Source organism: Pleurodeles waltl, chromosome 3_1 (assembly GCF_031143425.1).
Source record: "Pleurodeles waltl isolate 20211129_DDA chromosome 3_1, aPleWal1.hap1.20221129, whole genome shotgun sequence".
Taxonomy (NCBI): Eukaryota; Metazoa; Chordata; class Amphibia; order Caudata; family Salamandridae; genus Pleurodeles; species Pleurodeles waltl.
This window is the reverse complement of record NC_090440.1, coordinates 389,644,770-390,221,485: the sequence shown is the minus strand read 5'-3', so window position 1 is coordinate 390,221,485 and position 576,716 is coordinate 389,644,770.

Below are 576,716 nucleotides of genomic sequence, written 5' to 3'. Positions count from 1 at the left end.
AGAGTTTGGTTATTGTTTCTGTGTGTACAATAGCGTGCGTGTTATGGGTGCCCTTGTCCCCCAGTGCAGGCATTCCCTTGAGGGAGGTGTTGTGAGGGTAGTTATTGGGGGGGGGGGGGGGTTAGTGCAGTGGTCATGTTTAGGTGATGGGTGCCCATGATTTGTGTTGGCATGCAGGAGTTGGTGTTGGGATGGGTGGGTTGTGCTGGTGAGACATTGTCAGGGAGGATGTGTGCTGGGGGGTTGGGGGTGAGGGTGGGGGTGTGGGTTGGCATGCTGGTGGGGTGGGGGGGATATAGTAGTTGAGATTGGACTTACCAGAGTCCATTCCTCCGGCTACTCCTGCGAGGCCCTGAGGATGCAGGATGTTCAAGACGTCTTGCTCCCACGATGTGAATTCGGGAGGGGTGGGTGGGGGTCCGCAGCCAGTCTTCTGGACCGCGATGTTGTGCCTGGAGACCATCGATCGGACCTTCCCCCGTAGGTCGTTCCATCTTTTGCGTATGTCCTCCCTATTCCTGGGATGCTGTCCCACCGCGTTGACCCTGTCCACGATCCGCTGCCATAGCTCCGCCTTCCTAGCTATACTGGTGTGCTGCACCTGCGAGCCGAAGAGCTGGGGTTCCACTCTTAGGATTTCCTCCACCATGACCCGGAGTTCTTGGTCCGAAAAGCGTGGGTGCCTTTGGGGTGCCATGGGGTGGTGTGGGTGAGGTGTGGGGTGGTGTATGTGATGATGAGTATGTTGGTGAGTGGTGCTTTGTGCTACTATGTGGTGTGTGTGATGGTGTAGTGTGCCTCAGTGTGTCTTGCTTTGGATTGTCTGCTGTGTCTCTCTCTCCTTCTCTCAGTAATTATGGTCGCAGGGGTTTGTGGGTGATGTGGGTGTGTGTTTTATAGTTGGTTGATTGTGTGGGAGTGGTGTGTGTATGTGTATCAGGTGTGTGTATTTCAAATTGTCCAATGTGGCTGTGTTTTGGTGATGTGTGTGTATTCTGACCGCCGCGGTGTGTACCGCCAATGGAATACCGCGTTTGAATGACCGCCGTGTGGATTCGTGGGTCAGAATGGCATGGGCGTATTTCTGTTGGCGTGACGGTGGAGGTTTGGTCATCTCCAGTTTATCGCTGCCCGCTGCTGTGGCGGGCTGCAGTGGGGGACGGAATTTTGGAGGTTTGGCCGTTGTGGGTCAGAATGACCGTGGCGGTTAACCGCGGCGGTGTTATGGCGGTCTTCTGACCGGCGGTAAGGGCCTTTTACCGCCGAGGTCAGAATGACCCCCTTATATTCTCATAACACTAGGAGCAAATCAGCATTACTCAAGAATGCCCATCACCAGTCCTTTGACCCCTGCCTGGTATCAAAAATGGCTGTCAACATTGCTTTGACACCTGTATGGCCTCATATGTTTATACTAAATTATTTTTCCTGATTGAACATTTTACTTTCATGGAAGACACTAATAGATCTATCTGTTAACAAACTTGTCACGATTTAGGTTCCATTATCAGACGAACTATATGTATGCACCAGGTTAGGAAGAAGATTGTTCATCTTTATGACTCAAGGAACAATTCAACACCATTCCAATATGGCCGCCATATGTTTGTACAATGCCAGCCTGGTCCTATTTTCATGCTGATGAGTGCTGTATATTTATTGCTACCATCCATCCGGTAATAATATTTCCAGACACATGGATGACGGGTAGGTCAAAGGGACCGCTACCCCAACTAAATACAGTGAGTACCTCTCCAAATTGAGGGATATACCTGTAGACCGAATGCTTCCAAGGTTAGGCGCGGGGTTTACCCGGCTTTAGAAATGGTAGGAGCTGTCACTTTATGTTTGTATGTGGTAGAATAGACAAAACAATTAGGTGGAAGTTGATTATCTTAAGTGCATATCCGACGAGATGTATGTGATACAACATATGACCCACCAACTCTTTGCAAAGTTTTTACCTTGGGCATACCATAGCACAATGTAGTCAGGAGGGGAGCTTACACTACCCCGCATTTCCTTGAGAAGATGACAGATAGGTAAAAATGACCGCAATCTAAAAAAAGCAGTGAATATCCCTCTGTTAGAAATAGGGTCTTTGGTTGGCAATCAGGTTACCCCCTGTCCAAGCAAGGACCCTCACTCTAGTCAGGGTAAGTCACACACAATCCAAATTATCCTGTGCCCACCCTCTGGTAGCTTGGCACTGAGCAGTCAGGCTTAACTTAGAAGGCAATGTGTAAAGTATTTGTGCAATAAATCATACAATAACACAATATAGCACCACAAAAATACACCACACAGTGTTAAGAAAAATATATAATATTTATCTGGATATTTGCAGGTCAAAAGAGATCCAAGATGCAATAAGAAAATATAAAGGTAACACTGAAAAGTGATATAAAGTGTCTTAAGTCTTCTAAAAGCAAGCAAAGACTCTTTCAAGCACAAAGTACCTGGTTTGGGTGAAAAATCTTCGCAAAGGGCCGCAGAGGAGGAGAAGCAGGTAAACAAAGGAGTCGGCATCGATTTCTCGTGCCGCACACGGTCGATGCGTTGTTTAGTTTCCACGCCGGGACAGCTGGGTGTCGCTTTCCGGCGCTCGGTTGTGGATCCTCTTCGGGTTGTGGGGTTTTCAGACGCCCGGGGTCTGTGCGTGGAATCCTGGGCTTGTTGACAAGCTCTGTGACGTTCCGGTGGGCGGCACGGGGAAATTTCTCCCTCATGGCGGGCACTGCATCGATTTCCCTTCTGGAAGTCAGGCAGCGGCGTCCCAGGTCAGCTGTACATTGATCTGGTGGGCTGTGCGTCGAAGTTCCGGTCGCACCGCAGGCGCCGCATCGATCTTTTCCTTGCGAAGTCGAGCAGTGCTGTCCCGGTTCAGAGTGCAGTGAATTTCTCACCGCGGAACAGGCTGTGCGTCATTTTTGGCAAGCTGTGCGTCCAATTTTCGCCGCATAAGGAGTCCAGTTGCAAGAGAGAAGTCTTTTTGGTCCTGAGACTTCAGGGAACAGGAGGCAAGCTCTATCCAAGCCCTTGGAGAGCACTTCTTCACCTCAGTCAGGGAACAGCAGAGCAGCAGGGCAACAGCACGGCAGCAGTCCTTCACAGAAAGCAGTCAGGTGAGTCCTTTGGGCAGCCAGGCAGTTCTTCTTGGCAGGATGCAGGTTCGGGTTACATGTTTCTTCTCCAGGAAGTGTCTAAGGTGGTAGGGCAGAGGCCCTGGTTTCATACCCAAATGTGCCTTTGAAGTGGGGGAGACTTCAAAGAGTGGCTTAGAAGTGCACCAGGTCCCTTTTCAGTTCAATCCTGTCTGCCAGGGTCCCAGTAGGGGGTGTGGCAGTCCTTTGTGTGAGAGCAGGCCCTCCCAGCCCAGGAAGACCCATTCAAAATGCAGATGTATGCAAGTGAGGCTGAGCATCCTGTGTTTGGGGTGTGTCTGAGTGAATGCACAAGGAGCTGTCAACTAAACCCAGCCAGACGTGTATTGTAAGGCACAGAAAGATTTAAGTGCAGAGAAATGCTCACTCTCTAAAAGTGGCATTTCTAAAATAGTAATATTAAATCCAACTTCACCAGTCAGCAGGACTTTGTATTACCATTCTGGCCTTACTAAATATGACATTCCTATTCCTTTCAGATCAGCAGCTACCACTTCAATAATGTATGAGGGCAGCCCCAATGTTAGCCTATGAAGGGAGCAGGCCTCACAGTAGTGTAAAAACTAATTTAGGAGTTTTACACTACCAGGACATGTAAACTACACAGGTACATGTCCTGCCTTTTACCCACACAGCACCCTGCTCTAGGGGTTACATAGGGCACACCTTACTGGTGACTTACATGTAGAAAAAGGGGAGTTGTAAGCTTGGCAAGTACTATTAAATGCCAAGTCGAAGTGGCAGTGAAACTGCACACACAGGCCTTGCAATGGCAGGCCTGGGGCAAGGTTTGGGGCTACTTAAGTGGGTGGCACAACAAGTGCTGCAGGCCCACTAGTAGCATTTAATCTACAGGCCCTGGGCACATACAGTGCACATTACTAGGGGCTTATAAGTAAATTAAATAGTCCACTTGGGTATGATCCAATGTTACCATGTTTAAAGGGAGAGAGCATATGCACTTTAGCACTGATTAGCAGTGGTAAAGTGTGCAGAGTCTAAAAACCAGCACAAACAGTGTCCAAAAAGTAGAGGGAGGCAGGCAAAAAGGTTAGGGGTGACCACCCTAAGGCTGTCAGGTCTAACACCCTCCATATGAGGGGACCTACCTGTTGATTGACCACCCTCATCGCTGGGTGTGGGACTTGACCGGCTTTTCAGATGGTGGGAGGTATCTTTTTATGTTTGCACGTGGTACAATATATTTCCTCAACCAAAGCCCAACACAATGAGGAGGCATTTTTTTGAGTGCATATTAGATGAGTCAAATGTGTTGTAACGTGTGACTCATCAACTTTCTACATAAAAAAACATTCACTCCTAACCTACTAACTCCTTGCTAGGCTTGTTACCTTGGACAATGGCTATATTAAGATCAGACTGCAGCACATAACTTTGTGGGAGCTGACGATCATCACAACTATGACTTTAAATAATAACAACTTTTTGCTATTATGGGTTACTACAATCCCCTGTCATAGAATGATATGGGAACCACATTGTCCCGCTTATGCCCGATAAGAAGAATATGCAATGAACTCTGATTTGCCAGTGTTTATGAATGCAAACTATGGCTATATACAGACTAGAATAAAATGTGATAGTTGGTGGGAGCTGAAAATCCACAAACCTTTGACTGACTGCAAGCATATCCTAGTGGCCAGTTATAATTGTTTCTACCATTGAGATTTCTTTGACCAAAAGGGTGTTTTTAATAATTATGGATTATAAAAGTAATTTAATCCATTGTCTTAGCTAATATTACAAATTTCAGTTATTTTGTTGCGCTGGGTTGAGCAGCTTCCATGTAGTTCCAAGTGACCCGTTTACCTGTATCTAGGAGGGTAAGAAACTCCTTCACAAACTATGCTATATGCACACTGCCATGCTTTACCTCATCTCCTGGTTATCACATGAGTTACACAATGGAAGGTTGCTTTCACAACTCATACGTTCATGGGTGGATGTGAACTTTATACCCAGTGAATCAATGTATACTATATATTTGTTAACCATTTTCTTTTCTTACAGGTCATCACTTAGAGTGAGATAGTTTTCCCTTGACAAGAGATAAGTACATTTGGGGTTCATATTAGAGGAGTATTCACACCTTCTTGGTGAGGATGAGGTACACTTAGGTCCTGATGAATCGCTTTTTGATTCTTAGGGACACCTTTTAGCGAGAAACATGTTGACCACAATATTTGTAATGTAGACTATTAGTCACTTTCATCACCAGTAGTCTTCCTTCCAACTGTGTATGGAAAGGAGTGGTAACTTTTGCATTTGAGGGGCGTGCAGTCATTACAGCTGATATGCCCCCTTCTTTTGTTTTAATCTTGACATTGGTTCCTTCCAATACAATTATTAAAGATTTTCTTGCGTGGGACCTGTAGCCAATTTTAATTTCACACTACCCAGTCCTTTTTTTCACTTCACCCCCTTTTTGGCAAAAATAATCAAAAGATCTCCAGCAAAGACCCCCTTTGGCTTGTTACACACTGCAGTGCCGACCTGACGAGGAGCAATGCCCTATGATGAAGCATGTAAGCTATGGGTTAGTGAGGGCAATTGTTCTTAATCAACTCATATGTATTGAACTGTGCCTCTACACCTACCTGGTTGTGTCGAGTCATAATTTTTGGAACAGTGTACTTCTTGACTTTAGGGTGCTAACTACCACTTCTAACAAAAGCAAACTGATAACCCTCATAAAATCCTTTCCTAAAAACCAGTCATGCCCACATGAAAAACATTTTTAATAAAAAGATAAGCTGTAAAACTAAGCTAAAACAGGGGTGACCAACCGAAGTCCTAAATGGGTCCTCACAACAGCAGTTCAGCAGAGTGGCAGTCCTTGTAAGAGCACAGCAGTCCTTCTTCCTGGCAGGGCAGCCACAGGTCCAGAAGTGTACTGAAGTGGCAAGGTCTAAAGTACATTTCTTATACCCAGTGGTGCCTTTGAAGTGGGAGAGACTTCAGAGAAGTCTATGAAGTATGAAGAAGTCCTCCCTTGCTGCTCTGGCTCCAGACTCACCACAGGGGGATATGCATCCCTATGTGTGGGGACAGGGCACACCCTATTTAGATGTAAGTGTCCAAGTCACACCAAAGCTCCCATTATTTGTGGCTGTCTAAAGGTAATACACAAAGCCTCAGTCACCACTGACAAGTGATCAGAGACAGGTACACAGGGCTAAGAGCTGGAAAATGCAAACTTTCTAAAAGTGGCACTTTCAAAATTGTAACAATAAATCTGACTTTACCATTAAAGACGATTTATCATTATAATTCCATAGGTACTAAACATAACATGATAGTCCTCCCGCCTCCCAATCTGGAATTACAGTTTATTAATTGTAGTGAGTAATCCCCAGTGTTGCCCTATGAGACAGGTAGGCCTTGCAGTAGTGAAAAATGAATTTGGGAGTTTTACAGTACCAGGACATGTAAAACTAAAAGGTACATGCCCTGCCTTTTAAGTACATAGCACCCTACCCTGTCGGCTACCTAGGGCCCACTTTAGGGTTGAATTATATGTAATCAAAGGGAGTTTGGGACTGGCAAAGTTTTTTAAGTGCTAAGTCGACATTGCCGTGATAACACTGCATTCGGGCTACAGTGGCAGGCCTCGGACATGTTTAAAGGGCTACTAAAGTGGTTGGCACAAGCAGTGCTGCAGGACTACTAGTAGTATTTACAGTTACTGGGCACATGTACTGCACTTTACTAGGGAAATTAAATATGCCAATTAGGTACATACTACTCAAAGTGTGTTTAGATGAGAAAGCACAAAGCACTTTAGCACTGGTTGGCAGTGGTAAAGTGAACAGAGTCCTAAGGTCAACAAAATGAACTCAGCAAAATTGGAGGCAACCGAACATAAGGTGAGGGGGAAGATCACACGAAGGCTGATAAGTCTACCAAATGCCAATTTGTTCAGGTGTAGTATTGATTATTTGTATGAACTATAGAACTGTTACAAAATAGACAGCTTCATAATTTACATATACAGATGGCTTAATCTTACATATGTTCAAATCAACCAGCTAGAGCTTTAGGTAGATTGCAAAAAACAGTGAGGAAATGGGATGGTCTTCCCTATTTCCCCGAGTGATCCTAATATTATCTGTGATCTGGCCTGTAGTAACTGTTTATGCACTGGGAGAATTAATTAGTTCTTTATTTGCTCAGTATTTTTTTTCGTTATTTCACTTGTAGTTTCTGCTTTCATGTCAAACAAGTATCTGTAAATTATATTCTAATGGTCTGATAAAGATTGGATGGGTAGCAGCATGTTGACTCTCAAGAAATCTCAGTTTATTCAGCTTTTGTCCATTTCCTACGGAAATTGTGATGTATAAATTCAACTATAGACCTTAATATATACTTTTGCAATGCAATGCCATCTACATCAGTAGTGATCTATCAAACTTCCATCTAGGCGGTGGAATACACTAACCTGACTCTCTAATCTGACCTTTTTTTAAATTGTGATCTGAAATAAGTAGTGGGCTCAATTGCATTGCTACTCTAGTTAATACTTTCTTGACACAAATACTATGTCTATGGAGCAGTGGCAGCTGGCAACTTTTAAAAGTGGTAGGACATAATTCTTGGCTCAAAGTCCAGTGAGCTGCTTCTTGGAGGGTTCTCTCACACTTGCTTGCATTAAGTTTACTTTCTCACTCTAACTCACTCCGTCTCTTTCGATCTTACTAAGTGACACAGCCTCACCTCATTTTACTTTGAATTACTCAGTCTTTTTGTGACTCACTCAGTCTCACACACAGTAACACTCAGTTACACTCACTGTCATTCTCCCTCCCTCACTCACATTCATTCTCACACACACTTATCCGTACTGTCACTCATTCCCTCACACTCTTACTTACTCCTTCTCTGACTCTCTCTCACTTTAAATCACACACTTTATTCACACAGACATGTTTACAGTGCTTAGACTTCAACAGCTCTGATACATCTCTGTGATTAGTGATGTAGCCATCTTCATGCACCTGTGTCAGTAATCAGACAAAGTCACTAGCTGCCTTAGTTTGTTGCTGGACCCGAAGCGGGTCTACATTTCATTTTTATTATACCAAGATTATTCACTCTTGAAATAATAAAAATGGACTAGTGTGTAGTGTAGCTGTGGAGACTGTACAGGAGAGCCGCCACTGGTCCAGGGACACCTATGCATCTAATTCAATAAATATCCTGCCCGATAAAATGGGAGATCCCTGTGTTCGGAAATTGTTGGGACTGATAGTTATCCCCTCGAAATTTGGGCATAACATTTATTTTATTTTCGCAAGGTTATTCACTGTTATTTTTATTAAAAAATTACTTGACATCATCTGTACTGAGGTGCACAGGATCACACTGGCTGATAGAGCATAAGCTGATGATTAAGGGGGCTCATGTAGCTTTACAATAGGCTGCGCATGGCAGTCCAAAGGGTCAGCTCTAGGATGATCTGCTGCAATTGGTACAGCTTGTTAGTCAGTAACAAAGAGAGGAGGGAAGGGCACTGAAGCACTGCCACCCGCAACCAGCCATTGGAGACAGCTTACCAAAATGAAACTCTGCAAGAAAGAAACAGAAGTGCCTTGTAGGAGATTAGAGCAAGGAGATCAGACAGAAAGGACACTCTTTGTCTACACCCCACAGGTACTGAAAAAATCTGGTTGCTGTATAGGGAAAGCAGAGGATGCCTAATTGCCAATAGACCGTCCCCAGTAAAGAGTCCAGGACAGGAGCGAGAGTGATCCATCACTGTAGCCTGCCACGCAACAACAAATTACCATTAAATGAGCAACTACAGGTTCCATGATATATTGGTGAATACACAATACACAATATACTAGCGCTGACCCATTTTTAAGGATTGACGGAACTCCAATGGACCTGCCATCAACTGCTGAGCCTTGCCTGCATGCTAGTGAGCTTGAGGAGTTGCAATGAATATAGGATGGTGCAGTTTTCAATTATACATAAAGCTAATGTGATTACTACACCCAACTCACCGTCATTCTTTTTCATGTTTCTTGCTTAGTAGAATTTGTTTGCATCTTGGATACTGACACTGATTGCTTTACCAACATACTTGTCCTTTTCTATCTGGTGAATGTGGCCAGTGGCTGGTTTGCTTCCTTTTCGACTGTCATATGAATGATTTTGAGAGATAAAGGCCCTCATTAGACAATTATTAGTACCTCAATTAATGTCCCTTTATGTACATATTAGCATGCTTCTGCTCCACAGGAATTAATTCCTCAGTTTCTCGCATAGTGTAATCATCAATAACTATTCTTCATCCTTCATTTATCATGTGTCACTGACTTTTTTCTCTACTAATTTTGGAGTTTGCTGACCACCTTAAAATGAGATCTTGAACCTTTCATTTATCACTTATAAAGTGAGTTCTACCATTCATTATTGTTTTTAGCCTGCATGGCTCCTGGAAGTAAAATACCACCCCTAAATATTGGAGCAGTATTATCAATTTTTAGAGCCTTTATCTGTGCTGCAGTTAGATTACTGAAACCAGACTGTACCAAATCAGACTGTGCCAAAAACTGTACATTAAAATGCCAGGGGCGAGTGTGTTTGGAGTCAGAAAATATTTTCTGTCAAAGGATGAAGTTTTCTATATATATCAGTATCACTCTAGATTTTTCAGATGTGTGTTCTCCTGAATGGTAAGCGGTGTGCACGCTCTATTTGAGCATCAAAATCCTAGTCAGGGGAATCGGGAAATGTCTTATGGAAGAGTTCATCAATGAGTTTTCGTGCATCTTTTACCCACAATTTCTTTATTACCAATGATGCGTAAGTGATTCCATCATTGCTGATACTCTAAATCCTCAGTTTTATCTTTCAGGTCATGCAACATACTGTCTTGCTCAGAGACCAGCTCATGAATTTTTTAATTGGATTCTTCCTTGTCTGCCCATCACTGCTCTAACTGCATAACATGACTATAAAAACTGACTCCTATCTGTTTAGAGATAGTTTTAATGCAGTTTTGTGGCTTTGACTTCTCTTGTTTAATGTCAGCATAATGAGCCATTGCTTTCTTTCCATGCATTTGTATCAACTGATATATTTTAGTCAGGATAGGTTCTTACCTGTTTCTCCCAGTGATTCACAAACTACTGCCTGTGGAATGGGCCTGAGCATTTCATTTTTTATGTGTCTTTTATCTTTGCTGCCTTCTTCTGTAAAAACTGTGTAATTAAGTGTGCAATTGTCAACCACTATCTTTATTCCAACTATTGTCCATGTTGGTGGACACCAACTCTTCGTTATCCTATTGAAGGCTGCTCATGCTTACATGTTACTTTCTATTGGATACAGATTGTGATACCCCTTGGAATCTCTTTTTGGTTGTGTTATTGTCCTTATTCTGCTTTGTCATGCCCCCGAACCATGTTCAGAGTTTTTTATGTACCATCTTTCTAGCTCATTTAACTTATGAATTTTGGATCTTGCACCCATCCCTTCATCCCTCCTGTGTTTTTAATATGCTGACTCCTCTGTTTGTCATGGGGGGGGGGGGTCTTGGTGAGCACATAATAAATCACTTTGGGCCCCATTCACTAAAGAAGCTTCCATGGCCTTCATCATTTTATTGTTCATAATCACCAGATCCCTTTAACCATTAATGTTGCTTACTGCTGTAATTTCTACACATTGTTTTATGTTTCTGCTAGATGAGCACTGGTTGCTGAAGTACGGGGAAACCGTTTATTTGTTTCAGTAATCAATTGTCAAGTAATTCCCAAACCTTTTGCTGAGTCTGGCATTTTCAAGACAAGCTCTCAATGCTCATATGTACAGGGTGTTCTCTGCACGGTTCCTATTTCCAACGCAAGAGTGCTATTTCTAAACCCCTCATTGGTAACATCGATAGCTTCAGCAACATTGTTGCATTTCTTCTTATTATCCCTGGGTTCTGCAAAACGCTCTGCCTGTGCATCATTCAGTTTTCCAGCCGTGCTGCCTCTGCCTTATTTAGTCTGGGAGTTGGGTATGTCTGCCTGGAATGAACCAGTAGTAGCATCTTCCCTGTTAGTGGTATATCTCTGTGAAATGCCTCCTGGGCTGTCTCGGGCTTTTGGTAAGAGCCCCATGCCTGCAATGACTCATGGACATTTTTCATAGTTCCTGACTTCTGCTCAGATTTACGACCAGGGCATACAGAGCTTGAGAACAGCACCCAGATTTGTCAACTCACACGGTGCCACCGTGTGTCGACGATATTGGCTCCTCTCACTTGGTCACCCGGTGAGGAACTGATACCACATGATGGGCACGCATTTAGCTGGAAACCCCTGCAGAGAGCAGGTTTCCAGCTAATTTTTTGGAGGTTTAGTTCAGCTGATGTTAATTATCTGGTGTGAAACCTCCGCAGCACATCATCAACAGCCTTCAAAGCTCTGATTTTGGGTTTTGGCAGATCAGAGTGAGAAGGGGGGGCCTCGTTGGAGGGGTGGAGGCTTGTCATAGAATGGTGCTGTGAATTTAGGAGTTTATCGGGCTGTGGTCGGCACTAAGCACTGCCCCCTTAATGGCCACGCCTCCTCCCCATACAGCAGAAACAATTCACCAGCTGGAAGGTCTGAGCATCAGTCTGGCAAACCCCTGGTTTCCCTCTCTCAGCTTGCACTCAGTCCTGTGGCCTGATATCCTCATGTTCCGCTGGAGGTCTCCATGATAACATGATGAGGAAGCCCTCATTATGGAAAAAAGGGCTGAGTTTCCAAAGGAACTGGTCACAATCACGATCCACAGGCTGCTCATTTTCCAGTTACTTTTCAACTAGCTATTGAAAGAGAGGAATTTAAATGCATTATTTCTGTTTTGGTGTGGGCACTGATGGGAAGGAAGACGCACTCCCGCAACTAGCCGTTTTACACCTTGAAATATGTTAGTCAATGTGCACATTTCCATCTAGATTTTAGCTCCAGGATTTAATGTGAACTAAAACGCAAGGAGGACGTCATTGTACACAATAAAGAAGGAAACACACATGAAGAACAGTCGGCAGATAGGAATCACCCATGTCTAGGATGTAAATTCCATCATCTATGTCGTGAAACATGGTATCCTCTGTATAACAGCAAATCTGGACTTTTAACTGATAATTGTGTAGAACTTATTACTTATGGAACAGTTTTAATCAAGAAGGAACCTGCACACCCTTCATTAATTAGTCCTGAGGTTCTAAACCCAATTATTCACCACCAATTAAAGAAGTCATTAGAATTGTTGTTGGCTTTCTTTCTGCAATTTACCCGAGAAGTGCCTGAGTTTAGTGTGTTACACTAGGAGAAAGGTATGTGGTGGCTGACTTCCTAGTGATGGTAACTGGCAGGGGACAAGATGAGTAATCGGGTGGTTATAGACCTGCAGTTTTATTGACAAGGTGAGTGAGGGTATGTGTAAAAAGCAAGCTACCTACAGTGTGCTTGTTTAGGAAGGGAAGGTAGAAAAATAAATTGAGGCGGTGGAGTGACTTAAGCGATGTGATACTTGGACCTGTTAAAAAATAATTTAAAGATATGATCACATTTTTGGATAGGCCAGCTAGACAATTTCAATAATATGGCTCAACGCCAGTTTGAGTCTATTTGTAGCAATGTCAGTTTTGATTTTTAGGAAATAAGATTTAGCATTTTTTAGATTCAGTTGATTTGACAAAAGCTTAGGGAAGAAACTTACAGTAGTTTTGTTGCATTCTGTTCTGCATAGCAGCAGTAATCAAATTTGTTTTTATTAAACAATTTTTCGCAAGTGCATCAAATCAATTCACTATTGTTATAAAATTTCAACATCAACCTGTGTACAAAGTAACCTAGCTTTGTTGCCTAGTGCTAACTAGGTCAATTTTTTAATTTAGCGAAGTGCCGGACTGCCCATTTATTCAGTGTGGGCATAACTAGCATAGGGGGTCATTCTGACTGACCGCCGGGGGCCAGGGTCGGCGGGAACACCGCCGACAGACCGGCGGTGCCCCGCAGTGCATTCTGACCGCGGCGGTTCGGCCGCGGTCAGACAAGGAAAACCGGCAGTCTCCCACCGGTTTTCCACTGCCCCTGTGAATCCTCCATGGCGGCGGAGCGCTTCGCCGCCATGGGGATTCTGACACCCCCTACCGCCATCCTGTTCCTGGCGGGTCTCCCGCCAGGAACAGGATGGCGGTAGGGGGTGCCGCGGGGCCCCTGGGGGCCCCTGCAGTGCCCATGCCAATGGCATGGGCACTGCAGGGGCCCCCGTAAGAGGGCCCCACTTTGTATTTCAGTGTCTGCTTTGCAGACACTGAAATACGCGACGGGTGCCACTGCACCCGTCGCACCTTCCCACTACGCCGGCTCAATTCTGAGCCGGCGTCATCGTGGGAAGGTTGATTTGCCCTGGGCTGGCGGGCGGCCTTTTGGCGGTCGCCCGCCAGCCCAGGGCAAATCCCAAAATACCCTCAGCGGTCTTTCGACCGCGGAGTGGTATTTTGTTGGGGGAAGTCTGGCGGGCGGCCTCCGCCGCCCGCCAGACTTAGAATCACCCCCATAATTCTCTGCAGCATAATTACTCGTAATTACAGGTAAGTTACTTGTAATTATGAGAGATGTGTAATACAGCATCTAGCACTATTTTCTTAGTGCAAAGTACTCCCTTGCATCCAAAATGCACCGAGGATGCATCTTGCACTAAGAAAATAGCACTAAATGCCACCAGATACAAACAGCAGTTGCCTGTGTCCACTTACTCTCTCTTAATTTGTTTTTCCTGTGCTCCTGTGGTAGGATATTTGCTCATAATTACTCTTAATTACTCAAGCTGGTGTAATTGCGTAATTTTGGGAATTTGGCATCATTAGAGCAATGCAAAGTTACTTGGCTCCAATTTCTCCGATGTAATTACAATTTCACTGAGGCCTACTATTTCTCTCATTGGACATTATGCAGAAAAGGGATTGAGGCCATTGGAGAATGGTTTTTGAAGGCCCACATGCACCATTAGTGTCTTTGTCGCTCCCTGCAGCTGAGATTTATTGCAGTAGGCAAAGGAGGGAGAAAGAGAGAGAGCTAGAGAATGAGAGAGAATTAATGGATAGATTGTTGGATGGTCAAAAGAGAGAGAGAGAGACAGGGATTAAGGCTGTGTGCTGGTTTGACCCTCTTTGGATCCCAGTCCAGCCTATTATATAGCCACGTTAAGTTGTGCTTGGATTGTGTTGTACCAGTGTGTCAAAATAGACTTGTGAAAACTCAAACCTATTGGCTCTGTCAATGCTTCCTGAGCAGATGTCTCCTATTTGCTGTCAAACTAACTATAAGCAAGTAACGTGAAAGTCGCAGAGGTGGACTTAGTTTCTCTGCTTTTGTGAGTACAAATTCAGCATAAATTAGGTTTAGAACACCATTTGTGCCTGTGATTTGTGAAAAGACAAACTACTTTAAATTCTATTGCACACAAATAGCATTTCAAGTTTACCAGATTTTTATACATTTTTATTTGTTAATTTTACTTCAAAGAAAGAAAGGACTCAGGGCCCGATTTTGAGTCTGGCAGTCCTAGGATAACCAGACTTGGGGTGGTGGTCGGACCACCTCAGCTGTGGTGGTTCGACCGGCACATTATGAGGTTTGCTGGCAGACTCACCAACCTACCGCCATCCCCGGCAGGATCCTAGATTCTGATGGACTTGTGGTAGTGAACTCAGGGCTGCCCTGTTAATTACAATCTTGTTCTCTGCCAGCCATGAAAAGGCTGGCAGAGAACAAGTGCAGGGAGCCACAGGAGGGCCCCTGCACTGCCCATGCCTGTTGCATGGGCATTGTAGGGTCCCCCCACCCGGCACCCCTGAAATGTGCACCATCAGTACACATTTCAAGGGTGCTGGTGCCCCCTGCATGCAGCAGCATTGCAGTTGGCTATATTATGAGCCGGTGACAATGCTGCCGCACTTTTCCTATTGGGCTGACCAGTGGAAACACTGGTTTAGGCCGGTCAGACCAGTGGGAAAGTTGTAATGGGCCAGCAGAGAGGTCACCAGTACTGCAGCGACCTCCTCTTCAAGAGTTTGGTGGACGTCCGCCAAACTTGTAATCAGCCGCTTAGCTTGAAAAATAAAGTAGTGCTTCAAAGCATACCACTGAAAGTGCGAGTTATGCTCTACTCACATTCCTACCGAGAAACATTTTGCAACTCAAATTATGTAAAAAGGCAAGCACAGCCTGTTAGCTCCATTTTGTAAATGAAAGAAGAACTATCTAATTTTACGAAACGGTTTCTCCTGCATAAACCTAAACAGGCATGTGAACAAAGACCTTTTATGCTGCTATCTGAGAAATACATCTGAAAGGTTTCCAATGAATCATGTGCATACACAGGAAAAGCACAGATTTAATGTAAACGTTTATTGCTATAAATTTAAGGCCCAATGCCTTTTATATGTCATGTGCATTTTATTTCTCCGTATACTGTAGTCCCGAAGGATTCCGACCATGCCAAGATATACTTTTCCTACTCCTTGCGTTTCTTTAGGCAAATAGAATGTATTAGAGACAGAGAAAAGATGAAAACGGGGAAAGGCCAAAGGAAACACAGAGGTCCAACAAAGTAAGTAACACCAGTCTAAACAAGGATTTTTTTCCTGGCCTGTGCATGAAACAGGGATTATTTATAACTTGGCTCGACATCTGTCTTTGATTAGGGCTGCCTATACCGTGGACTGTGGTGAACTTGTAGTGTGCCAGAGAAGACTGTCATCCTGAAGTATTAAATTCCAGTGAAGCAAATTAATCTCCCTCTCTCGGGGAGAGCATTCTGCTTTCCACTAAACGAAGGACATTGCAGGAGGTATTCGCTGCCAGGAAAAATAAAACTGCAGGCCATTAAGGAATGCAAGAAAATCAGATTTACCCCTGAGGCCAAGGGTGCCAGTCAAGCCCTGCGTCCATAAGATCAAAGCCACGATAGTGGAAATACAGAGTTTCACAAGCCTGTCTTTCAAGCCTACTGAATGTTAAGTACAGGCCTCACTCAGTGTAATGCTCTCAGTGTATAACTAAACGTTAGATGTATGGCCTCTAATAAATAACGCAGCAAGGGAACATCAGGAGCTACCAGCCTCAAAAGAAACAAATGCTGATGTTTGAAGCTTTTCTGTTTTTGCGGGGGTCAGAGCTGTAGACGTGTTCACCCAGACTAATAGGACTTGTAATCTTGTGCAATAGTGTGCATGCGGAAGCCATTACTATATAAGTAACTGCTGCACTGAGTGTGTGTGTTTATGTGTCTTTGAGTGTCTGAAAGGGAGAGAGGTGAAGAAAGAGCTAAAAGGAGAGAAATGGAAGGAAAAAAACAATTTAAGCATTTAGAGACTGGAAGAAATTGAGTTATTGTGCAGGATGTGAGGCCTGTACAAGTAATAGGGCAACAGTTTCTCCTTACTAGGTACCAAGCACCCCATTTTAGCACTTGAGTCTCTCAGAGCAGTGAAGGGGAGCAGTCCAAGGTTTACGCAGGGGAGCAAAACAGGAACCACCTCCCCAAACTGCATCTTTGAATTGCTCTTGTAAATGTTTTTTTGTTTAACACAGCGGTTTAGACGGCAAGAGCAAGAGCTTTCTAAAATATAACTGACAATTTTATTGCCAGGTTTTTCTTTTGGTTACTATTTAGCATTTTTATCATGTCAGACAGGGAAGAGCCACTATACACAGAATAATATATACCCAAAATAATCAGTGGGCCTTCCCTCTTTTCCTCTAATACATATTTTTCCAGTAACAAGCCCCAGGCAAATACTTCTTGAGAAACTTGAAAAGGCCGAAAAGAAGCATGTACGTACTGAATTATATGCTCACAAGTTAACAGAGTATCTCAAAGCAGTTATCATTCCCTTAGGAATGCAAGTGCATAGCGTCCCAGGGATATTTAGAGAAGACTCAAAATGTAAAGGGGGTTTTAGCCATATTGCAAACCACTTGCTCTATACATTGGATGGTACTAAGCATTGCAACAGCACTTGAACATAGTAAAGTAGAACTAAAAGTGATAACAGAATTGGTGAAGGAATTACTAGGCAGTGATAATAGAGAAGAAGCAAAGCAAGCTTTAGAAAAGCTCAATAAGACCATTCAAGAGTTCAATGTGTTTCAACTAAAAAAAAGGTTGAATAAGTGCAGAAAGATATTTTAAAAATCGTTAGCAAAGAGAAAGCTTATCCCTGTTTAGTGGAGGAATATTATACCTAAACTCAGCTGCCCTCCAAATATTTGACCTGGGGTAGATATAAAGATCAGAGGCTAGTCACATTTTCTGAATCTTCAGCAGGCTCTGACAGCTGGAAGATCCAGGGGAGCATACAAGCAGTCATATTCCTACTCCTAATCCTTTTTTAGGAAATACTCCAGGGGGCCTGGGGAACAGAAGCACAGAGGGAGAACATGGAATCAGTTCTCAAGAGACAGACAGACCCGCGGATGTTATTACAAGTGGGGACTAGAGGGGACCAGAGGGCCATTAAGAAACTCTTCTTTTTTTACAATTAGAATTATTACCCTTTGACCGTTTGAACTCAGAAGCCTGACAACCTATTCCAATTTTTAATTTGTCACAGCATGAGCTAAACCAAGATTAACTCTGATTGTGGAGCAAAGGGCTGCCCTTTGTAATAACAGAACACACTGAATTTTTCAAATTGAACTCGGAGCTGTACCGTTTTTTTAGGAAGCTTCATTTGTGCTATTTGTTTCATGATAAAGAGCCCCAAAATAGGTTACAAATCTCACAACTATGATCACCATCCTCTTTCACACACCCTAATGCTTTGATGCCACCAGAAATATTAGCATTTGAGAAAGTGGTTTTGGAAGATGTCGGCAACCTTTGAAATGAGAGGTCCTTTGTACCATACAATACCACTAGGCCTGAGAGACAATCACTTCATACTTTGAAGTCCGATACCTCCATTATAATTAAACCAGCCAATAAGGGAGATGGTATTGTGATACAAGATAGGCACTGTTATGAAGCTGAAATCATGCACAATCTTAGTCATTTGAGACATTAAAGGAAACTGGCCTTGAACACCTTACCAGAAATTAAGCGCCTTATTTTTGATCATTCATCTCTGGGTCTAAAACAAGGATTTCTTTCTCAACAAGAATTTGAATTCCTCAACAAAAAATTCTCCAAGACACCTGTTCTGTATACTTTGCCTAAAATTCATAAAGACATAAGGAGCCCGCCGGGCTGTCCTGTTCTATCTGGTTGTGATTCTATTGTTGAACCCTTGGATGAATGCATCAATACCTTCATTAAGGACTTTGCTCCTCTCATGGACACCTATTCTATCCCCCCCTTCTCTGCACTCCCCAAAACAATACTATTTCGGACATTCTCATAATGTAGAGCACACTGTCTCTAGCGCGGGCAGCCATTCATCTCAGCTGCTCCTAAATAAAAGTTGCCCTCGGGCGAGGAGGAAGGTTGTGCTTGCTCACACTAGAACTTACTTAACCCCTTCGCTGACAGGCCTTTTCCCCTCCTGTGTCGAGCCTTTTTTTGGCTATTTGGGGCAGTTCGAGCTTAGGCCCTCATAACTTTTTGTTGACATAAGCTACATATGCTAAATTTGCGTCCTTTTTTTCCAACATCCTAGGGATTCTAGAGGTATCCAGACTTTGTTGGTTCCCCTGAAGAAGACCAAGAAATTAGCCAAAATACAATGACAATTTTTTTTTAAATGGGAAAAAAGGACTGCAGAAGGCGGCTCATGGTTTTTTCCATGAAAATGGCATCAACAAAGGGTTTGCAGTGGCAAGGTCACCATCTTCCCAGCTTTCAGGAACAGGCAGACTTGAATTAGAAAACCCAATTTTTCAATACAATGTTGACATTTTACTGGGACATACCCCATTTTTACTATTTTTTTGTGCTTTCAGCCTCCTTCCAGTTAGTGACCAAAATGGGTGAGAAACCAATGCTGGATCCCAGAAAGCTAAACATTTCTGAAAGGTAGACAAAATTCTGAATTCAGCAAAGGGTCATTTGTGGAGATCCTACAAGTGTTTCCTACAGAAAATAACAGCTGAAATAAAAAAATATTGAAATTGAGGTGAAAAAAACAGCCATTTTTCTCCACATTTTACTCTGTAACTTTTTTCTGCTAAGTCAAATTTTTTAAAGCAATATACCATTACATCAGCTGGACTCTTCTGGTTGCGGGGATATATAGAGCTTGTAGGTTCATCAAGGACCCTAGGTACCCAGAGCCAATAAATGAGCTGCACCTTGCAATGGGTTTTTATTCTATACCGGGTGTACAGCAATTCATTTGCTGAAATATAAAAAGTGAAAAATAGGTATCAAGAAAACCTTTGTATTTCCAAAATAGCCACAAGATAAGGTGTTGAGAAGCAGTGGTTATTTGCACATCTCTGAATTCCGGGGTGCCCATACTAGCATGTGAATTACAGGGCATTTCTCAAATAGACAACTTTTTTACACACTGTCTTACATTTGGAAGGAAATTGTTTTGAGAAAGACAAGGGGCAATAACACTTGTTTGGCTATTCTGTGTTCCCCCACTTCTCCCGATAAAAATGGTACCTCACTTGTGTGGATAGGCCTAGCACCTGCGACAGGAAATGCCCCAAAACACAACGTGGACACATCACATTTTCACAAAGAAAACAGAGATGTTTTTTGCAAAGTGCCTAGCTGTGGATTTTGGCCTCTAGTTCAGCTGGCACCTAGGGAAACCTAGGAAACCTACACAGTTATGAAAACTAGACACCTAGGGGAATCCAAGTTGGGGTGACTTGTGAGGCACTGACCAGGTTCTGTTACCCAGAATCATTTGCAAACCTCAAAATTTGGCCAAAAAAACACTTTTTCCTATCATTTCGGTGTCAGAAAGTTCTGGAATCATAGAAGAGCCACAGATTTCCTTCTACTCTGTGTTCCCCCATGTCTCCCGATAAAAATAGTACCTCACTTGTGGGGGTAGGCCTAGTGCCCGCGACAGGAAAAGCCCCAAAACACAATGTGGACACATCAAATTTTCACAAAGAAAACAGAGCTGTTTTTTGCAAAGCACCTGGCTGTGGATTTTGGCCTCTAGCTCAGCCGGCACCTAGGGAAACCTAGAAACTTGCACAGTTTTGAAAACTAGACACCTAGGGGAATCCAAGATGGGGTGACTTGTGGGGTTCTGACCAGGTTCTGTTACCCAGAATCCTTTGCAAACCTCAAAATGTGGCCAAAAAAAACTTTTTTCCTCTCATTTCGGTGACAGAAAGTTCTGGAATCTGAGAGGAGCCACAATTTTCCTTCCACCCAGCGTTCCCCCAAGTCTGCCGATAAAAATGGTGTCTCACTTGTGGGGGTAGGCCTAATGCCCGCGACAGGAAAAGCCCCAAAACACAACGTGGACACATCACATTTTTCCACAGAAAACAGAGGTGTTTTTTATAAAGTGTCTACCTGTGGATTTTGGCCTCTAGCTCAGCCGGCAACTGGGTAAACCTAGCAAACCTGTGCATTTTTTGAAAACTAGACACCTAGGGGAATCCAAAACGTGGGTACTTGTGGGGCTCTGACAAGGTTCTGTTACCCAGAATCCTTTGCAAACCTCAAAATTTGGCCACAAAAACACTTTTTCCTCTCATTTCGGTGACAGAAAGTCCTGGAATCTGAGAGGAGCCACAAATTTCCTTCCACGCAGCGTTCCCTAAGTCTGCCGATAAAAATGGTGCCTCACTTGTGGGGGTAGGCCTAGCGCCCGCGACTGGAAAAGCCCCAAAGCACAACATGGTGGTAGGAAATTTGTGCCGCAGCGGTGATCATACAAAGAAAAGTAAGGAAAATATGATTTGTTATGCAAATTTTGAGGTTTGCCGAGGAGTCTGGGTAAGAAAATGTTGGGGATCCAGGCAAGCCACACCTCCTTGGACTCCTTGGGGTGTCTATTTTTAAAACATGTCTGGGTTTGGTAGGTTTCCCTAGATGAAGGCCGCACCCGGGACCACAACCATAGGTGCCCCCCAACAACACAGGTAGTTTTGCAATAGATCATTTTGGTGTGTCCACATACTTATGTGATTTTCCAAACACTAAAATTGTGAAAGAAATGCACTTAGGTTATGTTAAAAGGACCCCTCACCCACCAACTAAGTTGGTGGCATGCTTCATCATCGGAGTCCCACCCGAGGCACCTAGCGTGTCACAGGTGTGCTGCGATGCCTGATTACAGAGGAGCAGGCTTTGTCATTTTTACCACACATACTGGTTGGATTTGGCACAAGGGTGAGTGATGGTTCAGTGGATCAAATTTTATTAACAAGAGATTTCACAAAAATGAAATGCACTGTTAATAACTGAATGGCCAAAAAACTGAACCAATGACTCACAGCTCGTGAGCTGTAAAGCCACAGCAAGACACCAACCACTTTACAGTCCATTCACACACCTTTCATACATGACATGCACAAGACCATTCACGCCGCCAGCCACGGGCCCAGCACATTACAACACTCGCATCGACAGACAGCGCCACTCAAGGGCCCATCACTTATATATGCCCACATGCCTGCTACAGCAATCACACCAGCTGATGGGAGTGTGTGGACTGGTGTTTGGCTGGCAGTGTGTTGCAGTAGCCAACGGCAAGTCAATATGTACACTATGTACACCCTCAGCCAAGCGCCACTCCACACACAATGGCATCCCATTTTTTTTAAAACAAAGAAACCACTAACTAATTAGAAATAATTACAAAACTACAAACACAAAAGCTCTAACTAAGTACATGACAGAAATGCCAAACATGAAACTGAACACATGAAAATACAAAACAGGCAGTTTACACTCATGGTTGTTCCCAGTAATTCTCCAGGGTGTGGTAATTCTTAAAACAGCCACCCACACACAGCCCAGGCTTTGAAGGACAATCTGGGCAGTACATTAGAGTCTCCCTCCGGATACCTCTTCTAAAACACACTCTACATTTCTGAGCTGGAAGGTCTTTTTTGGGTGTGGGAGGAATGTGCTGAGCAAAGTGGCGATCTTTCAATCTAGCCACATCTTCCACCACTGCTTCTCTAGGAACTCTGGTCTGTTCCACCACAATAAGGCTCTCTATCACTGACCCCTGAAATTTCACAAATGTCATCTTTGACTCTGGAGACCTATCCTTAAACACAATAAAAGCATTAAAAGTTGCTAAGTTGAAGAGGTGAATGGCTAACTTCTTATACCAAACGTAAGACTTACGAATAGCAGTATAAGGTTCCAACCTTTGATCAACTCTATCTACACCTCCCATGTGCTTATTATAATCTAAAATGCACACAGGTTTGCGCACTTCAGCAACCTGGCTCCAAACAGTCACAGGGGAAGTACTCTCATCATGGATGGTACTTAGCATGTAGACATCCCTCCTGTCTGAAAATTTCTAAGCTAGCAGCTCATCATTCCGCAAGGCACTGCACTGTCCTCTCTCAGGTTTTTTACAGACAAGCTCCCTTGGATAGCCTTTCCGGTTACAACAAATTGTGCTACAAGCAACAGTGTCCACTCTAAACAATTCCTTGAACAACTGCACTCCAGTGTAGAAGTTATCTACATACAAATGGTGACCTTTGTTGAACAGTCGTCTAACAAGTTCCCACACAATTTTCTCAGCAACTCCAAAAGTTGGAGGACAACCAGGGGGGTCAATACTGGAATCCCTACCAGTGTAGACATGGAAATTATACACATATCCTGTACTACTTTCAGACAGCATATACAATTTAATTCCATATCGTGCCCTCTTGCTAGGAATGTACTGCCTAAAAACCAAACGACCCTTGAAGAAGACCAAAGACTCATCCACAGCTATTTCTTTGCCTGGAACATAGATCTATGAAAACAGATCTACAAAATGATCAAGGACAGGCCTAATCTTAAAAAGACAGTCAGAATCAGGGTGATCTCATGCCAAGGCTAATGCATTGTCAATAAAATGCAGCATCCTAAGAAGAAGCAAATACCGATTACGACTCATGGTTACAGGAAATATAGCTGTTGCCATCAAGGGACTAGTAGATCAGTAATAAGCCAGTGACGGCTTCCTTATCAACCCCATCAAAAGAGTCAAACCCCAAAACCTTTTCATCTCCTCCAAATTTGTGGGAATCCACTGGGTAGCTCTAGAGTGTGGCCGAAGTCTAGCAGTGTTGTCCCTCAAATACTGCTCTGCATACAAATTAGTCTGCTCAACAATCTCTTCCAAAAACATATCACACACAAATAACTCAAAGAAATTGACAGGCACAAAGTTCTCTGTATTGACTCTACACCCCTGGAGACCAGTAAAGGCAGGCAACTCTGGCTGCTCCATGTTTGGGGCAACCCAGAGTTCAGGTCTTCTAACGGGAAACATTTCAGCCCCAGGTTGCTGCACTTATGGCACATCAGTGTCCTCCTCTAAAATAGGCCCTTCATCTGCACTGAGTGTGGCTTCCTCATCAGAAGATTCCTCTCCGACAAAAACTTCACTGCCAGAATCTCTCACTTCCTCCTCTGCCTCAGATGCAGAGTCAGTCTCATAATCATGATCGGACAATGACTCAAAAAGCATACCAACCAACCGCTGAGCGGTCATCCTGCAGCTAGCCATGATCTTTCCTACGAAAATTAACTGGACAAATGCACCACCAACAACCAGCACTGTGTAAGATAAGTAATAAAGTGTAGCTTTATTAGTAACAGTTATAAACTCAAAAACTATACAGCTCACTTGCCGGAAAAAGCTTGAATCACCAGCAACTACTCTGCACAGACAGAGCAATCACCAATGATATCCCACTAAAAAGAAAGAAAGAAAAGCAAAAATTAGAAATAAGACAACACAAATATCATTGTGCACAAATCTCAATTTCACACAAACCTGCACTTAGTACACCACCTACAAACATGTCATTCATGCATGGCAACAATACTCCTTTTGAGTAAATTGTTTTTACTTACCTAAAACATGCAACTATGCAAACCACAGGTCAACCACTGCCAAAACCGCAAGGAGCCACAGCAAAGAAAGCAAAAGCTTTGAACTAGAACAAAAAGGAGGAATTTTTTTTATCACAAATGCAAATACTTCGTCAGTTGACAAACATCCCACCATCAAGCATTTAGAAATTGGTGCTGAAGTGGATTCTGCCATAGGGGCAGATGGGCCTACTAAAGAATAGGCCTATCTGCCCCAAGGAGGGCAGAAAATACCTTTAGTAGTGTGTCCCCACGCGGAGCGACCCTTGCCCAAGGGGCCACCCCCCCAAAAAAAAAAACACAAACACACTATCCCTGGTGCCTAAGTGGCTTCTGACCCCTTGGGGGCAGATGGACCTACAAAAAATAGGAAGAAATGGCCACCAGTTCAATGCCCCCCTTGGGGGGGGGCGCCCCTTGCACAATGCCCCCCTTGGCAGCAGATCACCCTAAAAATAATAGGCCAATCTGTCCCCAAGGGGGGCAGAAATGGCCTTGCTACATGTGCACCCAATGGAGGGCGACCCTTGCCCAAGGGGCTGCCCCCCCTCCACTAAAACACACACACACACTCTCCCTGGTGTCTACGTGGCTTCTGCCCACCTTGGGGGCAGATGGGCCTAAAGAAAATAGGCCCATCTGACCCCAAGGGGGACAGAAATGGCCAACAGTTCAATGCCCCCCTTGGGGGGATGCCCTTTGCCCAAGGGGACGCCCCCCCCCCCCACATAAATAAACATTTTTTTAAAAATCCCTGGCGTTCCAGTGGTTTCTGCCCCCCTTGGGGGCAGATCAGCCTAAAAATATTAGGCCGATCTGGGGGCACACAAACATGCCCCCCAAATGGGAACGACCCTTGCCCAAGGGGCTGCTCCCCAACACAAAACACAGAAGAAATAAAGAAAAACAAATCCCTGGCGTCTAGTGGTTTCTGCCCCCCTTGGGGGCAGATCAGCCTAAAAATATTAGGCCGATCTGCCCCCAAGGGGGGCAGAAATGGCCACACAAACATGCCCCCCAAATGGGAGCGACCCTTACCCAAGGGGCCACTCCCAAACACAAAACACAGCATAAATAATGTAAAAAATACAATCCCTGGAGTCTAGTGGTTTCTGCCCCCCTTGTGGGCAGATCAGCCTAAAAATCTTAGGCCGATCTGCCCCCAAGGGGGGCAGAAATGTCCACACAAACATGCCCCCCAAATGGGAGCGACCCTTGCCCAAGGGGCTGCTCCCAAACACGAAACATTCCAGACATAAATAAAAAACAAAAATCCCTGGTGTCTAGTGGGCATTCCTGCTGCCCGATCGCAATGCGATTGGGCAACAGCAATGCTAAAAGAAACACCGGGGGAAAGGAAAACCCTTTCCTTTCCCCCGGTGCCTCTTTGTTCACAACCCCCCACCTGCCGTAGGAGAAACTCACCCGTTTCTCTGTTCGCAATCTGGAAGCAAATGGCTTCCAGTGCGACCAGCACTGTGTAATGATGTCAGCGCGCGATCGCACGCTGACGTCATTATGGGGAGGTGGGGGTGGAAGGGGAATGGCTTCCCCTTCCATCTCTGCCTTGTGGGGATGGGGGGTAACCCAACGGAGGGAACGTTAGCACTCCCTCCGGGCTCCGGGCCGAGGACGTAATGGTTACGTCCTCGGCACAGGAGCACTGTGCCGCAGGACGTAACCACTACGTTCGGAGCACAGAAGCGGGTAAGAGGAAGAGCTTTAAGCCCATTCCCCTTCATTCTCTCCAATCGGGAGCAATTATTTGAACAGCGTTCCTCACCGTGGGAACTGCCCAAGTCAGCTAAGGCTGCAAATTGCAACTAAAGGTAAATTCTGCTCCTTTGGCCTTCTCTTTGTGAATTTCAACATTTGGCTTATAATTAACTTTTGGTTATTGGAGGTTATTAGAGCATCATCTCAAACTGGACACTTTGACACATTAATGGGTGAGTTATGCCTCAGTCGGAGAATGGTTCTCCTACTGTATACATACTTTGAGTGTAGATACACATTTATTTTTTCTGACTGTAGCTACTTTCATTTTAGATAGTGTTACGTGAAGCCAATTTGCGGTCCCTTAATTAACCATATTGTAACAACAAATTCATGGTACATATTCAATGACAATCCCTTCCTTATTAGTTCCCAGGGTCGTTGCTTGTCCAGATGAGAACCTGGTACCCTCCATTAGGGTCAAAACATCGTTGATAGTCTAAGAGACATACCTCTCATGTTGTGATTTGAATTAAGAGAAGCTACTGTATTGATAAATGTATCTAAAAATTAATAATTCTATCTTTATGAGATACACCAGATACTAGAAAAATACTAACAATTCCTTGATTGTTTTTGATGTGGTGTCTTTTTCACTTGGCTTGCACTTTTTTAACCAATTTGCTTTGCATTGTGATAACAGAAGAAACATTTTATGCCATAATAATGTTTTCTAACAATAGTAAAAGTTTGTGTTGTTACACATGTTTGCGTACTGGTTTTAGTGGACCAATTGAGGATTCTTATGACAGACTACTTTCTGTCTCTATTCAAAAAAATTTTGGATGATTAAGTCAGTGGCAAGATATTTTTCTGACATAATAGAAACAATTGTTTCACAGTGAGTTTCATACGAATATGTGCTTCCTTATAATTGTACCCAGGTTTACATGAACATTCTGGGTTGCTCTTGTAATTGTTTTTTCTTAAATTAAACCCGTCCCAGAGGTTGGGATCCCCGGGCCTCCAGGTGTGCATTTCCCCACTCCCTATTTAAAAGTCCTTGCTTCGACCGCCAGAGCCCTGGCCCACTCCAGGCGCCCCACACAGTCCATCACTTGAGAAAGGTCAAAGGTTACTGACCTTAAAAAGACCATAACTCTGGCCCCATTGGACCAATTTCGAAATTTGTGGGCTCATTCCACACCTGATTGCATGCTCTGGACACCAGGAGCAGTTCCAGCAGGCCTCCTGGGCTCAAAAGCAGGATACTATGCAGGAAGCTGGTTCCACTGGCTTGCTGCATCAGCTGTCCTCCTCATCTTTGACTCTGAGCACAGAAGTCTAGGGCTTTCCCCCAACTTGTCCTTACGGGGCACAAGGGGGGCAGCCTCACTGGCCTTTGGAGAGACCCACTGGCCCTAGTGTCAACTGGGAAGGAATCCTTTGTCTTAATGGGCATCAATTGGTTTCTCCTCAGGTTGTCCATGGCTGTTGCAGTCACAGGGTCTAGCAGTAAATAGTACAACCAATAGCCTAAACAGCCCTTTATCTCCCTTGTAGAAGAGTTCTTAAAATGGGGGGAGGGTAATAGAAGCCAGCTACCCATGGCTAACCCTAGGGAGCCACATCACCTCTCCACCCCTGTCCCTACCCTTCTGCTCAGTATAGTTCGACAGTTCGAGATGTCACCATACAGAAGTCACTGGTCACATTTTCTCTTGGAGTCTCAGTTGCTGCCAAGGCCATTCCCATCAAACTTCAAAAAGGAGCACCCTGTATTGGCTCCAGTTGTATGTGCTTCCTCCTTTGTTCAGAAGGCTGGGGCCACGGGGATCAGTCATCCAAGTATTAGTACTTTGTTAAAGCCGTTAGAGGCAGGGGTTACTAGAGGGAGTAGTATCTTTCTTATCACTCTGGAATGAGTTTAGGCCAAATGACAGAACCACAAACTCGACTTAACACTTGGATAGAAAACTAAAACATTCAATTATGTTATTAATTATTGAAATGGGCAACTTTGCATTCAGAAACTAAAAATTCACAATGAAATCCCACAGCACTACAAAATTAATCATGCACTATAGCATTCCAGTTTTGAACATAATGGATTTGATGAACCTGTGGAGATTCTTTTAAGTTGATCAGCAAATTTTGGCCAGCACAAGAATAATGAAGATGACTTTCAGATTTACCCGACCACTGAAAGAGGAAAGATCTATCACTTCTCAAGCAGCATCATAATGAGTTAAACCAAAATCAATTCAAATCAAATCAGGGTTTCTAAAGTGCAACTACTCACCGGTAAGGGTCTCAAGGCACTAAGGGGGTAGTTGTCCTCTGAGCTTTAGTCGAAGAGCCAGGTTTTAAGGTCCTTCCTGAATTGGGGTAGTGATGGTGACTACCTGAGGTGCAGGGGCAGGGTGTTCAAGCTCTTTGCCGCAAAGTAGGCAAAGGATCTCTCACCAGCCAAGGTCCTCCGTATGTGGGATATGGTGGCTAGTGCTTGTTGAATGGAGCAGAGAAGTCTGGTGGAAGAGTAGAAGGTCATGTGGTGGTTGAGATAGGCAGGTCCTAGGTCATGGAGGGCCTTGTAAGCATGGATGAGGAGTTTGAAGTTAATTCTCTTCTCGATAGGGGGCCAGTGGACGTCTCTTGGGTGACTGGAGATATTTTTGCGGTGGGGAATGTCCAGGGTGAGTCTGGTGAAAGCATTTTGGATATGCTGTAATTTCTTGATGTTCTTCTGCATAGTACCAACATTGAGGGTGTTACCATATGCGTGTCTGCTGGTAATCAGGGTGTGGGTTATGATTTTATGGTAGTACTTTAGGATCCATTTGTAGATCTTCCAGAGAAGTCGGAGTATGTGAAAGCAGGAGGTTGTGACTGAGTTGACTTGGCGGGTCATGGCGAGCGATGAGTCCAGGATGACACCAAGGTTGCGTGCATGGTTTGTAGGGGGAGATGAGGGTGGATGGCCACCAAGAATCATCCTAGGATGAGGATCTAGAAGCGATGGCTTCTATTCCATTGTGGAAATTCCTCTTGGCAGTAGTGAGGTTTTCGACCAGTGAGATGATGAGCTGGGTGTCATCAGCGTATGAGATGATGTTCAGTCCGTGGTCCCTCACGATGGATACAAGAGGGCCCATGTAGACGTTGAACAGTGTGGGGCTCAGGGAGGAGCCATATGGAACTCCCCAGCTGATCTCCGTAGGTTCTGACAGGTAAGGTAGGAGTCGGATGCTCTGTGTTCGACCACTCAGAAACCAACAATAATGATGATGACAGTTACAATTCTATGGAGTACTCAAATACAAGGCCTCAATGGTGAATGCAAATTGGCTCTTGCCAACTGCCATGAGGTTTTAAACAAACATGATCTTGTGATTTTTATTTTGGTCACATAGCCCTTTTGAATGATCTCCAGTGTCAATGTCTCTGAACTATTTCCTGGCACTTTGTTATACAGAATCCAAGGTGAGCAACAACTAGAGATTCTAGCACAATGGTTTCACATCCAGAAACACTTGCCCTTAGTGAGAGATGTAGACTTGTACCTTTATGGTACTCTTGTGGTCCTAGATCTTTTCTTCTAGTTCTTTTTTCATGTTGTCTTCTTCAAGGTTGACTTGAGGAAATGGACTTAGAATAAAAAGAAGTGTACTTTTGTAAATGGACGACAGGCTAGTGTGTCATGTCTTCAAAGATTTGTTTAATGTTCTGCTCCAACTGTCAGCATCATAAACTGACCTACAGTTCCACAGATGTTTGTGAAAAATCCATTCCGATCTTGATTATAGAACTCTCACCTTGACAACAACAATGCTTTAGCTACTCAGTCAGCAGCCTGGGTTATTTCTATTTATTTATTTGTTTGTTTATCTGTTTATTCATGCATATATGCATTCATGTCCATGGAGTAGACCAAGTAGGTGTCAGACTAGTTTATTTACGGACAATTTCCTGTATAGTAAGATAATATATATATATATATATATATATATTTTCTAAATGTTAATACTTTTAAAGAGACAATATAGACATGTAAGGCAAAAAAGCAGTAACTTGGGATGAATAGAATACAGAGCTACAGAGCGTGAGTAGCTTCTAGGGGGACTAAATATTGACTTATCATAATACCTATCCTACATGTTACATTATCAAGGACTTTGCTTACTGTTGGAAGCAATGTAAAATGTCAGGTTTCTCAATTCTTTTCTTAAAAATAAAACACAACAGAATTGTCTTTATACCTAAAGGAATGGTGTTTGATACTGTAAGTGTTCTTCCAGAGAAGGATTTCATTAGAGCTTTTTGCATTTTGACTCCTGGCTTCTAAAGGATCAGTTTGCCACAGCTCCTATGCAGTAATTGACCTTTAAAGAATATTAATTCCTGGGCAAGATAGTAGATGTGCTCCCAAAAACAATACCTCAATTTGAGATGCAGGACAGATCTGAAATGCTTCTCATTTCTAAGCAGGGGCATTTCAGAAGAATCATCGAAGATCAGATGTGGTTAGACCTACTGAGCATACATACCCAGCCTGGCAGCTAATTCAATGGGTACATTGAATGGAGCATGATTCAATCCGGGAACTACTGAGAGAAGGGAATGTCAACAGCCCAGTTTTGACAACATGGGAGGATGAATTACTAGCTTAAGGTCAGTTTTATGAATAAAAATGTGTTTCTACAAAGGGATCTAATTTGATACTGGGCACTCCTTTCCCTTGCATTGATGTGTGCTTTTAGTTGATGGTGTTTCTCTAAGTAGACGTCTAGTGACAGGCAGACACCACGATTGATGGATTGCACTTTAACACCATGACTTAAGATGCACTTGAATCAAAAAATGGTAATTAAATGTGTAGAACAAGAGGAACTCTGTTTTAAGTGAATCAAGATTCCTATAATAGAGTGGCATCAAGGCTTGGATGTCTTTTGGGACTTTGGCCATGAATTTAAAGTCTTTGAGGAAAGAACATTTTCAGATAGCTCTTTGTGTCATCTAGGCAAAAGGGATACAAGATGTTTGACCTCTTAGCTCTGGAGACAGGATGCTCTCTATGAACATTGGCTAGGGTAGGAGAGAGGCTAGATCCTTGGCAAACTCCTTTCTAGATAAAAGGAAATTTTGATGAATTGAGTCATTTGTGTTTGTTTACTCTTGCAATGCAGGTGTGATGGGCATCAGTTAGGGACTACACTATGTAGCTCTATTATCACATGAAGGCTTTCTATATGAGAGGTTCAACTTGATAAAAGAAGCAGGTAAGACAAAGAGGAAATGGAGGCATATGTCACCTTTATCTGTCCTAGACTTTAGGCATTCTAAAGCTGTTCCTTGAGAAAGACGGGCATTAGTCAAGGTAATTTAGAAGGGAGTAGTAGAGGAGCTAATTTCATTTCAAATCATAGTACTTCACGGTTTACAGAAAATGAATTTTGTTTGGTGTTGGCATTTGCATTGAGCAATTTTATTTGGATAAATTCTTTGAAGGAGGATCAAACAAAGGACATTATTAAAATGGAGCAGTTCATGGGGATTGTGAGGGAGGAGGTGTACCGTCTTCAGCAGTTCAGTGAAGAAGTTGGAAAATGTGTACATAATTTTGGAGATCTTGGTGATCCTTTCAGGTTGGGGAAGTGCATTCTCTTTTACAATCTGAAAAAACTGTTTCAGTGATTCTTTAGTTTGTCTGTCTCCCATTATTGTAGATAGGTTTGGCTTTGAATATCAGTTTCTCATGTTTCTGGATGGATTGCAATGAGTGTCCTACTTCTGAGGCAGGGAATACTAACATTCTTTAGATAGCCTTCCCTCTGCTTTAGCCCCCTGGTCTGTCCTGGATTGGCAACTTTCAAGGAAGAGAGCTGACAGGGAATGAGGTACTGCTTTGATATGTTTTCTGTTATTGGATTATTGGTTCTAAGGCTCCCTTCTGTTGGTAGGTGAAGTTTAGAGTGGTGTCTTTGGTGTAGCTGGAGCTCTGCCTAGTTGGATGAGATTTGTATTAAGTAGGGCTGAGGATAAAAGAGATGTTATGGTTCCCACAGTTGAGGTTGACATCTCCTCTGAAAATGTTGTTTGAGTTGATAAAGGGTTCAATAAGGAGGTCAAGTAGTTGTTCCACAAATAGTTTGTAGTCATCCCAAGATGATATTTGATGTGAAGCTTGACAGAGTTAGGATCATCTGTTTTTATGTCAAGCAAGAAACACTGGAAGCAAGAAAATTGATATTTATGCTTTAGTATCTTACATTTTATATTAATTTTATGAATTACTGCTATTCTACCCATAGTTTTCCCTAGTCTATTGAGAGGAATGATAGAGTATTCCTGTGGTACAAGCTGATCATGCACAGGTTGTAATTATTCATTTAGGTAGGTTTCTACCGGAAATATCAAATCTAAATTGCTTTATATAATTGAACCTGCAATTTCCTTTAGGGGTATTTTCTTGGTGTTTGAGTCATACACATCCAGCAGATGTTTGATATCCATCTTGGACAAATTTGTCATTTTTCAGTTTGGTTGTGATTCCCTCTTATTACATACATAAGACTTAGGGCCTCATTTAGATCCTGGCTGAGGGGAATACTCCATCACAAACATGATGGATATCCTGTTCTCCATATTATGATCTTATAATAATGTATGGGGATTCTAATACAGAGGACAGGATATCATTTGTGATGGAGTAGACCATCCACCAAGTTCTAAGTCAGGCCCTTAGTCCTCTAGAGTGTTTTTCATACAGGTAACATTGATATCTATGTACATTAGGTCACTTTCTTGAAGAGAATATCTTTCCCATAGGTTACCTATGTGGAACTGTATTGGTTGTTTTCATAATCAGAGATAAGGTGACCTCTCTGTTGCAAAAGAGGCTGACTTTATCAATGTTTAGGACCCAAGTAAGAGGACAAGGAATCAGGTGAGTAATTGTGCTTCTTGTCATGTATTGTGTGAAGATTGAGTTATTTCACGGTTCATTGGCTCTTCTTTACGTAGTGGATAGGGTAGCTGGGCCTGATGGCAGACTGTCAGTGCAGGATGGAAGTTGGAGACTGGAAGGAAATCTCTTAAGTGATGTGCAAAGGTGGCGGGGAGAAATTCTGATTGCTTGAAAGATGAAATGTGACACAAGCAATGCCTGTTTCTGAATAATGTCAGCACTCTGCATGTGTAAGTCACTTTAGTTCATTAATAGTCATATATTGTTGAACAATATCTAACATACATGGTCAGCTGAAGAAGTAAGAAGTGGTCCAAAGCACAGTTCATGTTAAATCTTTTATTTATTCATTCTTCTAATAAAACTGAATTGATTGTAACCAGAGATAGCATCTGTCATGAAAGCATATTATCTCTTGGAAGTTCTACAGGGCTATAAAATATACATAAACAAATACCTTAGGTGGTCATTATGAACACGGCGGAAACAACCGCTGTGTTCATGTTGGCGGTCAAAACACTGACCGCCAGCGACCCTGGAACCCCGCCGGCCAGATAATTAACTTTTCTGTGGGCCGGCGGTCGGAAACATTGTTTCCGCCCGCCGGCTTAAAGAAAGGCTCGGCCGGGACATTGACGGCGGCTCCATGTGGAGTTGCACCCGTCGCGCAGATCACTGCCTGAAAATCGGGCAGTGACCTGTGCGACGGGGCTCTGCACCGGGGCCCCTGCACTGCCCATGCAAAGTGCATGGGCAGTGCAGAGGCCCCCAGGGGTGCCCCGGGGCACCCCCTCCGCCAGCGTTTTCCTGGCGGGATATCACACCAGGAAAAGGCTGTCGGGAAATGAAACATTATCCGCAGGGTAGTGCAGCATGGTGTTTCAACCCGCTGCCAGGCTGCGTGACGTCGGGAGCCTGGCGGTGGGTGACGGCTGCCGCTAGCAGCCATCACCATGTACATTATATGGCGGTTTGGCCCGCCATGCCGGCTGGCGGCTTCAGCCGCCACTGCCGGCATGGCGGGCCAAACCGCCATGATCATAATGAGGGCCTTAGTATGTCTATGCAGATAAAAATTATATTTACAGGTTAAAATAAATAGACATATCACCAGCATAAACCACATGCTGAGAGTACCTCAAAAGATTCATCTAGCACTATACATTGTTGGGCATAGGACTAAACTTCATCCAACTGTTGATAGAGGAGTTAAGAAATATTCCTAGGAGCACGATGCTTTCCCTACATCTAGACACAATATTTATGGATTCCAACTCAAACATAGGTACAAATTCAGGGGGGAAAGCAAACAGAAGTACAGTACCACAATCCGTTCTGGACAAGTGAAAATATTGATACAGTGTCCATTGGTATGAACCTAAGACATGCATTTTTACAGATTGTATTAAACAACAAATATAGTACATAATAATGGTACCTTATATATCCATTTAGTTGTTAAAGTCACTGAGATGTTGATTATATGTTCATTATTTTTCATACAAATTCAAATAAAGAACATTTGGGAGAATAGAAGCCTTACGGATTCATACCATTGTTGGTGGTCACCTATGGATAGGTATGAAGTTCCAAGTGTGTAAAAATGCTACCAAACCAATCCTAAAATTCTGTTAGTAATAAATATTATGATATCCATACATCACTAACGCTTCTATTCGAAATTAGAGATACAAATATGTAATATGTGCCCACTATCCTTGTTGAACTCATTGAGGACCTATCATGTATTGGCAGGCAAACATGCATCAAGTAGGCATTTGACCTGATGTGTTCAATATTATGCTTGTTGTTGTCTTTCCCCAGACGTCAATTGCGAATTATCTGTTTCTATTTCTTCCAAAAAGAGTGAGTGTGCGTGTAAACAGACATTGCGCTGCATTTACTGCATATTTTCTTACAATATATATTTTTAAAACAGAGTGGGCCTGTTGCATCATAAAAGTCTGTTTTTTTCTGTGGGCAGGATGGATCTAGCAACTGGGCTAGAGACCAAGGGGTTAATCTAAGCATGCCTGACAGCTTTATATCTGTGTTGAAGGCGGAGTATTCTAAAATCGAAATCCTTACCATGTCTCCCCCAACCCTTATAATTCACACTTAACATTGGATGTATGTTTTGGTGTAAATGAACATTTGTCAATAACGGCCTGTTTGCCTAACATAATTTCTGTTCCGATGCAGTTGTCATGCGCTAAATGGACCGTCCCCAGGCCGCTGCTTTCCGCTGATGTGACGTTTTTATAATTATCTACAGACACAGCATTTTGTTTTGCTTATTTTTCAGTAGCCACTAGTGACCAACACTAAAACATTTATTGAAGTAACTTACAAGTAATTTCTAGGCAATGTCTAAGCTCAATTTACAACCCAGTTATACAATTTGTCAGACAGGCAATTTTTGAAAGACACCTCTCTGATAATTCAGAGTGTCAAACAAATATTAGGATTTAGATAAATTTGGTGCACTTGAGTATCTAATGCTTGGAAATTGTGCTTCCTAGTTTTCTATCGACCTGATCTGAATTAATCAGGAAGTCTAGACGAGATAGATTTAGCACGTCGGCTCGATACTTATTTAGGTTTATTCACTGGAACAAAATAGTGACCAAAAAAAGCAATTAAACTGATGGACTAGGAAAACCTGGTAATGTAGAAGATATTATTGCCTCAAAATCACATAAAACCTGAATTCCTTGGAAAAGTATCTCGGTGTATTACAAGTTCCCACCCTGTGAACTTCATTAAGAAATCAGACCATAAATTTTAGCGGATGCTCAGGAAATAGGTTGCATAATCCAGGTTTGACAATTATCATAAACGAAAGGGTTAGTTAGCACTCATGCCTGACGGAAAATTGTGTTATTTGAAGGAAAATGTTGCACGCTGTGTTGCTGCTGCATTTGGTCACATAAAATGGTTTACTTTTAAGGTAAACCGTAATTTTATTATTTGACATCTGTCCTACGTAAAATACCTTGTGTAACTCTTTGAAACGTGTGTAATGTAGGAGGAATGCTAAGGCTTCTCATACAAAGGGCCGTTGTCTCTCCCTCAATAAAAATAATGAAAATAAAATTCAAACCGTAACAATTGTGTAATTAGGCCAACTAAAATTACTTCGGGCTGTTTAAGTACATTTTTAAGCAGCTAGCACAGTTACAGAGTATTGGAGTAAGCAGCTACCTAACCGTACCCACTAGTACTTGGTAATCCAAATTGCAGTGCTGAATATGTGGTGGTGGTTGCAAGCAATTTGCAGTGGACTCGTTTTTAAGGACCAATATGACTGAAATATAAATGTTATTTCTTTCCTGCTTGAAAACGTTTCAATACCAGGTACCATGTTTTGTCTTCAAGTTTCAAATCCCACAGGCTCTCATTACAAGTTGACCAGAGTGCTATTCCCTCTAGGGATACCTCAGGGAAGTACGAGTTTCCCATGGCCCCACAAATTCCAGACCTGGTATTTCCAGGCCCGAGAAGGCAGGCTTTGGTTCTTGTGGAGAGCTGGTGCGGCTATGGGCAGCTGCTCAGCCAGGACATGCCAAAAAACATTTAGAAGCATGAGGGAGCAGAAAAAGTCTCCCCTCACTGAAGCTAAAGCTCTCAGGCTCCTGCCACTCCTCAGTTCTCAGCAGAGAGGAAATGCCCAGCGGGTGGTAAATATGTGGGATTTTGGGCCTATTATTTCCTGTGGAAAAGTTAAAACACATGACATTGTATCCAATATTCCTGAGTCTCCTTATTATTCCCCATTTTTGGGGGTGTAGGAGGCTGGCCCTCTATGTTGTGTTCAAAGCTAGGCACACTGTGCAGGGGGTCCGAGCAATTCACACATTGGTTTACACAAGTAAAAACTAGACCACCTTATGCTCTACTTTTTATGGTAGCTTGATTGAGCAGTTAGGCTAATCTTGGAGAAGTGCATAGCATTTGTTGTACTCACAGTATCAAACGCTCGAAACACACTCAACTTCAGATTTTTATAAATTTTTTAAGATCAAGATCATCCAGATTAGGTAAGTACTTTTCAAGTAATGAATCTTTGAAGTTTTAATAAAGTTAGACTTTTTGTGCGTAATTACGCACCATAGGAATCAATAGAGAAATACTTTGAAAATTCAAAGTGAATCAGACAATGCGTTTACCAGTGTCTCCTTTTGCAGGTACGTTGAGGTCATTGATGGGTACCCTGGGCCAGCTGGATAAGTTCAGGTGATTCCATAGTTCCGGTGGGAGCTGCTGCAGAAAGTTGGTGGAGCTGGTGCCAGGCCACTGCAGATGACCACTTGGAAAAGCACTGAACAGGCTGATTTAAAGGTAAGGCCGGTGGGTCCTCTAGGGGTTTTGAGGTCACAACGGGTGGGTCACCCTTTGGGTACAGCTGGATCTTTGGTGGAAGGCATAGGGCAGCTGGGGTCAGAGCAAATTCGTGAGACAGGAGCTGTGCACAAAGGTGCCCTTGGAAGCGTGAGGTAGGTCACTTGGAGGGCCGCTTGCAGACCAGCACGGGCACTCTGGTGGGAGGTCCAGGTGGTTCCGGAAGTTCTTGACTGGAGGTTCCTCCTGGTCTTTTTTCAGTCCAGAATGGACAGTCCTTCTGGGTGTCTGATGTGAGGTGACCAGTACCAAGGGCTATTGCACGGTTTGGCCACTGGAGAGTGCAGTGCCACCAAACTTGGCACACTGGTAGGTTTTGTCCTCACGTTCCAATGCATGAAGTTTGGTCTGGCTGTAATGTCCAGTTCCTTGGAAAGCAGCCAGTCAGTGAAGTGGCCTTCACTGGGTCTTTGGTTCTTTGGTGTTCAAAATGATGCCTTAACTCTGAAGGGAAATCTTGAGGCAATTTTGAAGAGTGGGGGTCTTCGGGGGGTTTGTAGAGTCTGTCTGATGTCCAAGCAACCCCTCAGTGGTGATTGGTGAGTCCTGGGTGCAGCAGGCAGGGTTTGGCACGTTTTCTTGGTGCAGCAGGCCTCCAGTTCTCAAGCCTTGGGTCTTCTTTGTTGCTGGTCTTCTTTTGTGCTTTAAATTTGATTTTGTGGTCAAGGGATGCCCACTAAATACTGTATTTAGTGGGTATTTTAGGGGGTACCTGGTAGTGACCAATTGGTCATCTACCTTAAGGTGGCTATGCTCACTGAGTGACCACGTCCTGTGGGCAGAGGTCACTTCCCTAAACCTGATTGGCTATTTCCCTTCCATGCAAGATGGAGGAAAATGAAAAGGAGAGGTCACCTTGCATGCAACACCTTCAGGGTGGTGCAAGCCAGGACTGACCACTCCTCCGACCCTTGGTCTGTTTTCCCACTGGTCCTCCCACCAAAAGTGGGTGTTTGCAATGGGACTGATCATCTGCTGCTAGCAGCAGGCCTGGGGGTTGAGTTTCAAGGGCGGTAAGCCCTTTGAAGCTCACGAGCAGGGCAGTGCACATTTCTGAGGGAGGGGGTGTTAGCACTTCCTCCCAGGAAGGGCTTTGTTCCAAATCCCAGAGAGCAGGATCGCTCACCCCAGGGATTCAGAATCTTGTCTGGTGGTGGCATGCTGGTTGTGAGTGTCCAGAAACAATGCCAGGGTAGTTAGGGTTTACAGGGGCCACCTCTAAGGTGACCCCTGGGTACATTTGCTAATAAATCCAATACTGGTACCAGTTTGGATTTATCATTCTGAGTTGTTTGATACTAAACAACCCAGGGTTCAGGGTAGCCATCATGTAGCTGTGAAACTCGTACAGACCAGTGTACACCACATGTATTAAAATGGCTTCCCTGTTCACTCACTATATCCCAGGTTTGGCAAGAACACAGAAGGGGCATATTGCTCATGAGTCTGTGCCCACACATATCATATAGTGCACCCTACCGTAGGGCTGGGAGACCTGCCAGAGAGGTGACCTACCTATAATGCATGCAGTGTATAGTGGGCAGGGCACACAGTCTGTGTGCCATGTCTAGTTTGCCTTTTTAGGATTGCATTAGAACACTCAGCCTGCAGTGGCAGTGCTACTAGAGGATGGCAGAATCTGTGCTGCTGCCTTTAGGGGCCTAGCCTTGATTCCCCTTGACCTGGGTACCTTAGTACCATTGACTAGGGACTTACAGTGGCAGCTAAAGGTGTTGACAATTGTGCTAATGCATCACAGCAGTTTAAGGGAAAGAGCTCTGGCCCAGGGAACCTGGTTTGTAGGGACCCTGGGCACAAACAACTTTGAGGCTACATCACATACCAGGCAAAGGTGGAGGCTAACATGACAAAAGAGGCCTTTTCTCACAGGGAAACTTGCAGTCCTGTAATATAGGTGCAAATCATGGATTCACGCCCCGCGGGAAGCCTTGCAAATGTATCCGGGGACCTTAAAATGAAGCTGTTAGTATTCTAGGGGTTGTGGACTCATATCTGCTTTTGGTAGAGTGGAACCTAGAATCTAAGGCTACAGAGCAAGCATGCCCTTTCTACTCAAAAATAGAATATTGATGTGCAATGAAAGAAGGAAGTCTCAAAGGAGTATAAGGCAGATGAAACCTCATGTAGTTTGGAGACAGTTCACTAGGGAGGTGCTCTAGTCTGCCCAAATGTATGGCTTATCACATTAAGTCCAGAAAAAGTAGTGGTGAGCCAACATCAATATCCACTATAGAGCTATAATTCTGGATGGTTGTGATGTGTGTTGCCACACACTAAGTTGGTCCACAAATATAAGTGCTCTACTTTTGTGGGTTAACTGTACCAAAAACCCTAAGAACAAATGAAGAATGTTAAACACAACTGATGGAAGAATACATAACATATTTAGCAATACACAACATAATTAGTAACCGAGTACGGAGAACTCAATACGTTTCTAAAAATATCCTTTATTTCATTTTGCAACAGGATGAAAGATACAGCCAACACTTTTCCTCCAAAGAAGCAGAAAGGACTTCTTCTAAATGAAACACTTCAAAATCCATCAGTTCTAATGTCCTCAAACATACTGAATGGCATTTCACACATAAAAAATTCCCTGTCTCTTTTTCAGAAAGCTGGTACCCATATCTCATGAAAGGTTGGTACATCATCGCCTTTTCATAATAACATCCAACAACATGAGTCCCTGTATTAAAAGCAAAACCTGTGTGCTACTCCATCAATGCGGCAAGTCTCAAAACGCCAATGTTAATGGAGAAGCCTGCCAAACACTTTCTTGCTCTAGGTTTGCAGCCTTTGCAGTCAGGAAACAGGGCTGGAGGTACTGCTTGCCAGCGTGATCAATGCATGTTAAGATAGAACTCTAAATTTGCTTGCACTAGGTTCCTTTCTGAAAATGAAAGGCTGGCAGTTATTGCAATATTCTGGTGATGTTTGGACTAAAACTATACGTGCTGAGGAGATGCTGTGCTGTGTAATCCTGACATTGAACTACAGTTCAAAGCAGGCAACATATTTTCTCAAGCAACAGAGAGGTGGTGGACATCTTGGATAGTTGGATATAACTCTCCTCATGGTTCAAGTAACCCTTTGCAGGTCAATCATAATTTAATGTTGCTGCAGCTAGGACCTCACTGTCTGGATGCTGAGCTATCTCAGAGTGCTCCTCTGTGCATAAATACAAGACGGTGAATCCCTTCTCCCCTGGTACAGAGCCTACCTGTCCTCCCCATAGATGTGGCCAGGGAAATGAGCAGCACCTGATCTATTGTCACTATAAACCAGTTTTAGTGGCAGGTCACCTCCCATTGGCAAGCATGCCTGTCTATCTGAAGGAACAAAAGAAGGGGCCTGCTTAGGTATCATCTGACATCTGCCTGTGACAGGGGAGCCCCCTTTGAAGTACATTACGTTCCTTGATACAGCCAAGGAGGTCATCCGAGAAGAGGAAAAAAACACCTCTCTATACACAAGCCTTTGTCTTTTTGGAAGCAGTTTTCACACCTCATTCAGGGCTCGAGACTCAGAGAGCTGCAGCTGCAGAGGAGACTTTAGCTAGAGAACTGGTAACTTTCTAAAAGTAAATTTTTCTTAAAAATGTTTTACCCTGCAACTGTAGTGGATGAAGCAATTGGTACTGCAGTCTGTTAGTGACATTTAGCTTAGAGGACCTGGTTATGCCTTGGAAGATATACTAGGGACATATAGGTAAGTTAAATATGCCAATGTAGAGTACACCAATTCAAACATGCAGGAAGAGGGAGTACAGGTTCTCTACTACTGGTAGGGGTAAAGTGCACAGAGTTCTACAGTCAAGGAAAAGAGATAGGGCAAACATTTAGGGGTACACAGCCAACAATGGCAATTCCCTCCTAGCTCATGTTGGTTATGCCACACTCTATTATATTATTCCAGTTTTGCCATGTACTTTTATCACTTAAGCGAAGAATATTAAAATCATCATCTTCACAAGGTTTTTCCACTATTCTGAGCTTTTCCTCATGAAAGCAGTCCTTTACTGCACACCACCTGCCTCTTTCATGTTTAATTTCTGTGTATGAGTACAGCGGCTGTGCTAAGGTATCATGGCAACCTGAGTCATTGGTACTTCCACTCTCAGAAGGGGTAAACAGCTGAAGTTCATGGGAGATCTAAGAGGTCTGTAGGTTGTTGAATAAGAGACAACATTCTGAAATAAGCTAGGGCTCATTTCTGTAGATTGCTCTAGGATTCCAGAAAGAATCTTTGCTGAAATCAAACATAATGAATACAATTGGGGAAAAAAGAGAAATGAGTGACACGTTTTTCACCTGTAAATATTTGCATAGGAGGCAGTCTCATAATAATAATATACACTTACATTTGTCAGAGTCTTCAAGTCACATCGATTGTTAGACCTGACAGCGTAGGGTGGTCACCCTAACGTTTTTGCCTGCTTCCCTCCACTTTTTGAGACTGTTTTTGCTGGTTTTAGGACTCTGCACACTTTACCACTGCTAACCAGTGCTAAAGTGCATGTGCTCTCTCCCTTAAAAACATGGGCACTTTGGCTCACACCCAATTGGCATATTTAATTTGTATGTAAGTCCCTAATAAAGTGCACAGCATGTTCCCAGGGCCTGTAAATTAAATGCTACTGGTGGGCCTGCAGCATTGATTGTGCCACCCACAAAAGGAGCCCCTTAACCATGTCTCAGGCCTCCCATTGCAAGGCCTTTGTGTGCAGTTTCTCTGCCACGTCGACTTGGCATTTAAAAGTACTTGCTAAGCCTCCAACTCCCCTTTTTCTACATATAAGTCACCCCTAAGGTAGGCCTAGGTAACTCAGAGGGCAGGGTGCTGTGTGGGTAAAAGGCAAGACGTACATCTGTGTGTTTTTATGTCCTTGTAGTGGAAAACTCTTAAAACCCTCATAAACTGATAGAGTGGTAGATTCTGATTAGAAAGGGGTAAACAGCTCATATATAGTATGGCCAGAATGGTAATACAAAATCCTGCTGACTGGTGAGGTTGGATTTTATGTTATTATTTTATAAATGCTACTTTTAGAAAGTGAGCATTTCTCTGCATTTAAATCTTTCTGTGCCTTACAGCCTGTCTCCAATCCACGTCTGGGCTGTGCTGGTTGACAGCTCCCTTGTGCATTTCACCCAGATAACCACAAACACAGGAGGTTCAGTCACATCTGCACACGTCTGCATACTGAATATGCCTTCCTGGGCTGGAAGGGTCACTTCTTGGGACAGATACTCTGCACCAGAACCTGCAACCCACCAAGAGAATCTGCCTGGCTGCCCAAAAGACTCACCTAGACTGCTTTGCTGTAAAGGACTGCTGGCTTGCTGCCTTGCTGGCCTCTGCTGAGAAGTGCTCTCCAAGGGCTTGGATTGAGGTTACCTCCTGTTTCCTGAAGTCCCAGGGCCAAATAGACTTCATCTCCGCAACGAAACTCCTTGTGCAGTGAAAATCGATGCACAGCCTGCCAGAATCGATGCACAGCCTGGCCAACGGTGAAAAAATCACTGCATCGCTGAACTGGAATGACACAGCCCTACTCCCTGAGTGGAGATCGATGCAGTGGCAATATTGCGATCAGCACTTTGACGCACGGCCCACTGGATCAACGCATCCTCGAGCTGGAACAACGCAGCCCAACTTCCTGCAAGAGGAATCGATTAAACACCTGCAGTGCAGCAGAATTTCCGCTGCATCGCACGCCAGATGGACGCAACCGCTGTGACTTCGTCCCGCATGCCTAGGATTTTCACACATCATCCCTGGGTGTTAAAAGACCCCGCATCGCTAAGAGTGTTCAAGCATCCATGCTGGATTTCGATGCAAAGCCCTTGCCACATGGAAAATAATTTACGCATCGTCTGTCTGTGCCTGGAAAACCAATGCACACCTACCTTTTTCCATGCATCTCCTCCTCTGCAGTCTTCGTGTCTGTGATTTTGACGCAAACCAGGTACTTTGTGCTTGCAAGAGACAATTGTTGCTTTTAACAACTAAAGACTCTTCTTATCATTAAAAAAAGTGATATTTCAACTTGAGATTATCAAATCTTGATTGTTTTGACCTTAATATAATTTAATTAGATAAATATCCTATATTTTTCTAAACCTGTGTGGTGTCTTTTTGTAGTGTTCTCAATGTGTTATTGCATGATTCATTGCACAAATACTTTACGCATTGCCTTCTAAGGTAAGCATGACTGCTCAGTGCCAAGCTACCAGAGGATAATTTAGATTGTGTGTGACTTACCCTGACGAGGATTGTGGTACCTATTTGGACAAGGGTGTATACCTCTGCCAACTAAAGACCCCCTGTCTAACAGCGATGAATAGTGTTTGGCAATGGATATCCAGAGTGAACCACTGAGCTGTGCTATATAATGTTTTGTAACTATGTACTAACCATGAGCAATAAGAAACTGAAAGATCTAATGAAAGAAAATTGGGGGTGAATGAAAGCTATGTTTATCTGAAATGTTTCCAAGATTCAGTATTTAGGGATCGGTTCTTTTCTGGCAAATGACTTACATTAGGAGGGCAAATGTATAGCCATTCAGGGCCTGATTTATATTCTTCTGGATGGGATATCCGTCACTGCGTGACAGAGTAACCTGTTCACCAAAACCTACATCAGGCACTCAGTAATTAATAGCAAATGTTCTACCATCCTGCATTCCTATGCTTCTCCTGGTTAGAAGGATACGTAAAAGGTGTTGGTCGGCCTATCGCTCAGGACAGAAAGATCCTTTAAAAACAACAGTTGAAAGCTCAAGGACGAAGATTTTGGAATTAGGATGTAGATAGCAGTATTGAGAGACAATGCTAGCCTGGGGAAAGCTAACAAATCCAGATATCTTTGAAAACTAGTCACCAGTAAGGTTTAAGGTGGTGTGGATTTTGCAGTTGCTGCAGAGTTTTTTTTACCTCAAATGCCCTGCACATGTAAACATTGGCTAAAAAACAAATTCCCTTCTCCACTCAGCATTTTCATACTTCTGACAATGTAAACTGTACTTCACATGTGAGGATGGGCCTGTTGTAATGAGCATAAACAGGCCAAAGCACAGTCTGTATGAAGTCAATATACCGTCATTGTGGTAGTCACATAGTCAATGATTTGGCCTATTGCTGTCCCTATATACACACACACACACACATATATATATATATAAATACATACATATATTGATGGATGGCGGTGCAGGAGCAGCAGGTCAGAATATGACAGGTGCTGGAAGCAATTTGAAACAGACTTTGGCACATTATGAGTAATTACTCAGCAGGGGGTCTAACGGGTGGTGGGAGGTCTCCTCATTGGCCAATTACATCGAGGTGGGCAAAGTCCCTCGCAGGCTTCGTATTGTGATTACACCCACGTAACAGAATCCCCACCCTAAATTGTTGGAAGAATGGTCAACACTGATGGTGGCAACGTGTAAAAACATGCTGGGATTACTTTCAAAATATACTGGTGTGAGAAAACAGGGCTGATTGCAGAGGCCCCCTAACTTTTTGCCCCCCTTTTCCACTTTTTGCTGGTGTTTTCCGGACTCTCATGGTGCCCTGGGTACTGCTAACCAGTCCCAGGGCCTCTGCTCTGTGTAAAATGGATATGCAAATTAGGCGAATTTCAATTGGCTAAGTCAACCTACCTATAAGTCCCTAGTATATGGTAGGGCATGTAGGTTTAGGGGCCACAGCATAGGTAGTGCACCCATAGGCGCACTGCTGAGGTGCCCAGTGTCATTTTAAAGGCAGGCCTACCTTGCTGGCTGCTTTTAAATTAAAGTTATAGGCAAATTTGACTTTGGAATTAAAAGTAGTTCTAAAGTCTTAAACTACCTTATTTTTACATATAAGTCACCCCTAAGGTGTGCCCTATGTGCCCCTAGGGCTGGGTACCATGTAACTATAAGCAGGGACCTTATAAAAATAGTTTTAGAAGCCCTTTGTGAGGTAAAAACAGCCAAATTTGTTTTTCCCTCATTGTAGTAAATGGCCTTCATAGGCTAGAATGGGGAGACTTTATTTTAATTTTGAAAGTCCCCTTAAATGATGGATACCAAGAGTTTGGTATCAAATTAATTGTTATAATAAATCCCACAACTTCCAGTTGTTGGATTTAATATAACTTGTTCAGGTAAAGAGTTTTAAACTTTACCTGAAAAGTTGCCAATTTCAGCCCTGCATTGTTTTTGCTGCTGTGCCCTGATTGGCCAGCCTCTAGCAGCCTTGGTGAGGTGTGAAGTAGCCTGGCCTCACACAAAGGAATGTGCCTGTGGGAGGGAATCTCCCCTCAGCAGATGGTGAGGCAGGAAGGGGGAGGGCTTCCAAACTGGTCTTCAAAGGCAGAGAAGGACATTTGGAGCAACCAGCAACACCCCCACATCCTGCAACCCCAGACAACTAGGTGCCCTCTTGATTAGAGGGCAGGAGAGGGGTGTGTTTATGATTTTTAGCCACACCAGTGGGTGGGCTCAGCCAGATGTAACCTCCAAAAATCAGATTCAGCCATGATGGATTTTTGAAGAATGTTGCCTCCTGGGATTGATTTTTGCCACACTTCCCAGGAAGTGGTCATCGCAGGAGGAAGGACCGTGCACCTGATTGGAAAACCAGGACCCCCCTGCTTTTCACCCAGGAGCAAGGATAAAACTGGCAGACCTGCACCCACACCTCAGATCCCCATCAGATTCCAACGAGGAAGAACCAAAGGAGAAGAAGGACTGCCCTGCTGGACCCCTGGCCTGCACCTGGAACCTGCACTCAGAAGGACTGCACCAGCTGCACACTTGGGCTTGACCACAAGAAGGACTTTGCATGGCTTCAACTGATTCAAGGAGGGATTCCCTGTTTGCTACAGGTGAAACATTGCTAACCAGAGTCCCCTGCACCAACTCCTAAATAAATCAACCAGCTGGCCACTGCCCAGTGGCTAAAAAGAAGTTTGTGCCAGGTGCATTCTGGGAGTTGTAGTCCGCACCCCCCCCGGACCATCTCAGAACTTCTGGACCCTTGGGGTGAGCTGTGGACCTCAAGAAAACCTTAAAAGGACACCTGGGAGAAGCCCCAGAAGTTTGGAGAAGTTTGGAGAACTTTTGAAAAAAAGCTCCATAGAGGGACCAACCCGCCGAGGCAACTCTAGCCGGCTTGCCTCAACCTCAACCTGGCCTGATTTGCAGGTTCGTCCTGGTAAAGAAAATCTCAGAAAAAGAGACTAAGTTCGAAGGTAAAAAGTTGACCGGGACCTCCCAGCCAGCGTATCCGAGGAGGGCTCCAGGGACGTCGGATCAAGATCCAGGTTTACCCCGGTCGAAGGATTTTCACCTCGAAAAAACAACTAAGTCCGAAGGTAAAAATCCCCACCGAGGATTCGCGCGATGCGTATCCGGAGAAGGGCTCCAGGAGGTCGGATTGGACTGGCAGGTACGTCCCGCTGAAGAAAATTTTCGAAAAAGAGACTAAGGGGGACACTACAACCATGGCGGTCGGTGTTAAAGCGGCGGTAAGGCCGCCACAGGCCGGCGGTTAAAAAATTGCAATTACGACGGCGGTACAAACAAACAGCTTGGCGGTCACTGCCAACAGACAGACGGAGAACAATGTACCACCCACAGTATCACAACCTACCAATCCGCCACCTTTTCCAGGGTGGATTCACCGCGAACAAAAACACGCCGGAAACAGGACTTCAAAGGGAAAATGCTCACCTCTACACACCCCACGAGGAATCCGGACGCCATGGAACCCGAACTCCAGATTCTGCCAGCCCTCATCTTCTTGTTCCTCTACCAGGAGCACGAACGCGGGCGGCTCAGACAACAGTGAGTACTGCACCTACGACACAGGGGAGGGAAAAAACAGGGACACACACACGCAACACCCCCACCCCTACCCTCACCCACTACAACACACACACTAATACAGCATGATACATTACAGTTACACCCCCCGGGCCCCCTGCATGAATGCAAAGACAAAAGCAAATGAGTGTAACCATTGTAATCTATTAAAATCCAGGACGCAAACATATATATATATACACTATAAACACATATATACACCAAAAATAGTAGTCCAGGTAGTGCTCCATTGAAGTCTGAGGAACACTGGGCCCACATGGCATGGGCGAGGCCCACACTCAATCCCCGAACATGACGGAGAGAACACTGCAGGGGCATCAGATAGCAATAAAACAGGCACCTTAGGGGGGAAGTGAAAGGGGGGGCCACCTCAGCCGGTTGAGTGCACGATGCCAACTCCACGAGGGGGGCACATGCCCACTGTTCAATCCTGGGGACTGCAAAGCCTCAGTCTCTCAAGTCTCTACAGTGGGTGGGTTGCCCACTGTTCCATCATGGGGAGTGCAAAGCCACAGTCTCTCAAGTCTCTCCAGTGGGTGGGGTGCCCACTGCTTCATCCTGGGGAGTGCAAAGCCACAGTCTCTCAAGTCTCTACAGTGGGTGGGTTGCCCACTGCTTCATCCTGGGGACTGCAAAGCCACGGTCTCTCAGGTGGATGCCTTTCTCCACTGGTTCTGGAGGGGGCCTTGTGCCCAGAGTGCTTCTTCCTGCCAAGGACAGAGGTAGTGGATGTACCTCTCCACTGGTTCTGGAGGGTGCTTCTTCCTGCCAAGGACAGAGGTAGTGGATGTATCTCTCCACTGGTTCCGGAGGGGGCCTTGTGCCCAGAGTGCTTCATCCTGCTCGTGACGGACTCAGTAGCGTCAGTGCCCTTGGCGCTCATGGGCCAGCAGTGCTTGTTGCGGCAGTGTCCTGTTCAGCGGTGCTTGTGGCGGCAGTGTCCTTGGCAGCGGTGCTTGTGGCGGCAGTGTCCTTGGCAGCGGTGCTTGTTGCGGCGGTGTCCTTGGCAGCGGTGCTTGTGGTGGCGGGGTACTGTTCAGCGGTCTTGTGGCAGCAGTGTCCTGTTCAGCGGTGCTTGTGGCGGCGGTGTCTTGTTCAGCGGTGCTTGTGGCGGCGGGGTCCTTTGCAGTGACTCAGCTGCTGGCGGTCCTGTCTGGCCCAGCGGGGCTGGTGCTGGCGGACCTGTCTGGCCCAGCGGGGCTGGTGCTGGCGGTGGCCTCCTGGGCAGCAGAGCTGGTGCTGGCACTGGCCTCTTGGGCAGCGGGAATGATGGCGGTGGCCTCCTGGGCAGCGGGGATGATGGAGGTCTTCTCCGCTGTGCTGCTCTTCCCAGACTTGCTGACTTTCACGTGGCCCTTCCCCACCTTGGAAGGTGTTGCAGCTGACTCCACACTCCCACCTGTACCCCTGGTAGCTGCTTTGGTGGCTGGAGTCCTCCCCCTCTCCCGCCGGGCACTGGCCAACTTTTGATGCTTCACAGGTGGGGGACTGTCCGTGCTGTGGCTCCATACCACACTGGGTGCCCTGCTGCCTGGTGCACTCCAGATTCCGGTGACTACAGGCACCACTGGTCCCGGAGATGTTGTGGCTGAGGTGCCAAGTTGGGACCTGGGGAGTCGGGCCCGAGGTGATGGACGGGGTGGGGGAGGTGAGGGAAAGAGGTCAAGGTTGGACAGGAAAAGTTTCTTGGGAACACTGGGACGGGTAGCTGGAGGGGGTTTGGGAGTGGAGGAAGAGGTTGTGGTTGTAGGAGGTGTTCGTTTGGTGACTTTGGGTGAAGGTGCATGCGCTGGAGGCTGTCGTGAGGTGGATGGCTGTTGGGTGGGTGTGTGCCTGCGTTTCTGTATTTTGGGAGGTGGCGTCACGAACACACTGGGAAAGCAGACAGGGGACGTGTGAATGGTAGTGGGGGTGGTGACTGCACATGAGCGGGGTGTGGTGGTTTGGGTGCTGGTGATGGAAGTAGTGGCTATAGATGTAGTGCATACAGGTGTGAGTGTAGACGAGACTGGGAGGGAGGAGGGAGACGAGGAGGAGGGGGACACAGTGGAGGCAGTGGATGTTGGTGTGTCTGCATGTGTGTGATGCTTGCGTGAGTGCCTGTGGGATGTGTGATGCTTATGTTTGCCAGAGCTTCCCCTGTGTGTTGACGTGTGTGCATGCTGGTCTGAAGGTGTGCTTGGGATAGGCTGAGGTAGAGGGGATTGGGTCTGGGTGGAGGAAGTTGGAGAGGGGAGGCTAGCGACAGGGACAAAAGCTGCCATCAGTGCTGAGGCCAGAGTCTGAAAAGCTCGCTGAAGGGCCGCCTGACCAGAATGAATGCCCTCCAGGAATTCATTTGTTTGTTGCAACTGCCTTTCTACACCCTGAATGGCATTCAAAATGGTAGACTGCCCAACAGTGAGGGACCTGAGGAGGTCAATGGCCTCCTCACTGAGGGCACCAGAGGGGACTGGGGCAGGGCCTGAGGTGCCTGGGGCGAAGGTGATGCCCACCCTCCTGGGTGAGCGGGCACGGGTCAAAGGCTGAGGGGCTGATGGGAGGGCGGTGCTGGTGGGGGGGGGGCGGCTGTACCTGTAGCAGTGGGGGGCACAGTTGTGGCCACCACCACAAGGGAGCTCCCATCAGAGGACGAGTCCGTATCACTGGTCTCAGCTCCTGTCCCCGCCGTGGAGCTCCCCTCGCCCTCCGTCCCACTGGTGAACTCCAAGTCCGTTGTCTCACCCTGCAGGGCCATGTGGGATGCAGCTCCCTCCTGCTCCGGTGCCACTGCTCCTCCGCCTGATGATGCTAATGCACACAAGAACAGGGGGACCACAAAAAGGGGGGGACGACAGAACAAAGACATGTTGAGTTCATGCATTACCGCTACCTTTGGCGGACACAACAGACACTGAAGCCCCCTGCACTACGCCACGCACTTGGGCTCCACTGTTCAGTCCCTGGGACATGGCCTACAAGGCTATGGGCGACATCTGCACACATGGATGACAACGGAGCCTGACTAGGTGTACTTGGCACCATACACAGGTGGGGTGGGGTGCCACAGGGTCTGCCAGAACAAGGGGACCTAACTAGCACACTCGCCCTGGCCTAGGGAAACACACAGCCCACCTACCGCACCCAGACACGTCCACTGAGCGCAGAATCAGCAGAATGAGAGTGTACTCTCCCCCTTGTGGCTGCTGTGATGCTCTCAAGCGCCCATCCAACTCCGGGTACGCCACCACCAGGATCCTGAACATCAGGGGGGTCATGGTGCGACGGCATCCCTCCCACGTTGGGAGGCCATCCCCAGCTGGGCCTCCACCGTCTTCTTGCTCCAGCGGCGAATGTCCTCCCATCTCTTACGGCAGTGGGTGCTCCGTCTGTGGTAGGCCCCCAGGGTCCAGACGTCCTTGGCGATGGCACGCCAAATATCCTTTTTCTGGTGGGCGATGACCTACATGAATTGTACAGGGGGAAAAGAAAAGTTATTACCAACTGCACCGTCACAGTCATTGGCCCCCATCCCTACCCTTGCCATGTGGCACATGCACTCACTGTCGTTTCATGCACGCCTCAATCTCCCCCCCATCTTTCATCCACCCCACTCCACACAGGCATAGCCCATACAGCATGCTCCCAGTGTACTTACCTGTTTGTCTGGAGGACTGTAGAGTAGCGTGTACTGGTGGAGGACCCCATCCACGAGTTTCTCCAACTCCTCTGATGTGAAGGCAGGGGCCCTTTCCCTAGATGCACAAGCCATTCTATCTTCCAGACCGAGGTCACAGCAGCACTTGCAGTGTAGGTCCTCTCCTGTCGAGGATCAGGTATCGTGTGATTGAACAGATAGAAAATGGCGGTCACGTCCGCAGCGGTGCGTACCGTCACCACAGGCGTACATCGTCATTGGCTCCTGGGACCCATAGAGTCCAATGTTCACCAATGCAGAATTGCGCCGCTGTCTTCAACCACCTACCGCGACGGTGTACAACGCTAGTCACATCCCATTGTCCCACTTTACAGGTCAGGCAGCTGCCATTTCAGGGGCCCACATGGCTTAATTATTAATTGCGTCATACATACCTAGGCCTTGCCTGAACACTCATACAGGCCAAATTTCAGATTATGATTTGTGTTCTGTGTGAGCTGTGGGTACGTACCTCTGAGTTGGTTGACTCTGTGCTCGCTGTTGTCCTTCATAGGCACCGTCCGCTGGGACGTGTGAGGAGATGGCGGCATCCTCCGGTGTACAGACCGCTGGTGGACCTGTCGACAATGGAGGAAAGACATGTGATCATCACCTGCAGGCTTGATCGTGCCACAATCCTGGAACTATGTGCCCAGCTGGAGCCAGACCTGATGTCAGCTATCATCCATCCTACAGGAATCCCCCCTCAAGTGCAGGTGCTGTCAGTTCTCCATTTCATTGCAAGTGGGTCATTTCAAACAACAGTGGCCATAGCATCAGGGATGTCCCAGCCTATGTTTTCCAACGTGTTGTCCAGAGTGTTGTCTGCCCTGCTGAAACACATGTGGAGCTACATCATTTTCCCTCAGGTGGGGGATTTGCCTACAGTGAAAGGTGACTTCCATGCCCTGGGACATATCCCCAACATCATAGGTGCCATTGATGGGACACATGTGGCTTTGGTCCCCCCCGCAGGAGTGAACAGGTGTACAGAAAACGGAAGAGTTATCATTCCATGAATGTGCAGATGGTATGTTTGGCCGACCAGTACATCTCCAATGTTAATGCCAAATTCCCTGGCTCACTGTATGACGCTTACATCCTGCGGAATAGCAGTATCCCTTATGTGATGGGGCAACTCCAGAGGCACTGTGTGAGGCTATTAGGTGAGCACCTGGAAGCAAGTCAGTGGCAATGGTTGTCTGGGTCTGGGGATATCCCTACAGGTTAGTGTGTGTCTAACAGTTGTCCCTCCCCATTTGCAGGTGAATCTGCGTACCCCAACCTGTCATGGCTACTGACCCCAGTGAGGAATCCCAGGACAAGGGCTGAGGAACGCTACAATGAGGCCCATGGGCGAACTCGGCAGATTATAGAGCGGACCTTCGGCCTCCTGAAGGCCAGGTTCAGGTGCCTCCACATGACAGGTGGATCCCTATTCTACTAACCAAAGAAGGTGTGCCAGATCATTGTGGCCTGCTGCATGCTTCACAACTTAGCTTTGCGACGACAGGTGCTTTTTCTGCAGGAGGATGGTCCAGATGGTGGTGTTGTTGCATCTGTGGAGCCTGTGGACATTGAAGACAAGGAAGCAGAAGAAGACGACATCGACAACAGGAACTCAGTGATCATGCAATATTTTCAGTGAGACACAGGTAAGAATACAAACCTGCTTACTACATGTACTTTAACACTACTACCTCTCAACTGTCTGTCGTTTTCACCTAGTGTTGGTCACTGAGTTGTCACTTTCCCTTACGATTTCACAGATGTGGGTCCCACTGTGTCACATAAGCTTTGTTTCCTCATGGACTAGAGCTGTGTGACATATGTATGTTGACATTACATTTGAAAGAGCATTTTGACACTGTGGGGGTCATTCTAACCCTGGCGGTCGTCGACCGCCAGGGCTAAAATGACGGGGGCACCGCCAACAGGCTGGCGGTGCCCCGCAGGGCATTCTGACCGCGGCGGTTCGTCCGCGGTCAGAAGTGGAAAACCGGCGGTCTCCCGCCGGTTTTCCGCTGCCGAGCTGCGCCGCCATGGGGATTCAGACACCCCATACCGCCATCCTGTTCCTGGCGGTTCGCCCGCCAGGAACAGGATGGCGGTATGGGGTGTGGTGGGGCCCCTGGGGGCCCCTGCAGTGCCCATGCCAATGGCATGGGCAGTGCCAATGGCATGGGCACTGCAGGGGCCCCCGTAAGAGGGCCCCACAATGAATTTCACTGTCTGCATTGCAGACAGTGAAATTTACGACGGGTGCCACTGCACCCGTCGCACCTTCCCACTCCGCCGGCTCCATTCGGAGCCGGCGTCCTCGTGGGAAGGTTGTTTTACACTGGGCTGGCGGGCGGCCTTTTGGCGGTCGCCCGCCAGCCCAGTGTAAAACCCAGAATACCCGCAGCGGTCTAATGACCGCGGTGCGGTATTCTGGAGGGGGGAACTCTGGCGGGCGGCCTCCGCCGCCCGCCAGGGTGAGAATCACCCCCTGTAATTGCTAATACACTATTTCGAAATCACAGACTGACTCCAGATTGTTATGTGCTTCAATGGTGTTTATTTAAGTGCTCAATAGTGGAGGGGGTTGTAAAATGGTGAGGGGTGATGGTGGAGGAATGTCCATGGCAGAGTCCATTCTATTAGTCTCACAGGTGCATTGCCCAAATGGGCATAGGAAGTGGAGCTGGGGCAGTTTGATGATGGACAGGGTGATAAAGTGGGACAGTAGGATGACATTCAGGGTGGTCTCATTTCTTGGCGGGGGACTTGGCGTCATTCTCTGTCTATGTCCTGGATCTCAGGGACCGTTTGCGGGGTGGTTCACTCTCTGCAGGGGGTGGGGTGCTGGTGTGGTGGTCATGTGGCGGTGCCTCCTGTCCACTAGCGCAGACGTAGGTGGTGGGCAGTTCATCGTCCAGTCTAGTGTCAGGGGACCCTTGTTGTGCCACAGTGTCCCTCCTGGTGTTGAGGACTTCCCTCAGCACCCCTACGATGGTGCCCAGGGTGGAATTGATGGATCTGAGTTCCTTCCCTGAATCCCAAATACTGTTCCTTTTGCAGGCGCTGGGTCTCCTGAAACTTGACCAGTACCGTTACCATCGTCTCCTGGGAATGGTGGTAGGCTCCCATGATGTTGGAGAGGGCCTCGTGGAGAGTGGGTTCCCTGGGCCTGTCCTCCCCCTGTCGCACAGCAGCCCTCCCAGTTGCCCTGTGTTCCTGGGCCTCCGTCCCCTGGACCGTGTGCCCACTGCCACTGCCCCCAGGTCCCTGTTGTTGTTGGGGTGGTGGGTTAGCCTGGGTTCCCTGTAGTGGTGGACACACTGCTGATTGACTTGTCCTGGGGACAGAGGTATGGGCCCGCTGGGTGGGTGCTGTGCTGGTGTTTCCAGAGGGGGGAAGCTTAGTGGTGGTCTGTGACTGTGTGAGGGGAACCGACTGTCCAGAGGTCCCCGATGGGCCGGGCTGGTCATCTAGATCCAGTTGGACAGAGCTGCTGTCATCACTGTGGGCCTCTTCTGTTGGTGGTGTGGACATGTGTGGACCCTCCTGTCCGGTGACGTTGGGTAGGGGTCCTGCAGGGGTATAAAAGGATGTTTATTACATCTGTGTGTGCATGATGTGCAATGGGTGGGTGACCGTGTACCCCAGTGCTTGCATTCCTGTGTGGGTCCTTGTGTGATGGTGGTTTAGGGGGGTGTATGGGTATGTGCAGTGGCCATGCTTTGGTGATGGGTGTCCATGCTTTGTTGTTGCATGCAGGGCTTGGTGTTAGGATGTGTGGTTTGTGATGATGGGACATTTGTGATGAGTTGGAGTGATTGGGGTGAGGGTGGGGGTATGTGATAGCATACAAGTAGGGTGGGGGATGTAATAGTTAAGATGTGACTTACCAGAGTCCATTCCTCCATCTACTCCTGCGAGGCCCTCAGGATGCAGAATCGCCAAGACCTGCTCCTCCCATGTTGTTAGTTGTGGGGGAGGAGGTGGGGGTCCGCCGCTAGTCTGCTGAACCGCAAGGTGGTGTCTTGAGACAATGGAACGCACCTTCCCCCGTAGGTCGTTCCACCTCTTCCTGATGTCATCCCTATTTCTTGGGTGCTGTCCCACTGCATTGACCCTGTCCACTATTCTTCGCCATAGCTCCATCTTCCTAGCTATAGAGGTGTGCTGCACCTGTGATCCAAATAGCTGTGGCTCTACCCGGACGATTTCCTCCACCATGAACCTGAGCTCCTCCTCAGAGCACCTGGGGTGTCTTTGCCGTGCCATGGGGTGGTGTGGGTGATGTGTGGGGTGGTGTGTGTAGTGATAAGTGGGGTGATATTTAGTGGTGTGGTGTGTGAGGTGCGTGGAAGTTATGTGGGTGATGGAATTGTGTGCCTGTAGATGCTTGGTAGTTGTTTGTAGTGTCTCTCTCTGGCCTTCTCACTGTAATTTAGTCGCAGGGGTTTGTGGGTGATGTGGGTGTGTGTTTTATATTGTAATGGGTGTGTGGGAGTGGTGTGTGTATGTGAATCAGGTGTGTGTATTTCGATTTGTCCAATTTGGTAGTGTTTTGTAAATGTGTGTGTATTTTGAGCGCAGCGGTGTGTACCACCAATGAAATACTGCGGTTGAAAGACCGCCGCGTGGATTCGTGTGTCGTGATAGTGTGGGAGTATTTCTGTTGGCGTGATGGTGGAGGTTCTGTTTTCGCCAGTTTACACTGACCTTTGGTGTGGCTGACTTCTGTGGGTGTCTGACTTTTGGCGGATTCCGAGCAGTTGGTTATAATGACTGTGCGGAATTCCGCTGCTGCGGCGGTGTGTTGGCGGTCTTCTGCACGGCGGTAAGCTGCTTTTACCTCCAATGTTGTAATGAGGGCCTAAGTGTGAAGGTAAACTTTTAACCGAGGCCTCCCGCGGCCTGTAGCCGAGCAGGGCTCCATCGCGGTCGGCCTTAAACTTTGACTTTGCCCCGGTCGAGGTGCAACCAGATGACCTGATTGGTGCTTTCTGTTTCTAGGGGCTAAAAAAAGAATAATTCTTTAAAAATTCATATCTCCGGTTCACTTATCCGATTTTATTAGTTTTTGTGTCATTTTAAAGATAAAAATAAAATCTATTTTTATAAATTGGTTTTGGATTTTTAAACTGTTTCCTGTGTTTTATTTAATTACTGTTTTATGATATTTGAATGCTTTACACTCTGTCTCCTAAGTTAAGCCTTGACGCTCGTTGCCAAGCTACCAAGGGTTGAGCTAAGTTTAATTTACTGAGACCTAACTGTACCTTAGTGGAGGTTAGAGGCCTATTGCTAAGTGTAGGTACCTACCTGCCCTTACCAATAACCCATTTTCCAACATTTGTGGTGAGCAGAAGTGGGATCCTGTACTTGTGTTCAGTATCACATTACAGTTTTAAGTAAAACAAATTAAAAATCCTTTAAATTGTCCTAGTGCAAAAATTGTTTTTAATTATTAATTTGGATTAATTTCAATTATTTAATTTTTGTGATTTTTCTAAATTCTTGTTTACAATTTTTGCAAAAAGTTTTTGTTGACACAAAACTAGGGAACCATGGAGCTTGATCTGGCTATCCTACCCACACTGACAGTAGTCCTGCTGAGGGGGATGTGTACTGAAAGAGGGTTGCCTGTAACCACTGACCTCAGGAAGCATGTCCTGCTCCAATCCCTGACAGCATGGGCTGAGGCCCAAGAGGTAGACCCAGAGGAAGCTACAGAGGAGGGAGAAGTAGGGGAGTATGCTAGCTCTAACCACTCAGGGGAGGGAGGGCATCTGAGCCTAAGTGAGGATGAGGAAGACCGGTCCTCATTACATACAGTCACTAGGGGCAGGGCAGACCCAAAGCTAGTTGGGGGAAGGGGGTCCCTTCAGGAGGAGAGAACCTGTCCCTCAGAGAAAGAGAGCTGGAGGCCCAGCTAGCATTCATAGCTTTGGAGGCAGAGAAGCTGGCCCTAGAAAAGAAAAAGTGGGCAAAGATAGAGAAAAGAGATGGTGACAGTGACAGAGAAGATGAGGTGTCCATGGGTGGGGGGGTTTGCCCCAAATTACCCAAGGGGGTGGTTCCTGCTTATGTAGAGGGGGATGATACAGACAAGTGGTTGGAGGCCTTTGAGAGGGCACTCCAAATGAGAAGGGTTAGGCCTCAATACTGGGGTTCACTTTTGTGGGAGTTGGTCCCCAACTCAGGGAGGGATAGGCTTCTGACCTTAAGGGGGGAGGAGGCAGATTCATACCCTAGTATGAAGAGGTGCTTAACCAAGAAGTTTGGTCTGACCCCAGAGCAGTATAGAATGAAGTTCAGGGACACCTAGAAGGTCATTACCCAGTCTTGGGTTGACTTTGTAGACACCTCACTTAAGGCACTAGAGGGCTGGATTATTGGTAACTAAGTAAATACTTATGAGGGGATACACAATCTGATCATGAGAGAGCACATCTTGACCAATTGTACCCAATAAAGGTTACGCCAGCATGTAGTGAACTCTAAGCTGACCAAGCCTAGAGAGCTAGGGGAGGCAGCTGATGAGTGTTTTAGAACCAGGGTGGTTGTCAAGTCCCAGGGGGGAGACTCCAAGAAGTGGGGGTCAGGTCCCCAAAAACCTAAGGAGGGAGGTGGTAAGCCCACCACAGAGTCTCCCTCTGCACCCCAGAACCCTAAGAAGGAGGAGAGTAAATCCCACTCCCACTCTGATAAGCAGAGACAGGGAGACCCAGGGTTAAAAAAGCTATTGGACAGTAAGGCTTGTTTTGACTGTCAGCAGACAGGTCACTTCAGAGGAGATGCAGCCTGTCCAAAGAAGGTGGTTAGCAGTGAGCTGTCCAGTGTAGCCATGGAGGAGGACTCCTCAGATGATGAAGTCCTCCTAGCATTGAGCTGGGAGACAGGACCAGATGGTAAGCTGGTGATCCCTGAGGGTGGGAGTAGGCACTTTCACCCCATTCAGGTAAATGGGATCCCTACCACTGGCCTGAGAGACACCTGTGCCAGTCACACTATGGTGAGTCACCGGTTAGTGACCCCAGACATGTATGTCCCAGGAGAGACCAGGAAAGTCAGGATAGCCACAGGGGAGGTCACCTCCAAACCTGTAGCCATAGTTCCTCTAGATAGGGAGGGTATCCTTGACTGGTTTAGGGTGGTAGTCAGTGCTGACCTCCCACTAGATTGTATCCTGGGCAATGACCTCCCAGAGGTGAGTCTGGTCCCAGGTGGGGCGGTCGCCCAGGGTGCCCCCCCCCAACCCAAAGCCCTAGGGAGTCAGTCCATACAGCTAGGAGACAGGGGTCCCCAAGAAAAGGAAAGAAGAAAAGGAAGGGTGGGCCTCTCTCAAAGAGAGTTTCAGGGAGCCAAAGGCCTTCTGCCCCAGTAGGGGGGGAGCCCAGAGTTGGCACTAATGAGGCCTCACCTGACCCCAAGGAAGTCCTGAGTGGTCAGGCAGCTGTCCAGATGCAGGGTGTTGCCCCTACACTGGCAGAAGGGAGAGTGGAGGGAGGGTGTCTGCACAGGTGGTGGTAGCCCCCCCCACTCTAGACAGCAAGAGGGGTGCCAGGACCCCACAGTTGCCCCTAAAGCAGCTCAGCCACCTGTCAGTGGAGAGCTTAGGGTGTGATTCTGGGTACTGACAGCTGTCAGTAGCCTCTGCTGGGTGCTAGCCTTCCTGGCAGCACTGTACTTGGCCTGGGAGGCAGACCCCAGGGCCAATAGCAAAGTAGCCCCCCTGACCATGTTGGTCATGGTGGGGTTGCTCAAGTGTTGGGTGACATCTTTGGGTAAGCTAGGTGTTGCCCTAGCAAAGTTAGGAGTAGGGGAGGTGGGCACCTCACTACCCAAGTTGGCAGAGAGAGAGGAGGAAGATCCCCCTGAAGGGAAGTTTCAGTTTGAGATGGGTCCTTTCACTGTTGGGATGGATTCACTACCCAGAGGGAGTGACCATGACAGGAGGATGTGAGGCAGAGTAGGCCCTGCAAAGGGACAGCCAGTTTTCTTCACTGTCTTCCTCGCTTAACAAGCCAGGAAGTCTCTCCCAGGGTTGGGATGAGTCTCCTGGGTGTGTGGGCTGGGGGGGGGGATTGTGTGAGAAAACAGGGCTGATTGCAGAGGCCCCCTAACTTTTTGCCCGCATTTTCCACTTTTTGCTGGTACTTTCCTGACTCTGATGGTGCCCTGGGTACTGCTAACCAGTCCTAGGGTCTGTGCTCTGTGTAAAATGGATATGCAAATTAGGCTAATTATAATTGGTGAAGTCAACCTACCTATAAGTCCCTAGTACATGGTAGGTCATGTAGGTTTAGGGACCACAGCATATGTAGTGCACCCATGCACTGCTGAGGTGCCCAGTGTCATTTTAAAGGCAGGCCTGCCTTGCTGGCTGCTTTTAAATTAAAGTTATATGCAAATTCGACTTTGGAATTAAAAGTAGTTCCAAAGTCTTAAACTACCTTATTTTTACATATAAGTCACCCCTAAGGTGTGCCCTATGTGCCCCTAGGGCTGGGTACCATGTAACTATAAGCAGGGACCTTATAAAAATAGTTTTATAAGCCCTTTGTGAGGTAAAAACAGCCACATTCATTTTTCCCTCATTGTAGTAAATGGCCTTCATAGGCTAGAATGGGGAGACTTTATTTTAATTTTGAAAGTCCCCTTAAATGATGGATACTAAGAGTTTGGTATCAAATTAATTGTTATAATAAATCCCACAACTTCCACTTGTTGGATTTAATATAACTTGTTCAGGTAAAGAGTTTTAAACTTTACCTGAAAAGTTGCCAATTTCAGCCCTGCATTGTTTTGGCTGCTGTGCCCTGATTGGCCAGCCTCTAGCAGCCTGGCCAGGCTGCTTGATGAGGTGTGAAGTGGCCTGGCATCACACAAAGCAATGTGCCTGTGAGAGGGAATCTCCCCTCAGCAGATGGTGAGGCAGGAAGGGGGAGGGCTGGCAAACTGGTCTTCAAAGGCAGAGAAGGACATTTGGAGCAACCAGCAACACCCCCACATCCTGCAACCCCAGGCAACTAGCTGCCCCCTTGATTAGATTAAGAGTGGGCAGGAGAGGGAGGTGTTTATGATTTTTAGCCACACCAGTGGGTGGGCTCAGCCAGATGTAACCTCCAAAAATCAGATTCAGCCATGATGGATTTTTGAAGAATGTTGCCTCCTGGGATTGATTTTTGCCACACTTCCCAGGAAGTGGTCATCACAGTGGGAAGGACCCTACACCTGATTGGAGAACCAGGACCCCCTGCTTTTCACCCAGGAGAAAAGATAAAACTGGCAGACCTGCACCCACACCTCAGATCCCCATCAGATTTCAACAAGGAAGAACCAAAGGAGCAGAAGGACTGCCCTGCTGGACCCCTGGCCTGCACCTGGAACCTGCACTCAGAAGGACTGCACCAGCTTCACACTTGAGCTTGACCACAAGAAGGACTTTGCCTGGCTTCAACTGGTTCAAGGAGGGACTCCTTGTTTGCTACAGGTGATAAATTGCTAATCAGAGTCCCCTGCACCAACTCCTGAAGAAATCAACCAGCTGGCCACTGCCCAGTGGCCAAAAAGGAGTTTGCGCCAGGTGCATTCTGGGAGTTGTAGTCTTCACCCCCCAAGGACCATCTCAGAACTTCTGGACCCTTGTGGTGAGCTGTGGACCTCAAAAGAACCTTTAAAGGACATCTGGGAGAAGTTTGGAGAACTTTTGAAAAAAAGCTCCATAGAGGGTCCGACCCACGGCGGCAACTCTAGCCGGCTTACCTCAACTGCGACCCGGCCTGATTTGCTGGTTCGTACCGGGAAAGAAAATCTCCGAAAAAGAGACTAAGGGGGTCATTACAACCCTGGCGGACGGTATTAAAGTGGCGGTAAGACCGCCAACAGGCTGGCGGTCTTTTTTTAGTATTATGACCATGGCGGTTACTGCCACGGTCATCTGCCGCTTCCCCGTTCAGCCCGCCAGGGCGGAGATGACCGCTGGGCTGGAGACCTGGGTCTCCAGCCCGGCGGCCGTGACAATACCGCCACCGGTATTGTGACCCGGCTTACCGCCGTGGATTTCCAGCGGTAGGAACTGCCATGAAATCCGTGGCGGTAAGCACTATCAGTGCCAGGGAATTCCTTGCCTGGCACTGATAGGGGTCTCCCCCATTCCCCACCCCAACTCCCTCCCCTACCCCCCACCACCCCTGCCACCCCCCAAAGGTGGCAGGGCCCCCCTCCCCACCCCGACCCCGACATTACCTTACACTTACACACCCGACATGCACGCAGGCACCACCAACACACATACACGCACACACACCGACATACATGCCAACATCCACACACACAGTCAGACACGCACACCCACATTCAAACATACATGCACACATCCATACAGACATGCACACATTTCCAAAACACACAACACCCCTGCAAGCATACACACACTCACACCCCCCCTAAATACACAGAGGCACACCCCCATGCACCCACACAACACACAATACCCCCCACCCCGCTCCCCTAACGGACGATCGACTTACCTGTTCCGTCGATCCTCCGGGAGGGGACGGGAGCCATGGGGGCAGCACCGCCAACACCACACCGCCAACAGAACACCGCTGCGCAGAATCACAGGACGTGATTAGCTCGGAGGTGTTCTGTTGGAGCAACCTCCACTTCCCTGCCGCCCGCAAGTATGGCTGTTGGCGGCTCTCTGTCGAAAAAACGACGGAGGGCAGCCAACGGTCATAATACGCCGAGCGGCAAACCTTCTTAAAAGACCGCCGAGGTTGTAATGACCACCTAAGTCTATTAAAGGTAAAAAGTTGACCGGGACATCCCAGCCAGCGTATCCGAGGAGGGCTCCAGGTACGTCAGATCAAGATCCAGGTTTACCCCGGTCGAAGGATTTTCACCTTAAAAAAACAACCAAGTCCGAAGGTAAAAATCCCCACCGAGGATTCCCGCGCCGCGTATCCGGAGAAGGGTTGCAGGAGGTCGGATTGGACTGGCAGGTTCGTCCCTCTGAAGAAAATCTTCGAAAAAGAGACCAAGTGTGAAGGTAAAATTTTAACCGAGGCCTCCCGCGGCCTGTAGCCGAGCAGGGCTCCATCGCGGTCGGCCTTAAACTTTGACTTTGCCCCGGTCGAGGTGCAACCAGATGACCCGATTGGCGCTTTTTGTTTCTAGGCGCTAAAAAAAATATAATTCTTTAAAAATTCATATCTCCGGTTCCCCTTATCCGATTTTATTTGGTTTTGTGTCATTTTAAAGATAAAAATATCATCTATTTTTATAAATTGGTTTTGGATTTTTAAACTGTTTCCTGTGTTTTATTTAATTACTGTTTTGTGATATTTGAATGCTTTACACTCTGTCTCCTAAGTTAAACCTTGACGCTCGTTGCCAAGCTACTAAGGGTTGGGCTGGGTTTAATTTACTGAGACCTAACTGGACCTTAGTGGAGGGTAGTGGCCTATTGCTAAGTGTAGGTACCTACCTGCCCTCACCAATAACCCATTTTCCAGCAACTGGTCTTTAAGTGGAACAAACGTGAGGAAATATAAAGGATTACAGAGATCTTGGATAAGCATTCAGCACGAGAGGTAATAAACACATTTTTGGCTGGGATGGAACAGAGATTTGATAAGTATGAGGAGCAGATCAGACAGAAAAAGAGACGGAAGTTGTTGAGGGACAAGCTTGACTATGCTAATGGCCAACATGATGATGTAAATAGACAGTATAGACAAACGGGGGCTTTGAGACAGAAGGAATTGGTAACCTCTGAATCTGGGTAAGAGGCTTACTCAGATCTGGATGAACAACATGCAACGAACAGTAAAGACCTCACACCACTTACTTCGTTTGAAGAATATAGTTTTTTACAATTCAACAAGGGAGCGTGAAGAAAGCAACCGGACATAAGAGGAGACACCAACGAAGGCGAAAGAATACACAGAGAGGGGGGAGTAACTGCCAAAGGAACTGTACCGCATGGGCATGTTTCAAGGCAAACCAAATGCAAGTGATGCGTGCGAAAAACTTGACTATTGTTAATCTCTCTACCCATGTGCTTACCCCTGATGAAAAACCATTGCTGGAATTGGGACTGTCCTTTTGCCCCGCACCTAATTTGAAGTATAGCCAAATGCACAATGATTTGTTCCTATTTGTACGTAAATTGAAATTAATGAAGGTTTTTTTGCAGCAGGAGAACAAACATAGTTTGTGTGTGTCTATGCCTGAGAGGACTAACCGTGACCTCACTTTTGACAATCTATTCCCTGAATATCGAGGAGTGGCTGGCCTTGTGGAATTGGGGGAGGCTGTATCAGGTTGGGCCTCAGAGGAGGACCTTTTGGAGTACTTAAGACATGAGACAGATGGAACAATAACAAGTAAATTCAAACCTAAATCCAGGTTTATTTCAACACGATCACATGATAGTATAGACACTTTCCAAAAAATAATGTAAAGAGAAATAATGCAGATTTAGAAACCTAATCATACCAGAAATAGGTATGTGTGTAATCTCACTATGGGACAAAAAGAGGTGTTTGACACTCTAAATAGGGATCCCAGTTTTGTCATTAAACCTTCAGATGAGGGGGTGAATGTGGTGTTGTAGGACATAAACACATAAAGATGGGAGGCCAAGAGACAACTTATGGTGTTAGGAAGTTATGAAACAACTACTTTTGAAGAATACAAATTGGTGATAGTGAGATATCATGATTTTCTTCTTGATTGGAATGAAATGGGCCTGCTTAATGTGGAGTAATATCAGTTCCTATGCAATTAAAAACTAGTGGCACCATGTTTTTATATGCTGCCCAAGGTTCATAAGAATATGATAAATCCTCCTGGGCGACCAACTGTCTCAACAAATGGTATCTTGCTTGAACACCTATCCATGTATTTGGATTCTTTCCTACTCCCATACATGTTGAATCTTTCCTCCTATTGAAGGGATGGTACTGATTTTTTTAACAAGATATGGAGGATACCCTGATTATCTACTTACTGGTTAGTCACCATTGATGTGGTGTCCCTATATACTTGTATCAGGCATGAATTGGGGATCAGAGCGTGCAAGCATTTTTTCAGAGATAGACCGATATACCTTTATGACCACTCAATGATGCTGATTGATGTGCTTAGGTTTTGTATGGAACATAGGCGGTCATTACAACATTGGCGGTAAAAGCCGCTTACTGCCGTGCAGAAGACCGCCAACACACCGCCGCAGCCGTGGAATTCCGCCACAGCTATTATGACCCACATCTCGGAATCCGCCAAAAGTCAGACACCCACAGAAGTCCGCCACACCAAAGGTCAGTGATAAACTGGCAAAAACAAAACCAATACCATCACGCCAACAGAAATACGCCCACACTATCATGACACATGAATCCACGTGGCGGTCTTTCAACCGCAGTATTCGATTGGCGGTACACACCGCCGCGCTCAAAATACACGCACTTTTACAAAACACAGCCACATTGGACAATTCAAAATACACACACCTGATACACATACACACACCACTCCCACACACCCAATACAATATAAAACACACACCCACATCACCCACAAACCCCTATGACCAAAAATTCAGAAAGAAGGCCAGAGAAAGACAGCACCAGCAAGAACAACAGCATCCACAGGCACACAACACCATCACCCACACAACTTCCACGCACCTCACACAACACACCACTACATATCAGCACACTTATCACCACACACTCCACCCCACACATCACCTACACCACCCCATGGCACGGCAAAGACACCCCAGGTTCTCGGAGGAGGAGCTCAGGGTCATGGTGGAGGAAATCGTCTGGGTAGAGCCACAGCTATTCGGGTCACAGGTGCAGCACACCTCAATTGCAAGGAAGATGGAGCTATGGCGAAGAATAGTGGACAGGGTAACGCAGTAGGACAACACCCAAGAAATCGGGAGGACATCAGGAAGAGGTGGAACGATCTACAGGGGAAGGTGCGTTCCATGGTCTCAAGACACCACCTGCCGGTTCAGTGGACTGGCGGCGGTCCCCCACCTCCTCCTCCACAACTAACAACATGGGAGGAGCAGGTCTTGGCGATTCTGCATCCTGAGGGCCTTGCAGGAGTAGGTGGAGGAATGGACTCTGGTAAGACAAAGCTTTACTATTACATCCCCCACCTTACCTGCATGCTATCACATACCCCCACCCTCACCCCCAGCACCCCAACTCCTCACATATGTCCCAACATCACAAACCACACATCCCAACACCAAGCCCTGCATGCAAAAACAAAGCATGGAAACCCATCACCAAAGCATGCCCACTGCACATACCCATACACCCCCCTAAACCATCATCACACAAGCTCCCACACAGGAATGCTAGCACTGGGGCACACGGTCACCCACCCATTGCACACCATTACACACACAGATTTAATAAACATCCTTTTATACCCCTGCAGGACCCCTACCCAATGTCACCGGACAGGAGGGTCCACACATGTCCACACCACCAACAGAAGAGGCCCACAGTGATGACAGCACCTCTGTCCAACTGGATCTAGATGACCAGCCCGGACCATCGGGGACCTCGGGACAGTCGGTTCCCCTCACCCAGTCACAGGCCACCACCGACCTTCCCCCCTCTGGAAACACCAGCACAGCACCCACCCAGCGGGCCCATACCTCCATCCCCAGGACACGTCAATCAGCTGTGTGTCCACCACTACAGGGAGCCCAGGATAACCCACCACCCCAAAAACAACAGGGACCTGGGGGCAGTGGTAGTGGGCACACGGTCCAGGGGATGGAGGCCCAGGAACACTGGGGAACTGGGAGGGCTGCTGTGCGACAGGGGGCGGACAGGCCAAGGGAACACACTCTCCACGAGGCCCTCTCCTCCATCATGGGAGCATACCACCACTCCCAGGAGATGATGGCAGCAGTACTGGCCAAGTTTCAGGAGACCCAGCGCATGCAGGAGGAACAGTATATGGGCTTCAGGGAGGAACTCAGAACCATCAGCTCCACCCTGGGCACCATCGTAGGCGTGCTGAAGGAAGTACTCAACACCAGGAGGGACACTGTGGCACCACAAGAGGCCTCTGACACTAGCATGGACGATGAACTTCCCACCACCTCCACCGGCGCTAGTGGACAGGACGCCCCGCCACAGGACTACCACACCAGCACCCGACCACCTGCAGACGGAGAACCACGCCGCAAACGGTCCCTGAGATCCAGGACAAAGACAGAGCATGATGCCAAGACCCCGCCAAGAAATTAGACCACCCTGATTGTCATCCTACTGTCCCACTTTGTCACCCTGTCCATAATTAAACTGCCCCAGCTCCACTTCCTATGCCCATATGGGCAATGTACCTGTGAGACTAATAGACTGGACTCTGCCATGGACACTCCTCCGGCATCACCCCTCACCATTTCACTACCCCCTCCAATATTGAGCATTTAAATAAACACACCTAAAGCACAAAATGATCTGGAGTCTGTCTGTGATTTCAAAATAGTGTGTTAGCAATTACAGTGCTAAAATGTTTTTTAAATAGTAATGTCAACATACCTATGTCACACAGCTCTAGTCCATGAGGAATCTAAGCAGATGTCACACAGTGGGACCCACATCTGTGAAATCGTAAGGGAAAGTGACAACTCAGTGACCATACACTGGGTGAAAACGACAGACAGTTGAGAGGAAGAAGTGTTAAAGTACATGTAGTAGGCAGGTTTGTATTCCTACCTGTGTCTCACTGGAAATATTGCAGGATCACTGAGTCCCTGTTCAGCATGTCTTCTTCCTCTGATTCCTCCTCATCACTGTCCACAGGCTCCACAGCTGCAACAACACCGCCATCTGGACCATCCTCCTGCAGAAAAGGCACCTGGAATCGCAAAGCCAAGTTGTGAAGCATACAGCAGGCCACGATGATCTGGCACACCTTCTTTGGTGAGTAGAATAGGGATCCACCTGTCATATGGAAGCACCTGAACCTGGCCTTCAGGAGGCCGAAGGTCCGCCCGATCACCCTCCTAGTTCACCCACGGGCCTCATTGTAGCATTCCTCTGCCCTTCTCCTGGGATTCCTCACTGGGGTCAGTAGCCATCACAGGTTGGGGTAACCAGAGTCACCTGCAAATGACGAGGGGCAACTGATAGACACACACTAACCTGGAGGGATCACCCCAGACCCAGACAACCATTACCACTGACTAGCTTCCAGGTGCTCACCTAATAGCCACACACGGTGCCTCTGGAGTTGACCCATCACATAAGGGATGCTGCTATTCCGCAGGATGTAGGCGTCATGCACTGAGCCAGGGAACATGGCATTCACATGGGAGATGCACTGGTCTGCCAAACATACCATCTGTACATTCATAGAATGATAACTCTTCCGGTTTCTGTACACCTGTTCACTCCTGTGGGGGGGGGGGTACCAAAGCCACATGGGTCCCATCAATGGCACCTACGATGGTGGGGATGTGTCCCAGGGCATAGAAATCACCTTTCACTGTAGGCAAATACTCCACCTGAGATGTAGCTTCGCATGTGTTTCAGTAGGGCAGACAACACTCTGGACAATACGTTGGAAAACATAGGCTGGGACATCCCTGATGCCATGGCCACAGTTGTTTGAAATGACCCACTTGCAAGGAAATGGAGCACTGACAGCACCTGCACTTGAGGGGGGATTCCTGTGGGATGGCGGATTGCTGAAAGACATCAGGTCTGGCTCCAACTGGGTACACAGTTCCTGGATTGTGTGCGGTCAAGCCTGTAGGTGATTATCAAATGTCGCTCCTCCATTGTCGACAGGTCCACCAACGGTTGGTACACCGGAGGATGCTGCCATCTCTTCACATGTCCCAGCGGACGGTGCCTATGAAGGACAACAGCGAGCACAGTGTCAAACAACTCAGAGGTACGTACCCACAGTTTACCCAGAACACCAATCATACACAAAAGGTGGCCTGTATGTGTGTTGAGTCTAGGCCTAAGTATGTGTGACGCAGTTGAAAAGGAAGCCATGTGGGCCCCTGAAATGGCTGCTGCCTGACCTCTAAAGTGGGACAATAGGATGTGAGGTAACTGCGCTGGCGTTGTACACCGTCGCGGTAGTCGGTCCAAGACCGCGGCGCAATGCTGCATTGGTTAACATTGGACCCTATGGGTCCCAGGAGCCAATGACAATGTACCCCGGCGGTGACGGTACGCACCGCCGCGGACGTGACCACCATTTTCTATCTGTTCAATCACTCGATACCTGATCTTCGACAGGGTAGGACCTATACTGCAAGTGCTGCTGTGACCTCGGTCCGGAAGAGACAATGGCTCGTGTGTCTGGGGAAAGGGCCCCTGCCTTCACATCGGAGGAGTTGGAGAAGCTCGTGGATGGGGTCCTCCCACAGTACATGCTACTCTACTGGGCTCCAGACAAACAGGAAGGTACACTGGGAGCATGTTGTATGGGCTATGCCTGTGTGGGGAGGGCTGGATGTAAGAAGGAAGGGGGCAGAGTGCTGCTGGCATGAAAGACGGTGAATGCATGTGCCACATGGCAAGGGTAGGGATGGGGGCCAATCAGTTTGACGGTGCAGTTGGTAATGACTTCTCTTCTTCCCCTGTACATTTCATGTAGGTCAGCGCCCACCAGAAGAAAGATATTTGGCATGACATCACCAAGGACGTCCGGACCCTGGGGGTCTACCACTGACGGAGCACCCACTGCTGGAAAAGATGGGAGGACATTTGCCGCTGGAGCAAGAAGACGGCGGAGGCTCAGCTGGGGATGGCCTCCCAACGTGGGAGGGGTGCCCGTCGCACCAGGACCCCCCTGATGTTCAGGATCCTGGCGGTGGCCTACCCGGAGTTGGATGGGCGCTTGAGGGCATCACAGCAGACACAAGGGGGTGAGTACACTCTCATTCTGCCGACTTTGCGCGCAGTGGAAGTGTCTGGGTGGGGGAGGAGGGCTGTGGGTTTCCCTAGGCCAGGGCGAGTTCCATAGGCAAGGCCCCTCCATAAGGCAGGCCATGTGGCACCCCAGCCCACCTCTGTAGAGTGCCAAGTACAGCTAGTCATGTCCCTGTGTCATCTATGTGTGCAGATGTCCTCCATAGCCTTGTAGGCCATTTCCCAGGAATTGAACATTGGAGCCCAAGAGTGCGGCGTAGTGCAGGGGGCTTCTGTGTCTGTCGTGTCCGCCAATGGTAGCGGTAATCCATGCACTCAACATGTCTTTCTTCTGTCGTCCCCCCCTTTTTGTGGTCTCCCTATACTTGTGTGCATTAGCATCATCAGGCGGAGGAGCAGTGGCACCGGAGCACGAGGGAGCTGCATCCCACATGGCACTGGTGGGCGAGACTACGGACTCGGAACTCACCAGTGGGATGGAGGGCGAGGGGAGCTCCACGGCGGGGGCAGGAGCTGACACCAGCGACACGGACTCGTCCTAGGATGGGAGCTTCCTTGTGGTGGCGGCAACATCTGTGCCCCCGCATCTACAGGTCCATTGCGCGCTACTATTTCTTGACATTTACATGATGTTTTACGAATTGGCAAGACGCGCAACTCGTTTCATGAGGATTTTCCTTTGTTGTTCATTGCTCGCTACCATTTCTTGTCATTTACATGGTGGCTTAAGAATTTATGGTGTTTACTATATATATATATATATACATATATATATATGTATATATCTATATATGTATATATATATATATATATATATATATATATATATATATATATCTGCAATATGCGCAATTTGTGTTGAAACATTTTAAGAGTACACAGAAGGTCAGAGTTTCTAGATGCAATATTGTATGGTCCTAGTATACATTCTCAAAACAGGATTTATATGACTGGTTTGAAATTTAGTCAGAATGTTTTTTTCTGATTCTCCTGTAAAGGAAAGTACTTGAATAAGTAAGTTTTCATTTAATTCATCTTGATTCCCTTACAGGTATCCGGCCATCTTGAAACGTAGTCATTTTAAACTTAACTCTTAGATTGTTCATGTTTTCAGAGTGACTAGGCTTAGAATCATAGTCTAGTATTGATTTCAGGAGATATAATTTTTATATTGTGTGTTCTAACCTTTTTCTTACTACAGGTCTCCTTCCCAGCTGTTCCCTTCCTAATCCCCTCTTCCCCTCTTGAACTCTCTCAGTCTCTGTGATTTATCAATCAGAGTCTTGGAGTTGTTCAGTGGTGGACGTGTTGAGAACGTGCGCAGACCCCGAGGATCTGGTGACTCTGACAAAATAGTGAGCCCACGAATTATTATCCTCCTGGCTTGTGTATGTTCTCAGCATGGCCACGCTAGACGAGTTAGTCAAGGCTATCACCCAGCTCCAAGCAGACGTGGTATCATCCAAATAATTGACAACTGGCTTAGCAGAGAGTGTGAGTCAGTTGCAAGATAAGGTAGAGAAGAAGGAACAAAGTCCCACAGGTGAGTCTTGGCCAGGTACTTCTTCTCAGGCTTCTGGAAGTAATCCGATTTCCCTAAATGTTCCTTCTGCAATTCCTTTAGCTCCCCCAGAACGTTTCTCAGGTGACCCTTTGAAAGCGCAATCTTTCCTGGTTCAAGTGGAACTACACTTCACCTGCAGACCAAATACTTTCCCCGATGCCCAGTCTAAAGTAGCTTTCTTGTTATCATATCTGTCTGGGGATGCAGCTACTTGGGCAATTCCTCTTGTGCGTAAAAATAGTCCCTTGTTGTACAACTGGAGAAATTTTGTTCGTGAATTTGAGAGAGTTTTTGATCGTAGAACTGTAACACAGTCAGCAGATCGTGAAATATTAGATTTACGCCAAGGGAATCAAGACCTAGTGTTGGATTTAGCCAACTTTAACCGGCTGGTTGCCGAGACATCCTGGCCTGAAGAAAAACAAGCGGTCTTGTTTTACAAGGGACTCAAAGACGAACAAAAGGATATCTTAGCGCAAATCGACCCACAACCTACAGACTGTCAAGAATTAATAAATCTTGTCTTGAGACTTGATCATCGTTTAGCAGAACGTAAAGGAACGCGCAAAAAGATTGAAAAATATTCATGGCGCATTCATGATAACAGAGACTCAAGAACTCCGAAAGAAAGAACGCCAGAACCGATGGAAATTGGAACCATCAGAAGACCTTTGACCAAAGATGAAAAGGTCCTACGCAGAAAAAATGAACAATGACTTCATTGTGGGCGAAAAGGTCATTTTGCCAAAGATTGTCCAATCAAACCAAAGAACAAGCAAGGTCCAGTTCAGAAGGTCACAGCCAATGCACCAGTCGAGTTGGAAAACTAAAACACCCAAGATGCAGAGAAGGGTTGCTCTTGGGTGTCACCAAGGACCCTTCACAATCTAGACATCTTAAACTGGAAATAAGAGTTCAGGTCAAGAAAAAGATCTATTTAAAAAAAGCTCTAGTCGATTCTGGGGCTACTGGGAACTTTGTTGATGTCCAATTGGTTTGTGCATTGGGGATCCCATGTATTGAAAAGAAGACCCCAGAAATCATCCAGGCAGTCGATGGAAAACTCTTGACTGGAGGTCCGGTAGCTCTTCAGACTATCCCCTTGTCGATGATTTGTGAAGATAAGAATTAAAGAAAGAAATATAAAGAGAAAATCATCCTTGACGTGATCCATGCTCCCCAATATGGGATTATACTCGGCTTGCCAAGGTTAACTCATCACAATCCGGAGATCAATTGGGCAGAACGAAAAGTCATGTTCTCATCTGCGCTATGTAACAAACAATGTCTCCAAAAGACTCAAGTGCCAAAAGTTTGCAACTCTTACATAGCTACTGCTGCGGAGAAAGAAATTCAGCTTCCCAAACAGTATTCATCTTACAAAGATGTATTTGATGAGAAAGGAGCAGAGACTTTACCTCCTCATAGATCTTATGACTGTCAAATTGATCTAGCCCCAGGTGCGATACTTCCCAACTGTCATGTATATGCCCTGTCAGAACATGAAAATCAACATTTACGAAAATACCTAGATCAATTTTTGGAGAATGGTTTCATTCGCCCCTATAAGTCTCCTGCAGCTTCGCCTTTGTTTTTTGTTCCAAAAGCTAATGGAGAACTTCGAACTTGCATCGACTATAGGGGTTTGAACAAAGTCACCATCAAGAATAAATATCCTTTACCCCTAATTCCGGTCCTATTGGAACAAGTAAAGAGAGCAAAAATCTACACGAAGCTTGACCTTTGAGGTGCTTATCATTTGGTCAGAATGAGAGAGGGTGACGAATGGAAAACAGCGTTCAAGACAAGATATGGCCTTTTTGAATACACCGTCATGCCTTTTGGTCTGTGTAATGCTCCAGCAGCATTTCAATTTTTCTTGAATGACGTTCTTAGAGAGTACTTCGACATATTTGCCATAGTCTACATCGATGACATTTTAATCTACTCAGACAATGAAAACGAACATGTCCAACATGTCAAGAAACTTCTTGCAGCCCTTCGAAAACACCATTTATATTGCAAATTAACCAAGTGTGAGTTTCATGCTACCACAGTTGAGTTTTTAGGAGTTATTCTTACCCCTCAAGGTATGGTGATGGCAGAAAAGAAAGTAAAAGCCGTATCTGATTGGCCCACCCCAAAGTCTGTTCATGATGTGCAATGTTTCCTGGGGTTTGCAAATTTTTACCGGAGGTTCATAAATCATTTCTAACAGACAGTGGCTCCAATCACTAAGCTACTAAGAAAGAAAGAAAAGTTTGTATGGTCCCCAGAAGCTGATCAAGCTTTCTCAACTTTGAATGAAGCTTTCTCCACTGCCCCAGTCTTGACTCATCCTGATGCGAATCAACCTTTCATAGTGGAAGCTGATACTTCAGATGTAGCAATAGGAGCCGTCTGATCACAACGAAATAAAGACACTGGTCAACTTCATCCTGTAGCTTATATGTCTCAGAGGTTGAACGAAGCCGAACAGAACTATGTCATTGCTGAAAAAGAGCTTCTGGCGATTTGTGACGCCTTTAAAGAATGGAGACATCATTTGTTGGGTGCCAAATACTCTGTCACAGTATATACTGATCATCGTAATCTTCAATTCATGAGTTCTGCCAGACTTTAGACCCCTCGGCAATTACGCTGGATGCTTTTTTTTACTGAATTTGATTTTGTTGTAACCTTCCGGCCTGGTAAAGATAATCGCAAGGCTGACGCCTTGTCCCGTCAAGAGTCTACCACGTTGCCTGCATTTCAAGCCTCCAGAGCTATCATTGCTCCTGATAAAGTTCTATGTATCATAAAAACTGAAGATTTCTTTGAAGAAATTCGCAACTCTTTCACTGTTGTAAAATGGCAAACATGGGCCCAAGCAGATCCCAAAAGGTCAATCAAGAAAGGTTTACCCTTTCATGATGCTCGTTTGTTCGTACCCACTACCAAACTTCGCAAGATAGTGTTTCATTGGTTGCATGTTATACCTACGACAGGTCACCCAGGTACTCCTAAAACTCTTGAACTGATCCAACGCTTTTTTTGGTGGCCTACCCTAACAAAAGATATAAAAGCAATGGTAAACAACTGTGAAGTTTGTGCTCGCATTAAAACAAGTCACTCAAAACCAAAAGGGTTGTTACATCCACTTCCAACCCCAAGTCGTCCGTGGGAGCACATTTCTTTAGACTTTATTACCGGTCTGCCAGTGGTTCAACAGCATTCAGTAATTCTGGTGGTAGTAGATAGTCTCACGAAATATGGACATTTCATCGCCTATAAAAAATTGCCTACTTCTAGTGAATTGGCAACTATTTTACTGAATAGAGTGGTTCGTTATCATGGACTGCCAAAGGTTATCCTCTCCGATCGGGGTCACAATTTTCCTCCAATTTCTGGAAGACATGGTGTAAAACACTCCAATTGACATCTACGCTATCTACTAGTCACCATCCTCAAACAGATGGTCAAACGGAAAGACTAAGGTGGTCATTACAACCCTGGCGGACGGTGTTAAAGCTGCGGTAATACCGTAAACAGGCCGGCGGAACAAAAATGGGAATTATGAGCGTGGCGGAAACCGCCAACATAGACAGCCACTTTAACACTCCGACCGCCACGGTGGTACAGAAAAGCAGCGCGGCGGTCACCGCCAACAGACAGGCGGAAGACAATGTACCACCCATAGTATCACAACCCGCCAATCCGCCACCTTTTCCGGGGCGGAATCACCGTGGATAAAAACACGGCGGAAACAGTTTCTTGCAATGTGAAAACGCTCACCTGAACACATCCCACGAGGAAGGAGGACACCATGGATCCGGAATTACAAATCCTACCGGCCCTTGTATTCCTACTCATATACGAAGACCAACGCCGGCTCTGGCAAAGACAACGGTGAGTACTGCACCTACGACATAGGGGAGGGAGGAGGCAAAAGTCAGGGGGACACACACGCAACACCCCCACCCCCACCTTCACATAGTACAACACACACACCAATACATGTAGAAACATCACAGTAACAACCCACAACCCCCCCTGAAGAATGCAAAGACAAAACAAAATCAGTTCAAACATTGTAATGTATCAATATACATGTCTCAAATATATACAGATATATTATAAAATCATACAAAAGTACATACATTATGAGAAGTAGTGCAGATATGCACATATCAATGTCCGTGCACCACTAGTCCAAAAATGCATGGGCGAGGCCCACACAAAATACCTGTCCACAAGCAGAGAGAACACTGCCGGGGCATCAGAGAGAAATACAACAGGCACCTCAGGGGGAAGGGAAGGGGGGGCACCTCAGCCGGATGAGTGCAAAGCCAGATCCACGACGGGGCTCCATGCCCATTGATGTATCCTGGGGAGTGCAAAGCCACAGTCTCTCAAGTCTCTACAGTGGGTGGGTTGCCCACTGGACCATCCTGGGGAGTGCAAAGCCACAGTATCTCAAGTCTCTACAGTGGGTTGGTTGCCCACTGGACCATCCTGGGGAGTGCAAAGCCACAGTCTCTCAAGTCTCTACAGTGGGTGGGTTGCCCACTGGACCATCCTGGGGAGTGCAAAGCCACAGTCTCTCAAGTCTCTACAGTGGGTGGGTTGCCCACTGGACCATCCTGGTGAGTGCAAAGCCACAGTCTCTCAAGTCTCTACAGTGGGTGGGTTGCCCACTGGACCATCCTGGGGAGTGCAAAGCCACAGTCTCTCAAGTAGATAACAGCCTCCACTGGTTCTGGAGGGGGACAAGTGCCCACAGTGTTTCATCCTGTGAAGGACAGACAGAGTGGATGAATCTCTCCACTGGTTATGGAGGGGGAATGGTGCCCAGACTGGATTAGTCTCCCCGTGACAGTTCCTGTCCCGTCACTGTCCCAGCTGCACATGGGATAATGATACTTGATGTGCCGGTCTTTTCCTTCTTCAGCGGTGCATGCCCTGTTCAGCGGTGCTTGCCCTGTTCAGCGGTGCATGCCCTGTTCAGCGGTGCTTTGACATGGCGGTCTCTGGACTGACAGCAGTGCTTTGCCATGGCGGTCTCTGGACTGTTCAGCGGTGCTTTGCCATGGCGGTCTCTGGACTGTTTAGCAGTGCTTTGCCATGGCGGTTCTGGACTGTTCAGTGGTGCTTTGCCATGGCGGTCTCTGGAATGTTCAGCTGTGCTTTGCCATGGCGGTCCTGGACTGTTCAGCGGTTCTTTGCCATGGCAGTCTCTGGACTGTTCAGCGGTGCTTTGCCATGGCGGTCTCTGGACTGTTCAGCGGTGCTTTGCCATGGCGGTCTCTGGACTGACTCCGGCGGTGGCGGTGGTCTCCTGACCAGTGACGATAGTTGGGCCCTCCTGGGCACTGACTCTGGCGGTGGCGGTGGTCTCCTGACCAGTGACGATACTCGTGCCCTCCTGGGCAATGACTCTGGCAGTGGTCTCCTGACCAGTGACGATACTCGTGTCCTCCTGGGCAATGACTCTGGCGGTGGCGGTGGTCTCCTGACCAGTGACGATACTCGGGCCCTCCTGGGCACTGACTCCGGCGGTGGCGGTGGTCTCCTGACCAGTGACGATACTCGGTCCCTCCTGGGCACTGACTCCGGTGGTGGCGTGGTCTCCTGACCAGTGACGATACTTGGGCCCTCCTGGGCACTTACTCCGGCGGTGGCGGTGATCTCCTGACCAGTGACGACGGTGCTGGCGGTGGCGTCCCGGCCGCCGGGAAGGATGCCGCCCTTCTCCACTGTGATGCTCACACCAGGCTATGCAGACTTCTTCTGGCCCTTCCCCACCTTTGGAGGAGTCACAGCTGACTCTGCAATCCCCCTGGGACCCCTGTGAGTTGTTTTGCCTCCAGGAGTCTTCACACGGTCCCGTCGGCCACTTTCCAACTTCAGAGCCTTTACAGGGGGTGGACTGGCAGTACCTTGGCTCCGTGTCACACTGCCTGCCCTGGTGGCCGGTGCACTCCACACACCTTGAACACGCACCACTGGTACTGGAGGCTTTTTGGCTGAGGTGCTACAACGGGACTGATGAATTGGGGGGGGGCAAAAAGGTCAACTTTGCAGAGGGACAGTTTCTGACGAACACTGGGATGGGCAGCAGGAGGGGGTCTGGGAGTGGAGGAAGAGGAGGTGGTTGTAGGAGATGTCACTTTAGGTGTTTTGGGTGCAGGTGCAGGTACTGGAGGCTGTCGTGAGGTGGATGGATGTTGGGTGTGTGGGTGCCGGCGTTTGTGTACTGTGGGAGGGGGTGTCACAGACACACTGGGAGAGGACACAGGGGACGTGTAAATGAAGTGGAGGTGGTGAGTGCAGGTGAGCGGGGTGTGGTGCTGGGTGTTCTGGTGCGAGTCCTGGTGCCTGTAGATGTAGTGCATGCAGGTGAGAGTGTAGACGACACTGGGAGGGAGGAGGGAGACAATGAGGAGGGGGACACAGTGGAGGCAGTGGATGTTGCTGTGTGTGATGCTTGTGTGAGTGCCTGTGGGATGTGTGGTGTCTATGTTTGCCTGAGCTACTTTTGTGTGTTGAGGTGTGTGCATGCTGGTCTGATGGTGTGCTTGGAATGGGCTGGGGTACAGGAGATTGGGTCTGGGTGGAGGAGGTTGGAGGGGGGAGGCTATACACAGGGACAATGGCTGCCATCAGTGCTGAGGCCAGAGATTGCAGGGTTCGCTGAAGGACAGCCTGACCAGAATGAATGCCCTCCAGGAATGCATTACCATGTTGCAACTCCCTTTCTACACCCTGGATGGCATTCATAATGGTAGACTGCCCAACAGTGAGTGACCTGAGGAGGTCAATGGCCTCCTCACTGAGGGCAGCAGAGGTGACTGGGGCAGGCTGTTCCCTTCCTAATCACCTCTTCCCCTCTTGAACTGCCTCAGTCTCTGTGATTTATCAATCAGAGTCTTGGAGCTGTTCAGTGGTGGACGTGTTGGGAACGTGCACAGACCCTGAGGATCTGGTGACTCTGACAGGTCCCGAAGTAGCACCTCAGCCAAAACATCTCCGGCACCAGTGGTGCCTGTAGTCACTGGTATGTGGAGTGCACCGGCCACCAGGACAGCCAGTGTGGCAAGGAGCCACAGCACAGACAGTCCCCCACCTGTGAAGCATCAGAAGTTGGCCAGTGCCCGGCGGGAGAGGGGGAAGACTCCAGCCACCAAAGCGTGGAGTCAGCTGTGACACCTTCCAAGGTGGGGAAGGGCCACAAGAAACCCGGCAAGTCTGGGAAGAGCTGCACGGCGGAGAAGACCACCATCATCCCCGCTGCCCAGGAGGCCACCGCCGGCCCCAGCCCAGCTGCCCAGGAGGCCACCGCAAGCCCCAACCCAGCTGCCCAGGAGGCCACCGCCAGCCCCAGCCCAGCTGCCTAGGAGGCCACCGCCAGCACCAGCCCAGCTGCCCGGGAGGCCACCGCCAGACCCAGCCCAGCTGCCCAGGAGGCCACCGCCAGCACCAGTCCAGCTGCCCAGGAGGCCACCGCCACAAAAGCCCTGTTGGGCCATGAAGGACCGCCAACTCAAGCACTGCTAAACAGGGCACCGCCAACTCAAGCACCGCTGAACAGGGCACCGCCAACTCAAGCACCGCTAGCCCATGAGCGGCAGGGGCACTGACTCAACTGGGTCTGTCACGGGGTGAGTGATGCACTCTGGGCACCAGTCCCCCTCCAGAACCAGTGGAGAGATCCATCCACTACCTCTGTCCTTCACAGGATAAAGTACTCTGGGCACCAGTCCCCCTCCAGAACCAGTGGAGAGATCCATCCACTACCTCTTTCCTTCACAGGATAAAGCACTCTGGGCACCAGTCCCCCTCCAGAACCAGTGGAGAGATCCATCCACTACCTCTGTCCTTCACAGGATGAAGCACTCTGGGCACCATGCCCCCTCCAGAACCAGTGGAGGCTGTTATCCACTTGAGAGTCTGTGGCTTTGCACTCCCCAGGATTGAACAGTGGACAAGCCACCCACTGTAGAGACTTGAGAGACTGTGGCTTTGCACTCCCCAGGATTGAACAGTGGGCAAACCACCCACTGTAGAGACTTGAGAGACTGTGGCTTTGCACTCCCCAGGATTGAACAGTGGGCGAACCACCCACTGTAGAGACTTGAGAGACTGTGGCTTTGCACTCCCCAGGATTGAACAGTGGGCAAACCACCCACTGTAGAGACTTGAGAGAATGTGACTTTGCACTCCCCATGATTGAACAGTGGACATATGGCCCCCTCGTGGATTTGGCATTGTGCACTCAAGCGGCTGAGGTGCCCCCCTTTCCCTCCTCCTGAGGTGCCTGTTTTCTTGGTAACTGATGCCCCTGCAGTGTTCTCTCCGTCATGGTCGGGGATCTTGTGTGGGCCTCTCCCATACCGTGTGGTCCCAGTGTTCCACGGACTTTCTTTGTGCAGTACCTGGACTACTATGCCTGGTATTTATTTTGTACATGGTGTATATATATATATGTTTCTGCCTACTTGTTTTTAATATATTCCGATGGTTACACTAATTTTCTTTGGTCTTTACATTCTTCCAGAGGGGTTGGGGGGGTGTAACTGTGATGTATTGGTATGCATTAGTGTGTGTGTTGTAGTGGGTGGGGTGTGGGGGTGCTGCGTGTGTGTGTCCCTGATTTTTGCCTCCCCTGTGTCAGAGGTGCAGTACTCACCGTGGTCTTCGCCACTGGCGTTCGTGCTCCTGGTAGAGGAGCAGGAAGACTATCGCAGGTAGGATTTGGAGTTCCGGTTCCATGGAGTCCTCGTTCCTCGTGGAGTGTGTAGAGGTGAGCGTTTTCCCTTCAAAATTCCTGTTTCCGCCGTGTTTTCATCCGCGGTGAATCTGCCATGGAAAAGGTGGCGGATTGGCCTGTCATAATAGTGTGGGCGGTACATTGTCTCCCGCCTGTCTGTTGGCGGTGACCGCCGCACTGTTTGTTTATACCGCCGTGGCGGTCGGAGTGTTAAAGTGTCTGTCTTTGTTGGCAGTTTCCGCCACGGTCTTAATTGCAATTATTTTACCGCCGGCCTGTTGGCGGTCTTACCTCCACTTTAACACCATCCGCCAGGGTTGTAATGACCACCAAAATGTTTTCGTTTTTTGAAGACCGATGGTATAGACAACTGGTCAGGACTGTCATGGGCTGTTGCTTTGTGTGGAGTTAAGCCTGTCTTTTTTTGGGCTGGTGGGAGAAACAGCATGTATGACCTGAAGAAACTTAAGAGATAACAAATCATGTATATTCTGGTCTAGGTATATCGTTGATTTGTTTGTGATCTGGGATGGTTCTAAATCAGATTTGGATAGATTTCTGGATTGGATTACCAATAATAACCTGAATATGCAGTTACATACAAATCACATCAAACAGAAATGGATTTCTTAAATGTAAGAGTAAGGATTTAAAATGATTCAATTCGGACCAGCCTGCACAGGAATGAGTCCTTGGGCAACAGTATATTACATGCCCAGAGTCACCATCGTAAGAAACTGAAGCAGAACTTTCCATTTGGTGAACTAATTAGAACCAAACGGATATGCAGTACACCACAGGCATTTGGGGAGGAGAAATTCAGGACGGTGGAAAGATTTAAACTCAGGGGATATTCCCCTCATGTACTTGGGGCATCTAGTCAAAAAGTGGGGGACCTCCCAGAGAACAATTACTGGTGAAGACTCAAAAAAGGCAGGGTCAGAACAGAAGTGTGAAAATGTTCACCACATACAATACTGAGTCCCCTGCCATTCAATGGGCACTTAATAAACACTGGCATTTGATTAAAACTGATCTAATCATAGCAGATAAGGTTACACCTTATCCTTTGATGACATACCGTAAATCTAGGTCTCTGCTGCAAGATATTTGATGAGGAGTTACCTACACAAAAATAGACCTTCAGGATGGCTAAGTGAACAAAGAGAATTTTACAAATGTGGATGCTGTGAGGCACACAAGAGTAGTAAGAACAAGAAATGTTACTGTCTCACAATAGGAAAAATGGCTAATATGCAGAAGTTTATTACTTGCAATAGGGTTTACTGTGTGTATGTCCTGCAGTGTCCATGTGGTCTCCGATCTGTGTGCAGTAAATTTTCCCTGTGAAGAGGAGTGTGTTGGAGCATCTTACGGCAATTAGAAATGTTGATTTCACATGTTCCATTCCCAGGCATTGGAGTAGATTTCATAATCAAGATGCTGACAAGGTGTCTTTCTTTGGCATTGATAGAGTCACTGTGACCCCACAGGTTGGCAAGAGAGAGAGGAAGCTGAGGGCCCCCCAGTAAATCTCGATATGGTCTCAATGAGGATGAAGAGATGTTTGTACATATTGGGTGATTGACTGGTTCATACGAATATAGTATGCCTACTGTCAGCTCATTAACATAAAAACTGTCTGTTTAGTCTCTATGGATACTTGATGTTTTTTCCTTATATGTGATATGATAATGTTTGGTGGTTTTTAACCATATACTGTGCATTTTCTGTCCTTAATCTATGTAGTATTGTGATGGTACCTACTTCATAAGATGTGTATTGACTGTGCATTTCTTTTTTTGTTTTTCTTGTAATGATGTATTGTTTCATGAGTAAGGTGTCTTAGAGAAAAGAGTATAACTGACAAGTACATACTATCAGGGAGCAGTGCTTGTTCTCTTGTAGATTCCACTCAGTGGGATTCGTGAGTTCTTAGTAATGGAAGGCGGATTCTTCTAATGAGTCACATGACCAAAATGGTTTAAGGAAGTGTTTGACTGATGTATAAAACAGAAGATGTGGTGATATGATAGGTCACTGGACCTTAATCCTGTTTGATATTACTTTATATTTATATTTGTTTACATCATATGATCTATCTATAAGTTACTAATGCACCTTTAATTAGATATGTTGTTATTTTCTGCCTCTACAATTTGTATGTTTCTTTTTTGGTGATGAGTCTGTCTTCTGGCTCAGAGCAGGGTCTGTTCTTGTTGTTCATGTTAACGAAGAGCACTGATTCCATTTCCTATGTTCACTAATGACTAAGGGCCTGATTATGAGTTTGGCGGACGGTTTTACCCATCACGTTCCCATGGAAGAAGTTTGGTCTGGCTGTAATGTCCAGTTCCTTGGAAAGCAGCCAGTCAGTGAAGTGGCCTTCACTGGGTCTTTGTTTCTTTGGTGTTCAAAGTGATGCCTTAACTCTGAAGGGAAATCTTTAGGCAATTTTGAAGAGTGGGGGTCTTCTGGGGGTTGGTAGAGTCTGTCTGATGTCCAAGCAACCCCTCAGTGGTGATTGGTGAGTCCTGGGTGCAGCAGGCAGGGTTTGGCACGTTTTCTTGGTGTAGCAGGCCTCCAGTTCTCAAGCCTTGGGTCTTCTTTGTTGCTGGTCTTCTTTTGTGCTTTAAATTTGATTTCTTGGTCAAGGGATGCCCACTAAATACTGTATTTAGTGGGTATTTTAGGGGGTACCTGGTAGTGACCAATGGGTCATCTACCTTAAGGTGGCTATGCTCACTGAGTGACCACGTCCTGTGGGCAGAGGTCACTTCCCTAAACCTGATTGGCTATTTCCCTTCCATGCAAGATGGAGGAAAATGAAAAGGAGAGGTCACCTTGCATGCAACACCTTCAGGGTGGTGCAAGCCAGGACTGACCACTCCTCCTACCCTTGGTCTGTTTTCCCACTGTTCCCCCCACCAAAAGTGGGTGTTTGCAATGGGGCTGTCCATCTGCTGCTAGCAGATGGCCTGGGGGTTGAGTTTCAAGGGCAGTGCACATTTCTGAAGGAGGGGGTGTTAGCACTTCCTCCCAGGAAGGGCTTTGTTCCAAATCCCAGAGAACAGGATCGCTCATCCCAGGGATTCAGAATCTTGTCTGGTGGTGGCATGCTGGTTGTGAGTGGCCAGCAACAATGCCAGGGTAGTTAGGTTTTACAGGGCCACCTCTAAGGTGACCCCTGGGTACATGTGCTAATAAATCCAATACTGGTACCAGTTTGGATTTATCATTCTGAGTTGTTTGATACCAAACAACCCAGGGTTCAGGGTAGCCATCATGTAGCTGTGAAACTCATACAGACCAGTGTACACTGGATGTATTAAAATGGCTTCCCTGTTCACTCACTATGTCCCAGTTTTGGCAAGGACACAGAAGGGGCATATTGCTCATGAGTCTATGCCCCTTCTATCATATAGTGCACCCTCCCGTAGGGCTGGGAGGCCTGCCAGAGAGGTGACCTACCTATAGTACATGCAGTGTATAGTGGGCAGGGCACACAGTCTGTGTGCCATGTTGAGTTTGTCTTTTTAGGATTGCATTAGAACACTCAGCCTGCAGTGGCAGTGCTGGGTGCTTCTGGAATCATAGCCCTAGAGGATGGTACAATCTGTGCTGCTGCCCTTAGGGGCCTACCCTTGGTTCTCCTTGACCTGGGTACCTTAGTACCATTGACTAGGGACTTTCAGTGGCAGCTAAAGGTGTTGCCAATTGTGCCAATGCATCACAGCAGTTTAAGGGAAAGAGCTCAGGACCAGGGAACCTGGTTAGTAGGGACCCTGGGCACAAATACCTTTGAGGCTACATCACATACCAGGCAAAGGTGGAGGCTAACATGACAAAAGAGGCCTTTTTTCACGGGGGAAACTTGCAGTCCTGTAATATAGGTGCAAATGATGGATTCACGCCGCGTGGAGACAGTTCACTAGGGAGGTGCTCTAGTCTGCCCAAACGTATGGCTTATCATATTAAGTCCAGACAAAGTACTGGTGAGCCAACATCAATAACCACTATAGAGCTATAGTTCTGGATGGTTGTGATGTGTGTCCCCACACACTAAGTTGGTCCACAAAAATAAGTGCTCTACTTTTGTGGGTGAACTGTACCAAAAACCCAAAGAACAAATGAAGAATGTTAAACACAACTGATGGAAGAGTACATAACATATTTAACAATACGCAACATAATTAGTAACCGGGTCCGGAGCACTCAATGGGGGTGATTCTAACCCTGGCGGTCGGTGATAAAGCGGTGGCCAACCCGCCAACAGGCCGGCGGTCCAAAAAATGGAATTCTGACCCTGGCGGGAACCGCCAACACAGGCCGCCACATTAACACTCCGCCCGCCACGGCGGGACCGACAAACAGCGCAGCGGTCACCACCAACAGACAGGCGGCAGACAATGTACCGCCCACACTATCATGACCGGCCAATCCGCCACCTTTTCCGGGGCGGGAGCACCGCCGATAAAAACACGGCGGAAACAGACTACGAACGGGAAAACGCGCACCTCTACGCACTCCACGAGGAAGGAGGACAGCATGGAACCCGAATTAAACATCCTACCTGCTCTTGTCTACCACGAGTACGAACGCCAGCGCAGACGACAACGGTGAGTACTGCACCTACGACACAGGGGAGGGGGGAGGACGAAAGGTTACGTGCACACACATACGCGATACACCCACCCCCCCAAACCATGTACACACCAATGCAGAGCAACAAGTCACAGTGAAACCACCCAAACCCCGTAAAAAAAACAAGGACATAATTAAATTTTGACTCGAAATTTATGGGAAATAAAAACCACTGATAAGTTACGGTCAAATAGCAATAACAATTCAAAAATACCAATTCAATATCCAGTGCATACGATAAACCGAGGCAATAAGTCCTGCACATCTAACAAGATTCCAAGTGTCCGTGGGCCAAAGTGTAGCAACACAAGGGCAAAGCCCACACAGGAGACCTGAGTCCTTTGGAGAGAACACTGCAGGGGCATCTGATGAAAAAACCACAGGCACCTCAGGGGGAAGGGAAGGGGGGGGCACCACAGCCACATGATTCCACGACGCCAGATCCACGAAGGGGCCACCATGCCCACTGTGCCATCCTGGGGAGTGCAAAGCCACAGTCTCTCAAGTCTCTACAGTGGGTGGCTTGTCCACTCGGCCATCCTGGGGAGTGCAAAGCCACAGTCTCTCAAGTCTCTACAGTGGGTGGCTTGGCCACTCGGCCATCCTGGGGAGTGCAAAGCCACAGTCTCTCAAGTCTCTACAGTGGGTGGCTTGGCCACTGTGCCATCCTGGGGAGTGCAAAGCCACAGTCTCTCAAGTCTCGACAGTGGGTGGCTTGCCCACTCGGCCATCCTGGGGATTGCAAAGCCACAGTCCATCAGGTGGATAACAGTCTCCACCGGTCAAGGAGGAGGCATGGTGGGCACAGTGAACCGTGAACAGTAGCTCGAGACAGATCCGGCACTGTCATTGTGCCAGTGGTGCTTGAGACGGCGGGGCCCAGCGGAGCGGTGCTTGAGACGGCGGGGCCCACCGGAGCGGTGCTTGAGATGAAGGGCCCAGCGGAGCGGTGCTTGAGACGGCGGGGCCCAGCGGAGCGGTGCTTGAGACGGCGGGACCCAGCGGAGCGGTGCTTGAGACGCCGGGGCCCAGCGGAGCGGTGCTTGAGATGAAGGGCCCAGCGAAGCGGTGCTTGAGACGGCGGGGCCCAGCGGAGCGGTGCTTGAGACGGCGGGGCCCAGCGGAGCGGTGCTTGAGATGAAGGGCCCAGCGGAGCGGTGCTTGAGACGACGGGGCCCAGCGGAGCGGTGATTGAGACGCCGGGGCCCAGCGGAGCGGTGCTTGAGATGAAGGGCCCAGCGGAGCGGTGCTTGAGACGGCGGGGCCCAGCGGAGCGGTGCTTGAGATGAAGGGCCCAGCGGAGCGGTGCTTGAGACGGCGGGGCCCAGCGGAGCGGTGCTTGAGACGGTGGGGCCCAGCGGAGCGGTGCTTGAGACGGCAGGGCCCAGCGGAGCGATGCTTGAGATGAAGGGCCCAGCGGAGCGGTGCTTGAGACGGCGGGGCCCAGCGGAGCAGTGCTTGAGACGGCGGGGCCCAGCGGAGCGGTGCTTGAGATGAAGGGCCCAGCGGAGCGGTGCTTGAGACGACGGGGCCCAGCGGAGCGGTGCTTGAGACGGCGGGGCCCAGCGGAGCGGTGCTTGAGACGGCGGGGCCCAGCGGAGCAGTGCTTGAGACGACGGGGCCCAGTGGAGCGGTGCTTGAGACGGTGGGGCCCAGCGGAGCGGTGCTTGAGACGTCGGGGCCCAGCGGAGCGGTGCTTGAGATGGCGGGGCCCTGTTCAGCAGTGCTCTTCTGCACGGCGGGGCCCTGTTCAGCGGTGCTCTTCTGCGCGGCGGGGCCCTATTCAGCGGTGCTCTTCTGCACGGCGGGGCCCTGTTCAGCGGTGCTCGTCCAGTAGGTCAAGGGAGCCAGACCTGGCCTGGACTCCCTGCTCAGTCGCCCTCCGACCGTGCTGTTGCTGGACCCTTCGGTGACGGAGTCCTGGGCCCTTTGGTGTCCTTCCTAACACCCGGGATGGGGCTTGTGGGCCCCTCCTGCTCCGCGCTCCTGCTGGCTGACTTTTCCGCCCTGCTGCCCTTTCGCTCCTTAGATGGGGCTCTTGGGCCCTAGCCTCCCCTAGATGTTGTGGCTGGTGAAGTGGGCGAACTTTGCTCCTTGGGGGCAGCCGTGTCAGTCCTCTCACGGCGGCCCTTTAGCTTCCTGGCCTTCTTGCCTGGTGGGGGGCTGGCTGTCCCCTTGCTGCTGATTGAAGTGTCACTGCTGGCAAAGGGTGGGCTCCAGAACCCATGCACCACAGTGACACTCGAAGCTGGGCTGGTGGTGGCTGAGGTGCTCTTGGGACTCTTTGCAGATGGAGGGGGTGGGTCAGTGGAGGGAAAGAGGTCAAGATTAGCAAGGAAAACTTTCTTACGACCAAGGTAAAAGGTAGGAGAAGTGGTGATGGAAGTGGAGGAAGAGGATGGGTGTCTGCCTGCGTTTGTGTGTCTTGGAAGAGGGGGTGACAGACACAGTGGGAGAGGACACAGGGAACGTGTAAATGGTAGTGGGGGTGGTGACTGCACGTGTGCGGACTGGACTGGAGGGTGTGCTGGTGATGGAAGCACTGGCTGATGGTGGTGTGCATGCAGGTGTGAGTGTAGACGTCACAGGGAGGGTGGAGGGAGACGAGGAGGAGGGGGACACAGAGGTGGTAGTGACTGTTGGAATGTCTGCATCTGGGTGTTGCTTGCGTGAATGCTTGTGGGTTCTGTGGTGCTTGTGTCTGGATGAGCTGCCCTTGGGTGTTGAGGTGTGTGCAGGCTGGTCTGATGGTGTGGATGGGATAGGCTGAGGAACAGGAGACAGAGACAGGCTGGAGGCAGTCAGAAGAGGGAGGCAGGAAACAGGGACAATGGCTGCCGTCAGTGCTGAGGCCAGAGCATTGAACGATCGTTGATGGGCAGCCTGACCCGAATGAATGCCCTCCAGGTAGGCATTGCTCCGATGCACCTCCCTTTCTACCCCCTGGATGGCATTCAAAAGGGTAATCTGCCCAACAATGATGGTCCGCAGGAGGTCAATGACCTCCTCACTGAGGGCAGCAGGGGTAACAGGGGCAGGGGCTGAGGTGCCTGGGGCGAAGGAGACGCCCGCCTTCCTGGGCGAGCGGGCACGGAGCGTAGGCTGAGGGGCTGCTGGGAGGGCGGGGCTGGTGCGCTGGGTGGCGGCTGTACCTGTAGAGGCGGGGGCCCGGATGTTGCCGCCACCGCTAGGGAGCTCCCATCCGAGGACGTGTCGCTGTCGCTGGTGTCACCACTGGTCCCCGTTGTGGTGCTCCCCTCGCCCTCCGGATCACTGGTGCCCTCGGTGTCTGTTCCTGGTCCCACCGGGGCCTTGTGACTTGCAGCTCCCTCGTGCTCCGATGCCAATTCTCCTCCGCCTGATGATGCTAATGCACAGATGCACAAGAAGACGAAGAAGAAGGGTGGGGGGAGAAAAACGAAGACCAGGTTGAGTGCATGCAATGTCAACACCGTTGGCGGAGAGGACAGACACAGGAGCCTCATGCACTAAGCCGCGCATTTGGGGTACACTACTCAGTACTTCTGACTAGGACAACAGGTCTAGAGACGACAAAGGCGCACATGTGTGATGCTGGACCATCGATAGCTGTACTTGTCACCCTACAGAGGTGGGGGCCGGGAGCACAGGGCCATGCCTAAAGGAGAGGACTACACTACAGAAAGCGCCCTGGCCTAATGTCACCCCCAACCCTCCTCCCCCACCCAGACGCCTCCACTGCGCAGAGAGATAGCGGAATGTGCTGATACTCACCCCCTTGTGTCTGCTGTGATGTCCTCAAGCGCCCATCCAAATCAGGGTAGGCCACCGCCAGGATCCGGGACATCAGGGGGGTCAGGGTACGACTGGTACCCCTCCTAGGTTGGGAGGCCATCCCCAGCAGTGACTCGGCGGTCTTCCTGGTCCCGCGGCGGATGTCCTCCCACCTCTTGCGGCAGTGGGTGCCCCGTATGACGTGGACCCCCAGGGCCCGGACTTCCTTGGCGATGGCACGCCAAATGTCGACTTTCTGATGGGCGCTGACCTATTTGACATGTACAGGGTGGGAAGGAAAAATCATTATTTTGATGCATGTTAGATGCGATTGGCCCCCCTCCCCAACCTTGCCATATGGCACATGCTCTCATCTGTCGTGCGTTGCACTCCTCATTCGCCCCCCACCCCACCAACTTAGCATCCACCCCACTCCACACAGGCATAGCCCATTCAATGTGCACCCAGTGTACTTACCTGTTGGTCTGGAGGACCGTAGAGTAACGCATACTGGGGGAGGACCCCATCCACAAGTTTGTCCAACTCCTCACACGTGAAGGCAGGGGCCCTTTCCCCAGTCGCAGCAGCCATTGTCACTTCCAGACCGAGGTCACAGCAGCACTTGCAGTATAGGTCCTCTCCTGTGGATGATCAGGTCTCGAGTGATTAAGCAGATAGAAAATGGCGGTCACGCCCGCGGCGGTGTGTACCGCGGCGGTGCGTACCGCGACCGCCGGCGCACCACGTCATTGGCTCCTGAAACCCATAGGCCTCAATGTTAGCCAATGCGGCTTCGTATAGCGGTCTTCGACCGCCTACCGCCACGGTGTGCCACGCCAGCGCATTGACCTCACATCCCATTGTCCCACTTCACAGGTCAGGCAGCCGCCATTTCAAGGGCCCACATGGCATTATTTGTACTGTGTCACACAGGCCTAGGCCTTGCATTGCCACACATGCACGCCTTTCAATACATAGATAATCGTGTGCTATGCATGCAGTGGTGAACGTACCTGTGATTTGCTTGACTCTGTGCGCCATGTTGTCCTTCCTAGGCACCGTCCGCTGGGACTTGCGAGGAGAAGGATGAATCCTCGCGTGTACCGACCGCTGGTGGACCTGTCGACAATGGAAGAACGCCACATCATACTACGATACCGACTTGACCGAGCCACTATACATGAACTGTGTGCCCAGCTGGAGCCAGCCCTGATGTCCCCCATCCGCCAACCCACAGGAATTCCCCCTCTAGTGCAGGTTCTGTCAGTCCTCCATTTTTTGGCAAGTGGCTCATTCCAGACAACAGTGGCCATGTCATCTGGAATGTCTCAGCCTATGTTTTCAAAAATCTTGTCTAGAGTGTTGTCTGCCCTGACGAAACACATGCGGCGCTACATTGTATTCCCTGAGGAGGTTGATTTGGCCACTGTGAAGGGTGATTTTTATGCCCTTGGACATATCCCCAACATAATTGGTGCCATTGATGGGACCCATGTGGCTTTAGTACCCCCAAAAGACGATGAGCAGGTGTACAGAAACAGGAAAAGTTACCATTCGATGAACGTCCAGGTGGTCTGTTTGGCTGACGAGTACATCTCCCATGTGAATGCCATGTTCCCTGGGTCAGTGCATGACGCGTATGTGATGCGAAATAGCAGCATCCCTTATGTGATGGAACAGCTACAGAGACAACGTGTGTGGCTAATTGGTGACTCTGGTTACCCCAACCTGCCTTGGCTATTGTCCCCAGTGAGGAATCCCCGGACCAGGGCAGAGGAACGGTACAATGAGGCCCATGGGCGAACTAGGAGGATCATTGAAAGAACCTTTGGCCTCCTGAAGGCCAGGTTTAGGTGCCTGCATATGACAGGGGGATCCCTGATGTACTCACCAAAGAAGGTGTGCCAGATCATCGTGGCCTGCTGTATGCTTCACAATCTGGCATTGCGACGTCAGGTGCCCTTCCTGCAGGAGGATGGTCCAGATGGTGGTGTTGAAGCAGCTGTGGAGCCTGCGAAGAGTGAAGAGGAGGAAGACGAAGAGGACGACCCAGACAACAGGGACAGAGTTATCCAACAGTATTTTCAGTAGCACACAGGTAGGAATCACCCACGCCATTTAACATTTACTGAATGCCCCCTGCATCTTTACTTTGTGTATTTCCCCCCAGTTCTTTTAAACTGAAGTTTGCTTTTCCCTTCCCTTTTCAGTGCTGTATGACCCACTGCGTGACTTCTGCTTGGTTAGCCCATGGACTAATGCTTATTGACATCGGTATGTTGTCCACACATAAATAACAGAACATTATTGATAAGTAATGTGTTATACATTTGTAAATAATACAGGCTGACTCCAGAATGATTTCTGTGCAATGAGTGATTTATTTTTAGTGCTATATATTGGTACATGATATTAAAACGGTGATGGGTGAGGGTGGAGTTATGTCCATGGCAGAGTCCTGTTCTCGGTCGCACAGGTGCATTGTTCATATGGCTGTGGAAGGATGGAGCAAGGGCAGTTCAAGGTTGGACAGGGTGACACTGTGGGACAGTGGAATGACATCCGGGGGGATATTAGGCTGGCGGGGGTCTTGGCATCCTACTCTGTCTTCCTTTGAGATCTCAGGTTCCTCTTGCGGGGTGGTTGTTCTTCAGCAGGAGGTGGGGTTCTGGTGGCCCGTCGTTCTGTGGGGGCCTCCTGACCACTAGCGCCGGCGGAGGTGGTAGGCTGTTCCTGGCTAGTGACAGGGGCCCTTTGCGGTGCCACATGGTCCCGCAATGTGGATTCTATCCGGTTGAGGGCCTGGACCATGGTCCCCATAGCGGTATCGATGTCCCGGAGTTCATTGCTGAACCCCATGTACCGTTCCTCCTGCTGTGCCTGGATCTCGGTGAACCTGGCCAGTACCGTCGCCATCGTCTCCTGGGAGTGATGATATGCTCCCATGATGGTGGTGAGGGCCTCTTGGAGAGTCGGTTCCCTGGGCCTGTCCTCCCCCCCCTGTCGCACAGCAGCCCTCCCAGTTGCCCTGTTTCCCCGGGCCTCTGTCCCCTGGACGGTGTGCCCACTACCACTGCCCCCAGGTCCCTGTTGTTGTTGGGGTGTTGGGTCAGCCTGGGTGCCCTGTAGTGGCAGACACACCGCTGATTGACGCGTCCGCGAGACAGAGGCATGGGCCCGCTGGGTGGGAGCTGTGCTGGTGTTCCCAGAGGGGTTTGGGTCTGCTGTGGCCTGGGTCTGTGCGTGGGGAACCGACTGTCCAGAGGTCCCCGATGGTCCGGGCTGGTCATCAGGTTCTAGGTCGACAGAGCTGCTGTCCTCGCTGGGGGCCTGTTCTGGGGGTGGGATGGACAAATCTGGACCCTCCGTGGCGGTGTGTTGGCGTTCGGGCCCTGCAGGGGTAAAGGAGTATGGTTATTGTTTCTGTGTGTGCCATGGCGTGCATTTTGAGTGCCCTTGTCCCCCAGTGCTGGCATTCCCTTGTGGGAGGTGTTGTGAGGGTTGGGGGGGGGGATGGGTATGTGCAATGGTCATGCTTTGGTGGTGGCTGTCTATGGTTTGTGTTTGCATTCAGGGGTTGGTGTTGTTTAGGGTGGGTTGTGCTGGTGAGACATTGGCAGGGAGGTTATGTGCTGGGGGTGAGTTTAGGGGTGAGGGGGGGGTTGGCATGCTGGTGGTTGGGGGGGGTGAAGTAGTTGAGATTCGACTTACCAGAGTCCATTCCTCCGTGTACTCCAGCGAGGCCATCAGGATGCAGGATGTTTACCACCTCTTGCTCCCATGCTGTGAATTGGGGTGGAGTGGGTGGGGGTCCGCCGCCAGTCTTCTGCACAGCGATGTTGTGCCTGGAGATCATCGAGCGCACCTTCCCCCGTAGGTCGTTCCATCGCTTTCTGATATCTTCCCGATTTCTGGGATGCTGTCCCACAGCGTTGACCCTGTCTATGATCCTTTGCCATAGCTCAGCCTTCCTTGCTATGGTGGTGTGCTGCACCTGTGTGCCGAAGAGCTGGGGCTCAACCCTCATGATTTCCTCCACCATGACCCGGAGTTCTTGGTCCGAAAACCTTGGGTGTCTTTGGGGTGCCATGGGGTGGTGTGGATGAGGTGAGGGGTGGTGTTTGCGGTCATGTGCGTGGTGATGTGTGGTGATGTGTGCGTAGATGTGGTGTGGGTGATGAAGTTGGGTTCCTGTGTGTGTTGGGGTTTTCTATTGCTGTGCTCGCTCTCTCTATCTCTATCTCTCTCGCTCTCGCCTTCGCTCCGATTTCCAACTTGTGGGGGTTTGTGGGTGTGTGTTTTATAGTTGATTGGATGTGTGGGTGTGTTGTTTCTATGTGTCTCAGGTGTGCGTATTTCAAAATGTCCAATGTGGCAGTATTTTGGAGCTGGGTGTGTATTTTGAGCACGGCGGTGTGTACCGCCAATGGAATACCGCGGTTGAAAGACCGCTGCGTGGATTGGTGGGTCAGAATGGCATGGGCGTGTTTGTGTTGGCGTGACGGTGGAGGTTTGGTCATCTCCAGTTTTCCGCGCCCCGCTGATGTGGCGGCCTTCCTTGGATGTCGGATTTTTGGCGGTTTCACAGTTGGTGGTCAGAATGACCGTGGCGGTTTACCGCGGCCGCGGCGGTAGAATGGCGGACTTCTGACCGGCGGTAAGGGCCTTTTACCGCCGAGGTCAGAATGACCCCCAATATGTTTAAAAAAATATCTTTTATTTCATTTTGCAGCAGGATGAAGGATACAGCCAACACTTTTCCTCCAAAGAAGCAGAAAGGACTTCTTCTAAATGAAACACTTCAAAATCCATCAGTTCTCATGTCCTCAAACATACTGAATGGCATTTCACACATAAAAAATTCCTTGTCTCTTTTTTGGATAGCTGGTACCCATATCTCATGAAAGGTTGGTACATCATCACCTTTTCATAACACCCAACAACATGAGTCCCTGTATAAAAAGCAAAACCTGTGTGCTACTCCATCAAAGTGGCAAGTCTCAAAACGCCCATGTTGATGGAGAAGCCTGCCAAACACTTTCTTGCTCTAGGTTTGCAGCCTTTGCAGTAAGGAAACAGGGCTGGAGGTACTGCTTGCCAGTGTGCTCAATGCATATTAAGATAGAACTCTAAATTTGCTTGCGCTAGGTTCCTTTCTGAAAATGAAAGGCTGGCAGTTATTGCAATATTCTGGTGATGTTTGGACTAAAACTATACATGCTGAGGAGATGCTGTGTGGTGTAATCCTGACATTGAACTACAGTTCAAAGCAGGCAACATATTTTCTCAAGCAACAGAGAGGTGGTGGACATCTTGATAGTTGGATATAACTCTCCTCATGGTTCAAGTCATCCTTTGCTGGTCAATCATAATTTAATGTTGCTGCAGCTAGGACCTCACTTTCTGGATGCTGAGCTATCTCAGAGTGCTCCTCTCTGCCTAAATCCAAGATGGTGAATCCCTTGTCCCCTGGTACAGAGCCTACCTGTCCTCAGTATAGATGCGGCCAGGGAAATGAGCAGCACCTAATCTATTGTCACTTGAACCAGTTTTAGTGGCAGGTCCCCTCCCATTGGCAAGGATGCCTGTCTATCTGAAGGAACAAAAGAAGTGGCCTGCTTAGGTATCATCTGACATCTGCCTGTGACAGGGGAGCCCCCTTTGAAGTACATTACGTTCCTTGATACAGCCAAGGAGGTCATCCGAGAAGAGGAAAAAAACACCTTTCCATACACAAGCCTTTGTCTTTTTGGGAGCAGTTTTCTCACCTCATTCAGGGCTCGAGACTCAGAGAGCTGCAGCTGCAGAGGAGACTTTAGCTAGAGAACTGGCAACTTTCTAAAAATAAATTTTTCTTAAAAATGTTTTACACTGCAACTGTAGTGGATGAAGCAATTGGTACTGCAGTCTGTTAGTGACATTTAGCTTAGAGGACCTGGTTATGCCTTGGAATATTTACTAGGGACATATAGACAAGTTAAATATGCCAATGTGAAGTACACCAATTCAAACATGCTGGAAGAGGGAGCACAGGTTCTCTACTACTGGTAGGGGTAAAATGCACAGAGTTCTACAGTCAAGGAAAAGAGATATGGCAAACATTTAGGGGTACACAGCCAAAAATGGCAATTCCCTCCTAGCTCATGTTGGTTATGCTACACTCTATTATATTATTCCAGTTTTGCCATGTACTTTTATCACTTAAGCGAAGAATATTAAAATCATCATCTTCACAAGGTTTTTCCACTATTCTGAGCTTTTCCTCATGTAAAACAGTCCTTTACCACACACCACCTGCCTTTTTCATGTTTAATTTCTGTGTATGAGTGCAGTGGCTGTGCTAAGGCATCATGGCAACCAGAGTCATTGATACCTCCAGCTCTCAGAAGGGGTAAACAGCTGAAGCTCATGGGAGATCCAAGAGGTCTGTAGGTTGTTGAATAAGAGACAACATTCTGAAGCTAGGGCTCATTTCTGTAGATTGTTCTAGGATTCCAGAAAGAAGCTTTGCTGAAATCAAACATAATGAATACAATTGGGGAAAAAAGAGAAATGAGTGACACGTTTTTCACCTCTAACTATTTGCATGGGAGGCAGTCCCATAATAATAATATACACTTACATTTGTCAGAGTCTTCAAGTCACATCGATTGTTAGACCTGACAGTGTAGGGTGGTCACCTGCAATGTTTTTGCTGGCATCAGGATTCTGCACACTTCACCACTGCTAACCAGTGCTAAGGTACATATCCTCTCTCCCTTAAAAACATGGTCACTTTGGCTCATACCCAATTGGCATATTTAATTTGTTTGGAAGTCCCTAATAAAGTGCACAGCATGTTCCCAGGGCCTGTAAATTAAATGCTACTGGTGGGCCTGCAGCATTGATTGTGCCACTCATATAAGTAGCCCCTTAACCGTGTCTCAGGCCTCCCATTGCAAGGCCTTTGTGTGCAGTTTCACTGCCACGTCGACTTGGCATTTAAAAGTACTTGCCAAGCCTCCTACTCCCCTTTTTCTACATATAAGTCACCCCTAAGGTAGGCCTAGGTAAATCAGAGGGCAGGGTGCTGTGTGGGTAAAAGGCAAGACATATATCTGTGTGTTTTTATGTCCTCGTAGTGGAAAACTCTTACATTTGTTTTCCACTGCTGTGAGGCCTGCTCCGTTCATAGGATGACATTAAGGCCACCCTCATAAACTGATAGAGTGGTAGATTCTGATGAGAAAGGGGTAAACAGCTCATATATAGTATGGCCAGAATGGTAATACAAAATCCTGCTGACTGGTGAGGTTGGATTTTATATTACTATTTTCTAAATGCTACTTTTAGAAAGTGAGAATTTCTCTGCATTTAAATCTTTCTGTGCCTTACAGCCTGTATCCAATTCACGTCTGGGCTGTGCTGGTTGACAGCTCCCTTGTGCATTTCACCCAGACAACCACAAACACATGATTCTCAGTCACATCTGCACACGTATGCATACTAAATATGCCTTCCTGGGCTGGAAGGGTCACTTCTTGGGACAGATACTCTGCACCAGAACCTGCAACCCGCCAAGAGAAGCTGCCTGGCTGCCCAAAGGACTCACCTAGACTGCTTTGCTGTAAAGGACTGCTGCCTTGCTGCCTTGCTGGCCTCTGGCTCTGCTGAGAAGTGCTCTCCAAGGGCTTGGATTGAGTTTGCCTCTTGTTTCCTGAAGTCCCAGGGCCAAATAGACTTCATCTCTGCAAAGAAACTCCCTGTGCAGTGAAAATCGATGCGCAGCCTGCAAGAATCTACGCACAGCCTGTCCATCGGTGAAAAAATCACTGCATCGCTGAACTGGAATGACACAGCCCTACTCCGATCAGAACTTCAACGCACGGCCCACTGGATCAACGCATCATCGAGCTGGAACAACGAAGCCCGACTTCCGGCTAGAGGAATCGACAAAACGCCTGCGGTGCAGCAGAATTTCTGCTGCATCGCACACCGGACCGACGCAACCACTGTGACTTCGTCCTGCATGCCTAGGATTTTCACACATCATCCTTGGGTGTTAAAAGACCCCGCATCGCAAAGAGTGTTCAAGCCTCTATTCTGGATTTCAATGCAAAGCCCTTGCCACGTGGAAAAGAATCAACGCATCTTCTGTCTGTGCCCGGAGAACCAATGCACACCTACCTTTTTCCATGCATCTCCTCCTCTGCAGTCTTCGTTTCTGTGATTTTGACGCAAACCAGGTACTTTGTGCTTGCAAGAGGCAATTGTTGCTTTTAACAACTAAAGACTCTTCTTATCATTAAAAAAGTGATATTTCAACTTATGATTATCAAATCTTGATTGTTTTGACCTTAATTTAATTTTATTAGATAAATATCCTATATTTTTCTTAACCTGTGTGGTGTCTTTTTGTGGTGTTCTCACTGTGTTATTGCATGATTCATTGCACAAATACTTTACGCATTGCCTTCTAAGGTAAGCCTGACTGCTCAGTGCCAAGCTATCATAGGGTGGGCACAGGATAATTTAGATTGTGTGTGACTTACCCTGATGAGGATTGTGTTCCCTATTTGGACAAGGATGTATACCTCTGCCAACTAAAGACCCCCTTTCTAACAGCGATAAATAGTGTTTGGCAATGGATATCCAGAGAGAACCACTGAGCTGTGCTTTATAATGTTTTGTAACTATGTACTAACCATGAGCAATAAGAAACTGAAAGATCTAATGAAATAAAATTGGGGGTGAATGAAAGCTATGTTTATCTGAAATGTTTCCAAGATTCAGTATTTAGGGATCGGTTATTTTCTGGCAAATGACTTACATTAGGAGGACAAATGTAGAGCCATTCATGGCCTGATTTATATTCTTGTGGATGGGTTATCCGTCACTGCGTGACAGAGTAACCTGTTCACCAAAACCTACATCAGACACACAGTAATTAATAGAAAATGTTCTACCATCCTGAATTCCTCTGCTTCTCCTGGTTAGAAGGATACATAAAAGGTGTTGTTCGGCCTATCACTCAGGACAGAAAAGATTCTTTAAAAACAACAGTTGAAAGCTCAAGGAAGATTTTGGAATTAGGATGTAGATAATAGTATTGAGACACAATGCTGGCCTGCGGAAAGCTAACAAATCCAGATATCTTTGAAAACTAGTCACCAGTGAAATTTAAGGTGGTGTGGATTTTGCAGATGCTGCAGAGTTTTTTTTACCTCAAATGCCCTGCACATGTAAACATTGGCTAAAAAACAAATTCCCTTCTCCACTCAGCATTTTCATACTTCTGACAATAAAAACTGTACTTCACATGTGTTGATGGGCCTGTTGTAATGGGCATAAACAGGCCAAAGCACAGTCTGTATGAAGTCAATATACTGTCATTGTGGTAGTCACATAGTCAATGATTTGGCCTATTGCTGTCCCTATATATACACACACACACACACACACACATATATGTATAGGGGGTCTAACGGGTGGTGAGAGGTCTCCTCATTGGCCAATTAAATCGAGGTGGGCAAAGTCCCTCGCAGGCTTCGTATTGTGATTACACCCATGTAACAGAATCCCCACCCTAAATTTCTGGAAGAATGGTCAACACTGATGGTGGCAACGTGTAAAAACATGCTGGGATTACTTTCTAAATATACTGGTCTTTAAGTGGAACAAACATGAGGAAATATAAAGGATTAAAGAGATCTTGGATAAGCATTCAGCACAAGAGGAAATAAACACATTTTTGGCTGGGATGGAACAGAGATTTGATAAGTATGAGGAGGAGATCAGACAGAAAAAGAGACAGAAATTCTTGAGGGATAAGCTTGACTATGCTAATGGCCACATTCTGACCTTCTCTAGAAGGTATGATGATGTAAATAGGCAGTATAGACAAACGGGGGCTTTGAGACAGAAGGAATTGGTAAACTCTGAATCTGGGTAAGAGGCTTACTCGGATCTGGATGAACAACATGCAACGAACAGTAAAGATCTCACATCACATACTTCGTTTGAAGAATATTGTTTTTCACAATTCAACAAGGGAGTGTGAAGAAAGCAACCGGACATAAGATGAGACACCAACGAAGGCGAAAGAATACACAGAGAGGGGGGAGTAACTGCCAAAGGAACTGTACCGCATGGGAATGTTTCAAGGAGAACCAAATGCAAGTGATGCATGAGAAAAACTTGACTATTGTTAATCTCTCTACCCATGTGCTTACCCCTGATGAAAAATCATTGGTGGAATTGGTACTGTCCTTTTGCCCCGCACCTAATTTGAAGTATAGCCAAATGCACAGTGGTTGGTTCCTATTTGTATGTACATTGAAATTAATGAAGGCTTTTTTGCAGCAGGAGAACAAACATAGTTTGTGTGTGTCTTGTCCTGAGAGGACTAACTGTGACCTCACTTTTGACAATCTATGCCTCAGGAATATCGAGGAGCTGGCTAGCCTTGTGGAATTGGGGGAGGCTGTACCAGGTTGGGCCTCAGAGGAGGACCTTTTGGAGTACTTAAAACATGAGATAGATGGAACTTTAACAAGTAAATTCAAACCAGCATAGACACTTTCCAAATAATAATGTAAAGAGAACTAATGCAGATTTAGAAACCTAATCATACCAGAAATAGGTATGTGTGTAATCTCACTATGGGACAAAAAGAGGTGCTTGGCACTCTAAATAGGGATCCCAGTTTTGTCATTAAACCTTCAGATGAGGGGGTGAATGTGGTATTGTAGGACATAAACAAATAAAGATGTGAGGCCAACAGACAACTTATGGTGTCAGGCAGTTATGAAACAACTACCTTTGAAGAATACAAATTGGTGATAGTGAGATATCATGATTTACTTCTTGACTGGAATGACAGGGGCCTGCTTAATATGGAGTAATATCAATTCCTAGGCAATTAAAAACCAGTGGCACCATGTTTTTATATGCTGCCCAAGGTTCATAAGAATATGATAAATCCTCCTGGGCGACCAGTTGTCTCAACGAATGGTATTTTGCTTGAACACATATCCATGTATTTGGATTCTTTCCTACTCCCATACATGTTGAATCGTTCCTCCTATTGAAGGGATAGTACTGATTTTATTAACAAGATATGGAGGATACCCTGATTATCTACTTACTGGTTAGTCACCATTGATGTGGTGTCCCTATATACTTGTATCAGGCATGAATTGGGGATCAGAGCGTGCAAGCATTTTTTCAGAGATAGACTGATGTACATTTATGACCACTCAATGGTGCTGATTGACATGCTTAGGTTTTGTATGGAACATAATGTTTTCGTTTTTTGAAGACAGATGGTATAGACAACTGGTCAGGACTGTCATGGGCTTTGGCTTTGTGTAGAGTTAAGCCTGTCTATTTTTGGGCTGGTGGGAGAAACAGCATGAATGACCTGAAGAAAATTAAGAAATAACCAATCATGTATATTCTGGTCTAGGTATATCGTTGATTTGTTTGTGATCTGGGATGGTTCTAAGTGAGATTTGGATAGATTTCTGGATTAGATTTCCAATAATAACCTGAATATGCAGTTACATAAAAATCACATCAAACAGAAATGGATTTCTTAAATGTAAGAGTAAGGATTTAAAATGATTCAATTCAGACCAGCCTGCACAGGAAGGAGACCATGGGCAATAGTATATTACATGCCCAGAGTCACCATCGTAAGAAACTGAAGCAGAACATTCCATTTGGTGAACTAATTAGAACCAAACGGATATGCAGTACACCACAGGCATTTGGGGAGGAGAAATTTAGGATGGTGGAAAGATTTAAACTCAGGGGATATTCCCCTCATGTACTTGGGGCAGCTAGTCAAAAAGTGGGGGACCTCCCCAGAGAACAATTACTGGTGAAGACTCAAAAAAGGCAGGGTCAGAACAGAAGTGTGAAAATGATCACCACATACAATACTGAGTCCCCTGCCATTCAATGGGCACTTAATAAACACTGGCATTTGATTAAAACTGATCTAATCATAGCAGATAAGGTTACACCTTATCCTTTGATGACATACCGTAAATCTAGGTCTCTGCTGCAAGATATGTTGATGAGGAGTTACCTACACAAAAATAGACCCACAGGATGGCTAAGTGAACAAAGAGAATTTTACAAATGTGGATGTTGTGAGGCACACAAGAGTAATAAGAACAAGAAATGTTACTGTCTCACAATAGGAAAAATGGCTAATATGCAGAAGTTTATTACTTGCAATAGGGTTTACTGTGTGTATGTCCTGCAGTGTCCATGTGGCCTCCGATATGTGTACAGTAAATTTTCCCTGTGAAGAGGAGTGTATTGGAGCATCTTACGGCAATTAGAAATGTTGATTTCACATATTCCATTCCCAGGCATTGGAGAAGATTTCATAAGCAAGATGCTGACAAGGTTTCTTTCTTTGGCATTGATAGAGTCACTGTGACCCCACAGGTTGGCAAGAGAGAGAGGAAGCTGAGGGCCCCCCAGTAAATCTCGATATGGTCTCAATGAGGATGAAGAGATGTTTGTACATATTGGGTGATTGACTGGTTCATACGAATATAGTATGCCTACTGTCAGCTCATTAACATAAAAACTGTCTGTTTAGTCTCAATGGATACTTGATGTTTTTTCCTTATATGTGATATGATAATGTTTGGTGGTTTTTAACCATATACTGTGCATTTTTTTGTCCTTAATCTATGTAGTATTGTGATGGTACCTGCTTCGTAAGATGTGTATTGATTGTGCATTTCTTTTGTGTTTTTCTTGTAATGATGTATTGTTTCATGAGTAAGATGTCTTAGGGAAAAGAGTATGTAGGAAGTTGGCTCTGTCTGCAATAAGCTATTTTAAAACTAGACACAGTGCAAATTTCAACAGTTCCTGGGGGAGGTAGTTTTGCAGGTAAAGTAAAACACCTACAGGGTTCAAAGTTGGGTCCAAGTTAGCCCACCGTTGGGGGTTCAGGGCAACCCCAAAGTTAACACACCAGCAGCTCAGGGACGGTCAGGTGCAGAGGTCAAAGTGGTGCCCAAAATGCTTAGGCTTCAATGGAGATGGGGGTGCCCCGGTTCCAGTCTGCCAGCAGGTTGTTATCCGCGACTTCGGAGGGCAGACCAGGGGGGTTTTGTAGGGCACCGGGGGGGGGGGGACAAGTCAGCACAAAAACTACACCCTCAGCGGCACAGGGGCGGCCGGTGCACAGTGCAAACAGGCGTCGGGTTTGCAGTAGGTTTCAATGGGAGACCCAGGGGTCTCTTCAGCGATGCAGGCAGGCGAGGGGGGGGCTCCTCGGGGTAGCCACCATCTGGGCAAGGGAGAGGGCCACCTGGGGGTTGCTCCTACACTGGAGGAACCATGGTCTCCCTATCTAGGGTTGGAGATGGGAGTTCCTCCAACTCACTAGTGTCCCCCTCTGTGAAGGCATCATCAGAGGGGTTGTTTTTAGCAAACTCTGCCAAGAGCTCTTGGAGCTGTACTTTGGTAGGGTTTGAACCAGTCTTTATCTTTTTGATTTTACAGAGAGACCTTAACTCTGACATCCTAAGATGCAGGTAAGGGGTGAGGTTGAGTTCCATCTCATTCTCTTCTGTAGTAGACATTTTGCTTCTAAAAGTTGGAATACTTTTTAAGAAGCTAAAACTATCTCTAGAACCTAATTCAAACTTTTACAAAACTTTTAAACTCTAAAAGAAATGCTAACAGGGACTAACACAAGGCCTTAGCAGAATTTAGAAAAATAGCTCACATTTCAAAAATCAGTTTCTAATGCCAATTTTTGGAATTTAGTTGTGTGATCAGGTATTGGCTGAGTAGTCCAGCAAATGCAAAGTCTTTCTTGTACCCCACCGCTGATCCACCAATGTAGGAAGTTGGCTCTGTATGTACTATTTCAAAGTAAGAAATAGCATGCACAGAGTCCAAGGGTTCCCCTTAGAGGTAAGATAGTAGCAAAACGAGATAATTCTAATGCTCTATTTTGTGGTAGTGTGGTCGAGCAGTGGGCTTATCAGAGGGTAGTGTTAAGCATTTGTTGTACACACACAGGCAATAAATGAGGAACACACACTCAAAGACAATTCCAGGCCAATAGGTTTTTATATAGAAAAATATATTTTCTTAGTTTATTTTAAGAACCACAGGTTCAAGATTTACAATCAATACTTCAAATGAAAGGTACTTCACTCAGGTATCATAGGAACTTTGAATTAGCAAAATAGCATGTACAGTTTTGGCAAAAATGGCAATAAGCTATTTTAAAACTAGACACTGCAAATTTCAACAGTTCCTAGGGGAGGTAAGTATTGGTTAGTTTTGCAGGTAAGTAAAACACCTACAGGGTTCAAAGTTGGGTCCAAGGTAGCCCACCGTTGGGGGTTCAGGGCATCCTCAAAGTTAACACACCAGCAGCTCAGGGCCGGTCAGGTGCAGAGGTCAAAGTGGTGCCCAAAACGCATAGGCTTCAATGGAGAAGGGGGTGCCCCGGTTCCAGTCTGCCAGCAGGTAGGTACCCGTGACTTTGGAGGGCAGACCAGGGGGGATTTGTAGGGCACCGGGGGGGACACAAGTCAGCACAAAAAGTACACCCTTGCCGGCACAGGGGCGGCCGGGTGCAGAGTGCAAACAGGCGTCGGGTTTGCAATAGGTTTCAATGGGAGACCCAGGGGTCTCTTCAGCGATGCAGGAAGGCAAGGGGGGGGGGGGCTCCTCGGGGTAGCCACCACCTGGGCAAGGGAGAGGGCCCCCTGGGGGTTGCTCCAACACTGGAGGTCGGATCCTTCAGGTCCTGGGGGCTGCGTGTGCAGTGTCTTTACCAGGCGTCGGGTTCTTGGAAGCAGGCAGTTGCGGTCAGGGGGAGCCTCTGGATTCCCTCTGCGGGCGTCGCTGGGGGAGGTCAGGGGGGTCAACTCTGGCTACTCACAGGGTCGCATTCACCGGGGAGTCCTGCCTGTAGTGTTGTTTCTCCGCAGGTCAACCCGGAGGCGTCGGGTGCAGAGTGGAAATTCTCACGCTTCCGGCGGGAAACGTGCATTCCTTTAAAAGCTGTTTCTTTGATGCAGGTTGTAGTTTCTTTGGAACACGGTCGCTGTCCTCTGGAGTTCTTGGTCCTTTTAGATGCAGGGTAGTCCTCTGAGGCTTCAGAGGTTGCTGGACCCTGGGGAGCACGTTGCTGTTGCAGTTTCTCTTGAAGTGGGGAGACAGGCCGATAGGGCTGGGGCCAAAGCAGTTGGTGTCTCCGTCTTCTCTGCAGGGCTTCAGGTCAGCAGTACTTCTTCATCTTAGGTTGCAGTAATCTGTTTTCCTAGGTTCTGGGGCCCCCTAAATACTCAATTTAGGGGTGTGTTTAGGTCTGGGGGGTTAGTAGCCAATGGCTACTAGCCCTGAGTGTGGCTACACCCTCTTTGTGCCTCCTCCCTGAGGGGAGGGGGGCACATCCCTAATCCTATTGGGGGAATCCTCCATCTGCAAGATGGAGGATTTCTAAAAGTCGGAGTCACCTCAGCTCAGGACACCTTAGGGGTTGTCCTGACTGGCCAGTGACTCCTCCTTGTTTTTCTGATTATCTCCTCCGGCCTTGCCGCCAAAAGTGGGGCCGTGGCCGGAGGGGGCAGCCATCTCCACTAGCTGGGATGCCCTGTGGTGCTGTAACAAAAGGGGTGAGCCTTTGAGGCTCACCGCCAGGTGTTACAGTTCCTGCAGGGGGAGGTGAGAAGCACCTCCATCCAGTACAGGCTTTTTTACTAGCCACAAAGTGACAAAGGCACTCGCCCCATGTGGCCAGCAACATGTCTGGTGTGTGGCAGGCTGGCAAAACTAGTCAGCCCACTCTGGGAGTCGGGTATGTTTTCAGGGGGCATCTCTAAGATGCCCTCTGGGGTGTATTTCACAATAAAATGAACACTGGCATCAGTGTGCATTTATTGTGTCTTGAAGTTTGATACCAAACTTCCCAGTTTTCAGTGTAGCCATTATGGTGCTGTGGAGTTTGTGTATGAGAGACTCCCATACCATATACTCTTATGACTACCCTGCACTTACAATGTCTAATGTTTTGCTTAGACACTGTAGGGGCATAGTGCTCATGCACCTATGCCCTCACCTATGGTATAGTGCACCCTGCCTTAGGGCTGTAAGGCCTGCTAGAGGGGTGACTTATCTATGCCATGGGCAGTGTGAGGTTGACATGGCACCCTGAGGGAAGTGCCATGTCGACTTAGTCATTTTCTCCCCACCAGCACACACAAGCTGGTAAGCAGTGTGTCTGTGCTGAGTGAGGGGTCCCCAGGGTGGCATAAGACATGCTGCAGTCCTTAGAGACCTTCCCTGGCATCAGGGCCCTTGGTACCAGGGGTACCAGTTACAAGGGACTTACCTGGATGCCAGGGTGTGCCAATTGTGGAAACAAAGGTACAGTTTTAGGGAAAGAACACTGGTGCTGGTGCCTGGTTAGCAGGCCTCAGCACACTTTCAAATTATAACTTGGCATCAGCAAAGGCAAAAAGTCAGGGGGTAACCATGCCAAAGAGGCATTTCCTTACACAACACAAGTGGCAGGCTTGTGCCAAACGAAAGAGGATGAGACTAACCTTTCCCAAGAGAGTCTTCATTTTCTAAGTGGAAGAACCTGGAAAGGCCATCTGCATTGGCATGGGCAGTCCCAGGTCTGTGTTCCACTATAAAGTCCATTCCCTGTAGGGAGATGGACCACCTCAACAGTTTTTTATTTTCACCTTTCATTTGCATTAGCCATCTGAGAGGTCTGTGGTCAGTTTGAACTACAAAGTGAGTACCAAAGATGTATGGTCTCAGCTTCTTCAGGGACCAAACCACAGCAAAGGCCTCCCTCTCAATGGCACTCCAACGCTGCTGCCTGGGGAGAAACCTCCTAATAATAAAAGCAACAGGCTGGTCAAGGCCATCATCATTTGCTTGGGACAAAACTGCCCCTATCCCATGTTCAGAGGCATCAGTCTGTACAATGAACTGCTTGGAGTAATCTGGAGCTTTTAGAACTGGTGCTGTGCACATAGCTTGTTTCAGGGTGTCAAAAGCCTGTTGGCATTCTACAGTCCAGTTTACCTTCTTGGGCATTTTCTTGGAGGTAAGTTCTGTGAGGGGTGTCACTATTGATCCATATCCCTTCACAAACCTCCTGTAGTACCCAGTCAAGCCAAGGAATGCCCTGACTTGAGTCTGGGTTTTTGGAGCTACCCAGTCCAGAATAGTCTGGATCTTGGGTTGGAGTGGCTGAACTTTGTCTCCACCTACAAGGTGTCCCAAGTAACCCACAGTTCCCTGCCCTATCTGACATTTGGATGCCTTGATAGAGAGGCCTGCTGCTTGCAGGGCCCTCAAAACCTTCTTCAGGTGCACCAGGTGATCCTGCCAGCTGGAGCTAAAGAAAGCAATATCGTCAAGATAAGCTGCACTAAAGGACTCCAAGCCAGCAAGGACTTGATTCACCAACCTTTGGAAGGTGGCAGGGGCATTCTTTAAGCCAAAGGGCATAACAGTAAACTGATAATGCCCATCAGATGTGGAGAATGCTGTCTTTTCTTTTGCTCCTGGTGCCATTTTGATTTGCCAGTACCAAGCTGTCAAGTCAAAGGTACTTAAGTATCTGGCAGCACCTAGTTTGTTAATTAATTAATCTGGCCTTGGAATGGGATGGGCATCTGTCTTGGTGACAGAATTAAGTCCTCTGTAGTCCAGACAAAACCTCATCTCTCTCTTACCATCCTTGGTGTGAGGTTTGGGGACTAAGACCACTGGGCTAGCCCAGGAGCTGTCAGAGTGCTCAATGACTCCCAATTCCAGCATCTTGTGGACTTCTACTTTGATGCTTTCCTTCACTTGGTCAGACTGTCTGAAAATGTTGTTTTTGACAGGCATGCTGTCTCCTGTGTCCACATCCTGGGTACACAGGTGTGTCTGGCGAGGGGTTAGGGAAAAGAGCTCAGCAAACTGTTGTAAGACTTTCCTACAGTCAGATTGCTGTTGGCCATAGAGGGTGTCTAAATAGATCACTCCATCTACTGAGCCATCTTTAGGGTCTGTGGAGAGGAGATCAGGGAGAGGTTCGCTCTCAGCTTCCTGGTCCTCATCTGTTACCAACAGATTCACATCTGCCCTGTCATGAAAGAGTTTGAGGCGGTTCACATGGTTCCCCCTTTTGGGGTCATGCTAGTGCCTAGGTCTACCAGGTAGGTGACCTGACTCTTTCTTTCTAGCACTGGGTAAGGGCCACTCCATTTGTCCTGAAGTGCCCTGGGAGCCACAGGCTCCAGAACCCAGACTTTCTGCCCTGGCTGAAACTCAACCATAGCAGCCTTTTGGTCATACCACATCTTCTGGAGTTTTTGGCTGGCCTCAAGGTTTTTGCTTGCCTTTTCCATGTACTCTGCCATCCTGGAACGTAGGCATAATACATAGTCCACTATATCTTGTTTAGGCTCATGAAGAGGTCTCTCCCAGCCTTCTTTTACAAGAGCTAGTGGTCCACTGACAGGATGGCCAAACAGAAGTTCAAAGGGGGAAAACCCAATCCCTTCTGAGGCACCTCTCTGTAGGCGAAAAGCAGGCATGGCAAGAGGACATCCCATCTCCTTTTGAGCTTCTCAGGGAGCCCCATGATCATGCCTTTCAATGTCTTGTGAAATCTTTCTACAAGACCATTGGCTTGTGGATGGTATGGTGTGGGGAATTTGTAAGTCACCCCACACTCATTTCACATATGCTTCAGGTATGCTGACATGAAGCTGGTACCCCTGTCAGACACCACCTCCTTAGGAAATCCCACTCTGGTAAAGATGCCAACGAGTGCTTTGGCTACTGCAGGGGCAGTAGTGGACCTAAGGGGAATTGCTTTAGGGTATCTTGTAGCATGATCCACTACTACTAGTATGTATTGGTTCCGTGAGGCAGTGGGAGGTTCAAGTGGACCCACTATGTCCACACCCACTCTTTCAAAGGGGACCCCCACCACTGGAAGTGGAATGAGGGGGGCCTTTGGGTGTCCACCTGTCTTACCACTGGCTTGACAGGTGGCACAGGAGACACAAAACTCCTTTACTTTCTGGGACATGTTGGGCCAATAGAAATGGTTGACTATCCTCTCCCAAGTCTTGGTTTGTCCCAAATGTCCAGCAAGTGGAATATCATGAGCTAAGGTCAGAAAGAACTTCCTAAACTCCTGAGGCACTACCACTCTCTTAGTGGCACCAGGTTTGGGATCTCTTGCCTCAGTGTAGAGGAGTCCATCTTCCCAGTAGACTCTGTGTGGTCCAGTGATTTTTCCTTTGGTCTCTTCAGCAGCTTGCTGCCTAAGGCCTTCAAGAGAGGGACATGTGTCTTGCCCCTTACACAACTGTTCCCTTGTGGGTCCCCCTGGGCCTAAGAGTTCAACCTGATAAGGTTCTAACTCCAGAGGCTCAGTTCCCTTAGAGGGCAGAACTTCTTCCTGGGAAGAGAGGTTCCCTTTCTTGTGTTGTGTTGCAGCTGGTTCCCCAGTCTTCTTTCCTTTTCTCTTGGAGGTTTGGGCCATTTTTCCAGGCCCCAACACCACTTTTTCACCCTGAGCCTTGCACTGTGCCCTTGTCTTGACACAACCAGTTCAGGGATACCCAGCGTGGCTGCATGGGTTTTGAGTTCTACCTCAGCCCATGCTGAGGACTCCAGGTCATTTCCAAGCAAACAGTCTACAGGAATATTTGAGGAGACCACCACCTGTTTCAGGCCATTGACCCCTCCCCACTCTAAAGTTACCATAGCCATGGGATGTACTTTAGTCTGATTGTCAGCGTTGGTGACTGGATAAGTTTGTCCAGCCAGGTATTGACCAGGGGAAACCAGTTTCTCTGTCACCATGGTGACACTGGCACCTGTATCCCTCAGGCCTTCTACACTAACCCCATTAATTAAGAGTTGCTGCCTGTATTTTTCCATATTAGGGGGCCAGGCAGCCAGTGTGGCTAAGTCCACCCCACCCTCAGAGACTAATGTAGCTTCAGTGTGAACCCTGATTTGCTCTGGGCACACTGTTGATCCCACCTGGAGACTGGCTATTCCAGTGCTAACTGGAGTAGAGTTTGAAGTGGAACCTTTCTTGGGACAGGCCTTGTCTCCAGTTTGGTGTCCCTGCTGATTACAGTTACGACACCAGGCCTTCTTGGGATCAAAGTTTTTACCCTTGTACCCAAAATTGGATTGTGAAGAGGCTTTGGACCCTCCCTCCTGAGCAGGGTTTTGGGGCCCTGTAGAAGACTCTTTACTTTTTTCCCTTGGATGTCTCAACACTCTTCCCCTGGGGAGTCTTTGTGACCCCTTTCTTTTGGTCACCCCCTGTGGAAGTCTTGGTCATCCTAGTCTTAACCCAATGGTCCGCCTTCTTTCCCAATTCTTGGGGAGAAATTGGTCCTAGGTCTACCAGATGCTGATGCAGTTTATCATTGAAACAATTACTTAACAGGTGTTCTTTCACAAATATATTGTACAGCCCATTATAATCATTTACACCACTGCCATGAATCCAACCATCCAGTGTTTTGACTGAGAAGTCAGCAAAATCAACCCAGGTCTGGCTCGAGGATTTTTGAGCCCCCCTGAACCTAATCCTGTACTCCTCAGTTGAGAATCCAAAGCCCTCAATCAGGGTAGCCTTCAGTTCTATGGCAGAGGTCATAGGATTCTGCATCTTTTCCAGAGAGTGTGAGGTGTCTATCCCTACACTTTCCAGTGAATATTTCCCAAAGGAGAGCACCCCAGTGAGATTTGTTTACTTTTCTGGTTGCACAAGCCCTCTCAAAAGCTCTGAACCATTTGGTGATGTCATCACCATCTTCATATTTAGTTACAATCCCTTTAGGGATTTTTAGCATGTCAGGAGAATCTCTGACCCAATTTATGTTGCTGCCACCATTGATGGGAACTAAGCCCATCTCTTGTCTTTCCCTTTCTATGGCTAGGATCTGTCTTTCCAAAGCCAATCTTTTGGCCAACATGGCTAGCAGGAGGTCATCTTCATTGAGGCTTTCCTCAATGCTTTCAGAGTTGCTGGACTCTCCTGTGAGAGAAGCAGCATTTCTGACTATCACATTTGGAGTCAGGGTTGGAGGAACCCTGGTCTCCCTATCTAGGGTTGGAGGTGGGAGTTCCTCCAACTCACTAGTGTCCCCCTCTGTGAAGGCATCATCAGAGGGGTTGTTTTTAGCAAACTCTGCCGAGAGCTCCTGGAGCTGTACTTTGGTAGGGTTTGAACCAGTCTTTATCTTTTTGATTTTACAGAGACACCTTAACTCTGACATCCTAAGATGTAGGTAAGGGTTGAGTTTCATCACATTCTCTTCTGTAGTAGACATGTTGCTTCTAAAAGTTGGAATACTTTTTAAGAAGCTAAAACTATCTCTAGAACTTAATTCAAACGTTTACAAAACTTTTAAACTCTAAAAGAAATGCTAACAGGGACCAACACAAGGCCTTAGCAGGACTTTTAAAAATTTAGAAAAATAGCTAAAATTTCAAAAATCAGTTTCTAATGACAATTTTGGGAATTTAGTCGTGTGATCAGGTATTGGTTGAGTAGTTCAGCAAATGCAAAGTTTTGTACCCCACCGCTGATCCACCAATGCAGGAAGTTGGCTCTGTATGTACTATTTCAAAGTAAGAAATAGCATGCACAGAGTCCAAGGGTTCCCCTTAGAGGTAAGATAGTGACAAAAAGAGATAATTCTAATGCTCTATTTTGTGGTAGTGTGGTCGGCAGTAGGCTTATCAGAGTATAGTGTTAAGCATTTGTTGTACACACACAGGCAATAAATGAGGAACACATACTCAAAGACAATTCCATGCCAATAGGTTTTTATATAAAAAAATATATTTTCTTAGTTTATTTTAAGAACCACAGGTTTAAGATTTACAATCAATACTTCAAATGAAAGGTACTTCACTCAGGTATCATGGGAACTTTGAATTAGCAAAATAGCATGTACAGTTTTGGGTTTGAACCAGTCTTTATCTTTTTGATTTTACAGAGACACCTTAACTCTGACATCCTAAGATGTAGGTAAGGGGTGAGGTTGAGTTTCATCACATTCTCTTCTGTAGTAGACATGTTGCTTCTAAAAGTTGGAATACTTTTTAAGAAGCTAAAACTATCTCTAGAACTTAATTCAAACGTTTACAAAACTTTTAAACTCTAAAAGAAATGCTAACAGGGACCAACACAAGGCCTTAGCAGGACTTTTAAAAATTTAGAAAAATAGCTAAAATTTCAAAAATCAGTTTCTAATGACAATTTTGGGAATTTAGTCGTGTGATCAGGTATTGGTTGAGTAGTTCAGCAAATGCAAAGTTTTGTACCCCACCGCTGATCCACCAATGCAGGAAGTTGGCTCTGTATGTACTATTTCAAAGTAAGAAATAGCATGCACAGAGTCCAAGGGTTCCCCTTAGAGGTAAGATAGTGACAAAAAGAGATAATTCTAATGCTCTATTTTGTGGTAGTGTGGTCGAGCAGTAGGCTTATCAGAGTATAGTGTTAAGCATTTGTTGTACACACACAGGCAATAAATAAGGAACACATACTCAAAGACAATTCCATGCAATAGGTTTTTATATAAAAAAATATATTTTCTTAGTTTATTTTAAGAACCACAGGTTTAAGATTTACAATCAATACTTCAAATGAAAGGTACTTCACTCAGGTATCATGGGAACTTTGAATTAGCAAAATAGCATGTACAGTTTTGGCAAAAATGGCAATAAGCTATTTTAAAACTAGACACTGCAAATTTCAACAGTTCCTGGGGGAGGTAAGTATTGGTTAGTTTTGCAGGTAAGTAAAACACCTACAGAGTTCAAAGTTGGGTCCAAGGTAGCCCACCGTTGGGGGTTCAGGGCAACCCCAAAGTTACCACACCAGCAGCTCAGGGCCGGTCAGGTGCAGAGGTCAAAGTGGTGCCCAAAACGCATAGGCTTCAATGGAGAAGGGGGTGCCCGGGTTCCAGTCTGCCAGCAGGTAGGTACCCGCGACTTCGGAGGGCAGACCAGGGGGGTTTTGTAGGGCACCGAGGGGGACACAAGTCAGCACAAAAAGTACAAACTCAGCAGCACAGGGGCGGCCGGGTGCAGAGTGCAAACAGGCGTTGGGTTTGCAATAGGTTTCAATGGGAGACCCAGGGGTCGCTTCAGCGATGCAGGAAGGCAAGGGGGGGGGGGCTCCTCGGGGTAGCCACCACCTGGGCAAGGGAGAGGGCCACCTGCGGGTTGCTCCTACACTGGAGGTCGGATCCTTCAGGTCCTGGGGGCTGCGGGTGCAGTGTCTTTACCAGGCATCAGGTTCTTGGAAGCAGGCAGTCGCGGTCAGGGGAAGCCTCTGGATTCCCTCTGCAGACGTCGCTGGGGTGGGGCATCAGGGGGGTCAACTCTGGCTACTCACAGGGTCGCAGTCACCGGGGAGTCCTCCCTGTAGTGTTGTTTCTCCGCAGGTCGAGGCGGGGGCGTCGGGTGCAGAGTGGAAAGTCTTACGCTTCCAGAGGGAAACGTACAGTCCTTTAAAAGTTGTTTCTTTGTTGCAAGTTGTAGTTTCTTTGGAACAGGGCCACTGTCCTTGGGAGTTCTTGATCCTTTTAGATGCAGGGTAGTCCTCTGAGGCTTCAGAGGTCGCTGGACCCTGGGGAGCACGTCGCTGTTGCAGTTTCTGTTGAAGTGGGGAGACAGGCCGGTAGGGCTGGGGCCAAAGCAGTTGGTGTCTCGCTCTTCTCTGCAGGGCTTTAGGTCAGCAGTCCTTCTTCATCTTAGGTTGCAGGAATCTGTTTTCCCAGGTTCTGGGAGGCCCTAAATACTCAATTTAAGGGTGTGTTTAGGTCTGGGGGGTTAGTAGCCAATGGCTACTAGCCCTTAGGGTGGCTACACCCTCTTTGTGCCTCCTCCCTGAGGGGAGGGGAGCACATCCCTAATCCTATTGGGGGAATTCTCCATCTGCAAGATGGAGGATTTCTAAAAGTCAGAGTCCCGTCAGCTCAGGATACCTTAGGGGTTGTCGTGACTGGCCAGTGACTCCTCCTTGTTTTTCTCATTATCTCCTCCGGCCTTGCCACCAAAAGTGGGGCCGTGGCCGCAGGGGGCAGGCATCTCCACTAGCTGGAATGCCCTGTGGTGCTGTAACAAAAGGGGTGAGCCTTTGAGGCTCACCGCCAGGTGTTACAGTTCCTGCAGGGGGAGGTGAGAAGCACCTCCACCTAGTACAGGCTTTGTTACTAGCCACAGAGTGACAAAGGCACTCTCCCTATGTGGCCAGCAACATGTCTGGTGTGTGGCAGGCTGGCAAAACTAGTCAGCCCACACTGGGAGTCGGGTATGTTTTCAGGGGGCATCTCTAAGATGCCCTCTGGGGTGTATTTCACAATAAAATGTACACTGGCATCAGTGTGCATTTATTGTGCTGATAAGTTTGATACCAAACTTCCCAGTTTTCAGTGTAGCCATTATGGTGCTGTTGAGTTCATATATGACAGACTCCCAGACCATATACTCTTATGGCTACCCTGCACTTACAATGTCTAAGGTTTTGCTTAGACACTGTAGGGGCATAGTGCTCATGCAATTATGCCCTCACCTATGGTATAGTGCACCCTGCCTTAGGGCTGTAAGGCCTGCTAGAGGGGTGACTTATCTATGCCATGGGCAGTGTGAGGTTGGCATGGCACCCTGAGGGGAGTGCCATGTCGACTTAGTCATTTTCTCCCCACCAGCACACACAAGCTGGTAAGCAGTGTGTCTGTGCTGAGTGAGGGGTCCCCAGGGTGGCATAAGACATGCTGCAGCCCTTAGAGACCTTCCCTGGCATCAGGGCCCTTGGTACCAGGGGTACTAGTTACAAGGGACTTACCTGGATGCCAGGGTGTGCCAATTTTGGAAACAAACGTACAGTTTTAGGGAAAGAACACTGGTGCTGGGGCCTGGTTAGCAGGCCTCAGCACACTTTCAAATCATAACTTGGCATCAGCAAAGGCAAAAAGTCAGGGGGTAACCATGCCAAGGAGGCATTTCCTTACAGAGTATAACTGACAAGTACATATTATCAGGGAGCAGTGCTTGTTCTCTTGTAGATTCCACTCAGTGGGATTCGCGAGTTCTTAGTAATGAAAGGCGGATTCTTGTAATGGGTCAAATGACCAAAATGGTTTAAAGAAGTGTTTGACTGATGCATAAAACAGAGGATGTGTTGATATGATAGGTCACTGGACCTTAATCCTGTTTGATATTACTTTATATTTATATTTGTATACATCATATGATCTATCTATATGTTACTAATGCACCTTTAATTAGATATGTTGTTATTTTCTGCCTCTACAATTTGTATATGTCTTTTTTGGTGATGAGTCTGTCTTCTAGCTCAGAGCAGGGTCTATTTTTGTTGTTCATGTTAACAAAGAGCACTGATTCCATTTCCTATGTTCACTAATGACTAAGGGCCTGATAATGAGTTCGGTGGACGGTTTTACCCATCCGCCGAACTTCGGATGGGGAGGTTGCTGCCATTGTGGCTACGTCTGCGCCAGGCCCACTACAAGTTTCCTGCTAGGTCGGCTGGCAGAAACATGAGTTTCCTAGCGGGAGAAAGCCTACAGCATTGTCTCCAGCTCGGCAATGCTTTGGAGCTCAGGGTGTACCAGCACCCTCACAATGTTCACTGTCTGAAAAGCTGACAGTGAACATTGCGATTGTGCTGGCCAGGAGGGCCCCTGCACTGCCCATGCCAAGTGCATGGGCAATGCAGGGGCACTCCTGGGGCCCCCTGCACCCATTCTCCGCCAGCCTTTTCATGGCGGTGTTACCACCAGTAGTGCAGTGTTTTCTTCCAGTATCCCGGACGGGGAACGCTGGATTTTCTCATATATATATATATATATATATATATATATATATATATATATATATATATATATATATATAATTTTTCATTATATATGTAAAGTACTGGGATTCCCTTGTGTCTTTTGTTTTCTAATGTGTAGGGTTGGGTGGTTTTCCCGGGTAGCGGCCTTTCCTGGACCAAATATATACCATATGGAATCTTCCGCCAGCTAAAACAGAAGACACAGAAGAACAGGCAAATGTGAGTCAAGCTTTAGTAAGAATATGATTTGTGTGAGGAAGACAGAGGAAATTACCATGTTTTGGGGAACATTTACTGAAAATTACTGAAAATCTTGCAAACATTATGTCAATGAATTGTTCTGGATGATTATGACAAAGACATCAGACACTCAGCGATAGAAACCTTTGGAAGTATAAATGTTGAAAAAATATTGTAGTAGCTTTACATATTACCCAGGGAAATACCTGTGACCAAAAGTCAGATACCCTAGACAGGAACATCAGTTTCGGTTGCTTTGGAAATTTCCCCAGTGCACTCACTTTCTATTCTGTTGGTCCTGCAATCCCATTTACATGCCACTCATTCCTGAAATCCCTGCATTCAGGAAACTCACTGAATCACAGATGTGGGTCAAGCCTCAGCAGGGATAGGTTGTTGCATAAGGGAGACTGGAGAGAACTACTATGATCTGCGGAAAAACTGCAAAGAATCTGACAACTTTTATCTTCAATGACCTCATATATATTTGCTTTTACCAGAATCTGGACATTTTAAGCAGTATTTCCTTTGTTAGTGTTTCAGGATTTTTGCTTGTCAATTTTAAAAATGTCACAAAGTATTACGCAAATGAGTTAAAAATTTAAGAAACATTTCCCATTAAATCGTCAGGATGCAATGCAACCTTGTTGTAGTGGGTGCACCAATGTATATCCCTGAACATGCTGCAATAAAATATAGGGTCAGAGTTACAAGGCCCTAACGTCATTGGAGCGTCACTTTTAGTGACCCTCCGGTGGCGCTGTTCTCTGCACCATATTTACAAGGATGCGTTAAGCCACTTTTTATAGCTTAATGCCTCCTTGTAAATATTAGCCCCTCCAATGCAGTTTTCTGCTGCAGAGGGGCGTGTAATGGGTGTTGCTGTGAGCGTTTCACTTCAACACCCCTTGCTTTTGATGCTGCCCTAGATTGATGAGAAATCATATATCTGTGGCAGCACCAGAAAACTAACGCCACCCAAGGGGTTGCGTTCGCGTGGCACAATGAGGAGAAAAACTGTTATTACTCCTCGTTTTTGTCTTCCTGTATTTGCTGCAGAATGAAACACACATAGAAAGAGCAAAAGGCCATGAATCATTGTTTATGTGTGGGAAGGTGTCCCTTCCTGTACATAATTTGTCATTCAAAGTAGACAATTTGGTACTTCTTTGTGTGCTGCATTCTGCAGCACAAATAGGCGTGCCAAATCGCCATTGTAGATTGTTTATGTGCAGGAAGGGATGCCTTCCTGCACATAGACAATCAATCCCATCAATGCAGACCCCTTGCACTATGGCAAGGATGCCTGTGTTGGCTCTGACAGCTCAATTTAGCGCCGATGCAGGGGAAAACACAGGGTGCACTGTATTTTTGTAAATATAGCACATAGCTGTGTTTCAAAAGCGCCATGCTGCACCATTTCTTTGTAAATCGGTGCCATAATTTGTTTGGGTGTACAAATGACCACGGATGGAAGGGTTTTTAAACAACTTAAAACCAATTTTAGAATTGTATTAGTGGAACTTCGGTGAGGGAATAGCCTAGCAGTGAATAAGTTCTTACATAAAGAAACTCTTTTACGTTGCACTGTAATATTGCACAGTCATTAAAAAATTTTTTTTTATATTACAGTAGCTGTATTTTCTGATCACATAGCAATTTGCTCTACTCAACCTGAAACTGCACATTCTTTCGTGCTGCCTAATGATTATGGAGCCATATTTGTGTTCAGATAAATTTCTTAGAAGAAGCAGGTACTGATAGGGCCATAAATATTGGGTTGAAGGCTGATAAGATTTAGAAGAAGTATGTTTGCTCGGATGTAAGAATGTATGGTTTTCACATCAAAATATGGAGTATTACTGAAACTGTGTATTATTAAAAGATAAGGCACAATCAAGTCATGAGCTTGTCGTGGGGTGGCAGTCAACCATTTTAACAGGTGTACCACAGTCAAGCAATCTTTTGGGGAACATAATATAAAAATCATGTAGATTACTTCACAGGAGACAAAGGTCCTCATTACAACCCTGGCGGTCGGTGGTAAAGCGGCGGTAAAACCGTCAACAGGCTGGCGGTAAAAAAAATAGAATTATGACCGAGGCGGAAACTGCCAACATAGACAGCCATTTTAACACTCTGACCGCCATGGCGGTACAAACAAACACAGAGGGCATTCACCTCCAACAGACAGGCGGAAGAGAATGTATCACCCACACCATTATGAGAGGCCAATCCTCCACCTTTTCCGGGGCGGATTCAACGGGAACAAAAACACGGCGGAAACTGGACTTGGAAGGGAAAACACTTACCTCTACACACCCCACAAGGAACCAGGACACCATGGAGCCAGAACTCCAAATTCTACCTGCGATTGTCTTCCTGCTCCTCTACCAGGAGCACGACCAACGGCGGCGACGACCACAGTGAGTACTGCACCTACGACACAGGGAAGGGGGTAGGGAAAAGAGAGCGACACACACACGCAACAGGCAACACCCTCACACACAACACACACACCAATACATGCTGAAACATTACATTTACACCCCCAATACCCCCAGAAAGAACGCAAGGACAAATGGAAATGAGGTGAACGACTGTAATCAGGAAAAATCAATTAATCAAAAATATATATACACTATTAACAAATATGCACACCAAGAATTCAAGTCCATGTACTGCACCTACATAGTCCGTGGACCACTGGGCCCAAAATACATGGGCGAGGCCCACACTCAATACCCGATCCAAACGGAGAGAACACTGCAGGGGCATCAGATCGAAATAAAACAGGCACCTCAGAGGGAAGGGAAGGAGGGGCACCTCAGCTGGATGAGTGCATGACGCCAGACCCACTAGGGGGCTCCATGCCCATTGATGTTGTAGTGTGGTCAGTTTTACGTATCCTTTGCGCATTAGCTTCAGGCTCTAGGCCTCTGTGCATTTTGCCCTGGATGTATTTTATTTCTTTGCTCGCAGCTCAGAGACTCTGTGCACTTTGCTCTAAATGCTTTTATTCGGCTTCGTACTGTTATTTTTCAAATAGCCAGTTCTACGGTCTTGTTTTATTTTTTATATCACACTGTTTAGCCTACTTCAGCACTGGAGTTCTCAATAACACATTCATGTTCACTCTGTGCTTCAGTCAAGGATACAGTCTGGTACATTGCCAATAGACGTGGTAGGAGTTTAGTCTTTGGCATTCCTGCGTAGGGACATTTTGTGATCACGCTGACATGTTAGTTATAAAAACACTTCCTTGTCCCAATACACGCAAGAGGGAGATTCCGACCAGGGAACCACAACTAGACGCTGACTGCCTCGTTGCAGATGCTGAACCAGATCACAGGCCTTTGCTCAGGTATGAGGGCTGATGTCTCTCCAGGGATTCAGAAAGGCAAGTTAGAAGCTTAACATGCTGTGCTCGAAATAGAACTAGCTAAGGGAGAGTAGAAATTGTTAAACACCATGATAGCGTTGTTCTTATGTTTCACTCTCCTCGTGACTATTTCAATCCTACTGTGTTGTATGGTTCTGGTTATTGCGGCTCACGCCTTAATATCTAAAATGCAGTTGTTTTATTAAAACATTATATAAAACTTATACTGCCTTTGTCATTTGTATATGAGATAATACTTTAAATGAGAGAGTTTGGATCTGAGTGACCACGACTTCCCTGAGAAGTTCCAAAGATGTCATGCGCTCGGCTGCCTAATCATCTCTTCCCTTTTGGAGAAATGAGGCACTGCTAGTTAGCCGGAGCAAAACCGGATTTAGGGTGACAGAGGTCCTTCCAAGTGGGTCCAACTCGTTCCCCCACACCGTGAACGATCCTGCTGCCTAGAAATCCAGTAGTCTCATTTAGAATAATGAGAGCCCACGCGACAATGTATCCTGGGGAGTGCAAAGCCACAGTCTCTCCAAGTCTATAGAGTGGGTGGGTTGCCCACTGCTTTATCCTGGGGATTGCAAAGCCACAGTCTCTCAAGTCTCTCCAGTGGGTGGTTTGCCCACTGCTTTATCCTGGGGAGTGCAAAGCCACAGTCTCTCAAGTGGATAACAGTCTCCACTGGTTCTGGAGGGGGCTTTGTGCCCAGAGTGCTTCATCCTGCCAAGGACAGAGGTAGTGGACATCATTCTCCACTGGTTCTGGAGGGGGCTTTGTGCCCAGAGTGCTTCATCCTGCCAAGGACAGAGGTAGTGGATATCATTATCCACTGGTTCTGGAGGGGGCTTTGTGCCCAGAGTGCTTCATCCTGCCAAGGACTGAGGTAGTGGATCTGACACGCCACTGATGGTGGGGCAACATGGAAGCTGTCCAGGCCCCTGGAACTGACCACCAGCCTCGTACGACTGCCATGACAGCCATGTCTGCTGTGGTGCCACTGGCACAGGATGTGGTGTGGCTGCTGGCGGTGCTGGCGGTGCTGGCGGCGGCCTCAGTAGCGGTGGTGCTTGCGGTGCTCATTGGGTAGCGGTACTGGTGGGGGGCTCACTGGGCGTGCTGCTGGCGGCGGTGTCCTGGGCAGCGGTGCTGGTGGGGGGCTCACTGAGCGTGCTGCTGGCGGAGGTGTCCTGGGTGGCGGTGCTGGTGGGGGGCTCACTGAGCGTGCTGCAGGCGGCCGTCTCCTGGGCGGCGGTGCTGGTGGGGGGGCTCACTGAGCGTGCTGCCGGAATCGGTCTCCTGAGCGGCAGTGCTGGTGGGGGGCTCACTGAGCGTGCTGCTGGCGGCGGTCTCCTGAGCAGCGGTGCCCGTGGCGGCGGTGCATGTGGCGGTGCATGTGGTGGTGCCGGTGGCGGTCTTGTCCACCGTGCAGGTTGGCGGCGCCTTCCCTTTCTTTCTCTGGCCCTTCCCCACCTTGGATGGTGGCACAGCTGTCTTGCCACTCCCGACTGTTGTCCTGGCTGAGCCCTTGGTGGAAGGTGTTTTGGCCTTCTCCCTCCGGGTTGTGGGCAACTTCTTTTGTTTTGGAGGTGGGGGAATGTCCTTGGCCTGGCTCCTTGGGACACTGGTTGCCCTGCTGCTTGGTGCACTCCAGAAGCCGGTTACTACTGGCAGCACTGTGCCTGGTGATGTGGTGGCTGAGGTGCTGGGTTGGGACCTGGAAAGGCGGGCCCTAGGGGACGGAAGGGGTGGGGGAGGTCAAGGAAAGAGGTAAAGGTTTGACAGGAAAAGTTTTTTAGACACACTGGGACGGGTAGATGGAGGGGGTTTGGGAGTGGAGGAAGAGGTAGTGGTTGTAGGAGGTGTTCGTTTGCTGACTTTGGGTGAAGGTGCATTGGCTGGAGGCTGTCGTGAGGTGGATGGCTGTTGGGTGGGTGTGTGACTGCGTTTGTGTAGTTTGGGAGGAGGGCTCACAGACACACTGGGAGAGGACAGAGGGGATGTGTGAATGGTAGTGGGTGTGGTGAGTGCATGTGAGCGGTGTGTGGTGATGGGCGTGCTGGTGATGGACGTAGTGGCTGAAAATGTAGTGCATGCAAGTGTGAGTGGAGACGTGACAGGGAGGGAGGAGGGAGATGTATAGGAGGGGGACACATTGGAGGCAGTGGCTGTTGGTATGTCTGCATGGGTATGATGCTTGTGTGAGTGCCTGTGGGATGTGTGGTGCTTATGTTTGCCAGAGTTACCCTTGTGTGTTGAGGTATGTGCATGCTGGTCTGATGGTGTGCTTGGGATAGGCTGAGGTACTGGGGATTGGATCTGGGTGGAGGAAGTTGGAGAGGGGAGGCTGGACACAGGGACAATGGCTGCCATCAGTGCTGAGGCCAGAGTCTGAAAAGCTCGCTGTTGGGCTGCCTGACCAGAATGAATGCCCTCCAGGTATGCATTTGTCTGTTGCAACTGCCTCTCTACACCCTGGATGGCATTCAGAATGTTAGACTGCCCAACAGTGAGGGATCTGATGAGGTCAATGCGCCCTCACTGAGGGCAGCAGGGCTGACTGGGGCAGGGGCTGAGGTGCCTGGGGCGAAGGAGATGCCCACCCACCTGGGTGAGTGGCCACGAGGCACACGCTGAGGGGCTGCTGGGAGGGCGGTGCTGGTAGGAGGGTGGCGGCTGAAGAGCTCCCATCAGAGGATGAGTCCGTGTCGCTGGTCTCAGCTCCTGTCCCCGCCGTGGAGCTCCCCTCGCCCTCCGTCCCACTGGTGAATTCTGAGTCCATAGTCTCGCCCTCCAGGGTCATGTGGGATGCAGCTCCCTCCTGCTCCAGTGGCACAGCTTCTCCGCCTGATGATGCTAATGCACACAAGAACAGGGAGACCACAAAAAGGGGGGGAAAGAAAGTAAAAAGACATGTTCAGTGCATGCAATACCGCTACCGTTGGCAGACACTACAGACACAGCAGCCCTCTGCACCACGCCATGAACGTAGAGTTCCCTAATTACTCACAGGGACGTGGGGTACAAGGCCTATGCCTGATTGCTGCACACATGGAAGTCACAGGAGCCTGACTAGGGGTAGATGGCTCTTAACACTGGTGGGGTGGAGTGCTACATAGCCTGCCTTATGAAGGGATCTTGCTTACAAAACTCACCCTGGCCTAGGGGAACCCAGGAGCCCACCTCCCCCACCCAGACACCTCCAATGCGCGCTGAATCAGATGGATGTGACGGTACTCACCCCCTTGTGGCTGCTGTCATGCCCTCAAGCACCCATCCAACTCCGGATATGCCACCGCCAGGATCCTGAACATCAGGGGGTTCATGGTGCGACGGGCACCCCTCCCACGTTGGGAGGCCATCCCCAGCTGGGCCTCCTGCGTCTTCTTGCTCCAGCGGTGAATGTCCTCCCATCTTTTACGGCAGAGGGTGCTCCGTCTGTGGTGGACCCCCAGGGCCCGAACGTTCTTGGCGATGGCACGCCAAATATCCTTCTTCTGGTGGGCGCTGACCTGCGTGAATAGTACAGGGGAAAAGGAAAAACTAAAACCGTCTGGACCGGTGCAGTCATTGGCCCATGTTCCCACCCTTGCCCTGACGCACATACACTCACCTTCGTTCCATGCACGCCCCATTCCCCCCCCCATCGCCCATCCACACCACTCCAAACAGGCATTGCCCCTACAGCATGCTCACAGTGTACTCACCTGTTTGTCTGGAGGACCGTAGAGTAGCGTGTACTGGGGGAGGACCCCATCCACTAGTTTGTCTAACTCCTCCGATGTGAAGGCAGGGGCCCTTTCCCCAGGCACTTGAGCCATTGTCGCTTCCAGACTGAGGTCACAGCAGCACTTGCAGTGTAGGTCCTCTCCTGTCAAAGATCAGGTATCAAGTGAATGAACATAGAGAAAATGGCGGTCACATCTGCGGCGGTGCGTACCGTGAACACCGGCGTACATCGTCATTGGCTCCTGGGACCCATAGGGTCCAATGTTAACCAATGCAGGATTGCGCTGTGGTCTTCGACCGAGTACTGCGACGGTGTACAACGCCAGCACATTTACCTCATATCGCCTTGTCCCACATTACAGGTCAGGCAGCCGCCATTTCAGGGGGCCACATGGCATTAATTTTAAATGCGTCACGCATATCTAGGCCTTGCATACACACTAAGACAGGCACATAGCGGATTGACAAATGTGTGCAATAAAGTTGTTTATTTCGTACCTCAGTGTCGGCTGACCCTCTGATCGCTGTTCTCATCCATAGAGCACATCCGCTGGGGCAGGTGAGGAGATGGAGGCATCCTCCAGTGTACAGACCGCTGGTGGACCTGTCGACAATGGAAGAGCAACATGTAATAGTCACCTACAGACTTGATTGTGCCACAATCCGGGAACTGTGTGCCCAGTTGGAGCCAGACCTGATGTCAGCTATCCGCCATCCCACAGGAATCCCCCCTCTAGTGCAGGTCCTGTCAGTACTCCATTTCCTGGTAAGTGGGTCCTTTCAAACAACAGTGGCCATTGCATCAGGCATGTCCCAGCCAATGTTCTCTAACGTGTTGTCCAGAGTGTTGTCTGCCCTGCTGAAACACATGCACAGCTACATCGTGTTCCCTCAGGTGGAGGATTTGCCTACAGTGAAAGGTGACTTCTATGCCCTGGGACATATCCCCAACATCATAGGTGCCGTTGATGGGAAACATGTGGCCTTGGTACCCCACGCAGGAGTGAACAGGTGTACAGAAACCAGAAAAGTTACCATTTAATGAATATGCAGATGGTGTGTTTGCCCGACCAGTACATCTCCCATGTGAACGCCAAGTTTCCTGGCTCAGTGCATGAAGCTTACATTCTAAGGAACAGCAGAATCCCTTATGTGGTGGGGCAACTCCAGAGGCAACGTGTGTGGCTAATAGGTGAGGACAAGGACCCTATACAGTGTGAATAGTTGTCTGGGTCTGGGGTTGTCCCTAAGGGTTAGTGTGTGTCTAACAGTTGTCCCTCGACATTTGCAGGTGACTCTGGCTACCCCAACCTCTCATGGCTACTGACCCCAGTGAGGAATCCCAGGACAAGGGCAGAGGAACGCTGCAATGAGGCACATGGGCGAACTAGGAGGGTTATAGAGAGGACCTTCGGCCTCCTGAAGGCCAGGTTCCGGTGCCTCCATATGACGGGTGGTTCCCTATACTACTCACCATAGAAGGTGTGCCAGATCATCGTGGCCTGCTGTATGCTGCACAACTTGGCTTTGCGACAACAGGTGCCTTTTCTGCAGGAGGATGGTCCAAAAGGAGGTCTTGTGGCATCTGTGGAGCCTGTGGACAGTGAAGAAGAGGAGGCAGAAGAAGAGGACATAGACAACAGAAACACTGTTATCCATCAATACTTCCAGTGAGACACAGGTAAGAAGCCCTCACTGCCTCCTACATCTGATAAAATTGTTCGACCTCTCATCTGTCTGTCACTTTCACCCAGTGTATGGACCCTGATTTGTCACTTTCCCTTTTGATTTCACAGATGTGGGTCCTACTGTGTGAACTCTGCTATGTTACCTCATGGACTAGAGCTGTGTGACGTAGGTATGTTGACTATACAATAGACATTGCTATTTCCCTCAGATATTGCAAATACACAATTGTGAAAGCACAGACTGACTCCAGATTGTTTTGTGATTTAGGGTGTTTATTTAAGTGATAAACAGTAGAGGGGTTGTAAAATGGTCAGGGGTGATGGTGGAGGAATGCCCATGGCAGAGTCCAGTCTATTTGTCTCACAGGTGCATTGTCCAAAGGGGCATAGGAAGTGGAGCTAGGACAGTTTAAGGATGGATAGGGTGATAAAGTGGGACAGAAGGATGACAATCAGGGTGGTCTTATTTCTTGGCGGGGTCTTGGCATTGTTCTCTGTCTTTTGCCTGGATCTCAGGGACTGCTTGTGGGGCGGTTCTCCATGTGCAGGGGGTGGCGTGCTGGTGTCGTAGTCCTGTGGCGGTGCCTCTTGTCCACTAGCGCCGATGGAGGTGGTGGGCAGTTCATCGTCCAGGCTAGTGTCAGGGGCCCCTTGTTGTGCCACAGTGTCCATCCTGGTGTTCACAAGGTCCTTCAGCACCCCTACAATGGTGCCCAGGGTGGTATTAATGGATTTGAGTTCCTCCCTGAACCCCAAATACTGTTCCTCCTGCAGCCGCTGGGTCTCCTGAAACTTGGTCAGTACAGTTGCCATCGTCTTCTGGGAATGATGGTAGGCTCCCATGATGTTGGAGAGGGCCTCGTGGAGAGTGGGTTCCCTGGGCCTGTCCTCCCCCTGTTGCACAGCAGCCCTCCCAGTTCCCCGGTTTTCCTGGGCCTCTGTCCCCTGAACCGTGTGCCCACTACCACTGCCTCCAGGTCCCTGCTGTTCTTGGGGTGGTGGGTTTGCCTGGTTTCCCTGTAGTGGTGGACACACTGCTGCTTGACGTGTCCTGGGGACAGAGGTATGGGCCCGCTGGGTGGGTGCTGTGCTGGTGTTTGCTGAGGGGGGAGTTTCGGTGGTGGCCTGTGACTGTGTGAGGGGAACCGACTGTCGCGAGGTCCCATATGGGCCGGGCTAGATCCAGTTGGACAGAGCTGCTGTCATCACTGTGGGCCTCTTCTGTGGGGGGAGTGGACATATCTGGAACCTCCTGTCCGGTGACATTGGGTAGGGGTCCTACAGTGGTGTAAAGGCATGATTATTGCACCTGTGTGTGCCATGGTGTGCAATAGGTGGGTGTCCCTGTACCTCAGTGCTTCCATTCCTGTGTAGGACCTTGTATGATAATTGTTTAGGGGTCTGTGTGGGTATGTGTAGTGTACATGCATTGGTGATGGGTGTCCATGTTTTGTTGTTGCATGCAGGGCTTGGTGTTGGGATGTGTGGGTTGTGATAATGGGACATATGTGAGGAGTTGGAGTGATGGGGGTGAGGGCGAGGGTGGGGGTATGTGATAGCATGCAGGTAGGGTGGGGAATGAAGTAGTTAAAGATTTATCTTACCAGAGTCCTTTCCTCCAGCTACTCCTGCGAGGCCCTCAGGATGCAGTATAGCCAAGACCTGCTCCTCCCATGTTGTTAGTTGTGGGGAAGGAGGTGGGGGTCTGCCGGCAGTCGTTGAACCGCAATGTGGTGTCTTGAGACCAGGAAACGCACCTTCCCCAGTAGGTCGTTCCACCTCTTCCTGATGTCATCCTGTGTTCTTGGGTGCTGTCCCACTGCGTTGACCCTGTCCACGATTCTGCGTCATAGTTTCATTTTCCTAGCGATGGTGGTGTGATGCACCTGTGATCCGAACAGCTGTGGCTCTACCCGGATGATTTCCTCCACCATGACCCTGAGCTCCTCCTCAGAAAACCAGGGGTGTCTTTGTGGTGCCATAGGGTGGTGTGGGTGATGTGTGAGGTGGTGTGTGTTGTGATGTGTGGGGTGATGTTTAGGGGTGTGTGTTGTTTTGTGCGTGGATGTGTATGTGTGATGGTGTTGTTTGCCTCAGTATGCTGGTGTTGTCTTTGCTTTGCTATCTCTCTGGCATTCTTCACATTTTTGGGTAGTAAGGGTTTGTGGGTAATGTGGGTGTGTGTTTTATATTGGATTGGGTGTGTGGGAGTGGTGTGTGTATGTGTATCAGGTGTGTGTATTTCGATTTGCCCAATGTGGTAGTGTTTTGTAAATGTGTGTGTATTTTGAGCGCGGCGGTGTGTACCGCCAATGGAATACCGCGGTTGAAAGACCGCCGCGTGGATTTGCGGGTCGTGATAGTGTGGGCGCATTCCTGTTGGCGTGACGGTGGAGGTTTTGTTATTGCCAGTTTATCACTGACCTGTGGGTGTCTTGATTTTGGCGGTTTCTGACCTGTGGGTCGTAATAGCTGTGGCGGAATTCTGCATCCGCGGCGGTGTGTTGGCGGTCTTCTGCACGGCAATAAGCGACATTTACCACCAATGTTGTAATGACGGCCAAAGTTCTCATGCTCTGGAAAACATATATTTTCATGTAAAAATTATAACATAAACAGCAGGTTTTGAAATGGGCACTACACAGGGGACTTTCAACCTAAAGGGGCACACCACAAAACAGCAGCAAAAACAGAGCACAAGAAATGGAAATACGATTCTAGCATGACAGAAAAAACTTTTGCACCATAACTAGGGAATGTCACCTAACAGAAAAATGCAAAACTAAAATAATAAGAACAATACACAACCCAGACATCATTATAACAGAACGAAATACAGAAGAAAGCCACAATAAATCAAAGCACAGAAAAACAACCAAACACAAGAGAATAAAACAACTGAAGTACACAAACATGATACAAAGCTACAACACTGCCCCAACACAATTGCCTTGCACCATAAAACAAAGCACCACAACACAAAAACCACACAACGCTTCACAAGAAACAGACATTGCAACAACAGACACAATCCCACCACATCAAGCATTAAAATAAAATGCAGCACAGCAAAACATGCCAACATCTAACATAAAACCTTTGTGAAGATATTTTGTATTGTGTTGCTGTTTTGTGTTGATGTATTATTGCGTTATGCTCTTTGTTGCTTTATTGTGTTACTCTGTTGTGTTATAAGCTGATGCAGTGGTGTTGTGCAGTCATGATTGGATATTATGTATGATGTTGTATTCCTTTGCTGTCTTTGTTGATTGTGTTTTGTAGTTTTGCTGTAAAGCTGTTGTGTGATTGCATTATTGTAATGTTCTTGTGAATTGTTTGGTCGTTTTTTAGTTTGAGTTGGCCTCAATCTGCTTATGTATGTACAAACAGTCAGAGATCGTCTTTCATGATAAAGTGGTGAAAAGTATTTGTACTGAGGACAGTGCTGTCTAAAACCATGAACAGGTAATTGCAATACATTAAAAAATGTCTTGTGATCCCGTCCCTGTATGTTACTAAGTAAATTCCTACAGGCATATTTTATCAATCTTTTCTGAAGAACTCTATCAAGCTGTCACTGTAGCAAAAGTTTTTTTTGTTTATGACATTTAAAAAGGTACTGTTAATTATAGACTTTTAGACTTTGTAGTTCATTCCTTAAGGTATCACAAAGATCCATTATTTATGACAAAATATGTATTTCAAATAATTCCATTATCCATATCTTTAATTTTCTGAAAATTAATTCACATTTCTTTAAAAATGCAACACATACTAAAACTGAACTATTAAAAAACAATTTAATATTAACTAATCAGCACCAAACTTCAAACAGAATATTGTAAGACTACTCAAAATGATTGGTAGAGGTTAGGGCAACTTCAAGGGTGTAAGGGGGCTTGCTAAATTTTTAGGTTTTACACTGAAACGTACAGGCACTTGATTTGGGGAGGCTAATCGCTATAGCGTCAACAGTTTTCAGATGCAGGCTCCTTGTCCACTGTGGGATAATTCAGCTGTGTGGGGACATAGTGAGTAGTAGTGGGATGACAGTTGGGATGGCTGCTGACTAGTGGGGATGAGGGGCTCAGGCGTAGAGTGCGTACTGCGCCATTACATGTTATTAATAATAACTCTGAATGGGGTTAAACCCATGCAGCCATAGTCAAGACGTCTTTCAGTAGGAAGTGGCTGCACTACAGCTTGCGAGAGAGGTGGGACCAGTGCTGGACTATCTGATGTCTGTTCACTCCACACAGAGATGTAGAGCCATCTACAGTGTCCTGACTGAATATGTACCCTAGAGTGACTGGGTTGCGCTCAGGTTCCCCCTCCCCCAGGCTCATGATACCCAGATAGTTGGATTGGGGAGGTGGACAGGTGTTTCTCCCTTCTCTACCCCCTTCCTTTTTTTAATTGAACTGAGGGTGTAACTCCTAAATACAGCACAAAGCCTGGAAACTCCAAGGAGGGAGTGGAGGTCAACAGGTGGGAAGTGGCAACTAGTCCACATCAGCAGGGCTATAGGCTGTATGGATGAAACGTGAAAAGAAAAATTGAAGGACTGCCAGAGAGCCTGTGAAGACACAAGGGCATGTATATATGCTGACTGATACTGCAATGCGAAGGAGGAGCATGACATTCTCAATACTAAGCAGGGATGATCCACTGTGGTGGTGAGTGACTACAGATTTGATCACTTCACAAAACAATGAAAACAATCCCCCTTCACTCCCTGCTAAATCTCTGCTGTTGCCAGTCTCCTCTCCATGGCTAATCTTTACTACAGTCAAATGCATGTCACTTTTTAACACCATAGGCCAACTGCAGAAAAATCATAATGGTGTCACAACTGAGGCCACTGAGGGGGTGAATAGATCAGTAAACCCACATCACAAAGTGAATCAGAGGATTGAAAAGCTGGAGACAAACTTGATACCGTGTTAGGAACCATCAGTTCCACCAGAGATGCCCTAGAAAACAAGATAGACTTCCTGATAGTTGATTTGAGCTGCAGAGTGACGACCATAGAACGATAGCAGAGAGTACACAGAGTGGAAGTGGTCATACATGAGCTGTCTACCACTGCCAAAACATTCAACAGCTACCTACAGCAAAATCATGCCCTGTGCCAGCATTAGAAAGCAGGATGGGTGGAGGACCAGGAGGGCAGCGTCCCTTGGAACAATATCAAGTTGAATGGGCTACCCGACAAAATGGTGGTGTTGCTCATGCTATCCTATTTAAAGAATTGTCTACAAGAGGTTGCACACCTGAAGGTCTGTCCAAATTTCAAGTACTGTAAAGAACACGTAAGGTACCGGTGCACCCTTCCAGCACTGGAGCTCCCCTGAGACCCATAATTGTGAGACTTCTGACCTACAGTGATCTCAAATTTATTTAGCAGCGAACATCCTCCAATGTCCCATTTACAGTGGAAAATATAAGGGTCTTGATCTTTCCTGATTTTACCCCTGCCGTCAAAACACTGAAGGCCTCCTTTATAATGGCAAAAAATATAAATGAGAGACTGGAGTGCTGTATGCTCTATTGTTTCCGGCCAAGCTGAGTATTCAGGTTGATGGGAAATATTTATTTTATGCAGAGAAATAGGAATGATTGGACAAGTATGATATGGAGGTTAGCATACCCAATAAATTTGTTCCTAAAAAATCTCTGAAGCGCAAGAGCCAGATCTTCAGGCATGGGGGGGCACTGCTCAAGATAGCAAATATCAACCAGCAAAGAAAGAGTAGTGGCTGTGGCTGCTTTGATGACCAGTCCCCTAGACGAAATAGGGGGAGAGACCATAGACGAAAGGACACTGGGTGCAGTGTGGAGAGTGTGGCTGAAACTGGCTTCAGTGACATCGCACTGTAGAATGACCCTAAACACAGTTGATGAGCTGATATAATTTAATTTGCTGCTACCTGTTGTGAGCTATTGTGACAGATGGTCCCCCACATAGACTGATATCTTATCACTGTACAACTTTTTAGCTCCTGTAGAGTTGATGGGGGACCAATGGTATGTCAAGTTTTTTTCCACCCCTTAGCAAGCACTTAGGTATCCAGATAGAAGGTTTGGAATGTGGTGCAGTATGTGTTTCTGATTGTTTAACCATGTTTGTTTCTTTGGTTCTTTATAGAATGGAGCACAAGCACATGACTACGTAGTGACCTTGGCTGGGATGGGCAAGATGACATGATATGCAGATGAGGTTGTTTCAAGATGGTAGTACATCAAAGAGAGAGCCAAGTTAAACTACTTCCTGGGAAAGAATATGTGGCCTCAAGTCCAAGAACAAACGCTACAACAGTAGTACAACAAAGAGAAGGCCAAGATAAACTACTTACTTGGAATATGTGTGGCCTCAAATCCAAGGACAAATGCTATAATGTGCAAGCATATATACAAGAAGGGAAATAGATATATAGGCCCTTATTACAACCCTGGTGGTCGGTGGAGAAATGGGGGTAATATCGCCAACAGGACGGCAGGAAAACAAATGGCATTACAAGCATGGCGGTGACCACCATGCTAAACCGCCACTTCTCCACTCCGACCGCCAGGGTGGTAACGGCCGCTGGGCTGGAGACTTCGGTCTCCAGACCAGCGGCTGTCACTACACCGCCGGCGGTATCACGACCCCGCATACTGCCATGGATTTTGTGGGGTTCTGTACCGCCACGAAATCCATGGTGGTAGGCACTATCAGTGCCAGGGAATTCCTTCCCTGGCACTGATAGGGGTCTCCCCCACCCGAGTCCTCCCCCCACACCCCTGACTCCCCTACCACCCCCCAAAGGTGGCAGGACCACCCTCCCAACCCCAACATTGACACACACCACCCCCACACGCACACATACACTACAACCACAGATGCCCGCACACATACAGACATTCCAGCATACACACAGAAATACATGCACACATACTCACAGACATACACCACACATACACAGACATACAAACAGACAGACACGCACACATTTTCCACACACCCAACACCCCCGCATGCATACATGCACTCAAACACACCCTCTACACACTCACATGCACACCCCCATGCACGCACACAGCACACAACACCCCCTCCACCCCCTCCCCTAACGGACGATCACCTTACCTGGTCCGGTGATCCTCCGGGAGGGAACGGGATCCATGGGGGCTGCTCCGCCGCCAGCTCCCCATCACCAGAACACTGTCCACTGAATCATGGGTTCTGCTGATGTGGCGGTGGAGGTGGAGCAGCCTCCACTTCCCCGCTGACCGCCAGTATGGCTGCTAGCAGCTCTCAGTTTGTAACAGGATGGAGGGCTGCCAGCAGTCATAATACGCTGCACGGAAAACCGCCTGCACTGGCGGTCTTCAGCACAGTGGTACCTCGGCGGTCTTTAAAAAAGACTGCTGAGGTTGAAATGAGGGCCATCGTTTTTTTATGGGATACACATTAGACAGGCTGAAGGGCGAGCGCTCCAGAAAATATGATGAGAACATGTCTTCTACACAACATACTTGGCATTTCCATGTGGGATCCTATATCGATCAGGCAGTCCCTAATTTCCATCCTCAGTTAGAATGTGTAGACAAGAAGGTAATATTCATTATAGTCAGAGACAGACACCCCAAACAAAGTGCTGGCCCAGCAACTGACCAAAGTTGCTCACTACCCTTGAGTGTTTGGGGGATGACCCACTCTCTGGGTCCAATATGCAGAGTAGCTGGTGCATTCACAACCTTGATGGAAGTTAGTGGATGCTTGGAGGTATTGCGTGGAGGTATTGTAATATGAACAATCTCTGTGTTAGCCTAGATATTTTTCTGTGCAATGGGCCACTCAATCCAGTGTGAGCAATGTAAAGTACCTGGCAAAAGCTTACTATCACCATAACCCCATGTGTTTAGTATTTAGCTAGGATATGCGTCAAATGCTCCCAGTGCCTGCTCCACATTTCATAGATGAGGAAGGTAGCTCTAGCTAAGATGGTCCTCTTTCCTAGACTGTTATATTAATTCAATAGCTCTTCCCCTTCAGATATACATGCGGTTATTTGGGGAAGTGGATAGAATGCAAATATTCTGGCACTGTAATAGACAGTGACTTTGTCGCTACTGTGACGTCTGGGGGATGAAGGAAGTCTGGCGACCCCGGATTTTGAGCTATACAACTGCAGTGTGTGGCTAGTTGGAGGGCTGCTCATTAGGGTGGTGTGAACACTGGGGAGGTAGATACCCAAACTCAGCAGATACTGACTCAGTCATTTCTTGATCCTTGCAGGAAGAAGCAACTTAAAGGCAAGGACATATTGGTGAGAACCCTCCTACATGCCTGGACTAGATCATGTCAGAGAACCCACACAGCTACTGTATGCTCATGAAATCCCTATAAAGTATATGTCAGCACTACCACACAGTGGTAACTGGGGTGAACTGGGAGCCTGGGAGGCACATGGTCTTGTTACAGTGGGCCACCTATACACAAATGGGGGACGTGTGGAGTTCAGTCAACTCCAGGGCAACTGTGATATTCCAGGTAGCAGCTTTCTGCTACATGGTGCATTATTATCAATACTGCAAAAGTGGTGGAAATAGAGTACATGGGGACTTCCCCTTACATATGAGGTTGAATGACGTATATGTACTAGGATGGTAAGAGAAGAGTCATGACCCTTTTTATCGCTTGCTCTTAAAATTCTTGAGGTGAGTTCTGATGTAGTTGCCAAATAAATTATCTGAAGATTTGGACATTAATCATTGGATTCATACAATACTACTATTGGAATAAAGATCATATAACCCTCCAAGAGTATTAATCAAATATTCTCCATGGTGCAGGCTGATTTCCCCCACTGTGGATAAAAGGAAGTGACTTTCTACCATATTGTCTGGGATTGCCCCTAGCTCCATCACTGCTGGGAGAGAATAGTTCAATTCCTTCACTTGGACATAGATAGGGAAATCCCTGACACAATGCCTATTGGGGTTGGACCATAGGTGCAGGGCTGTGAAGGTGACAACCAAGTTTATGGACTTAGCTTTGGTTCAACCTAAAGGGCACATATCAATCAGCTGGAAAAATCCTGAGGGGCTAGACATCAAGAAGTGGGTAGCAGAGCTTAATTAATGGATAGGGTGTGAAGGTCAGTTGAAAGAACTGCAGATGAAAGCGGAATATTCCAATTCAGTTTCTTCCAAGCACAGGAACCAATCATAGCGGCCTGCACCACATTGGTACGTAATGGCTGTGTACTGCCTACACAGGTAGAAGATGACTGAACCCAATCACACCCAAGTATCCTGCATTATGTAACCTCACCTAGAAACACCTTAAGAGAATAATGAGTACAAATATGTCTTTGTGGTTCTAAATCACATGCCTCTGGACATCAGTGACTGTTGGTCAGTGTGATCTCTTAGCTCCCTATATTTAGTGGTTCATTATTGTTGTTAGTTTAAAAAAGAAATGGTGGCCAGTGCTCAGTATTGGAATTCATATTTGTATATTTAAATGAAGCAACTGACAATGGCGAATGAACTGAGACATGTTGGTTGACACATTATCGCTTTTTAATACGTTGTTATGATGCTACAACTATGTAGGATGGATTGGAGTGACTGTGGTCCTCATTACGACCCTGGCGGTGAGGGATAAAGTGGCAGTAATACCACCAACAGGCTGGCGGTAAGTACCACCAAATTATAACCATGGTGCTGATAACTTCCATAGACAGCGAATGTACCGCATGAACCACCACAGCAGAAACAACAGTCACCACGGCGGCAGCCGTAAACAGCCAGGTGGGAGACAAAGTACCGCCCACCATATGAAGAAACTGCAAACCGCCACTTTTTCCGGGGCGGTACCATCACCAACAAAATCCTGGCAGAAACAGAGCTCAGAAGTGAAAGGACTCACCATTGGAGAGACAGGAAAAAACCACGCCGCCATTGAACCCGAACCAGACACACACCACACACACAACCAGCTGCACACGTAAACCAATGGCACAAGACACACGGCATAATAAAACACAGACCATAATGTTGGAGTTACGACAATGTATTAGCATAGCAAAATCCACCACACGAACTAAATATATACAAATGTCCATAAGGGGCCAATGCCCAGTCCAAAGTCATGAGGGCACATAAGGCCACAGGGCACAGTCCAAGGCCCAACCTGTTTCCTGACACAATCGGAGATAACACTGCAGTGACACCATTTTGCAAGTGGAAAGGCACCTCAGGTGGATGGGGGGGCACCTCAGCCGAATACGGGAACATCCCCACTGGCTCTGGATGGGACAACATGCCCATTGCTTTGTCCTGGGGAGTGCAAGGCCAAAGTCTCTGGAGTGGATGACTTTTCCATTGGTTCTGGAGGGGGCAGCCTGCACAGCAGCCCCTGGGTGGTGGCCTACATGGCATCTGCCGGCGGTGACGGCTGCACTGTGGTGATGGCTGGAGGAGCCTCCTGGGCAACCCCTGCACTGTCCGATATCTGCACTATGGTGGTTGTTGGAGGAGCCTCCTAGTCAGCCCCTGCACTCACTGATGGCTGCATTGAGGTGGTGGTGGAGGAGCTTCCTGGCCAGCCTCTGCAATCCCTGATGGCTGCACTTCCACAGCTGGTGTTGGTGGCTTCCGCTGACGTAGAGTGCCTCGTCTCCTCCTGTCCATGGGTCGTGGATCCCTTACCATTTCTGGCAAGGTTAGATGGGCTCTTACCATCTCTGCCTGGTGGTGCAGGCTTCTTCCTCTTCTTCACAGCTGGTGCAGGCCTTTCCCCTTCTCCACAGCTGGTGCAGGACTCTTCACACTCTTCCCTGGTGATACAGGACTCTTCCCTTTCTTCCCTGGTGGTGCTGGCTACTTTCCCTTCTGTGTTGTAGGTCTGGTATCCTTACCACCACAAGTAGCTGGTGCTACCCGTGTCCCCTTGGATTGTTTGGCTGAGATGCGGGGCTGTGTCCTTGGTAGCCTGCCCATAAGTGCAGGACTGGGGGCAGGGGTAGGGAAGAGGTCAATTTGGGAAAGGAAAAGCTTTTTAGGGAGGAGTAATGGAAGTGGAGGATGAGGGAGTGGTTGTTGGAGGTATATGTCTGTTGGATTTGGGTGTATGGGCTGTATGCTGATGTGAGGTGGATGGTTGTTGGGTGTCTGAGTGCTTGCGTTTGTGTCCTTTAGGGGGGGGGGCAGACACAGTGGGAGAGGACACAGGGGACGCGTGCATGGTTGTTGTGGGGGTATCTGCCAGTGAGGTGTGTGTTCTGCTTGGTGTAGTGATGCTGATAGTGGATGTAGATGTAGTGCATGCAGGTGTGAGTGTGGATATGACTGGGAGGGAGGTGGAGGAGGAGGGGAGACAGTTTAGGCAATGGATGTTGTGTCTGCAACTGTATGGTGTTTGTGTGAGTGCCTGTGGGATGAAGTGTGGTGCTTGTGTTTGCCTGTGCCACTCTTGTGTGTTGCCTTGTGTGCATGCTCGTCTGTATGTGTGCCTGGGATGGGTTGGGGTTGAGGAGAATGGGACTGGGAAGTGAGAGTGGGAGAGGGGATGGTAGAAACAGGGAAAATGGCTGACATCAGAGAGGAAGCTAGAGCCTGAATTAATCTCTGTTGGGCCGCCAATCCACTGTGAATGCCCTCCACGAATGCATTGCATTGCTAAATCTGGGATGCCAGCCCCTGGATGGCATTCACAACGGTTCACTGCCCTACAGAGATGGATCTCAGGAGGTCAATAGCCTCCTCACTCAGGGCACACTGGGGCAGAGCCTGAGGTGCCTGGGGCGAAGGAGATGCCCACCCTCCTGGGTGATCGGGCACGGGCAACTCGCTGAGGGGCTACTGGGAGGGTGGTGCTGGTATGGGGGTGGCAGCTGTACCTACAGCTGGGGTGGTCACAGAGGTGTCCGCCACCACCAGGGAGCTCCCATTGGAGGAGGTATCAGAGTCTGTGTCGTCCCCTCCAGTCTCCGCAGTGGTGTTCCTCTCACCCTCCATCCCACTGGTTCCCTCAGCATCGGTGGACTCTGCCTCCAGGGTCATGTGAGATGCAGCTCCCTCTGTCACCGGTGCCCCTGCTCCTCCACCAGATTATGCTAATGCACACAAGAACAGGATGACAAAAGAAGAAAGGGGTGTAGAGAGACAAAGGATACACTGGGTTACTGACTGCACCAACACCACCATTGGCGTACACATCACCCTTACATACAGTGAACAGGCCTACACAATATGCATTGTAGTTCCAGTGATATGGCTGGTCACCAAGGCATGATGAGGAGCACACACTGCCAACTGCAGCACACCTGGGACCCACGCAGCCCTGCCTAGAAGTGACTACTAACAAACTAGGTTACCTGTATTTGCCATGCAAAAATTACCTTTCAGAGGACCCACGCTGCAATGTCTGGCCTGGCCTTAGTGGCACCCACTAACATCTACCACCCGGCTACCACCCCACCAGCCAAAATTTGTAATGATACCCACAGTACTCACTCCCTTGTGGCTGCTGTGATTCCCTCAAGCGCCCATCAAGCTCAGGGTAGGCCACTGCCAATATGCGGGCCTTCAGGGGCTCAGAGGTCCAACTGGCACCCCTTCTTTGTTGGGAGGACATCACCAGCTGGGCCTCTGCGGTCTTCAGTGCCCAGCATCTCAGGTCCTCCCACCGTTTCCGACAGTGGGTGTTCCGCCTGCCATAGACTCCCTGGATCCACACCTCCTTGGCGATGGCACACCATATTCCCTTCTTTTGGCTTTCACACACATGGCCCACCATACCCGTTTCCATCACCATTGGAACACACATTGCCCAGTGCACGACATGTACACCACCAACATATAATCCCCCCTCACACAATGCATTCACACACATCCCCATGCATCCATGTCACATGCATCGTGCCCACAGTGTACTCACCTGTTGGTCTGAAGGCCCATACAGCAGTCCATACTGGGTAGGGCCCCATCCACCAGTTGCTCCAACTCCTCCGAAGTGAATGCTGGGGCCCTTTCCCTGGTCACACAGGCCGTGGTAGGTTCGAGACACAGGTCACAGCAGCACATGCAGTGTAGGTCTTCTTATGTGGAAGGTCAGGAAGCAAGTGAGGAATGATTTAGAAAATAGGATGGTGTACACTGTCACCGCTGGCGTACATCCCCATTGGCCACTGTACTCCATAGGGCCCAATTTTAGCCAATGTGGAATTTCACGGCGGTTCACGTCCGCCTACCGCTGTGACAACCAACATCGGCGGAATTACCTCACTTCCACCTGTCCCTCCACACAGGACAGCCATTTCATTGGGGGTGAACAGGCCTATCGATAATTGCTGCGTCACATGATAAATAGGCACATACTTTGAAACTTATACTGTCCCAATACATATTTGCACAATGTGAACTGCTGTTGTGGTGTAGTTGTTCCAATTGTGACAGCCCACTCACTCTTGTGTCCCATAGATACCTACCGCTGTGGATGAATAGGAGATGGAGACATACCCAGGGTACAGACCCCTGGTGGAATTAGCTACACTGGAGGACAGGCACATTATACTCACCTATTGACTGGACAGGGCCACAATCACACAGCTGTGTGCCCAGTTGGAGCCTGAACTGATCTCAGCTATGTCATCCCACTGGGATCCCCCCTCTTGTGCAAGTTCTATCAGTGCTCAATTGCCTGGCAACTGGTTCTTTCCAAGTGACAGTGGGCTTGACCGCAGGAATGTCACAGCCAGTGTTCTCAATTGTGCTGGCAAGAGTCTTGTCTGCCCTAGTAATACACATGTGCAGATACATTGCTTTCCCCCAGGTGGAAGATTTTGCTTCTGTGAAGGTCGGATTCTATGCAGTGGGACATATCCCCAATATTATTGGTGCGATTGATGGAACACATATTGCGTTTGTCCCCCCCCGCCAGAATGAACATGTATACAGGAATCGTAAGAGTTTGCACTCCAAGAATGTGCTGATGGTGTGCCTGGTGGACCAGTACATCTCCCATATCAATGCTAAATATCCTGGGTCAGTGCATGATGCCTTTGTCCTGAGGAATAGCAGCATCCCAAATGAGAACCCAACTACAGAGGCACAGGGTGTGGCTTATAGGTGAGCCTTGGTCCCCACCCGGTGTATGTTAGTGTATGCCTCTGCTGTTAACCTAATAGGATAGTGTGTGGCTAAATGTTGTCCCTCAATACCTGCAGGTGACCCTGGCTACCCAAACCTATTGTGGCTGCTGACCCCTGTGAGTAATGTCAGGACAAGGGCTGAAGAATGTTATAATGAGGCACATGGGCGAATCAGAAGGGTCATTGAGAGGACCTTCGGCCTCCTGAAGGCCAGGTTCAGGTGCCTCCATCTGATAAGTGGATCCTGTTCTACTCACCCGAGAAGGTCTGCCAGATAGTAGTGGCATGCTGGCCCTCAGTACCTTTTCTGCAGGAGGAGATGACTAGAGATGCCCCTGTGGCAGCAGTGGACCTTGAGTAGAGTACAGTGAGGATGAGGAGGCAGAGGATGAGGATGTGGACAACAGAACATCAGTTATCCATAGGTACTTCCAATGACACACTGGTGAGACAGTGCAACTTCACATTTCTATGACTATTGTATTCTGTTTGGCAGTGGCATGCTGGCATTACCCACTTCTTACCTCTACTTACTGTCACTTATGGATTATCATTTTACAGATGTTGGTGATATGACAACAATATCCTGATGTGATCACTACAGCCAGCAACAGGTCATTCTTTCTATGCTCTCACTATGTACAGTTCATTTGCAATGGAGGTAGGTGTTTCAATCAATACAAATTTTCAATACATGAAATAATAGTAGTCATATTTTTTCTAAGGATGTTTATTGTATTGCTAAGAAATACAAGGGAAAGTGCAATGGAATGGAGTGATGATGGAGGAAAGTACAGGGTATTGTTCCAGGCTGTTTGTAGTAGAGGTGCAGTGTCCAAGGGACCACAGGAAGGGGAGCAATGGCAGTTCAAGGTGGACAAGGTGACTGAGTGGGACACAAGGAGGACAATCAGGAGAGTCTCATTTCCTGGCGGTGGTCTTGGCAAGTGTCTCTGGCTTCTGTCTGGTTCGCAGGGAACGTTTGCAAGGTGGTTCACCTTCTGCAGGTGGAGGGATGCTGGTGGCCTGTGGGTCCTGTGGTGGGGCCTCCGGGCCACTAGCGTCAGTGGAAGTGGAGGGCTGTTCAGTTGACTGCCTAGTGGTAAAGGCCCGCTGATGTGCTGTTGACTCCCTCATGATGTTGGCCATGTCTGCCAACACCCCATCTATGGAGATCAGGGTGTTGTTAATGGCCTGCAGGTCCTCCCTGATATTCTGATACAGTCCTTCCTGCAGCCGCCTGTTCTCCTGCACATTGTCTGGGATCTGGCCCATCGTATCATGGGAATATTGGTTGGCTCCCATGATCTCGGCGAGCGCCTCCTGGAGAGTTGGTTCCCTGGTCCTGTCCTCCCCCTAGCTTACAGCAGTCCTCCCAGTTTCCCTGTTGGCCTGTACACCTGTCTCCTGAACGGTGTGCCCACTGCCACTGACCCCAGGTCCCTGATTGTCTTGGGTATGAGGTATGGCCTGGGGTCCCTGTACAGATGGGCACACTGCTGATTGACATGTCCTGGGTACAGAGGTTTGGGTACGCTGGGGATCAGGGAGGACTTGAAGTCCATTAACACCACCCTGGTCACCATTGCAGGGGTGCTGGCAGACATGGCCAACACCATGAGGGAGACAGTGGCAAACCACTGGGCCCCTGACACCAGCCCGAACGATGAACAGCCTTCCACATCCGCCGGTGCTAGTGGACAAGAGGTCCTGTCGCAGGACCAACTGGCCACCAGCACCCCACCACCTGCAGAAGGAGAACCACCCTGCAAACGGTCCTGCAATACAGGCACAAGACAGAGAACATTGCCAAGACCCCCACCAGGAAATAAGACTCTCCTGATTGTCACCCTTCTGCCCCACTATGTCACCCTATCCACCTTGAACTGCCATTGCTCCACTTACTATGCCCCCTTGGACAATGCACCTGTGATACCAAGAGACTGGACTCTACCATGGACATTCCTCCACCATCACCCCACCCCTTCCATATACCCCTATACATATTAGCCCATAAATAATCACCCTTGAATCACAAAACAATCTGGAGTCAGTCTGTACTTTCACAAATTTATTATTACAACTTCTTCGACAAATATCAATGTTAATGTTCATTTGAACATACCAATGTATGACAGTTGTTGGGCAGCAGTAAACATAGCAGAAGGCAGAATGAGGTACCCTTATCTGTGAAATGTAAAGCCAAAGTGAACTGTCAGTGTCCATACAGAGAGGTTAAGAGGCTGACTTATACAATGTCCAACAGTAGTCAGAAAGGAGATGAGCAGTGCCAGTCTCTTACCTGTGTCTCACTGGAATCACTGCATGATGATGTGGTTTCAGTTGTCAATACCTTCTTCGTCTCTCTCCTCTTTCTCACTGTCCACAGGCTCCATAGCTGCCACAATACCATCATCAGGCCCATCCTCATGCAGAAAAGGCACCCGCATCGCAAAGTCAGGTTGTGCAACATGCAGCATTCCACGATTATCTGGCACACCTTCTTTGGTGAGTAGTATAGGGAGCCACCTGTTAGATGGAGGCACCGGATTCTGGCCTTCAGGAGGCAGAAAGTCCGCTCAATAATACACCTTGTTTACCCATGTGCCTCATTGTAGTGTTCCTCTGCCCTTGTCCTGGCATTCCTCACTGAGGTCGGTAGCCATGAGAGGCTGGGGTAACCAGAGTCACCTGCAAATGTCGAGGGATATCTGTTAGACACACACTAACCCTTAGGGACTAACCCATACCCAGACACCTATTCATACTGTGTGGGGACCTTGGGCTCACCTATTATCCACATCCGGTGCCTCTGGAGTTGCCCCATCACATAAGGGATGCCGCTATTCCTCAAAATGTAAGCGTCATGCACAGAGCCAGGATACTTGGCATTCACATGAGAGATGTACTTTTCTGCCAAACACACCGTCTGCACATTCATTGAATGGTATCTCTAATGATTTCTGTACACCTGTTCATTCCTGTGGGGGAACAAATGCCACATGTGTACCATCAATGGCACCAATTATGTTGGGGATATGTCCCAGGGCATAGAAGTCAGCTTTCACTATGGGCAAATCCTCCACCTGGAGGAAAACGATGTAGCTGCGCATGTGTTTCAGCAGGGCAGATAACTCTCTGGTCAACACATTAGAGAACATTGGCTGAGGCATCCCGGATGTCATGGGCACTGTTATTTGGAAGGAACCACTTGCCAGGAAATGGAGCACTGACAGGACCTGCACTGGAGGGGGGATACCTGTGGGTGGGTGGATAGCTGACATTAGGTCAGGCTCCAATTGGGCACACAGTTCGTGGATTGTGGCACAATCAATTCTGTAGGTGATAATGATATGTCTGTCTTCCATTGTCGACAGGTCCACCAGGGGTTTGTACACCGGAGGATGAGGCGTCTTATCATCTGCCCCAGTGGATATGCCCTATGGAGGAGAATGGTGAGCAGAGGGTCATGTACCACATAGGTTGCACAAGTGTTTTTGCAGTAATGTGAGTAAATCCATGTGTGGCATTGTCTGTCCGTATTTCTGCCCAAATGTGCTGTGACGCAGTTAGGTGCCATGCCATGTGCCACCCTGAAATGGCAGCTGCCTGACCTGTAAGGAGGGACAAGGGGAAATTAGGTGACTGCCCTGGCGTTGTGCAGCGTCACGGTAGGCGGTCTAAGACCGCTGCGCAATTCAGCATTGGTTATCATTGGGCCCTATGGGTTCCAGGAGCCAATGATGATGTACGCCGGCGGTGACTGTATGCAACGCCGCGAACGTGACTACCATTTTCTATCTGTTCACTCACTTGATACCTGACTTTCAGCAGGAGAGGACCTACACTGCAAGTGCTTCTGTGACCTGTGTCTGGAATCAACAATGGCTCGAGTGTCTGGGGAAAGGGCCCCTGCCTTCACTTCGGAGGAGTTTGGGAGACTAGTGGATGGGGTCCTCCCCCAGTACACGCTACTCTGCCGTCCTCCAGACAAACAGGTGAGTACACTGTGACCATGATGCGTCGGACATCAATGTATGGAGTGGTGTGGATGGAAGATACATGTGGGGTTGGGGGCTGAGGCCTGCATGAGAGGATGATGAGTGTATGTGTGTCAGGGCATGGGTGGGAAGTGGTGGACAATAAGTATGATGAACCGGACGGGGGAGTAATTTCCTTTCATCCTATTCCTTTTCTATAGGTCAGCGCCAACCAGAAGAAGGGTATTTGGCGTGCCATCGCCAAGGAAGTGCGGACCCTGGGGATCGATCATAGACGGAGCACCCACTGCCGCAAGAGATGGGGGGACCTGCACCGCTGGAGCAAGAAGACGGTGGAAACCTAGCTGGGGATGGCCTCCCAACGTGGAATGGGTGCCCGTTGCACCATGACCCCCCTGATGTTCTGGATCCTGGCGGTGGCATATCCGGAGTTGGATGGGCGTTTGAGGGCATCACAGCAGCCACAAGGTGGTGAGTACAGTCTCATTCAGCTGACTCTGCACGCTTTATGAGGTGCCTGGGTGGGGGATGTAGGCTGTGTGTTCCCCTAGGCCAGGGCGAACTTGGTAGGGTAGGTCCCTTGTTAGGCAGGGTCTGTGGCACTCCAACCCCAGTAGTGGTAGTGGCCATCTACAACTAGGCAGCCTCCTGTGGGTTCCAGGTGTGCAGAAAATGGGGTTAGGCATAGTCCCCCATGGGCAGGTGTTTTTACTACTAACTGCTAGCGCATGGCCTAGTGCATAGGGATGCTCCCTGTGTGTTGTGTCCGCCAACAGTAGTGGTGTTGCTGGCATTGACCATGTGTCTCCTCTGTCTTTCCCCCCATCTTGTTTTGTCACCCTGTCCTTGTGTGCATTAGCATCATCTGGTGGAGGAGCAGAAGCACCGGAGATGGAGGGAGCTGCATCCCACATGGCCCAGGAGGTTGAATCTACAGAGTATGAAGGCACCAGTGGGACGGAGGGAGAGGGGAGCTCCACGACAGGTACAGGAGGGGACACCAGTGACAGCGACTCCTCCTCTGATGGGAGCTCCCTTGCGGTGGCAGGCACCTCTGTGCCTACCGCTACAACAGGTACAGCCACCACCCCCCCTACCAGCACCGCCCTCCCAGCAGCCCCTCAGCATGTTTCCCATGCCCGCTCACCCAGGAGGGTGGGCACCTCCTTCGTCCCAGGCACCTCAGGCCTTGCCCCAGTCAGCCCTGCTGCCCTCAGTGAGGAGGCTACTGACCTCCTGAGATCCCTCACTGTTGGGCAGTAAACCATTCTGAGTGCCATCCAGGGTGTCGAGAGGCATTTGCAGCAAACAAATGCATACCTGGAGGGCATTCATTCTGGCGTGGCGGCCCAACAGAGAGCATCTCAGGCTCTGGCCTCAGCACTGATGACAGCCATTGTCCCTGTGTCAAGCCTCCCCCTCCACCTTCGTCTACCCAGATCCAATCCCCTCTACCTCAGCCTATCCCAACCACACCATCAGACCAGCATGCACACACATCAACACACAAAAGTGGCTCAGGCAAACATAAGCACTGCACATCCCACAGGCACTCACACAAGCACCATACCCAGCAGACACACCAACATCCACTTCCTCCACTGTGTCCCCCTCCTCCACGTCCTCCACCTCCCTCCCTGTCTCGTATCCACTCACACCTGCATGCACTACATCCTCAGCCACTGCCTCCATCACCAGCACTCCCATCACAATACACAGCTCACGAGCAATCACCACCTCCACAACCATGCACAGGTCACCTGTGTCCTCTCCCAGTGTGTCTGTGAGCCCTCCTCCCAAAGTACACAAACGCAGGCACACACCCACCCAACAGCCATCCACCTCACAACAGCCTGCAGCCCATGCACCTTCACCCAAACTCAGCAGACGTACACCTCCTATAGCCACTACCTCTTCCTCCACTCCCACACCCCTTCCATCTTTCCATCCCATAGTGTCAAAGTAACTTTTCCTGGCTAACATTGACCTCTTCCCTACACATCCCCCCGTCCTTCCCCTAGGGCCGGGATGTCTAGAGCCCAGACCAGCACCTCAGCCACCAAATCGGCGTCCACTGTGGTCCTTGCAAGTCTGGGAGGATCAAAGGGGGAACCCATCAGGGCTGCCAGTGTGCCACCTGCTGAAGCTAAGGACCACCCGATTCTGCCACCTGCCAAGGTAAAGAAGGGGCCAGCATGCAGAAGGGAAAAGACGCACCACCCACCCAGCAAGGCCTCATCCAGAACCAAAGAGGACAGTGCCAAGGTCCCAGCAGCGACTACCAAGTTGGGGAAGGGACACAAAAGCAAAGGAAAGTCACCTCACGGCACGGAGCCTCCTGGTGAGGGACTGGTGACCCCCATTTCTCATGACAGGCCAGCAACCTGTATCACGGTGAGCACCGCCGCAACGACCGCCACCTGCATGCCACCTGCACCGCCATCTGCACAGCCACCTGCACGGCAGCTGCCACAACTACAGTCACCAGCATCATCCCCAGTGGGCAGCCGTCCGAGGCTGCTGGAGACGGCCGGGTGTCTCCCTCCACTAATACAGACACCTGCACCATGGGCAGCACCGGCAGCATCTCCGCAGCAGACACCACCGCAGACACCGCCGCAGCCATCGCCACCTGCCCCGACATGTGCCCAGCCAGTGCCACTACAGCGGACATCAGCAGCATCCCCAGTGGCCAGCCATCCAAGGCTGCAGGAGACGTCCTGGACCCCGCACACACTACCACCAGCACTGGCACTGCCAGGAGTTTGCAGGGTGGACTGTGGCTCTGCCTCCATGGAGCATTATGCTACCTGTCCCCTGAAAATCTCATGGCTTAGACACCCAGGTGAGGGAATGGGAACTGCCACACCCCAGGTGCAGCATCACTGGGCACAAAGCCCCCTCCAGAATCAGTGGAGAAAAGCATTCACTAACACAGTGCTTGGCAGGATGAAGCACTCTGGGCACAAACCCCCCTCCAGAACCAGTGGAGAGATGCATCCACTCACCCCATCCTTGGCAGGATGAAGCACTCTGGGCACAAAGCCCCCTCCAGAACCAGTGGAGAGATGCATCCACTCACCCTATCCTTGGCAGGATGAAGCACTCTGGCCACAAAGCCCCCTCCAGAGCCAGTGGAGAGAAGCATCCACTAACACAGTCCTTGGCAGGATGAAGCACACTGGGCACAAAGCCCCCTCCAGAACCAGTGGAACATGTGAGAGACTGTGGCTTCGCACGCCCAAGGACCAGGCAGTAGGCAAACCACCCACTTGAGAGACTTGAGAGATTGTGGCTTTGCACTCCCCAGGAGCAAGCAGTGGGCAGTGGACCCACTTGAGAGACTTGAGAGACTGTGGCTTTGCACTCCCCAGGACCAGGCAGTGGGCACACCACCCACTTGAGAGACTTGAGAGACTGTGGCTTTGCACTCCCCAGGAACAAGCAGTGGGCAGTGGACCCACTTGAGAGACTTGAGAGACTGTGGCTTTGCACTCCCCAGGACCAGGCAGTGGGCACACCACCCACTTGAGAGACTTGAGAGACTGTGGCTTTGCACTCCCCAGGAGCAAGCAGTGGGCAGTGGACCCACTTGAGAGACTTGAGAGACTGTGGCTTTGCACTCCCCAGGACCAGGCAGTGGACACACCACCCACTTGAGAGACTTGAGAGACTGTGGCTTTGCACTCCCCAGGAGCAAGCAGTGGGCAGTGGACCCACTTGAGAGACTTGAGAGACTGTGGCTTTGACCTCCCCAGGACCAGGCAGTGGGCATGGAGCCTACTCGAGGAGCAGTGGCATCGTACCATCATCCGGATGAGGTGCCCCCCCTCCCCTTACCCCTGAGGTGCGTGTTTTTTTTTTCCGACCTGATTCCCCTGCAGTGTTCTCTCCGTTTTGAGGCAGGTGTCATGTGTGGGCTTTGCCCATGCTTTTTGGGACCACTGGTCCACGGACATTTCTTGGGACAGTGTACGGACTTGTGTACTTGCTGCAAATATTTGTGTATACTGATTACTTACTGTTCTCTTGGGCTATCTGATTGTTGGAATATTACACTATTTAAACTCATTTTGTTTGGCCCTTGCGTTCTTCCAGGGGGTGACGGGGTGTATCTGTGATTGGATATGTGTGTGTATGTTGTGGGTGGAGGTGTTGCGTGCGTGTGTCACTCTCTTTTCCCTCCACCCCTCCCCTGTGTGCTAGGTGCAGTACTCACAGATGTTTTCACCACCGCCGTTCGTACTCCTGGTAGATGAGAAGATACACCAACATTGGTAACACCTGTAGTTCAGGCTCCATGGCGTCCTGGTTCCTCGTTGGGTGTCAAGAGGTGAGTTTCCCTTCCAAAGACTGTTTCTGCTGTGCTTTTGATTGTGTTTGGTACCGCCCTGGAAAAGCTGGCGGATTGGTGCCTTGTAATAGTGTGGGTGGTACATTGTCTTCCGCCTGTCTGTTGGCGGTTACCTCTGCGGTATTTGTTTCTACCATACTGGTGGTCGGAGTGTTAAAGTGGCTGTCTGTGTTGGCGGATTCCACATGGTCGTAATTCCATTTTTTTGACCGCCGGCCTGTTAGCCGTATTACCGCCGCTTTATCACCGACCGCCATGGTTGTAATGAGGGCCTAAGACTCCCAAAACAATTTGATGGCCTAAATATATCTGACTATAGGAGATACCAACATTCATTACTAGCAAAACAAGGAAGACTTTGGCTATCCAGCTCAACTACCAATTCCCGCTCCTGGCTTGATATCGAAAAAGCACTTGCAATTTCACTCTCTACCACTTCTCTAATCACCACCAAGAAGATTAATGTGACCCATTCCATATCTATTCCATCAAGCACAGCATAGGCCCTACGCAAAGTTGACAGCGAACTCCCCCTAAAAAGTTTTTGCTTGACTCTTGCATCCTTATGGCACAACAAAAAATTCAAATTAGACAGCAAAGCACTTTATCTGGACTAATGGGCTCAGAAAGACATTCTATTGGTTGGTGACCTTGGTAAACCTCCAAAACCCCTACCTTTCTCACATACTAAAACAAGATATAATCTAGAGGATCTAGACTTTTACTACTTCTTAAAACATTAAGTAAATTTTATCCAGATGCAAATCACCCAAACACCCTGATTTACCCACTATACTGCAAACATGTACTGAAGGAGGCCATTCAGCATCTAAGATTTACGTTCTCCTATCTCCTTCAAGCTCTACACTAACCAAACCAATACAAAGCAAGTGGGAATCGCTCCTACTCGAGTCTTGCGGCACCCAAGAGCAAACTTGAACTGTCCCTCCATTTGGTTGAGCCTTACCGCAAACAAAATCATGCCCTCTCTAGCTCTAAGCAGATACTGGATGGTTTACATGGTGCATAGGATCCCTACTAAATTAGCAAATCATCATCTAAAACCCTCAGATAATTGCTGGAATTACAAGAAGGCACCGGGGTCCTGAAATATATGCAAGTGGAATGCACTTTCTCTAACAACGTTTGGAACAGAATCAGCAAAACCATCTCACAAATCCTACACACAAATTGGATGCCTTCTATAGCATCCATTCCCCTGGAAATCCCTCCATCTGGGATATATACCCAAAGTTGAACAAAGATGACAGCCTACTTTGGGATATGCTCATCACTAAAAGGCTCAAAACCATCACATCTGAATGGAAAGATCTATCCAAACTCTCATCCCACAATTTGTGGGAATGGGTACAATTCACTAGAGGTACAGATAATTCACTAATTGAGTATTTAAAATCACCCTCCATGAGAAATTACAAAGCCTGGTTGAAATTCAACTCCTCTTCCCTCACCTCTTTCCCAACACCCTCTTGCCCCACCCAGTATCCTCCCCCACCACTCCCCTCGCCTCTCCTTACTCCTTATTCTGCTTTACCATTTTCTCCCTTTCTCTTCCTACCTCCATGTTTAACACAAGGTTGTCAGATACTATCAAACTTATGTTAACACACCAATACACACCTTCCAGCTCCCCTCAACTTGTAACCCTCGACTCCCACAACCCTTCATGTTTATGCTTCTCTTTTTGTGTTTCATTTGCATATTGTTTTTTATGACAATTTATATAGTCTTAATAAAGTTCTTTTGAAAAATAAAAATAAAAAACTTAATCTAGGAGTCTATGACGTGAGTTAATGTAAGTTGTAGAATATTTATTTTATCATAAAATTATAGTTTCTCTCAATTAGTCAATTAAAGTTCCAGAACATTGCATAAAGCTTGTCCTGATATCTGTCCCTATTCTGTTAATCAGTAAAGTAATAGTTTTTGTCAATGAAAGAACAATTCTAGTAGCAGTCTGGTATACTGAGCTATGGGTATTCATAAAGAATAGTGTAACAGACTTCTGGATAGAGGATAGTCTAGACACAAATAAATCTGTTGGTATCAAGAGCTCAGTGAAAGAGTCTGAGTCTGATCTGTGTACAAATTTCTTCTAACTCACAGCTGCTGCTGCTTGCCTGGTCTTTCACTCATCTATTTGGTTGTCATGCTCACACCATTCTTTACCTGGGAACACATTTATGCACATAATATGAGAGAAATAAATTTTAACATGGTTGAAAAATGTAAGATATTTGACATCCAATCAGGTGCTTTGCTCTCCTGGGAAAGGAACACTTTTTGTTGATTTGACAAAGAACACTCCTTATATGTAGCATATCTTGTTTCTTTTATTAGTTCTCTGGAAAATACACATTCTTTGCCATGTGCTTCACTCTCTGAAAAACAAGACATTTATGTGAGGTACAATACATTTTCATTGCATCACTTCCATCCAAACACATCTTTACACCATAAGCTTATTCATAAAGAAGCAATTTCAGATTAGCTTAGCTAGTTTTGAAATCCCAAACCATGCCAGTAAAATAGAAAAGAATAATGCAATTTAGCTTTCTTTGTTAAAAAGGAGGAAGTTTGTGTCATGCATAGGCCATGCAAAGTATAGAACATGCATTTAATGGAATTTTCAGTGTTAGCAAGTCAAGCAACACAGGGCATGCAAAGTTTAGAAAGGAAAGTGCTCATTTTAAAATGCAGTTTCTGGTCAGGCCCAGTTTTCACTCATACATGTTATTTAATGAATGGACTTTATTGTATAATGAAAGCTATAGCAACCTCCCCCATTTGATGATTCAGAACCATCACAACTCATTCACAAATGTATTTGTCAGTGTTCACTTTCATCTTCTTCAGTATGTCATCTTTTCTCTTTTCTTGCTTCCTCTTTCTTTCAATCTCTTAGATTCTTCATTCACCTTCTCACTTAGGGGGTCATTATGATCCCCAGCGGTTCGGCCCGCCACCGGCATGGTGGGCTGAACCCCCATATAATGGACACATGGGGGGCCGCCATAGGCGGCCCTCCTCCACCACCAGGCTGCCTCCGACAGGCAGCCTGATCGTTGAAGGAATCATTATCCGACAGGGCAGCGCTGCTGCCCCTCGGATAATGATCCCTACAGCCACCAGCCTTTCCCTGGAGGGTACCCCCGCCACTGGAAGGCTGGCGGAAGTGGTGCTCCAAGCCCCCCTAGGGGCCCCTGCACTTCCCATGCACTTGGCGTGGGCAGTGTAGGGGCCCCTGTGCAGTCCCAATCGCACAGGTCAAGATCAAGCTGAACATCAGAAATATTCTTTGTATACTCTACAATCTTTTTACTCTCATCAAGAATGTAAGTACAACAATTTTCAATTTTTTAGCTTCTTGCAGCCTCCACCTTTCTCAGTAATAAGATATCTAACAAGTATCAATTCTGCAAAATCATAGATCAAACTGCTACAAGCTAAGTGTTTTCTACTAATGTAGCTCCAGAAGTACTAGCTGATAGTTTATCAATTACTGTTGATAGCTTTCTAATCTTTTTGTAATTCAAATCTACTCTTACAACAGGTATGATTGTTCCACATATCTTCCACTAACTGCTTCCCTGCATTCATACTGTGTGTACATATTTTCTCTGCTGGTGTCATTCAATCAATCAGTTTTTATAAAGTGCAACTACTCACCCGTGAGTGTCTCAAAGCTCTGGTGGTGGGTCTGGGCCTCATTCGAAGAGCCATGTATTGAGGTTCTTCCTGGAGATGGTCAGTGATGGGCTTTGTGCTGCGTGGTAGGTTGTTCCAGCTCTTCACTGCGATTTACGTGAAAGATCTTCCTCAGTGGTGATTTTCCAAATGCGTGGAATGGGGGCAAGTGCTTGCTGGGCAGATCGGAGAGGTCTGGTGGGGTTGTGGAAAGAGATATGATTATTCAGGTAGGCCGATCTGATGTTGTGAAGGGCCTTGTAGGTATGGGTGAGTAGTATGAAGTTGATTCGCTTCTCCACCGGGACCAATGCAGGAGTCTCAGGTGTCAGGAGATATATTCCTGGCGAGGGAGGTTCAGGACAAGTCTGTCAGCAGCGTTTTGGATGAGATGTAGTTTCCTGATGTTCTTTGTCTTGGTGCCGGCGTACCGTGCATTGCCGTAGTCGAGCTTGCTTGTGACTAGGGTGTGGGTGACTATATTGCTGCAGTCATTCAGGATCCATTTGAAGATTTTGCAGAGTTGACGGAGGGTGTGCCAGCAAGAAGAGGTGACTGTGTTTACTTGTCGGGTCATTGTTCGGGAGGAATTGAGGATAATTCCCAGGTTGCCGGCATGGTCAGTCAGAGTAGGTGGGACGCTGAGAGATGTTGGCCTCCAGGAGTCATCCCAGGCTGAAGTGGAGTTTCCAAAGATGATGAGCTCGGTCTTGTCTGAGTTGAGTTTGAGGCAGCTCTCCCTTATCCAGGCGGCAATGGCTTTCATTCTGGTGTGAAAGTTCCTCTTACCTTTGTCGGGGTCTTCAGTGAGGGATATGATGAGTTGTGTGTCATTGGCGTATGACACAATATTCATTCCCTGGCCTCTGACGATGGCTGCAAGTGGGGCCATCTAGCTGTTGAAGAGTGTTGGGCTCAGAGAGGATCCCTGAGGGACTCTGCAGCTGACTTCTGTTGGCTTGGATATGAAGGGTGGGATTCTGACTCTAAATCTGTATGTGGCACACCTTTGGAAAATGTAAGCCTAAATAATGAATTCCCTTTCAATAAGCAGGCAATCTAAAATATGCATTCTCTCTTCAAATAATATAATATTCCCCAGGTATGGTAGTGTCATCTTCTTGCAAGATTTGCCATGTACCTCCAAACAGTTCAAACACATGCTCACATTTCCCACTGGTGTCTTTCTTCCGCCTAATCTTCTTCTTTTAAACTCAAATATGTTCCTTGTATGCCTTTTGTCTAAATGAAGCTTAGTGACAGGCATTTTCTTTTTAAATTCATTCCCTTTTTTCTTCATGCATCCCTCTGAATATCGTCTTTCTTATATGCACTTTTTGAAAATTTCTCACGTCTTTCTTCTAGCAGTAAAATAAAAGGTTTTTCTTGTGAATTCATTAAACATGTTAGATATTGCTCATGTGATTTAACAGTGTTTACAGAAAGAGACGGTCTAAAGTAATTTTCATAGTCCCAGCTGTGTGTAGGGCTAGTCATGCCATAGTCATGCCTTATTCCCCCCCCCCTTTATGAGTGATATCAGAGATGTTGTTATTTTCTTTTCATCACAGTACCAGTTTGAATCATGTTATGTTTTTTAAACCTTTTGTAAGTTGGCAACTCGGTTATTAATATAATGGCAATGTTGAAAGCAGATGTAGAACAATGCTTGCTGTCAAGATAACTTCTGAACACCTGGGCTTACCCAGGTAATCCAGAAAGCGCATGTCATCTGTCTACAACCACCTTAATTACCTTACCCAGGTAATCCAGTAAGGACCTGTCAACTATCAACAGCTGTCAGTTATTTAACTGATCCTCTTAATGGAAACAAGCATTTACAATGCAACGGGTCTCACGTTTGCTCATGTTAGAGCTGATCGCGTTGTAAACTCCTAACCCGACTTTTCACCTATCGGGCAAAAGTGCATTTATGTACATAACCCGAAAAAGTGAAATTAACTATCTAAAGCGCTCGACTTCTGCCAAGCAAGATCGAGCTCGTAAATAAGAGAAAAAGAAGTCCACGAGCCCAATGGAAAACAGCAAGCCTCGCATGTTTTCTGTACTTGGTTGCACGCTCGAGGAGGGCTAGCCACCGGAAAAGGCATGACGTATGCGTGCCTTCGACTAATGAAAGCAAGCAGATTTTATTATGCAAGCCCACAAACCAATAAAAAACACTGACGTGAAGTTGACAGGGCTCCGAGCCCTTTTCTAAATACAAAAGCGTCTCTAAAAAGACAGTTGAGAAACATGTCTGAATACAATAATGACTAACAAGTTCCTCTGTTTTCCCCATGTGTTTCCTTGCACCTGGTTTGGGATGGCTATAAAAGCTGGCTTTTCAGACTAAATCCTCCTTAGCCTTGTTTAACTTGAAACCGACGCTTACCTGTCTCCAGTGTTCTGCAGCCTTCCCTTTACAGCTGCAGTCCTCTCTTTGCATCGGCATCCATACCTTCACAGCGATGTGCTTCCTGAGTTCTGACTTAGTATTTCTGATCTTCTCTGCAGTTACCACAGTACTTGTATAAGGCAAGCAACTTGCAATTCATCTCTCGCATTGTGCTTTCTTGCACTGGCAAAAAGACATGAGACATCCCAAATAAGGTAACACATGTTTTACTGTTTAATTTGTGATCTTGATCAGCCTTGATTAATCAAACTTATCTAAAGCCAGCAATAATATTTAGATCAAGCTCATTACTGAAAAGACATTATAGAAACATTTTATTTATTGTATTAGCTGTACCTTCCTGGATCTTGTGCTCATAGGTGGCTTTCAATCTGTGTTTTCTCAATCAGAATCTGATGTTGGTGTTCTAAAAAAACATTTGGGATAACTGAAAACTATAATCTAATTGTCATTGCATATTTGCATATAAACCTTGATCTCTTGAGACACTTGAACTGCTGAAGAATTTGAGGTAGTTTTGTTGTGATTAACCCAATTATTTTCTCTCAGTGAAATCCTTGTACATGATAATTCCAGTTCATGATAATTCCTGGATAATTCTTGAATCACAATGGGGAATGTTTCTAGTGTGAATTATTGGTGTGTTGATTTGACGTTAGTTAATGCCAAAGATCTGTTTAGTTTTTCCTGTTTTAAAGGGTGGTTTCCTTACAGGGAAATCTGAGTCCAGACCTTTGTATCTGAATAATCCTGGTTACCAGAATCCTGAACCAGAATCCAGATATGCTTGAGGCCAGAAATGCCTGGAGTAGAGAAATCTGAATATGCAGAAGTCCTGGTGTTTGTCTCGCTCTCTCTCATTCAACCCCCCCGTCCCCTTGGAAACTCCTAGGGTTGATGTGTCCTTCATTGCTGCCCTGTCAGCTCTCATTGGGATTATTGTCACCCCATCTGAACCACCTGGAGGTCAGGTGAGTGGCTCTCAACAGAAGGTTAAGGCACAAAAAATAGTATTCCTTTTGGGTGACAATGTCACCATGGACACCTTACTCATGTATTGCGCAGGTTTCAGATAGAAGTGGAACACCTAAAAGAAGAGACTGTGAGGTTAAGGGAGGAGTTACCAAGAAGCAAAACTGAATTTACACCATGGAAGCAGTGGAGGGATACTTCACAGGAAGGGAATTGCCCAATCATAAGCCGTCCTACGTTTGGTAATACTTACAAACCCTCCACGGCACCCCCTCCCTCATTACTGCCAAACCAAAATTTACATGTTACAATCTTGACTCCTAGTTCAGTTCCTCTGGCTATCCCAGAAAGATTTAATGGTGATAAGACAAGATTTGCAGTATTCATGAGTCAGTGCCAATTACATTTCATTTGTAAGCCCCAGATTTTTAACTCTGATGCTGCCAGTCACCTTCATTATTTGTTATCTTGGTGGTGTAGCTGCTAATTGAGCCACTCTGTTGATAGAATCTAATGACCCTATCCTATACAATTTCACAATCCTTAAGACAGCAATGAATGGCCTCTATGCACAACATGTTTTCATCCAGACCAGCGACAATGAGCTATTAACTTTGTGAAATGGATCTAAAGATCTTTTGACCTACATCACTTAATTTAATCGCCTTATTTCTAAAACATATTGGCCTGAGTAAAAACGTGTATCCTTGTTTTATAGAGGTCTTAAAGTCGATATAAAAGACTCACTGACACACATTTTAAAATTACCTGAGAGCTACACAGAATTCAATAATCTGGTAGTTAGACTGCATCATAGACTAGGTGGATGAAGAAATGAGAGGCCACAAAATGATATAAGAATAGTAGTTCTGAAAACAGAAAGAAAAGACAAGGGCTAAGGCATTGGAATCAGAACCTATGCAAATTGGGGGTATTAAGAGGTCCTTGTCATCAGAAGAGAAAGACAGATGATGTAAACCTAATCTTTTTCTTTATTGTGCCAAGCCTGGTCATTTTGCTCGAGATTGTACTGCCAAGCCCAAAAAGAAAAATACCATAGCTTGCATAGAAACAAATGACACAGTGCAAGAAAACTAACACTCTTGAATAATAACGAGATCGCCTCTTCAAGAGTTATAGTTTTTCAGACCTGGCAATATGTGACTAATGTTAATAATTGAGTCCCAAGACACATAACCATTAGAATGACTTTCTTTCTCTCTTCACAAAAAAGACATAGGGGGTTATTATGACCCCGGCGGTAGGCGATAATGGGGCGGTAGTACCACCAACAGGCTGATGGTACATACCGCCACATTATGACATTGGCGGGTTGGCTGTAGCCAACCTGCCAATTTACCACTCTGACTGCCATGGCGGTAGCAGCTGCCAGGCTAGAGATAACAATCTCCAGCCCTGCACCCGCTATTCTACTGCCAGTGGCATTTTGAGCCTGCCTACCACCATGGTTTTTGTGACATTCGTAACGCCACAAAAACCATGGCGGTAGGCCCTACCAATGACAGGGAATTACTTCCCTGTCACTGGTAGGAGGATCACCCACCCCCCAAACACTCCCCAGATGCCCCCACCCTGATCCATCCACGCTCCCCCTTCCAATCCCCCACCACCCATTCACGCACATTCCCATACACACACCACGCATACACACACTCACACGGGCATACATACATTAATTCACGCATGCATCCATTCATTCTTGCACACATCCATACACACATTCACACTGACATGCAGACACGCATTCACATTTCAATTCTTACACGCCTTCTCACACATTTATACACCCACGCAAACAACACTACACACACTGTCGCATTCATGCACACACTCACACATTCATGCACAAAATCCACACACACACACACACAGTGCATCCCCCACCCCATCCCCTGTCGGAAGCCCAACATATCTGCATTCAGAGGGTCTTCTGGCAGGGAATGGGAGGGGGCCCTGCTACCATCGGCAGTGCCTGCCAGCAGAACACCACCAGGTCGTATTATTTGTCATAATACAGCTGGTTGCAGTCTACTGGCGTAGTGGTGCTGGTGGTAGCAGCGCCACCTTAAGACCGTCCACCAGTATGGCCACAGACAGATTTCTACCCTTCTTGTGGTGGAAATCTGGCTGTGGTCATAATCTGGTGGATGGATGTTTAGCCGCGGGGACAGTCTTTTGGCAGCCGTCGCCGCGGTGGTAGGTGGCAGTTACCTTCATTGTTACAATGTGGGCCAAAGTTTTCCTGTTCTCATTGAATCTGGGGCCACTGGAAAATTCCTTGTTGTATTTCTGGATGAAAAATTGTGTATCTACTGAGTGACAAAATCAGAACTAGAACCTGTGAGAGCAGTTTATGGCCCAGGCCCTTCCTCTGGACTGATACAGTTTAATACCACTCCAATGACCTTGGTTGAAGATAATGGTCACATCGAACATGTAGTTTTTGATCTTATTGACAAACCAACTTTTGGTGTGATTCTTGGCATCCCCTGGTTAGAGCATCTCAACCCAAAGATAGATTGGGTTCTGAGAACTATAACCTGAATTCTCCCTTTTGTAGGACAACATGTTATCAAGAAGCTCAGGAACTAGTCACACTAATTCATTCTGCGGTTGCACATCATTCTCACCCTAACACACTACCACATGAATATCATGACTTTTCAGACACCTTTGATCATTTCAAAGGTACCCATTTACCACCTCACAGGGTGTATGATTGTAGAATCAATCTCATTCCTGGGGCAGTACTCCCATGCAGTAGAATTTATGCTCTTAAGGAGCCAGAAACCCAACATTTACATACATATTTGGATGAAATGCTAGTACTAGGATTCATAAGGCATTCCACTTCACCCGCTTCCTCGCCCCTCCTTTTAGTCACAAAACAGAATGGGGAATTATGGGCCTTCATCGACTTTCATGCAGTTAACAAGGGAACAATTAAGAAGTGTTACCCATTACCACTCTGCGTGTACTACTAAATCAAGTATGTGGCTCCACTATCTATACAAAGTTATAGATACGCGGTGCTTATCACCTCATAAGTGTTAAAGCCAGAGATGAGTGGAAAACGGCTTCACAATTAAATTTTGCCTATTTGAGTATACAGTAATACCTTTTGGTCTTTAATGTGCTAGCGGGACTTCTTTTTATCATCAAAGTTCTCCATGACTTGCACATCTGTACAAATCTCTACATAAACGAGGGCATTCTCTGTACGCTAAATAAGACAAATGTACATTTCACTCCGGGTCAGTGGAATTTTTGGGTTACCATCTGTCCCCAAAAGGTATTACAATGGCCCTAAGAAAGGTAGAAGCCATTCATTCTTGGCTGTCAGCTACTTCTGTTAAAGAGATCCAGAGAGTTCTTGGTTTTGCCAACTTTTATCAGATATTTATTGCATGTTTTTCAGATATTGTGGTACCATTTACTTAATTAATAAAGAAAGGGCAAACATTTTTGTGGTCAGAAGCAGCTGAACAGGCCTTTCAAACTTTAAAGCATAAATTCACAACAGCTCCCATTCTGTCACATCCAGATGCTGATCAGCCATTCTTTGTTGAGGCAGACGGTTCACAGAAAGCCATTGGTGGTGTGTTATCTCAGAGAAATCCCAAGACTGGCCCTCTGCGCCCTTTAACTTCTTAGTCTTGAAAGCTACTTCCTGCTGAACAAATTACAAAAGTATCAGAGAGAGAGTTGTTAGCCATCAAGGCATTTTTTGCAGAATGTTGTCATCACCTACTGGGGGCAAAACACAGCATTACAATTTTCACAGATCATAAGAACTTACAGTTCTCTACTTCACTAAAAGCTCTCACAGCTCCCCAAATGCATTTTTTAGTGATTTAATTTTCCTTATCACTTCTCGTCCTGGAACAAAGCAATTACAATCAGACATTTTGTCTACGTTAGGGCAAAAAGAAGACAAGGAGACTTCTACACCCCATCCTAGTATTATACCCTCTGAAAATATTGTGGCAGTGACAATAGCTAATAGTTTTATGACTGAAGTTAAGACCTAGGATTGGTTGCTTAACCCAAAGCACAGCATAAAAGAAGGATACCTTTTTCATGAAAAAAGGCGTTTATACCACGAGGAGATTTGAAACACTAAATCATAGAATGGCACCATAACTTTAGCTGAGCACCTGGGTATGCAGAAAATGTTGAGAAATTTCTGGTGGGAAAATATTTGAAAAGAGATTCAGACTTGCGTATATTCTTGCCCTGTATTTGCTCGTAATATCACTCAACACTTAGCACCCTGGTGTCTTCTACAGCCATTTCCCTTTCCATCCACTCCTTGGCATACAATCAGTTTCGATTTTGTCACTGATTTACCAGAATCTAACAATTTTACTACCATTCTGGTAGTGGTAGATCTGTTATCAAAAATGGCCTACTGCATTCCCCTCAGCCGTGGAGTTTAGTGATATATTATTACAACAAATTCTTGGGTTACATGAACTACCAACTAAGATTATTTTGGATCGTGGTTTACAATTCACGTCAAAATTCTGTGAAGTCCTATGTAGTACATTAAGAATTGAGTTGGCCCAGTCAATATCCTATCATCCTCAAATGGATGGTCTAACGGAGAGAGTCAACCAATCTTTAGAACAAATCCTTAGGTGTTTAACCTCCACTCTTACTAGTCAATGGGACCAGGCCCTACCATTGGCCGAGTTCTCATATAAAAATATTATTTATACTGCCTTGAGGTGCTCTCCTTCCTTCTTCACCACCAGTTGCCATCCACTGTCTCTTCCAGTGATGTTACCTAACACACCAGTGCAAATGTCTTCAGTCTCGGAAATGTTACTGACATCACAAGACACACAATAACAAGCCCGTAGATGTTTAGCACAAAACATACTAACCATGAAAGCACAAGCCAATAAACATAGAACTCCAGAACCTAAATATGAGAAAGGGGACATAGGCCCTCATTATGACTTTGGTGGTCTTTCCCGAAGACCGCCGTTCTGTCGGCCGCCAAAAGACCGCAGTGGTGTAGATAATCCGCCTGCCCTATTACGACTCACAAAAATAAAATCGCCAGAACACAGCCACAAATCTGACACCGACAGGCTGAATGACGGCGGCAGAGAGGCAGTCCGACCACCCATACCACTATGCCAGAAAAAGACCACCCTCCTTATTACAAACCACAAATCAACACAGCAGTCTTAGCGCAGAAGTAATCCATTGCGGGTCCGGACAGCGGCAGTCGAAATGGAACCTCCACAACAACACACCACATTGGACAAGTTGAATACCCAACACCTGATACACATAGAAAAGAGACGCCTTAGGCAAAGCACAATAGGGTAGTAAGGGTGAAAGGCGCCGCACATCTAGGCAGTACAACAATAATTTTACACAAGTAACAAAGTAACCGTAAGATCAGGTGCAAACTGGCCCAGTGCCTTACTACCCGGTAGGCACCAAAAAGGGTATTGGGATACCCGAAGACAAAATTGGACAAGAATGGCCACAGCACACCGATAGTATAGTCCAATAGTGTGGCAGGGATGAGTGACCCTTATCTTATGTTGCTATGAAGCAAAGTTGAAAGGAGTCTCAAGTCCTGTTTGTAGAGGGTGTCTTTTATTTGTAGATACTGGAAATCATTGTGTCATCAGCGTGATACAGCCATACAGTGGTGTGGCCATTCTTGTCCACCTGATACACATACACACACCACATCCCCCCACACACACCACTTTAAAGCATACACACAATACACAATCCTTTGCTACAACAAACAACTACCATACATTGCAAGACCCCTCTGAAGATCGCACTACACACAGACATCACAGACACCTGCACACCTCTCACATATCACACTTCACTTAAAATAATTTTCACTCACACACACTCACCATGTCCTGACAAAAGCACCCCTGTTTCACTGATGATGAATTAAGGACCACGGTGGACGAAATCATCAGGGTAGAGCTACAGCTGTTTGGGGGAGAAGTCCAGCAAATGTCCATGACAAAGACGATGGAGTTATGGTGGAGGATCATTGACAAGGTGAACTCAGTGGAAAGCTATCCACGCATAAGGGAGGAAATACGGAAGAGGTGGAATGACCTGAGGGGGAAGTTCCGGTCCATGGCATCCAGATACCAAATCGCCCTCATGAAGACTGGCAGTGGACCCCCACCTCCTCCAATGGAGATCACATAATGGGAGGAGAAGGTCTTGGATATCCTGCACCCTGAGGGTCTCAGTTGAATCCCTGGAGGACTGGAAACCGGTAAGTCACCTATAATCCCCTTGTATTAAGCATACCCGTAATGCACGCATCCCCATTCCCTGCATGCCCACCCTACCCCACTAACACCAATCCTAAAGTCTACACTCCCAAATGCACCTAATGCATGTACAGCAATGAAGCACTACAACTCCCAAAATGCATCACCCTTTATCCACCTAACAATGCACATTCCCCCTTTTATACCTACACCTGAGTACTGAAGCATGACATAAAGCACTTTCCTAGCAGCCTCTGTAAAGTACATCAGGTAGATGTGAATAACAATCTCTTTTATCCACATGTACCACTGAGAATATAATCAGTCGACCAGTGCCACATACAGCCAGTCCTCAAAAGATTATGATCCCAGCTACACAGGATGTCTGGAAATGGAAGACCTAATTGGTCCATCCTGGGCAGTCCACCTCCAGCAGCCTCACCTAGGACACCATAGAGCCCCCACAACCTCAGCCACCACAACACCTGTCACCCAACTCCCCCAAACCAGTGTCTCCAGGCCATGTCAATAAATAGTGTGCCCACCTGTACAGGGACCTGAGTCAGCACCCGCCACACAAGACGATTAAGGTCTTAGTGTAAGTGGGAGTGGGCACACTGTGCCGGAGATACGGGCACAGGGGGCTAGGGTCAGTAGAAGGGCATCTAGGGGCCACAGGATAGGGTAACCCAGAGAGCCACCTGCTCATGAGGCAATAGCACATGTCCAGGGAGCATACAACCTATCCCAGGACAAAATGGGTCCGATTTTAGACATGTTGGGGGAAAACCTGAGGCTGCAGAGGGAGTACCACCAGGAGGCCATGCAGGAATGGCATGCCCTCAGTACCACCATGGCCTCCATGAAAGGCATGATGCAGGAGCTCATCACAGTCCCATGTGAGTCCTCCACCCACCCACAGGCCCCTTCCACTAGCAACACTACTGACCAACCCTCTACATCTGCTGCAGCTAGTGGGATGGTGGCCATGCCTGAGGACTCACAAGCCACTACTGAGCCACTCTGTGTAACTGAGGAACGCCCCCACGCAAACGTGGTCACAGAGCCAGACATCCTGCAGGGACTTAAGCCAAGACTAACCCCACTGCCAGGAAATGAGTCTCTCCAGAACTGTCTCCATTGTGTGCCACTGAGACACCTTGTTGACGCTCTGCTGCCATAGCCCCATTTTCAAATGCCACTTGGATACTGGACCTGAGCTACCCACTTTTTGGCCTAACAGAGTAATGTCTTCTAACACCATGGTCTCACTTCTTTGCACCCTATCATTTCCTTTGTTATTCCCAAATAAATACACTTACACACAAGTTATGGTGTTTTGTGTTTAATTGTTGAAATAGTGCAACCAAATAGTGACATGGTAAAGAAAGTGAATATTAATACATAGTGAAGATGTGAATGTTTCATCCTGACATCCGGTTGTCTGCAGCAAAGTCATTGTCTCCGCACATCCCTGGGTCCTCAGCTAGCAGAGAAGGAAAAGTAGTCACAAACCATCCACATCACTTCTGCAACTGATTGCGAAGAAGCTACATCACATATCAATAACACAGTTGTCAATAGTATCTACCTGCAAATTATGATGGTTAAACCGAATACAAAGTAGATTTACACATAGAAGGACAATCCAAATCTATTGAACACACAACCTCAATCCTATTTAGGTAATATGAGACAAGAGTATTGATGCACCTTACACTAATGAACTGAGTAATACACACACATTGTGGTTGTACTACACAGCTCATACCTTTGGATGGCAAGTATATAAATCAACTGAAGATACAATAAGCAACAACCTATGCATATAGTAGTCAAAAATGTGTAAATAAATATATAGGATGTCTGAAGTATATGCAACACATGCAGATGAACTAGATTACATCACAGTGTGACTGTTGACCTACTTGACAGACCTTTCTTGTATGCAGTCATCTGATACCCAAATGAGACCAAAACCTACTCATATCAGAGATGGATAACAAAGTACTCCCAACCTTTACTTCAACATGAGACACAGTATATGTAGAGATGTGCCTACCAGAATCTTAGCTGAAGTACTGCTGGTCTGAGCTATTTCCTTGTGACTTCATCTTCCTTGTCCCCATCTTCATCACTCAGGTTTTCTCCCTCTTCTGCCACCGGATTGGCCCTAACTCTTTCCTCCTCCAGCAATGGGATATTCCTACTTAGTGCCAGATTGTGGAGCATGCAGCAGGCCACCACAATCTGGCCCACCTTCTGTAGTGAGTACTGCAGGTAACCCCTAGAGATGTGCAGATATCTGAACCTTGCCTTCAACAGACCGAATGTCCTTTCTATCACACTTTTTGTCCTCCCATGAGCCTCATTGTACTGTTCTTCAACCCTGGTCTTTGGTTTTCTCACTGGTGTCAGTAGCCAGGAGAGACTGGGATAACCTCAATCACCTGTGGAGAGAGGAAACAAGCATTTACAATCTAACAGGTTATATACAGACTGAGTAGGAAGGCTGGGGTAACAGTAATTTCACAAACACTCATCATACTCACCGATAAGGTAGGCTCTTTATCTTTGTAGAAGTGCCATCAACCGTGAGACACTGCTATTCTTGAGGATGTAGGAATCATGGACAGACACAGGAAACTTTGCAGTCACCTGGGAGATGTACTGGTCTGATAAGCACACCATCTGCACAATAAGAGTTTACAGTTTCTATACACTTGCTCACTATCCATGGGTGGTATTTGTTGTATCTTAGAAACTCAATGCTTTCTTTACTGGATTCTAGACTAGACAATGGAATATCAGGAGCAGAGAGCAGGCAGTTGCTGAGAAGGAAGGACATGTCAAGGGTTGTTGTTCTTGGTTAATAAAAGCTTTGTGACTCAAGCAAATTGGATTCTGTGTCTTAAAAATGATGACGAGGTTTGGATCCTGATGCCTAAGAGGAAGTCAAAACCTGCAGATTATCAGCAATAAATCACTAAGGCCCATGTTTATACTCCTTTTGCGCCAGATTTGCGCCATTTTTTTTAACGTAAATCCAGCGCAAACTTAACTCCATATTCATATTGTGACACTTGTGACAAAAATATGGAGTTAGCGTCAATTTAAGGATGCGTGAAACCGCCTTGCATCAAAGAGATGCAAGGTAGGCGTTTCCGTCCAGATAAAGACTCAAATACCTTAGCTCCATATTTATCCAAAAGGGCAAAAATGACGCACGGTTGGGATGCGGACCCAAAAATGAAGCTTAATCCGATTTGTGTCAAAATTTAACATCTTGGTCAGGGTAGGCATTACAATGAGGCAAACACACCACTACTTAAGGAAAACACACACAAGCAACATCGCAGCCCAACCGGACAACATGGCGGTGCTACTGATGCAGCTTGCAAGATGATGTCGAGCACAGGACCAACAGCAGCAGCCACCACCACCCCAACGCACCCACAAAGGCAATGCAGAAGGCAGGAGAGGGCCTTCAGGAACAAAACAATCCTCCATGGCCTCAGGGAACAGGACATCATCCGGAGATATCGACTGAACTGGGAAGCCATACAGCAGCTGCTGCGCCAAATTGAGACACAAATAACAGCTAGCCTGCAGACACCACACAATATACCACTGGTGACTAAGCTGCTAGCTGTCCTGCATATATTGGCAAGAGGCTCTGTAGCGGGGCTTCCTCCGTGGACAGAACCCGCAGGTACCCCGGGGGTGCATCCTCGAATGCTGACGGCCTCAGGAAACTTCCAGTACAGTATTATCTGACCCAGAACCTTTCAGGAGAGGATGGGGGAAAGAAACGCCAAGTACTACTGGGCTCTCAGAAAGCCCGGAAGATCCAGGTGGAGAGGTCGCCACAGCCGACGCTGTGACAAGAGAAGCCGAGGAAGAAGGACGAACCGACCGTGACACGCGACGATGAGGATCCCATCCGAGCACGGCACAGCAGACTGGGCGACTCAGAGGCATCAAAACGCTGAAGACGGGCACGCTCTGCGAGAGCGTGGCCTAACTAGGTACGGGAAGGGGGCGGGCGTGGAAGGAAACGTTTTGTTTTCTTGTTATTTATTTTAGTTCACTGCTCCAACCGGCCCCAGAGAAAAGAAACCGGAACATGATCTGAATAGTTTTTCTTTTTCTTTTGTGGAGTTTATTTTCCTAACCAGAATGTTGTGTTTAGTTATGATGAGATAGAGTATATAATTATATAGCAGCCCACAACAGAACACCAAAAAATAATTCAGAAACCAACGGAAACAGTGGGTTAACATCTTTATTTATTTAGAAATATAGAAATAATTTTCTTGAGTATTGAAGTATATTAAAGAAGACAAACAATAACAAGCAGAACAGGAAAAGTACAGTAAAGACAGAATAACACAAGTGAGACAGAAAGAAAAGCGGAAAAAGGAGAAAGAGAAGAAGCACAATAGGAACTTAAGAAAAGTATGGGAATAGAAGTGAGAGGAAAGCAAAGAAAGACCAGCACCAGGAAAGAAAAGGTGGAGAGAAAAAGTAAGAAGCAACAAGGAAAGAGAGGGAACATAGAACAAAAAAAGAACATACTTACCAACCCCTGTTTTCTCATTTTTCTTTACATGCTCCTCTTGAGTTGGCCCTGGACAAGAGAAGAAAAACAAGATGAGAACAGCTTGAAGATTAAAAGAGAAGGCAAAGACAAAAAGAGCCAAGACATATCAAGAATAAAACGATTAAGAGACTGTCAAACTCTACTTCACTTTAATAGACCATTATAACAAAGACAAGTGTGGTCCTCGATTTCTGACGCTGTCCTACAGTGGTGTCAGAAGTGGGATATTTACACCAGGTTCAGTATTCATAATCAAAAGGAGGGAGGAAATGGAGGACAAACCATCATTGGCTGACACGATTGCCCGATTATCATCGGAAGGCCAGAGGCATCTGCAGCTCGTTTGGGAAGAGCAAATCCGAGAAGCCAAGGTAGAGAGGGAGGCACTTTAGGCAGCCTTAAAGAGTCATGCGACGATCATCGCCAATAACCAACTGGTTTACGAGACGGCTCTGGGAAAGTTGACTGATACCATAGCCAGCAGAAAAGTACATCCCAATGTCCCCAGTAGTGTAATGCAAAAGTACCAAGATAATGAAGACCCAGACTCCTTCTTTACCAATTCCTAATGGGTTGCTAGCTCCGCTAACTGGCCAGCTGAGAAGTGGGGATAATACATTGCACCTCTCCTTACGGGAACATTACAAGCCGCCTACCAGGCGGTAAACCCTGGTGGTCTGACGCAGTATGCAGAGATCAAGGAAGACATCCTGGAGAGAACTGGATTAGATCAAGAGAGCTATCAGGTCTGGTTCAGACAAACCAAGTGGGCCCCCCAAGAGAATCCTCGCACACTGTATTATAGAGTACAATATGCCGTGGCAAAATGGTTAAATCCCACGGAAACATCCAAGGACACTGTGTTTAATACCGTAGTGTTAGAACAATATTTGGATGCTCTTCCTCAATCCACCAGAAACTGGATCTGACAGCATCCAAATCTCAATAACACAACCGCTATTGATTTAGCATGCGCCTTTCATCGAGCATCAGAATTCAGGAGCTTTACCACCAAAAGTATTCCTCTCTCCAGTAGGTGTTCCATTCCTAGACCGCTTTTGACAAAGCCCACCACAATCCCTAGCCTGGAAAAACCCAGTGGTCCCCAGGCCCCAACCCGAGACTTTAATACAGGACCCCAATGCTTCCATTACGCTGAGTGGGGCCACATAGCTAGACATTGTCCTCTTAAGAAAGAAACAGAAGAGGCCATGGAAATAGGACTAGCGAAAGGACGAGTTCTATAGGCCGGGCCGGGCAAAGCAAAATATACCATCCCCATAATGGTCAACAATGAAAAAAGGTGCATATCCGTGGACTCTGGCTGTAATCAAAGCGTAGTAAACAAAATATATGTACAACCTGGACAGTGGGAAAAGGGTGCACATGTATTAATTACTTGTGTCCACTGAGATCAGAAACTATATCCGGTTGCTATTGTAACTATTAATTGGACAGATCAAGAGGAGTACCTATTTGTAAGGGTAATACCTGATTTAGGTGAAGATCTGATCATCGGGACGGATTATGACGCCTTCCCAGATCTATTAGATAGCCTAAAACAACAAAATCCCATGGAAAACTGGTGGAAAGAAGCGCCCTTCGTATCCGATATTATAGAGGAGACTCATCCAAGAGAAAATCTCACCAAATCACAGAAAAGGTAGAATAGAAGACTACACACAATGAATTCCTCTCCTTCTGAATCCCCGAAGTCCGTCCTGTCTGTAGCTAGTCAGTTTTGACAATCTCAACAAGAAGACCGCACCCTGAGAAATGCCTGGAACATAGCCCTAACTCCTGGGAATCAGTCGGTAGGTCCTACTTTTCAACTTCAAAACAATCTATTGTATAGAATCTGTCCAAACTCCAATGCCCAGTTGGTGGTCCCTCAGACGTTTAGAGATCAAGTATTGCACTTAGCCCACGGTGATAAAGGTGAGGGACACCTCGGGGGAGAAAAAAACAGAAGAGTCCATAATGAGAAGATTGTATTGGCCTGGGGCATATGGAGATATAAGGAGACAATGCCAGGCCTGGCCCAGATGCCAACTCATTAATCCTTCTAACCATTATAGAGCTCCACTCAAACCTTCGCCCATTATAGAAGTGCCATTCATGCAAGTTGGTATGGATTTAGTAGGTCCCTTAACTCCATCAGTAAAAGGCCATCAATATTTACTAGTTTTGGTTGATTGTGCCACCCGATATCCTGAGGCGATCCCCATTGCTTGCATGGCCACAAAAATGATAGCCAAGGCTATGGTAGAATTCTTTTCTCAAGTAGGATTTCTGAAAGAGATACTTAAGGACCAGGGGACCCCCTTTATGTCCCACTTAATGTCAGAGGTTTGTCAAATATTGGGAATCTGGCAGATCAGAACATCAGTTCACCATCCCCAAACTGATGGATTAGTCGTACGTTACATAAAACCATTAAAAATCTCCTTCGGAATACCATTAATGAGTCAGGAAAGAACTGGGAGAAAAAATTGCCCTTGGTTCTCTATGCTCTCTGTACACACATCCAATCTTCCACAGGGCATAGTCCATTTGATCGCCGTTTTGGTCGTCAACCACGCACCTTATTAGACATGCTTGTGGAGCAATGGGAAGAGGTAGATGAAGAAGGTAAAGATGTGCTAACTTATGCGAAGGATTTAAAAGAGACCATACACAATGTATGGGAAGCCACTCACACGTGTCTAAAACATGCCCAAGAAAAACAAAAGAGTTATTTTGGCAAAACCAGTAGACCTAGAACTTTAGATGTAGGGCAGAAGGTGTTGGTATTGTTACCAACTACAGAGAAAAGGCTTCTAGGCCCATTGGAAGGGCACCTTTACGGTCCTAGAACAAGTCACTCCTGTTACATATAAGTTAGAAATTCCCAACGGGAGAGAACAAATATACCATATCAATCTCCTAAAGCCATGGCATGAAGCAGAGGATTCCCACCCTAATCTATATGTTAGTACTGGCTTTGCGGATGATCTGACACCATACCCCTTAGGGACACATAATAAAACAAAAGGATGGCCTCAATTCGGTGCATCTTTATCTCCCCTACAGAGGTCACAACTATCTATGTTAGTAGATAATAATTTAGACGTTTTCTCAAAAACTCCTGGGAAAACTCATTTGATACATCATCTCATACGCACAATCGGGGACAAGATAGCCAGACAAAGACCATATTGAATACCTGCTAGACGGAAGTTAGTAGAACAGGAAGTAGACAAGATGTTGCAGGCAGGTATCATTGAGCGATCTTCCCTTCCTTGGTGTTCTCCCATCATTCTAGTTCCAAAACCAGATGGAACGTTTAGATTTTTTATCAATTTTCGACAATTGAATGCTCTGTCCCATTTTGACAGTTACCCAGTGCCTAGAATCTATGATTTTTTGGAACGCTTAGGGAAAGCCAAGTACATGACCACATTAGACCTCACCAAAGGTTATTGGCAAATCCCCCTAAAAGAAGAAGATAAAGAAAAAACTGCATTTTCCACCCCCTCAGGTCTTAATTAAATGTCCTTCCTTTTGGTCTCCATGGCGCACGAGCAACCTTCGAAAGGTTGATAGATCTGGTTCTTCGCCCCTTTCAAAAGTACACAGCAGCTTACTTAGATGACATCATCATCTATAGTGATTCCTGGGAGGAACACATCTCCCACTTGATCAACATATTACGTGCCCTTAGAGATGCAAGCCTTACAGCAAACCCAGATAAATGTAAAATTGGATGTGAGATTGAGAAAGTACAGGCCATCACCCAAATTCCTTTCCCCCGAAAAAAAGGATGTCAGAGCCTTCTTGGGGATGGTAGGATACTACCGACAGTTCATCACTCATTTTTCAGAAATTACAGCACCCCCTCACTGCCCTGTTGGAGAAAAACAGACCCAATCAAATTACACAACTCTCTGATATAGAGAAAGCCTGCTACGAGCTCTTGAAACATCTCCTGACTACCAAGCCAGTGTTGCGTTGCCCTGATTTTCAGAAGCTTTTCAGGTCCAAACAGATGCCTCGGATCAGAGCCTCAGGGCTGTCCTTTCTTAGGCTGATGAGAATGGGCCCTATCATCCTATCGTCTTCCTGAGCCGCAAGCTATTGCCCCGGAAACAGCATTACCCTACCCTTGCAAAGGAATGTCTGGCAATCAAATGGACTGTCGAGTCTTTGCGTTACTATTTGGCGGGTCGGACCTTTACCTTGTTTACTGACTATGCACCCTTGACCTGGCTGGCACGGCATAAGGACTCTAATGCTCGGGTGATCCATTGGTTTTTATCCCTGCAATCCTCTTCCTTTCAGGTTCAGCACTCGCCTGGCTCACTCCTCACCAACGGTGACTATCTTTCCCATTATCCGGCTGACCCGTGGCCTGAACGGCCACTGTCCAAAGGGAGTGAATTTAGCGGGATGTCCTCCGTGGATGCAACCCACAGGTGCCCCGGGGGTAAGTCATTGAATTCCGACGGCCCCGGTGATACTTCCGGTGCAGGATTATCTGACCCGGAAGAACCTTTCAGGAGAGGATGGAGGAAAGACATGCTAAGTACTGTGGGGCTCTCAAAATTCCTGGGAGATCCAGGTGGAGAGGTTGCCACAGCTGACGCCTTCACAAGAGGAGCCGTGGAAGAAGGACACGCCGACCGCGACGCAGGACGACGAGGGTCCTACCCAAGCGCGGCACAGCAGACTGGGCAACTCTGAGGCACCAAAATGCTGAAGCCGGCCACGCTCTGCGAGAACGTGGCCTAACCAGGTATGGAAACAGGGGCAGGCGTGGAAGGGAACGTTTTGTTTTCTTGTACTTTATTTTAGTTCACTGCTCCAACCGGCCACAGAGAAAAGAAACTGGAACATGATCTGAATAGTTTTTTTAGTTTTTTTTCGTCAAGGTTTTTTTCCTAACCAGAAGGTTGTGTTTAGTTATGTTGAGATAGAGTATATAATGATATAGCATCCCACAACAGAACACCAGGAAATAATTCAGAAACCAACGGAAACAGTGGGTTAACATCTTTATTTATTTAGAAATATAGAAATCATTTTCTTGAGTAGTGGAGAATATTAAAAAAGACAAACAATAACGAGCAGAACAGGAAAAATACAGTGAAAACAGGAAAACACAAGTGAGACAGAAAGGAAAGCAGAAAAGAAGAGAAAGAGAAGAAGTACAACAGGAAGTTAAGAAAAGCATAGGAATAGAAGGGGAACAGAGAGGAAAGCAAATAAAGACCAGCATCAGGAAAGAAAAGGTAGAGAGAAAAAATAAGAAGCAGCAAGGAAAGATAGGGAACATAGAGTAAAAAGAGAACATACCTGTCAACCCCTGTGTTCTCCTTTTTCTTTACATGCTCCTCCTGAGTTGGCCCTGGACAAGAGAAGAATAACAAGATGATAAAAGCTTGAAGATTAAAGGAGAAGGCTAAGACAAAAAGAGCCAAGACACACCAAGAATAAAACGATTAAGAGACTGTCAAACTCTACTTTACTTTAATAAACCATTACAACAAAGACAATGGTGGACCTCGATTTCTGATGCTCTCCTACATGCTCCTTCCAAAAAATGGGTGCCCTGGTTGCTGGGATATCTCAGCCCTCATTCTCTGCCTTCTTGCCAAAGGTCTTAGATGCCATAATCTCCCTCACATCCCGCCACATCAGCTTCCCCAACACCCAGCAGAAACAGCAAGAGATAAAACAGGGCTTCTACCAAATTCATGGCTTCCCGCATGTGCTCGGTGCAATTGTCTGCACCCATGTCCGGATCGTACCACCTACAACAACAGAGCATCTATTCCGGAACAGAAAGGACATGCATTCCATCAATGTGTAGGCCATCGGTGACCACCATATATTGTTCATCAACATCTTCGCCAAGTATCCTGGTAGTGTACATGATTCCTTCATATTCCGCCACAGCACAATCAATCAGCACTTCTAGGACGGACAATATGGCAATGGCCTTCTTGTCGGTAAGTCCATAAACCTAGCAATATACACAGAGCACAACAACCCTGTAGGACACACAAAACATACACCACTACATTGACACGTGGGCTGGATGACATTGAGGTGTGACACAGGTAGTTATGTTGTACACCCTGACACAATGGGATACACACCTATGGACAAATGACGGCTACCACAAACATTAGCTGCCACTCTAGAGCAACAAAGGACCAATGTCAAAGCACACAGTGACAATGACATGGCCTGCACTGGAAGTACAACTTGGAAGATTAACCATTTACAATTACATTAGGCCACATAGTCAATCCAACACCCTCCCAAGCAGTATGTAGCGTGGAAGGGGTGTGCAATGTGTATTGCTGCAGGTCTAACACCATGAGACATATGGCATGATGATGCTGACTCACATGTAGATTACACGGAAATACTGAGGCAGTCCCAACATCATACATCACTCCTGAGGTGCCGTTGCCAGGTAGCAATAAGGAAGTGGACTGTGCAATGAACACATATTGATGTGCCACTAATGCAAACTGCACACTGTTGCACACACTGAAATAGCCAATTGTCCAACAAAATAACAGATGTACAGGGAGATGGCCCTTCCTGCACAGATATGTCCACCTCCACAAGGCAGTTAGCCAGGTTACGTGGAGCAAGTTTGGGAGTGCAGTTGCATGGTTGCACATGAGCCACTGGCAGAGGGAACAAAAAAGGTTTGCCTAGAACCAAGTCACACATGGAACAGCTGTGGATTGTCAATACTGAACACCTCAGTGCTGCCAACTTATGGAGATGTGTTGTGCATTGTCACCCAGCCAAATCAAAGGGCCTCATTGTTGCATTTCATCTGCAATGGCATATGTCTAATTGGATGGGATGTCCAGGCCATGTAGTGCAACCATGTTAACACCACATTGGAATCTATTGTGTGTGTGGAGGTATCATGTCCCCTCCAGTGAAAGCACACTAAAACATATTGGACACTACACAATGCATGTTATATACATACTGACCAGCAGTTTTGAAACAAAATCATAGATTCCAGGTCAATGAGCCAAACACAAGTTGTCCAGTCCAACAATCCACTGCAGAAAAAACCTCACAGATATCAACTGTCGTGCTACATGACATTCCTGTTGCAAGCACTAACAAAATACTCACTCCTATTATCATTTGCAGTGGATCAGGGTTACGGGATCCATCTATGGATCATGACCCCAGTCCCCAACCCAAGTACAGCAGCAGAGTTTGCCTATAATGAGGCACAATGGAGGACACACACCATTGTTGAAAGGACCTTTGACATCCTGAAGTCCAGATGCAGGTGCCTGGACATCACGGGAGGCAGCCTCCTAAATGCCCCACACATTGTTTGCAAAATCATACTTACCTGTGCTATCCTGCACAACATTTGTGTGAGGAAGAACATCCCTCTATATGAGCCAGAGCAAGAACTGCCTGAGGAGGAGGAGGAGGATGGTGCCAGGGAAAATGAGGGGAACAGCAAAACACAGCTGCAGGAATGCACTGCAGACAGCTAATTGTACAAAATATTTTCAACCAATAGTCACTCTACAAACCTTGTTAGGATATGCAATTAAACACCTTACTTGATCACCCAATCCTGCTCTGGTTTCCCCTTTCTCCATCACATGTACTTAAGGAATGTGAGTATTACCTCAGGAAGCCTGCTACAAAGATAAATCTGACTACTTTTGCTGCAACATCACATGTGATGTGTATGATTGTACAGCAAACATCACACGCATAAAAAAATCTTTTGAATTTCACATATAATGGACAAAATCAATGGACCACAGCATATGACACACATCCACATTGCTAACATGGTCTACTGTAGCATGACACACAACTATGACATCCCCAATCTAAAGTAAATAAGCGTCTCATACATGAGGCAGTGGATGTGAAATATCAGTGGAAACAGGAATGTATGAACAGACCCCTAACACTAGTAAGTGTGACATTTGCAATCTCTGCAGGGAGATTGTGTAACAAGGGGGACATCATTTCTGAAAATGGATAGCCTCAGTGTCCCAGGTATGACAAGCAATGTTCACAACACATGCCCTGCGCAGTCCATCCCTGGAAATAAGTCCTGCCACTGCAATGTGTTACATCTCTGCCCTCCCATCTCTAGGGGACTCTGTAAATGGACTATCTGTACCCTGGTCATCATCATTAACACTCACCCAAAGTCCCTTTCTGAGTCCTGTTTGCTTCCCTTTTCCATATGGCATGCTATAAAAGAACTACATTAGTTTGCATGGTCTTCAGGTCCCATATTACACTGCCTGGTAGTCGGTAAGACCTGCAATCTTCTGTCCATTGCCTCCTATGGGAAAAGTCTGGTTGTCCCTTTATACTGGATTCTCTCCTCCAGGACTTGTGAGAGACTGAAACTGCACACACATGTGACCTCTCTTGTGCAGCCCAGCCATGTGACTCTGCCCTGGCCTTGCTGCTGCCTGGACCTGCTTATAAGCGGCCATTCCCTGAAGCTCCTTGTTGTGCATTGGAGTACGATTCATTTGTGTTCCAGACCCCTTGTTGGATTGTGTTACAGTCCTGGTTCAGTCTGAACCTGCTACCTATTTGCCCAGTCATATTCCTGCTTGTCCGGTCAGAGTCTGCTCCCGGTTTCTCAGCCTTGTTCATGTTTGTTTCTGCCAGAGCCTGCTTTCTGTTTCCCAGACGTGTTCCAGACTTTGCATCAACCTGAGCCTGTTCCCTGTGCCTGGCTTTGCCTCCTAGTTGGTTCCCTAGCTGTTCTGTTTCTTCTTCGGTTAGCATGTCTTAGTGTTTTCCTATGTATTTGGGCTGGCACCTGGTTTCCAGGAGGCAAATCCAGCCCACATCCTTTGTCTAGTGTTGCATGTAGTCATTAGGGCCTAACAGTAACAGTGTGCTATGGCTGTATTCCAGGAATTGCCACCGTGTCTCAACCGGACTCACAAGGGCTAGTCTTGTGTATGTAAGTACAATCCTTGTTTGTGCCCTAAGGGTCCGGACACAGAATCACTTCTGCTTCCTCCTTTCTATGGGGCTTGTGTGGTGAATATCTGTAAGATTAATCTGCACAGAGGCACTGACGTTCCCTGGTGCTGTGGAAAGTTCTTAGCCCTACCCTGTGTACAGTCTTAGTGATAAGCCCTTCTTGTTTATCCATTACTGACCTGTTCCATTTTTGTTCACACTAAGGTTGCTCTGCCTCCACATTTCTGTATTCTCTGCCTTACCATAGCTGGCCTTTCCCCTTGCATGCCTTTAGCTGCTCTTCTGCTTTGGTACACAACTTTCTTGCGAGATACTATGTAAACTCAAGGGGTGCCCCTAACAGAGTCCTGACTAGACCCGCCCGAAACTGTACCACCATGTAGCCCAATCCTGACACAGGGTACACATGCCCACACACTTGAACTGGACACTTCTGTGGAATGCACACCTGAAAATATGTTAACACATGCATCCAGGGCAGCAGGTCCAACACAGCAACATAAGTAACATAGGTAATTCTTATGAGTCAAACTGATGTGTACCAAACATTTTATGGATGGAATTAAGGCACAGTGTCTCAAACACTGTACGTACCAAACATGTACACATGGCCGACATATGTGTAGTTCACACACAAGTCACCATGAAGTCATAAACAACAATTAATGACATATGAGGGGTAATGTATCCGACATAGTACTCATCAGCCATCCTCAATCATCCCTGAGTTTTGTTTGTCGTGTGAAATGTAATGTCCCCAAAGTCAAACAACTACACACATCACATAAGTCAACACATATTACACACTCATATCATGAATGTTGCAGATCACTGATTGCCATCAGATGTAGATACCCATTTGGAACTCGTTCATATATGAGCATGACGACCAATGTATTGCATGCCGTTCCTTCAGAAACACACATATTGTTGTTACAGATCATTCAGGCACAAAACACACAGTTGCATGCTCTACCACATGTGGCCAACCACTATACCACACACTTCAGACCTTACCATCCTATCTTCATTTTGGTTCAGGGTGCAAGCATGTTAAATATTTGAAAATTACACAATCACAATTGGAGTCAAAAATGTTGAAAAATCATGCAAACGCTAACTAACCATACATGGGCCCTTAGCGTTAATTCCACCTGTGCACCACACACATGCGGATATCCATTTAAATTGAAGTCTACAGGTAATGCGTGGTATTTTGCCGCACTTGTAGGTTATGCGTCAAAAATATTCACACAAACATCGTATGCGTCAAAAAATTACACACATGACGGAAAACAGGCCGCAAAGGAGACAGGAAGTGATGTAATAGGAACTCCTGTTTACAGGCATGGTACAGTAGGTATACTTTCACTTTCACTTTACACTCAGTGCTTTTTCTTGACTGTGTGGCTGTGTCTCAGTGTTGCTGATGTCTGGATTGCGTTTCTTGTATCTTGTGGTGTCTCTTTTGTGTCTTTTGTGTATTCTGTTTGTTTATTGTACCTGTGCATGTGCTTTGTGTGGTTTAGTGTCTTTCGGATTGTATTTGTATTGTCAGGTGTCTTGCTCTGGGTTTAATTAGTTGGGTTAGTTGGGGTTCTTAGGTTTGGGCTGTAAGTTTCCTTTTTTACTTTTATTTTCCTTCTTTTTTATACTTTTTCTGGTTTGCTTTGTTGTGCAAGGACATGTCGGGAAGAGCGAGGCTGACCTGCATGGAGGAGGAGGAGCTTGGGGGCTTTGTGTGGCTGAAGTACCACTTCCTTCCATTGATGCTGGAGATGGGTGTGAGTGTGGGGCAAAATGCTCTACCACCTCAAAAGAGTATGCCACACGAGCAGGAATGAGCACCAGCTGAAGAATCGCTGAGCTGACCTGGTGGCCAGAGAGCAGGATCTGCTGGACCACCTGGGTGTGGAGATTGGTGGCCCTGCTGGTGAGTATCACATTGACAAATGTGTACAGTAGAATGCTCCTGAGTGACAGTAGCAGATGTCTTGATGTACTGCAAGCACTGTTTGTGGCCATGTTGAATGCAAGCAGAACAAACTGTTAGTGACCCAGTACTGAGATTTTGTCCACATGTCTATACATGTTAACAATGCAGTCCTGAGGTTTGTTGGATCATGTACGAATATCACTTAGGGCCACATGTGCCAAGCTATCTTTAATTGACACAAACGGCCTAGTTTTCAGATTTTGTGTGTTTAAGTGAAGAAAAAAGGTTTATTCCAATGCACATACCCAATTTTGCCATTCTGCAATCACATTGCTGAATCACAAAACAGGGTGTGCTAGTGGCATTTAGGAAGGGGCATTCCCTTCCTATTAGCGAGTCGCAGTCCGCTGATTGATTGTTTGGTGACCGCGAATGCTGTCACTAAACAATTGCAGTTACAACCAGTTTCAAGTTGGTGCTAACACATTCTCAAAAGGGGAAGGGTCCTCATGGGATCCCTTCCCCTTTGTGAATGCATGCCCAAATATTGGTCAAGAGCAGGCAGTGGTCCTATGGACCACTGTCTGCCTTAAAAAAATATTAAAGTAATAATATTGTTTTTTGACATGTTTTCTGTTTACCCTGATGAAATAAGGCTGAATTTTTAAAATAAATATACATCTCTATTCGAAAGCAGTCACAGACATGGTGGTCCGCTGAGCCCAGCAGGCCAGCTTTCCTGTGAGTGCCTCCATTCCCAAGAGGTTTGCAAAATGGGACCTACCCCATTAAAATTCATGAGGTAGGTCAGTTGCTACACCATTTGTGATTTGCAAACAGTGTCATTGACAGTGTTGTACTTCAGATTATCCTACTCGCAAATTGCGAGTTGCTACGTTTCACAATGTGTGACTCACAAAACCTGATCTTCGTACATGTGGCCCTTAGTCACACATTTCAGGTGCAATGACAACACCTGTGCCCATGCATTCTGTCAATGATGATCAGGTAAGACACTGTCAGCATACCACATTTCACTGTATCAAGACAACAAAGTGTCCAATCCATGTTTCGTGCTACATTGTCATCATTACACACACATGATCCCTGCCATTATGTTGGCAAAGGGGGCATACATGGCTTAGGGGACACTGCCAATGGGGCATTTGTTACCTACATACTACTGTGCTACATCTCTGATGGACCACTGAATGCATGATAATTGCAGATTGAAAATTTAGCCACATGTCCATCACACAGTAACTCAGCAGTGTCCCTTGATGCGCAAGCCACAATACATGAGTCACTAGTATTCCAGTGCACGAGGGAAGTGCCATTGAAATTGTCACCCAAATACAAATCATAACATGGAGTACCATCTGAAATGGATTAGCCACAAATGTTTGTAGTCGGGTTTAGCACACCATGATTGTTAGGCCCAGTGCATGAGTGCAGGTGTGTGTCTATCACTCACTGGAGTGTCAGTGTCAATGTAAGTTTGCAGTGGTATGTCTGTTGGAGTGTCTACATGCAGGATCACCAGCTCACTCATGTAAAATGTTACACACTGTGATATGTTGTGCATACGTTTGTACAGTGAACTGACATTGAGCATATATTTCCTTTCCATGTCTTACAGGTGGACCTGTACCCCTATACCATCGGGGAAGTGGCTTGATTTCAGGACCCAGACGTATCCAGTAAGTGTTATAATGTCTGTCCTGTGTAGTGATTGCAGCTGTTGTGTGAGTGACTCTTGTGTGTTGCACTCATTGCAAGATATGATGAGCTAGCACGTGATCTGATATATTACTTGACTGAATGTTGACATAGTGTTCCGTTCAAGGGTTAGACATTCACAGGCAGAGAGTCATATCTTGGAAGTCTTGTGCTGCGCAATAGGAAGCAGCGTGTGAACAAGGTAATTACTAGCCACATGTAGGCCCACATGCGACTTGGAAGTGTTCCAGTGTCAGTAGATTGTCACTGGGTCATACCCTCATTCTCACAACACAGTGATGCATCAGATTTCCACACAAAATTGCACATCCCTGTATTGTAATGTACATGTAGGATTGTATGGGTAACTGTCCCCAGCATCTAGCCCCATAAGTTGTACTCCATTTATGTGACACTTATGTGATATGCAATAGGTGTGCATGCAGGTCAAGGCCAGACGTGTGCTGGCATCAATGTGGGCGTTTTTGGAATTGTGTTGGCAGATCAAGTGTTGATGGTTGTCCACAACTGGACACATGAATGTGGATGTGAATGACCTATGGATACCTTATACCTAGGTGGCAGCCCTCCTCACATGTGTTCCACTCACTAAATCCATGTACAAGGGGACATGCCTTCGCGGTTGTCCTCAACCGTTGTGATGATGTATTGCATGCCCATCACCCCTGAGTCACAGGGGTAGGGGAACAACATATATGTAAGTAGATGTGATGGTCACAGTGTAGATGACAGTCATCTCATTCAAGCATTCATGTGTCCCAACCAACACTGAACCCTTATGATTAGCAACTGCATAACATCCTACCAATTACATCTACAAATCACTGGTCTTGGGTGCCTTGAAGTTGACTCAGATGATAAAGACTAGTCAGTCTGGCCCATGTGAAGTTGTTCCGACCTTTTCATAGTGACACATTGCGCTACATCAATGCACAAATCACTTTATTTGGTCCAACTCTTGTTGTGCTTTGCTGTGGTGTAAAAGACATCATGGGTAGGCAGTGTTGCAATTACACTCATCAAGGACAATATATCATCTGGACTCTGATTTGGACTGCACGTGCAAATTGAGCCAGAGTGTTAGATTATCATCTGTACATGGATCACACAATGATGACACTGATGGTTGCCTGTCTCATTTTTACAGCTGCCAACATGGATGTAGTGGAGAACAGGGCTTTCCGGAAGCAGGCAGTGAGATACAGACACATCTTGGATGTGGAGTCTGGGTACCGAAAGATGGCAATATGCTATCAGAGAGAGAGAGCCACAGAAGAATGGTGGGCTTTCAGCCAAGGGGGACCAACATTGGCCACAAAGGTTGTAGTCACCAACACAACTGCACCCAGTACCAAAGGGGCCACTGTCACATCTGCCCCACCTGCTGCACTGTCAACCTCTGCACCCCTGACCACCACATCTGCTGCCCCATCAACCTCTGCAACACAGCCCACCACACCTGCTGCAATGGACGTGGCTGCAATTACTGAGCTCCAGAGGGACATGAGGAAAGTGTCAAAAAGCTTGACACAATACAGAAGGAAGTGGACAACAATACTCAGAGGCTGAAGGCAATTAAAAAGACACTGAGGAGGGCAAACCTGTGAACTCTTGCGTCCCCTCACCCCTAATTCAATCCCCTCCCTCCTCATTCCTCATCCAGTTTTGTAGTGGGTTTAAGGGGTTTAGTGATAGGTTAGAGTAGGGTGCTTGTTTAGATAGGATAAGTAGGTTTGGGGGGGTACATATTATTACATGTTAGTTTGTGGGTGGGTGTGTGGGTGGGTCTTAATGTTGGTGCTTTTGTGTATTTAAAAATAATAATAATAATAATTTTAAAAAATACAAAAAAATATATACTTATTTAGTATTAGGTGGTATATATTGACCTACATGTGTCTGGTCATATAAAGGGGGTGGGGGCAAATTTTTTGACATCTGTTACACATCTTCATCCTCTGATGTGTGTGACGTCTCCTCTGCCCTTGATGATGGTGCTGGTGGGTTTGAGGTGGCAACACACACCTCAGTGGTTGGAGAAGTGGATCCCAAATTCCTAGCAGCTGCCTTCTGTGGAACTACATATGGCATAACTGCAGCAAGGCGGAACTGCTGATTATTGAGTATGGCAGCAACATCCCAGTGGTAGGCAGCCATGTCTGCCCTGAGGGAGGTCAGTTCCTGATGCATGGAGTCCAGCTTGTTGTCATGCATGCAGCAATAAGATTGGGAGGGCAGGTGTTGTGTCAACTCCCTCACTGCAGTGGTTAGGTCCCTCACACACTGTTGGACTCCCTGCAGTAGGGATTGTGTGACTTGTTGGCTGCTGTCTGGTCTGCGGACGTCATTATGCACATGCGCATCCCCTCAAAGCTGGCTGCCATAGTTGCATCCCCACCCTCCTCTCCTTGGCCAGCTCCCACTACTGTCCTCTCAATGGTGGTCCCTGTGTCATCAGAGTTCTCAGCTGTGTTTGAGATGGCAGGTCGCACTATTGGGGTGGTGGTTGGGTCCACTGGGATGGCTGCTACATGTATGCTCCTCCTTGCGACTGGAGGTGGTGTCTGGAGGGTTCCCAGGTCATCTTGGAGGGTTTCCTGGCTGATGGTTGTCAGCTGGTCATCCAGGTAATCAGGGTAGTCCAGTACAGGCAAATCCACAGGAGAGCCATCGTCCTCTGCAATGACATATTGTACAATTTGTGTGTCTGTGTTGTGGCAGTTGCAATGTGACATCACTGACTTCCTATTGGTGGTACATTGTCATGTTGGTTCCCATGCATTGTTCCTGTCATTAATGTTTGCAGTCTCTCACCCCTATGCCCCACCTGCATGTCACATCTAGTGTGGGCAATTTGGGCAATTGTCTGTATCACATCTTCTAGGTGTGGGTTCTGTCCAAGTTGTGGCTTGCCACCTTCTTGTCCTCATCAATCCTCCCTCTGCTTCCATTTTCATTGTGAGGACTTGCAATGATTGTTGGTGTAATGATGCCACAGCACCACACGCTGTCCAAGTCTGTCATTTTCACATATACCGATGCGGTGCTGAGACCTAGCACCACACCATTTATGGTATTTGCATTTCCTTGAGACGATACAGGTGTTATCATTGGTAGTTTCTCATGTTAATGTTTGCATGTGTGTGCTACATTGCATTGCACTGATATACCTGGCAGGGTTCCATTTCCACTTGTGACTCCGCGGGTGTGTTTGCCTTCCTAAACACATATGTCCTCCCCCTCAATGAGGTTGTCTTAGCACCATGATACCTTACATGTTGCATGGTGGCATTGCAGCTATTGTGACACAGGCACAGGGCTAAACCCAGGAATGGGCAGCATGGGTATGAGATTACTGCTGTGTACATCATTATGTATGTGACAGTGCCTGATGGTTATTGAGTCTATGGACATGAGCAGTTGACAGGAGTTGCACTTGGATAGGGATTGATGGGGATTGATCACGCAGTCATACTGAACCCTCATTTCGAGTGTGTTTGTGCCATGGGCCCCTAACTGCCATTTCCTGATTGACCAGCGCACACAGCACAGGTAATAGTGGCAACTGTTGTCAATGGTGAATGTCGCTTGAGCCAATGGCCTGAGACTAGAACTTGTAGTTTACATTCTGACAATACCAGCTGTCCTGTGACACTAGACCAGTTTTACTTTCTACCCTACCCTCCTGGTCTGCTTCAGCATTTCCAGCAGCCTTCATGGCAATGTCCCCCAATGCAAAGGTTGTTGGTATTGTGCTATGCCCCTGGAGACACCTGCACAGCCCATGCACCTGGCAGACAGTGCAGGGAGCCATAGGTGGGGAAACCTTAGTAGCATCTCGCTAACTAAAGTTATTAAAAAACAGTCATGGTATTGAAGGGAGCAAAGTGCTCAAAACATTGCCCAAATCTACAGTGATAAATCATGATGGTGAGGGAGATGAAGTGTCAGAATCTGAAGAATTGCTTAGTGATGAGTATTTAAGTGCCATGAAGGCATTAGAAGATAACTTTGGGAAAAGAATTAGTATTGTGGTAGGGAGACATATAATTCATTTCTAGGTCACAATTACATGAAGAAAGTGTTGAACAATTTGTATCTGTGCTGAGAATATCTTTTGTTGGTGGACAAAAGACTGGGCTGTAGAAGTGGTCTAAACCAAAAGAAGTGAAGATGATGATTGGAAATAGTGTATAGTTGGACAACAACAAAAGATGGAACATTAGGGAAACCATGATGTGTAATGAGCTAGAATGTAAGAAACACAAGGGTTATGATGAGGATAAAATTAACAAAAAGGCTAAGCTGGAGTCTAAATCGAATCAAAAGGAAACCGGTTTGGCACAATGACTATGGCCCTCATTACAGCCCTGGCAGTTGGCGGAGAAGTGGCGGTCTTACCGCCAACAGGCTGGTGGTAAAAAAAATTGGAATTATGACCATGGCGCTTACCGCCATGGTCATTCGCCACTTCTCCGAACCGACCGCCTTGGCAGAGATGACCGCTGGGCTGGAAACTTGGGTTTCCAGCTCGGAGGCCGTCACAAGACCGACGGCGGTATCATGACCCGGCTGACCGCCATGGATTTCATGGGGTTGAGCACCACCATGAAATCCACGGCGGTAAGCACTATGGTGGCAGGGAATCCCTTCCCTGGCACTGATAGGTATCTCCCCCACCCCCACCCCGAGTCCTTACCCAACGCCCCCCACCCCCTGCCAACCCCCAAAGTTGGCAGGACCCCCCTCCCCACCCTGACCCCCGACATCACTATACAGACAAACACCCGAAACGCATGCAGACACCACCAACACACATACCCGCACACACAAGAACAAACATGCCAACAGACACACACAGTCATACACACACACACCCACATTCAGACATACACGCACACATCTATATAGACATACATACAGACAGACATGCACACATTTCCAAACACACTACACCCCCTCATGCATACATGCACTCACACACCCCCTCTTCATACTCACGCGCACAACCCCATGCACGCACACAACACACAACCCCCCCACCCCCTCCCCTAACAGACGATCAACTTTCCTGGTCCATTGATCCTCCAGGAGGGGACGGGATCCATGGGGGCTGCTCCGCCGCCAGCACCCCGTCAACAGAACACAGCCACGTGGAATCACGTAACGTGATTCAGTGGGCGGTGTTCTGTTGACGGGGTGGTGGAGGTGGAGCAACCTACACTTCCCCGCCAACCGCCAGTATGGTTGCTGGCGGCTCTCCATCCAGAAAAGGACAGAGGGCTGCCAGCAGTCATAATTCGCTGAGCGGAAAACCGCCAGCACGGCGGTCCTTCGGCGGTCTTGTGAAAAGACCGCTGAGGTTGAAATGACCCCCTCAGTATCTACATGAAGAGGTCATTCTAAAAATAATAGATACAAAAATAAGGATTTTTTTGTTGTTTCATTGAATTCAATATTTCATGTTGTAATGTAATATAGTTGTTTTGTTGTAAAGAAGGGAGATGTGTTGTATCTTATCAACTGGATGCTTTCTCTACTGGATTCTAGAATGTGGAATCTCAGGAGCAGAGAGCAGGCAGTTGTTGAGAAGGAAGGACATATCAGGGGTTGTTGCTCTTGGATAATAAAGTATTGTGACTTAAGTAAATTGGATTCCGGGTCTTAAAAGTATTAATGCAATCTGGGTACCATCAATGGCTTCAATCACATGATGGATATGTCCCATTGCTTTGAATTCAGCCTTCAAACTGGCTAGATCTACTGTATGGGGAAATTTGATGTAGCTTTCCACATGTTTTAGTAAGGCATACAAGACATTCCTCAATACATTGCTGAACATTGGTTGTGACATACCGTTTGCCATTCCCACCATCCCTTGGAATGAGCCAGTGGCCAAGAAGTGGAGACAGATAGAACCTGCACAGTTGGAGGAATGCCTTTAGTTTGTTGAATGGCTGGCAGCAGGTCACACTCCAACTTGGTACACAGGTCCCTGATTGTAGCACAGTTCAGCCGATAGCTGGAGATGATGTGGTCGATCTTCCATCATTGCTAAGCCAACCAGGGGCCGGTACACAGGTGTATGTCTCATCCTCCACAGTGGTCGGTATCTACACATGGCAAACAACACAAGAGTGACAACGATCACACTTCACGCATCCTACTTCATGGTCACAGATGGAGGATGAACATCACATCTGCAACCACTTTTTGCATACAAAGCAGACTTCAAAGTGCAGAGCTGTTGTAACATACATCTGTTAGATGGTTGTCTGTCAATGCTACTGTACAGTCACCATCATTATGTTTGTATTTTTAAATCTGTCATAATGTCATCATCTGATTCTGTGCACTGTCAAAGTTCATACTGCCTTATTGTTTTGTACACAGTCCTAGACCGTAACTTATTTAATGTCCATAATGAAAAAGATTAGTGACACTTTTTTATTATGTTTTATTAACAGTAACAGTGTATAATGGATGCTGCCTGTCCTGCATGCAGGGGACAGATGACAGTGAGTTCATTTCGCCGGCGTATGCTGTCACGGTGGTAGGCAGTCGGAACCAATGTGCAACTCCTCATTGGTTAACACTGATGTCTATTGCATACAGGGACGAATGACGATTACCGCCGGCTGTGACGGTGCATACCCACGGCCATGAATGCCATTTTCTACAGTGTATCTCACTTGACTCCTGACTCTCCAACCATGAAGATCTCTACTGAGTGTGATGTTGTGCTTTGTGAGAGCCACAATGGTGCGTGTTACAGGGGATAGGGCCCCCGCCTTCACTACGGAAGAACTCCAGAAACTTGTACACAAAGCTGTATGGGGCTCCAGACAGCAGGTAGGTCGCATGATGGTATATTTGTTGCTATGGGTGTGTAAGAGAGTTAGAATTTGTATGTAGGATATTCCTTTGGAGGGTGTAGCTTCGGATATGACTGCTTGGAATGTTGTGCAAGTGTGAAGTTGTGTACGATCGTGATATGTTAACAGTTTGTGGCCTAAGTATGTAGTAGTTTGTTCGGTCTACACAACTGTGCCTTTACTTCTGTGTCACCCATGCAGGTCAGTACCCATCAAAAGAAAGGTTGTGGAAAGCCATCACCAAGAAAGTTCAGAACCTGGGGGTCCATACCTAGTGGAGCACTCACTGTAGGAAGCTGTGGGAGGACCTGAGATGCTGGGCCGGAAGACCGCAGAGGCCCAGTTGGGGATGGCCTCCCAATGAGGAAGGGGTGCCCGTCAGACCCTGACCCCCCTGATGGCCTGCATACTGGCAGTGGCCTACCTGGTGTTGGATGAGCACTTGAGGGAAACACAGCAGCCACAAGGGGGTGAGTTACAGAGTTTATTTCCTGTACTGTTTGCTTTAGAATGGAAAGGGTCTGTTAGCCATAGGATAAAGGATGTCTAGTGTAGCTATGACAGATAATGTAGGTAGGAGACAGTTGTGATGTAAGTATTAGTTGATGTGATAGGTAAGTATCTGTGCAACAGGTTGCCATGGCATATGTAAGGTGCCAAATTGCAGCATATGACAGGGATATCCAGAATATTAAGTTGGTTACAATACCTATCTATTCATGTCCATTAAGGGTGACAGAGGTAGGTATGACACTGTACAAATGTCACTTATCTACTGACTTTTCACAGTAATAATCCTGTATACAAGAAACATGACAGTGTAGAGTAGTACCTGAGTGTTATTGTAGAGGTTTTATGATTGTGTATACACACTAGAGTGTATGCAGAGTAGATGTGTGGATATGTCTATTGATGTCGTGGTGGGTGCATTTAGGAATTTCAAATGAGTAATGTTGTTGATTTGTTCAAATGTGCAAAGGGTATTTGTATTGACCCAAAGCTCACATCTTTTTCACTCCCTCCCCTTCTTTTTGTTCTATCCTCTACTTTTGTGTATTAGCATCAACAGGCGAAAGAGTAGGGGCACTGGAAAGTGGGGAGGCTGCAGCCCATGGGGCCCAGGAGGCAGAGACTACCGAAGCTGAGGGGGCCAGTGGATTGGAGGGTGAGGGGAGCACCACAGGGGAGACTGGAGCAGATACAACAGATACAGATTCCTCCTCAGATAGAAGCTCCAAGGTGGTTGCAGAACCTTCTGGGATCAGCCCAGCACCATCCTTGTCTGCCTCTCCCCTTACCAGCACCACCCTCCCAGTAGCTCCCCACTCAGTTGCCCATGCCCACTCACCCAGGAGGGTGGGCTTCTCCTTCACCGCAGGTGCCTCAGCCCCTGCCCCAGTCAGCCCTGTTGCTCTCAATGCTGAGGCTATTGATCGCCTGAGGTCCATCTCTGTAGGGCAGGCAACCATCGTGAATGCCAATCAGGGCTTGGCATCCCAGATGCAGCAGAGTATTGCCTACCTGGAGGGCATTCACTGTGCCTTGTCTTGCCTACAGAGAACATTTCAGGCTCTGGCCTCTTCATTGACGGCACCCAGTGTCCCTAGTACTTCTGTCCTCCCTCCTGCTACCTATGCCCCATCCCCTCCCCCCCTCTCCCAGCCAAGCCACACAAACAGACATGCACTCACCCAAAGCAACAGACAAGGTACCCAAAGACAAACACAGGCACCGCAATTCACATCACAAGCATGCACACACTCAACACACAAAAGCAGACACAACATCAACCAATACCTCCCTTTTCTCCCCTAGCACCTCCTCCCTTACAGTCACATCACCACTCATACCTGCCAGCACTGCATCCTCACTCCCAGTTCCTGTCACCACTTCTGTGTTGCCCTCAGTCACCGCAACAGCAGACACTCATACATGCACCCCATGCACCAGATTTGCACTCAGCATAAACACCATCACTGACACATGCAGCACACCCACCTTACATGCACACAACACCCACCTTACATGCAGAAACCACCCCAACATACATCCACACGACCTGTGTGTCCTCTCCCTGCCTCTCTTCCCCCCTCCTCCCAGAACACATAAACGCCTGCACTCAGACACTCAACATTCTTTCACCTCATGCACACACATACTCTACATATATGTGCACCCATATCCAGCACACCTACACGTCCTACAATCGCTCCCTCTACCTCCACTCCCAAACCAGTTTCCCAATCCATCCCCGTGGTCATCAGAAGCTTTTCCTTGCCCGCTTTTACCTGTTCCCTGAACCTGTCCCACCCCATGTTGCCCCTCACCATCATGGTACCCTCCCCAGGCAAAGTCCGCTAACACAAAGTCCTCCCATGACCCCCCTTCTACCTTTGCTGCCTGTCCACCTACCAAAAAGTCTCCCCCTGTCCCCAAAAAATCACCTGCCCCTAAACATAAGTCCTAAGCCCCTGCCCCTCCATCCAAATCAAAAGTAATACCCCCACCCCCTCCCAAACCAAAGCACAAGGACTCCCCTCCCAAACCCAAAACCCCACTACCACCCCCACCCACAGACCCTTGAGGTACCTGCCTCCTCTATTGATGCCCCTACCTTGTGGAGCCTATTAGGCTGTCAAAAGTCAAGTTAGGGCCTTTTCCAGGCACACTGTGCCTTAAAGACTTTTGGACATTAGACTGGCCTAAGGGCCTTACTTAGTATTTTTGTCTCATATTTAAATAATTTCTTTAATTTATATAAATCTGGCCAACAGAATTCTTGTTGGTGTTCTCACAATACGTTTGTTGAGTCTTTTTGTTTACAGGTAATATTCCATACTTCTATTATGTGATGAACAATGTGCATTTCTATGCATTTTTTTTAATTCAAGATCACTGTTATATTATTTGTATTTGGCTTTTGTATGTTTTGTTGTGTATTTGTATTGGTTTGTGTGTCTCAGCCTGTTAATGATATTGGTGTGGTTGTGTACTTTTGATCCAGATTGTGTGTATGTGACATGTGTTTTTGGCATGGCTATGTTTTGTGTGTGTGTGTCTCAGAACGGGTGTTGTGTAGTGTGTGTGAGCATGTGTGAGCGTGTGTGCATGTTGGAGTTTGTGCATGGTGTGTTTTGTGTGTTGGTGTGTAACTTGCCCCTTACCCCCTTGCGTGCTCTGCAGGTGTACTCACCGATGGCGTCTTCATTGGCGTTGGTGGTCATGGAGGAGGAAGGCAAAGAAGAGCGCTGAAAATATTTCAAGGTAGCATTCCATGGCTTCCGCAGAGTCGTCTGTGTCCCTGGAGGTGAGTGGGTTCTTTTATACTTGCTGTTTCTGCCAGGCTTTGGGTGGCAGTCGTACCGCCCTGGAAATTGTGGCGTGTCTGCAGAGTCATAATAGGGTGGGTGTGCAGTGGTTGCCGCCAGGCTGAAGATGGCAACCGTCGGCGGCAGCAGTTAGACTGCACTGGCAGTACTGGGAGCAAACTGGCTATGTTTCAGTGGGAAGACCGCCATGGTCATAATATGATAGTCTGGACTGCCGGCCTGGCGGAGGTCCGACCACCATCACCGGCTTGGTGGTACCTTGACTGCCAAAGTTATAATGAGGGCCACAGTGTGGTTATCCAATCGCAACATCAAACTTGAGGGCCCAAGGAAACTTCAACAATGATTTAACAAGAGCGGAGAACCCTGAAATTCTAAAATACTTCACACCTCTTAGGGTGCAAGACGACGATATTGGGTATGAGTGTAGGTGCAAGCTGCAATTTTCAATACAAATAAGTTGCAAATACCTTTCTTCGGGAGTCAATAATGAGAGTTAATTTAAGTTTTAAAAGCTTTATTTTACCATGCATTTTTAGTTTCTGTTTATTAGTCAATCAATGTTTACAGGTCATTGCATAAAGGGTGCCCCAAATCTGTCCCTATTCTCTTATACTAAATCAGTAAAGTAACAGTTTTAGTCAATTAAAGAACAATTCTAGTAGCAGTCTTGTCTTCTAAGCTGTCAGTACACATAAAGAATACTGTACTAGACTTCTGGTTAAAAGGTAGTCTAGGCAGGAACAAATCTGTCAGTGTTAAGAGTTCAGTGAAAGTCTGAGTTTTTTCTGTCTGCAAATCTCATAACTCACAGCTGCTGCTGCTCATCAGGTCTTTCGCTCATCTTCTCACTTGTCATGCCCCCACTGTTCTTTCCCTGGCAACACATTTATACACATAATGTGAAAGAAAGACATTTTAACATGGTTGCAAATTTTTTGATATTTAACATCCATTGAGGTGCTTTGCTTTCCTGTGAAAGGAGCATTTTTTGTGGATTTGACATTTTAGCCCAAAGAACAGTCTTAATATTTAGCACATCTTGTTTATTTTATTATTTCCCTGGAAACATAGACATCCTTTCCAATGTGCTGCAGTCTCTGAAACACAAGACCTTTATGTGTAGTTGAATCCATTTTCAGTTTGTCACTTCCATACACACACATCTTCACACCATAAACCTATTCATATATTCATAAAGGAGCAATTTCAGATTAGTTTAGATAGTTTTGGAATTCCAAAGCAGGTCAATAAGATAGAAGAGAAAATATAAAATAGCTTTCTCTGTTGAAAAGGAGGAATCTTGTGTCATGCATAGGTCATGCTAAAGTTATGATAGAAACATTTCTGTTGCATTTATTCTGAGAAAAGCTTTAATTGAATTTGTCAAGGTTAGCAAGTCAAGCAACACGGGTCATGAAAAGTTTAGAAAGGAAAGTGCTCATTTTAAAAGATGTTTTCTGGTTAGGGCTAGTTTTCACTCATACACATTATTTAATTAATCCATTTTTAGTCTAAAACATCTATAGCACTATGCGTCACATACAATTGTTCCTCTTCCTCATTTTAACTCCCTGTAGTTAGCTATCATTATCCTCTCTATCACAGACCCATGATTTACTGTCAGAACCACAACAGAATAGTAGTCTAATATGAGCCCACAATTAGCCCACTGATACCCATCAGATGTTTTTAGTCCCATCTGCCTGTTCTGGTCTCAAGAAAGAGTGTACTGTTTCCTACTACCTTTTACTATGTGTGGAAGCAGAATACTGGGCAGTGGAGTTGCCTTCACCTCTGCCTTACCTTGTGGGATGCAGCAAACTTACACATGTTGTTTCAGCCTATGGATTGCCCACAACCACGATTGCATGCATTCCTACATCCTTCAAAGCCTCAGGGACAGAATCTGATGCGCTAAGCATTAGTAAAGACCTTTCGATTTTACTAAAATTGCATGTGTTTTATATTTAAATGTGGTTTAAGCTGTTGTGAAGACCATTTTAGGACCCACATTGGTCGCACCTGTTTTAGCCAACTTTTATAATAATGTTTATTCATGTTTTATTCATGCAGGCATGACTGCTTTTAGAGATGGCTTTTCTTATACATTTTATCAGTAGTTTTATTCTAGAAAGTCAAGGAACACACTGTTCTCCTGATCAGCCCTTTGTACCACATATAATCAGTATTTTTTGTCCAAGGCTGTTACGCGAGGTACACAATATGCTACCTAGTGTTGTCTGTTTAGGAGATAGCTTCTATAATAGAGACATTACATTACATCAGAACTGCATTTCTAATGTAGTATGGTTTAGCATTTAAACTGTGCACTGGCCCAAGGAGCTTAAAGGGCATTCAGGTCATGACTATCCTAGGACGAGTACTGCATGACTTGCAGTTTCGCTGATGCTGACTTTCCAGCTTCCTGAGAGGATTGCCATCTACTCAACAGACTGATCCCTGATACTCTATCCAAGTATGCTGTTGGGACTGATCACTTAGATCAGGCCAGGCTGAGAATCCCACTATACTCTCAGTCATAGACATAAATCTAGGTAAGAATCTATTGAATCCATAGAACATCTAGAACCACACACAAAATGGTGGGGTTGTTTATCCACTTCACCCTGATTGTAATGTTGGTTATTTTGCCTTATTTCATCTGCCTAATTATCGCAGCACATTAATTTAATACCAGATTGTGATTGCTTCAATAAGTGTATTGAAAACTCCTCTTGCATTCCTGTGTCTTGCCTTGGCATGCGTGAGTTACTGAGCAAAAGGGGTATCATCTAGGTCTATGATTTTCCCGAGAAGTCAGAGTGTCATGTTCAGTTTGCCATAATTACCTGTTATCCTGACAGGTTTGAAAGTCTGGGTGAGGCACTGTGAGCTAGCAAGGAGTTAGGCCATCAGCTACCAACAGTGTGGGGACCATTCAGTCTCCCACACTCTGCAGTGCTGCCATCCCTAACTTGCACTCCTATTTCCAAAGTAGGAACCACATAACAAAGCCTGCTCACTTCCTCCATTGGAAGATAACTTTGGGAAAAGAATTAGTATTGTGGTAGGGAGACATATAATTCATTTCTAGGTCACAATTACATGAAGAAAGTGTTGAACAATTTGTATCTGTGCTGAGAATATCTTTTGTTGGTGGACAAAAGACTGGGCTGTAGAAGTGGTCTTAACCAAAAGAAGTGAAGATGATGATTGGAAATAGTGTATAGTTGGACAACAACAAAAGATGGAACATTAGGGAAACCATGATGTGTAATGAGCTAGAATGTAAGAAACACAAGGGTTATGATGAGGATAAAATTAACAAAAAGGCTAAGCTGGAGTCTAAATCGAATCAAAAGGAAACCGGTTTGGCACAATGACTATGGCCCTCATTACAGCCCTGGCAGTTGGCGGAGAAGTGGCGGTCTTACCGCCAACAGGCTGGTGGTAAAAAAAATTGGAATTATGACCATGGCGCTTACCGCCATGGTCATTCGCCACTTCTCCGAACCGACCGCCTTGGCAGAGATGACCGCTGGGCTGGAAACTTGGGTTTCCAGCTCGGAGGCCGTCACAAGACCGACGGCGGTATCATGACCCGGCTGACCGCCATGGATTTCATGGGGTTGAGCACCACCATGAAATCCACGGCGGTAAGCACTATGGTGGCAGGGAATCCCTTCCCTGGCACTGATAGGTATCTCCCCCACCCCCACCCCGAGTCCTTACCCAACGCCCCCCACCCCCTGCCAACCCCCAAAGTTGGCAGGACCCCCCTCCCCACCCTGACCCCCGACATCACTATACAGACAAACACCCGAAACGCATGCAGACACCACCAACACACATACCCGCACACACAAGAACAAACATGCCAACAGACACACACAGTCATACACACACACACCCACATTCAGACATACACGCACACATCTATATAGACATACATACAGACAGACATGCACACATTTCCAAACACACTACACCCCCTCATGCATACATGCACTCACACACCCCCTCTTCATACTCACGCGCACAACCCCATGCACGCACACAACACACAACCCCCCCACCCCCTCCCCTAACAGACGATCAACTTACCTGGTCCATTGATCCTCCAGGAGGGGACGGGATCCATGGGGGCTGCTCCGCCGCCAGCACCCCGTCAACAGAACACAGCCACGTGGAATCACGTAACGTGATTCAGTGGGCGGTGTTCTGTTGACGGGGTGGTGGAGGTGGAGCAACCTACACTTCCCCGCAACCGCCAGTATGGTTGCTGGCGGCTCTCCATCCAGAAAAGGACAGAGGGCTGCCAGCAGTCATAATTCGCTGAGCGGAAAACCGCCAGCACGGCGGTCCTTCGGCGGTCTTGTGAAAAGACCGCTGAGGTTGAAATGACCCCCTCAGTATCTACATGAAGAGGTCATTCTAAAAATAATAGATACAAAAATAAGGATTTTTTTGTTGTTTCATTGAATTCAATATTTCATGTTGTAATGTAATATAGTTGTTTTGTTGTAAAGAAGGGAGATGTGTTGTATCTTATCAACTGGATGCTTTCTCTACTGGATTCTAGAATGTGGAATCTCAGGAGCAGAGAGCAGGCAGTTGTTGAGAAGGAAGGACATATCAGGGGTTGTTGCTCTTGGATAATAAAGTATTGTGACTTAAGTAAATTGGATTCCGGGTCTTAAAAGTATTAATGCAATCTGGGTACCATCAATGGCTTCAATCACATGATGGATATGTCCCATTGCTTTGAATTCAGCCTTCAAACTGGCTAGATCTACTGTATGGGGAAATTTGATGTAGCTTTCCACATGTTTTAGTAAGGCATACAAGACATTCCTCAATACATTGCTGAACATTGATTGTGACATACCGTTTGCCATTCCCACCATCCCTTGGAATGAGCCAGTGGCCAAGAAGTGGAGACAGATAGAACCTGCACAGTTGGAGGAATGCCTTTAGTTTGTTGAATGGCTGGCAGCAGGTCACACTCCAACTTGGTACACAGGTCCCTGATTGTAGCACAGTTCAGCCGATAGCTGGAGATGATGTGGTCGATCTTCCATCATTGCTAAGCCAACCAGGGGCCGGTACACAGGTGTATGTCTCATCCTCCACAGTGGTCGGTATCTACACATGGCAAACAACACAAGAGTGACAACGATCACACTTCACGCATCCTACTTCATGGTCACAGATGGAGGATGAACATCACATCTGCAACCACTTTTTGCATACAAAGCAGACTTCAAAGTGCAGAGCTGTTGTAACATACATCTGTTAGATGGTTGTCTGTCAATGCTACTGTACAGTCACCATCATTATGTTTGTATTTTTAAATCTGTCATAATGTCATCATCTGATTCTGTGCACTGTCAAAGTTCATACTGCCTTATTGTTTTGTACACAGTCCTAGACCGTAACTTATTTAATGTCCATAATGAAAAAGATTAGTGACACTTTTTTATTATGTTTTATTAACAGTAACAGTGTATAATGGATGCTGCCTGTCCTGCATGCAGGGGACAGATGACAGTGAGTTCATTTCGCCGGCGTATGCTGTCACGGTGGTAGGCAGTCGGAACCAATGTGCAACTCCTCATTGGTTAACACTGATTTCTATTGCATTCAGGGACGAATGACGATTACCGCCGGCTGTGACGGTGCATACCCACGGCCATGAATGCCATTTTCTACAGTGTATCTCACTTGACTCCTGACTCTCCAACCATGAAGATCTCTACTGAGTGTGATGTTGTGCTTTGTGAGAGCCACAATGGTGCGTGTTACAGGGGATAGGGCCCCCGCCTTCACTACGGAAGAACTCCAGAAACTTGTACACAAAGCTGTATGGGGCTCCAGACAGCAGGTAGGTCGCATGATGGTATATTTGTTGCTATGGGTGTGTAAGAGAGTTAGAATTTGTATGTAGGATATTCCTTTGGAGGGTGTAGCTTTGGATATGACTGCTTGGAATGTTGTGCAAGTGTGAAGTTGTGTACGATCGTGATATGTTAACAGTTTGTGGCCTAAGTATGTAGTAGTTTGTTCGGTCTACACAACTGTGCCTTTACTTCTGTGTCACCCATGCAGGTCAGTACCCATCAAAAGAAAGGTTGTGGAAAGCCATCACCAAGAAAGTTCAGAACCTGGGGGTCCATACCTAGTGGAGCACTCACTGTAGGAAGCTGTGGGAGGACCTGAGATGCTGGGCCGGAAGACCGCAGAGGCCCAGTTGGGGATGGCCTCCCAATGAGGAAGGGGTGCCCGTCAGACCCTGACCCCCCTGATGGCCTGCATACTGGCAGTGGCCTACCTGGTGTTGGATGAGCACTTGAGGGAAACACAGCAGCCACAAGGGGGTGAGTTACAGAGTTTATTTCCTGTACTGTTTGCTTTAGAATGGAAAGGGTCTGTTAGCCATAGGATAAAGGATGTCTAGTGTAGCTATGACAGATAATGTAGGTAGGAGACAGTTGTGATGTAAGTATTAGTTGATGTGATAGGTAAGTATCTGTGCAACAGGTTGCCATGGCATATGTAAGGTGCCAAATTGCAGCATATGACAGGGATATCCAGAATATTAAGTTGGTTACAATACCTATCTATTCATGTCCATTAAGGGTGACAGAGGTAGGTATGACACTGTACAAATGTCACTTATCTACTGACTTTTCACAGTAATAATCCTGTATACAAGAGCCATGACAGTGTAGAGTAGTACCTGAGTGTTATTGTAGAGGTTTTATGATTGTGTATACACACTAGAGTGTATGCAGAGTAGATGTGTGGATATGTCTATTGATGTCGTGGTGGGTGCATTTAGGAATTTCAAATGAGTAATGTTGTTGATTTGTTCAAATGTGCAAAGGGTATTTGTATTGACCCAAAGCTCACATCTTTTTCACTCCCTCCCCTTCTTTTTGTTCTATCCTCTACTTTTGTGTATTAGCATCAACAGGCGAAAGAGTAGGGGCACTGGAAAGTGGGGAGGCTGCAGCCCATGGGGCCCAGGAGGCAGAGACTACCGAAGCTGAGGGGGCCAGTGGATTGGAGGGTGAGGGGAGCACCACGGGGGAGACTGGAGCAGATACAACAGATACAGATTCCTCCTCAGATAGAAGCTCCAAGGTGGTTGCAGAACCTTCTGGGATCAGCCCAGCACCATCCTTGTCTGCCTCTCCCCTTACCAGCACCACCCTCCCAGTAGCTCCCCACTCAGTTGCCCATGCCCACTCACCCAGGAGGGTGGGCTTCTCCTTCACCGCAGGTGCCTCAGCCCCTGCCCCAGTCAGCCCTGTTGCTCTCAATGCTGAGGCTATTGATCGCCTGAGGTCCATCTCTGTAGGGCAGGCAACCATCGTGAATGCCAACCAGGGCTTGGCATCCCAGATGCAGCAGAGTAATGCCTACCTGGAGGGCATTCACTGTGCCTTGTCTTGCCTACAGAGAACATTTCAGGCTCTGGCCTCTTCATTGACAGCACCCAGTGTCCCTAGTACTTCTGTCCTCCCTCCTGCTACCTATGCCCCATCCCCTCCCCCCCTCTCCCAGCCAAGCCACACAAACAGACATGCACTCACCCAAAGCAACAGACAAGGTACCCAAAGACAAACACAGGCACCGCAATTCACATCACAAGCATGCGCACACTCAACACACAAAAGCAGACACAACATCAACCAATACCTCCCTTTTCTCCCCTAGCACCTCCTCCCTTACAGTCACATCACCACTCATACCTGCCAGCACTGCATCCTCACTCCCAGTTCCTGTCACCACTTCTGTGTTGCCCTCAGTCACCGCAACAGCAGTCACTCATACATGCACCCCATGCACCAGATTTGCACTCAGCATAAACACCATCACTGACACATGCAGCACACCCACCTTACATGCACACAACACCCACCTTACATGCAGAAACCACCCCAACATACATCCACACGACCTGTGTGTCCTCTCCCTGCCTCTCTTCCCCCCTCCTCCCAGAACACATAAACGCCTGCACTCAGACACTCAACATTCTTTCACCTCATGCACACACATACTCTACATATATGTGCACCCATATCCAGCACACCTACACGTCCTACAATCGCTCCCTCTACCTCCACTCCCAAACCAGTTTCCCAATCCATCCCCGTGGTCATCAGAAGCTTTTCCTTGCCCGCTTTTACCTGTTCCCTGAACCTGTCCCACCCCATGTTGCCCCTCACCATCATGGTACCCTCCCCAGGCAAAGTCCGCTAACACAAAGTCCTCCCATGACCCCCCTTCTACCTTTGCTGCCTGTCCACCTACCAAAAAGTCTCCCCCTGTCCCCAAAAAATCACCTGCCCCTAAACATAAGTCCTAAGCCCCTGCCCCTCCATCCAAATCAAAAGTAATACCCCCACCCCCTCCCAAACCAAAGCACAAGGACTCCCCTCCCAAACCCAAAACCCCACTACCACCCCCACCCACAGACCCTTGAGGTACCTGCCTCCTCTATTGATGCCCCTACCTTGTGGAGCCTATTAGGCTGTCAAAAGTCAAGTTAGGGCCTTTTCCAGGCACACTGTGCCTTAAAGACTTTTGGACATTAGACTGGCCTAAGGGCCTTACTTAGTATTTTTGTCTCATATTTAAATAATTTATTTAATTTATATAAATCTGGCCAACAGAATTCTTGTTGGTGTTCTCACAATACGTTTGTTGAGTCTTTTTGTTTACAGGTAATATTCCATACTTCTATTATGTGATGAACAATGTGCATTTCTATGCATTTTTTTTAATTCAAGATCACTGTTATATTATTTGTATTTGGCTTTTGTATGTTTTGTTGTGTATTTGTATTGGTTTGTGTGTCTCAGCCTGTTAATGATATTGGTGTGGTTGTGTACTTTTGATCCAGATTGTGTGTATGTGACATGTGTTTTTGGCATGGCTATGTTTTGTGTGTGTGTGTCTCAGAACGGGTGTTGTGTAGTGTGTGTGAGCAGGTGTGAGCGTGTGTGCACGTTGGAGTTTGTGCATGGTGTGTTTTGTGTGTTGGTGTGTAACTTGCCCCTTACCCCCTTGCGTGCTCTGCAGGTGTACTCACCGATGGCGTCTTCATTGGCGTTGGTGGTCATGGAGGAGGAAGGCAAAGAAGAGCGCTGAAAATACTTCAAGGTAGCATTCCATGGCTTCCGCAGAGTCGTCTGTGTCCCTGGAGGTGAGTGGGTTCTTTTATACTTGCTGTTTCTGCCAGGCTTTGGGTGGCAGTCGTACCGCCCTGGAAATTGTGGCGTGTCTGCAGAGTCATAATAGGGTGGGTGTGCAGTGGTTGCCGCCAGGCTGAAGATGGCAACCGTCGGCGGCAGCAGTTAGACTGCACTGGCAGTACTGGGAGCAAACTGGCTATGTTTCAGTGGGAAGACCGCCATGGTCATAATATGATAGTCTGGACTGCCGGCCTGGCGGAGGTCCGACCACCATCACCGGCTTGGTGGTACCTTGACTGCCAAAGTTATAATGAGGGCCACAGTGTGGTTATCCAATCGCAACATCAAACTTGAGGGCCCAAGGAAACTTCAACAATGATTTAACAAGAGCGGAGAACCCTGAAATTCTAAAATACTTCACACCTCTTAGGGTGCAAGACGACGATATTGGGTATGAGTGTAGGTGCAAGCTGCAATTTTCAATACAAATAAGTTGCAAATACCTTTCTTCGGGAGTCAATAATGAGAGTTAATTTAAGTTTTAAAAGCTTTATTTTACCATGCATTTTTAGTTTCTGTTTATTAGTCAATCAATGTTTACAGGTCATTGCATAAAGGGTGCCCCAAATCTGTCCCTATTCTCTTATACTAAATCAGTAAAGTAACAGTTTTAGTCAATTAAAGAACAATTCTAGTAGCAGTCTTGTCTTCTAAGCTGTCAGTACACATAAAGAATACTGTACTAGACTTCTGGTTAAAAGGTAGTCTAGGCAGGAACAAATCTGTCAGTGTTAAGAGTTCAGTGAAAGTCTGAGTTTTTTCTGTCTGCAAATCTCATAACTCACAGCTGCTGCTGCTCATCAGGTCTTTCGCTCATCTTCTCACTTGTCATGCCCCCACTGTTCTTTCCCTGGCAACACATTTATACACATAATGTGAAAGAAAGACATTTTAACATGGTTGCAAATTTTTTGATATTTAACATCCATTGAGGTGCTTTGCTTTCCTGTGAAAGGAGCATTTTTTGTGGATTTGACATTTTAGCCCAAAGAACAGTCTTAATATTTAGCACATCTTGTTTATTTTATTATTTCCCTGGAAACATAGACATCCTTTCCAATGTGCTGCAGTCTCTGAAACACAAGACCTTTATGTGTAGTTGAATCCATTTTCAGTTTCCATACACACACATCTTCACACCATAAACCTATTCATATATTCATAAAGGAGCAATTTCAGATTAGTTTAGATAGTTTTGGAATTCCAAAGCAGGTCAATAAGATAGAAGAGAAAATATAAAATAGCTTTCTCTGTTGAAAAGGAGGAATCTTGTGTCATGCATAGGTCATGCTAAAGTTATGATAGAAACATTTCTGTTGCATTTATTCTGAGAAAAGCTTTAATTGAATTTGTCAAGGTTAGCAAGTCAAGCAACACGGGTCATGAAAAGTTTAGAAAGGAAAGTGCTCATTTTAAAAGATGTTTTCTGGTTAGGGCTAGTTTTCACTCATACACATTATTTAATTAATCCATTTTTAGTCTAAAACATCTATAGCACTATGCGTCACATACAATTGTTCCTCTTCCTCATTTTAACTCCCTGTAGTTAGCTATCATTATCCTCTCTATCACAGACCCATGATTTACTGTCAGAACCACAACAGAATAGTAGTCTAATATGAGCCCACAATTAGCCCACTGATACCCATCAGATGTTTTTAGTCCCATCTGCCTGTTCTGGTCTCAACAAAGAGTGTACTGTTTCCTACTACCTTTTACTATGTGTGGAAGCAGAATACTGGGCAGTGGAGTTGCCTTCACCTCTGCCTTACCTTGTGGGATGCAGCAAACTTACACATGTTGTTTCAGCCTATGGATTGCCCACAACCACGATTGCATGCATTCCTACATCCTTCAAAGCCTCAGGGACAGAATCTGATGCGCTAAGCATTAGTAAAGACCTTTCGATTTTACTAAAATTGCATGTGTTTTATATTTAAATGTGGTTTAAGCTGTTGTGAAGACCATTTTAGGACCCACATTGGTCGCACCTGTTTTAGCCAACTTTTATAATAATGTTTATTCATGTTTTATTCATGCAGGCATGACTGCTTTTAGAAATGGCTTTTCTTATACATTTTATCAGTAGTTTTATTCTAGAAAGTCAAGGAACACACTGTTCTCCTGATCAGCCCTTTGTACCACATATAATCAGTATCTTTTGTCCAAGGCTGTTACGCGAGGTACACAATATGCTACCTAGTGTTGTCTGTTTAGGAGATAGCTTCTATAATAGAGACATTACATTACATCAGAACTGCATTTCTAATGTAGTATGGTTTAGCATTTAAACTGTGCACTGGCCCAAGGAGCTTAAAGGGCATTCAGGTCATGACTATCCTAGGACGAGTACTGCATGACTTGCAGTTTCGCTGATGCTGACTTTCCAGCTTCCTGAGAGGATTGCCATCTACTCAACAGACTGATCCCTGATACTCTATCCAAGTATGCTGTTGGGACTGATCACTTAGATCAGGCCAGGCTGAGAATCCCACTATACTCTCAGTCATAGACATAAATCTAGGTAAGAATCTATTGAATCCATAGAACATCTAGAACCACACACAAAATGGTGGGGTTGTTTATCCACTTCACCCTGATTGTAATGTTGGTTATTTTGCCTTATTTCATCTGCCTAATTATCGCAGCACATTAATTTAATACCAGATTGTGATTGCTTCAATAAGTGTATTGAAAACTCCTCTTGCATTCCTGTGTCTTGCCTTGGCATGCGTGAGTTACTGAGCAAAAGGGGTATCATCTAGGTCTATGATTTTCCCGAGAAGTCAGAGTGTCATGTTCAGTTTGCCATAATTACCTGTTATCCTGACAGGTTTGAAAGTCTGGGTGAGGCACTGTGAGCTAGCAAGGAGTTAGGCCATCAGCTACCAACAGTGTGGGGACCATTCAGTCTCCCACACTCTGCAGTGCTGCCATCCCTAACTTGCACTCCTATTTCCAAAGTAGGAACCACATAACAAAGCCTGCTCACTTCCTCCATTGGTCTGTTGTTGTGTCATTCACATTCTGCTTTGGCATACTATAGCATACAGCATGGGACAGCGGATTGGCTTACTTTAGCTGCTTCTTAAGTGGCAGAGTTTTTGTTTTTACTTTAGTGTTGCCTCTCTATTTAGATCCTAGTTTGATAACCTGATGCTTTCTACCAGCTGGTTCTGATGTGAATATAGGGCACATTCCAGCTTTTTTCAGTTCTTGTTTCTTTTTCATGATGCTCTTAGATACACTTCTTAGAAGTGACTAAAGATGACCAATGGTGTCACTGGAAAGGGGCGAAATGTTGATTTTCCCCAAGTGGTACAGCAAAACATTTAAATGTGAAATAAATTGTATCCGCTTCACAACACCTGAGTGGATTATCATCACATATGACAAGGATTTGACCATCTGTTGCTTCTACTTGGACTTCTGGTTTTCCAGAATTTCCTGTATTTGCATCACGTATCATTTAAGCATTGTAATTGCACAGAGCACTGCAACAGCCACATTTGTGGCCATGTCATGACAGATTGCATACGATATGTGAATTAAAATGTGATTAACTATTTAGGTCTCTGAGTTTTCTTTCCTGCCACGTCATTGATTTGTGTAATGTTTTAAAATGTGACTAATTGGATTATTTTGTGTAGGTGCACATCATGCCTGTCTGAGTAGTCCACTGTAGTTTTCCATGGCCACAAGTAAGCCCTAATGACAAGAAGAGGGGATCTTGATACACAAAATCTTTTGGTCTCATTTCAACTTCAGCAGGCCTTAGAGACAAAACAACCAGTGAAGGATGCACTGCTAACAATTATCCCAATGCAGGTGCTTGCAGTGCTTCATTTTGATTAGGTCGCAGCCTACCAGATTGCACAACTGTTTGGTTTGCTAAAGACATCTCAGAGACATTCAGAAAGCTGGCCTAGGAATGCATTCTGCCTGTTGCTTGCCATTGGCTTTGTAGTCTGTAACTCACATTTTCTTGCTTTCCATTTGTTGGATGTATTTGTTTTAGGCTGTCCAGCTTGAGTTTGTACCTTCCCTTGCACAAACCTTATTTACAGTATCCTTCCGAGTTCTCCCTTTCTCTAAAGAGGCCTGTAAGTCTTGTTCTCATCTCATCACATTTGCATTTAAAGACTGAGGTCAAATGTCAGCCGCTGTCCTCCAAGACCGCTTGTTTATTTTTCATTCTCTGACTTCAATGTGAGAGGATTTATGTGACAATCTTGCTGGATACTGGGGGTAGGAAAGAGTTTTTTTTTTAGCCCACAACAACTTTTAAATGAACTGTGTAAGTATTTCAGAGTATATAAAAATTAAGAAAACAAATGAAGCATATTTTTTGGTATTTCTGAAGTGTGTTGGAAACCAATACCTTAAAATGATCAAAACAAATCATTACACTAGATGATGGAATCTCTACTCATTTTTGTCTCTCCACTGTATAGTTTTATTCGTAAAAATGTATGACTGTGCAAATGTAATGGTCATTTCAATCGAAAATGTGTTGTCTGTAATGGCAGTGTGCTACCACACCATGAATACTTCACTATATGTCACTACAATTTAGTCTGAACCACTCCATACCACTACACTCTACTCTGCACCTCTCTACTTTACACCATGCAATGCACTTTGCATCACTTCATTCAATGCCATTGTACTCTATGCCACTTCGTGCTATGACTTTGTACTCTACCTTACACCACCCTGCTCCATACTAATGCACTTTTCGCCACTCTACTCTACACTACACCACTGCACTCTTTGCCACTGCACTATACTTCACTCCAGTCTAGGCCACACCAATCTACTCTTCACAATTCCACTCTCTGCCACTGTACTCTACGCCACTCTGAAACACTGCACTCTACATCACTGCACTCTATGCCAATGCACTCCATGCCAATACACTTAACTTTGTAACACTCAACTCTATGCTCCTGCACTCTACACCAATTTACTGTATGCTACTCTAATCTGCTCTGCACCCCTGCATTCTATACCACTTTATTCTATGCCTTTTTACTCTATCCTGCTCTATGCAACTGCACTCTACCTTGCACCACTCCACTATACAGCACATCACTGTACTCTGAAACAATGTATTCTATGTCACTGCACTCGAGCCTACTTTACTCAACTCTGCGCTGCTCCACTCTATGCCACTGCACTCTGTGCCACTCTACTCTTAACCACTGCGCTCTGCGCCAATGTACTCTACACAACTGCACTCTGTCACTGCACTCTATGCCACTGCATTCTACTCTGCATCACTGTACTCTGCCCCACTGTTGTCCATGCCATTGTACTCTACACCACTGCAATTCAACACTCTACTCTGGAACACTGCACTCTCCCTTGCCTGAACTCTATACAACTCTATTCTACTCCACTCTATGCTACTCCACTTTACACCACTGCACTCTACACCACTGCACTCTACGACACTATACCCTACTCTGAACCACTCTATGCTACTCTACTCTGCACCACTCTATACCACCTCACTCTATGTCACTCAACTCTACTCTGCACTCTATGCCACTCAGCTCTACTCTGCGCACTGCCCTCTGCATCACTCAACTCTATGCCACTTTACTCTGCACCACTCTATGCCACTCCACTCTAAACCACTGCACTCTATGTTAATTCACTCTAAGCCACTCTGCTTTACACTTTGACACACTATTTTGTACCACTCTACTGTGTGTCACTCTCCTCTGCATCACTTTACTCTGCGCAACTCCACTCTGTGCCACTCCACTCTGTGTCACTCCACTCTGCACTCCCCCACTCTGTGCATCTCCACTCTTCACCACTGCACTCTGCACCATTGCACTCTACTATGCACCACTCTAATCTACACCACTGCAATCTATGATGCTACATTGTATGCTGTTGACATTCTACTCTGCGCAACCCCATTCTGTGCCACTCCACTCTGTACAACTCCACTCTGCACACCCCCACTCTGTGCATCTCGGCTCTTCACCATTGAATTCTACTATACACCACTCTAATCTACACCACTGCATTCCATGAAGCTACATTGTACGCTTTTGAATTCAATGCCACTGCACTCAATGCAACTTCACTCCATGCAACTATACTCTGCAACACTCTATGGCAATACACTTTACATCAGTCCATTCTACTCTATGCCACTTCAGTGTATGCCACTCTTAGCAACTCCACGCTATGCCACTCCAGTAAACAACACTCTTCCATTTCACTCTACAGCACTCTACTCCACTCTTTTCCAATCCATTCTCTGACACTCCAAGCCACTCTCGTCTATGCCACTAACTTTTAGGCATACTGAACAGCAGCCACACTGGTGTACAACATGGCTAAAACACATTGACAAAGCCAATAGCTCTTGCATAGACAAGACCTATTGTGTTTGTCAATGCTTGTTTGTATGCTGGGACTTGTAGTACTGTTTTATTTAACAGAAACAAAACTAATAGTGCCAGAATGTAAAAAAAACTGAAAATCAGACCAGGTTAGCTACTGAACTTCAACCCAGAACAAGTGAACTTCAACCTGGAAAAAGTAAAGAGCTCAGTGCATGTGTGCAAACAATGGGATAAAATATTAATAAATGTACATTTAAAAGTTTTTTGAGAGTCACCTAAGAGTTCTGCGGCCCCAATGTACTAAAGAAGCTTCTCTGTGACTAGCATTATCCATATAATATACAGATGGCAGTGAGTGGTGGCTAGTCACTTTTAAAAGTGGTGGGCGTAATTCTTGCCTCGAATTCCAATGAGTGTCTTCTTCAATGGTTCTCTTACACTTGCTTGCAATACGGTTACTCTTTCAATCTGGTTCACTCGGCCACATTATTGGTCTTTGTAATTCACACAGTCTCAATCATTTTACTCTGACCCACTCTGTCTCTCTCAGGCCCACACATTCTCACTTAGTCTTACTGTGATTCACTCAGTTTCACACACAGTAACACCCAGTTACACTCACTGCCATTCTCCCTCACTCACTGCCATTCTCACACACACTCCTCCTTAGTGTCACTTATTCTCACTCACTCTCACTCACTCCTTCACTGACTCTCATTCACTTTAATTCATGCACATACTTCATGCAGACATGCTCGCAGTGATGGGATTTCACCAGCTCTGATCAGTCTCTCTGATGGCTGGAGTGGACACCTTTATTCACCTGTGTCAGCAATTAGACAATGTCACTAGCTGCCTTAATTTGCTGCTTGACCCGACGCAGGTCTGCCTTTTATTTTTATTATACCAAGAGTATTCTCTCTTGATATAAATGGACCAGAAAACAAGGAGGGTGTAGTGTAACTCTTGAGACTGTAAAGGAGAGCTGCCACTGGTCGAAGGACACCTATGCATCTTATTCAAGGGCCTAGTGTCTGATTCAATAAATATCCCACCTGATAAAATGAGAGACCCCTGTGTTTGGAAATTATTGGGAGTGGTACTTATTGCCTACTCTGAGTTACCCTGTCGAAAATTGAGCATAACATGCAGAGTTTGGTACTTTAGAACTAAACCTGGGAAGTCGGGTGAAGACCTTTACTAAATCACTAACACTGAAAGAGAGAGTGTGGTGTGTGTGTATATGTGTGCTTGTCCATTCTGCAGCAATGCATGTTTTGTTTAACAATCAGCCAAAGGATCTCATTTGAGATTCATACTACCTACGTAGCTTTGTAGGGTATGATGAAATAGTCCTTACTTACACAGCATAACCTGTCTTGAAACAAAATCAACAAAATGCTGCCAGAGTTCCCCCCTCCAAAATACCGCTCCGCGGTCGAAAGACCGCTGAGGGTATTTTGGGTTTTGCACTGGGCTGGCGGGCGACCGCCAAAAGGCCGCCCGCCAGCCCAGTGCAAAACACCTTCCCACGAGGACGGCGGCTCAGAATTGAGCCGGCGGAGTGGGAAGGTGTGACGGGTGCAGTGGCACCCGTCGCGTATTTCAGTGTCTGCAAAGCAGACACTGAAATACAAAGTGGGGCCCTCTTACGGGGGCCCCTGCAGTGCCCATGCCATTGGCATGGGCACTGCAGGGGCCCCCAGGGGCCCCACGACAACCCATACCGCCATCCTGTTCCTGGCGGGCGAACCGCCAGGAACAGGATGGCGGTATGGGCTGTCAGAATCCCCATGGCGGCGCAGCGAGCTGCGCCGCCATGGAGGATTCTTAAGGGCAGCGGAAAACCGGCGGGAGACCGCCGGTTTTCCACTTCTGACCGCGGCAAAACCGCTGCGGTCAGAATGCCCTGCGGGGCACCGCCAGCCTGTTGGCGGTGCTCGCGCCAACCCTGGCCCCGGCGGTCCATGACCGCCGGGGTCAGAATGACCCCCAATATCTTGATGAATGTATTTTCACAAGGACATTCACTGTTATTTTACCTAAAAATTACTTGACACCAATTGTACTGAGGTTGTCAGACAGATCTCTAATTGCACAGGATCGCACTGGCCAATAGGGCATGAGCTCTTGGAGCTTTACATTAACTTGAGGGACATGCAAGCCAATGGGTCAGCTCTAGTGTGCTTTGCTGCAAGTGGTACAACTTCTTAGTCAGTAACAAAGACAGGAGGGATGAGTACTGATGCATTGCCACCGGCCATTATAGACGCTCTTCCGAACTGACACCGCAAAAATGAAACAGAAGTGGCTCTATAGGAGGTTCAAGCAAAGAGATCAGACAGCACAGCACACTCTTTGTCTACACCCCACAGGTACTGAAAATATCTGGTTGCTGCATAGGGCAAGTAGAGGATGCCTAATTGCCAATAGAGTGTCCCCAGTAAAGAGTCCAGGGCAGGAGAGAGAGTGCATCTGCTCCATCAATGTAGTCCACTAGGCAACAACAAGTGACCTTTAAGTGAGCAGCGAGGGTGTCCATGTTACATGATAGCTCAGTGAAATACCACAATATACTAGTACTGACCCATTTTCAGGGATTGACAGAACCTCCGTGAACCTGTGATCATCTGCTGAGCCTTGCCTGTAGGCTACTGAGCCAGAGGATCTGCACTGAATGGAGGATGGTAGAGTTTTCAATTATAGATGACGCTAAAATTCACATATATGATTCATATGTGTGAATTCTCTTCACTACACCTCTCACCTTCACTCTTTGCATGTTTCTTGCTTAGTATTTTTTTAGTATATTTGTATTGTTTTATATCTTCGATGCTAACAATGATTGTGTTACCAATGTTCTCGTCCTTTTGTATCTGGTGAATGTGGCCAGCGATTCGTGTGTTTCTTTTTCGACTGTTGTCTGAATGACATCATTGAGTGATTATTTCCGAACAGTAGAAAATGTATAAAAAGTGATGCAGCACAAAATTGCGTTTTCTTCCATCAACTTTCTAGAGCGGTGACCTGAAAGTACTGAACAGTGTGCAATATGATACAAAAAGAAAAGGCAAAAGGAAACTGCACAAGGATTATTATGAACGTGAATCAGGTGAATCAGAACTGGGTAGGTGCTTGTTAGCAGTAATGTAGCAACAATACCATGGGACCTGGTGCAAGCGACAAATGCCTGCTTTGACATGCGTTTATGATAGCAGAATATAGCCATTGATGGCTAGTAATTTTAGGAGGGAGTGGGGTGTGCGGGACGCACAGGCACACATGTACACTCACGCTCATTCATTCACACACAAGTGTACACACAATATTCAAACATACATGCATGTGTGTACCAAACATTCATTTAAAAAAAACACACACAGACACTTACCTTCAGCTCTGCCTCAGAGTTCAAAGGAGGGTTTGCACTGTAGCCTTCATTTACTGGCTAACCTAAGGTCAGTCAATGAGGGAAGGCAGCAGTCCCAACTCGTCACAGAGTGGGATGGGTCAATGAGACTGCTGACCCCACCCTCTGTGATGAAGTGTCACTGACTGACACTCGGCCGTGGATGCTTCAGGGCTTAAAACTGAAGCACCCAGATCCGAAGCAATCAGTGACATTCTCCCTCGTCATGAGGGGGAGGGCATTGAGGCACCTTTGCTAATCTGAAGAGGTCACACAAACAGGGCTGTGACTTCTTCAGCACAGAAAATTTCAGCTCAGGCAGCCGCGAGCCTGCGCAAATAGAGCATGTTTAACTCCTGGCTGCCTGACCTGAAAATGAAGAGTGTTTGTCAGGCTGAACCAAGCTCAGCCTGACAGACACTCTTCTTGAGGGGCAAAAGGCATGGGGCGTGGCACCTCACGCCCCAAAGGATGGGCCACGGCTGAATATAGCAATTGTCTGGGTTCAGTGAGGCCCTCAGGGGCCTGGTGTAACTGCACCTGCCTCACCAATGGAAGCTATGCCCCAGCTTGCTAGATGGAGGCAACAGAATGTAAAGAAGAAGCAAAGCAGACAGAGAGGAGGGGGTGCTTGGACAAGGCCTAAGAAAGCCAGAAATCAAAAGTGATTGAAGAAAGAATGAGTAGGGGGTGCCCAAATGATAAAGTGGAATTTTCCCTGGGTCTCCGAAACTTGTTGTAACTTAATACATAGAAAACAAAAAAGGCAAATGAGCATGATAGAAGCTAGCATAGAGAAGAACTAGATGGAGAAATTGGAGCACTTAGAAAAGACTAATGAATAACTAAAAGTAGGCTGCAGAGGTGCTTGGATTCCAAGAAAGAGGAAAGAGTGTTAGTGTAGACAGCACAGCACAAGGGCAGAGATACATCCAGCGGAGGGAAAGTGAATAAATACCCGTGGCAGTGCCTGAGAGTGGGCATAGCCTTTAACTTCGTTTGTGACATCCTTTCAGAACTTCAAATAAATCTACTCAGCTCCAGTTCTAATCAGCCACTTCCTAAGTATGTTCCATACCTCTCTTTCCCGCAGGGCGATGTCTTGGAATGCTTGTAAATTGAGGGCTTCTAAATTATTCTGAATTGTGCAGTCTCGTCATGCACAGGTCAGGGCTTATGGCAACTTTTAGTAGGGGCTTTCAATGCCTCATCATGTTTCCTCTCCAAGAATGGCTCTTTTATCAGCAAATTGCAGAACAAGGTAGTAGCTAGAAATTACAATACCTCCTACTTCGAACCAAAGCTCTTATGGCAATAAGCAAGAGAAGCAACTCATTATACCCTTCTCCAGAAGAGCTTGCTTGTCTCTTCCATCCAAGCATCTGTCCTTTAATCTTTCCATCCACCTGCTGACATCCTCCATTTTACTTTCACATTCTGTCATCCATTCAATCTTTCATACATCATTCAGTCTCTCGCCATTCTGTCCATCTGCCCATCCATACCGAAACCTATCCATCCATCTTCAAACCTATTTATCCAAATGATTCATCCACTCAACCACCCATCCTTTCACTTATCCATCCTCTTTTCATTCATCCATGCATCGTTTCGCTCATCCATCTACCCTTCCACTCCATTCATCCATCCTTTCACTCCATCTATCCATCCATCATCCTCCCTCTAGCTCATCCATCTATCCACCCTTTCAATCAGCTGTCCATCCTTACACTCATCCAACCATCCTTCAAACCCATCCATTCATCCTCTCATTCATCCCTCCATTTACCCTTTCGCTCAGCCATCCATCCTTTCACTCATTCATCCATCCATCCACTCAACCTTCCATCAATTCACCCTTTCACTCACCCATCCGTCCATCCTTTCATTTAGACATCTATCTACCTTTCCCTTTCACTCATCTAACCATTGTTTTATTTATCCACCATTATATACATGCTTTCACTCATCCATCCATCCTTTCGCTCATCCTCCACCATTTCACTCATCCATCCATCCATCCATCCATCCACTCTTTCACTCATCCATCCATTTGTTCATTTACTCTTCCAACCATCCTTTCTCTCATCATCCATTATCCATTCTTTCACTCATCCATCCATTCACCCTTTCACTCATCCATCCACCCTTCCTTTCACTGATACGCCCTCCCAGACTTTCACTCTTCCATGTTTACATCCATTCTTTCACTCATTAATCCATACATCAATCAAGCCACCATTTTATCCATCCATTCACCCATCCTTCATTTCACTCACCCATCCTCCCAGGTAACTATAAGCCTTTGTCTGCCAAGCTGCGGGAAGAAGAAGCCCTTCAAGAATCAAGAAAGCCAACCACCACGCCACTGATGCACGATTGTAACTGCATACAAGTCACTATAAGGAACACTCTGAAGGGACAGGCTCGAGCACTCAGACACTCACCCAGACACTCATGCACCCACTCACAGATCCACTCAGAGACTCATGGACCCACTAACAGACCCACTCAGAGACTCATGCACTCACTCACAGACACACTCAAAAGCTCAAGCACTCACTCATTGGTGCAGTCAGAGACTTATGCACCCACTCACAGACCTACTAATGCACCCACTCACAGATCCACTTAGACACTCTGGCACCCACTCACAGACCAACTCAGACACTCATGTTCCCATTCACAGACCCACTGAGAGAGTCATGCACCCACTCACAGATCCACTCAGAGACTCATGCACCCACTGACTGACCCACTCAGACACTCACTCACCCACTCACAGTCCCACTCAGAGACTCACACAACCACTCACAGATCCTCAGACAATCACGCACCCACTTGCTCACCCACTCAGAGACTCATCCACTCACTCACAGACATTCAAAGACACTCAAACACCCTCTCACAAACCCTGTCAGAGACTCATGCAGCAACTCACAGACCCACTCAGACACTATTGCATCCACTCATGGACCCACTCAGACACTCATCCATCCACTCACAGGTCCACACAGGCACTCTTATACGCACGGTTAGAGTTGGTGCTATCTATAACTGCAATAAATAAATAAACACATTACTATACAAAGGGCCTCATTATGAGGCTGGTGCTCTTAAGACAACCAGCCTCGCAGAGGAGGTCAGACCACCGCAGACAGGGCAGTCCGACTGCCCCAATATGACCGAGGCAGAGCCGCCAGTGTCAAACCGCCAACACTGCCATGCTGCAGCCAGCCTGTAGCCTGGCGGTCCACAGTTGTAATCCACCAGGGCAGCACTGCAAGCAGCACTGCCCGGGGATTACGAGTCCCCATTTGCAAGGCTGGTGGAATAAGGGCATTGGGGGGCCCCTGGGGGCCCCTACACTGCCCATGCACCTGGCATGGGCAGTGCAGGGCCCCCCGTGCACAGCCCCATCTCACTGCCCGAATTACGGGCAGGGAAATGCGCGATGGGTGCTACCGCACCCGACGCACCACAACATTGCCACTGGCTCAATTACGAGCTGGCGTCAATGTTGTGGTGAGTGTTCCACTGGGCCGGAGGGCGAAAACTATGCTTTCACCTGCTGGCCCAGTGGAACACTCCTAATATGGTGGGAAAAAGACCTCCACTACTGGAAGTCTTTTGCCTGTAGTAGCTTCGGCGGTCCTGTTAAAGGAAATTGTAATGAGGCTCAAAGTGTGTCTTAAACTTCTGTATACATACATGAAATGCCCACATCTATAAATAAGCACACATCACCTTAACCTTCATGAAAGTGTCCTCATCAACACAAGGAAAACGTTGATATATATTTGTTTTTATCAATGTTTTGGTATACTGCTAAGGAATTCAATATATGCTTAGAAGCATTAGAGGTGGATAGCAATTCATGAGCATTTCACCTATCCACTTGAGGTGGATTGTGAAATTGTCACTCATATTTCTTACAAGAGGTCATTAGGATGTGGTACGTGGCTCATTTTTTTAATCCATTTAATGTGCTTGTAGATTTAAAGCATTATTTTAGGTCACAGATCTCACAGTGGCTAGACAGTTTTAGATTGGTTACCCGGCGTACTTTTGTCAATTAAATGTAAAACAAGTGTTTGAGCATAGTAGTTTCCGATTTTGCTGTGTTACAGAAATTCTTAGGAAACAATAGTGACATATATTTTCTTATTGCAATTTAACACCATACTTTACTATTTAGCTCTTCCTTTAAGCATCTGGATTTCAAATTAATTGTAATGATTAATAGCTACTGACATCTCAAATACATTAATACTCTGCCAGGTTCTATGTGAAAAAACTAGTTTGTCCTCTGAGATTCTTTCATCCAAACACAAATTACATCTGGAAGGCTTTCAGTTCTGCTAGAGAGTCAGTGTTATGTCAATTTATCTTTAAATCACTGGTAGATGTGGGACAGAGGCAGTTACATTTTATTGCTTTGCCACTTAAGCATTCATAAATTGTTTTATGACAAACCTTTCTGGGGTGAACAAATGCATGTCTTACAGAAGAAAAGTTGTGCGCTTTAAATGGTACGGTAACCTACAATTGTATGTATTTCTGTATCTGCCCTACAATGATGACAAAAGTAGAAAAAGTCACTCCCCTTTAGTGGGGTGACTATTCGAAAGCTAACAGCATTGTGGCTAACTTAGGGACTGATTCATATATTGGTGGACAAAGGAATTACCGTCTCCATGGCAGAGTACTTTACTCCCACCATGGCGAGGATACCGTGGCCAAAGTATTAGGAGATGTTCGCAGCCCGTGCAGACATCTCTTGCATTTTCAGGAACAGCTGTCAGAGCGTTTTCAGGAAATGCATTGCAAGTTTAACAATCGGCTCCCTCAACACAATGGAGAAGTGTATTAAACTTGTAACTTTTTTAATTTTCAAAAAGGAAATTCCACAGCCTAATGCGTGGCCCATCAGATGGATTTGACCACAGAGGGGAAGTAGTCTCTGCCATCATCAACTTATGATCCACCCAACTTGAATTTGTGTGAGCGGGCCATAATGTTTGTGCAGAGGGAACTCTGTTACCGTCGCAAGATGTACAAAGCCATTTAGCATTTCTTACTAGACCAAGGTCCAGATGTATCAAGATTCCAGTTAGCAATTCTCAAATAGCGATTTTTAAGAAACCGCTATTTAAGAAATGCAAAAAGCAAATTATCAAAATTGAAAATCACTAATAGCGATTTCTTAAAATTCGCAAACACAATTTGCGAGATGCAAATACCGAATCTCCCAAAAAATTGTGATTAAGTAATTGAAAGTCACAAATAGCGAAAACGGCAACTGGAACAGCCTGATGACATCACAACCAGGAAGTGAGTCAGCCCATGCTGTTTCCAGGAGCCACACCCACAGGAGCAGGGAGAGAGACAAAGCCCAGCACCAGGGAGCCAGCATTGGGAGCAAGCTAGGACCAAACAGCAACATGGCCAATGCTGGAAATGGGAAGGAGACAGGAGATAGGAAGAGGAAGCTCAAATTCAGTGAGCAAAAATTGGAGGTGCTCACTGAGGAGGTTGTTAGGAACCTTGATAGACTATTTGGCAAGAACTCACTCCGAGTACCTGAGAGTGAGAAGCAAAAACTCTGGTATGACATCCAGACAAAAATATGTGCAGTGGGTATTGTGCAGCGTTCTGTGGAGGAGATACGCATGCGATGGTATGACTTGCGTTCCTGTGCCAAAGAGAGGGTGGCCAGCAGGCTAAAGGAAGCAAGGAGCACAGGAGGCAGACCATCCACCCAGACACCGTCCACCCCCATGGAAGACATGGTGGAGTCCACATTGCTTCCAGAAGCTGTCAGTGGCGTTGCTGACATTGACACCTCAGGGACACCCAGTACCAGCAAAGGTAAGGCCACTAATTGTGTGTATCCCCATATGTGCATGTACAAATGCCCCTTAGGAAATAGCTTGATGCACAGTGAAAAGTAGTCCATGTCACATCTTACATACAACACAACTATGCCTTATGGGAGTGGTAGTACACAACCCTAAGGTGAATACACAACATAATGAGCAAGATAGTGACATGATTTAATTGTACATGTAAAGCAACATTGCCAATGTCTGTGAAAAATGCAAAAAGTAACATGCTGCACATTGTCCTTACAGATGCCCCGGTCCCAGCTGCTGCAGGATCTGAAAAAGTGGGTGAACCAGAAACACAGCCACAGTCTGACTCAAATACCAGTGAGTCCTTCAGTATTGCACCTACTAGGCTCAGGGCAAGGGTGTTACCACTCCCAGAGTATAACCTGGACTCAGATGAGATTCCAGAAGACAAACCCACACCACCAACAAAGGCTAGTCCCACAGGAAGACAGCAGTCCATGCACCAGCGACAGTCATCTCCCCTCAGGAGGCGCCACAATGCAGGCAGACAGTGCACAGATGAAGGAGAGGGCCCATCAATCTTTGGCGGCCTTGAAGATTCCATGCTGAAGGTGCAGCACCTTCAATGCAAACACATGAGGTCACTGCACAGACAGTTTGTGTCTCACAATTACAATATGGAATTACTACACAAGCAGTTGGAGACTCTGATTAATGAACAGCAAACAGCAGCTGAAAACACCAAGGAGTTGACACATGCCATTGCACTCAACAAACCTTGACCCTATTCCTCATAGCTCTATAATAATTATTTGCACCTCACCTTCCTATCAGCTCCCAAGGAATCCCCAATCCTTAATCACATTTTTACTTTCTGCTAACATTATATTTCATTCTATCTCAGATCTGTGCTCTAGTTCTTTCAATTTCAGATCCTAATGTCTTGCATTCTATAAATAAAGTATAGACCTACCCCCCCCTGCTTTCTAGTCAGTCATCATTGCTCACCTTTCATGAATCAGGATCTGCCATGAGGTAACTTTTCGTAGTAATTAGAATAATTTCTCTAGCCAGTCATATAACTTTATAAATGAATGTAATCTATAAATAAATATTTTCTAATGTGTTGTCATTGTAATATTACATCAATCTCTCCAATTGAAAGTAACCAATCCAACATTTATTATGTAATGCAATATCTTTAGTATTTCATGAATTGTTATAATTCAAATATATACAAATACAACACATCAAAGTACTTCTAATCAATTTCAAAAGGGTTACTAACACTGTCCTCTTAAACTCCACATATACTTAAAGGCCTAATATCTCTTTGAGACTCTGATTAATCTTAGAACGGATGTGAAAATGGAGAGTGGATTTGTGAGCTCACTCAGTATTTCTTTGTAGAGATAACCACTGTATCTCTCTTTTGGAAAAATCACCATGGCATCTGGTATATTCATCCTGCTTTGGAAATATGATGAAACAAAATGAATTACTTGTACGGGTTTTGATGATCCATTCACAGAGAGTTGCCTTAATCTGATTAAATACCCTGCTATAATCAGTGAAAAAGATTTTTTGAAGTGCTTACCATTGAAGCTCATCTATATAACAGATTTGAAAGATCATCCCAAAATTACTAATCAGTTAATCATTGCATTGCAACAACTTATACTGCATAGGCAAATCTTGATTCCTAAATAAGAGAAGGCATATTGACACTTTAAGACTTAGGGAAAAAGGAATTGATCATCACTAACCTAATGCTCCAAACGTTGCCATTTTCGTAGAACTTGCAGACTTTTTAAATATAAAGGTTCTTATTCTTATAAAAATTTAATTATGGAAAAGCCATCTATTAATAAATATGGGAGCGAAGAGAGAAACAGTTTTTTTTACCTCTCTACATTAGTCACAAAAAAAGATTGTTATCTTACGGGCTGGATAGTGCACACATCCTGTTAAATGTACTGGCTTTATGATTACTGCCAAAAGTTCATTGGGAGCCAAGATCCTAAAAGGGTTCTTCATAAAATACACACAAATTGTTCTCCTAAACACTTGGCACCAAACCCATGCATGCAAATTAAATCCAATCAAAAGGGATAATGCATCAACATTATCAATTGAGTGTGAATGGCCTGGGTAAAATAAACATCTAATATTTACAACTCTTCAACCCCAGTGAATTCTAGTGAAAGATACACCTACATTGACAAAAAATTACCTGAAAAGGTAATGTAGTAATGGGCAATGACTTGTTGAAATCAGTGCATGCTGGAAATAAGTTCAGTTAGATCTTTTCATAAAAGTGTTTGCCCAGAGGAACCCTGTTGGGCTTCAACTTCTAGCCTTTCCCAGCAAGAGGTTTTTGATTTACAATAAAGTGACAATGTTTGCAGTAAAACCTTGGACCCAGGTGAGTTGGCTAAGGTATCCCATTTTTTTTTGCATGTTCAGAGACTTTACTTGAGGACCAGTTACATTACAGAAGGACACAATCATTTTTTAGGGACATGGAGATTAAGGGCCTCATTACGAGGCTGGTAGTCCAAGGACCACCAGCCATATGGTGACGGTCAGGCTGACTCAATTGTGGCGGTAGAACTGACATATTACGACCCTGGTGGGAGGACCATCCAGAAGACCACCGTCCCTGCCTGGGACATAGTTCCTGATGGGGTGACAGCAGTCTGAATTGCACTCAGCCAGGGCAGCACTGAAGTCAGTGCTCAGGCACCCATGCCCAGCACCCTCGGAATGTGCACTATCTGCTTTGCAGACAGTGCGCATTCTCAGGGTGCTGTGTGCTATGATAGTGACATTGTGGGGACGTCATAAAACAATGTTACCGCCGGACAGCCCGGCAGGAACATTGTAATACGATGGGGTAGGATGCCACCGGTATGATGGTGGTGACCTCCATGCAAGTTTGGCGGTCAGCTCCTCCAGCTGCCAAACTTGTGATGAGGGCCTAATTGATTTTCCAAGAATGACAGGAAGTTGAGCTGACTCAGAGAGTCAAACCAGTTTCCACAGTTCCACAATCAGCAGCTGTGGCTGTTACATGGCTTGGTAGCAATGACATCCAGTTTTTCCCAAATCTATGCTTTTTTTCAGCAAAACCAGTAGATTCAGCAGGAGCCCAATGATGTAAATTGCCTCAATGGATCCTCACTGGACAGAGCGTAGGTCCTTGTCCCGCTGGATGGTGTTGGCTTGCATTCGAGAGACTAAGTCAGAAGGTAAGTGTTATACCTGGAGGATACACCTAGTGTATCTGTCCTTTAATCCATCATAGTGAACCAGAAAATTTGCCCAGGGCATGATCAACCACAAACTGTTTGCAGACACTCTATCTCAAAACTTTATTTCAAAATGTACATTCCGCTTGACCCATTTTAATGATTTTGGTGTCTGTTTTCTAATTAAACATCTGTTTTTAATGTTTGGGGATTTGTATTGTGTAATCTCTATGACACCAAAATTGTTAGTATCACCTAAGAGTACCGAACACTGAGGATTGCCTGCTGCTTGTGCCATAACTACATTGGGTTAAGAAGTTATTCTTCACTGTGAAGTGATGTCGCACAATTATATTTATTACATTGGTAGAAGATACCGCCTCCCACTAAAAATTAATGACCCAATTTCTGACAATTGTCTTGAAAGCTAGATAGAGGTGGCCAGGGAGATGAATGAAACATTCCCTAGAAATGTTATGAATAAGTCTTGCATTCCATCATAGTGCAGGAGCTATGTTATTAGTGTTGGAAAATAAGTTATTGGTAAGGGAAGGTAAGTACCTACACTTAGCAATAGGCCACTAACCTCCACTTAGGACCAGTCAGGTCTCAGTAAATTAAGCCTACCTCAACCTTTGGTAGCTTGGCAAAGAGCGATAAGGCTTAACTTAGGAGACAAAGCGTAAAGCATTCAAATATCACAAAACAGTAATTAAATAAAAGACAGGAAACAGTTTAAAAATCCACAATCAATTTATTAAAATAGATTATATTTTTATCTTTAAAATGACACCAAAACAAATAAAATCGGATTTGGGGAACCGGAGATATGAATTAATGCTTTCTAGCGCATAGAAGCAACTAGCACTCAAAGAGTTAAAAAGGTCACATTGGAACGGAACAAAGTCCAGAGTTCAGGCTACCCACGAGGTAACACTGTCACACTTACTTTCAGAAGTGTTTGATTGAGGAAAGTGGTCCACAGCACCAGCCAAGGGTTCAGAGGCTCTGGTGTGCCTCTTGGGGTCTGGGACGACAACTCCAATGATGCACCTCTTCAACTTATGGAGTTGCTCCAAACGTCTCCAAACTTCTGGATCTTCTTCCAGAGGTCCTTTTTGTTTCCTTGAAGTGTCCACAACTTGATGCAAGGTTCCAGAAGCTCTGAGTTGCTCCTTGGGGGTTGGGACTACAATTCCCAGAATACAACTGGTCCGATTCTTTAAATGGCCACTGGACGCTGGTCAGCTGGGCTCTGCTTGCAGGACATGATGCAGGGGACTCTGGGCAGCTCCTTCGCAGCTGTAGCAAACAGGGAGTCCCTCCTTGAACCAGTTAAAGGCAGGCAAAGTCCTTCTTGTGGTGAAGCCCAAGTGTGCAGCTGGTGCAGTCCTTCAGAGTGCAGGGTGCAGGTGAAGGCAAGGGGCCAGCAGGGCAGTCCCTCTTCTTCTGTAGTTCTTCCCGGTAGGGATCTAATAGGGAACTGAGGTGTGGGTGCAGGTCTGCCAGTTTTATCCTTGCTCCTGGGTGAAAAACAGGGGAGTCCTGGTTCTCCAATCGGGAGCAGGGTCCTTTCCCCTGTGATGACCACTTCCTGGGAAGTGTGGCAAAAATCTGTCCCAGGGAGCATCATTCCTCAAAAATCCATCATGGCTAAAAGTGATTTTGGGAGGTTACATCTGGCTGAGCCCACCCACTGGTGTGGCTAAAAATCCTAAACACACCCCTCTCCTGCCCTCTCCTAATCTAATCAAGGGGGCACCTAATTGTCTGGGTTTGCGGGATGTGAGGGTGTTGCTGGGTTGCTGCAAATATCCTTCTCTGCCTTTGAAGACCAGTTTGGCAGCCCTTCCTGCTTCCAAATCTGCTGAGGGGGAGTGCTTAGCAGATTTGTGTGGCCTGGCTTTGTGTGGAGCCAGGCCACTTCACACCTCATCAAGGCAGCCTGGCCAGGCTGCCAGAGGCTGGCCAATCTGAGCACAGCAGCAAAAACACTGCAGGGCTGAAGTTGGCAACTTTTCAGGTAAAGTTTAAAACTCTTTACCTGAACAAGTTATATTAAATCCTGGAAGTTGTGGGATTTATTATAACAAATAATTTGATGCCAAACTTCTAGTATCTGATACTTAAGGGGACTTTTCAAATTAAAATAAAGTCTCCCCATTCTAGCCTATGGAGGCCATTCACTACAAAAACGAATTTGGCTGTTTTACCTCACCAGGGCTTATAAAACTATTTCTATAAGATCCCTGCTTATAGTTACATGGCACCCAGACCTAGGGGCACATAGGGCACACCTTAGGGGTGACTTATATGTAAAAATAAGGTAGTTTAAGACTTTGGAACTACTTTTAATTTCAAAGTCGAATTTGCATGTAACTTTAATTTAAAAGCAGCCAGCAAGGCAGGCCTGCCTTTAAAATGACACCTGGCACCTCAGCAGTGCACCTATGGGGGCACTACCTATGCTGGGGTCCCTCAACCTCCATGCCCTACCATATACTAGGGACTTATAGGTAGGTTCATTTTGCCAATTATAATTAGCCTAATTTGCATTCTGATTTTATACAGAGCACAGGCCCTGGGACTGGTTAGCAGTATCCAGGGCACCATCAGGGTCAAGAAAACACCAGCAAAAAGTGGAAAATGGGGGGGGAAAGTTAGGGTCCTCTGCAGTCAGCCCTGTTCTCTCACAATTAGGAATATATATTTGGATGGCAAATGCCACACCTGAGAATGGCATCCATCAATGTTAATACTATGAACCATCACATCAAACACAAAAGGTCATTCTTTACAGAAGGTCAGTGCATGTGTGCAATGTGAAATGTGTAGGGCTCCTCAACAACATATCCAATTGTTAAAAGAGCATGCTGACATGTGATGCAGCCATGATCCAAAAGGTTTGGAACTTGGGCATATAACTTATGGTCACACAAAGTGAACTTACCATGGCTGTGCAATTTTCACTTCACGTTGTTCGGGTGCACATTTCAAACATATCACCACCTCTTGTCCTGAACCTGTATTAATAAGCAAACCAAATACAAGCATCCTAGCCTAACATTGGTGCACTTCTTGGCCTACACTTTGCTTTTGTAATTACTGTGATGCCAAACTAATTTCTACACGCAGAACAGAATTTGAATGTTATTGTCATTTATGTGTTTTTGGTTCTCTGAATAAAAATATGTTGCCAGACTTTGATCTTTCATTAAAAAAAAAGTTACATTTCTGTGCATAGAGTGGTATGTTGCTGACTGGTAAAGGCCAGTGGATACCAATGGTTACTGCCTGAATACCTGTTAAATTTAAATATTGCATTTTCTTCAGCGTTTTCTTGGTAACCACAATGAAGAAAAAAGTTAGCTCACAAACCCACCCCATCCATGGAAAATGTTGTCAAAAGAAGACATCCTCAAAAAATGGACAAATGTTCAATGTTCAAGGGCCTGATTTAAATGTTGGTGGAGATGGAGCTCCATCGCAATGACAATGGAAGAACTGAAGTCTCACTCCAACAACATTATTGTCAATCTGCCCAGTTTTGATTTGAGTGGACCATAGTTTAATAACAGCAGACTATGCTCCATCTCCAGCGTGGTCCAAATCCTCTGATGGTCCAACAGTCTAAGGGTCATCAAAGTTTTGGCTGTGTGTCCACCCATCTATTTTAGATGGGTGAAGAAAGCTGTTTTTCAATGTCTGTCCCCTAAAGGAAAAACCTGGAGTTTAGGGGAATTGAAAAGTGCTCTATGCCCCCTCACCATATGATGGAATTCCCTTGGCGAGGTGTTATTGTGTTTTTATATTTTCAAAAAGAAAATGCTGCTTTGGGATTTATTTATTTTTAAATTAAAAAAAAGTTACAAGTTTGCCATACAGCTCTGTCAACATGGCGGAGCTGGTGTTAAACTTAAAATGCATTGACAGGAACCGCCATCACGGTGGTTTCTGCCAATGCAAAAAATGTCAGCTGGACATTCTGCAGATGGTGGCTCCATCAGGGCAATGGAGTAAGTTTCTTCGTCGCCCTAACAGAGTTAATCCCATCTCCCAAAATATACATCAGGTGCTACATTTTGAAAGCATACAGACTTGCTGTCCAAATAATTATTGATATTCTAGACACCAGAAAGGAAAATCTGTTTCCTACAAGAAGCATTTATATATCACTGATGTCTGTAATTTATGGCGACTATGTATCTCTTGGGTAACAGATCCTCACTATTCTCTTATGCCATATTATTACAGCAAGCCTTTAGTTATAGGTCAGACTGGGCTTCCATGTAGTAGACAGGTTTCCTACATGTGGTTGGTGCTGTTGATTGTAAATACATTAACCATGGTCTGAGACATATTCAGAGGCAAAATATATCAATCTACAAACGTTCAGATTGTCTCAGGCATCTTTCCTCGTTATTTTTCAGTGGAATGTAGCACTGGAATGTGAAATTCGAAGCTCAATATATTCATAAACGTTTATTGCACGTATGTAACAATTATGTACACCAAAGGGTGCCTAGTACTGCCTGCATTTAATGGCTCACTAGTGCAGCAACGTAAAACTTTGAGGCCTGATAAAGTTAAAAGATGGCAACTGTGTGTGTTTCTCTCTTTTGAGCCCTGTTTGGATCATCTTTATGAAATAATTAAACATAAATCAACGAACTATTAGTTTAATTGTAGTTTGTTGTACCATATACTCTTAACAGCTTTCCAAAAAACATGTATTTTGTGCACTATGCAAATTTCAGATTAAGGGGCACATATACGTCTCATTTTTCCATGTCGCAAACAGCCCAATTCGCATACTGTTTGGTATGCAAAGAGCCTATTTTGTGATTCGGTAATTTATTTACCGCATCGCAAAATAGGTTTGCGAGTCACAATTAGAAAGGGGCGTTCCCTTCTTAACTGTGAGTCGCAGCGCGATGTAGCATTATATGGTGACCTTGAATGCGGTCACAAAACAATCCCAGTTAGCACCAGTTTCAAACTGGTGCAAACCCATATGCAAATGGGAAGAGGTCCCCATGTGAATGGCAGCGAAAATATTTTTTTCGGAGCAGGCAGTGGTCCCACGGAAAAATTAAAAGGAAAACTTTTCATTTTTGTTTTTGAACTGCATCTCCTTTTCCTTTAAGGAAAACGTGCCGCATTTTTTGTTTAAAAACTGCTTTATTTAAAAGCAGTCACAGACATGGTGGTCTGCTGTGAGGGTGGCCATTCCCAATGTGGTCACAAATTGCGATCTACCTTATGAATATTCATGAGATAGGTCATTTGCGACCCCATTGCGAAGCGCAAACAGAGTAAAGTACACTGTTGTAAATTCGGTTTTGCGACTCACAAATTGCAAGCCGCTAAGACTCGCAGTTTGCAAGTCGTAAAACCAGATCTTTGTACATGTGGCCCTAAATCTACAACCCTTCTTAGTCCAGACATTTTTGGGATTCCAAAAGGAATTTCAGAAACATCTATAAATAGACAGTTTCCTGAGGGTTCTAGCACCACAGTTAGTATGTCTGTGAATATGGAATAATAGTATTTTACATATGCTTTTCCAGTAATAAATACTTGATAATTAGGTCTGCTAAATCATCTTGAACATCTAGTAGTCCTCAAAGGGGCCACAGGGATGTTCTGCTACTCTATTCGTTTGCTTTTACATATGGTTGGCAGGAAATGGTTCCTCGGCACTAGCATTTTAGATGTAGCATGGCACAGCGGGGAACCATCTGATGATGTATAGGTTGTCCTTCTTTAGTCTCGATTTCGGTGCTATTCCGGCTTGTTGCAGAACTCCCTGGTCACTTGACTCATCTGATGATGTTTACCCATAAGCAACTGTCTGGAGTCGCTTCTTTCTCATAGTTTTTCAACCAGCCATCATCGCAGTAATTCGCATAGGTTTCCCTTCTCCGAAATAGAAAAGGCCCTGCTGTTTTTTACCAGTAGCTAACTGCTCGAATTAATATAGCTAATGTGAATGCCCCCAGATGTTCTAAAACCAATTTGCCTCCTCCTCCCACCAAGACAATATGTTTTTTGCAGATAAATGAGTTTACTGTGTGAGTCATATCCCTGAGTAGAAACATTACCTGAGAAATCGGCAAAATGTCTTTATTATTTATTATTATTATTATTTATAATGTATTTATTAGGTTGAAGTCCCGAACAGTTGAAAACACTGTGATGCTGCTTACAACATGATTGCAAAACCATTGGAGGCATAATGGAGAGTTATTATGTCATAATTTGGAAAATGCCTCAATAGAAAGCAATTCGAGGCAACACTGTTTTACGTCTCTTGTAATTATTCTAATAAAGCAGAAAGTGCCCAGGAAGGCAAAGAAAAAAAGGAAAGGAACCCGAAAGATGCTACTCACTAAAATATATTTGTGTGACCCTTTCAATCTAAGATTTACCACGGGTATCTAATATTAAGTTGCAACCACACCTTATTACAGAAGATAACAGGGACATCAAATGGGATTACCAACGAGAATAGAAAATGCACATTTTTGTGTACCTCACTCTCAAGCATTCGAACACATATTCCAGCTATTCTCAAGGTCTATGCGAGCCTAGAGAAAACATCTAAAACTTTCATTTAGAGAATGTATTATCCAATCCACCTGCTGTATGCATGCCTGATGTGAATAATAAGACGTTCATGGGACTCAGGTTATTTAATGGAGTTGGGTGATCCCTGAAAGGCCTTCACAAATACATTTTTAGGTGGGTGTGTCTCACTGACTGAAGGGTAGGACCTAAATGGTTAGAATAGTGTGTTTGAGCTTAATTTAAGTGATGAATCTTAATCAGAGGATGCTAAAGGATTGTCTAATTGTAGTTTCGGTTCGAGCAGAAGGGTTTTATCATTTCAAAGTACACCGAAGATTTCTTGTAACTAGCCATAATGGAGAAAGCTTAAACCAATCTGCCTGGAAATAAGGCAGAAGAGGCCAGTTAGCAAGTTCGCTTATTAAACCTAATGAGAATCACTTCTGGTGCAAAAAGGTGCGATTTTTTTTAAGTTGCAGCTTTTACCTTAGCATTGCTATTTTATTGCTATTTCTGCTTCTTTTGTCTTCTTTCTGTTCCTCCTCCATGTTTTAATGGCCAATGTATGCTTGTAGTGCTTTAACTTATTTGAAGCATAAGCAATGTAAGTAGGAATATCCATATCAATCAAATTTGGAAGACCTAGCTCCATTTGTTGTTTGTAAGGCTATTTAAACATTGGATCCTTTATGTGTTTTATAAAAAATGTTTACTGATGTATATGTATTCTTATTGGATTGTTAAACAATGTTTTTACATTTGTAAATAGTTGTTCCGTATTTTGTCCACAGCTTGATTCTATGCTTTTGATCTGCACCATTTGTAATGTGTATGATATTAGAACAGTCAGATAGATTAGTGTCTGAATGTGTGGGTAGAAGAAACACAGGGGTACTGCTGCTAATACGCTCAAGATCTTTCCCTTTCATAGGCGGATGTATTTCCCAGAATGCTCCAGGCTCCCTCCTACCTGGATGTCCTAATTCTTGCCATGTAATGTACCTCGAATTGAGGGTATATCTAATGGATATGTCTAGCCTTTGAAAAATGTTACTATAGATCACAATTGTAAACACTGTAAAAGAAGAGGGAAAATGAAATGAGACATTTAGGCCCATATTCTCAAAACTGACACACAATGCAGTATAGCACGCAAAGTTCTTGCACTGCACTGTGTGATAGGGAGAGAACAGGAAAGCATCATATCTACAGAAATATGGCACTATCCTTCTCTCTCCATAGTGCTGACTTAGGCTGCCGAGCACTACAAACACTCCTTCATGCCATAGTGCAATGTTGTCTGTGTGAATATATCATAATATTTTATTGGAAGGGTACCCTTCCAGCACAAAATAATATTCCTACACTAATTTTAATACTTTTGCTAAGTTAGTTGTATGGAATACAGTAATTATGTCTCCTTTTTAAGGCCTACTTTCAAGTGGTGTTATGTTTTTGTATAAAGCCTTAAATAGTATTGTAAGTAGAAACCGTTCTGCATCAAAAACCATGGGTGATTGTAAAGTAACGGCCATGGGCGATCCCTGGAACGGCACTTAACTCAGAGTAACACAAAGCACTGCAATTTTCAATGGCACAACTTAAAAAGAAATTAAAAATAAAAGAGAATTTGTGCCACTTTTGTGATACAAACAAATCGGTAAATGTTTATAAATCTTCCCCTAAGTGTTCTATTGAAATTCATGACAACATTCAGGACAGGCAAGATGTGTTTAATGTTACAATTTTTTGCTGCGATATTTGCATAATGTTCAGAAAAAGATGGCTATGATGCTAAAGACATTTTGCCAATTTCTCAGGTAATGTTTCTACTCAGGGATATGACTCACACAGTAAAGTCAAGTGAGATAATAGCAAGAGATTGGTTTGAGAAGAAAATGTCTCGTTTGAGGAAAAAATTTCTCCAGGCGAGACATTTGCTACTCGAACCAGTCTGCAACGTAAACAAGCATTTGGAATTCAATGGGTCTCGAGCTTACCCAAGTTAAAGCCATTAGCATTGTAAACTCCTAACTGGACTTTTCTTGCCACATAAACTGAAAAGTAAAACAGTTTCACATAAGTGAGCCGACGGCCAGCGTGAGCGTAAACCAAACACACAAAAGGCAACAGAAGTTTGCTCGCAGTGAAACGTATTGGCAAAAGTGCAATTATCCACGTAACTGGCAAAAGTGCAATTATCCAAGTAACAGAGTTGATGTCATGCAAAGTGCTCGACTGCTGCCCAGCGAGATCATGCTGCCTACGAAATAAAGAGAAAAAGTAGTCCAGAAACCATATGGAAAGCATGGAGCCTCATATGTTTTCAGTAGTGTGTGCTCGAGGTGGGCTAAACGCAGGAAAAGGCATGACGTATGTATGCCCTTCACTAATGAAATCAAGCGAATTGTAAAAGGCAAGCCCACAAACCAACCAAACTGATGGGCAGGACATGGGCTTTGTTACAAGCCCCTAAAGCGATAACAACAGGGACAGAGCGCTTTGCGCTCCACCCTCAAAAATGTTATCTGAAATGGTGAAACCTGTTCTCATTTCTGGCAATGCTAAATTTAATAATTAGGCAAGATTGTTTCAGTTTAGCAGCAGACATTTGGCGTAGACCTAGTGTTGCAAGTAAGCAGCAAGAAGTGTTTTAATGGAAAAGATTTAATACTATCAATCGTACTGCCCATACAGCCAATAAAGAAATGAATTAAAAAAAGCTTGGGAAAGAGACACTGTACAGAGGTCCTAAAAAGGCATCGATAATATGAATCTGCACAAGGCATAAAAGGCAGTGGTTGTTTGAATTCAAGCTCTATTTTTCTCTGATTCTTGGAACAGTGTACACAACTGAATTGGGTATGTTTGTTATTTGACATTTCAAATGTCAATCAATTTCACATCTAACACTAGTCACAACTAAGGCCACTGAGTTCAGTTTCCTACCACTGTTTGTCAAATGAGTTCAAACTCCCCAATTTCTAAAGTAATGTCTTTAGATAGAACTAAGGCACATATTTAAGATCACTATCATCATTCCAACCCACATTAGCGTCATTTTTGTAATAATAATGTGGTGTTAGAAGGTAAAAAATGCTGCACCATATTTACAAAGTGGCATAATGCATGCATTGCGCCACTTTGTAACCCTTTGCGCTACAATATGCGAGGCATAATGTTTACAAAGGGGGCCTACCCCCATAAGGTGGCCAACAAAATGGCACAAGGAAATCTAAGAGATTTCCTTGCACCATATTTTTTGCACTTTTAAAGCCTGCTCAGAAAAGGCGTTAAAAGAAGGCTTCCATTGGCTACAATGGGCCTCTGGGTGCTTTGCCGGATTAGCGTCAGAATTCTTTATGCTGATTCTGCAAAGCACCAGACTAGAGTAAAACATTCTGACACTAGTCTCCTAACTACTGCCATGGTGTGCCGTATTTTAAAAATGGCGCACACATGGTGGCATTAGTGGGTCGCAAAGGGGGTCAGGGAAAGTGGCGCTGCATTGTGTGCAGGGCCATTTTTCTTAAATATGTCCCTATCTGTAAATAAAGGCACTGCTTCAAGTACAAGCAACACACTTGAAACAAATGTTTTTTGTAGAGTGGATACATTAATTTGTGAGTGGAAGTCTCAAGTTCTCTCTGTTGAATGCTAGTTCAAAACATGCATTGGCAAATCCAATAGGTCTGGTGTTGGCAGCCAGCCTTTTGTCAGTTTTCATTTTGTTTTGTCATGGTTTTTGCACAGCTTTAATGCTCCAGGATCTGCAGGGCCCTCATCAATCTAAACAAACAAATACATTGGCTACTGAAAAAACAAACATTACCAAAGCACTATGAAAACACATTACAATAAATATAAGTAACTCTATTACACATTTAATTTGAGTAAAATCAAAAGTTCTTGGCTAACACAAACCTAAAAAGCCGATCAGTCTGGCACTGGCTGCTAGCCCCTTGCATTTTTAAAAAGAAGGCTCCAAAGAAAGAATGAAAGAAAGAATACAAAAGTAAGACTGAAAGTAACAATCAAAGAATGAAAAAAGAAGGAAAGAAAGAAAGGCCAGAAACAAGGAAGGAAAGATGCAAAGAAAGTAGGAAAGAAAGAGAGAAAAAGAAAGAATGATAAAAAGCATAAAAGGAAACGAAAAAAAAAGAAAGTGGAAAAGGAAACAAAAGAAAGAAAGCAGAAACGAAAGAAAGAAATAACAAAAGAAAGAAAGAAAGAAAGAAAGAGAGAGAGAAAGAAGGAAAGAAAGAGAGAAAGAAAGAAAGAAAGACATAGGTAATAATACAGGTCGGGATTGCTTACTGCGAACCAATCCACCGAGTTATATAGCAGGACACAAAAGTATCACTAGTTCCACTGTTACTACAAAATTATAGTCTTAATGAATGATCTCACCTGCATCAAAAATATCCATGAGTGTATTGTAATGAACAACCTAACTGCCCCATGAAGTTAATTGTAATTCTGTTTCCAGATACTGAAGAACCTGTACATTTTTCAGTTTTGTTCTAAGGGTCACAGCATAAATGGTGATGGCGCAAGTTATAGTTACCTTAGGGGGTGAGTTATGATTAGTTGAAAGACCTCTAACTGTAACTGCTGAATTTCTATGGTTTTGTATGAGTGAATTAAAAACCTAACTATAATGTCCCTGTAACCTTTGTTTTTTCATTGAATTTCTATGTTTTTTTAACATAAAGTAATTTAAATTACTGTACATTATTCCGACCTCTACTGCACACGGTCGAAGCCCTGGTCTTGCATCCAAGCCTTGCAGCCAAGCCTTCATAACCACCCAACTCTGCGCCAAACATGGCCTTTGGCCGTGCGCAGCGCAGGTTGGCCACAGGGTATGTCAATGTTAGTGGATATGTGAGCGGGTGCGTGATTGTCTGAGTAGTCTGAAAGTGAGTGTGTGAGTCTATGAGTGGGTCTGAGTGGGTGCATGAGTCTCTGAGTTGGTGTGTGAATGGGTGCATGAGCCTCTGAGTGCATGTATGAGTGAATTAATTAGTGTATGAATGAGTCTGGTTTTTTTCTTTCCGATTATTTCCTATTTGTGAATATTTTGCAAATAAATTGTGGAAATTCATGAAAATGTATGAATTTTCATGAATAACACGCGCTGTGACGCAAAATTATATTAAACCTATAATTTGCCCCAAAAACACACCTATATCACACCCCTGGGGTCAGAGTACATCCTAACCACTTATGCCACTTTCAATTTCAGTTTTCACCCCTCGCACCCTGTCTTGTGAAATAAAATAGCTGTCGGAAATTTCTAGTCAGGTTTTGGTCAACCAATTGCGACGTTTATTTTTGCATGCGTACTCGAGAATATTTGCGAATTTCACAATTATTCGTGGCCAGAGGTATACAAATGTTTTTGCTCTTAAATATCACCTAAATCACTGAACAGATTCACACCAAATAACAACGCACCAGCAGCTAACTTTCTGCCATTAGGTAATATATATACATAAATATATATATATATATATATATATATATAAACACACATTTATATTAGTTTGCAAATATATACATATATATGTGTGTATATATATATATACATTTATATATATATATATATATAAAAGTTTTTTTTACTTGCAGCTTGAGGAATCTTCATGAAACTTCCCAAAAACAAGTTGCCAGTGATGTCGGCTGCTGTCTGGAAGGTTTCGGGGTGATCCATCTATGGGGAGACTAGAAAAAGGGGGGTCTCAAAACACATTTTTCCCATTTATTTTTCCATAGAAATTTCAAACAGCGATAGCGCCTAAACTACTGGAGGGAATTACACCAAATTTGCCAAAGAAAGAGTATTTTTTTTTGTTTTGGAGTAATTCCACTCAGTAGTTTATGAGAAATTAAGGGGAAAACTATTTGTATATCTAGGGATGAGAAGGATTCGTGACTACTCCCGATCTCATGCTGAGATCTGATTGGCTGCCAACACTTCAAACCAGGAAGTGTTGGCATCCATCATAGGACTTGGCCTGAGCTGAGTCCCGGAAAAAAAGAATAAAAAATACAAAATGGGCCTGGGTATGAGCACCCTGGCCCTTTAGTTCAGGCCTGTCGGCCTCCCCCACAGCCCCGGGGACTGCCACCTCCCTGGGGCTTTCATTAAAACACTTTTTCCCATTCTATGCCTATGGGATGTTTTGAATTATTGAACACAACCTCAAACGGGTGACATTTAATGGATTACCACCAAATTTGTCAGGAAGCTAGATCGTGGTACAGAATGCATGCTTTTTATAATTTAGTGTAAATCCATTCAGTAGTTTCAGAGTTATTAAAGGAAAAATAAATGTTGAATATCTAGAGGCACGAATCCTCCTCAGATCCGGAGGAAAAGCAAAGCCCTGATTGGCTGCCTGTAACCTGACAAAAAAGTAGCACCCACCATTTTGTTTCTTGCCTTGGCTGGGGGGCTGGGAAAAAAAGTGTAAAAACAGGTATCCTGACCCCAGGGGACACATGGATGGGTACCTTATGCACCTCTCATGGGCAAAACATTGCCATTTTTTCACCTGATGCGTGGATCATCAAATCCTCCTCTGATCCTCTTTAGATCCTCCTTGAATTCAGGGGAAAAGCAATGCTTTTTCCCCATACAATGTCTATGGGTATTTTGCATTTTTCGAACACGCCTACAGCACCAAATCTGGCAGAAATTTAGGTCTTGGCACAGAAAGATCTTTTTTTGTTATTTGGTGCAGACCTGCTCAGTAGTTTTGGAGGTATTAAAAGAAAAAAATATATAGATATCCAGGGACACTGATTCATTGCGGATCTATCCTGGGGGTTCCGTTTATGCAGGCAAAAAGCAAGGCCCTGATTGGCTGGCCACAACCTGATAGAAAAGCTGTGGCCACCATTTTGTTTTTTGCTTGAGCGGGGGGAAGGAAAAATGAAGTTTAAAAACATATAAGGTGCCCTTATACGGGTATCTTGACCTCATATGACACATGGAGGGGTCCATGAGGGACTCCTCATGGGCAAGAAAGTGCCCACATTTTTTTGGGCCTATGTGAGGATCCGCGGATCCCCCGTAGTGCTCAGTGAAAGCCCTAGTGTAACTTCACAAAGAATCCAGGGATCCAAAACACAATTTAAAAAAATCATTCACTGACACACCATACCCTGCTGCACATGGCCAAACGCTGGGTGCAGAATGGGGGTGGGTGCATGCAGGGGTTGGCCACAGGGCCTGGTCACAGGGCCTGGTCGTAGGCTGGCAGTGTGGAGCAGTGGTTGCATTAATGTGCGGTAATAATATATTACTTTATGTTAAAAAAATCCAAATTCACTGGAAAAACTAAGGTTACAGGGACGCTATAGTTAGGTTCACATTTTATCCACACAAAAAAATAGAAATTCAGCACCTGCAGTTATATTTACAGTTATACGTATCCAAAGAAACTCTAACTTATGCCGTTAAGTAACTTTAGGCCGTGAGTTATAGTTTCTTAACATAAGGATAACTATAACATAATTATGACTGCTGAATTACTATGGTTTTCTGTGGGTAAAACGTGAATCTAATTATTACGTCCCTGTAATCTTTGTTTTTTCAGTTAAAAAAATATATATAGTTATTAAAAATATAGCTAGCTAGATAGATTGACAGATAATGGACTTCCTTCCACATCTTAGATAGATAGATAGATAGATAGATAGATAGATAGATAGATAGATAGATAGATAGATAGATAGATAGATAGGTAGATAGATAGATAGATAGATAGATAGATACATAGATAGACAGACAGATAAATGAACCAAGAGCTACTCACAGGAACGATCACTTCTGTCATTGGGATGTAGGTGCCTGAAAAATGGCTTTGGAGTGGTCCAAGATTTTGCCCAGTTATGGTCACAAAGGAGCCTTATAGTTTCCAGATAAAGTCCCACCTCACATGTGAACAACAGATCTGGAAAAATAATTGCGGCATTCTAATGCAGTGAACTCCAGTGCATTGAAGTGAGCCAACAAAATGTATATTGGCTTCACAGAAGCCTTGTCCAGTGAAAATGTTGCACTGAACCTGGGTGTCTGAAAGCATTGCAGCAATTTCCTCAGCAAATGTGCAAAGTGAAATTATTGTGATCAAACACATGTTTTGTGCTCATTCCTCGTTCAGTTGCTGACACATACCTGTACTCAGCACCTTACAAAGGGTTGCATGACTAAATATGAGTAGGTTATGCTGGAAGCATAATACTTTTAAATCGAATGCTAAAATGCCCTGAATCTTCCATCATTTATGCCATTGCCTGGAAAGGAACTGCACAACAAAATTGATGAAAGTGACCATGGTTGCATTTATCCAACACAATTATACACCAAAGAAATACCAGGTATCAAGATGTACCACTCCTACTGGGTGATTTTATTTTTTGAAGATGGTTCCATGCCATTATGGAATTTTTCAAATAGTATATGCACTGTGCAACAACGTATATTGTGGAACACTCATATTTCTGCAATATAACTTCAATACAAGTGGCAGAAACAATTGCAATTGCAAAAGCACACTGCTTAGCTAATGGATGGAGTGCTACGATCTGTACAGATATCCAAAATGGTTTTGGAGTGGTCCAGGATTATGGTCACAAAGGAGATTCGTCAAATACTTGGGTACCCTAATTAGAAATGGGACAAAGAGACTAGATTTGTAAGACGCATTGCAGTTTTTCAGTGAAAGTTGCTGTTGTTAAATGTACCATGATCTTGCATCTGGTACATTGGGAATAAATTGAACTTTAGAATGAGAAAAAGAGACAGTAAGTAGTCTCTTGCCTATGTCAGATTGGTCACTCAATGGTTTGAGAGAACTGCAGAGCGAGTGCCTGAGGATTAAAAGAAACTATGGAAAAAGGCAGGTTGTTCTAAAGATGAATGACTAAATAAATGAATGAATTAAATTTATAAAGTGCAACCAGCTGCTCTAAAAAGGAGTGTTCTGGCACTAGATAGTGGTAAGAAGCGTGAATGAAGTCTGGACATCCACAGGTTTTTTCATGATTTAATGTTGTTGCAAATGGCAAAGTATCTAAATGGACATACACATATAGGACGTGATGGTAACTTGTCATTATTTACAATTATTTTGCTTATTCCATGTTTTAGAGTTATTGGAGATACACTTTGTCAACATTGCAACAAAAGACGAATGCAGGGAAAAAGCCCAAGGTTGCTATGAGCCACATAGGGAACTCCGAAGGATCCTTTACAATATGATAAATAGATCTCAATGTGACATCACCATCTGAAATATATACTTGCACTCGTCTGACTGTTCAGCAGGTGGATCGAAGTCTCCCCAACCAGAAGATGTGATGTCCTCACCTGAATTTTAGGTTTTCTGATAGGGCGATGAAAATTCCCCAATCCCAAAGGACTAACGTGACTGCGATGAAGAGTACATTGCCCTCTTGCAAGTCCTCAAGTGGAAGGGGGTTTTGGGAAGAGAGTTAAAGAGAAAATCCCACCTTCTGCTTCATGGACTGCAAAATTAGACTGCTGGACCCTGGACTGCATGTTGTGTTGGGCATCAGGACTTCTGATTTCTCAAAATAATGGATTCTTGGTTTTTAGGATTCTGGGCTGCAAAAGAATTACTTAATTAATACATTGAACTTGCATAAGCTACTGTATATTGCATAATGTCAGTTAATGTTGACACATTATGCATACGTTTCTATAAGGCTGAACAAGTCTCTTCCTCTTTTTACTATATTTTGGAGTCTCTGAAGCAATGTCCAAACTTAAAAACAATCAACATGACTAAAGGGCTTCTTTGTGGTCTGGCGTAATCTCTTGCCAATAAAAGTTTTAATTAACTTGCTCTATTTCCAAACTCCTAATTCTTAAGGGAGCACTTGTTACAGGAAATACATCTTTCCTTAATGTCTGTTTAGCTGTATCTTGGATTCCCACTAAAAGATACATCACACTAGTTCTCATTTAAAGAGCAAAGCTCTGTTTTGTTTCATTTAAGTGAATTAAGTTACTTGCTTGAAAATTTCAGAAGAACCCAAACTGGGTTTTTTCACCTTTCTTATTTTCTCTCTTTTACAGGAAATATGGGATCGTCGGCAGAAGATGCAAGAGGAGAGGAGAAAGGCCCTGAAGGCCGACTCCGGAACAATGAAGTCGTGGGCAACGAAAGCAGAACTACGCTTTCCTTAACCTCGACTTAGTTGTTTTGTGCCTTAACCACGCATGTGCTGAACAACGCACAATCATGGTTAAGGCACAAACAAGGGAGTCGGCTGAGGAGGATGACGCAACGAGTCTGGTAAGTGGGGTGGGAGGTTGTGGTTTTAGTTTTAGGGGCAGGGGCGGGGTGGGGGTTTCGGGGTATTTTTAGTTTTAGGGGTGGGGTGGGGTGGGGAGTCAGGGTATTTTTTGTTTTAGGGGCGGGTTGGGTGGTCGGGGTATTTTTAGTATTAGGGGATGGAGTGGGGGGGTTGGGGTTTTAGTTTTAGGGGCAGGTGGGGGGTCAGGTATTTTTAGTTTTAGGGGTGGGGGTTGGGGTTTTAGTTTTAGGGGCAGGGTGGGGGGTCAGGTCAGGTAAGAGGGGCGGGTTGGAGGGTCGGGGTATTTTTAGTTTTAGGGGCGGGGTTTTAGTTTCAGGGGCAGGGGTGGGCAGTCGGGTCAGGTAAGAGGGGCTATTTTTAGTTTTAGGGGCAGGGGTCTTAGTTTTAGGGGCAAGGGCAGGGTGGGGGGTCGGGTTATTTTTAGTTTTAGGGGTGGGGTGGGGGGGTTGGGGTTTTAGTTTTGGTTTTAGGGGTGGGTGGGGGGGCTCGGAGTAGTTTTAGGGGTTGGGGTACTTTAGGTTTCAGGGATGGGGTGGGGGTTGGGGTTGTTTTAGGTTTTGGGGTAGGGTGGGGGTTGTGGTAATTTTAGGGAGAAGGTGGGAGTTGGGGTAGTTTCAGGGGCAAGGGTGGGTGGTTGGTGTGGATTTAGGGGGGTGGGGGGCTAGGGGGGACATATGCTGGAACAATGTATGCCTATCACTAATGCCTTTACAATGAAAAATCGTTGTTAAGGCATTCGTGGTAAAGGCATTAGTGGTAACAACGAGGTCGTTGTTCCGGCCTCGTTGTTCAGGCATTTGTTGTTCCGACAGGCGTGGTTCCAACATACATTCAGAGTAGAGACAGGACTCCACAGGAAATATGGGATCATCAACAGAAGATGGAAGAGGAGAGTCAGGACTCCACAGGAAGCCAACCGCAGGACAAGGATCGCCAGAACTCAACTGGAGGCTGTCCGGAGGGCGAGAAATGCTGGAACTCAACTGGAAGCTGGTCGGAGAACAAGGAACACTGGAACTCGACTACAGGCAGACTGGAGAGAAAAGAACTTGACTTGCGCTGGAACGTGACTGGAGGACAAGGAAATTGACTTGACTGGAAACATGTGAGCAGAGCAATAGGAACGAAGCCAAGCAAGGCCTCAGACTCACACGCCTCCTTAAATAATTAAATGTGCACATGTGCCTTTTGGCAGTTGATTGCTTGTTAAGGAAATGAGCAATTATCCTCCTGATTGTGACACATGTTCAATACAAATCACATTATGAGGAGCACATGTTTTGGCAGTTACAGTTGGCACAAGTTTAACAGGAGGGATACAATGTGCATAATCAACAAGCATTGGTTATAATAAATGAGACATTTAACAAGCATTGGTGATTGCAAACTTGATATTCAAGGATGTAATGAATATACCCAAATAAGTCCAAATGTTGCAAGCAAGAGCACCTTACTGATCAAGCTTTTGGATGTGCTAGTGTATCCACAACATTCAGGGAGTTGATCCCTAGATTTGGTTTGCTATCTTCTTTAGAATCTAATAGAGGAATACATTTCAAGAATGGGTTTTAAAAATGTTTTAAATGGCACTGAAGGTTAAACAAAAGTTTAATCATAGGTACCATGAACAAGCATCAGGAGTTGTGGAGAGAGCTAATGATACTCGGCAAGGAAGCTAGCAAACGGGTGCCCATCAACTTCACTGAAATTGCTGATACCTTTCCTTTGGTCTTAGTGAGCAAGAGGAGCATACCCAATAGGACTATTGGCATTTCTCCTCAAGAGGTGCTAATAGGCAGAGCCATGAGAGTTCCTGGTATTCCTTCAGCTGTACTTGTAAACATTGCTTATGACCTAGTTCTGGATTAGTGCAAAGGTTAATTTGGTCTGGTATGCTCTATCCCTCGCCTTGTGGATTTGGCTTCACCTTCAGTGACTAAAGAGCTTTGCCATAACAGTATGGTTCCTTGTGAAGAAACATGTTTGCAAGTCTTGTCTGGAACCTCAATGGAAGTGTCCCTACCAGGTCATATAAGGGATGAACGTTGCTCTGAATTCTGGTGGTTTAGCGCAGTGGATACAAGCATCTCACACAAAGAGAGTGAAGCCTGCAAGTGCTTGCATAGCTCCCACAGATTTGGAATTTGGTTAAAGATGTTTGTACTAGTTATTGTAATGATAGCTCGATTTGGTGGTTATGCAACCCGATTAAAGATAGTTTTGGGTCTACATTGAACTTACAAACTGAACTCTTGAAATGTACATCCACAGATCACTTTAAGACCTGAATATTCTTGAAGAACTTGAAGTTTTGCCATTTTTGAGAGATTAAGGGCCACAACTATGTACATTAGAAAATGTGAGTTCCTAATTGCGATTCCATGCGAGTCACAATTAGGAAATCACAATTTCAAAAGTACAAAACTATATTGAGTGTCATTTGTGATTCTCAGTAGGTCAATAATCCATGAGGTAGCTCTTGGTTTGTGACCCACTGGGAATCAAAAAAACAAAGGAAGGGTGGCCTGCCAGGATCAGCAGACGACTATGTCTGTAATTGCTTTTCAATAAAGCAATCTTTTTTATTAAATGGAGCCCTTTTTCCCTGGAGGAAAAAGGGATTTGTTTAAAACACAAACTGCCTACTCATAAAAATTGCTTTTACAAACATTCAGAAACTCCAAGGGACCCCTTCACATTTGTAAATGGATGATTTACCTGCAAATGTTTTGTGACTGCATTTCAGTCGCAAAACATTCAGATATATACCACTATGATTCAGTATTAGGAAGAGATGGCTCAAAACATGCTCCTTCCTAATATAGAATCACAAAGCCAAAATACGATTTGGACTCACTTTACTGAATCGCAGTTTCGTATTGGTACATGGCAAAAAGCTTTTTAGCAGTCGCACATGGCCCGATTCTGCGACCAATTGCCTCTGATAAAATGCTTTTTATTTTGTGAGATATTCTCTAGAAAGTAGATGGATAGTGGAACATTGTGATTTGCTCTAAAGATAATTTTGAAAAATTTCCTTTTATTGGTTTCATGTAAAATCTTTGTTTTAGTGAGTTTATATCTTCCTTTAAGGTGTGCTACTGAAGACAAAGGTGACTTAAGAATTAGTAAATGAGTTCTGAGAGGGATCTATTGAGAATTTTAGAGAAAATACTTAGTTTATTCAGTGAATATCAGCGAATTTATAATATTTCTAGATGTTATATTTGTACACATGCCTAACTCAGTTTCAGAGGCATTACTTATTATGAACCTCAATTAGGCTATTGATTGTCATACATTATATATTTGTCAATTTTATTGAAACATAATTTGTTGATGAGGATTGAAATAGACTACAAATCACTGTTTGAAGACTTTCCTAATTAAGAATTCGATTTTTAATAACAATACTAATAGAACAATTTTACATGTAGTTGTAGGTACATAGTTAGCAGAGATGTTATGTTGGGTCACAATCCTATATTCAGAGGTAACTATAATATGCGTGGTAAAACAATTTATTTTAACATTCCAAGTAATTGGACAGGTTCCTGCTATTCAGCTTTAGGTTTTCCCAGAGTGCTTCATGTGATTGAAATGAGAGAAATTAATAATATGCATCTCAAGAGAGTGAAATAAGAGTTGGCTCAAGTGCTCATGGATACGTTTGGTGTGCAGATCCCTCCTATTGGTGTGGCTTTAAATGGTGTAAAGATGAAAAAGGTGTGTACCTTAGTAGATTGACTGGCTACTACTTCCATCAGTAATGTAACTAAATTGGTCAAAGAGACAATAGCCATTCAAGCAGTGGTCATTCAAAATAGAATGGCTATAAATATTTTGCTTGTGTGAGGTGCTGTGTAATGAGGGTCCAGCAGTGTTGTACATATGTGCTGGATAATAGCACATTAATTAATGATTCTATTATTAGCATAAGTAATGTTTTGTGTGAAACTAAAACATAGGAAGAGGCTGGTGGTTGGGAAGGGATCGGTTCATGGGTCAGTATGATTAAAATGATTGGTGAATGATATGTTGATGTGGGTAGAGATCTGATGAAATAAATACTACCCACAATTATTATAACTATTTTTAGTCTAACTGGTGTATTTCTTCTATTTAAACTTTTTCAAATTGCTTGCATTAAATGCAAGTTGAAATGTGGTTGTGAAAAGATAACAACAACCAGGGAAAGAAAAGGGAAGAAATTTACATCAGAAAGTGTTCGACAAATTAAAACCTTTAGAGGAAATGAAGAAGAGGAAACAAAAAGCAATGCATGACCTATTATGGAAAAGTGTTGTGTATTAAAAAAATCATCAGGGGGAATTGTGAAAGCATATTTACTAAAAAAGATTAATGAATATTTTCGTGTGATTCAGTTAGCACAAGTAGATTGCAAAACTAATTTATGAGATTCTGGTCTGGTTTCTTGTAGCTAAAGAGATGAGACTATGAATGTTGCACTGTTGGAGGACTTTCCTCTCATTCCATGTTTTGAATTTTTCATGAAATACATGAGGAGAAATGTAATACTTTCATGGATTTAGAAGAAGCTGCATTCTAACTGTACCTACTTCTGACTCAAGCACTTTTCCTGTTCCTGTGATGAGTTGCATTACTTATATTTATACCCTTAGAAGATTTCTCTAGCAATGCTGCATTGAATATATCATGTGTTTATGATTGTTGTCATTATCACTTCATTTCACACCATGTCACGTGTGCCTTTTGCTGTTTGAAAACATGTAGAAAGTGTCTTATTTGTAAGTGTGCCAGACTTTTCTAATACATTTCAAACTGAACAGTCCCTATGTCAGTTTGCTATTAAATTGTACATTATAATATTTCTGGAGGGTGACTGTATGTTATGCTTTCTTGCTCATTTTGAATTATTGAATTGTCTGACTAGCTAATCTTTTTGCTTTCTGTCATGATTCTGAATTTGAAATAAACGTTCATGGTCTGAACTTGCAAACTTGATTTATGATTTGTAACAAAGGTGAAAATGCAGTGTGTTGGTTCATTGAAATAGACTGATGTCTACTGCATTGGAGTGCTGCAATCTTTTTCTTGAGTTGCTATATAAAAGACACATAAAGTAACTGTAATGCATGTCCTTGCAATGCATGGTGCTGTCATCAATTATGTCATTTAGGATGTTGCAATGATGTTATCAATGATGTTATCAATGATGTCACGGGACATGTCACAGCTGATGTAATATGGTAGGTAATTAGCAATGCATGGTGAGGAACACAGAAAAAAACAGATTAATGGAATTACACCAAGCATGGAAAATAGAAAGCACACTTTTCATTATTTGACATAACTCTATTCAGCTGTTGTTACATTCACAGATAAAGAAGTGCTGAGGGTGGTCATGAAGGGTTTAAATATATAGGGCCTCATTGAAAATCCCTGAAAGGGTGACCACCTCCTACCAGGCAACCTCCCTGCCGAAGTTATTAAGAGTTTCCCCGTAGCTGGATGCAGGCTACAGCATTGTCTCCAGCTTGTAAATGAGCCGGCGGCAATGCTGTAGCCAGCAGGGTACAATGTCTGCAATGGTGGTGGTCAGGGGTGTCCCTGCACTGCCCATGCCAAGTGCAGGGGCCTCCCTGTGGCCCTCGGCACCTGTTCTCCACCAGCCTTTTCATGGAAGAGAACAGATGCAGTGCCACCCTGGCAGATTATGATCACCAGGACACCGGGTTCCATGATCTTGGCAGAGCTGGCGGTTTCCCTGCAGTCAGACTGCCAGGGTTGTAATGTGGCAGTCGGACTGCTGCATCCACGGCGGTCCAGACCACCACTGCGAGTGTGGTGGTCATAAGACCGCCACACTGGTAATGATCACCATAGTGATATCTGGACTTTTGATGCCCAGATGTGATCTGGACTATTGATGCCCAGACATGCTCTGTTTGTCCCTTTGAAGTCGATTCTGATTAATTTGCCACAACCTAAACAATATGTTCTGGCAGCCATTACAGGATTTAGGGGTGGTCTCTATGTCCTGAAAATGAATTAGAAAAATATCGGGGGGGGGGGGGGGGACAAGGTGAGTACACCCTGATCCTAAAGGACATGTAGGGGGGGTCAAATGGTTGTGATGTGTTGGAGCACTCTTACCGTACGGGTGAGACTAATTGATTTTGGGTGGCAGCACCACCACGTGTGAGTGACTGATTCAGTCCCACACTGACTGAAAGCCGTTGGCCTAATCTTTTCAAATAGCTAGCAGCACCTCACCCAAACCCAGAATCTAAAAGTGTTTTGTGGCAGCCTGACGCATGACACTCTGACTCCTCAGAGAAGTTGTGGTGAAACAGATCCTACCTCTTTCATATTTTCTCAAGTTTTAAACATGCGAAGACAGACAGAGAAATACAGGATATGTTACAATGTATTTTATTGAAGCAACTGCATTCTATGTAAAAAGGTATGAGCTGCAATTATTAGGAACATGAAACATAATACATTTAGGATTGTGACCATTAGAGTAAAACATAAACAGTTCCAACATACTGCCATAAACATAAGTCTAACAATTCCTTCCTACACTTCTTGCATCGAATGTAAGAGCATAGCTGTTATCTGCTAGCAGTCCTCCTGGTTGGCTGGAAAGACAAGGCCAAGGTCAGCAAAGCTGCGATGAAGTGGCACACAGTGTAAGACGGCTGGCCGCAATGTCCCCTCTAACCTCCTTCAGCCTGTGTGGTAGTTTTATAACAAAACGTGTTGTGTTCTGAAAAAAGGCCTGATGTGATAATATGTCTCAGATTAGAAGGTTGGCTCAGTACTTTTGGGCCGGCAGTACTAGGTAATCTATCATGTACAGCCTGAAATGGGATAGGATGAAATGCTGTGCAAAGCAGCTATTAGCAATACTTTCACAGAAAGGCAGTTGATAAAACCTCTCTCTTAAAAGCAAGCCATGCTAAAAAAAAAAATACATTGGACAAACAAAATGAAATATGTATCTAGATAAAAGGGCAAAAATAAATGTGCCCAAGCAAGATGAACCCACAACACATGTTGCCTATTGAAATTCATTGTAGCAAATGCCAGGTTTTGGGGGAACAGAAAAAGGAGCACCTTTAAATGGTGATAAAAGCTTTTGGTCTTACTATAAATCATTTGCTGGTGGTACCTTAAAAATTTTAGGAATTGTTGGGTGTTCTAAGATGATTATATCTCAATAAAATGCTTGCTTTCGGCTGGAATTCGATGGACCATGTTTGAAAGAAAACCTTATTTTATCTCATGATTTTCACATAGAGGTTATGAAAGAAGCTCCAGAAGCTAAAATAATTCCTGGCTGTTCCCTAAGGAAATGAGTAAAAGTTACCATTGATAACCCTTCCCCACTTTTGCAGCAGTTCTGGTCTGTCCTACTACAAACAGGCTGAATGTCATGTGTTAAAGCATTATCAAGATGTCAAAAGTCTTTGTCACACTAAACATGGACTTTGAGGGCTAGGGCTGGGTATGGAGAGTACACTATAGAAATGTTAATGCCCTCACACATATAACACTATAATCCATTTTGAAGCAGGCACTGTACCCACAAAAAGGCCATAAACAACAGTCTGTTAGGAAAACAGCAGGGTTCTTAGCAACCAGACAGGTAATCTACATGGATTGTCTTTGTATCCTCTTCGCTCACTTTCAACTTCACCCTAATTGTTACATGTGGCTCAACAGATGTGTCAAGTTGGATTTGATAGTGTGGTATCACAGGTTGCCCACATCCCACACTCTGAATATTATGTGAGGTCCAGAGGAGCCATCTCAATCCTTTCAACCCTATAGTTTGCTCCTGTATGGCAGTTCACACCATTTCAAGGCTCAGCACATGCAGTGGGGGCTGCAAGAGGTTTATGCTATTTAGCCTTCTGCCAGCTCAGGCAGGTAAAGGATGACTTTCTAACACACACGTTTCCTCATTATTTATTAAAAATAGTATAACTTCACTATCGACTTGGATTTCTTTACAACTGTTAAAAACAGTTGTTTTTATATACTGAGGTATAGTATTAGTGTTTTAATCTATACTCTTATTGTCTACATAGTACAGCTAGACCTGCCATATGCCACTGTTACTGTAAGCTCCGTTTTTAAATACCATGTACCCTACCTTTTGGGTTGCAGCACCTGTATAGTGGTCACTTACAAATATTTAAAAGGTATGTTTTTACCTGTCACAAAGAGTTATTTGAACAGGTTACAGTGCAGGTGTATGCTACAGGGTAGGCTCAAAGCTATGTTTGCACTGCCACTGTAACTCTTGTCACAATAGTTGCTGCAGCCCTTTTGGCTTTTAACTTCCAGGCACAGGATGCACCCTCTACACTATATACTAGGGACCAGTTTTCCCTGTGAGGCGTATGTGTGTGTACACCCTAACTTTTCAGAGTGCACACACTTCGCAAATCATACAAGAGACCTTTGCAGCTGCTTTTAACAACGTGAGCATGCACAGAAAAAGAATGCTCAATTACATGTTGGAGAATCACAGGGAGAAGCAGAGGCAATCCAGTGTGAAAGGGCTGCAGAAGGTTACAAGTGCGCAGTAAGTGGCTTTCACACATGCCACTTTCTGCATTAGTTTTGGTGATAGGGTCGGCGGCTACAAGGGTATACAGGCAGTAGTGGCATCTCTGAATAATATAGTTTTTATATGGCCATGCACTATTTGGCATTCCTGGCATCACTCAAGAGCTTGGTAATAATGTTTTATTTAAAGTGTTCTGGGATTTGTATGTGGATATGAGCAGCTGAAGCTCCTGCAAGGATGGTTTTTGCTGTTTTTGGCTCAGCCATTCTACTGGTGGATAAAGATCAGCCTGATCATTCTTAGTGCATCAGTGCATAGGTGCGGCTGACAGCAAACATCATCTAAAATATGATAAAGGGCCTGATTTAGCTCTTGATGGTGTTACCACCAAGCCACATCTGCAGCAGACCCGACAAGACCGTCAAGTAAACGTGTTCCACCCACCGTATGTAGATGTTACAGCTCTGTATGCAGCAGACTGGCCATGGACTTCTGATGGAGGAAGACGGCGGCGAGACCCAATAGACTTTTTATAAGGGTAGGGGCTATGGAATAGGGGCAAGTGACACACACACTAGGGCCCTCATTACAACATTGGCTGTAAAAGTCGCGTACCACCGTGCAGAAGACCGCCAACACACCGCCGCGGAAATCTGCCACAGCTATTATGACCCACAGCACGGAATCCGCCAATATTCAAACACCCACACAAGTCCGCCACACCAAAGGTCAGTGATAAACTGGCGATAACAAAACCTCCACCGTCACGCCAACAGAAATACGCCCACACCATCACGACCCATCGTAATATCGTAATATCGTAATGTGTATATTCAGCAACAACCTACCATATATCTTAACCAATTGCCTGCTTGGAAAATATATGTACAGTTCCAGAAAATAATCACACATTAGGGAAGCTAGGAGAAGAATTATACATAGTCCTTGAACTATTCAGGCTTCCTTTTCATGCTGGCCTCCCTGTGTGAAGTACTTGTTTTATAATAATGACCAATTTTCCTTCTGTTTTCACGATCAAAATCTTGCTGGTTGGTTTCCATCACTCTAGAATTCCAATTAACCTTAGCCAATCTAGACATTCTCCATACTTCCCCATTTTCGAATCACAACATTTTTCTTAAGATCTTTGATACGAAATGGTCCTATGAACTTAGCCTCCCACTTAGTCGACCACCTTGGTTTCTTCATGCATACCAACTCCCATATTTTCTAGTTCCTAGCAACAGCACAATGCTTATTATCAAATTGCTCCTTATTCTCCCTTTGATGAATAAGAACTTTGCTCCTGTCAGCACTCTCATTCCCACTGTTCCATCCCAACCATTTGGGGTTCAAGTTGGATCCTGCCACCCGTCCATTCATACATTGAAATTGAGATTTCTTTGTAAAGATGTTTGGGGTAGTGCAATGGGCCCAAAGTTTAATCCTCAAAATACTTTTAAAAACTCCTCTATTTGCTATGGCTAGTTGGGCACAATCTCTCACAAGTCCATTATCTTTTCTACAAGGCCATTAGCTTGTGGAGCATAAACTGCTGTGCGTTGATGTTCAATTGACAAATCCCCTAAACATGCAGCTACTGATGCCAAAGCAAAAGGTAACCTTTGAACCTGAAAGCCCCTTGTGGTGTTAAGAAAGACGTGAGATGTCGGCAGTCTTTATGTAGCATTACTTGATGATATGCTGCCGGAAGATCCATTACACTGAAAATCTTTGCCCCTTCAAGCATGGATAAAGTCTCTGCTAAGTTGGGTAACGGTTGGCCATCTACCCACATGCGTTGATTTAACTCCCTCAAGTCAATACACATCCTCATCTTAGTGTCATTATCTTTTGGTACTAGCACTGCTTGGGCCAACCACTCTGATGATTAAATTTCTTTAAATCATCAATTTTGAGTTTGTCTACCTCCTGCTCCAAAAGCTTCAAAATAAGATTTGGTACCTTCCTTACTTTATGAACTAGAGGACTGACACCACTCTTGAGAATTATTTTATGTTCAAAATTCTTGAGAATTCCAAGTTGATCTGTAAATACATCAGGGAGTTCCTTGATTACATCCTCTCCACCACTTACATTTTCTACTAACATGACTTGATCAGTGGCATTAAGGTTTAAGATGATGCCCAAATCCTTCTGATGTCACCAGCCAAACATGTTGTCACCTCTTTTGGCCACATAAACTTTCCCAACTGTTTCTCGCCCCTTGAAATGAATTTTCATTGTAGTATATCCAAGGAGGTCAATTTTGATTCCTCTGTACCCTCCTGGATTGATATTAGGTTCCTTGAATTGTATGTCTTGTTTTCCAAATATACGCTCCCAGTTCTTATCTCCAACTAAGGTATACAGTGATCCTGAGTCTGTCCAGACTGTAACTTCTTTGTCATCAATAGTAATTTGACATTCAGGCATTTTTATACGACCAATATCCACCTCATCATACAGTGTGTTATTACATATCTGGTAGATCAATGTTATTTACTTCAATACTCCTGCATACTTTTATGATGTGTTCTTTTTCCACAACCTTTGCATGATAAATTCCTAGCAAAACAGATAGGACTATTCAAAAAATGATTTAGGGTGCCACATCTGTAACATTTTATTTTGAAATTTTCTTTTGGAAAGACTCTTTTGTTATCCTCCCTTTATTTTTCTCCTTGCTCTGGGTATTGTTGATGCTTATCGTTTCCAGGTGGTTGATTTGATCATAATCATCCTCTTTAACACCAATTGCGTTCACCTGTGACACACTTGCATTAACAGTTTTTTCTCCAATTTCTCAAACCCAACCTGTTGTGTGTTCCATTCCCTCCACAATCTCCAGTGCCTCTTTCAAAGTTGGATTCTTTGGAAGCAGTTCTTCTTGAACCCTTGGATTATTGGTGCAACGTTCTAATTGATCTCTGATCAACGAGTCAGTTAGGTCTCCAAAATTTCATGTTCGTGCTAAACTCTTAAGTGATGCTATATAATTTCCATGTTTTTCCCTGATCTTTTGAAAAAAAATTAGGTCTTTCCATAACTATGTTTATTTTTGGTCCTTAATTTTTTTCCAACATTAACATAGACATTTTGAAATTATCTTGTGGTTCCCCTTCTGCAGTACCTATAGTAGTTTCATCAAGGCTTTCATAAATGTTACGACCTTCAATTCCCTAATTGTGTCAGAGTACACCTTGTTTCCTTGCTGGAGAGAATTTCTCTCCACCTGTAGCTATTATGTAGGAGTCAAGCATTTTTCTCCATCTCTTCCAGGGTAGTATTGGATACCCTGCATCTGAGAGGAATTGTGGAGGTGGTAACATGCTCCCTGCTGCCATTTTCAAGGTGAGTAAATAATGACGCAGAAAGCAAAATACAATGCAAAAAAACTGGGCAACTCAAATACTAGAAATTACTGTATTATGGTAATTATGTGATTTTTCTATCTTTTTCTGTTGTGGTGGCTGTGTTGATTATTATTTTTTGTATATATAAATGGAGCCTTGTTTCTATTTTAATGCTTATTAGACTGTACTTGCTAGTCCTATTTCTATTTCAATGCTTATTTGAGCTGTGCATGCTTCCTTCCGTGTTTATAATTCCATTTCCATTTCAGTGCTAGTAATCATTCAGATGAATCCAGACACCATAAGCACGTGGTAGCATCTTCCCACGTTGCTGTACGGTGCTGAAGTAGATAAGTACAGCACGTCAATATAGTAGTAATATGTCTAAACTGACACTGGAGGTATTATTTATTAGTTGCTGATAGCCGCTGTCTGCTGGTAAATGTGCAAGCGCAACTGCTGCTTGCTGATAATTATGGACGCACAGCTCGCGCACTACTGGCACTGTTAAACAAAAAACGTGTGCACGCCGTCACTGAATAAAACATGGAAACTGGTGAGGAAAGAGTGCAAAATTATTTATTTTCATGTCTCAGAGGAAATATCACTTCCATGCATTCCTTGTCACCAATATTAAGAAGTACATCTGACAGGAACGGTGTTTCCAATTATTTTATTTCAATTTCAGTATAGCGTTAATACAGCCACCACAACAGGACTTGCATTGCCTGCCATCTCTCCTCCAACTCCCACTGTTGCCTGGTTGCAGTCATTCGCTGTGATGTAGTTAAGAATCCATCAAGTACATCACAGTCAAAGACGCATCACAAAACAGTCCTTACAGTATTAGACAAGTGCAGCAGTACTTTACCTTAACAAAAATTGGTTAATCAAATACCATCATAATCAACATCCACAGTAAATAAAGTGGGATTTTTAAAGCCAGTATCATATCTATTAATTATATTGCTTTCTATTAACAGCTGAAAACTAGATCTGCTTTACAGCACATACAAACTTGTATCCATTCTTTTCAGTCAACCCTTTCTGAAAACGGGGACGAGTCAAATTTGCAAAACTCTGCCTGGTTAGCTGGTAAAAACTAGGACTGTCCTGGCAAATCTGGTACCCCTGTACCCAGGCCTAACTAGGGCCCATGCCACAGTGGCTATGCCACCGGTTCTGCATATGAAAGTCAATTGCGCTGGCATTTTAACATACCGGCAGCGATAAAATTAATGCTAATGCTAATGCTAACAATCTGAGGTATTTCACTGTTAGCTTTCAATACAAACTGGAAGAAACAAGTTGGCATGAGGAAGGAGGCGGTGCATTTATCTCTCTAGTGCTTGATAAGCAGTGTGGAAATTATGCAAAAAGAGTTAAAACAAAGCATTAACATTTGAGATAAAAAGGGGAGACAAATATAGAACAATTTGGTGGCTGAATTGTACAAAGTGAAACTAGCAAACCTGGGATTAATCCCTACTTTCCGGCATAACCAAATTGTGTGACCTTAGCCAAATATTTTATTTCAGCACTATGCCATTTTTTTCCTTATCTCATATGAAAGCACCCTCAAATAGGTTAGTTCAGCTTAAAAGGCATACAAACATATTGTGTTTGATTTAATAGACTATAATGTTGCTCTCTCTCTATAAGAATGTGGGGCACATACTTGCCTCAGTTCACAAATAACATTGTTACAAGGGCGATGGGGAAATGGTTCCAAGACGATGTTCAAAAACGTATTTTCAATCAGTGCCTCTCAGTGCCATGATATATTGTGTCATATTAATCACAAAGCTTCCATGTTCCGTGGTCTCAAGACACCACATCGCCGTACAGAGGACTGGCGGCGGACCCCCACCTCATCCCCCACAACTAACAACATGGGAGGAGCATGTCTTGACTATTCTGCATCCTGAGGGCCTCGCAGGAGTAGCTGGAGGAATGGACTCTGGTAAGTCACATCTTTACTATTACATCCCCCACCCTACCTGCATGCCATCACATATCCCCACCCTCGCCCTCACCCCCATCACTCCAACTCCTCACAAATGTCCTAATATCACAAACTACCCATCCCAACACCAAGCCCTGCATGCAACACCAAAGCATGGACACCCATCACCAAAGCATGGCCACTGCACATACCCATACACCCCCCTAAATCATCATCACACCAGATCCCACACAGGAATGCAAGCACTGGGGTACACAGTCATCCACCCATTGCACACCATGGCACACAGAGATGCAATAATAATGCTTTTACATCCCTGCAGGACCCCTACCCAATGTCACCGGACAGGAGGGTCCAGACATGTCCACACCACCAACAGAAGAGGCCCACAGTGATGACAGCAGCTCTGTCCAACTGGATCTAGCTGACCAGCCCGACCCATCTGGGACCTCGGGACAGTTGGTTCCCCTGACACAGTCACAGGCCACCACAGAGCTTCCCCCCTCTGGAAACACCAGCACAGCACCCACCCAGCAGGCCCATACCTCTGTCCCAGGACACATCAAGCAGCAGTGTGTCCACCACTACAGGGAACCCAGGCTAACCCACCACCCCAACAACAACAGGGACCTGGGGGCAATGGCAGTGGGCACACCGTTCAGGGGACAGAGGCCCAGGGAAACAGGGGCACTGGGAGGGCTGCTGTGCGACAGGGGGAGGACAGGCCAAGGGAACCCACTATCCACGAGGTCCTCTCCAACATCATGGGAGCCTACCACCATTCCCAGGAGACAATGGCAACGGTACTGGCCAAGTTTCAGGAGACCCAGCGGCTACAGGAGGAGCAGAATTTGAGGTTCAGGGAGGAACTCAGATCCATCAATTCCACCCTGGGCACCATCGTAGGGGTGCTGAAGGAAGTCCTCAACACCAGGAGGGACACTGTGGCACAACAAGGGGCACCTGACACTAGCCTGGATGATGAACTGACCACCACCTCCGCCGGCGATAGTGGACAGGAGGCACCGCCACAGGACCACCACACCAGCACCCCACCCCCTGCAGATGGAGAACCACCCCGCAAATGGTCCCTGAGATCCAGGACAAAGACAGAGAACAATGCCAAGACCCCCGCCAAGAAATGAGACCACCCTGATTGTTATCCTTTTGTCCCACCTTGTCACCCTGTCCATCCTCAAACTGCCCCAGCTCCACTTCCTATGCCCCTTTGGACAATGCACCTGTGAGACTAAAGCTTGGACTCTGCCAAGGACATTCCTCCACCATCACCCCTCACCATTTTACAACCCCCTCCAATATTGAGCACTTAAATAAACACCCTTAAAGCACAAAACAATCAGGAGTCTGTCTGTGATTTTGAATTAGTGTATTAGCAATTACAGTGACAAAATGGTCTTTCAAATGTAATGTCAACGTACCTATGTCACACAGCACTAGTCCATGAGGAAGCAAAGCAGATGTCACACAGTGGGACCCACATCTGTGAAATCGTAAGGGAAAGTGAAAACTCAGTGACCATACACTGGGTGTAAATGACAGACAGTAGAGAGGTAGCAGTGTTAAAGTACATGTAGCAGGCAGGTTTGTCTTCTTACCTGTGTCTCACTGGAAGTATTGCAGGATCACAGAGTTCCTGTTGTCGATGTCCTCTTATTCTGCTTCATCCTCTTCACTGTCCACAGGCTCCACATCTGCCACAACACCTCCATCTGGATAATCCTCCTGCAGAAAAGGCACCTGTTGTCGCAAAGCCAAGTTGTGAAGCATTCAGCAGGCCACGATGATCTGGCACACCTTCTTTGGTGAGTAGACTAGGGAACCACCTGTCATATGGAGGCACCGGAACCTGGCCTTCAGGAGGCCGAAGGTCCGGTCTATAATCCTCCTAGTTCGCCCATGGGCCTCAGTGTAGAGTTCCTCTGGCTTGTCCTGGGATTCCTCACTGAGGTGAGTATCCATGACAGCTTGGGGTAACCAGAGTCACCTGCAAATGGCGAGGGACAACTGTTAGACACACACTAACTCTTAGGGACATCCCCAGACCCAGACACCTATTCACACTGTATAGGGTCCATGTCCTCACCTAATAGCCACACACGATGACTCTGGAGTTGTCCCATCACATAAGAAATGCTGCTATTCGGCAGGATGTAAGCGTCATGCACTGAGCCAGGGAATCTGGCATTAACATGGGAGATGTATTGTTCTGCCAAACACACCATCTGCACATTCATCGAATGGTAACTCTTCCGGTTTCTATACACCTGTTCACTCCTGCGGGGGGACCAAGTCCACATGTGTCCCATCAATGGCACCTATGATGTTTGGGATATGTCTGAGGGCATAGAAATCATCTTTCACTGTAGGCAAATCCTCCACCTGAGGGAAAAAGATGTAGCTCTGCATGTGTTTCAGCAGGGCAGCCAACACTCTGGACAACACATTGTAAAACATAGGCTGGGACATCCCTGATGCTATGGCCACTGTTGTTTGAATTGACCCACTTGCTAGGAAATGGAGTACTGACAGCACCTGCACTTGAGGGGGGATTCCTGTGGGATGGCGGATAGCTGACATAAGGTCTGGCTCCAACTGGGCACACAGTTCCAGGATTGTGGCACGATCAAGCCTATAGGTGATGATTACGTCTTTCTTCCATTGTCGACAGGTCCACCAGCGGTATGTACACCGGAGGACGCCACCATCTCCTCACATGCCCCAGTGGATGGAGGAGAACAGCGAGCACAGAGTCAACCAATTCTGAGGTACGTAAACAAAGCTTACTCAGAAAACTATTCTTAAAATGAACTTTGCCTTTATGAGTGTTGAGCCAAGGCCTAGGTATGTGTGACGCAGTTAAAAATAAAGCCATGTGGGCCCCTGAAATGGCGGCTGCCTGACCTGTAAAGTGGGACAATGGGATATGAGGTAACTGCGCTGGCGTTGTACACCGTCGCGGTAGGCGGTCGAACACTGCAGCACAATTCTGCATTGGTTAACATTGGACCCTATGGGTCCGAGGAGCCAATGACGGTGTACGCTGGCCGTGAGGGTACGCACTGCCACGGACGTGACCGCCATTTTCTATCTGTTCAATCACTCGATACCTGATCTTCGACAGGAGAGGACCTACACTGCAAGTGCTGCTGTGACCTCAGTCTGGAAGAGACAATGGCTTGTGCGTCTGGGGAAAGGGCCCCTGCCTTCAGCACAGAGGAGTTGGAGAAACTTGTGGATGGGGTCCTCCCCCAGTACACGCTACTCTACGGTCCTCCAGACAAACAGGTAAGTACACTGGGAGCATGCTGGATGGGAAATGCCTGTGTGGAGTGGTGTGGATGAAAGATAGGGGGGGAGAGTGAGGCGTGCATGAAATGATGGTGAGTGCATGTGCCACATGGCAAGGGTGGGGATGCGGGTCAATGACTGTGACGATGCAGTTGGTAATAACTTTTCGTTTTCCCCTGTACAATTCCTGTAGGTCAGCGCCCACCAGAAGAAGGATATTTGGCGTGCCATCGCCAAGGGCGTCTGGACCCTGGGGGTCTACCACAGATGGAGCACCCACTGCCATAAAAGATGGGAAGACATTCGCCTCTGGCGCAAGAAGACGGCGGAGGCCCAGCTAGGGATGGCTTCCCACCGTGGGAGGGGTGCCCGTCGCACCACGATCCCCCTGATGTTCAGGATCCTGGCGGTGCCGTACCCGGAGTTGGATGGGTGCTTGAAGGGGGTGAGTACACTCTCATTCAGCTGATTCAGCACACATTGTAGGTGTCTGTGTGGGGGAGGTGGGCTGTGGGTTCCCCTAGGCCATGGCGAGTTTGCTAGTTAAGTCCCCTTTTTCAGGCAGATGCTGTGGCACCCCACCCCACCTGTGTACAGTGCCAACTACACCTAGTCAGGCTCCTGTGACATCCATGTGTGCAGCAATCGGACATAGCCTTGTAAATCATGTCCTAGGGATTGAATAGTGGACCCCAAGTGCGTGGTATAGTGCAGGGGGCTTCTGTGTCTGTCGTGTCCGTCAACGGTAGCGGTATTGCATGCACTCAACATGTCTTTCTTCTATCTCCCCCCCCCTTTTTGTGGTCTCCCTGTACTTCTGTGCATTAGCATCATCAGGCAGAGGAGCAGTGGCACCGGAGCAGGAGGGAGCTGCATCCCACATGGCCCTGGAGGGCGAGACTACGGACTCCGAATTCACCAGTGGGTCGGAGGGAGAGGGGAGCTCCACAGCGGGGACAGGAGCTGACACCAGCGATATTGACTCCTCCTCTGATGGAAGCTCCCTTGCGGTGGCGGGCCCATATGTGCCCCCTCATCTACAGGTACAGCTGCCACCCCCCCTCTAGCACCGCCATCCCAGCAGCCCCTCAGCCTTTGCCCCGTGCCTGCTCACCCAGGAGGGTGGGCATCACCTTCGCCCCAGGCACCTCAGGCCCTGCCCCTGTCACCCCTGCTACCCTCAGTGAGGAGGCCATTAACCTCCTCAGGTCCCTCACTGTTGGGCAGTCTACCATTTTGAATGCCATCCAGGGTGTAGAGAGGCAGTTGCAACAAACCGATGCATTCCTGGAGGGCATTCATTCTGGTCAGGCAGCCCTTCAGGGAGCTTTTCAGACTCTGGCCTCAGCACTGATGACAGCCATTGTCCTTGTCTCTAGCCTCCCCTCTCCAACTTCCTCCACCCATACCCACACTCCTGTACCTCAGCCTATCCCAAACACACCATCAGACCAGCATGTACACACCTCAACACACAAAGGAAGCTCTGGCAAACATAAGCACCACACATCCGACAGGCACTCAAGCAAGCATCAGACACATGCAGACATACCAACATCCACTGCCTCCACTGTGTCCCCCTCCTCCTGGTCTCCCTCATCCCTCCCTGTCTTGTCTCCACTCACACCTGCATGCACTACATCATCAGCCACTACGTCCATCACCAGCACACCCACCACCACACCCCGCTCACGTGCAGTTACCACCCCCACTACCATTCACACATTCCCTGTGTCCTCTCCCAGTGTGTCTGTGAGGCCACCTCCCAAGGTACACAAACGCAGACGCACACCCACCCAACAGCCATCTACCTCGCGACAGCCTCCAGCCCATGCACCTCCACCCAAAGTCACCAAGGGGGTTATTCTAACTTTGGAGGAGTGTTAATCCGTCCCAAAAGTGACGGTAAAGTGACGGATATACCACCAGCCGTATTACGAGTTCCATAGGATATAATGGACTCGTAATACGGCTGGTGGTAAATCCGTCACTTTTCCGTCACTTTTGGGACGGATTAACACCTCCTCCAAAGCTAGAATAACCCCCCAAACGTACACCTCCTACAACCACTACCTCTTCCTCCACTCCCAAACCCTCTCCATCTACCCATCCCAGTGTTCCTAAGAAACTTTTCCTGTCCACCCTTGACCTCTTTCCCTCACCTCCCCCACCCGTCAGTCTGCTAGGGCCCGACCTAGCACATCAGCCACAACATCGGCGGGACCAGTGGTGCCAGTAGTCACCAGATTATGGAGTGCACCAGGCAGCAGGGCAGGCAGTGTGGCAAGAAGCCACAGCACGGACAGTCCCCCACCTGTCAAGCATCAAAAGTTGGCCAGTGCCCAGCGGGAGAGGGGGAAAACACCAGCCACCAAAGCCACTCACAGGGGTACAGTTGGGATTGTGGAGTCAGCTGCGACACCTTCCAAGGTGGGGAAGGGGCACCAGAAAACCGGCAAGTCTGGGAAGATCACATGGCTGAGAAGACCGCCATCAGCCCCGCTGCCCAGGAGGTGAACGGCAGCAGCCCCACTGCCCAGGAGAAGACCGCCAACAGCAGCCCCCTTGCCGAGGAGGCATCCGCCAGCAGCCCCACTGCCCCATAAAGGACTGCCAGCAGTAGCCCCACTGCCCAGGAGGCGACCGCCAGCAGCCCCACTGCCCAGGAGAAGATCGCCAGCAGCAGCCCCGTTGCCCAGGAGGCGACCGCCAACAGCCACACTGCCCCAGACAGGACCACCATCAGCAGCCCCGCTGCCCAGGAGGCGACCGCCAGCAGCCCCACTGCCCCAGACAGGACCGCCAGCAGCAGCCCCGTTGCCCAGGAGGTGACCGCCAGCAGCCCCACTTCTCCAGACAGGACCACCAGCAGCAGCCCTGTTGCCCAGGAGATGACCGCCAGCAGCCCCACTGCCACAGACAGGACCGCCAGCAGCTGAACCGCTGCCAAAGACACCGCCGCCACCAGCACCGCTGCCAAAGACACCACCGCCACAAGCACCGCTGGCAAGGACACCGCCGCCATAAGCACCGCTGCCAAGGACACCGTTGCCACAAACACCGCTGCCAAAGACACCGCCGCCACAAGCACCGCTGCCAAAGAGACCGTCGCCACAAGCACCGCAGGCCCATGAGCACCAAAAGCTCTGACGCTACAGAGGCCGCCCCTAGCAGGATGAAGCACTCTGGGCACAAAGCCCCCTCCAGAACCAGTGGAGAGATACATCCACTACCTCTGTCCTTGGCAGGATGAAGTACTCTGGGTACAAGGCCCCCTCCAGAACCAGTGGAGAGATACATCCACTACCTCTGTCCTTGGCAAGATGAAGCACTCTGGGCACAAGGCCCCCTCCAGAACCAGTGGAGAAAGACATCCACTACCTCTGTCCTTGGCAGGATGAAGCACTCTGGGCACCATGCCCCCTCCAGAACCAGTGGAGTATCACATCCACTACCTCAGTCCTTGGCAGGATGAAGCACTCTGGGCACCATGCCCCCTCCAGAACCAGTGGAGTATCACATCCACTACCTCAGTCCTTGGCAGGATGAAGCACTCTGGGCACAAGGCCCCCTCCAGAACCAGTGGAAAAAGACATCCACTACCTCTGTCTTTGGCAGGATGAAGCACTCTGGGCACAAGGCCCCCTCCAAAACCAGTGGAGAAAGACATCCACTGCCTCTGTCCTTGGAGGATGAAGCACTCTGGGCACAAGGCCCCCTCCAGAACCAGTGGAGAAAGACATCCACTACCTCTGTCCTTGACAGGATGAAGCACTCTGGGCACAAGGCCCCCTCCAGAACCAGTGGAGATTGACATCCACTTGAGAGACTGTGGCTTTGCACTCCCCAGGATAAAGTAGTGGGCAAACCACCCACTATAGAGACTTGAGAGACTGTGGCTTTGCACTCCCCAGGATGAAGCAGTGGGCAAAACACCCACTGAAGAGACTTGAGAGACTGTGGCTTTGCACTCCCCAGGATATAGCAGTGGGCAACCCACCCACTGTTATTGACTTGAGAGACTGTGGCTTTGCACTCCCCAGGATATGGCAGTAGGCAAACCACACACTGCAGAGACTTGAGAGATTGTGGCTTTGCACTCCCCAGGATTGAACAGTGGGCATGGGACCCCTTTGTGGATTTGGCGTCGTGCACTCAACCGGCTGAGGTGCCTACCCTTTCCCTTCCCCCTGAGGTGCCTGTTTTATTTCTATCTGATGCCCCTGCAGTGTTCTCTCCGTCTTGTTCGGGTATCTTGTGTGGGCCTCGCCCATGGCTTTTGGGACCAGTGATCCACGGACTATGATGGTGGACTCCCTTGGACTTGTGTTCTTGGTGTATTTAATTGTATATAGTATAAATGTATATATTTGTAAATATTTCTGATGTTTGTAATTGAATATATCACAATTTTTCGACTCATTTCCTTTTGTCCTTGCATTCTTCCAGGGGGGGTTTGGGGGGTGTAACTGTGATGTATCATGATGTATTAGCATGTGTGTTGTAGTGGGTGAGGGTGAGGGTGGGGGTGTTGCATGTGTGTGTCACTGTTTTTTCCCTCCCCCCTCCCCTGTGTCGTAAGTGCAGTACTCACCGCGGTCTTCGCCGCCGGCGTTCGTGCTCCTGGGAGAGGAGCAGGAAGATACAGGCTGGAAAACTCTGGAGCTCTGGTTCCATGGCGTCCTGGTTTCTCGTGGGGTGTGTAGAGGTGAGCGTTTTCCCTTCAAAGTCCTGTTTCCGCTGTGTTTTTGTTCGTAGTGAATCCGCTCCGGAAAAGGTGGCGGATTGGTGGGTTGTAATTCTGTGGGCGGTACATTGTCCTCCGCCTGTCCGTTGGCGGTGACCGCCGCAGTGTTTGTTTGTACCGCCGTGGTGGTCGGAGTGTTAAGGTGGCTGTCTATGTTGGCGGTTTCCACCACGGTCGTAATTCCATTTTGTTTTGCGGCGGCCTGTTGGCGGTCTTAACGCTGCTTTAACACCGACCGCCAGGGTTGTAATGACCACCTTTGTGTCCTATGAAGAGGAGAGAAGACTTGTAAGCGTTCTGGATATGTCCTCAGTAATTAGGTGCATGCAAATTTTCCAAAGAGCAAGCTCTGAACCATACTTAACTTTAATGTATTAACCTCAGTACAGATTTAACCTTAGATGGTTCAGACTCAACAATTTTTCCCGTTGTAGATTCCTGGCATGCCTCTCTCCCGTTCTGTCCCTGTGACTGTAACACAGCACAATTTACGACACACTTTATATTAAGCTCTACTGTGGCGTTTTCTGAAAGTCATTCTTTTCTCAAAACCGTTATTTTCTCATAAAGATGGGCTTAAATGTCTGCAGTCTCTCTTCTCAATCGAAAATTGCACTGCTGGCCTCAATTTTAATATTGCCGCTATTAATTTGAGAAAATGTTATGCATTTTAGGGCGTTGAATGTTGTATTTTTTTTTTTTTTTTCAATGAGGTAATGTATTCAAGTGTACAGTTGATGTATTGCCTTTATTTTTAATATGTTCTATATATTGGATATATTTTAAAATTTGCTTTTATGACCAAACATTTGGCCGAATAAAGATTTATTTGACTGACTTTTGAATTTCCTATTTACACATAACACCAGTCAAAGGTAACCAAGAGCTAGCATCATAACATTTAGAATTCCTACACGTTTTAACTTAAAATGTGAATTCTTTAACTACTTCCCACGCTAGATCTAACTAGAGACAACTTTAGCTCGTCGCCACATCTCATGTTAGCATAACATAGTAACTGGTTGCCACATCTCAGGTCAGCATAGCATACAACATATCATAGTAATAGTGGCTTAGAGTTAGTACCCTTCAACCAGCAGTTTAGTTAGGACATTTCCCTCAAGCATGGGCTTGCTGGTTTCACTGGGTTGTCCATTGATCACAGTTACATTTTTCCCAAAGACATTTTGCTTTTCTGAACAGGGTACAATAAAGGGTAAATGGGAAGGATGCATTGTTTTGGGATACATTGCAAACCAACACATATAAGACTTTATTTGGTCTCCCAAGAAATGCTTCACCAGCACAAATTCGCCTGGAATTCGGCCTTACAATTCAGATGATGGGAAGACAATATGCTGCAATAAAAACTTGGTATGAAATCAGAACAACGCAGGGCAATTTTAAACACAGATTTGGCATTTTACTGGGACAAACCCCATTTTTACTATTTTTTGTGTGCTTTCACTCTCCTTCCACTTAGTGACAAAAATGGGTGTGAAACCAATGGTGGATCCTGGACAGCAAAATTTTTTACAAAGTAGACAACATTCTGAACTCAGCAAGGGGTCATTTGTGTAGATCCTTTAAGAGTTCCCTACATAAAGTAACAGTTGAAATGAAAAAATATTTAAATTGAGTTGAAAAAACAGCCATTTCTGGCTACATTTTCTTCCTTAAATTTTTCCGCCTATACTAGATTTTTTAAAGCAATACACCATTACTTCTGCTGGGCCCTTCTGGTTGTGGGGATATATAGACTTTATAGGCTTATCAAGAACCTAAGGTACCCAGAGCCCAGAAATGACCTACACCTTGCAATAGGTTTTCATTGAATACCGAGTATACAGCAATTCATTTGGTAAAATATTAAGAATAAAAAATAGGTAACAAGTAAATCTATGCAATTCTGAAAGTGGCATAAAGTAGGGAGTTTAGAAGCAGTGGTTATTTGCACATCTATGAAATCGGGGTCCCTATGCTAGCATGTGAATTACGGGGCATTTGTCAAAATGACTTATTTCTTACACAATGTCTTACATTTGGAAGGCAAAAATGTAGAGAAAGACAATTGACAATAACACTTGTTCTTCTCTTCTGTTTCACCTCGTCTCCTGATAAAAATGTTACCTAACTTGTGTAGATAGGCCTCGTGCCCGCAACAGGAAATGCCCCAAAACACAACGGGACACATCAAATTTTTCCAATGAAAACGGATGTGTTTTTTGCAAAGTGCCTAGCTGTGGATTTTGGTGGTTAGCTCAGCCAGCCCCCAGAGAAATCTACCAAACCTGTACATTTTGTAAAACTAGACAACTAGGGAAATCTAGGATGGAGTGACTTGTGGGGCTCTCACTTGGTTCTGTCACCCAGAATCCTTTGCAAACTCCAACATTGGGTTAAAAAACACTTTTTCCTCCAGTTCTGGAATCTGAGGGGAGCCATAAACTCCCTTCCACCTAGCATTTTCCCAAGTTTTCTGATAAAAATGGTACCTCACTTGTGTGGGAGGCCTAGTGCCCACAGCAGGAAGTGACCCAAAACAAAATGTGGACACATCACATTTTTCCAGTGAAAACGGATTTGTTTTTTGCAAAGTGCCTAGCTGTGAAATTTGGCCTCTATCTCAGCCAGCACTCAGGGAAATCTACCAAACCTGTATATTTCTTAAAACTAGACAAATAGGAGAATCTAGGATGGGGTAACTTGTGGGGCTCTCACTGGGTTCTGTCACTGAGAATCCTTTGAAAACGTCAAAATTGGGCTAAAAACACCTTTTCCTCACACTTTGGTGCTGCAAATTTCTGGAATCTGAGGGGAGCCATAAACTTCCTTCCACCTATTAGTTTCCCAAGTTTTTAAAATAAAAATGGTACCTCACTTGTGTGGGTAGGCCTAGTGCCTGCGACAGGAAATGCCACAAAACACAATGTGGACACATCTCATTTTTCCAATGAAAATAAATGTGTTTTTTGCAAACTGCCGAGCTGTGGATTTTGGCCTCTAGCTCAGCCGGCACCTAGGGAAACCTACCAAACCTGTACAATTTTTGAAAACTAGACATTTAGAGGAATCCAGGATGGGGTTACTTGTGGGGCCTTCAATGGCTTTTGTCACCCAGAATCCTTTGCACTAGAGAGAGAGAGTGAGAGAGAGAGAGAGAAAGAGAGGGAGAGAGACTCTCTCTCCCTCTTCTTTTTTTAAATCATGTGGTTTCCCTGGGGGCTGATCGCAGCTTCAGTAAAGCCACACATATTTTTTTTAAAACTATGCCTCCATATGGGTCGGCCCTTGTCAAGAGGGCCGACCTGCCATTTTTAAAAAATATTTTTTTTGTTATTTTTTTAACAAAATGGTATCCCCTGGAGGGGCGCGATTCCCCCCCCCCCCCAAAGGAAAACTCTTATTTTAAAAAATTATACTGCCCCCATGACGGGGGTGGCTGGCCCACTTACATAGGGTCTGACCCCCCTCGAAGCAATCCCTGGGACCTAGTGTTGTTTCCTGCCCATGGCTTGAGGCACAGCAAGGGAGGGGTGCTAGGAAGGTATCGATGGAAAGGGGAGACTCTCCCCTTTCCATCAATGCCTCCCTGTTATCTGGGGAGGCTGTTTTGGCCTTTTTTCCCCACTGGAGTGGAGAGATGATGCACACCTGCTTCTCGATCCTTCTTTGGGAAAAACTAAGGATGTCAGTGTGCCTCGCTGATGTCACAGATGGGCAGAGGGGTGGGAGAAGACATCTCCCAAGGGGTAAGAAAAAAAAGCCCTCAGGTGCAAAGCACCAGAGGATTTCTAAAACACCTCCCTGGCGTTGGCCACTGATCGTGGCCTGCACCAGAGAGGGTGTGCTTGTGTCGGCCATTGGCAGACACACCCACTGATAAGGTTAAACTACAAGTTTATATTTCTAACACACATTTTCAGTTAGGCTTTTAAACACATGTTACATTTCTAAATTATATTTTAGTTTTTAATAATAAAGTTTGCTCTCTAACACTTCTCTTTGCCATCATGATCTGTGGACTGCATGTCATAGGTCTTCCTCGAAAGAGCACATAAATGAATCCCCTGAGACCTAATGGTTATGATCAAACACCCTCACATTTAGAGGTGTGGTTTCGATTCCGGGAGTGTCTGTAGACATTCCTCTTCCTTAAATTATTTTTAACTCTAAATGTTTAAGATTCATACCGAAAGCAAATCTCACTTAGTTTAATTCACAAATACACTTTTCTTTTCACTTTCTCCTAAAATACCTAATTCTTCCTATGTTATTCATTGAGGCCTAAAAACACACTTTCCCTCTCTCTTCCCGCTCTCTTTTTCAAGTTCTCTCTGTCAATCTAGTTCTCTTAAATTCTCTCCCTTTCTCTCTATCTGTCACTTTCTGTCTCTCTCTTTCTACCATCCCATCCCATAATGGGATTGAAGAGAGAGGGAGAGAGATTGAGAGAGAGAGATTGGTATTGCAAGGGTCTCACCATTCAAATACCTCAAAGACTCCAACTTGCAAGATCTTTGGTTGAAATGTTATTGTTACGTTTTGATGACGTTTGAGCAAAGTCACTTCTGCCTTACTGGTAAAGCTCTTGCACTGTCACTTACAAGGTGGAAGGATTACATCATAGTATGTCATGACAATGTGTGACTTCATTCTCTTTTCTTTTGACTGTTAAACCTTTGTAGTGATGGAACATTCGCGTCTCTTTGCCATCACGATCTGTGCACTGCATGTCATAGACCTTTATGAATATTGTACACAAAAGAATCCCCTGTGGCCTAGTGGAAAATGTCCCGGATCTTCACACTGAGAGCAGTAGGTTCTCTTCTAGGTGTGTCTGTTGACATTCCTCTGCTTTAAAATATCTTTAACTCCAAATGTTTAAGGTTCGTACTGAAAGCAATTCTCACTCAATTTAACTGACAAATACACCTTTATTTTTACCTTCTAAAATATGTCATTCTATGTATATTTTTCATCAAAGCCTATAAAACCACTCTCCCTGTCTTTCCCCTCTCTCACATTCTCTCTGTCAATTTATTTCTCTCTCTCTCTCTCTGTCACTTTCTGTATCGCTCTCTCTCTGAGAGAGAGAAAGACATTGGTATTGCAATGGTCTCTTCATTCAAATGTTTCAAATATTCTGATCTGACTAGCAGGATCTTGGGTTGGAATGTTATAGTTATGTTTTGATGCAGGGCAGAGCAGAGTCACTTCTGCCTTACTAGTAAAGCTCTTGGACTGTCACTCACAAGGTGGAAGGCTGAAATCCCAGTATGCCATTCCAGTGTGTCTCTTCATTTGCTTTTCTTTTGACTGTTAAGACTTCATAATGAAGGAACTTTCACGTCTCTTTGCCATCACGATCTGTGAATAGCATGTCATAGGTCTTTTTCGGGTAAGCACACTATATAAAATTAAATGTGGTGTAGTGGTCAAGCTTTCAGACCCTCACCCTGAAAAGAAAGGGTTTGGTTGCAGATGTGTCTGTAGACGTGCTTTAATTTTTTTTTCAACTCCAAATTTTTAAGGTTCATATTGAAAGCAAATCTCACTCAATTTAATTGACAAATACACTTTTCTTTTCACTTTCTCCTTAAATATCTAATTCTTCGTCTACCATTCATCAAAGCCTGGGGAGGCCAGCCCACTTACATGGGGCCGCCTCCCGAAGCAATCCTTGAGGCCTAGTGCCGTTTCTTGGCCATGGATCGTGCCTGTGCTATGATCCATAGCCAGGAAATGGTGCCAGGGAGGCATTGATGGAAAAGAGAGGCTCCCCCCTTTCCATTGATGCCTCCCTAGCATCTGGGAGGCCATTTTGACCTTTTTTCCCCACCGGAGAAGGGAGAGGACACTCACCTAGTCCGCTCCGCTGCTCTGGTGGTGAAACTGTGACATCAGTTGCAGAGAAGATCTTCTGTGTTTCCTGGGGGTGGGAGTCAATCCTCAGGTGCAAAGCACCAGTGACTTTTTAAAACCCTCCCCTGGCATCAGCCACTGATTGTGGCCACCACCAGGGAGGGTACAAGTACGCATGCATCTTCTATCCAGCCAGCCTTCCGGTTCCACATTGTACTGGCTACACAGGGCGGTGAAGGGGTGTCTGTTATAAGAATAAAAGGCAACCTTCTTAGAATATGGTTTGCAATCATGGTAATGGTAATGAAAACTTCAATCTAAGGTGGCTGCAATGATCAGTATAATACATGGGATTCTGTATTCTGCATAAAAGAAATTCTCTAATTTCTTTATAATAGGTGACCTTTGATGCACTAATCACCTATTATAAATAAATGACTTCAGAACACAACTGTAACAACTTATTACAGTTGAGTTCTGATGTCACAATGCCTTTTGCCAGATCCAGCAACTGAATGGAAAGGCTGGTCAGGTCATGGAACATTATTAAAGCAGCCGACCAAATGAAAAAAAAACGAAACATCTTCTGCTCCGTTTTTGAAGATGCAATAAATATCTAACAGGTTTTTTGATGTGTGAGATTCAATTTTTGTTCTTCATGATTTCAAACAGTTTCTCTCTTTCATATGAAAGAGCTACACACCAAGAATTTAAGTGATTTGAAAGGTGATTTGATGGTGTGAGAAAGGTGATGGTGTGACCATGTATATAAGGAATAAGGACCCCCTGCTCGACACGATAAGAATATTGCAAGTCACCTTGGAGTGTCACAATCTTATAAAGGGTTGTGGTTTTCTAGTCTACAATGCATTTGAAAGAAAGGATGGTCCCATCAGGGTTTTGGGACACATCAATTTCATTTTTTTTCAGATAGGGTCGCAGAGGAATTTTTCCTGCCTCACGTTCAGAAACCACAAGTGCTCTGGTGAGACACCATACCTTATCCCACTCTAGAGGTCGACTGGATTTTTGGACTCAGTGCTGAGTGTGGTAGTCAGACTCATTCAACACAGATCAATAACATAAGAACCATAATCAATTTTAGACACATGAACAATTTTAAGCACCAAATCAAACTGCAAATTGAATGAAGTTTTAAAGCTTTATTAGAATCCCAAAATCAATGTAACAAATATGGTGCTCAAAACTAAGTTATAAACATATATGAAAACCATAGGCTGACCAAAACGTTTAAAGAGATTAAGCCTCCTAAACATCAATACTGTTGAACACTCAAAAAGAATGACATAAACTACCAAAACTATAATATGCACACTCATTTCAGATTTCAAAGCAGATAATGGTGACATCAGTAAATCATCAAAATAGAATTTTAATAATCAATTTTTCAGGGCTGGGCCATCCTTATCTCTAACACAAATTTGGACTTGCATGTGTGGGAATGGGCTAACACATTAGTTTAAAAAAATCATCTAACTAGGGTAGCTCACTATAGAAATATGCTGATGTCATCAGCTAAGCTGAAAAAGAAACAAGAAACGCAATTTTAGTTATTACATCCTCATGGGACAGAAGACAAGAAAATGTAATCAGGCAGAGCGTTCCCCTTCTCTCAACACCAGTAGACAGCAGAATCTTGACAGTGCAGAACACGGGCTGCACGTAGGACAGGTCGGCAGTTCAGAATTAGTTTGGGTATAATAGTACTGAACAGCATGAACAAGTTGGGCAATTAGAAAGGATGACTGTATTCTACAGAAGATAATCAAGAGTTAGAGGGATTCAGAAGAAGCAGAGAGCAACACCACATCCGGAATCATCAGCATGTCAAGACGGACTGACTAAATGTTTCAAAGTCTCTCACTAATTAGAGATGTCCAAAGGTTTTCAATTGGTCCTCCTGGTGGGCTCATCTTAAGCAAAAGATTCAGCATCCAATGGTAGCTGTTAACACCATCATGTTTGCAACTATTCTGCATTTTCTCACAAAGAGCATTGAGTCATTTCAATGATTTTATACAGTTCTGCCAAAATCTTACATTTTCCAGTAGATTGTTACTTCAGGATCCTTTCTGACAGCGCACAGAATGAACTGAACTATTCTCCAATAAAACTCAATGAGGATTCCTGTCTTGTTCAACCGCTAGAACAAATATTGTTACTTTGTTAACATAGAAACATGCCCTTCCTCTTCAATTAATAGGACATTCAACATCATGTCAGCAACCTAGGGAAAAATTCAGGTCAGAGGGAACAGAATAAGCAAATAATGTTTCTCTACTACTACAAAAATGAATCTTCAGTCCAACAAAATGCACATTAATACACTTAATAGATATAAATTATATTGCACGCCTTACAATTTGAATCAAATCAGCAAAGCAAAATTATTTAGTTGCAATCACTAGTTCCAACATATTAGAACAATTTAAACATGTATTTATTTTTCTAGAGACATGTAACTCATGTTAATAAATTAATTTAACTCAATATACGTATGATTAATTCATGTTAATTTAGTACTCATATTATGCTCCAATTCTACAATTTCTCTTAAAGATAATACTTTCAAAGTTAATTCTTACCATTAATTCTTTCAAATATGAATTAACAATATCTTTATGTTAAAACACAATGTCAAATAGAATGGGGTGCCACATTGACCACCATATTTAAAACATGCACATTTCACATTTCCCTATTAATTTCTCTGTCAGGCTTTTAAATGAAGGTTTGTAAGTCACCATATGCTAACTTCTATGCCACTAATGTATTAGTAAAGTTTTCTCTCTTTCATATTTATCTAGTGTTTATTTCTGTTCAGTCTTTCAGTTAGTTTGATATTTTCAGCCTTACTGCTCCAGAACATTTGTGTTGTATGATATTTGTTCTCTAACATCACAGTAACTGAAGCAAATATGCCTTTTCTATCAAAGCAAAACTAATTTAAGATCAGGTGATGAAGTTATAGAATTGGGTTGAGTTTGTTTGATTTGATTTTGTTATTTTTCTAAACACTATAAATTAAATCACAGCATAAGGCCTTATTCCATTATAAGTCCAAGAGAATTGACTAGAGTGGTCTCAACAGCAACACTTAAGAAAGGTTCTAAGTGTCATGATTTGGTGACTTCTTTGAAAAAGAGGAAAGCAATTCTACAGAAAGATTCCAGCCAGAAAGATTCGGGCCTCTGCTGCCATACAGGGGCAGATGTTTCTCTGGTCTGAACAGGAGGGCTACTTTGTTTTGACACTCACTGATTTTTTTGGTATGACATGGTTATCTATGAAATAGGTTAGCCATGGAATATCAGAAAACCCTCTAAAATAGGTTAGCCATGGAATAAAAGCAACTTGATTAGGTGTACAATGTGTTCAAGTAATAAGGGATCATATAAATAACATTTGATAAGAGCTGGTGTTTTCCTTATCATCTGAAGTGTACAATTGTAAGATTTTTAAGTGGTGTAATTCTACATTTGAAGAAAGAGGAGTTTTTTTAAGGTGTTTTTTGAATTTTCCTGTTTGTAGATGGATGCCTCAATCAACTCAATAATAGATAGCTTCGTAGATAAGAGAGATCCTAAAAAAGAGTTTTTGAGCCCAACATTATTGCCGTGCTTTATGTCTGATTGTACTTTGGTATTCAGTGTAAGAAAACTTCTTGTCAACCACCAATCATGTATCTAAATTGCATGCAGTGCATCTGAACCTTAAACCTCATTATTATGACAGTCTATTTTTTTACAAGAGATGCATTGATTCTTCTGTTAAAGAGTCCACAATACAGCCTCATTCTTCTATATGTTCATAAAATGACCTGGTTCCTCTATATGGTCATAAGACTTCTCAGTGATTTTCAATATACTTATAGTGCGCAGCTGGGACCGGTTTATCCCATATACAAAGTTCAATAGCATAGGATGCATATGTGCACTCACTTTAATGGTAACATTGCTGCATCCCAAGTCAGGTGTACCCCCAATATCTGCTTTGTCTTACTTTCAATGCCCCTGCACTAATGGTCTTTATTCAGGCCAACATCAATTGCACTGGAGTGAAGTTAAACAGGGTCTGGATAAGAAATGCATGAGATTGGACTGTGGTGCAACTGTTGAATATTATTATCCCAGAAGCCCCAAGATGCATTCTTGTAATAGGCAAGATGTGGATATTGTGGCATGATTTTTCACCATTAACAAATGATTGTCTTGGCAATTATATGATAGTTTATTTGTAAGAAAACCATTCCAAGTGGTTTCCGCATGCAGTGTAGAAGGAATGTGCAGCACCGTTCTGAGCTAGGACCAGCTGTGATGTATCACTGGTGCTCTGTAGACGTTGGAACTACTGCAGTATGCCTCCCAAATATAGCCCACACATTACTATATTCTGGGCAAGGTTGGCTTGGCTACCTATTACCCCATTTTGATATGGCTGATAAGCCAGAAAAATACTCTCCATGTAATGTTATTGCAGTGTTAAATCAACAAGAAAACACCCTGTCAGCACAAAAAGTGATCTCACCTTTGCCTTCATTTACATTTTTCAACTGAAGTTTGACAAAGGTATTTTCCCTTATAAACTTTTTCTACACACCTTTTAAACATGTTGTCAGTTCAGTCTCCAAAGCCAGGACTTCTTACTAGAGTAGCCATACCCTCTACAAGTTTTTATTTTTATTTTTATTTTTTATTTTAAAGAGTCACATTATGAGGCAACACAATACATTTTCCTCCTTTTTTTCAAGAAGTCCACTTATTATTATTGCCACAGTCTTAAGTTGGCAATCAACAACAAGAACAGCCAAAAGCAAATAGGTCTGGCTTATAACTGTAAATGCATGACAGTTCTATCAGCTTTGCCAATGTTTGTTCAGATAACATGCTCAATTACCCTAATTACTGTTTTCATACTCTGCACCTGCCAAAGAGAGAATAATTAAATGAACAGAAAACACTGTAAATAAAACCATGAGCCAAATTTGGCATTTATGCCCCCTCACAGTTTTGAAAAGCACAGGATAAGTGAAACTGATAATGGGAAAATGGTTAGGCTGGAGGGAAAGTGAAAGTGATGATAAGAGGCAATCAGAGTGAGACAGAAAAGAAAAGAGAAAGGGGTAGGTACTCGAAAGGAAATTGAAATTAATGATGCAGAGATTGAGGGTGATATATACAAGGAAAATGGAGAGTAACAACGGGAAACTCAATGGATCTAAGATGGCTGCCAACATTACAAGCCTCTAGAGAACCCTATTGCAATCTGGAAAAGTACCTTGTCTTCAATCCACATACATATTTCGCATAGTGGAGGTGTTGGTACTGTGAAGACTCACAATAAGCAGTGCTTACAGTCGTGGTGTACTGCTGGCCTCCTCTTCAGTGAAAGACTTCAGCACAACGGACGTTCAGAGGAGTATGTCTCTCTGACTGTCGGGCATACACAGCAGAATATAGTAAAAAAGATGTAAGGTGGTGAGAATTACTTCTAAGGAATCTGATTTACTTAAACTGAAGAGCTCCCAAGTTCTCGGGAGATATATGGACCAAAGAAATACACATTTATTCATAAGATTAGTTTGGTTTGAAAATTACAGTGGCTGCATAGCCACTGATTGGAGTAAACAATGATTACAAAGATGGGTAGTGTTTGCCTGCTGCCTCTATTGGAAATAGTAAGTCAATTTTACAGTTGAACTTTTAACCTGTTTCCAGTAGATTGTTAGAAATAATACTTTTAGAAGAAAAAGGGAAAGCTGTGCAATAGCTAAGAGAGTTCAATGGCTCATGAAGATATGTACATGCAAATAATGGTCTTCGTTTTGAAATCAGTTTTTGTTGTTAATCAACTCCTACTCCTGGTTGACACATGGCTAGTTTTACTGAAATCTTTGCCCCTTATGTCAGGCTTTTATTAACACACCTCTCTCAAGCAAGAGTCAGGAAACACATCTCTCAAATAGACAGTTGCCAAACATGTATCGATAAAAGCTACTCACATAAAATTCTCCTAAACACAAGTAAAGACTGGTTTAGTGTAAAAGATTCTCTAGTCTGGTCCTCTGGATATACCTCCTAAATATATCACAGTGCTGAAAATAAACCACCTTAAATCAGTGATTATGGTTCCCTGTCCTCCTCTCACATGAGTGTTCCTTGCAGCTGCACAATAAAATACTTTGTTTCTCTACATATGACAAGTCAAGTTGGGGGTAAGACCCTTGACAGACAAAGATCCAAGCCACCAGACTTCAGGAAATGCTCCCCAGGGCACTTAAAGACACTCCTGCCATCTTATATTTTGAAAGGTTTTAAAGAACTGTTGAGTATCAAGAGGTCACTGGGTGCTAACATGCTCAGTGAATATCTGTGGCAAAACATTGATGAAAAGCTCATATTGGCTGCAGGCTGCCTCACAATTGAGTTTTTGACTTTATTGTGGTTATGTAAGTCTTCACCTATTACTTTTACAGTATATCAGATACGTTTCCCCATTAGACCCTGTTCATCATTACATATACTGACATTGTTTTCATCCTCTCACACTTGTTACGGACGTTAGAACTATGCATATTCTTTTATTATGCTGATGAATTTCAGCCTGGTCATTCCACTTCTAAGCAACCCAATTTATGGTATTTCTTACTGTAAAATAATGGTTTATTAAGCAGGGTGGATGTTGGAGCACTACAAATAATAAAGTCATTACCCAGCTAGATCCAGGCAAAGGTTTTAGTAATTTAAGCCTGGTTTCAATCCCTGGTAGATATGATTTTTTTTTTACATTTACGGTAAAAGGTACCAAGAAAAAGTAAAGTTACAAGCAGTAGTCACAATTCATGGTAGGCAGTGACTCAGGTGCTATTTAGGCCCAACAGTGAGGGACCTGTGTTGAATACATGAAGCAAGCTTGTCTTTGTCGCAGATTTTACCTTCTGATTTAGCCTCTGAAATGGAAGTCAAAATCCTTCAACAAGACAAGGTTGTAGGGTGTATCCAACAAAGTCCTCTCAAAGCTAGGTAGTCACTGGACAAAGTATGGCTAAAGTTGTTGGTTTTGGTGTGAAAAGTGCCACACAAGAGAAATGTCAATGTTGTGGCTGACACTGTCCTCATTTCATAGTTTTCATGCCTTTACCCGGTCAAGATTTCTATGTGCGGAGACTCTGAACTTGTTAATCTACTACTCATAAATCCCTTTGTGAGTAGCATACAATCATAAACTTTGTACCCTACCCTGTTGGACGATCAACTTTCCTGGTCTGGGGAGGAGGACATCTGGAAGGGAACTGGAACAGGCACTTCCACCTTTGGCAGTGCCCCGCTATCAGGACACCCCAACGCCGTATTATTGCACATAATACGGTGGGCGATGTCCTTTTGACAGGGTGGGGCCGGTAATGGAACCGTCCCAGCACCTCTGTCTGCCAGCACGACTACCGCCAGATTTCCACCCAGAGTGTGGCGGAAATTCAGCAGTACCCATAATATGCTGGTGGTCTTCTGGTGCCCGCAGCTTCTGCGATCTTCAAGGAAGACCGCCAAAGTCATAATAACCACCTTAGTGTCGGATTTAGATCTTGGCAGTAACAGTCCCACTGTTAACTTTTCGACCTGAAACCTGTCCGTCGCCATGACAGTCTGCCCACCTTATTTAGATCTTGGTGGTCCCATAGACATAACCCTGCATTTGAACCGCCATCTCCGCCAAGAAATACAGCCCTGTGTGTAGTTGTGCTTGTCTGTGTGTGTTTGTGTAGCTGAATGTGTAGTCGTGCTGGCTGTTGTGGTTGTGTCATCTGTGGGTGCAGGGTCAATGGTTAATTGTGTTGTGTTTTGGAAATCTGTTACTGTTTGTTTGTTATTTGTTTGTTGCATGTACTTGTTGTGGTAGAATGGCAAAGGATACAGGTGTGTATGTGGTGTGTCGTGTTGCGTGTTTTTTTCTGTGTTGTAATTGGCTTCACTCTTGTCCCAGTGTCAGGACTCTAGCGACGCGTGGGCGCAATTGTTCACATGTAGTAGCCACCATTGCCTTGACACCACACATCTTGTGTGGTAAAAGCCATTTATCTAAAAGATTGGGTCATTGGTGGTATCATTGCCCTAATCATTATTCAAGAAGAATCAAATGAAAATCCTACATCTTTATTTGATCATACATAACTGTAATGTTAGAACAAGGAAGTCAGGGAGGACTTCATTTCCCAGCCTCCCCTGTTACTAATCGGTCTTGGGTGTGGTCAGGGTATAAATACCTGCCACATCCATTCAACTGACGCCTTCTATTCTGAGCGTCTACGAAGAAAGAGTCTCGTGTATTCATCTGTCAAGACTTCTCTGGAATTTACCTTTCTAAAAGCGAGCGGCCAGCTTGCGGCGGTGAGAGATTCCCTTTTGGGCTTTGCCCGTTCTGCGAACTCCGCATTCAGAGTTTATTTAAAGAGTCGTAGAGCGACGAAAGTGTTGCTTGGCAACATTTTATCTTTCAGTTTCGTGTATTTCTCTGTAATTCGAAGTAACCATTTGTCTCCGGGGCATTTTTTCCTTGAAAGAGGTTACATGTTAACTATTAGAGGTTTCGTTAAAAAAGTTGTGTAATCGTTTTGAAGTTTTAAATGAACAGATGTCTTTTCACATTGTTATTGTGTTCGCAGTATTATGCTTTTAGAAAAATAAAGTTTATTTTGATGACTATTGTGGAATTTAAAGAAAATGAATGACCTCCAAATTTTAGGAAAAGGAAAGTATATTGTTTTTTATGAAGGAGTGATTTTAAGGAACTTATATTGTTTTCCTGTTTAATGAGTATGAGACAAGATACTTTGGTGGAATAGTTTAACTCCTGAAATTTATAAATATCTGGATTTAGAGTCGTGCAGAATTTTATTGTAAAAAACATATTCTGAAGAAATTTGTTCCTTTTGAAATCCATTCATTAGAAATTAGCGAGATTTTTATGAGACAGTGAATCACTTTAGTAAAAGTCATTTTGTATGTTTTTGTATTAACCTTTTCCTTTTCAGATCTCCCTCCTAGCTGTTCCTTTCCGATTATCCCTTCCCCCGGCTGGGCCCCTCCAAATTTCAGCGCTATAACAGCATCTGACTTTGGTGTTGCCTGGAAGTGGGACCCTTATTCAGCATCGTGCAGATCCCGAGAACTTGGACCTCCTGACACCCAGTCCACTCGATATCCGGACAGGGTTGCAAAGTCGTCTATGAGTTGCAGGGGGATCGACATGAAGCTGCATAAGTCATAAGGGTCAGCAGGATATCATCCGCATGTAGGTAGAGTTTGAATGACCCTCATCCATTTGACACAGTTGGGCCACCAGTAGGCATCCAGTCCTTTCCCCTTGTTCATAGTGGCGACTTTTTAGGTGCAGTACCACATACTCCGCTTTAGATTGGAACAGTTCATTGAGAGCTACTTTGTCCTGTTGTAGATGACAGCAGACAGACAGTGTGTGGTGGGCTGTGTATTGATGGGTGAGGGATGCAATATCAGTTCCTAATTATTTTTGGTGGGCCACCCTTTCTTTGTTAGCCAGCCTTCCATCTTGCATCATTTGAGTCCATATGGTTGCCTTCACAACTGCCCGCAGCATACTTTGGGATGTGACGAACCCCTATTTCCCTCTAGATAGGTGGAGATATGTATTCTCAGCTGTAATTTGCCCTAGGGGGTACTGTAGCACTGTACTGGTAGGTGCCAAGGTTTAAGACTCAGAGTGATAAGACCCAGGTCTACAGACAGTAATATTGGAGCGGAGAGACCAGTGGCAAGGATACAGGAGTCTCGGACTTGGGCTTCCAGGAGCACCCCTCCTCACCAGCATACCCTACCGGAGAGGGACATCTAAACTCTACCTATATGCGGATGATATTCTGCTGACCCTGCAGAACTTACACAGCTCTCTGCCTGTGCTCCTGCAACTCGTAGACAACTTTGCAACCCTGTCCGGATACTGGGTTAACTGGGACAAGAGTTAAGCGTTGCATCTCTCTATCGCCGAAACCGTGGGCTACCAGTCTAACTGTGATTGTGTACCATGTACTGATGACAAAAAGGTATGCTCCCTGTCCGCCAGATGAGCAAATCTCCAGGGGTCCACCAGGCCATGATCGAAGAACAGATCCACCAGCAGGACCCTGTCCTAACTGCTGCTCGCATCCAGTGGTCTTATTCTGTCGAGGGCAAGATTCCAGTTGCCCTCCATTGAATACCAGGAGGCATCTTGGGCAAGATTCCAGTTGCCCTCCACTGAATACCAGGAGACTCTGATATTAATGAAGAGAAAATTGAGTTGGAGGAAAAAAGAGCATTTGGTGTCCGTCGGCACGTTTACTGAGCCAATGCAAAGAGAGAAGCCCCCTACCTTTAGTTTTGCAAAGGCATATCTGCCATCCAGGTCAGACCAGGACTTAACAATTGTGATGGGCAGTGTTTTACGCAACAATATTGTCACTCCGCATTTCCTGGTCACCCCATTTCCTGATGCCAGTGAGGCTAGACAACTGCTGTGTATCACCTTCCCGAAGCAATCCCAGTGCAGTTGATCAGATTCAAGGTTGGCAAGGTGCATCTCCTGCAGTAGGGCCACATCTACCCGCTTCGAATAGAGGTAGAAAAGCGCGTTCTTGCATTTCACATAGTTGTCAACCCATTAACATTCCAATATAACACCAGAATGGAGTGAAGAATTGGAGAGGCTGGGCTAGCCATATCCGTTGTGCAGGTGTGTGCGGCGGGGGAGAATCAAAGGGAGGGAAGGTGGAGGGGGGAGAGCGTTTAGTCAGGGGGAGGGAGGTGGGTATGTGTTCCCAGGGGCCCAGTCAGGAAGGATGGATCATGGAAAGGGTGTGGAGGGAGAAGGGTATAAGATGTGGTGATTTAGAGGAAAGCAAGAGGATGGGGTGAGAAGATGGAGTGCGGGGAGAGGATGAAGAAGTGGGGAGGGTGTAGATTTGGAGAATGGAGAAAAGAGAGAGAGGACAGGCGGTGAGGGTAGCACAGAACCCGCCTCGAGGTCCGGGAGAGCTCCAAGGGTCTAGGAACCATGTGTCCTAGCTTGTGGAGCCGGCACACTGGGCGGGATCCCCTGAGAGGCAGGGTGGTTGAAGAGGGCAGAATACAAACAAGGACCTCAGCGGGGATGAGGGGGTAGGGTTCAATTGTGTCAGAGGGCTAGCCAGGATGGCTACCAGGAACTGCAGAATCTCACCATTATGGGGTGGTATGGCAGGCTCTTGGCTGCTTCCTGAGTTTTGTGAGAAGGCAACTTGCATTGCCATGTGGTCTGGTGTAGTGAGGGATGTGGGGGAGATGGTATAACAGTGAGGATGGGCTAGGGGGATGCAGACCAGCAAGAATCAGGTGGGCAGAGTCGCTCTGGCTCTAGTGGAGGGTATAGCCCGGCTTCTGTGTCATTCTCTACGTAGGAGAGATTGGAGGAAGAACAATGATGCAAGAGGTCAGCCTACAGGTTACCATAAAAATAAGTTACACTGCAAACCATTAACTACTTGAACAATGAAACAGGTAAAGCATTTGAAATAGTCAGGTATCATGTAACATTTCAGATATCTGTGCATTACAGAGCAGGACTATGAGCATCAATAATCAGCAAATTCACCTGAACATGAGCGAGAACAGGAATGGGAGAGAGGGAGGGAAGGGTTGGAAGAGGGGGTGAGGTAGCAGCAGGATCATATCAGAGAAGGAGTGAAAAGACAGGGCAGAGGGCGAGTCGCAGTACCAGTTTTAGGAGGGATGCATCCAAGACAAGGTGCAACCCAGGATAGTCAAAGAATAAGTAGACTTGCATTAAGGTACTCAGCTGTCCGATGAATGTAGGATGCCGGTCACAGCAGCTGCACCGTGCCAGGAACAGGGATAAAGTCCGCAGTGCAATGGAGACATTTCAGTCTAGGTTGGGGGTAGGCTTCAGCAGTGATCGTGATTTGTCCATGTCTTGAGTTTGAGTGAGGTATGCCACTGCTTGCAGTGCCAGGTTCCTGTGACTGTGTGGCCTAGTGGCTCTCTTGGTGTCCCTGCCTCTGTGATGGGATCCGCTGTCAGTGTGGCATTGCTCTCCTGAGTGGGTGGAGTGAGTCTGAGGGGACCTGGGGCCACCATGCTGTGAGTCGGGGGGTACTTGAGAGGGACTTGAGAGCACAGTGTCCATTTTATGGGGTGTGAGTTCATCCAGGAAGAAACGCAGATCCTCTGGGTCAAAGAAGTTGCTTGATTTACAGTCCTTTGTGATTCATCGGGGCTGGCTCAAACAGGCCATATTTATGTCCAGTTGGCAGAGTCGGGCCGGAAGGAGAGAATGGCTTTACGGCATCCATTTGTCTTCCCGGCGAAGTCTGCAGCAATATGTATCTTACATCCTTCGTGATGGTATGATCCATGGGAGTGAGCCACGGTAATGAGCTGTCTAGCCTGCTGGTGGTGCAGAAAGCAGGTGATGATGGGGCGAGGGCGTGATGATCCTTCCTGCCACAATGGAAGCATATGGAGGGTGTTCCATACGGTGCACCCTCTGGAACTCCAGGAGTAGCTCAAAGGTGAGGCCAGCGAGTGCGGGGAGGGTGGTCTTAAGGAATCCTTTGATTTCAGATTCCTCCACACGTTCTGGTAAACCGAAGAAGCAGACATTGTCTCTGCAACTTCTGTCCTCCAAGTCGATGACTTTGCTTTGGAGGAAGAGGCGTTTCTGATTTCTTTCTGGTAAAGTATTGAGATGATCCTCTGCCACTAAGATACGATGCTCCAGCTTCATCACACGATTTGGAAATCCCACAATATCCATGCGGGCGGATTTAGTCTCAGCCGTGAGTGCAGAGATGTTGGAGTCCATGCCCTCCAGCCGTCGCCCTACTGCTGTGATTTCCTGGATGATACGGTCCTTAATAGTGTCTAGTGCTAAACCAGCAGGGTCATCTGCCTGGCGGGACGCTGAATGTCCCTTTGTGGTAGTCATAGGAAGGGTATGGAGTAGAGCTTCCATAAAGAGCAGGTTTTCCAGAAGGTTTCCGCTGGGTTTTCCAGAGGGCATCTCCGGCATGAAGCAGTGAATGGCAGCTGGGAAGGGGGAGCAAGGTGCAAGGGTCACGTAGTTCTATTTGGTAGCGTACGACCCTCAGATCAGCATTCAGAATCTGGTTAGGCTGGGAGCGAGGGAGATATTGCAGGCAGTGCTCCGTTCAGGGAGGGGTGAATGATATGTGATGTGTCTCTGTTGCCAAATAATCTGCATCCCCCCTTAGGCATTAAAAGGATGTGGGGGGGTGCAACATAATTGGAGTCCTCTGTCGGCCAGGTGTGGGCTGGCTGCGAGTGTGACAGACTTCGTTGGATCAAGTAAGAGCTCAGGTAGGGCTATTGGTTGCTGCTGATCTGAGAGAGGTGGAGGAGGGTGGCCCGCACGAACAGGGCATGCAGCTGGTAGCTAGGCTGCTGTGGGAGGCCCCTTGACCACACATGGGGTCTCGTCTAGCAGGATGGTCACAGTGTTTGAGGAGGGCTACCTGTGCCCCAATATGGTAGCTGGTTAGCGGGGGTGCTTGATTGGGGCTTCAGAATACTGTTCTCCATCCAGGTCAGTGCCCCCAAGTGGGTGGGGGGCCGTGGGTGGCATAAGTAATTAACGGTCTGAGAGTGGACACTGCCACATAGCTGGAGCGTGGTGGTGGGCTCAAGCAGTGACAATCCCCTTAGACAGGGGGATGGGGTCCTGTGATAGATGGGGGTGTCCCTGGGGCCGTCTTTCAGAATTCAGTCATGCTCCCCCCACATTCAGTTATGCTGCCGGGCTCACTGTTAACCAGAGGTGTCTCCAGAGGTTAAAGCAGGCTTCCCCCATGTTGTTCAATCTTGCTAGGCCTGTCGGTAGCAGCGGGCTCCTGGGCAGACTTCCAAGCATTTTTTCAGGCTCCCTCAGCGGTGAATCTTGCTGTTGGGCCTGCCACTGGCTAGATGAGGCCCTGAAGCAGCCCTCTGGGCGTTCGTTCAGGCTCTCCCCATGGAACAGTATACTGCTGTGTCTGTGATGAGCTATGGGGGTGTTTCCCCGGGCTGGTTCTCTGGACCTAGATTCAGGCTCCCCCATGGTGTGCAGTGCTGCCAGTCCCGCAGGGAAGTCAGATATGTGGACTAGGGATTTGACGGGTGGTGTCAGCGCTCACTACAGGCTGCAGCTCCACCCCCACTCAGGCCTGAGCCAAGTGCAGGCTATCAGTCGGCGTAAGCTCACCCTTACCGGGTGAGGCACGGTATCTCCACCAGTCCGGCGATGCCAGTTGGCATAGAGGCCAGTTAGAGTACCACCATCAGTCCTCAGAGGCAGGAAAGGGAGGCTGCTGCCTCCACCCCAAGCCCACTAGCACACAGAGCTTGTAGTTCAAGCGGCCATCCGTTTTCGTGGCCGTGTCTTGTGTTGTGCAGGGGGACATATTTGGCAAAGGCACAGTGTATGTGTGTAACTTACCTCTATTCCACAGCCACTACTGTTGTCCTCTGGCCATTGAGTCCTGTGATGTCTTTCCTCCGTCAGCAACCATCACCAGTCCATGGCTTGCAGAGCTGTAACATCCAAATAAGGCACACAGAACTCTATCGATTTGATGGTCTTCTCGGGTCTGCCACTGATGTGACTTAGCACACAACCATCAAGATCTAAATCAGGCCCTAGGTCTCTGAAGCGGAAGTTAAGACTCTCCATTGGGATGAGACAGAGGGCTTTAGCTGAAGACAATTCCACAAGGTCAGATATCCATTTGACAAAGAACCACTGAAACAGATTTGTTGCTGCAGAAAAGGAAAGTAGTAAGAGAAGCCACAAATTCAATCTAAACAGGGATGATCCTAGGGCAAATAGGAGAGCAGGTTGGTGCCTGTCTCCTCCTGGTTCTCAGAGCAATTTTTGGTCCAAAACTTTCTGCGACCACACTTTTGCAATTTGGCTACGTGGGCAGTAGCAGTCCAGCAGAGTGGCAGTCTTTCCAGTGGCACAGCAGTCCTTCTTTCAGGCAGAGTATCCACTGCTCCAAAAGTGTACTGAAGAGTTAGTGCCTGAGGTTCTACTTTTATACCCTGGTGTCCTGGTTCTGGAAGGTGGGAGAAGCTTCTGCACAGTGGTTTTGAAGTGCATCGAATTTCCAGACTCCGCTACCCTGGTTCCTAGCTGGCTGTCATTGCAATGGGAGGTTGTTAGGCCCTTTGCGTGAAGGGAGAACACAGTCTATTCAGGTGCTAGTGGTGGTGTGCCCAGCTCTGCCCACAAGCCTGCCAGCACATGGCCCACTCAGACACACTTAATCCCTCTATTGTGTGACTGGGAGGAATTAACAAAGTCTGTTGATTACACCCAGTCATGTGACCCAAGACAGGCTAGAGGTGCTCAGGGACTAAGGATAGAAAAATGGCTACTTTCTAAAAGTGACATTTTGAAAATTGTCATAAAAACCGAACTTTTCCAATAAATGATAGTTTTCACCACAATTTCAATGACACCAAATGTCAAATAGCTACCTGCTCCCAACTGGAAACTACAGCTTATTAATTATAATAAGGAATCCCCAATATTATCATATGGGAGGGGTAGGCCTCATAGTAGTGAAAACACATTTAGGAGTTCTTCACTACCCAGACATGTAAAACCTAAAGGTACATGTCCAACCTATTAATTATACAGCACCCGGCCCTATGGGCTACCTAGGGCCTACCTTAGGGGTGACTTGTATGTAATAAAACAGGAGTTTAAGGCTTGGCAAAGGGATTTTAATGTCAAGTCAACATGGCATTTTAAAACTGCATTCAGGCTGCAATGGCAAACCTGGGACATGGTTTAAGGTGCTTCTTTAGTGGGTGGCACAATATGTGCTGCAGGACCACTGGTAGCATTCAATTTACAGTCCCTAGGTTATGATATATGCCTCTACAACGGACTTGAAAGTACATTGAATATTCACATTGGGAATTAGACAATTTAACCATGTTTTGAGGAGAGAGCACACACACTTTAACACTGGTTAGCAGTAGTAAAGTGTGAAGAGGGCCAGGTCTAACAGTTGTCAACCTTCTAGACACTCTTGAAAGTAAACAAGTTAATATAAAATGAAGCAGCCATACTGCAAATAAATTCACATACGTCTGTCTATCTCATTGCAGAACATAATATTATAAACTGAATATATGTCACATTATTCGCACATATTCAGTATTTTGACAGATTGACTGGCCCATATCACTCAAACACAGAGATAATCAGAATGGAAAAGGCACAATATTTATAATCTCCCTAGAATAATACAAAATATGCATAGGATGAATTTATTTGTGAATAAATGTAAAGCTATTTGCTAATGATAAATGAAGGAAGCTAGGCATTTATATTCAGCCTAATTATTGTGACAAGGTGCAAACATTATATACTGGGGAAAAAAGTAGAATGTACAAACTGTACCTTTGAGGACTTTTTCTTCATGAAATTTCCAAACAAAGGAGGATCTGTTTTTTGACATCATGATGCAATCTTGTCACTTTCTCCTAATGGCAGGGGCTTGATATTCCAAAAAATATGGATATTGAACTTGCAGATGACGTTGGAGCCATTGATGACAGTAATAGGGTCATAATATCTTGTAGAACATCACTGCCTGAGCTAGACATCATTGGTTGGGTGGCTGACATTGAAGCATGGGTGTGCTAATATTGTAAAATAGCATCAAGAGAGTCTAGCAATGCAGGCACCATCTACAATCTGACTCTTCCCAGAGCCGGTAATGGAACAGGTGATCCCTGGGTTGCTATCTCATCATCTATGGCATATGTCAGGATCAACAGCTGTGTGGCAGTGCAATATGAAAGGTACATTCTATTGGTTGAATCAATTTCTCATGTAGATTGCTACTGTGTGTGGCAACTCCGATGGAACATCCAGACAGATGATTTAAAACAGTGCATGCGCTAAGTGGTAGGTCTCATTTGAGGAGTTTGGAACTTGCAAAATGATAAAGTTGTTTTTACTGCATTCAATAATTCTCTTCCTAAGTAAAACTGATATTTTCCAAGGACTGCTGCTCAGCTAGCTAGACGTCATTTCCATTCACACTGGGATTTATGCTGGTTCTATTTCTGTATAAGAAATAAAAGAAGAATTGCACAATCGGCTATCAGTAAAATTCACCAAACAGACTTGAAATTTTTGCTTATGCAGGGTCATCCCCAAACTGTTTGCCTCCTATTTTTTCTGACCTGTTGCTGTTGGCTTTTGAACTCTGAGCACTTTACTCCTGCTAACCAGTGCTAAAGTGCATATGCTCTCTGTGTAAATGGTATGGTTGATTGGTTTATCCATGATTGGCATATTTGATTTACTAGTAAGTCCCTAGTAAAGTGCACTAGAGGTGCCAGGGCCTGTAAATCAAATGCTACTAGTGGGCTTGCAGCACCGGTTGTGCCACCCACATAAGTAGCTCTGTAATCAAGTCTCAGACATGCCACTGCAGTGTCTGTGGGTGCATTTTTAACTGTAAATTCGACTTGGCAAGTGTACCCACTTGCCAGGCCTAAACCTTCCCTTTTCTTACATGTTAGACAACGCTAAGGTAGGCCCTAGGTAGCCCCAAGGGCAGGGGGCAGTGTATGGTTAAGGTAGAACATATAGTAATGTTTTTATATGTCCTGATAGTGAAATATTGCTAAATTCGTTTTTCACTGTTGCAAGGCCTGTCCCTCTCATAGGTTAACATGGGGGCTACCTTTAAATATGATTAAAGTGTAGATTCCCTTTGGGAGCGGATGAACATGTGGAGTTTGGGGTCTCTGAGCTCACAATTTAAAAATACACCTTTTAGTAAAGTTGATTTTAAGATTGTGTGTTTGAAAATGCCACTTTTAGAAAGTGAGCATTTTCTTGCTTATACCATTTCTGTGACTCTGCCTGTTTGTGGATTCCCTGACTGGGTCAGTTTGACAGTTGGGCTAGTTGCACCTCACACTAGACAGTGACACAAAGGGAGCTGGGGTGTAGCCTGCATATCCTGATGAGCCATCTGTGCTAGGAGGGAGGGGAGGAGTGGTCACTCATACCTGAAAGGGCTGTGCCTGCCCTCACACAATGCAGTCTCCAACCCCCTGGTGAGTGTCTGGGGCCTGTCTGGGAAGGCAGGATTTCACATTCCAAAGAGACTTTACTTTGAAGTAGGCCTACTTTAAAGGATAAATTGGGTATAAGAAGGGCACCCAAAACCGCAGACTTTAGAAACACTTCTGGAACCAAGAGGAACCTCTGCCTGGAGAAGAGCTGAATAGCTGAGGAAGAAGAGCTGCCCTGCTTGTGACTGTGCTTTGTGGAGCTATCCTGCAGTTACTGCTTCTGCCAGAGTAAGAGGGCAAAGACTTGACTTTGTGTGCCTTCCAACTTGAGAAGAAATCTCCAAGGGCTTGATCTAGAGCTTGCCTCCTGTTGTTTGAAGTCTCAGGGACAGCAAAGACTCCTCTCTGCCAGCACCTGGAGTCTCCGGAGAGACTCTTCCTCTGCCCTGTGGTGCCCATCCACTTCCTGGGACCCTGAAAGGAGAAGCTGGCAGCCTAAAGACAAGAAAAACTACGCACAGAGCGCCGTGCGGGGAAAAGATTGACGCGAATCTGATCTGCGGCTGAGAAAAACAACGCGGCGCCGGCTCCGCAGCTGAGAAACGACGCTCGCAGGAAACGCGACCGAAGAATCGACGTACGAAGCAGGAGAAATGACACGCAGCATTGCTGACGGAGGCTGGGAGATCACAACTTGCGCTGCGGGATTTTCGGATCATCGTGCAGCTGGATTTTTGACTGGCGTACCACCGTGTGGAGTTATTTTTGACGCACACCCGCCTGTGCGGGGTTATTTTTGATGCGCACCAGGTACATTTTCACTCTAGCAGCGGTAGTGTGTATTTAAATCTACTTAAAGACTCTTTTTGATTTTTTATTGATAACTTGACTTGTGTATGGTGGATCTTTGTCGTTTTGGTCTTGTTTTGTTTAGATAAATATTTCCTATTTTTCTAAAGTGGTGTTGTGTCATTTTGTAGTGTTTTCATTAAGTTACTGTGTGGTTGGTACAAATACTTTACACCTAGCACTCTGAAGTTAAGCCGACTGCTCTGCCACGCTACCACGGGGGTAAGGAGGGGTTAGCTGAGGATGATTCTCTTTTACCCTGACTAGAGTGAGGGTCCTTGCTTGAACAGGGGGTAACCTGACTGTCAACCAAAGACCCCATTTGTAACAGCAGTGATATCCAGAAATAAGGATTCCAGTCATAAAGAGCTTTAAACTTGGTCAGTAAGCCAATATTTCTGAGAACTGTAGTTATGCCTGTTGTGTTTGCAAATGCAAAATAGTGAGGAATAGATCAGCAAAATGGGTTAGAAACAACATTTTCAGGAGTCTTTGAATTTGAGATGCAGAATGAGTTCTTTGCAAGGCAAGGGTTTCTACAGCAGAAATTAAATATACCTCTTTCTGCCTTAATACTGCAACAATCTTATTTAACTTATCAAAGTACATATTTAGCATATCAGCTATTGGTCATAAAACACTTTCAAACAAATGTCTTGGAGCATGATTCAATGTAATGCTACAGCATGAATCACAGAGGTTTGGGTGTCCTAAAGCATTGGTGCATGAAGATATACTTACAAATAAATGTTGGCTTGTCTTTTGACCAGCAAGAGAATTCCAATGGGAACTTCTATATCTAATGATAGAAGTCATTGTGTATTTTTCATCACATCCCAATGATGTGTATTTTTGACAGTCATAGAAATGAAAAATAGCAATTGCAAGGATACTACTCCACATACTAACCAGGTGATACGTGGATCTTTTGCCACAGAAAAAATATGGCACTTTCCATTTCCTAAATATTTAGAAGAAGAAAAGGGGGATACCAAACTAAAAAGCACCCAGTTAGTACACTAACTTGAGGTTAGTGTAATTTGACCTGGAATAGCTGGAGCGTTAATCGGTGACAAGATTGTCATAGTCAAGGCCATGGGGGAACAATGGCAACAGCTGATTGACCAGGTTCTGTGGCTTAAGATTGCTAGAAGCTGCCTTGAAGGCAGAGATGGAGTTCCAAGAGGGGTTGTTGGCAACCAGCTTCCAAGAAAAGATGTCCAGATTATTGTCACTGATGATGGGTCCCAAAACTCAGGGATGATGCTGATGGGAGACACAGCTCTTTTTCAAGATGCATAATTGAAGCCAAGGAGGGGGTTCTTTTTTAAGGCTGTATTTATACCCCATCATGCAAGTGTTAATCTGGAGCCATCAAGAAGATTACTGAGCATTTCCTTTCAACTAGAAGGCTGTCCCCAGCAGGAGACTGGGGAAGAAAATAGAAGGTTTAGCAACCAAATAAATTAGTTGCTGGCACCTTCCTGAAGAATACGGAGCATTTCTTATCAATTAGAAGGATGTCTCTGGGAGGAGAGTAGAAGAGGAAATTGAAGGTTGAGTAACACATTCAGCACTGGATACTTTCTAAAATATTACTGAGCATTTCCTGACAATTAGAGGGCTCTCGCTCACAAAAAAACTGGCACAGGACAGATAGGCCTTGAATTAGATGACAGGGCAGTTGAACACATAAATAAAAAGCCTGTATATCAGATAAGACCATGCCAGCAGGAAGCAGAGGTGTTTAACTACTCAGAACCACATGTTAGCACAGTTGAACAAATAAATGAACAAGGATATCATGTAACCTTGAGGTCAACAGGAAACAGATGTTTTTAACTAATTAGTACCATAGAATTGTTCAACCACAAAATCCAAGAATTTGTTCTTAGCTAAGTGCATAGCTGAATACATGGCACCTGCCTAACTGAGAAAAGTGACCATGAAGGAGAACAAACAGCAAAGGCAAACCAGGGTATGACACAACCATTGATTGCACAATTCACCCACACTACATGTAGTAATTGTTAATTGAGAATATACACTATATCGGGGAGCTGGTCTGTTTGCTGAGGGACAAGCAGCTTTAGAAAGAAACCTGTTCATGCACCAATCACTGTCTAATGGCTATAGGGCAATTTCACCTGAATTAAATACAGTCAGATTATCAGCACCATTATGAATCATAATTTTGGCAATGGATGTTGTTTTCAGATCTTTAGTGGACGCAAATACCATGCATGATGTTTGCTGTATGATCCTCTTTAAAGTACCCTTTAAAGTACCTTTAATCTGCCACATTTTTGTACCCCACATACTTTTTCATTTATATTTTCCTTCCAATATTTATAACATTGGCCAGTAAGCATTTCAATAAATTGCGCCAAGTATATAAACCTGTGAGTGAGAATCAGATTTTTCTGAAGCGTCGCAGTTTTTTTAATAATAATACAAAGCAGACGGATCTGACCTGTCACCTCTGTTAAAATAAAGAAACCTTTTATGGACATTTTGGGCACTGTTTATGGGTGGAGCCCCACAGTGCTTCCACTGTGTGTGTGTATATATATATATATATATATACACAGATATCTCGGGGACTCTTCATTCTATGAATGAAGTGATCTCTATGAAGATGAAAACAAAATAGTTCTTGCTGATTCTCAGCATTTAAATTAGGATCCTTATCTAGTGTAACGTTTAAGGACAGATCAGAGATTAATTGTTTAACAGCATTTATGTGGCGTGTATTTCAAAAGGGGTAAGGAATGTGAGAAGAAGTATGGGGCTACAATTCCTGAAAGATTAAAAACAGTACTATTTTTTCGGGAACATATTTCCCATGTAAGCAAAATAAAATCACACTGAGGATTGAAAAGAAAAAGACTCCAGCTGAAATCCAGATATAGCACCAGGTTGGTTGAAGGTATCTTTCTGAAAACCAACAGCATGCAAGACGTTATCTGTACGGTTGATTAAATGGAGTCAATTTTATGACTTTGAGAGAGCGTAGTTTAAATATTACATATATTAGATGTGAAATGCTTATATAAATATCTAACAATGCTGCATATAAAAACGATCATAAAGTATTAATTGCTTAAATGTATTCTTAACATGATTATAAGTGTGAAGTTACTATTGTGCACAATAAACTAATGTCGACTGTAAGAAATAATTGTTTACATTATAATTAATTGAATATATTAACGCTTACGAATATTGCATTTGTATTAAAACCCATAGGCCTTAAGTTAGCGTGAGTTAAAGATTTTTTAGCTGTGTAGCTCTCCTATTAAAGCACATTTTTCTGTTTTTCCAGTGTGCTGACTCGCAAAGGGCCATGACCCAGCATTTGTTTCTCTTCTTCGTTTTATGTAACAATGCTAAGTTTTTCTCATCCGCATGCTAGCTGCTTTAGTATAAGTTTTATAAGTTTTGCAACAATATTAGAAACATTCAAGGACACTTTACCATGGAAAAGGGAACTTTTGACCTGAAGAACGTGCCAAAGAATGAAGTAACTCCCGGATGTGCCACTTACGAAGACGTCAATTATGAAGACCAATCAAAACGTTATGAATTATCGTGGAGTGTCAATTTGGATTACCTAATGTATAATTTGATAGGTTGAAGATAGTGCGGTATAGCAATTATCCAACAGAATTTTGGGGGAATGTATTGTGAAAAAGGGATAAAAACCCATGACACAGAACAGACGGGAGAATTAGGTAGGGAATGATATTGATTGCATCCAGAAACTCTGTCACTCTGTTTCGTGATTTGAGACTTAGACAAAACCATACTCATCCATAGACTGCCCCTTTACACTTTTCCTCCTTATGAGGGAACTGTCCCCTGTCCATTAGATGAAATTAACTGTTGGCAATCTAACTGATGTCCTGAAGACGAAGACTGATCCTGTATGCTGACTTATTCCGAGGAGGGTAATTATGACAATACTAATGTAATTAGTTTGTTTGCTTTTCCTTTCTAGGTACCAACTGCTGTATTTTTGGATAGAGACCTTAGTCAGATGTTTTCCAAATTTGTGTTCAAAATTGTTTTGCATGAAGCCCAACATGCTGATGCTAATTAGTGGTTAGGCTAGGTGATCACTTTGACTGACGCAAATAGATGTGACTGACATTGTGTTATGCTGAACTAAGACATATATGATATTCTATGCACTCTGATCTATGCATATCTTATCTTGGTGCTTTCATGTTCGTGATCTTTGCATTATTGAAGTCTTATCATAGCCATTGTGTTGTAACTTTGCTCTTGTGCTTCTTGGTTTTGAGATTGACACCCTTATTATTAGATTGCAATCAATAAGGAATAAAATTCACAAAAAACTCCAATAAAGGGGTAGTTATTCATGGCTGAAAGGTCATTATTGGGCCGACAGATGAACAAATGTCTAAAGTAAAATATATTGTGGTGGTATATGTCGATAACGTCATTGACATTTTGATCAGTTATCTCGTTCTACGGTGTCTCACCACTGGGTCAAAAGATTCATCAGCCTAAAACAAGTTCTAATGTGTATAAAATTGACATAAAGGGACGCGTTAACAGTTTTGGTAGCAGAGCGACGGTTTGGCTCTTGTGGGCCTAGGACGGAGATTCATTGTTTAATTTGTTTTCTGTGATAATGCAAATTGGAGGTATGATGGGTTTCTAAGTACACCATGACTTTCCCGGGATCTCGAAGCCTGCCTGAATAAGTTGGGAATTTTCTCGGCGCCATAGTATATGTGGTTAGGGTCTTTGCGCTTGCCTAAGCTTACGCATTTTGCAGGTGATTGTGAAAATTTGTGTGTATTTAGGCCAAACTAAGTGTTGTTTAGTAGGAGTAGGCGTACTCCACAGTATGAGAGTAGGGAAGTCGGCGTACTTCATGTGAATGTAGCGCTTGGTGCTCAAAAATTATCCACGTGGTTGGTCGTTGTGTACGGACCTGTTGAGGTTTAAGACTCCGGAGTATGAAGACAAATGTGGTTTATGTTGTAATCTGTGCGGTTTAATAGGCCAATTGGGCGTGGTTGACAAGTCAAGTTTGAGTCATAATGTGCGTATGAAAACCTTCGATGGAGATTTGGTGAGTTCTAAAGTGCACTAGAATAAGCCATTGACAAGTCGAGAGTAGAATTTGCGGGTCGAATTCCACTTTCGTATGCGGGAACTGATAAGGAGAAAGTAGCGGCCGAGGCTTCAAGTGAAATCTCTGTAAAGTTCTGAAGCGAATGTGTTACCCTTCATGTAGTAGACCGGCAGATTTGTGTTGTCATTTAAAGTGCTCGCAATAATCCCATTAGTTTATGTGAGATTGTATAGGTTCAGTAAGGAGCGGATGAGCCGCAAGACTTTGTCAGCTGCAGTGTGTGTGAGTGTGACGTCAGTGGTGCCGCGCTGAGATAGGTCAGTCGTCGAGAGGGGTCGCGCACGGATTGGCTTCTGTCCGTGGGAGGCAATAGGTTGAGAAAGGCGGGTGAAGAGTGTCCTGGGAACTAAGTCACTTCTGATTAAATACAAAATAAGAGAATAACAAAAATGAATTTCGTTAAAGCATTTAAGAGCCCTCTGAAAGGAGGTGTATATATTGTTGCAACCGATAGGGAACCTACACCACCCGAGGGTACTCCAGCTTATGTTTATGGAAGAGAAGGGTGTCGTGCCTTATTTGTGGATGAAACAGCGGCGCAAGTTAACAGAAAAGGAGGGATGTTTAGCGTTTCCAGAATATGGAACATTCAATATGAGGATTCTCGATAACTTGAGGTGGATGTTAAGCACACAGAAACCGCCTCCGAGACCAGCTCAGTATGAGGCTTTGGCAATCTGGGACTTGATGGCACTTAAACATAGACAAGAAAGGTTTCAGAGGAGACTGCGGAGGGCAGAAAAATCTTATTCAGAAGCTAGGTGGGATGATAAGAGCAAAATGTGGAGAAAGGGAATAGTTGATGGGCTAAAACTGTTTCCAGCGATAGCACAGGGGGAAGAAACACAGGGAAAGAAAGCCTCATGTAAAACAGACAAAGATTCAGGGAAATCCAAAGAGAACAAAAGATCTTGGGAAGAGGAAGAGGATTCAGACGATGAGGAATTTATGGACAGAATATTACATGATCGCCCGCCGCCATATGCGGTAGCGACAGTGCTCCAAGTACTAGCTTGGATCCTGGGAACCAGACACAGGAAAAGGGAGTTACTGATACGGCACAGACTAGCGATACAGCTTCGATACAGAATGGTGTCAGTGTACCCACTGCACCAGACATATCGATACAGTTGCAACCTCCACCGCAGATACAGAGAATCTATCCTGACAATCCAGTGCTTGAGACAACTACGAATTTGATAGTGCCGCCAGACCCAATATACACAGAGCCAAAGTTAATACAGATTGAATCAACTCCGAAATTACTATCTCAACCACAGCCACAGCTGATACCAGGGTACAACCCTGTAGCTGGTACACCATTAGTGCCGGTTCCGGGTACATTAGAACAGACCTATGGAGTTACTGCTCCAAGAAGTCTGGGTCCGGGTCAGACACCTGCCGCTATATCGTTACCCATTACTGTCGGTCCACCAGTGCCATTATATGCTCAGGGTAAAACGAGCGTGTGTGATCAGGAAGTGATGACTCAGGAGGCGATAAGAGGAGGGTCCTTAGGAACCCCACAGATAATGGCCCCCGGAGAACAAGTAATGGAACAGCCTAGGCCCTTAATGGACCTTAGTCCAGTAGGAGCACCTCTCGAAGCAATGCGTCAAGCAGGATTGGGAGTTCTAACTCCACAAACCATGAGTACGAATACCTCACATCCCCCAATGATGCATGCAGGGAACATTTCACTGCAAGGTTTTACAGTTCAACAGTTAAATGAATGGTTAGAAAAGACTTATACTTCACAGAAGACTGCAGTGGTTACAGTCAAACCAGAGAAAGAAAAACAAGATGAATACCTGAACTTTGTATGACTAGGGGTGGAAGCTGGTGAGTTAGTAGAAGGAACAATGTGAGTAAATAGATTGGAGTCACACACAGAGGCAGAACTGAGATACCTATGCCCTAAGATTACTAAAGAAGTAGGTAAGGTGCATCAAAGACTATCAAACCTGGCAGACAAATGCAATATTGATATCGGAAACACTAAACATTTGAAAAGAAGTTACAGATTAGATTTTGATTTAAAGGACTTTGAGCACATGAGGTCTGCAGGAATGAAGGCACATTTGAGAGAACTGTTGCAAAGCGCACAAATTTGGGGTGCACTGGAAAAATGGAAGGCAGATGGGCAAAGAAAAGGGATGAGGGAAAAGGTTACAGCCCAGGGTCTAATCAAGCCAAGACCTCACCTGATTTGGAATCAGTAAAAATATTACCTATGAGAGAAACAGCCGGTGGTGTTTTAGTTCACGTGCCTTGGACTAGAGGAGATATTCTATCTTTTACTAATGATTATCCCAGATTGAGGGAGAAGCCGATCGAGTGGTATCAACAAACAGATAGGTTTCTGAAACTTGCAAAGTGTCTCTGGGAAGACTTGAACACCTTGTTTGAGATCATTGTTCCACCTGATTTGTGGCTCGAGTGCAAGAGAGGCGTTGATTGGCCGACATAAGAACCAGCAAGGGATAAGGTGACTGGAGCACCTTCTGAAGAGGTGATGAAGTATTATCATAAAGTGATTGAGTTTTTGAAACAAAAGATTTCGTCCGAAAGTGACTGATTGGCAGAAAATCGACCGGACCTCTCAAGAGGTTAAAGAGTCAATACATGCTTATTACGAGAGATTGTTAAAAGCGTTTAAGCACTACAGTGGTACTGAGACTATTGAACCAAAGGACATGAACCACCTTGTGTTCAGATTCGTCGAAGGACTTAGACCAGAAGTTAGCCAAATGATTAAGAATCATTTGATTTCTTGGCAAGCTAAACCGATTGACGAAGTGTTACAGTATGCAAAGTACTGTAGTGATGAGATTGAGTTAAAGCAGAAAAAGTTGAAGGAAAAGGTGATGGTGATGCAGATAAGGACTGCACAGGCAGGAATACGGGAAAATGGAGCTCAACAGATGATACAGCAACAACCGCAAATGAATGGTGTGTTTCAGACCCAACCGAGGGGTCGAGGTCGAGGGTTTGTGAACCGTAGTTCAGACATGAATACTGTTGTAATTCAAAATGACACGCAAGGGGTAAAGAAGATGTCACCATGTCACGCGTGCGGGGCGTGGGGCACTGGAAACGGGAGTGCCCGAATGGATGGTGCAGTTCAGCAGAACACTAATGTCGGTCCATTACAAAATTCACGAGCCCAAAAATAAGACATCAGAACCCAAATTTTCAGAACAACTTGGTACAAATGCAAGGGGTACAACCCATGCAACAGATGCAAATGCCGCATTTTCAGTCAATACAAATGCAACCAGTGCAACAGCAGATTCCTATGGTGCCTAGACAGCAAATACAATTACCAATGGCTCCGATGGGACAGCAACAGGTGATGCTTCCTCAGCAGGTCACAGGCCAGGTAACAAATCAAAACAATACCGTACAACAGTTCCCATTACGAGGCGAAAATGGCATGAATGAAGATTGGTCAGATGACAGCTCAGACAGTGAAGAGTGCAGGCTTGCAGCATCCTTAGAGGTAGATCAGAGAGGCCCATACGTCGAGGGAAAGGTGATGGGGTATAAGGTTTCATTTCTGGTTGACACAGGAGCCACACGCCCTACAGTCAGAAGTGCAGAAGTTCAGAGATTGCCACTATCAGGGCGTACCATACGAGTAATTGGAGTAGCAAATCAGTATCTGACCAACCCGATTACAGATCCAGTACAGGTTGAGATCGGCAACTTCCAGGGACTACATAGGTTTGTAGTATGTGATTCAAGTCCAGTATCCCTACTGGAAAGAGACTTACTATGCAAGACAAAATGCTCAATTACCTGCTCCAATTACGGAATTGAGATACAGACAAATAGTGACGATGAAGGAGAAGAAAGTCAGCTTTTAGAGGAAGAAACAGGAACAAATGAGGACTACCCTCTGATTACTCTATTCCCAATGCATACCTTGATCGACTTACCTGTCGAATTGCAAGGGATAGTAATAGAAAAGGTGTGGGACTTAACTGGAAAATAAGTAGGATTGATAAAAGAAGTAGAACCAGTTAAAGTTCAGATAAAACCAAATGCAGAGTTCCCACAAGTGCCACAATACCACATGACCCAAGATGTTCTTATCAAAGTGTCATAAATAATTGCCGACTTTCTCAGACAGGGAGTTCTGAAAGAGGTTTTGAGCAGTCCATGTGACTCTCCCATAATGGGGTTAAAGAAGCCTTGTGTAAAAGTTCGAATTGTGCAGGATCTGAGAAAAATAAATGAAATTGTGATAAAGTGTTGCCCTGTGGTGCCCAACCCAGCAGTAATCATGTTTCAGGTCCCCTGTGATGCCGAATGGTTTACCGTAGTAGACCTGCTACAAGCTTTCTTTTCAATACCTCTACATGAGGACAGTCAATTTTTGTTCAGTTTCAAATTCCTGGATAAGGTGTACAGTTGGTGCAGAATTCCTCAAGGGTTTTCTGAGTCACCATCCATCTTCAATCAAATATTGAAGAAGGACTTGGAGCCACTGGTGCTGCCTTTTAATTCAACCCTTGTGCAGTACATTGATGATTTGCTAATCGCGTCCAAAACAAGGGACAGTTGCAAGTATGATACCATTGCATTACTGAATCATCTAGGGAAAAATGGACATAAGGTGTCACCCAGAAAACTATAATACTGTCAGAAGGAGGTTAAATATTTGGGACATTTGATTGAGAAAGGTTCCAGGAGAATATCAAAAGAAAGAATAACAGCTGTCTTGCAGATGAACCCTCCAACAACAAAAAGAGATGTCAGGATGTTTTTGGGAATGGTGGGCTACTGTCGCCAGTGGATACCCAACATCTCAATCATTTCAAAGCCATTATTAAAACTGACAGGAAAGGAAATTAAGGATGAGCCATATACTATAACCTTGTCAAAAGAAGAGCTTGAATCATTTATGGAATTAAGAGAATGCATGTGCAGGGCACCAGCACTAGGGATGCCAGACTACGAGAAACCATTTCTGTTGTTTTGTCATGAACGTGATGCTTGTTCTTTGTCTGTCTTAACACAGGTCCACGGATATGCAAATCACCCTGTAGCATATTTTTCAGCTACCTTGGACCCTGTCGCAGCAGCCTTACCGGGTTGTTTGCGTGCAGTTGCAGCAGTTGTTCAGAGCCTTTTACAATGTGAAGGCATAGTCATGGGATACCCTCTAACAGTAATGATTCCACATTCAGTTGAAATTCTGTTAACTCGAACTAAGACTCAGCACATGACAAATGCACGTCTTACTAGGTATGAGATGATCATACTGGGGTCACCGAATGTCACGCTTAGGAGGTGCACTGTACTGAACCCGGCAACTTTGCTTCCAAATGAAAATACTGAAATCAAAGATGGGGAAGAATTTGAACATGATTGTCTTGCGGTGACTGAATTGTGCACCAAACCTCGTCCAGATATTCAATTGAAAGAAAATGATTGCATCATGTTTGTTGATGGGTCCTGTCTTAGAGGCTCTGCCGGAACACTGAGAGCTGGTTATGCGGTATGTACTATAACTGGCATCGTTGAAGCCTCCTGGCTTGAAAGAGTATTTTCCACACAAGTGGCAGAACTGATCGCCCTTACTAAGGCATGCCACGTAGCTGTAAATTTGAAAGTCACTATCTATACCGACAGCAGATATGGATTCGGAATCGTACATGATTTTGGACAACTTTGGTCACAGAGGGGGTTTTATGACCTCACCCGGTTCTCCTGTGAAAAATGGTGAACAAATAAAGGATTTGTTGCATGCGATTCAGTTACCTCTTGAAATTGCCGTGGTGAAATGCAGTGCTCACATTAGATCACAAGACTTTGGCCCTCATTACGAGCCTGGCGGTCTGTGACCGCCAGGCTCGCGGTTGGCGGGAGCACCGCCGACAGCCCGGCGGTGCCCCGCAGGGCATTCTGACCGCGGCGCTTTGGCCGCGGTCAGTGCAGGAAAACCGGCGGTCTCCCGCCGGTTTTCCGCTGCCCGTTGGAATCCTCCAAGGCGGCGCAGCTTGCTGCGCCGCCTTGGGGATTCTGACACCCCCTACCGCCATCCTGTTCCTGGCGGTTCGCCCGCCAGGAACAGGATGGCGGTAGGGGGTGTCGCGGGGCCCCTGGGGGCCCCTGCAGTGCCCATGCCAAAGGCATGGGCACTGCAGGGGCCCCCGTAAGAGGGCCCCGCTAGTATTTCACTGTCTGCATAGCAGACAGTGAAATACACGACGGGTGCAGTAGCACCCGTCGCACCTTCCCACTCCGCCGGCTCGATTACGAGCCGGCTTCATGGTGGGAAGGTCGTTTTCCCCCTGGGCTGGCGGGCGGCCTTTCGGCGGCCGCCCGCCAGCCCAGGGGAAAAGTCAAAATACCCGCCGCGGTCTTGCGACCAAACAGCCTTCTATCTCAATTTGCCAGGCTCTATCATGGGCAAGCCCACCTGGGAAGAGATGCCATGATCAGGTCATTTAAAATTAATTGGTTTAACCCAAAATTCAGACATTCCACAGAAATTACTTGTCACAGATGCATTATCTGTCAACAGATGAATGCAGGAAAGGGAACTGTGGTAACTTTGAGCCATATTGGAAGAGCTGGGGGTCCATTTAACAAAATGCAAATGGATTTCATTGAAATGCCTGTTTGTGGAGGACTGAAGTATGTGTTGGTGATTGTATGTGTTTTCAGTCATTGGATTGAGGCATATCCCACATGTAGAAATGACAGCCTTACAGTAGCCAAACTACTACTCAGGGAACTAAATATTAGAGACCTAGGCACTCATATTATATATCAATATAGTATTAGATAAAGCTCTAACAGACAATGTAATGTAATTCAATAATTAATAGAACATTCATTGGAAAAATGTAAATTAACACAGTCCAATAAACATCAAGTTGATTGACAAATCCATCCTTTATTGTGACAATGAACCAGCCAACACGTGTTTCGTCATGGGAGTAGGTACTCCCCGTGACTTTATCAAGGCTGTAAAAAAACCAAAATACAATATATGTGTAAATTGAAATTAAGGATAACAATGCATATTTACACGTATTCTATTACTGATATTAGTTATCAAAACAGGAAATGAAACATACAACAGAACGGCAATAGCCAGCTCTTCATTATAATACAATTAGAAACAAATTCAAGAACTAATCATGTAATACATGCTATAACATATGAATATATATAAGTTAGAGGTCACAACCATCACAGCCCAGTGTGACAAGCGAGAAAATGTTCTATTAATTATGGAATTACATTACATTGTCTGTTAGAGCTTTATCTAATACTATATTGATATATAATATGAGTGCTTAGGTCTCCAATATTTAGTTTGTTTATCTGTGTTTTCACAGTTGTGGGGGTGGGGGAGATTCCTCTGAGGCCGGGAGCACCAACTTTTGTAATACTCAGTACTCCTTCTTACTCTTGTTTGGTACTGTTGTGAGTGCTTTTTTTCCCCTTACATTTCTCCCCGATAGCATTAGTCGATACGTGAATAGGGGTTAGCAGCTCCATACACCTTTACTTAGTTGTTTAATTTGAGATATTTATAATGGATCGTGAGAAACTGGCGGCTGATCTGTTTGGTGATTTGGGATCTATGCAGACAGCACACTCTTCTAATACCAATAAAGGAGCTAGGGTTGGATTAAGGGATACATTTATCAGATTAGAGAGGCTGAAGAAGCAAGAGATTCCTAAGTGGTGGGATGGGGCCACTTTAAAACATTATGTCAAACTCAATAGAATTCCAAGAGGTTTGAGATCACACATATTTCCCACATTTGATGACTTGGATCCGGACCTATTAGATGCTTGGGAACAGGAATTGATTTCGAGTTCTATGAAACTTATGAACATCTTAATTGAAAATTCTGAGAGGAAAGTTAATAAATTACAACATGAAATCCAAATTTTGGAGACTGATATCAAAGATATGAACATGGAGGAGGCGACTTCCAAGAATTATGCAATCTTAAACGAAATTGTGAGTCAACACCAACTAGAGGTGACACGCAGAAAATCTCGCAAGCTTAAAAGGGATGAATTAGATTATATTAGTAGTAGAGTTTTTACTTTTTCACGTAGATATGATCATCTAATCAAGGATAGTGATGGCCAACAGGTCCAACTTTCGGGCTCGCAGTCATCACTTAGCAATATTTCTGCCACAAATAGTGAATCCAGTGAGGTCTCTAACATCTCAGATCAGGAAGTTTCTAATAAACAGGGAACAAGGTCTTTTTTAACCGAAGTGCAGAGAATCAGACAGGGACAAAGAGAAACGAACAGAAGGGTAGAAGACCCGCAAAACTAGAAGAAGTAAGAGAGGGGGGGCAAAAAGAAACCAAAGTAGGGGTTCAAACCAGATCTTGGAACAGGAGGAAATGAGGGATACTAATAGTGGGTCCATCGCTATTGTTAACTTATCGAACTTTGAACTTTCTACTCATGCCAATACATTACTTACTAAGGGACTAGGCTTTTGCCCGACTAGTTCCGGGGATTTTCAAAAAACCAAAATTGATTTTTTTTAAGTATGTGAGGAGACTAAAACTTAAAAAGTTTTTTAGTGCTTATAACAAGACTACGGACAGGGACATCCTTTCGGCTGTTAGTAAGGATTATCACCCTCTTTCTATTAAAGATATACATGACACAGCGGTATTGCTCTCTATTACAGATTATGAGCAGGATCCCATGGCAGTCACTAAGGTTTTAGAAGACTTGGATGTGGTACCAGAGACTAGAGCAAGTGGCTTGAAATCTAGATCTAGATGGATACCTGCTCTGAGTGGAGGCAATAGCGTAGATACCTTTTTCAAATTGGTGTGGCAGGATCTTTTGAAGGCTGAATATAAAAACAAGGCTCACTATCGGAAGCAGCACAACAATTTGACTCAGAATGAAATGGAATGCCTTAAAAGCCTACGTACTTGCGAGGATATTACTATAAGGGAGGCAGACAAAGGCCGCAACATTGTGATAATGAACACCTATGATTATAATTGAGAGATTTCAAGACAATTAGAGGATCCTGCCTGTTATGAGAAAATTCATCACAACCCTATACCAGCTCTTTCTAATAAGATCAATAAATTTCTAAAAGCTTGTTTTGATCAACGGTTACTGAGGGAAGATGAGTACCTATATTTGCAGGTATGCAGACCTAGATTTCCCTGTCTTTACACGTTACCCAAAATTCACAAGGATGCTTGCTCACCTCCGGGCAGACCTATTGTATCGGCAATGGGTGGTCCGACTGAGAGGTTGTCTGAATATGTAGACATATTCTTACAGCCATTTGTTAGCAATCTCCCCTCGTACATTAAGGATACCAAACATATTCTTGGTATCCTAAGTAATATCACTTGGGAACAGGGTATGACACTAGTGACGTTAGATGTGACCTCATTATATACCAGTATTGATCACGATTTAGGTATGATAGCTTTACGTCATTTTCTATACAGCCAATCGGCCAGTTTATATGGACACACTACAATGGTGTTGGAGATGATTAGATTGATATTGGATAACAACTTTTTTCTATTAAAAAACAAATGGTTTCGTCAAAAGAGGGGTGTAGCTATGGGATCTCGCTTTTCTCCATCATATGCAAACCTATTTATGGGGTATCTTGAACACAAACTTATATGGGGTCCTGAAGCACAAACATGGAATTCATATATATTCTTCTGGGGTCGATATATCAATGACGTTATCATGATTTGGACTGGAGATATTACCCAATTGAAGGAGTTTGTTGAATTTTTAAACTCCAATCAATTCAACATTAGGTTTACCTGGGAATATAGCAACACTAATATTACATTTCTTGATGTGGAACTCTTCATTCTTCAAGACAAAATTGAAAGTCGATTACATAGGAAAAGCACTGCTTGTAATTCAATTCTTCACGCTAACAGCGCACATCCGCGACATCAGATTTTTTCTATTCCCTATGGGGAAATGATACGTGCTAGAAGAAACTGTAGTGTTGAGTCAGATTTCATTGAAAATGTTCGTGATATTACAGCTAGATTCAAATCACGGGGGTACCCTACTGGGGTTTTGGAGAAAGCATGTGATAAAATTATGTGTGTTCCCAGTGTAGAAACCTTAAAGCATAAAAACGTAGTTTCAGATAAACACATTAGGTGTGTAGTTGATTATACCCCTGCTTCAATGGCTCTACGGAGATGTATGAGGAAGTTTTGGTACATACTTAAGGCAGACACAACTCTTAAGGATCTTTTATCCAATTCACCGTTATTTACTTTTCGAATGGGTAGAACTCTTAAGAACATTCTATGTCCAAGTTACCCTAAGTTTTCACCACATGATAATTGGCTCACTACCCATAACAAGGGTTTTTTCAAATGTGGCCGATGTGGGATGTGCAAGCTTAGCAGATCCGGTATTTCTAATTTTGTCAGTCTGATGGGAAATAAATTCTCTATCACCACCCACATCACTTGTGATAGTTGTTTCACCATATATATGATAATTTGTAAATGTGGTTTATACTACATTGGCAGTACTATTAGACCCCTAAAAGTTAGAATTAGTGAGCACTGCAGAGCTCTTACATATCGAGATGAGCGTTATCCCATCATTACACATATGAGTCAGTGTCCGAATCAGACGGACAGATGGACCTTTGAATTTTTTGGTTTTGAGACAGTTGGTGCCAATCCGCGTGGCGGAAACAGGGAGTTACAACTAAGGAAGAGGGAATGCCAATGGATTCTCAAGCTTAGAGCGGTAGAAATGGGGCTTAATTCGAATTACGAAATGGAATATTTTTTAGACTGATAGAAAATAACTGAAGGAATTATGTTTATTATATTGCTGTTTTGACATTAGTATATGGGTCTTCTCCATTCCAAAAAAAACATAAAAAATAACATTGCCCATTAAAGTTTTGTGGAGGATAACCATTGTATTAGACGGTTATTATGTATTGCATTTATATTATGGTACATTTATTTTAAGCGTATATACGTTTTTTCTCTTCATCAAATAGCCTTCTCCATTTGTTGATGCTGGATCGTTGTATAGTCGCTATGATACTTATATAGCTGGTATTGATTTCTGTAATTCTAACTGACCTATCGCTGCCCGGTTTGACTTGAGAGACAGGGGCCAAGGCAAAGTGTTAGTTTAATTTTGTGACTTTTTGAGTTGTTGCTCAGATATAGACATATCATTATTGGAGATTACATGAGGAGATAATTGTTCAATGGTATACTTCGGTGGATGTAATTACATGCGTGATTATTTTTCGTTTTATAATTATAATCGGCTGATTTTTATATTTCTTATACTGATTCCGATTAGATTCTGCCTTCTTTTGATTTCATTTTAGGGTTGAAACTAATGATAGTAACTCTAATAGTTCCAGGATGTTTGTGGTAGTAATGATTGATGGCTTTTTTCTTTTCAAGATGGCGCCCGCGAGTTGCCGGTAATTTGGAACTGACACTTTAACAAGTCGTGCTCCTTTTTCTTTTCTTTTTTGTAGTACGCGCACCAGCCAATGGGGGTTATTTAAGGAGGTATCTCTATGGAGTCAGGTTTCTTTTACGGCCGGTGTGATCGGAACTGCAAATCTCGGCTCCGGTCTATCATATGTATTTCACAAGAAGATTAGGTAAGAGATTATTATTGTTTATAGTTATACTGGGAGCTCATTTAATATTGAGAATTACTTTAAATACGATATTGTTCTAATCGCCTCTTCGGTAATATTTTCGACAGTAGCGACGTCGTGGACATTCTATTACATCTTAACGCTGATATTGCTAGATGGCCATAAGTGGGTAGGTGCTCAATATTGACATTAGGGGAAGCACTTGACTATTATAGTTTATTAGCTACCTGTTATACCTCGTATTGTATTTTATTTTCAGAAGTTGATGTGATATATGTTTACCACAATGCTAGCAGCACAGAGTTTTCTCGCATTATTATCGATTGAGGTATGACAATTTCACTGGGGTTTTATACTTTCTCGAGACATTGCACACTGGCTATTGTCACTTTTTGGGGGGTATTTTGATGGGTCATTTGTAGATATTGTTCACACTGATTATAATTTTGAATTTAGTTCACATTTTCATTATTGATAGTTGGTCAACTGTGGGTGTTGCCTTGGTCTCCTTTTCTCGCTTGTCACACTGGGCTGTGATGGTTGTGACCTCTAACTAATATATATTCATATGTTATAGCATGTATTACATGATTAGTTCTTGAATTTGTTTCTAATTGTATTATAATGAAGAGCTGGCTATTTCCGTTCTGTTGTATGTTTTATTTCCTGTTTTGATAACTAATATCAGTAATAGAATACGTGTAAATATGCATTGTTATCCTTAATTTCAATTTACACATATATTGTATTTTGGGTTCTTTACAGCCTTGATAAAGTCACGGGGAGTACCTACTCCCATGACGAAACACGTGTTGGCTGGTTCATTGTCACAATAAAGGATGGATTTGTCAATCAACTTAATGTTTATTGGACTGTGTTAATTGACATTTTTCCAATGAATGTTCTATTAATTATTGAATTACATTACATTGTCTGTTAGAGCTTTATCTAATACTATATTGATATATAATATGAGTGCTTAGGTCTCCAATATTTAGTTTGCTTATCTGTGTTTTCACAGTTGTGGGGGTGGGGGAGATTCCTCCGAGGCCGGGAGCACCAACTTTTGTAATACTCAGTACTCCTTCTTACTCTTGTTTGGTACTGTTGTGAGTGCTTTTTTTCCCCTTACATTTCTCCCCGATAGCATTAGTTGATACGTGAATAGGGGTTAGCAGCTCCATACACCTTTACTTAGTTGTTTAATTTGAGATATTTATAATGGATCGTGAGAAACTGGCGGCTGATCTGTTTGGTGATTTGGGATCTATGCAGACAGCACACTCTTCTAATACCAATAAAGGAGCTAGGGTTGGATTAAGGGATACATTTATCAGATTAGAGAGGCTGAAGAAGCAAGAGATTCCTAAGTGGTGGGATGGGACCACTTTAAAACATTATGTCAAACTCAATAGAATTCCAAGAGGTTTGAGATCACACATATTTCCCACATTTGATGACTTGGATCCGGACCTATTAGATGCTTGGGAACAGGAATTGATTTCGAGTTCTATGAAACTTATGAACATCTTAATTGAAAATTCTGAGAGGAAAGTTAATAAATTACAACATGAAATCCAAATTTTGGAGACTGATATCAAAGATATGAACATGGAGGAGGCGACTTCCAAGAATTATGCAATCTTAAACGAAATTGTAAGTCAACACCAACTAGAGGTGACACGCAGAAAATCTTGCAAGCTTAAAAGGGATGAATTAGATTATATTAGTAGTAGAGTTTTTACTTTTTCACGTAGATATGATCATCTAATCAAGGATAGTGATGGCCAACAGGTCCAACTTTCGGGCTCGCAGTCATCACTTAGCAATATTTCTGCCACAAATAGTGAATCCAGTGAGGTCTCTAACATCTCAGATCAGGAAGTTTCTAATAAACAGGGAACAAGGTCTTTTTTAACCGAAGTGCAGAGAATCAGACAGGGACAAAGAGAAACAAACAGAAGGGTAGAAGACCCCGCAAAACTAGAAGAAGTAAGAGAGGGGGGGCAAAAAGAAACCAAAGTAGGGGTTCAAACCAGATCTTGGAACAGGAGGAAATGAGGGATACTAATAGTGGGTCCATCGCTATTGTTAACTTATCGAACTTTGAACTTTCTACTCATGCCAATACATTACTTACTAAGGGACTAGGCTTTTGCCCGACTAGTTCCGGGGATTTTCAAAAAACCAAAATTGATTTTTTCAAGTATGTGAGGAGACTAAAACTTAAAAAGTTTTTTAGTGCTTATAACAAGACTACGGACAGGGACATCCTTTCGGCTGTTAGTAAGGATTATCACCCTCTTTCTATTAAAGATATACATGACACAGCGGTATTGCTCTCTATTACAGATTATGAGCAGGATCCCATGGCAGTCACTAAGGTTTTAGAAGACTTGGATGTGGTACCAGAGACTAGAGCAAGTGGCTTGAAATCTAGATCTAGATGGATACCTGCTCTGAGTGGAGGCAATAGCGTAGATACCTTTTTCAAATTGGTGTGGCAGGATCTTTTGAAGGCTGAATATAAAAACAAGGCTCACTATCGGAAGCAGCACAACAATTTGACTCAGAATGAAATGGAATGCCTTAAAAGCCTACGTACTTGCGAGGATATTACTATAAGGGAGGCAGACAAAGGCCGCAACATTGTGATAATGAACACCTATGATTATAATTGAGAGATTTCAAGACAATTAGAGGATCCTGCCTGTTATGAGAAAATTCATCACAACCCTATACCAGCTCTTTCTAATAAGATCAATAAATTTCTAAAAGCTTGTTTTGATCAACGGTTACTGAGGGAAGATGAGTACCTATATTTGCAGGTATGCAGACCTAGATTTCCCTGTCTTTACACGTTACCCAAAATTCACAAGGATGCTTGCTCACCTCCGGGCAGACCTATTGTATCGGCAATGGGTGGTCCGACTGAGAGGTTGTCTGAATATGTAGACATATTCTTACAGCCATTTGTTAGCAATCTCCCCTCGTACATTAAGGATACCAAACATATTCTTGGTATCCTAAGTGATATCACTTGGGAACAGGGTATGACACTAGTGACGTTAGATGTGACCTCATTATATACCAGTATTGATCACGATTTAGGTATGATAGCTTTACGTCATTTTCTATACAGCCAATCGGCCAGTTTATATGGACACACTACAATGGTGTTGGAGATGATTAGATTGATATTGGATAACAACTTTTTTCTATTAAAAAACAAATGGTTTCGTCAAAAGAGGGGTGTAGCTATGGGATCTCGCTTTTCTCCATCATATGCAAACCTATTTATGGGGTATCTTGAACACAAACTTATATGGGGTCCTGAAGCACAAACATGGAATTCATATATATTCTTCTGGGGTCGATATATCAATGACGTTATCATGATTTGGACTGGAGATATTACCCAATTGAAGGAGTTTGTTGAATTTTTAAACTCCAATCAATTCAACATTAGGTTTACCTGGGAATATAGCAACACTAATATTACATTTCTTGATGTGGAACTCTTCATTCTTCAAGACAAAATTGAAAGTCGATTACATAGGAAAAGCACTGCTTGTAATTCAATTCTTCACGCTAACAGCGCACATCCGCGACATCAGATTTTTTCTATTCCCTATGGGGAAATGATACGTGCTAGAAGAAACTGTAGTGTTGAGTCAGATTTCATTGAAAATGTTCGTGATATTACAGCTAGATTCAAATCACGGGGGTACCCTACTGGGGTTTTGGAGAAAGCATGTGATAAAATTATGTGTGTTCCCAGTGTAGAAACCTTAAAGCATAAAAACGTAGTTTCAGATAAACACATTAGGTGTGTAGTTGATTATACCCCTGCTTCAATGGCTCTACGGAGATGTATGAGGAAGTTTTGGTACATACTTAAGGCAGACACAACTCTTAAGGATCTTTTATCCAATTCACCGTTATTTACTTTTCGAATGGGTAGAACTCTTAAGAACATTCTATGTCCAAGTTACCCTAAGTTTTCACCACATGATAATTGGCTCACTACCCATAACAAGGGGTTTTTCAAATGTGGCCGATGTGGGATGTGCAAGCTTAGCAGATCCGGTATTTCTAATTTTGTCAGTCTGATGGGAAATAAATTCTCTATCACCACCCACATCACTTGTGATAGTTGTTTCACCATATATATGATAATTTGTAAATGTGGTTTATACTACATTGGCAGTACTATTAGACCCCTAAAAGTTAGAATTAGTGAGCACTGCAGAGCTCTTACATATCGAGATGAGCGTTATCCCATCATTACACATATGAGTCAGTGTCCGAATCAGACGGACAGATGGACCTTTGAATTTTTTGGTTTTGAGACAGTTGGTGCCAATCCGCGTGGCGGAAACAGGGAGTTACAACTAAGGAAGAGGGAATGCCAATGGATTCTCAAGCTTAGAGCGGTAGAAATGGGGCTTAATTCGAATTACGAAATGGAATATTTTTTAGACTGATAGAAAATAACTGAAGGAATTATGTTTATTATATTGCTGTTTTGACATTAGTATATGGGTCTTCTCCATTCCAAAAAAAACATAAAAAATAACATTGCCCATTAAAGTTTTGTGGAGGATAACCATTGTATTAGACGGTTATTATGTATTGCATTTATATTATGGTACATTTTTTTTAAGCGTATATACGTTTTTTCTCTTCATCAAATAGCCTTCTCCATTTGTTGATGCTGGATCGTTGTATAGTCGCTATGATACTTATATAGCTGGTATTGATTTCTGTAATTCTAACTGACCTATCGCTGCCCGGTTTGACTTGAGAGACAGGGGCCAAGGCAAAGTGTTAGTTTAATTTTGTGACTTTTTGAGTTGTTGCTCAGATATAGACATATCATTATTGGAGATTACATGAGGAGATAATTGTTCAATGGTATACTTCGGTGGATGTAATTACGTGCGTGATTATTTTTCGTTTTATAATTATAATCGGCTGATTTTTATATTTCTTATACTGATTCCGATTAGATTCTGCCTTCTTTTGATTTCATTTTAGGGTTGAAACTAATGATAGTAACTCTAATAGTTCCAGGATGTTTGTGGTAGTAATGATTGATGGCTTTTTTCTTTTCAAGATGGCGCCCGCGAGTTGCCGGTAATTTGGAACTGACACTTTAACAAGTCGTGCTCCTTTTTCTTTTCTTTTTTGTAGTACGCGCACCAGCCAATGGGGGTTATTTAAGGAGGTATCTCTATGGAGTCAGGTTTCTTTTACGGCCGGTGTGATCGGAACTGCAAATCTCGGCTCCGGTCTATCATATGTATTTCACAAGAAGATTAGGTAAGAGATTATTATTGTTTATAGTTATACTGGGAGCTCATTTAATATTGAGAATTACTTTAAATACGATATTGTTCTAATCGCCTCTTCGGTAATATTTTCGACAGTAGCGACGTCGTGGACATTCTATTACATCTTAACGCTGATATTGCTAGATGGCCATAAGTGGGTAGGTGCTCAATATTGACATTAGGGGAAGCACTTGACTATTATAGTTTATTAGCTACCTGTTATACCTCGTATTGTATTTTATTTTCAGAAGTTGATGTGATATATGTTTACCACAATGCTAGCAGCACAGAGTTTTCTCGCATTATTATCGATTGAGGTATGACAATTTCACTGGGGTTTTATACTTTCTCGAGACATTGCACACTGGCTATTGTCACTTTTTGGGGGGTATTTTGATGGGTCATTTGTAGATATTGTTCACACTGATTATAATTTTGAATTTAGTTCACATTTTCATTATTGATAGTTGGTCAACTGTGGGTGTTGCCTTGGTCTCCTTTTCTTGCTTGTCACACTGGGCTGTGATGGTTGTGACCTCTAACTAATATATATTCATATGTTATAGCATGTATTACATGATTAGTTCTTGAATTTGTTTCTAATTGTATTATAATGAAGAGCTGGCTATTTCCGTTCTGTTGTATGTTTTATTTCCTGTTTTGATAACTAATATCAGTAATAGAATACGTGTAAATATGCATTGTTATCCTTAATTTCAATTTACACATATATTGTATTTTGGGTTCTTTACAGCCTTGATAAAGTCACGGGGAGTACCTACTCCCATGACGAAACACGTGTTGGCTGGTTCATTGTCACAATAAAGGATGGATTTGTCAATCAACTTAATGTTTATTGGACTGTGTTAATTGACATTTTTCCAATGAATGTTCTATTAATTATTGAATTACATTACATTGTCTGTTAGAGCTTTATCTAATACTATATTGATATATAATATGAGTGCTTAGGTCTCCAATATTTAGTTTGCTTATCTGTGTTTTCACAGTTGTGGGGGTGGGGGAGATTCCTCCGAGGCCGGGAGCACCAACTTTTGTAATACTCAGTACTCCTTCTTACTCTTGTTTGGTACTGTTGTGAGTGCTTTTTTTCCCCTTACATTTCTCCCCGATAGCATTAGTCGATACGTGAATAGGGGTTAGCAGCTCCATACACCTTTACTTAGTTGTTTAATTTGAGATATTTATAATGGATCGTGAGAAACTGGCGGCTGATCTGTTTGGTGATTTGGGATCTATGCAGACAGCACACTCTTCTAATACCAATAAAGGAGCTAGGGTTGGATTAAGGGATACATTTATCAGATTAGAGAGGCTGAAGAAGCAAGAGATTCCTAAGTGGTGGGATGGGGCCACTTTAAAACATTATGTCAAACTCAATAGAATTCCAAGAGGTTTGAGATCACACATATTTCCCACATTTGATGACTTGGATCCGGACCTATTAGATGCTTGGGAACAGGAATTGATTTCGAGTTCTATGAAACTTATGAACATCTTAATTGAAAATTCTGAGAGGAAAGTTAATAAATTACAACATGAAATCCAAATTTTGGAGACTGATATCAAAGATATGAACATGGAGGAGGCGACTTCCAAGAATTATGCAATCTTAAACGAAATTGTGAGTCAACACCAACTAGAGGTGACACGCAGAAAATCTCGCAAGCTTAAAAGGGATGAATTAGATTATATTAGTAGTAGAGTTTTTACTTTTTCACGTAGATATGATCATCTAATCAAGGATAGTGATGGCCAACAGGTCCAACTTTCGGGCTCGCAGTCATCACTTAGCAATATTTCTGCCACAAATAGTGAATCCAGTGAGGTCTCTAACATCTCAGATCAGGAAGTTTCTAATAAACAGGGAACAAGGTCTTTTTTAACCGAAGTGCAGAGAATCAGACAGGGACAAAGAGAAACAAACAGAAGGGTAGAAGACCCGCAAAACTAGAAGAAGTAAGATAGGGGGGGCAAAAAGAAACCAAAGTAGGGGTTCAAACCAGATCTTGGAACAGGAGGAAATGAGGGATACTAATAGTGGGTCCATCGCTATTGTTAACTTATCGAACTTTGAACTTTCTACTCATGCCAATACATTACTTACTAAGGGACTAGGCTTTTGCCCGACTAGTTCCGGGGATTTTCAAAAAACCAAAATTGATTTTTTTTAAGTATGTGAGGAGACTAAAACTTAAAACGTTTTTTAGTGCTTATAACAAGACTACGGACAGGGACATCCTTTCGGCTGTTAGTAAGGATTATCACCCTCTTTCTATTAAAGATATACATGACACAGCGGTATTGCTCTCTATTACAGATTATGAGCAGGATCCCATGGCAGTCACTAAGGTTTTAGAAGACTTGGATGTGGTACCAGAGACTAGAGCAAGTGGCTTGAAATCTAGATGGATACCTGCTCTGAGTGGAGGCAATAGCGTAGATACCTTTTTCAAATTGGTGTGGCAGGATCTTTTGAAGGCTGAATATAAAAACAAGGCTCACTATCGGAAGCAGCACAACAATTTGACTCAGAATGAAATGGAATGCCTTAAAAGCCTACGTACTTGCGAGGATATTACTATAAGGGAGGCAGACAAAGGCCGCAACATTGTGATAATGAACACCTATGATTATAATTGAGAGATTTCAAGACAATTAGAGGATCCTGCCTGTTATGAGAAAATTCATCACAACCCTATACCAGCTCTTTCTAATAAGATCAATAAATTTCTAAAAGCTTGTTTTGATCAACGGTTACTGAGGGAAGATGAGTACCTATATTTGCAGGTATGCAGACCTAGATTTCCCTGTCTTTACACGTTACCCAAAATTCACAAGGATGCTTGCTCACCTCCGGGCAGACCTATTGTATCGGCAATGGGTGGTCCGACTGAGAGGTTGTCTGAATATGTAGACATATTCTTACAGCCATTTGTTAGCAATCTCCCCTCGTACATTAAGGATACCAAACATATTCTTGGTATCCTAAGTGATATCACTTGGGAACAGGGTATGACACTAGTGACGTTAGATGTGACCTCATTATATACCAGTATTGATCACGATTTAGGTATGATAGCTTTACGTCATTTTCTATACAGCCAATCGGCCAGTTTATATGGACACACTACAATGGTGTTGGAGATGATTAGATTGATATTGGATAACAACTTTTTTCTATTAAAAAACAAATGGTTTCGTCAAAAGAGGGGTGTAGCTATGGGATCTCGCTTTTCTCCATCATATGCAAACCTATTTATGGGGTATCTTGAACACAAACTTATATGGGGTCCTGAAGCACAAACATGGAATTCATATATATTCTTCTGGGGTCGATATATCAATGACGTTATCATGATTTGGACTGGAGATATTACCCAATTGAAGGAGTTTGTTGAATTTTTAAACTCCAATCAATTCAACATTAGGTTTACCTGGGAATATAGCAACACTAATATTACATTTCTTGATGTGGAACTCTTCATTCTTCAAGACAAAATTGAAAGTCGATTACATAGGAAAAGCACTGCTTGTAATTCAATTCTTCACGCTAACAGCGCACATCCGCGACATCAGATTTTTTCTATTCCCTATGGGGAAATGATACGTGCTAGAAGAAACTGTAGTGTTGAGTCAGATTTCATTGAAAATGTTCGTGATATTACAGCTAGATTCAAATCACGGGGGTACCCTACTGGGGTTTTGGAGAAAGCATGTGATAAAATTATGTGTGTTCCCAGTGTAGAAACCTTAAAGCATAAAAACGTAGTTTCAGATAAACACATTAGGTGTGTAGTTGATTATACCCCTGCTTCAATGGCTCTACGGAGATGTATGAGGAAGTTTTGGTACATACTTAAGGCAGACACAACTCTTAAGGATCTTTTATCCAATTCACCGTTATTTACTTTTCGAATGGGTAGAACTCTTAAGAACATTCTATGTCCAAGTTACCCTAAGTTTTCACCACATGATAATTGGCTCACTACCCATAACAAGGGGTTTTTCAAATGTGGCCGATGTGGGATGTGCAAGCTTAGCAGATCCGGTATTTCTAATTTTGTCAGTCTGATGGGAAATAAATTCTCTATCACCACCCACATCACTTGTGATAGTTGTTTCACCATATATATGATAATTTGTAAATGTGGTTTATACTACATTGGCAGTACTATTAGACCCCTAAAAGTTAGAATTAGTGAGCACTGCAGAGCTCTTACATATCGAGATGAGCGTTATCCCATCATTACACATATGAGTCAGTGTCCGAATCAGACGGACAGATGGACCTTTGAATTTTTTGGTTTTGAGACAGTTGGTGCCAATCCGCGTGGCGGAAACAGGGAGTTACAACTAAGGAAGAGGGAATGCCAATGGATTCTCAAGCTTAGAGCGGTAGAAATGGGGCTTAATTCGAATTACGAAATGGAATATTTTTTAGACTGATAGAAAATAACTGAAGGAATTATGTTTATTATATTGCTGTTTTGACATTAGTATATGGGTCTTCTCCATTCCAAAAAAAACATAAAAAATAACATTGCCCATTAAAGTTTTGTGGAGGATAACCATTGTATTAGACGGTTATTATGTATTGCATTTATATTATGGTACATTTATTTTAAGCGTATATACGTTTTTTCTCTTCATCAAATAGCCTTCTCCATTTGTTGATGCTGGATCGTTGTATAGTCGCTATGATACTTATATAGCTGGTATTGATTTCTGTAATTCTAACTGACCTATCGTTGCCCGGTTTGACTTGAGAGACAGGGGCCAAGGCAAAGTGTTAGTTTAATTTTGTGACTTTTTGAGTTGTTGCTCAGATATAGACATATCATTATTGGAGATTACATGAGGAGATAATTGTTCAATGGTATACTTCGGTGGATGTAATTACGTGCGTGATTATTTTTCGTTTTATAATTATAATCGGCTGATTTTTATATTTCTTATACTGATTCCGATTAGATTCTGCCTTCTTTTGATTTCATTTTAGGGTTGAAACTAATGATAGTAACTCTAATAGTTCCAGGATGTTTGTGGTAGTAATGATTGATGGCTTTTTTTTTTTCAAGATGGCGCCCGCGAGTTGCCGGTAATTTGGAACTGACACTTTAACAAGTCGTGCTCCTTTTTCTTTTCTTTTTTGTAGTACGCGCACCAGCCAATGGGGGTTATTTAAGGAGGTATCTCTATCGAGTCAGGTTTCTTTTATGGCCGGTGTGATCGGAACTGCAAATCTCGGCTCCGGTCTATCATATGTATTTCACAAGAAGATTAGGTAAGAGATTATTATTGTTTATAGTTATACTGGGAGCTCATTTAATATTGAGAATTACTTTAAATACGATATTGTTCTAATCGCCTCTTCGGTAATATTTTCGACAGTAGCGACGTCGTGGACATTCTATTACATCTTAACGCTGATATTGCTAGATGGCCATAAGTGGGTAGGTGCTCAATATTGACATTAGGGGAAGCACTTGACTATTATAGTTTATTAGCTACCTGTTATACCTCGTATTGTATTTTATTTTCAGAAGTTGATGTGATATATGTTTACCACAATGCTAGCAGCACAGAGTTTTCTCGCATTATTATCGATTGAGGTATGACAATTTCACTGGGGTTTTATACTTTCTCGAGACATTGCACACTGGCTATTGTCACTTTTTGGGGGGTATTTTGATGGGTCATTTGTAGATATTGTTCACACTGATTATAATTTTGAATTTAGTTCACATTTTCATTATTGATAGTTGGTCAACTGTGGGTGTTGCCTTGGTCTCCTTTTCTCGCTTGTCACACTGGGCTGTGATGGTTGTGACCTCTAACTAATATATATTCATATGTTATAGCATGTATTACATGATTAGTTCTTGAATTTGTTTCTAATTGTATTATAATGAAGAGCTGGCTATTTCCGTTCTGTTGTATGTTTTATTTCCTGTTTTGATAACTAATATCAGTAATAGAATACGTGTAAATATGCATTGTTATCCTTAATTTCAATTTACACATATATTGTATTTTGGGTTCTTTACAGCCTTGATAAAGTCACGGGGAGTACCTACTCCCATGACGAAACACGTGTTGGCTGGTTCATTGTCACAATAAAGGATGGATTTGTCAATCAACTTAATGTTTATTGGACTGTGTTAATTGACATTTTTCCAATGAATGTTCTATTAATTATTGAATTACATTACATTGTCTGTTAGAGCTTTATCTAATACTATATTGATATATAATATGAGTGCTTAGGTCTCCAATATTTAGTTTGCTTATCTGTGTTTTCACAGTTGTGGGGGTGGGGGAGATTCCTCCGAGGCCGGGAGCACCAACTTTTGTAATACTCAGTACTCCTTCTTACTCTTGTTTGGTACTGTTGTGATTGCTTTTTTTCCCCTTACATTTCTCCCCGATAGCATTAGTCGATATGTGAATAGGGGTTAGCAGCTCCATACACCTTTACTTAGTTGTTTAATTTGAGATATTTATAATGGATCGTGAGAAACTGGCGGCTGATCTGTTTGGTGATTTGGGATCTATGCAGACAGCACACTCTTCTAATACCAATAAAGGAGCTAGGGTTGGATTAAGGGATACATTTATCAGATTAGAGAGGCTGAAGAAGCAAGAGATTCCTAAGTGGTGGGATGGGGCCACTTTAAAACATTATGTCAAACTCAATAGAATTCCAAGAGGTTTGAGATCACACATATTTCCCACATTTGATGACTTGGATCCGGACCTATTAGATGCTTGGGAACAGGAATTGATTTCGAGTTCTATGAAACTTATGAACATCTTAATTGAAAATTCTGAGAGGAAAGTTAATAAATTACAACATGAAATCCAAATTTTGGAGACTGATATCAAAGATATGAACATGGAGGAGGCGACTTCCAAGAATTATGCAATCTTAAACGAAATTGTGAGTCAACACCAACTAGAGGTGACACGCAGAAAATCTCGCAAGCTTAAAAGGGATGAATTAGATTATATTAGTAGTAGAGTTTTTACTTTTTCACGTAGATATGATCATCTAATCAAGGATAGTGATGGCCAACAGGTCCAACTTTCGGGCTCGCAGTCATCACTTAGCAATATTTCTGCCACAAATAGTGAATCCAGTGAGGTCTCTAACATCTCAGATCAGGAAGTTTCTAATAAACAGGGAACAAGGTCTTTTTTAACCGAAGTGCAGAGAATCAGACAGGGACAAAGAGAAACAAACAGAAGGGTAGAAGACCCGCAAAACTAGAAGAAGTAAGAGAGGGGGGGCAAAAAGAAACCAAAGTAGGGGTTCAAACCAGATCTTGGAACAGGAGGAAATGAGGGATACTAATAGTGGGTCCATCGCTATTGTTAACTTATCGAACTTTGAACTTTCTACTCATGCCAATACATTACTTACTAAGGGACTACGCTTTTGCCCGACTAGTTCCGGTGATTTTCAAAAAAACAAAATTGATTTTTTTAAGTATGTGAGGAGACTAAAACTTAAAAAGTTTTTTAGTGCTTATAACAAGACTACGGACAGGGACATCCTTGCGGCTGTTAGTAAGGATTATCACCCTCTTTCTATTAAAGATATACATGACACAGCGGTATTGCTCTCTATTACAGATTATGGGCAGGATCCCATGGCAGTCACTAAGGTTTTAGAAGACTTGGATGTGGTACCAGAGACTAGAGCAAGTGGCTTGAAATCTAGATCTAGATGGATACCTGCTCTGAGTGGAGGCAATAGCGTAGATACCTTTTTCAAATTGGTGTGGCAGGATCTTTTGAAGGCTGAATATAAAAACAAGGCTCACTATCGGAAGCAGCACAACAATTTGACTCAGAATGAAATGGAATGCTTTAAAAGCCTACGTACTTGCGAGGATATTACTATAAGGGAGGCAGACAAAGGCCGCAACAATGTGATAATGAACACCTATGATTATAATTGAGAGATTTCAAGACAATTAGAGGATCCTGCCTGTTATGAGAAAATTCATCACAACCCTATACCAGCTCTTTCTAATAAGATCAATAAATTTCTAAAAGCTTGTTTTGATCAACGGTTACTGAGGGAAGATGAGTACCTATATTTGCAGGTATGCAGACCTAGATTTCCCTGTCTTTACACGTTACCCAAAATTCACAAGGATGCTTGCTCACCTCCGGGCAGACCTATTGTATCGGCAATGGGTGGTCCGACTGAGAGGTTGTCTGAATATGTAGACATATTCTTACAGCCATTTGTTAGCAATCTCCCCTCGTACATTAAGGATACCAAACATATTCTTGGTATCCTAAGTGATATCACTTGGGAACAGGGTATGACACTAGTGACGTTAGATGTGACCTCATTATATACCAGTATTGATCACGATTTAGGTATGATAGCTTTACGTCATTTTCTATACAGCCAATCGGCCAGTTTATATGGACACACTACAATGGTGTTGGAGATGATTAGATTGATATTGGATAACAACTTTTTTCTATTAAAAAACAAATGGTTTCGTCAAAAGAGGGGTGTAGCTATGGGATCTCGCTTTTCTCCATCATATGCAAACCTATTTATGGGGTATCTTGAACACAAACTTATATGGGGTCCTGAAGCACAAACATGGAATTCATATATATTCTTCTGGGGTCGATATATCAATGACGTTATCATGATTTGGACTGGAGATATTACCCAATTGAAGGAGTTTGTTGAATTTTTAAACTCCAATCAATTCAACATTAGGTTTACCTGGGAATATAGCAACACTAATATTACATTTCTTGATGTGTGTCCTGCTATTTGATGGAGTTTTGTTTTGACCAATGACTTTGTGTTTCACCACTGCGCATATTAGTTGCTCAATGTTCACCAGTAGCACATGGTATGTTTTGTTCAGTTGAGCCGCCTATTGGCTTTGACATGGCATTAGCCATTACTTTCTGTATTCAGTTTAGCCGTCTATGGGCTTTGACATTGCATTAGTCATTACATTCTGTATTGTGCCTATTGGCTTTGACATGGCATTAGCCATTGCTTTCTGTATTCAGTTTAGCCGCCTATGGGCTTTGACATTGCATTAGTCATTACATTCTGTATTCTGCCTATTGGCTTTGACATGCTGTATCCAGTCTAGCCGCCTATTGGCTTTGACATTGCATGCCTATTGACTTTGACATGATGTATTCAGCTTAACTGCCTATTGGCTTTGACATGATATTCAGCTCCGCTGCCTATTGGCTTTGACATGATATTATACATTGCATTTTATATTCAGCTCAGCTGCCTATGGGCTTTGACATGATATAAGACATTGCATTTTGTATTCAGCTTAGATGCCTATTGGCTTTGACATGACACTAGACATTGCATTTGATATTTAGGTTAGCTGCCTATTGCCTTTAACATGACATTGCATTTGATATTTAGGTTAGCTGCCCATTGCCTTTAACGTGGAGTTAGACATTGCAGTTGAGAATAGTTCTGTATTTTTCCAAGCTGTGTTTTTGCACCAGAGAACCAAGATGTTTTGCTCTCACAGTAGACTAGACCTGATAAGAGAGAGTACATGGGCGTTGTTTCTCTTCCCTTGAGCTTGGGAACAGGAGTAGTCTTGGAGACCTGGCCAGTCTCCAAAAGGCTTGCTCAGTTTCCCAGGTCTGAGAGGAGGGGGCACACCTTTGTAACGAATGTAACAGGCTGCAGAGAGTCAGATTCGAATCTGCCGGACCTCGTGCTGGAGCTTGGCGCCAGTTGCCAGCATCCCGTGTGGGTAGATGACACTCTTTCTCGCGGCTGACAGGGGTCTCAGCTTGCAGACCTTAGAAAGATGTAGCTGTAAATAGTTCCTACACGGTGAAGTATTTGTTTTGCTTTGCATTCAATATCTTATAAATATAACCTGCTGTGTATATTGCAAACTGATATATTTTGTTTGATTAACGCGGACTTGAAAGCTACTAATTCGTCATTCATTCATAAACATTGTGGTTGGGGAAGAATAAAATAACAATAAAAGTCTTCTTTGACCTCAGAAGTGCATTTCTGTTGTGTTATGTTAGTGCTTAGAAATTAAATAAGAGGAAAGCACTACAATGTGGAACTCTTCATTCTTCAAGACAAAATTGAAAGTCGATTACATAGGAAAAGCACTGCTTGTAATTCAATTCTTCACGCTAACAGCGCACATCCGCGACATCAGATTTTTTCTATTCCCTATGGGGAAATGATACGTGCTAGAAGAAACTGTAGTGTTGAGTCAGATTTCATTGAAAATGTTCGTGATATTACAGCTAGATTCAAATCACGGGGGTACCCTACTGGGGTTTTGGAGAAAGCATGTGATAAAATTATGTGTGTTCCCAGTGTAGAAACCTTAAAGCATAAAAACGTAGTTTCAGATAAACACATTAGGTGTGTAGTTGATTATACCCCTGCTTCAATGGCTCTACGGAGATGTATGAGGAAGTTTTGGTACATACTTAAGGCAGACACAACTCTTAAGGATCTTTTATCCAATTCACCGTTATTTACTTTTCGAATGGGTAGAACTCTTAAGAACATTCTATGTCCAAGTTACCCTAAGTTTTCACCACATGATAATTGGCTCACTACCCATAACAAGGGGTTTTTCAAATGTGGCCGATGTGGGATGTGCAAGCTTAGCAGATCCGGTATTTCTAATTTTGTCAGTCTGATGGGAAATAAATTCTCTATCACCACCCACATCACTTGTGATAGTTGTTTCACCATATATATGATAATTTGTAAATGTGGTTTATACTACATTGGCAGTACTATTAGACCCCTAAAAGTTAGAATTAGTGAGCACTGCAGAGCTCTTACATATCGAGATGAGCGTTATCCCATCATTACACATATGAGTCAGTGTCCGAATCAGACGGACAGATGGACCTTTGAATTTTTTGGTTTTGAGACAGTTGGTGCCAATCCGCGTGGCGGAAACAGGGAGTTACAACTAAGGAAGAGGGAATGCCAATGGATTCTCAAGCTTAGAGCGGTAGAAATGGGGCTTAATTCGAATTACGAAATGGAATATTTTTTAGACTGATAGAAAATAACTGAAGGAATTATGTTTATTATATTGCTGTTTTGACATTAGTATATGGGTCTTCTCCATTCCAAAAAAAACATAAAAAATAACATTGCCCATTAAAGTTTTGTGGAGGATAACCATTGTATTAGACGGTTATTATGTATTGCATTTATATTATGGTACATTTATTTTAAGCGTATATACGTTTTTTCTCTTCATCAAATAGCCTTCTCCATTTGTTGATGCTGGATCGTTGTATAGTCGCTATGATACTTATATAGCTGGTATTGATTTCTGTAATTCTAACTGACCTATCGCTGCCCGGTTTGACTTGAGAGACAGGGGCCAAGGCAAAGTGTTAGTTTAATTTTGTGACTTTTTGAGTTGTTGCTCAGATATAGACATATCATTATTGGAGATTACATGAGGAGATAATTGTTCAATGGTATACTTCGGTGGATGTAATTACATGCGTGATTATTTTTCGTTTTATAATTATAATCGGCTGATTTTTATATTTCTTATACTGATTCCGATTAGATTCTGCCTTCTTTTGATTTCATTTTAGGGTTGAAACTAATGATAGTAACTCTAATAGTTCCAGGATGTTTGTGGTAGTAATGATTGATGGCTTTTTTCTTTTCAAGATGGCGCCCGCGAGTTGCCGGTAATTTGGAACTGACACTTTAACAAGTCGTGCTCCTTTTTCTTTTCTTTTTTGTAGTACGCGCACCAGCCAATGGGGGTTATTTAAGGAGGTATCTCTATGGAGTCAGGTTTCTTTTACGGCCGGTGTGATCGGAACTGCAAATCTCGGCTCCGGTCTATCATATGTATTTCACAAGAAGATTAGGTAAGAGATTATTATTGTTTATAGTTATACTGGGAGCTCATTTAATATTGAGAATTACTTTAAATACGATATTGTTCTAATCGCCTCTTCGGTAATATTTTCGACAGTAGCGACGTCGTGGACATTCTATTACATCTTAACGCTGATATTGCTAGATGGCCATAAGTGGGTAGGTGCTCAATATTGACATTAGGGGAAGCACTTGACTATTATAGTTTATTAGCTACCTGTTATACCTCGTATTGTATTTTATTTTCAGAAGTTGATGTGATATATGTTTACCACAATGCTAGCAGCACAGAGTTTTCTCGCATTATTATCGATTGAGGTATGACAATTTCACTGGGGTTTTATACTTTCTCGAGACATTGCACACTGGCTATTGTCACTTTTTGGGGGGTATTTTGATGGGTCATTTGTAGATATTGTTCACACTGATTATAATTTTGAATTTAGTTCACATTTTCATTATTGATAGTTGGTCAACTGTGGGTGTTGCCTTGGTCTCCTTTTCTCGCTTGTCACACTGGGCTGTGATGGTTGTGACCTCTAACTAATATATATTCATATGTTATAGCATGTATTACATGATTAGTTCTTGAATTTGTTTCTAATTGTATTATAATGAAGAGCTGGCTATTTCCGTTCTGTTGTATGTTTTATTTCCTGTTTTGATAACTAATATCAGTAATAGAATACGTGTAAATATGCATTGTTATCCTTAATTTCAATTTACACATATATTGTATTTTGGGTTCTTTACAGCCTTGATAAAGTCACGGGGAGTACCTACTCCCATGACGAAACACGTGTTGGCTGGTTCATTGTCACAATAAAGGATGGATTTGTCAATCAACTTAATGTTTATTGGACTGTGTTAATTGACATTTTTCCAATGAATGTTCTATTAATTATTGAATTACATTACATTGTCTGTTAGAGCTTTATCTAATACTATATTGATATATAATATGAGTGCTTAGGTCTCCAATATTTAGTTTGCTTATCTGTGTTTTCACAGTTGTGGGGGTGGGGGAGATTCCTCCGAGGCCGGGAGCACCAACTTTTGTAATACTCAGTACTCCTTCTTACTCTTGTTTGGTACTGTTGTGAGTGCTTTTTTTCCCCTTACATTTCTCCCCGATAGCATTAGTTGATACGTGAATAGGGGTTAGCAGCTCCATACACCTTTACTTAGTTGTTTAATTTGAGATATTTATAATGGATCGTGAGAAACTGGCGGCTGATCTGTTTGGTGATTTGGGATCTATGCAGACAGCACACTCTTCTAATACCAATAAAGGAGCTAGGGTTGGATTAAGGGATACATTTATCAGATTAGAGAGGCTGAAGAAGCAAGAGATTCCTAAGTGGTGGGATGGGGCCACTTTAAAACATTATGTCAAACTCAATAGAATTCCAAGAGGTTTGAGATCACACATATTTCCCACATTTGATGACTTGGATCCGGACCTATTAGATGCTTGGGAACAGGAATTGATTTCGAGTTCTATGAAACTTATGAACATCTTAATTGAAAATTCTGAGAGGAAAGTTAATAAATTACAACATGAAATCCAAATTTTGGAGACTGATATCAAAGATATGAACATGGAGGAGGCGACTTCCAAGAATTATGCAATCTTAAACGAAATTGTAAGTCAACACCAACTAGAGGTGACACGCAGAAAATCTTGCAAGCTTAAAAGGGATGAATTAGATTATATTAGTAGTAGAGTTTTTACTTTTTCACGTAGATATGATCATCTAATCAAGGATAGTGATGGCCAACAGGTCCAACTTTCGGGCTCGCAGTCATCACTTAGCAATATTTCTGCCACAAATAGTGAATCCAGTGAGGTCTCTAACATCTCAGATCAGGAAGTTTCTAATAAACAGGGAACAAGGTCTTTTTTAACCGAAGTGCAGAGAATCAGACAGGGACAAAGAGAAACAAACAGAAGGGTAGAAGACCCCGCAAAACTAGAAGAAGTAAGAGAGGGGGGGCAAAAAGAAACCAAAGTAGGGGTTCAAACCAGATCTTGGAACAGGAGGAAATGAGGGATACTAATAGTGGGTCCATCGCTATTGTTAACTTATCGAACTTTGAACTTTCTACTCATGCCAATACATTACTTACTAAGGGACTAGGCTTTTGCCCGACTAGTTCCGGGGATTTTCAAAAAACCAAAATTGATTTTTTTAAGTATGTGAGGAGACTAAAACTTAAAAAGTTTTTTAGTGCTTATAACAAGACTACGGACAGGGACATCCTTTCGGCTGTTAGTAAGGATTATCACCCTCTTTCTATTAAAGATATACATGACACAGCGGTATTGCTCTCTATTACAGATTATGAGCAGGATCCCATGGCAGTCACTAAGGTTTTAGAAGACTTGGATGTGGTACCAGAGACTAGAGCAAGTGGCTTGAAATCTAGATCTAGATGGATACCTGCTCTGAGTGGAGGCAATAGCGTAGATACCTTTTTCAAATTGGTGTGGCAGGATCTTTTGAAGGCTGAATATAAAAACAAGGCTCACTATCGGAAGCAGCACAACAATTTGACTCAGAATGAAATGGAATGCCTTAAAAGCCTACGTACTTGCGAGGATATTACTATAAGGGAGGCAGACAAAGGCCGCAACATTGTGATAATGAACACCTATGATTATAATTGAGAGATTTCAAGACAATTAGAGGATCCTGCCTGTTATGAGAAAATTCATCACAACCCTATACCAGCTCTTTCTAATAAGATCAATAAATTTCTAAAAGCTTGTTTTGATCAACGGTTACTGAGGGAAGATGAGTACCTATATTTGCAGGTATGCAGACCTAGATTTCCCTGTCTTTACACGTTACCCAAAATTCACAAGGATGCTTGCTCACCTCCGGGCAGACCTATTGTATCGGCAATGGGTGGTCCGACTGAGAGGTTGTCTGAATATGTAGACATATTCTTACAGCCATTTGTTAGCAATCTCCCCTCGTACATTAAGGATACCAAACATATTCTTGGTATCCTAAGTGATATCACTTGGGAACAGGGTATGACACTAGTGACGTTAGATGTGACCTCATTATATACCAGTATTGATCACGATTTAGGTATGATAGCTTTACGTCATTTTCTATACAGCCAATCGGCCAGTTTATATGGACACACTACAATGGTGTTGGAGATGATTAGATTGATATTGAATAACAACTTTTTTCTATTAAAAAACAAATGGTTTCGTCAAAAGAGGGGTGTAGCTATGGGATCTCGCTTTTCTCCATCATATGCAAACCTATTTATGGGGTATCTTGAACACAAACTTATATGGGGTCCTGAAGCACAAACATGGAATTCATATATATTCTTCTGGGGTCGATATATCAATGACGTTATCATGATTTGGACTGGAGATATTACCCAATTGAAGGAGTTTGTTGAATTTTTAAACTCCAATCAATTCAACATTAGGTTTACCTGGGAATATAGCAACACTAATATTACATTTCTTGATGTGGAACTCTTCATTCTTCAAGACAAAATTGAAAGTCGATTACATAGGAAAAGCACTGCTTGTAATTCAATTCTTCACGCTAACAGCGCACATCCGCGACATCAGATTTTTTCTATTCCCTATGGGGAAATGATACGTGCTAGAAGAAACTGTAGTGTTGAGTCAGATTTCATTGAAAATGTTCGTGATATTACAGCTAGATTCAAATCACGGGGGTACCCTACTGGGGTTTTGGAGAAAGCATGTGATAAAATTATGTGTGTTCCCAGTGTAGAAACCTTAAAGCATAAAAACGTAGTTTCAGATAAACACATTAGGTGTGTAGTTGATTATACCCCTGCTTCAATGGCTCTACGGAGATGTATGAGGAAGTTTTGGTACATACTTAAGGCAGACACAACTCTTAAGGATCTTTTATCCAATTCACCGTTATTTACTTTTCGAATGGGTAGAACTCTTAAGAACATTCTATGTCCAAGTTACCCTAAGTTTTCACCACATGATAATTGGCTCACTACCCATAACAAGGGGTTTTTCAAATGTGGCCGATGTGGGATGTGCAAGCTTAGCAGATCCGGTATTTCTAATTTTGTCAGTCTGATGGGAAATAAATTCTCTATCACCACCCACATCACTTGTGATAGTTGTTTCACCATATATATGATAATTTGTAAATGTGGTTTATACTACATTGGCAGTACTATTAGACCCCTAAAAGTTAGAATTAGTGAGCACTGCAGAGCTCTTACATATCGAGATGAGCGTTATCCCATCATTACACATATGAGTCAGTGTCCGAATCAGACGGACAGATGGACCTTTGAATTTTTTGGTTTTGAGACAGTTGGTGCCAATCCGCGTGGCGGAAACAGGGAGTTACAACTAAGGAAGAGGGAATGCCAATGGATTCTCAAGCTTAGAGCGGTAGAAATGGGGCTTAATTCGAATTACGAAATGGAATATTTTTTAGACTGATAGAAAATAACTGAAGGAATTATGTTTATTATATTGCTGTTTTGACATTAGTATATGGGTCTTCTCCATTCCAAAAAAAACATAAAAAATAACATTGCCCATTAAAGTTTTGTGGAGGATAACCATTGTATTAGACGGTTATTATGTATTGCATTTATATTATGGTACATTTTTTTTAAGCGTATATACGTTTTTTCTCTTCATCAAATAGCCTTCTCCATTTGTTGATGCTGGATCGTTGTATAGTCGCTATGATACTTATATAGCTGGTATTGATTTCTGTAATTCTAACTGACCTATCGCTGCCCGGTTTGACTTGAGAGACAGGGGCCAAGGCAAAGTGTTAGTTTAATTTTGTGACTTTTTGAGTTGTTGCTCAGATATAGACATATCATTATTGGAGATTACATGAGGAGATAATTGTTCAATGGTATACTTCGGTGGATGTAATTACGTGCGTGATTATTTTTCGTTTTATAATTATAATCGGCTGATTTTTATATTTCTTATACTGATTCCGATTAGATTCTGCCTTCTTTTGATTTCATTTTAGGGTTGAAACTAATGATAGTAACTCTAATAGTTCCAGGATGTTTGTGGTAGTAATGATTGATGGCTTTTTTCTTTTCAAGATGGCGCCCGCGAGTTGCCGGTAATTTGGAACTGACACTTTAACAAGTCGTGCTCCTTTTTCTTTTCTTTTTTGTAGTACGCGCACCAGCCAATGGGGGTTATTTAAGGAGGTATCTCTATGGAGTCAGGTTTCTTTTACGGCCGGTGTGATCGGAACTGCAAATCTCGGCTCCGGTCTATCATATGTATTTCACAAGAAGATTAGGTAAGAGATTATTATTGTTTATAGTTATACTGGGAGCTCATTTAATATTGAGAATTACTTTAAATACGATATTGTTCTAATCGCCTCTTCGGTAATATTTTCGACAGTAGCGACGTCGTGGACATTCTATTACATCTTAACGCTGATATTGCTAGATGGCCATAAGTGGGTAGGTGCTCAATATTGACATTAGGGGAAGCACTTGACTATTATAGTTTATTAGCTACCTGTTATACCTCGTATTGTATTTTATTTTCAGAAGTTGATGTGATATATGTTTACCACAATGCTAGCAGCACAGAGTTTTCTCGCATTATTATCGATTGAGGTATGACAATTTCACTGGGGTTTTATACTTTCTCGAGACATTGCACACTGGCTATTGTCACTTTTTGGGGGGTATTTTGATGGGTCATTTGTAGATATTGTTCACACTGATTATAATTTTGAATTTAGTTCACATTTTCATTATTGATAGTTGGTCAACTGTGGGTGTTGCCTTGGTCTCCTTTTCTTGCTTGTCACACTGGGCTGTGATGGTTGTGACCTCTAACTAATATATATTCATATGTTATAGCATGTATTACATGATTAGTTCTTGAATTTGTTTCTAATTGTATTATAATGAAGAGCTGGCTATTTCCGTTCTGTTGTATGTTTTATTTCCTGTTTTGATAACTAATATCAGTAATAGAATACGTGTAAATATGCATTGTTATCCTTAATTTCAATTTACACATATATTGTATTTTGGGTTCTTTACAGCCTTGATAAAGTCACGGGGAGTACCTACTCCCATGACGAAACACGTGTTGGCTGGTTCATTGTCACAATAAAGGATGGATTTGTCAATCAACTTAATGTTTATTGGACTGTGTTAATTGACATTTTTCCAATGAATGTTCTATTAATTATTGAATTACATTACATTGTCTGTTAGAGCTTTATCTAATACTATATTGATATATAATATGAGTGCTTAGGTCTCCAATATTTAGTTTGCTTATCTGTGTTTTCACAGTTGTGGGGGTGGGGGAGATTCCTCCGAGGCCGGGAGCACCAACTTTTGTAATACTCAGTACTCCTTCTTACTCTTGTTTGGTACTGTTGTGAGTGCTTTTTTTCCCCTTACATTTCTCCCCGATAGCATTAGTCGATACGTGAATAGGGGTTAGCAGCTCCATACACCTTTACTTAGTTGTTTAATTTGAGATATTTATAATGGATCGTGAGAAACTGGCGGCTGATCTGTTTGGTGATTTGGGATCTATGCAGACAGCACACTCTTCTAATACCAATAAAGGAGCTAGGGTTGGATTAAGGGATACATTTATCAGATTAGAGAGGCTGAAGAAGCAAGAGATTCCTAAGTGGTGGGATGGGGCCACTTTAAAACATTATGTCAAACTCAATAGAATTCCAAGAGGTTTGAGATCACACATATTTCCCACATTTGATGACTTGGATCCGGACCTATTAGATGCTTGGGAACAGGAATTGATTTCGAGTTCTATGAAACTTATGAACATCTTAATTGAAAATTCTGAGAGGAAAGTTAATAAATTACAACATGAAATCCAAATTTTGGAGACTGATATCAAAGATATGAACATGGAGGAGGCGACTTCCAAGAATTATGCAATCTTAAACGAAATTGTGAGTCAACACCAACTAGAGGTGACACGCAGAAAATCTCGCAAGCTTAAAAGGGATGAATTAGATTATATTAGTAGTAGAGTTTTTACTTTTTCACGTAGATATGATCATCTAATCAAGGATAGTGATGGCCAACAGGTCCAACTTTCGGGCTCGCAGTCATCACTTAGCAATATTTCTGCCACAAATAGTGAATCCAGTGAGGTCTCTAACATCTCAGATCAGGAAGTTTCTAATAAACAGGGAACAAGGTCTTTTTTAACCGAAGTGCAGAGAATCAGACAGGGACAAAGAGAAACAAACAGAAGGGTAGAAGACCCGCAAAACTAGAAGAAGTAAGATAGGGGGGGCAAAAAGAAACCAAAGTAGGGGTTCAAACCAGATCTTGGAACAGGAGGAAATGAGGGATACTAATAGTGGGTCCATCGCTATTGTTAACTTATCGAACTTTGAACTTTCTACTCATGCCAATACATTACTTACTAAGGGACTAGGCTTTTGCCCGACTAGTTCCGGGGATTTTCAAAAAACCAAAATTGATTTTTTTTAAGTATGTGAGGAGACTAAAACTTAAAACGTTTTTTAGTGCTTATAACAAGACTACGGACAGGGACATCCTTTCGGCTGTTAGTAAGGATTATCACCCTCTTTCTATTAAAGATATACATGACACAGCGGTATTGCTCTCTATTACAGATTATGAGCAGGATCCCATGGCAGTCACTAAGGTTTTAGAAGACTTGGATGTGGTACCAGAGACTAGAGCAAGTGGCTTGAAATCTAGATCTAGATGGATACCTGCTCTGAGTGGAGGCAATAGCGTAGATACCTTTTTCAAATTGGTGTGGCAGGATCTTTTGAAGGCTGAATATAAAAACAAGGCTCACTATCGGAAGCAGCACAACAATTTGACTCAGAATGAAATGGAATGCCTTAAAAGCCTACGTACTTGCGAGGATATTACTATAAGGGAGGCAGACAAAGGCCGCAACATTGTGATAATGAACACCTATGATTATAATTGAGAGATTTCAAGACAATTAGAGGATCCTGCCTGTTATGAGAAAATTCATCACAACCCTATACCAGCTCTTTCTAATAAGATCAATAAATTTCTAAAAGCTTGTTTTGATCAACGGTTACTGAGGGAAGATGAGTACCTATATTTGCAGGTATGCAGACCTAGATTTCCCTGTCTTTACACGTTACCCAAAATTCACAAGGATGCTTGCTCACCTCCGGGCAGACCTATTGTATCGGCAATGGGTGGTCCGACTGAGAGGTTGTCTGAATATGTAGACATATTCTTACAGCCATTTGTTAGCAATCTCCCCTCGTACATTAAGGATACCAAACATATTCTTGGTATCCTAAGTGATATCACTTGGGAACAGGGTATGACACTAGTGACGTTAGATGTGACCTCATTATATACCAGTATTGATCACGATTTAGGTATGATAGCTTTACGTCATTTTCTATACAGCCAATCGGCCAGTTTATATGGACACACTACAATGGTGTTGGAGATGATTAGATTGATATTGGATAACAACTTTTTTCTATTAAAAAACAAATGGTTTCGTCAAAAGAGGGGTGTAGCTATGGGATCTCGCTTTTCTCCATCATATGCAAACCTATTTATGGGGTATCTTGAACACAAACTTATATGGGGTCCTGAAGCACAAACATGGAATTCATATATATTCTTCTGGGGTCGATATATCAATGACGTTATCATGATTTGGACTGGAGATATTACCCAATTGAAGGAGTTTGTTGAATTTTTAAACTCCAATCAATTCAACATTAGGTTTACCTGGGAATATAGCAACACTAATATTACATTTCTTGATGTGGAACTCTTCATTCTTCAAGACAAAATTGAAAGTCGATTACATAGGAAAAGCACTGCTTGTAATTCAATTCTTCACGCTAACAGCGCACATCCGCGACATCAGATTTTTTCTATTCCCTATGGGGAAATGATACGTGCTAGAAGAAACTGTAGTGTTGAGTCAGATTTCATTGAAAATGTTCGTGATATTACAGCTAGATTCAAATCACGGGGGTACCCTACTGGGGTTTTGGAGAAAGCATGTGATAAAATTATGTGTGTTCCCAGTGTAGAAACCTTAAAGCATAAAAACGTAGTTTCAGATAAACACATTAGGTGTGTAGTTGATTATACCCCTGCTTCAATGGCTCTACGGAGATGTATGAGGAAGTTTTGGTACATACTTAAGGCAGACACAACTCTTAAGGATCTTTTATCCAATTCACCGTTATTTACTTTTCGAATGGGTAGAACTCTTAAGAACATTCTATGTCCAAGTTACCCTAAGTTTTCACCACATGATAATTGGCTCACTACCCATAACAAGGGGTTTTTCAAATGTGGCCGATGTGGGATGTGCAAGCTTAGCAGATCCGGTATTTCTAATTTTGTCAGTCTGATGGGAAATAAATTCTCTATCACCACCCACATCACTTGTGATAGTTGTTTCACCATATATATGATAATTTGTAAATGTGGTTTATACTACATTGGCAGTACTATTAGACCCCTAAAAGTTAGAATTAGTGAGCACTGCAGAGCTCTTACATATCGAGATGAGCGTTATCCCATCATTACACATATGAGTCAGTGTCCGAATCAGACGGACAGATGGACCTTTGAATTTTTTGGTTTTGAGACAGTTGGTGCCAATCCGCGTGGCGGAAACAGGGAGTTACAACTAAGGAAGAGGGAATGCCAATGGATTCTCAAGCTTAGAGCGGTAGAAATGGGGCTTAATTCGAATTACGAAATGGAATATTTTTTAGACTGATAGAAAATAACTGAAGGAATTATGTTTATTATATTGCTGTTTTGACATTAGTATATGGGTCTTCTCCATTCCAAAAAAAACATAAAAAATAACATTGCCCATTAAAGTTTTGTGGAGGATAACCATTGTATTAGACGGTTATTATGTATTGCATTTATATTATGGTACATTTATTTTAAGCGTATATACGTTTTTTCTCTTCATCAAATAGCCTTCTCCATTTGTTGATGCTGGATCGTTGTATAGTCGCTATGATACTTATATAGCTGGTATTGATTTCTGTAATTCTAACTGACCTATCGTTGCCCGGTTTGACTTGAGAGACAGGGGCCAAGGCAAAGTGTTAGTTTAATTTTGTGACTTTTTGAGTTGTTGCTCAGATATAGACATATCATTATTGGAGATTACATGAGGAGATAATTGTTCAATGGTATACTTCGGTGGATGTAATTACGTGCGTGATTATTTTTCGTTTTATAATTATAATCGGCTGATTTTTATATTTCTTATACTGATTCCGATTAGATTCTGCCTTCTTTTGATTTCATTTTAGGGTTGAAACTAATGATAGTAACTCTAATAGTTCCAGGATGTTTGTGGTAGTAATGATTGATGGCTTTTTTTTTTTCAAGATGGCGCCCGCGAGTTGCCGGTAATTTGGAACTGACACTTTAACAAGTCGTGCTCCTTTTTCTTTTCTTTTTTGTAGTACGCGCACCAGCCAATGGGGGTTATTTAAGGAGGTATCTCTATCGAGTCAGGTTTCTTTTATGGCCGGTGTGATCGGAACTGCAAATCTCGGCTCCGGTCTATCATATGTATTTCACAAGAAGATTAGGTAAGAGATTATTATTGTTTATAGTTATACTGGGAGCTCATTTAATATTGAGAATTACTTTAAATACGATATTGTTCTAATCGCCTCTTCGGTAATATTTTCGACAGTAGCGACGTCGTGGACATTCTATTACATCTTAACGCTGATATTGCTAGATGGCCATAAGTGGGTAGGTGCTCAATATTGACATTAGGGGAAGCACTTGACTATTATAGTTTATTAGCTACCTGTTATACCTCGTATTGTATTTTATTTTCAGAAGTTGATGTGATATATGTTTACCACAATGCTAGCAGCACAGAGTTTTCTCGCATTATTATCGATTGAGGTATGACAATTTCACTGGGGTTTTATACTTTCTCGAGACATTGCACACTGGCTATTGTCACTTTTTGGGGGGTATTTTGATGGGTCATTTGTAGATATTGTTCACACTGATTATAATTTTGAATTTAGTTCACATTTTCATTATTGATAGTTGGTCAACTGTGGGTGTTGCCTTGGTCTCCTTTTCTCGCTTGTCACACTGGGCTGTGATGGTTGTGACCTCTAACTAATATATATTCATATGTTATAGCATGTATTACATGATTAGTTCTTGAATTTGTTTCTAATTGTATTATAATGAAGAGCTGGCTATTTCCGTTCTGTTGTATGTTTTATTTCCTGTTTTGATAACTAATATCAGTAATAGAATACGTGTAAATATGCATTGTTATCCTTAATTTCAATTTACACATATATTGTATTTTGGGTTCTTTACAGCCTTGATAAAGTCACGGGGAGTACCTACTCCCATGACGAAACACGTGTTGGCTGGTTCATTGTCACAATAAAGGATGGATTTGTCAATCAACTTAATGTTTATTGGACTGTGTTAATTGACATTTTTCCAATGAATGTTCTATTAATTATTGAATTACATTACATTGTCTGTTAGAGCTTTATCTAATACTATATTGATATATAATATGAGTGCTTAGGTCTCCAATATTTAGTTTGCTTATCTGTGTTTTCACAGTTGTGGGGGTGGGGGAGATTCCTCCGAGGCCGGGAGCACCAACTTTTGTAATACTCAGTACTCCTTCTTACTCTTGTTTGGTACTGTTGTGAGTGCTTTTTTTCCCCTTACATTTCTCCCCGATAGCATTAGTCGATACGTGAATAGGGGTTAGCAGCTCCATACACCTTTACTTAGTTGTTTAATTTGAGATATTTATAATGGATCGTGAGAAACTGGCGGCTGATCTGTTTGGTGATTTGGGATCTATGCAGACAGCACACTCTTCTAATACCAATAAAGGAGCTAGGGTTGGATTAAGGGATACATTTATCAGATTAGAGAGGCTGAAGAAGCAAGAGATTCCTAAGTGGTGGGATGGGGCCACTTTAAAACATTATGTCAAACTCAATAGAATTCCAAGAGGTTTGAGATCACACATATTTCCCACATTTGATGACTTGGATCCGGACCTATTAGATGCTTGGGAACAGGAATTGATTTCGAGTTCTATGAAACTTATGAACATCTTAATTGAAAATTCTGAGAGGAAAGTTAATAAATTACAACATGAAATCCAAATTTTGGAGACTGATATCAAAGATATGAACATGGAGGAGGCGACTTCCAAGAATTATGCAATCTTAAACGAAATTGTGAGTCAACACCAACTAGAGGTGACACGCAGAAAATCTCGCAAGCTTAAAAGGGATGAATTAGATTATATTAGTAGTAGAGTTTTTACTTTTTCACGTAGATATGATCATCTAATCAAGGATAGTGATGGCCAACAGGTCCAACTTTCGGGCTCGCAGTCATCACTTAGCAATATTTCTGCCACAAATAGTGAATCCAGTGAGGTCTCTAACATCTCAGATCAGGAAGTTTCTAATAAACAGGGAACAAGGTCTTTTTTAACCGAAGTGCAGAGAATCAGACAGGGACAAAGAGAAACAAACAGAAGGGTAGAAGACCCGCAAAACTAGAAGAAGTAAGAGAGGGGGGGCAAAAAGAAACCAAAGTAGGGGTTCAAACCAGATCTTGGAACAGGAGGAAATGAGGGATACTAATAGTGGGTCCATCGCTATTGTTAACTTATCGAACTTTGAACTTTCTACTCATGCCAATACATTACTTACTAAGGGACTACGCTTTTGCCCGACTAGTTCCGGTGATTTTCAAAAAAACAAAATTGATTTTTTTAAGTATGTGAGGAGACTAAAACTTAAAAAGTTTTTTAGTGCTTATAACAAGACTACGGACAGGGACATCCTTGCGGCTGTTAGTAAGGATTATCACCCTCTTTCTATTAAAGATATACATGACACAGCGGTATTGCTCTCTATTACAGATTATGGGCAGGATCCCATGGCAGTCACTAAGGTTTTAGAAGACTTGGATGTGGTACCAGAGACTAGAGCAAGTGGCTTGAAATCTAGATCTAGATGGATACCTGCTCTGAGTGGAGGCAATAGCGTAGATACCTTTTTCAAATTGGTGTGGCAGGATCTTTTGAAGGCTGAATATAAAAACAAGGCTCACTATCGGAAGCAGCACAACAATTTGACTCAGAATGAAATGGAATGCTTTAAAAGCCTACGTACTTGCGAGGATATTACTATAAGGGAGGCAGACAAAGGCCGCAACAATGTGATAATGAACACCTATGATTATAATTGAGAGATTTCAAGACAATTAGAGGATCCTGCCTGTTATGAGAAAATTCATCACAACCCTATACCAGCTCTTTCTAATAAGATCAATAAATTTCTAAAAGCTTGTTTTGATCAACGGTTACTGAGGGAAGATGAGTACCTATATTTGCAGGTATGCAGACCTAGATTTCCCTGTCTTTACACGTTACCCAAAATTCACAAGGATGCTTGCTCACCTCCGGGCAGACCTATTGTATCGGCAATGGGTGGTCCGACTGAGAGGTTGTCTGAATATGTAGACATATTCTTACAGCCATTTGTTAGCAATCTCCCCTCGTACATTAAGGATACCAAACATATTCTTGGTATCCTAAGTGATATCACTTGGGAACAGGGTATGACACTAGTGACGTTAGATGTGAGCTCATTATATACCAGTATTGATCACGATTTAGGTATGATAGCTTTACGTCATTTTCTATACAGCCAATCGGCCAGTTTATATGGACACACTACAATGGTGTTGGAGATGATTAGATTGATATTGGATAACAACTTTTTTCTATTAAAAAACAAATGGTTTCGTCAAAAGAGGGGTGTAGCTATGGGATCTCGCTTTTCTCCATCATATGCAAACCTATTTATGGGGTATCTTGAACACAAACTTATATGGGGTCCTGAAGCACAAACATGGAATTCATATATATTCTTCTGGGGTCGATATATCAATGACGTTATCATGATTTGGACTGGAGATATTACCCAATTGAAGGAGTTTGTTGAATTTTTAAACTCCAATCAATTCAACATTAGGTTTACCTGGGAATATAGCAACACTAATATTACATTTCTTGATGTGGAACTCTTCATTCTTCAAGACAAAATTGAAAGTCGATTACATAGGAAAAGCACTGCTTGTAATTCAATTCTTCACGCTAACAGCGCACATCCGCGACATCAGATTTTTTCTATTCCCTATGGGGAAATGATACGTGCTAGAAGAAACTGTAGTGTTGAGTCAGATTTCATTGAAAATGTTCGTGATATTACAGCTAGATTCAAATCACGGGGGTACCCTACTGGGGTTTTGGAGAAAGCATGTGATAAAATTATGTGTGTTCCCAGTGTAGAAACCTTAAAGCATAAAAACGTAGTTTCAGATAAACACATTAGGTGTGTAGTTGATTATACCCCTGCTTCAATGGCTCTACGGAGATGTATGAGGAAGTTTTGGTACATACTTAAGGCAGACACAACTCTTAAGGATCTTTTATCCAATTCACCGTTATTTACTTTTCGAATGGGTAGAACTCTTAAGAACATTCTATGTCCAAGTTACCCTAAGTTTTCACCACATGATAATTGGCTCACTACCCATAACAAGGGGTTTTTCAAATGTGGCCGATGTGGGATGTGCAAGCTTAGCAGATCCGGTATTTCTAATTTTGTCAGTCTGATGGGAAATAAATTCTCTATCACCACCCACATCACTTGTGATAGTTGTTTCACCATATATATGATAATTTGTAAATGTGGTTTATACTACATTGGCAGTACTATTAGACCCCTAAAAGTTAGAATTAGTGAGCACTGCAGAGCTCTTACATATTGAGATGAGCGTTATCCCATCATTACACATATGAGTCAGTGTCCGAATCAGACGGACAGATGGACCTTTGAATTTTTTGGTTTTGAGACAGTTGGTGCCAATCCGCGTGGCGGAAACAGGGAGTTACAACTAAGGAAGAGGGAATGCCAATGGATTCTCAAGCTTAGAGCGGTAGAAATGGGGCTTAATTCGAATTACGAAATGGAATATTTTTTAGACTGATAGAAAATAACTGAAGGAATTATGTTTATTATATTGCTGTTTTGACATTAGTATATGGGTCTTCTCCATTCCAAAAAAAACATAAAAAATAACATTGCCCATTAAAGTTTTGTGGAGGATAACCATTGTATTAGACGGTTATTATGTATTGCATTTATATTATGGTACATTTATTTTAAGCGTATATACGTTTTTTCTCTTCATCAAATAGCCTTCTCCATTTGTTGATGCTGGATCGTTGTATAGTCGCTATGATACTTATATAGCTGGTATTGATTTCTGTAATTCTAACTGACCTATCGCTGCCCGGTTTGACTTGAGAGACAGGGGCCAAGGCAAAGTGTTAGTTTAATTTTGTGACTTTTTGAGTTGTTGCTCAGATATAGACATATCATTATTGGAGATTACATGAGGAGATAATTGTTCAATGGTATACTTCGGTGGATGTAATTACGTGCGTGATTATTTTTCGTTTTATAATTATAATCGGCTGATTTTTATATTTCTTATACTGATTCCGATTAGATTCTGCCTTCTTTTGATTTCATTTTAGGGTTGAAACTAATGATAGTAACTCTAATAGTTCCAGGATGTTTGTGGTAGTAATGATTGATGGCTTTTTTCTTTTCAAGATGGCGCCCGCGAGTTGCCGGTAATTTGGAACTGACACTTTAACAAGTCGTGCTCCTTTTTCTTTTCTTTTTTGTAGTACGCGCACCAGCCAATGGGGGTTATTTAAGGAGGTATCTCTATGGAGTCAGGTTTCTTTTACGGCCGGTGTGATCGGAACTGCTAATCTCGGCTCCGGTCTATCATATGTATTTCACAAGAAGATTAGGTAAGAGATTATTATTGTTTATAGTTATACTGGGAGCTCATTTAATATTGAGAATTACTTTAAATACGATATTGTTCTAATCGCCTCTTCGGTAATATTTTCGACAGTAGCGACGTCGTGGACATTCTATTACATCTTAACGCTGATATTGCTAGATGGCCATAAGTGGGTAGGTGCTCAATATTGACATTAGGGGAAGCACTTGACTATTATAGTTTATTAGCTACCTGTTATACCTCGTATTGTATTTTATTTTCAGAAGTTGATGTGATATATGTTTACCACAATGCTAGCAGCACAGAGTTTTCTCGCATTATTATCGATTGAGGTATGACAATTTCACTGGGGTTTTATACTTTCTCGAGACATTGCACACTGGCTATTGTCACTTTTTGGGGGGTATTTTGATGGGTCATTTGTAGATATTGTTCACACTGATTATAATTTTGAATTTAGTTCACATTTTCATTATTGATAGTTGGTCAACTGTGGGTGTTGCCTTGGTCTCCTTTTCTCGCTTGTCACACTGGGCTGTGATGGTTGTGACCTCTAACTAATATATATTCATATGTTATAGCATGTATTACATGATTAGTTCTTGAATTTGTTTCTAATTGTATTATAATGAAGAGCTGGCTATTTCCGTTCTGTTGTATGTTTTATTTCCTGTTTTGATAACTAATATCAGTAATAGAATACGTGTAAATATGCATTGTTATCCTTAATTTCAATTTACACATATATTGTATTTTGGGTTCTTTACAGCCTTGATAAAGTCACGGGGAGTACCTACTCCCATGACGAAACACGTGTTGGCTGGTTCATTGTCACAATAAAGGATGGATTTGTCAATCAACTTAATGTTTATTGGACTGTGTTAATTGACATTTTTCCAATGAATGTTCTATTAATTATTGAATTACATTACATTGTCTGTTAGAGCTTTATCTAATACTATATTGATATATAATATGAGTGCTTAGGTCTCCAATATTTAGTTTGCTTATCTGTGTTTTCACAGTTGTGGGGGTGGGGGAGATTCCTCCGAGGCCGGGAGCACCAACTTTTGTAATACTCAGTACTCCTTCTTACTCTTGTTTGGTACTGTTGTGAGTGCTTTTTTTCCCCTTACATTTCTCCCCGATAGCATTAGTCGATATGTGAATAGGGGTTAGCAGCTCCATACACCTTTACTTAGTTGTTTAATTTGAGATATTTATAATGGATCGTGAGAAACTGGCGGCTTTCCCACATTTGATGACTTGGATCCGGACCTATTAGATGCTTGGGAACAGGAATTGATTTCGAGTTCTATGAAACTTATGAACATCTTAATTGAAAATTCTGAGAGGAAAGTTAATAAATTACAACATGAAATCCAAATTTTGGAGACTGATATCAAAGATATGAACATGGAGGAGGCGACTTCCAAGAATTATGCAATCTTAAACGAAATTGTGAGTCAACACCAACTAGAGGTGACACGCAGAAAATCTCGCAAGCTTAAAAGGGATGAATTAGATTATATTAGTAGTAGAGTTTTTACTTTTTCACGTAGATATGATCATCTAATCAAGGATAGTGATGGCCAACAGGTCCAACTTTCGGGCTCGCAGTCATCACTTAGCAATATTTCTGCCACAAATAGTGAATCCAGTGAGGTCTCTAACATCTCAGATCAGGAAGTTTCTAATAAACAGGGAACAAGGTCTTTTTTAACCGAAGTGCAGAGAATCAGACAGGGACAAAGAGAAACAAACAGAAGGGTAGAAGACCCGCAAAACTAGAAGAAGTAAGAGAGGGGGGGCAAAAAGAAACCAAAGTAGGGGTTCAAACCAGATCTTGGAACAGGAGGAAATGAGGGATACTAATAGTGGGTCCATCGCTATTGTTAACTTATCGAACTTTGAACTTTCTACTCATGCCAATACATTACTTACTAAGGGACTACGCTTTTGCCCGACTAGTTCCGGTGATTTTCAAAAAAACAAAATTGATTTTTTAAGTATGTGAGGAGACTAAAACTTAAAAAGTTTTTTAGTGCTTATAACAAGACTACGGACAGGGACATCCTTTCGGCTGTTAGTAAGGATTATCACCCTCTTTCTATTAAAGATATACATGACACAGCGGTATTGCTCTCTATTACAGATTATGGGCAGGATCCCATGGCAGTCACTAAGGTTTTAGAAGACTTGGATGTGGTACCAGAGACTAGAGCAAGTGGCTTGAAATCTAGATCTAGATGGATACCTGCTCTGAGTGGAGGCAATAGCGTAGATACCTTTTTCAAATTGGTGTGGCAGGATCTTTTGAAGGCTGAATATAAAAACAAGGCTCACTATCGGAAGCAGCACAACAATTTGACTCAGAATGAAATGGAATGCTTTAAAAGCCTACGTACTTGCGAGGATATTACTATAAGGGAGGCAGACAAAGGCCGCAACAATGTGATAATGAACACCTATGATTATAATTGAGAGATTTCAAGACAATTAGAGGATCCTGCCTGTTATGAGAAAATTCATCACAACCCTATACCAGCTCTTTCTAATAAGATCAATAAATTTCTAAAAGCTTGTTTTGATCAACGGTTACTGAGGGAAGATGAGTACCTATATTTGCAGGTATGCAGACCTAGATTTCCCTGTCTTTACACGTTACCCAAAATTCACAAGGATGCTTGCTCACCTCCGGGCAGACCTATTGTATCGGCAATGGGTGGTCCGACTGAGAGGTTGTCTGAATATGTAGACATATTCTTACAGCCATTTGTTAGCAATCTCCCCTCGTACATTAAGGATACCAAACATATTCTTGGTATCCTAAGTGATATCACTTGGGAACAGGGTATGACACTAGTGACGTTAGATGTGACCTCATTATATACCAGTATTGATCACGATTTAGGTATGATAGCTTTACGTCATTTTCTATACAGCCAATCGGCCAGTTTATATGGACACACTACAATGGTGTTGGAGATGATTAGATTGATATTGGATAACAACTTTTTTCTATTAAAAAACAAATGGTTTCGTCAAAAGAGGGGTGTAGCTATGGGATCTCGCTTTTCTCCATCATATGCAAACCTATTTATGGGGTATCTTGAACACAAACTTATATGGGGTCCTGAAGCACAAACATGGAATTCATATATATTCTTCTGGGGTCGATATATCAATGACGTTATCATGATTTGGACTGGAGATATTACCCAATTGAAGGAGTTTGTTGAATTTTTAAACTCCAATCAATTCAACATTAGGTTTACCTGGGAATATAGCAACACTAATATTACATTTCTTGATGTGTGTCCTGCTATTTGATGGAGTTTTGTTTTGACCAATGACTTTGTGTTTCACCACTGCGCATATTAGTTGCTCAATGTTCACCAGTAGCACATGGTATGTTTTGTTCAGTTGAGCCGCCTATTGGCTTTGACATGGCATTAGCCATTACTTTCTGTATTCAGTTTAGCCGTCTATGGGCTTTGACATTGCATTAGTCATTACATTCTGTATTGTGCCTATTGGCTTTGACATGGCATTAGCCATTGCTTTCTGTATTCAGTTTAGCCGCCTATGGGCTTTGACATTGCATTAGTCATTACATTCTGTATTCTGCCTATTGGCTTTGACATGCTGTATCCAGTCTAGCCGCCTATTGGCTTTGACATTGCATGCCTATTGACTTTGACATGATGTATTCAGCTTAACTGCCTATTGGCTTTGACATGATATTCAGCTCCGCTGCCTATTGGCTTTGACATGATATTATACATTGCATTTTATATTCAGCTCAGCTGCCTATGGGCTTTGACATGATATAAGACATTGCATTTTGTATTCAGCTTAGATGCCTATTGGCTTTGACATGACACTAGACATTGCATTTGATATTTAGGTTAGCTGCCTATTGCCTTTAACATGACATTGCATTTGATATTTAGGTTAGCTGCCCATTGCCTTTAACGTGGAGTTAGACATTGCAGTTGAGAATAGTTCTGTATTTTTCCAAGCTGTGTTTTTGCACCAGAGAACCAAGATGTTTTGCTCTCACAGTAGACTAGACCTGATAAGAGAGAGTACATGGGCGTTGTTTCTCTTCCCTTGAGCTTGGGAACAGGAGTAGTCTTGGAGACCTGGCCAGTCTCCAAAAGGCTTGCTCAGTTTCCCAGGTCTGAGAGGAGGGGGCACACCTTTGTAACGAATGTAACAGGCTGCAGAGAGTCAGATTCGAATCTGCCGGACCTCGTGCTGGAGCTTGGCGCCAGTTGCCAGCATCCCGTGTGGGTAGATGACACTCTTTCTCGCGGCTGACAGGGGTCTCAGCTTGCAGACCTTAGAAAGATGTAGCTGTAAATAGTTCCTACACGGTGAAGTATTTGTTTTGCTTTGCATTCAATATCTTATAAATATAACCTGCTGTGTATATTGCAAACTGATATATTTTGTTTGATTAACGCGGACTTGAAAGCTACTAATTCGTCATTCATTCATAAACATTGTGGTTGGGGAAGAATAAAATAACAATAAAAGTCTTCTTTGACCTCAGAAGTGCATTTCTGTTGTGTTATGTTAGTGCTTAGAAATTAAATAAGAGGAAAGCACTACAATGTGGAACTCTTCATTCTTCAAGACAAAATTGAAAGTCGATTACATAGGAAAAGCACTGCTTGTAATTCAATTCTTCACGCTAACAGCGCACATCCGCGACATCAGATTTTTTCTATTCCCTATGGGGAAATGATACGTGCTAGAAGAAACTGTAGTGTTGAGTCAGATTTCATTGAAAATGTTCGTGATATTACAGCTAGATTCAAATCACGGGGGTACCCTACTGGGGTTTTGGAGAAAGCATGTGATAAAATTATGTGTGTTCCCAGTGTAGAAACCTTAAAGCATAAAAACGTAGTTTCAGATAAACACATTAGGTGTGTAGTTGATTATACCCCTGCTTCAATGGCTCTACGGAGATGTATGAGGAAGTTTTGGTACATACTTAAGGCAGACACAACTCTTAAGGATCTTTTATCCAATTCACCGTTATTTACTTTTCGAATGGGTAGAACTCTTAAGAACATTCTATGTCCAAGTTACCCTAAGTTTTCACCACATGATAATTGGCTCACTACCCATAACAAGGGGTTTTTCAAATGTGGCCGATGTGGGATGTGCAAGCTTAGCAGATCCGGTATTTCTAATTTTGTCAGTCTGATGGGAAATAAATTCTCTATCACCACCCACATCACTTGTGATAGTTGTTTCACCATATATATGATAATTTGTAAATGTGGTTTATACTACATTGGCAGTACTATTAGACCCCTAAAAGTTAGAATTAGTGAGCACTGCAGAGCTCTTACATATCGAGATGAGCGTTATCCCATCATTACACATATGAGTCAGTGTCCGAATCAGACGGACAGATGGACCTTTGAATTTTTTGGTTTTGAGACAGTTGGTGCCAATCCGCGTGGCGGAAACAGGGAGTTACAACTAAGGAAGAGGGAATGCCAATGGATTCTCAAGCTTAGAGCGGTAGAAATGGGGCTTAATTCGAATTACGAAATGGAATATTTTTTAGACTGATAGAAAATAACTGAAGGAATTATGTTTATTATATTGCTGTTTTGACATTAGTATATGGGTCTTCTCCATTCCAAAAAAAACATAAAAAATAACATTGCCCATTAAAGTTTTGTGGAGGATAACCATTGTATTAGACGGTTATTATGTATTGCATTTATATTATGGTACATTTATTTTAAGCGTATATAAGTTTTTTCTCTTCATCAAATAGCCTTCTCCATTTGTTGATGCTGGATCGTTGTATAGTCGCTATGATACTTATATAGCTGGTATTGATTTCTGTAATTCTAACTGACCTATCGCTGCCCGGTTTGACTTGAGAGACAGGGGCCAAGGCAAAGTGTTAGTTTAATTTTGTGACTTTTTGAGTTGTTGCTCAGATATAGACATATCATTATTGGAGATTACATGAGGAGATAATTGTTCAATGGTATACTTCGGTGGATGTAATTACGTGCGTGATTATTTTTCGTTTTATAATTATAATCGGCTGATTTTTATATTTCTTATACTGATTCCGATTAGATTCTGCCTTCTTTTGATTTCATTTTAGGGTTGAAACTAATGATAGTAACTCTAATAGTTCCAGGATGTTTGTGGTAGTAATGATTGATGGCTTTTTTCTTTTCAAGATGGCGCCCGCGAGTTGCCGGTAATTTGGAATTGACACTTTAACAAGTCGTGCTCCTTTTTCTTTTCTTTTTTGTAGTACGCGCACCAGCCAATGGGGGTTATTTAAGGAGGTATCTCTATGGAGTCAGGTTTCTTTTACGGCCGGTGTGATCGGAACTGCAAATCTCGGCTCCGGTCTATCATATGTATTTCACAAGAAGATTAGGTAAGAGATTATTATTGTTTATAGTTATACTGGGAGCTCATTTAATATTGAGAATTACTTTAAATACGATATTGTTCTAATCGCCTCTTCGGTAATATTTTCGACAGTAGCGACGTCGTGGACATTCTATTACATCTTAACGCTGATATTGCTAGATGGCCATAAGTGGGTAGGTGCTCAATATTGACATTAGGGGAAGCACTTGACTATTATAGTTTATTAGCTACCTGTTATACCTCGTATTGTATTTTATTTTCAGAAGTTGATGTGATATATGTTTACCACAATGCTAGCAGCACAGAGTTTTCTCGCATTATTATCGATTGAGGTATGACAATTTCACTGGGGTTTTATACTTTCTCGAGACATTGCACACTGGCTATTGTCACTTTTTGGGGGGTATTTTGATGGGTCATTTGTAGATATTGTTCACACTGATTATAATTTTGAATTTAGTTCACATTTTCATTATTGATAGTTGGTCAACTGTGGGTGTTGCCTTGGTCTCCTTTTCTCGCTTGTCACACTGGGCTGTGATGGTTGTGACCTCTAACTAATATATATTCATATGTTATAGCATGTATTACATGATTAGTTCTTGAATTTGTTTCTAATTGTATTATAATGAAGAGCTGGCTATTTCCGTTCTGTTGTATGTTTTATTTCCTGTTTTGATAACTAATATCAGTAATAGAATACGTGTAAATATGCATTGTTATCCTTAATTTCAATTTACACATATATTGTATTTTGGGTTCTTTACAGCCTTGATAAAGTCACGGGGAGTACCTACTCCCATGACGAAACACGTGTTGGCTGGTTCATTGTCACAATAAAGGATGGATTTGTCAATCAACTTAATGTTTATTGGACTGTGTTAATTTACATTTTTCCAATGAATGTTCTATTAATTATTGAATTACATTACATTGTCTGTTAGAGCTTTATCTAATACTATATTGATATATAATATGAGTGCCTAGGTCTCCAATATTTAGTTTTCTTATCTGTGTTTTCACAGTTGTGGGGGTGGGGGAGATTCCTCCGAGGCCGGGAGCACCAACTTTTGTAATACTCAGTACTACTTCTTACTCTTGTTTGGTACTGTTGTGACCGCTTTTTTTCCCCTTACATTTCTCCCCGATAGCATTAGTCGATACGTGAATAGGGGTTAGCAGCTCCATACACCTTTACTTAGTTGTTTAATTTGAGATATTTATAATGGATCGTGAGAAACTGGCGGCTGATCTGTTTGGTGATTTGGGATCTATGCAGACAGCACACTCTTCTAATACCAATAAAGGAGCTAGGGTTGGATTAAGGGATACATTTATCAGATTAGAGAGGCTGAAGAAGCAAGAGATTTCTAAGTGGTGGGATGGGGCCACTTTAAAACATTATGTCAAACTCAATAGAATTCCAAGAGGTTTGAGATCACACATATTTCCCACATTTGATGACTTGGATCCGGACCTATTAGATGCTTGGGAACAGGAATTGATTTCGAGTTCTATGAAACTTATGAACATCTTAATTGAAAATTCTGAGAGGAAAGTTAATAAATTACAACATGAAATCCAAATTTTGGAGACTGATATCAAAGATATGAACATGGAGGAGGCGACTTCCAAGAACTATGCAATCTTAAACGAAATTGTGAGTGAACACCAACTAGAGGTGACACGCAGAAAATCTTGCAAGCTTAAAAGGGATGAATTAGATTATATTAGGGGTAGAGTTTTTACTTTTTCACGTAGATATGATCATCTAATCAAGGATAGTGATGGCCAACAGGTCCAACTTTCGGGCTCGCAGTCATCACTTAGCAATATTTCTGCCACAAATAGTGAATCCAGTGAGGTCTCTAACATCTCAGATCAGGAAGTTTCTAATAAACAGGGAACAAGGTCTTTTTTAACCGAAGTGCAGAGAATCAGACAGGGACAAAGAGAAACAAACAGAAGGGTAGAAGACCCGCAAAACTAGAAGAAGTAAGAGAGGGGGGGCAAAAAGAAACCAAAGTAGGGGTTCAAACCAGATCTTGGAACAGGAGGAAATGAGGGATACTAATAGTGGGTCCATCGCTATTGTTAACTTATCGAACTTTGAACTTTCTACTCATGCCAATACATTACTTACTAAGGGACTACGCTTTTGCCCGACTAGTTCCGGTGATTTTCAAAAAAACAAAATTGATTTTTTTAAGTATGTGAGGAGACTAAAACTTAAAAAGTTTTTTAGTGCTTATAACAAGACTACGGACAGGGACATCCTTTCGGCTGTTAGTAAGGATTATCACCCTCTTTCTATTAAAGATATACATGACACAGCGGTATTGCTCTCTATTACAGATTATGGGCAGGATCCCATGGCAGTCACTAAGGTTTTAGAAGACTTGGATGTGGTACCAGAGACTAGAGCAAGTGGCTTGAAATCTAGATCTAGATGGATACCTGCTCTGAGTGGAGGCAATAGCGTAGATACCTTTTTCAAATTGGTGTGGCAGGATCTTTTGAAGGCTGAATATAAAAACAAGGCTCACTATCGGAAGCAGCACAACAATTTGACTCAGAATGAAATGGAATGCTTTAAAAGCCTACGTACTTGCGAGGATATTACTATTAGGGAGGCAGACAAAGGCCGCAACATTGTGATAATGAACACCTATGATTATAATTGAGAGATTTCAAGACAATTAGAGGATCCTGCCTGTTATGAGAAAATTCATCACAACCCTATACCAGCTCTTTCTAATAAGATCAATAAATTTCTAAAAGCTTGTTTTGATCAACGGTTACTGAGGGAAGATGAGTACCTATATTTGCAGGTATGCAGACCTAGATTTCCCTGTCTTTACACGTTACCCAAAATTCACAAGGATGCTTGCTCACCTCCGGGCAGACCTATTGTATCGGCAATGGGTGGTCCGACTGAGAGGTTGTCTGAATATGTAGACATATTCTTACAGCCATTTGTTAGCAATCTCCCCTCGTACATTAAGGATACCAAACATATTCTTGGTATCCTAAGTGATAGTGACACTAGTGACGTTAGATGTGACCTCATTATATACCAGTATTGATCACGATTTAGGTATGATAGCTTTACGTCATTTTCTATACAGCCAATCGGCCAGTTTATATGGACACACTACAATGGTGTTGGAGATGATTAGATTGATATTGGATAACAACTTTTTTCTATTAAAAAACAAATGGTTTCGTCAAAAGAGGGGTGTAGCTATGGGATCTCGCTTTTCTCCATCATATGCAAACCTATTTATGGGGTATCTTGAACACAAACTTATATGGGGTCCTGAAGCACAAACATGGAATTCATATATATTCTTCTGGGGTCGATATATCAATGACGTTATCATGATTTGGACTGGAGATATTACCCAATTGAAGGAGTTTGTTGAATTTTTAAACTCCAATCAATTCAACATTAGGTTTACCTGGGAATATAGCAACACTAATATTACATTTCTTGATGTGGAACTCTTCATTCTTCAAGACAAAATTGAAAGTCGATTACATAGGAAAAGCACTGCTTGTAATTCAATTCTTCACGCTAACAGCGCACATCCGCGACATCAGATTTTTTCTATTCCCTATGGGGAAATGATACGTGCTAGAAGAAACTGTAGTGTTGAGTCAGATTTCATTGAAAATGTTCTTGATATTACAGCTAGATTCAAATCACGGGGGTACCCTCCTCGGGTTTTGGAGAAAGCATGTGATAAAATTATGTGTGTTCCCAGTGTAGAAACCTTAAAGCATAAAAACGTAGTTTCAGATAAACACATTAGGTGTGTAGTTGATTATACCCCTGCTTCAATGGCTCTACGGAGATGTATGAGGAAGTTTTGGTACATACTTAAGGCAGACACAACTCTTAAGGATCTTTTATCCAATTCACCGTTATTTACTTTTCGAATGGGTAGAACTCTTAAGAACATTCTATGTCCAAGTTACCCTAAGTTTTCACCACATGATAATTGGCTCACTACCCATAACAAGGGGTTTTTCAAATGTGGCCGATGTGGGATGTGCAAGCTTAGCAGATCCGGTATTTCTAATTTTGTCAGTCTGATGGGAAATAAATTCTCTATCACCACCCACATCACTTGTGATAGTTGTTTCACCATATATATGATAATTTGTAAATGTGGTTTATACTACATTGGCAGTACTATTAGACCCCTAAAAGTTAGAATTAGTGAGCACTGCAGAGCTCTTACATATCGAGATGAGCGTTATCCCATCATTACACATATGAGTCAGTGTCCGAATCAGACGGACAGATGGACCTTTGAATTTTTTGGTTTTGAGACAGTTGGTGCCAATCCGCGTGGCGGAAACAGGGAGTTACAACTAAGGAAGAGGGAATGCCAATGGATTCTCAAGCTTAGAGCGGTAGAAATGGGGCTTAATTCGAATTACGAAATGGAATATTTTTTAGACTGATAGAAAATAACTGAAGGAATTATGTTTATTATATTGCTGTTTTGACATTAGTATATGGGTCTTCTCCATTCCAAAAAAAACATAAAAAATAACATTGCCCATTAAAGTTTTGTGGAGGATAACCATTGTATTAGACGGTTATTATGTATTGCATTTATATTATGGTACATTTATTTTAAGCGTATATACGTTTTTTCTCTTCATCAAATAGCCTTCTCCATTTGTTGATGCTGGATCGTTGTATAGTCGCTATGATACTTATATAGCTGGTATTGATTTCTGTAATTCTAACTGACCTATCGCTGCCCGGTTTGACTTGAGAGACAGGGGCCAAGGCAAAGTGTTAGTTTAATTTTGTGACTTTTTGAGTTGTTGCTCAGATATAGACATATCATTATTGGAGATTACATGAGGAGATAATTGTTCAATGGTATACTTCGGTGGATGTAATTACGTGCGTGATTATTTTTCGTTTTATAATTATAAACGGCTTATTTTTATATTTCTTATACTGATTCCGATTAGATTCTGCCTTCTTTTGATTTCATTTTAGGGTTGAAACTAATGATAGTAACTCTAATAGTTCCAGGATGTTTGTGGTAGTAATGATTGATGGCTTTTTTCTTTTCAAGATGGCGCCCACGAGTTGCCGGTAATTTGGAATTGACACTTTAACAAGTCGTGCTCCTTTTTCTTTTCTTTTTTGTAGTACACGCACCAGCCAATGGGGGTTATTTAAGGAGGTATCTCTATGGAGTCAGGTTTCTTTTACGGCCGGTGTGATCGGAACTGCAAATCTCGGCTCCGGTCTATCATATGTATTTCACAAGAAGATTAGGTAAGAGATTATTATTGTTTATAGTTATACTGGGAGCTCATTTAATATTGAGAATTACTTTAAATACGATATTGTTCTAATCGCCTCTTCGGTAATATTTTCGACAGTAGCGACGTCGTGGACATTCTATTACATCTTAACGCTGATATGGCTAGATGGCCATAAGCGGGTAGGTGCTCGATATTGACATTAGGGGAAGCACTTGACTATTATAGTTTATTAGCTACCTGTTATACCTCGTATTGTATTTTATTTTCAGAAGTTGATGTGATATATGTTTACTACAATGCTAGCAGCACAGAGTTTTCTCGCATTATTATCGATTGAGGTATGACAATTTCACTTTTATACTTTCTCGAGACATTGCACACTGGCTATTGTCACTTTTTGGGGGGTATTTTGATGGGTCATTTGTAGATATTGTTCACACTGATTATAATTTTGAATTTAGTTCACATTTTCATTATTGATAGTTGGTCAACTGTGGGTGTTGCCTTGGTCTCCTTTTCTCGCTTGTCACACTGGGCTGTGATGGTTGTGACCTCTAACTAATATATATTCATATGTTATAGCATGTATTACATGATTAGTTCTTGAATTTGTTTCTAATTGTATTATAATGAAGAGCTGGCTATTGCCGTTCTGTTGTATGTTTTATTTCCTGTTTTGATAACTAATATCAGTAATAGAATACGTGTAAATATGCATTGTTATCCTTAATTTCAATTTACACATATATTGTATTTTGGGTTCTTTACAGCCTTGATAAAGTCACGGGGAGTACCTACTCCCATGACAAAACACGTGTTGGCTGGTTCATTGTCACAATAAAGGATGGATTCGTCAATCAACTTGATGTTTATTGGACTGTGTTAATTGACATTTTTCCAATGAATGTTCTATTAATTATTGAATTACATTACATTGTCTGTTAGAGCTTTATCTAATACTATATTGATATATAATATGAGTGCCTAGGTCTCCAATATTTAGTTTGCTTATCCGTGTTTTCACAGTTGTGGGGGCGGGGGAGATTCCTCCGAGGCCGGGAGCACCAACTTTTGTAATACTCAGTACTACTTCTTACTCTTGTTTGGTACTGTTGTGAGTGCTTTTTTTCCCCTTACATTTCTCCCCGATAGCATTAGTCGATACTACTCAGGGAACTGATACCAAGGTTCGGGTTTCCAGTTTCTATAGAGTCGGATAGGGGTAGACACTTCGACAATGAGGTGATTAAACTCCTGTGTGCTACACTCAACATTGAACAAAACCTGCATTGTAGCTATCGCCCCGAAGCATCAGGATTAGTAGACAAATGAACGGTACTTTAAAATCGAGAATGGCAAAAATGTGTGCAGCAACTAACATGAAGTGGCCAGATGCTTTGCCTCTAGTGCTGATGTCAATGAGAAATACCCCAGACAAGAAAACGGGACTATCCCCCCATGAAATCCTCATGGGCAGAGCTATGAGATTACCAGCAGTACCTGCAAATGCACTGGTGAATATTACTGATGATACGGTGTTGGATTACTGCAAAGGTTTGGCTGATGTGATTCGCTCTTTCTCTCACCAGGTGGAAGCTAACACTTTGCCACTGATCGGAGATCCAGGCCACTCTCTTCAAGCCGGTGACTGGGTGGTTGTCAAGAAGCACGTGAGAAAATCGTGTCTAGAGCCACGTTGGAAAGGGCCGTATCAAGTAATATTGACGACTACTACTGCCGTGAAGTGTGCCGGGGTTCCCAACTGGATACATGCCAGTCATACGAAAAAGGTAACGTGTCCTGTTGAAGAGGAACTTGAACTTTCCGGTACAACAACTCTAGAAAGAGAAGTCTCAGGGCCAGAGAACAGTCAAGAAGAAACTGAGTCTACCGGAGAGCCCACTGAGAACAGCCTTGTCCCTCAAACATTTAATGAGTTCGAGAGAGGTGACAGAGTGCCTATCTCAGAAGAAGTGACAGGAGAACTAAGTCAAGGAGAGGTTCTCCCAGAAGCAGACGGATACGGGCTAGAGTTCGAACCCGGCACAGAACCAGAAGAAGAAGAAGAAGGAGAAATTGTAGAAAGGAATCAGAGTGAATCGGAACCTCCTGAACCAGTTGCAGGTCCATCAAGAGAAAACACCATATTACAAGGGGAGGGTACTGTCCAACGTCCTGAAAGGACACATCAAGAAAAGACCCATAGAGGCGACAATTGGCCAGATAAGCCACTCTTCAAGATAAGAGATGTATCAAATAACACAATAACTGAAGAAAACAATACATCTAGAGTGGATGATCTGAGTGAAGGAGAACAACAGGGTTAGCGAAGGATCAAGAGAAAAAGAATCGCAAACAGAAGATATACGGGTCCTGAATGGGCATATGCTACAACTTCTGAATGGCAACAAGAATTTCTAGCATTCTGCTTTGATCGAGAAGTACCAGGCCAATACTATGGTACCTGAATGAATTAGAGGTAAGCCTGGTTAAAACTCTGGAAAAAAATGTTCAAACTGAGAAGAGACATTATAAACTACCGGAAGTGACACTAAAACTGGATTGACTTTAACCTTGATTACGACAAGCTGCTAACCGAATTTGACAAGAGGTCCTGGAGTGAGTGAAGACGCTGTAAAATACGCAGAAAAAAAAAGAGTTTATCCTCAAGTTGGTTGTTGATCTGCTGTCCGATTCTATATAAACATGGCTTACAATAGAAATAGTAGCAAGGGAAGTAAAGTATGTGGTTGGTTAGGTCTTATAATAGGTGTTGTGTGTGCAGTAATAATTGTGGGAGTGATTGTAGGAATGCCCTGGATAGAGAAAGAAACTATTAACGCTACTTCAAAACCTGAAACTACCACACTAACACTGTGGGAGAGATTTGAGCAAGACGCACAGATGCATGAAGGAACTAATGCAAAAGGGGAACTTTCTACTAATGTCTTCTATCGCTTACTAAACGAGTATGTGGAAACTATGGATGCAAAAGATTGTTATGTATGTACTAAAATTCCTTCATCTGTGCAGGAGGGAGTTACTTATCATAGCCTCCCTTTAACCTACGGGATTAGTTGTAGCTTGCTATTAACAAGATTCTATAATCAAGAGCATGTGCAATATTTTTATTCAAATTTGGATGTTGTGTTTTCCTTTGTGCCTGTGATCGAACATTTAAATAAGTTAGCTAAGGAACATGATATAAAAATAGTTAGGGGATTCTTTGAGCCAACACTTACATTTGGAACTGCTTATGCACACCGCAATAATTTGACTTGCTTATTATCGCCTGTAGAGAAAAGCTTCTTAGATCACACAGATGATAGACGCAAAGCATTAAAAGAAAGATTAGAAAAAGGATTAGAGAAACGCACATATGCAAATGATTTTGCTTACACTGCAATTAAGACACAAGGCAAATTAGCTATAGATGCATTACATGTAGGTAGGCTATGTATATATAGGCCAAAATCTGAACAGGATAATTTGTTTTTAGGAACGAGTGAATGCAGGCATGTGTTTTTGTTTCAGAGTAAATGGACCTTTATGCTAAATGGACAAGATCCAGCGATTCCTGGAATCTATTACATCTGTGGGCTAAACGCTTATTACCGTCTCCCTAAGGGATGGTATGGGACATGTTATTTGGGGATAGTATTCCCAAAGATTTACCAAATTGATGACTTAAAACAAATACCTAAGATGTCTGAATTACAACATCCCAGACAGAAACGAGAATCAGTGGCGGCTGTCACTGGTGATATATTTGGAGCTATAATACCATCAGTAGGGGTTATCTTGAATTCTATGAAGATTCAAAAGTGGTCTACTATAGTGGATAACATGCTGACAAATTTTACAGGGGCTATACTCCTGATGGATACTGAACTTGCTGCAGAAAGAGCTATGACTCTTCAAAATCGGCTTGCTTTAGACATTCTTTTAGCTAAGAGTGGAGGGGTCTGCAAGATGCTCAATGAGCGTCATTGTTGTTCATTTATACCTGATAACAGTAAAAAGATTAGAAGTATGCTCACTAACCTTACTAGAGATAGTATAGAATTGAAGGATTTGAAGGAACTCGGTGTTTGGGAGAAATTTGGAAAGGGAATTGCCAGAGTGGGAAGCTGGTTTACCAACATTTGGAATGGGGTACTTGCAAAAATATTGATGGGTCTATTAATTGTCCTGGTCTGTCTATTAGGACTATGGGGGGCATGCAAAATTAATTATAAAATAAAGAGAAATTGGACCAAAAGAACCAGGAGAAATGAAGAAAGTGAAAGAGAGAAAATGTTTAATGAAATTTGGGAAAGCTCACATAAAGGGCAGGATGTTGTAATGCGCATTATGCGCAAGGTGAAAAACTAAAAATTAAAAGTCAAAGGAAAGATTTGTGTGATGACGAGCGTCATCAGAGGAGGGACCGAGAGAGCGTAGTTTAAAAAATACATATATTAGATGTGAAATGCTTATATAAATATCTAACAATGCTGCATATAAAAACGATCATAAAGTATTAATTGCTTAAATGTATTCTTAACATGATTATAAGTGTGAAGTTACTATTGTGCACAATAAACTAATGTCGACTGTAAGAAATAATTGTTTGCATTATAATTAATTGAATATATTAACGCTTACGAATATTGCATTTGTATTAAAACCCATAGGCCTTAAGTTAGCGTGAGTTGAAGATTTTTTAGCTGTATGGCTCTCCTATTAAAGCATATTTTTCTGTTTTTCCAGTGTGCTGACTAGCAAAGGGCCATGACCCAGCATTTGTTTCTCTTCTTCGTTTTATGTAACAATGCTAAGTTTTTCTCATCCGCATGCTAGCTGCTTTAGTATAAGTTTTATACGTTTTGCAACAATATTAGAAACATTCAAGGACACTTTACCATGGAAAAGGGAACTTTTGACCTGAAGAACGTGCCAAAGAATGAAGTAACCCCCGGATGTGCCACTTATGAAGACCAATCAGAACGTTATAAATTATCGTGGAGTGTCAATTTGGATTACCTAATGTATATTTTGATAGGTTGAAGATAGTGGGGTATAGCGATTATCCATTAGAATTTTGGGGGAATGTATTCTGAAAAAGGGATAAAAACCCATGACACAGAACAGACGGGAGAATTAGGTAGGGAATGATATTGATTGCATCCAGAAACTCTGTCACTCTGTTTGGTGATTTGAGACTTAGACAAAACCGTACTCATCCATAGACTGCCCCTTTACACTTTTCCTCCTTATGAGGGAAGTGTCCCCTGTCCATTAGATGAAATTAACTGTTGGCGATCTAACTGATGTCCTGAAGACGAAGACTGATCCTGTATGCTGACTTATTCCGAGGAGGGTAATTATGACAATACTAATGTAATTAGTTTGTTTGCTTTTCCTTTCTAGGTACCAACTGCTGTATATTTGGATAGAGACCTTAGTCAGATGTTTTCCAAATTTGTGTTCAAAATTGTTTTGCATGAAGCCCAACATACTGATGCTAATTAGTGGTTAGGCTAGGTGATCACTTTGACTGACGCAAATAGGCGTGACTGACATTGTGTTATGCTGAACTAAGACATATATGATATTCTATGCACTCTGATCTATACATATCTTATATTGGTGCTTTCATGTTCGTGATCTTTGCATTATTAAAGTCTTATCATAGCCATTGTGTTGTGACTTTGTTCTTGTGCTTCTTGGTTTCGAGATTGACACTCTTATTATTAGATTGTAATCAATAGGGAATAAAATTCACAAAAAACTCCAATAAAGGTGTAGTTATTCATGGCTGAAAGGTCATTATTGCGCCGACAGATGAACAAATGTCTAAAGTAAAATATATTGTGGTGGTATATGTCGATAACGTCATTGACATATTGCTTGACATATTGATCAGTTATCTCGTTCTACGGTGTCTCACCACTGGGTCAAAAGATTCATCAGCCTAAAACGAGTTCTAATGTGTATAAAATTGACATAAAGGGACGCGTTAACAACTTCTTCTCTTTCAAAATTGACATTACAATCATTCTCATACAGTACCCTTTTTTGGAATACTATTATTTCTTGGAGTGCAGGCCCTGTTGGAGATTCATAGCAAATGGCAGTAATGTCAGCAGTTGTGAACAGCATTAGATTCATGCATGGAAACTGTATCTTGATGTAAAGATGGAGACACAGCAGGCTCCTCAGTCCCTGTAATGGAAAGTAGGACTTCTCAACTGTGCCCTTCTTTTGGATAGCTGTCGAAGAGTAGGGAGGAGATGTGCCGATGTTCTCCAAAGACTTCAAAGAATCGCTCATATATATCGCTTTTTAATTTAATCAATCAACACCTTCAAGTTTTTCTTTGAGTCAGGCAGGATTACTGTTTGAGTGCCTTCAACCACAAGAAATATGTTTAATATTTATCATACAGTTAAGTAAATGTTAATTGTTTTGCCCTTTACTTTACCATGCAGAGATCTCTGATCTTCACATGGCAAGGTACAGGGAAAACGCTATGATTTCTACAGGAGACGGTATAGGGACTTAAAAATAAATATTAAATTATAATGCATGTTCATTGTATATGTTTATTTGAAATGCAAAATAATGCTACAGCAGTATTAACTTAAAATTGACTGAATACTTTGATACATGTAAACATATTACAGTAAATTATAATTTTTTTTAATATTGTCATGTGATTGCATGGAATCTCATGACAAAACATTATGCGGTTTCACCCAGTCTTAATAAAATTTAGAACGGGATTAGATCAAACTTGGTATCAAAGCAGAACTTTAAACAGGTATCCCCTTTGTTTGCTTTGATGGAAGTCTGTTCAGTAGTTTGTGAGAATTAGGGTGACAAAATATGTGTCAGCTTAGTTTCAAAGGATTAAAGTATAGAAATATGCTGACAGTTAGCTCACGAATAGTCCATGATCTTTGGCTATCAGACTGTCTGGGAATCTAAATTTGGACAATGGAGCTTTTCGCTTGTCATCCATTTCGGTTCTGCAATCTCAAAGCTGAGTTTCAAAACAAAAATAATCTAATTATCTAGCAGATATGAAACATTTTGGTTGATATCCACATTGCAGAACAAAGACCATAGTCCCCATACCCAGAACTGTGTGGAATGCCCATACGGGACCCTCTCTCAGATTGATTTACATCAATAAAATGCCTAATTTCGCAGGTGATCACAGACTTGGAAAGTGGGTAGGCAAATTTGGCCAGCCCTGAAAGGGTTCATGGACCCAATATCTGGGTCTACAGATATAGAGTATGGCTTTGTGGAACGTGGCTGGATCCCGCTGCATGGTTCATGGACACAGAGGCTGGGTGTGCAAACCCACAGGCCGTACAGCCCTGGTTTGGATCCTGTATTCAGTTTGCAAACAGTTGCATTCCACGGGCTCAGATGTCGGGTCTGTGACCCCAAAACAGGGAGTACCACCTCTGCAAACTAACCTCAATAATTGTAATGAAAGAAAGTGAGACATAAGCCTTAAATACCTGAGGCAAGCAAGACGAAGTGGGGAACTGGTCCTTCTCAGGGTGCAATAAAAAGCTGAAAGATGATGTAATGGGTATTGGGCAAACATCTAAAATAGCTTTGGGAATATTTTACACAACCTTTAGATAAAACAAATACATATGACACACAATCTCTGTTATCTTCAGTTCAAGATACTATTTGTTGGTGTGTCAACTTTGACAAGAAATCTTAATGAAGACATGAAGAAATGTTTGTGAGATGTGAACTTAGATAGAAAGCGAAGGCAGAAGAACATGAGTGTGAGAAACTGGGGCTGATTGCAGAGGCCCCATAACTTTTTGCCCCCATTTTCCACTTTATGCTGGTGTTTTCCTGACTCTGATGGTGCCCTGGGTACTGCTAACCAGTCCCAGGGCCTGTGCTCTGTGTAAAATGGATATGCAAATTAGGCTAATTATAATTGGCTAAGTTAACCTACCTATAAGTCCCTAGTATATGGTAGGGCATGTAGGTTTAGGGACCACAGCATAGGTGGTGCACACCTAGGTGCATTGCTGAGGTGCCCAGTGTCATTTTAAAAGCAAGCCTGCCTTGCTGGCTGCTTTTAAATTAAAGTTATATGCAAATTCGACTTTGGAATTAAAGGTACTTCCAAAGTCTTAAACTACCTTATTTTTACATATAAGTCACCCCTAAGGTGTGCCCTATGTGCCCCTAGGGCTGGGTGCCATGTAACTATAAGCAGGGACTTTATAAAAATAGATTTATAAGCCCTGGTGAGGTAAAAACAGCCAAATTCGTTTTTCCCTCATTGAAGTAAATGGCCTTCATAGGCTAGAATGGGCAGACTTTATTTTAAATTTTAAAGTCTCCTTAAATGTTACATACCAAGAATTTGGTATCCAATTGATTGTTGCAATAAATCCCACAACTTCCAGTTGTTGGATTTAATATAACTTGTCCAGGTAAAAAGTTTAGACTTTACCTAAAAAGTTGCCAATTTCAGCTCTGCATTGTTTTTGCTGCTGTGCTCTGATTGGCCAGCCTGCAGCAGCTTCTGCCAGGCTACCTTGATGAGGTGTGAAGTGGCCTGACTTCACACAAAGGAATGTGCTTGGGGGAGAGAATCTCCCCTCAGCAGATGGTGAGGCAGGAAGGGGGAGGGCTGCCAAACTGGTCTTCAAAGGCAGAGAAGGACATTTGCAGCACCCAGCAACACCCCCACATCCTGCAACCCCAGACAATTAGGTGCCCCCTTGATTAGATTAGGAGAGGGCAGGAGAGGGGTGTGTTTATGATTTTTAGCCACACCAGTGGGTGGGCTCAGCCAGATGTAACCTCCAAAAATCAGATTCATCCATGTTGGATTTTTAGAGACTGTTGCCTTCTGGGATGGATTTTTGCCACACTTCCCAGGAAGTGGTCATCACAGGGGGACGACCCTGTCCCTGATTGGAGAACCAGGGCCCCCCTGCTTTTCACCCAGGAGCAAGGATAAAACTGGCAGACCTGCACCCACGCCTCAGATCCCTACCAGATTTCAACAAGAAAGGAACTTAAGGAGAAGAAGGACTGCCCTGCTGGACCCCTGGCCTGCACCTGGAACCTGCACTCAGAAGGACTGCACCAGCTGCACACTTGGGCTTCACCACAAGAAGGACTTTGCCTGGCTTCAACTGGTTCAAGGAGGGACTCCCTGTTTGCTACAGGTGAAAAATTGCTAACCAGAGTCCCCTGCACCAACTCCTGAAAGAAGCGACCAGCTGACCACTGCCCAGTGGCCAAAAAGGAGTTTGCGCCAGGTGCATTCTGGGAGTTGAAGTCCGCACCCCCAAGGACCATCACAGAACTTCTGGACCCTTGGGGTGAGCTGTGGACCCCAAAAGAACCTTAAAAGAACATCTGGGTGAAGCCCCAGAAGTTTGGAAAAGATTGGAGAATTTTTGAAAAAAAGCTCCATAAAGTGACCGACCCGACGCGGAAATTCTAGCCGGCTTGCCTCAACCGCGACCCGGCCTGACTTCGTGGTTCGTCCCGGTAAAGAAAAACATCCAAAAAAGAGACTAAGTCCGAACGTAAAAAGTTGACCGGGACCTCCCAGCCATCGTATCCGAGAAGGGCTCCATGGACGTCGGATCAAGATCCAGGTTTACCCCGGTCGAAGGATTTTCATCTCGAAAAAACGACTAAGTCCGAAGGTAAAAATCACCACCGAGGAAACCGTCTTCGCGTATCCGGACAAGGGCTCCAGGAGGTCGGATTCAACTGGCAGGTTCGTCCCGGGGAAGAAAAACATCAAAAAAGAGACTAAGTCAGAAGGTAACTTTTTAACCGAGGCCTCCCGCGACTTGTAGCCGAGCAGGGCTCCATCGCGGTCGGCCTGAAAGTTTGACTTTGCCCCGGTCCTGGTGCAACCAGATGACCCGATTGGCGCTTTTTGTTTCTAAGCGCTAGAAAATAATAATACTTTAAAAATTCATATCTCCGGTTCCCCTGAACCGATTTTAATCGTTTTTGTGTCATTTTAAAGATAAAAATATAAGCTATTTTTATAAATTGGTTTTGGATTTTTAAACTGTTTCCTGTGTTTTATTTAATTACTGTTTTGTGATATTTGAATGCTTTACACTTTGTCTCCTAAGTTAAGCCTTGACGCTCGATGCCAAGCTACCAAGGGAAGAGCTGGGATTAATTTAATGAGACCTAACTGTACCTATGTGGAGGTTAGTGGCTTGTTGCTAGGTGTAGGTACCTACCTGCCCTACCAATAACCCATTTTCCAACAATGAGTTGTACCAAAACACATCTACAGGAGAGACTATTGAGTTATGCCTTTCCTATGCAGATGCTGAAGGTGATGAATCAGTAAAAATAATCTCATCTGTGGTGCCCAGACACCTTACCTGGATTGGTCCTCTGACCAGTTTAGGCCATTCGGACCCAGCTGCACAGAATGAGTGACTGCTGTTCGGTTTCCCAGTTGCCTTCTCGCTCTCTTCTGGTACTCTTCTGGTACTCTTTCACTTATATTTCACTCTCTTTCTTGTGCACTTTCCTCTCTTTGGTATCTTTTTGGTTTTTGCATTTCTCTCTTGTGCTTGTCTGCTCTTGCAATTCTCAAGCTCCCTTGTGCCTTTTACTTTTTGAATTTCTCTCTCTCTATTTTGTGTCTTTTTGTTTCCTGAGCATTTGCCACTCCCTCTTTTTGTGGCATTTTGGTCTTGCATTTCTCAGTATCTCTTTTGTGCTTTTTTGTATTTGTATTTTTCACTCTCTCTTTTGTGTCTTTTTGCTTTCTGTGCATTTCTCACTCTCTCATTTTGTGTTCCTCTGCTCTTGCATTTCTAACTCTCTCTTGTTGTTCCTTTTTTCTTTTTGCATTTCCGTTGCACTTGTTATGCCTACTTCTGCACCCCTTTTTTTTCCTCTTGCTGTTCCCACTGCTGTTCTCTATCTCCCCACTCCCACCTGCGTGCCTCTTATGTGCTCTCTGCCTCAACTTCCGGCCTTTGGTAGACCTGGTCACTGCACTCCCATGCCGCTCCCACCTCACATGCCCTCCTTATTGATGTGCGCTGTTCCGCTGCACAGAAGGTGTGCCACTGGCGCACAGAAGAAATGCCAAAGGAAAGCCCATCTGCATGCACCTGGAGAGGGCCCGACGCCAGGAACCCTGATTCAACACCCTCCCACAGCTACACCACTGCTGATTTCTGTGCCTTGAACCACAGACACCCTAGCAAACTCTGTCTCCATGCCTCCCCTCACATTATGGTAGGTCCTTTCACCGGCACCCACTGCAACTTCACCTGCTACAGCATGCCCAATAACACACTGCACAGACCTCCCACCATGCCGTAACAGTGGCCCACCACTAGCTTGCGTGCATCTTCCTCAACACACACTCACTGGACAAACACACCAACAAGCTGTGGGACCTTGTCTCCACACTCTCACTTGACTCAACCTTTCATCCACCTCTGACATTGCCACAGCAATACCTGATGGATACAAGATCATCCATTGAGTCTGCATCAACAAACCCAGAGGAGAAATCGCCGACATCCACAAAGAGACCAACCAGTGCACCACTACCATGGACAATCCCACCCCATGTGACACCTTTCCTTCAGGCACCAAGTCGGCTATCAGAGGCATCCTCGCCTACCGGCCTCATGGACTGTATCCCAGCTTCTGCAACTCCATCACTGACTTTATCCCACCACTCGCCATTGAATCCACGGACTCCCAGTCTGGATTCCACAGCAATCACTGTCCCAAGATCGCTCTGACTGCAACCACCGACGCCATCTCATCCCAACTCTCAGTGGCATTCAACACCATATCCCACCAGATGCTGATTGTTATGCTACACAACATTGGCATCCAAGGGGACCCTCTCAGGTGGATCACCTCATTCCTCACCGAAGAAAACAGAAAATCTGCCTTCCTCCCATCACCACTAAACCCAAAGAAATCATCTGCAGTGTCCCTCAGGGATCCTTCATCAGCTCCCTCCCTCTTCAACACACACATGACTTACTTGGCCAGCATTGTCAGATCCCACAGGCTCAACATCATATCATATGCACATTATACTCAACTTATCCTTTCCCTCTCCAAGGACCCTGCCACCACCAGAACCAGCTTCCACTGTGCATGAACGGCATTGCCAAATGGGTAATTGACAACGGCCTGAAGCTCAACACTGACAAAACAAAAGTACTGATCTCCAGCAACAACAACACTCCCCGGAACACTTGTGGCTTACAGAACTAGGATTAGCACCCTCCCCGTCAGATCATGCCGGAAATCTTGGCATCATCCTTGACAGAAAGGTGACCATGAAGTCCCAGACCAACGCAATCTCCTGTGCCTGCTTATGAACTTTCCACGTGCTACAAAAGATCTTCAAATGGCTCCCCCTGAACTCTAGACACACTGTCACACAAGCTCTCATCACTACCAGACTGAACTACGGCAATGTTCTCTACTCTGGGATTGCTGTACTTCTCCTCCAGAGACTACAGACCATTCAGAACAGCACAGTCAGACTTCTCTGTCAATGGACCCCTCACATGAAGGAACTCCACTGGCTCCCAGTAAAGAAGAGATGCCAGTTCAAGCTGCTGACCCACGCTTACAATGCCCTACAAAACCTAGCACTGTCCTATATCACCCAGCACCTGAATTTCCATCAATCAGCCAGACAACTATGCTCCTCCTCCCTCTTGCTCACCCACACTCCCTGTATCAACAGAAGCAAAAAGCAGAAGGTGCTTGGTCTGCTACCTCACAGCGAAAAAATGGAATGGCCTCCCCCTGCAGCTGCAGACCGTTCCTTCTCTACTGGAATTCCAAAAAGCCCTCAAGACCTGGCTATTCCTCTGAGTCTCTTGGACCCTGCAAGCACCCGCATACCCTCTCATGTGATTAGCTGAGCTATACCAATCAACTGATTGTTTCAGCAACATTACTAATTCAATTAAAACATATTTGTTTGCCACTACATATTTTATCTAGTTTAGAAAAGAAACACAATACCTCCAATAAAGGATCTTTTGAGAATTACCTATATTATTCTATAAAGGATTCTTTGAAGAGTTAGCCCTAGGCCGTGTGGCCCTGTATTCACCCTCCCCTATGCAGGGTCCGAAGCCATACTCAGCTGGGTTTGGCTGCCCACGTTGGATGGGTGCAAATGAGAACGCGGCCCAATCTAAATAATTTATTCACCTTGGGACTTGTTTTATGCCAATGAATCTTTTGACCCTGATTGAAGACACCTTAGGATGATATAGCCGATCAACATGTCAATCATCAGGTCAAGAACGTCATCAATAAGACTCTGAAACCACCATGACCTTTCAGTCATGAATAACCACACCAGGTTAGTACGACTGTGTGATGTTTATTCCCTATTGATTACAATTCTACTAGTAAGTTTATTAGTCCCAAAACCATGAAACACATCAGCATTGTCATAATATGGCAACTCGAATAAGATTTCATCAAAACAAAGATCACGAACATTAGAACATAGCACAACGTCAGCATGGGTTAACCTTGGCAGAGTATCATTAGCATATTATTCAACAAAGCCTTGATTCAGTCATTTGTCTATTTGCGTCCGTTTAGTGAACCCCTTAATTAGCCTCGAATTAGCATTAGCATGTTGGGCTTCATGCAAAACAATTTGATAACACCAATTTGGAAAACATCTAACTATGGTCTCTGTCAAAAAAAGCAGTTGGTACTTAGAAAGGAAAGGCAAACAGACAGTTACAATTTCCTCATCATATACTTACCCTCCGTAATGGGTCAGCATACAGAGTCAATCTTCGTCCTCAGGACATCAGTTGATTCGCCATCAGCCAAGTTCAGAAAGACGGGGTAAGTAGGGACACTTCGCTCATAAGGAGGAGAAGTGTAAAAACGGGCAAGGTAAGGGTGAGGATGGTCTAAAGAGTCAAACAGCGAAGTCTCTAGACAGAGTGACAAAGTGTCTGGGTCATAGCAAAGTTCGCAATGGCATCTCCTAATGGCTCCTCGTGTCAAAGGTTTTTATCCCTTTTCTGTTGTACAGTTCCCTAATTTTTAATTGGGTAGAATTGTCACCCCACTATCTCCATCCAATAGGTTTCCAGTGGTATTATCAAAATTGTCACCCCATGACAGTTCTCACGTAGTTTATTGGTTCTTGTGATTGATGTCTCCAGCGGGTAGAATGTCCGGTATGATTTCATACTCTCGTGGTCCTCTCGCATCCCCAGTCAGTGGCTCCATTGTCTATACCGGTTTAGGCGACCTTGTACCTGTAACAAGTCTACACTGTTGCATTCAGCAAAAATGTTTCTTTGAGCAAGTTGAATTTCATGGGAACGGATCTACTACGGTTACACTCATCTTTTAGCTTTGGAAAAGTACGAGTACAAGTCCTTCAGCAAATCAGCACTCTGCACGTTAGAAAAACACATTTAATATGAAACCGGGCAGCTAGGCCTCAACTTATGCTAACTAAGGCCTAGTGAATTAATTAGCAAAACCTTAACATATAACTCTTAACATTAGTGTAAAATCATTCATTAACACATCATTATTCATTATTAGTCAAACTCATTAATCATCGTATAAATTGGTGGCCACTCCCTGTGGGCACATTTCAAGCGCACGTTTAGCAAAAACACGTTAATACATTTTCTATGCGACATTATTATGCATTAGTTCATAAACATTTGATGTTAGTTTTGAGTATAAGAGCTACGCTCCCTCACAAGGCTAAGCCAAAAGTGGGGCCCTGCAGCCAACTACACAGTTCAAAAGGCAATGGGCACTGTTTGCCCTGGATCAACAGTGGATTTACTCGCCCATAGGGGTTGACAGTTGGCTGTAGCACATCATAAAAATGACAGAAATCCATCAGTTAAACTACAGTTATGGTTGCAACTTGTACCCAAAATCTGCTAGTATTATTTAGCTTCACAATCTCATAACAACAGCAATCCATACCAAAATTAGCATACAGAATGTAATGATTATGAGAGCATATTTTGTGGGGAGAATGAATAAAGAATAAAAGTTACCCAGTCCAGATGAGCTACATTAAGGTCTCTATAGAAAATTTTCTGAAAGACGAAGTTCAAAGACGATGGCTTTTTAACACTTTGAATAGCAGCCATATCTAGGTCATAGAAGTGCATTCAGAAACATAAGATGAATTTACTGAAAATGTATATATGAGTATACAGACTAATACAGGATGGAAGAAAAAGTATTCATGAAGTGGTTGATGCTGTATTGTGGGATTATGGTGTCCCCAATAAACAAAAGGCAGTCTATGCAGTGACTGTATTCGGAGCACTCTTGAGTGAATGGAGATTAGAGATGACAACACCAGTTTCAGAGCACTTACTTTTTTGCACCTCTCATCTACCTTCTACACTGTAAACTATATCAGTCTTCTTACTTGTTTCGAGAATTGTGGTCTGTTGGGTTCTACTTTTGCCAATGTGACAGTTTTACTCCAGTTCAGGTTGAAAACAGTGACCATAACATTTTACCAGACTACCAGGTCACTGGTTTTCTTCTTTACATAATTTCTCAAATCCCTTTGCTGCCAGGCCTTTTCTCCTCAGGCGCCAGGCCTTTTTTTGGCTATCTGGGGCAGTTCGCAAGTAGGCCCTCATACCTTTTTGTCCACATAAGCTGCCCTCGTAAAATTTGCGTCCTTTTTTTCCAACATTCTAGGAATTTTAGAGGTACCCAGACTTTGTGGGTTCCCCTGAAGGAGACCAGGAAAATACAGTGAACATTTTAGTTTTTTAAAAAAAAATGGGAAAAAGGGCTGCAGAGAAAGGCTTGTGGCTTTTTCCCTGAAAATGGCATCAACAAAGGGTTTGCAGTACTAAAATTGTCAGCTTCCCAGCTTGCAGGAATAGGCAGACTTGAATCAGAAAAACCAATTTTTCAACACAATGGTGGCATTTTACTGGGACATACCCCATTAGTACTATTTTTTGTGCTTTCAGTCTCCTTACAGTTAGTGACAGAAATGTGTGTGAAACGCAACGTTGGATTCCAGAAAGCTAAATATTTCTGCAAAGTAGATAAAATTCTGAATTCAGCAAGGGGTATTTTGTGTAGATTCTACAAGGTTTTCCAATAGAAAAGAACAGCTGAAATTAAAAAATATTGAAATTGAGGTGAAAAAAACAGCCATTTTTCTCAACATTTTACTCTGTAACTTTTTCCTGCTATGTCAGATTTTTAAAAGCAATATACTGTTACATCTGTTGGACTTTTCTGGTTGCGGTGATATATAGGGCTTGTAGGTTCATCAAGAACCCTAGGTACCCAGAGCCAATAAATGAGCTGCACCTTGCAATGAATTTTCATTCTATAACGAGTATTCAGCAATTCATTTGCTGAAATATAAAGAGTGAAAAATGGGTATCAAGAAAACCTTTGTATTTTCCAAAATGGGCACAAGATAAGTTGTTGAGAAGCAGTGGTTATTGGCACGTCTCTAAATTCCGGGGTGCCCATACTAGCATGTGAATTACAGGGTATTTCTCAAATAGACTTCTTTTTTACACACTGTCTTACATTTGGAAGGAAAAAATTTAGAGAAAGACTAGGGGCAATAACACTTGTTTTGCTATTCTGTGTTCCCCCAAGTCTCCCGATACAAATAGTACCTCACTTGCATGGGTAGGCCTAATGCTCACGACAGGAAACACAACATGGACACATCACATTTTTACATTGAAATCTGACGTGTTTTTGCAAAGTGCCTAGCTGTAGATTTTGGCCTCTAGCTCACCCGGCACGTAGGGAAACGAAACCTGCGCATTTTTTTTAAACTAGACACCTAGGGGAATCCAAGATGGGGTGACTTGTGGGGCTCTCACCAGGTTCTGTTACCAAACCTCAATATTTGACAAAAAAACACTTTCCTCACACTTCAGTGATAGAAAGTTCTGGAGTCTGCGAGGAGTCACAAATTTCCTTCCACCCAGCATTCCCTCAGGTCTCCTGATAAAAATGGTACCTCACTTGTATGGGTAAGCCAAGCGCCTGTGACAGGAATAGATCACACAATGGTCAATGTTGGTCCTTACATGAGGGCAACTGTTGACCCTGGGGTGATCCATTCCTGACACAGGCACTTGGTACAGGTACTCAAGTGGGGTAGCGTTTTTATCAGGACAGGTGGGGAAACACTGGGTGGTAGGAATTTTGGGGATCCCAGCATATTACTGTAGTTTGTGTGACAGAAATGCAAGACAAAATTTTGTTTTTATTCAACATTTCAGCTTTGCAGGGTATTCTGGGTAAGAAAACTTTGGAGAATCCACACAAGTCACACCTCTGTGGATTCCCCCAGATGTCTAGTTTCCAGAAATGTCTGGGTTTGGTATGTTTACCTATATAGCCGCCAAGCCCAGGACCAAAAACGCAGTTTGTTTTGTGGTAGATAATTTTGATGTCTCCACAATACGATTTGGGGGGGTGGAATTTGAGGCTGAACTAAATTGGGGAGCTCCCAAGAGAGCAATCTCTCTGTGCTTGCCGCTGCATGCACCTGCTCTCTGGGTTGGGCTAACCCGTTATTGTCCTGCTGCAAAGACTGTGCCTGCGAAGGGACAGCAGGACTGTCCTCATCACCTCCCTCATAATCACTGGTGGAGGAGTTATCAAATGGGACTCCGCTGATTGAAAAATCACTCCCAGAGTCTGTGCCATTGCCCTATCCCTCAGATGCTGTCTCAGTATATGCTGTCTCAGTCTTTGATCCTAAGTCAGAGCTGTCCACTATAACCTGAGTTAGGGCTTGAGCTGCAGTCATCCAACGAGATGCCATCTCTGCTACTGGCTAAACTATCTCTCTGAAACACTAGCCTATGTAGACAGTTACAAAATTGCTGGTGGGTGTGTGTGTGATACCTGCAACAGTAGAGGTCACCTTACCTTCGTTCCTTTCCTCAATCAGCATGTTCTCTCAAGACACTCAAAAAAAAAAAAGACACACTATTACATCACCTTGTCACATACCAGTCATCACAGTCTTTAGCGCCTCTAGCACCCAGTTCAACAATCATTATTGGTTCTCCCACTCCCATTACCTCCTCCTCCGATTCCCTCACTACCACCCAGCAAAAGTGCATTTCATCTCTCTGTAGTCCCTCTCGCACATACATGTCGTTTGTACCATACCGCAGGTAATGGCTGGCTTTACTCACTTGTACTCACATATAATACTCACATATAATACAGTTTTGATCCTTTTAGTAGACATATAAACCTTCTGCGCTAATTTATGGCATCAAAACTGCCACTAGACAAAAGTCAGATCCTTTTCTAGCAGAAACATAATCACAAGAGTTACTTGACTTTTTTATTGCTGCTTAAAAGCTACAGTTGAAACGCTACAGTTGAAACGCGTCAGTTGAAGTATGTGTATAGCTTTGAAGAAGCAAGCTGCAACTGCAAGAGAACTGGCGGCAAATATATATATATATATATATATATATATATATATATATAAAGAGATCACTTTTATATTTGGGTGTGGGGGGGCCGGTCGCAGCCCAAAGGGAAACCACACAATTTGACAAAGTGATTGTTCTACATATATATACCCAATTTTAGGTGGAGAGCTGCTCTAGTAAGGAGCACCCTGCAACACCATGACACTCTAAATTTGCTCACCTCAAATGTCTGCTTATCTAGCAAAGTTTTTAAGCATAGGATTAGCACAGTGCTATACTCGCCGAGCCAGATAGTGACAAAGTCTTTTGCCATTTGTACAGCAAAATCTTTAAGCATAGGATTGACATAGTGTCATCCTCGCCCACCTAAAATTGGGAACTACCCAGAGTTCTCCTTTGTTTTTTGCATAATTTATGCATCACTCTAACCCTGAAAGGGCCTTGGTTTGACTTATACTGGGTGCTCCCTTGTGTCTGGACAAAGCTATACCCCTCTGAAGAGCTCTAATGAGAGCGGAACACGTGTCAGGGTTTGCTTTACTCATTCCAGGTTGGCTTGGATGGTATTTGACCAGTCCAAAGCTGTAATACTGTACCTGGAGTGGTAAATGGCTTTTGTCATTTTACAGCTCGGCGAGGATGACACTATGTCAATCCTATGCTTAAAGATTTTGCTGTACAAATGGCAAAAGACTTTGTCACTATCTAGCTTGGCGAGGATAGCACTGTGCTAATCCTATGCTTAAAAACTTTGCTAGATAAGCAGACATTTGAGGTGAGCAAATTTAGAGTGTTTTTGGTGTTGCAGGGTGCTCCTTAATAGAGCAGCTCTCCACCTAAAATTGGGAACTTCCCAGAGTTCTCCTTTGTTTTTTGCATAATTTATGCGTCATTCTAACCCTGAAAGGGCCTTGGTTTGACTTCTACTGGGTGCTCCCTTATGTCTGGACAATGCTGTACCCCTCTGAAGAGCTCTAATGAGAGCGAAACACGTGTCAGGGGTTGCTTTACTCATTCCAGGTTGGCTTGGACGGTATTTGACCAGTCCAAAGCTGTAATACTGTGCCTGGAGTGGTAAATGGCTTTTGTCATTTTACAGCTCGGTGAGGATGACACTATGTCAATCCTATGCTTAAAGATTTTGCTGTACAAATGGCAAAAGACTTTGTCACTATCTAGCTCGGCGAGGATAGCACTGTGCTAATACTATGCTTAAAAACTTTCCTAGATAAGCAGACATTTGAGGTGAGCAAATTTAGAGTGTCGCTGGTGTTGCAGGGTGCTGCTTAGTAGAGCAGCTCTCCACCTAAAATTGGGAACTTCCGAGAGTTCTCCTTTGTTTTTTTCATAATTTATGTGTCACTCTAACCCTGAAAGGGCCTTGGTTTGACTTATACTGGGTGCTCCCTTGTGTCTGGACAAAGCTATACCCCTCTGAAGAGCTCTAATGAGAGCGAAACACGTGTCAGGGGTTGCTTTACTCATTCCAGGTTGGCTTGGACGGTATTTGACCAGTCCAAAGCTGTAATACTGTGCCTGGAGTGGTAAATGGCTTTTGTCATTTTACAGCTTGGCGAGGATGACACTATGTCAATCCTATGCTTAAAGATTTTGCTGTACAAATGGCAAAAGACTTTGTCACTATCTAGCTCGGCGAGGATAGCACTGTGCTAATCCTATGCTTAAAAACTTTGCTAGATAAGCAGACATTTGAGGTGAGCAAATTTAGAGTGTCGCTGGTGTTGCAGGGTGCTCCTTAATAGAGCAGCTCTCCACCTAAAATTGGGAACTTCCCAGAGTTCTCCTTTGTTTTTTGCATAATTTATGCGTCACTCTTACCCTGAAAGGGCCTTGGTTTGATATATATATATATATATATATATATATAGAGAGAGAGAGAGAAAAAGAGAAAGAGATCTTGTTATTGTTATATAGACATATCTGTATATATACATATCTATATATATAGATATGTCTATTTACATAGATATATCTACAAAGATATATCTATATATAGATCTATCTATATATATAAATCTATATTAATTATTATATACATATGTATATATAGCTCTATATATTTTTTAACACCTGTATGGTTTCCTTGGGGACCATAGTGGCCCCCAGGGAAACCATACAGCTGTTAAAAAAAATATATATATTGCCCCACAGGGGGTTGCCCTGATCACAGGCGACACCCTGTCCATTTCTTTTTTTTATTTTATTTTTATTTTTAAACCACGGGGGCGCGATCAGGGGGCCCTTTTACTGAGAGGGCTGATCCCCTAAGTGAAATCCCTGGTGTCTAGTGGGGGTTCCTGGCCCTCCAGCGCAGCTCAGGAATGCCTCGTTTGAAAGGGGAAAGTCTCCCCTTTCAAACGAGGCCTTCCTGAATGTTCGGAAGCCCGTTTGGGGCTGTTTTCCCTATTGGAGAAGGAAGCGGCCACAAGGCCGCTTCCTGCTTTGGTGGAGAAAACAAACGGTGACGTCAGCACATCGCAGAGGGGTGGGTGGGGGAGTGAGGGGAGACACAGAAGATCTTCTGTGTCTCCCGGGGTATTTTTAAATTGAAATGCACCAGAGGATTTTTTTAACACCCTCCCTGGTGTCAGACACCGGTCGTGACCCGCACACAGGGAGGTAGTGTGGGCGTCGGCCACTGTAGGAGTTAAGAAAGAATTGACCATATAAACGCACAATTGGAGTTCAGAGCGGAAGATCTGTGGATTGGGGCTAAGCAAATCTGATACCCTGGAATATATGACAGACGCCCCGTCCGCAGTGTTTGTTGAAGCTCTTTTTTCTGGTGATCAAATGAGTTTTGCCAACAGTTGCACCATCAAGCCACCCTGTAAAGGGGCCAGTTCTTGTTTCTAGTTTTGGACAAGGGAAGATTTTTATTTTTATTTTTTATTTTGCATTTCTTTATTAATCTTTTTCTACATCACTAACTCAGCATAAAATGATGTTAAATTGCCTACGGCCATAGATGAGACCATGTACCATGAAATACAAAGAGATACAAACAGAGTACAAGTCCGTATATAACATTATAGATCCATGAAGCAGCAGTTGTTATCACCCATAGCTATTAGCTGGATTTGTAGGATATAGGTTTATGGGAATAACACCAAGAGCACAATACTCATTTGTTCTAGTTTTGCTTAGTGTGATGGTTTGTGCTGTTATTTTTTTAATTGATGTGATCTGAAAAAAGTACCTCCCTGAGGGTGTGGGGGTACACAATAAGCATCATTAGCTGGACGAAATAAATGGTAACACTGAACAACCCTGAGGGTGTGCACAGCAGCAGTGAGTAGAGTACAAATCAAACAGATGGGCCTGACAGCGCTAGTTTGCCATTAGTAGCAGTTGTTTTATTGGAGTTCAACTAAAACAGCATTCGACAATTTTCCTTCTACTTTCATCTTTTCTTATGGATTTGGTCAAGCAGGATTTTAGCCTGTAACATTCAATGTTTAAAACTATGAACTCCGTGGATACTTTAATTTGTTATGTTACAGATTGACTGACCTCTTTGAAATTATGCATATTTCTAAGAGTCACATGTAAGCAGATTCCAAAAGTAACGTGAAGATATGTAGCCGGAGCACAGGTTGTCCCTATTGGGATTGTGGGCTTCAGACATGTTTTACGAGAAGTAGTCTTGCTGTCTTATTATCATAAAGTCAAAATTAGGAAGGGTGTGGTTAATGAAAGACTTCTTGTGATGGTTTACAGGGACAGTATACAAGCTGAGATCTTTGTAGGTGGCAAGGCCATTCTTAGACAAGTGACTGTAAGTCTAAAATGTGGTATTTAAGTTTGTTGTATTTTTAAAGTGTGTTAAACTAGCAGGCATCAAAGCTCTAGAAAACAGCAGAGACAGAACAAACTGTAGCACCTCAAGCAAACATGTACATTTTCATTTGTCACAGGTGATGAACTTTGCAGTGTAAACAAATAGCGCTGACTGAAAAAGTCAAAATGTGCTTTTATTCGTACCACACTCTCCCGGTTCTATACTATTCAAAAGGTAATTGAAGCCTCTAAATGTTCTGATTACTACAGAGGACATCATAAACCATAAAGCTCAGCATGTCTACTTTGACTGTGATCGCTCTCATAGGACCTGATGCTCAAGAAGGCAGACACAGCTTGAAACAGAGTTAGTCTCCTCAGGAAAAAATAAAGGGGCATATTTAAGAAAAGTGGAGCTACACACAGCTCAGCACCACTTTTCTTGCACCTTTAATGCCCCCTACCACCACCATGTGTGCGCCGTATTTAGAATACGGTGCACCATGGAGCAGGGTAGGGGGCAATAGCATCAGTTTTTATGATGCAATGATGTACTCTGCAGGAGTTGAAATTACTCATGCAAGAGTAGCGCCAAACTTTTGGAGCTACTCCTGCAGAGTACATAGGGGCCCATTCTAAACAATGGTGTGCCCTCTTTTAATACCGGCTCTGAGCAGGCGCTAAAAGTGCTGAAAAAAATGATGCAAGAAAATCTGCGTCACTGTTATGTCCCCCCTAATGAGGGAACACCCCCTCTGCATACATTATCCATGGCGCAGGCAAAATTTAGCGCAAAGGGTTACAAAGTGGCAGAATGCATGCATTGCGCCATTTTGTAAATATGGCATTGGGATCTTGCCTATCTAACAAAATAATTACTCTGATGTGTTGGTAGATGGTGCTGGGAGCTCTTAAGTGTGCCCAATAGCTTCCCACTGTCAGACACCTTTCATACCACTGTTCAAGCTGTCAGGGACACCAATGTTGCTAGCAGAAATGCCCAGTTTCATGGAATATCAGATGTCACACTCACATCTAGAGACTGCCACAAGTTTAAGGAACTTAGCATTGAAGACAAGAAAATCAGCCATTAGTGAGCAATTCTGAGGTTACCTGTTGGACCGGGCCCTCTCTGGGGTCACCCTCAAACGTTTTGTCATTAACTTCCACTTTTTGCTGAATCCGTTTTTGCTGGTCTTAGGACTCTGTGCACTTTACCACTGCTAACCAGTACTAAAGTGCTTGTGCTCCCTCTCTAAAACATGGTAGAATTGGCTTTTTACTTTATGTCCCCAGTAAAGTGGCACTGCCTCTCCCCAGATCATGTACATTCTGCAGTCTGCAGCACTGATGGTGCCACCCCCTGAAGTAGCCATTTAAATAAGTCTCAGGCCTGTCATTGCAAACTGTGTGTGCAGGTTTAAAATGCCATTTCAATGTGGCAAAATAAACCTTTTGCCAGAACCACATATTCCTTTTTAATACACATAAGTCACTCTTAGGGTAGGCCCTGGACAGCCCAGAGGGTAGGGTGTTTAAAAAGTGGGACATTTACGGGGTTATTCTAACTTTGGAGGAGGTGTTAATCCGTCCCAAAAGTGACGGAAAAGTGACGGATTTACCACCAGCCGTATTACGAGTCCATTATATCCTATGGAACTCGTAATACGGCTGGTGGTATATCCGTCACTTTACCGTCACTTTTGGGACGGATTAACACTCCTATAAAGTTAGAATAACCCCCTTACTTTTTAGTTTTGCATGTCCTGGTAGTGGAAAACTTGTTTTTCACTACTGTGAGGTTACCTCTCCCACATACTAACGTTGGAGTTAGCGTACTACATTTAACAAGCTGTAATTTCCAAATGAGAACAGGCAGTTCATGTTTGATGCCTTTGAAAATGTAATGAAAAATTCTAACTTATAGTGAAGTCGAATTTTGAATTACAATTTTGAAAATGCCACTTTTAAAAAGTTGGCATTTTCCTGCCAGCAGCCTGTCTCTGGGTCACACGACTGGGTGTAGCTGAGAGCTGGGCCTTTTGTATTCCTCCTAAACAGCTATAAGGAATAAGGAGCCTAGGTTTGCCTGAATTGGTCATCCCTAATGGGATGGGAGGGAGAAGCTGGGCACAGCCCTAGCTACACATGAATAGGCTATGTTCTGTCTCCACACAAAGGGCTATACACCCCCGTAGTTAGCCTGATTACAGGACAGGGAAGGCAAGATGCCTGGGGACTTCAAAGAAAATTTCTAGAAGCTTCTCCTAACTTCCAGAGGAAGAGCACCAGGTATACAAATTAGACCTCAGATACCAACTCCTCAGTTCACTTCTAGACCTATGAACACTCTGCCAGGAAGCCTGCCAATCTGCTGGATTTTTACTATGAAGGACTTCTGCCCTGCTATTAAGGACATCAGCCCTGCTACCTGCTGCCCGCCTGCCTGGGTGAGAAGAACTGGACCTGTATCTGTACAGCCCAGGACACCAAAGTGGCTCCAAGGGCCACTTGCCTGACCTCCTGATTAGAGGATAGGGATAGAAGGCTCTAACAACTTTTTTAAACATAGCACCTGGACTCTGCACTTTGTAAGTTACCCTGCCAAGTGGTGCCACCAAAGTCCCGGACCCTTGGAAGTAGGCCTGAGGTGCTCTGCTAGCCTCTGAGGACCCAGAGGAAACAACAAATCACCTCTGCTGCACAGTGCACACCCTGAGTAGAACCGATGCATCGCTGCTTCTGGACGGACTAATCCTGTTGCAAAGACCTGCATCGTATTGCAGTCCGTTGCCTCATTGGATCCACAGACACATGACGCCTCCTCAGGGCGGGCCCATGCATTCATTGTCAATGGCAGCCTGCCGTACTCTACATCACTAGCCTCCATTGACAGGATGCATGACAACACTGCAGGACCTCGCAAAACTGCCTTGCTGCATCTCAGAACTGACACATCATTTTGGTTGAGCGATGCATTGTTGACCAGGACCATCGCAATGTACCGCAAACCAGGATTTAAATTACTTTGTTCAACGGGCCTAATTGGGTCCCTGTATTTGGCCATACTCCATCACAGTTGGCCTGAACTTGTGACTTTGTCCTGGTTCAGTTCAACCAGATACCCACAGTTGGCATTTTGTACTTCTTTACAATATATATGCTAAACGCTTAAAAGTTGCATATCTCTGGTTCTACTGATTGGATTTATGTCATTTTAGTCTTCTGTTGTTTATTAAAAATCACTCTTTTTCTCTGAAACTTGTGTGGGATCTTTTTGTGGTGTGTTTCCACTGTGTTACTGTTTCAAGTGTTGCACAAATACTTTGCACATTGTCTCTGAGTTAAGCCTGACTGCTCTGTGCCAAGCTACCCAAGGGTTGGGCACAGCCTAATAATGAATTGTGGTTGCTGTTTCTAGAAGCTTCTCCTAACTTCCAGAGGAAGAGCACCAGGTATACAAATTAGATCTCAGATACCAACTCCTCAGTTCACTTCTAGACCTATGAATATTCTGCCAGGAAGCCTGCCAATCTGCTGGATTTTTGCTATGAAGGACTTCTGCCCTGCTATTAAGGACATCAGCCCTACTACCTGCTGCCCGCCTGCCTGGGTGAGAAGAACTGGACCTGCATCTGTACAGCCCAGGCCCAAGTGGCTCCAAGTGCCATTTGCCTGACCGCCTGATTAGAGGATAGGGATCGAAGGCTCTAACAACTTTTTTTAACGTAGCACCTGGACTCTGCACTCTGTAAGTTACCCTGCCAAGTGGTGCCAACACAGTCGCAGACCCTTGGAAGTGGGCCTGAGGTGCTCTGCCAGCCTCTGGGGACCCAGAGGAAACAACAAATCACCTCTGCTGCACAGTGCACACCCTGAGTAGAACCGATGCATCGCTGCTTCTAGACGGACTAATCCTGTTGCAAAGACCTGCATCGTATTGCAGTCCATTGCCTCATTGGATCCACAGATACATGACGCCTCCTCAGGGCGGGTCATGCATCCATTGTCAATGGCAGCCTGCCGTACCCTACATCACTAGCCTCCATTGACAGGATGCATGACAACACTGCAGGACCTCGCAAAACTGCCTTGCTGCATCTCGGAACTGACACATCACTTTGGGTGAGCAATGCATTGTTGACCAGAACCCTCGCAATGTACCGCAAACCAGGATTTAAATTACTTTGTTCAATGGGCCTAATTGGGTCCCTGTATTTGGCCATACACCATCACAGTTGGCCTGAACTTGTGACTTTGTCCTGGTTCAGTTCAACCAGATACCCACAGTTGGCATTTTGTACTTTTTTACCATATATATGCTAAACGCTTAAAAGTTGCATATCTCTGGTTCTACTGATTGGATTTTTGACATTTTAGTCTTCTGTTGTTTATTAAAAATCACTCTTTTTCTCTGAAACTTGTGTGGGATCTTTTTGTGGTGTGTTTCCACTGCGTTACTGTTTCAAGTGTTGCACAAATACTTTACACATTGTCTCTGAGTTAAGCCTGACTGCTCTGTGCCAAGCTACCCAAGGGATGGGCACAGCCTAATAAAGAATTGTGGTTGCTGTTTCTAGAAGCTTCTCCTAACTTCCAGAGGAAAAGCACCAGGTATACAAATTAGATCTTAGATACCAACTCCTCAGTTCACTTCTAGACCTATGAATACTCTGCCAGGAAGCCTGCCAATCTGCTGGATTTTTACTATGAAGGACTTCTGCCCTGCTATTAAGGACATCAGCCCTGCTACCTGCTGTCCGCCTGCCTGGGTGAGAAGAACTGGACCTGCATGTGTACAGCCAAGGACACCAAAGTGGCTCCAAGGGCCACTTGCCTGACCTCCTGATTAGAGGATAGGGATAGAAGGCTCTAACAACTTTTTTTAACGTAGCACCTGGACTCTGCACTCTGTAAGTTACCCTGCCAAGTGGTGCCACCACAGTCCCGGACCCTTGGAAGTAGGCCTGAGGTGCTCTGCCAGCATCTGGGGACCCAGAGGAAACAACAAATCACCTCTGCTGCACAGTGCACACCCTGAGTAAAACCGATGCATTGCTTCTTCTGGACGGACTAATCCTGTTGCAAAGACCTGCATCGTATTGCAGTCCGTTGCCTCATTGGAACCACAGATGCATGACTCCTCCTCAGGGCGGGCCCATGCATCCATTGTAAATGGCAGCCTGCCGTACTCTACATCTCTAGCCTCCATTGACAGGATTCATGACAACACTGCAGGACCTCGTAAAACTGCCTTGCTGCATCTCGGAACCGACACATCACTTTGGGTGAGCGATGCATTGTTGACCAGGACCCTCGCAATGTACCGCAAACCAGGATTTAAATTACTTTGTTCAACGGGCCTAATTGGGTCCCTGTATTTGGCCACACTCCATCACAGTTGGCCTGAACTTGTGACTTTGTCCTGGTTCAGTTCAACCAGATACCCACAGTTGGCATTTTGTACTTTTTTACAATATATATGCTAAACGCTTAAAAGTTGCATATCTCTGGTTCTACTGATTGGATTTTTGTCATTTTAGTCTTCTTTTGTTTATTAAAAATCACTCTTTTTCTTGGAAACTTGTGTGGGATCTTTTTGTGGTGTGTTTCTATTGTGTTACTGTTTCAAGTGTTGCACAAATACTTTACACATTGTCTCTGAGTTAAGCCTGACTGCTCTGTGCCAAGCTATCAAAGGGTTGGGCACATCCTAATAAAGAGTTGTGGTTGCTGTTTGAGAAGGGTTTCAGTCCCCCTAAACCATGAATCCAATTTCTTATATTACCCATGCATGCTGTAGCTAAAAACAATAGTGTGCTCTTGGAAACATGTATATAAATAATTTTAACAGAATCAAACAAAGTGAAGGCAAGGAAATTAAACAGCTAAAACTAATTTGGTTAGAAAAGATAAACGTAAGGACCAAAATCATACCAAAATGACAAAAATGTTATGGGGTAGTCATTCTGAAGTATTAAACAAAAAGAAAAAAGAGCCATAGAACGCAATGGGTAAATCAATAGTAATTTTTTGTCTATGGAGCACGGATGACTGAGTATTTGGTCCCTTTTTAGGTTGACTATGGGAAAGCATGAATTGGAAAAAGCCTAGCAGTTTATCAGGATCAACAGTTTTTTTTTTCTGAGTCAGTTGTTTTTACTGGAGTTGTTGTTCTGCAATGGGGCAAGGCAGGATGCCATGACTGCTCACCAAAAGCTTTTCTACTTGAGATTGTAGGTTCTGCTGATGCCTTGAGTTTTAGGCCCCTATTTAACAGAAAATTGCTGAGAGTAACGCTGCGCCAAGATTGGCAGCACCGCACTCTGTCATTTTCACAATGTAGGGATGTGCCATATTTAATTGAATACGGCGCACCCCTGTGCTGTCCCCTGCGCCGGCACTAAATAAGGATACCTTCCTGCACAAAAACATTCTTAAATGGAGATTTGCTCTTTCTAAGGGCAAAAAAAGTTGAGAAATAAAAGTATTTCTCCTCATTGTGCCATGCTAACGCCAACCCAGGCCCTTCCTCCGGTTTATGAAAACTCATAAATCTGGGGGCGCGTCAAAATGCAATGGGTGTTGCTGTGGCATCCCCACAGCAACACCCATTGCACGCTCCTACCACGCACAGTGCAGCGTGTGAAGGGGACGCATTCACAAGGAGGCTATAAGCCACAAAAAGTGGCTTAGTGGCACCTTGTAAATATGGTGAAGGGCATACTGCCATCAGAGCATCATGAAAAGTGACGCTTCAGTGGCGCTAGGGGCTCTTAAATATGCCTCATTGTGCTTAAAGCGCCAATCAGTAAAAACTGGAAATCTGCAGCCAGAAAATGCTATTTTCTACCGTCGACGTATAGCAATATCTCAGATTCTATGTTCGTACTTAGCCCCATGTATTTAGTTTGAAACCCACTAGGCATCAAAGGTTGAAAACCTTGACCAAGTAAGGTTTCATGAGATAAACTACTTTCCGTTTGAGATGGTGCTTCTAGGAAAAAAAGCTTAGAATGGAACAAAATAGGAAATCTTGCTTGACTAAGCTGTGCATTTCTTCAGTACGTTTTGCTTCTTTTCAGAATACATTCCAGATTAAAAAATATGTCCATCCTAGTTTTGTTGCACAAGTTCTTCATTGATGCTTCCAATGCTTCCTAACTGTCAGCTCCATGTGGGAAAACAGTGAGTAAAAGACAAACTTTTCAACTTTTCCTTTTCATAGAACTATATATTGCACAATCAATAATGAATAGAAGTTGGGTTTCAGCAAATATCTATCATTTATAAACCACAAAGTAAAGTGTCTTGATTCGTTTTGATCATATTAAAATCTGTGTTTCCATCACTGGTCAGAATTATAAACAAAGTGAGTTTCATTTGCGCTTTCTTAACTGACATAGTTAAAATAAATACAGTTAATTTACAAGTATTTAAATGTTGGTCTGTGCTACAAATAAACAAGTAACCTCCTACCACCTTTCTTTTTTCTACCACCAAGTTTTTGAGATGGTTCATTTTACAAAATCTGCTAACTTTGCAGTCAGAGAAAAAAGAGTAAACACTAATTTGCATGTTAAAAGAATAAGCAGCAATTTGAGAAAACATAGCATGACCTCCTGTCTCTGTCAATGAATGCATAGCAAATGTGTCAACACAAAAACAAAATATAATGGCATCTTCATTGCACATTCACCTTCTAAACTCCAGTGTGTTTATATAGAGGGTACTGCAGCACCCCCGCACCTCTACTTCCAGGCTGTATGCTGATGTTCTAAATTGCAGGTGGTGAAAACCCTACAAAACAGTTATGATTCATCAGTAGTTGGTGGGGGGAGGTTAGTTTATCCTCACTAAGTTCTCACACCAAACCTTTTATAACTTTTTAGCAGTTTTTCCGACTTCAAACTGCAACAATCCAAGAATTCTCCGTTTTAGGAACTTTCCATGATGGTAGAAAGTTATTCCAGCTACTGGACCTCTACTACTCTGCCCAGGGCATTGTCGGGTAAAATACAATTTCTCTCTCAATACCCTTGATAGTTGAAAGCTAACTCAATCAGATCTTGTTTCTCTGTTAATGCCCGAGGCAGAGATGCCGGACTAGCTGGAAATAGACAAACTCCAAATTAAGGTCCACACCATATCTCTGTTTTCACATAAACAAGAACACTTACAGAGTTTCTCTGTGTGTTTTTGAAGCCAGGCAACATCTTTTTCTTTCCCTTCCTCTCACAATCCTTAGGCAAGTATGTGTAGATGATCCTGTGATTATCTTCCTCTATCTTCCTGATAGGAATCTTCCAGCTGGGATCTATGACTTAATATTGACCACAAAAATATCAGCATACAAAAATGTCATTTAAAAAATATTGAGAATCTGACATCAACTTCCTATCACTAAATGGAAAATAACAAATATGAAACACAAAAATATTGCTAAAAAATATAGGAACATTTATATTGAAATCAAAACTATATAAAAATATAAAACAATATTTAGTGCACACTGAAACCAAACAAACATTACATAAACAACAACAAAAATATTGCCAATCAAAATATTGATAATATGTTAAAAAAGTTATATATTTGCTTACATCCAAATACATATTATATATAATTTACACACACACACATACATACATATATTAAATATAGATATATACATACATTAAAGTGTACACAAATAATCATAGATACTTTTGACTCTAAAGAAAAAAAAAACAACATTAACTTAACATTGATCCAATAAAATTAAAAACAAAAATATCAAATAATAGCAAGTTAAAAGGATTATGACTAGAGAAAGAAAACATGTAGCAAACTGCTGCTCATAAAGACACCACCAAAAAAGGGAATCACTATGCCAGACCTAAAATCAACTCTGAAAAACTACACCAAAAAGAAAACAAAATACCTCAAACCCCTCAAAAGTTGGAACATTTCGGACTTCCAATACATCCTGAGATGTCACAGACACCTTGCAACAAACATGTTCAATTTTGATGCACCTTTCACATCTATAGCTTCAGACTTGCTTTGGTGGAGAAATTTGAAATCAGTAAAAAAGAATAAGGGGCGATTTATATGCTGGTGGAAAGAGTACTCCATTCATCAACTTTGTCAACCAACGTAATGACCTGTCCACTTGATATAAATGAGGGCAGCCCTTTAGTGTAAAGATGATGGAGTTTTTCCAAAGAACAGCCAAAGTCTTTCACAGTGAAGATAGCTTTTGGGAGTTGTCATATATTTTGCTTTCAAATACTATGCACTCTTCCTTGTGGTGTACGCGCCTTACACAGGGGGAACATATCAATCTTTGAAAGGAAGGTTTCCCCTGTCAAAATGGTTATTTTGAGAGGTTGAGCTGCAGGTTTACACTGCAGCAGTCAGGCTACATTGGTAGGTCTGAAACTCTGTTTTTCACTGTGAAACCAGTGGACGGCACAGTGGGGGTTATTACAACTTTGGAGGAGGTGTTAATCCGTCCCAAAAGTGACGGTAAAGTGACGGATATACCACCAGACGTATTACGAGTTCCATAGGATATAATGGACTCGTAATACGGCTGGTGGTATATCCGTCACTTTACCGTCACTTCTGGGACGGATTAACACCTCCTCCAAAGTTGTAATAACCCCCAGTATGTCTTGGAGTTCACAGGTGATATTTTACTTTCAATGCCGTGGATGTATTTCTGCACCATATATTATGCTCTTGTAGGAATGGTAGAGATGTGAATCAGGACTCAGCCAATTTGTAGACTTTTAGTAGGTAGAGCACATACAATGTACAGTGTCTAAAACCCAGCAATAAAATTCAGGGCAAATTTGAGGTGACCACAAAAAGTGTTTCATTGGGTTTACACCTCCAGTATCGAGAGTGGAATATTCCTTCACATCAATGGTTTTACTTTTTGGAGGCTGGAGAATGCTATTCCACCTAATGGCATTTGAAAAATGTTCACAGTTTAAGCAGAAAAAAGTGCCCTTCTTTTGTCTTGGGGGATATTTTGTTCCACCTTGCATTGTCTGAATATTTATACTTTAAAGTATTTGATGTTTTTGTCCTTTTTCATGCCATTATGGGAGGTTCCTTAAATACTCCTTTGAGTTCCTTATCCTTCCTCAAACATTTCCAATGTCTCCTGATGGAATCCTCTATCATTAAACTCTGGATGATGTGCTCAACTCAGCAAAATAATAGTTTTCCTTCCTTCTTTCCTCACTTATTTCAGTTGTTGAATGAAAAAGTGCTTATGTTTTCATTTTTACTTTTTCCTCTGCTTCACGGAGTACTGAGGAAGGATACTCTTTGTATAAATGTCTGCATCATGTTATTTGCTTGTGTCTAATATTCTTCTAAGTCTGTGACAAATATTTTTATATTTTCATCCTCAATAGTTGTGAATACGGTTGAATTACTTCCAAACTTTCTAGGTATGAACTCTTTGCATGTAAGACATTGTTGCAATCAAGTATTTAGTGCATAAAGTGTTTGTAGAGATTTTTTTATATTTTATATGCCATGTATCCATTTTTCACACTCTGCCATCCAAGTCTTTTCAGATATATAGAACTGCTAATTAACTAAGAAAAAAATTGTTCCTTTGTGTCCTCTGTCAAGTAAATAAATTCACAGTGCATGATCTTCTTTTACTGTGCATCTTTGAAAAAGTTCATGTTGCTGAAGACCATCACTATTTTTGTTCTCCCACACCAGGAGATGGTACTTGACTGCATGTTCCAATGTACTGAAACACCAAAACCTATTTCAAAACTATTGTTATTATTATTGTGACTTATAACGTACATGAATCACCACCGGAGGGGCATCTCGGCAGAGCACAGTTCTCAGGCGATAAGAAAGCACTTAGATCAGAAATAGTTTAGTCTTCAGACGTTTTCTGTAACTAAGGTGATCCGTATATTTCTGTAGGTGTAAGGGAAAACAATTCTAATACAGAGGGGCAAGATCAAAGAAGGATCTACCTCCTAAACAAGATTTTCTGATCCCAAGGACTGAGAGGAGAATTGTATTGGCAGATCTTAGAAGTCTACCTGGTTGGTATGGTATATGTTTTGAGGGAAGATAGCTTGGGTCTTTGCCATACAGAGCAAATTTTTTAAAATATATATTTTTGTGAACAGGAAGCCAGTGAAGCGAGCGCAAAAGGGAAGAAGTGGCTGTCCCAGATGGAAGATTATGAATATGCTGAGATACTGTATTTTAGACAACTTGAAGTTTAAGTAAGAGTGTTTCATTTGTAGATGCCAGGAGAGCATTACAATATTCAAGGTGGCTAATAACCATTGCTTCTACCACAGTTTTCCTCACAGGAAGTAGAGGAAAACTCTTTTCAGCAACCACATCATATAAAGGCATGTGCCAGTGATTGCCAAAACTGTTCTTTCATGGTCAGTGAGTGATCAGGCAAACACCTACGTTTTTAACTGTCATTTTGGGAATTAGCGCTACACATAACTCAGCAGGCCACCAGTCAGAGGTCCAAAGCTGTTCTGCCCCACCAAACAGCATAATCTCAGTTTTGCTGGTATTACGCTAGAGACAGTTTTCTGTCATCTAGGCTGGAATCGATTTCATCCCGACTGCAAAACGTGCTTTCGCTTTAATCAATTCATTATCAAAAGAGATTATAAGCTGTGTATCGTCAGCATACGAGAGAGGTTCAAATTCAAAAGCTTTGAAAATTTTCGCAAGGAGCGGGCAGAGTGTGGCTAAGGCAGGAGCTCTGGGACACCCTGTTGCCTAACTCCATGGTGTGTGATTGAAAAGGACCTAGTCTGGGTTCTGATGGATAGGAAATCTGTGAACCACTGTAGAGACATACCATGGATTCCTATAGCCTCCAACCTCTAAAGAAACCTAGAGGGAAACACAGTATAAAATGCTGCTGAGACGTCCAACAGAATGAGCAATGCAGGATTATTATCATCAAGAGAAGATCCTATATGATCTAGGACTGCAGTTAGAGTTGTTTCTATACTGTGCATAAGTCTAAACCCAGATAATGATGGATCAAGAATAATGTTTGGTTCAAGGTACTCCATTAGTTGAGTGATTATTTGCCTTTCTAGCAGCTTGCTCACTAAGGGAAGTAGAGAAATAGGTCAACAGATGGTAAATTGTCCTTCTTTTGAATGGGTATGATCTGAGCTGCTTTCCAAGCTAAGGAAACATTCTCAGACCTTAACGATAAGATAAGTAAAGAGCCAATTGCAGTGGCAAGCTGATTAGACAATGCAGCAGAGATTCTACCAGGAGTGATGTCTAAAGAAGACCCTGATTTGGCTGAAGCCAGAGCTTTCTGAATAAAATCAGGCCTAAGTAATGTGAAATCATCTAAACCGGAGGCCATGTTGGCTGTTAACAAACTTAGAGCAGGCTCCAAGCTTTCTTGATCATCTGGTTTGGGAAAAGTTTTATAAAGCACGTTTATTTTCTGTACAAAGTGATTAGTGAGAGAATCACATAGGGTTTCTGACAGCTGAATATCAGAAGAGCAACATAAGGGTTTATAAAAGTATTAAGAACTTTGAATAACTCTTTTGATGAGTTACCACCTAACTGAGTTGAAGAGAAATATGTGACTTCCGAGCTTTTTTAACATTACGATAATACTTCGTTAAGGATGCTTTGTAATACTTTTTATCAGTAGAGGTGCAGGACTAGCACCATCGTCTCTCAAGGGTTTTTTGCACAGTGCCTTCTCATTGCATAATTCTGGCTTATCCCAATGTGCGAGCACCATGTTTAGATACTGCACAAGTTTTCAAAGGGGCTAACTTATCAAACACCATGTTTAAGGCTGAATGGTAATCTGATAAAGCGTTATCACACATTAGTGTCATCTTTTGAAACCATAAAGTTGAATTCTTTAGCAAAGGTGTCCAGGGTAACTTGGGACATTGTCTCATCAAATTATTTGAAGCCTTCTTAGCATATGTTCAGGCACAGGGTTCACTAAGATCTGAGATATAGACTTTAGTTTCATTTTGGGTGCCGAACAAGACCATAGCTCATCAATAAAAGTGTATTTTCATGATGACTCAGGAACGATACCAGTGATACCTTTTTCTAGTCTGTTTTTGGCTAGCTCTGCTTTGATTCACTGTGATATTTCTTCTGGGATCTAACAGTGTTTTTATTAAAAATCACAGGTCCAATCATGCCACTGTCTGTGTGTATGTTACTCACTGTAGTAAAATAATTTGTAAGAACTATCTATATTTTCATCTATCAATCAAACAATCAATCAATCCAACATTTATAGAGCATGTCAAATCACCCATGGGGGGCTTCAAGGCGTTGGAGCTGTATGCTGCTGCATGGAGGAATGATCATTCCAACATCTAGGTCTTTAATTATCTTCTGAATCGCTGGAGTGATGATGCAGTCCTGAGGTGCAGGGGGAGGACCTTGGCTGGCATGTCCGAGAAGGAACGTCCTTCGCTGTCGGCTCTATGGATCTGTGGATGTCTGCAAGGGAGAGGGAAGCTGATCGTAGGTATCTGGTCAGTTGGTTGAAGGTCAGGCATTTGTTGATGCATGCTGGTCCTTCGTTGTGCAGGGCCTTGTAGGTGTGGGTCATTATCTTGAACTGGTATCTCTTCTGAACCAGGCACAAGTGTAGTTTTTTTAGATGGATTGTGTAGGAAGCTGACTATGTATATAGTGCACTAAATTGAAGTACACTGTGCAGTGAGGACAGTGGATACCCAAAGGTTTGCAAAGGCAGAAATAGGTCTAATGCCCTTTTTGTGGTAGTGTGGGCAAGCAGCTAGGCCTATCAAGGAGCTGTGTTAAGAATTTGTTGTACTTACAGAGGCACTAAATGAGACACACGTTCAAAGAATGAATCTAAGACCAATTTAGAAAAGTAATAATTGCTTTAATATATGCTTTGAACTGAAGAACATTGTTTTAAATTAAAAATGCTTTGCTGTTTCAAAAATTGACACAATTTTCAGAGTCTTCAATGTTAGTCTATGGAAGGAAAAAAAGAATGCAGTTTCTCAGGTAAGTACACAACTTACAACCCCAGTCTTTAGGGTTTCAGGCTAGCACAGGGCAAGGTTCAGGTTGGTACTAAGTGTGCACCCACAGCAGCAGAGGCGCGGCTGGGCGTCAAGGTCGAACTCAGAGTCTGTGCCCAATATTAGTCAATGGAGACTGGGGGGACTGAAGACGCGCTGCTCCCTGGTAAGTACAGACAGTGTCAGAGGTTGGTTTACCAGAGGTTGAGGCAAGCATCAGGGGGGCCACAAGGCAACACCAAACTTACAGAATCAGCAGCACAGGGGCAGATGGGTGCAGTGTGCTAACACAGCCTCGGACGCTCAATGCTATCCAATGGTGCAGGGGGTATCTACTGCAGCACTGCTTACAGGTGAGTGGAGCGGGGTCAGGGGTGGATCTCCTGGGGTAGAAGCAAGCACAAGGCAGCACCAAACTTACACCCTCAGCGGCACAGGGGTGGCCTTGTGCAGAGTGCCAACATAGCCTTGGGCTCCTAATGTTCGTCAATGCAGGGGATCACTTTCAGAAACAGGCCACAGGCTCTGCCCGGGAGGTCAGGAGAGGTCAACCTACAGCTGCCCAGGTAAGGTAAGATGTCAGGGGTCATAGAGACACCAACGGTCTAGCTCCCCTAGGCCCAAGGGCTCCGGGTGCAGGGGTGTCTTTTGGCATCAAAAACCGCTTACCAGACAGGCTGGGGTCAGGGGAAGCCCTCAGATTTAGGCTGAAGGCGTTGCTATGGAGTCTGGTAGGGGTCAGCCTGTCATGAACTCTGGGTCAGAAGTGCTGGGGAGCTTTCACTGGTCTGGTGTGTCACTTGGACTCGGGTTGTGGGTGTGGGGTGCAGAGGTTGTTCCAGACAGCAGTTTTGCAGTTCCCCAGGCGGACTTCTTTCTTCTTTGGAGATGTTTTTTTTAGGACAGGTCCGCTGTCCATGGGAGTTCTTGTTCTTTATTGAAGGCAGGCAGTACTTTATAGCATTGGAGGTCACTGGGCTGCAGGACAATCATATTCTTGTTGCAGGTTTCTTTGAAGGCTACAGACAGGCTGGTAGGTCTGGGGCCAAGTCAGTTTGTGTCGTCAGTCTTTTCTGCTGGGCAGCTCCTCTATTGCCCAGCTTGTCTTAGGTCAACAGGAATCTGATTCTAGGGTTCGGTTCAGGGGTGCCAACTAAACACTGAATTTAGGGGCGTTACAGGAAATGCCAAGTAGTAGCCAATGGGTGACTTACCTCTAGGGTGACTACATCTTACCTATGACCACTTCCTTTGGGATGAGGCATAGCCCTAACCCTGTTGGCTTAACTCCTTCCATGCAAGATGGAGGAATTTAAAAAGTAGTGTCCAGTTCAGCTTATCCACTCTAGGGGTGGGACTGGCATGAACTGGGCACTTCTGCTAATTTAGCGAATTTTCCAGCCAGTCCTGCTCCTAAACGTGGGGTCAGGAACTGGGGGTCATCCTCCTCCACAATTTGGAGAGCACTGGGTCACATTTCAAAGGTGGCAAGGCCTTTAAAGCTCTCCACCCTGAGATGTCCATCCTGCCTGGGAGAGGAGGTCTCACCTCTGCCCAGAGCAGGCCTTTGTTCGGAGCCCTCGAGAGCACTGGTTCTCATCTCAGGGGGCCAAAACTCTGGCTCTGCATGCATGTATGTACTAATAAATCCATCACTGGATTCAGAGAGGGTTTATTAATATGAGATGTTTGATACCAAACATCCCTATTGTCAGTGAAGTCATCATGTAGCTGGGGAATGTGTAATGACCAGTGTCCAGCACATGTACTTAAAATGGCTACACTGTTCACTTACTATGTCTGAGAATCAACAACGACATAGCAGGCGTATATCTGCTTGTTAGACCTGACAGCCTTAAGGTGATCACCCCTAACTTTTTGCTTGCCTTCCTCCACTTTTTAGATACTGTTTTTGCTGCTTTTAAGACTCTGCGCACTTTACCACTGCTAATCAGTGCTAATGTGCATATGCTCTCTCCCTTTAAACATTGTAACATTGGATCCTACCCAATTAGACTATTTAATTTACTTATAAGTCCCTAGCACAGTGCAATATATGTGCCCAGGGCCTGTAGATTAAACGCTACTAGTGGGTCTGCAGGCACTGATTGTGCCGCCCACTTCAGTAGCCCCTTAAACTTGTCCCAGACCTGCCATTCCAAGGCCTGTGTGTGCCGGTTCACTGTCAATTCGACTTGGCATTCAAAAGTACTTGCCAAGCCTAAAACTCCCCTTTTTGTACCTATAAAGACACCTCTAAGGAATGCCCTAGGTAACCCATAGGGCAGGGTGCACTGTAGGCAAAAGGTAGGACATCTACTTGTGTAGTTTACATGTCCTGGTAGTGTAAAACTCCTAAATTAGTTTCTACACTGCTGTGAGGCCTGCTCCCCTTCATAGGTTAACACTGGGGCTACCCTCATACATTGTTTGAGTGGTAGCTGCTGATCTCAAAGGAGTAGGAAGGTCATATTTAGTATGGCCAAACTGGTGATATAAAATCCTGCTGACTGGTGAAGTTGGATTTAATATTACTATTTTAGAAATGCCACTTTTAAAAAATGAGCATTTCTCTCCACTTAAATCTTTCTGTGCCTTACAACCCATGCCTGGCTGGGTTTAGTTGACAGCTCCTTGTGCAGTCACTCAGAAACACCCCAAACACAGGATATTCAGCCTCACTTGCATACATCTGCATTTTGAATGTGTCTTCCTGGGCTGGGAGGGTGGAGGGTCTGCCCTCACACAAAGGACTGCCACACCCCACTACTGGGACCCTGGCAGACAGGATTGAACTGAAAGGGGACTGGGTGCACTTCTAAGCCACTCTTTGAAGTCTCCCACACTTCAAAGGCACATTTGGGTATATAAACAGGGCCTCTGCCCCTACCAACTCAGACACTTCCTGGAGAAGAAACTTAAACCAGAACCTGCATCCTGCATCCTGCCAAGAAGAACTGCCTGGGTGCCCAAAGGACTCACCTGTCTGCTTTCTGTGAAGGACTGCTGCCTTGCTGTTGCTCTGTTGCCTTGCTGCTCTCTGGCTGTGGTGAGAAGTTCTCTCCAAGGGCTTGGATAGAGCTCACCTCCTGTTCCCTGAAGTCTCAGGACCAAAAATACTTCATCTCTACAAGAAAGACTCCTTGTTCTGCAACACAGCCTGCCAGAAACAATTCACAGCCTGCACGTGGTGAAAATTGCACTGCATGCCGAACCGGAACGACGCAGCCCGACTTCACAACAAGAAGATCAACGCAGCACCTGCATAGCAACTGGAAATTCGACGCACGGCCCACTGGTTTGACGCACAGCCGAGCCGGAACAACCCAGCCTGACTTCAGAGAGGAATCAACGCAGCACCTGCCGTGCAGTAAAAATTTGGCCGCAATGCCCACCGGACGAACGCAGCTCCTGTGACTTCATCCTACCAGCGCAGGAAATCCACACATCGTCCCCGGTGCATCTGAAAACCCCGTAACCCGAAGAGGATCAAAGACCGAGCACCGGAAATTGACGCACAGCTGTCCCTGCATTAAAACTAAATGATTCATTGCCGTGTGCGGCCCAGGAAATCGACGCACACCCCTTTGTTTCCATACTTCTCCTCCTCTGCTGTGATTTTTCATGCAAACCAGGTACTTTGTGCTTCAAAGAGACTTTGTTTGCTTTTAAAAGGCTTAAAACACTTTGGGGGTTATTACAACTTTGGAGGAGGTGTTAATCTGTCCCAAATGTGACGGATATACCACCAGCCGTATTACGAGTTCCATAGGATATAATGGATTCGTAATACGGCTGGTGGTATATCCGTCAATATACCGTCACTTTTGGGACGGATTAACACCTCCTCCAAAGTTGTAATAACCCCCTTTATATCACTTTTCAGTGATATCTCAAATTATACTTATTACATTTGAATAGTTTTTGACCTGCATTTATCCAAATAAATATTATATATTTTTCTAAACACTGTGTGGTATATTTCTTGTGGAGCTATATGGTGTTATTGTATGATTTATTACACAAATACTTTACAAATTGCCTTCTAAGTTAAGCCTGACTCCTCAGTGCCAAGCTACAAGAGGGTGGGCACAGTATAATTTAGATTGTGTGTGATTTACCCTGACAAGAGTGAGGGTCCTTGCTTGGACAGGGGGTAACCTGACTGCCAACCAAAGACCCCATTTCTAACACTGCTCATCCAGGTATGCCCTCACATGTAATATAATGCACCCTGTCTTAAGGGCTAGAAGGCCTGCCAGAGGGGTGACTTACATATATTGCATGAAGTGTGCAGAGGACAGAGCACGCAAGCTGTGTGCCATGTTATGCTTTCATTTTAGGTCTGCACCAAGGCACCCCAGCAGGCCACCACCCCTGTGAGTCCGAGCCATTCCCAGCAGGTCCCAAATTGAGACCAGTTGCATGAATATTAAATGCGGCGGGTAACTTGCAACCTATTTGGGAACTGCTAACTTGTTAAACACACTGTTGTACGCTTTTTGTGTGCTCCTAATTAAGAGTCGCAAAAAGTCCCAATTAGTCAGTCATAAAATCTTGCCATCATACATGCGGCCCTAAGTTACCAATATCACCTAGACTGCACCAGTCTTACTCACTCAGGCCTCATATAGGAGTAGTGAGTGGCTACAATGCCACAGAAGGTACTCACTCAGGCCTCAATAGGAGTAGTGAGTGGCTACAATGCCACAGAAGCTATGTCAATATAGATGATGGATTTTTCATAAGGTCTTGAAATAGAAATAATAGGGAAGGACACTTTCTGCTATACCAAGTATATAGCATCTAGAATAAATATCCTCAGTCAGATCTCAATTGACACATAATATATGTTTCTGGAATCCCCTGTTTGCTCTTTTCTTCTGGAAGCCACGTTTTCACCACAAAATTACAATACCTTTTCACCTGCAAATACACAGGTACAGTTCTGTCCAAAATCCACTTGAAAACAGTTACTCCCAAGGCACATGGCAAAATCTGATAACATTTTAAAAGATTTTGTGAGGTCAGCTGGTGTCAAGTGATAGGTGCTTCTGGGTGTTTAAAAATAATTAATGGTCTGCAATTTCAATGTGTATCAAGGTATACCTCCCATAAATACACAGAGACCCGTTATTCACATTTACTTTTTGAAAATGAGTCCAGTTGGATAGTTCGGAAAATCATAGAAACTAAAATGAACGTTCGTCAAACTTACAAAGCCTTTCTGCAGTCAAAACCCTCCATTTCACAAAATCACAGGGTTATCGACCATAGGAATGATATTTTACAGAGTACAAAAGCTCCTTGATGAGATTAAACATCCTTGCCGATTTGTAAAATAGCTTTTGCAACCCACGCTGAATCAAATACACTAGTGGTTTGTGGCTGCAACTGTACTCACAAACAACTGACTAGTCACTCCAGAGTTGGGGTGATTACAGATTCCCATTTTGGGAATCATATCAGCATCCACGCAGGTAGGAGACTCTGGGAGAGAGGATCAACGCCTACTCCCCCGACGTGTTCCCAAGTGAAAACATTTTTTAAAACAGCTCTTACTCCTTTAATGGACTGAAGCAGGTGAAAAATGCTTCTCATTTATTAATGCAAATGCTTGGACGCACAAGTGCTGAAAACTTGCAGGCCTCTATCCGTGCATATTCAGCACATAATAGGGGATGGAACATTGCAACCGTTCTAATTAATATATAAAACATAGGTCATTTTGCGGCCCCCTATTAATGGACACTTTGTGATGTGAGTTAGTACATAATTCACTTAGCAAACTGAATTCCCTTTTGACAACCACTAAAAATGCAAACTGCATATTGTTGATTTGAGAATGTGAATAGTACATGATGGTATAATGTTTGAAAAGCAAACTCACACATTAAAGTGCTCACAAAAACAATAAAAAATATGGGGTCTTTTCCCTTGGTGGACTTGATCCTCAATTATACAAACCAGAACTTAGATCACATAACTATTCCTCCCAGCATCGTTGATTATACATGCATGTGTATGCTTTCATTGATACACACATGTCATGTGAGAAGGTACCTCTATTGGCATGGTCAACCCCATTTTCTGTGGACTGACGATACCATGATTTTAAACTCAGCACACTGGAGTACTGCTGCCCAGTCCCCAGTGCATGTGCTGTGACCCCTAAGACATGGTAATACTGACTAATTCTGAATTGGCATATTTACCTTCCATTAAGGCCATAGTATATGGTGTGAGAATAAACCAACGGCATGGATAGATAAATGTCATCTGTGGGCTGCATCTCCTATTGTCTCATTCAGTAAGCTGGCAATAAAAACGTGGTTTCAGGCCTACAAGTGTAGCCCTACTCCTGTTTTTTAAACCTGACAGGCCTGCCAAAATATACCTTTCATAAAAAGGAAACCCTGCTATTAAATATTAACAAAACCACCCCAAAATAGGCCTTGTAACCCTCAAGTTAGGGGGCTTGATATTTAATTGTGGAGTATGCAAGAACATAAAGTGTGCTTGTTCCTACAGCAACTAGCGCCCAAAACCTAATTCTACTGGTAGTGCTGTAGGTAGTTCTTTGAAGAGAAATGTAAAGCACTCTTAATAGGTTAATGATCTATACTGACTTTGGAAGAAACAGTTTAACCACTGATTTTATTTATTAAAAATCTAATTCAATGGTGAAGTTAGGTTTTTGATAAATATATAGGGTAAGAACCTTATATAACGTTTTATTTTTCTGGTCTGAAGCTGCTGCAGACTAAAATTGGTCAGCCTGCATCTGTACTTTCGGTGCTGCTTTGATGAGCTATGAAATACTAATCTTAGAGTACAGACAATGGCTTGGCCCTGGCACAATGACTCAGGGGAGGAAGGAGAGGAAGGTGACCCAGTATAACCCAACCAGGGCTAATTAGGAGCATCCAGGAACTTCGCTAACTTCCTGGCTATAATTTCAGTGCAGGAGCACGCTGATCCCAGAACCAGTCCCCTCCTGGGGTAGAATGCTTTTGCCATGTTGAAAATGCTGCACTGTGGGATAGTTTGTAGAGTGGAATACAAGAAATGTTGAAAAGGTTTGCCCCTGGGTTCTTTATCTCCATTGATCAGTGAGTGTCCAGGACTGACCATCATCTGCTGGCTAGTTAATAGAACAAACATAACACCTTTCCTCCATCTCCTCAGAACACTTTCTGGGCCTCTGGCAGAACAGAAGCAGACTGCATCTGATGTCTGTAACCTGTAGTGAGACTTGAATGGCTAGCCCTGCCCCCACGTGTACCCATTACTAAGAAGTGGATTCCAAGAGTCAGTTGGCTAAACTCCTGTGTGGCTACAGGGACATAAAAAGATAGAAAAAGCTCTGACAATGCAGTGGTTGGTGGAGTTTTGCCAGAGCGCCACGCTCCAAACAGAAGGCGAAGTGGGCAAAACTTTGCGAACTCCACCGGGAGAGCAGAATTTCTCACCTACTGCTAGTTTAAACCTGTATTTAACATTTCTTCTTTACCCTCTGTTACATTTATGGTTCAAACCTGTTTTATTTATTTTGAAGGTACTCTATCAATAGGCAACAAACAGTGAACATATATGTGCAATGCCTAGGAGTACAATAAAACATGAAGAAACAACCCCAAACATTCCATCCCCACCCCTGGGGGTACTCAAATGCGCCTGTCATCTATCCACCATCACAATTAAAGATGTTCTAAACATTGTGGGACACCCCCGCGCCGCACGGCCACCAGCTGCTGTGTGTGCCCCCTCGCCTTGCCCCTGCCTCGCTGCCTGCCTCGCTGCCGGCTGACGCCGCTGGCGTCGGTTTTGCTTGTTTTGTCTAGCATTTGTGCTTGTTTGAACTGCATTTTCCTCCCGTGTTAGCAGCTTTTGCCTGACTTTTGTGCCTGTATTTTTTTCTAATCAGTTTCTTCATTTTCCTCCCGTGTTACCAGCGTTTGTCTGACTTTTGTGCCTGTATTTTTTCTAGTCAGTTTCAGCCCTTTGCGTTCTCCTGCCTGTCTGCCCACCTCCCTCCCCGCTCCCCGCTTCCCGCCACCACCGCTGACCACGCCCCTTTTTCCTTTCTGTTCCCTCCCCGCTCCCGCCTCCCAGCTGCCCCGCCCACCCGCGCACTTCGCCTTATATGGCGACCGTGCGAACGCGCAGCGGTCACGCGAAGCGGTCACGCGAAGCGGGCGCGCCGATGGTGCGCCGAAGGCGCGCCAAAGGTAAGCCCGTCTGCGACCGGATCGCGTCCAGCGCCAGGACCCCTGGCCAAAGAAGATCCAGACCGACCCGCCTGACGTACTCCGCCGCCACCCTCATCGCTCTCAACACCGGCCGACTCCCAGACTGCCACCAAGCCACACCACGACGCACCCACGGACCCTTCAGCTGCCACGCCTGCAAGTTCTCCCGCACCCAGACCAGACGCACACCAGCACCCGCCAAGTCGAACACCAGCAGCACCCACCTCAAGTGCATCCTGCTCAACACCCGCTCCGTTCACAGACACGCCATCGAACTCTGGAACCTCCTAGACGCCACCGCCCCGGACGTTGCCTTCCTCACGGAGACCTGGATGAACGCCTCTTCAGCTCCCGACATCGCCATCGCTATCCCAGAGGGCTACAAGATCGTCCGGAGGGACCGAAACGCCAACCAGATGGGAGGAGGCATCGCCATCATCCACAGAAACACCATCCGGATCACGACCAGCACCGACATCACCCTGACCAGCGCCGAACACCTGCACTTCCAGATCCACACCAACCCGAACACCACCCTCAGAGGCACCCTGATCTACCGACCCCCTGGTCCACGCACGCAATTCAGCGAGGACATCGCCGACTTCGTCAGCCCGCATGCCCTCCCCTCCGCTGACTACATCCTCCTGGGAGACCTCAACTACCATCTGGAGAACAACAACGACCACAACACCAGCACCCTGCTCGACAACCTCGCCAACCTGGGACTCAAGCAACTGGTGTCCACCCCCACCCACCTCGCCGGACACACACTCGACGCCGTCTTCTCATCCAGCACAGACATCCTCTTCAGCCACGCCACAGAGCTTCAATGGACGGACCACAGCTGCGTCCACTTCACCTTCAAGAGAACGACGACCCACCAACACCAGCAACAAGCCGCCCACAGAAGCTGGAACAAGATCACAGCAGACCAGCTCGCCACCTCCCTGAGCCAGCACCCTCCTGCCAGCTCAGCGAACCCCAGCCAGGCCGCCGACAACCTCACGAAGTGGATCAGCAACTGCGCGGACGAGCTCGCCCCGCTGAGGACCCCGCCTAGCAGACCCGGCAGCAAGAAGGCCCCATGGTTCACCGACGAACTCAAGTGCTCCAAGAAGAACCTCCGAGCCCTCGAGAAAGTCTGGAAAAGGGAACCAACACCGGACAACAGGACCTCCTACAAACTTGCCACCCGGAAACACCACCAGCTGATCCGCGCCGCCAAGAAAACAGCATTCAAGGACCGGTTGGACAACAACGCACACAACAGCAAGGAACTCTTCAACATCGTGAATGAGCTCTCCAACCCCAGCGCAGGAAACAACGAAATCACCCCATCACAAGACCTCTGCAACTCCCTCGCTTCATACTTCCACAACAAGATCGCGGACATACACAACAGCTTCAACAACCAACCAACGCACACCATGACCGAACAACCACCCCCCACCACCACCCTCCACGCCTGGACCCCGATCAGCACCGAAGACACCATCCGCACGATGAACTCCATCCACTCCGGATCACCGACCGACCCCTGCCCTCACCACGTCTTCAACAAGGCCGACGCTGTCATCGCACCCCACCTGCGAGACATCATCAACACATCCTTCGACACCACCATCTTCCCCGAGAGCTGGAAACACGCCGAACTCAGCGCTCTACTCAAGAAACCAACAGCGGACCCCACCGACCTCAAGAATCACCGCCCCATCTCGCTTCTCCCGTTTCCAGCCAAAGTCATCGAGAAGACCGTCAACAAGCAGATGGCCGCCTTCCTCGAGACGAACGGATCCCTCGACCCCTCACAGTCCGGCTTCCGAGCCAACCACAGCACCGAGACCGCCCTCATCGCCGCCACCGATGACATCCGAGCCCTGATGGACAATGGAGAAACAGCGGCCCTCATCCTCCTAGACCTCTCCGCGGCATTCGACACGGTCTGCCACCGCACCCTAGTACGGCGCCTCAGCAACATCGGAATCAAGGACAAGGCGCTGGAATGGATCATCTCCTTCCTCGACGGAAGAACACAGAGAGTCCGCCTACCACCGTACAAGTCAGAGGCCTCCGAAGTCATCTGCGGCGTCCCACAAGGATCATCTCTGAGCCCCACCCTCTTCAACGTCTACATGAGCCCCCTCGCGGCCATCGTACGCAAACACAACCTCAGCATAATCTCCTACGCCGACGACACCCAGCTGATCCTCTCCCTGACCAACGACCCCGCCGCCGCCAGAGCCAACCTGCACGAAGGGATGAAAGAGGTAGCCGAGTGGATGACGACCAGCCGCCTGAAACTGAACTCGGACAAGACGGAGGTTCTCATCCTGGGCTCTTCACCCTCCGCCTGGGACGACTCCTGGTGGCCTCCCGCCCTGGGCACCGCACCCAAACCGACAGACCATGCACGCAACCTGGGCTTCATCCTGGACTCCTCCCTCTCCATGACCAGGCAGGTCAACAACGTCTCCTCGACGTGCTTCAACATCCTACGCACACTTCGGAAGATCTTCTGGTGGATCCCCACCGAGACCAGGAGGACCGTCACCCAGGCCCTCGTCACCAGCCGACTGGACTACGGTAACGCCCTCTACGCCGGTACCACCGCCAAGCTCCAGAAGAGACTCCAGCGGATCCAGAACGCCTCAGCCAGACTCATCCTCGACATCCCACGATCCAGCCACATCTCCGGACATCTGAGAGACCTGCACTGGCTCCCCGTCAACAAGAGAATCACCTTCCGCCTCCTCACCCACGCACACAAAGCCCTACACGACCAAGGCCCGAGCTACCTCAACAGCCGAGTCAACTTCTACGCTCCCACGCGCCACCTCCGATCAGCCAACCACGCCCTCGCCGCCGTCCCCCGCATCCGAAGAGCGACTACAGGAGGAAGGTCCTTCTCCTACCTGGCCGCCAAGAACTGGAACTCCCTCCCGACCGACCTGCGCCTGACCCAAGACCACCTCTCCTTCAGGAAGAAGCTGAAGACCTGGCTATTCGAGCAGTAGCGGCACCCCCCCCCCCCCCCAGCGCCTTGAGACCCTACGGGTATGTAGCGCGCTTTATAAGTGTCATTGATTGATTGATTGATTGTCCATCACCACAAAATACGCAAGGCATCCACATTTTGGCTGTTTCTGTCTCTAACTCTTACTTCCTCTTCTAGAAATATAAAAAAGTGGACTTTTGTTCACTACCATGTAGATTTTTACAAAGAAATCCTGGTTCTACAAATTAGTGTTTTCATTTTATTTTTTATGTTTTTGGAAGTCAACTACAGGGGTAAATAAATATTTGCACTTTAAGTTTGAATTATTGTATATGATTACAGATATCTGAGTTCGACTTAAGAAAATATGATTGCAGAACCTAATTTGGGCCCGTTTTTGCAGGGGCTCAGCACCAGCACTTATTTGCAAACACCAGCATCTTGTTATGTGAATCTAGCACATGGCGGTGCTGTTTGTGCATTTTCTTAGCAGAATTCATTAGTGGAGCATGTAACGATTTAATATAGCTTAATTAGGACTTAAACCTACAGTTAAAAGTGCCATGTGGGTTGTGCAGCTGTAGTGGACCCATGTGAAATTCTGAGTTTGGCAGGCGGCGGAGGCACACTCAGACGGAAAACTGCCACTCCGGTTTTTCACCCGCCGGCCAAATTATGAGTGTTCTGCTGGGCTAGTGGTCAGAAACAGCGTTCACCCACTGGCCAAGCAGAACACTCACCACAACAGTGACACTGGCTCGTAATCGAGCCGGTGGCAATGTTGCAGTGCGTTGGGTGTGACAGCTTCCATCGCACTTTTCACTGCCCGTAATTCAGGTGGTGAAAAGCGCAATGGGGCTGTCCATGGGGGCCCCTGCCCTGTCCATGCAAAGTGCATGGGCAGTGCAGGGGCACCTATGGTGGCCCCGGCACCCCATCTCCGCCAGCCTTTGCATGATGGTGGAACCGCCATGCAAAAGCCGGCGGAGAGGGGACTCGTAATCCCCAGGCGCTGCCCTGACGGTTTAAGACCGCAGGCACTGTCAGGCTGTCAACTGGCAGCAACCTGGCAGTGTCGGCGGTTGGACTGTGGCAGCCCCACAACAGTCGTAATGTTGAGGCCGTACTGCCACTTATGGTGGTCCGACCTCCACTGTGAGTCTGACAGGACCACCAGACTCGTAATGAGGGGCTTCATGTTTTTCAAAAATAAGGACTGCATGATTGTGGGAGTCTTTGCATAAAATATTAATTCTTTGCTATGGGCATTGATTTATTTAGTGCACAATCATGCCTTTTCTCGATTGAGTCAGAGCATTCAGGTCAAATATAACCAATGAGTTCCATTAAAATGTCCTTGTCATTCTATAAATAATGTTTGTGCTGGTAAACCAATTCAAAGCCCTTTATCCACTATGGGATTATTTTCATACTCTGTACAGCCTCTTTTTTACTTACTTCTGTTTTTCTTTTCGCTAATTTTTGCTCCCTTTTGAATTGTTGATGCCTCTCTCCTTCCTTGCTCACTCTACTTACTATTATATCTCTCCCTTCATGTTTCCGCTTGATGTCAGTGTTCTTCACAGTCAAATATTTTGTCAAACAACATTTGAACACTTGAGTGCAATTGGTGCTCTCATTTGCCATAACATTGTTAGTCATGCTGAAAACATACCCCTTTTGCTGTCTGGACTTTGGGTCCTTTCTCAAGAAATATCTCTGAAACTTATCTGAGAACAAAAGGCAAAATAGCTACTTTTTTAACAGTGGTCTTTTGAAATTTGTAAATAGTTGCTTTGCAAGGGAAATGCCTGATATTCATCACTTAAAATGTAATTTCTTAAATCGCCAGTTTCGAGTATGGTAAGTGGCAAACTTAGCACTTATAAACATTCTATAAAGTCAGAGATCTTCAAATGTAAAGTCTACAGTATGTCACAGTTAGTAATAGTATAGACAAGAAGACTTTTTCTACCTAGGTTCTGTAGGGCAATTACAAACTTACTTTTAATCTTTTAATGTTATTAACTACTACACTTTATTTTATTCTGTTTTATTGTGCTGTTGGATAAAAGAATCATTATCATCATCTACTCATTGCTAGGAGGATTATGTTAAGAATCCCTGATAAGGGAGGGAGTGGCCTGAAACTGATGCGAACTCCCAGGAACCATGCAAGCCTAGTGATCCATTGACATACTGCTTGCGACAGTACCCTTTCAAAGAGCTCCATTGAAATCCTGAATCAAGTGGAGGTTCTGAGGTAGGAGTTTCAAACCCCTCACTGGAAAACTGCAGACTTTGAGGGCACAGAGAAGCCATAGTGGCACAGCTGGCCGGGTTTCTAAACAGGGCGGAGAAGAGAATCAGGACCTACCTGTGCAGCAGTGCCATGTGTCTGCCTTGTGTGTAGACTTGTGTAGTGCAAAAGGAACGATAGCAGAGTATCAGAGCTTGATGAGGTGCTGTCCAGCAGCAATGGCTGAGGTAAGTGAGGGAGAGTAGAACCAGTGCTGACAACTGCAGTTTGAACTGGGCTGCTGTCCTTGGCTTGGGGTTGATACAAGCTGTGAACAGGGGACTAGTTAATGGTGCCCAGCACCCAATGGATTGGTGATTACAGTTGGTATTTTTGTGCTCAATGTGGAATCTAGAGTAACAACACCAGCACAGAGACCTGGTCCACTTAGTGCCAAACAGAATAGTGGGGGACTTTGCTGCTGAGATGACTGTGCTTGAGATGCTGTGGCATAGAAAATACTGAGAAGAAATTAGAAGTTTGCTTTCCACTCGAATGGAATTGAGAAGCCACACTGGGACAGAGGAACATGGGCGTGTTGGTTCCTTCCATAATAATAGAGTGGTAGGGGAGATATAGGTGCAACCTGTATGGGATCACGCTGCTCTCTGCTCCTTTGATCTGATTATTTGAGCACATAATTTGAACGGGCTGTGGGTCTTGGCCAGATGAACTATACATGAGTAGAGTGAAAAATTTCAAAAATCAAGCTTGGACACATGTTCCTCAGGCCTAACCCAGCAACTACCAATTGGAAATATCTGGTGAGCAGACAGGCTCAGTGGAGTTTCTGGAGCCCATCACTGCTATGTGTGAAGGACTTAAAGCTAATATTGGCACAGTGGTAATCAACATAGGACTCTTCAGCGATGACCACTGAATGCTATCTGACAGAAATAGGCCAGCAGAGAATGACATAGGAGTACTTTTGACTGCCAATGTCAATCACAATGAATGTGCAAATCAAATACCAGACTTTACAGGGAGAGTGAGGTTCTTGGAATATAGAGCAGATGACTCAGAGGAAACATTTGGTATAATAATATCAGAGTAGTGGGAATTCCAGAAGGTAAGGAGGGCACTGATGTGGCCAGTTTCTTGGAATCTAGACTTGCTAAAGAGGTGGTTATCCAGGGGCTTTCGCAGATGTATGCGTTCGACAGAGCCCATAGGGTGCCCACTAAAAGCCTCCTCCCAGAGCATCGCTTTGGTCAGTAGAAGCATGATTACTCCATAACCATTAACAAGACATGATCCTGAAAGAAGCTTATGCTGTAGGTCCACATTAGATTAGGATTGTGGCAATACAGATTTCCCCAGACTACACTACTACCATTTAGCACAAACAAGCCTCAATCTAGGAAGTGGAGAGGCAATCAAGAGAGAATATTATTCTGTTGATGGTCTCTGAGTAGAAAAACCAACTTTTCTGCATAGTCAATACTGATTTTTCACCTTTTTCTGGACCCTATTTTTGTAAGACCTTAGAACTCTGCACACTGTTACCCCTATGGGTCAGGAGTAACGAGTCTGGGCTTCCGCTGTAAACATGGTTAAATTAGCCTATCCCTATTTGAGTTATTTAACTTACCTCTGAGTCCCTAGTGTAGGGTATAGAAAATGTACAGAGGAACTGGAAGTTAAAGGCCACCCATGGATTGCAGCACCTGTTGTGCTATCCACAGATAAAACATGGGAAACATAGCAGTGCTGTGGATGAACTCTGTAAAATGTTGAAGTACTGATTTTAAACTTTAATCTATAAGGTTTGACAGGAAGCAGCTAACAGTCATTCAAAGGCCATTGTTCATATTTATTAAATGTCCAATTTATTAGTTAAGTTAGATTTGTAATGAATATTGAGGAAAAGTACGTTTTAGAAATTTGCATTTTCTGCTTGAAGCATCTGGAGGTTAACTGGTATTAGCTCTTCAGCAACTGCCCAGTCAGTGTTTGGCCCTACTTAGGCATGAAAACTACTCACAGAGCATGAATGATGGCCTGGGTGTGGGGAGGAGCTTCAGTTAGGATGGACTCAGGAACTTTATTGGCTTGTAAAGGGACCTGTCCTTTTACAAGTAAATATTAGGTGAAACCTGGAGAAGGCAACGGTCCCCTGAGCCAGGATGGCCGATTTTGAGTGACCACAGAAGAAGGGACTCATTATTTACCTAGTCACACATTTGAATGGGAAAACACAGGTTGTGCACAAGGAGGAAGGTTACTTTCTCTAGCTTTAATTTTAGAAGTTAGGTGAACTGTGGGATTCTTTGCAGTGGGACAAACAGGAATTAATTGAAACATGGGTAGAGTTTTCCCTAGAAATGTTTAGATTATTGGTCAGAGAGGAGTAAAGAGTCATCACCTCCAACCAGCTGGTACCAATCGCAAATGTGGCACCCAAGTCACCCTCCGCAGAACATTGCTGACCTGTGTGTCCATTGGGAAACTGCCTTTGTCCACCAGACAGGTCTTGATAGTCCTAATCCAAAAGTTTAAGAAGAAGGAGTTGGAAGTGAAGACCCCATGTGTGTTCCGCCCATTATTTGTGTTAAACGTAGACCATAAAATACTGAGTAAGGTTATTGCTAATCACATCTTGAGACATATATGTCAGTTGGCCCATATGGACCAAAATGCATTTCTCCTTGGTCATGGGACCTCAGCCAATATAAGATTGTTTTTCTATGCCCTAGAACATTCACTCAATGAGGAGCTTATCCAGTGATTTCCATTGACTTAGAAAAAACATTTAATTCCATCAATTTGGTTTATATGAGACCAATTCTTCAGGCTATAGCGTTTTGCAGGCATATTGTTCAATGAATATCACTATTTTATGCTGATCTTGCAGTTAGAATATGTGATAGGTGGGGTATATCTGATGTATGTGGGGGTTATAAGAGCACACAATGTGGATGTCCCTAGTCAAGATTAACATTTTCCAGATTGATCAAGCTAGTCACAGCAGTGATGTACGCAAAGTGAATGATAACATGGGCAAACATTAGGGGTATGCAGCACTTCATCTCTTTGTATCTTGATGATCTGCTGATATTTTTAATTCATATTACTACTGGGCTTGACTACTTTTTACTAAAGCTCAGGGATCATTTAAAAGTATTGAAGGTGAAGGTAAATTGGCAAAAAACAGGTGCATTCTCTACACAACATGATATGATGGTAAGCCTTTTATGTGCTCTCTCTACAGCCTTAAAATGACAACCAGTAACTTTTAGCTACCTGGGTATAAAGATGTAGACAGAAAAGACAGATGTAATTGAAAGCAATATAATGAGGGTAATTTCATTGGTTCAACAGGGTGTTGTATTCTGGTCTACCCTAGCAGTATTGATGATGATGATAAGAATGGCCCTGGTGAAGATGGTAGTCCTACCTCGGTTGCTGTATTGGTTTGCAAACATGCCTGCCCTACTGGATGTCCAAGTAATCAAATTACTTAATGGTCTCCTTGACAACTTGGTGTGTAAAGGAAAGAGCCAGAGTGACAATAGAGAAGCTGAAATTACCTCCAACGAAAAAAGCCCATGGAGTTCCAGATTATAAAGTTTACTACTGAGCCACACAGTTGCACTGAATTGCATGGTGGTTGGCTTTACCACAGGTATTTTAATCTAAACTGGTACTTTCCAAACTCTCTAGGGATTACTTAATGTGTTATTTACTCGAACCTAGACTAATGCATGTTGTTGAGCAATAATTTGTGTTTAAAAAAAACCTGCTGCAAAGTTCATTGTGCATCCAGCTTTCAGACAGCACTAAAAATGTCAAGGAAACTCTTGTGATTACTGTTCCTGCAAGAGAGAGAGATCAGAGTTTTGTCTAGTGGCAGTTTTGACTCACTATAAAGTAGAACAGAGGGCTAATATGCCTGGTATAGAGAACAGATCTGTACTTTATGTGGATAGCTGAGTAGATTAGAGGTAAAGCCACTCTTTACCTGCACTTTGAAACAAATGAATTGTATGTGAGAGAGGGGCCATGGAGAGATAAGGGGCATTTTTGCCAGGTGCTAGTGAGGGAATTCAAGGAGGACATCATGGGGGAGTGAGGTGCCAAAAATTATTGCAGCACCAGACGCCACCAGCGCTAAAGCCAGCACTGCTCATATTGCACATATATAATCAGCTAGTTTAAACAAGCATTTGCAATGCAACGGGTCTCGCGTTTCCTCGTGTTAGAGCTGATAGCGTTGTAAACTCCTAACCCGACTTTTCACTGGTAATGAAACCTATCGGCAAAAGTGCATTTATGTACTAACAGGAAAAAGTGCAATTAACTGTGTAACAGGGTCGATATTATGTAAAGCGCTCGACTTCTGCCAAGTGAGATCGTACTGGGAAAATAGAGAAAAAGTAGTCCACGAGCCGGACGGAAAACAGCGAGCCTCGCATGTTTTCTGTACTTGGTCGATGCGCTCGAGGAGGGCTATCCACCGGAAAAGGCATGACGTATGCATGCTTTCCACTAATGAAATCAAGCAGATTCTAACAGGCAAGCCCACGAACCAATGACACACACTGACGTGACGTGGACGGGGCTCCGAGCCCTTTTTAATAACTAAAGCGTCTCGCTTAGCGAAACGCATGCGCAAGCGCATGCGACGCAGGCTCGACCCTAAAAAGCACCCCCTCTTTTCACAAAGTAAACATATATTGCCTTTGTGCCTCACACAATGTTACTTCTGTGCATCCTGTATTCTCAAGGTTTTTGAAAAGATGAGAGGCAGAAAATGAATTATTTTTTTCTTGCTAAAGACACATCATTGTACTTTTTAAAGAATACACATTGCTGCTCCTTGGGTCGCTTAGAGGAACAGAAAGGAATTCAAGAATCACTACCTTCTAGTACCCCTACAGTAGTGCAGCAATGAGGTGAGGCCTTGGTTCATGCTAAGTAGCAGTTTGTAAATCACTATAGTTTACTCTTCAATAAGCTAATCAACATCTATATTGCATGATGGGGAGATTTCATGAACTGAAAATATACTGGTGGTGCAGATTGTGGAGGATTTGACACCAAGCAATACATATAGCCTGAGATGTGTGCATGGCTACATGATTATTAAATGGTGGCAATGACCAATCGAATAATTCAAATTGAATGCCAAGACTGACTTCATGACTGGTGAACCATGCCTGTTAGCTTATTGGAAATATTTGACCTGTGTAAAGAGAAAACATAATAGCAAAGTGTTCTTCACCAGTGTGGACATGCAGAGGTTACATAAAGTAAAACCCCTCCATGGGACAGAGGTCAAAAGTAAGTCTTTGCACGTGTTTGATATTTCAATAGGAGGGAAAAATGACACACTTGGCTCTCACCTTAGTGCAGGGTCACCATCAAAGGTATTGATGGTATGCCTTTCAGTGTCAGGAGATCCTTGGTTAATTTGATGTGAACAAAACAATTTCTTCAATCAACCCAAAGGCCAGCCTATTAGGATGAGGTACCTCCTTCTACCCACTAGTGGAAGGCCTACTCTCATTGGTGCTGCTCCCCTACTTCCCTCCGAGAGAGCTGTGTCAGCATAGCTGAGAATAGACCAGCCCCTAAAACGAAACAAGACTATAAATCTGCTTATTCATACATGCACAGAGATGTCTGTTTATCCATTGTGTGGCTATTTGATATCAACTCATTGCCCTCACAATTCTCAGATAATTGAAGGTGAATGTTATTGCAATTCACCACACTTTTACTCATGTTAGAAATCCTCCTTTTAGGAAGCTCCCCAAATGGCTCTACTCGCCAGGAAGACCCTGAGAAAGGTAGTTAACAGATGTTCCAGACCAGCCATGGAGAAGGGAAATATAGTTTCTGTCACTGCAATCAAAAATGCCCAGCTTGTGAGGCTGCCATCTCTCAGATGGAGTTATACAACTTTTTTAAAAATAATCTTTGTAACATGTGTACCAAAATCACACTTCACCACTGAGTCCGTTCACTGCTGGGGCTGACTGCCTGTTTGAGTTATAGCAACACAACAAGCTTCCAGAGGCCTTTACCTTGCATTCTCAGCTGACTGTAGCCCCGAGGCAGTTGCTGTTCTTTCATGGAGTGCAGGTCCTCACAGCACGGACCGCTTGTTGTCTGGGGAGCTCAGGGTGGGTTCCCTAATACACTGACTCCCACAGGTTGGAGCACTTGCCTCCTGCAGAATGAAGCACTGGTTTCTGGTGAATCAAAGCACTCAGGCCCATATTTATACTTTTTGACGCACAACTGCGCCAACGCAGTTGTGCGTAATTTTTTTTAACTCCGGCTAACACCATTCCAAAGCGCCATGCGGGCGCCTTATTTATTGGATGACGTTAGCCGGCGCTGCGGACTGGTGTTCGTCAAAAAAATGACTCACACCAGGCAGCGCCGGCGTAGGGGAAAATGGAGCTTGGGCGTCAAAAAATGGGGCAAGTCAGGTCTGAGGCAAAATTTTGGCCTCAACCCGATTTGCGCCATTTTTTTTGACGCCCAACCCCCATTGAAATGACTCCTGTCTTAGCAAAGACAGGAGTCATGCCCCCTTGCCCAATGGCCATGCCCAGGGGACTCATGTCCCCTGGGCATGGTCATTGGGCATAGTGGCATGTAGGGGGGCACAAATCAGGCCCCCCTATGCCACAAAAAAAATCGAAAAATATACTTACCTGAACTTACCTTAACTTCCCTGGGATGGGTCCCTCCATCCTTTGGTGTCCTCCTGGGGTGGGCAAGGGTGGCAGGGGGTGTCCCTGGGGGCATGGGAGGGCACCTCTGGGCTCCTTCTGAGCCCACAGGTCCCTTAACGCCTGCCCTGACCCAGGCGTTAAAAAACGGAACCCATCAGGCTGGGCGCCGTTTTTTAACGCCTGCCCCCTCCTGTGCGTCAAAATGACGTCACAGTATAAATAAGGCGCACAGGCCTTAAAGTCATTTTTTGGAAGGGAACGCCTACCTTGCATATAATTAACGCAAGGCTGGTTCCCCCTTCTAAAAAATGACGCACATGGTGGAACTTTGACGCCCGCGGGGTCGGACGTCAAAGTATAAATATGGGGCAGTGTTTGCGCCGAATCTGCGTCAAACATTTTGACGCACATTCGGCGCAAACAGAGTATAAATATGCCCCTCAGTCTGTCTTTAGAGGCAGCGCAGAATCTTGTCAATTCCAGCTGGAACCAGAGTCCCACACAAGCATTGGGCAAAGTCTTTGATGGCTCTCACAATTCCAAGAACAGAGGGCAAGCCAACAAGCCTTTGAAGTTACTTCATGTTAAGAGGTTGTACAGTAGGTTCAGGCCTTCTCACTGCAATAGGCAGCAGGCAGAAGGTCAGCACAGCAGAGACTCCTCAAGACCCAAACCTGAACTGAATTGGTGGGGTTCGGAGCCCAGTGCATATTCCCAAATATGCCTTTGAAGTCAGAGAGACATCAAAGAAGCCTTTGAAGATCAAGATGCAAATGTCACACCACAGCTCCCTTTGTGTGTGACTGTCTAGTGGGAATGCACAAAGCCCAGCTGTCATCCACCCCACAAATATATTCAGAGACAGGCAGAGGTACAGGATGGTTAAAGTAAGAAAATGCCAAATTCCAATAAGAGGCATTTTCAGACGTGCAATTTAAAAATTAACTTCACTTAAAGATATGTTTTTAAATTGTGAGTCTAGAGACCCCAAACTCCAATTGTTTATCTGTTCCCAATAGGAAATTCCATTAAAAGGCAATCCCCATGTTAACCTATGGGAGAGTTAGGTCTTGCAATAGTGAAAAATGAATTTAGCAGTTTTCACTACCAGGACATGTAAATCTCAAAAGTATGTATCCTACATTTTAAATTCACTGCACCTTGCCCTTGGTTGAGCTTAGGGCCTACCTAAGGGGTCACTTACATGTATGAAAAGGGAAGATTTGGGCCGAGCAAGTAGTTTAATTTGTCAGGTCGAAATGGAAATTTAAACTGCCCATGCAGGCTCTGCGGAGGCAGGGCTGAGACACGTTTACAGGGCTAGTGCAGTGGGTGATATAGTCAGTGATGCAGGCCTACTAGTAGCTTTTTAATTTACAGACCGTGGTCCCATATAGTCCACTTTACTAGGGACTTACAAGTAAATTAAATATGGCAATTGTGGATAAACCAATGTTACCATGTTTAGAGTACAGGACACCTGCAATCTAGCACTGGTAAGCAGTGGTAAGGTGCACAGAATCCTAAAGCCAGCAAATTTTAGGTCATAAAAACAGGAGATCAAAACGCAAAAAGTCAGGGGGAAATATTCCATGGATGCAAGGTTAACAACTGGTCTGAGCAGTAATTCTTTACTGCATAACTGAAGTAGCATAATTATTATTTGTCCAGTCTATACATTACACCCATAGACCTTCATGGGATCCACAGCACAAATGCTAGAAGGAGGCATTTCAGCAAGTCAAAACTATATATTCTAAATTGTGCCTGCTGTAGTTTTCGCCTGCAGAGGTTAAGGCTGCAGTGGCAACAATAACGCATGTTTTGCCAAATCATTCATGTGAGTGGTACGAATGTACTCTGTAGATCACATATGACAATTATCATTTATGCCAGCTTTATGGTTTCTACACAACAGTATTTTGTCTGCACTTTAGGAATATATATTCCAGATGTACTTGGCCAATATTTTGTCTTGTTAGTATGGGTCTGATCTCCTGTCACTAGGAGCAGTTTAGCAATGGTCTTCAGGTTCCCTGAATCAATATTTAGTCACAGAAAAGTAACAAATCTAGGTCAAATACGTTCATACATACATACCTATAGAGCATGCTAATTTTGACTTTCCCATCAAGTCCTAATTTGAATGGGAATAGCACACTCTGCTAAGGGCAGAGCTACAAAGAATGAAAGAAAGGATTCACTCTCCACAATGAGAAATGTGAGTTTCTGAAGCTGAGCTTGAAATATTCTAGCTAAATCATTGAATGGAGACAGCAGACCATGAGAAGCTCAAAGCCATCGAGTCAACTGCCGTCACATTAAACATACGTTTTGAAGAGGTTCCTGTGTAGGGTAACATACCTAGCAATTGTCACTGAGGCCCTACACAATCTCTTTACTGTCTAAACGGATCTAAAATGGAAAGATGCATAACAGGAAGCATTTTAATCCATGAAGGATATCCCCTTCATACTACTTCAAAGTCACACATCCAGTGAGAACCTCTTGTGGTTCTGTGGGGGTGTTGACAGTTTTACCTCTTGCTGTCTGGACACCCCTTCTAAGCTGCTAAGGGCCACAAACCTCTGGTGGCACTTTTCAAACAGTCAGTATCTAATTGAGTTCCCCAGATCAAGAAGTGGAGCCCGTAATCAGTTAACAGAGGAATTCTCTGCATTGGTATACACCCCTTCAGACTTCATATCATGACACTCCTGACTCACTGCCCCAGCAGAGCAGGTGAAAGCTATAAAGTCATAAAATAATTTCATTATAATTGTAGAGGTTACCCAGCCTCAAGTCATCAGGACTGAAAAATTATGTTTACTGACAAGACAAAGAGGTTGAGTCTCTACATATAGTAATGAAGGCATGCTCAGAAAAGTGAATATAGACTACATTTAAAGCTAGGAAAGAACAATTTAGAATTTTTGACAGGAGCTCTCAATCTCAGAGAAAGGATTACTATTAAAGGGCTAATAAATACGAATAGCATATTCATTTACAACAATAACAGAACAGTTAACCCAATTAAATAGATGGAGTAGATATTGTCCCCAGTGTCAATTATGGTGGGGAAAGAAAAAAGTGTGTGATGCCTAATATGCCAGGCCTTGGGACATAAGTAAAGTCTACTCCCAATTCTCTATGAGGGGCTTAGAACAAAGCAGTGGGTCAACATCAATCCTGATTTACTCATCCCGCCACACTGAAAGCGACTGCTTTTTATGGATTTCTGCAGACATCTAGAAGTAAAATTAATTAGCTCCACCTCTATGAACCCATTACAGCCTCAATTTTAAGGTAAAGAATTCCAGAAATACCTGCAGCATAAAGTAGTGCTGCATTACTTCCAGGTGGGCACAGGCTAATGGTGAAACCAAAAGATTTAGGCAATGAACCTGAAGATTGGACTCTTCAAATTTCTTTGGCAGTACAGATATCAATAAACTGCTTCCGTAAGGAGTTCCTCTGCGCACAAAGGCTGTGCCGCATTGGTTTCTTTGGCCGGCTTCACATTGTAGGACGTTTCCCTTTCGGCAAGGATGCAGTGGTGTCCCTTCTCAGCACTGAGTTTCTTTTTTTCTCTATGAGTGTCAGGTTTTGTGACTGTGCAGAGGATTGTGGGGTGACTTCCTGCATGCCGGTTTCTGGTACATTCTGCATGCAGGAACATTCCTGTATTTAGAGTAAAGCGTTATATTTATTTTCTAAGGAACATCAACACATATTTTACTGATGATGTTTTATCTTTGATAATGTTTTTACAAGTTTGTACTTTCTCGTCTTTTTCTTCCCAATCCAAGATGGCAGAACAGATTTTTTGGAATACGTTGCCTCCTGTTTTTTCCCTATAAACTGTTGCTAACTCATTGGACTCTTTGGACTTTGTGTTTCTCCAGTTCCTCCTGTTATTACTCTGCTTGTCTATGTTGCTTGGCCTGGTTCTGGGGAAGGTTTTTTCTGGTCTTCAGTTTTGCTCCTTACTGCTGAGTCATTTTCTGGAGCGGTTCTGTACTTCCTGTTTAAATATGGAGTCTGCTACTGCCTGTGGAAGTAAACATCCTTATCTATGAACCAAGAAGACACTTCAAGCATTGCCCAAAATACCAGCTCTTGACAGCACCTCTGCTTTTAGGTTGTTTGGAAACCAGAATTTGGGCACTGTCTCACCCTTCTACATGCAACATACCCTTTGGCTTTATTTGCACTAAGCTACTCAGAAGATCACCTCCCAGCACAGGTGAACAAGCAATCATAGGACCCGTTAACATCAGGTAGCATAGCGGCTCACCAAATGTGCAAATAGGATTTGTCTCTTGATCTCATGCTCGATATCCTCCACAAGCCATAATCAACTAAATAAAAATACTGTTTTGTGCAACCCCGTATAAATTCACTTCTGTCTAATTATTACCCTTTATTTCCCACTTTTCTTTTTTTTACAGATTTGGAAGGAATGTTATATACATAAAGATGCAGTCTGCTTAAGGGAAGCATGCATATAGTTTTAAGCAATATAACAGGAAGGTACAAAATCTGTCTCTCTGATCCTCCATTTTGATGGTGGCCAGCTTCCTCCACACAGTACCAAGATCAACTAATCTTTAACACACATGTAACAACTATCCCTTTTCCTCCACCCTCCTTCAGATGCTTTTTATGTCTACCTTCTAGTTGAAGAAAAACAGAGGAAAGACAGGCTGAATTCTTAAACTCAACCCAGAATCTGAAAACTGCATAGAAAGATGAGCAAGGCAGAGTCATATGCAGATTAAATTAATCTGTATGGTCAGCAATATGAAATTTCACTGGCCACAACTGGTAGTGCACACAGGACCAAGGCACAGTCCTAGCGGTGGCTCACAGCATATCTAAAAATTGTTAACATGACTGATTGACATACTCTCTACAGCCTGAGTTTTATGAATTAGATATTTCCTGTGGCAAGAGTTATTTTCTTTCTCTGTGAAGGATTTCATATTGTGCCCTGTGTATGCTCTTTTTCAAGTTAGATCCTGTTTTTGGCATCCTATTGATTTTCTCGCCCCACTATGCTCCACCATCCCCACTAGTTTCAACGAATTTCTTCTTGCCTTTTAAACACTCACTTAGGGCCTCATTTAGATGTATGTGGTAGTGGGGCATGTGGCAAAAATGCAGAGACTGCTATCTTCTAAATTCCTAATCTTTCAGATGGTGGAGCCAGAGTAAGTTCCTCCATTGGATTGCACTGTCTGTGGAGTTAATACTGGTAAAGTGATGTTCAAAAGGCCACCAAAATAAAGGTGGCAAATTACTGCTATTTGAATCAATCTCTTTACTCCCTGTACTGCCATTTGTTAAATTTTGTTTTGACCAATGACTTTGTGTTTCACCACTGCGCATATTAGTTGCTCAATGTTCACCAGTAGCACATGGTATGTTTTGTTCAGTTTAGCCGCCTATGGGCTTTGACATTGCATTAGCCATTACATTCTGTATTCAGCTCCGCTGCCTATTGGCTTTGACATGATATTATACATTTCATTTTATATTCAGCTCAGCTGCCTATTGGCTTTGACATGATATTATACATTGCATTTTGTATTCAGCTCAGCTGACTATGGGCTTTGACATGATATAAGACATTGCATTTTGTATTCATCTTAGATGCTTATTGGCTTTGACATGACACTAGACATTGCATTTGATATTTAGGTTAGCTGCCCATTGCCTTTAACGTGGAGTTAGACATTGCAGTTGAGAATCCAAGCTGTATTTTTCCAAGCTGTGTTTTTGCACCAGAGAACCAAGATGTTTTTCTCACAGTAGACTAGACCTGATAAGAGAGGGTACATGGGTGTTGTTTTTCTCCACTTGAGCTTGGGAACAGGAGTAGTCTTGGAGACCTGGGCAGTCTCCAAAAGGCTTGCTCAGTTTCCCGAGTCTGAGAGGAGGGGGCACACCTTTGTAACGAATGTAACAGGCTGCAGAGAGTGAGATTCGAATCTGCCGGACCTCGTGCTGGAGCTTGGCGCCAGCTGCCAGCAATCCTGTGTGGGTAGATGAATCTCTTTCTCGCGGCTGACAGGGGGTCATCAGCTTGCAGACCTTAGAAAGATGAAGCTGTAAATAGTTTCCCACACGGTGAAGTATTTGTTTTGCTTTGCATTCAATATCTTATAAACATAACCTGCTGTGTATATTGCAAACTGATATATTTTGTTTGATTAACGCGGGCTTGAAAGCTACTAATTCGTCATACATAAAAATTGTGGTTGGGGAAGAATTAACAACAATAAAAGTCTTCTTTGAACTCAGAAGTGCATTTCTGTTGTGTTATGTTAGGGCTTAGAAACTAGATAAGAGGAAAGCACTACACTCCCCGGGACAGCTTTTTAATGGCAGTACTGGGCAGAAATGGTACTGAAATGTGGAAAAGCCTATCTTTTCTGGAAATGAACCTCAATTTGGGGGTGAGTCTCTAAAAGCAACTTAAATAATGTCAGATCCACATTGACAGCATTGTATTGCAGTGCTACCTACACGTAGACATTTCCCCCCAAAGGACTCCTGCCATGCACAACGAACCATTGTTATGAAATTGTATCCGAAATAAGATCGACATCTTTACATAATACTACCCAGTTGTGGTGGGTATGGTGAAGATGTAGACGTCACCACAACAGTGATCTATTGGGCATGCCACCTGCCTATATCATGTCATTTTCTTGGGTTTGTATAAGTAACTTGAGTGTTTTCAGCTCTTTCACCTTCTTAGTGATGCTTTTTTACAAAAAAAACATGCACATTTCTTTTTGCATATGAACGTCTTTTAATGTTTTTTGACTGTAATGTAGGTTCTAATCCATCTACAAAAAAATGCCGCTAGTGATAAGCCAGACCTCTAGAACCCTCAAAACTCATGATACCCTGCATGACATCAGATGGAAACACATATGTGTGGAAACACGTATGTTTGCCAGTGAAGGGTAATAGGTAGATGACTGGGGGATATGCATATCGAAAAAGTCAGTTCGTTTACATCAGATTGAAATATTGGACAGGACTACTTCAAGAGGTCGGAATTAATATTTGTAGTAATAATAGAAATTTCTTAGGGAGACTAAAAGGGGATTTAGTATTGTCTTAGAACATTTTAAAGCTACTTTATTGTAGAGGTATTAAAATCCGGACTAGCAATAGCACTTTAATCTGAAAATATCAGATCTCAGATGCCCAAACCAAAGGGAAAACAGGAGGGTAAATGACAAGATGCGATGCCGCAAGGTTTAATAATGTTTTAATAGCCTGCCCTCTGCCTCTCTCTTCTTTTCCACACCCACCACATATTTTTCATACAATTTTTCCAAGTACGCCCTCCCCATTGTGATGTTCCTCCATTTATGGCACACTTGACCTATGTTCCTAAAAACACCCTACATGTCCAGGGCTCCACGCTGGTAACCCCCCCATATATCCACCAGTTTACTGTACCCAGTTCTATCACCTCAATGCCAGAGGTCCGAATCCTTGATCCCCCCCCCCCCCACTCCTCCCTCCTTCCCTCTTCAGTCAAGTGAAGTGGAAAGTAAATGAAGATCTGCGCCATAATGGAGGCAGCTGTGGCTTCTCTTCTCTAGCTTTTTTACGCTCAATCCACGGAGCCACGAAATGCCTTTTAAGGGTTTAATGTGTAAAAGAATGAGTGCCAGGACACAAAGCTCGGGTCGGAAGCCAGTGCTATTAAATGTCAGCGTGCTGAATACCAAGGCTGTCTAGTCTTGTATCCACCTCATGCCGCTTCACTCCACTAACAGACACCCCCTTCCACGTTGTCTCACTCCTGCAGGTTCCTGCTTTCTCTCTGTGTAACCGATTTTCCGTTGTTCTCTTCCTCCGACTTTCCAAAACGCCAGCAACCACAGACTCAAACTAAGGGGCATATTTATACTCCGTTTGCGCCGGAATTGCATTGTTTTTTTTAACGCAATTCCAACGCAAAACTAACTCCATATTTATACTTTGGCGTTAGACGCGTCTAGCGCCAAAGTCCATGGAGTTTGCGTCATTTTTTAGCGTGGACACCTACTTTGCGTTAATGATATGCAAGGTAGGCGTTCCCGTCTAAAAAATTGACTCCGAAGCATGTGCGCCGTATTTACACTCCCGGGCAAAATTCACGCCCGGGAGTGGGCGGGTCAAAAAAAATGACGTACGGCCGCTTTTGCGCCGTTTTTTAGTGCCTGGAAAAGGCAGGAGTTAAGGGACCTGTGGGCCCTGAAGGAGCCCAGAGGTGCCCTCCCATGCCCCCAGGGACACCCCCTGTCACCCTTGCCCACCCCAGGAGGACACCCAAGGCTGGAGGGACCCATCCCAGGGACATTAAGGTAAGTTCCGGTAAGTATTATTTTTTATTTTTTTCCCGGCATAGGGGGGCCTGATGTGTGCCCCCCTACATGCCACTATGACCAATGACCATGCCCAGGGGACGGAAGTCCCCTGGGCATGGCCATTGGGCAAGGGGGCATGACTCCTGTCTTTGCTAAGACAGGAGTCATTTCTATGGGGGTTGGGAGTCGAAAAAAATGGCGCAAATCGGGTTGAGGCGAAAAATTTGCCTCAGCCTGACTTGCCCCATTTTTTGACGCTCAAGCTCCATATCCCCCTACGCCGGCGCTGCCTGGTGTACGTCGTTTTTTTCCACGCACACCAGGCAGCGCCGGCGGCTAACGCCGGCTAACGTCATTGATTAAATACGGAGCCCGCATGGTGCTTCAGAATGGCGTTAGCCGGCGCTAATTATTTTGACGCAAAACTGCGTTAGCGCAGTTTTGCGTCAAAAAGTATAAATATGGCCCTAAGAACTGTCTTAAGTTATAGATAAGAACTGTCTGTTAAGACCCAGAAGATGAGGGATCAGATTGCCTGGCAGGTCCAATTATTTCACATTAATATCAGAAATATATTTCTTCCTGGCAACGCTAAACGCCTGATCAAAGACCATTATTGGGAAAAGATCCATGAGGAATCTCTCGGCTCAAATGGTTCAGGTCGGCTGACAGCAGAGTTCCTGCTGGTCAAGCATGTACCTCTGTCTGAAAGCTTCCTGGACCTCCCTATACCAGCCCGTGCTCGCTCCTTATTACTTCAATTCAGGTACGGAACATTGGCAGTCAACAGCTTCACGGCCGGCTGGTCGACTAATAGCTCTCCATCGGACAAATGTATAAACTGTCACCTATGTAAGGAAACTTCTGAACACGTCCTATTTTTTTGTCCTCTGTACAAATGTCCCCGAGGGAAGTGGATTACCCCTCTGTGCAGAACACTGCTTTCGCCATCTCGCAATAGTGTACTTAGAATATGCAAATATGATACTTCCATACTGATAGTGAGCACTGTTTCTAAATATTTGGCAGCAGCATGGAAAATTCGCAGCAGGATTATCTTAGACCCTAATCCACCAGTCGAAGAGCGGTCTAGCAGCCAGTAAACCAGTATTCTGTCATATTAGCCTGGGACTCTAACTAAAACTGAGACCTATCGAGGATAAAAGATTGTATCCCCGAGTATGTTGTTTAGTGGGTTACCACAACTAAAGTGTTTTACAGCTTACTAACACATATAATTCTACAAATGTTAAGTTGCAACCTATTTGATTAACCTATCCAATAGAACTGACTAATCTAGGGCATCATTTCTCACTGCCCGACTTCTTAACTTTTTTTTAATCTGTGCTATTTTCTGGAGTGTAAATGTCTGATTTTATACAGTGACTCGTTTTACAACAGTTTTTATGTTTTTTAATAATTGATTAGTATTATTTTAGTGTTCAGTATTATGTATAGGGCAAGATTCAGAGACCACCCTGAGTATTTTCCTTTCTTCAATTATTTATGAATTTTTTTTAGGTAGCTGTACGATCCTTTTTTATTCTTCCTTTTACTATGCACTGGTTTATGGTTTTTATTTCTATGTATGTATGTTTACTTCTAAAAATGGCCTAAATTTGGACCGAATAAACTATTGATTGATTGATTGATATTTCTTGATGCACAATTCAAAGAGATTTGGGGCCAGATGTAGGAAAAGATTTTACCCATTTTGTGTCTATGGGATAATGTGTTCGTACATATGGCCCTTTTTTCAGCCTACATCGTTGTCATAGAACAATGAACAATGTAGAGTGCAGTCAGGGCATTAAGCAGCATACCATCTTTCATTTATCTGGTTTCCTTAAGTTGTAAGACACAACTGCTCTCGCTTTAAACAAACAACGCATCACAATATTTACACCATGTATTATGCTGCTGCAGATTTTGTTATAATGTATTCCTCGTTTCAGCGTGAATTGTGAATTTGCCCTGGAGAAGTGTTTTTAATTTAAATTGCAAAGCAAAGTCTTAAATCCTGCCAAGGTAAATTGGCAATGTAAATGAAGGATGATTAGCTAGAATCAGAGCACACAGAAATTAGTGTATTTGATTGCTAGCTACACTCCATACAGCCACGTTATTTCACAATCACATAAACACACAACATTCACAGCTTTACACTTCCAGCTGTTGTCAGTTTTGCCTGCACGCGCAGATCTCGGCACCGATACAATGAAAAATACAATCCAATGGCTGTGTTACGATGACTGCCTCTGTTATATGCTATGGTTTCAAGAGACCACGGTAGGTGAGAGCTGTTTGCAGTCTTTATTTCGTATGCCTTAATATACATATTCTTTTTAGGCATTTTATTTTTATTATTTTGTATAGCCTTACTTTACCTTTGAGTAGACAAACCTTACATGTAACCCCAGGTGTGTATATAACAATTTGAGAAACATAGCATATATTTATTGTATAACACACGATAGAGCCAGTGAAGCACTTTACAAAACGAAACGTGAAGTGGAAGGCATCCAGCAAGCCGGTGAGAGTTTATCATTCCAACAGTTCCACAGACAGGAAGCAGATACCACTTCAGTAGTTACAACTTCAAAGATGAAGGTCTACAAATCAGGATGGCTTGGGCCTCTTCTAATAGCTCCTGAAATAGGGCCAGCAGCTCAGTGTGGGACAGGAGAACATTTTCAGAGGAAGCTCTTTAGTGGAAAGCGTGAAACCCAGTGCACTTTTAAGTAAAGGAAGAGGTTTGTGTGTGAATATCATTCAGGCCTGAGATTAAGGGGGTCATTCCAACCCTGGCGGTCGGTGTTAAAGCGGCGGCCAACCTGCCAACAGGCTGGCGGTTAAAAAAATGGAATTCCGACCCTGGCGGAAACTGCCAACAGAGACCGCCACTTCAACACTCCGACCGCCACGGCGGGACAAACAAACAGAGCGGCGGTCACTGCCAACAGACAGGCGGGAGACAAAGTATCGCCCACCCTATCACAACCCACCAATCCGCCACCTTTTCCGGGGTGGTAGCCCTGCTGATAAAAACACGGCGGAAACAGCCATTTTGAACGGAAAACGCTCACCTCCATACACCCCACGCGGAATCTGGACAGCATGGAACCCGAACTCCACATCCTCCCAACTATTGTCTTCCTGCTCCTCTACCAGGAGCACGAACGCCGGCGCAGAAGACAACGGTGAGTACTGCACCTACGACACAGGGGAGGCAAAAAATTACGGGGAAACACATACGCGACACACCCACCCCCACCCTCACCCACTTCAACACACACATCAATGCATAGCAATACATCACAATTACACCCCCAACCCCCCCGGAAGAATGCAAAGACAAAAGGAAATGATCATCAACTGTCGAATATATTGTATCACTGGCTTATAAATATATCACACATCTAAAACTATTATATACATAAATATTAAAAGTCCGATAATTTTTGCAGGCATTGTCCGTGGACCACTGGGCCCAAATCACATGGGCAAAGCCCACACAGGATACCTGACACCAACGGAGAGAACACTGCAGGGGCATCAGATAGCAAAACTACAGGCACCTCAGGGGGAAGATGCACAAGGGGCCTCCATGCCCACTGTTCCATCCTGGGGAGTGCAAAGCCACAGTCTCTCAAGTCTCTACAGTGGGTGGCTTGCCCACTGTTCCATCCTGGGGAGTGCAAAGCCACAGTCTCTCAAGTCTCTGCAGTGGGTGGGTTGCCCACTGTGCCATCCTGGGGAGTGCAAAGCCACAGTCTCACAAGTGGATGACAGTCTCCACTGGTTCTGGAGGGGGACTGGTGCCCAGAGTGCTTCGTGCAGCCCTGCCCGACACAGATGAGGGCCTGCCCCTTCTGCCAATGGGCCAGCGGTTGCTTGAGACGGCGGTGCCCAGTTCAGCGGTGCTTGAGATGAAGGGCCCAGTTCAGCGGTGCTTGAGATGAAGGGCACAGTTCAGCGGTGCTCGAGATGAAGGGCACAGTTCAGAGGTTCTTGAGATGAAGGGCCCAGTTCAGCGGTGCTTGAGATGAAGGGCCCAGTTCAGCGGTGCTTGAGATGAAGGACACAGTTCAGCGGTGCTTGAGATGAAGGGCCCAGTTCAGCGGTGCTTGAGACGGCGGTGCCCAGTTCAGTGGTGCTTGAGGTGGCGGTGCCCAGTTCAGCGGTGCTTGAGATGAAGGGCCCAGTTCAGCGGTGCTTGAGATGAAGGGCCCAGTTCAGCGGTGCTTGAGATGAAGGGTACAGTTCAGCGGTGCTTGAGATGAAGGGCCCAGTTCAGCAGTGCTTGAGACGGCGGTGCCCAGTTCAGCGGTGCTTGAGACGGCGGTGCCCAGTTCAGAGGTGCTTGAGATGAAGGGCCCAGTTCAGCGGTGCTTGAGATGAAGGGCCCAGTTCAGCGGTGCTTGAGATGAAGGGCACAGTTCATCGGTGCTTGAGATGAAGGGCCCAGTTCAGCGGTGCTTGAGACGGCGGTGCCCAGTTCAGCGGTGCTTGAGATGAAGGGCCCAGTTCAGCGATGCTTGAGACGGCAGTGCCCAGTTTAGCGGTGCTTGAGATGGAGGTGCCCTGTTCAGCAGTGCTTGAGATGAAGGGCCCAGTTCAGCGGTGCTTGAGATGAAGGGCCCAGTTCAGCGGTGCTTGAGATGAAGGGCCCAGTTCAGCGGTGCTTGAGACGGCGGTGCCCAGTTCAGCGGTGCTTGAGATAAGGGGCCCAGTTCAGCGGTGCTTGAGATGAAGGGCCCAGTTCAGCGGTGCTTGAGATGAAGGGCCCATTTCAGCGGTGCTTGAGACGGCGGTGCCCAGTTCAGCGGTGCTTGAGATGGCGGTGCCCAGTTCAGCGGTGCTTGAGACGGCGGTGCCCAGTTCAGCGGTGCTTGAGATGAAGGGCCCAGTTCAGCAGTGCTTGAGATGAAGGGCCCAGTTCAGCGGTGCTTGAGACGGCGGTGCCCAGTTCAGCGGTGCTTGAGATGAAGGGCCCAGTTCAGCGGTGCTTGAGATGAAGGGCCCAGTTCAGCGGTGCTTGAGACGGCGATGCCCAGTTCAGTGGTGCTTGAGACGGTGGTGCCCAGTTCAGCGGTGCTTGAGATGAAGGGCCCAGTTCAGCGGTGCTTGGGATGAAGGGCCCAGTTCAGCGGTGCTTGAGATGAAGGTCCAGGTCAGCGGATCCGGCCATGGCATGGATGTCACTCGCCACCTGACATGTGGCTGGTGGGGCCTTCCTGCCCATCTGTCTGTTGGCTTGCGGGGCCCTCCTGGGCTGCAGTACCGGGCCTGTGGGTGTCCTCCTGCACACCTGGGATGTGGCTTGCGGGGCCCTCCTGGGCTGCAGTACCGGGCCTGTGGGTGTCCTCCTGCACACCTGGGATGCGGCTGGTGGGGCCCTCCTGGCCAGCTGGCCTGCTGCCAGACTTGTCGGGCGTGCTGCCCTTCCCACCCTTCCCTGTTCGCCTGTGGCCCTTTCCCACCTTTGGCAGTGTGCCAGGTGGCACCCCACTTCCTGCCGGAGCCATGGTAGGGATTTTGGTCACTGGTGTCTTTGGCCTCTCGTGCCGGGCACTGGCAATCTTCAGATGCTTTTCCGGGGGTGGGCTGGCCGTCCCTTGGCTCCTAGCTGAACTGCCTGCCCTTGAGGGTGGGGGACTCCACAGTCCATGGCAAACAGTCTTTATAGGTCCCAGTTTTGTGGTGGCTGAGGTGCTGATTGGAGTCTTATGAGATGGACGGGGTGGGGGAGTTGTTGGAAAGAGGTTAAGGTTGGCAAGGAAAAGCAATTTCGAAAGAGAGGGACGGGTAGGTGTAGTGGGTATGGGAGTGGAGAAAGAGGATGTGGTTGTAGGAGTGTGAAGTCTGGTGTCTTTGGGTGCAGGTGCTTGGGCTGGAGGCTGTCGTGAGGTGGATGGCTGTTGGGTGGGTGGCTGCCTGCGTTTGTGTAGTTTGGAAGGGGGGTGACAGACACACTGGGAGAGGACACAGGGGACATGTAAATGGTAGTGGGGGTGGTGACTGCACGTGTGCGGAGTGTTCTGGTGGGTGTGCTGGTGATGGACGTAGTGGCTGAAGATGTTGTGCATGCAAGTGTGAGTGGAGACGTCACAGGGAGGGAGGAGGGAGACGAGGAGGAGGGGGACACAGTGGAGGCAGTGGGTGTTGTTATGTCTGCATGTGGATGTTGCTTGTGTGAATGCTTGTGTGATGTGTGGTGCTTATGTTTGGCTGAGCTTCCCTTGGGTGTTGAGGTGTGTGCAGGCTGGTCTGATGATGTGTCTGGGATAGGCAGAGGTACAGGGGATTGGGTCTGGGTGGAGGAAGTTGGAGGGGGGAGGCTAGAGACAGGGACAATGGCTGCCGTCAGTGCTGAGGCCAGAGCGTTGAACGATCGCTGATGGGCAGCCTGACCAGAATGAATGCCCTCCAGGTATGCATTACTCTGGTGCACCTCCCTTTCTACACCCCGGATGGCATTCAAAAGGGTAGACTGCCCAACAATGATGGTCCTCAGGAGGTCAATGACCTCCTCACTGAGGGCAGCAGGGGTGACAGGGGCAGGACCTGAGGTGCCTGGGGCGAAGGAGATGCCCACCTTCCTGGGTGAGCGCGCACGGGGCAAACGCTGAGGGGCTGCTGGGAGGGCGGTGCTGGTGCACTGGGTGGCGGCTGTACCTGTTGTTGCGGGGGGCACGGATGTTGCCACAAGGGAGCTCCCTTCAGAGGATGAGTCGCTGTCACTGACATCAGCACGAGTCCCCGCTGTGGAGCTCCCCTCGCCTTCTGTCCCACTGGTGTATTCGGACTCCGTTGCATGGCCCTCCAGGGCCATGTGGGATGCAGCTCCCTCGTGCTCCGATGCCACTTCTCCTCCGCCTGATGATGCTAATGCACACTTGAACAGGAAGACCACAAAAAAGGGGGGGGGAGAAATAAAGACATGTTGAGTGCATGCATTGGCGACACCGTTGGCGGAGAGGACAGACACAGAAGCCCCCTGCACTACGCCGCGCACTTGGGGTCCACTACGCAATCCATGGGACATGGCCTACAAGCCTATGGACGACAACTGCACACATAGATGACACAGGGCCATGGATACCTGTACTTGGCACCCTACAGAGGTGGGGGGCGGGGGCACAGGGCCATGCCTTACGGAGGGGCCTAGCCTACAGAAATCTCCCTGGCCTATGGATACCCACAGCCCTCCTCCCCCACCCAGACACCTCCACTGCCCGCAAAGTCAGCCGAATGTGTATGTACTCACCCCCTTGTGTCTGCTGTGATGTCCTCACGCGCCCATCCAAATCGGGGTAGGCCACCGCCAGGATCCGGGACATCAGGGGGGTCAAAGTACGACTGGCACCCCTCCCACGTTGGGAGGCCATCCCCAGCTGAGCCTCCGCCGTCTTCCTGCTCCAGCGACGGATGTCCTGCCACCTCTTCGGGCAGTGGGTGCCCCGTCTGTTGTGGACCCCCAGGGTCCGGATGTCCTTGGCGATGGCACGCCAAATAGCGACTTTCTGGTGGGCGCTGACCTATGTGACATGTACAGGGAGAGAAAAACAGTCATCACCTTCTGCATGCTCGATGTGAGTGGCCCACCATCCCCACCCTTGCCATGTGGCACATGCTCTCATCCGTCGTTTGATGCATGCCTCAATCGCTCCCCTCCCCACCATCTTTCATCCACCCCACTCAACACAGGCATTGCCCACTAAGCATGGTCCCAGTGTACTTACCTGTTGGTCTGGAGTACCGTAGAGTAGCGCATACTGGGGGAGGACTCCATCCACAAGTTTCTCCAACTCCTCCGCAGTGAAGGCAGGGGCCCTTTCCCCAGTCGCATGAGCCATTGTCTCTTCCAGACCGAGGTCACAGCAGCACTTGCAGTGTAGGTCCTCTCCTGTGGAAGATCAGGTATCGAGTGATTAAGCAGATAGAAAATGACGGTCACGCCCGCGGTGGTGCATACCGCGGCGGTGCGTACCGCGACCGCCGGCGCACATCGTCATTGGCTCCTGAAACCCATAGGGTTCAATGTTAACCAATACGGCTTTGCGCCGCGGTCTTCGACCGCCTACCGCCACGGTGTGCCACGCCAGCGCATTGACCTCACATCCCACTGTCGCACTTCACAGGTCAGGCAGCCGCCATTTCAAGGGCCCACATGGCTTAATTTCTACTGCGTCACACATACCTAGGCCTTGCATCAACACTCATACAAACATTTCAATGCATTGGGAATCGTGTTATATGCAAGCTGTGGGAACGTACCTGTGGGTTGTTTGACTCTGTGCTCGCTGTTGTCTTTCATAGGCACCGTCCGCTGGGACATGCGAGGAGATGGAGGAATCTTCCTGTGTACAGACCGCTGGTGGACCTGTCGACAATGGAGGAACGACATGTCATACTGACATACAGGCTTGACCGAGCCACTATACAGGAACTGTGTGCCCAGCTGGAGCCAGACCTGATGTCACCCATCCGCCAACCCACAAGGATCCCCCCTCTAGTGCAGGTGCTGTCAGTACTCCATTTCTTTGCAAGTGGGTCATTTCAAACAACAGTGGCCATTGCATCAGGGATGTCCCAGCCCATGTTTTCCAAGGTGTTGTCCAGAGTGTTGTCTGCCCTGCTCAAACACATGCGGAGCTACATCGTCTTTCCTGAGGTGGGGGATTTGGCTACAGTGAAGGGTGATTTCTATGCCCTTGGACATATCCCCAACATCATCGGTGCCATTGATGGGACACATGTTGCTTTGGTCCCCCCCAGCAGGAGTGAACAGGTGTACAGGAACAGGAAGAGTTATCATTCCATGAATATCCAGATGGTGTGTTTGGCTGACCAGTACATCTCCCATGTTAATGCCAAGTTCCCTGGGTCAGTGCATGACGCGTACATCATGCGGAATAGCAGCATCCCTTACGTGATGGGTCTACTCCAGAGGCACCGTGTGTGGCTAATTGGTGACTCTGGTTACCCCAACCTGTCATGGCTACTGACCCCAGTGAGGAATCCCAGGACAAGGGCAGAGGAACGGTACAATGAGGCCCATGGGCGGACTAGGAGGGTGATCGAGCGAACCTTTGGCCTCCTGAAGGCCAGGTTCAGGTGCCTCCATATGACAGGTGGATCCCTAATGTACTCACCAAAGAAGGTGTGCCAGATCATTGTGGCCTGCTGTATGCTTCACGACGCCAGGTGCCTTTTCTGCAGGAGGATGGTCCAGATGGTGATGTTGTAGCAGCTGTGGAGCCTGTGGAGAGTGAAGAGGAGGAAGCCGAAGAGGACGACATAGAGAACAGGAACACAGTAATACAGCAGTATTTTCAATGACACACAGGTAAGAGTACACACCGGCATATTACATTTACTTAAAGACTCCTACCTCTCTACTGTCTGACTTTTTCCCCTAGTGTATGGTAACTGTGTTGTGACTTTCCCTTCCGTTTTCAGAGCTGTGGGCCCCACTGCATGACATCTGCTTTGTTTCCCCATGGACTACAGCTGTGTGACAGCAGTTTGTTGGCATCACAATGTGAATGAACATTTTGGCACGGTCATGTCTAATACATTTGTTCAAAATCACAGCCAGACTCCAGATTGTTTTGTGCAATAAGTGTGTTTATTCAAGTGCTCTAAATTGGATGGGTGGTTGCAAATCGGTGAGGGGTGATGGTGGAGGATTGTCCATGGCAGAGTCCAGACTATCAGTATCACAGGTGCATTGTCCAAATGCCTGTGGAAAGTGGAGCAGGGGCAGTTTAAGGTTGGACAGGGTGACAATGTGGGACAGTGGGATGACAATCAGGGTGGTATCCTTTGCTGGCGGGGGTCTTGACATCTTACTCTGTCTTCTTCCTGGATCTCAGGGCCCGCTTGCGAGGTGGTTCTCCTTCTGCAGGGGGTGGGGTTCTGGTGGCCTGTTGGTCTTGTGTTGGGGTCCTCCTGTCCACTAGTGCCGGCGGAGGTGGTAGGCAGTTCCTGGTCCATGCTAGTGTCAGGGGCCCTTTGAGGTGCCACAGTGTCCCGCAATGTGGTGACTACCTGATTCAGGGCCACTACGATGGTACCCATGGCGGAACTGATGTTTCTTAGTTCCTCCCTGAACCCCATATACTGTTCCTCCTGCAGAAGCTGGATCTCCTGAAACCTGGCCAGGATGTCACCATCGACTCCTGGGAGTGGTGGTAGGCTCCCATGATGGAGGAGAGGGCCTCGTGGAGAGTGGGTTCCCTGGGCCTGTCCCCCCCTGTCGCACAGTAGCCCTCCCAGTTCCCCTGTTTCCCTGGGCCTCTGTCCCCTGGACGGTGTGCCCACTACCACTGCCAGCAGGTCCCTGTTGTTGTTGGGGTGTTGGGTTATCCTGGGTTCCCTGTAGTGGTGGACACACTACTGATTGACGTGTCCTGGGGACAGAGGTATGGGCCCGCTGGGTGGGTGCTGTGCTGGTGTTCCCAGAGGGGGGACGGTCTGCTGTGGCCTGTGGCTGTCTGAGGGGAACCGACTGTCCCGAGGGCCCCGGTGGACCGGGCTGGTCATCTAGATCCAGGGAGACAGAGCTGCTGTCCTCACTGTGGGCCTCTTCTGGGGCTGGAGTGGGCATTTGTGGACCCTCCTGCGCGGTGACCTGGCGTTCGGGTCCTGCAGGGGTATAAAAGTATGGTTCTTGGTTCTGTGTGTGCCATAGCGTGCAATGGGTGGGTGCCCTTGTACCCCAGTGCTGGCATTCCTATGTGGGGGCTGTTGTGACAGTGGTTTGGGGTGGGGTTGTATGTGTATGTGAGGTGGGCATGCTGTGGTGATGGGTGTCCATGCTTTGTGGGCGCATGCAGGGCTAGGTGTTGGGATGGGTGGGTTGTGATGGTGAGACATTTGCAAGGAGTAGGTGTGATGGGGGTGGGGGTGAGGGTGGGGGTATGAGTTGGCATGCAGGTGGGGTGGGGGGGATGAAGTAGTGAAGATTTGACTTACCAGAGTCCATTCCTCCACCTACTCCTGCGAGGCCCTCAGGATGCAGGATGGCCAAGACCTGCTCCTCCCATGTTGTAAATTCTGGGGGAGGAGGTGGGGGTCCACCGCCAGTCCGCTGCACCGCGATGTTGTGCCTGGATACCATGGAACGCACCTTCCCCCATAGGTTGTTCCACCTCTTCCTGATGTCGTCCCTATTTCTTGGCTGCTGTCCCACAGCGTTGACCCTGTCGACTAATCTGCTCCATAGCTCCATCTTCCTGGCAATGGTGGTGTGCTGCACCTGTGTCCCGAACAGCTGTGGCTCTACTCGTACAATTTCCTCCACCATGACCCTGAGTTCATCATCAGAGAACCTGGGGTGTCTTTGCAGTGCCATGGGGTGGTGTGGTGATGTGTAGGGTGGATTGTGTGGTGCTAAGTGTGGTGATGTGTATTGTTGTGTTGTGTGAAGTGCGTGCAAATATTGCTGGGTGACAGTGAATTGGGCGTCTGGGTGCTCGAAAGTCTTTTCTCGGTGTGTGTTCACGAATCTCTAGGAGTGGAGGTTTGTGGGTGATGTGGGTGTGTACTTTAAATTGTATTGGGTGTGTGGGAGTGGTGTGTGTATCTGTATCAGGTGTGTGTATTTTGAATTGTCCAATGTGGTAGTGTTTTGTACAAGTGTGTGTATTTTGAGCGCGGCGGTGTGTACTGCCAATGGAATACCGCGGTTGAAAGACCGCCGCGTGGATTCGTGTATCGTGATAGTGTGGGCGTATTTCTGTTGGCGCGAGGGTGGAGGTTTGGTCATCGCCAGTTTCTCGCTGGCCTTTGGTGTGGCGGACTTTTGTGGATGTCTGTATTTTGGCGATTTGCCTGTTGTGGGTCAGAATGACCGTGGCGGTTTACCGCAGCCGCGGCGGTGTTATGGCGGTCTTCTGCACGGCGGTAAGCGCCTTTTACCGCCGAGATTGGAATGACCCCCTAAGTTTTTGGAAAATATAATTGCCAATATTAAAGGCGACCCGAATCTTAACACAAAAAAGGCAATGGATTTTGAATATGATATTGCAGCTTATTTTTTTATTGGCTTATATTTTACTCTAAATTCCAAAAGTGCTGAGGCATAAGGGACATGAGTGGAGGGAACCTTTTTTAGGTCGCGCACAGAAGCGTGCAAGCGTTGCTTTTTCGAGGAGTTGGTATGTGGCTGAGATTTTAACCATGCCCATCACTATAGGTTCATACATGCCAACATTCTGAAACTGTAAAAAGGCAGTTTAAAAAAATGGAGGTATAATTTACCCCATTGACTTCAATTGAAATGCGAGCTATTTTAAGAGGGATATAATTAAAATAAAGTCACATTGGGCTTAAACAATAGTGAATCTCCTGGCTAAATCGGACTTGTTGTGGTGTATGCAAGTTCAAAACTGCCCCAATTTACAGGATTTGGGCCACTTTTTTGTAGCTATATGACCCGCTAACGGGGGGCTCTTTCATTTTGTTGCTGGTGATATTTTCATATGCCGTATCATGCACAATTGTATTACCTGGAAACATCTGTATGCTACTCAAAGTGGTATCACGACACCTGGGGTGTTTTTGCATAAAATAATAACGTATTGATTTTAGGGGATGCATTTTCTAGGTCAAACTTGAGAACTCTGTCTCTGGAAAATGGTTTGGAATTAAGATTTCATAGGTAGAAATCGGTGCAATTGCACCACTTTCTATACATAATGCCCTATTCTATAAAGGGCTATAAGATATCAGCTTGTGATTGACAAGTAGTACTGCAATCCAGTATTACTGACACTACTGCTATTGCCAAAATCCTAAGTGGCTCTAGGGACACTAACAGTGCAAGAAAGAATTAAGAAAAGGAAATAAACTTCCAAAATAATGGAATAACAGAACACAAAACGAGGAGAGAAGAGAAGGCACAAGGAAATATGATTATCTTTACTTTAAATCACTACCAATCATAGCAAGTTAGTCAGGACCAGAGTCCTTCCATTAAAAGGGAAACAAGCAGTTAATTTAGTTGATCCTCCACCTGTGAATGCACTTAATCACTCTTCATCCATGCACAACAGCTCCAGGATGCTTTCTTTCGAAACAGCTGTCACACTGTGCTGTTCTCAGTTCATTTAACCATTCATCCGTTCATTAATTCAAATGATGCAAATTTATATAGCACTACAGTGGCCCAGCAAAAGCTTCCCAGTGTTATATAACTAGGCAGACAGTAAAAATGAAGTTTTCAGCTGTTTTTTTACAACAAAGTTCCGAAGGTACGGCATGGAGAAAGTATGGTACCTAATCCCACATCTTGGTGGCAGGGAAGGAATAAGAGTCCTCCCTATCCAGTCCTACAAACCTTAGCAATTTCAAGAAGTTGCAAGTCAGAGGATTTGAGCGATCTATTTGGGCGATAGTGACTGAATCTATCCATCAAATATTAGATCCTTTCTAATGGAAAGCTCTGCGTGTCAGTATCAAACATCTGCAACAGATCTGCTTCAGTGAGGAAGCCAGTGCACCATCTTCAAGTAGAGAGTGGTTGAGTGCTGACAAATAATATTAAGTAAGAGCCTTCCAGTGGCATTTTGCATGACCTGGGGCCAATTGGCCAGTTATGAGGAAGACCCAGGTACAGAGCTTTTGCATAGTCTAGCCTAGCAGTGATTACCAAATGAACAATAGTCTTACAGGTGTTACCTGGAACAACTTTCATGATTTTTTGCAAGTAGCGTTAGACAGAGAATTAAGTAGCAGTCACTAGCTAATAAGCGTAAGCCTCATCCAGCTTGTGCAGATCCTAGCCTTTCCTCAAGTCCAAGAAAAGGTGTCAAAAATTGATAAAATTCTTCTCAGGAGCAAACAAAAGCTGACTTAAATGGGCAGAGATGACTTCTGTGAACTACACTGGATGTTCAGTCAGTGGGGGCTGTGGTCATCCTGTTGATACCACACTGTCAAAACCTGCTTGATATGTCTGTTGAGTCACATGGTACACTTGAGGTGCACTTGTTAGAGATAGAACAAGATGCCAGGACATTTCTGGTCTGAACCCTTACCGAAGGACCATCCTTTTCTCCCACCAAATGTCTGCCTACAGCTTTGTTGTGAGTACAGTGCCTACTTTAAAATGGATTTTATTCTGAGATGTGGGAGGACACTGATGATTTCCTTATACACTCCCACACACACACATCCATTGCTCAGAGCCCAACTTTAGTGTGATCCAAGACTTTCACTAAATTGAAAATGCCCTGACACATGGATTATTGGGCCCACTTGTAATAAAGCAAGCATGAACTACTGATAATGTGGGTAGGATTTCCCCAGGTACTTTTACCCCAGTAGTTGGAGGGTGCTTAGGAGCCACCCCACCCACAAGCTGGTGCCAAACTGAAATGTGTGACTCCAAGGCATCATCACAGGACTCTGCTGGACTTGCAAAAGGATTCCAGGCAGACTAAACCTGCTGCTTTACTGTTATGTGAACAGGACCTTAGAAGGTTGGACCCCCCCTTCGACTTGAAATCCAAGGACATAAAGATTTTCAAGTGTCATAAGTTTGATCTGCTGGGTGGCTTCAGGAACAAGAAAGCCTGAAGAGAACATTCTTTGGAGAATCCAAGCTAACTAGTGACAATTGGGCCTGGAACAGATTTTTCTGTTGCTCTCTACCTAGCACCGTCAGCATCTCTTAAGTTCTATGCCAAAATCCTGGGGGCCTTGTAAGAGTACTCATGTGATTGTTTGGGCACTGAAAGAAGTTTGGGAACTTTTTCAAAACTTTATGCTCCTGGGTTTCAAGGGGGGCAACCATGAAAGGTATCTCACCCTCAGTTCCATGGTATATTATTGAATTTCAGGTCAGTCCAGCACAGAGAAGAGTTTTTCATCCCAAAAAAAAAAAATCAAAGCCCCTTTTCAGGTTGAGATCTTCAAACTTTTTTATACTTCCCTACTTTCACACCAAATTGGCGCTAATCTACTTCCTGTATCTGTTCTGCACACTATCGTGGTTGTTCTCAAATCATGTCTAGATCCTGGTCTACTAGACCACTGTCTACTATTGCCTTTTTAGCAGTATTTTCATTTAAATCTTTAAAAATTCATAACTTTGGTTCCCCCATAAGAATTTTGTCATTTTAGTGTCAGTTTTGTTTCTTTATATGAATTGGAGTTGGATTTTTATTATGTTGTGTTTTTGACTTTTTAACTGTTCCGGCACTTTTAAATGCTTTTCATGATTTCGTTAAGTTAAGCCTGTCTGCTCTGTGCCATCACTACAAGGAGATATGCACAGGTTTAGATTGCTGAAACCTTTCACAGGACCGAACAATATAGTGACTTTATAACTTGTGGTGGACAGCAATCCACCACAATGGATAAAATACTTTCTTTTAGTTATGCCACTTCTTGTCTGCCCACATGATCAGATTGAGGAATTAGCATAACAGAATTATGACCTATTGGCGCTCCTATTTATTTTGTAATTCCGTTCGAGTATAATTACTGTATCCAATAACTTTGTAACAGATTTCATGTTATCTTTCTTCTCTGTCAGACTCTGTCTATATACTTAAATCCTGATCCATAAAGGAATATTTCCATTTTTCAATTAATTCTTTATTGTCAAGAAAATGGCCAGGGCAAGTTGCACATGGATATCAGACCTATCAAGTATATATTTATGCATTTCATTCTTATCCCTTTCAACCCTGAATATCAATGTAATGTCATATTTAACTTCATGTTTCCACATAACATGAAAACATCACTCATTCAGACACCCCCATTGGCCTTTTCCATTAGTGCATTCTACAAATATATGAGGGTAAATGTCCATATCTTTCAAGTCCTCTGCAAATATAAGTCATAAACCAGAGGTCTTCAAACTCTTTTAGGCTGAGCTCTCCTGACTAAGTTAGACTGATGATAACATTTCTGGATTTGGTATTTAGACTTTTGTGACAACTGTCTTCACCCCCAAATCATATCTGGCAAAGTAGTATCACCATAGAGGAATAACATTAACAGTATTACATAAATATAAAGTTTGAACTGACTGTTGTTATGTGACTGAAGCGTAGCACATAGTTCAAATGAAAATCCATAAAATGTTCAATGATGCTTTATTTCCACATACAATACATAATTTGACTTAAGATATTTAGCGAATGACACTTTTCTGAACTAATCAGATGGGTGTGCCTATTTTGTTCCACAGATTCTTCCAATCTCTGAATGAATTCTTGCTTCTGACCTCTTCAATTTGTGCTTCACTTCCAGTTTTGAATATTTCTTTGTCTTCAACCCCCCAAGTGCTGAGAACTTACATATGATGAACTGAAGGTCAGTAGAGTTTCATGATTTTGTTAAGTTAAGCCTGTCGGCTCTGTGCCATCACTACCAGGGGATACGCACAGGTTTAAATTGCTGAAACCTTTGACAGGACCTAACAATATAGTGACTTTATTACTTGTGGTGGACAGCAATCCACCACAATGACTAAAATACTTTCTTATAGTTATGCCACTGCTTGTCTGCCCACGTGATCAGATTGAGGAATTAGCATGACAGAATTATGACCTATTGGCGCTCCTATTTATTTTGTAATTCCCCTTCCAGCATAATTACTGTATCCAATAACTTTGTGACAGATTTCATGTTATCTTTCTTCTCTGTCAGACTCTGTCTATATACTTAAATCCTGAACCATAAAGGAATATTTCCATTTTTCAATTAATTCTTTATTGTCAAGAAAATGGCCAGGGCAAGTTGCACATGGATATCAGACCTATCAAGAATATATGTATGCATTTCATTCTTATCCCTTTAAACCCTGAATATCAATGTAATGTCATAGTTAACTTCATGTTCCACATAACATGAAAACATCACTCATAAGGCCATGCCACTACATATGAATGTAGCCCTTGCCAACACCAGCTGGTCACAATAGTTTCAAACAGTCTTTAAAATCTTGCTAATACTTTCAAGTGTGTAGTGTCACCTGTGCAAGAGTTTGAACCCTTTCACCTCCACATGAGGGAAGACAACCAATGTTTCTACTCTGTTTTTTTAATCCCTTATTCATGTGAACGTGAAATCTCCAAGTTGAGCAACAATCTTGTTGTTCAGTTCGAGGCACTTGTTCTAGAGACAGAACCTTCTTTAGTGACGGAGTCACTAGAAACAGTTAGAGTGTCTCTATACCATTTTAGAAACATCATTGAGAATTCTAAGACCCTCTTCACCCTAAGAAAAGTCAAAACTAGCAATCTCACTGCAGTGTTTATCTTTTTAATCTGAAACAAAGCACCTCTTTAGCTACTTTCACCCTAGCAGCAAACCATTTGTTGTAGTCATTAGTAGTAGTCTCTAAAACTCATAGGATGGTCTACAGAGGAAACTCAATGGCAAAGGGCACATTGATCCAGTGGAATCAATGTATTTTTATATGCATGTGGAGACTGATCCCTATTCCCCAAATGCACTGCCAAACAATGGCATGGGCCTCCAACACATCGACCAGTAGTAGCCTGGTATCAGCCATGTGAACCATTCAATGAACTTATGACCCTAACCTGTGTAGCCTGTTGTCCCTTCCACAAAATAACTTGCTCTCATTTTTAAACAGTAGATATAATTTCAACTTTTCTGAAAAAATAATTATTCATGGGATACAGTAACGTCTGAGATTTTGCATGGCATGAAGAGGTCTGATTTCTCATTAGCATTTGTTTTAGGGTCACTAAATGAGGGATCTTATTGTTTTTGGGGAACAGTCATTTTCGTCTACCATTGTGCTCCTGAGACCTTTTTTAACTGACTATAGGCTTGACAAATATTAACAGTCTTCCAGTTGTACGAAGGTATCAGAGAATATATGATGGACAATCTCCTCAGCTCGCTAAATAAACAAAAGATTTCTATGTGATTGACTTTTTAACTGATAGAACACTACCAGACTGTTTAATAACAGAAAACATAGAAGAATAGGAAGACATGTTCTCCAGTGTCACTTAGACTGTCCACCTTGAATTACTTAATTTTATTTCTGTACCATCGTATGTCTCCCTGCCCCTTGCACCTCTGTTGCAGCCCATGTGAGCCAGTACATCTGCTGCTCCTGCAACAGGAGCAGCTCTGTCTTCTGCTCCCCCTGACACAGGTACAAGGAGGGAAATGTGCCCATCTAAGTTGTCCATATCCTGAAAATGGGGACCCAGGGACAGTATCTCTCATGCACCAGCCTCTGTGGAGATGAGAGCTCTTGGGTGCACAACAGTGCTTTGGGAGGGATCCCTGCACATGTCTGTTCCCCATTATTAATTAAAGAAGAATGTTGCCTTGACCCTCATCTTGGGCACTTGCTCTCCCAGGGGGGATTTTCTTGGAGTGACAACAGAATGCTATGCACTTGCTTTTTTTAAATTTCCTTTCCCCTGAGAACAAGAGATTACCAGGCCTGCAGTTTCTCTGACCCCAGCTGGCATTTTGACAAATGTGAGCTCCTTTTGATTCTGGTAGGCAGGCCTAGCAACTGTGAGACCAGGATTACACGCCTCTAAATGTGCCTTCTGTGGTTAGCTGGGTTTTTAAGTGCTCCCTACACCAGACCTGATATTTCTCTGCTAGTGTGGGGCATCTCTTGCAGCCCCTTCACAACCAGGCAGCAAAACACCCTCCTTACTGCACTCTACTGGTCCTGGAGCCTACTGGCTTTTTCAAGGGCACCAGTATGTCTGCAGACTCCAGGGCCAGTCCACACAAATCATAGGTGAACTATCCTGGGGCTGGTCCATTCCCCCATCTTTTTCTCAGTGGGCATAGGAGGGCCAATGCCACCGGCCCTGGAGAGACTCAGCCTAGTTCTGGGGGTCAGCCTGAGTCAACGTTCATCTATGCAGCAGTCCAGGTAGCTTCTTCTTCCAGCTGGGCATCCTTCTGCCATTGTCATTGCCAGGTCCAGTGTGGTCTCATTTGTGTAGGGAATGTTAAGTGGATGTGGATGTTTTAGAGGATAGGCACTGCTGGCCAAACCTAGGATACCACATCATTCCTCTACCCTGTACCAACCCTCCTGCATGGCATTCTGGGACAATCCAATTTGGTGTGTGTGAAAAGAGCAGCTCCCCAAAGAACCACAACATCACCAAAAGCTGGCAAAACAGCCCCATCCCTTCTCACCAAAACTTTGTGGGGAAGCCTCTCTTGTGTTGGCTATAAAGGACTGGCCATCCTCCTTTTTCTCTAGGGTCCTGGTTTGCACCAGAACATGTGCAGTGTTTAAAACTACCAGAAACAGATTTCCCCAGAACTGGGTCAAGCTCTGTTTATTACTGTATTGTGTGGGAGGCCCTTGATCCCTCCACTAAGAAGCAGGGTAATTAATGTAGCCCAGTAGAGAGACAAAGACCTATAATCAGATTCTGAGTTGAGCAAGGCAAATCTGAAAAATCTTAAAGTGCCATAATGTGTATATAAGGGACAGTGACACTTGGTACCTTGCTGGACCCTGTAGGCTTAAGTAGAGTGAAACTGTACCTTATGGTCAATTTCATCTACAATGTTTATACAGTGTAAGCACCACAGACCTTCACTGAAAGCTACAGACCTACACCATGAGTGCCCACTCACATTCTATGGCCTACACCAGACCAGCACTAACCCCTTCTGCAACAGGCTACATGTGTGCAGATACCAGGTTGCACACATCTCTAGTCTTACAGTTGAACCAGGCACACATATGTTTGCATGTAACCAACCTAGAGTCTCTTACAGTAGCTGTGCATTAGAGGTCTTATCTCAAAAGGCAGATGCAGGTGGTTATCACACTGAGTGTATTCACTGTGAATTTACAAAAAGTGAGACTCATATAGTGAGACTCACACAGAGTAAAAGGAAAAAACCTGGGCAGTCAAATGTGAAAAATCCTGGGGGGGGCGAAATGGGTGGAACCCATTTGCTACAACAAAGAACTCAACAAATTAGTTCAAAGAAAAGCATACAGGAATTGAAAAAATATAAACCAATATTGAAATAATCTTACCCAGTAGTCAAATAAATATGAACCAGATTATGGGAAGACAATAGGATCTTGTCGCGTGGGCTCTCATTGTCCTAAATGAGACTACTGGATTTCTAGGCGGCAGGATCAATAACGGTGTGGGGGACTGAATCTGACCCACTTGTAAGGAACGCTGACACCCTAAATCCGTTTTTTGCTCCGGCTAACTAGCAGTGCCTCATTTCTCCCACGGGGAAGAGATGATTAGGCAGCCGAGCGCATGACATCTTTGGAACTTCTCAGGGAAGTCGTGGTCACTCAGATCCAAACCAACTCTCTCATTTACAATATGATCTCATATACAAATGACAAAGACAGTATAAGTTTTATATAATGATTTAATAAAACAACTGTATTTTAGTTAATAAGGCATGAGCCGCAATAACCAGAACAATACAACACAGTATGACTGAAATAGTCACCAGGAGAGTAAAACATAAGAACAAAGCTATCATAGCGCCTAACAGTTTCTACTCTCCCTCTGCTTGTTCTATTTAGAGCACAGCATGTTAAGCTTCTAGCTTGCCTTTTCGTATCACTGGGGAGACATCAGCCCTCATACCTGAGCAAAGGCCTGTGATCTGGTTCAGCATCTGCAACGAGGCAGTCAGCATCTAGTTGTGGATCCCTGGTCGGAATCTCCCTCTTCCGTGTATTGGGACAAGGAAGTGATTTTATAACTAACATGTCATCGTGATCACAAAATGTCCCTACGCAGGAATGCCAAATCTAAACTCCTACCACGTCTATCAGCAATGTACCAGACTGTATCCTTGACTGAAGCACAGAGTGAATATGTTATGGAGAACTCCACTGCTGAAGTAGGCAAAACAGTGTGATATGAATAAAAAACAACACCGTAGAACTGGCTATTTGAAAAATAACAGTACGAAGCCTAATAAAAAGCATTTAGAGCAAAGTGCACAGAGGCTCTAAACTGACAGCAAATGAATAAAATACATTCAGGGCAAAGTGCACAAAGGCCTAAAGCCTGAAGCTAATGTGCAAAGGATATGTAAAACTAACCACACTACACCTTTCCCTTGTCGGTAGCAAGTGGTTCCAATAATAAAACCATTCAGGGCGGCACCCCGTGCAGGGCCTATGAATGAGACAAAACCATCTTCCTCCAGGAAGGGAATCTCATAAACCGCCTCACGAAGCAAACGCAACCGTAGTGAATGAGCCCTAATCGGGAACATCAACAGATCAGGATCGAACACCCGAGGGCGTTGCAGCGAGAGGCAGAAAGCCAGTGCATGTTCAAACGAGCACCAAAGGCATCGAAACATGGGTTGCACACAATCCAAAACCGGTCTGAATGACAGAGACCAGTCACACTCCAAATGGGCCAGGAGTGTAGCTCCAAAATGCTGCATCATGCGTTCACGACACAGCTGCGCTGACGGGAGCAGCAATATAGGATCTCGTCGTGGCGGGACAGCCATTGCGAAAAAATAGCAATAATAGCAAGACTCCAACCAACAAAGCCAAAGTAATCGGGAAACCCCAAAAATGCTTCCGAAAATAGAGTGTATAGCCGAAGGTATTAAACCGAATATGGAAGAGGTGTGAGCAAAACCAACACCAACGGCTTTGAAAAAATGTGCAATACCAGCTGTGCTGAATGCATTAAATATACGTCCCACCAGTTCACCGAAGTGACTTGGAAAGTTAGTATTCGAAAGGGACTGTGTTACCGCTGATGACCTTGCCACCTGAAGTGCGTAGGTCTCGCTAGCAGATGTAAGGGCCACATGCTTCTGAAACAATAAAGCCTTTAGTCGACTCAACTTGTCGAAACTAACCTTGAAAGTAGCAATATGAGACCAGATGTCCGCTACCTCCCTAATTTGAGTGGGGGGAAACAATACATTCCCGCAGCACGTAACGGCCTTGTTAACGACAACGTAAACTATTTCGGCACGCATGCCACAGCAGCGTTCGCTGTTAGGAACAATGTAACTGCCGTTAGAAAGCACCTGGAAAGTGTTTTTAATAACCGGGACTGGACCTCCCTTCAGATAACAAGCTAAGTTAGCAATCGAAGCGTTACACGCTCCATGCAAGGACAGCTGTTTACAAACCATTGAATGGCTGACAGAAGCTTCACATTCACTACCGCTAAGAAAAACCTCCCTCAAACCATTAATACATCCGTACTGAAAGGGAAGCTCCCACACCTCGTGTATGTAACTGTCTCCCAGTAGTTCATATCTACCCACCGGAATGTGCTTCAAACAAGAAGTAAATTGCAGAGTGGAGATAGGCAAATTAATAACCCCATGAATCAACCACTCAGCTGAAGGAATCTCAGCAACCGTGAAAGGCAGTTTCTCCAATCTTTCAATATGTAACATGACATACGTTGCTTCCTTTTTAGCCATCAGCTGTTGTTGACGAGTCAAATTAAAGGAGATAAAGATCTCTCTGGCACGAATGTGCTGCCATGGAATGCGACCTGCCTTCAAGGTCTGAAGAGTCCAACCCAGCTGCTTGATGGACCGTGTCTGACTCTGCCCATGATATAAAGAAGACATGTCCGATTTAATAATGTCAATAGCAGAGGAAACAATACTGTCAATCGTGTAAACACGGTCAGAAAGGGTATGCATGCCATTATCAACAACAGACAAAGTCTGCAGCAGATTTTCCTGATCAATCTGCCTCAACCGGGCTGCAGCCTCCTGTTGTGAAAGCTTCCAAATCTCATTATAAACTTCGTACAAAAATCTCTTCTTCCGTGGTACCTTGGGACCTGACAAAAAATCTCGTAAATAAGTATCATTAGACAGTAACGTGAGATGTTACTTAACTGCATCCAGCGTGGATGACTTCAACCATTGCTGACAAAGCTTCCCCACGCTGTATGTAGTTATAATATCAGCATGTTCTGGTGAAATGTAACGAGGGTCTGCCCTACTAGTCCTGAACCCCCCTGAAGAGGTGACAAAACGTTGATGACACTTATTAGTGTCTACAGGCCATAATAACCACCCACCTGGATGTAACGATGAAGTGTTAAGCGTACCATTCTGGACCCAATGTGTAAATTCACCAAAAGTAGCATTCACATAGTGCTGCCAGTCATTTAATTTGGAAGGGACAGGTATACTAGGCAAAGTCAACTCTCTAATTGTCGCCAAGCCCAAACAGCTAGTCTGTTGTACTGTGTCATTGAGGAAAATCATCTGCACAGGGATAAGACATGCTCTAAATAATGTATCCCTGCCTTGCATCTGCCAATTTTTTGTACCCCAAACACTTTTCAAGTCAACAGTCTTAAACCAGTATTCATACCCTCGACCGAAAGTTTAGATACAAACAAATTTGAATTTAATAATTAAGTATCGGTCAATAACCTTTGCTTATTAGAATACGGTGTAACTTTAAAATAGTAAGACTTAGCATTCCGTTGATTGTGCCCAGAAAAATATGCAAATTTATCATAATACTTTTTCGAACTCCCTTGTGGAGGAGTCGAGCAATGTTCCCATTGCACATAATTAAATATGGACTTAGGGCTACTAGCTTTATGAATAAAGTGGTGTCCATAATAGTTGTAGCAAAACATGTCACCATGATTATCTCTAAATTGGCAAGCATCCTCATCGTCATAGACAGTATAATATTGCAAATCTGTTAGCATAGAATCTACTGTCTTCACATCCCAATCATCAGAAACAATGCCTGGTATAACAATATCATTCATTGATAACTTGAGGACATACGGTATTTGAATCAATTCAGTGGGACCATATATATCAAACATTACTTTATCCCACACAATCCCATCCGGAATCGGTATTGCAGAAATGTTTACATTGGACAAGTCTCTTCGAACCATATGAGATGAAAAATGTGGTTTTAACACAGTCTCCACGTGCTCAATGTCAGATCGATCAGGAAGAAAATGACCATGTATTACTAGAAAAAAAGTAACCACAAATCCCAACCATAAAAAAAGAGTCATTACAGCCATAAAAAGCCACAAATAGTTCCAAGGAAAAACAAAATATGTGCGTTTAAGCCAACCCAGCAGCTTACGTGGACCTCGGACAGAAGATATCGAGGACGAGGAGCTGGACACTGCATCATCAGCGTCGTTGAAGCAGCCAGAGGCAGTTCTTGCAAAAGGTGCAATTGTGAACAAAGAAGCAGATGGAGGCTCTCGCCTAGGCACGCTATAAACCACATGTTCAGAAACATCAGTAGAACGTACAGCAACTTGATCAAAAGATTCCATATTAATCGTCATCTGTGGAACAATCGCAAGATCATCGTCCACCCTCCCCAAGCTCGGAGAGGAAACAGCGTCGGTGTAAGTCACCTGCAGCGGGACTTCATCCCCAGTAGTGAGAGGGATTCCGGAACTACTGGGTGTCCCTCTTGGTCTGCTGTGCAGAATCGGCCACATGTTGTAACTTGACATTATCAATGGAAATAAAACGATTTCCTTTGGCCCCTTGCAGCGGCGGCAAAATCACTGTTCTCGTGCCGCTTACCCCTAACACAGGGACTGGTGCTCGATAAGAAGGACCAAATTCTTTCTTCACTGCGACCTTTTCACTCACTAGATCCCCAATCCTGGGTATCCAACCAGTAGATGTTACTGGTTCATCCTTAATTCCTGTGGAAGCAGCACTTGCAGAAGAGTTATCTTCACAGAATTGTTGTAAATCCTGCAAAACAGTGACACGATCATTTATGTCAAAGGGCGTATCTGCCGCCTCCACACCAGGACCATCTAGATCAGGAACATACATTTGTGTTCCAAACAGGCACTCATATGAAATACGACCCCCCAGTGAACGTCTAGGCTAGTAATTAAGTGCTCTCTGTACTCCATACAGGTGGGCTAGCCAACTACGACCCATACCTATAACCCTGGCCGTTAAGGATTGCTTTAAATCACGATTTAAACGCTCCACAACAGAATTTTCCTCGGTATGAAATGGAGACAAGAATTGGAGCTGGACCCCCAACGAAGCCATGGTGCTCCTGAATGCCTTAGAGGCAAAAGCAGGGCCCTGGTCCGAATGAAAAGCTGCAACTGCAAATGTATCGACAAAGATGCGCAAATCTTTAATAACAGTCCGAGCGTCAGCCGAGCGTTGTGGCCAGACCCACACAAATCTGGAGCACGAATCTACAGCAACCAAAATATATTTGTATGCACTATCTGGTGTCAGCGGACCACAATGATCCAAGTACACACACTGTAAAGGTTTATTTGAAATCAGAAGGGGCGTCTGCTGCGGGCGTCTAGCGGACGAAGCTTTAATCTGTTGACAAACGTCACAACAAAGGACATATTGCTTTGTCTCTTTATAGAGACCAGGCCACCAGTAACGAGCCTGTAAAAGTGAAATCGTGGCAGCCACACCAGCATGTGCAGACGCCACCCCCTCATGTGCTGCAGAAATGAATCGAGGTCTCCCAATTTTATTGGGTAGTTCACGTACACCAATGCCTGGAATATGAACAACAGCATTTAGCGCACTACTCAAGCAGTAACTATATTTAGAAGGAAATCCTTTAGGAAATGGCGTGCCATCAGCCGTAGCTTTTATGGCAGCCGAAATCTCTGTGTCTGGTTTGGAACTCGAACGAGTCACTGTGGCCACAGTGGCTACAGCCACTGCTGATTTCGCGGCTTCATCAGCCAAAGTATTCCCAGCAACGTGTATTCCAACACGCTGGTGTCCAAGTGTATGCACAACATGGACTGTAGGAAGCGTTTCTTTCAGAGCCGCAACCTTACCCCACAGCAATTTGTGTTTAATGTTGTTGCCTTTAGAGTCTCTGAACCCATTTAACTTCCAATAGTGTAAATATTCATTGAAAGACTGAACACAGTAGTAGGAGTCACAGACCAGCAAGGTCAAAGTCGCCGGATCCGCGTGCTCCAATGCTAACAATAGAGCTTTGAGCTGAGCCAGCTGTGCCGTGCAATCTCCCAATGTTTTAGTGTAAGTATGTCGGGGGCAGAACACTTCCCCCTCCATAGTGCCGCTCACCACCGCACATGCAGCAGAATACTGTTGTCTAGTTCCAACCGCCGGCTGCGCAGAGCCATCGGTATACATGACCGTTTGATATTGGTCAATAGGCAACGTGCCAGCAGGAACTGGGTACTCCATTTCATATTGAAGAAATTCTTGAGTCTGCAGTTTAGGGTCAAATATGTAATCTACATCAGTGGCTGTCAAAGACGTAGCCCATTGTATCCATCGCGGGTGTAAAGCTTTCGAATTAGAAACGCTCGCTTTCGTAACAGCCTCTAAGGCCGGAATCGGGGAAACGACAATGATGCGTTGGCCCTGGGCAAGCGGTCTTTCTTTAATCACAGCCATCTGTCCTGCAGTGAGTATTTTCTCAGTCTGTGCAAATCTTTGTTCTGCTGCAGAATACAAGTGGGACTTGTATGCAATCGGGACTGTCTCACCCTCATTAAAGGTGACATATGTAAACCCAACAGCCCCAGGTATCACCCTGATGACTAAATGTGTCTTATTGTCCTGTGTGTGTAGGTGTTTAACTGCTAAGAGATCAGTCTGCAACTCTCGTAGTATGTGTGTGTGCTCAATCGTCCAAAATCTACTCGAAAAATTTGGGCGAATCAATTCGTATAAGGGTTTTATACGCGTAGCATAATCAGGAATGTAAGTTCTGCCAAAATTCAGAAACCCCAACAATGACTGGAGCTTCCGAACCGTAGTAGGAGGCTGCAATAAAGCACATTTCTCCCAAAAATGTGGCGCTAAGCTCTTGCCCTCACTTGACAGCTCATATCCCAGGAAAATGACGCTGAGGAAGGCAATCTTCGATTTTTTAAAATTAAACTTATAGCCAATATCAGCAAACCCTACAACAATGCGGGATACGCGCCTTAGATGTTGCAGAATCTCATCGTCCGTCAGATATATGTCATCAACATATGATAACGCTTCAGGGTCCAACTCGTGCAACATTTCAGTCACACGAGCCAAAAACAGTCCTGGGCTATTCTTATACCCCTGAGGCAAACGACAAAAAATTTTCTGAGAGCCAAACGCACTGAAACTGGTATAGTCCCGACTTTCGGGCGCTATATTTTGGCAGAAAAATCCATTTGAGATATCTAACGTTGTTTTGTATTTCTTACGCACTATATTATTCATAAGCGCTGCACTATGTGAATTCTGTATTGCATATGTGCGTGTATGACTATTCAAATGTCTGTAATCCACCACTATCCCATATGAATGGTCCGGTTTAGCAACCAGAAATAAGGGATTATTCATCGGCGAGACACAGGGCTCAATTACACCCTGGTACTCCAATTGTGTAAGAATTTTCCTAACCGATGCCCTTGCCTCAAATTTGATAGGATACTGCGGCTGTGGCTGAAGTTCGCCCTTTATTGGAATTACATGATAAGGTGATTGTTTATCCCACCCCATGTTATTTCTATATAGGGCGGGGGCTTGTGCTAGAGCCCATGACTTACTGTAGGACTCCGCTAGTTCTCTCGGAACAAGGGGTGTGAATGAAGGTGTAATTACCTCCTCCCCAACCGGACAGTCGCGAACAAAGTCAGGTGGCCAATCTTGTTCGGCCAACAGAACATCATATGATTTCACCACATGGTCCCAAAAGATGGCGTGTACAATGCGGTCAATGTCCCCTTCTAATTGCAGAGTTACTTTATATACTCTATCAGGATCAGAGACTCGCATATCCGCCGTTTCGACTTGTATGAAGTCATCAGTTGCTTTCACCTCCAGATGCTCTAGAAGACTCCAGCGAACTATTGTGACCTCTGCCGCGCTGTCTAACAGTGCCAACGCCCATGTCTTGTTCGTCAAGAGAACTCTCTTCTTGAGCGGCATGTCGAACTGAGACTGCTGCACTTTTTTCTTTTTAAATTGTTGCTTTTGTTGTAGTGGTTTCTCTTCCTGTTCAATAGAAACCTCTGTTGAGCGTTGTGTGTCCTGTCTCGGTTTCACGTACTCATGTCTCCGCTCTGACCGCCCACCTCTCTCACTTCTCTTGTCTGAGGAGTCCTGAAAGGAACGAGATTGGCATGTATCAGTATATTGATATCGGTCAGGCGTTTTCAAATTATCCCTATTCCTGAGATTATACCTATTCTGCGGGGTCTCCGGTTGTGGAGACTGTCCCTCATCTTTTTTAGGTGTTTGCTGTTGTTTCTTTTCCCAGCGCTTTTTAGCACCCTCAGGTTGCTGTTGCTTAGCATTATCTTTATTATTTTTACCCTGTAATTGGGGTTTTTGTGGTCTAGCCCCTAGGCTATCGCGACCAATACTGGAATATGTTTCTGCTATTATTCTCGGAAGTTCCCGCTCCTGATTAATCTGCGGAACGTCCCAAAGACGCATTTGCACTGCTAGTGCTACAGCCTCTCCCTTGAGATTACTCAAAATAATAGAAGAAACTGCGGCAAAATTGGCCATCAACTGCATGCCCAAATCTAAGGCAGGGGCAGCCCCATATTCATCCTGAATCTGTTTAAGCACCTCCGGTAAATTAGCTAATGTCGGTGTACCATGTGCGGTAGTGTAGAGCGCAGCAAACACCGTGCCCCAGGTATTACAATTATCCACAGTAGGAACCATCCCATACGGCAAACACATCGTCAAAATTCTATGTTTATTCTGAGGTCCCGTATTGGGAAACACTGCTGCCAGCGTATAATTTTTTTGCGCCAGCCAAAACGGAGTTTCCTCACGTTTAGCCGGTACTTTACCCATAACTGAGTGTACAGTGGCCGGATTAATACCCGGAACCACTGCTTGTGGGTGCGCCGGAGCAGCACGCGCTGCATTAGTATTCAATGCCTGCATTACAAACTAAACCAGTCTTCTGTATGTAGTTGCTAAGTCTATATATAAACGACGCACGTCAGCCACTGCCAAATTAGCAACCGCAGGATATGGTGTGTATGTAGCCAACAAAGGCCAGGTTGGACCATCATTACTCAGTGGACCTAACCTTACTTGTGCTACTATGTGTGGGAGGGCGCCATCAAGCCAATTATGGTGTTCTTGATAAGATAAAGGTATCTCTAAGTATGCATAAGCCCTGTATTGTCCAGGGACATTCGCAACAGTGTATTTGTGAAAAGTGTTTGTACCCCCATCTACTGCTGGAAATACGACCCAAGAATAAAACAGTTCTGTTCTATAGGCTGAATGGGCGTCCACCACAAAAGTGACCGGACCCCCCTGGACCGTCAGTCCATGTGCTATCAGGTGACCTGTGAGAGGATGTCGCATATTAAGCGCAATATTCACTACAACGGGGTTCGCCATTTATTCAAACAGCACTAGGTTAGAGAAGGCACACCAAAATCGGGGTTTTTCCTTTCAAAGTTCAAGCTTGAACAACCAACCACTAAGCAATAGGATGTACCTATCCCGTGGTGGCGGAAACCCTCAGCCCCACGGACGTCTCCGCGTACGGAACCGAGGAATCAAAATATATATGAGACCGAGAGAGTCAGTCGGACCTAAATATTAGAGCCAGACCAAACGTTGGTGGCGCTATGTCGCGTGGGCTCTCATTGTCCTAAATGAGACTACTGGATTTCTAGGCGGCAGGATCGATAACGGTGTGGGGGACTGAATCTGACCCACGTGTAAGGAACGCTGTCACCCTAAATCCGGTTTTTGCTCCGGCTAACTAGCAGTGCCTCATTTCTCCCACGGGGAAGAGATGATTAGGCAGCCGAGCGCATGACATCTTTGGAACTTCTCAGGGTAGTCGTGGTCACTCAGATCCAAACCAACTCTCTCATTTACAATATGATCTCATATACAAATGACAAAGACAGTATAAGTTTTATATAATGATTTAATAAAACAACTGTATTTTAGTTAATAAGGCATGAGCCGCAATAACCAGAACAATACAACACAGTATGACTGAAATAGTCACCAGGAGAGTAAAACATAAGAACAAAGCTATCATAGCGCCTAACAGTTTCTACTCTCCCTCTGCTTGTTCTATTTAGAGCACAGCATGTTAAGCTTCTAGCTTGCCTTTTCGTATCACTGGGGAGACATCAGCCCTCATACCTGAGCAAAGGCCTGTGATCTGGTTCAGCATCTGCAACGAGGCAGGCAGCATCTAGTTGTGGTTCCCTGGTCGGAATCTGCCTCTTCCGTGTATTGGGACAAGGAAGTGATTTTATAACTAACATGTCATCGTGATCACAAAATGTCCCTACGCAGGAATGCCAAATCTAAACTCCTACCACGTCTATCGGCAATGTACCAGACTGTATCCTTGACTGAAGCACAGAGTGAGTATGTTATGGAGAACTCCACTGCTGAAGTAGGCAAAACAGTGTGATATGAACAAAAAACAACACAGTAGAACTGGCTATTTGAAAAATAACAGTACGAAGCCTAATAAAAAGCATTTAGAGCAAAGTGCACAGAGGCTCTAAACTGTCAGCAAATGAAAAAAATACATTCAGGGCAAAGTGCACAAAGGCCTAAAGCCTGAAGCTAATGCGCAAAGGATATGTAAAACTAACCACACTACAATCTTTTTATATATATTTTTGGGAAAAAGGAAAGAAGAGGAAAGATCAAAATCCACAGATGGAAACAGGAAAAGAACAATGAGAATCCTATATAGCACAGTAAGAATGCCTGGCAAAGATAGTTATGAGTAACCTGAAAATCCTGTTAAAACGTGTTGCATATTTAAATAAAATTAGCTTATTAAGAAATTGTTATGGGGAAGGTCCTATAGCAATTCAATACAGTATGTTGACCAAAAGCATTTTGAACAGTACAAAAGAAATGAATTAGGAAGGATCAACACGCTTAACAATAATTGAAACGCTGTTTGTGGAATTAGATAAATTGGAAGTCAATAGCAACCTTACCAAGTCTTTTTATTTGAAAATTGTAATAACAAAGGATATTTTCTAACTAGTCTATCATGGTGGCAAACCATATTCTACCATTTTAAAGTCTATGCTATTAGTATTTCCCCAGCTGGAAGTAAAAACTTAAAAAGCAATAGCATTTAAAAGATCCACAATTTGGATATTCAAATAATTAGCAGTCTTACAGATTTATCCAAGGACAAACACTTTTTTTGTTGTCAGGAAAGTTCACAAAGCACATTTTTTTGTGTTGTCCCATGCTTGTAACAAGAAAATGCTAACCTTATAAAGTTAAATAAACATGTATAACATTTCACTATTCTGTGAACTGCAAGATCAGCTTTTACCATTATCCAACACTTTCATCTTGTATATAATATTAGGGGTCATAAATAATTAATTGTAGGAAAAATGTAGCATTTGAATTGTGCTAACAGCAGACTAAGGGCCTGATTACAACTTTGGAGGAAGTGTTAATCCGTCCCAAAAGTGACAGTAAAGTGACGGATATACCACCAGCCGTATTACGAGTCCATTATATCCTATGGAACTCGTAATATGGCTGGTGGTATATCCGTCACTTGGGACGGATTAACACCTCCTCCAAAGTTGTAATCAGGCCCAAGGTTGAATCAATCCTGGATCATATGTCATCCTACGATGAAGTAGGAAAAGTCATATTGCAAGTCTTCTTCCAATAATAATTCTATTTTAGTGTTGGGTCTAGTATTGTCACTTACAACAAATTTGACATAAATGCATGAGGATTTGACATCTGTAGAAAAAAGTTGCAATTGACCCAGATTTTTTCATTATGTACCACAAAAAATGACAGATCAGGAGTCTGACTAATAGCAGCAATTATAGAGCCCCACTTTTAGCTAAAAGAATTGGGAGCAGTCAATATATGCTCTGCATTTCTATTTGAAAGAAATCCATTGTTTGAGATTAATTGGGTAACATGTTGAATACCTTTTTGAATATAATCAAGCTAAAAGCACTTTGTTACTAATTTTAACTCCATTGTTATACTAAATAGAAGAAATGTTAAAATAATAAGTTCCAGATTGCAGTTTTGATAACCAAATATTTAGCTAAAAAAATGAATCATTCGACTGAATTAAGTTTTGAGGGAGGAACATTTCTTGGACATCTTTGTCATTGTACCACACTTTAAAAGGTGAAGTTTTCAGCAAAGAACATTCAAATATTTGCCATGTTTTCAAATAGTATCTTGAGATAGTAAAGACCAAGCTTGATCATAAGTGAAGGTAGAATATTTAAGAAAATTAAGGAAGTTATCACCTCCATTATTTTCAGAAGTTTTACATTTTCACAATGTAATACAAGACTACTTTCCATTCTACATACTATTTAAAAAGATTGGGGGCAATGTAAGAAAAAGCATAGATATAAATACAAACATAAAAAATGTGCAAGATCATCAGTATATTCATGTCAAACCATCCCCACCAAAAGAAAACTAGAGGGGTCAACCTTTCTGTTAATTCACTAACTTTGAATTTGATAGATTTCAAATGTATTCAACCAATTTCTCTTCTAAAGTGGGCATAAATATTACCTAAACACTTGATTGTAATGTTGTTTTATAAAAACTGAGACTCAACTGACATTTGTTAAACAGTATTTTTTTAAGTGCACAACTACAGATTTAATTTTTTTTTAAACTTGCCCCAACAAAATAGAATGTAGTGTCACCAAACAAGATGGAAGGGACAAACTTGAATTAGAGATATATAAAAGCAAATCACCTGCACAGGCATAAATTGTTTCATCCTTATAGCTATAGCCTCTAGTAAAATGGGATGTAGACATTTTCTCTGAGAAGGGCTCAAGGATTAAAATAGAACGCAAAGGGAAGAGAATACATTTTCACCTCATTCACCTCTTAAGGGAAAAATAAGATATTTGTATGCCATTTACAAATACTGAGATTTTGGTTTACACATAAAGAAAATCTAGGTATTGTGAGACTGTAGGCCCAAAACCATGCCACTTCAAGGCTTTCATTATGAAATCTCAAATTGTCAGTGATATACTTAACTTTTACAATGCCAGTTTGGTCATTACAAGTCAGATCAGAAATAAACTCATTAATACGTAATGTTTTGCAAATATTTTAACATCAGTGGTAATTAAGGAAATAGGTCTGTGTTTCTTAGAAAAAATGATGAATCACAGTCTAGCTTTTGGTATGAAGCAGAGTAGTGCTTCCATGAAGGACCCATGTGCATCACTGACATGAATAAAATGTTGGAAAAGTGATAAAGAAAGTGGGGCAAAAAGTTTAGAGAACCTTGTGTAAAACTCAACATCAAATCCATCTGACCGGATGCTATTTGCTTAGAAAGTTTAGCTATGGCTGTGAAAATTTCAATTATTTAGTTTATTTTCCAAAGGAGGAAGATCAATCAGATTCAGTGGATCTTGAAATAGAGGTTTGAAAAATTAATCTGTGGATTCTGTTGACAGAACATTTTCTGGTCGGTACAATGGAGAAAAATATTCAACAGATAATTTGAGCATTTCAGGATGTTTATAATATAGCTTTATAGCCGCTGCCGTGGGTTATATTGGCCAATAATGGCCCACCCTTGTGTTAAAGGCCCTAGCCAAAGGCAAGAGCTTTTAAGAAGGGATTTTGCCTTTAATGGCCGGTATAGCCCAACTAACATGATAGAGAAAAGTGGTACGTTGCACAAGCACCCGAATAATGAAGAAGACACAAACTATGCAATAGAAAAAGATTATTCTATATGTAACACAAGTTATTTTCTAAAACACACAAATACAAGGAATAAACCTTAAAATTAAAGATTAAGGGTGGGCGGTGAGCTCCGCTACGCTGGCAGAGCTAACTGAGTTTTTGGCGCTCCACACTCCATTTGGAGTGCACTATTTGTTAAGGACCTAAAAACGCAAGTGTAGATTGACTGCGTTTCTGCTGTGTGGCCCATAACTGGGCTGTACGTTATTCTGCCGGTTGACATCGAGCTGCTGCTGATGGGCTGCACCGGTGCCAACTCAGGGTGCAGGCCTCACTCCTTTTACTGTTCTCAACAGCTCGGGGGCAGAGCGAGTATTCCTCCGATCGGTGTGGGGCTGCTGCTGAGGGGCTCCACCAGCATGAGCTCCGCATCTAGGCCCCTCTCCTTTCACTGTCCCCAGCAGCCCGGGAGCAGAGGGAGGCAGAGAGCCAGGCCGCTGGCAAAGGGGCCCTTACCATGTCCCAGCAGGTAATACCCTTATTTTGCTTTCTCTTCTATGTGCACTTGGGGTCCGGCCCTGGGCATGACAGGATTTGCATATAGGGCGATCTATGCTTGTAAAAAAGGAAACTTGCAGTCAGAGTTCCACTTGAAGAGAACCTCTCTCTCCCCAGCATTCCTAGGAAAGGAAGTGGTGTTGTGGGGTAGGGTGCTAGGGCCAGCAGGGGAGCATCAGCTGCTGGGTGGTAGTCCAGCAGCCCCCGCCAGATGTGTGTGGCCTGAGAGAGTGATTTAGAGCCCAGAGCAGGCAAGGCCAGGCACTTTGTGAAAATACCAGGCTGCTGGCGGTGAGCTGATTTGCTGATGACTGGTGGTAGGCCCTCAAGAAAGGGCGGTCTGAGGTTGTGATTGCAAGGCTGGTGCAAGATGGGGTGTGCTTGGCCCTCCATAGCAAGTTTGTGAAGAAGGGCAGTTGGTGAAAGGAAGTGTGTAGACTTGCGCCGGACTCAGTAACACTAAGTAGAGTTGGGCCATAAGCCAGGTTAGTAGCTAGCCACTACACGACACTCCACTGCACGGGTAACTCCACAGAATTTGATGGAGTTTTTGACCAACTCTGCAGAATTCCGCTGAGTAGAACTCCGCGTGCTCTGCCGAGGCCTATTAAAGAGGAGCATTTCAAAAATCAATCAATCAATCAAAAAATGTATTAAGCGCACCACTCACCCGTTAGGGTCTCAAGGCGTTGAGGGGGGATGAGGGTTGACGTTTACTGCTCAAAAAGCCATGTTTTGAGGTGCTTTCTGAAAGTTAGGAGGTCCTGGGTCTTGCGTAGGTTGGTGGGGAAGGAGTTCCAGGTATTGGCGGCGAGGTGGGAGAAGGATCTGCTGCAGGAGGTGTTGCGTTAAATGCGAGGGACAGTGTCGAGGGCGAGGTCAGTGGAGTAGAGAAGTCGAGTAGTGGAAGTTTACTCGTTCATTAAGGTAGGCTGGTCCAGTGTCGTGGATGGATTTGGAGCATGGATAAGGACTTTGAAGATGATCCTTTTGCTGATGGGCAGCCAGTGTAGGGATCTGAGGTGAGTGGAGATGTGTTTGTGGCGGGGGAGGTTGAGCATGAGACGTGCGGCTGCGTTCTGGATTCGCTGGAGATTTTTCTGAAGCTTGGCTTTAGTACCAGTGTTGAGGGCGTTGCCGTAGTCCAGTCTGCTGCTGATGAGGGCATGGGTGACAGTTTTTCTTGTTTCTAAGGGAATCCATTTGAAAGTCTTCCATATCATGTGAGGGTGTTGAAGCAAGAGGACAATATGTTGTTGATTTGCTGGGTCATGGAGAGAGATGAGTCTAGAACGATGCCAAGGATGGATGCATGGGTGGTGGGTTTTGGGGGGGGTCCGAGGGCGGTGGGCCACCAGGAGTCGTCCCATACTGTCTTGTTGGGGCCGAAGATGATGATTTCTGTTTTGTTGGAGTTAAGTTTGAGGTGGCTTGATGTCATCCATTTGGCGATGTCAAGGAGTCCGGCGTGCAGGTTTGTCTTGGCGGTGGAAGGGTTCCTGGTGAGGGAGATGATGAGCTGGGTGTCGTCTGCGTAAGACATGATTGTGATTCCATGGGGAGCGATGATTTGGCTGGCCTTGTTGAATATGTGGTGTGGGCAGGGGTCTGTGGGGGAGCCTGAGTGGATGGAGTTCATGTTTTTTTCGGTTTCTTCATCGTTGGTTGGGGTCCAGTTGTGTTGGTTGGTGTGGGGGGGCGTTGTGCTGTCGGTCATGTCAGTGGTGGTGACGGTGGGTGCTGATGCTGTGAAACTGTTGTGTATGTCTATGATTTTGAGGTGAAAGTAGTTGGAGAGGGAGTTGCAAAGGTTCTGGGTGTGAGGGGGGTCGATGGTGCTGGATTTGGGTTTGGTGAGCTCTTTGACGATGGCAAAGAGTTCCTTGCTGTTGTGTGAGTTATTGTCTATGCGTGCTTTGTAGAATGACCGTTTGGTGGTGTTGGCGTATGGTTGTTTTGAGGTCGGAGAAATTGCTCATTAAGGGTTCTTGGTGCCATGCTTTCTCAGTTTTGCAGCATTCACGCTTGGAGGCTTGTAGTTCTGTGGTGAACCAGGGGGCGATCTGGATGGTGTGGGTGTTGTTGTTTCTTTTCAATGGGGTGAGGGAGTCTGCACAAGTTGTTAACCATTTTGTGAGGTTGTGGGCGGCAATGTTGGGGTCGTTGGTGATGGGAGGTGGAGCTTGTGTGAGTTTGGCGCTCAGGTGTTCTGTGGAGACCTTGTCCCACTTTCGGTAGGGTGCGGTGTGTTGCCGGTGGTGGGTGGGGGGTTTCATGAAAGAGTGGACGCAGTGGTGGTCATTCTAGTGGAGTTCGGTGGTGTGGGTAAAGGTGATGTGGTTGCTGTAGGTGAAAATTGCATCAAGCGTGTGTCCTCCTGAGTGAGGGGGTGAGGTGACCAGTTGCTTGAGTTCGAGGTTCGTAAGGTTGTCTAGCAGGGTTGTGGAGTTGCGGTCGTGGGTGCTTTCTAGGTGAAAGTTGAGGTCACCAAGGAGTATGTAGTCTGGGGAGGTGAGGGTGTGGGAGCTGATAATATCAGCGATGGCATCGCAAAATGGGGGGCGGGGTCCTGGTGGTCTGTAAATGAGGGTTCCTCTAAGGGTGGTGCTTGTGTTGATGTGAATTGAAAAGTGTAGGTGTTCTGCGCTGTCTAGGGTGTTGTTGGTGTTGGTGGAGATTTTGATGGTGTTTTTGTGTATGATGGTGATACCTCCTCCTGGCTTGTTTATGCGGTCTCTACAGGAGATTTTGTAGCCTTCTGGGATGGCTATGGCTATGACGGGTTCTAATGAGGAGTTCATCCATGTTTCTGTGAGGAAGGCGATGTCAGGGGAGTATGTTGTGATCAGGTCCCAGAGCTCGATGGCGTTATTGTGGATGGAGCGAGTGTTAAGGAGTATGCAGTTAAGGTGGTTGCGGGGGTTGTTGTTGTTGTGGTGCGTGTTGGTGTTGTTGTGGTGCGTGATGGTGTTGTTGTGACTACTGACCCCAGTGAGGAATCCCAGGACAAGGGCAGAGGAACGGTACAATAAGGCCCATGGGCGGACTAGGAGGGTGATCGAGCGAACCTTTGGCCTCCTGAAGGCCAGGTTCAGGTGCCTCCATATGACAGGTGGATCCCTAATGTACTGACCAAAGAAGGTGTGCCAGATCATCGTGGCCTGCTGTATGCTTCACGACGCCAGGTGCCTTTTCTGCAGGAGGATGGTCCAGATGGTGATGTTGTAGCAGCTGTGGAGCCTGTGGAGAGTGAAGAGGAGGAAGCCGAAGAGGACGACATAGAGAACAGGAACACAGTAATACAGCAGTATTTTCAATGACACACAGGTAAGAGTACACACCGGCATATTACATTTACTTAAAGACTCCTACCTCTCTACTGTCTGACTTTTTCCCCCAGTGTATGGTAACTGTGTTGTGACTTTCCCTTCCGTTTTCAGAGCTGTGGGCCCCACTGCATGACATCTGCTTTGTTTCCCCATGGACTACAGCTGTGTGACAGCGGTTTGTTGGCATCACAATGTGAATGAACATTTTGGCACGGTCATGTCTAATACATTTGTTCAAAATCACAGCCAGACTCCAGATTGTTTTGTGCAATAAGTGTATTTATTCAAGTGCTCTTAATTGGATGGGTGGTTGCAAATCGGTGAGGGGTGATGGTGGAGGATTGTCCATTGCAGAGTCCAGACTATCAGTATCACAGGTGCATTGTCCAAATGCCTGTGGAAAGTGGAGCAGGGGCAGTTTAAGGTTGGACAGGGTGACAATGTGGGACAGTGGGATGACAATCAGGGTGGTATCCTTTGCTGGCGGGGGTCTTGACATCTTACTCTGTCTTCTTCCTGGATCTCAGGGCCCGCTTGCGGGGTGGTTCTCCTTCTGCAGGGGGTGGGGTTCTGGTGGCCTGTTGGTCTTGTGTCGGGCCTCCTGTCCACTAGTGTCGGCGGAGGTGGTAGGCAGTTCCTGGTCCATGCTAGTGTCAGGGGCCCTTTGAGGTGCCACAGTGTCCCGCAATGTGGTGACTACCTGATTCAGGGCCACTACGATGGTACCCATGGCGGAACTGATGTTTCTTAGTTCCTCCCTGAACCCCATATACTGTTCCTCCTGCAGAAGCTGGATCTCCTGAAACCTGGCCAGACGTCACCATCGTCTCCTGGGAGTGGTGGTAGGCTCCCATGATGGAGGAGAGGGCCTCGTGGAGAGTGGGTTCCCTGGGCCTGTCCCCCCCCCTGTCGCACAGTAGCCCTCCCAGTTCCCCTGTTTCCCTGGGCCTCCGTCCCCTGGACGGTGTGCCCACTACCACTGCCCCCAGGTCCCTGTAGTTGTTGGGGTGTTGGGTTATCCTGGGTTCCCTGTAGTGGTGGACACACTGGGACAGAGGTATGGGCCCGCTGGGTGGGTGCTGTGCTGGTGTTCCCAGAGGGGGGAAGGTCTGCTGTGGCCTGTGGCTGTCTGAGGGGAACCGACTGTCCCGAGGTCCCCGGTGGACCGGGCTGGTCATCTAGATCCAGAGAGACAGAGCTGCTGTCCTCACTGTGGGCCTCTTCTGGGGGTGGAGTGGGCATTTGTGGACCCTCCTGCGCAGTGACCTGGCGTTCGGGTCCTGCAGGGGTATAAAAGTATGGTTATTGGTTCTGTGTGTGCCATAGCGTGCAATGTTTGGGTGCCCGTGTACCCCAGTGCTGGCATTCCTTTGTGGGGGCTGTTGTGATGGTGGTTTGGGGGGGGTTGTATGTGTATGTGCAGTGGGCAAGCTTTGGTGATGGGTGTCCATGCTTTGTGGGCACATGCAGGGCTAGGTGTTGGGATGGGTGGGTTGTGATGGTGAGACATTTGCAAGGAGTAGGTGTGATGGGGGTGGGGGTGAGGGTGGGGGTATGAGTTGGCATGCAGGTGGGGTGGGGGGGATGAAGTAGTGAAGATTTGACTTACCAGAGTCCATTCCTCCACCTACTCCTGCGAGGCCCTCAGGATGCAGGATGGCCAAGACCTGCTCCTCCCATGTTGTAAATTCTGGGGGAGGAGGTGGGGGTCCACCGCCAGTCCGCTGCACCGCAATGTTGTGCCTGGATACCATGAAACGCACCTTCCCCCATAGGTCGTTCCACCTCTTCCTGATGTCGTCCCTATTTCTTGGCTGCTGTCCCACAGCGTTGACCCTGTCGACTAATCTGCTCCATAGCTTCATCTTCCTGGCAATGGTGGTGTGCTGCACCTGTGTCCCGAACAGCTGTGGCTCTACTCGTACAATTTCCTCCACCATGACCCTGAGTTCATCATCAGAGAACCTGGGGTGTCTTTGCGGTGCCATGGGGTGGTGTGGGTGATGTGTAGGGTGGATTGTGTGGTGCTAAGTGTAGTGATGTGTATTGTTGTGTTGTGTGAAGTGCGTGCAAATATTGCTGGGTGACAGTGAATTGGGCGTCTGGGTGCTCGGAAGTCTTTTCTCGGTGTGTGTTCATGAATCTCTAGGAGTGGAGGTTTGTGGGTGATGTGGGTGTGTATTTTAAATTGTATTGGGTGTGTGGGAGTGGTGTGTGTATCTGTATCAGGTGTGTGTATTTTGAATTGTCCAATGTGGTAGTGTTTTGTACAAATGTGTGTATTTTGAGCGCGGCGGTGTGTACTGCCAATGGAATACCGCGGTTGAAAGACCGCCGCGTGGATTCGTGTATCGTGATAGTGTGGGCGTATTTCTGTTGGCGTGAGGGTGGAGGTTTGGTCATCGCCAGTTTCTCGCTGGCCTTTGGTGTGGCGGACTTTTGTGGATGTCTGTATTTTGGCGGTTTGCCTGTTGTGGGTCAGAATGACCGTGGCGGTTTACCGCGGCCGCGGCGGTGTTATGGCGGTCTTCTGCACGGCGGTAAGCGCCTTTTACCGCCGAGATTGGAATGACCCCCGAAGGCGACCCGAATCTTAACACAAAAAAGGCAATGGATTTTGAATATGATATTGCAGCTTATATTTTTATTGGCTTATATTTTACTCTAAATTCCAAAAGTGCTGAGGCTTAAGGGACATGAGTGGAGGGAACCTTTTTTAGGTCGCGCACAGAAGCGTGCAAGCGTTGCTTTTCCGAGGAGTTGGTATGTGGCTGAGATTTTAACCACGCCCATCACTATCACTCGTTCATGTGCTTGCCTTTCAAAAATCCTCTGTTTTCGTTGATAAATGCTTTACGTTTGTCCCTCCTTAGGGTGGTTTTGTTACTGCCTTGGCCATCAACCCTGTTACATGGATAATTGCACTTTTGCCGATAACTTTGACTGCGAGCAATCTTCTTTTTCCTTTTGTCTTTCTTTTTTTGACTGCGAGCAAACTACTTTTTCCTTTTGTCTTTCTTTTCGTGCTCACGGCCGCGTTTTGAATTGGCTCGCCTTTATCAACTGTTTTACTTTTTATTTTCAGTTTGTGTGGCAAGAAAAGCCCGGTTAGGAATTTACAACGCTAATAGCTCTACCTCGAGAAAACGCGAGACCATTGAATTGCAAATGCTTGTTTTGAAGTGGTATGAAGTGAAAACATTTATATATCACATTGTGTTCTTCCAATTATCTCTTTGTTCAGGACAATCACATTATAAAATTGTGTAGCCTATTAAAGTAGCATGGGCTAAGTCTAGACCAGAGAATTCATGGAGCCAAATTTAGCCCACAATTAAAATGTGTTGCTAACTTTGACACAGAAGTGAAAGTCACATTTATGGATCAGATGTTTCTTAAGCAGAGCACACAAAAGCAGCTTGTTTGTTGATTGATATATTATACCCAAGATAGAACCCTTAGTGCCATATGTACGAAAGCTTTTTCCCATAGACACAGAATGGGTAAAATCCTTTCGTACATCTGGCCCTTAGTTCTTACATTAAGTAGAAAGAAAGACTGAGGAAACCCTGAGATCTGTAATGTCCTTTTTGACCTAGGGTCGAACTCGCTGATTAGGCAATCTGGCAGTATCAGAAGGGATGGTCTAATGTGTAGGCTGTTTTTTGTCTGTTTGTGAGGCAGTTTTATCATCTAGTTGGCCAGTTTTTAGGTTTCGCCTGCACAGCTATTGTATTAAATATATCTTAAAAGGGACTTACATCCTGCCTTCACTTCTTATTGGTCCTTGTGCTTGTCACTTTACTTCTCCTCATTTCTATTGGTTGCAAGCATTCTATTTCGTGATCTTCTGTGTGTTTTCCTTATCAGATTCCCTTCGGCATAGTACTGTGCTCATCCGCTTTGGTGGAACGTCTCTTAAGCATCTCAAGCAATATTCGGGAAAACAAAATAAAACCTAACACGAGCTACATTCTTGCTCGAGTGTAGTGGGTTCAGAGTGCTGTTATCTTTGAGGAGATCCTCCAGCCTGCCTTTTATTCCTTCGCTGTGCTGCGGAGGAAACAGGCACTACTTAGTGCCCCCAGGGCACAAGCAGAAACCCACTTGAGTGTATTTGCCATTGTGTGCACTCTACTGTCCCCTCACGGCACAAGCAGACATCCACTTCAGTACTTGTTTACTGAGTAACACTAGCTGTAATTTCTATGACTGTGACCCGTGCTGGTGAGTAAGCTAATGTGGGCGAGCTTTGGCTTGTTATATTTGTTCTGCCAATACCCCCATCCCCGAACTACCCACTCCACATAAAATGCGGATCCTTATTTTTAATAGGATTCAGCAACATTAGGAATGACTACACTCTTAATGTTTGTTTTCTAATATCAGCTAAACAATCACCAGATCCTCAACTGCAGGCAAAAAAAAAAATTCTTTGCCCTTTCTATTCTTTATTTTAGCTTATGATATGAGAATGACCTCTGCCCTTTGTAGGGAATGTTCTTTCGAGGCTCTGTTGCCCAGTGATTCAATGCTATTTATGCACCTTTTCATAGTGGTCGTAGTTGCAAAAGATGACATTCTGTAAGTTGTATCTGTTCCTAATGCATGTAGTAAGTGGGCACAAGGGGCATCATCTGTTTTGCTGAATGTGTTGTTCCAACATTGTTCGTAATGCACTCCTTTAATTTATTGTGACATATTTGCCCATTTTTATACACACACTGAAATGTGATTGTCTCTGTTCCTAAGCCCCTCCTTGGTTTTATCCCCCAGCTCCCACATCCCCATGGAATCCAGGATGCAGGTCTGCCATTTACCCTCCAACATATTGCAATGATGTGAGCAGCCTTTGCACCTGAAGCCCCCAAGGAAATGTTTGGTAGCTGTGTCTCGCTGACGATGCCAGTGATCATTATAAGATTTCACATGGGTACTGCAAGGACTAGTTCACTAATACAATGTATTCACTTTGTAGATGCTGGTTTTAGGCAGGGCTGGGGCTAGGGAAGCAAAAGCAGCCCTGGAAAAAATGTTCACACCAGTCCAGTCCCTTCATCCCCTCACACAGTCTCACCCTTTCATCCAGCTTTTCTCTATCTATCCTCTCCATCTGGGGTCATTTTCTGTATACCTCCCTTCTACCTTTTTAGGTTGTGCTGTGCTTGTGATTAGGTTTTGCCTGCACCATCCCTTACAGTGCACAACTGCTCACCAACTTAAAACATGCCAAAAAAAACTATTATTGATCACAAAGGCGAAACCTAATACATTTACCAATGTTTGTTACTGTTGATTTCCCTCACATTACCAAAAAACATTGTCTGCACAAGCACAAATGCATGCAGTGTCCTGAACCATGCACAAAACTACTCTGCATGTCTTTATAGGTTCATACATGCCAACATTCTGAAACTGTAAAAAGGCAGTTTAAAAAAATGGAGGTATAATTTACCCCATTGACTTCAATTGAAATGCGAGCTATTTTAAGAGGGATATAATTAAAATAAAGTCACATTGGGCTTAAACAATAGTGAATCTCGTGGCTAAATCGGACTTGTTGTGATGTATGCAAGTTCAAAACTGCCCCGATTTACAGGATTTGGGCCACTTTTTTGTAGCTATATGACCCGCTAATGGGGGGCTCTTTCATTTTGTTGCTGGGGATATTTTCATATGCCGTATCATGCACAATTGTATTACCTGGAAACATCTGTATGCTACTCAAAGTGGTATCACGACACCTGGGGTGTTTTTGCATAAAATAATAACGTATTGATTTTAGGGGATGCATTTTCTAGGTCAAACTTGAGAACTCTGTCTCTGGAAAATGGTTTGGAATTAAGATTTCATAGGTAGAAATCGGTGCAATTGCACCACTTTCTATACATAATGCCCTATTTTATAAAGGGCTATAAGATATCAGCTTGTGATTGACAAGTAGTACTGCAATCCAGTATTACTGACACTTCTGCTATTGCCAATATCATGGCAGCATTACTACATGTAGTCATGGCAAGATAATGAGAACTGATGATAGTGCCTTAGTCCCAGACAGAGCAATTTTGCAATCAGACAAGGGAGGAAAGAAATCCTAAGTGGCTCTAGGGACACTAACAGTGCAAGAAAGAATTAAGTAAAGGAAATAAACTTCCAAAATAATGGAATAACAGAACACAAAACGAGGAGAGAAGAGAAGGCACAAGGAAATATGATTATCTTTACTTTAAATGACTACCAATCATAGCAAGTTAGTCAGGACCAGAGTCCTTCCATTAAAAGGGAAACGAGCAGTTAATTTAGTTGATCCTCCACCTGTGAATGCACTTAATCACTCTTCATCCATGCACAACAGCTCCAGGATGCTTTCTTTCGAAACAGCTGTCACACTGTGCTGTTCTCAGTTCATTTAACCATTCATCCGTTCATGAATGCAAATGATGCAAATTTATATAGCACTACAGTGGCCCAGCAAAAGCTTCCCAGTGTTATATAACTAGGCAGACAGTAAAAATGAAGTTTTCAGCTGTTTTTTTACAACAAAGTTCAGAAGGTACGGCATGGAGAAAGTATGGTACCTAATCCCACATCTTGGTGGCAGGGAAGGAATAAGAGTCCTCCCTATCCAGTCCTAAAAACCTTAGCAATTTTAAGAAGTTGCAAGTCAGAGGATTTGAGCGATCTATTTGGGCGATAGTGACTGAATCTATCCATCAAATATTAGATCCTTTCTAATGGAAAGCTCTGTGTGTCAGCATCAAACATCTGCAACAGATCTGCTTCAGTGAGGAAGCCAGTGCACCATCTTCAAGTAGAGAGTGGTTGAGTGCTGACAAATAATATTAAGTAAGAGCCTTCCAGTGGCATTTTGCATGACCTGGGGCCAATTGGCCAGTTATGAGGAAGACCCAGGTACAGAGCTTTTGCATAGTCTAGCCTAGCAGTGATTACCAAATGAACAATAGTCTTACAGGTGTTACCTGGAACAACTTTCATGATTTTTTGCAAGTAGCGTTAGACAGAGAATTAAGTAGCAGTCACTAGCTAATAAGCGTAAGCCTCGTCCAGCTTGTGCAGATCCTAGCCTTTCCTCAAGTCCAAGAAAAGGTGTCAAATAATGATAAAATTCTTCTCAGGAGCAAACAAAAGCTGACTTAAATGGGCAGAGATGACTTCTGTGAACTACACCGGATGTTCAGTCAGTGGGGGCTGTGGTCATCCTGTTGATACCACACTGTCAAATCCTGCTTGATATGTCTGTTGAGTCACATGGTACACTTGAGGTGCACTTGTTAGAGATAGAACAAGATGCCAGGACATTTCTGGTCTGAACCCTTACCGAAGGACCATCCTTTTCTCCCACCAAATGTCTGCCTACAGCTTTGTTGTGAGTACAGTGCCTACTTTAAAATGGATTTTATTCTGAGATGTGGGAGGACACTGATGATTTCCTTATACACTCCCACACACACATCCATTGCTCAGAGCCCAACTTTAGTGTGATCCAAGACTTTCACTAAATTGAAAATGCCCTGACACATGGATTTTTGGGCCCACTTGTAATAAAGCAAGCATGAACTACTGATAATGTGGGTAGGATTTCCCCAGGTACTTTTACCCCAGTAGTTGGAGGGTGCTTAGGAGCCACCCCACCCACAAGCTGGTGCCAAACTGAAATGTGTGACTCCAAGGCATCGTCACAGGACTCTGCTGGACTTGCAAAAGGATTCCAGGCAGACTAAACCTGCTGCTTTACTGTTATGTGAACAGGACCTTAGAAGGTTGGACCCCCCTTCGACTTGAAATCCAAGGACATAAAGATTTTCAAGTGTCATAAGTTTGATCTGCTGAGTGGCTTCAGGAACAAGAAAGCCTGAAGAGAACATTCTTTGGAGAATCCAAGCTAACTAGTGACAATTGGGCCTGGAATAGATTTTTCTGTTGCTCTCTACCTAGCATCTCTTAAGTTCTATGCCAAAATCCTGGGGGCCTTGTAAGAGTACTCATGTGATTGTTTGGGCACTGAAAGAAGTTTAGGAACTTTTTCAAAACTTTATGCTCCTGGGTTTCAAGGGGGGCAACCATGAAAGGTATCTCACCCTCAGTTCCATGGTGTATAATTGAATTTCAGGTCAGTCCAGCACAGAGAAGAGTTTTTCATCTAAAAAAAAAACAAAATCAAAGCCCCTTTTCAGGTTGAGATCTTCAAACTTTTTTATACTTCCCTACTTTCACACCAAATTGGCGCTAATCTACTTCCTGTATCTGTTCTGCACACTATCGTGGTTGTTCTCAAATCATGTCTAGATCCTGGTCTACTAGGCCGCTGTCTACTATTGCCTTTTTAGCAGTATTTTCATTTAAATCTTTAAAAATTCATAACTTTGGTTCCCCCATTAGAATGTTTTCATTTTAGTGTCAGTTTTGTTTCTTTATATGAATTGGAGTTGGATTTTTATTATGTTGTGTTTTTGACTTTTTAACTGTTCCGGCACTTTGAAATGCTTTTCATGATTTGGTTAAGTTAAGCCTGTCTGCTCTGTGCCATCACTACCAGGAGATATGCACAGGTTTAGATTGCTGAAACCTTTCACAGGACCGAACAATATAGTGACTTTATAACTTGTGGTGGACAGCAATCCACCACAATGGATAAAATACTTTCTTTTAGTTATGCCACTTCTTGTCTGCCCACATGATCAGATTGAGGAATTAGCATAACAGAATTATGACCTATTGGCGCTCCTATTTATTTTGTAATTCCGCTCCAGCATAATTACTGTATCCAATAACTTTGTGACAGATTTCATGTTATCTTTCTTCTCTGTCCGACTCTGTCTATATACTTAAATCCTGAACCATAAAGGATTATTTTCATTTTTCAATTAGTTCTTTATTGTCAAGAAAATGGCCAGGGCAAGTTGCACATGGATATCAGACCTATCAAGTATATATTTATGCATTTCATTCTTATCCCTTTCAACCCTGAATATCAATGTAATGTCATATTTAACTTCATGTTTCCACATAACATGAAAACATCACTCATTCAGACACCCCCATTGGCCTTTTCCATTAGTGCATTCTACAAATATATGAGGGTAAATGTCCATATCTTTCAAGTCCTCTGCAAATATAAGTCATAAACCAGAGGTCTTCAAACTCTTTTAGGCTGAGCTCTCCTGACTAAGTTAGACTGATGATAACATTTCTGGATTTGGTATTTAGACTTTTGTGACAACTGTCTTCACCCCCAAATCATATCTGGCAAAGTAGTATCACCATAGAGGAATAACATTAACAGTATTACATAAATATAAAGTTTGAACTGACTGTTGTTATGTGACAGAAGCGTAGCACATAGTTCAAATGAAAATCCATAAAATGTTCAATGATGCTTTATTTCCACATACAATACATAATTTGACTTAAGATATTTAGCGAATGACACTTTTCTGAACTAATGAGATGGGTGCGCCTATTTTGTTCCACAGATTCTTCCAATCTCTGAATGAATTCTTGCTTCTGACCTCTTCAATTTGAGCTTCACTTCCAGTTTTGAATATTTCTTTGTCTTCAACCCCCCAAGTGCTGAGAACTTACATATGATGAACTGAAGGTCAGTAGAGTTTCATGATTTCGTTAAGTTAAGCCTGTCGGCTCTGTGCCATCACTACCAGGGGATACGCACAGGATTAAATTGCTGAAACCTTTGACAGGACCTAACAATATAGTGACTTTATTACTTGTGGTGGACAGCAATCCACCACAATGACTAAAATACTTTCTTATAGTTATGCCACTGCTTGTCTGCCCACGTGATCAGATTGAGGAATTAGCATGACAGAATTATGACCTATTGGCGCTCCTATTTATTTTGTAATTCCCCTTCCAGCATAATTACTGTATCCAATAACTTTGTGACAGATTTCATGTTATCTTTCTTCTCTGTCAGACTCTGTCTATATACTTAAATCCTGAACCATAAAGGAATATTTCCATTTTTCAATTAATTCTTTATTGTCAAGAAAATGGCCAGGGCAAGTTGCACATGGATATCAGACCTATCAAGAATATATTTATGCATTTCATTCTTATCCCTTTAAACCCTGAATATCAATGTAATGTCATAGTTAACTTCATGTTCCACATAACATGAAAATATCACTCATAAGGCCATGCCACTAAATATGAATGTAGCCCTTGCCAACACCAGCTGGTCACAATAGTTTCAAACAGTCCTTAAAATCTTGCTAATACTTTCAAGTGTGTAGTGTCACCTGTGCAAGAGTTTGAACCCTTTCACCTCCACATGAGGGAAGACAACCAATGTTTCTACTCTGTTTTTTTAATCCCTTATTCATGTGAACGTGAAATCTCCAAGTTGAGCAACAATCTTGTTCTTCAGCTCGAGGCACTTGTTCTAGAGACAGAACCTTTTTTAGTGACGGAGCCACTAGAAACAGTTAGAGTGTCTCTATACCATTTTAGAAACATCATTGAGAATTCTAAGACCCTCTTCACCCTAAGAAAAGTCAAAACTAGCAATCTCACTGCAGTGTTTATCTTTTTAATCTGAAACAAAGCACCTCTTTAGCTACTTTCACCCTAGCAGCAAACCATTTGTTGTAGTCATTAGTAGTAGTCTCTAAAACTCATAGGATGGTCTACAGAGGAAACTCAATGGCAAAGGGCACATTGATCCAGTGGAATCAATTTATTTTTATATGCATGTGGAGACTGATCCCTATTCCCCAAATGCACTGCCAAACAATGGCATGGGCCTCCAACACATCGACCAGTAGTAGCCTGGTATCAGCCATGTGAACCATTCAAGGAACTTATGACCCTAACCTGTGTAGCCTGTTGTCCCTTCCACAAAATAACTTGCTCTCATTTTTAAACAGTAGATATAATTTCAACTTTTCTGAAAAAATAATTATTCATGGGATACAGTAACGTCTGAGATTTTTCATGGCATGAAGAGGTCTGATTTTTCATTAGCATTTGTTTTAGGGTCACTAAATGAGGGATCTTATTGTTTTTGGGGAACAGTCATTTCCGTCTACCATTGTGCTCCTGAGACCTTTTTTAACTGACTATAGGCTTGACAAATATTAACAGTCTTCCAGTTGTACGAAGGTATCAGAGAATATATGATGGACAATCTCCTCAGCTCGCTAAATAAACAAAAGATTTCTATGTCATTGACTTTTTAACTGATAGAACACTACCAGACTGTTTAATAACAGAAAACATAGAAGAATAGGAAGACATGTTCTCCAGTGTCACTTAGACTGTCCACCTTGAATTACTTAATTTTATTTCTGTACCATCGTATGTCTCCCTGCCCCTTGCACCTCTGTTGCAGCCCATGTGAGCCAGAACATCTGCTGCTCCTGCAACAGGAGCAGCTCTGTCTTCTGCTCCCCCGACACAGGTACAAGGAGGGAAATGTGACCATCTAAGTTGTCCATATCCTGAAAATGGGGACCCAGGGACAGTATCTCTCATGCACCAGCCTCTGTGGAGATGAGAGCTCTTGGGTGCACAACAGTGCTTTGGGAGGGATCCCTGCACATGTCCGTTCCCCATTATTAATTAAAGAAGAATGTTGCCTTGACCCTCATCTTGGGCACTTGCTCTCCCAGGGGGGATTTTCTTGGAGTGACAACAGAATGCTATGCACTTGCTTTTTTTTTATTTCCTTTCCCCTGAGAACAAGAGATTACCAGGCCTGCTGTTTCTCTGACCCCAGCTGGCATTTTGACAAATGTGAGCTCCTTTTGATTCTGGTAGGCAGGCCTAGCAACCATGAGACCAGGATTACAGGCCTCTAAATGTGCCTTCTGTGGTTAGCTGGGTTTGTAAGTGCTCCCTACACCAGACCTGATATTTCTCTGCTAGTGTGTGGCATCTCTTGCAGCCCCTTCACAACCAGGCAGCAAAACACCCTCCTTACTGCACTCTACTGGTCCTGGAGCCTACTGGCTTTTTCAAGGGCACCAGTATGTCGGCAGTCTCCAGGGCCAGTCCACACAAATCATAGGTGAACTATCCTGGGGCTGGTCCATTCCCCCATCTTTTTCTCAGTGGGCATAGGAGGGCCAATGCCACCGGCCCTGGAGAGACTCAGCCTAGTTCTGGGGGTCAGCCTGAGTCAACGTTCATCTATGCAGCAGTCCAGGTAGCTTCTTCTTCCAGCTGGGCATCCTTCTGCCATTGTCATTGCCAGGTCCAGTGTGGTCTCATTTGTGTAGGGAATGTTAAGTGGATGTGGATGTTTTAGAGGATAGGCACTGCTGGCCAAACCTAGGATACCACATCATTCCTCTACCCTGTACCAACCCTCCTGCATGGCATTCTGGGACAATCCAATTTGGTGTGTGTGAAAAGAGCAGCTCCCCAAAGAACCTCAACATCACCAAAAGCTGGCAAAACAGCCCCATCCCTTCTCACCAAAACTTCATGGGGAAGCCTCTCTTGTGTTGGCTATAGAGGACTGGCCATCCTCCTTTTTCTCTAGGGTCCTGGTTTGCACCAGAACATGTGCAGTGTTTAAAACTACCAGAAACAGATTTCCCCAGAACTGGGTCAAGCTCTGTTAATTACTGTATTTTGTGGGAGGCCCTTGATCCCTCCACTAAGAAGCAGGGTAATTAATGTAGCCCACTAGAGAGACAAAGGCCTATAATCAGATTCTGAGTTGAGCAAGGCAAATCTGAAAAATCTTAAAGTGCCATAATGTGTATATAAGGGACAGTGACACTTGGTACCTTGCTGGACCCTGTAGGCTTAAGTAGAGTGAAACTGTACCTTATGGTCAATTTCATCTACAATGTTTATACAGTGTAAGCACCACAGACCTTCACTGAAAGCTACAGACCTACACCATGAGTGCCCACTCACATTCTATGGCCTACACCAGACCAGCACTAACCCCTTCTGCAACAGGCTACATGTGTGCAGATACCAGGTTGCAAACATCTCTAGTCTTACAGTTGAACCAGGCACACATATGTTTGCATGTAACCAACCTAGAGTCTCTTACAGTAGCTGTGCATTAGAGGTCTTATCTCAAAAGGCAGATGCAGGTGGTTATCACACTGAGTGTATTCACTGTGAATTTACAAAAAGTGAGACTCATATAGTGAGACTCACACAGAGTAAAAGGAAAAAACCTGGGAAGTCAAATGTGAAAAATCCTGGGGGGGGCTAAATGGGTGGAACCCATTTGCTACAACAAAGAACTCAACAAATTAGTTCAAAGAAAAGCATACAGGAATTGAAAAAATATAAACCAATATTGAAATAATCTTACCCAGTAGTCAAATAAATATGAACCAGATTATTGAAAGACAATAGGATCTTGTCGCGTGGGCTCTCATTGTCCTAAATGAGACTACTGGATTTCTAGGCGGCAGGATCGATAACGGTGTGGGGGACTGAATCTGACCCACGTGTAAGGAACGCTGTCACCCTAAATCCGGTTTTTGCTCCGGCTAACTAGCAGTGCCTCATTTCTCCCACGGGGAAGAGATGATTAGGCAGCCGAGCTCATGACATCTTTGGAACTTCTCAGGGAAGTCGTGGTCACTCAGATCCACACCAACTCTCTCATTTACAATATGATCTCATATACAAATGACAAAGACAGTATAAGTTTTATATAATGATTTAATAAAACAACTGTATTTTAGTTAATAAGGCATGAGCCGCAATAACCAGAACAATACAACACAGTATGACTGAAATAGTCACCAGGAGAGTAAAACATAAGAACAAAGCTATCATAGCGCCTAACAGTTTCTACTCTCCCTCTGCTTGTTCTATTTGTAGCACATCATGTTAAGCTTCTAGCTTGCCTTTTCGTATCACTGGGGAGACAACAGCCCTCATACCTGAGCAAAGGCCTGTGATCTGGTTCAGCATCTGCAACGAGGCAGTCAGCATCTAGTTGTGGTTCCCTGGTCGGAATCTCCCTCTTCCGTGTATTGGGACAAGGAAGTGATTTTATAACTAACATGTCATCGTGATCACAAAATGTCCCTACGCAGGAATGCCAAATCTAAACTCCTACCACGTCTATCGGCAATGTACCAGACTGTATCCTTGACTGAAGCACAGAGTGAATATGTTATGGAGAACTCCACTGCTGAAGTAGGCAAAACAGTGTGATATGAATAAAAAACAACACCGTAGAACTGGCTATTTGAAAAATAACAGTACGAAGCCTAATAAAAAGCATTTAGAGCAAAGTGCACAGAGGCTCTAAACTGTCAGCAAATGAATAAAACACATTCAGGGCAAAGTGCACAAAGGCCTAAAGCCTGAAGCTAATGCGCAAAGGATATGTAAAACTAAACACACTACACCTTCCCCTTGTCGGTAGCAAGTGGTTCCAATAATATAAAACTATGCCCCAAATATAAGCAATATATAAAACCATATATTTCGACAAGGTCAGAAGACAACAAAGTCATAAATTTAGGAAACATGTGACGATAAAGCCAAATTTAATATAGTGTCAATTTTGCAGGAAAAAAAAAATCCAATTGTCAGACAGAAGCAATAGAACGTAGGAGCTCCTCCACTTCGATATATGTCAATATCGGAAGATCCACGCCACAAAGTACCACGGAGCAGGTGTGTCCCAAAGCCCCAAAACCATTCAGGGCGGCACCCCGTGCAGGGCCTATGAATGAGACAAAACCATCTTCCTCCAGGAAGGGAATTTCATAAACCGCCTCACGAAGCAAACGCAACCGTAGTGAATGAGCCCTAATCGGGAACATCAACATATCAGGATCGACCACCGGAGGGCGTTGCAGCGAGAGGCAGAAAGCCAGTGCATGTTCAAACGAGCACCAAAGGCACCGAAACACGGGTTGCACACAATCCAAAACCGGTCTGAATGACAGAGACCAGTCACACTCCAAATGGGCCTGGAGTGTAGCTCCAAAATGCTGCATCATGCGTTCACGACACAGCTGCGCTGACGGGAGCAGCAATATAGGATCTCGTCGTGGCGGGACAGCCATTGCGAAAAAATAGCAATAATAGCAAGACTCCAACCAAAAAAGCCAAAGTAATCGGGAAACCCCAAAAATGCTTCCGAAAATAGAGTGTATAGCCGAAGGTATTAAACCGAATATGGAAGAGAAGGTGTGAGCAAAACCAACACCAACGGCTTTGAAAAAATGTGCAATACCAGCTGTGCTGGATGCATTAAATATACGTCCCACCAGTTCACCGAAGTGACTTGGAAAGTTAGTATTCAAAAGGGACTGTATTTCCGCCGATGACCTTGCCACCTGAAGTGCGTAGGTCTCGCTAGCAGATGTAAGGGCCACATGCTTCTGAAACAATAAAGCCTTTAGTCGACTCAACTTGTCGAAACTAACCTTGGAAGTAGCAATATGAGACCAGATGTCCGCTACCTCCCTAATTTGAGTGGGGGGAAACAACACATTCCCGCAGCACGTAACGGCCTTGTTGACAACGACAACGTAAACTATTTCGGCACGCATGCCACAGCAGCGTTCGCTGTTAAGAACAATGTAACTGCTGTTAGAAAGCACCTGGAAAGTGTTTTTAATAACCGGGACTGGAACTCCCTTCAGATAACAAGCTAAGTTAGCAATCGAAGCGTTACACGCTCCGTGCAAGGACAGCTGTTTACAAGCCATTGAATGGCTGACAGAAGCTTCACATTCACTACCGCTAAGAAAAACCTCCCTCAAACCATTAATACATCCGTACTGAAAGGGAAGCTCCCACACCTCGTGTATGTAACTGTCTCCCAGTAGTTCATATCTACCCACTGGAATGTGCTTCAAACAAGAAGTAAATTGCAGAGTGGAGATAGGCAAATTAATAACCCCATGAATCAACCACTCAGCTGAAGGAATCTCAGCAACCGTGAAAGGCAGTTTCTCCAATCTTTCAATATGTAACATGACATACGTCGCTTCCTTTTTAGCCATCAGCTGTTGTTGACGAGTCAAATTAAAGGAGATAAAGATCTCTCTGGCACGAATGTGCTGCCATGGAACGCGACCTGACTTCAAGGTCTGAAGAATACAACCCAGCTGCATGATGGACCGCGTCTGACTCTGCCCATGATATAAAGAAGACATGTCCGATTTAATAATGTCAATAGCAGAGGAAACAATACTGTCAATCGTGTAAACACGGTCAGAAAGGGTATGCATGCCATTATCAACAACAGACAAAGTCTGCAGCAGATTTTCCTGATCAATCTGCCTGAACCGGGCTGCAGCCTCCTGTTGTGAAAGCTTCCAAATCTCATTATAAACTTCGTACAAAAATCTCTTCTTCCGCGGTACCTTGGGACCTGACAAAAAATCTCGTAAATCAGTATCATTAGACAGTAACGTGAGATGTTACTTAACTGCATCCAGCGTGGATGACTTCAACCATTGCTGACAAAGCTTCCCCACGCTGTATGTAGTTAGAATATCAGCATATTCTGGTGAAATGTAACGAGGGTCTGCCCTACTAGTCCTGTACCCCCCTGAAGAGGTGACAAAACGTTGATGACACTTATTAGTGTCTACAGGACATAATAACCACCCGCCTGGATGTAACAATGAAGTGTTAAGCGTACCATTCTGGACCCAATGTGTAAATTCACCAAAAGTAGCATTCACATAGTGCTGCCAGTCATTTAATTTGGAAGGGACAGGTATACTAGGCAAAGTCAACTCTCTAATTGTCGCCAAGCCCAAACAGCTAGTCTGTTGTACTGTGTCATTGAGGAAAATCATCTGCACAGGGATAAGACATGCTCTAAATAATGTATCCCTGCCTTGCATCTGCCAATTTTTTGTACCCCAAACACTTTTCAAGTCAACAGTCTTAAACCAGTATTCATACCCCTCGACCGAAAGTTTAGATACAAACAAATTTGAATACAATAATTTAGTATCGGTCAATAACATTTGCTTATTAGAATACGGTGTAACTTTAAAATAGTAAGACTTAGCATTCCGTTGATTATGCCCAGTAAAATATGCAAATTTATCATAATACGTTTTCGAACTCCCTTGTGGAGGAGTCGCGCAATGTTCCCATTGCACATAATTAAATATGGACTTAGGGCTACTAGCTTTATGAATAAAGTGGTGTCCATAATAGTTGTAGCAAAACATGTCACCATGATTATTTCTAAATTGGTAAGCATCTTCATCGTCATAGACAGTATAATATTGCAAATCTGTTAGCATAGAATCTACTGTCTTCACATCCCAATCATCAGAAACAATGCCTGTTATAACAATATCATTCATTGATAACTTGAGGACATACGGTATTTGAATCAATTCAGTGGGACCATATATATCAAACATTACTTTATCCCACACAATCCCATCCGGAATCGGTATTGCAGAAATGTTTACATTGGACAAGTCTCTTCGAACCATATGAGATGAAAAATGTAGTTTTAACACAGTCTCCACGTGCTCAATGTCAGATCGATCAGGAAGAAAATGACCATGTATTACTAGAAAAAAAGTAACCACAAATCCCAACCATAAAAAAGAGTCATTACAGCCATAAATAGCCACAAATAGTTCCAAGGAAAAACAAAATATGTGCGTTTAAGCCAACCCAGCAGCTTACGTGGACCTCGGACAGAAGATATCGAGGACGAGGAGCTGGACACTGCATCATCAGCGTCGTTGAAGCAGCCAGAGGCAGTTCTTGCAAAAGGTGCAATTGTGAACAAAGAAGCAGATGGAGGCTCTGGCCTAGGCACGCTATAAACCACATGTTCAGAAACATCAGTAGAACGTACAGCAACTTGATCAAAAGATTCCATATTAATCGTCGTCTGTGGAACAATCGCAAGATCATCGTCCACCCTCCCCAAGCTTGGAGAGGAAACAGCGTCGGTGTAAGTCACCTGCAGCGGGACTTCATCCCCAGTAGTGAGAGGGATTCCGGAACTACTGGGTGTCCCTCTTGGTCTGCTGTGCTGAATCGGCCACATGTTGTAACTTGACATTATCAATGGAAACAAAACGATTTCCTTTGGCCCCTTGCAGCGGCGGCAAAATCACTGTTCTCGTGCCGCTTACCCCTAACACAGGGACTGGTGCTCGATAAGAAGGACCAAATTCTTTCTTCACTGCGACCTTTTCACGCACTAGATCCCCAATCCTGGGTATCCAACCAGTAGATGTTAATGGTTCATCCTTAATTCCTGTGGAAGCAGCACTTGCAGAAGAGTTATCTTCACGGAATTGTTGTAAATCCTGCGAAACAGTGAGACAATCATTTATGTCAAAGGGCGTATCTGCCGCCTCCATACCAGGACCATCTAGATCAGGAACATACATTTGTGTTCCAAACAGGCACTCATATGAAATACGACCCCCCAGTGACCATCTAGGCAAGTTATTAAGTGCTCTCTGTACTCCATACAGGTGGGCTAGCCAACTACGACCCATACCTATAACCCTCGCCGTTAAGGATTGCTTTAAATCACGATTTAAACGCTCCACAACAGAATTTCCCTCGGGATGAAATGGAGACGAGAATTGGAGCTGGACCCCCTACGAAGCCATGGTGCCCCTGAATGCCTTAGAGGCAAAAGCAGGGCCCTGGTCCGAATGAAAAGCCGCAACTGCAAATGTATCGACAAAGATGCGCAAATCTTCAATAACAGTCCGAGCGTCAGCCGAGCGTTGTGGCCAGACCCACACAAATCTGGAGCACGAATCTACAGCAACCAAAATATATTTGTGTGCACTATCTGGTGTCAGCGGACCACAATGATCCAAGTACACACACTGTAAAGGTTTATTTGAAATCAGAAGGAGCGTCTGCTGCGGGCGTCTAGCCGACGAAGCTTTAATCTGTTGACAAACGTCACAACAAAGGACATATTGCTTTGTCTCTTTATAGAGACCAGGCCACCAGTAACGAGCCTGTAAAAGTGAAATCGTGGCAGCCACACCAGCATGTGCAGACGCCACCCCCTCATGTGCTGCAGAAATTAATCGAGGTCTCTCAATTTTATTGGGTAGTTCACGTACACCAATGCCTGGAATATGAACAACAGCATTTAGCGCACTACTCAAGCAGTAACTATATTTAGAAGGAAATCCTTTAGGAAATGGCGTGCCATCAGCTGTAGCTTTTATGGCAGCCGAAATCTCTGTGTCTGGTTTGGAACTCGAACGAGTCACTGCGGCCACAGTGGCTACAGCCACTGCTGATTTCGCGGCTTCATCAGCCAAAGTATTCCCAGCAACGTGTATTCCAACACGCTGGTGTCCAAGTGTATGCACAACATGGACTGTAGGAAGCGTTTCTTTCAGAGCCGCAACCTTACCCCACAGCAATTTGTGTTTAATGTTGTTGCCTTTAGAGTCTCTGAACCCATTTAACTTCCAATAGTGTAAATATTCATTGAAAGACTGAACACAGTAGTAGGAGTCACAGACCAGCAAGGTCAAAGTCGCCGGATCCGCGTGCTCCAATGCTAACAATAGAGCTTTGAGCTGAGCCAGCTGTGCCGTGCAATCTCCCAATGTTTTAGTGTAAGTATGTCGGGGGCAGAACACTTCCCCCTCCATAGTGCCGCTCACCACCGCACTTGCAGCAGAATACTGTTGTCTAGTTCCAACCGCCGGCTGCGCAGAGCCATCGGTATACATGACCGTTTGATATTGGTCAGTAGGCAACGTGCCAGCAGGAACTGGGTACTCCATTTCATATTGAAGAAATTCTTGAGTCTGCAGTTTAGGGTCAAATATGTAATCTACATCAGTGGCTGTCAAAGACGTAGCCCATTGTATCCATCGCGAGTGTAAAGCTTTCGAATTAGGAACACTCGCTTTCGTAACAGCCTCTAAGGCCGGAATCGGGGAAACGACAATGATGCGTTGGCCCTGGGCAAGCGGTCTTTCTTTAATCACAGCCATCTGTCCTGCAGTGAGTATTTTCTCAGTCTGTGCAAATCGTTGTTCTGCTGCAGAATACAATATAATATGTAAACCCAACAGCCGCAGGTATCACCCTGATGACTAAATGTGTCTTATTGTCCTGTGTGTGTAGGTGTTTAACTGCTAAGAGATCAGTCTGCAACTCTCGTAGTATGTGTGTGTGCTCAATCGTCCAAAATCTACTCGAAAAATTTGGGCGAATCAATTCGTATAAGGGTTTTATACGCGTAGCATAATCAGGAATGTAAGTTCTGCCAAAATTCAGAAACCCCAACAATGACTGGAGCTTCCGAACCGTATTAGGAGGCTGCAATAAAGCACATTTCTCCCAAAAATGTGGCGCTAAGCTCTTGCCCTCACTCGACAGCTCATATCCCAGGAAAATGACGCTGAGGAAGGCAATCTTCGATTTCTTAAAATTAAACTTATAGCCAATATCAGCAAACCCTACAACAATGCGCGATACGCGCCTTAGATGTTGCAGAATCTCATCGTCCGTCAGATATATGTCATCAACATATGATAACGCTTCAGGGTCCAACTCGTGCAACATTTCAGTCACACGAGCCGAAAATAGTCCTGGGCTATTCTTATACCCCTGAGGCAAACGACAAAAATAATTCTGAGAGCCAAACGCACTGAAACTGGTATAGTCCCGACTTTCGGGCGCTATATTTTGGCAGAAAAATCCATTCGAGATATCTAACGTTGTTTTGTATTTCTTACGCACTATATTATTCATAAGCGCTGCGCAATGTGAATTCTGTATTGCATATGTGCGTGTATGTCTATTCAAATGTCTGTAATCCACCACTATCCTATATGAATGGTCCGGTTTAGCAACTGGAAATAAGGGATTATTCATCGGCGAGACACAGGGCTCAATTACACCCTGGTACTCCAATTGTGTAAGAATTTTCCTAACCGATGCCCTTGCCTCAAATTTGATAGGATACTGCGGCTGTGGCTGAGGTTCGCCCTTTATTGGAATTACATGATAAGGTGATTGTTTATCCCACCCCATGTTATTTCTATATAGGGCGGGGGCTTGTGCTAGAGCCCATGACTTACTATAGGACTCTGCTAGTTCTCTTGGAATAAGGGGTGTGAATGAAGGTGTAATTACCTCCTCCCCAACCGGACAGTCGCAAACAAAGTCAGGTGGCCAATCTTGTTCGGCCAACAGAACATCATATGATTTCACCACATGGTCCCAAAAGCTGCGTGTACAATGCGGTCAATGTCCCCTTCTAATTGCAGAGTTACTTTATATACTCTATCAGGATCAGAGACTCGCATATCCGCCGTTTCGACTTGTATGAAGTCATCAGTTGCTTTCACCTCCAGATGCTCTAGAAGACTCCGGCGAACTATTGTGACCTCTGCCGCGCTGTCTAACAGTGCCAACGCCCATGTCTTGTTCGTCAAGAGAACTCTCTTCTTGAGCGGCATGTCTAACTGAGACTGCTGCCACTTTTTTCTTTTTAAATTGTTGCTTTTGTTGTAGTGGTTTCTCTTCCTGTTCAATAGAAACCTCTGTTGAGCGTTGTGTGTCCTGTCTCGGTTTCACGTACTCATTTCTCCGCTCTGACCGCCCACCTCTCTCACTTCTCTTGTCCGAGGAGTCCTGAAAGGAACGAGATTGGCATGTATCAGTATATTGATATCGGTCAGGCGTTTTCAAATTATCCCTATTCCTGAGATTATACCTATTCTGCGGGGTCTCCGGTTGTGGAGACTGTCCCTCATCTTTTTTAGGTGTTTGCTGTTGTTTCTTTTCCCAGCGCTTTTTAGCACCCTCAGGTTGCTGTTGCTTAGCATTATCTTTATTATTTTTACCCTGTAATTGGGGTTTTTGTGGTCTAACCCCTAGGCTATCGCGACCAATACTGGAATATGTTTCTGCTATTATTCTCGGAAGTTCCCGCTCCTGATTAATCTGCGGAACGTCCCAAAGACGCATTTGCACTGCTAATGCTACAGCCTCTCCCTTGAGATTACTCAAAATAATAGAAGAAACTGCGGCAAAATTGCCCATCAACTGCATGCCCAAATCTAAGGCATGGGCAGCCCCATATTCATCCTGAATCTGTTTAAGCACCTCCGGTAAATTAGCTAATGTCGGTGTACCATGTGCGGTAGTGTAGAGCGCAGCAAACACCGTGCCCCAGGTATTACAATTATCCACAGTAGGAACCATCCCATACGGCAAACACATCGTCAAAATTCTATGTTTATCCTGAGGTCCCCTATTGGGAAACACTGCTTCCAGCGTATAAATTTTTTTCGCCAGCCAAAACGGAGTTTCCTCACGTTTAGCCGGTACTTTAGCCATAACTGAGTGTACAGTGGTCGGATTAATACCCGGAACCACTGCTTGTGGGTGCGCCGGAGCAGCACGCGCTGCATTAGTATTCAATTCATGCATTACAAACTGAACCAGTCTTCTGTATGTAGTTGCGAAGTCTATATATAAACGACGCACGTCAGACACTGCCAAATTAGCAACCGCAGGATAAGGTGTGTATGTAGCCAACAAAGGCCAGGTTGGACCATCATTACTCAGTGGACCTAACCTTACTTGTGCTACTGTGTGTGGGAGGGCGCCATCAAGCCAATTATGGTGTTCTTGATAAGATAAAGGTATCTCTAAGTATGCATAAGCCCTGTATTGTCCAGGGACATTCGCAACAGTGTATTTGTGAAAAGTGTTTGTACCCCCATCTACTGCTGGAAATACGACCCAAGAATAAAAAAGTTCTGTTCTATAGGCTGCATGGGCGTCCACCACAAAAGTGACCGGACCCCCCTGGACCGTCAGTCCATGTGCTATCAGGTGACCTGTGAGCGGATGTCGCATATTAAGCGCAATATTCACTACAACTGGGTTCGCCATTTATTCAAACAGCACTAGGTTAGAGAAGGCACACCAAAATCGGGGTTTTTCCTTTCAAAGTTCAAGCTTGAACAACCAACCACTAAGCAATAGGATGTACTTATCCCGTGGTGGCGGAAACCCTCAGCCCCACGGACGTCTCTGCGTACGGAACCGAGGAATCAAAATATATATGAGACCGAGAGAGTCAGTCGGACCTAAATATTAGAGCCAGACCAAACGTTGGTGGCGCTATGTCGCGTGGGCTCTCATTGTCCTAAATGAGACTACTGGATTTCTAGGCGGCAGGATCGATAACGGTGTGGGGGACTGAATCTGACCCACGTGTAAGGAACGCTGTCATCCTAAATCCGGTTTTTGCTCCGGCTAACTAGCAGTGCCTCATTTCTCCCACGGGGAAGAGATGATTAGGCAGCCGAGCGCATGACATCTTTGGAACTTCTCAGGGAAGTCGTGGTCACTCAGATCCAAACCAACTCTCTCATTTACAATATGATCTCATATACAAATGACAAAGACAGTATAAGTTTTATATAATGATTTAATAAAACAACTGTATTTTAGTTAATAAGGCATGAGCCGCAATAACCAGAACAATACAACACAGTATGATTGAAATAGTCACCAGGAGAGTAAAACATAAGAACAAAGCTATCATAGTGCCTAACAGTTTCTACTTTCCCTCTGCTTGTTCTATTTATACCACAGCATGTTAAGCTTCTAGCTTGCCTTTTCGTATCACTGGGGAGACATCAGCCCTCATACCTGAGCAAAGGCCTGTGATCTGGTTCAGCATCTGCAACGAGGCAGTCAGCGTCTAGTTGTGGTTCCCTGGTCGGAATCTCCCTCTTCCGTGTCTTGGGACAAGGAAGTGATTTTATAACTAACATGTCATCGTGATCACAAAATGTCCCTACGCAGGAATGCCAAATCTAAACTCCTACCACGTCTATCGGCAATGTACCAGACTGTATCCTGGACTGAAGCACAGAGTGAATATGTTATGGAGAACTCCACTGCTGAAGTAGGCAAAACAGTGTGATATGAACAAAAAACAACACCGTAGAACTGGCTATTTGAAAAATAACAGTACGAAGCCTAATAAATAGCATTTAGAGCAAAGTGCACAGAGGCTCTAAACTGTCAGCAAATGAATAAAATACATTCAGAGCACAGTGCACAAAGGCCTAAAGCCTGAAGCTAATGCGCAAAGGATATGTAAAACTAACCACACTACAATCTTTTTATATATATTTTTGGGAAAAAGGAAAGAAGAGGAAAGATCAAAATCCACAGATGGAAACAGGAAAAGAACAATGAGAATCCTATATATCACAGTAAGAATGCCTGGCAAAGATAGTTATGAATAACCTTAAATTCCATATTTAAATAAAATTAGCTTATTAAGAAATTGTTATGGGGAAGGTCCTATAGCAATTCAATACAGTATGTTGACCAAAAGCATTTTGAACAGTACAAAAGAAATGAATTAGGAAGGATCAACACGCTTAACAATAATTTAAACGCTGTTTGTAGAATTAGATAAATTGGAAGTCAATAGCAACCTTACCAAGTCTTTTTATTTGAAAATTGTAATAACAAAGGATATTTTCTAACTAGTCTATCATGGTGGCAAACCATATTCTACCATTTTAAAGGCTATGCTATTAGTATTTCCCCAGCTGGAAGTAAAAACTAAAAAAGCAATAGCATTTAAAAGATCCGCAATTTGGATATTCAAATAATTACCAGTCTTACAGATTTATCCCAGGACAAACACTTTTTTTGTTGTCAGGAAAGTTCACAAAGCAAATTTTTTTGTGTTGTCCCATGCTTGTAACAAGAAAATGCTAACCTTATAAAGTTAAATAAACATGTATAACATTTCACTATTCTGTGAACTGCAAGATCAGCTTTTACCATTATCCAACACTTTCATCTTGTATATAATATTAGGGGTCATAAATAATTAATTGTAGGAAAAATGTAGCATTTGAATTGTGCTAACAGCAGACTAAGGGCCTGTACACAACTTTGGAGGAAGTGTTAATCCGTCCCAAAAGTGACAGTAAAGTGACGGATATACCACCAGCCGTATTACGAGTCCATTATATCCTATGGAACTCGTAATATGGCTGGTGGTATATCCGTCACTTGGGACGGATTAACACCTCCTCCAAAGTTGTAATCAGGCCCAAGGTTGAATGAATCCTGGATCATATGTCATCCTACGATGAAGTAGGAAAAGTCATATTGCAAGTCTTCTTCCAATAATAATTCTATTTTAGTGTTGGGTCTAGTATTGTCACTTACAACAAATTGGACATAAATGCATGAGGATTTGACATCTGTAGAAAAATGTTGCAATTGACTCAGATTTTTTCATTATGTACCTCAAAAAATGACAGATCAGGAGTCGTACTAATAGCAGCAATTATAGAGCCCCACTTTTAGCTAAAAGAATTGGGAGCAGTCAATATATGCTCTGCTTTTCTATTTGAAAGAAATCCATTGTTTGAGATTAATGTTGAATACTTTTTTTAATATAATTATGCTAAAAGCACTTTGTTACTAATTTTAACTCCATTGTTATACTAAATAGAAGAAATGATAAAATAATAAGTTCCAGATTGCAGTTTTCATAACCAAATATTTAGCTAAAAAAATGAATCATTCGACTGAATTAAGTTTTGAGGGAGGAACATTTCTTGGACATCTTTGTCATGGTACCACACTTTAAAAGGCGAAGTTTTCAGCAAAGAACATTCAAATATTTGCCATGTTTTCAAATATTATCTTGAGATAGTAAAGACCAAGCTTGATCATAAGTGAAGGTAGAATATTTAAGAAAATTAAGGAAGTTATCACCTCCATTATTTTCAGAAGTTTTACATTTTCACAATGTAATACAAGACTACTTTCCATTCTACATACTATTTAAAAAGATTGGGGGCAATGTAAGAAAAAGCATAGATATAAATACAAACATAAAAAATGTGCAAGATCATCAGTATATTCATGTCAAACCATCCCCACCAAAAGAAAACTAGAGGGGTCAACCTTTCTGTTAATTCACTAACTTTGCATTTGATAGATTCCAAATGTATTCAACCAGTTTCTCTTCTAAAGTGGGCATAAATATTACCTAAACACTTGATTGTAATGTTGTTTTATAAAAACTGAGACTCAACTGACATTTGTTAAACAGTATTTTTTTAAGTGCACAACTACGGATTCAATTTTTATTTTAAACTTGCCCCAACAAAATAGAATGTAGTGTCACCAAACAAGATGGAAGGGACAAACTTGAATTAGAGATCTATAAAAGCAAATCACCTGCATAGGCATAAATTGTTTCATCCTTCTAGCTATAGCCTCTAGTAAAATGGGATGTAGACATTTTCTCTGAGAAGGGCTCAAGGATTAAATTAGAACGCAAAGGGAAGAGAATACATTTTCACCTCATTCACCTCTTAAGGGAAACATAAGATATTTGTATGCCATTTACAAATACTGAGATTTTGGTTTACAAATAATGAAAATCTAGGTATTGTGAGACTGTAGGCCCAAAACCATGCCACTTCAAGGCTTTCATTATGAAATCTCAAATTGTCAGTGATATACTTAACTTTTACAATGCCAGTTTGGTCATTACAAGTCAGATCAGAAATAAACTCATTAATACGTAATGTTTTGCAAATATTTTAACATCAGTGGTAATTAAGGAAATAGGTCTGTATTTCTTAGAAAAAATGATGAATCACAGTCTAGCTTTTGGTATGAAGCAGAGTAGTGCTTCCATGAAGGACCCATGTGCATCACTGACATGAATAAAATTTTGGAAAAGTGATAAAGAAAGTGGGGCAAAAAGTTTAGAGAACGTTGTGTAAAACTCAACATCAAATCCATCTGACCGGATGCTATTTGCTTAGAAAGTTTAGCTATGGCTGTGAAAATTTCAATTATTTAGTTTATTTTCCAAAGGAGGAAGATCAATCAGATTTAGTGGATCTTGAAATAGAGGTTTGAAAAATTAATCTGTGGATTCTGTTGACAGAACATTTTCTGGGCGGTACAATGGAGAAAAATATTCAACAGATAATTTGAGCATTTCAGGATGTTTATAACATAGCTTTATAGCCGCTGCCGTGGGTTATATTGGCCAATAATGGCCCACCCCTGTGTTAAAGGCCCTAGCCAAAGGCAAGAGCTTTTAAGAAGGGATTTTGCCTTTAATGGCCGGTATAGCCCAACTAACATGATAGAGAAAAGTGGTACGTTGCACAAGCACCCGAATAATGAAGAAGACACAAACTATGCAATAGAAAAGATTATTCTATATGTAACACAAGCTATTTTCAAAAACACACAAATACAAGGAATACACCTTAAAATTAAAGATTAAGGGTGGGCGGTGAGCTCCGCTACGCTGGCAGAGCTAACTGAGTTTTTGGCGCTCCACACTCCATTTGGAGTGCACTATTTGTTAAGGACCTAAAAACGCAAGTGTAGATTGACTGCGTTTCTGCTGTGTGGCCCATAACTGGGCTGTACGTTATTCTGCCGGGTGACATCGAGCTGCTGCTGATGGGCTGCACCGGTGCCAACTCAGGGTGCAGGCCTCACTCCTTTTACTGTTCTCAACAGCTCGGGGGCAGAGCGAGTAGTTCTCCGATCGATGTGGGGCTGCTGCTGAGGGGCTCCACCAGCATGAGCTCCGCATCTAGGCCCCTCTCCTTTCACTGTCCTCAGCAGCCCGGGGGCAGAGGGAGGCAGAGAGCCAGGCCGCTGGCAAAGGGGCCCTTACCATGTCCCAGCAGGTAATACCCTTATTTTGCTTTCTCTTCTATGTGCACTTGGGGTCCGGCCCTGAGCATGACAGGATTTGCATATAGGGCGATCTATGCTTGTAAAAAAGGAAACTTGCAGTCAGAGTTCCACTTGAAGAGAACCTCTCTCTCCCCAGCATTCCTAGGAAAGGAAGTGGTGTTGTGGGATAGGGTGCTAGGGCCAGCAGGGGAGCATCAGCGGCTGGGTGGTAGTCCAGCAGCCCCCGCCAGATGTGTGTGGCCTGAGAGAATGATTTAGAGCCCAGAGCAGGCAAGGCCAGGCACTTTGTGAAAATACCAGGCTGCTGGCGGTGAGCTGATTTGCTGATGACTGGTGGTAGGCCCTCAAGAAAGGGCGGTCTGAGGTTGTGATTGCAAGGCTGGTGCAAGATGGGGTGTGCTTGGCCCTCCATAGCAAGTTTGTGAAGAAGGGCAGTTGGTGAAAGGAAGTGTGTAGACTTGCGCCGGACTCAGTAACACTAAGTAGAGTTGGGCCATAAGCCAGGTTAGTAGCTAGCCACTACACGACACTCCACTGCACGGGTAACTCCACAGAATTTGATGGAGTTTTTGACCAACTCCGCATAATTCCGCTGAGAAGAGCTCCGTGTGCTCTGCCCGGGCCTATTAAAGAGGAGCATTTCAAAAATCAATCAATCAATCAAAAAATGTATTAAGTGCACAACTCACCCGTTAAGGTCTCAAGGCGTTGAGGGGGGATGAGGGTTGACGTTTACTGCTCAAAAAGCCATGTCTTGAGGTGCTTTCTGAAAGTTAGGAGGTCCTGGGTCTTGCGTAGGTTGGTGGGTAGGGAGTTCCAGGTATTGGTGGCGAGGTGGGAGAAGGATCTGCTGCAGGAGGTGTTGCGTTAAATGCGAGGGACAGTGTCGAGGGCGAGGTCAGTGGAGTAGAGAAGTCGAGTAGGGGTGTGGAAGTTTACTCGTTCATTAAGGTAGGCTGGTCCAGTGTCGTGGATGGATTTGGAGCTTGGATAAGGACTTTGAAGATGATCCTTTTGCTGATGGGCAGCCAGTGTAGGGATCTGAGGTGAGTGGAGATGTGTTTGTGGTGGGGGAGGTTGAGCATGAGACGTGCGGCTGCGTTTTGGATTCGCTGGAGATTTTTCTGAGCTTGGCTTTAGTACCAGCGTTGAGGGCGTTGCCGTAGTCCAGTCTGCTGCTGATGAGGGCATGGCTGGCAGTTTTTCTTGTTTCTAAGGGAATCCATTTGAAAGTCTTCCATATCACAAGTTGTTGATTTGCTGGGTCATGGAGAGAGATGAGTCTAGAACGATGCCAAGGATGGATGCATGGGTGGTGGGTTTTGGGGGTGGTCCGAGGGCGGTGGGCCACCAGGAGTCGTCCCATACTGTCTTGTTGGGGCCGAAGATGATGATTTCTGTTTTGTTAGAGTTAAGTTTGAGGTGGCTTGCTGTCATCCATTTGGCGATGTCAAGGAGCCCGGTGGGTGCTGATGCTGTGAAACTGTTGTGTATGTCTATGATTTTGAGGTGAAAGTAGTTGGAGAGGGAGTTGCAAAGGTTCTGGGTGTGAGGGGGGTCGATGGTGCTGGATTTGGGTTTGGTGAGCTCTTTGACGATGGCAAAGAGTTCCTTGCTGTTGTGTGAGTTATTGTCTATGCGTGCTTTGTAGAATGACCGTTTGGTGGTGTTGGCGTATGGTTGTTTTGAGGTCGGAGAAATTGCTCATTAAGGGTTCTTGGTGCCATGCTTTCTCAGTTTTGCAGCATTCACGCTTGGAGGCTTGGAGTTCTGTGGTGAACCAGGAGGCGATCTTGATGGTGTGGGTGTTGTTGTTTCTTTTCAATGGGGTGAGGGAGTCTGCACAAGTTGTTAACCATTTTGTGAGGTTGTGGGCGGCAATGTTGGGGTCGCTTTTGATGGGAGGTGGAGCTTGTGTGAGTTTGGCGCTCAGGTGTTCTGTGGAGACCTTGTCCCACTTTCGGTAGGGTGCGGTGTGTTGCCGGTGGTGGGTGGGGGGTTTCATGAAAGAGAAGTGGACGCAGTGGTGGTCAGTCCAGTGGAGTTCAGTGGTGTGGGTAAAGGTGATGTGGTTGCTGTAGGTGAAAATTGCATCAAGCGTGTGTCCTCCTGAGTGAGGGGGTGAGGTGACCAGTTGCTTGAGTTCGAGGTTCGTAAGGTTGTCTAGCAGGGTTGTGGAGTTGCGGTCGTGGGTGCTTTCTAGGTGAAAGTTGAGGTTACCAAGGAGTATGTAGTCTGGGGAGGTGAGGGCGTGGGAGCTGATAATATCAGCGATGGCGTCGCAAAATGGGGGGCGGGGTCCTGGTGGTCTGTAAATGAGGGTTCCTCTAAGGGTGGTGCTGGTGTTGATGTGAATTGAAAAGTGTAGGTGTTCTGCACTGTCTAGGGTATTGTTGGTGTTGGTGGAGATTTTGATGGTGTTTTTGTGTATGATGGTGATACCTCCTCCTGGCTTGTTTATGCGGTCTCTACAGGAGATTTTGTAGCCTTCTGGGATGGCTATGGCTATGACGGGTTCTAATGAGGAGTTCATCCATGTTTCTGTGAGGAAGGCGATGTCAGGGGAGTATGTTGTGATCAGGTCCCAGAGCTCGATGGCGTTATTGTGGATTGAGCGGGTGTTAAGGAGTATGCAGTTAAGGTGGTTGCGGGGGTTGTTGTTGTTGTGGTGCGTGTTGGTGTTGTTGTGGTGCGTGATGGTGTTGTTGTGGTGCGTGTTGGTGTTGTTGGAGTTTGTGTGAGTGCAGGAAAAACGGCTTGAGTGGCATGTGAATGGTCCGTGTGTGTGCTTAGGGTTGGCCTGGGCACATGCGGGGTGCCGTCCTGGGTTGAGGGCATGGAGTTTGGTGGAGGAGTAGTGCTGCCTCAGGGGGTCGGAACAGCGAGGGCCAGGGGGACCGGTGCTAGGAGCAGTCCAGGCGCGGACGAGCGCAGACGGGCTTGCATCTGGCGTGCCTCTGGCGCGCCTGCAGCACGGCCGCCATTAAGAAGGGGAGGCGGGAGGGAGGAGCAGGTGGGAGGGAAGGGCCAATGGGGGCGCGAGAGGGGCGGGGTCGCAGGGGACGCATCGGCAGGGATCGGGAGACCGGCAAGAGCAGTGCAAATAACGAGGGTAAAATGAAAAGGAATGCAAAAGGGGCACAGGAGCATTTTAAAACAGTGCAGAAAACGAAAAACGATTTACAAATAACAAAATACACACAATACAGAAAGCAGAGCACAACTTGGTATGCCTACCACTAGGCACCAGGGATGAGGCGCAGGCGGGTGCCTGCGGGTGGTGAAGGGCCTTGAACTCTTCCTGGTGGCAGATGGCGGTGTCAGGGGCACAGAGGCAGGCTGGTGGAGCCAAAGTGGACTCCTGGCAAGAACCAGGTCAGGGGGTCACGCAGCGCTCCGCACAGCGGCCGACATTAAGAAGGGGAGGCAGGGGCAGCTGGGAGGCGGGAGGGAAGGGCGAATGGGGGCACGAGGGGGTGGGGCCTCAGGGGACGCAGCGGCAGGGATCGGGAGACTGGCAAGAGCTGGCTGGAAAACGGGTGGTGCAAACAATGAGAGTAAAACGAAAAGGAATGCAAAAAGGGCACAGGAGCAATTTAAAACAGTACAGAAAACGAAAAACGATTTACAAATAACCAAATGCACGCAATACAAATCTCACAGCACAACTTGATATGCCTACCACTAGGCATCAGGAGTGAAGCGCAGGCGGGTGCCTGGGGGTGGTGGAGGGCCTCAAACTCTTCCTGCTGGCAGACGCCGGGGTCAGGTTCACGGAGGCAGGCTGGTGGAGCCAAGTGGACTCCTGGCCAGAACCAGGTCCGGAGGTCACCATGTCTCCCATGTATATGATTAGATAATAGGGAGGCTTCTGCTGTAATTTCAATTACGCCAAAGTAATCAGAGTAATCTTGGTAATTTGTATTACACTTTTATGAGGAATTACCGATAGTTATGTGATTACGCCCGTTTGTTTAATTAAGAGTAACTTGGAGGAGAAACATCCTACAGCAAGAGCTCATTAGGCAAGTATGTGTGGCTTCTCATGTTGCTGTGTATATTCTGTTGCATTACCATGATTTTCTTGGCACAAAATGCACCCTTGCATCTGTTTGAAATGCAAGGGTGGATTTTGAGTTAAGAAAATCAGCAAGTAAAGGAAACATTCTAATCCAAATTCACATCCAGCTAGCATGAGCGCCTGCTCCCACTCACTATTCATATTCTGGTGCATATAGAGGTATTTCTTAGCAGAGAATGCATCTGTACATCCATTTTGGACACAAGGGGTCATTTTTGCTTTAAAGAAAATATCTCTAAATGCAGAATTACTCTTCTCACATAGTTACGACCATTCCTAATAACATTTCAAGTTTTGCGAATATCTATTACTTCTAATTTATGAAGGTTTACAAAGCCTTTGAGTTTATCTGAGTTATTATAATTAGTAGTCTTATCCTTCTAAGTGGCCTTCAAAAAAATATAGATAAATCAGATCAAACCTAGCTTACATAGCTATCAACATAGGACAGGGATCACCTTCCGGGATCAGCTAGCCACCTTGCAGGCATCCTAGTCACACCCTTTTAATGACAATATTAATAAATAATTTCTGCATTGCACCATATTAGATATCACAAAAAGGTTGTGTATAATTTCACACTGCACATTAATCTTTATGCTGATCTTCTCTTCACCTGATTAAATTGCGATTGCAGTAATTGAATTGAAAGAAATGATTCAAGATTCTTTATTCATGACACCACCTGTATTAAATGCTCTAATGGACAAAGGTGACACACAGTAACTACCATGAGAATGTGATTAAGACAAAGTTATGTTATACAATAGACTTTGGAGGTGGTGTGTTTTTTAATTATTGATGGGCAATCATTTTTCACAGGGAACAAATGATAAGAATTCAATGACATAACACCCAGGGACAGACAAAGCAAGACCAGTTAGAATCATTTGGGTCAGCATATCACCCAATAGGCACATCAATGAAAAAGAATGTATTGGTTAGCATAAACGTATTTTGGCTATACCATCACAGTAATCTTTATGATCGTTCCATGTCCTGGTGTAGACAGATGAGGTCAGTTGGGTAGTTAGGATTCTGATATTGAATATTTTTTCTGAAAGGTATGCTGTTTCATGAGGCACCAAGCCTGCTTGCACTGCTCCCACAATTTATAGTTGAGGGATTCTGATCAGAATATTGGTGCACTTTGTTTTGCAAAGGAATAAAACTACTGGGTTCTGCAACCACACTTGAAGTACTGGATTAGGTTAATGGTTTCATCTGGATCGCTATAGCTGATGAATTGTATTAATTACATTCAGATTTTTGTGCTTTAAAATGCATAATTGATCCTATTTTTTCAAGAGGGCATTGTAAATTTAACCCTGCATACCTCATTGTGGACATCACCTTTCCAAAACTTCCATCACGCTCAGGGACTTGAAAACATTCATTATCCAGAGGATGTGGGATAAACGACACTGGTGCCAATGACTCAAAATGCTTTGTAGCCTTGCTCTTACTCCATTATGAGTAGGCCCTGACACTATCCTAGATAACAGGAGTCGCCATATTCCCACTCTTAACTAGAATCATTGTCATGTATTCCACTGTTGCAGATATTGTCTGACCTTACTTTCTAAGAATTGAGAAAGTTTCAAGTAATTTGGCTAATGACACAGATAGAACACCTGATGCACCATCAGTCGGAGACAAGTGCCTACTTACGACCATGTCAAGGTCAAAAAAGAACAAACAAAGACATATATGTAAAATAGTGTAGTCTCAATTGACATCCTTGCCCCTTATATGTTCATGAAGAAACATCTGGGTCGCTCATCTTGATGCACATAATGTATGTCAGAAATTCTTAAACTTATGTCAGAAATTCCAATCTCTGATCAGATTTAGTATATAGTCCTGCCACTCGATCACTTGCCAGGAGAGGTCCTTCACCAAGATTAACACACACGATTCTACCAGAGATGGTCTCAACCACTGCTAGTGCACTCTGAAGATGCTTAATTTGAGCCAGTGGTTTCCAGTGGTGGGCATGGGCACTTATTTTTTAGGGCAGCACCTATTTTTCTGCATCAGGCATTTTCTATGAGCAAAAGATGCATATGGGAACATGGAGGAATAGAAAAACAAAAAAAGCGTCACAAAGGGAGAAAGCAGAAAGCTGCAAGAGTGAGCTGAAGGGCAAGGAGTGGCTGTAAATAGATTAAATAATTAAAGATGCCTTTAGGATTAAGCAGCACCAGTATTCTGTGCTCACACATTTCATTGCAGCAGAAGAGCTTTGGGCAGTGGCACGTTTTTATTTACAAATAAAGCACTGCTCCTGATGCTAATAAAGTCAAGTCCAGGATGAAGATCTCAACCACAACACATTTGCCCTTCACAAGGAACACTGAATTCATGTCTCCGCTGATAACGACAGCTCTTGCTGTCAAGAAGGTATGCAATGCACCTCTTCTCTTTAAGAACCTCTACACTACAAGTTGGTCTACTCTTTATGCTCTCCTAGGATAGCGCAAAGAATTAGGTTTTAGGTTGTTAGATTTGAGATGACATTTTAATCATGTAGGAAATGTTCATTTCATTTTTGTTCTTCACAATGTGCCTTCTTACTGTTTTTATGATATCCTGCATTGTTATTTAAGATGTGCTGAGAAATAAGTTCATCCTTTTTAAATATATGCTTTTAGTTAAAAGTGTCTATTCTTTTTAGTGCAGTGTGTGTGATATTGTGAATAATGAAATAGGTTTGTTTCTGTTACCTCGGGCCCCTGTTCCAATTTCAGGGATTGTTAGTGACCCAAACTCAACCTCAAATATGTATTGGGTGGGGTTCTGTGGGGCTACATAACCTGTCTTTCACATTCAGCACTGTTGCGTAGAACCAAGTTTACCTGTGTCGCCTCTGGTGGGAAACCAACCTTGTAGAACTATACCAGATTTGTAGTTTACCCAATACTTTGATTGAAGAAATCCTCTACCTTCAAACCTTCGGTCACGTTTAGAGATCAGATGATAAGAGGCATTTCATGAATAAAATCTTCAGCTGCATCACCCATGGAAATGGATTATTAACTTTTAAACTGGGCCACTTTTAGAGATCAGATAAGATGTATTGCATGAATAAAGTCTTCCCAGCAACACCCATAAAGCTGGACTGCTGGTAGGCTTTGGCTGAAGTAGCCCTCTATTTTCAAACCTATGGTCACTTTTACAGATCAGATAAGAAGATATGTTTCAAGAATAAAGTCTTCCACAGCATCACCCATAGAGGTGAGTTGCTAGGCTTTAACTGGAGTAGCCATTTACCTTCAAACCCATAGCCTGGGACAACCACGGGAGTTAAATATGATACTCATTCTCACTGCATCATATTCAGTTCATGACAGGTTCTCAGTTTATGACAGCTTCATTCACCGCTGACTCCTTGGACGGGTAGGTCTGTCTGACATATCTACTGTAATTCATTTTCATATGAATCGAACAAAAATACTCTTTTAATTCATGAAACGCTTTAGAAAACACCTTAATGAATAGATACACATCATCATCTGTGGAAGTCCGAATAAGCTAGTCATTGAAACGCCTTTATAATTGCTTTTTGTTCCTATTAATGCACATATAGCGCGAAGAGCGGTCTATTGTTATTCCTTGCTTAGCTTTATTGCGGTAATAAAATTGTCACTTTTAATTTACATTATATCCTTCTAGCATAAGTTCATGATTCATCAAACTAACCTGCATCGCGCATCCTTGTAAACAAATGTTATATGGTGCAGTAAATCCTCAATGTGCTCACCCTTATGATCTGAAAAACTGTAATACATGCTTGACTTACCAAAGAGGCGCTCTTTCCTCTAGTAAATCTTCAGTCTCGTGTGCCAATGTATTAGTGCTAGGGAAAAATGTAGATCTTATTTACGGCTAACAAGTGCCTGTATTTAACGGTTGGATTCGTAAGGGCCCTGCTGGCGATACTGTAAAAGAACATAAGGTTTGAGGCATGATATCTAGAAAGTTTCAAGTCATGAAAAATGAACGTGCCTAAAAATGAAAAATGAAAAAATGTGTGTACTGTTGAGTCATTACACGATGTCGTTGTTAAGAAATGTTTTACATGCATGATTTGTCCAGATAGAAGAGAGGTGATGGCTTCTATTATCACGTTTGCTCCTCATTCCAGAGCTTATAAGAGTTAAATCAATGAACATTAAATCACATTCATGATGCATATCCAACGTTAGGATCTGTTCTGGATATATTGCTCTTTGGTAACCCAGGCATTGCTTTCACTGACCTTGGTTTGAAGTAATAAAGGAGCAGGATCAGAAATTAAACATGACACTTGGAGCCACGTTTTTCACTGTAATTTCTGCCCGTGCGGTTTTCGTAGCATTTAGCAGCAAAAATGACTCTCTTGAGGGGTAAAGGGAGGAGGTCTAGAGCTTGATTTTGTGACGCCATCTGGTGTTAAGTGGTGTGTGGAGGTGCTCTCTCTAGCTCTTACGTTTTGTGAAATAAAGCTCTACAGTTAAGAGACAACGTGGAACACTCCGTTGTTAAAAATTTTTATTGAAAGCTTAGCCTCTGCGCTCCTACTGGAACATAAGAATATGTCCACTGTTGTGTGTCTGTAAGTTTCTGATATGCTACCAAACAGGCCCACCATTTTGGCGTAGACATATTTTGCCTCCGCATCCACTTTAAATATGTCTCTTGCGCATTACTCTAACAGATAGTGACAAAACACTCAATAGAAAATAATAAATTAAAGCATGCATTAGCAAAACCAATAGATCTGGCTTGAATTTTTGGATGTAAGTGCTAGTTCACTGGTGGAGGTCTTCTACCTGCCACGGGTTCAGAAACCACAAATGATCAGGTGAGATACCACAACTTATCCTACCTACTAGAAGGTGACTGGATCTTTGGACTCAGTGAGAAGTGTGGTAATTTAATTCATTTAACATTGATCAATAACTTGCGAAACATAAACAATTTCAAACAGCGTAACTAATTTGACCCCAAAACAAGACTTCAACCTGAATAAAGTTTCAAAATGTTATTGCAAACACAAAGCCAATGTAACATAAATGGTGCGCAAAACTAAGTTATAAACACACATGGAAACCATGGCTTGACCAAAACGTCTAAAGAGATTAAGGACCTTATTACAAGTGTGGCGGTCTATAGACCACCACACTGGCGGTGGCGGTCTGGATGCTGTGGTGCCAATGTCTGACCGCCAGCTCTGCCAGGATCTGGGATTCGGGTGGTCTGGAGGGGATCCTAATCCGCCAGGGCAGCAATGTCCTGGGGAATACGATCTCGTTCTCGGTAGCACCGCTATGAAAAGGCTGGTGGTTAACAGGTGCAAGGGGCCACAGGGGAGCCCTAGTACTGCCCATGCACTTTGCATGGGAAGTGCAGGGGCCCCCGCACCAGCACTCTTGCAATGTTCACTGTCTGCGTTGCTGACAGTGAACATTGCAAGAGTGCTGGTGCAACCCGCATGTGACTGCATTGCAGCTGGCTCGATTATGAGCAGGAGACAATGCTGTAGCCTGTTTCCTGCTAGGCCAGCAGGCAGAAACCTAGGTTTCCACCCTCCTAACTAGCAGGAAACCCATAATAGCTCTGACGGGAAAGTCGATGCGTAGGCAGCGGCCACCCTGTTGGGAGTTTAGCGGAAGGAGTTTTCTGTCCGTCAAACTCATAATGGGGTCCTAAGCCTACTAAACATCAATTATAAACACTCCAAGAGGATAACACAAATTGACAAAACTATAATATCCACATTAGACTCAGATTTCAAAGCAGAGGATGGGGACATCAGCAACTCATCAAAATTCAATTAATAATTAGTTTTTAGGGCTGTGCAATCAATATCCCTAATACGAATTTAGACTTGCATGTGAGGGGACAAGATAACACATGTGGGCAAAACAAAAGAAGAGACAAAATAATTTTGAAAAAATTCATCTCACTAGGGTAACACTATAAAAATACACTGGTGTAATCATCTAAGCTGAAAAGGAAACAAGAAACCACATTTAGATTATACCTCTCCTCATGGGACAGCAGACATAAAAGATTTGTCTAGCAGAGAGTTCACAGGGGCTCAGCATCAGTAGGCAGCACCATCAAGGCAGTGGAGAACATGGGCTTCACATAGAGCAGGTCAGCAGTTCAGAATTTATTGGACATATTAGTACTGTACAGCATAAGTAACACAACATATAAGATTGAAGGGAAACTCATAATCTAAAGACTTAGGGCCTTGTATAAGTTTGGAGGTCCGAGGAACACTATGTTGGCAGTGGCGGTCCGGTAGCAGTCCGACCATCTGGTGGAGAGGACCACCAAATTATGACATTGGCGGTGATGCATACAGAATACCACCAAAGCACCGCCGGTACCACCAGTGCGGTTAGACCTCCGCAGTCGATTAGAGCCACCATCAGTCCGGCAGGGACCATGTTTCCCCAGGACTCATTATGAGATTGCACACCACGGTCGGACCACCACTGAACACCAGGCAGAAACTAATAGAATAAAAGGAGACATTCACCTCCACGGAGTGAAACTCATCCGGAGCCACAATGGAACCACAACTAGACGTCATCCCGCTACTCCTGCTCGTTGAAAGACAACAGAATCATCGCCGACAAGGAAGACAACAACCATAAGTGCACACACTCCCCTGTCAGATTTGTAATTTGTTACATTTTGAACAGTCACATAACATACCATAGAAAGGGGGGGTGAGGGCTATACTCACACGTAACAGTACAGTGACACACACACACACACATACAGCAACAAACACCCACACATACATAGTACGCACACTGCAGCCAGCACACACACACACACCACACGTCAAGAACACACACTTATGCACAGCAAAACAGCACAGGGCCAGACCCACCAATTCACATACAACAAACAAACTCATAACAACAACACCTCAACTGCACAAATATAAACACATGTCAAACACTCACAACCAACATTGGCCAGGAACTCTACTCACATACAACACAATATACAACCATCTGTGATCAAACACACACAATTACACCATCATACAACCTAGCAATCGACATACACATCACACACACAGTACCCCCAACCTATTATGCCATACACGAAACACACAGACTCAAACAAGTCAAACACACAGAGCCACACAGCACTACAACAAACACATGTCAACACTAACACAACACACCACCATGATAATAACAAGTCAGCTACATACACATACCCATCACACAAAACACACACAGTCCCTGGGGATAAAAGCACTGCACACAACCTCACAGACTGTTCAGACAATTTCGGAAGCATCAAGCAGCACACCCACACCAATACTGCCAAGCAACCAATTTCCGCTAGGAACAACTCAAACCTAGGAAAGGAAATGCAGGACAAAGATGGAAGGTTAACACCAATAACTGTTTGGTTTAACCTTTATGTGGACCAATTTTGTTAAAAACAATGTCCAAGGCCCTAGGCCAGTCCACAGCTGTTGAAAAACAGCCCCAAAGGCCCCAAATGGTCCCCTTACTTGACTCCTGGCTGTCATCTAACTTCCACAGGGATCCTTGGGTGGGTGGGGACGGGGTTTTGGGCTTAGGCTTGGGAGGGGGAGGTAGGCTTGGGCTTCGGAGAGGGGCTTAGGCTTTGTCTTGGGATGGGGCAGATCTGTTTGGGAGGAGTGGACTTCTTCTTGGCAGGGGAAGCAGCATGGGTGCTGGCAGGGGGTAGGAGAGGCCTTTGAGGTGAAAGGGATGGACTTGGGGAGAGAAATAAACCTTTTTGAGGGGTGTCACAGGGCAGGAGGAGTAGGGAAAAGGTCAAACTCAGAAAGGAAAGTTTTCTTGGACACATGGGGATGGTTACCTGAAGGGGGTTTGGGTTCGGAGGGTGAGGGAGTTGTTGCATGATGTGTCAGCATAGATGTTTTGGGTGCATGTTTGAAGGAGGTGTGCTTGTGGGTGGTGGGTGTCTGTTGGGTGGGTGAGTGTGGGCTTTTATGTTTCTTGGGCTGAAGGGGGGTGGAGGTGCTGGTTGATACCATGGTGGGTGGGTGGCTGTCTGTTTGGGTGGTAACTGCCGGTATGGTGGATGTGCTGCATGTAGGCATGTCAGTGGTTGTGGTGTCTCCAGTTGTGGTGACTGGCATGGATGTCTGAGGGTCTGTTGGGTGATATCTGTGGGTAGGATAGGTGTGGTGACTGGATCACTGAACACTGAAGTGGAACAGACTGTTACAGATTGTAATGCAACATGTGTTATCATATTTTGACAGGTAGATATTTTTTGGGCCATGTATAGAAAGGCTTTACTTGATCCCCTGATATGCCGGTGATACCTGCTTTCTAATCTGGGGTACAACTATATGGTATACAGGGTATTCCTATGTCATACACCTTGCTACTGGATATCAGTTTAGCTTGGCAGTTGGAGGTCTGTTGATAGACTCATATCTTGTCTGCTGTGTAGCTTGATATTGTTCATGTTACCTCCCAGTTAGCAGTAGTTCAGTATTGAGTCCCCAGACAGCTGATGAATGTAATTGTACATTGACCTGTCCATCAGCTTCGGAGTGACCATTCTATCTAGCCAAATATATTTGGTTACACCTAGTACAGCACACGGCAGATATGTGTTTTCTCTCCAGGTGGGTATCTGTCAATGGGTGCTGGGAGGTAAAAAGGCCATTTTAGCAGAGGACACAGCAGTAGCTGTGTGTTGGTGGTATTGTACTGACAGATGCCCATAGCATTGCTGTCATTGCCCTGGACTGTGAAATTGTGGATCAATCAGGTGGGTTGAGTCGATTGTGTAGTTGACATGCAAGGCTATTTTCTTTATGGTACACTGTTTTGGTTTTCTGAATGGTAGAACAGTGCCTGCTGGGAGTTTTAATGCTGTCAGTCCCTGTACTACCCATGCCATACATAGACACTGTGCCCCCAGGCGAGTTTAGTTGAAATGTGGTGTGGCAGAGAGGGGTATCTGGACAGTTGGACTCAGGTCTGGTGAGGGTTTTGGCTGTTAAGATGTCAAAAGGTGATCAGTGAGCATGCAAGACAGAACATTAGGGTGACATTTCCAGTGTTGTAACTTATCCGACTCCACTCCCCCAGGTATTCCTGTCAAGCTCACACTATGCAGGCTGTCCAAGACCTTCTCTTCCCATGATGTGAATGTTGGGGGAGGAGGTGGGGGCCCACTGCCAGTCTGGTGCCTGGCAGTCATGGAATGTACTTTCCCCCTGAGGTCATTCCACCTCTTCCTGATGTTCCCCTTGTGCGTGGATAGCTGCTTACAGAATTCACCCTGTTGGCTATGTTTTCAAATAGGTGTGGCTCTACTCTGAGGATTTCATCCACCATGACCCTCAACTCATCGTCTGTGAAGCGGAGATGTTTTTTTGGGGACATGGTAGTGGTGGATGACACAGAAAGCTATATAAATGGGTAATGAGGTGCAGCTGCTGTGTCTTGAGTGGGTGCCGGGTGGTTTGTGACGTCTGGCGAAGATTGGTGTGGTAGGTTTGATGTGCAGGTGTGGGATGGTGGTATTTGGAGTGGTGAGGGGTGCATATTCTGTGTTTCCTAAATTCAGTATGTGGCCTCTATCTAACTGCGTATGCCATTTTTGATGAACTTGGGGAAGGAAACAGACCTTTTAGGGGTGTCAGGGGAGATGAGTAAAGTAAAGGTCACATAAAGGATTGAGTGGTGTGAAAGGGTGTGTTTTATAGCTCAGTTTGTAGGTGTGTCAGTGTGTGGATGTGTGTAGGGTGCTTGTATTTCAAACTATCCAATGTGGTGTAGTGTATTACGCTGTAGACCGCTGGCCGCTGTGGTTCACACCACCATTGGTTATCCTCCATGGGAGTGCTGCTATCGTGATCTGTGGGTCGTAATTGGTTCATAGGATTTTTGATGAGCTGGCGGTGCTGATGTTGAACTCCCTCTTTCCCAGCCTCCACAGTCTCAGCAATGTCAGAATTTTGCTGGGGTTTCATCGGTCCTGCATGTGTAACTCGTAATACGGTGTCTGTATACCACCAACATGGTGGTCTTTTGGCAGCTGTCACCGCGGCAGTCTTACCGTCAGCCCACCAAACTCATAATGAGGCCCTAAATATGACATAAACCTTGAAGAGGAGCAGGAGGTGACAGCACAAGTACCCCAGGAGGACTCTGACAGACAGACTAAAAGTTCCAAATGTCTCTCCCTAACTAGAAGTGTCCGAAGGTTTCTGATTGGTTGACTGTGTGGGCTCAAATTAACCAACATCCAATTAGAATTTTGGACACACATCAGGTCTGCAACTACTCCGTATTTCCTCGGGAAGATGCAAAGCCCTTTTGGTGAATTCATACAGCTCTGCCAAATTATAATATGTATTTGTCAATTGCAATTTTACAATTCCTTCCCATAGCTCACAGGATGATTCTAACCTTTCTCATGCAAAATGAATAAAGTTTCCTGTGTTGTTCGACAGCTAGAACAAATACTGTTACATTTGTTTATCAAGGCATTTTCTCTGTCTTTAATGCAATAGGACATTCACCAATACATCAGCAACCTAGGAATTAATTCAGATTAAAGGAAACATAAAGAATCAGTATTTTTCCTCTACTACTGCGAAAATAAAACTTCAGGCCTAGTCTAGCTAAGAAAGCCTAAATACATATCAATGCAATTAATGCATATAAATCCTATCGCACACCTTACAATTTGAATCAAATAAGCAAAGCAAATTATTAATTGCAATCATTATTCACAACATTAGAAATGTTTTAAACATGCATTTATTTCTCTGCACACATGTAACTCACTTTATTAAATTAATTTAAATCAATATAAGTATGATTGATTCATGTTCACTTAGTACTCAATATACTTTATTTCTACTATTCACTCTTAATACTTTTAAAATTAATTCATGTTGATAGTTCACTCAAATATAAACACACAGCATCTTTTATGGTAAAACATGATGTCAAATATGAATGGAGGTCACATTGTCCACCATATTTCATACGTGTGCATTTTTACATTTTGTGTTAATTTCTCTGTCAGGCTTTCAAATGAAGGTCACCAGATACTACCTTCTATGCCACTAGTGTATTAATAAAATTTGATCTCTATCATAAGTAAACCAGTGGCATCCTGCTGATGTCATAATATGCATATCAGAGAGAACATTGATATGTCAGAGGGAAAGTTGATGCACCAGAAGTTCTAGAAGCTAACTGAGAAGTAGGTTATTGGAGAGATGAGTCTCGCTGGATGAGTTTTTTATATGGAGCTTCTTCTAAATCAAATAAAGATAATTTAACTTTTATTCAATGATCATTTATTCAACACCACAAAACACTGCCAATGTCGAGGCAAAAATAATGTGCCTATGAAAATAGAAGGGAAAGGTACAGGCAAGCAGTGGAAAGAACAGAGAGAGAGAGGACAAGAAGACTTATATGCAGGGAGTGTTGTGGACTTGGTGCAGGCTGGGAGAGCTGTAAGCAAGGAAATGTGCAAACAAGGCCAGCTGATGTGTGGGAGAGATGCAGAGACAGGTATGCAGACACAGAAGAGGTAATTTTGAGTTTGGCGGATGAAAAGATTTGTCCGCCAAACTCCTGACTATGCGGTGACCTCCCCCCGGAGTTATTATGGGTTTCCCACTAGATTGGCAGGTGAAAATCTAAGTTTCCACCCGCTGGCCTAGCGAGAAGTAGGCTACAGCATTGTCTCTGGCTCTTAATCGATCCTGGGGTAATGCTGTAGCCAGCAGGGTGCCCCAGCAGCCTCACAATGGTCACTGTCTGCAAAGCAGAGAGTGAACATTGCTTCTGTACTGGGCAGGGGGGGCAATGGCATGGGCAGTGCAGGGGCCCCCCTGAGGCCCCCTGCACCTGTTGTCTGCCAGCCTTTTCGTGGCAGTGTTACCACCATGAAAAGTCTGGCAAAGAACGAGGTTGTAATCCCCTGGGCAGTGCTGCTTGCAGTGCTGCCCTGGTGGATGAGGATCTACACCACCTCCAGTCTGCTGGGATCCAAGAACCTGGCTGAGCTGGTGGTTATAATGTGGTGGTCGGACCTATAGAAGGCCACACTCGTGATGACTCCCATAGTGATGCAAGCATGGGAAGATATGCACTGGGTGGGATACAACAAGAAAAGATAAGAATAGGGAGAGATACCAAAACAAATATATATAGAGAGGAAGGGGTGTGAACAGGAAAAAGTATTGACAGTGATAAGTGCAGCTGAGAGATGTACTGTGTTGGCGTGGGATGGGCTAGGAGAGCTGGGACCTGCAGGGTATGAGAGTTACATGAAGAGATAGGGAGAGGGAGAAGTACGGGCAGTGCCAGGGGTGGGCAAGAAAAAGAGTGGGAAAAGATAGGTGTGGAGGGAGGGTGAGACTTTAGCGGCTTAGATGCAGTGTGCATGTGTATCAAAGCAGACCATCAAGAAGCTAGAGCACTATTTGTTTTGCTAATCAATGTAAATGTCTTTGTTGAAGTGCTGATTCTCTCCATATTTACTCTGTGTTGGGTCAGGGGAAGGCAATAGTCGTACAATAAACATAACACTGAAATTCATAGAAAGATGTATTGATATTTTGTAATGCAAAGCATTGTGTTTTGATGAAAGCAAGGGAGAACAAACTATTCATCTAGAGGCTGTTTTGCCCAATGTGAGCCAGAAAACCTAAGTTCAAGTTGAAGAAATTTACATTAGGATATTTGTTAAGTCAAATTGCCCTTTGCATATTTATGAGAAATTAGGTGGTTGGCTGCCTGGGGGTGGAAACCCTGCTCAAGCAACAGCCACAATCACTACAACCATTAAATTATCCGGTGCTTAACCCTCTGGCAGTTTGGCACAAAATCAGTCAGGACTAACTTAAAGACAATGTGTAAAGTATTTATACTGCACACAAATACTAAGAAAGTAAAAGCGCAACACAAGAAAAATCCCACATCAATTTAAAAAATAGAGCACATTTTAATAAATTACTTGACACCAAAACAATAAAAATCCATGGAGTTAGGAATTTTTAAAAATTAAAGTGAAAACTAGGGCCTAGAATATTAAAGCTTTAATCATAGCTAGTTGCACAAGACCAGGGCAAAGTCGAAAGTTGTTGCCAAACAGAATGGAGCACGGGCCTGATACAAGCAATGGATTGAGCTTGGTAAGTGCATACCTTCAGTCTTAGAAAAAATCTCATGTATATATGTCTGAGAAGGCAACTTTAAGCAGGGCAAGGCTACAGGCAGTGACTAATGAAAAGTTGTTACTGTTGGAGAGCTGCTGGACGAAGTTGCAGTGAAGATTTCTACATTGGGATTAGAGGCTTATTACGATTTCAGCGGTTGAACCGCCTGAACTCCAGTACGGTGGTGGTGAGGTTGCCCTCAAGCCGGCGGCCTCACCACCATCATATTGCAATTTTTCAACCAGGCTGACCAGCGGGAACGTTGTATTGTGACATTTCTGCCAGGGACCCTACCATGAAAAGGCTGACAGAAAGGAAAGTCGGGATCAGCACAGTGGTGCCGAACTCAACATCACCATGGCTGACCATGACTTTCACCATCTCCAACCCATTGGAATGCCTGATCCTGGCAGAGGCAGCGTTTTCATGGCGGTCAGACCGCCAGGATTGTAATCTGGTGATCAGACCACAAGGATTGCGGCTGTCGGACCACCTCAGCAATTGTGGTGGTCCTAGGCCACAAAGCTCGTAATGAGGCCTTTAGTCTCTTTTTTGGAAGTCAAAAATCTCTGCCGGGATGTAGTTACAGGCTGTGGCCTGCAAGGGCTCCATAAAGCCAGATATCCCTTCTCGGAGGAGCGGTTGAATGGGATTTACTGCTGCAGAGAAGAACGTAGTAGAAGCTGCCTACTGTTGATGTGTCATTGAGCAGGTAGACCCTGGTCTCCTCTCCTTTTCAGAGCACTTTTGAGCCAAAAAATTCCAAGTCCCAAGAGTTCTTAATAAACAACCAATAAATAAGCTTGGATTCCTTGAGATATGCTTTGGTGGGAGAAGGATCCTTCTCTAGAAACTCCTGCCAGAAATAATAGTTGAGGGTGCCTGGGGCTGCTGCTCTAACTTTGCTCCAGAAACTGATGAAGGCACCTTGTCTCGCCAAGTACTACTTTTGCAGACCAAACTCCAATTTATGCAGACGAGGTGTGTTTCAGTGAGCCAAGATGATCCTATATGATTTTCCTGCTGTACTATTCGGGGTCTTCTCATCCCTGCCTCTTTGAATCTCACTGCAGTACATTATTGTGGGCAGAAGTTTGACATGTGTTATCTGAAAAAGGGGGGTGAATGATGGCCCATTCAGTTGCATTTTTAAACTTTATAATGATACTGCTGAAGCCAGGCCTTTTCTTGTCATGAAGTTCCTTTGTTGCACGGAGTTGCCAGTTTTGTCAACAATCACTCCTACATATTTGTATTCCATGATTTGCTGAAGTTGCATCTCACCCCAGTACCATGCCAAGGAATTCATCCTCCTATTGCTAATTGTCATAGTACGTGTTGTGTCAAAATTAACACCTAATGCGTTTTCGTCTGAATATTCCTGCGTTGTATTGATAATGTAAATAGAGTAATGCATTTTTTTTAGGACGTTGCTATGTTGCACACAACTGGAGGTAACTTAGGGCTAAGGTTTTTTAATGAACGCACATGAGGTTATGGGGCTGGTTTTGGTTCACAAAATGTGTCTAATCTATCTGGGAGAACTGAACTGTAAGATTCTCAAAGGCACTGGTTTAAGAGCGATGTACCTATTAAATAAAGTGTAAATATATGTTTGCCCTTATTTACCCAATTTATCTCCCTCTGTCTTGATCCCATTAATGTGATGGAGATCTTTAATAGAAAATTATTCAGCTGTATACAAATACCAGGACATGGCACTGGTCAGCACACATGCAGGCGCAATATATGCTTTGCTCATACAAACACCATTCACAGATTGCATAATTTTGCAGCACATTCCTGCAGAGGCAAATACAGTTACATTGTGCATTTCTGCAAAAGAGCATCTGCTCAGCATTTTGTGGTTGCAGTGTTTTCAATGAAATCCGTGAGGGCTTCATATTGAAGAACTTGCTCCATCGGGGTGGTCCAAAGGCCCCATGAAGGTGAAGTGTAGTGCATGATGGCACTTACCTGTGCAGTGGGTTTTAATCTATCTTTGCATTAATTGCAAAGTGTGTATACAAGAATTAAATGGATCAAACCTTTCCTCCGCATCCATTATTAATTTCTGTTTATTATTGTATATTTATTCTGATCCGAATACATGATCTTATATACTGAATTAAAAAAAACAGAGTATGTATGTTTTTCATTCTACGGTATATCATCTATATGTTGAGAATCTAAAGTGTTTAATGCTGTATATGTGCTGCATAATAGAGAACACACATATTTTTACACTCAATATTCCTTTTTAAAACTGAATACAGGGATACACGTGATTACTAATGGCTAATGCAATTTTCTTCTGCAGTGATATTGAAGTATTTGATGTTGCACATATGAATTAAATGTGTTTTACAGCAATAATACATTATTGATATGAATGAGCTCTACAGGCCTGATGATGGTCCAAGGGAAATTATGCAAAGGGCCGATACACCAACATTACTGACTGATTGAACAAATGATATGCAAATCTCTTTTAGTACTGTCAGTCTTTGAGACAGTAGACAGTTATATTTGCCAAAAAGCATTTTTGGTATGCTCTACCTCATTATCTCTGTTTTATGTAATCATGATATATACTTATAAAAGGCTGTGTCAGATGCAACTATTTTCCTTAATGCAATTGACCGTGTCAGAAATGTAAATAAATATGACCTAACAGTTTTGTATACAATGTTTTCAGCCTCATTATTTTATTTGACCATGTGCCTAATAAGGATTGCTGAGTAATTGCTGCAAACGTTGTTTAACAATTTGTCTAAATTATTATAAACCAGTATATCAAGTAATGTTGTTGAGGATAGTTAGGCTAACTTAAGTTTGGTCAAAAAATGACATGAGTAGCAATATTTTGCCCAGCTTCCACTCTATAGTGGAATTATAGTATGCAGTTGTTTCATAATTGTAGTAGGACTGCACTGCATGCATGTTTTAAAAACAATCTGTATTGATACTACAATTTCAGTATCATTCTGCTGACTGTATCTGTCAATCGCCTCACCCAGTATCTCAGGTGTTCTTAATAACCATGACAACTAGTACATTACTTAAGATATTGTAACCTATAATGCAACATTACGTTTAGTAAATGTTGATCTTCCAAGCTAGGACTCCAAAGGCAGTTTACAAGGGTTATAATGCTCCTAGTATCAATTCATCCAGAATGGGGTCACCTTAATGTTCTAGTATCAATTCATCTAGAGTGAACATCACCTTTTTGGGATCAACATCATTGTCTTGATTTCACTTATTGTAAAGGTAGTATTTTTTCATAAGACACAAGTATAATACGAAAATATATATATATATTCCATTCATACTAGACACATAATGGTCAAGACAAAATAATAAAACAAAACACAAATTATGGATTGTCAGTTTTTTGTCAGACTGTCCTTACAAATGAAAAATGGATTTGTCCAATTAAATTTTGAACACAATCTTAGACAATACTGTCTCTAATCAACTACCAAATTATCAACACCGCTCTTTTAGCTACTAGCTTTCCTGTCTTGAAAATCCTTTGTATGTATATGATGGATTAATTGTGTGATCATATTTTAGTAAAATATGCATTAGTTAATTTTCTATGCTTATATCAAAAAACAATGTAACACAGAAAGAAGGCATGAGCATATGACAATTTACTAAATGGTGTAGCAATACAGGTATGCAGAATTTTCCAACAGACACATTTCAGACCATGCTTCATTGAACCAACACTAGTCTTTGCACCTGATATGTTCAAACATCACGGTTTGCTGATGGGATTACAACAGGAAAATTTAAGGCTAGCCTCTTTGAAATGTATGGAATTACACAATTGCCAAGTGAATGATGTTAATGCAGAGTGTGAAACCCTTATAGTTTTACAGGTGTATCTCAATAAAGCACAGATCTGACAGAACAAGTACAGTCATGAAAGAGCTGATTAATTGAAAATGATTATCTTTCTATATTTATAAAAAATATATCTCATAATATAGTAATTTGCAATGAGAGAAACTAGATCACTGTGCCAAATAATTTCCTTTATGAACAACAGTGTCATAAATTATGTACAATTATGTTTTCTCTCTCTTAGGTGGTGGTGATAAAACCATTCTGAGGATAAGGCACAGCGTTATAAGTGTTTGCAAAAAGATATGTTAATTATCAGTGTTGGACCTAGCCCTCTCTGCAGGGTCATCCCCAAACCTTTTGCCTTTCATTCTCTACTTTTTGCTGAATCTCTTTTTGTTGATCTTAGGACGAGGTGTGCTTTACCACTGCTAACTAGTTCTAAAGTGCTTGTGCTCTCTCCTTCAAAAGTTGGTAAATTGGTGTATACCCAATTGGCATATTTAATTTACTTCTAAGTCCCTTGTAGAGTGGTATACCATTTACCAAGGGCCTGTTCAATGAATGCAGTCAGTTGGTCTGCAACACTTATTGTGCCACCTACATAAGTAGCATGTTAAAACATGTCCCAGTCTTGAATACAGTTATAAACTGCAATGTTGACTTGGCATTAAAACCCCTTGCCATGCCATAAACACCGCTTTTATGACATATAAGTCACTATTAAGGTAGTCCCTGGGTATCCCATAGGGAAGACAGCTGTGTAATTAGAAGGTTGGACATGTACTTTTATGTTTTACATGTCCTAATAGTGACAAACTCCTAAATTAGTTTTTCACTCCTTGGAGGCTTACTCCTCTTTTGGGATAACACTGATGACTCCTTATTAGATTTAATAAGCTGTCATTTCCAAATGGGAACAGCTGTATGACATTTAGGGGGTCACTATGACCTTGACGGGCGGCTACTGCTGCCCGCCAGGCGGTAGCCGCCGTGCGGCCCCCATTATGACATTCCCGCTGGGCCGGCGGGCGCAAACCAAGTTTGCGCCCGCCGGCCCAGTGTGGATGAGGCCGCAACATAGGAGCCGGTTCCTAATGGAGCCGGCGGTGTAGCGGCCGTGCGACGGGTGCAGTTGCACCCGTCGCGCTTTTCACTGTCTGCTATGCAGACAGTGAAAATCTGGCCGGGGCCCTGTTAGGGGGCCCCAGGACACCCCTTACCGCCAGCCTCTTCCTGGCGGTGCAAACCGCCAGAAACAGGCTGGCGGTAGGGGTGTCATAATCCCTAGGGCAGCGCTGCTTGCAGCGCTCCCCTGGCGGATTATCACCACCGAGGCTAAAACGGTGGGAAACCGCCGGCCCCTGCGGTGCGACCGCGGCGCTTCCGCCGCAGTCGTAATAGGGCTGGAAGCACCGCCAGCCTGTTGGTGTTGCTTCCGTCCTTTTAGCCCTGGCGGTCTCGGACCGCCAGGGTCAAAATGACCCCCTTAGTGTCTTTGGAATTGAAACAAAATAGGCACAGAATCCAGAAGGAGAATAATTTGTTTGCCCACATCACTTTGTGGAAGCAATACCCTGATGAAATTTTGTTTATTTGGAGAGACAGCAAGAATCCATTTCCTCTTTTATAAATTGGTTGAATGATGAACATCTACACCTTACATTTACCTTTGATGTTAAAACCAATGATTTACCTTTTTTGGAACTCACTATTCATGCAGAAGAAGGAAAACTAGGCACATCATTGCAGCATAAGCCCTCTAAGAGAAATGCACTTCTGCAGCACTCAAGCAACCATCCCTGAGACATACATAATGGGTTGCCTTTTGGACAATTCCTACTTATTTGTAGGAATTTCAAGTGGCGTTAAGACTATTTTCAAAAAGCAGGGGGCATTGCTAAAAAACTACTTGATGGGAGTACCTGTAGTGCCTCATATCTCGACTCTTAAAAAGGTCCTGGTATTGTCCCAGAGAGGTCTTACTAACCATCAAACAGAGAGAGGTTAACAACCGCATTCTGTTAGTCTCTCCTTTTTGTCCATCACGCAATAAAATTAGCAAGATCATTAGAAAAACTGGACTTTATTCTCTTTCCATCAATCATTTTCTGATTCCCCGCTATTCTCCTACAAAAGAGGGTGCAGCCTGAAAGATCACTTAGTCCATGCTTTAGCTTGGATTTCCATGGAGACGTCTGGCAATCAAAATATTACTTTTAGTTGGGGTTTATCACACATCATGAGACACTACAAATGCCAGAATTGTTCAGTGTATGCCCATAACTTTTACAATAAAGAATTCAAACATGCCAATATTCTCCATTATTTACAACAATTCACTAATTAGAGATCTAGCAATGTAGTATAGACCATTTGGTGCCCTTGTGTCCTTCTATATAACAGCCAGAAATCGCAAATGATCAAATCACGTATTATACAACACAAAGCTGCAAAAATGGCAATGCCCCTTGGTCACCCATTTCATTTCATACAAGCACACAGAAACTGATCTTATGTGGCAAATCATTGAACAACCTCGACTTACAGCATGGGGTGGGGATTTATCTAAGCATTTGATGCAACATATGTGTCACCAGATCTCTGGATGTGACACTGTTAAGGCTGGTTTAAATTCCCTTGATGAATGGATTAACATGATCAATATTTGATGACAATCACACAGATATTGACAGCCCGAACTCCAGCAAGGGGTAGGAATTTATCTAAACTTTTGATGCGGTGTTAGTGCAGCTGAATCTTTAGGTAAGACCCTGTCAAGGCTGGCTTGAATTCTCTGGATTAATGGACTAACTTGATCTCCATTTGTTGTCAATGTGAAATTACAGAGTTTGCGAATATCAATTTGGCTATTGACATGTCTTTACATTTCCTTTCAAATTTCGCTGCTTACTTTAATTGAGGCATTTCTTCTATAATGTAATTTTCTTAATTTCTTACCAATTACAGAGATAGATGTGTTTTACATGGTATTCAGCATGATATTTTGTTTATTATTAGTATTATATCAATGCTTCGATACATGTTCCTATATTTGGCCCTTCAAATCAATTATTATGATTACCTTTCTTCTTTTTCGTTTACATGCCCTAATTGGCTTTAGTTACCACCAACCGACATATATATTTGTTTTGCTTGGAAACCAGCCTTTATTTTATCTACATGCTTTCAATTTGATTGTTTTTACTACCCCCCTGTTCCTTTTCATTTATCAGTTTTGATTTTTGGTGCCACCCGATCAATACTTACTATATTGTTTTCTCGATTACATTGTTTCAAATTCTATTTTCTTGCAATACATATTGTTGAGTGTTTCAGTTTTCCCTACACTTTCTGGAGGATGCCCGCTTGTCTCCTTAACATGACCTTTGTTGGCAGTATAATGGTTTACTTGACTCCATAACATTGAGTCCCCTCAATGGCGGCATTTGTGCACTGACGCCTGATAGTTCATTTGAGTAACTGAGGCATGCGGCATGCATATGCATGCACATCTTTGATACTCCTGCGTTCTTTTAACCTTCTAACGCCAGTGCCTGACTTTGCAAGTACTCTTTAACCTTTGACTTGTGGTTTTCAAATCATTCTTAATTCATGCCAAATATCTCATACGATTGTATGATGGAACCCCGCATGCACGAACAATGCATGCCTTAACAACGTAGTAAGAACCATGACCACTTTGTTTCCACGCATGCCTTTACCACGCATGACTTTATAACTAATTTTGTTGTAAAAGCATGCCTATTAAAAGCACGTGTGGAAATGGCATGTGAAACGGCATGCCTGGCTCTGTCATACACAAAGCCCCCAACCCGCCCTCAGGCCCAAAACAACCGCCATCCCTAATACCTAAACTACCCCAAAGCCCTGCAAAAAAATACTATCCTAACCCCCTGCCCCTTTCCTTAGAAACTAAAGTACCCCAACCTCCCACCCGCCCTGAACCCTAATAAAAAACCTACCCTGACCCCACTCCTGCCCCATAAAACAAAACTACCCTGATACCACCACCCGCCCTGAGCTCTAAAATCTTCCACCTAAGTAAACTACTCAACCCCCTACCCACCCTGTGCTCTAAAATCTTCCCCCTGGTAAACTACCCCACCCCCACCACACCTCCCACCCTGAACCCTAAAACCTTCCACCCCTAAGTAAACTACCCCGAACCTCCCACCTGCCCTGAGCCCTAAAACATTCCCCCTTAAGTAAACTACCCCGACCTCCCCACCGTAAGCCCTAAATTCACCCCACCTCTAAAAACTATCCTTGCCCCAACTCACCTACCTCACCACATCCTCTTCTATCCTTTCTCCTCTTCTCTCCTCCTGCCCTTTCCCCACCCCTTTAAAAATAAACCTCCCCACCCCCACCGAAAACCCTAAATAAAAATAATAAAATAGGCCGACCCCGCTACCCTAAGCCCTAGAAAAAGAAATACCCAAACCCACCCACTCCACCCCTAAAAAATAAAGCCCAACCCCCATCCACCCCAAGCTCTTAATCCTCCCCCACCCCTAAAAACTTCTTCCCACCCCTGCCCCAGCACCACTTACCTCACTGCGTCCTCTCCCAATCCACTCTGCCTTTTTCTGTGCCTTAACGACACATATGCGTAGTTTGGCACATGCATGGTTAGGGCACATAAAAAGGGAGTTGTTGTTCTGGCAAGCATGGATACGCTTGCATGGGAAACGTTTGCATTGTTTACAACACATTGTTCAGGACGTTTCCCATCTCATACAGGGTTCTTATTGCTTTAATTCTCTTTATGCAGCAATCTTTAGTTTTTGTATGTTTCCTTGTCATGTTGCCCTAGTGATGCATGTTGAATCATGCTAGGTCAAAATGTCAAATCAACATTAAACCAGGTGAAAAAGATGTAGGTTATTACATATAAAACAATGAAATCATTATGAAATATAAAGCACTCTATGAACATTGTTGAAGCCATTATTTATTTTTGGTGTTTCCTCTTATCTTCTTATATAACAATTTGCACCGTCTGCACTACTTTTGAACACGTTCATACACATGACACTTGGAACACTTCTTCAATGCTACTTGAACCTAAAAAACTAATAATACTTAAATATATTGTTACCATAACTTTGAGCCCTACTCTAAGCCCTTTTTCGATTTTTGATTTTACAAATAACTTCTATGTTGTATTAAGTTTCTAAGTGTTCTTTGAAATGATACATGTAGGAAATTGTTTCTTAATATTATTTATGCCCAGGCCATTTTTAGGTTGATAGGTCACTCCTGTTGTGCCTGTGAATACAATTGTAAGGCATAGTTTAGTCGGTGTACTGCAATACCAGGCTTTGTGGCCCAACAGCCTTCTGAACAGACAAAAACATCTGCAATATGAATTGTAAAGGGAATCCTTTACTATAACAGACTTGCACGTGAAAATTAATATACTGGTTGCTTTTGATGTGGCAGGGTGGTGACATAAAATGTCAAAATGATTAGTAAAAATCTTGTGGGAAGGTGGTAAACTATGCTTATTGTTCTGGTACTTCTTAAAGCTTTTTTTCATACTTGTGAAAATGTTCCCACACAGAATGTTAAGTGGGACTATTCAGTCCATAAATTGTAATTGTATACTGCAACAGGATTCAAACTACAATTGGATGATTGGTCTGAATGTAAGCAACATGGACATCTTGTGAAGTACAAACAACTGTTGGTAGAGAAGAGATTAATTTTCTGGAACTTTTTATTCCAGAAAGTGACTTCTGAACTGCCATTCAAGCCCTTGCACTCTTGAATGTGCATGACAGTTAGTTCCTGCTCCATGTCCTCTGCCACTCCAATTTAACACAAATAAAGAGCATCTTACATGTTGCAGCAGGTCTCACCCAGGGCCTGAAGAAATATGATTATATTACCCCCATCCTTACAGACCACCTTTGGCTTCCAGACCACTCCATCTTCAAATCTAGTTGCTATTGGTTTCAAAGCAATCACAACTGGCAACCCTGCGTGCCTTACAGACAAGATCACCAAATCGTGTGGTTCTGGACATATGCACAGACAGGATACCATCACACTTCAGGGTAAATGTGAAAGAAGTCCATGCACCAAAGATCTGGAAGACATCCCCATATCCACCAGTACTGCCCCACAGCAGTTCCAACTTAAGAAGAATTTAAAGGCTCACCCCTTTAAAGATCACTACATCATTCTGCATTAACTGTCTATACCACAGGTACCTCTCCTATAACTCATTGACCTTTTACTTGTATTTGACCCCGTACAGCACTGTGCTATCTTTTGAACACGTTTGTGTTAAAAAAATATATACACTCATACTTCCATACAAGTGGTGCTGGATGGAAGGCTTGGAGCAAGAATAAGCCTTGCTGCCAGCACCCTCTGCTCACCACTTAGGGGCCAGGCGATGAGCCTGCATTTAAACTCCACTACGCATGGCTAAGGGCAAAAAAAAATATTCTTAGGGAACATGGTGTGACTGTTTTGATTATATCAATATTTAAATATATAAATATAAGGATAGATGCCCCTAAATGTCACTCGAATATAATTTGTTCTGAGCAGTGGATTTTGGGCACAGGCAATAGTGTGTACCTCTGGACTATCAACAGGTTTTATTACTATATATGTCTTGAGTGTGACTTTCATTGAAAATGTTACAGTTGAAAAATAAAATACAAGCAAAATGTGGGTGCACGGAAAAGAAACTAAGAAAGGAAAGGAAAAACACAGAGAAAAAAGGGTTCTGTTTTGTAACTAATAATGGTGTTTTTTATTGTATTTTTTGGAGTATTTTTGTTTTTATAACATCAAATGTAAAAATAACCTGGTTTGCATAGTTCAATTTGTGCATTCATGAGTGAGGTGTACATGCTCTAGTTCTGTTCTTCACAGCTCATGTTTGATGTGCAACATCCAGTTCTCTGTCACATACTGGTAACATTAATAAGTAATTAAGGTGGCATAGTGGCTCTCACACATTTTAGAAGGGTTGCAGCTGAAGTAGAGATAGATGGCAAGTTCCTAATGATGGTACATTATATTATGTTATCTTTGTTTGTAAAGCACTATTTGCACAGCCAAAGCGGTCTCTCAACTGAGAGAAGCACCATTAAATGGCAAAACCATGATTAATTGCAAGATTAAAGATCTGAGTATACCTGATAGAAAAAGTGAATTTACATGGAACATTTGAACATTGCAAGATCGTCCAGGATTTTTAGAGTTGAAAAGTGAACATTCAAGAGATTTAGGGCACAGTCGAAGAAAGCACAATATCCCCATCTAAATCATTTAATTTTGGACCTGAAAATGGACTTGCCTGACTGCAATCATGTTTCATGTAGGGAGATGCCATTTCAACTGCTTTAGAGAAATGTTTTTTCCCAGGCAATCCTTCATGAGCCAGACAAAGCTATTAAGATTGAATATTCTTCCAGACTAGAAGCCAATGCAGCCTACTCATGGCATCTGGCACATTGGGCCTGAATTAGATTTTGGTGGACAGGTTACTCCATCACAAACATGACAGATATCCTGTCCGGATATTAGATGTCTATGGGATATAATGGAATCATAACACAGCAGATTGGATACTTGTCACAATTGTGACAGAGTAACCCCATCCGCTAAACTCTAAATCAGGCCCTCTGTTCTGTAGATGAAGGCTATATATGAAGCAAGCTTTTGCAGTTTTAAACAGCAGTTGCTCATATCATAAGAACTCATGTGCTGATGACAGTTACCATTACAAAAAATGAGTTGTGAGCTCACAATAGCAGGTGCAACCTTCTTTTGAAGCAGGTGTAAGTGGAAAACCCAGTGCTCACTACTGCCGAAATGTTTTCATTATTTGAAAACTTGTTATAAAGGATAATTTGAATATTGCTGGTTTTAGGCACTGGAGCAGGTGGCTTAACTAAGTGGTTCTGGATTAATTTCCTTTTTCCAGATATTTAGAAGTGCAGCAGTAATCATAATGTGGTTTTGTCTGGGTTTAGTTTGATATAATTAGAACACAGTCACTTCTCAGTTTGCAAATAGCGATCTAGCTCACTTGTTTTATGTCGTCATATATTGAAGGAAAGAAATTGAATATCATTCTGGAATCACAGGCATTCTTCATAATCTCCAATAGGGTCAACAAAAGACAAATATATTTTATAAAAGAGTGTCAAGAGTGCTATTCAGTGAGGTTTTTCATAGTGCAACATGCTAGAAGTGGGACGTAAAATAACCACGTAAGAGGCAGCTTATGCCAAGTAAGAGGTATATATGATAATTGCAGTGACTATGATAACACAATGTAGTGAATAAATGCCTTTATTCCTCAACTCTGTGCAGGGAAGAAAACTGCCCCCTCTTTGCAACAACTTCACTTCACCTGCCCTCACTGGAACCCCATTATATACCTATCATTCTATCCTCACTTCACAACTATGTTGGCATCAGACATTCTGCTGTTCTCAATAGGCTATACAACACATCTCCCACTTCACACAAATCAATAACAAAACAAGGACTGAACAATACGATTAACACATAACACAGAGTAAATATAGCTTATAATGCAAAATAAAATTAAATTCCTCCTCTTATAAAATCTGTATAACAACATTATTTCAGTATAAAATCTTTTAAGTTTACCGAAATGTGAATGGTCCTACTCAACCTACTAGTTCATTCTGATCCTAGACCTTCCTCCCCCTCACCATTCTCTGACTCATCTTCATCATCTGAAACCCTCCTTTCCTCTGGAAAATGTTCCAACCTCTGATCTAGATCCTGGACAGAGCATTCCAAACCTTCCTCCTCCCACAGCCAAATATCTTCACCCAATGCATTTGAGTCCACTAAAACTCCTTTCCACTCTCAACTCTGTATCTCACCAAATGACCTATAAGCCACACAGAGCCATCACACATTCCTTCCTAATTCCTAAGACACTCCACCACTTGCAGAGGTTTAAAAAAACACTTTCCTCTTCAGTCACTTTCCCAACGTTCTTAACATTGACCCATTCACCTTCCTTCCATCCAACCTCCTTAGAACCATGTTTTGAATCAAAGTATTTTTTATAAATCTGTTGAGCCTACAAAAAATTCTATCTAACAACCACCGAGGACCATTCCTCTTTTCTCACTTTCTTTATCCATTCTAAATTGTCCTTTGTGAATGGTTCTCTACTTCTCATCAATTTAAATGGACTAAACCTTGGAAGAGAAGGTGTTAAGCAGTAAGCCCACAACATCCTTCTGATCTCAATTTCCCACTTCTTCCTGCTCTAATTTGCTAATTGAATCGTACATTTAATTACACAAGCGTCAACAACATGGTTACCTGAAGGATGGTACACAGATGTATTCAAATGGATTACTCCATTCCTTTTAAGAATTTCCTCAGTCACACCAGCTTTAAATTGTAGTCCTTCGTCACTCAACAATCTTTTAGGTAACTTTTCTCTCAAGAATATATTGTACAAAAATGTTCTTACTGAATCTGCATCTGCTTTTGGAACAATGTCTAACTCCACCTACTTTCTAAGTAATCAATCAAAACAATTACAATCCCCGATCATAGTTTGGATCAGACACATAAAACCCACTGTTACCACCCCCACACCATCTTAGGGCATTCAATAGGAGTCAAGGAAGGTCTCAAAGTATGTAACTCCTTTAAACACAATACCTAACTTTTCTCTCAATGTCTCTCTCAATTGTACCAGGCTATCAATATACAGTTTTTACCTTTTTCTTCTTCCACACAATCACAAAATGCCTTTTATGGCAGAGATCCACTATTTTATTTTAAAAACCTGAGGAGGTGCATTCTTCTCCACCCACAACTAATTTCTTGCTTCCTAAAATCCCTTTACAGTCTTTGGGCAATTTTCTCTTTCCTACCATCCATCCTTTATAAACAATTTCACTTCCTGCAGCTCATCACCATATTCACATGCTTCTGCCCACTCCTTTTTATCAAATGATTTCAATCCTTCTTCATCCACAGAAGGTACCTGAAATTTAACCCATTCACTCCATGGACGCTCTTTCCACTCGAAGGACATAAATGAACTCCAGACACATATTTTATCTTATACCTGAAATCTTGCAACCGCATAGAAAACCAAACAATTTTTGCTGATGCCTTCAAAAGCACACCTGTAGTAAGCAAGGTCACCAACGGCTGTGATTAGTTCTCACCTCAAAATCCGTACTCCATACTAAAGGTCTAAAATGTTCGATACTCCGCATGCAAGCAAATGCTTCACTTTCAATGACAGAGTACCATTCCTCGGCGGGGGTAAGCCTACCTGAAACAAACCCAATCACACTGTCTCCTCCATGTGCATCCATTTGTGTAAGTACCACCCCTAAACCCCTCTTGCTTGCATCCACCACTGTCACACTGCGTGCCTCTGAGTCAAACCCTTGAATCAATGTTGCATTATGTCATCCTTTATCTTTTGAATGCCTTTATACAGTCCTCACACCATACAAACGTATTTCTTAACTGACTCAATACATATGTTTTCTCTGAAAGTTTCTTACAAATTTTGACTAGTTCTCTGCTAGTCCCCAAGAATGAGCACAGCTCTTCACTGATCCTTGGAGGGGGAGCCTTCTCAATCACCTCCAACAACTATTTTGTTCATAAAATTCACTCCATTACTCCTGAATATGCCACTTGTTCCAGTGAAAAATTAAATTTTGAGTATTCTGCAGTCAAGCCTTTCACTTTTAAGATTGTCAGCCCACTCCGCAGCCTCTCATCATGTTCTCCTCTTAATTTCCCATTCCCAAGCCATCTTGAAAATACAGAACACCAGCAATGCCTTTTGGAATTTTCCCATGAGTATCTGGAAAACTGACGCATCTGAGCCCAGTCAGAAAGGCATGCTCACAAACTAGAAACATCCAAAAGGAGTAATGAATGCTGTTATTTTCCAGCTTGTTCTGTGAAGATGAACCTGATGATAAGCCAACAAAAGGTCTACTGTTGAGAACCAGCTCTTCCTCTTGTCTTGGAAACAACCTCACTAATTCTTGGTAAGGGATACTTATCCACTTGAAACCTTTTGTTGACACCTCCAAGTCTAATTTTCTAATTAGATTTTCTAATCACCACCACAGGAGACATTGACTCTGAGGATTCTATGCATTCAATCACTCCTGTATTTTCTACAGGAGTAAATGTATTAACTTATTAACTCTTTTCCCATCTCCTCTCTAACAACAAATGGCACATTCATCTCTTTGTAACCACCCGGTTAGGCATTCACTTTCAACCCAATTTTATGTTTGAACCCCTTCGACATTCCAATTTTCCTAGAAAATAATTCAGTAAACTCTGCCCACATCCTTTTTCTACTGTAATGCTATTCCTTCAACAACAATACGTGTTCTTTACTGTTTCAGTTCAAAATAATGTCCAAACTTTGTTGATCAATCCATTGCAACACAAGTGCCCCATACAACTTTCTTTCCACATGTCTTCCTTTGAATTGAACAAGCACATCTCTAAAGTTCAACATCCAAATAGGCTCTACAATAAAACCTTTTGGAAGAACATCAAATACTTTCAACTTCCAACTGCATTCCCAAATTTCCTTTCCCACATGTCTTTGTTGATAATAGTATAGGGTGATCCTGAGTCCACCACTAAATTGACTTGGAGACCGGCCACAACAATTTCACATCTAGGTCTATAGCTAGAATTTGCAGAAATATCCAAAACAGTATCATTCACCATCAAAATACATTCCTCAGAACTAGAATGTAACTCATTAGTTTTAGACTCCCTTTGTGAATCAGATACACACTGAACTTTTAAGCTTTGATCCTTCCTTTTACAGGTTCTTGCAAAATGTCCTACCACACCACACCACACCTCGAACACTTTTGATCTCTTGCTCTACATTTTTTACTGTTTGCCAAATGGTCATGACTTTCACACCTAAAGCAATTCAAACTATTTTGTTTCACCTCTATATTTGCAGGTTTCAATGTGAAGTCAGATGTTTTTGGTGTTTTCCCTTCTGTATGCTTCTTTGCGAATTTCTCACTCTTTTTTATCCTTCACAGTACAAATATCACCACTCCCTTAGTTCCCTCAGATGTCGCCTTCGCACATCTATTATATACCTCTAACGTTGTCACCACAGCCAACACTTCCTTCAAACTTGCCTTTCCACTTGCCCACAATCTCTCCTGAACTATTGTATAATTAGTATACATTCTGATTTGGTCATGAATTAGCTCTTCCTGCAATATTCCAAATCTACATGATTTTGCCAGCTTCTTCAGCGTTGAAACTAAGTCATCAATGGTGTCCCTCTGTTCATGTTTCCAAAGATAAAATATGTATCTGTCAATTCCAATACAAATCTTTGATCAATTATAAGGGCCAGATTTAGATTTCAGTGGACGGGTTACTCTGTCACAACTGTGACGGATATCCCGACCACAGAAATATAAATCCTATAGGAAATAATGGGATTTATATTTTGCAGATGGGATATCTGTCACCGTTGTGACAGAGTAACCTGTCCACAAAACCTAAATCAGGCCCTAAGTCTCCAAGTCATCCAAAACATTTGCATATACATTTGTTTCATCCACACTTCTGCTTTTCTTACTATTTAATTGTATTGTTATAAACCCTCTGGATCCAAGGAGTGTAATAAAATACCTTTCTTCTTGTCAGGTGTTAAAGCATCATTGTCAATAGTTAACAGAAATAATCCCTCCAATTCTGCCATTTAATTTGTGGTTCTCCAGGTACAGGTAAAAATGGAATAGGAGGTGTCAGGGTGAAAGGTTTTGCAACACATATAATTCTTCTGAGGCTTACAGTTCAAGCCAAATAAAAATATATAAATTCTCTATCTGCTGTAGCACAATTGCCCAAAAAGTTATGCCTAAATACGGTAAGTACTGCAACATGTTGTCCCTCATGTTTGCTACTTAACACTTGGGGGTTCCCTTCTCCTCTCCCTCTGCCCTCTCTTGCCTTTGGGATTTCATCTCTGATTGGATATTTATTAATGTACTATGCACGTTTTGTAATATAAATATATTTATCTTATTTTAGTCAATTTACTACTTGGGTGTTTTTCACATATCTCTCACAATATAAGTTGTCTCTTCCTGCATGGTATGGTACATTTCATATACGGGCTCATCCCTTTTACCAATGTGTTGGAACACGATATTTTCTCTCTTGCCTTTCTTTCATACTTTGTATTTTCACAACTATTTAAATATTCTTCTTCTACGCAACGTATAGCATAGCATATATTTGTTTTTCTGATTACATTACAGCCCTGAAGAAGCCCGTTTGTTGGGCGAAACGCGTTGGCTGTCTATCTTGAGCGCCACTTAATTTGTCTATGGAATTGCAAGAATAATTGGCTTTTTTACCTTATTACTTTTGCCTTTAAAAAATCCTTTCGTCTACAGAATTGTGTGGAATCAACATTTTTGGACTTGTTATGAAACATTAAAAAAGGACTGTTTATCTACACCATCGGAACATTGGACTTCGTTTTTTCTTATATTATATATCTATCTGCTCATTTTGCGGTGCACCACCTCTCGAATTAACCTCGAATTAACCTCACACAAACGTACTTGGCCAAATTACTTCAATATCATTACAAGACCAAACACACTGCTACAGAAAGTGCTGGTATGAACAAACATGTCAAGGCCCATATTTATACTTTTTGACGCTAAACTGCGCTAACGCAGTTTAGCGTCAAAAAGTTTTGCGCCGGCTAACGCCATTCTGAAGCGCCATGCAGGCGCCGTATTTATTGAATGGCGTTAGCCGGCGCAAGCAGACCGGCGCTGCCTGGTGTGCGCGAGAAAAACCACGTACACCAGGCAGCGCCGGCGTAGGGGGAAAATGGCGCATGGGCGTCTTAAAATGGGGCAAGTCAGGTTACGTCGAAAAAATCGTCGTAACCCGACTTGCGCCATTTATTTTCGACGCCCATCCCCCATCAACATGACTCCTATCATTGTAAAGATAGGAGTCATGCCCCCTTGCCCAATGGCCATGCCCAGGGGACTTCTGTCCCCTGGGCATGGTCATTGGGCATAGTGGCATGTAGGGGGGCACAAATCAGGCCCCCCTATGCCACAAAAAAATTATTTAAAAAAAATAAAAAAATACTTACCTGAATGTCCCTGGGGTGGGTCCCTCCAGCCTTGGGTGTCCTCCTGGGGTGGGCAAGGGTGGCAGGGGGGGTCACTGGGGGCAGGGGAGGGCACTGTGGGCTCATTTTGAGCCCACTTGTCCCTTAACGCCATGCCTGACCCAGGCGTTAAAAAGCGGCGCAAATGCGCCGTTTTTAGCCACGCCCACTCCCGGGCGTCTCTTTTGCCCGGGAGTATAAATACCACGTAAAGGCCTGGGAGTCATTTTTTAGACGGGAACGCCTCCCTTGCATATCATTAACGCAAGGAAGGGGTTCACGCTAAAAAATGACGCACATTCCGGGAACTTTGGCGCTATTCGCCTCTAACGCCATAGTATAAATATGGCGTTAGTTGGCGTTAGTTTAGCGTCGAATTTGCGTCGAAAAAAACGACGCAAATTCGGCGCAAACGGAGTATAAATACGGCCCCAAATGTCCTTGCTCCAAATAGTCTTAGTTCAAAACTGCACAATACCAAACATTCTGTGTCATTAATCATGTCGCCACAACAGCTTCCACCATTGTGTCCAATGACAGCACACTAGTGACTGCGTGCATTTAATTTTGTTTTTATTTCAAAAAACGACCTCACATCAATATAGCATTCATGACCTCACGCACTGCATGCCTGAAGATGCACAGTTGCAGACACTACTGGACTGTACCAGTAGGCATCACTGGAATGCAGCAATGGTGCCACAACAATGATGCAGACGCATGTGCAATTTCGCAACCACCACCTCCTTGTAAGTACCCAATTGCACCTACTACATTTCACCTCACACAACATATCATTTTTGGATTAGTTTATTAAATGCTGCTTCAACACTACACCCTCAAAGAGCCTTCATTTTAAATTGTCCATCGTCAATTCCAATATTTTCTTCAAATGTTTTCGAAAATCCTTCGTCCCTCTTCAAAATGCTACAGTGTATACCAGGTTTGTAGGAGATTTGAGCTTGTCGACAATGTGTGGTGATGACCAAAACACAATATAGTAAGTAAATGTCTTTATTCCTCAGTACAGTGAGGAAAACTGCTCCCGCGCTGTTACAACTCTGCTTGTACTGTCCTCCCTGGAACCCCATTACATATATAACATTCCATCTTCACCTCACAACCATGATGACATCAGACACTCTGCTGTTTATAAGCAGCAACACCACAATAATCAATAGCACATCAGTTTCTGAAAAATGAAGTAGTGATTGATGCTGAAAGAAACTATTTGCCGCTGGACTTTTGGAGCTTCATTTTTTGTCAAATGCCTAATAAAGAATATCAAAACACAAAAATTGTCACGTTAGCTATCATTTCACTATCATTATGTTGATGAAAACTGGATTAATAATGGTTGAAGAAATTCTGATCATTCTTACTGTGTGCTCTACAAGCTTGGCAAAATACGTCAAATATGGCCACTCTCCACAGAGAAGCCTTAAACACACCTTCAGTGAAAAAGTATAGAAATGTGACAGCACACTGACAACTCCAAAACTCTTTCACCTCTGATACCCACTCCTCCCTGTTGCATCGCACAATACCATCCTTTAAACCCTTGTCAATCAAAGACTATTCCAACTTCCTCAATGTCACCATCTATGAAAATGATTGTGGTGAAAAAAGATGACACGATAGGCAGTAGTTTTTCAGTAGATTTAATGAAGTATTGAGGAAAACAACCTCAACCAGCTTGCTTTCGTTCCAGCCTCTCCAACCTCAGCCTAATCTCAACATTCTCCAAATCTCCAGAATAGAGTTTTCTGTTCATGCTAATAATAACACAATTATCTATAAAAACAAAAGGCTACGTCAGAATTCAGTAATTTTCCACTTCTGTCGCTCTTACAACCCATTGACTGTACGCTTACCCTTGACTGTGTACAGCACTCCATTGTCTTTTAGCTTCTTTTGGGCTATGCAAATACCCCATACTGTACATATATACATACATACATGTATACATACATGATGTCTGAACTTCCTCCTACATTATAGCCCTCTCAAGAGAAAGTTTCTGACCCCTACTCACCATTATCAAAGCATTTTCCTTTAAACTCCCAAGATAAGCCTGATACTCCCGCTCTTGAACAAAGCCACACTAAACCTTTATGACTGTCAGCTACAGACCTATCACTCATCTATCCTTCATCAGCAAGACCTTCCAGCTGCTTTTAGCCCATTCAACCACCCCACCTCGTACACACACTGGAGTCTTAAATGGGACTCACAGAAATTTATACAACCAACCCTAGTTTATTCACGCTGACACCACCAGATATCAGAAAATCACGATCAACTGCGGAGTTCCCCAGTGTTTCATCTTTCCCCATAGTAATTCAATCTCTACATGGACCCTCTTGAGGCTTACCTAATGGATAAGATCAAAGTTTGCCAATACGCAATGACACACAGCTGTATTTGTAGGTTTCCTCTGCACCAGGTATTCAATCCTTCCAGATATACACTGCCTGCACATCCTGTGTTTACAGAACATTGCTGAAGTGTAGACCTTACCCAAACAGAACTCCTGGTATTCAACAAGCACAACATGCAACAACTAGTTCAAACTTTTCTCAACAAATGCAACCTAGACAGATTTAATGCCAGATTTCACCCAAATGGCAAGCATCTTAGGTTTGCCCCTGGAAACCAATCTCATCCTCAAAGAGCACATCACAAGAAAAAACAAGATGGCCTAGTACAAAGTCTCTCCACTAAAGAAAGTGAAACCTTTCCTCCCAAATGCCACTATCAGACTGGCAGTGTGCTTTATCAAGGGCCAGATGAAATATTGTGCTCTCACCCTCATCTTGATGAGGATCTGCTGGGTGCCCTTGCCAGCCCTTACCATCTTGAAAACCAGCTACATCATCTACAAAGCCATCATACCTGGTACCCACGCCAAAATAGCTTACACACTCACTATCTCCTATAGCTCTTAGCACACACACAACCAGGCACCCATCTAACTGGAGATGAAGAACAAAAAAAAGGAACAAGTATTTCCAATGTAATGGGTTTCGCATTTGCTCGAGTTAGAGCTATTAGCGTTGTAAACTCCTAACCGGACTTTTCTTGCCACATAAACTGAAAATGAAAAGTAAAACAGTTTCACATAAGGGAGCCGATGGCCACCATGAGCATGAAGGAGACACAGTCAAATGTATCGGCAAAAGTGCAATTATCCACGAACTCCACGAACTCTGCACAGACCTAGCTACATTGTGTAAGCATGACACCCCTACCCTATTCTTCAGGAACTGAAGCAATCATCACCTAATAACATAACAACTTCAACAAATAACCACCATATCAACCAAAACAAAAATAATAGTATCGGTAACCAAGAGGGAAGGGAAGCTGTTAGAGAAAAAGAGAAAAAGGAGGAGTTAACACAAGTAAAGTAGCAAGAAACATTGAATATACAGCTACACTGGACACTTTGTGGAAAGTTTAACTAAAACACAACAAAAAAATATGGGAACCAAAGAGGCATACGCACAGTAGTCAAAATTGAACTGGAACAGTTTAAAAATTACGATGATCATTAAATCAATCAGTACAGGCATTAAGATAAACTAGGTCTCAGTTATAGAAAATGATGAAATTCTTATTTAGGCCACATTTAGATCATATTTAACTGTGCCCCAGAGAGATATCCACTTTACTTCGCATTGTCTAAGTAGCCATTCCCTAATGCCACCATGAACATCCTGAGGGACTTCGTCTATCCCATGAAATGAAAATGGACAACTATTTTTATTTGGTACAGTCACGAGATGATGCTGAGTAAGAAGGATCCCAATTCTAGCCAGCTCTTATGTGCGCTGGTATCCTAAATCTGAGTTCTCCAGTGGTGCAGCCTACATAGACCTTACCACAATCCCACTCAATCACATAAATCACAAAAGGCATTCAACAGTATATAAATGTAGTACTTTATGACTACAATTCGTGTTGTACTTTAAGGTGGTAGTTTTGTTCATACCAACCTGACACTTTAAGCAGGCTGTACAGGTGTAAAAACCCACTGGTTGTTGTAGTAACCAGCTTGCATTCTTACCTGTACATGGAGACACATAACTTGGGATGACTATGGGCCTCATTACAACATGCCGCCCGCCAAGTTGTAACCGCCGTGCGGCCGCCAATGCGACCGCACTCCCGCGGTGCCCATTTTGACATCCCCGCTGGGTTTCCGCCCGCCGGCCCAGCGGGGATGTGGGCCGCAACATGGGAGCCGGCTCCAAATGGAGCCAGCGGTGTTGCGGCCGTGCAACGGGTGCGGTTGCACCCATCGCGCTTTTCACTGTCTGCATAGCAGACAGTGAAAAGCCGCATGGGGCCCTGTCAAGGGGCCCCTGCAATGCCCATGCCAGTGTCATGGGCAGTGCAGGGGCCCCCAGGGGCCCGCGACTCCCCGAACTGCCAGCCTTTTCCTGGCAGTTCAAACCACCAGGAAAAGGCTGGCGGTTGGGGACTTGTAATCCCTAAGGCAGCGCTGCTAGCAGCGCTGCCCTGGCGGATTACTACCAACGGGGCCATTGTGGTGGAAAACGCCGCTGTCGTAATGACCCAGGATACCGCCAGCCTGTTGGCGGTGCTTCCGTCATTTTAGCCCTGGCGGTCTTGTACCACCAGGGTCAAATGACTCCCTATATCTTTAATGGCGCATCCTTTTCTACAGGTAAATGTAGGTTTTTTAGTTAATATAGTCTCCAATCCCAGGACCCCCAACATAAACCCCCAATGCTTACTGAGTATCTGCCACACCTGGTGGCTAAAGTGTTAAAAGTGGTAATTAAGGCCAGCCAGCCACTCTTCTTTCATGTGTTATTACTTCTGAGAAGATCTTTCCTCTGAAAATTTCTCACTTGTTTATGGGTGTTTACTAATACCTTACCACCATAACGAATATGGGCCTTCTTATTTATCATCAATTTAAGATTGTGATCATATTCTACTTCTTCACTATAGTTTCTTCTCACATACAGCATCTCACCATAAGGGATTTCATTAATCATGTTAGAAGGATGTGCACTAATGCCTATTACAAGCAGTAGGTTTACAATATATTGTGCTATGAATCTTTTGCCCTGAAATGTACAGGGTTACATCAAGAAAGTCAATGTGTGTTCTGTGAAAATTCATTGTAAAGATCACATTGTAATTATTTTCGTTGAGATATGTGTGATACACTTCCATCTGAGCAAATTAGCCTGCCCAAATGAGCATAAATTTGTCTATATATCTGCCCCAGAATTGGACATGATGAGTCCATTCTGAAGCTACTTGGGACCAGGCATGTCCCTTCTTAAACCAACCCATTAAAAGATTGGCATAGGAGGGGGTTTGACAGGAACCCATAGCAGTTCCCTGCAATTGTGGGAACCATTGACAATTACAGAGAAAAAACTTGTTACTCAAAAGTATGTCAGCCATTTCCGAAAGCACTGTGAATGTTTAAATAGATTCACATGTCTTGCCAACAAAAAATGGTCCAAAGCCTTGAGATCAAATTCCTTTCTAATACATGTGTAGGCTCTCACAAAGCTCATGCAAGCAAAATCCCAAACAACATATTTAAATTTGCTTAAAATGTCCCTTGTATCCCTAACATAAGAGGATAAATTGTTTGCAGAGGGTTCAAGGAACTTGTTAACAAATTATGAAATATGCTCTGTAAGCAACTCCATGTCTGATATGAGTGGATGGACAGGTGGAAAATGAGCTTATTTATGAATTTTAGGAAGCATGCCTAGGCAGGGATACCGAGGGATTCAACTCTCAGATATTTGTATTTCAAATCTGTCAAAAGCTGATATCAAATCAGTGGCTTAATTTAATGTTATTTTGGATATAATGGAGGCCATTAGGATCTGTCCTAAGAGTTTGTAACAATTTTTTTGTTCAAGTTATCGAAGTACCTTTTGATAGTATTGGGAACAGTTCATTATAACAGCGTTCCCTCTTTTGTCTGCTTCACAGGTAATAATTGACTCCTCAGGTGTTAACTTCTGTAATGCAGAAAACTCATCTTTAGTCAGACTATTAGATCTAGATTTAAAAAATGTAGACGACATAGCTAATTCTTACAAATCATTAAGATCATGCATAACCCTCTTCATAAACAGTTAAATCTCATGAAACTGCATACTTTGGGGCACAAACTTGCACTTGAGCCTCGAATAGCTGTCACATTGTAAATCCGGTGCAATATCTAGATCTTCAAAAAGATCTTCCACACTCTGAGTATAGGCATTGTAAATTGACAGTAAACAATCTTGATCTTTGACATCAGAAATAGTAATGTCTGACAACATTATATTTTTATTTACATCACATGTTTTGTGTGAATTCCATGAAAATAAACTGTTCAGTTTGAGGGTTCTCACCCATGTTAAGAAGTCAAACTGAACATCTGAAAATCACATCTGTTAATCGGACAAAAAACTAATCCCTTATTAAACACACTAACTTCATCCTTATTGGGACTCTGGTGCCATTATTGTCAACTTTACCTAATAGCGCTTTTACACTTTTTTATTTCATTACATTATAAACTCACACAACTTAGAATGGTCACTCATGTTGCACTGTCTTCCACCTACTCTCAGGCTTCTCATGTACTCTTTGATGGCCTCAGCCTGGAATATGTTTTCAACCACCTCGAAACTGCTTTCTATGTACCAAGTATAGCAGAACTCACATTGGATGTTCTAAATATAGTTTCTCAATTGACGTGAGATTGGTAGGATCCATTCCTCTGGTAACAATCCCTGCTCTAAATTACCCAGTTCACCACTTGAGTTGAGGAGAGTTTTTTCAATTCCTGAATGCTGATCACTGCGTTGTAATTACACACTTTTATGGATGCAATATTGTAAGGAAATGCCTCCTTGGCATGGTTACCCCCTGACTTTTTGCCTTTGCTGATGCCAAGTTATGATTTGAAAGTGTGCTGAGGTCTGCTAATCAGGCCCCAGCACCAGTGTTCTTTCCCTTACCTGTACTCTTGTTTCCACAATTGGCACACCCTAGCATCCAAGTAAGTCCCTTGTAACTGGTACCCCTGGTACCAAGGGCCCTGATGCCAGAGAAGGTCTCTAAGGGCTGCAGCATGTCTTATGCCACCCTGGGGACCCCTCACTCAGCACAGACACACTGCTTGCCAGCTTGTGTGTGCTAGTGGGGATAAAATGACTAAGTCGACATGGCACTCCCCTCAAGGTGCCATGCCAACCTCACACTGCCTACAGGTATAGATAAGTCACCCCTCTAGCAGGCCTTACAGCCCTAAGGCAGGGTGCACTATACCATAGGTGAGGGCATAAGCGGTTGTTACAGCCATGATGAAGTTCAGAGGATACCCTTCTAATGCAATGAAATGCAGTGTTGGCCAGAAGTCCGTAATTATGGAGCTAACAAATGTAAAAATGTGAAGCTTGTAAGTTGTTGGGCACTTATTACAAGCCTAAAGAAGACTTTTATGATCAGTATGTACACAGCAGAATAGTATGTATTTCCCTATTTTTAACTGTGCATTGTTAATTTTGTTCTGTAGCCCCTTCGGTGCCCAGGACGTAATGGTTACGTCCTGAGACACAGTGCTGCTGTGCCCAGGACGTAACCATTACGTCCTGGGCACACAGCCCAGAGGGAGCGCTAGCGCTCCCTCTGTGGGGTTTCCCCCACCCCTCCAAGTCAGGGATGGAAAGGGAAGGGCAAGGGTCACTCCCCTGGAGGGACAAATTGTATTTAGGCCATTTCTGACCGCTTTGGGGGCAGATCGGCCGATTTTAGGTCAATAGAAACCACTAGGCACCAGGGATCTTTTTTTTTGCACCGTCACGCAAGGGAAGCGACCCCGTAGGCAAGGGTCGCTCCCCAGGGGTTGGAGGGGGGGAGCAAATTTATTATAGGCCATTTCTTCCCCCCCTAGGGGCAGATCGGCCTATTGTTATTAGGCAATCTGCCCCCGGGGGGGCAGAAACCTTTAGGCGCCAGGGCTAAAATATTTTTATGGGGTTTTTTTGTTTGTTTTTTTAGAGATGGGGAGCGACCCCTTAGGCAAGGGTCGCTCCCCTGGAGGGGCAAATTGTATTTAGACCATTTCTGCCCCCCTTGGGGGCAAATCGGCTGATTTTAGGTCCCTTGGAGGCAGAAACCACCAGGCACCGGGGATCTTTTTTTTTGCTCCGTCATGCAAGGAGAGCGACCCCGTAGGCAAGGGTTGCTCCCCGGGGGGATTGGAGGGGCACATTTATTTTAGGCCATTTCTGCCCCCCCTGGGGCTGGCTGAGCCAGAGGGAAAATCCACAGGTAGGCACTTTGCAAAAAACACCACTGTTTTCTGTGAAAAAATGTGATGTGACCACGTTGTGTTTTAGGCCATTTCCTTTCGTGGGCGCTAGGCCCAACCCCACAAGTGAGGTACCATTTTTATCTGGAGACTTAGGGGAATGCTGGGTGGAGGGACATTTGTGGCTCCTCTCAGATTCCAGAACTTTCTGTCACCGAAATGAGAGGAAAAAGTGTTTTTTTGGCCAAATTTTGAGGTTTGCAAAGGATTCTGGGTAACAGAACTTGGTCAGAGCCCCACAAGTCACCCCATCTTGGATTCCCCTAGGTGTCTAGTTTTAAAAAATGCACAGGATTGGTAAGTTTCCCTGATGCCAGCTGAGCTAGAGGCCAAAATCTACAGGTAGGCACTTTGCAAAAAACACCTCTGTTTTCTGTCAAAAAATGGGATGTGTCCACGTTGTGCTTTGGGGCATTTCCTGTCGCGAGCGCTAGGCTACCCATACAAGTGAGGTATAATTTTTATCGGGAGACTTGGGGGAACACTGGGTGGAAGGGAATTTGTGGCTCCTCTCAGATTCCAGAACTTTCTGTCACCAAAATGTGAGGAAAATGTGTTTTTTTAGCCAAAGTTTGAGGTTTGCAAAGAATTCTGGGTAACAGAAGCTGGTCAGAGCCCCACAAGTCACCCCATCTTGGATTCCCCTAGGTCTCTAGGTTTAAAAAATGCACAGGATTGGTAAGTTTCCCTGATGCCGGCTGAGCTAGAGGCCAAAATCTACAGGTCGGCACTTTGCAAAAAACACCTCTGTTTTCTGTCAAAAAATGGGATGTGTCCACGTTGTGCTTTGGGGCATTTCCTGTCGCGGGCGCTAGGCCTACCCATACAAGTGAGGTATCATTTTTATCGGGAGACTTGGGGGAACGCTGGGTGGAAGGAAATGTGTGGCTCCTCTCAGATTCCAGAACTTTCTGTCACCGAAATGTGAGGAAAATGTGTTTTTTTAGCCAAATTTTGAGGTTTGCAAAGGATTCTGGGTAACAGAACCTGGTCAGAGCCCCACAAGTCACCCCATCTTAGATTCCCCTAGACCTCTAGTTTTCAAAAATGCACAGGTTTGGTAGGTTTCCCTAGATGCCGGCTGAGCTAGAGGCCAAAATCTACAGGTAGGCACTTTGCAAAAAACACCCCTGTTTTCTGTGAAAAAATGGGATGTGTCCACGTTGTGTTTTGGGACATTTCCGGTCGCGGGCGCTAGGCCTACCCACCCAAGTGAGGTATCATTTTTATCGGGAGACTTGGGGGAACGCTGGGTGGAAGGAAATTTGTGGCTCCTCTCAGATTCCAGAACTTTCTGTCACCGAAATGTGAGGAAAATTTGTTTTTTTAGCCAAATTTTTTTAGGTTTGTAAAGGATTCTGGGTAACAGAACCTGGCCAGAGCCCCACAAGTCACCCCATCTTGGATTCCCCTAGGTCTCTAGTTTTTAAAAATTCCCCGCTTTGGTAGGTTTCCCTAGGTGCCGGCTGAGCTAGAGGCCAAAATCTACAGGAAGGCACTTTGCAAAAAACACCTCTGTTTTCTGTGGAAAAAATGGGATGTGTCCACGTTGTGTTTTGGGGCATTTCCTGTCACGGGCGCTAGGCCTACCCACACAAGTGAGGTACCATTTTTATCGGGAGACTTGGGAGAACATAGAATAGCAAAACAAGTGTTATTGCCCCTTGTCTTTCTCTACATTTTTTCCTTCCAAATATAAGAGAGTGTGTAAAAAAGACGTCTATTTGAGAAATGCCCTGTAATTCACATGCTAGTATGGGCACCCCCGGAATTCAGAGATGTACAAATAACCACTGCTCCTCAACACCTTATCTTGTGCCCATTTTGGAAATACAAAGGTTTTCCTGATAGCTATTTTTCACTCCTTATATTTCAGCAAATGAATTGCTGTATACCCGGTATAGAATGAAAACCCACTGCAGGGTGCAGCTCATTTACTGGCTCTTGGTACCTAGAGTTCGTGATGAACCTACAAGTCCTATATATCCCCACAACCAAAAGAGTCCAGCAGAAGTAACGGTATATTGCTTTAAAAAATCTGACATTGCAGAAAAAACATAATTGCAGTTCTTTTCACCTCAATTAAAAAAAAAAAAAAAAATCAGTTGTTATTTTCTGTAGGAAACCTTTGTAGGATCTACACAAATTACCCCTTGCTGAATTCAGAATTTTGTCTACTTTTCAGAAATGTTTCGGTTTCTGGGATCCAGTATTGGTTTCACACCCATTTCTGTCACTGACTGGGAGGAGGCTGAAAGCACAAAAAATCGTAAAAATGGGGTACGTCCCAGTAAAATGCCACAATTGGGTTGAAAAATTGGGTTTTATGATTCAAGTCTGCCTGTTCCTGAAAGCTGGGAAGCTGGTGATTTTAGCACTGCAAACCCTTTTTTGAAACCACAAGCCTTCTTCTGCAGCCCCTTTTTCCAATTTTTTTGAAAAAAACAAAATTTTCACTGTATTTTGGCTAATTTCTTGGCCTCCTTCTGGGGAACCCACAAAGTCTGGGTACCTCTAGAATCCCTAGGATGTTGGAAAAAAAGGACGCAAGTTTGGCGTGGATAGCTTATGTGAACAAAAAGTTATGAGAGCCTAAGCGCACACTGCCCCAAATAGCAAAAAAAAGGCTCGGCACAAGAGAGGGAAAAGGCCTGGCAGCGAAGGGGGTAGTGAGTGTCTGAATGGCTGTTCACTGATGTGACAATTCATATATTCATGTTTATTTCTTGTTATCTATAAGAAAATAATTCAGTGGAAAATAGAGTAGGAAATTTCACTTTTCAAAGCTCCTGCTTCAAGGAACCTGCACAACATTTTCTAAGAAGAATGCATAGTTGTTTACTCTTTTTAAAGTTTCATGAGGGTTGGTCAATCAGTACCAAAGTTATTTGTCAAAACAAAATGTGTTTTTGCTATTCATTTTCTGACCTACCAATAACTACAGAGTTGCAACTTCCACTTTGTGATATATACTGCAATTTAATTTAATCTTATTGGTTTGTGTTTATATTGAAAATAATTCTAGTTGGAGTAAGATCCTGGGGAGTGCAAAGCCACAGTCTCTCAAGTCTCTACAGTGGGTGGGTTGCCCACTGTTCCATCCTGGGGAGTGCAAAGCCACAGTCTCTCAAGTGGATAACAGTCTCCATTGGTTCTGGAGGGGGACTGGTGCCCAGACTGCTTCATCCTGTGAAGGACAGAGGTAGTGGATGGATCTCTCCACTGGTTCTGGAGGGGGACTGGTGCCCAGAGTGCTTCATCCTGTGAAGGGCAGAGGTAGTGGATGACAGTCTCCACTGGTTCTGGAGGGGGACTGGTGCCCAGAGTGCATCACTCACCCGTGACGGACCCAGTTGCGTCAGTGCCCCTGCCGCTCATGGGCTAGTGGTGCTTCAGATGGCGGTGCCCTGTTCAGCGGTGCTTGTGATGGTGGTGCCCTGTTCAGCGGTGCTTCAGATGGTGGTGCCCTGTTCAGCGGTGCTTGAGTTGGCAGTGCCTTGTTCAGCGGTGCCCTGTGCAGCGGTGCTTGAGTTGGTGGTGCCCTGTTCAGCGGTGCTTGAGTTAGCGGTGCCCGGCCCAGCGGTGCTTGAGTTGGCGGTGCCCTGTTCAGCGGTGCTTGTGATGGTGGTGCCCTGTTCAGCGGTGCTTGAGTTGGCGGTGCCCGTTCAGCGGTGCTTGATTTGGCGGTGCCCGGCTCAGCGGTGCCTGTGCTGGTGGTCCTTCATGGCCCAGCGGTGCTTGTGCTGGCGGTCATTCATGGCCCAGCAGTGCCTGTGCTGGCGGTCCTTCATGGCCCAGCGGTGCTTGTGCTGGTGCTGGCGGTCCTTCATGGCCCAGCGGTGTTTGTGCTGGCAGTCCTTCATGGCCCAGCGAGGCTTGTGCTGGCAGTCCTTCATGGCCCAGCGGGGCTTGTGCTGGCGGTCCTTCATGGCCCAGCGGGGCTTGTGCTGGTGGTCCTTCATGGCCCAGCGGTGCTTGTGCTGGCGGTCCTTCATGGCCCAGCGGGGCTTGTGCTGGCGGTTGCCTCCTGAACAGCTGGGCTGGGGCTGGCGGTGGCCTCCTGGGCAGCTGGGCTGGGGCTGGCGGGGCCCTCCTGGGCAGCTGGGCTGGGGCTGGCGGGCCATTCTGGGCAGCTGGGATGATGGTGGTCTTCTCCGCTGTGCAGCTCTTCCCAGACTTGCCGGGTTTCTTGTGGCCCTTCCCCACCTTGGGAGGTGTAACAGCTGACTCCACACTCCCACCGGGACCCCCTGGGAGCGGCTTTGGTGGCACCACTGGTTCTGTAGATGTTGTGGCTGAGGTGCTACTTCGGGACCTATGAGATGGATGGGGTGGGGGAGGTGTGGGAAAAAGGTCAAGGCTGGACAGCAAAATTCTTTTGGACACACTGGGACGGGTAGCTGGAGGGGGTTTGGGAGTGGAGGAAGAGGTGGTGGTAGTAGGAGGTGTACGTTTGGTAACTTTGGGTGCAGGTGCATGCGCTGGAGGCTGGCGTGAGGTGGATGGCTGTTGGGTGGGTGTGTGTCTGCGTTTGTGTATCTTCGGAGGGGGCATCACAGACACACTGGGAGAGGACACAGGGGACGTGTGAATGGTAGTGGGGGTGGTGACTGCACGTGAGCGGGGTGTGCTGGTGGGTGTGCTGGTGAGGGACGTAGTGGATGTAGAGGTAGTGCATGCAGGTGTGAGTGTAGACGAGACTGGGAGGGAGGAGGGAGACGAGGAGGAGGGGGACACAGTGGAGACAGTGGATGTTGGTGTGTCTGCATGTGTCTGATGCTTGCGTGAGTGCCTGTGGGATGTGTGGTGCTTATGTTTGCCTGAGCTTCCCTTGTGTGGTGAGGTGTGTGCAGGCTGGTCTGTTGGTGTTCTTGGGATAGGCAGAGGTACAGGGGATTGGGTCTGGGTGGAGGAAGTTGGAGGGGGGAGGCTAGAGACGGGGACAATGGCTGAGGCCAGAGTTTTGAAAAGCTCGGTGAAGGGCCGCCTGACCAGAATGAATGCCCTCCAGGAATGCATTAGTTTTTTTGCAACTGCCTTTCTACACCCTGGATGGCATTCAAAATGGTAGACTGCCCAACAGTGAGTGACCTGAGGAGGTCAATGGCTTCCTCACTGAGGGCAGCAGGGGTGACTGGGGCAGGGCCTGAGGTGCCTGGAGCGAAGGTGATGCCCACCATCCTGGGTGAGCGGGCACGGGGCGAAGGCTGAGGGGCTGCTGGGAGGGCGGTGCTGGTAGGGGGGGTGGCAGCTGTACCTGTAGATGCGGGGACACAGATGTTGCCGCCACTACAAGGTAGCTCCCATCAGAGGACGAGTCTGTGTCGCTGGTGTCAGCTCCTGTCCCCGCCGTGGAGCTCCCCTCGCACTCCGTCCCACTGGTGAATTCTGAGTCCGTAGTCTCGCGCTCCAGGGCCATGTGGGATGCAGCTCTCTCATGCTCTGGTGCCACTGCTCCTCCGCCTGATGATGCTAATGCACACAAGAACAGGAAAAACACAAAAAGGGGGGGGGAGACAGAAGAAAGACATGTTCAGTGCATGGATTACCACTACCGTTGGCAGACAAGACAGACACAGAGGCCCCCTGCACTACGCCGCGCTCTTGGGCTCCACAGTGCAATTCCTGGGAAATGGCCTACAAGGCTATAGACGACATCGGCACACATAGATGACACAGGGGCATGAATAGCTGTACTTGGCACTCTACAGAGGTGGGGTGGGGGGCCACAGGACAATGCCTTACGGAGGGGCCTAGCCTACGGAACTCGCCCTGGCCTAGAAAAACCCCTAGCCCTCCTCCCCCACCCAGACAACTCCACTGCGATCAAAAAGTCAGCAGAATGAGAGTGTACTTACCCCTTGTGTCTGCTGTGATGCCCTCAAGCGCCCATCCAACTCCGGGTAGGCTACCGCCAGGATCCTGAACATCAGGGGGGTCATGGTTCGATGGGCACCCCTCCCACGTTGGGAGGCCATCCCCAGCTGAGCCTCCGCCGTCTTCTTGCTCCAGTGGCGAATGTCCTCTCATCTTTTCCGGCAGTGGGTGCTCCGTCTGTGGTAGACCCCCAGGGTCCGGACGTCCTTGGCGATGGCACACCAAATATCTTTCTTCTGGTGGGCGCTGACCTACATGAAATGTACAGGGGAAGAAGATTAGGCATTACCAACTGCACCGTCAAAGTGAGTGGCCCCCATCCTTACCCTTGCCATGTGGCACATGCACTCACCGTCTTACATGCACACAGCACTCTGCCCCCTTCCTTCTTACATCCAGCCCTCTCCACACAGGCATAGCCCATACAACATGCTCCCTGTGTACTTACCTGTTTGTCTGGAGTACTGTAGAGTAGAGTGTACTGGGGGAGGACCCCATCAACGAGCTTCTCCAACTCCTCTGATCTGAAGGCAGGGGCTCTTTCCCCAGACGCACGAGCCATTGTCTCTTCCAGACTGAGGTCACAGCAGCACTTGCAGTGTAGGTCCTCTCCTGTCGAAGATCAGGTAATGAGTGATTGAAGTGATAGAAAATCGCGGTCACGTCCGCAGCGGTCACGTCTGCGGCGGTGTGTACCATCACCGCCGGCGTACATCGTCATTGGCTCCTGGGACCCATAGGGTCCAATGTTAACCAATGCAGCATTGTGCCGCGGTCGCCGACCGCCTACCGCGACGGTGTACAACGCCAGCGCAGTTACCTCACATCCCATTGTCCCACTTTAGAGGTCAGGCAGCTGCCATTTCAGGGGCCCACATGGCCTCATTTTCAACTGCGTCACACATACCTAGGCCTAGTCTCAACACACATACAGGCCACCTTTTGTGTATGATTGGTGTTCTGTGTAAACTGTGGGTACGTACCTCTGAGTTGTTTGACTCTGTGCTCGTTGTTGTCCTTCATAGGCACCGTCCGCTGGGACATGTGAGGAGATGGCGGCATCCTCCGGTGTACCGACCGTTGGTGGACCTGTCGACAATGGAGGAGCGACATTTGATAATCAGCTACAGGTTTGACCGTGCCACAATCCAGGAACTGTGTACCCAGTTGGAGCCAGACCTGATGTCAGCAATCCGCCATCCCACTGGAATCCCCCCTCAAGTGCAGGTGCTGTCAGTACTCCATTTCCTTGCAAGTGGGTCTTTTCAAACAACTGTGGCCATGGCATCAGGGATGTCCCAGCCTATGTTTTCCAATGTATTGTCCAGAGTGTTGTCTGCCCTTCTGAAACAAATGCGGAGCTACATTGTTTTCCCTCAGGTGGAGGATTTGCCCACAGTGAAAGGTGATTTCTATGCCCTGGGACGTATCCATGACATCATAGGTGCCATTGATGGGACCCATGTGGCTTTGGTCCCCCCCCACAGGAGTGAACAGGTGCACAGAAACCGGAAGAGTTATCATTCTATGAATGTACAGATTATATGTTTGGCCGACCAGTACATCTCCCATGTGAATGCCATGTTCCCTGGCTCAGTGCATGACGTCTACATCCTGCGTAATAGCAGCATCCCTTATGTGATGGGTCAACTCCAGAGGCACTGTGTGTGGCTATTAGGTGAGCCCCTGGAAGCAAGACAGTGGGAATGGTTGTCTGGGGTTATCCCTACAGGTTAGTGTGTGTCTAACAGTTGTTCCACGCCATTTGCAGGTGACTCTGGTTACCCCAACCTGTCATGGCTACTGACCCCAGTGAGGAATCCCAGGACAAGGGCAGAGGAACGCTACAATGAGGCCCATGGGCGAACTAGGAGGGTGATTGAGCGGACCTTCGGCCTCCTGAAGGCCAGGTTCAGGTGCCTCCACATGACAGGTGGATCCCTATTCTACTCACCAAAGAAGGTGTGCCAGATCATCGTGGCCTGCTGTATGCTTCACAACTTGGCTTTTCTGCAGGAGGATGGTCCAGATGGTGATGTTGTGGCAGCTGTGGAGCCTGTGGACAGTGATGAGGATGAAGCAGAGGAAGAAGACATGCACAACAGATACTCAGTGATCCAGCAATATTTCCAGTGAAACACAGGTGAGAATACAATCCTGCCTACTACATGTACTTTTACACTACTACCTCTATCCTGTCTGTCGTTTTCACCCAGTGTCTGGTCACCGAGTTGTCACTTTCCATTACGGTTTCACAGATGTGGGTCCCACTGTGTGTCATCTGCTTAAATTTCTCATGGACTAGAGCTGTGTGACATAGGTATTTTGACATTACTATTTCAAAAACATTTTGTCACTGTAATTGCAAATACACTATTTCAAAATCACAGTCTCCAGATCATTTTGTGCTTTAGGTGTGTTTATTTAAATGCAAAATATTGGAAGGGGGAGTTAAATGGTGAGGGGTGATGGTGGAGGAGTGTCCATGGCAGAGTCCAGTCTATTAGTCTCACAGGTGCATTGCCCATATGGGCATAGGAAGTGGAGCTGGGGCAGTTTAATTATGGACAGGGTGACAAAGTGGGACAGTAGGATGACAATCAGGGTGGTCTCATTTCTTGGCGGGGGTCTTGGCATTGTTCTCTGTCTTGTTCCTGGATCTCAGGGACCGTTTGCGGGGTGGTTCTCTGTCTGCAGGGGGTGAGGTGCTGGTGTGGTGGTCCTGTGGCGGGGCGTCCTGTCCACTAGCGCCGGCAGAGGTGGTGGGCAGTTCATCGTCCATGCTAGTGTCAGAGGCCCCCTGGAGTGCCACAGTGTCCCTCCTGGTGTTGAGTACTTCCTTCAGCACCCCTACGATGGTGCCCAGGGTGGAGCTGATGGTTCTGAGTTCCTCCCTGAAGCCCAAATACTGTTCCTCGTGCATGCGCTGGGTCTCCTGAAACTTGGCCAGTACCGTTGCCATCGTCTCCATGATGGAGGAGAGGGCCTTGTGGAGAGTGGGTTCCCTTGGCCTGTCTGCCCCCTATCGCACGGCAGCCCTCCCAGTTCCCCTGTGTTCCTGGGCCTCCGTCCCCTGGACCGTGTGCCCACTGCCACTGCCCCCAGGTCCCTGTTGTTGTTGGGGTGGTGGGTTATCCTGGGTTCCCTGTAGTGGTGGACACACAGCTGATTGACGTGTCCTGGGGACGGAGGTATGGGCCCGCTGGGTGGGTGCTGTCCTGGTGTTTCCAGAGGGGGGAAGGTCTGTGGTGGCATGTGCCTGTGTGAGGGGAACCAACTGTCCAGAGGTCCCCGATGGTCCGGGCTGGTCATCTAGATCCAGTTGGACAGAGCTGCTGTCATCACTGTGGGCCTCTTCTGTGGGTGGAGTGGACATGTCTGGACCCTCCTGTCTGGTGACGTTGGGTAGGTGTCCTGCAGGGGTAGAAAGGGATGATTATTGCATCTGTGTGTGCCATGTTGTGCAACGGGTGGGTGACCGTGTACCCCAGTACTGGCATTCCTGTGTGGGAGCTTGTGTGATGATGGTTTAGGGGGGTGTATGGCTATGTGCAGTGTGCATGCTTTGGCGATGGGTGTCCATGCTTTGGTGTTGCATGCAGTGCTTGGTGTTGGGATGGGTGGTTTGTGATATTGATACATTTGTGAGGAGTTGGTGTGATGGGGGTGAGGGCGAGGGTGGGGGTATGTGATAGCATGCAGGTAGGGTGGGGGATGTAATAGTAAAGCTTTGACTTACCAGAGTCCATTCCTCCAGCTACTCCTGTGAGGCCCTCAGGATGCAGAATCACCAAGACCTGCTCCTCCCATGTTGTTAGTTGTGGGGGAGGAGGCGGGGGTCTGCCGCCAGTCCGCTGAACCGCCAGGTGGTATTTTCAGACCACAGAAGGCACCTTCCCCCGTAGGTTGTTCAATCTTTTCCTGATGTCCTCTCGATTTCTTGGGTGTTGTCCCACTGCGTTGACCCTCTCCACTATTCTTCGCAATAGCTCCATCTTCCTTGCAATTGAGGTGTGCAGCACCTGTGCTCCGAATAGCTGTGGCTCTACCCGTACGATTTCCTCCACCATGACCCTGAGCTACTCCTCCGAGAACCTGGGGTTTCTTTGCCGTGCCATGGGGTGGTGTAGGTGATGTGTGGGGTAGACTGTGTGGTGATAAGTATGGTGATATGTAGTGTTGTGTTCTGTGAGGTGCGTGGAAGTTGTGTGGGTGATGGTGTTATGTGTCTGTGGATGCTGTTGTACTTGCTGGTGGTGTCTCTCTCTGGCCTTCTTTCTGTATTTTTTGTTGTGGGGGTTTGTGGGTGATGTGGGTGTGTGTTTTATGTTGTAGTGTGTGGGAGTGGTGTGTGTATGTGGGTCAGTTGTGTGTATATTGAATTGTCCAATGTGGGAATGTTTTGTAAGTGTGTGTGTATTTTGAGCGCAGCGGTGTGTACCGCCAATGGAATACCGCAGTTGAAAGACCGCCGCATGGATTCGTGTGTCGTGATAGTGTGGGCATATTTCTGTTGCCATGATGGTGGAGGTTTTGTTTTCGCCAGTTTATCACTGAGCTTTGGTGTGGCGGACTTGCGTGGGTGTCTGAATTTTGGCGGATTCCGAGATGTGGGATAATAATAGCTGTGGTGGAATTTTGCGGCGGTGTGTTGGTGGTCTTCTGCACGGCGGTAAGCGGCTTTTACCGCCAATGTTGTAATGAGGGCCATAGTGCCAGCTGCTGTTAAAGCCAGTCTCCCTACAGTCATCCATGAAATGCTGAATGTTGGCTAATATTGCACATTATAACAGTACTGTTGGCAAACATATAGCCTTGCTTTGTACAGGCTGTGAAACATTAGAACTGTTTTTTTTGCCAACACTGTTGCACAAGTTCTATGCATTTCTGTACTTTATTTTTTATAGTTGCATTTGAGAAAAAAACAAATCATCAAACTAATAAAAAGTTTAAAAAATTCACAAAAAGAAATCTTTTTAGAACCGCCTATTCTGGCTTAAAGAAAAAAAAAACATATATGTTTGTTTGTTGATGTCTGAATACCTGTTGCTATATGTATACATGTCAGTATGACTGGATTTGTTAGTGTTTGTGTGGATGTGAGAACGGTTGTCTAAGTAGCTGTTTGGGTCTAATAATGGATGTGTGTTCTGTGTGAGCCACTTACCTGAAAGCCAGGCATTCTAATCGGGCGATGACAATTCCCTAATCCCAGTACGGTCTAACATGTAACATGACCACGATGAAGAGTACATTGCCGTCTCACAAGTACTCAAGGGGAAGGGGTTTTGGGAAGAAAAAAAAGAGAAAATATAAGCTTCTGCTGCGTGAATTGCAGAATCGGACTGCTGGACACATGACTGGGTGTTGTGTTGGGCGTCAGGACTTCTGATATCTCAAAATACTAGGTTCTTGGTTTTTAGGATTCTGGACTGCAAGAGAATTACTTAATTGATACATTCAACTTGCATAAACTATTGCAAAATTATATATTGCATAATTTTAATTTTGTTGACACATTGTGCATAGGTTTCTATAAGGCTGAACAAGTCTCTTCATCCTTTTACAATACTTTCAGAGTCTCTGAAGGAATGTCCAAACTCAAAAACAATCAACTTGGTGTAATCTCTTGTCAGTAATAGTTTTGATAAACTTGCTTTATTTCCAAGTTCCTAATTCTCAGGGGAGCGCTTATTACAAGAAATATGTCTTTACTTAGGGCCTCATTACGACGGGTCACAGTAGCGGTCGGACTACCGCCAGTGTGGAGATGCTGGCGGTCCTAATCTGCCAGGACTGCGCTTCAAGCAGTACCACCCTGCAGATTACCATCCCCTTCTCCGCCAGCCGTTACATGGTGCTAGTACCGCCATGTAACTGCTGGTGGAGATGGGGTGAAGGGAGCCCCTGGGTGGACTCTGCACAGCCCATGCACTTGGCATGGGCAGTGCAGGCGCTCCCCTGGCCCGCCCCGTTGTGATGTTCAATGTCTACTTTGCTGGTGTACCCTAAGCACTACAGCATTGTTGCTGGCTCTATTATGAGCCGGCGTCAATGCTGTAGGTCGTTTCCCGCTGGGCCAGTGGGCAGAAACAGTGTTTCCGCCTGGTGACCCAGTGTGACACTCTTAATGGAGCCTGCTGGAAGGCGGCCACCCTGATGGCAAACTGACCAATAGGACTTCAGCTGATGGGCTTTTCTGTCTGCCAAAGTCATAATGACCCCCATAATGTCTGTTTAGTGGTATCTTGGATTTCCACCCAAACAATAAATCACGCTAGTTCTTATTGTCAGACATTATTTAAAATACAGAGCTCTATTTTATTTCATTTATGTGATTAATCTTTCTTTACCTTCAAATGAAATTACTTGCTTAAAACTTTCAGAACAACCGAAACTGGGTTTTATCACCTTTCATATTTTCTCTCTTTCACAGGAAATATGGGATTGTAGGCAGAAGACATAAGAGGAGAGCAGGGACTCCGTAGGAGCCCAACAGGAGGGCGAAGATCGCCGGAAATCAACTGGAGGCTGTTAGAGGGCGTGAAATGCTGGAACTCGACTGGAAACTGGTCAGAGAACAAGGAACCCTGGAGTTCAACTTGAGGCATGTTAGAGAACAAGGTACTTGAAATGCACTGGAACTTGACTGGAGGCAGGCTGGAAGATAAGGAACTTGACTTGACTGGAAACAGGTGAGCAGAGAAATTGGTACGAAGCCAAGCAATGCCTCAGACTCACAAGCATCTTTAACTAATCAAACGTGCACATGTAGCCTTTAACATTTGATTGCTGGTTAAGGAAATGAGCAATTATCCTCCTGATTGTGGCACATGTTCAATACAGATCACATTGTGAAGAACACATGTTTTGGCAGTTACAGTTGGAGCAGGTGGAATACAATGTGCATAATCAACAAGCAGTGGTAAAAAATAAATTAGACATTTGACAAGCATTGGTTATTGCAAACTTGATATTCAAGGATGTAATAAATACACCCAAATAAGTCTGAATGTTGCAAGCAACAGAATCTTAAGGTAATTGAGTTCTTGGATGTTCTAGTGTACTTACAACAGTGTGTAAGTATGTAAATGGATACGTGACTCGGTGTGTAAATGGCTGTGTAGTCTATCAGAAGGCGCAGTAATTGTTTTGTACATGTAAAAGTTGAAGTGTGAGTGTTTGAACGATAGTGTGATTTGTGGTGTTTCTGTGTGAATGAGAGTGTGAGTGAATGTGTCGTTGAGTGTGGCAGTGTGTGAATAGGTGTGTTAGTGGGTGTGTCAGTGTATGAATCAATTTGTGAGTGGGTATGTGACAGGCTTTGTGGGCATGTGAGGCAGTGCAGTATTGATTTTCTGGGGCAGTCAGTGGATGTGCCTATGTGTGAATGGGTGTAAGAATGTGTATCTGAGTATGTGAATGGACGTATAAGTATGTGTGTTACTGTGTGAAATTGGTGTCTGAGTAGGTGTTTCACTCTGTAAGTAGGTGTCTGAGTATCTGTGTAAGTGGCTGTGTGGGTATGTTAGTGGGTGTTGTAGTAGTTATGTGGGTGTGTGAGTGTGTTAATAGGTGTGTGACTGGGTGAGTAGGTGGCTGCGTAGATGTGGCACTGGGTTTGTCAGTGGTTTTGTGGGTGTGTGACTAGATGTGTAAGTATACAAATGGGTATCTGTGTGGATATGTGAGTATGTGAATGGATATGTGAGTGGCTGTGTGAGTCTGTGAGGAAGCTGCAATATTGGTTTTGAGAGTGTGTGAGTGAGAGTAGGTATCTATAAATTAAAGTGTGTCAGTGTGTGAATGAGCGTGTGTGGGTGGGTGAATTGTATGTTAGTGGGTGTGTGAGTATGTGAATAGATGTGGGAGTGGGTATCTGAGTAGCTGTGTGGGTGTTTGAGGGGGTATGGTAGTGGTTTTCTGGGTGTGAGTGGACATGTGAATGGGTATGTGATTGGGTGTCTGAGTGTATGAATTTTATGTGAGTGGATGTGTGACCCTGTAAGTGGGTGTATGTGTTTTTTTAAATTTAACTCTAGAACACCCCTACAATATAAAATCATACAATACTGGAAGAACTAATTTGTAAACCACATTACTCCAATAAATGGTGTCATTCATCTATATAAAGAAGAAAAAACATATATAAATAGTTATTAGAATGTATAAAAATTATAAAACAAACTCAGAATTTTTAACAATGCATGATTTCTTAATATCATGAATTCACTACACATTTCCCATGCTGCAATGCTATGTGACAATAAGAATAGGCTTTTTATTTTCCTTTTTTTGGTTCTCAGTGTTTTACTTATACGAGATACATGATGTGCTGTATAAAGAATCATCCTTGAACAGTGGAGAAAAAACAATCATAAGAACTGTATTACAAAACCACAACACAACACAGTATGTCAATTCAAATATGCAGCCCTGCTCATTGCACTAACTGCAATTTGTAAAACTATTTTTTACCTCTATTTGCTCTTCTAATCTAAAGAAACATATGCTAAAAATGAAAATGTCATCATTGGAAGTACTACTACATATATAAGGCTCACCAGCATAGGCAAAATCTTATAAAGACATCTCCCTTGGTAGGCCGCATGATGTCATAAATCCTGATAATGCATCTACAATAACAAGACTATTCCACTTTTACAACTGTAATCCTCCTTAGAACTTTAGCTCCAGAAACAAACAATAGGAATTTGGTAACTTCCAAGGCAATCTTTGCTTGAATTTAAGGTTCCTATCATTACACACCATACATTCACTTTTACTTTTAAGTATCTATCTTTTTAGACCGACAGCATAAGCACCCGATCTATTAGTAACTCATTCCTGAAAAATGATACAGATAGAGGTACATGTTTACTAGAAATAGAGGTTTTTCCTACTTTAGAGTAAGTAATCTCAGTTTCTAATTTAGTTCCATCTGCTCTGCATTATTGGTGCATTAAAAATAACATACTTGGCACTTCTTGCTACCCATAAAGTTGACACAAGATCTGTTTGACAATTTGGGCATGCATTGTTGTGTGTAGCTTGGCTCAGTCATTTGTCAAAATAAAACTCTCTAAATCAATTTCTGTACTTGATGTGTATGAGCAATCTTCACATTAATGGTTCCAGGAGTAACTAAAGCCGAATAAAATATCAATGGCTATTTCTGCTTCTTCTGAAAGAGCAAACATCACCATTAAAAACACCAGTGCAGCATCTTGATTGTTTAGAGTAAACTGTACAAATCTACCACGAGTAGCTACAAGATCTCAAATGTGTGACACACAATGACCCCATTACAACATTGGCAGTAAAAGCCGCTTATCACTGGGCAGAAGACCGCCAACACACCGCCGCGGCCGCGAAATTCCGCCACAGCTATTACGACCCACTGCTCGGAATCCGCCAAAATTGAGACACCCACACAAGTCCGCCACACCAAAGGTTAGTGATAAACTGGCGAAAACAAAACCTCCAGCGTCATGCCAACAGAAATACACCCACACTATCACGACCCACAAATCCATGCTGCGGTCTTTCAACTGCGGTATTCCATTGGCGGTACACACCGCTGCGGTCAAAATACACACACATTGACAAAACACTGCCACCTTGGACAATTCGAAATACACACAACTGATACACATACACACACCACTCCCACACACCCATTACAATATAAAACTCACACCCACATCACCCACAAACCCCTACGACCAAAATACTGAAAGAAGGCCAGAGAGAGACACTATAAACTATTACCAAGCATCCACAGGCACACAATACTATCACCCACATAACTTCCACACACCTCACACAACACACCACCAAATATCACCCCACTTATCACTACACACACCACCCCACACATCACCCACATCACCCCATGGCACGGCAAAGACACCCCAGGTTCTCTGAGGAGGAGCTCAGGGTCATGGTGGAGGAAATCGTCCGGGTAGAGCCACAGCTATTCGGATCACAGGTGCAGGACACCTCCATAGCTAGGAAGATGGAGCTATGGCAAAGAATAGTGGACAGGGTTAACGCAGTGGGACAGCACCCAAGAAATAGGGATGACATCAGGAAGAGGTGGAACGACCTACGGGGGAAGATGTGTTCCGTGGTCTCAAGACACCACCTTGCGGTTCAGCGGGCTGGCGGCAGACCCGCACCTCCTCCCCCACAACTAACAAAATGGGAGGAGCAAGTCTTTGTGATTCTGCATCCTGAGGGCCTCGCAGGAGTAGATGGAGGAATGGACTCTGGTAAGGCAATGCGTTATTACTATATACCCCACCCTACCTGCATGCCATCACATACCCCCACCCTCGCCATCACCCCATCACTCCAACTCCTCACAAATGTCCCAATATCACAAACCACACATCCCAACACCAAGCACTGCATGCAACAACAAAGCATGGACACCCATCACCAAAGCATGGCCACTGCACATACCAATACACCCCCCTAAACCACCATCACACAAGCCCCCACACAGGAATGCAAGCACTGGTGTACACGGTCACCCACCCATTGCACACCATGGCACACACAGATGCAATAAACATCCTTTTATACCCCTGCAGGACCCCTACCCAACGTCACCGGACAGGAGGGTCCACACATGTCGACACCACAAACAGAAGAGGCCCACAGTGATGACAGCAGTTCTGTCCAACTGGATCTAGATGACCAGCCCGGCCCATCTGGGAGCTCAGGACAGTCGGTTACCCTCACACTGGCACAGGCCATCACAGAGCTTCCCCCGACAAGTCAATCAGCAGTGTGTCCACCACTACAGGGAACCCAGGCTAACCCACCACCCCAACAACAACAGGGACCTGGGGGCAGTGGCAGTGGGCACACGGTCCAGGGGACAGAGGACCAGGAACACAGGGGAACTGGGAGGGCTGCTGTGCGACAGGGGGAGGACAGGCCCAGGGAACCCACTCTCCACGAAGCCCTCTCCTCCATCATGGGAGCCTACCACCACTCCCAGGAGACGATGGCAATGGTCCTGGCCAAGTTTCAGGAGACCCAGCGCCTGCAGGAGGAACAGAATTTGGGCTTCCGGGAGTAACTCAGATCCATCAATTTCACCCTGGGCCCCATCGTAGGGGTGCTGAAGGAAGTCCTCAACACCAGGAGGGACACTGTGGCACAACAAGGGGCCCCTGACACTAGCATGGACGCTGAACTGCCCACCACCTCCACTGGTGCTAGTGGACAGGAGGCACCACCACAGGACCACCACACCAGCACCCCGCCCCCTGCAGAGGGAGAACCACCCCGCAAATGGTCCCTGAGATCCAGGACAAAGACATAGAACGATGCCAAGACCCCTGCCAAGAAATGAGGCCGCCCTGATTGTCATCCTTCTGTCCCACCTTGTCACCCTGTCCATCCTCAAACTGTCCCAGCTCCACTTCCTATGCCCCTTTGGACAATGCACCTGTGAGACTAATAGACTGGACTCTGCCATGGACATTCCTCTACCATCACCCCTCACCATTTTACAGCACCCTCTAATATTCAGCACTTAAATAAACACCCTTAAAGCACAAAGCAATCTGGAGTCTGATTGTGATTTCGAAATAGTGTATTAGCAATTACAGTGTCAAAATGCTCTTTCAATTGTAATGTCAACATACCTATGTCACATAGCTCTAGTCCATGATGAAACAAAGCAGATGTCACACAGTGGGACCCACATCTGTGAAATCGTAAGGGAAAGTGACAACTCAGTGACCATACACTGGGTGAAAATGACACAGACCGTAAAGAGGTAGTAGTGTTAAAGTACATGTAGTAGGCAGGTTTGTATTCTTACCTGTGTCTCACTGGAACTATTGCAGGATCACCGAATTCCTGTTGTCGATGTCCTCCTCTTCTGCTTCCTCGTCTTCACTGTCCACAGGCTCCACAGCTGCCACAACACCTCCATCTGGACCATCCTCCTCTAGAAAAGGCACCTGTCGTCGCAAAGCTAAGTTGTGAAGCATACAGCAGGCCACGATGATCTGGCACACCTTCTTTGGTGAGTAGAATAGGGATCCACCTGTCATATGGAGGCACCTGAACCTGGCCTTCAGGAGGCCGAAGGTCCGCTCTATAATCCTCCAAGTTCGCCCATGGGCCTCATTGTAGTGTTCCTCTGCCCTTGTCCTGGGATTCCTCACTGGGGTCAGTTGCCATGACAGGTTGGGGTAACCAGAGTCACCTGCAAATGGCGAGGGACAACTGTTAGACATACACTAACCTGTAGGGATATTCCCACTGACTTGCTTCCAGGTGCTCACCTAATAGCCACACACAGTGCCTCTGGAGTTGACCCATCACATAAGGGATGCTGCTATTCCGCAGGATGTAAGCGTCATGCACTGAGCCAGGGAATTTGGCATTAACATGGGAGATGTACTGGTCTGCCAAACACAGCATCTGCACATTCATCGAATGATAACTCTTCCGGTTTCTGTACACCTGTTCACTCCTGCGGGGGGGTACCAAAGCCACATGTGTCCCATCAATGGCACCTATGATGTTGGAGATATGTCCCAGGGCATAGAAATCACCTTTTACTGTAGGCAAATACTCCACCTGAGGGAAAACAATGTAGCTCCGCATGTGTTTCAGCAGGGCAGACAACACTCTGGACAACACATTGGAAAACATAGGCTGGGACATCCCTGAAGCTATGGCCACTGTTGTTTGAAATGACGCACTTGCAAGGAAATGGAATACTGACAGCACCTGCACTAGAGGGGGGATTCCTGTGGGATGGCGGATAGCTGACATCAGGTCTGGCTCCAACTGGGCACACATTTCCTGGATTGTGGCACGATCAAGCCTGTAGGTGATGATCACATGTCTTTCCTCCTTTGTCGGCAGGTCCACCAGCGGTCTGTACACTGGAGGATGCCGCCATCTCCTCGGATGTCCCAGTGGACAGTGCCTATGAATGACAACAGTGAGCACAGAGTCAACCAACTCAGAGGTACGTACCCACAGTTTACACAGAACACGATTCATAATCCGAAATTTGCATGTATGAGTGTTGAGGCAAGGCCTAGGTATGTGTGACGCAGTGTGGAGTCAGCTGCGACACCTTCGAAGGTGGGGAAGGGGCACAAGAAACTCAGCAAGTCTGGGAAGAGCAGCATGGTGGAGAAGACCGCCATCATCCCCGCTGCCCAGGAGACCACCGCCATCAGCCCCGCTGGGCCAGACAGGACCGTCAGCACCAGCCCCGCTGGGCCAGACAGGACCGCCAGCACCAGCCCAGCTGGGCCAGAAATGACCACCAGCACCAACCCGCTGGGCAAGAAAGGACTGCCAGCACCACCCCCTCTGGGCCAGAAAGGACCGCCAGCACCAGCCCCGCTGGGCCAGACAGGACCGCCAGCAGCTGAGTCGCTGCCAAGGACCCCGCCGCAACAAGCACCGCTGAACACAACACCGCTTCCTCAAGCACCGCTGAACAGGACACCACTGCCACAAGCACCGCTGAACAGGACACTGCCGCCACAAGCACCGCTGTCAAGGACACTGCCGCCACAAGCACCGCTGGCCCACGAGCGCCAAGGGCACAGACGCTACTGTGTCCGCCACGAGCAGGATGAAGCACTATGGGCACAAAGCCCCCTCCAGAACCAGTGGAGAAAGGCATCCACTACCTCTGTCCTTGGCAAGATGAAGCACTCTGGGCACAAAGCCCCCTCCAGAACCAGTGGAGAAAGGCATCCACTACCTCTGTCCTTGGCAGGATGAAGCACTCAGGGCACAAAGCCCCCTCCAGAACCAGTGGGGATTTATATCCACTACCTCAGTCCTTAGCAGGACGAAGAACTCTGGGCACAAAGCCCCCTCCAGAACCAGTGGAGAAAGGCATCCACTACCTCTGTCCTTGGCAGGATGAAGCACTCTGGGCACAAAGCCCCCTCCAGAACCAGTGGAGAAAGGCATCCACTACCTCTGTCCTTGGCAGGATGAAGCACTCTGGGCACAAAGCCCCCTCCAGAACCAGTGGAGATTTACATCCACTACCTCAGTCCTTGGCAGGATGAAGCACTCTGGGCACAAAGCCCCATCCACTTGAGATACTGTGGCTTTGCACTCCCCAGGATTGAACTGTGGGCAAACCACCCACTGTAGAGACTTGAGAGACTGTGGCTTTGCACTACCCAAGATTGAACAGTGGGCATGTGGCCCCCTCGTGGATTTGGCATCATGCACTCAACCGGCTGAGGTGCACCCTTTTCCCTTCCCCCTGAGGTGCCTGTTTTATTGCTATCTGATGCCCCTGCAGTGTTCTCTCCATCATGTTCGGGTATTGAGTGTGGGCCTCGCCCATCCCGTGTGGGCCCAGTGTTCCACGGACTTCAATGGAGCAATACCTCGGCTACTATTCTTGGTGTATATATTTCTTAATATTGCATATATATTTTTGCGTAGTGGATTTGAATATATTACAATGGTTACACTCATTTCCTTTTGTCTTTGCATTCTTCCGGGGAGTTTGGGGGGTGTAACTGTAATGTATCATGCTGTATTAGTGTGTATGTTGTAGTGGGTGAGGGTGGGGGTGGGGGTGTTGCGTGTTGCGTGTGTGTGTCCCTGTTTTTCCCTCCCCCCTCCCCTGTGTCATAGGTGCAGTACTCACTGTGGTCTTCGCCGCCGGCGTTCGTGCTCCTGGTAGAGGAGCAAGAAGATAAGGGCAGGAAAATGTGCAGCTCTGGTTCCATGGCGTCCTGGTTCCTCGCGGGGTGTGTAGAGGTGAGCGTTTTCCCTTCGAAGTCCTGTTTCCGCCGTGTTTTTGTTCACAGTGAATCCACCCTGCAAAAGGTGTCAGAATGGTAGGTTGTGATACTGTGGGCGGTACATTGTCCTCCGCCTGTCTGTTGGCGGTGACCGCCACGCTGTTTGTTTGTACCGCCGTGGCGGTCGGACTGTCAAAGTGGCTGTCTTTGTTGGCGGTTTCCGCCACGGTCGTAATTCAATTTTTTTTCCGCCGGCCTGTTGCCGATCTTACCGCCGCTTTAACACCGTCCGCCAGGGTTGTAATGGCCACTTATGTGTTTTAGTTCTGTCAGTAGGCAGACATTGTAAAACACACACACAGTGTTAACACAATGTCTTCTGTTGTTTCTCTTTAATTGCATCTACGATACAAGGTAATGCAAACAATACGTTTAGCACAAAGTGAGCATAGCAGTTCACACCAGAGGGGTTTGACAATTGATAACCAACAAGATCTCCCTCATTTTCAGTTTTTTGTTTCTGAACAACTTCTTTCTTCTCTTTCATTTCCTTCTTTGTAACACCACTACTACACTGCTTTGAGACCTTACACTTTGGACGGATGGAGCGATTCTCATAAACTGGATATTGTCCTAAATGAGGAGCATACTTTTTAATTTGTTTGATCCTACACAATTTAAATCTGTATTTACTCTGCTGTCTTCAAATGCAACTAGATACAAACTAGACAGTGTCCTAACTGGAACCAAGGCTACATGAGACTTCCTTGAAAACTGTACTGCCAATATTAATAAGTGTGCTATCTACACTTAAACCTTGTAATTTATGAATAGTAACAGCATATGCTAGAGAAACTGGAAACTGTTTCAGTCAAACATATAAATCTTTCACAAGCAAAAATCGGGCTTTGCGTTGTCAATCTGATTAAATTAATGACAAGGTATTCCACATCATTCCTATCATGAAAATTAATAAAATCAATAACTTTACCCACAGCATCATTAAACAAACCATCTTCCACATTTAGATTTTGGCGCAAAAAGACCACATTTTTTGTATTTTTTACATACATATAAACATGTCTCCAAACCTGCAGTTTGTGAAACAGATTCCTCAAATGAATCCAGTTTTGTTTGTAAGTTTTCTTTTGCCAATACAGTGGCAGCCTGGGTTCCATTTTCTCTATTGCCTTCAGCAGTAAAATGTCTTCTGTCTTCAATTCCAGCAACTCATTGTCGAAAGATGCACGCTCCTCCAGAGTAATCCTTAAACACACAATAAGATCTTATATAAAACTGAACATTAGTTCTGCTGCTGTCTTCGTCATTGAATAACGTTTTTTAATTAGATGACTTTCTAGAACATGCCTCCCCTCTTTTGAAAGAACACCCACTGTAATATTCTTTAGAATATTACCATACTCAATGTCAGATGCTAGTCACATATTCCTAATTAATGCGTTGCATTCAAAACTTTACCAAATATTCACATTTCCAATACTTCCCAAAGAATTCCTAGTTTAATCATGGAGCAGTGTTTTGAGCACAGGTTGAACCTTGAAGGTGTAAGTTGCAATAGATCTCCAAAAACTATCAAATGTTTTCCTCCAAGCTGGACATTATAATCCTTTCTCGAAACGTCTTGCGTTTTATCCGCAAATGCAAGTATTAAATTTGAGACCATGCTCACCTCATTGTTGATTAAAAGTTTTAATATTTTTTAACACTCTTGACACTTCATGACAAGCTTCACTGGATAACTCTTGGTATTCCAGTTTGTTGTCATGTTCCACAGGCATCAACAGAATATGATGTAAAGTAATACATTTGATATTGTGTGCAGGTAATCCAGTAAGTGTTGTAACCACACATGATAAACTGCAGTCTGTAATAGTCTGCAGGAAAGCTGTAAGACCAGGTATTAAGAAACTTTTACCAGTACCAGCTTGACTGCTGACATAGTCCAGTATAAGCTTAAATGTTAAACATGCACACTCTTGCCGCGCAGCAATCCATGCCCAGCTATAGTTTCCACTTTAATATATATGTCCATTTGCTCATCATTTCGTTGTCCAAGTAAATCTGCCAAATCAATTATTTCCTGTCTTGATTGGTCAATTGCAGTCTCCACCTTATTTAATGCAATAACAGCCTAATTTTCAATTATAGGCTGTCTAAGTGGATCCTGACTTTTTGGACCTCAACTTTGGTTACTTTGTCAACTTTCTTAAGCTACCACAGCAGCAATGCTATCTTCCTGTTTAATTTTGTCATTCAACATTTTTAAGTAGTTAGGAAATACTGAGCATTGGATACTATCCTTTGCAGCATTGAAAGAGTCTTCTTAGCAGTCAAACTCTCCTAATAATTCTGATTCAGAACACCAAGTTTTCAACAGCTGGAAAAGTGCCAAACAGAAAAACTCTGGGCCTGATTTATGAAAAGTTAGCACCGCCTTTGCATCATTTTTTGATGGAAAAGTGGCACAAACCTTTCATAAATCAGGCCCTCTCTTTTTCAGCAGTCTGGCAACTAAGCTTTCTATGGTTAATTAGATTGCCTTTACTATGTCGCACCAAACACCTTTTGCAACCCACATTGTTTCTATATGTGTAGTAGTGGAGTACTTCATAGAGGCAAACATTTCAAAGGTGTGCACTGCTTTTTGGATAGTAAGAATCCATCATGTTTTTTTTTCAAAATGTTTGTACCATCAGTCTCAAATTCAGCGAGATATTGAATTTCTGGAAGAGATTTCCGAACTCTGCTTTGAGTTGATGCTAGGCCTAGACTAACCCAAACAATTCTTCTTGTCTTATAATATAAACTAGCTGAACTCAACTTATCACAGCATTCATAGGATCCAATTTCTCTGTGTGTAAGAATCTTCAAATTGAAGCTGTACAACGTTTTTGTAAGAGACTTTTCAGAAGAAATATCCTCCCACCCATCTTTTATCTCCATCTTCTAAGATTTAGGGCCTAATTTAGAACTGGGCAGATGGAATTCTAGGTCACAAACATGACAGATATCCTGTCTGCTGTATAATGATCTCCATAGAGTATAATGAGATTGTAATATGGCAGAGGGGATCTCCATCATGTTTGTGATGGAGTATACCCTTCTGCTAAGTTTTAAATTAGGCTCTTAGGGCCAGATGTAGCAAAGTTTTGCGAGTCGCAAACGGGCCGAATCGCTATTTGCTACAGTGCAAAATCGGAAATGGGATGCAAAAAGCCCATTTCCGACTTGCAAAAAGCGATGGGACCCGTTTGCGACTCGCATCCGTTGCGACCCCATTTTGCGACCCGCAAATACCAAGTCGCAATTTGCGAGTCGCAAACCTTATGCAATTGCAACTCGCAAATTGCGACTAGTCACAAAAAGCCCAGTTTGCATGTCCCATTTACCACTAACTCAGAGCAGGTGGTAACCATTACTCAAGATGGCGGAGATATACCTGATAGCAGTGAGAAGGAGAGTCCACGCAGCCCAGCAGAGGAGGAGGAGGGGCCACAGACAGGAGAAGATATATAGAACAAGGCAGACTCTTTTTCAGCAAACTGAGGATGAGATCTATGACAAATACCGCCTTAGATTTACTAAAACCACAGCTAGAACACCAGACTCTGCGTGGCTGCGCCATCCCTACGCATGTGCAAGTGCTATGCTCACTGCACCTCTTGGCCTCAGGGAGCTATCAGGGGGTCATTGCTGTGGCAGGTGGGGTATCCCAAAGTGCAGTGTCAAGGTTCCTCAGGGCCTTCCTAGATGCCTTAGTCACGCACATGTCCCACTTCATATACTTACCAAGGAATGAGGCAGAAATTAACAGCACCAAGCTGGACTTTTACCGCATTGCCCACTTTCCCCATGTCATAGGCTGTGTAGATGGGACACACATTCAAATATGCCCCCCTGCTAATCTAGAACACCTTTTCCGCAACAGAAAGTGTACCCACTCACTCAATATTCAGGTTGTTTGTGACGCCCATTATGTCATCACGGACATTGTAGCTAAGTTTCCAGGCAGTACCCATGACTGATACATTTTTAGGCATAGTGGGATACATCAATGCCTGGAACGTGGGGAATTCGGAGACGGTTACCTCCTAGGTAGAGCCACAGACACTTGCAGACATATACACAGGTCACTGTGCACGACAATCTGGACTTCCTAACAGTGTACTTTTTGTGCCCGACAGGTGACAGTGCATATGCTCTTAGGCCTTGGATCATGACTCCGTTTTTAACACCCAGCAATGATTCAGAGAGGCAATACAACAGTGCACATAAGAGGACCAGGAACCTCATCGAGCGCACCTTCGGACTCCTGAAGGCAAGATTCAGATGCCTCCACCGCAGTGGAGGTGCCCTCCAATACACCCCCATTACTGCATTCAAAATTGTGGTCGCATGCGTCATCCTCCACAAAAAAGCCACCCGACGTGGGCTACTTCTCACCCCTGCAGACCCAGATCCTGATGATGAAGAGCAAGAACAACCACATCGCCATCATGGGGATAGGAGTATAGCTAATCAAGGCAGACTGAGACGGGAACACAACGCAACACAATACTTTGGAAGGTACGTGTCAACTCCACCATACTCACCTATTGACCAAAAACTCCATTTGTCAAGTGGAACAAAAATAACTGTTTTATTAGTGCATTAATGAAACTATTCACAAGTACTGATTGTCCATGGGCATGAAAATGCTAACCAGGCATGTGGCACATTCACGTCATGTGCCACATTTTATGGTCCAGAGTGATCTCTAAGACCTTCTGCCCCTCCTGCCAGCCTGGCTGGTCCCTGGTGCTTCCGTGGTGCTCTGCCTGCCACTCCTGAGCACCCTGCTGTCAGTGACAGAGACACTGCTCACTGTCGAGCCCTCCTCACTGTCCTGGGGTGTTTCCCCTGTGCCCCTCGACATTTCACGTGTCTCCATCATTTCTATAATGTGGGTCAGACGTCCCAGGCCCCTAGCCACATCCCCAGCGAAATGGCCCATCTCCACTTGCAGCCCAACTGTCCTCCTCGACAGGCATGTGGTGTTCATGGCGAGCCTGCCGATGGATGTGGCCATCCTGTCCAGTCTGTGCATGAGCTAACGATCTCTGCGCCTCCCACCCTCGGCCTGGGCCAGTAGTCCTCCCGCCAGTTCCCTCATGGCAAGGGCAAGGTCCCCAGTGTTATTGCAAATCATGTCCATCCTTGTGTTGAGGTGCTGCATGCTGGCATGGTTATTGCGCACGAAGCGGTGCAGCACACCACTAATCCTCCCCAAAATTCTATTCTGTAGGCGCTGACCACGCAGCAGATGTGCCTCACTGGTGCTGGGAGGAAGTAGCCCGGATGCAGACTGCAGCCCTGATGGTATGGACCTGCGACGCCTGTGCAGCGGTGGCTGCCCTGTGCTTCCACCTGTCTCATCCCTGCCTGTTACTGGGGCAGCCTCTTGTGGAATTGTTGCAGCAGGTGTGGCTACTGCAGGGATGCTGCTGACCGTGCAGGTGGGGGTGCTGGCGGGTCCTGAGGTGTCCTCATGGGCCTGGCTGCTTGGAGTGTTGGTGGTGTCTTGTTGGAGACCTGTGGGACATGGGGAACAGACTGTCAGTGTCTACTATCTATTGCACACTTCATAATAAACATTTGCCTATGAACTGCCTACTTGACTACATTTCCCATAATGCATCATTCTGGCATTTGCTACCCTGAAATGGAGCTATCTTGGTTGTGCATGCCCCTGTGTACATGGTGGGTGGGGGTATGGCATTGATAGGGGTACAGGCATATCACATGGTACTCACCGGTTGATGTGCTGGGCTCTGAGGTGTCCAGGTCCCTAAATCCAGACACTGCCTCCTGCTCCAAGGTTTCCTCCACCCTTTCTTCCAGGGGTGTGGGTGGTGGCACAGACGATGGTCCCCCTTCTGTGCCTCTCATCTCCCGGAGCCTTTCAGCCACCCTCTCCTTGGTCCGGCAGCGGAGGTCATACCACCTTTTCTTGATGTGATCTATGGTCCTATGGCTCACCCCCAGGGAATTAATCTTGTCCTGTATGTCCTGCCACAGCTGTTTCTTGGTGGCTTCAGGAACATTGAGGGCTGATCTCCCAAACAAGTCATCATAGTGCTGACAGCATTCCTCTGTCAGCACCTCCAGCTCCCTCTCAGGGAATTTCAGCTTCCTCTTCCTTGGTGTTCCCTCCATGGCAGCTGCTGTTTGTCCTGTGTGAAATTCGGCAGTTATAAAAGGGTGTGGTCCTGCCTCCTCCCAGGTGTATTAGTAAACTTCCTGGCTGTGATGTCATCATCATGTGCCAGGAAGTGTTTCCAGAGTGTTCTGGAGTGTTCTGGTGCACCTGTAATCAATTTTCAAGGTAATCGCAATTTGCGACATCTACTCGCTAATTGCGAGTTCGTTTTTTGCACACTCGCAAAAAGCGACCTCGCAATCTGCGGACTCGCACACTGCGTTGCGAGTCCGGGTGCGAGTCGCTATTTCGGCACGTTTTTTTTCCCTGCATTCCAATTTGCGACTCGCATTTTGCGAGTCGCATCAACTCGCAAAATGCGAGTCGCAAATTTTTGTTTTGCTACATCTGGCCCTAAGTTATGTATGAAGTTACATAATGAGCAACAGCTATAGAGTTGTCTACCACAAATCCAATATCCATGTTAGCCTTCCACATTTTCAAAACAACAGGATTGTAGTCATTATTATATTTTGAAGCCTCTGTTCTCCTGTCGTAGGTGTTTTGGGGTGATTTACGAGTATGTGTATGTTTCACTGCAGACATAAAACTGTTCACTCTTTCTCTTGAAAAACAGGTCTTGGGAATCAAAACTGACATTTTATGTAAAATATTTCTTTTTGCTCTGTATTTCCACTGACATTACTTCCCACACTGAAATTCTTTGTGGGGCCCTCTTACCCCAGGGGCCCCACGACACCCCATACCGCCATCCTGTTCCTGGCGGCCGAACCGCCAGGAACAGGATGGCGGTATGGGGTGTCAGAATCCCCATGGCTGCGCAGCAAGCTGCGCCGCCATGGAGGATTCCCTAGGGCAGTGGAAAACCGGCGGGAGACCACCGGCTTTCCCTTTCTGACCGCGGCCAAACCGCCGTGGTCAGAATGCCCTTGAGAGCACCGCCAGCCTGTTGGCGGAGCTCTCGCGGTCGTTGACCCTGGCGGTCAATGACCGCCAGGGTCAGAATGACCCCCAATGTCTTTAAGGTTAGAGTTTTCCAAAAACTCATGTAAATCATCCCACGCATAGTCTGCACAACTCAGTGTTACAAACCAAGTTGGTGCACCTAAATTTCACAACATACACTTGAGCTCACCATGACAACGATACCAAAATTAATTGGTCTCATATTGACATGCCATCAGATTTATCAAATTTTATTTGAGCTTTGCACCTTTTCCATGAATGTTTTTCACTAAGTCTTTTGCAAACATATTTTGCACATCTTAGGAATATGGTTAACAGTGTATGACAGTCCAGGCAAATCACCTTCAAATAACAGATGCAATACATATGGAATAACTTATCAAAATCTAGTGTCCTCGGAATATAGCCTTGTTGACCTATACTCAGCTGCATGTATTTGCTAATGGTGGTTATCATACTGTCCGTCTACTCCAGTTCGAAAAAGAAGAGGGAAACATTAAGCTTCTAATCTTTTCTCCCACACACTCATTGGAGCTCTTTTATCTTGTTTTATCTATACACTTCAATGGCATCCATCTTAACCTCTTGAATGGAGTTGATGGATACTGTAGTGCTCATATATTGCTTCAGATCTACTTTTATCAACTTTTTTAAACTGTGCACTTGAAGGTAACATCTCTCCCTCCATGCAAATTTCATGTGCAACAACATCCAAATCTTTAAAATACACATTATACTCTTTAAGATACAATGTAGCTTTCTTTATCTCATTCACTTCTACTAGTTCCTGTAAGGCACACCATTCACTAGAACAACAAGCGGTTCATCCAAATCTCTCTCTACTTTCACAGTGTCAATATTACAGTTAAAACCTAAAGGTAGATACACAACTCCATCTTTAAATCCTTTTTGAAGCTCAGTGGGTGGCAGTTTTCCAGTCTTTGGTTCCATACAACCTATTTTTATTTTTTTAAAATATATTTTTATTGCTATCTCAGCCGACAAGCCAGGCAGAAAAAAGATACAAACAGTTACAATTGTGCTCCAGGGTAAGGGGTAATACAAATTCCCTTTGTTTGCAACCTTTGCTATTCCCTCACGAAATCTGCTCCTCCCCTGCACGCGCAGCTACTGGGGAGCCCACACGCACCTGAGAGAAGAGGTTGAAGGGATTATCTACCGTTGGAGCACCAAAATTTGCAAATCATACAAGCAGAGATAAATAAGAGAAAAAGAAAACAGACAGTTAAACAAGATATTGTGATTAAAATAGAAGATAACGAGCATAGGATCAGGAACAGGCCGAGCACGCGCCGGAGGGAGGGGGAGAAGGAGAGGGGGCAGCAATCCACACATGGTCCAGTGTACCTGCCTCTGATCCCGCGCCAGGCGGCTCCATCCCCCAGCCCGGTTGTGAGTCAGGGTGAGGCCTGGGATCCAACCCCCAGGGGAAGGGGGCTGAGGGAGGGGCGACCCCCCAGGAGAGGAGAGGGCCGTGGCACTGGGCCCGACCCCGGCCAACAAAGTGTCCGTGCGCTGTCCCTCCTTCAAGATGCTCGCTTCCAATGAGCCCCTGGGGTTTATGCAAGTGGCTAGGCACCCACCAGAGATCATGTGACTATTATTTGTGTTGGTTTCTGGCTTATTGTGTTTGTGGGGTTGTCCGAGTGTAATGGTGCATTACTTGCAACTTTTGAACGCCAGGCGCGGCCTGGTAAGTAGTATATTCAGGGAGGTCGCTTGTCATCTTTACTTTCTATGGCCAACACGAAGGAATCCCAGGTGTCCAGGCCCTTGACCGGGATCCCTTTTTCAAGAAGGAGCTGCAGTGCCTGCGCCTCAGCCCTGGCCCAGCGCAGCAACTCAACTCACCATTGGTCTGCCCCCGGGGCACCAGGAGCTTTCCAATTCATGGCTATAAGGCGTCTGTACATCACCAGCGCTAGAGCTATGCTTCTGATTGTTTGTTTCCGTTTCTTGGGATTTGCACCTATTCCCAATAAGCATAATTCAGGTGTGGGAGACAGTGAAGTATCTGTCCACTCGGCCAGTAAGTTTATTATGTTGTTCCATGCGTGTCGGATTGGGGGGCAGTCCCATGTCATGTGAAAGGAGGTGGCCTCTGTGGTGCCACATCTAGGGCACGACTGTGGTGAATGGGGGAACATACGTGCTATTCGGTGGGGTGATAGATATGTTTGGTGTACGTAGTTGAACTGGGTGTAGCGAAAACGAGGGTTACGTGATACTGCATGAATCATTTCCATGGCTTGGCTCCATGCGTTTTGCGAGAGTGGGTCTGATAGCACCTTCTCCCATCTATTTTTAGCTTGGTCCTGTCTGTGTTCGATGTGAGAGGATAGGAATCTGTATGCTCTCTATACCTTTAATGGGGCGACTATGTTTTCTAACAGGTCGTGGAGTATGGGGAAACATTTGGTTCAGAATTTCCACATTTCCAGTGAGATCACACCACCTACCTCACTGCTCCAAAAGCTATAAAACTACCTTGTCCAAGGTTATATTTGTCAGCCAGTGTCTCATATGTTAGGAGCTGTCCTTCGTTGTATGTGTCGCCGACTGTTTGTATGCCCTTGACGTGCCATGCGTTTAGGCCAACCTTAGTTGCTAATTTAGCAAGTTTCGGAATGGCCAGAAGAGGGATCTTGGGGGAATACTGTGTATTTTTGTCGCCCGCAAGTGCAAATCGGCCCCAAGCGCGGTGTTCAATATGATATTCTGTAAGTGTTTAGGGCTATCGCGATTCATGAGGAAGTGCAATACCTCGGTATTACCGAGAGAATAGACTGTGTTTCTGTGCTGGTGGGGTTTCCGAGCCAGTTAGAAATCCAATGCAATTGGGCAGATGCATAATATAATTCAAATCTGGGAGCACCTAATCCACCCAGTGTAAGTGGTTGATGTATTTTGGACAAAGCCACGCGCCGCCATCCGTTGCCCCAAATTAGGTCTGTTAGTAAGCTATTCAGGGGTTTGAAAAAGGAGGTGGGTAGCGCCAATGGAAGGGCCATGAAAAAGTACAGAAGGTGTGGGAACATTGTCATCTTTGCTATGGCTACACTGCCCATGGGCGAGAGTGGGAGGGAGCACCAAAAGGGCAAAGAGCCCCTGATTGATCTGACCACTTGACCAAGGTTGCCATCCCTAAGTTCCCGGGCATCATGATACACACTTATTCCTAGGTATTTGAAGGTGGTGTAACACCATTTCAGGTCGCCCGGGTTAGAAGTCAGCCGGTGTACTTCCGGCACCGGACGCATAGGGAATATGCATGATTTTGACCAGTTCACCCTCAAACCAGCCACCGAGCCGAATCGGTGCAACAGCTTCAACAGATCGGGCAGGGAGTCTGTGTGATTACGGAGAAAGATTAGTGCATCGTCTGCGTACAGGGACACTATCCAGTGTGCGTGACCGTCGCGGACACCCCATAATGGGGCCAGTGCGTGAAGTCGAGCGGCCAACGGCTCAATGGCTAGAGCGAATAAGAGTGGGGATAATGAACATCCCTGCCTGGTGCCTCTTTCTATGTTGAACGGATCAGAAATGGTGTTGCCCAGTCAATATAAATCCGTCCGAAGCCCATGCGGCTTAGGGTTTCTATGAGGAATGGCCATCCTATGGTGTCAAACACTTTCTCTATATCTAGTGATACAGCTACCTGATCGTAGTCGCCCTTTGGGGAGTTCGCCATTAGGCGAAGAAGATTCCGTGTATTGGCGAAGGTGTTGCGGCCTGGTATAAAGCCGGACTGGTCTTGATGGACCAGTTCCGATACCCATGGGAGTAAGCGGTTGGCTAGAAATTTACAGAGTAATTTGCAGTCTGTGTTCAACAGCGATAATGGTCTATATGAGAGAACATCAAGTGGATCAAGTGCTGCAAGTATCGGGTAATTGACCACGGGAGTGATAGGAGTATTCCCTATCGTGAGGTTAAGGTGTCTCCATGTATCAGTCAGGCGGCGGTCTGATATCCATGATTGTAGCATCAGTGAATTTTACGCTACTGGGGCGGCCACCATGGGAGGGTGTGATCTATCCATATCTATTTGCGGGACCCAGTTCATGTCCCCGCCCCAGATGCTGGGTATAGTTAAATCATTCGATAATTGTGAGATCGTTTTTTGTAGGAATTCGACCTGTCTAACATTCGAGACATATACCCCATTAATCGCAAGCGTTTCCCCATCGAGCAGGCCGACTAATTGTATGAACCTGCCATCTTTGTCTGTTATGTTACGTTGTACTGTAAAGGGGACCCCTGGTGCTATCCAGATCAATACCCCTCTGGCGAAAGATGAGATTCCAGAACCATATATCTGTCCCGCCCATCTCCTTTCTAGACATGTGATATCTTCTGGAGTGATGTGTGTTTCTTGTAGAATGGCTATGTGAATGTGATGGAGTTTTAGGAAAGCGTGTATCCTATTGCGTTTGGTCATTCCAGCCATACCCTTCACATTCCAGGTTATTATGTTGTATATTGGTTCTTTGTGTGTTGTATTGAGTGGTGTGGTGAGGATCCAAGTAACCTGAACCAAAGCACCCTGCCCCAGTTACGGCTTCCACCCCCCACCCCTTGCTCCGTGCGCACCTCGAGCGACCCATCTGCCCGCCCGAGCCCCAAGGTGAGGCCAGCACGACCCTGAGAGAGGGGGATAGTCCCCGAGATAGAAAGGGAAGAAAGGGGAGAAGAATCAACAAAAAGGATATGTCGGGAAGAGCCCGATTTCAAACAGAGTGGCACAACCGGTGCCTAAACTAGAGTCCAAGTTGTTCAGCTCCATTCGGGTACCGTTCAGGTAGTGGTGGGCGTGGGTTGTTTGAGGCCGGGCACCTAGTTGGCCCATCTCAGGATGTTTTCTTTCCCTGCGTGATCCTGTGTGTGGATGTGCTTCCCAGCGGCAGTGAGCTGGAGTCTTCTGAAACAACAACTGGGCGTTCCCCAACGTGGAGCAGTCGCGATCTGTCGTATGTGCCTACGGAGGAGCATCAAGCATCAAGTACAGCAGCATCCGGGGGGTTTGCGAGGGGCGCCCGCCCCGGGCGCCTAGAGTTCGTCAGCCAGACACGGAGTGAGCACAGGGCCAACCAGGGGGGGGTAAGGGGATGAGCTGGCCACACTTCCTGGAGAGCCGATGTCTTCAAGATCTACTTCGTTCCTAGTGTCTGATAATGAACAAGTGAATGAGCTGGTTTCCTCTGGGATTTGTGCTTGATCCGCTGCCATCTGTAACTTTGTTGGGCGTGTCGTTGCTTTAGATTTTTTCTTCCTTCTGGAGCTGGACGTAGTCCATTCTTTGTTTGTTGCATCTTCTTTAGATCAGTCGACTAGGCCCTTGGCATGAATCCATGTCCACGCATCCTCGGGAGTGGGAAACATTAGAGTTTTTTCATCGCTAATTATACGGAGGCGGGCTGGGAACATGGGTGAATAGGTGATGCTATGTTCACGCAGTAATTATTTGATCTTGACGTATGATGCTCTTTTACGTTGCACCTCCATCGTGTAATCTGGATAGGCTGTTACATTACTGTTTTCCAGGGTGATTGGGTCTGAGGTTTTGAAGTAGTGGAGGACTGCGTCTCAGTCTCTGTAGTTTAGGAACTGCGCTATCAAAGGACGAGGTGGTGCTCCAGGTCGCGGGGGTCTGCCAAGAATTCTGTGAGCTCTCTCTATCACTAGAGCTTTGGTAGTGTCCTGTGTTTTCATTATGTCTTTCAACCAGTTCTCTAGGAAATCCTTGGCTTTAGGTGACTCTGTGCGTTCAGGAATACAGAGGAATCTGATGTTGTTACGTCTTGAGCGACCCTCTGCTTCTTCGGCCCTGCGTTGCAATTGCGCTAGTTCCGTTTCCATTTGTTGGATTTTGGTCCTCATGCCAGCTAATTCGGGTTGGACAGTTTTTAGCTACGATTCTGTGTTGTATACCCTATCTGTTAGTTTGCGATGGTCAGCGTGGAGTAATGAGACTTCCAGTACCGCAGCATCAATTTTCCCTTCTAATGAGGTTTTGGTGTTCATTATTGCTTGCATGATTTTGTCGAACTGTAGAGAGTGTGTTCGCAGTGTTTCGCTCAGTTGGAGAAGTGTTGCTGATTGTGGATCTGGGTGACTTGTAGGTGGGAGGCAGTCACCCTCTATGTGGGACCCCGGTTTAGGGTGCTTCGGCTTGACCATGATGACCCTAGTTATGGCCCCTCCCGGGCTACGCAACGAGATTGGATTTGGGCGAGGTCGCCGGGGGACTCAGGCAGATCGGCCAAGTGCCCGAGTCCAAGCGGCGGGGGTAGGGAAGTGTCCGGGGGCAGGAGTGTGCAGCGGGGATTATGTCCACTAGGTGGCAGTCAGGGTCTTGTTGGCTGCGGGCAACTGGGCGTCAACAACAGTTAAGGGGGTCACTTGTGCCTTTATTCGCCTTTCTTTTGGTTTCCACAGCCGTTAGTCGCCTCTTCTAGTGGAAGGGGGGTGTTCAGGAAGATCTAGCATATCCCGTGCGGTGCACTGCAGTAGGGAGAACTCCCGGTGAGTGGAACTATCGAGCACTGGTTGCGCGGGGAGGTGTTATTATTAGCCCAGATGTGGTACCTCAGAGGGTTATTTGAAATCGCGGCTGCTTGCGCACTTGGGTGGAAGGACTGTGCAGTAGGCTGTGTTCACTGTTAATTTTGCCAGCAGCGCCTCATGTGTTGGGTTCACCCCGTCAGGGCTCGTTGCCTGTGTCACGTCCCATGCGTGACCACTCTTCTCACCCAGCTCACCTTGTTGCTTGTTGCCCATGTTCAGTCTTTCCTGGGTCTTTGTTCCATTGTGTACGTTTCCACCTTGCACATTTTACATCTTCCTGTATTCCTGCTGTTTCAGGAATCAGCTTTCCCCCATTAGCATTTGTTGGCATTAATTGGTTATTGGTTCATTTGTTTCCTTTGTTTTCCTTTTTGTTTTTCCCTTTTATTTCTTTTTTTTTTCACCTTTTTCTACTTTTTCTTCTTTTTTTTTTCTTCCCTTTGATTCACCAGCTCTGCCGCTCTAGGGCCGGTCCCATCTCGATGTGCCACGATGCCCGCTGCTCAATTGCAGCGTTTAGGTGGGCCCGATCTACCGCTGGAGGTCGACCACCGGACGGGATCGAGCACACGGCCCAAGCCTCGGCGCTAGCAGCGCCCGACCAAGGGGGGCCCGAGCACGAGCGCACTCACCAGGATGGGCCGGCGCCACCCCGGCCGAGGATCCAATGGGGCAGCTCCTCGCCGCCGTTCGCTCGTTCCTCTCTCCACCGCCCCGGCTCCGGGGCCCTCCAGCCAGGGCGCAGCCAGGCCGGAGAGCGGCACTCGCGGTGCTCCTCCCCCAGCGGGGACGACCCCACCGACCGCCGCAAGGAGGCCCGATCGACCCCCTGCCGCGGCTAGAGTGGCCCAGGGGAGGATCCGGGTAATCCGCCCGACGTCTCCCGAGTGCGGTCCCAGTGTCCCCGGTGCTTCGCCCGAAGACCGGGCTTCGCGGGCTCAGATTCCTCGTGGTTTCCCCCGCACAAGGGAAGAGCCCATCCGCAAGATGCTAGTCGGCAACAGGCACAGCAGGGAGTAGGATTATTGCCGTTTTTGGTGGGCCGTGAGCGGAGCTCCTTCTTTAGGCGTCCGCTCCGGCAGCCATCTTGGCCACGCCCCCTGGTTCCATACAAACTATTGCTTGAAATGTATGAATATATTGCATGAGTATTCCTTTATAAACATTCAAATGTCGAAGTTCCTCTGGAATTTCAGCCACATCTAACTTTGGGTATGATTATGATTACGGTGGTCCTGGGACTGCCGTTCCTAAGGTAGTGGTCCAACCACCGCCTCCTTGGTGGTCAAACTACCAGATTACAAGGATGGCCGTCGGAACACAACAAGACTGCTGCAACCCCCAGGATTTTCGATCCTGTGGCAGCGGTAGTAAGGAAAGCCATGGTCACACTCAGCGGTGCCCATGTCAGCACCGCTGTGGTGATCATGACCTGCCTTTCAGCCGAGCTTTTCATGGTGGGGACCCCAAAATGAAAAGCTCTGGAGAAAGGCCTGGAAGGGATCCAAAAGAAGGCCCCACGGTGATTTGGGTGGGGACAGATGTTTTGCCCCCTATGCCTGCACTGTTGTTGTGCACTGTTTGCCATGCGCAACAACATTGTGCATGGCAACAGTGTGCCAGAGGTGAATGTGGTGCTACATTGCGGTGAAAAAACTTCATAGAAAATGTCTTAATTTATCAATTGATTAATGACAAATGCTACAAAAGCTACTGCATTCCCATATGTACACAGGGGCATTTCTACCCCTTCCTACTACATTTCAGCTATCTCTTCCTCTACAATTCTAGTAACCATCTCCTCTTTTGCAGTGGGAGTACCATCTTACCTCACAGCATCGGGCAGTTGTTTCAACTGTCTGCACTAATGGATATTCTCAAAACTACCCTTCTTCATTCATTAAAGAAAGCCTCGGTACTAGATCTATGCTTCCATTCTCTTTTGAAAATTTTGAGAAAATGACTTTTATTAATAAAACTTTTTCAGCTTTTTTCTTCATAGATAACACTGGTTTTTAAAGTGTTCTCATTGTGTTTAGTATCAAGATAAATAGTTTGTGCTTCAGGGCAAACACTCTCAATATTTTGTTTTTGCTTCAATGTTGCCCATCTCTTTTCACAGTGCTTCATTTTCATGCCAAAATCTGTATTACCTTACTTCTAAACATTCTCATTCATATTTTTGAAATTGTTTCTTTCTTCTTGTCAAACTTGGTATTTTCTTGTAAGATTCCTCACTTTAGTGTGGCTTACTTCTTCTCCTTTATGAGTTGATTATAAACATCATTTTTCTTTACAATTTTTTAAACATTTTACAATTTTCCATATACTCTTTTGTCCTCCTACCAGCAGCTCTTTTTTCCAGTATGTTTTCTCCATCGTGTCCTTTTTAATATCACTTTTACGCAGGTAGTACAGGTTCTTCTATTTTTTTATCCTCTCTTCTTTCTTGGGTTTCATAAATCCTTCTCTTTCAAGAGAAGTAGATATCCAAAAACCAAATCAGAGTCAATATACATTTAACTTTATGTTAAATACTATGAGATCACATTCTGTAAGCAAGTAAGTAACTACATAAATAATTATATTAGTGTGTCACACGCTGTGTAGTGTCTTGCTATGGGTATATAAGTGTCTGTATAAATAGGTTACTGGGTCAGCACACTACTGCCTGTTTGGGGAAATGTAAGTAGTGGTATGTGTATCTGAGTGGCTGTGTAAGTGAGTGTATTAGTGTGTTAAATAGTTATGCAAGTGGTACTATGGATTGCTACTGACTGTGTTAGTGACATAGATGGTCATTCCGACCCTGGTGGTCCGAAGAGCAACAAGGGCCGTGGTGGCTGTCTCACCACCAACGGGCCGGTGGTGAACACTGCCACATTACAAGTGTGGCGGTTTGGTCTGTGTCAATCTGCCACTTTCCCGTGCTTACCACCAGGGCAGTCAGACCAGCGGGCTGGAGATGACCATATCTGACCTGGCGGTCCACCCAATACCGCTGGCAGAATCACAAGTCTCCTTTCCACCAGAGATTTTTCTGACTGTAGCACCGCCACAAAATCCCTGGTGGAAAGGCTACCTTTGCATTCCTGTCACCTGTAGATGACTTCCCCATCTACCCAAGAGCCCCCAACCCCTTCCCTTACAACCTTCCCATCATCCACCTCTCTGAACCACAAGTAACCCCCCACTCCCCCTCCCAGAAGTGACCCCCACCCTCCTGCATGCACATACTTACTCCCCACCCTCCTGATCCCTGTACTTATCCTCTACCCCTGCATATACACATGCACTGACACTCACCCACATACACACACACACCCTGACACTCACTCACTCATACGCACAACACCCTTATCCTCACATACACACACACAACACACCCACTCACACATGCACTAACCACATTCACCCCATTAACACGCAAACACACTCCATCCCCACCCCCCCTTTCCTCAACATACATACACACACAACCCCCACCCCTGTCAACATGCATGCGCACATGTACCCCAACCCAGCATTCACATTCACCCATACATGCATCGCCATCACCAAGTTTACACACAGACACACACACACGCACAAACACTCCCCTGCCTCCTCCCCATTCATGACACACATATACACACACTCACACACATCCATTCACACCCCCCATCCCCCTTCCCTTGTGGAGTACACTTACCTTGTCCGAGAATCAATATAATGCTGCACATGGGCGAACCAGGCAGATCATAAAACGTACCTTCGGATCCCTGAAAGCCAGGTTCAGATGCCTTCATCTGACAGGTGGATCCCCGTGCTACTCTCCTGAGGAAGTTTGCCAGATAGTTGTCACATGCTGCAAGTTGCACGACGTGGCCCTTAGATGACATGTGCCTTATCTGCAGGAGGAGGAGATTGGAAATGCCCCTGTCGCATCAGTGGACCCTGAGGACAGTGAGGATGAAGAGGCAGAGGATGAAGATGTGGACAACAAAACCTCAGTTATACCACAGTACTTTCAATGACACACAGGTGAGACAGTGGAACTAAACATACCTCTGATTATTTATCCTTTCAGTGTGGCTGTAGCATGATGGTAGTCAATTCCTCTGCATCTCAACTGACTGTCCCCTATGCCTTCTCATTTTGCAGATGTTGGTGTTATGACTACTGTGTACTAATGTGATGACTACAGACTGCTACAGGTCATTGTTTGTATGCTATCACAGAGTTCAGGTCATTTGCACAAGATGTAACTGTTACCATGATTGCACATTTTCTTAGCATAAAGCACCATCACTCAAGTTGTGTTCAAGGGTGTTTATTGTAGTGAAAATTATAGACTGAATAGTGCAATGGAATGGGGTGATGGTAGAGGTAAGTCCAGGGTATTGGTCCAGTCTGTTTCTAGCACAGGTCCAGTGTCCAAGGGCCCATAGGAAGGGGAGCATAGGCAGTTCAAAGTGGACATAGTGACAGAGTGGGACACAAGGGGGACATTCAGGAGGGTCTAATTTCCTGGCGGTGGTCTTGGTCTTGGCAAGTGTCTCTGGCATCTGTCTGGGTCGCAGAGACCATTTGCGGGGTGGTTCACCTTCTGCAGGGGAAGGGGTGCTGGTGGCCTGTAGGTCCTGTGGCAGGGCCTCCTTTCCAGTAGCTGCAGAAGATGTGGTGGGCTGTTCAGTTGACTGGCTAGTGGAAGGGGCCTGCTTGTTTGCTGTATATTCCCTCATTATGTTGGCCATGTCAGCTAGCATCCCTGATATGGAGACCATGGCGGTGCTGATGGCCTGCAAATCTTTCCTGATCTCCTGATGGTGTACCTCCCACAGCAGCTGGTTCTTCTGCATGATGTCAAGAATCTGGCCCATCTTGTCCTGGGATTGTTGGTAAGACCCCAGGACATTAGTGAGTGCCTTCTGGAGAGTTGGTACCCTGAGCCTGCCCTCCCCCGGGCACACAGCTGTCCTCCGACTGCCCCTGTCCCCCTGTGCCTGTGTCCCCTGAACGATGTACTCACTGCCACTGACCACAGGGCCCTGATTGTGTTGGCTGTGAGGTGTGGACTGGGGTCCCTGTACAGGTGGGCACACTGCTGAGTGACGTGTCCTGGGGGCAGAAGAGTGGGGATGTTGGGTGGGTGCTGAGTTGTTGGATACTGAAGGCGAAGGCTTTGTGGTGGACTGGGAGTGGGCTGGGGTGGCCGACTGACTAGTGGTCCCTGATGGGCCAGGAAGTTCATCCAGATCCAGATGTCCAGAGTTACTGTCATCACTGGGGCATCTTCTGTTGGGGGAATGGATAGCCGTGGCACCTCCTCGCCACTGGGGTGTTGGCTGGGCCATCTGCGGGGATGTAAGTGATATATTATGCTTCATGTCTGTGAGATATTGTACATCCCTAGTTTCCCTTACATCGTTGCTGTTGCCCTGCCACCTTTGTTTGTGGATGGTGATGTATTGTGGGATTGTTCGTTTTCCATGCTGTGCATGAATGGGTGGTGGGTGTACATGCAGGGCTGGGAGGGCTGTACACGCAATGGGTATGGCATGCAGGGCTTGGCATTGGTATTAGTCATTTGTGTAGGTGCACTGTGTGGGATGGAGTAGATTGATGGGTATCAGGGTGAGGGGGTGAGATGGCATGCAGGCATGGGGCGGTGAGAGTTCGTAAATATTGACTCACCAGTGTCGAGCCATCTGGCAACTCCAGTGAGTTCCTCAGGATTCAGTATTGCCAAGACTTTCTCCTCCCATGCTGTCAGCTATAGGGGAGGAGGTGGGGGTCCGCTGCCAGTTCTCTGGATGGTGAGCTGGTGCCTTGGTGCCATGGAACGTACCTTCCCCCATAGGTCGTTCCAACTTTTCCTGATGTTGTCCGTTGTTCTAGGATGCTGTCCCACGGCGTTCACCCGGTCCACGATGCTCCACCAGAGCTCCATCTTCCTGGCAATGGAGATTTGCTGTACCTGTGCTCCAAACAGCTGTGGCTCTACCCTGACCATTTCTTCCACCATGACCCGCAGCTCCTCATTTGTGAAACGGAGGTGCCTTTGTGGGGACATGGGAGTTGTGTGGTATGTGTTGTGCAGTGCATGTTGAATAATGTGGTGGGGTGTGGGGAGCATGATGGATGGCTGGGTGTTTGTGGTGCGTGTAGTTGTGTCTGTGATTTGCATGTCTGTCTTGTGGCTATTTTTCGTGTTTATAAAGGGTTGTGGGTAATGTAGATGTGTATTTTATAGTGTGGTTGGTGGGTGGGTGTGCTTTTTGTGTACTGGTGTGAGGTGTGTGTTTTTGATATTGGCCAATGTTGTGTTGTTTTGTATTTGGGTGGCCATTCTGACTGCGCCAGTGTGTACCGCCTATGGTTTACTGCTGTTGAATGTCTGCCATGGTGATTTGTGGGTCATAATGTGGAGGGCGTTGTTTTGTTGGTGTGACGGTGTGGGTGTTTGTACCAGCACTTTAACACTTACCTTTGATCTGGCAGCTATGTGTTCGTGGCAGTATTCTGTTGGTTTAGTGTGTGTATCATAATATGGCGAACGGATGTTTGCATCCGCGGCGGTATGCTGGCGGCCGTCACCAAAGCAGTAAGGGGGTTTTACAGCCAATGTCATAATGACCACCTTATTTTTTTTTTTATGAATATTTTAACTTGTGTATGTTGGATTTTTGTCATTTTGGTCTTGTTTGATTTAGATAAATATTACCTATTTTTCTAAACTGGTGTGGTGTCCATTTTGCAGTGCGTGTTGGTAAAAATACACATTGTTTCTGAGATAATCCTGACTGCTTGTGCCAAGCTTCCAAGGGGGTAAGCAGGGGTTATCTAAGTGTGTTTCTCCGTTACCCTGACTAGAGTGAGGGTCCTTGCTTGGACATGGGGTAACCTGACTGCCAACCAAGGACCCCATTTCTAACAAAATATATATATATATATATATATATATATATATATATATATAAAACAACAATAGGAGTATCTGTCGTGCGGTTCAATATCCAAAGTCCTGTTCCACAGCGATATGTAAAGAACAAGACCGGCATTCCTGATGGTGAAAGAACCAATGGATTTATTTTATAAACAATGAAATAGTCAGAAGAAATCAGCAAAGTGTTTTGGCCATACCAGGCCTTGTTCATGATCCAATGCTTTACTATATATTATATTATTCTGGCCACAAAATATATCAATAGAACCAATCACAAGAGGACTCTGCACTCCAGCTGAAGAACATACAGCTGCAAACCCTCTCAAACTTGTGAAGGGCCACAGGGTCTCCACCCTGGGCCTAAATTAGTTTTTATTGGCAGGGGCATTGGCCCCTCCTCCTCTAGCCATCCAGCGGCCTACGAACCCTATCCCCCAGGGTCCAATGGCAGCAGTGTCCCAAGGACCCCATCCCTTGCAACACTGCTGTTCACCGCCTGCAAGAATGTGGGCAGGGAACATAGTGCAGGCAGGGAACATAGCTTTATTCCTGAAGAGAAAATACTTCTGCCTAACAGTAGCAAAAATATTAGCTGGCTCCTGCAAAACCCAGGATGGGATATCATATAATTTATTGAATCATATCGTATTGACTCATATCATGTCATATCATATCATATCACATTGAAACTTATCATATCATCTCACATTACATTAAAACACCATATGATATAGTTTCAAAGTAAAACTGAAACCCCTGAAATTCACTAGTTATTGCTAGCAGCTACACAAATAGCAATTCATGCCCTGGCCTAGAAGCCTTTACCACTCTCCAAGTGGTTTCTCTTGCCCTCACAAATTTATGTACCAATAAATAACATGACCGAACAATATAACATCATTACATAACACATATTGAACAAAGAAAACCACTCTGTAGCTGAGAACCATCCACATTGAGCTCTGGGAGCTGGGGTTGTCAAGAGCTGACACGCCCACCCAAGAGCCACTGAGGTTGGGTTTCTTAGCCATTGGTGTAATTACTTAATTCAATATACCACCAAAAAATAGAAATCTGGTTGGATTGCAACCCCACACAACTCACAAACAATACTGTGTGGATGCTGTTTTCTGGCCATGGTTAGTCCTACTATATGAGCTCAGGGATGCAGTGGAACTAAAAACTCTTAAATTTACATATAGATCATTTGCCCCATAACTAAAACAATAGGCACATGTCAGCTTTCTGTGTATGCATTTAGTCTTAGGTTATGCTAATCACTCTTAACACAGTGAAAATAGGGGATGTTGCCCTATAGTCACACACTAAAAATATAAAGTAAGTCAGTTTTATAAATAAATAAAAGGCATCAATCATTAGTTGTTAGTCATTGAAAGCATTGTATTATGGATCAATTGTTTTCTTTTTGTTATTGATCAAACTTTTCATGATCAAAAACAGGATGTTTGTGAAATGTGAAAACAAAACGCCACACTCAGGTCAATCAGTAGCTTCCTGTCTGATAATTGTGAATTATTAGTCAAAAAACAATTAACACTTGTTCTACCACTCACCTCTGAGATTTCTAATATTATATCTGGTGCACACATGATTGTACACATGAAAACTCAGTTGTTTTGGGTGTTCAGGACCTATTACTTATGTTGACGAGGGTGTATTGCACTTGGGAGGACAGGGAGGTTGTGGGAGGAAGGCAGCTGAATTAGGAAGAAGTCATTCACATCTGGTATTGCCTCCCCCCTTAGAAGGAAGAGAGAAGACAGGAGTTGTATCAGGTGAAGCAAGGGAGGCTACTCAGGTGCCTGTAGGCTGGGGGATGGCTGAATAGTCCTCTATTCCTCTTTAGCAGTGTGGGCCACAGTGATGGCAGCTTACAAGAGGATAGGATTTTCTTCTGGGATTTCATGCTGACCTCTGCTTGTGGATGGTATGGCATCATATTCAGGTTCTTGTTCCTCATATGCTGCAAGACAAAGGCAAGATACATTTATTATTTAAACACTGAAGACAGTTTGAGATCAAAACTTTATATGTTTAGATTTGCTTCAAGGCACTAATGGCATTTGATTTTTAGATTAGTTTATATTAGTATTTGTTGCTTGACATTAGCTCATTCACATGTGATACAACAGCATAATTCCTGGAATTATCACAGATGCTTCTTTTGTCTTTGGAGCCGTAGATGTCAGATGCTTGGAAAGCATCCTTTAAAACAATGATTGATGTGTATCCTTGATGAAGCATCTACAGATAGAGTAATAAGAATTTTAAAAATCGAACTGTGTGATTGAGGAGAACTCTGATAGGTGCGATAAATGATGCCAATGCTAATACGGTAAACAGCTGTAACAATGAAATATTCCTTTCACATGAAAAAAATGCATACATAGACAGACATTTGTAGAAATGACATAGTGGAAAATAGGTTTCAAATAAAAATAGTCAGAAGTATATTTATTCATGCCGAGTATTTACCTGACAAGCGAATGGTGGCAGGTCAAATTGCTGTATCCAATGTGCCCTATGATGTTGGCTAGTGTGAACCTTAGTGTTTACATTTGGGGCAGCTGTATCACTGAACTTGTCAAGCGAGGTATATGCAGCGTAATGAAGTACCCAATTGGGTAAGGTAATATGGTAATGTTATACAGTAAATAAACATCCACAGTGTCCTCTCATAGGTGACAGCTACACAGAGAAAGATGCAATTTTTAGACGCTGACTGAAATGAGGTGAGTGACCGTTAGCTGTGACAATCGATATATCGCAGCAATGGGGACATGGCTGACTTGAGTAGATGACAGGAAATCTACACATATAATTACCATTGAAGTAGCTCAATATAAGGCTGTATATTATATATTGAGACATAAGGGTGGCACATTAGATCCATTGTTCCACGATTAGAACTGCTACTGAAATGGAGTCATGCGTGAGTGAGAAACAAGATGGCCGCCCCAGTAGCTCCCGTCGTTGTCCGCATAAAAGACCAATTTTTCCTTCATATTGAGGGCTACCAAACCCTCTTAATTTATCTTGGTTTAACTGCTGATTGCAGTGATTTGCTTGGATTCCTCTGTCTGTGATTTTCACTGCACTTTCTCAAGATGTGAGACTGCTTTACTGTTCACTAGTCCCTCCTTTGACCTTGCAGCTGCAGTTCCTGTGAGGAGGGCGGAGCTGTTTTCAGGAAACGCTATGACAGAGGCCTAGAACTGTCACTACCGGTTATAGCTGCTGCCCTTTCAGCTACTTTGTTGATCAGTGTTATATTATTTTCATATCTCTTATTCTTAATTTCCCTGACTTTTTTGTAGTATTTTAACTATGAAAGGAAAACATGTAGATGCTATTAATAATAAACACAAGACGGCAATCTATCCTCCTCCGGTCAAATAAAAAAGTGTTCACTCTGCTGAAACCTCTTTAATCACATTATTAGTCTGCTGTAACACCAAAAATATTACCTCAGAAATTATAAATATTTGTGAAGATATGGCAGGCCTGTCTATGAAAGTTACAGATAATGTGATATAAATTCATGACAAAAGTCAACAATTAACAGCCTTATGGTTATTACCGCTAAATTTCTTGCTATAAGCATTTATTTTACTGCATTTAGAAAATCGCAACAGGCAGTATAATTTGAATCTTTTTAAACTGCCTGAAGCTGTTGAAGGCAATGACTACAGATGTTGCCTAGAGAACCTATTACTTAGCCTTTTACATTTGAAATGTTTGGAAAAATTTGAAATTGGCAAAGTACGTCGGATTCCATTGCATTGCAAACCAGGTCAAACAAAACCTTGTCAAGTGATCTTCAAGGTGCTACGTCATTTCCATTTAGCGATAATAAGGAAAACTGCACAACATATCCCCTCTCTTCTGGTCAATGGTTCAAAAATCTTCATTCAACAAGGCTTTGCCAAAAAAAAGCTAATATTTGCAACAAATTTACAACGCTATGCCCAAGACTGTGAAGCTCTGGATTTAAATATGATCTTTTTGATCCCTCTACTATAAGACTTTGGAAAGAAGGCATCTATAAATCATTATAATGCCCAGTTGACCTCCATGCTTTCCTAGACCAACATTCTCTTCTGTCAATAGATACCAATGAAACTTCTATCTGAGATTATTATATTTCCTATTTCACATCATTTTTCTGGCTGTCCTTCCATATAATGTCACTATTCAGGGCATTGACTCCTCTGGCTAATCTTGTATTTGAGTGTGTGTAATTCCATTTCTTTATTAATGTTTTCCATTTCTATTCTCTTTTCACATTGTTTCTTATTATCTCTCATTGCTTTTTTTCCCCATTACTTATGGTTTTGGATAATGTCAACAGAATTAAAATTGTTTCTTTTAATATTGAAGGTTTACGACACCCTCTTAAACATATGAACATTTTAGATGATTTGGCAAAGCATAAAGCTGATATGTCTTTGCTTCAAGAAATGCATATGGATGCTAAACTTTTATCGTACATGAATAAGATATGGGTAGGTGGAATACTGTGCTCCTATGGTATAAAAAAACCCCTGAAAAAACGAGTTGCAATCTTTTCTCTAAAAACCTTCAGCTCCAAATATTAGATAAACATTCTGATACTGAGGGTCATTTTCTAATAGTTAAAAACAAAATATCTAATATCATTAATAATTACTGTCCAACAGCAGATGATCCAATGTTTTGGAGCTATTTCCCTTATGAGGTTCACAGTTACATAACATGCTGGAGGTGACTTGAACCTGATATGCGATCCTCTGTTAGACGAAGGGCCCCATCACAAGTCTGACAAGTTTCTTCATTGTACTGCCACGGCTGTGGTGGTCCAAACACCCCATTACGACCCTGGCAGTCAGACCGCCACAAGACTGCTGTATTTGCCAGAAACTTTGACCCCAATGGGATGATGGCAGATGTGGTCGTAATCAGAGACTGTAGCGCTGAAGTCGTCGCCATTGTGCTGATTACAACCATGTTCTCCAGTGGGGGCCACGGGGGCCTGCACTGCCCACGACATTGTTGTGGGCAGCGCAGGGGCTCCCTTCCCCAGCACCATTGGAATGCGCGATGTCTGCTTAGCAGGGTGCTAGGTGGCCCCCCTGTGACACAGCATTGGACTCGGCTTCATGTGGAGCTGAGTATAATGCCACCCCACATTTTCCACTGGGCTGACCGGCGGAAACCTTTGTTTTCACCAGTCAGCCCAGTGAAAAACTCATAATGGGTCTGGTGGGAAACCCGCCAGCACAGTGGCAGTGTCCTCACCGGGAGTTTGGCAGTCGGGTTCTTCCGACTGCCAAACTCATAATCAGCCCCAGAGTTTTTTCTACTACATATCATCCTCCTAAAGCATTTTCTGCTTTAAAACTTTTTTTAAAGCAATAAAACCTGTAGATATTTGGCACTTACACCACCCAGGAGTTGATGACTTTACATTTTTTTCTAACTCTCATACTTATTACTCTGAAATTGATTATTTACTGACGTTTTGTAATCTAGTTAATTCAATTGCAGACCCTATTATTAACGATATTGATATTTTGCCCATTTGCAAGGAAGAGATTGCGATAGCCATTAAATCACTTTCTCCTCAACTTTTACCTCATTTATTCCTATTATTTACTCACTTTAGTATACCTAGGTCAACCTCTGGCTCCTTCACTTTTGAACTTGGCTAATCCCCCACCCAGACTACTCCCACAACCTCAGCATCATCTTGGACAGCAAGCTCTCCATCAAGGAACAGGTTAATGCAGTCTCTTCTGCCTGCTTCCACACCCTCTGCATACTTTTCAAGATCTTCAGGCGGCTCCCAGTCAACATCAGAAAGACCATCATGCAGGCCCTAGTCACCAGCAGGATGGACAAACGGAAAGCACTATACATAGGAATCACCACACACCTCCTGAGGAAAATACAGACAGCACAAAGAAAAACAGTCAGACTCATCCTCGACCTCCCCAGATGAACCCAAATCTCACCCCACCTCAAAATCGACACTGGCTCTCAATCCTGAAGAGATGTCAGTTCAAGATGTTTACCCACGCATACAAAGACCCTGCACAACAAAAGACCAGCTTACATAAACAAATGCCTGACTTTCCACCAACCAACCAGACACATAGGATCCGCCTCCCTCTTCCTCGCAGATACTCCCTGGATCCGCTGAAGTGACAGTGGAGAAAGCTCATCACACCAGGCAGCTAAAGCGTGGAATGCCCTTCCCCTGCACCAGTGACCACCCCACCACTCTAACATTTCAGGAAGGGACCAAAGAACTGGCTGATTGAATGAACAGTTCATCACAAGGCAAGCAGCAATCCTAGCACCTTGAGACTCTCACAGGTGATTTGACACACTTTAAAAATCCTTGATTGATTAATAAAGCTTTTGTTTTAAAACAAGATTCTCTAATGTTTAGTCACATGGATTTATCTAACTCACCCACACGGCATCATAATGAACAAAATTTGGTTTCATCCTTTCCTTTATCTATATCATTATCAACGTCTTATTCTGCTACTATAGTAAAATCTTCAAAATCTTCTGCCATTCTTAGATCCACCAAATTATTTTTGCAACACTTCAACTCATTATTTCAATCACACATTTCAACTACCATGAAACCTTTTTTATGGTATAAATCTTTGCTAAAGCTAAATCACACCATTAGATTCTGGCAATCATCGAGTGACACAGGTATTTTTTATTTAAGGCATCTTTCTCACACTAACACATTTTTAACTTTTGCTGAATTGCAATAACAATTTCCTCTACCTTCCACTGATAGCTAGACATGTGACACTTTATGCCATTCTTTTGTGTGCTCCTGCTTTTTCTCATAATGAGCCTGTGCCTGGCAACCATCTGCACAGTTCGAGAAAAGAGTGTTCCAAGTGAGACAGTTGGTGGAAGTCGATCGAGATGTAAGCCATGTTGAATCATCCTCTATACTTTGAGTATTAAAGTATGTGAAACGGATGCTCTGTGTACTTACTACGTCAAGTTGCCGATGAGTTTCAAGGTACATAAGCGAACGCACGATGCTGACGCTGATCCTTGGAAGCTTCAAAATGGAGCCGTATGCTGCATCGAGTTGCAGTTGCTGGAATCAGATACTTAAGGAAGGTAAAAGGGAAGTTGGAATGGTTAGTGAAACCACCTAGTGTCTAGGCCTATTTTGGGTTATTTAATCATTATTTACGGAGCTGCTCTCCTTGTGTGCAACAGCTTTAAACTGAGCTGTCCAACAAACTCAGTGCAAGGCACTTTGGAGCACGTGCACATCAGCGCCTTCTTTGAGCCCTTACATGACCACCTTCTTGGACCACTACCCAAGGCATTCTGGGGCGTGCTTTGGTCACTTGGCTTCAGGTTCTGCAGTGTATTCAGCTCTCTCGGCATTTTTTAGCAACCAATGCCACGTTTTCCTTCGGCATTTTCTCTTTGTTATGGCATTGAAACTGCATCTCACAGGAAAATAAATGCTACAATTAACACAAGCTATACCTAACTAAAAATTACATCGAATAAACGCTATAGCAAACTTTTCCTTGCTGCTTGAAGAAAACTCTTTGCCATTACATTTTGAAGAATGAACATTGATTTAGTTTATTACTGGTGCTTCTCAAGATATTATTCTCATGACCAATGCTACTTTTAACATCAGTCCTCACAGTCGTTTTGGACAACCAGTCCTGAACCTCCTTTGAAGTGGAGGGAATGGAGAGAATATTTTACAAACTATATTGAAGCTATTGATCAGGATGGGAATAAGTTGTCTGCACAAAAGAAAATGAGTATTTTACTTTCTTTGAGACCTATGGGCTTGAAAGTGTTTTCTCGTATTTCTAAAGCTCCTTCAGGGGGAGAGGCATGTGTTTTCATTGCAGCCCTTATTGACTTGGACAAACATTTCCAGCCCAAAGTATGCATAGGTATCAGTAGGTATACATTTTTCCAGCGCAATCAGTCTAAAGTTGAAACTACTGAAGAATATGTGATGAAGTTACCAAAATTGGCCAGTGATTGTAATTTTGGCAACTTACAAGAAGACTTCATAAGGAATCCGATTGTCACGCACACTAACAATTCCACTATTCAAGAAAGGTTATTGATCAATGGAGATTTGCCTTTAGATACTATTCTGGCTACAGTAAGAAAAGCGTAATATCTGAAAAAAGTGTAGTTTCTATGAAACAAAATGGTAAAGAGGTTGAATCTGTGAACAGGATTCTTAAATTTCAAAGTACTAGGAACAAGGAGTCACCGCACAGGGAAAGGGGTAACGTACATGAAAAAAATAGGTGTTACAGATGAGACAGGAAGGAACATCTTACTTACAGTAAACCGTTCCTGCTATTAACCAAAAATGCAAAAATTGTGGTATCACAGGTCACTTTGCAAAAGTCTGTAAAAAGAAGAAAAGTGTAATATTTGTCTAAGAAGAAAGAAAAGATGTGATGGAACAAAGTGATTCTGAACAGAATTCTGAAGAGGAGAGATCGACTGTTGTCAAAAATATAAAAGAATGATTGACTTTAAACATGCATAATGTATAAAGGGAAGCTAGATTGCAGTATGACCATTGGAGGGGTGGATACAAATATGTTTGCTGATTCTGGATCTCCTTACACCATTATTGATTAGGACACTTGGAATAAAGTATTTGTGGGGAAGATGTGAGAATATTAGATTCCATCTGATGTTGATCCGGAAGGTTATGGAGGTGAAAAAATATAAATTTTGGAATTCAGGTTGTTAATTTTCAAGTTTAATCATGAAATACACGTGGTAAGTTGTATGTGGCTAAATGTGGTCCACCAGCTTCAGGTGTGCCAAAAAGTATTGTATATTGTACTATACCCAAATAGCAAAGAACAAGTATTGATTGTGGACCAAAATACCTTAATGGGGAACAGGATATGTGCAAAATTCCCTGGTCTATTCAAACAAGAATTGGGTAACATGATGGGCTTTAAACACAAAATTAATCTAAAAAAGAGGCTATCCATAAGTCCATGAAGTTAGAAATGTACACATACCAATAACAGAAGAAGTCTCAAAAGAACATGTGAAATTAGAGGAGTTCGGGCTAATTGAACCTGAAGAGGCATCGGAGTGGAATTTTCCGATGGTAGTAGCATGACGAAGTAATGGCAAGCTAAAATTGAGTGTTGACATCTGACACTTCAATAACAATATCATCATTGACACATTTCCATTACCTATCATTAACCAGATGGTGACTTAAAGATGCATGATGGTTTTCTAACCTTGATTTATCTTCTTTATATCACCAAATCTCATTAACACCAGACTCTGGAAATATACATCATTTATTACCCCTGACGGGTGTTTCCAATTTTGCCACATGCCTTTTGGCTTGGCATCAGCTCCTGTGGTTTTTCATCGGTTGATGTTCAATCTATTTGGCAAAGAGCGGGATGTTACATTTTTTCGAAGATTACATTCTGATCTTTGGTAAGAATTAGCAGGAGCATGATGCAAAGTTGGATGAAATACTATCTATTCCTGAGTCTAGGTGGTGAAAGTAGGATACTCAAAATGCAGATTTGCAGAGACAAATATAACTTATCTGGGCCACATGATTGATAAATTTGGGGTCAGACCTGCACCTAAATTAGTACGAGCCATTAAGAATGCTCCCACTCCTAAAAGTAAAGATGAGGTTCAATTGTTTTTAGGTCTGGCAGAATATTGTGCTAAATATATACCCAGGTTTGCTGAGAAATGTTTTTTCATCAGATAACTTCTTAAATCTAGTACAGAATTTGAATGGTCACAACAATGTGAAAAGGACTTTGCAACCATAAAAGAAGGAATTACTGAAGCTACCAGATTAGGAAGTTTTGATCCTAATGAGGAGTGCATAATCTCGAATGACCATAGCAATAAAGGATTAGGAGCAATGCTCAGGAAAAAAATTAAAAAGGGTGGAGAAAATATAATAGCTTTTGCTTCTGGGTCGTTAACACCATCAGAAGAAAAATACCCTACCATTGAAAGAGAAGCGCTGCATGTGCATGGGCGCCAGAACACTTCGAGCATTTGTGTGGGGTAGGTCCTTTACAATTCATTGTGATCACAAACCTTTAGTTAAATATTGACAACAGAAGGTACCACAATTGCGTCAGCTAGAATCTCCAATGGCATGCAAGATTTCAAGATTATATATATATGCCAGAAAAAAAAAGTACTAGAAGATTTTCCCTCTAGATTGCCTGTCCAAATAGAGGAATGTGAAGATGAAATATGGAATGATTTTCAAATAGCGTGAATACCTGATAATGGTCTTCCAGCGATAAAAAAAGAGGAATGGGAGCTGGGGTATAAAAATGACGCTACATTACTAAAGGTAATGAAGTACATTGAAGAGGTGTGGCCTAGTAAAAGGATGTTATCAGATGCAGTCAGACTTTTCTGGGAAACAGAACGTACTGTTAGAGAATGTATGGAGTGTTTGAAAGTGGACAAATCTCTTCAGACTTGCAGAAGCCCATTGAGTGGAAATGTTGGACCGAACAATCCGTGGGATTCCAATTGATATAATGGGTCCAGTAGGACCACTACATAAGTACATCATAATGATTATGGACTTATTTTCTAGATGGCCTAAGGTCAAAATTGTTCAGAATGCAGATTCCAATTCGGTATTAAGTTTCATGGATCAGTTTTTCAGCTATGAGGGCATTCCATCCACTGTAGGAAGTGATAATGGAGCACAAGTTAGATAACATACCTTCATTCAAAATTGTAAAAGACTAGGTTGTAGACTGCAAAACACCTCATTGTATAACCCTAGTGGAAACAGTATGGTGGAAAGGTTTAACCATGTTTTTATAGGAGTGATACAATCTGCAGGGATAAATAACAAAGATTGAGAAGTTCAGGTACTAAAGGCAGTTTGGGCTTACAGGGTTACTAAGAATGAAGCAATGGGGTTATCTCCCTTCTTAATCATGAGAGGAAGAAACCCGAGAGCCAAGTACAGTCCTAGCTGGTTAAATAGCACGTATATGGAACTATGGTCCACTGAGGACATTAGGAATGCAATAAGTGAAGGGCACTTGAAAAGTAAACATTACTATGACACTAAAAACTGTTCTAAACCAGTGTCCATTCAGGTTGGGGATTTCGTAACAAAAGGGGGCAGCAAATTCTATGAACCAGAAGAAATGGTCGAAGTATCACACATTGTGGTCCGATTGCGTAATGGCAAGGTTTGGAAACTTAAATGTGTGGCTTTGAGCAATATTTAAGAATGGAGAAATGTCACTTAAAACAAATCATTTGAATGATTTGATGAAGATCAAAAATTGTGTGGTACAAGCGATTTGCCAGATTTGGCTATTAATGATTGTTCTGATAATCAAATGTTGGAGGAAGAAGAAACGCAACTAACCGAAAAATCATTAATGGGTAATGAGACGATTCAGCAGCAGGTGGCAGCACCAGCTGATATGAGTATAAAGGAACTGGGTAGGACAAGGAAGCCACCTACTTGGTTGAAGGACTACATGCATGAATTTAGTAAATGAATTTTTGTGCATTTGATTCTTTTTAATTTCTCATATAGTTGTATAATGCGTTGTTTTGTTTTTTTCTCTGTTTTATCTTTAAGGAAATGTTTTGTCTTCTAACTCTGTTATTTTGTTATTTATAAAGTGGGGGATATGATATTGTTCTTTATAAGGAGGGGGATGTGTTGTGTGCTAATGCCTTTTCTTGTAAGGGGGCCCTGCCTGGCAACCATCTGCACAGCTCGAGAAAACAGTGTTCTCAGCGGGACAGTTGGTGGAAGGTGATCGAGATGTAAGCCGTGTTGTATCATCATCTGTACCTTGAGTATTAAAGTACGTGAAACGAACGCTCTGAGTACTTACAACAACACATTCTGTTCTTAATTCTTTTCCTAAAAGTTTACCTGAGATCGCCATCTGTGATTCAAAAACCTACATTCAGACACTGGCTGTATCTCCTCATGTCGTTTCAAAATTTTCCCAAAAAAATACATGATTCAACTAATGAAAATGTAAATGTTCTCAGTAATTTTTGGAATAATAAGCTCTCCAACACTTTTTCTTTGGATACATGGAAACAAATATGAATTACAAATATTACTGGTTGATTTCCTGTCATTTTATATCAAAGCAACAAATTTATTCTATTTAATTGTTTATGGACTCCTTTGAAATAATGTAATTCAAAGTTTTGTTTTCCGTAAAATGCTGGTGTCGGATAATATTAAGAAAATACTCATTATTTTTAATAACCGTTCTTATGATAGGCTTATTTATAAATCTGTCTCATTATCCACTACTTTGTCAGAGTTGCATACCAGATTGTTTGATTTTTTGCTGTCTTCTGCTCTCAAATGAGTTACAACAAACTGGAAAAATGCTCCTTCATTGTCAGTTCACTTCTGGTGGTCTTGAATTATTTTCATTAGATGTGGATCTAAATTAACTGTTAAGGGTGTTGTTCATAATACTTTTGCTTACCCACTATTGTGAAAACCAGCTAATGATTATATTGCATCATATTTAAAATATCTATTCATAATTTCTCAGTTAGTGTGTTACATTTAAAATATTTACATTGCATATTAGTAGCTCTACTTTTCTCTCTTCACACTTTTATTATTTCTTTTGATCATCTTAAAGATTTTTATTTCATAGGTACATTTCTGGATTTCAACGGTCTAATTATTTATTTATCGTTTCAGTGCTCTTTTTCATATGGTCTTCTCATTTTAAGAAAAACGTCAATAAACTATACAGTATAGCACCTTCACAATGAAAGACGGAAATGTGAATGAGTATATTTGGAGACTACTGAATGACACTGTAAACATGCTGAGTACACTGTCTTCGCATTTCCAAACAGGATACATTGATAGTTTTGAAATATGACAAAGGAATACTGTTGGAAAATGGGTTATTGGTAAGGGCAGGTAGGTACCTACACCTAGCAACAAGCCACTAACCTCCACTTAGGTCCAGTTAGGTCTCAGTAAATTAACCCCAGCTCAACCCTTGGTAGCTTGGCAACGAGCGTCAAGGCTTAACTTAGGAGACAATGTGTAAAGCATTCAAATATCACAAAACAGTAATTAAATAAAACACAGGAAACAGTTTAAAAATCCAAAACTAATTTATAAAAATAGTTTATATTTTTATCTTTAAAATAACACACAAACGAATAAAATCGGATAAAGGGAACCGGAGATATGAATTTTTAAAGAATTATTATTTTTCTAGCGCTTAGAAACAAAAAGCGCCAATCGGGTCATCTGGTTGCACCTCGACCGGGGCAAAGTCAAAGTTTCAGGCTGACCGCGATGGAGCCCTGCTCGGCTACAGGTCGCGGGAGGCCTCGGTTAAAAAGTTACCTTCTGACTTAGTCTTTATTTTGAAGATTTTCTTCAGCGGGACGAGCCTGCCAGTCCAATCCGACCTCCTGGAGCCGTTCTCCGGATACGCGATGCTGGATTCCTCAGTGGAGATTTTTACCTTCGGACTTAGTCGTTTTTTCGAGGTGAAAATCCTTCGACCGGGGTAAACCTGGATCTTGATCCGACGTCCATGGACCCCTTCTCGGATACGATGGCTGGGAGGTCCCGGTCAACTTTTTACCTTCGGACTTAGTCTCTTTTTCGGAGATTTTTCTTTACCGGGACGAACCACCAAGTCAGGCCGGGTCGCGTTTGAGGCAAGCCGGCTCGAATTTCCGCAGCGGGTCGGTCCCTCTATGGAGCTTTTTTACAAAAATTCTCAAATCTTCTCCAAACTTCTGGGGCTTCACCCAGATGTTCTTTTAAGGTTCTTTTGGGGTCCATAGCTCACCCCAAGGGTCCAGAAGTTCTGAGATGGTCCTTGGGGGGTGCGGACTTCAACTCCCAGAATGCACCTGGCGCAAACTCCTTTTTGGCCACTGGACAGTGGTCAGCTGGTCACTTTCTTCAGGAGTTGGTGCAGGGGACTCTGGTTAGCAATTTTTCACCTGTAGCAAACAGGGAGTCCCTCCTTGAACCAGTTGAAACCAGGCAAAGTCCTTCTTGTGGTGAAGCCCAAGTGTGCAGCTGGTGCACTCCTTCTGAGTGCAGGTTCCAGGTGCAGGTCAGGGGTCCAGCAGGGCAGTCCTTCTTCTCCTTTGGTTCTTCCTTGTTGGAATCTGATGGGGATCTGAGGTGTGGGTGCAGGTCTGCCAGTTTTATCCTTGCTCCTGGGTGAAAAGCAGGGGGGTCCTGGTTCTCCAATCAGGTACAGGGTCGTCCCCCTGTGATGACCACTTCCTGGGAAGTGTGGCAAAAATCCATCCCAGAAGGCAACATTCTCTAAAAATCCAACATGGCTGAATCAGATTTTTCGAGGTTACATCTGGCTGAGCCCACCCACTGGTGTGGCTAAAAATCATAAACACACCCCTCTCCTGCCCTCTCCTAATCTAATCAAGGGGGCACCTAGTTGTCTGGGGTTGCAGGATGTGGGGGTGTTGCTGGTTGCTCCAAATGTCCTTCTCTGCCTTTGAAGACCAGTTTGGCAGCCCTCCCCCTTCCTGCCTCACCATCTGCTGAGGGGAGAGTCTCTCCCACAGGCACATTCCTTTGTGTGAAGCCATGCCACTTCACACCTCATCAAGGCAGCTTGGCTAAGCTGCTGCAGGCTGGCCAATCAGAGCACAGCAGCAAAAACAATGCAGGGCTGAAATTGGCAACTTTTTAGGTAAAGTCTAAAACTTTTTACCTGAACAAGTTATATTAAATCCAACAACTGGAAGTTGTGGGATTTATTACAACAATTAATTTAATACCACATTCTTGGTATGCAACATTTAAGGAGACTTTAAAATTTAAAATAAAGTCTCCCCATTCTAGCCTATGAAGGCCATTTACTACAATGAGGGAAAAACGAATGTGGCTGTTTTTACCTCACCAGGGCTTATAAAACTATTTTTATAAAGTCCCTGCTTATAGTTACATGGCACCCAGCCCTAGGGGCACATAGGGCACACCTTAGGGGTGACTTATATGTAAAAATAAGGTAGTTTAAGACTTTGGAACTACTTTTAATTCCAAAGTCGAATTTGCATATAACTTTAATTTAAAAGCAGCCAGCAAGGCAGGCCTGCCTTTAAAATGACACTGGGCACCTCAGCAGTGCACCTATGGGTGCACCACCTATGTTGTGGTCCCTAAACCTACATACCCTACCATATACTAGGGACATATAGGTAGGTTAACTTAGCCAATTATAATTAGCCTAATTTGCATATCCATTTTACACAGAGCACAGGCCCTTTGACTGGTTAGCAGTACCCAGGGCACCATCAGAGTCAGGAAAACACCAGCAAAAAGTGGAAAATGGGGGCAAAAAGTTAGGGGGCCTCTGCAATCAGCCCTGTTTTCTCACACAAGCCCCCCCCAGCCCACACGCCCAGGAGACTCAGCCCAACCCTGGGAGAGTCTTCCTGGCTTGTTAGGCGAGGAAGACAGTGAAGAAAACTGGCTGTCCCTTTGCAGGGCCTACTCTGCCTTACATCCTCCTGTCATGGTCACTCCCTCTGGGTAGTGAAGCCATCCCAACAGTGAAAGGACCCATCTCAAACTGAAACTTCCCTCTAGGGGGGTCTTCCTCCTCTCTCTCTGCCAACTTGGGTAGTGAGGTGCACACCTCCCCTACTCCTAACTTTGCTAGGGCAACACCTAGCTTACCCAAAGAGGTCACCCAACACTTGAGCAACCCCACCATGACCAATAGGGTCAGGGGGCCTACTTTGCTATTGGTCCTGGGGTCTGCCTCCCAGGCCAGGTACAGTGCTGCCAGGAAGGCTAGCACCCAGCAGAGGCTACTGACAGCTCTCAGTACCCAGAACCACACCCTAAGCTCTCCACTGACAGGTGGCTGAGCTGCTTTAGGGGCAACTGTGGGGCCCTGGCACCTCCCTTGCTGTCTAGAGTGGGGGGCTACCACCTCATGTGGCAGACACCCTCCTTCCACTCTGCCTTCTGTCAGTGCAGGGGCAACACCCTGCATCTGGACAGCTGCCTGACTACTCAGGACTTCCTTGGGGTCAGGGGAGGCCTCACCAGTGCCAACTCTGGGCTCCCCCCCTACTGGGGCAGAAGGCTTTTGGCTCCCTGGAACTCTCTTTAAGAGTGGCCTACCCTTCCTTTTCTTCTTTCCTTTTCTTGGGGACCCCTGTCTCCTAACTGTAGGGACTGACTCCCCAGGACTTTGGGTTGGGGGGCGCCCTGGGCGACTGCCTCATCTGGGACCAGACCCACCTCTGGGAGGTCATTGCCCAGGATACAATCTAGGGGGAGGTCAGCACTGACTACCACCCTAAACCAGTCAAGGATACCCTCCCTCTCTAGGGGCACTATGGCTACAGGTTTGGAGGTGACCTCCCCTGTGGCTATCCTGACTTTCCTTGTCTCTCCTGGGACATACATGTCTGGGGTCACTAACCGGTCACTCACTATAGTGTGACTGGCACAGGTGTCTCTCAGGCCAGTGGTAGGGATCCCATTCACCTGAATGGGGTGGAAGTGCCTACTTCCACCCTCAGGGATCACCAGCTTACCATCTGGTCCTGTCTCCCAGCTCAATGCTAGGAGGACTTCATCATCTGAGGAGTCCTCCTCCATGGCTACACTGGACAGCCCAGTGCTAACCACCTTCTTTGGACAGGCTGCATCTCCTCTGAAGTGACCTGTCTGCTGACAGTCAAAGCACGCCCTACTGTCCAAGAGCTTTTTTAACCCTGGGTCTCCCTGTCTCTGCTTGTCAGAGTGGGAGTGGGATTTACTCTCCTCCTTCTTAGGGTTCTGGGGTACAGAGGGAGTCTCTGTTGTGGGCTTACCACCTTCCTCCTTAGGTTTTTGGGGACCTGCCCCCCCCTTCTTGGAGTCTCCCCCCTGGGACTTGACAACCACCCTGGTTCTCAACCACTCATCAGCTGCCTCCCCTAGCTCTCTAGGGTTGGTCTGCTTAGAGTCCACTAGATGCTGGCGTAACCTTTCTTGGGTACAATTGGTCAAGATGTGCTCTCTTATGATCAGATTGTATAACCCCTCATAAGTATTTACTTTGTTACCAATAATCCAGCCCTCTAGTGCCTTTAGTGAGGTGTCTACAACGTCAACCCAAGACTGGGTACTGACCTTCTGGGTGTCCCTGAACTTCATTCTATACTGCTCTGGGGTCAGACCAAACTTCTTGGTTAAGCACCTCTTCATACTAGGGTACGAATCTGCCTCCTCCCCCCTTAAGGTCAGAAGCCTATCCCTCCCTGAGTTGGGGACCAACTCCCACAAAAGGGAAACCCAGTATTGAGGCCTAACCCTTCTCATTTGGAGTGCCCTCTCAAAGGCCTCCAACCACTTGTCTATATCATCCCCCTCTACATAAGCAGGAACCACCCCCTTGGGTAATCTGGGGCAAACTCACCCACACATGGACACTTCAACTTCTCTGTCGCTGCCACCATCTCTTTTCTCTTTCTTTGCCCACTTTTTCTTTTCTAGGGCCAGCTTGTCTGCTTCCAAAGCTATGTATGCTAGCTGGGCCTCCAGCTCTCTTTCTCTGATGGATGGGTTCTCTCCTCCTGAAGGGACCCCCTTCCCACCACTAACTTTGGGTCTGCCCCTAGTGACTGTATGTACTGAGGACCGATCTTCCTCATCCTCACTTAGGCTCAGATGCCCTCCCTCCCCTGAGTGGTTAGAGCTAGCATCCTCCCCTGTTTCTCCCTCCTCTGGAGCTTCCCCTGGGTCTACCTCTTGGGCCTCAGCCCATACTGTCAGGGATTTGATCAGGACTTGCTTCCTGAGGTCAGTGGTTGCAGGCAACCCTCTTTCAGTACACAACCCCCTAAGCTGGACTACTGTCAGTGTGGGTAGGCTAGCCAGATCAAGCTCCATGGTTCCCTAGTTTTGTGTCAACAAAATTTTTTTGCAAAAATTGGAAACTATAATTTAGAAAAATTACAAAAATTCAATAATAGAAATTAATCCAAATTAAAAAAAATTAAAAATATATTTTTTGGAAAAAAAACAATTTTTGCACTAAGACAATTTAAAGGATTTTTAATTTGTTTTACTTAAAACTGTAACGTGATACTGAACACAAGTACAGGATCCCACCGCTGCCACCAAAAATGTTGGAAAATGGGTTATTGGTAAGGGCAGGTAGGTACCTACACCTAGCAACAAGCCACTAACCTCCACTTAGGTCCAGTTAGGTCTCAGTAAATTAACCCCAGCTCAACCCTTGGTAGCTTGGCAACGAGCGTCAAGGCTTAACTTAGGAGACAATGTGTAAAGCATTCAAATATCACAAAACAGTAATTAAATAAAACACAGGAAACAGTTTAAAAATCCAAAACCAATTTATAAAAATAGTTTATATTTTTATCTTTAAAATGACACACAAACGAATAAAATCGGATAAAGGGAACCGGAGATATGAATTTTTAAAGAATTATTATTTTTCTAGCGCTTAGAAACAAAAAGCGCCAATCGGGTCATCTGGTTGCACCTCGACCGGGGCAAAGTCAAAGTTTCAGGCCGACCGCGATGGAGCCCTGCTCGGCTACAGGCCGCGGGAGGCCTCGGTTAAAAAGTTACCTTCTTACTTAGTCTTTATTTTGAAGATTTTCTTCAGCGGGACGAGCCTGCCAGTCCAATCCAACCTCCTGGAGCCGTTCTCCGGATACGCGATGCTGGATTCCTCAGTGGAGATTTTTACCTTCAGACTTAGTCGTTTTTTCGAAGTGAAAATCCTTCGACCGGGGTAAACCTGGATCTTGATCCGATGTCCATGGAGCCCTTCTCGGATACGATGGCTGGGAGGTCCCGGTCAACTTTTTACCTTCGGACTTAGTCTCTTTTTCGGAGATTTTTCTTTACCGGGACGAACCACCAAGTCAGGCCGGGTCGCGGTTGAGGCAAGCCGGCTAGAATTTCCGCGGCGGGTCGGTCCCTCTATGGAGCTTTTTTAAAAAAATTCTCAAATCTTCTCCAAACTTCTGGGGCTTCACCCAAATGTTCTTTTAAGGTTCTTTTGGGGTCCACAGCTCACCCCAAGGGTCCAGAAGTTCTGAGATGGTCCTTGGGGGGTGCGGACTTCAACTCCCAGAATGCACCTGGCGCAAACTCCTTTTTGGCCACTGGACAGTGGTCAGCTGGTCACTTTCTTCAGGAGTTGGTGCAGGGGACTCTGGTTAGCAATTTTTCACCTGTAGCAAACAGGGAGTCCCTCCTTGAACCAGTTGAAGCCAGGCAAAGTCCTTCTTGTGGTGAAGCCCAGGTGTGCAGCTGGTGCAGTCCTTCTGAGTGCAGGTTCCAGGTGCAGGTCAGGGGTCCAGCAGGGCAGTCCTTCTTCTCCTTTGGTTCTTCCTTGTTGGAATCTGATGGGGATCTGAGGTGTGGGTGCAGGTCTGCCAGTTTTATCCTTGCTCCTGGGTGAAAAGCAGGGGGGTCCTGGTTCTCCAATCAGGTACAGGGTCGTCCCCCTGTGATGACCACTTCCTGGGAAGTGTGGCAAAAATCCATCCCAGAAGGCAACATTCTCTAAAAATCCAACATGGCTGAATCAGATTTTTCGAGGTTACATCTGGCTGAGCCCACCCACTGGTGTGGCTAAAAATCATAAACACACCCCTCTCCTGCCCTCTCCTAATCTAATCAAGGGGGCACCTAGTTGTCTGGGGTTGCAGGATGTGGGGGTGTTGCTGGTTGCTCCAAATGTCCTTCTCTGCCTTTGAAGACCAGTTTGGCAGCCCTCCCCCTTCCTGCCTCACCATCTGCTGAGGGGAGATTCTCTCCCACAGGCACATTCCTTTGTGTGAAGCCAGGCCACTTCACACCTCATCAAGGCAGCTTGGCTAAGCTGCTGCAGGCTGGCCAATCAGAGCACAGCAGCAAAAACAATGCAGGGCTGAAATTGGCAACTTTTTAGGTAAAGTCTAAAACTTTTTACCTGAACAAGTTATATTAAATCCAACAACTGGAAGTTGTGGGATTTATTACAACAATTAATTTGATACCAAATTCTTGGTATGCAACATTTAAGGAGACTTTTAAATTTAAAATAAAGTCTCCCCATTCTAGCCTATGAAGGTCATTTACTACAATGAGGGAAAAACGAATTTGGCTGTTTTTACCTCACCAGGGCTTATAAAACTATTTTTATAAAGTCCCTGCTTATAGTTACATGGCACCCAGCCCTAGGGGCACATAGGGCACACCTTAGGGGTGACTTATATGTAAAAATAAGGTAGTTTAAGACTTTGGAACTACTTTTAATTCCAAAGTCGAATTTGCATATAACTTTAATTTAAAAGCAGCCAGCAAGGCAGGCCTGCCTTTAAAATGACACTGGGCACCTCAGCAGTGCACCTATGGGTGCACCACCTATGCTGTGGTCCCTAAACCTACATGCCCTACCATATACTAGGGACATATAGGTAGGTTAACTTAGCCAATTATAATTAGCCTAATTTGCATATCCATTTTACACAGAGCACAGGCCCTGGGACTGGTTAGCAGTACCCAGGGCACCATCAGAGTCAGGAAAACACCAGCAAAAAGTGAAAAATGGGGGCAAAAAGTTAGGGGGCCTCTGCAATCAGCCCTGTTTTCTCACAAATACAATTCTATAGAATATTGTAATGGTGTTGATAGTAGTGTGGCACACCTGTGTAGATGCTAGGAATGTGTTAAAATATGTGTCCCGGTCACTGTCATTTCACTGGAGGTGATAATGCTGCTCTTGCTGTTGTAAGAAAACCACCTGTCAACAGGCTGACGGAAAAGACGCCAAATTATGACCATGGCAGTATTCACAACAGAATACAGCCAAACCACTGCCAGCACCGCCAGTGCAGTCAGGCTACCAGGGACAACGGTAGCTACCTGCAGGCCATCAGAGACCATGTTTCCACAGAGGGATCCCGATGCAGCACACTGCCAAGGTTTCTGCCACTGTCGCACTACCACGGAAACCCAGGCGGAAACCAACTGTATAAAAGGAGACACTCACCTTCAGGATGCAGAACTACATGTCTTCCACCTACTCCTGCTTGCCAAATGACTTCAGAACCAGTGACAACGAATATGACAGCAAACGTGAGTACACACACTTACCTGTCACTGTTGTAAAATATCAAAGTACCTACGCACACACAACATACAAATCGGGAACAGATGGTGAGGGCAACACACACATAACCTTACACTGACACGCACACTCAAAGACAACCACATACAGCCGCACATACATTGTACACACACTACAGCCATCACACACACACACGTCAAAAACACACACAACCCCCAGATACACAGCACCCGCACAGCCACACACAACAACACACAACACCACCAAACAACACTACTATACCACAACTGCAACACCAGCAAAGCATTGGCAAGCACCCACAATAGACACTACCCATTGACACATCACACATACAACACCAACAGGGAACAAACACACACTATCCCACAACCATACTCATGCACACAGTCCACGCATGCAAAGGCACTCAATACTGCAACAAACCCATGTCAGCACAAACACCACTGTCCCAACATACACATGGCCATCACACAATACACACCCATCACTGGGTGACAAATACACTGCACACAACTTACATGCTGCCCAGACCAAACAGATAGCAAACCACCACTCACACACAAATACAGGAAAAAGACGCAACCTTGAAACCAACAACATGTTGGTCCAAATATATATTAATAAAGTTAAAATGTCCAAGGCCA